Raw genomic sequence first — 576,716 nt, 5'->3', positions numbered from 1 at the left:
ACTGTGTAACATAACCTTTCAGATTGGATGCAGATTGCGCACCACAAACAAACACATATACAGGTCTCAAGTCTGTGTTTTTGTTGTTGTAGATGTGTGAAAAGGTTCCGTTTCAATCTCAGAGCATTGCACTTTTGATTAGGTCCTGCATGGGTAAGGCTTTCATAATCAAACCAGAGACATGACATAGGCCTAGTGGCAGACCAGTAGGACATTCGGCCTTCATGATTGTGGCAGTTTATTTGAAATATTTATGTGGTCCTCTCATATCTATATTTGTATCAAGGCCTTGTGCAGACGCACATCGGTTGTCTATGCAATACTATAGCATTTGGATATTCCGCAATTGCGCCGTTAAGATTTAGATTACATCTTGTTTTAAATCTTTAATTTCAGTCATCTGATCTGGCATATGACTAAAACAGTGGCCTTATGTATGCATGGTTGGCGCATTCAGACATTTTCTTGCATACTGTTATTCACCCTTTCGCAGTATAGTGTTTATCGGCCCATGAAGACATTGACATTTCTTTGAGAATGTTCTGAACACTATCACTACTTAAAAAATGGGTGGGACTCGGCCAATTAGTGCAACGATATAGCAAGCTGCACCGACTGCGCCTCCGGTAATGCATTTGCTTTGGAAAGGCTGCATTAGTGGCAAAAAAGCATTGTAATTTCTGTGGATCAGATTTCCCTCTGTCGAATCCTTGTCTGTGATTTCTTTATACGATTCTGGGTGGCTATCTTGCATGCATTGTCCATAAAAATATCGGTCAGAAATGCAGTCTGGATAGCATGTGTCTCTCACCCATGGGGTTACTTGATTTCCACCGGCTGGTAGCCTATATTGGGTGTCTGTTGCACGTATTTTGCAAATGCTGTGTTACTATTTTAATAAGAACGTCTATTACTTCAGTCCGGCCACCTTAAAATGCCACTGAACCTGAAGGAGTGTGATGATGGAGGCGCGCGCGCCAGACTCCCTGAACCGTATACCGCGACATGGGCACGAGCTTAGATTAAATATTCACCCTGCCCTGCGTGCAGTCTCAACATATCTCTAAACGCTCCCTTCCCTTCCTCTAATATAGCCTATACGTTATCACACTTCAAATGGAGGCTAGAGTGAGAGATATAACCTTCTACTCTGTCTATAGCCCTCCGGCCACTGCCAGTTAAAGATGTGGTTGAACAGGGAATTGTGCCAAAGACTCCACTGTTTGACACACCGTGCGCTTTCATCTCCATTTACCGTCCTTCTTTATTGGTCTGAAAGTAGAGGATGTATGTTGGTTTATTATGTTATCACTGCTTTAAAAAAAAATGCTCCAAACCATTTACAAAAACAACAACATATTAATAGCCAAATAAGCTCACTGTTTTATGCTTTGTGCTAGGCTATATTTCATAGAAAGGTGAAATGTTTAAAATATGACATATTTGCTATAGATATAGACCAGGCAAGGCAAATGAAGGCTCATAGACAAACATCCCCGTGGGTATATGCCCCATCCCTCCATTCATTTAACACGACCTGACATCCAGCCTACATTATGGGTGAGCATTTGAACTTATGACCTTTGGTCAATGAGAAGAGGACGCATAAACAAAGTTCAACAGCCAAAACATGTATAAAGTATGGAGTACTTAAAGTATGTGCTGTTTAGTGGCGCACTGCGTACCCCTAACGACGAGGTGCACCTGCAACCACATCATGAGTTAGAGAGATTGTTACAGCCTACAAACGTAGTATCTGAATAATATGAAGAGCTAATGGTTAGCATCTAGAATATGTTTGCCGTCTTCTATATTGTATGGTTGTTGTGCGTAAAGGTCAATCCAGTGGGCTGTCGTGGGGAAGGCGCTGACGCACTGTGGGTGCACAGGTGCACTGAAAGTTGTAAACTATGGGATGGATTCCTAGCTGGAATAGAGCTCAATCTCACAATTGTTTAAACAAAGTGTAATTTCAATGGAGATTAGACGTCTGTCTGTTGTGGTTCCCTATGTAAATCATACTCCATTTAAAGTGATGACGACTATAAAAGCGTGATGTCCCCTGGCTGCGCCAACTCATTTTGAGTGAGCGGGTTAACCAAGCAGCCCCCTAACAACTACAAAGACAGTTCGTTTCGGGGAAAGTTAACGAGGTCGTCGCTTTACAGACATTTTTAGCGCGCAGTCCCGGACGTTTCTGTCGCGAATAAAAACGTCACATGGTCGTCTGTAGCGAGCACAGCTTAATGGGAACTGAATATAGCCCCACAAACGAAGCGAAATTGAGACGGACCAGCGGGTTGTTTGCACTGACAGGTACATGATAAGTGTTTCCTCTAACCAATTCATTTGTGAGAAGATTAAGAGGCAGACTGCGGGCGAGGCTTGTTGAAAAACTTTTAGTCTGAGGACAAAGCGCCAGCGGAGGGATCCTGCTGGGCTTCACGGTGGTTGAACAGAATTTGGCTGGATTTGCGGCACACGACCCAATGAATTAATAAATAGTTTAGGCTTCACGGCTCTTGGCTCCGGCAGTCCTACTCAGAATGCGCAGGAAAGGGTTTTTGGCATGGTCCCTTTGCATTTTTTACCCACTGCCTGTTACAACTGCGAGTATATTGTCGGTTTGTTTTGACGTCTCGCAGGAAAGACAGGTTAGGCTAATTGCGACATTGGGGATCCTTACCAACAAACGAAAGAGGATGGAGAGTGGTGGCCCATGCAAGGGATGTGTGTGTGTGGGGGAGGGGGGAGGGGGGGCTTACTTGCTCTATACAGTTAGTTAGCCCTTTAGGGAAGAAAACCAAAACACCTCCAGTTGAGTATTCCTGTCACGTCCCAAGAACCTGCGGGACAAGAATAATGAAACGTTCCCTCTGGTTGCGGTGAAAAGACTCTTTGTAATGTTTTATTTGACATATTGGTTAAGTGTCGAGAAGAGTTGTCCTGGAGAAGGCCAAGCATCTCCAATAAGGGTCCCTAGATAGGCTAGGAAGTGCAACATTCCAATTATAAGACAACTGTTTTATAACTCGGTTATTCCTGAAGATTATCCTCAATATCAGTTATTTATTCAAATAAAACACACGTCTTACTAAAGACTCTTGCTTTCAATATAGTTATATATATTTTTTCCAATTCCGATGCATTTCAAATGTGTAATTAATTCCAGCATTTTGTTTTATTGGACAGAGTCTATCACGTTGTAGCATATTGGGAGAGAGTACAAATAGGCCATTGATTGGTCGCATCTTTCCAACGACCAAATCTATATGTTTTAGGCCAGTGAAGCGAATGCAATGCCTTATTAATTTTTTAGCACAAGCTTCTCTATCTGACATTGTGCCCTCTGACCCTTCACACAGAATATTCGCGCTTATTCAAACAAACCCTTCGCATTGTTGTGTGCAGGCATATATCCAATCGCATCCCTATTTAGACCAATAGATGGAGGCTCTTCCAGTGTAGAAAAGTCAGCTTCACCAGATGTAATGGGATGCGAAATGTTAACTATTTGAGTGATTTGTGTTATGTAATCCATAAACCAGTAGGGTGGTGGTGGTGTGTGTACCTTGTTTCAGATCATAAATCCTGGTCTCTGGTCCACAAAGTGCAGATATGAAGACGAGCTATATAATGTCAACTCTATAGGATAATTGGTTTGGCCACCAATCATGCATCTACAGTATCACATACCTTTCAGGCTTGTGAATGAAGTTTAAGATCAAGAGCCAATGAATGAATGAATATACGCTGTCTGGAACATACCATTTAAATATCATATATCAAATATGAGCCTAATGTAGGCTTACTACCCAGGCCTGATATAGCCTACAGGAGGGTATTGGCATCTGGTGAGCATGATTAGTGAACGTGATATATCTTCCATAGACGACCAACTGTTCCATGTTCCTTCCCCCAGAGATGTAAAGACAAGCTGAACTCTCTGGCGATCTCTGTCATGAACCAGTGGCCAGGGGTGAAGCTCCGCGTCACCGAGGGCTGGGACGAGGATGGGCACCATTTCGAAGAGTCGCTACACTACGAGGGAAGGGCAGTGGATATCACGACCTCCGATCGAGACAAGAGCAAATACGGCACGCTGTCCAGACTAGCAGTGGAGGCTGGGTTCGACTGGGTCTACTACGAGTCCAAGGCCCACATCCACTGTTCTGTCAAAGCAGGTAGGGTGTCAAGTCAAGAAGATGTTGGTAGCCATCACTGACATCAAAAACGAATGTGAATGGGAAAGATACAATATCTTGGAAAACGTGCTAACGTTTCCCGCCTCATATTGATTATACATTTTTTTTTTTTTACAATATAGGCTACTCCAGCTAGATAATGAATGAACATATATTATTGGGATGAAATAAACAACTATGATCTTATTTGATGCTAACTCGTTCGGCAACCCCCTTCTAGTTCAGAATTCTACACAATGTGTCCTCTCGCTATTCTCGTTATTAATACTCGTTATGTCGTGATCTTTTATCCTTTCATATCCATATTTAATATATATATATATATGTATTTCATAGTAGTTGTCTTATTTATATGGGTATTTGCTGCTTGTTCATTGTTAATGCATATCAGCTATTTTATGATCTTATATCGCCCCACACTGTCTCTTCGATGGAACCACGACCATTTATTACACAACACATATTCCCACACTCATAAAATGCCATTGCATATATGGAAAAAAAGTATTTTCATTGTTCAACTGATAGGCAATGGAATTCAAAATCACTGCACGTCAAGAGAAGGCCATTTGAGTTTAACTAAATACATTGCATGTTTAGATCTGTAGATTTGTATTATTTTGTCGATCGAAATAATCTATTCTAGGCCTATGTTTGCGTCAGTGTTGGCCGTCAAAATGTGTAGCCTAATGAATTTGACCAAAATAGGCCTACTTTAGACACTTCTTTTGGGTTAAAATCATCTCTTGATTTTCCTAAAAAACCTTATGGAAATCAACGTAGGCCTATTCTTCCCGTGGAGCACATATTCGTTTCGAATTGAATGGAAAATCGTATATTTAAAATCCAACACACGTGTTGAGATCATATAGTCCGTGTCATTAGGGGTCATGTGACTTTACCAAAGGGATTTGGACTTAGCAAAGTTGAATTCGTTAGGGGCAAATCTGGTTTTCAATTGTCACCTTATTTCATGCCTCGGAATCTTAAAAGAAGATTAGATGCATAAATTCAGAGCGGGACGGTTCTATTCTGTGAATGTGTGTGTTTACTGACTGTGATCCTGGAGATCGGAATGTGAAGAGTTCTCCCAGTCCCAAGACCCGAATTATTGTCATCAAGATTGACAACAAAGCAGGGGAGAAGTGGTAAAAAGAAGGGACATTGATGTTGGTCGACTGCAAGCATTTAGAGTCTGGGTCCTCATTTAAATTCAAATCTACATCTTGAGAGGCTTGGAAAAGTGGCTCCACTGGGTAAATAGTGTTTGCGGCCCTCTTGTTTTTTTTTCTGAGTAGGCTATGTGTGTGAATTGTCACGTCGAGGTTTCTGCACCTGAGCAAATATGGGAAGAGTAGCTGGGAAAGGCGTAAATGTTCTTTTCCAAGAGTGGCTCTGTCCACAAGCTGATTTAGAATGACAATGTCTGTTCTTTATTGGTTTTTAATTAACGTTAGAGGAGCCAGGGCTTTCGGTTTTCTCATCTCACACAATGAGAAGCAACCAATACGTTTTTTTGTGTGAAGGAGTTCCACATTCACATTATACCAAGCATATGGCACCATGTTTTATATGCCGGAACATACAATGCAATCTATATGATGTTGAGTTAAAATTCGTTTTAATGAGAGATATGGACCAAAATCACAATTTTAATTTCTCTTTTCTTTAAAATGTGTGGATATAGCCAATAATAGGCTTATATGTGACAGTGGATCATTCGTAGACCTATAGGCACATGCGCTATAGGCTGCATATGTTCCACAGTGGTGAACCCAAAACGTGTCCTACTTTCACGGGGAGATAAAATAGCCTAGTATATGGATATACTGTATATTTACAATCATATTCACCATCACTAATACAATATTTTATTTCAACAGAAAACTCAGTTGCTGCCAAATCTGGCGGCTGCTTCCCAAGCACCGCTTCGGTGACTCTCAAAGATGGAAGCAGGAAGGCAGTGAAAAACCTCAGAGTTGGCGACAAAGTGCTAGGTGCCAACAGTGATGGGGACCTCGCATACAGCGACTTCATCATGTTCATGGACCAGGACTCGTCAACTAGACGAGTATTTTATGTGATAGAGACTAAAGAACCGGCTCAGAAAATTACCCTGACTGCTGCACATCTCCTCTTCGCGGTCAACAACTCAACGGATGATCTCCACAGCATGACAGCAGTATTTGCGAGCGAAGTCAAACCTGGACAAAAGGTGGTTGTCTTTGATGATTTGCATAACCAACTGAAGTCGGTCACCGTGGGACGGATTTACATGGAGGAGCACGAGGGGTCCTTTGCGCCCGTGACTGTTCAAGGAACCATCGTTGTTGATCAGGTGCTTGCGTCATGTTACGCGGTAATTGAAGACCACAATCTAGCGCACTGGGCGTTTGCACCTGTCAGACTGAGCTACTGGCTGTCCTCGTTGCTATCCCCGAAAGACTACTCCATGCCCAACGCCACCTTACACGAGGACGGAGTGCACTGGTACTCCAAAATTCTATATCAATTAGGAACGTGGCTCTTGGATAGCCACGCGCTTCACCCACTGGGGATGTCAATAAACTCAAGTTGAAGCAAAGCAAAATAAGACAATAAACAATAGTAGAATGAAAAATACAAAGCCCCCAGCGAAGTTGGGATATTTATTTCAGTGACTTGTACATGTGTGTCCCTTTTAAAGAATGAATGGAGCCTTAAAAGTTTTCTTTGAATAATTTATTCTCATGTGAACTGGCTGGTATCACACGGATGGATCCCAAAACGGTGTGACCAGCAAATTGTGCAGAATCTATTTTTGTATATCTCCAAGTAATCCACAAAGAAAAAGAAGACCATGTAAAAGGAGAAAACGTATTGACAGGTTGCAATGTTCTGTGCATATTATGTGCAACTGACTGATATATTTTGGGAATAAACAAACTTCGTGGGGGTCCATAAATTATATTTTTATACACAGAATTGTAAATTTGATTTTGACAGATCGTTACAGAATCACATTTCGTTATTTGAAATAGTGTAAGATACGAGAATATATTTTAATTTAAATAGTTGGGAAAAGTCTTGGAAATCTTGTACTGTTTTGTTTATTAAGAATTGTATTATTTTGGAAACGTTTCATTTAAATTGTCATATTGGGACAGATATTCTGCCTCGTATAATTATTTCCTCAGCTTTTGTTGTATTTCTTTTTTTCAATTTTTCTTTTAGAAAATTTTAAATGCACATTCTGACAATTCAGTAACAGTTTTAGTAGTACAGAACAAAACGTTTCGTTGAATAAATGAAAAAGTAACTCCTGTAAATGTACTAAAATGTATTTTTCTTTTCATATTTTGTAATAGGGAAATAGTTTTATAGAAATAACATGCGGCAGATGCACAGTTTGGATAGTATATAATAGCGTTCCAGTTAACTTTCATAACAGGGCGATGTGTCAAAAATGTCTAGAGTTTATTATTTATATGTTTATTACAAAATGAGATAAAGAAAATATTCAAACCTGCAGTTGTTACATGTCTTTTTCCAGTAGCTCTTGTAAATTGACATTCTGGGTCCATAAGAGAACCTAAAGACTATCAAAATGAAATGAATATTAGTTCTACTCAAATCTAGAATTCGAAATGCTGCTTCAATTGTATAACTTTGGCGCAAATCTCATTTTGACACCAATGCATTTATAAAATTCGAGTTAAGCGCATTTTTGACTCAACCCACGGAATAGTTCTATATAGCTATGAATTACGTTGATTTTTTTCTCAAATGAAATGTGAAGTTTAACATATTGAGGTAAAAGTGCAGGGATTCCTCTGCTTTGAACTGCCCAATGTCTGCTTGCGAAATGTAGAGACTCCATGTCACATTTAACGAGGTTAGCCTTTCGCAAATAACTTCTGAAAAACTTGCAGACAGATTAAACAGAACCGTGTTTGTTACCCCTTAAACTGCTTGCAGACTGTGAGTATAGCGGCAAATCCATTTACAGGAAACGTCGTTAAATCAGATATTTGCTCAATGACCAGACTGCTTATGAAGATTTCACTGCCACACAATACACAAATGCTCGTCAATTCAAGAAACAGCGACTGTTGTTCTCAGACAATGGCGAGTTATTGAAAGTCTTTGTGGCTGCAGTCCACATCGCGCTGAAGAACCTAGTCTACACACTGTTTAGAAGTCAAGATTTCCTTTAAAAAAGGTCATACAACTGAAAGACAAGCTGGCAAATTGTTTAGCTTATATTTAAGGTGAAAGCTATTGAACATGTCAGCCTTCAAAGTCTTTGTCTTCTGGTCATCATTACCCATTCGATTATCGATATTCATCACATCGATATGATTGGGCACGACTGATAGGTATGAAATCCGCAGATGTTGACACAACACAATAAAAACGGTTTTTAGTCGATCTGTTAACGTGTACAAGCGCGACACCATGTGGTTCAGGCATTTGAAATGTTTCCGTACACAAGCGACAGAGAGCAATGGGAAACAAGCGTCATCTCTCCATGAATTCAATCTGGGGTGCAACACCCTCACGATTAAAAACTTCTCAAATGTCTAAATATTCTTTATTTAATATTCCTATAAAGGAGTGAGTAGAAAAGATGGACCAGTAGCATATAGGAAGTAATATAACTTTAGGTAAATTTGTAGGATGTCCCAGGAGACTAAACTGTAGGTGAGATTGCTGATGCTAAATTGCTGGTCATGTTCTATACAAGGCTCTAGCTGAGAAAGTGGTGCAATGGTAACTTGGCATGCATCACGTATGACATATATTTGACATAAACAGTGCCTTCAGAAAGTATTTACACCCCTGACTTTTTTAAAACATTTTAATTCCAATGTGTAAGAACAAAATGTAATTTTCTTTTCCCCCCAATGATCTACACAAAACACTCAAAAATTCTAACATTTTTTAAAGATGAATGAAAAATAAAACACTATGTTGATTAGATAAGTATTCAATACATGTTAGAATCACCTTTGGCAGTGATTATAGCTGTGGGTGTTTTTGGGTAAGTCTCTAAGAGCTTTGTACACCTGGATTGTACAATATTTTCCCATTATTCTTTTAAAAACTTGCCAAGTTCTGTCAAGTTGGTTGTTGATCTTTGCTAGACAGCCATTTTCAAGTCTTGCCATAGATTTTCAAGCCAATTCAAGTCAAAACTGTAACTTGGCCACTCAGGAACATTCAATGTCATCTTGGTAAGCAACTCCAGTGTATATTTGGCCTTGAGTTTTCAGTTATTGTCCTGCTGATAGGTGAATTTGTCTCCCAGTGTCTGGTGGAAAGCAGACTGAACCAGGTTTTCCTCTAGGATTCTGCCTGCATGTGCTCAGCTCTATTCAGTTTATTTTTATCCTAAAAAAACTCAGTCATTGCTGACGACGAGCATATCCATAACATGATGCTTGAAAATATTAAAAGTAGTACTCAGTGTTGTTTGGTGTTGGTTTTGCCCCAAACATAATGCTTTGTATTCAGGATAAAAAGTGAATTTCTTTGCAGTATTCCTTTAGTGCCCTGAGCGGTTTCCTTTCACCCCAGCAACTGAGTTAGGAAGAACGCCTGTATCTTTGTAGCGACTGGGTGTATTGATACACCATCAAAAGTGTATTGATTAACTTCACCATTCTCAAAGGGATATTATTCAGTGTCTGCTTTTATTTATTTTTTATCCATCTACCAATAAGTGCCCTTTTTTGTGAGGCTATGGAAAATCTCCCTGGTCTTTGTGGTTGAATCTGTGCTTGAAATTCACTAATTGACCGAGGGAGCTTGCAGATAATTAATTGTATGTGTGGGGTACAGAGATGGGGTAATCATTCAAAAATCATGTCAACCACTATTATTGCACACAGAGTAAGTCAATGAAACTTATTATGTGACTTGTTAAGCACATTTTTACACCTGAACATATTTAGGCTTGCCACAACAAAGGGGTTGAATACTTATTGACTCAAGACATTTCAGCTTTAAATTTGTAAATAATTAATTCCACCTTGACATTGTGGAGTATGAATGTGTAGATCAGTGTCACAAAATCTAAATTGAATCAACTTATAATTCAGGCTGTAACACAACAAAATGTGGAAAAAGTCAAGGGGTGTGAATACTTACTGAAGGCAACTGAGTTTGCAAAGCATTAAGAACACCTGCGCAACTCAATATTAGGAATGCGTTCCACAAACACACCAGGTGAGGAAGGTAGGTAACACTTGTTTACATGAAGGAGGTATGCATAAGGCATTCATATCACCTTTTACATGGCAGTTTTATTCATACAACATTCATAAAACATTTATTCAACATCATTCATAAAGGGTCTTCAAAATAAAAGTCCCTTTTCATTCGAGTACAAAAAAATTCCGTAAATCAAATAATCTGGTGGGATTAAGCCAGATGGTTGCTGCTGTTACTAATTATGTTGGTTCAAACCCGGGTCTCTTGCGTACCACAAGACTGTGTTAGCCTGCTGAGTTCAAGGATAGGGTTAGGCATTAGTTTGTGGATAAAATATAAGGCTTCAGGTCTCAGGTAAATTTGCTTAGCACAGCATTACAACGGCAAACAATTGCTCAGGTGGCATCCAGACCTGGGATCAAATATTATATGAAATCTTTCAACTACTGGGAGCTTTTCAGTGAGCCTGCCTGAAGTGCCAGAGGGTCAGGTGGGGTTTGCACTTTAGTGACTATTCCATTGCGCCAGGCAAGCTCAATCAAGCACAGCTAGCTTACGTATTTGAAAGATAGCACACCCAGGGCTGGTGCCATCCCCTACTGCCATGGTGGCCTTCAGCACGGCATTTAACCCTCTTAACTGTTATAAAAGGGTAATGTCTTTCAGGGATACTTCAGGATTTTGGCAATGAAGCCCCTTTATCTACTTCCCCAGAGTCAGATGAACTCGTGGATACCATTTTCATGTCTGCGTGCAGTTTGAAGGAAGTTCCTAACTAATGTTAGCGCATTGACTGGAAGTCTATGGTAACTGCTGGCATTCTGGTATATACCATTGCCTTTCAGTCTTGCGCTAACGCTAGTTAGCGACTTCCTTAAAACTGCACTCAAGAGACATAAAAATGGTATCAATGAGTTCATCGGACTCGGGGGAAGTAGATAAAGGGCATTATTGACAAAATCCCGACATACCCCTTTAAGGGTGACCCTGTGCTGCTCCTAACTGGTTATGTGAAGTGTGTCAGGAGGTTGGGTACTGTGACACTAAGAATACACATTTCAGTTGTAAAATGGATGAATAACGTTTTATTTGAGGGGACTTATGAGTTATGTTGAATTAATGTGTTATGAATGACACTTGATACTGTAACACTCAAAGGTGGGTGATATAGGTGCTGTGTATACCCCCCTTCATATAAAGTGTTTAACCGAAAGGTAACATAAAATAAATGATGACTTTCAGAGGCTGATCACTAGTACTAAACTGAGGCATCAAATCCTCTTGAATAAAGTGCGGTAGGCATATTAACCTGAATCAACAGTAATAAAAAGGTCTATATTGCCACATGATTCCCCTTTTCCACATAAAAAAAAAAAAGTTACAGCTTTATTCTGAAATGGATTAAATTCAATGTTTTCCTCATCAATCCAATACCCCCATGATGACAAAGTGAGAACAGGTTATACATTTTTGCAAATTTATAAAACAGAAAAGACAAATACCTTATTTACATTAAGTATTCAGAACTTTTGCTATGAGACTCGAAATTGAGCTCAGGTGCATTCTGTTTCCATTGATCCTCCTTGAGATGTATCTACAACTTGATTGGAGTCCACCTGTGGTAAATTGAATTGATTGGACATGATATGGAAAGGCACAAACCTGTCTAGATAAGGTCCCACAGTTTACAGTGCATGTCAGAGCAAAAACCAAGCCATGAGGTCGGAGAAATTGTCTGTAAAGCTCAGAGACAAGGTTGTGTCGAGGGACAGATCCGGGGAAGGGTACCAAAACATTTCTGCAGCATTGAAGGTATCCAAGAACACAGTGGCCTCCATCATTCTTAAATGGAAGAAGTTTGGAACCACCTAGAGTCTTCCTTGAACTTGCCGCCTGGCCAAACTGAGCATTTGGGGGAGAAGGGCCTTGGTCAGGGAGGTGACCAAGAAACCGATGGTCACTCTGACAGAGCTCTAGAGGTCCTCTGTGGAGATGGGAGAACCTTCCAGAAGGACAACCATCTCTGCAGCACTCCAGCAATCAGGCCTTTATGTTAGAATGGCCAGAAAGAAGGCACTACTCAGCAAAAGACACATGACAGCCCACTTGGAGTTTGCCAAAAGTCACCTAAAGGACTCTCAGACCATGAGAAACAAGATTCTCTGGTCTGATGAAAACAAGATTAAACTCTTTGGCCTGAGTGCCAAGCATCATGTCTGGAGGAAACCTGGTACCATCCATATGGTGAAGCATGGTGGTAGCATCATGCTGTGGGGGTGTTTTTCAGTGGTGGGGACTGGGAGACTAGTCAGGATCGAGGGAAAGATGAACGGCGCAACATAGAGAGATCCTTGATGAAAATCTGCTCCAGAGAGCTCAGGACCTCAGACTGGGGCGAAGGTTCACCTTCCAACAGGACCAAGACCCTAAGCACACAGCCAAGACAATGCAAGAGTCGCTTCGGGACAAGTTTCTGAATGTCTTTGAGTGGCCCAGCCAGAGCCCGGACTTCATCCTGATCGAACATCTCTGGAGAGACCTGAAAATAGCTGTGCAGCGACTCTCCCCATCCAAACCAACAGAGGTTGAGAGGATCTGCAGAAAAAAATTAAGAAACTCCCCAAATACAGGGGTGCCACGCTTGTAGCGTAATACCCAAGACAACAAAGTACTGAGTAAAGGGTCTGAATACATCTGTAAATGTGATATCAGCTTTTTATTTGTGATACATTTGCTAACATTTCTAAAAACATGTTTTGATTTGTCATTCTTGGGTATTGGGTGTAGATTGTTGTGGATGAAACATTTTTTTTAAATATATTTTACAATAAGGCTGTAGCGTAACAAAATGTGGAAAATTTCAAGGGGTCTGAATAACCTCCGAACACACTGTATATACTGTATTTTGGTCAATGACACGCCGACATTGCTTCACCTGATATTTATATACTGTATTTCTTAATTCCATTCTTTTACTTTTAGATGTGTGTATTGTTTGATATTACTGCACTGTTGGGAGCTAGGAACACAAACACTTTTCTACACCCGGAATAACATCTTCTAAATGTCTATATACGTGACTGATAAAATTTGATTTGATGTGTAATGCTGTACTACATCTTATACTGAGCATAGAGCAAATGAAGACTAAAATAAAAATGGGGGATGGAGGGGGTAAAGAGTAAATGCCCCTTAAGTCTCCAAAAAGAGGTAGGGCCACTGCAATGTTTCTGAAGTCTGAACACTGTTGCAACACGACTAGGAATTTCACCTCTCTCTCTCTCTCTCTCTCTCTCTCTCTCTCTCTATTGTGTGTTGTTGTTGATATTGTGAGGTGGAAACTTGGGAGGGACAAAGTGGCACGTCTCCTCCAGAGCGTTGACCTCGGGTCTCTGGCAGATACAAAAGCGGCCGAGCGAAAGCATTCCACAGAGCAGGTAAATAAAGCTCTCTAATCCCTGTGTGGGCCTCATGTCTGACTGCTGCCTGCTGCAGTTTGAACCACCGTTTCAACAATTGGTGACATTTGCAAACATGAGCAATCGCCTGGCATTTCTGAAGACACAACTTGGTTTCATAGGGGTTATGTTGCCGCAATGGCAGATTGAATTATGGCTGCTTGAAAATGGATGCTTCCATAAAAATGTTTTGTTGGGGTGCATCTAATGTTTCCACCAACCACTAGGTGTCTCTGCAACACTGTAGATGCTTGGTAGTAACTTGGAAAAAGCCACAGAGCCCCAAAAGAGCACATGAACACAATCTTCAAAGGAAGTGGTAATAACATAGAAATATGCTTAAAATCATAACTTTAGCATATTTCTTATCTGCTTCTAGTAAGCTCTTTATACTATTACAATTATGATCATCTTCATCACTCTAGACTGTTTCAATCTGAAAGTTATTTCAAGAGAAACAAAAGACGAAAGACATTGAAAAGTGTTTATTTAGGTAAGAATCACTTAACTCTTCAGCAATGTACATTGTAGCTCGTTTATTTCGTAAAAATCATTTAGCTGTTCAACGTGTTGCGTCAATATTCAGTGTACAAACGCATCACAGGCAAACATTTCACGGACAAACACTGAAGTTCTTAAACAACAACATTGCATCACAAACTTTGGGGTTGTACAATCTTGACGGATCACCATGTCTCCCAACATAAATGTGAAACATACATTTTGGTATTTCTGTCAACGATTCAAGTCCGTTTTTTTCAGTGCTTGACAATATCACACCGCACAAGAAAATCAGTGTAGTACCTTTTCCACGATCCAACCAAACATTTGAATGCCGAGCATAGCTGGCATGAGTTGGGTGGAGTGGAAGCGAGTGGCTTTAAGTGTGTCTGATCTGTGACCCCCGGGTGTCGTCACAGAGATGTTAACCTCCATCCATTGGGCTAACAAACAAAGGTAATCCAGGCAAGGCCCCTGCTTGATACAGAGGGTTAAGAGCAGCAACAACCACCACCACAATAACAACACACATCAACTGAGTCAACGCCAACCTTGGAGGTTTGGGGGGGGGGGTTGGGGGGTTGGGAGGATAGGGTTACAGGAAAAGAGGTTGGAAGAAGGAGAAGTCTGGCCAAGGGTGTTTGAGGTCCAAAACCACGCTGCAAAATGGACTGAAGATGAGGAAAAATTTGTCAATTGTGTTCTCACAGGACCTGCGAATCAAACAAATAGTGTTAGCATTGACGCAAGGTGTCAGTGGGCGGGATCCGACCTATAACGGAGAGAAGGAGTCAACTATGGTTATTCAGCCGTAGTTCTGCAAAACACAACGCGCTTCTGGATCCCATCCAGAACACCTGAGAAGAATAACAAATGTTAGTCGTTCCAAGATCTTTTAAACTTCAGGTTAAACTTCAAACCAAACTGTCTTGTTTTGACCGTGGTAACATGTTAAGCAGCATAGCAGTTCACTGGACGTTCCCAGGGGGCGAAAACCATAGACATTTCAAATAAAATAAACCAATAGCAGAAACAATAAGACAATATGAGCAGATCAGTCGATCACGAAGACACTATGTAACATCTTGTTTAAAATCTAAATTGGTGCAGCTTTTTTGTTGTTGTTGAAATCATTAAAACCACTAAAGAGGAGCGCTCCAAACCTGATGACATAAAAATCATTACGTTCATCATAAAGCTCATGCAAGTACATTGGCAATAAAACCTGAGAAAGAAGGTACAAATAGGTCCAATATGAACCTGTTCTCCGTCACCAGACATAACTTATGTCGTATACTGATGTGACTTAAATGGCATAGCCGATACTTTAAATAAATCCATAGGATTCGGAATTCAAATTCAATACAGTTAGAAAAAGCAAACAAAAGGAGCAAAAACAAAACTAGGTCAGTTGAGTCAAAGTGAAACCACGAAAGGGGAACAGCGACAAACAAAACCACTTCAAAATTGTACTCAGCATCATGTACCCTTCTATGTCTTGCAGGAAACCGCAAGATTTTGGACTTACAGCTAATACTATCGGCATTTAAAATACTTCATAAATTATCAGTGCTGAGTGTTGGAGGGATGAGGGTAATTCAATATATACTATGAATAAGTACACTCAAATAATTGACTACAATAGATTCCTTGCCACAAATAATGGCATATTATTGTACCAAATTGGTATGTAATGGAAATATGTAGCCTACGTTAAAAAGTACCTCATCTTACTGATACACCTAGATCCCAAGGTTCATTGCGCAACAGGCAATTGGTCAAGGATTTGGTCAAACACAGAGGGAGGAGGGGAGTCAATGCATGAAACAATACCAGGGGGGCTAAAAACGAAACAATACCTTAAGAAAAATATTAGATCACAATGAATGACAGCTTGCATCAGAATTGAGCTTCATCGTAAAGCACAAGACACAGAGACATTAGACACACAAAGTTGTGGGCTGGAGACGTTAAATCGGCTTCACATACCCATATCTTCATGGTATATATAGGCCATATTTTATTTATTTCCCCTTAAAAAAAGTCTTCAAATATCTACGAACAGAAACGGGGTCCAGGGTCTCTTTAGTTTTGGTTCAACACACAAACTAAACACTAGTAGAATAATTCAAGTCTGGACACATCAGTTTTTTTTTTATATAGACATATATAAAAAGTGAACTTGATACAACAAAGCACATAACGAGAACTCAAAAAGTTTGGAACAACGATAAACATTCGGTGAAAGTTCGACTTGTTTGGTGTTATGTACATTACTAATACACTGATAATGGTTGCCCCCACACCGGTATTGCTCTGAACGACTTGAACGAAAACATACAAAAAGAATGTAATTATACTGCGACTGTTCTATTCTCATTTCTTATTACTCGAGGTTTGCCACTTTCGGAAGCAAGGAAATGTCAACAATATTTTCAAAAAAAAAACTTCACCACACCTCCAGCAACACTGAAATGTACTACGTTGTCTTCAGAAGTAAATTGGACTTTGTTGCACCAGATACCAGGTTTCCGTAAACCTGGAATGGATCAATACTAAATCAAATGAACCACTGAAGGGAACATTCTCATGACATCAAAAGACCTGTGTGTGTGTGTGTGTTATGTACACATGCATGTATGTGTTCATTAATCTAGATAATCACTCAGCATAGAAAGAGTTGGTAAATTAATTTGTTCTGGAAAGTAAAACACAAACGACCTCTTTCCTTTAGCGGCTTGGTGTTCTTATCAGAAGGCTAAACTACAGATATTTTCAAGACTGCTACGACGTTTTTAATTCTGGCCAAACACAAAAACAACAAACCAGTATCCTTGTTTTACCATTAAATCAAAAGTAACGTTTACTATTAAATTAAAGCTCTATATGAATATCAGTCAGAAAGTCATGCAAACCAGACCAAACCAGGCTTCCAACTGTTCCTAAATGAGCCATATCAATAGTTTTCATAAGATAAATCGGCCAACAACATTCATTGTATCAGTAATCCAATACAGATAAATATGAATTTATAGCAACTTAAACAAATCTGCTACAACGTAAAAATGTACCCTGCAAAAAAAAAAAACGGGAAGCTTCATAAGGTCTTTCTTTTTCCAATCAATCTGTGAAAGATATTGTTGACATAGTTTTATAGCCTACCAGCCATACTCAGCATTTCAATCATTATCCCAAAGGACCATGACAATCAAAAATCCTTAAAATAGAACTTGTAATGATCATTTATTCTGGAGCACACCCACTAAACCTGACATGTACCAATGAAATCAGAATATGCTAAAAAAAATATATACAAAACTAAAGTTGAGTGAATCAGAAAAGTAAAATAATTTCTAAAACCCATTTCGAGATCGCACCAATGTAGGCGGCCTATTCGTGTATAACCAATTAAAAGACTAAATAAAAGGCTCAGTGATCAAGTAACACTACCGGACAAAATGGACTCTTTAGTGCGAGAAGGAAAATGAAACCCGTCTTTACCAGTTAATGTCAATTAACTTAAAAGTGCAGAAGAAAACCTAACATATCCATGTTATCCAGTTTTAATGTTAGGAATAAGATATTACTATATTTTGTATGGCCAGTCAATCTAGATTCTATTCGAACAAAAATCCTTGGAACCATTACCTGATGCATGTGTAAGTTTGAATCATCCTCATCATCACACCCTCAAACTGCATTTGAACAGAATTTTTGTTAATGGCTTTAATACGTTCCTACATGTTCTCCACTAGGCAGTGCCATTTACCCAGAAACTAAACGCTGCTTGAGGAAGGGCCCTACCCAAAAAGCCACCCCATAGTGTACATAATCATTATCAAATGCTGCCATCTATAGGAGGAAAATGGCACTGCCAGAAGGAAAACTATGTAGTGGCAAGCCTCGCTCCTGTTCTACACCTGTTAAATTCAGTAGCTTTCCTCGAATCCAAAACACCTGTTTAGAAAATGAGCAAAATCTTGAGGTACCGCTTAAAACAATAGCCTACAACACAGGCAGATCTCCAAAACTCTTCTCTTTTAACTGTTGATATCGATGGGGTTCACAACTGAGCCGAGGATGGGAGCAACCATTATCCAGTGTCAACCACTACTTCTTGTTGTCGTTAGTGCCCGATGCACAAACCTTTTACTCAAACCTTTTCTCATATCTCACATTTCTTCTGTCACAGTTTGAACGTCACTAGACCGGCGACCATGAACATATTGTCACATGAAACTGGCATTGAACCTCCCCCTTGACCGCAATTCAACCATGAGAAAAAAAACATGCTGCTTTGTGCTGAGGATCTCCACAGTAGATAGTCTGCAGGCGAGGCGGTTGGGGGTGCTTGTTGTGAGGAGGATGAGGGTACGGTGTAGGTTAGTGTTCCATAGGGACGTGGTTACATCTAGCTGAAGGAGCTGTACACGGGAGCCTCAAGGTTGAATAAGCATCTGACGCGACGTCCCCGCACCGGGCGCTCGCCGCCTCCCTCTACCGCTTGCTTCAGCCGTCAATCAGCGACACGTCAATGTGCGACAAATCTATCATATGCCTGTATGGTTACAAAAGGAGGATGTCTGGTTGAGTAAGCCTTCTAATTTGGCGTTAGGTGTAGGCCCTATTTTAGAGAGATGACCTCATTAGGATTTGTGGGTTTTAAAAAGGGAGAGTGAAACAAAGTGGTTCATTTACCTGTTGAAGCTGACTTGGAAACTCAGGGCATGCTGGGGATTGTGAAATTTGGCAATAGCTTTCCTCTGATGGGGCAGCATTTTGAACATCTGCAGCCGAATAAGCAGAAGAAGGGAAGAGCATGCGTTTAGAACAGGGCAGTTGCTGCTACTCTCATCTCAAGCTTCTCTCATCCATATTGGGCCCTGGTTGAAAGTAGCACACTATATGTGGAGAATAGGGTGTCGTTTGGGACACAGACATGGGGGTGGGCATACCTGGATGGGGCCGATGGAGTTGAGCAGGTTTTGGAGCTGCGTGTCCGTGGTGGATGTAGACAGGCCGTCTATGGACACAGTGCAGGCCTGGCTGTCCCCCGTCACCGCCCCTCGCTGATTCTGTCTGGCGGGCATCAGGCGCCCACACCCCAGCTGACCCGCTCCTCCTGCCCCCGCTGCCCCTCTGGCTCTGCCACGCCCTGGGACAACCACCTGTACCAGGCAGGGAGGAAAGCAAAGGGGGGGGGGGGGGGGGGGAGAAAGAGGAAGAGAGGAAACTGCTTGAACCTCTTATGCAAGCATGTTGATGTTTTAATTCCGTATCCAGCCGAGTGGAGACGAGATGTCTGACACATCTACCGGGTCTACTGTTTTTCAGCATGAGTGAAAATTCAACAACCGGATGGTTTTCCTCCCTTCTATTTTCCCAAACACCTCCAGGCTGCTGAGCTGCTTTTTCTTGATAGACTCATCATATTTCTACATACGGCGTCAACGTCAAGCCATGACGACTGCTGCCTGCGCGCTGTGTGCATCTGGGAGAGACCCCAGAGTACAGAGAAGAGAACCAGCCAGGCGCCATGGTGGCTGACTCCCCCGGTCAGCGTCGCCGAGCTGAGGGTGTCCGCCGAGACGGCAGGCTGCTGACAGGCGTGCAGAGATGCCAGGAGACCCTGTGTCACGCCGACTCTCAGCTTGTCAACATTACAATACCTGGCATACTAGCCTGTCATATTACTAGAGCTACTCCAAATGGTAAACCTACTAAATGGCAGGGGAACGCCAGAGGTGTAAAAAACATATAGAGACTAGCAATGTGCTCAGAGGATTTCTTACATTTATATTTAAGATGAAAGACCTAGTTACCGTTCCTATCCAAAACACAACACCCGTCCTTAACAAATATGACATTATTAGACAATTTTGTATCATTTCATCAGAGGAAACGCATGTTCTGTCCAAAATGGCACCCCATATGGCTCTGGTCAAAAGTCATGCACTATGTAGGGAATAGGGTGCACTATGTAGGGAATAGGGTGCCATTTGGGAAATGTTAAATGTTTCTTAAATGCTAAGTGTGAGGAGGGAGAACAACCTACCCTGTTGCCCAGGCCCCCTCTGTCCCCCTGTGTGACCAGGCCCTGTATGGGCTGTCCTCCGGGGGGGTTTGCCAGGGTTATCTTCCTCACTGGGCCCTGGCGGAGATGGGGGGCGGGCCTGGTGGCCTGCTGCTGCTGGATGGGGGCGCTGATACCACTCACATCTGCTCCCTGGAGATCACACAGCACAGGGAAAATAAATAGACTGCAGGGGCTGCGTCCCAAATTGCACCATATTGCCTAAATAGAGTGCGTTCAGAAAGTATTCACACCCCTTGCCCTTTTCCGCATTTTGTTGTTACAGCCTGAATTTAGAATGGATTAAATTGACATTTGTCACTGGCCTACACCCAATACCTCATAATGTCAAAGTGGAATTATGTTTTTGACATTTTTACAAATTAATAAAGAATTAAAAGCCAAAATGTCTTGAGTCAGTAAGTATTCAACCTTTGTTATTGTTATGGCAAGCCTAAATATGTTCAGGTGTAAAAATGTGCTTAACAAGTCACATAAGTTGCATGGACACACTCTGTGTGCAATAATAGTGTTTAAGGTATCAACAAAAAATATAAAAAAAAATTATTGGATGAAACGTTGAATTTGGCACTACTGCTATTAGCCAACAGAAACGCATTGAATAACAGATTCAATACATGGAATAACAGATGGTCCCAAAAAATACCAAAAGGAAGTTTGTTCTGGAGTGTCTGTCCTACAGTTGAAGCCGGAAGTTTACATACACTTAGCTTGGAGTAATTAAAACTTGTTTTTAAACCACTCCACAAATATCTTGTTAACAAACTATAGTTTTGGCAAGTCGGTTAGGACATCTACTTTGTACTGTCGTGGCCAAAAGTTTTGAGAATGACACAAATGTACATTTTCACAAATTTTCTGTTGCCTCAGTTTGTATGATGGCAATTTGTATATACTCCAGAATGTTATGAAGAGTGATCAGACGAATTGCAATTAATTGCAAAGTCCCTCTTTGCCATGCAAAGGAACTGAATCCCCCAAAAACATTTCCACTGCATTTCAGCCCTGCCACAAAAGGACCAGTGATTCTCTCGTTAACACAGTTGTGAGTGTTGACGAAGACAAGCCTGGAGATCACTCTGTCATGCTAATTGAGTTCGAATAACAGACTGGAAGCTTCAAAAGGAGGGTGGTGCTTGGAATCATTGTTCTTCCTCTGTCAACCATGGTTACCTGCAAGGAAACACGTGCCGTCATCATTGCTTTGCACAAAAAGGACTTCACAGGCAAGGATATTGTTGCCAGTAAGATTGCACCTAAATCAACCATTTATCGGATCATCAAGAACTTCAAGGAGAGCGGTTCAATTGTTGTGAAGAAGGCTTCAGGGCGCCTAAGAAAGTCCAGCAAGCGCCAGGACCGTATCTCAAAGTTGATTCAGCTGCGGGATCGAGGCACCACCAGTACAGAGCTTGCTCAGAAATGGCAGCAGGCAGGTGTGAATGCATCTGCACGCACAGTGAGGTGAAGACTTTTGGAGGATGGCCTGGTGTCAAGAAGGGCAGCAAAGAAGCCACTTCTCTCCAGGAAAAACATCAGGGACAGACTGATATTCTGCAAAAGGTACAGGGACTGGACTGCTGAGGACTGGGGTAAAGTCATTTTCTCTGATGAATCCTCTTTCCGATCGTTTGGGGCATCCGAAAAAAAGCTTGTCTGGAGAAGACAAGGTTAGCCCTACCATCAGTCCTGTGTCATGCCAACAGTAAAGCATCCTGAGACCATTCATGTGTGGGGTTACTGCTCACTCACAAATTTGCCTAAGAACACAGCCACGAATAAAGAATGGTACCAACACATCCTCCGAGAGCAACTTCTCCAAACCATCCAGGAACACCTTGCCATTAAGGTAACTAAGTGGCTCGGGGAACAAAACATCGATATTTTGGGTCCATGGCCAGGAAACTCCCCAGACCTTAATCCCATTGAGAACTTGTGGTCATTCCTCGGGAGGCGAGTGGACAAACAAAAACCCACAAATTCTGACAAACTCCAAGCATTGATTATGCAAGAATGGGCTGCCATCAGTCAGTCAGAAGTTAATTGACAGCATGCCAGGGCGGATTGCAGAGATCTTGAAAAAGAAGGGTCAACACTGCAAATATTGACTTTTTGCATCAACTTCATGTAATTGTCAATATCATCCTTTGACACTTATGAAATGCTTGTAATTATACTTCAGTATTCCATAGTAACATCTGACAAAAATATCTAAAGACACTGAAGCAGCAAACTTTGTGAAAATTTATATTTGTGTCATTCTCAAAACTTTTGGCCTCGACTGTATATGACACAAGTCATTTTTCCAACAATTTTTTACAGACAGATTATTTCACTTATAATTCACTGCATCACAATTCCAGTGGGTCAGAAATGTACATACACTAAGTTGACTGTGCCTTTAAACAGCTTGGAAAATTCCAGAAAATAATGTCATGGCTTTAGAAGCTTCTGATAGGCTAATTGACATAATTTGAGTCAATTGGAGGTGTACCTGTGGATATATTTCAAGGCCTACCTTCAAACTCAGTGCCTCTTTGCTTGACATCATGAGAAAATCTAAAGAAATCAGCCAAGACCTCAGAAAATAAATTGGAGACCTCCACAAGTCTGGTTCATCCTTGGGAGCAATTTCCAAATTCCTGAAAGTACCACGTTCATCTGTACAAACAATAGTACGCGAGTATAAACACCATGGGACCACGCAGCTGTCATACCGCTCAGGAAGGAGACGCGTTCTGTCTCCTAGAGATTAACATACTTTGGTGCGAAAAGTTCAAATCAATCCCAGAACAACAGCAAAGGACCTTGTGAAGATACTGGAGGAAACAGGTACAAAAGTATCTATATCCACAGTAAAACGAGTCCTATATCAACATAACCTGAAAGGCAGCTCAGCAAGGAAGAAGCCACTGCTCCAAAACCACCATAAAAAAGCCAGAGTACGGTTTGCAACTGCACATGGGGACAAAGATCATACTTTTTGGAGAAATGTCCTCTGGTCTGATGAAACAAAAATATAACTGTTTGGCCATAATGACCATCGTTACGTTTGGAGGAAAAAGGGGGAGGCTTGCATGCCGAAGAACACCCCAAACATCCCAACCGTCAAGCACATTGGTAGCAGCATCATGTTGCGGAGGTGCTTTGCTGCAGGAGGGACTGGTGCACTTCACAAATTAGATGGCATCATGAGGTAGGAAAATTATGTGGATATATTGAAGCAACATCTCAAGACATCAGTCAGGAAGTTAAAGCTTGGTCGCAAATGGGTCTTCCAAATGGACAATGACCCCAAGCATACTTCCAAAGACAAAATGTGACAAAATGGCTTCAGGACAACAAAGTCAAGGTATTGGAATGGACATCACAAAGCCCTGACCTCATCCTATAGAAAATATGTGGGCAGAACTGAAAAAGCGTGTGCAAGCAAGAGGGCCTACAAACCTGACTCAGTTACACCAGCTCTGTCAGGAGGAATGGGCCAAAATTCACCCAATTTATTGTGGGAAGCTTGTGGAAGGCTACCCGAAACGCTTGACCCAAGTTAAACAATTTAAAGGCAATGCTACAAAATACTAATTTAGTGTATGTAAACTTCTGACCGACTGGGAATGTGATGAAAGAAATAAAAGCTGAAATAAATCATTCTCTCTACTATTATTCTGACATTTCACATTCTTAAAACAAAAAGTGGTGATCTTAACTGACCTAAATTGGGGAATTTTTACTAAGATTAAAATGTCAGGATTTGTGAAAAACTGAGTTTAAATGTATTTGGCTAAGTTGTATGTCAACTTCCGACTTCAACTGTATATCTGTGAGATCTAAGAAATTATTTATTTATCCCCTTATTTTAGGCACTAAACTCCATATATACTTCCATTCATTTTTTAAACTGGTACCAGGGACTTTATGATCATTCTTAGGAGTTGTCATAATAGTTTGCAGGCCAAACCGTTACAGATGTTTTCGTAAGAAGAACGATTTTCGGGATGTCTCATGGTCTGTCAAACACCGCTCTAGCTCTGCCACCTTTCACCGCAGATGAGGAAATGCAATATCGGCGGATGTGGTGGATTGAGACGCAGCCGAGGCAAAAAAACAGATATCTTTAGCTTAAAACAGACGGATTTTGATAATCATTTTTTATTATTATGTTCATTAGATTTCTGTAGGGGCGAGGAAATTGTAGGCCAACGGTTAACATGATTTGTTTGTGACTACCTCATCTCTGTAGACCAGGGAGGTTTTCCTATGGTTGGCTAAGAAGGGCACCTATCGGTAGATGGGCAAAATAAAAAGCAGACATTGAATATCTCTTTGAGCATGATGAAGTTATTTATTACACTTTGGATAGTGTATCAATACACCATGTCAATACAAAGATACAGGCGTCCTTCCTAACAGAGTTGCCGGAGAGGAAGGAAACCGCTCGCTTAGGGATTTAACCATGAGGCCAATGGTGACTTTAAAATAGTTATAGAATTTTATGGATGTGATAGAAGAAAACTGAGGATGGATCAACAACATTGTAGTTACTCCACAATACTAACCTAATTGACAGAATGAAAAGAAAGAAGCCTGTACAGAATAAAACATGTTCCAAAACATACATCCTGTTTGCAACAAAAGTAATACTGCAGAAAATGTGGTAAAGCTTTGTCCTGAAAACAAAGTGTTTGTTTTATTGGATTTGTCCCAAACATGAGTACTGAGTATCACTCTCCATATTTTCAAGTATATGGGTGGCTGCATCATGTTATGTGTATGCTTGTAATCTTTAAGGACTGGAGTTTTTCAGGATAAAAAAAAGACACGGAATGAAGTTAAGCATAGGCAAAATCCTAGAGGAAAACCTGGTTCAGTCTGCTTTCCACCAGACACTGGGAGACAAATGTACCTTTCAGCAGGAAAATAACCTAAAACACAAGGCCACATTTACACTGGAGTTGCATACCAAGAAGACAGTGAATGTTCCTGAGTGGCTTGACTTAAATCTACTTGAAAATCTATGGCAAGACCTGAAAATGGTTGTCTAGCAATGATCAACAACCAATGACAGAGCTTGAAGAATTTTGAAAAGAATAAATGGGCAAATGTTGCACAATCCAAGTGTGGAAAGCTGTTAGAGACTTACCTATAAAGACTCACAGCTGTTATCGCTGCCAAAGGTGCTTCTATAAAGCATTGACTTGAGGGTGTGAATACTTAAGTAAATTATATAAATCTGTATTTCATTTACAATAAATTGGCTAAAATGTCATGTTTTTACTTTGTCATTATGGGGTATTGTGTGTAGATGGGTGAACAGCAATTATATTTCATCCATTTTGAATTCAGGCTATAACACAACAAAAAGTGGAATAAGTCAAGTGGTATGAATACTTTCTGAAGGCACTGCACTCCTTTTGACTTATTGTAGTGCACTACCCATAGGGGGCTCTGGTCAGAAGTTGTGCACTTTGTACGGCATAGGTTGCCATTTCGGACGTATACCCTCTGATCGATTGCCTTCCCACACATTTCTTGGTTTTAACACACAGTTATACCGTGTATTGGCCGACTGGAGTCCTAAGACCTTGAAATCAATACAAGTGCCCGGCGATTCAGAGAACACAGACCGATCACGGATTCCAGAATGGTTGAAAAAGATCCTGCCCGAAATGGACCGCCAGAGCAATGTCTGAAGCGAGGCTGGCTTCCCCGTTCAGACCTCACAATACCCATGAAGACATTCGCTTTGAGGTGGAGCAGTGTGGGCCTCAAGCTGTGAATGGATACAACATGGGATGGTGGATGGACACACTCGTTATTAAATAAGAGTTACAGATAGCTAGGGCTGTGCAGCCTACGATTACCATGCTTATACACACACGACACACAAACCGGCACAGGCTGACACAGCTGAAAGGTCGTCTCTCGTCTCCTCTCTTATTCTAAATGTGACAGATCAATACCGGGGAGAGAAAGACAGCAGTGGTATATGACTTACCCGTCTCTTGCCGCCGCCCCCCTCCCCCCCCAGCAAATGGATTAATCCTCCTATAGAAATCTACAGCTGCTGATTGCACCCATCAGATGCTAAGCTGCATTACTACCGAGTAACATGTTCCCTGTCCCTTTACCCCTCCCCCTCTACTCCCCACCCCACTTGCTTTTGTGCCGCGTGTTGCATTGTAGGCCCCCGTTCTGTCTGATGAAAATTTAATTTCCCCCCTTATCTGCGCTGCCTAAGCTATACAAATCCAAATCCCTCAAAAGTGGTGACTCTTTTTTTACACAGGTATTATGGCGAGGCGTCGCCCTGTTAAAGGAAGATTAATTGCCACGTGTCGGGGGTTGACGGTTGACGTTTCTATAGCTTACACACCTGAGAGACGGCTGACGGAGAGCGCGAGAGGGAGGGAGAGAGACAGGGAGAGAACATTGTCAGGCTGCCGTCGATGACAGCGGAACAATGTGGAAGAGAGAGCATCGGGAGAATCTGCTTTTCAGCACAGCTATGGGCTCCCTTCCTCTCTCTCGTTCTCCCTCTGAGATGCAGCACTTCAGATAGCTCGGCACAGGTTTCTATTAACGCGGCTGACACCCGGTTATCTTAATCTAAGGCAGCAGAGAGAGAGAGAGCCTGCGATTCAGCCTTTACAGCCTTATCCTCTGGGATGGCGGCAACGCAGCTTACTCCAAAACACTATCACGTCTCACAAAGGCCTCATCAACAACAAATATGAATGTTTGAACACAAAGCCATTTCCAATTTACAAAGGAGATGAACTCATAATTAAGGCGGCGGCAGTGACTTGATCAAATGAGAATGAAATGATCGCCGCTGACAAAGGAGGGATTGAATCGGGACACAGTTGGCTTATAACGCTCCTTGCTGTTTTACACCTCAAGTTCCCTTGTCTTTATCTTTTTGCCTTTAAAAGGACAGGCACCAACCTTTGAGTGCAGTGGACTGGTGTCGCTACCAAATAAATGCTATAAATGTCAGATGAATGCCAGACAGTTTATTGACTGGCGCCTTTCACTATTTAAAAAGGTAAGATTGGTGTGGAAGGCACCTAATCTTCAATACCACCACTCAAACAAAGGGAATCAGACACTTTATGGATCCATTTTGCCAAAATGAAACAGACAAAGAGCCATATGTCATTCCGAATAGGTTACAAAAAATGAGTTCCTCCTAGGGAGTGAGTGACATTTAAAAGTATCTGGAAATTCTTGAGTTGAATTCAAGGGAACAATGACGGAGGGTGGTGGGACAAAGGCACTAACCAAACAATAAAGATACCGTTTGTCTAAGGTGGTAAAATTCCAGTATATTTTCCCAAATGTCCATGTTTTCCAGAAATCCTTGTTAAAGGATTTCAGATTTCCCTCCTGATTCCGTGAATCTCAGGGAATTTTGCAATCCTATATTTGTCAAGTCTAAAAACAAATGACCAAAACAGGCACTCACCCCTCCTAGAAGCTTGACAACTCTGACTTTCTGTGGGATGTGTGGCCCCGCTCTGTCTCCACTATTGGCTCGCTGCATCACAGTTCTCTTCACCCCTGACTTAGGCCCCAGAGCCTGGGCCTGGCCTGGACTCAGACCTGCCATCAGGGCTCCCTGCATGGGCATGTTCCCCAGGGCAGTGGGCCCCCCTGGTCTGATAGGGTTCAGCTGGGTAACGTTCCTCCTCTGCTGCTGATATTGTTGCTGGGCCTGCTGGGTAGGGTTGGGACCGGGGCCCGTGTTCTGCCCTGGTTGGCCCCCCTGCCAGCCTGGCGCTGGGGCTTGCTGACCCTGGCCCTTGGTCATCTGCAGGCGGTTCTTCACGTTCTGGCGGAGCGCGGGGGGCGTCGGTGGAGTGCCGTTGGGAGGGAAGGCAGTAGAACCTTGCTGGGGCTGTTGGGGTTTAGGTGGAAACTGCCTCTGCTGCTGTTGTTGTGGTGGGTCACCCTGGCCGTTGATGCGATCCAGAAGCTCCTTCTTGCGGACGCCAGCTTGCATCTGCCTCCTCATCTCCTTCCTCTTCAGGATCTCCTCCCGGAGTCGCTTCTGCTCCTCGATCTTCAGACGGTACTGCCGCGTCTCTTCGTCCTCATCGGGATCCTGCAACCAACCAAACACTATGAGAAACATCACACTCACACTCTCCATGAGCTAGTAGCATGGATAGCATCCCCAATGGCACCCTATTCACTATATAGTGCACTACTTTTGACCAAAGTCCTATGGGCACACAGTGCCCCTCACCCTATTCCCTTTATAGTGCACTACTTTTGACAAGCGCGGGTGCACTATAGGGAATAGGGTGCAGTCACAGAGCTGCAGTGACTACCACTGGAACCGTCTAAATTGGTGTGACATTCACAGCAGTAATGAGAAGCGATACCCCAGAGAAATATGCTATGATATTGATCCCGTTTTCAATGGACTCCCCGGTGAACGAGTCTCAACTCATTTATAACCTTATGATCGGGCCATTAATAAATAGAATAGCATTTACTGGCCCATCTAACTGAACACGGCAGGCTTAGCACGGCTTAATATATGTCAGGTTACTGAATTTTACAGGCACAATGTCTGTCAAAATACTAGAATTCTCAAATTATCGCCACGCCTTTAAATGTGATGATGGTAAAAAAAATACGAAATGATTGGTGAAACTGAAGAAGACACTTTCTCAACTATACTGAGTCACACATGAGAATCCAAGCCGTTTGCCTTTGTTTCCCCGTTTTGGCCAGTAGACACTACTTTTGTGTGCGTCCAAAATGGCCCCCTAATTCCCTACATAGTGCACCACTTTTGACCAGAGCCCTATTTACACTATGTAGGGAATAGGGCGCCTTTTGGGACGCACACAAAAGTAGTGTCTAAACCAAACGGTGTTGAGGTCATGGCCAAAACGGGGAAACAAACATGTGGTGCAGGACTGACCTGTACTGCTATGTTTGGCTGGGTGCCTGTGGAATCCCTGCGAACCACCGTTCTTTCAGGTGGTCCAGGTAGCTGTGCTGCAGCCTTGTTGGTAGCAGTAGGCTGGGCTCTCCCTCTGCCACCGCCGGGGACCTGCCAAGCGTTCAGGCTCGGTCGCAACCCCGCCTGCATTGCCCTGGCAACGGGCCTGACGTTGGGCGCCGAGGCGGGGCGGACATTGTTCATGTTTTGGTTGCCAGGTGCCACGGGGAGCTCGCGGAGGTTGCTGTTGCGCTGGGGAAGGACTTTCAGTGCAGGAGGGTTCTGTGGAAGGGGGGGAGGATTTGTATTTTGTTAGTCTTTTGATCACAATCCTATTCTAAATCACTAGCCAGTTCCGAACTGACATTAGCTTGACATATCCATATAACCAATGTGATTATTTTTTTCTGTGCACGTTGGGTTTTTGATTGAAAGCAAAGCACATTGATTCCTTCGAAATCAGTTGGAACGTGTCATGAATCCAAATAGTCCTACGACCGATAGTGGCTGCTCACCATCCTGGGCCTGATGGGGGTGTTCCGTTGCTGTGGATGGGGTCCGCCAGGGTGTGTCTGTCTGGGGCTGCCGTGCTGCTGCATCTGGTGAAAGAGGGGCTGGCCCTGCCCACCGCCGTGGTGCATCATGGGGCCTTGCCGCTGCTCATTGGGGTGGAGCTGGTGCTGTGGGTGGTGGTGGGGGGGCGGCTGAGAGAGGTCCTGTCTGTGGTGCTGCTGCTGTTGTTGTTGATGGGAGAGAGGCAAGTCGTGATGCTGGAGGTGCGAGTGGGGTGGGCCGTGCTGCATCAAGCCCTAGTTGTAATTTCAACGCAAAAAGACAAAGCGGGCAGAATGAGTGATTCTGACAAAAGACTATTTTGACTTACAACTTGAAAAAAATTTAAATAAAAATCAGCCACACTTCTAAAGTTCTCATATGCAGGCGATTGGAGCTTCTTTAAGGAGAAACGGTTACATGCATATGATTAACCTCCAATCGGTGTCCTCATATAGCCGCGGCAACAGAGGCGGAACAATGAGCCGTACACTAGAGGGCACTCTTGTCTGCGCCTCACCATTCATGCCGCATGGGAAGGTCTCTCTGAGAAATATTAGCTGCTTTAATGACTTTTTCCCTAAACAGGGAATATTCAACAAGCGGTTCCAATATTTTTTTATAACCGAGTAAGAACGGTACGAAATTCATGAATTTAGAATAAGGACCATATTTCACATTTGATATGTATCCCAACAGGTACTGTATAATTGTTATATATCTTTTATTTAACCTTTATTTAACTAGGCTAGTCAGTTAAGAACAAATTCTTATTTACAATGATGGCCTAGGAACAGTGGGTTAACTGCCTTGTTCAGGGGCAAAAGGACAGATTTTTACCTTGTCACCTCAGGGATTCGATCTAGCAACCTTTCGGTTACTGGCCCAACGCTCTAACCACCTGCCACCCCATAATCACTAATTGTGAAGAAGCTTGTAAAAACCCATAGTATACCATATAAACTGAAGTGATTTCCATCTATGCCCAGTAAATACTTAAGCAATGGACAACACATACACAGTTGTGGACCAACCCCTGAATCATTCCACTCCACATTACACAAGCAAAGCGCAGGCCACCGTCACACACGTTCATTGGTAGAAGATTCACTTACTCTCATCCGTACCTGCATCCCAAATTGGAGCTGCTGCAGGGGGAAGGGCCCAGGGGGCACCTGCTGCTGCTGAAACCCGGGCTGAAGGTGGCCCATGAAGGGCCTGGTGTTGGGGGGTCCGCCGAGCCCCGTCAGGCTGGCCATGCCCTGGTGGCCCTGGGGGTGGCCCTGGGGAGGCAGGTTGGGTCTGGGGGGCTCTCTCTGGAACAGCCCTAGCTGGCCCCCTGGACCCTGGCCTGGCTGGTTGAACCCTCCTAGGCCTGGCTGGTTGAAGGCCATGTGGCCCTGGCTGGGGATCTGATGGTTGTTACTGTTTATGAGTAAGCCAGGGTTCTGGTGCTCGAACATGTGCTGCTGTTGCCCAGGGAACCGCCCAGGGTCTATAGAACAGGAGGGGAAGTAGGAGGGAGGAAAAATCCACAACAGAGACGTCAAGTTGTTTGCTGCGTCGCCACATTTCCCACTCACTTTTAATACATGAGACAGCGACTGCCTCGAGTCTTGGCTGCATGGACTAAGGCTGGGGGAAGCAGCACACATAGACCTACATCTCTATCAACAGAAAATAACACAACACCAATATATGACGGTATTTCATTCCACATAAGCAGTGATTTAGAAAACGCGTGATACGCTTGTATATTAGGAGCCCCGACTCATTCGAAAGCATGTAGGTGCACACACATACAGTGCCTTCAGAAAGTATTCACACCCCTTGAATTTTTCCACATTTTGTTGTGTTTTAGCCTGAATAGAACATGTATTAAATTGAGAACCTGGCCTACACAGAAAAGCCCATAAATGTCAAAGTGGAATTATGATTTTCGGGATTTCTACAAATGAATTAAAACTGAAGTGTCTTGAGTAAATACGTATTCAACGCCTTTGTTGTGGCAAGCCTAAATAAGATCAGGAGGACAAATGTGCTTAACAAGTCACACAATTAAGTTGCAAAGACTGACTCTGTGTGCAATAATAGTGCTTAACATGTTTTTTTGAATGACTACCTCATCTCTGTACCCCACACATACAATTAGGTCCCTCAGTCGAGCAGTGAATTTCAAACATAGATTCAAACACAAAGACCAGGGAGGTTTTCCAATGCCTCACAAAGAAGGGCACCTATTGGTAGATGGGGAACAAAATCTGACATTGAATATCCATTTGAGCATGGTGAGATACCAGTGTCCTTCCTAACTCAGTTGCTGGAGAGGAAGGAAACTGCTCAGGGTTTTCACCAATGGGCCAATGGTGACTATAAAACAGTTAGATAGTATAATGGCTGTGATAGGAGAACACTTAGGATGGATCAACAACATTGTAGTTACTCCACAATATTAACCTAATTGACAGTGAAAAGAAGGAAGCCTGTACAGAATAAAAATATTCCAAAACGTGCATCCCGTTTGTAACAAGGCACTCAAGTAATACTGCAAAACATTTGCAAGTAATTCACTTTTTGTCCTGAATACAAAGTGTTATGTTTGGGGCAAATCCAATACAACACAATACTGACTACCACACTCCATATTTTCAAGCATAGAGATGGCTGCATCATGTTATAGGTATGCTTGTAATTGTTAAGGACTGGGCAGTTTTTCAGGATAAAAAAGAAACGGAATGGAGTTAAGCATAGGCAAAATCCTAGAGGAAAACCTGGTTCAGTCTGCTTTCCACCAGACACTGGGAGACAAATTTACCTTTCAGCAGGACAACAACCTAAAACACAAGGCCACATCTACACTGGAGTTGCTTACCAAGAGCACAGTGATTGTTCCTGACTTAAATCTGGTTGAAAATCTATGGCAAGACCTGAAAATGGTTGTCTAGCAATGATCAACAACCAATTTGACAGCGCTTGAAGAATACATTTTTTTTTAAATGGCAAATGTTGCACAATCCAGGTGTGGACAGCTCTTAGAGATTTACTCAGAAAGACTCACATCTGTAATCGCTGCCAAAGGTGATTCTAACATGTATTGACTCAAGGGGTTGAATAATTATTCATCTAATCAAGATATACAGTATTAGTACTTTTTAGAAAAGTACCAATTTTTCTTCCACTTTTACATTAGAGTATTTTGTGTAGGTCGTTGACAAAAAAAATCTAATTAAATTCATTTTAATCCCACTTTGTAACACAACAAAATGTGGAAAAAGTCAAAGGTTGTGAATACATTCTAAAAGCACTGTATAACATTAATTTAGTTAATGGAACTCTGCAATTACGCTCGCAGCGTACCCTGAAGGTATACTGCTAGGGGTTAATGCCCAGAAGGCTTAGATATGCTAAGAGAGACGATTTAACCCCTTAAAGGCAGGGAAGGATGCGTGGGTGGGCGAGCTAGGTGTGTCTAGGTGAGGAGGGTTGCGTCCCAAATGGCACCCAGTTACCTATATAGCGCACTACTTATGAAGAGCGGGCCCTGGTCAAAAGTAATTCGCTATATAGGGAATAGGGTGACATTTGGGACAAAAGTAGTGCACTAAATAGGGAAAAATGGTGCCATTTGGGATGCAGGCTGTGGTCTTACCCCCGATAAAGAAGGGCTCTCTGTCCTGGGAGGTGGGGGGAGGCTGGTTCCTCCAGGGCTCCATGTGATGCGGGGGCCTCTGGGGCGGCTGGCCAAAATTACCAGGCATGTGCTGCTGCTGGAAGTCCCCTGATCCCTGTGAGGGGGGAGAGGTGCACACACACTCATACATTGAATTCCACATTGGGAACCACAGTAATCACAAACTAATTAAAACTAATGAAAAGGGTGCATTTCGGTTAACAATATTATACTATAAAGGGAGTGAGTGCTCGGAATTGATTCTTATTAGGCACGATGTTGACTTGGGTAAAATGTATCAATGTTTACACCATTTTGTGAGAAATACCATTGGAAATAAGTGAGAGTAAACCTCTAAATTCACTAGTGTTCATTGGCATCCTAAGCATCATGACAAAAAAATCTGCCATCTTGGCCAGGAAAACATTAATTCGAGAAACGGTTCAAAAATCGTAAACAATCTTATAACACAATGGATCTCTATGGTAAACCTGGACTAAAGCCTACATAGAACTTTGTTGACGGGACCTGCTCGCGTTTCGGGAACACGGACGGCAAACCATATTGGGCTTGTGTTAGATCAGTGCTAATTTCTTTGTTTCATCTACCCATTGTGTATGTACAACAGCTTTCCACACAGCACAAAATCCCCCCACAGTGCTCCGTCTAGTCTACCTTCAAGGAAAAGCAGCAGATAACGATCCCATAATCCCTCCTCGGAATAAGATCCCCCCCCCCCCCCCCCCATAGCCTGTCTCTCCTTTATTCGCTTAAACATCCATCTCTGTTGAAAAATTAACCTTCAACTCAACACGTGGCACTTCCACATCTGGGTTGCTTAGACCTCCATCCTCCTCGCCCCTTTGTAAATTACTTAAAATGCTATCTAGGCTTAATCCACCTTGATTCGCCGGTAGACTGCCGGCATTTAGAGAGGGATAGAGGCGCGTTTTGAATGCTGGAAGGGAGAGAGAGTCGCCAAAGTTGCTTAACAGAAAGTTAATCAACGGGGCTTAACGAAGCAGAGGACGAGAGGGAGCGGATCATATTGTTAGTTTGGACATTATCGCTCTGTTCCAAAGGTCAGTCCGGTTTGCACAATGGAGACTCGGTTGCCTACATAATACCTCTGGAAATTTGTATGAATTTGATAACGCGGCTCAATCCACTCTGAGTGCTAATCCTTGATAAACAGGCTGAGAGGTGCTCAATGTGTAACTGATGCTGCAGATATCCCTCTCGGAAAGAGAGGGCTAGCTAAAACAAATGTCATACAATGGACCGGGCCATATGTCAAACCATTCACTGAGAAATGGAAATGAAGAGGATTAGAAGTGGCATTTGTTTTGGTCGGTCCCTCTTTGGACATAGTGTCTTGTACAAATTTCACATTGTTGCCACTGTTTATGGAAGAATTTCATATTTAAAAAGGACAATGGTACTGTTGACCAATGAGACTAAAAGATATGTTAGACAAGTGCCTCCACCATCAGACAGAAATTTGCCCTGATGTGACTTCAATGTCACCTTTTAATGTCATCTTTGTAGCTTGGACAATGTGGAACCTAGGCTACTTTTATCTTTTCAATATCTAACCTGATGATATTACAACATATTCATATTTGGAACAAATGGCAAAATATATTATATTTTAACCACCAGTCCCTTGATATACTGGATAATTTTTTATGCTAGACTCAAGAAATGTACATTTGGGCCAAATTACAAACCTAAAAATGTATTCTTGACGAGCAGTTTCTATCGCCATAGCCCCTAATTATCTCTTAATTGGAACCTCAGATTAATATTTCATATTTCATTTTCCAAAAGTTTTATAGAATGATAATACATATTTGGTGGGGGGGGGGGGGGGGGGGGGAATCACCCCTCCCCTTCTTGAACAATTAAATCTGATGGTATGATAATGTATGATAATCATCCATAATCTGCTGCCCAGTGGTAAATGAATGTTGCTGGGTGTTTTGTCACCTGCATTTCAAATCGTGTCCCTGGCAACAGCAGCCTAAATGTGAATGACAGCTGGGGAATCCAACACTATGTTAGGCATCAGCCCAGCCTCTCCCTCCCTCCAACTCTGATAATAGTGAAAAACAGCTCTGCTACACACTGGCGCCCTCTCTGCTATCAACGTCCACCACAATGACAGACTGGAAAGGAGACGAGGACGATTGTTATTTGAAAAACGACAAAATTGTATTCAGACTCTAAACGCGAGATCCTGGCTCATTTGTTGACAAGGTTTGTAAGTACATCTTTGCCAAATGCAATTGGATGCAGCCATTTGTCAATGTCTGATTTGCATTAATCCATATAAAACGCTCTTCCCGAGAAGGTGTCAGTCAGCACCAGTGCCACCTGATGCCTGGGCATCAATTCGCTTGGCACCGTTCTCTACATCAGTAGACGTACCTCTCCTCGGAGACCCCCAGTCCTTACCACTCCTACCTTGTCACAACACAACTGTTTGGCTCAAACACATTAAAAAGGGGGAAAAAATCCACCTTTTTTTTTTTATAAGGCACACCTGTTCATTGAAATGCCTTCCAGGTGACTACCTCATGAAGCTGGTTGAGAGAAAGCCAAGAGTGTGCAAAGCTGTCATCAAGACAAAGGGTGCCTACTTTGAAGAATCTAAAATATATTTAGATTTGTTTAACCATTTTTGGGCTACTACATGATTCCATGTGTGTTATTTCATAGTTTTGATGTCTTCACTATTATTCTACAATGTAGAAAATAGTAAAAATAAAGAAAAACCCTTGAATGAGCAGGCGTGTCCAAACTTTTGACTGGTACTGTATTTCGATTTTTTACAAATGATTTCTCTAAATATGCGTTATATACAATGAAAGGTCAAATACACTGCATTTCAAACAGTCAGTAATAATCTAATGAATTCAGGACTTGTGAAGTTATACCAAGGCTAAATATAAGCCTTCCACAACCATAAGACCCACTAATAATTACAACATTTCATGAAAATAGTTACTTGCTTTTTTTTGGCAATAATAATGGATCTGGCTTTCAAGTCCATCTATGAAAATGCCCTTTTTTGTTACAAATTTAACCACGCATAATGCACATTCACCAATAATGACTTCTTGTAGCAGGTATTAGGCTATAGAAAATGAACACAGGTCTCATCAAGCCCTCGTGCTAGCGATTAGCCAGCTAATCTTTATATTTCAAGTTTAGCCAACTTGGATCTATTTGCTAACAAGGTTGAACAGTTGAATTGTTATGAACACAGCCTTCTGTCCGTCTCCAACTGTTTGAAAAGCATGCTAGCCTGTGCACTTTGTTCGGATGCTGAAATCAAGTGGCCTAACTTACTTCTCAGAATGACAAAGAGTTGGCAATTCCTTATATGATTGTGTTCATGCTAATTGCACATTTACAAAACACAGACTAGACAGCTAGTATAAGAGTCTTTGGCTCAAATGCTGCTAACGTACCAATTCCACACGTGACAAACTGAGCATTCATTTTCCAGAATCAATGTTCAATGATACTCTCGTTTTAGTAGTGCTTGCTATGCGTGCAATTTGAGTAGATGAGACATGAAAAGGGTAGCGTTTGAAAAGTGAACTTCTTGTCAGAATGTGTTTTGGTGTTCATATTACCGATTATTTTGGACCAAACCTCAAATGCAAATAGTGAGTTGAAACCGCTTACCAGAGGAAGATGTGATCTCAACTTTGTTGGCATGAGAGGCAGAGGGAGGGGCTTGGTGTGTGTGTAAACCATAGAGGAAGAGGCGATAAAATCTAAAATCTGTCCAAAATAAGACCAATGCATTTCTATGGGATTATTTTGGACCAAAGTTTTTGCCCGCCTTCCAGCCTTTGGGACAACAACTCCCATTGTTAGGGCGGAGACTTACATTTCTTCATTATATACATATCTATGGTGTCAATGGGGAAGGTACACACAGCACAGAGGCACGAAGGAGGGGAGACCAAAAATACAACATGAGAACAAGCCGACAAACACTCATAAAAACGGAAAATAACAAAACCTCAAAACCTTCTTACAATACAGGCATTTGGAATATCGCGCAATAGACATACATTTGAATGAATGTGATATAATCGCCCAGTACTAATGCAACCTAAGTAACTTGAGGCACAGTTGGCTGACTGGCCAATCCACTTCCCCGCCAGTACTGTAATCACTTCAAAGGCATTCCTTTCCTGTCATTTCTGTAATGGATTCTATGTTACTCTGGGTGCGTTTAGACAGGCAGCCCAATTCTGATATTATTTTTCACGAATTGGTCTTTTGACCCATCACATCAGATCTTTTTCAGATCTGATTGGTTAAAAGATCAGAATTCAGGTGCCTGTCTAAACGCAGCCTCAGAGGTTCTTCAATGATTCCAGTTTCCTTTTCTTAACTACCTGAATATCTATTTATCCCTTAGTATTAAACCAAAATTATGTTATTGGTTGTTTTTCTAATTCAAAACAGCCTTCTAAAGGTCTGTTCTGCTTTGTGCCACAAAATTTCCCTAAAAAGTAGTATTTTCACTGGTGGTAGTGGGCTGTATCCTAGACTATGTCCCTAATGATACCCTATTCCCATAGGACTCTGGTCAAAATGAGTGCACTATGTAGGGAAAAGGGTGCCATTTGGGACAGACCCCTGATTTCAGGATTCCATTGTGAAGCCAACCACATGGTTTGAGCCCGAGCACATCCATAAAGAGTGCTAACTAATTTAAGCCTCAGCCACCACAGCCCTCCAAGAAGGCCAGCCACGGCCAAAAGCCCCTATCAACCATTTCCAGTTGTGCAGACAGACTCGGTATGAGTGTTTACAGATTTGCTCCAGCAGTATTTGGACCAGAGCGAGTATCTAATTGCGATAATGATATTTCCTCACAAAGAGGCCCAGCGCTAACCGTGTGATGGGGGAGTGTGTGTAGGAGCAGCTGCTACTCACAGGGAACCTCTGAGGACTCGCAGCAGGTCTGGGCTGGCTCTGGGCAGGAGACATCAAGGGCACTGCAATGAGAGAGAGAAGGAGAAGGGGGGGGGGGTGAGAGAGAGCCGAGCAAATGATGTAGATGGGGCAGGGGGCAGAGAGACCGAAAGGGGAGGGGTCAAGAGAGAAATGAGAAAAGGAAGAGAGAACGCAGGGGTGGGGAGAAGGAGGGGTAGTCCATTAGACACCTCTGTGTGTACTAAAGGCTGATTCACCGGCACGCATCTTACATTTCACCTCCGAGATGGGCTCACATTTGTACACAGCTGGACAGAGGCAAAAAGGAATGAGGGAACATAGCGAAGCATTGCGGTTGAAGTTGTCTAATGGACAAGGAGGACGGGTAGTTTCGGCTCTGAAAGAGGCCATTTCATCACACAGTATGAGGCTTTTTGACTTCAGTAAATACTCCATGCATCTTCAATTCATAAATCAGTTTGAGTTGCATCTGGTAATGGTCATTCATTTTCCACAGGAATTGAAAAGGACAATTCGTTGCAAATATGGGTTAAGGGACATATGCCAACCTCTGGTAAACACTCCCGTTATCCTGTCCACCCCCCTCCCCTCAAAACACACACCGTCTGTCTATCTCTGTTACACACGCCCCTAGTCATGACTGAAGGCAATCCCTGATCTTTTCACACACAGAGAACCACACACACAAACACCTCACCAACACATTTCAGTCTGGACAGACAGGGAAGATAAACCAATCTCAAGGAATGGAATGGAGATACCGCCAAAAAACGACAAGTAAATAAACCTATTACTGGCTGAAAGCCCTATTCACTTGTCATTCAACCCAAACAACAACATGACATTCTAATCCAGACACTTTTCTAAGCAGTGCTCGGATAACTGCCAACCACACGGCAACGTACGCCTTTGCTTAGAGGTAAATATTCAAAACATTCAACAGCGGTGCTATCCTTACAATAAGTCCAAAACTGAATGAAAAAGGACCCAGTGGGCCACTCAAATGACACCCTGTTCCCTAAATAAAGACCTACTTTTGACCTGGGCCCAAAGGGAATAAGGTGCCATGTATGACAAAATCAAAAGTAATGCACTATATAGGGAATAGGGTGCTACTTGGAACGCAAGCCAAACCCTGCAAACATGCGGAGCAGCCCGGAAGTGCAGACCTACCTTGTGCAGGGGAGGACGCTGGGCCCCTGAAATGGGGATTGATGTGGATGTTCTTGGGCTGCTGCTGCTGCTGTTGTTGCTGGTGGGGGTGGTTGTGTGAAGGAGGAGGACTCATCATGCGGGGAGGCGGGTCCATCTGGGGCCTGACTGGTGCCCCGTGTGAGGAGGGAGAGCTACGGTGGGCCATGTGCTGGGGGATGAGGGGTTGCAGGGGCTGCTGGGCCAGCGAGCCCCCACTGTGCTCCTGGAAAAGAGGCCCTCGGGGGCCACCGGGGCCGCCCTGGCGATGCTGCTGATGAGTTTGGTGGTGAGGGGGAGGCATTCTGGAGGGAGACTGCTAATTGAAGGGAAGGAGAGAGAGAGAGAGAGTGGGGGAGAAAGAGGGAAGACAAATACAACAAGTCAGATATGTTGAGTATACAAAACATTACGAACACCTGCTCTTTCCATGACAGACTGACCAGGTGAAAGCTATGATCCCTTATTAGTGTCCCTTGTTAAATTCACCTCAATCAGTGTAGATGAAGGAGAGGAGACAGCTTAAATAAGGATTTTTAAGCCTTGAGACAATTGAGACATGGATTGTATATGTGTGCCATTCAGAGGGTGAATGGGTAAGACAAAATATTTTAAGTGGGGGGGGGGGGGGGGGGGGGGGTGTATTGCTCAGTAAATTAGTTAAATAAAGACACCACTAATCCCTCACCTAGGCCTATACGTTAAGTTTAGCTCCTATTCAATTACCCGTTGGCCAGTCATATATCAATTCTAAACCAAGTTAAAATATTTTCACCCCTCCAGTCATTCCCCACACAGTACATCGCCACTAACACGAATGCATGAATGTCAGTTGAGCGTTCCCATACCTCTTAAAGAAGCATGTTTAAAAGGATTTTCATTTTTCATATAGAGAACGGAGTGGCTGCGGACGTGAGTTTTGTCTGATCGTTTCTTTTGTCCGGACTAAAGATGCCAAAGCCGATCACCTTCTCCGCACGTGCTTATGCTCTACTTCACTCGTAGAGAGCAGGCTACTCTGGCGAATGGTGCTTGTTTAATGAAGTCGGATCAAAGCTGAATCAATGTCTGCAAGATCACATATTGATAATATTCTGCATAACAAATGCAATAGCATAGTATTACATTACTGTATACATAGGTTCGGTTTGCTCCTAGCCACCTCGGCTAGGCAACGCAAACGTCTGTGCTAAAAAACCTTCAAAAAAAGTGGCAATATTAATGTTGTTCGTCCCTCTTGAGCCACCGTAACAACATACGGAGTAACACTTCCTCAAAATATGAACCCGAATGAATCTAAGATATATCAAGAAATCTGTCATTCATTTCGACGTTTCGGCTGAGGAGGTCTTAGTCGTGCAATTTTTCATCTAGCTAAGCTGTTTGGTGCATTCTTCTCAAGTGAAACAACTTGCATGAAAACTAGTAGGACACTGCAGACAGTAGGGCCTAACTGCTGCTGTGCTCTCTCTCTCGTTGAAAGACAGCAAACACTTCATTGAAAACCCCTGTCCATAGTTCCCACCCCAACTTTTGACCAATCACTGACGAATGGGCGTAGACCTCGTCTACCGAACTTAGACTTGCCTCAAAGAAAAAAATGTGCGAGAACAGCTCCCTAAAAAACTGCCGAACACCAAAACGAACAAAAACCTCACAAAATATGCGCTAACTGTTTCAACTGGGAAGCATGCGACAGGCTTAAGACAAAAACACCACAGAATTTTTTCACTCATGTGACCAAAACTCAACAGCGCACGCCACTAGACAAAATACACAAGTAGGCTATGCTGCAATTTGTGAACACCATCTGCTCTAATATTCGCTCACTATACATAATTCAAAACAACACTGTGGGCAACTTCAAAACACTGTATAAACTCAAGAAAATCTAAATGCCTATCCTCATGAAACTGATTGAGATCAAATGGTTTGTATGCAGATGCTGCATGGGCGTTTCACTGGTAAAAATGTAAGAATTTTCATTCACGATTGACAGTGAGAAAAATGTGAAGGGAAGGAGGCCACAAAATGTGTGCGTGAAGTAAAGAAACGTGTGCAGAAGCTTCGGGATTTTTTATTCCGGAGAGAAAAAAATGTCTGGGAAAAGTCTTATCTGCAGACATGGCCTATCCAGAAATGACTTCAAATGGATGAACAACTTAAATTAAGGGATTATATGCTTCAAAAGATATCTAATAAAAGGCCACGATAAACTAAATCCTACGCAAAGAACAAAATTAATTTCATATAATTCTGTCTAAATGGACTACCGCCAACGTTTTTGGTATAATCCATATATCAACATTGATAAGGGGAGCAGAGAAGCGGAATAATTGACTTTGTTCACGCACAAGTGATCACGGTTCCAATAGGCCATGGAGAGAACGGCATATTTGCGAACAATCACCAGAAGCCTTCATGGCTGTGCCTTATTAGTTTTGCAGGTAAACATTAGGGCCAGGATGATACCAGTACCACTATATCTTTTCCTTGGCAAAAATGAAAACATGAAGCAAACCTTTTGCATTGTGTTGGTTCATTTAGTTAAGATTTACCTGCATGCCCATATGCAGTGGAATAATTGGGAGCCTCTGGTCATTCATTCGTCCTCTTCCTCCACCAAAGTCTCCCATCCCGAATCCGGGGAACCCCCCTCTTCCTCCTCGTCCTCTGAATCCTCCTCTCTCTCCTCCTCTTCCTCCTCGGCCCCCAAAGCGGCCCTGCTTCCTCTGGCGCTCCTTCTCCTCAAACTCCATCAGGTCTGCTTTGGCCTCTTCAGAGAGCTCTGGTGAGCAAAACACATCAGGAAGTGAGCATTGCAACATTCAGGGGTAGTTTCCCAGACACAGATTTAAGCCTTGTCCTCGACTAAAAAGCACTTCTTAAGAAGAATCTCCATTGAGCATGCTTTTTATTCTAGGACTAGGCTTAAAGCTATGTCCGGGAAACCAGCCCTCAAATACAGCCCATTTAGGAGGACTTGCTCAAGATGGATTTGTTGAGCAGTTTCTTTTGATCCATGTTGTGTAAATGCATTTTAGAGTTAAACGTGAAATGCTCTTCAACCTTAACCAAGTCGACCAAACAAAGCCCAAACATCTTACATTTAACAAATACGAAGCAAAGTGTTTTTAGACATTTGAATCAGAGTTTCCTAACTGAGTGCAAGGTTGTAAATAATTGTACCTAATGTTTCAGGAATGTTTCTTCTTTTGTTTGCTGCATCTGCCAGCCGCACAATGCCGGACGTGACGTCTTTGCGCTCCGTTTTGAAACGCAACCGGCCAGACTGTCCATCGTCGTCTTCCTCTTCATCCTCGTCTTCCTCCTCCTTCACTTCTTCCTCTGGCTCTGGTTCATTTTCAGCCTTTGGAAATATAGGGATCATCTTAGTCGTAAACTATGAACAACCCATCAGATTATATGGATAGTGTTCATCTTGTAGGCCTATAAACTGCAACCATGAACATACGAGGTGTTATCTGATTTCACAACACTTCACAAAAGATGCAGGCCTTCAGTATGGTTTAAACCATGAGAATTAGCGACGCACACTTTTTTTAGCTAGGTAACTCCAAAATCGCCACACAGCGAGCGTCAGTCAGCACAACAGCCATTGACTCAACGCAATACATCAGACAAAAAGGGTCTCTGAATATTAATATCTGCGTCCCAAATGTACCTTATTTCCTATATAGTGCATTACTTTTGACCTGAAACTCTAAGTAGTTGCTTATATAGGAATATATAGGGAATAGGGTGCCGCTTGGGACATAGCCAGTGAGTGAGGGAGACCCATTCTGTTCACACCTCCTCTGTGAGCTGAGAGTCTTCCTCTTCTTCCCCCTCTGGTGCTTCCTGTTGCTCTGCCTCCTCCTCTAGATGCTCTGGTTGTTCTCCATCTCTGTAGCTTGCCGAGTAATCATCCACCTACAACAACATGGAGAGATTCAGAATCCATATTCTAAATACTAGTCAAATCAAATTTGATTTGTCACATACACATGGTTAGCAGAAGTTAATGCGAGTGTAGCGAAATGCTTGTGCTTCTAGTTCCGACCATGCAGTAATATCTAACAAGTAATCTAACCTAACAATTTCACAACTACCTTATACACACAAGTGTAAAGGAATGAATAAGAAGATGTACATAAAAATATATGAATGAGTGATGGCCGAACGGCATAGGCAAGATGCAGTAGATGGTATAGAATACAGTATATACATATGAGATGAGTAATGTAGGGTATGTAAACATTATATGAAGTGGCATTGTTTAAAATGGCTAGTGATACATTTATTACATCAATTTTTTCCTTATTAAAGTGGCTAGAGATGAGTCAGTATGTTGGCAGCAGCCACTCAATGTTAGTGATGGCTGTTTAACAGTCTGACAGACATGTGACTAACAGAAATGTAATAATGTGTCCCTGAACAAAGGGGGGGGGGTCAAAATCAAAAGTAACAGTCAGTATCTGGTGTGGCCACCAGCTGCATTAAGTACTGCAGTGCATCTCCTGCTCATGAACGGATTTGCCAGTTCTTGCTGTGAGATGTTACCCCACTCTTCCACCAAGGCACCTGCAGGTTCTGATGATGTCTTCCCTGTAACGCACAGAGTTGAGATTGCCTGCAATGACAACAAGCTCAGTCCGATGACGCTGTGACACACTGCCCCAGACCATGACAGACCCTCCACCTCCAAATCAATCCTGCTTCAGAGTACAGGCCTCTGTGTAACGCTCATTCCTTCGAGGATAAATGCGAATCCGACCATCAGCCCTGGTGATACAAAACCGCGCCTCGTCCATGAAGATCACTTTTTGCCAGTCCTGTCTGGTCCAGCGACAGTGGGTTTGTTCCCACAGGCGACGTTGTTGCCGGTGATGTCTGGTGAGGACCTGCCTTGCAACAGGGCTACAAGCCCTCAGTCCATCCTCCGCCTATTGCGGGCAGTCTGAGCACTGATGGAGGGATTGTGCGTTCCTGGTGTAACTCGGGCAGTTGTTGTTGCCATATTGTACTCCCACAGGTGTGATGTTCGGATCTACCCATCCTGTGCAGGTGTTGTTACACGTGGTCTGCCACTGCAAGGACGATCAGCTGTACGTCCTGTCTCCCTGTAGGGCATGTCTTAGGCGTTCGTCTCACAGCACGAACATGGCAATTTATTACCCTGGCCACATCTGCAGTCCTCATGCCTCCTTGCAGCATGCCTAAGGCACGTTCACGCAGATGAGCAGGGACCCTGGGCATCTTTCTTTTGGTGTTTTTCAGAGTCAGTAGAAAGGCCTCTTTAGTGTCCTAAGTTTTCATAACTATGAGTTTAATTGCCTACCGTCTGTAAGCTGTTAGTGTCTTAACGACCGTTCCACAGGTGCATGTTCATTAATTGTTTATGTTTCATTGAACAAGCATGGGAAACAGTGTTCAAACCCTTTACAATGAAGATCTGTGAAGTTATTTGGATTTTTACGAATTATCTTTGAAAGACAGGGTCCTGAAAAGGGGATTTTTTTCCTTTCTGAGTTGATATGCCTCATCACAAGAGATCTACGGACAGTTCCTTGGACTTCGCTGTCAACTGTGGGATCTTATATAGACACGTGTGTTCATTTCTAAATCATGCCCAAACAATGGTATTGACCATGCATGGACTCCAATCAAGTTGTAGTGACATTTTAAGGATGATCAAAGCAAATTGGATGCACTTGAGCTCAATTTGGAGCATCATATCAAAGAGGTTATTTATGTCATCGGATATTTCTATATATAATTTTCAATAAATTTGCAAAACATTTCTAAAAACATGTTTTCACTTCGTCATTATGGGGAATTTTGTGTAGATGGGTGAACAACAATTATATTTCATCCATTTTGAATTCAGGCTGAAACACAACAAAACGTGGAATATGTCAAGTGGTATGAATACTTTCTGAAGGCACTGTCGATGAAGTACATTCCCTCTTTCTACCACCCTTGTATTGGCTTATGTTTACTGTTACTATTAATATTAGGAGGATGGTATGACACTGGCCTAAGATTACAGCCTCTGTGGGTTTAGGCTAACTATATCCCCATGGAACTGATGTCTAAAGGAATAACGGTAGAGCCAAAAATACTGCAGTGTTTCCCTTTAATGAAAATATTAACCGCGAGTATAAAAGGGGAAACATTGAAATGTTATGAAGGGGGGGGGGGGGTTAGCAGGGAGGGGGGTGGGGTTTAGAAAGGGGGAGCCTCTTTTGAATTACCATAACAGTGGGAGCAGGCTTCATTACTATTCCTGACGGCATTTGAAATTCAATGAGATGTAAATGTTTGACATGATATACAGAAATGCAAGGGGGGGGGACACACTCTCCGGATCAGTGATGGTGAAAATATCATCGAGCTAGCTTCTGACTACTGCACAAATCGCTGCTTTATTGGCTCACTTTAGAAGATCATGACTCAATGCCATGCAGGAACATCACACACATGATACAACAGTTTTATGGTTCCGAAAACTGCGATTCCGGTGATAAAAAAAACAAAACACTAAAAGCCTTCCAACTCATCTTTGATATACCATGTGGTCGCAACTCGCGTAGTTACACTTTTTCCAAAGCATATTTCCATTGAGAAGCCACTAGGTGCTTCATAACCGTCAAATGAGGTCAGTGTGTAGGTCGCAGGCCAGTGTTTGGTGTTCTGCACCATTAACCTGCCAAACCAACACGTAATATTGCAGACAAATACCCTTGGCAGCAGAAGGATAGACAGACTGACTGCCCCGAAGGGACAGAAAGGGCTTAATCCTTTAAACTGTTCCACATATTACCTCTGAATAGCACTGCAAACAGAAGTGTTTAAGCCCAGGCAGTCAAGTCACCTTGTAAACATAGTTACTACACACAAAAACACAAAATGTGCAATACGCACTCACTGGGTTTTTTTCAAAGTAAGCATGAAGTGAAACCGTGCAACCCTACTAAGGTCAAGGGCTTCATTTTCAGTGTGGAGAAAGTAATACGTCTTTGTCAGACAGGTGTCAAGCGTCATCACACCTTGGTAAATCGGGCCATCACAGACATCACACATTAATCTAGTCTTATCTTTTTCCCCTCTTCACTTCGAGGTTTTGGAAATAAATAACGGGGAAAATCGCATCAATCATTTCAGGACTGTATGGGGTGTCGGGTTGTCCTTGGGAAGGTCAATAATCTTTTCACCTATGTGAGAGTTTATCAGATGGAGTCGAGAGCCCGAGATAAAAGCCCCGCGCGTAAACCTCCACCGATTGGCAGCGCGTCTTCCTCGCACAAAGCGGCTCTTTAGCCGGACAAAGATACAGGGCCCAAGGTCACAATGGCACCGGGCGTCACAGCCGACAGACACCAGAGCATTACCTACCTACCGCCAAACAAGCTGTCAACACCAACTTTGTCAGCGAAGGGAGAAATCAACTGGCGGAGAGTGATAATGAATCTAATCCCCCCCCACCCCTACCCAACACGCATCCCCTTTAGCGCCCCCTGAATAGATTTGATATGTGCCCCCTGAAACCCAAGACGGGGAAATCAACGTTATCTTTTCAAGATACAATGGAGTAAGACAGAAGGAGGGGAGATGGGGGTGGGGTGACTCACTTGAAATTCATCGTCTAGAGGCTCATTGATTTGAATGTCTAACACTTCGTCCTGGTAAATCCCGTCGCCTTCGGCCTGTTCTCCTGAGTATTCCATTTGGCCGTCTGGCATCTCCATGTCATTGGGCTGGCTGTACTCATCCACGTACTCTCCCCCCTCCTGCTGGTAGCCCCTCTCTATGTCTGTGTAGTCTACGGGGTTCACCTGCTGGTCAAATTCGCCTAGAGTAGCATTGAGGCTAATGCCCTGGCCGCTGAAAGGCAAAAACACACAATTATATAGGGTGTTCACTCAATGCTGTACAATGTAGAGAACAACAGGGCAATTCAAGAAAGTGCTTCGAAATTAATGTCAAAACGTAGTTTTCTTTATAAATGACATAGAATGACTCACTAGATTGATTGGTTCTCTACAGTGTTGATGAACGTTCATTTGCTGTGAACGTTGCTAGTTTAGAACGCGCCGCTCTTGGTTGTATCTCTTCCATATTTGGTGTTGTGAGGTGGTATTATTTGGAGGTGTTTCCACTGGTTGGACCAATAAAAAATACCTTTGTCATTTTCACCTCCAGATCCTTGGCTTTCATTGCCTATACTGGCGATCAATCTACGCTGAGAGGGGACATTTCTATGGCGTTTTAAAGGGAAACGCACAATGAAAACAGGAACAGATTGTCTTCGCGGAGGGTGGATATTGAAATGCAGTCTGTTTAGCTTTGTAAAGAAATACATATTTAGTCCCCTATTTGTTTTGTGTTCAGCAGATTTCAGGGGTCGTTGTTTCCACTCCCGAACCTGCAGCCACTAGTTAGCTTGTCAGTTGACGTTCAAAGTTAGCACCGTTCTGCCGCGGAGCAGCGCCAAAGAGTTCTATTGAGTAGTTACCACTTTTTGATCATGCCTGTGATGACATTCCACTCACTCTAAACATGCTACATTCTCAGAATAAATCGTGTGTAACCATATATGGTAGAGACATGGGGGTTTGGACCATTGTTTTTCTGACTGAATTTTCAAGTTGTGTGGACATATTTGTAGAAACCTTGAACGCATTAATCATTTTATGGGTGAACGTCCTAAATTATAAACTAAGGAGACTGCAGCTCAAAAATTGTAATGTCAAGTGTCTACATATTAAGTACGGAAATGCAATCAGCACAATCAGACCACGTAGATACAATGAACTTACATGTTTTGATCTTCGTCGTCGCTTTGCAGAAGGTCATCGTTCAATTCCTCATCTGACACTTCTGAGGGATTCTAAAATCAAGAAAAACAACCCAGAACAGATCAGTATGTTCTAGCTCATGTTATTCATTCCTTGCAAGCCAAGGCTTTGGATGGCAAGGTCGACTATAGTACAACTACTGAATATCAACCAAAAGTGAAGTGTTCTTTCATTTCTACAAACCACATCATATTGAATGTATAGGGCTATGTATGATCGAATTAGATTGCTGATCTCACATATTTTAGGTAAATACTTGAGAATGAATAAAATAGTTCAAATAAACATGGGGATCTCCTTCGGTCCAAAAGGATGCTTTATTCTCATGTGGTGAAGGCAATCTGGGCAGGTTAAGTGTGTTCTCACATATAGTCCTCTTTAAATACAAAATGGAAAAAAACTCAGTTCTCTTTGTATTCACATTGCCCTTGCCTTTGAATGAGGACGCAACTCTTTTGCCAGTTCACTTCATCAATTTTGTGGTCCGAGTTGCTATGTTTAGAAAGGAACCAAGATATTTGTCCAACATTCACTCAGTGCACTCTGGGATAAGTCATTTCATAAGAATATGTTATTGGACAGCTAGATATACCTACTTACATTTGGGAAGCGAATAGATTGAATTTAGTTAAAAGCGCCAACAATTTTAAATCAGAAGATACTATGGGTAAATAGCAGAAGAATAACGGCAGATTAAATAATGCTGTAATTGAAAATTGTACACCCTATGTAGGCTACTGCCCTTTAAAAAGCTAGAATAGACTTTGTACCCTGTTGTGATTCTCACCAAATATGTTGTCTTCTCACACTATTCAAACCCAACAACCGAGTAAACAGTTTATGAAGCTCATTTAGTCTAAAAATCACATATTGCTAACAAATAATCTGAAGTAAAACCTCCACACATAGGTTATTTTGGAAATACACCATATATACACACACACAAAAGTATGTGGACACCCCTTCAAATTAGTGGATTCAGCTATTTCAGCCACACCCGTTGCTGACAGGTGTATAAAATAGAGCACACCGCCATGCAATCTCCATAGACAAACATTGGCAGTAGAATGGCCTTACTGAAGAGCTCATTGACATTCACCGTCCTAGGACGCCACCTTTCCAACAAGTTAGTTCTTCAAATTTCTGCCCTGCTAGAGCTGCCCCGGTCAACTGTAAGTGATGTTATTGTGAAGTGGAAACATCTAGGAGTAACAATGGCTCATCCTTGAAGTGGTAGGCCACACAAGAGCACAGAACGGAACCGCTGAGTGCTGAAGCACGTAAAAATTGTCTGTCCTCGGTTGCAACACTCACTGCCGAGTTCCAAACTGCATCTGGAAGCAACATCAGCACAAGAACAGTTTGTCGGGATCTTCATGAAATGGATTACCATGGCCGAGCAGCCACACACAATGCCAAGGATTGGCTAAATTGGTGTAAAGCTCCCTGCCATTGGACTCTGGAGCAGTGGAAACGCGTTCTCTGGAGTATTGAATCACACTTCACCATCTGGCAGTCTGACGGGTTGGCAGATGCCAGGAGAACAACACCTGCCCCCAATACATAGTGCCAACAGTAAAGTTTGGTGGAGGAGGAATAAAAGTCTGGGGCTGTTTTTCCATGGTTCGGGCTAGGCCCCCTAGTTCCAGTGAAGGGAAATAACGCCACAGCATACAATGACATTATAGACGATTCTGTGCTTCCAACTTTGTGGCAGCATTTTGGGGAAGTCCCTTTCCTGTTTCAGCATGACAATGCCCCCATGCACAAAGCAAGGTCCATTCAGAAATCGTTTGTCGAGATCGGTGAGGAAGAATTTGACTGGCCTGCACAGAGTCCTGACCTCAACCTCAGGGAACACCTTTGATATGAATTGGAACGCAGACTGCAAGCCAGGCCTAATCACCTCACATCATTCCTGACCTCACTAAGACTTGTGGATGATTGGAAGCAAGTCCCTGCAGCAATGTTCCAACATCTAGTAGAAAACCTTCCCAAAAGAGTGGAGGCTGTTACTGCAGCAAAGAGGGGGACCAAGTCCATTTTAATGCCCATTATTTTGGAATGAGATGTTTGACGAGCAGTTGGTTTTGGTCATGTAGTGTATTTGGTGAGAATCACAACATAGGGTACAAAATAAATTATAGCTCTTAAAAGAGCAGTAGCCTACACTGGGTGTACAATTTTCAATTACAGCACGATTTAATCTGCAGCTATTCTTCTGCTATTTATTATGTTACCAATAATATTTATGTTAATAATTGTAATCAGAAGATACTATTATGTCTCATTTAACAAATGCAATCTATTAGCTTCCAAAATTTAAGTAGGTATATCTAGCTGTCCAATAACACATTCTGATGAAATGGTTTGTCCCAGGGTGCATTGAGTGAATGTTAGGAAAATATATTTGTTTCTTTCTAAACATAGCAATGCTAATATAAAGAGGGCTCGGACCACAAAATGGGTGACGTGAAATGGCAAAAGAGTTTTTATTTTTTCTTCAAATTTCACCTTTATTTAACCAGGTAGGCCTGTTGAGAACAAGTTCTCATTTACAACTGCGACCTGGCCTAGATAAAGCGAAGCAGTGCGACACAAACAACACAGAGTTACACATGGGATATATTCAATACAGTACAGTCAATAACACAATAGAAAAATCTATATACAGTGTGTGCAAATGTAGTAAGATTAGGGAGGTAAGGCAATAAATAGGCCATAGTGGCGAAATAATTACAACTTAGCATTAACACTGGAGTGATAGATGTGCAGAAGATGAATGTGCAAGTAGAGATGCTGGGGTGTAAAGGAGCAAAAAAATATATAATACAATATGGGGATGAGGTAGTTGGGTAGGCTATTTACAGATGGGCTGTGTACAGGTGCAATGATCGGTAAGCTGCTCTGACAGCTGATGCTTAAAGTTAGTGAGGGAGATATTAGATATAAGAATTGGGTCCTCATTCAAAGGCAATGTGAATACAAAGAGAACCGAGTTCTTTTATGTTTTTTTTCCCACTTTAAAGAGGACTGTTTTTCTCTCTCCAAAAAGGACTATATGTACCAAAAAAAACACCCTAAGATATTTTTTGTTGCCCACTGTACTTCCTCCTAGCTCACATCAATAAATGCCCCTGTGGTGGAACCACCTGGCACAAGCCTACTGCAAAATGTAACATCACTGTGAGGTCTAACTTTATGGGATCAAGGCTAATTCACCTTTCCTACAGCTGGCAGGCTGCATTCTTAATATGTGTCATAGGTTAGCATGGCAGAGGCACCTATGAATGCTATGAAAGTAATCACAAACACAGGAGATGGGGAGTCCTTTGTCTTACCTTTTTGGCTGTCAGCCAATCCTCGTCGAGCAAATCACCATCAAATTCACTGTAAGACAAGAGATAAACCGTGACGTAAAGCAAGGCAGTGTATCTCATTTTACAATGCCATGTATTGGTCTAGTCTCTATGCAGCTAGTCTAGACAGGATTCTTCATTGGAGCCTAAATTCTCATGAGCAAGGCCTGCTAATAGGCTAAATTGTGCGCTAATAACACAACATGTTTATGATAAGCAGATGCCAATGTTCCACAATATTTACACTAGACCCGTCTCTGCAAGGCCAGATTCTAGTGATACAAATGTTGTCCTCATAGGCTGCAGTCCCTATATTGTTCCTGGGTCATGTTCAGCTGGCCCCAAACAGGAGCAAGTACTTTAAATGGAAGCTGTACCACCTCAAATTCTCTCCTACCAGGTATGCTCATACATCTACATACCATTCAGATCATAAACTCCTTATGTTGTCATACTGTTCGTCATATTGTTGTTGGGAAAATTGTTTTACAAATTACAATAGTATACTTTTGTATATACAGTATCACCCAGCTCCATTCATGAACACACTTGGTAAAAATATGTGGTGACATGGTGGCAAAGTCTCTGCAAAAGATAGTCTCTGCCTAAAATCTCTTCTTGGCCTATATTTTCTGCATGAGTTATGTGCTTCATAGTTAAGAGTAAGGAACTGCTGTACTAATATATTAGGCTTGGGCGGTACACTGTATATACCGTGTACTGGAGTTATTGGAAATAGCCACAGGATGGTTTTTCAGCCGTCAATACCATTGAAACTATTTATTTGGAGAAAAAAAATTGTATCAATGTGAATATTTATAACTACTTTTTAAGTAAATACCTGCAGTCAACTTGTGCAATATGTTAGGAAATAAAGATCTCACTCTTCATTTCACCTGTCACATTATTTTTTATCATAAAACTTACCGGTAGTCCCAAGTCAAGTGATGTTTGTTTACAAGCACACAACGATGAGAGACCAGAGCCTTGTGAGTCACTCACTGTTGTGCAGCCAGCTGATCTAGTTACAGTATCGAATTCACAACTACAGTTGAATGAGGAAGTTTACATACACGTAGGTTGGAGTCATTAAAACTCGTTTTTCAACCACCCCACAAATTTCTTGTTAACAAACTATGGTTTTGGCAAGTCGGTTAGGACATCTACTTTGTGCATGACACAAGTAATTTTTCCACCAAATGTTTACAGACAGATTATTTCACTGTATCACGAATCCAGTGGGTCAGAATTTTACATAGACTAAGTTGACTGTGCCTTTAAACAGCTTGGAAAATTCCAGAAAATTATGTCATGGCTTTAGAAGCTTCTGTTAGACTAATTGACATAATTTGAATCAATTGGGGGTGTACCTGTGGATGTATTTCAAGGCCTACCTTCAAACCCAGTGCCTCTTTGCTTGACAGCATGGGAAAATCAAAAGAAATCAGCCAAGACCTCAGGGGGAAAAAATATAGACCTCCACGAGTCTGGTTCATCCTTGGGAGCAATTTCCAAACGCCTGAAGGTACCACGTTCATCTGTACAAACAATAGTACGCAAGTATAAACACCATGGGACCACGCAGCCGTCATACCGCTCAGGAAGAAGACGAGGTTCTGTCTCCTAGAGATGAACGTACTTTGGTGCAAAAAGTGCAAATCAATCCCAGAACAACAGCAAAAGACCTTGAAGATGCTGGAGGAAACAGGTACAAAAGTATCTATATCCACAGTAAAACAAGTCCTATATCAACATAACCTGAAAGGCCGCTTAGCAAGGAAGAAGCCACTGCTCCGAAACCGCCATAAAAAAGCCAGACTACAGTTTGCAACTGCACATGGGGACAAAGATCGTACTTTTTGGAGAAATGTCATCTGGTCTCATGAAACAAAAATATAACTGTTTGGCCATAATGACCATCGTTATGTTTGGAGGAAAAAGTGAGAGGCTTGCAAGCCGAAGAACACCATCCCAACCGTCAACCACGGGGGTGGAAGCATCATGTTGTGGGGGTGCTTTGCTGCAGGAGAGACTGGTGCACAAAATAGATGGCTTCATGAGGTAGGAAAATTATGTGGATATATTGAAGCAACATCCCAAGACATCAGTCAGGAATTTAAAGTTTGGTCGCAAATGGGTCTTCCAAATGGACAATGACCCCAAGCATACTCCCAAAGTTGTGGCAAAATGGCTTAAGGACAACAAAGTCAAGGTATTGGAGTGGCCATCACAAAGCCTTGACCTCAATCCTATAGAAAATGTGTTGGCAGAACTGAAAAAGCATGTGCAAGCAAGGAGGCCTACAAACCCGACTCAGTTACACCAGCTCTGTCAGGAGGAATGGGCCAAAATTCACCCAATTTATTGTTAGAAGCTTGTGGAAGGATACCGAAATGTTTGACCCAAGTTAAGCAATTTAAAAGGCAATGCTACCAAAAACGAATTGAGTGTATGTAAACTTCTGACCTACTGGGAACGTGATTAAAGAAATAAAAGCTTAAATAAATCATTCTCTCTAGTATTATTCTGACATTTCACATTCTTAAAATAAAGTGGTGATCATAACTGACCTAAGACAGGGAATTTTTACTAGGATTAAATGTCAGGGATTGTGAAAAACTGAGTTTAAATGTATTTGGCTAAGGTGTATGTAAACTTCCGACTTCAACTGTAAATGTTAGCCAGCTAGACACATTCTAACTATTAAGTTAACTGTCTAAAATGTGCTAAATGCTTTACAGTTGTGCATTTGGTTTGCTAATTTAGTAGCTAGTTAACTAAGTGGTTAAATCCAGCCCAAAATAAATACATAAATATCTTTCACAAATCTAGTTTTGCATGGATCAAGAGCCTTGCTGTCAAAAAAATATTTTGTGCGTGCAGCAAACTGAGTAAACATTTTTTTGTTACTTGTATAACTTTGAGCTGGGATGTCTGTCATGCAAATACTTTAGGTTAGCGATGCAATGCGCTCGTTAGCATTCTCTATGGGATTGCACATGCACATGGGATTGCACATTGCTAACCTTCAAATTACAATAGCACCTCCTGTGTTCAGTACCGGTATTATCGAATATCCCGGAATGGCACAAAGGTTGGTATTAAAGTATGACAATCTGGATACCGCCCAAGCCTAACTAAAATAGCCTAATGTTAGAGGCCAATCCTAAAACTGCCTGCAGTAAAGGGAAAAGGCGGTATGCAAAACATGGGGAATGCTTGAATCTTTAGCCTATGACAGTCATGTTACACCAAGCAGCAGATATACCTGTCTAAATCATCATCTTCGCCTCTCCTCCTGCGTGATCTCTCTGCACCTGGTTTATCATAATCTTCAAAGTCATCATCTGTAAACAAAGAGACAGGGTTCTTAACTCTGTTTGCTGTCAGGGTCTTCAACACCAGTCCTTGAGGGCCACAAAGTTAGCACATCATTGCTTTCTATTTGGCAAATTAAAACATGAGAAACCAGCTGTGAAGACTCTCTGGTCAATAAAGTTTTTTTTCTTCACCTTTATTTAACCAGGTAGGCAAGTTGAGAACAAGTTCTCATTTACAATTACGATCTGGCCAAGATAAAGCAAAGCAGTTCGACACATATAACAACACAGAGTTACACATGGAGTAAAACAAACATACAGTCAATAATACAGTAGAGAAATAAGTCTATATACAATGTGAGCAAATGAGGTGAGGGGAGGTAAAGGCAAAACAAGGCCATGGTGGCGAAGTAAATACAATATTGCAAGTAAAACACTGGAATGGTAGATTTGCAGTAGAAGAATGTGCAAAGTGGAAATAGACATGAATAACATGAATTGATCAACCCGGTCCAGCAATTGAGGGGATTCGATTAACCTGGCCGGGCACCCGGTGCAAGTTGGATGCATTTGTTTTAGAAACCGGGCAAAGTCCCGGGCGAGGGCCAGGTGCCCCGTTCAAAACCCATGGCTATGTTGGCAAAAAAAATGTTTTTACGTAATTAAGCACATGGAGTAATGAGTAGGATTCTGTCTTCACATGCGAAAGTGATTGCTTTTGATGAAAACGCTTTATCTGCCTTCCCAATGAAAACTAGTTTAAAAATGTAAACATATTTTTCTGGAAAAGAGACATATGTTTCTGGACATGCACCATGCTGCCTTGTTGACAACATGACCGACCAGTGCAGATTACTGTTCGATTTGAGAAGGGCGCTCCTTCCTCACCGCTTTGACTGTTCACATCACGGGCCATAGACCGGCGCCCTGCGCCTCAGAATAATCGAATCCGCCCATTGATAACCGTAGTTGTTTCATTGGTCAGTGCGTTCCCCTGCTCAGACGTTGCATGCATCATCCCATGGTTGCGTGCCATGTCATTGACTATGAAGTCGGGCACCAGATTGTTATTGGTCCTTTAATTTTTTTATTTTACCTTTATTTAACCAGGTAGGCTAGTTGAGAACAAGTTCTCATTTGCAACTGCGACCTGGCCAAGATAAAGCATAGCAGTGTGAACAGACAACACAGAGTTACACATGGAGTAAACAATAAACAAGTCAATAACATGGTAGAAAAAAAGAGAATCTATATACAATGTGTGCAAAAGGCATGAGGAGGTAGGCAATAAATCGAATAATTACAATTTAGCAGATTAACACTGGAGTGATAAATCATCAGATGATCATGTGCAAGTAGAGATACTGGTGTGCAAAAAAGCAGAAAAGTAAATAAATAAAAGCAGTATGGGGGGTGAGGTAGGTAAATGGGGTGGGCTATATACCGATGGACTATGTACAGCTGCAGCGATCGGTTAGCTGCTCGGATAGCAGATGTTTAAAGTTGTTGAGGGAGATAAAAGTCTCCAACTTCAGAGATTTTTGCAATTCGTTCCAGTGGCAGGCAGCAGAGAACTGGAAGGAAAGGCGTCCAAATGAGGTTTTGGCTTTAGGGATGATCAGTGAGATACACCTGCTGGAGCGCGTGCTACGGGTGGGTGTAGCCATCGTGACCAGTGAACTGAGATAAGGCGGCACTTTACCTAGCATAGCCTTGTAGATGACCTGGAGCCAGTGGGTCTGACGACGAACATGTAGCGAGGGCCAGACGACTAGGGCAATTCAATGTCCTAATGCCGTGTTCAAAACAACTGGGAACTCGGAAATCTCAGATATCAGTGTTCCGACATCCGTGCGTTCAAGACAACTGGGAACTCTGTAAAAAAACGAGCTCCGACTGGGAAAAATCATTTTGAATTGTCATTCAATTTGGGAACTTTGGCCTCTTTCTAGAGCTTCAACTTTTCGACCAGAAGATCACTCAAGTCATGATTTGACCATGATCTGATCTTGTATTTTTCGGACTTCCCAATTGTCTGGAACACACCCTAAGACAACTGGGAACCCCCCACCCCCCCCAAAAAAATCGGGTAAAATCATCATCATCAGTGATCTTCAGGTCGGAAAGTTGGAGATCCAGAAAGATGCCAGAGTTTCCGAGTTGGATGACCGTTCAAAACTATTCTTCCCAGAGTTCCCAGTTGTCTTGAACGCACTGAAGTCAGTCAGAGATGTCTGGATCCCTGTGTTTTTGAACAATGCATACATAGCCTATAACATATGGCTCACATCCCCTGCACAGACGTTGCATGCATCAACCAATGGTTGAGTGCCACGTCACACTCACCGACTGACAGATTTCTATAACATATGTGGTTAGCTGATACATATGCCGCGTTCAAAACAACTGGGAGCTCGGAAATCTCCGCCAACCGTGTATTCAAACCAACTGGAAACAACACAACAAAAAACTTGCTCCTACTGGGAAAAATCGATTTGAACGGTCATCTAACTCAGGAACTCGTATTTTTCCGAGTTCCCAGTTGTTTTGAACGCGGCAGTAAAATACCTATCCTGATGTAAAATCTGGCAGAGGAACGCGCCCAATGAATTAATGACTTTGTGTGGTTAGCAAGCTACAACATTTTACTAACCAACAAGGATTTGTTTTAATAGTTCAAATTAAGTTACTGTAAGACACCATTTTAGCGCGACACATAGCTACCATGCCTGCTAGCTAACCAGCCAGGCAGCGGAGCCTGCGTCATACAGTTAGCTAGCTACCGTTAGCATTTATTTGAATCGGGAACAGAACATAGCTATGTTTAACTTCTAAAGTTATGCATCTAATTATCGCATGCAGGTTAACTTGCAATTACGTTATCAAAACAACCACAAAACACAATCATTTCGCTACACCGGCAATAACATCTGCTAAATATGTGACCATTAAAATGTGACATGGCGCAGCGAACTAGCTATCTAGGCATGTTTTAACGTTAGCTGGCTAGCTTACTGTGGGCTTTACACTTGGTTATAATGTCTTCAAATATCCACATGCTTTTGACCAACACACTCACTACACAGCATGAACTTGTATCTTGATATACAGTTAACGTTACCTATAGATCTGTTTATGTGCATTATTGTGTGTTAGGCCAATGATGCGGCCTAACTCTTGCAAGCCCAAAGTCTACCGAAATAATGATGGTTAACATACCTCCGGGGCTGGCCGCCATGACGCAATACTGTTCCGTCCGTGTAAATGCAATTCTATATAATTGCAGAATACATTGAAATGTTGACACTTTTGTGTTTAAATCAAGCTAATGCTACAGCTAACATTGTTTACCACCATCGGCAGAGAATCAGAACATAAACATGGCGGAGGGATAAGCGCTGATGCATTCTGGGAAAGCATAAATGTTTCCTTAAAACCTGATTCGAAATCAGATTATATTACCTAATATTTATCAAATCAATGTTGGATATATGATAATAAACTGATCCTAGATCTGCTCTTTTGGTCAACTTCTCTCTGTAGTTCATGAGACTCAACAACAAGTATGCATGATATCTAATTATATTTTTTACATATTGCATGGAACCAGTGGAGTAAAGAAATTGAGTAAAAATAGTTTGGGGTACTCCTTAAGTCATTTTTTGGAGGTATCTGTACTTTACTTTGCTATTTATATTTTTTGACAACTTCTACTTTTACTTCACTTATCAAGAGAACAAGTGGTCATGCATACTGCCTCTGATTTGGTGGACTCACTAAACACATGCTTTTTTGTAAATTATGTCTGAGTGTTGGAGTGTGCCTATGGTTATCTGTAAATAAATAAATAAACATTGTGCTTTCTGGTTTGCTTAATATAAGGAATTAGAAATGATTTATAGCATTTTCTTTTACTTTTGATACTTAAGTATATTTAAAACCAGCTTGAAGACTTTTACTAAAGTAGTATTCTACTGGGTGACTTTTACTTGAGTCATTTTCTAGGTATCTTTACTTTTGCTCAAGTAGGGCGAATTGTGTACTTTTTCCACCACTGCATAAAACTATGAAAGTATACATATTTTCTCCATAAGAGTAGGTGATAACATGAAATATACAATACATAGCTATACAATGTCAGTTATTTGTCACACATACTGGGCCAATTTATCCCGTTCTTCATAGAGACCATCCTCTGGGATTGTGACTTGGATAGGAAACGGACGATGCTTATCAGTCTCACTGGCAGCTATAGGAATTAACAGAGGGGAAATGTCACAAAAATCATTTGTGGATAATGGGCGTGTCACAATGATGTCACAGTGGATTGTGAATAAAAAAGTGAACTATCCTTAACAAAGGACTCGGTCCCTAGGGAATAACTTGAGGTTATCAATCACTCTCAGATCTATTCTTTAGGCCAGAAACTGACTGGTGTAAACATGACCGATGTAAATCTTTTGTATTCTACTTGATGTTTTAAGATCAACAAATGCATATTTACGTTTAGATCTAGTCATTATGCAATTCCAGAACTGGAGTTAATCTTATTAAAGTTATTCAAGTCCCTCCTTAAATTTTTGGGTGGTGGGGGGGCAAAGCCTTTCCAGTTAACGTAACAAAGGTTTTGGCATAGCATTTTTTTTTCTGGTGTCCATTCTAAAGTCTGGAGTCCATTAAGCTCTGAAGTAGGAATCCAAGCAGTTGTCTCTCAGACTCTACAGCCAGACTTTGGAGCTACTGGTAAAGTCTAACCCCCAAATTCTTCTTTGGCTGACAAACGTCAACAAAGACCCCTAGAGACACCAAAGAGAGGTGAGCAGTGAAGTGAAGCCTCATTGTATTGGCTCATTATGGGATCCTGCAGTGAGGAAGAAGCCATTTTGTAGCACCACAAGGTCAATATCTGAAAGCCAGAGCAATGGAGGGGATCAGCCATGAGATTTTTAATTTCAGAAGGTGTAAAGGGACTTTCCTGGTAACTGACAGTCTGTGAATCCTAATGGTCTGTGAGGATCGGGAGGATAAGATGTTAAGCCGGTGAATATTTTCCTGGTTTCTTATGGAGTTGTGAATTACTATGTAATTTTCCTTAGCATTGCATGCCATTTATTTTGATGTTTGGAAGGTAGGCTTACCTTCTGACACACATTTCTGGAAACATATCTGTAAATAAAGTCTTTTTGCATGCAAGTACAAAAGGAAATCCTCAAGCAGTGAACAATTGAACTCTTGATGGTTGTTATCAAGGATAAGGTTGTTATACAGTAAATAAGAAAATTACTTTCAGGGTGTCCAATGAACACAGAACAACATTAGCCGTCAGTAGTAACATTTACCAAATATGGTAAAGATCCTGCTGTAAAAACATGACTTTAAAAGATGATAGATAGCCTATATATACACATTTCAGTTAATAATACAATTATTTAACTAATAAGTACTTTCATCATGCTCCAATCATTACATGTTTTACCATGTTTTTCTTATGATGATCAACATTATTGCTATGCATATTGATATTTATAATTGGGATACCATCTTATGAAATATTAACAACTGAACAGCTGCTTTTAAGATGCTGAGAGGTTGTATATCATTATCTCTCGATCCTGATTCTTTTTTCCAAGAATTTGGGGGTTATTTCCAATAACAAGTTCTGAGGATAGCTGTCACATTCTATTACGGTGCCCTGAATGATTCTGTGCTCTTTTCCCAATCCAGTGGTTTTCCATAACAATGCAATTTAAAGGGTGGAAAGCCTGAGGCGACAAGAATTTATCCTCTTCAGTTAACGGACAAAAGTTCTTCCCACAACAAACCTGCCCATATGCCTTGTGTAGACCTACTTGACAAAGCCACAGCCTCATCTTCTTTGTTTTTGTATCTAAGCCATTTGTATCTACAAAGAACTAATCATTGTCAAAATAATATAAACCATCCTGAGAAAGCCCAATAGCATTGCAAAGAGACATGTAAATGAAAGGATTCGTTGTAACAGAACATTCCTCTATTGAGTTGTGTGAGATAACACACACACATAAGCCCTTTAAAATAAAAAGCATACAGTGGGACATATCTATACCATAGAAATTTAATCTCATTATAGTTCTGTGTTCTACACACCGTCTACTCTGATCCCCTGAAAAATACGATCAAATTATAATGTGGGCCTACGTGACAGGATAGGTCCTTCATTTTGGTCCTTGTTTCCCAGGGGACCCCAAGTTGTGATGAATATGTAAACGTGTATAAAACCACCCCTTAGACTTGTGGAAGGTGAGAGCTTTTGTCCCTTAAGGTCATGTGTAGTCTGTGCTGTGCAAGTCTATTTCTCTGAGATACAGTGTTTATTTATTTGTATCAGTGCTTATTTGTTTAAAGTATTCAAATGATTGTGTGAAATTATGGCACTGCAATAATGTATTTTGTTTTCAGTTGGTTTCATGTGTTTAGAGTGTCAGATGGGGGTCCAAGCACAGTGAATCTGACCTCCCTTATGTGCATTTTTGGTCAAACATGATCTTGGTCAGCAACTACTGAGGTCTGAAAGCACTGCAGCCTAGTACTGTAGGAAGTGAGAGACTTCCAGTGAAAGTAACAGATCTAAGCAAATTATGATGTATACACTGAGTGTACAAAACATTAGGAACACCTTCTTAATATTGAGTTGCACACCCCTTTTCCCTCAAAACCACCTCAATTCGTCGAGGCATGGACTCTACAAGGTGTCAAAAGCTTTCCACTCGGATGCTGGCCCATGTTTACTCCAATGCTTCTCACAGTTGTGTCAAGCTGGCTGTATGTCCTTTGGGTGGTGGAACATTCTTGACACACAGGAAACTGTTGAGCGTGAAAAACCCAGCAGTGTTGCAGTTCTTGACACACTGAAACCGGTGTGCCTGGCACCTACTACCATACTCAGTTCAAAGGCACTTCAAAATGTTGTCCCCAATTGCTTCAAGATGTTCACCATTATTCCTGTAACCAAGAAAGCAAAGGAACTGAACTAAATGACTGTCACCCCGTAGCACTCACTTCTGTCATCATGAAGTGCTTTGAGAGGCTAGTTAAGGATCACCTCCACCTTACCAGGCACCCTAGACCCACTACAATTTGCATACTTCCCCAATAGATCCACAGACGATGCAATCGCCATTTTACTGCACACTGCCCTATCCCTTCTGGGCAGGAGGAATACCTATGTAAGAATGCTGTTCATTGACTACAGCTCAGCATTCAACACCATAGTACCATCCAAGCTCATCATTAAGCTCGGGGCCCTGGGTCTGAACCCCGCCCTGTGCAACTGGGTCCTGGACTTCCTGACGAGCCACCCCCAGGTGGTGAAGGTAGGAAACAACACCTCCACAACGCCGATCCTCAACACAGGTGCCCCACGAGGGTGCGTGCTCAGCCCCCTCCTGTAATCCCTGTTCACCCATGACTGTGTGGCTATGCACTCCTCCAACTCAATCATCAAGTTGGCAGACGACACAACGTTAGTAGGCCTGATTAGCAAAAATGACGAGACAGCCTACAGGGAGGAGGTGAGTGCTCTGGCGGAGTGGTGCCAGGAATTAACCTCTCCCTCAACGTCAACAAAACGAAGTAGCCGATCGTGGACTTCAGGAGTCAGCAGAGGGAGCACGCCCCCATCCACATTGACGGGACCGCAGTGGAGAAGGTGAAAAGATTCACGTTCCTCTGTGTACACATCACTGACAATCTGAAATGGTCCACCTACACAGACAGTGTGGTGAAGAAGTGGCAACAGTGCCTCTTCAACTTCAAGAGGCTTAAGAAACCCTCAGGATGCTAACACCCTCACAAGCGTTTACAGATGCACTATTGAGAGCATCCTGTCTGGCTGTATAACCGTCTGGTATGGCAAATGCACCGCCCGCAACCGCAGGGCTCTCCAGAGGATGGTGTGTTCTGCCCAACGCATCACCGCGGGCACACAGCCTGGCCTCCAGGACACCTACAGCACCCCATGTCACAGGAAGGACAAAAAGATCATCAAGGACATCAACCACCTGAGCCACGGTCTGTTCACCCCGCTATCATCCAGAAGGCGATGTCAGTACAGGTGTATCAAAGCTGGGACCGAGAGACTGAAAAACAGCTTCTATCTCAAGGCCATCAGACTGTTAAATAGCCATTACTAGCCAGCCTCCACCTAGTACCTCACCCTGAACATAGTCACGGTCACTAGCCGGCTACCACCCGGTTACTCAACTCTCCACCTTAGAGGCTGCTGCCCTATATGCATAGACATGGAATCACTGGCCACTTTAATAATGTTACATACTGTTTAACTCATTTCATATGTACAGTGCCTTGCAAAAGTACTCATCCCCCTTGGTGTTTTTCCTATTTTGTTGCATTACAACCTGTAATTTGAATTGATTTTTATTTGGATTTCATGTAATGAACATACACAAAATAGTCCAAATTGGTGAAGTGAAATGAAAAAAAAAACTTGTTTCATAAAATTCTAAAAAATAAAAAAACAGAAAAGTGATGTGTGCATATGTATTCACCCACTTTCCTATGAAGCCCCTAAATAAGATCTGGTGCAAACAATTACCTTCAGAAGTCACATAATTAGTTAAATAAAGTCCACCTGTCACGTTCCTGACCTGTTTTCTGTTGTTTTGTATGTGTTTAGTTGGTAAGGACGTGAGCTGGGTGGGAATTCTATGTTGTGTGTCTAGTTTGTCTGTTTCTATGTCAGCCTAGTGTGGGTTCTCAATCAGAGGCAGATGGTAGTCGTTATCTCTGATTGAGACTCATATATAGGAGGCTTGTTTTGTGTTGGGATTTTGTGGGTGTTTGTTTCCTGTCTATGTGATTGTCTGTCTCGGTTTCTGCACATTTTGTTATTTTGTATGTTGTTTGTAGTGTTTCACTTGTTATTTGATTAAACATGTTGAACACTAGCCGCGCTGCACTTTGGTCCAATCCTTGCTGCTCCTCTTTGAATGAAGAGATGGAAGAAGCCCGTTACACCACCTGTGTGCAATCTAAGTGTCACATGATCTCAGTATATATACACCTGCTCTGAAAGGCCCCAGAGTCTGCAACACCACTAAGCAAGGGGCACCATGAAGACCAAAGAGCTCTCCAAACAGGTCAGGGACAAAGTTTTGGAGAAGTACAGATCAAGGTTGGGGTATAAAAAAATATCAGAAACTTTGAACATCCCACAGAGCACCATTAAATCCATTATTAAAAAAGGGAAAGAATATGGGACCACAACAAACTTGCCAAGAGAGGGCCGCCCACCAAAACTCACGGACCAGGCAAGGAGGGTATTAATCAGAGAGGCAACAAAGAGACCAAAGATAACCCTGAAGGAGCTGCAAAGCTCTACAGCGGAGATTGGAGTATCTGTCCATAGGACCACTTTAAACCATACACTCCACAGAGCTGGACTTTATGGAAGAGTGGCCAGAAAAAGCCATTGCTTAAAGAAAACAATAAGCAAACACATTTGGTATTCGCCTAAAGTCATGTGGGACACTCCCCAAACATATGGAGGAAGGTACTCTGGTCAGATGAGACTAAAATTTAGCTTTTTGGCCATCAAGGAAAATGCTATGTCTGGCGCAAACCCAACACCTTTCATCACTCCGAGAACATCATCCCCACAGTGAAGCATGGTGGTGGCAGCATCATGCCGTGGGAATGTTTTTCATCGGCAGGGACTGGGAAACTGGTCAGAATTTAAGTAATGATGGATGACTCTAAATACAGGGAAATTCTTGAGGGAAACCTGTTTCAGTCTTTCAGAGATTTGAAACTGGGACAGAGGTTCACTTTCCAGCAGGACAATGACCCTAAACATACTGCTAAAGCAACACTTGAGTGATTTAAGGGGTAACATTTAAATGTCTTGGAGTGGCCTAGTCAAAGCCCAGACCTCAAACAAATTGAGAATATGTGGTATGCCTTAAAGATTGCTGTACAGAACCCATCCAACTTGAAGGAGCTTGAAGGAGCTGGAGCAGTATTGCCTTGAAGAATGGGCAAAAATCCCAGTTGCTAGATTTGCCAAGCTTATAGAGACATGCCCCAAGAGACTTGCAGCTGTAATTGCTGCAAAAGGTGGCTCTACAAAGTATTGGTTTGGGGGGGGGGTGAATAGTTATGCACGCTCAAGTTTTCTGTTTTTTTGTCTTATTTCTTGTTTGTTTCACAGTAAAAATATGCTGTATCTTCAAAGTGGTAAGCATGTTGTGTAAATCAAATGATACAAACCCCCCAAAAATCTATTTTAATTCCAGGTTGTAAGGCAACAAAACAGGAAAAATGCCAAGGGGGGTGAATACTTTCGCAAGTCACTGTATATACTGTATTCTACTGTATTCTAGTCAATGCCACTCCGACATTGCTCATCTTAAAAATCCTTTTTTAACCGGTCTCCTCCCCTTCATCTACAATGATTGAAGTGGATTTAACAAGTGACATAAATAAGGGATCATAGCTTCACCTGGATTCACCTGGTCAGTCTATGTAATGGACAGTACAGGTGTTCCTAATATTTTGTGCACTCAGTGTATAAACCCTGGATTGCTGATGCTATGTATTGGCCAATGAGGGGCTTTGAAGACACAAGTCAGCCATATTGGTAATCCTCAGAAGGAGCAGTCCTCCATAGGAATGAATGCAATTCTACAGTTTTTAAATTAAAATCAAGGACAAAATTGCATGTATATAAGTATGTTTGTTGTTGTAGGGGGGACAGTAAGATTAGTACTATATAAAAATATCTACTTAAAGGGAGAAAAAAAATTATATACATTTTTATTTGTGTGTTTAGCTCACATATAATTTATACGTTTTCTTTAAGGTGTCTGTAATAGAATATACCTGGCAAAAACGAATGTAGACATTAAAGCTGGGATATGCGAAATGTGAAATAGCGCCAATGGTCGATCCAGGCACATTTGTTACAGTTTTTGTTTTGTTTTTGAAAAGGATGAGCTGATTATCCAGCAACGTAATAAAACAAAGTCGTAGTACATACTCTGCTATTCTATCGTGCGTGCAATGATGTCAGAGGGAATAAAACAGTGTTCGTTGTGTCAAGGAACGACTTTATTGTTGTAATATCGCAAACGGACTTGGCAGTTTCAACGCAATGGATTCCAACTTTAATAAATACATTTCTATAGCTTTCAAACTTTTTTTTAATAATGGTGGGAGAGTACCAAAATGTAGGTGCGGTCCCTTCAAAATAGCGCCCCCTGTGCCGTCAGTCATCTACTGTATGTATAATCACTGGATATAAGTAATTTGTGTCAATATGTTTTTTTATGTCTGCCTTTGACTGTTTCCCTATAAATGGGCCTAGAACCTGTGACTTTGAATAGATGTTACTTACACATTGGGCCACACATATCACAAAACCATCACAGCATCAGGCAATTGTTAGGAGCCAAACAGCTTCTACAAACACAAAAACAAATCAAATCAATATGTCAGGGTCGGGATGTTCCAGGACACCCTCTATTGGGTGTGTCAATACTAAAAAGTTTACCTTCATGATAAGCTTTGTGTGAAACTATGTTACAGAAGTCATAACTGTTTTGAGAAAAATGGGTCCGTCTGCTGACTGAATTATTGCATATAACATTTGCATTACGCCTACATAAACCTAACAGTTGTGGATTCCTTCTGTATAGATGCACTACATTGACAAATCTACAAGACACTTTATTAAATAAAAGATGGGCAAAGTGCTTTGGCAGTTTTTACATTCATGCTATTTTCAAATTCCCAGACTATTGATTAATTTTCACCCCCAGCACGCGGGCACCAGGATTTTCACTATGGCCTTTTGTCATTGGATGCCAGGTTCAGATTCACAATCCCATTGGCTCTCTGGCTGTCAGTCTGAAATGTTGCTGATTTTTGCGCGGGTCGTGAACGCGCAACACAGACAGGAACGTAACTGCTCTCAGACTGTCTGGAGTCTGTCTGAAACTGATAAAATTGGAGATGGAGTTAATGCTCTAGCTATGTAAATTGATAAGAAATCATGAATTCGAAATGGGAATTTACAGTCACTCAACAATGCTAGCGATTGAATTACGACGCAATACAAATCAATATTTAGGCTCATGCTTTGAAAGTTTTTCAATGTTTATCATCAGACAATTCATTATGCACAGGTAAGACTACCGTCTGTATATCGCGATACTATTTTATATAAGCTTACTAAATGCTGTTATTCATTGCTGTTAAACATGTCTATGTTATTATGATAAAGATTGGGAATGTGTTATTGTAACATAAAAGTAACCAACATTACATGCTGTTAAATTGACGTCATTGCTGTTAATTCGTTGATATAACGCTGCATGCGTTGTGTGATGTGAATGATGCTCTGTACAGACATACGCAATTGTTGCTTTTGGGAATATGTAGCCTATCTATCCCTCATTCTTCGTCCTGTAGCCTACTTTGTGAATGTGCGCAGGCAACGCATCTTTGCTCTCGTGAATACCGTTATTCTTAATAACCCTTTGAGCACCTCACGAGCGTGGCGCGTACCTGTTGAGCATCTTCAGAGGATGATGATCGCTTTTTTGAAAATGTTATCGGTGTGATATACCCTAATGTTACGCCAAACTAGCATATTAGTCATTTGTTGTTTTTGGATGACGAACCATTTACAACTTTGAATTAATTTGAATTCATGTGGTGTAGCTGCACTGAGCGTGTGCATATGACCACAAGAGCCGTTGTTGGCACGTAGAAAAATAGTTTACACGTAGGCACATTTGTTTTCTAGTGTGCTCTTCCCCCGCAGGTATGATCTTCTTCGGGTTCTGAAAAGAAGCCTATCAGCTGAAGTTTAAGCGTAACGTGGCATTTCAATGGAGCAATTATTTGAAAGGTTGGTTCTGGTTGAAAAGTAAATAAGAGGTATGGTAAAAATGGCGTCTACCTGTTTAGGTAAGGCAGGATAGCGCCTAACCCAAAAAGTTAATTATATCTATTGGTCAAAGAGACCTTAATCATGGATTGGAAGTTGGAACTGTGTCAAAACATTAGTGACAGTTAGGACTTTTCTTTATTCACACAGTCAAGGTATATAGGTAACAAGTTGTTACTTCAGGTTAGGGAGGGCCATGTAGCCCTGAAGATGAACCAAAACGTCATAAGTCTCAGGCAGTAGGATTATTAGTCTTTTAGTCTACTGCACCTCACAAAGGTGGTTGATTACTGGTCATTCACTGGATTTGGCATAGGACACTAGAAGTACTTGCATTTTTGTTGAAGAGAAGCCATTCAAAATGGTTGTAATAAGACACAAAGTAAATTGTGTAGCCTGAAACATTTACATGGTAGATTTTTCCATTACACAAACAATTAACTTCTAAAAAATTGTCTTTAGATACAAAAGTTCTCTATCCTTTTTTTTTTGTTTGTTGCCTCAGTCAGAGATGAATCTTTGCATGTGAAAGGCACTAGTCTGTATGAAGGCACTAGTCTGGTCTGACAGGGCAAGATGGCGGCTGTTGAAGTCTCAAAGCATTGTTATGTCCCAATCGCCTATTGATTCTTTGGCTAGTTGATGAATGTGATGAGACAAATCTTGGACAGAATAGTATAACACACAGTGCGGTTATCCGCGTTAGATTAGAGAAATCATTGATTTATTTGGTACTGCTAAATCTAAAGTGAGCTTTCATTGCACCAAAACTTCTTTTTGGTTATGTAAACAATTTTTCTGGGCATTGTTATCCAATATTATTCCCACATCGCCCCTGTTTTTGATATGCATATGATATGAGTTATCTCAGTGTCTGGTTTTGTTTCAGCCAAAATATCCATAGTATTCAGTCTCACGCGTCTCGTCGTCACAGTAGAAGGGAGTGAAAGAGTTCAGAAAATGAGCAGGGCAGCCTGGAACATTGAGATCTCACCGGCACACCCATCACAATTTTCCTCATGGCTCAAAATGACTCATGTCATTATGGTTTGACATAACCAATGCAAGTAATAGACAAGTCTTCGATGCTGACTCTTTGACGTGCCAAATGTGCTTAATGGACACAAGATTTCATTGGCTACATTTAATACAGTAAAAACTGTACTAAAACCACAAATGATCCGAATTAGTTCGAATGTCTGTTAATGATGTACAGTAGTAGACCACTAGAGCTCTTCTTTAGACAGGCCTAATCAGAGAGATGCTGATAGATGCAAGGGCACTTTGGGTGCTGTTCAACGGCCCTCTGGGTGCAGTCTGACAGTACATGTTATTTCCGCTCGGTGGCTCTGTGATGTTTATCTGTGACTCTTATCACTGACCGGCCTAGACAGATCACTTAATTATCACCTGTTAAAGCTTGCTTTGTGTATCTGCTGTCAGACCTTGTCCTCACTGAGCCCTCATCATACTCCTTAATGGTTTTTGAAAGGTTTTAGATTGTTTTCAATGTAGCCTAACTTGGGAAGTGTGCAGCCACGCTTAAACATGCCAGCTCCTTTGATCTTTTCAGGTGTGTCCCTAACCTGACCTGTAATTATGGCTCTCAAATTGTTTTCATTTTTTTCCGGTTGCACTTTACTGAAAGCAGACCGGTACATTATGCAGTTATAATGCTTAAGAGCATGTCAGTGGCACTTAAAACAGGCTCTGTCCTTAATCCTATATCAAGCATGGATTATTATTTTGTTTTTCATGTTAGCAGCATATTTAGATGTTTGTTGTCTTTGTTTACAGGGGCCCTTATGACACCTTGAACCCTGTCGATAACCCTCCCCCCATGTCTGTAGTGATGACACTTTTCCAGGGATGATGGTAAGATTCTTGTTGACCTGTTTTTCGCTAAAGCACATTTGAGCATGTTGCAAGGAGAGAAGAGAAATGCTAGGAATGCTGTAAGGTTTTGGGTAAAGAGAGAAAGTGTTATCGCCTTGGGGGAACATGAGTTTGCTGCACGGACTAATATTAACAGAAAATGAGTAGTAGCGTGCATCGTCAAATCTGATATGACGGTGAGAAATGGCAAGTTGCACTCAGCACTGCAGTCCACTCATTTTCAGCAATCTTTTCTAATAAACTCAGATTCTTGATCTCTTCATAAGATAATACAGAAATGTGGATCTGAAGTCGGATAACTTTTCGCCAGAGGCTTTTAGCTGGGAAAAAATACTGGCGTATAGCTCAGAATAATTTTACTACTCTGTTATTGGTTCCCTTTTGCTTGCCTCACTCTAGTGGCCGAAGTCACAATTTATGGTCTAGCATCATGGAACTTCCCAGAGAGAATGGGGGTTCATCTTTCACGTAAAGCCGTTTGATATTTTATCTAAACTTGTCTTGGGGTATCTCTGTGCTCGTACAATATATTACTTTAGGTTAAGTTCGGTAATTTCGTCTTTGAGCAGTGCACCACACAACAGCGACACCAGCCAATGCTGCTTTCTAAATGGCTGGTTGTTTTTCCTATTCCTGACTACGTAATGACGCTGCACTCTGGAAACAGGGCGTTTCCTTTGACATTGGTCTGGCATATTTTTGAATCAAGGCTCAAGGCCGTTGCTGTATTTTAAGGGGTCTCCTGGCAGCCTGCCAGAATATGGGCCCACTTTCCTCGTCCCCCATGGCTGCACAAGATCATGAGTCTTTGCACAGCTGTACTCTTTGCTGGTCTTAGCTGTTGAAATCTCAAGGCCAGCAGCCTCCATTTTATGCTAGCGAAGGGGAAAGAGTTAGCGCTCCAGTGTAGCTACTAGAACAGGCTAATTGAAAATGCAGCGCGTATAGGAATCAGGGCGATTTGTACTAAAAGACGGTTTCCCGTCAATCTGCATAAAATTGTATCATACGACATTATCCAGTTGTCAAATAAAATAAAATAAAATAGTTGACTGTTCTCAGCAGAGACTGTATATTATCTTACATTTGACCGCGATCCAACATGTCCTATGATATATATATTTTTAAATATGTAAAATAAATGTTTATGTGAAATAAAAACATTTCACAATATAAAAAAAATATATATAGTTTACAGTTTTCAGGTTCATTTTAACTGGTTATCTGTTGTTTTGTCCTAAAATAAAAATGTAACCTTGATAAATACAGATAGCCTATATATGACCTCATTTCAAAACGTACCAAGTCGTGTTATTTTTAGTATCAAATATTATCAGATGGTGCTTATATAATACATATAAAAAAGACAAAATAAAATCGTAGATTTGCAAACAAATATATTATTCACTTTTTCGTGAACTTGAAGAATTGCAATCAAATTAGATTTACACAAATAAGGATACATACCACCTTGTATAATATTGACTGATTATTTTAAAATATGATAGAATGACGTTACGTGACAATTTAATGTCTTTGTATTTTTGTTGTTGTTTGTTTTTGCAATTTCACGTCGTTATTTGGCTGGTTTTTAAACAAATGCTACAAAACCATTTTGTACTGTACATGGTTTGAGGTCTAATATTGTATATTTTAGCGTTCATTATGTGTAACCCATTGAAATATTTATTGCGATTGTACACCCATCATTACTGCAAACCCAAACGGTATATATGGGTATGAATATTCTTTTGCAATAAAGGTAACTTTCAACTAACGTTTCAATCAATTATTATACTATAATAGAATGGATGTTACATGAGGAATGAATTAACAAATAAACTCACCCCCTGAAGTGGGCATACGCAACTAAACCTTTAAACTGATAAGACTTTATGGTGTTGGCCTTCGAGTTCATTATGTTTTGGAATAATATTTTATGTTTATACTTGCCCACATTATTTTTAAATTGTTTGAATTCACATTCACTTGTAATACGTTTTCTATATACTATTTGTCAACATATTTTTGAACAATCAAAGAATTATCAGGTTTTAAAGAAACGTATAAGTGAGGAAGAAAATACTCATCAGCTGTAAATGTCCTTACATTGAAATGTCTCTCTCTGTCCTGTGTATAGTCTAGTTGAAAGTATTTAACATGTTCCCATATAGTAAAAACTGTAGCTACAAACTCCACATATGACTAGTGACTTAATCTTTTGAATTGTGGGGCATAGATGACTGGTGCCTCTTACTTTCACTCTCTGAATGCTGGTCTTGGTCTACTGTAAAAAAATAAAAAATAAACTTTTGTGAAGGCCGAACTGTGTTTCTATACCACATAACACAAGAATGTCTGTCAGTGACGCGTTGAGCTGCCATGCTACTCCCTCGTCACAAAGGTAGAAAGAGTGAAAGAGGACTGTGGGTTTGTGTGTGTGTTGTGGTGTGGAGAGGCGTGTTGGGGGAGCTTTGAGGGCTGGTGGTGGAGTAGGAGAATCAAGCTTTAGCTTAATGTCAGGTTGTCTGCACTATAGTCCTGGATTTTCACTGTTCTCTCAGACTTCTTGACCTTCAGGGTGAGACAAAGCGAAGCCCAGCACAGTTGAGCTGAGTTTTCTGCAGTGAGATTCCTCGGGTACATTGTGGTTTGGAACACATGGGATTAGATTCATCTACATTTTCTATTTGGTAATGATCCCAGCAGGCATTATAGATCCTTTTACATTGATGGTTGTGGCTGAAGTATTACATAACAACCAAAAACATGAAGATCTCCCAAAGTTTTAAACAAGGCACTGCATGACTGAACTTTAGTAAAAATTGTGAAAAGATATATTTTTGTACCGTACACGCATAGTACATAGAATAAAGGCTGCTTAGTTCAAAGTTAATTCTGCTGAGGAATATTAATACTTTATTTTGTGATACTCTTATTATTATGAGTACTCTGAGGTTCTAAGTAATTTATGACAAGGTTGGCTGTGTAAAAAAAGCCCACATGAGTATTACCTTCTAGGCAGCTGCACGAGTCTAAAGTGTGTTTGTTTCGATATAAGAAAATGTGTTTTGTAGTTTAAGATAACAACCTAGCTACCATTTAGCAGATGCTCTAATCCAGAGTGAACAGTAACTTTGTCTTTACTGTTGTCTAAAGGGCTATCCTAATAGGGCTATGGGTATGAAGAAGAGACATATCCCCTGACCTTATATTAGCATTTGTTTGTGTTTCATGTCCAAATCAGGGATAATTACTTTATTTGGCGGGGGGATGCTAAAACGTAAGCATTTGGAGACACTGGTCAGGTAAACAAAACCAAAGTAAGTAATTGTGGTCTTGTCCATAGACTGCTCACATGGTAAGGAAACCAATATGTATTTTTGTCATTTGAGTGAACTATCCATTTTTAAAGTCTTGATATCTAGCACACTTTGTTACTCAATGTTCCTTCTGACATTGTAATGAAGACATTGTAATAATGCTGTATAATGTTTGTACAGTACACATTTCATGCTACTCATCCTTTCAAGTCTGGTATGTGTGTAACAGGATCCTGTGCGAACTTCTCAGCCATAAAGCCTACTTTGACGAGGATTGGCTTTCCCCTCACAAGCGAAGGGATCTTCAGACAGGAAAGATTAGCTGGACAAAAAATATCAATGCCAATGAAAACATGTAGTAAACATCAGATTACACTCTTGGAAAAAAAGGTGCTATCTAGAACCTAAAAGGTTTCTTCGGGTGTCCCCATAGGAGAACCCTTTGAAGAACCCTTGTTGGTTCCAGAGTAGAACCCATTTGTTTCCAGGTAGAACCATTTTGGGTTCCATGTACTGTAGGACCCTTTCCACAGAGGGAACCCAAAAGGGTTCTACCTGGAACCAAAAACTGTTTATAGCTTGGAAACAAAAAGGGTTCTCCTATAGGAAGAGCCAAAGAACCATTTTGGATGCCGTTTTTTCAAAGGGTGTAGTAATGGAAGTAAAGTTTTGAACATATAGTAGGCGAATGGCTCTGTGAGCATGTCAAGTGGACTGCTTGTTTTTTTTGGGGGGGGGGGGGCTGTTTATTTTGAATGGTAACCAAGTGAATGGTTTGTTTCAGATATTGACTGCGGTGCTCAGTCTGAATGCTAAGTGATTTCCCATGTTCCACCGTTCTAGATGCAGCTGCTGGTTTTAGGATGTGCATACACAGCATGTTCTTTTCCACCCAGCTGCGTAACAATGACAGCTCCAGCAATTTCCCCTGTTTTCATTTGACTGCAACTCCTTCAGCCACTGCCTTTTACATGGGGTTTACTCGTCTATAAAACTCTCCATAACACTTATGAAAAAGCGGTAGGGGTGGGTGAGCAACGTCTGACTTCTGACTGCAACCCCTAGCCTTGAAGACTGCCCTTACAGAAAAAAACACATTCATTTCAAATGATCCCATGTGATCTTATGTGAATTTAATGTGACAACATGGAAAAGCAACATGTGATGCAATGAAACTACACATGATAACATTTGAATGTTTTTGAAAGTGCAGATTCAATTTTCACATGTCTATTTCACATATGAAAATGCAACATGGCGCCGGAAGGGCACTGGAGGGCTCTATCGGCTCTTAACCAACCAAGCTATTTTGTTTGTTTTTTCGCATTGTTCGCAACTTGTTTTGTACATAATGTTACTACTACCGTCTCTTATGACTGAAAAGAGCTTCTGGACATCAGAACTGAGATTGCTCAACTCAGACTGGACGAAGATTTCTTCTTCAATGAGTCAGACGGGTGGGATGTAATACAGACACCCGACCAGGCCCAGATCCCTGTTATTCGCTGGAGAAGGAAACGGAGGTTTCGCGGACGGAGATCAGGGTGCCTTGTGTGGGGCGAACTGAATCATGGTTGAACGACGACATTAAGAACATACAGCGGGTTATACACTCCATCAGCAGGACAGAACAGCAGCCTCTGGTAAGACATGGGGCGGGGGCCTATGCATTTATGTAAACAACAGCTGGTGCACAATATCTAAGGAAGTCTCGAGGTTTTGCTCGCCTGAGGTAGTGTATCTCATGATAAGCTGTAGACCACACTCTACCTAGAGAGTTTTCATCTGTATTTTTCGTAGCTGTCTACATACCACCACAGACCAATGCTGGCACTAAAGCCACACCCAATGAGCTGTATACCGCCATAAGCAAACAGGAAAAAGCTCTCCCAGAGGCGGCGCTCCTAGTGGCCGGGGACTTTAATGCAGGGAAACTTAAATCAGTTTTACCTAATATCTATCAGCGTGTTAAATGTGCAACCAGAGGGAAAGAAATTCTAGACCACCTTTACACCACACATAAAAACGCATACAAAGCTCTTCCTCACCCTCCATTTGGCAAATCTGACCATAACTCTATCCTCCTAATTCCTGCTTACAAGCAAAAATTAAAGCAGGAAATACCAGCGACTCGGTCTATAAAAGAGTGGTCAGGTGAAGCAGATGCTAAACTCCAGGACTCAGTCACTGGCTTTATCAATAAGTGCATTGAGGACGTCATTCCCACAGTGACCGTATATACATACCCCAACCAGAAGCCATGGATTACAGTCAACATTCGCAATGAGCTAAAGGGTAGAGCTGCCTCTTTCAAGAAGCGGGACTCTAACCCGGAAGCTGATAAGAAATCCCGCTATGCCCTCCGACGAACCATCAAACAAGCAAAGCGTCAATACAGGACTAAGATCGAATTGTCCTACACCGGCTCCGACGCTCATTGGATGTCGCAGGGCCTGCAAACTATTACAGACTACAAAGGGAGAGCTGTCCAGTGACACAAGCCTACCAGACGAGCTAAATAACTTCTATGCTCGCATCGAGGCAAGTAACACTGAAACATGCATGAGAGCATCAGCTGTTCCAGATGACTGTGTGATCACGCTCTCTTCAGCCGATGTGAATAAGACCTTTAAACAGGTCAACATTCACAAGGCCGCAGGGCCAGACAGATTACCAGGACGTGTACTCCGAGCATGAGCTGACCAACTGGCAAGTGTCTTCACTGACATTTTCAACCTCTCCCTGTCTGAGTCTATAATACCAACATGTTTCAAGCAGACCACAATAGTCCCTGTGGCCAAGAACACTAAAGTAACCTGCCTAAATGACTACCTACCCGTAGCACTCACATCTGTAGCCATGAAATGCTTTGAAAGGCCGGTCATGGCTCACATCAACACCATTTTCCCAGAAACCCTAGACCCACTCCAATTTGCATACCGCAACAGATCCACAGATGATGCAATCTCTATTGCACTCCACACTGCCCTTTCACACCTGGACAAAAGGAACACCTATGTGAGAATGCTATTCATTGACTACATCTCAGCGTTCAACCCCATAGTGCACGCAAAGCTCAACATTAAGGTAAGGACCCTGGGACTAAACACCTCCTTCCGCAACTGGATCCTGGACTTCCTGACGGGCCTCCCCCAGGTGGTAAGGGTAGGTAACAACACATCCACCATGCTGATCCTCAACACGGGGGCCCCTCAGGGGTGTGTGCTCATTCCCCTCCTGTACTCCCTGTTCACTCATGACTGCATGGCCAGGCACGACTCCAACTCCCTCATTAAGTTTGCTGATGACAAAACAGTGGTAGGCCTGATCACCGACAACGATGAGACAGCCTATTGGGAGCGGGTCAGAGACCTGACCATGTGGTGCAAGGACAACAATCTCTCCCTCAACGTGATCAAGACAAAGGAGATGATTGTGGACTACAGGAAAAGGAGGACTGAGCACGCCCCCATTCTCATCGACGGGGCTTTAGTGGAGCAGGTTGAGAGCTTCGAGTTCCTTGGCATCCACATCACTAACAAACTAAAATTGTCCAAGCATACCAAGACAGTCGTGAACAGGGCACAACAAAACCTATTTTGCCAAAGCTGCACCATCGAGACCATCCTGACGGGTTACATCACTGCCTGGTATGGCAACTGCTCGGCCTCCGACCGCAGGGCACTACAGAGGGTAGTGTGTACAGCCCAGTACATCACCCGGGCCATCCAGGACCAGGCGGTGTCAGAGGAAGGCCCTAAAATGTGTCATAGACTCCAGCCACCCTAGTCATAGACTGTTCTCTCTGCTACCGCATAGGCAAGTGGTACCGGAGCACCAAGTCTAGGGTCCAAGAGGCTCCTAAACAGCTTCTATCTCCAAGCCACTCCTGAACAGCTAATCAAATGGCTACCCAGACTATGTACAATACCCCCCCCCCAATGCTACTCTCTGTTATTATGTATGCATAGTCACTTAAATAACCACCTACATGTACATATTACCTCAATTACCTCAACACTGGTGCCCCTGCACATTGACTCTGTACCAGTACCCCCTGTATATAGACCCACTACTGTTATTTACTGTTGCTCTTTAATCGTTAGTTATTCTCATCTTTTTGGGGGGGTATTTTCTCAAAACTGCATTGTTGGTTAAGGGCTTGTAAGTAACCATTTCACTGTAAGGTCTACACCTGTTGTATTTGGCGCATGTGACAAATAAAATTTGATTTGATATTTCACGTGTTTGTTTTTGTAAGGGAAGTAATGAAATGCTATGGGGGTTTTAATGAAAGTGGTACGCTGTTCAGATAAAATACTGTAAACATCTTGAATCAATCTGATTCCATTTGACGTGATCACTTAGTGCAGGCTTTTCAATATGACCCAACCTGGGATTTGAAATCACAACTTCTTGATTTGGGTTGCCCTGATCTTTCTGCTGGGCCAAAGAGCATGTAGCGTTCTCAGAAGGCCCCTACAATGTCATTAGCTATAATAAATCTCTGCATTTAGCAAAAGAGTTCCCTCTGGGGGCCTCCCGAGTGGCACAGCGGTCTAAGGCACTGCACCGCTTTGCTAGAGGCGGTTCACTACAGACCCTTGTGGCAGGTTGGGTGCCTGCAGGCTGACCGCCTGCAGGCTGACCTCGGTCATCAGTTGAACAGTGTTTCCTCTGACACATTGGTGTGGCTGGCTTCCGGGTTAAGCGGGTGGGTGTTAAGAAGTGCGGTTTGGTGGGTCATGTTTCGTAGGACGCTTGACTCGACCTTCGCCTCCCGAGCTCGTTGGGGAGTTGCAGTGATGAGACAAGATCGAAATTGGGGAGATAAAGGGGGTAAAATAACCCGAAAAATATATATAAAAATGTAGGTTCCCTCTGCACTGCTTTTTTAGTTATCACGTAATCTGACTATTCTGTCATCATTGATTTAATTGACTTATTTCAGCAATTTCAGGGTTTTCTGTATAGTTTAATGTTGGTGGGGCATGTTATTATGTTTTAATGTTACTCCTGAATAGTTTTTTAACAAAGCTGAGATTTACTTTAAAGTCCAAAGTGTAGGGATACAGGTGAAATCAGTTATTCACACAGACATGGTGGCGTAGCAGGAAGATCAGAATGCCGTGAACCAAAAGGTTGTGAGTTCAAATCCCAGATGAGGAACATGTTGAACAATAATTAATAATAATAAATGTACACAACATAATCATGTGTGTAAAAGATGTAAGCTGAGAGCACTGCGACTGCGTGATGTTCCAGAGACATCCTAACGACTCATTTTTGTTTGCAGGGCATCACCTGTGAAATCTCATGTGAAAAATATCCACATGAAATAGCATTTCACATGAAGTGTTCCAAAACCATGATTTCACATGTGGAAGATTGTGATCACGTGAAACTTAATGTGAAATATCATTACATGTGCAAAACATCTTAACATTTCACGTGAAATCATATGTTTTCTCCATAAGGTTGTCCAGATTGAATAGAGACCGTGGCTGGAAACTTTAGTCCAGGGATGGCATCTCATGTTAAACACATTTTCCTTTCGTATTATGTATCACTTTCATCGTAAGATACAGTATTACACATTCATGCCATGCTGCTGCCCTGGTTACTTATTTTCTCGAGTATTCTTGGGATGAATTGACCAATGGTATAGATGGGCAGGGGTTGCTTCCATGCTAACCCGTTGTTGTTGCTTTGTTCAGAGGAAAAATGGAAGGTGTTTAATGAAAGAGGGACATTAGAGAAGTGTATTCATATCTGGAGTTGTCAGTTGGCAGAATAATGAAATGGACTGTTTATTCCTCTCTTCCTCTCTCGCTTCTCTCTTTGTCATTTATCTTACTACACATTTGGTTGAGCGCTTCTTGTACTACCTGTAGTTCTTGGCTGACCATTAGTCAGCTGAGTTAATTGAGAGTTCATGACAATCTCCCTAAAGGAAATGAAATACATAGCCTAGCGTATCACCTGCATAGTTAAGATATCGACCATCCTGGAGTATTCATTCCTGCACGCTTCCTCGTACGCATGGCAGATTCCGTCCCGAGGGTGTGTTAGCGTTTTTTCTTGATTAGAGGCTCATTCTGTTCACCTGGAATACCTGCACTCTCTCTCCTTCAGCGCTGTGACCTTTCATGAATTAAGACGCCCAGGCAGTGGAGTTAGAACCAGTCTCTACCCCGCGGTTCCTCATAGCTACCTTGACTAATTAGTAAAGCTCACCTCTCTCAAAGGTGGAATAAATTATTTATTGTACAGGGAGGGTGGGGGTTGGAGGGTAAAGACTCACCTACTGCAAACCGTGAAAATCCACGTCAGTCAGGAGACCTTTAGGGTAGATTTCATATCTCACTGAGTGCGAGCTAGCATGCCTTCGGCCTGGTTCATATATTTGTCTCCACAGAAGTAAAAATGAGAAAAGGGGAAATGCAGACTGCACCATGTCTTTCCTCCTGTCACACAATGGTGTGGAAAGGTCAGGCCTAATGAAGTCAGAGGTGTGACCTCTGGTATTCAGGGATGGTTCAGCTCTTGCCCCCACTCCACCTCACCCCACCAGCCATGTGGGTTAATCCCCATTTGATCCTAATTGATAGGCAATAACACAATCCTTATCCAGGAGCTGTTTTGTCTTCCGCAGCCCAACGTGAGTGTCGGTGACACAGTGTGAAAGCGCTAAACCAAATGTGAAATTGATATTTTTCATGTTTGTGTGCTTAAACCCTGCTGTTGTAAAAAAAAATAGACATTTACAAAGTGCTGTGTTCAGTTTGTGTCATCTGAGGCTCTTAGTAGGGCTTACAACCATGACCTCCAGGATCCCTCATTGACCTCAATGGTAACGTTTGTTTTGACTTGACCTCTTTCATCTACAACACCATTTTAAGGACGGTTGTACAGCTGTAAACTGCGGGCTAATTACTTACCATTTCAAAAATACACTGCTCGGTTGCCCCTATCACTTCCATTGATTGTTTGCTAGCGGTGGCTAAAGTTAGCTGAAGTTTCTAGAGGCTATTTAGCGAACCGAACCGTGGATTACAGTTTCTCCTGGCCAGTAGACTACTTTCATGGTGATGAATCATTTAACATCCAGTTGTAAAATACTGAACTTCCCCTTTAAACAAAGTTTTTAATGAGTTGATGTCTTTGGCTGGATTTTGAGGAGTCACTTAAAAATGGGGGAAGCATGAATACCGTATTATATTCACTGTTTACATAGGCCCTCATTTGTCAAACAATCATAACCTCCAACATGAATACACAGCGAATATCATTTTCATGGAATTATCAATATTAACGGGATCTTACTGTACAATAACATTTTACGTCACATACAGTATGCAAATGTCTGGTGGTGAACATGCAGTGTTCCGTGACATTTGTGACTGAGCAGTATATTTGGGTGACTGTCATCTCAAATCAAGGGGCACAATTAAAGATGGGTTTATGTTCACGTCAAGTCTTGTGCATATTACAAAGAAGTCTGGTTTATCAACCAGGAAACAAATATAGTGTAAGCTCATATCAGTAGAATGCTGCAGTTTGATGAGTCTAATGTGGAGTTTATGTTTGCTTCCCCATTTCAACCATTTCCAGAAACATCTATCTAGTAGCTTTACTCCCCCTTTAAGCATTTGGCATGTTTTTGTTCTTCAGTGCGCTCATTGTTGAAGACTTTGGGCACTTTCATTAACTTCAGGACTGTGTACAAACAGTGATGCCAAGGAAACCGCAAGCTATGTTTTGGGGTAGCTGTTATGCATGGGCAACTCGCGTCACACCAGGCTACGATGAAGTTTAGCATATTTCAACTAGAAAGCTTTTATCACTGTTTTTATGAGTTACTTTTATCTGAAATTGTGTGTAACAAAAAGAAAAGCAGTTTTCAGATGTGTTTCGTCAATAAAGCCCCAGGTTTTTAAAATGTTGTTGGGGAAAACAAAAGGGGAGATTAGACTGCCATTTCTGCAAGTCTCCTTCAACTAGCACAATTAAGCAGGCTGTTTCAGCAGTGTGCTCAGCAGTGTGCAACAGCACACTTTGGCTGAGAAATGCCAGGTGTCGTGTCTGTTCTTGTTCGTTTCACACGGTGACTCGAGTCCCTCCCTGGAACGCCATTCGCAGGTCTCTGTAGAATTGGAAGTTGTTTTCAGTTTGTTTGTTACCAGAAGTAATGGGGAACCATAAGACCCGATAACATAATTTGTTGCTCGGAAAACATTCATATGGAACAAACGCTAATTACGAAGCCAAAATACTGTGGAGTGGGACTGTGCTTATATATTCTATTTGACTGCAGACACCTGCCCTCTTCATGCCACGCTCCCTCAAGTTGTCGCAAAACATTCGAAGTGAACTGAGTCAGTCTCAGACATCCATCTGTAGACCCCACCCTTACCCTGCAGACAGACAGACACACCCTGCAGACAGACACAGACACACACACACACAATCGAGATGAAATCATAACAGCGATATCACAATGCCGTTTGGCCTTAAAGTATCATTTTCAGAGAAACAAGTAATTAAAAGTGATTACAGTTCAGGATGAACCGATTATCATGGATTCAAGGTCTTATTGTTTGGCACACGCTCAGTTCTACCTGGAGGATTATTTGACCATGTAAAAAATCATTATCTAAATATTGCTTGTGTATAATCTTATCATGATGCCTGTAGATGCCTGATGATTATAGTTATGTAATTGGCATGTTTTCTAAAATGTCCCTCAATGGCTGGATTTGTTTTCTTTCTAGTCATGGACAACAACATTTGATGAGTTCTCTTGAGATAATTGCAACCTGCAAGAATTTTCTGCCTCTGTAACGATAGATATAGAGACCAGTTTCTGTCCAGTGTCTTTTCAAAGATGGCTGTCCGTTCCTCCAATGGGAATACAATGGATAAGGTATTGAGCGGCCTCCTCTCTTTAAGGATGACTGGCCGGTTGGATCCTCTTGTTCTCGCATTGTACCATGTCCGAAGAGATGCCCTTCAAATCCCTCACACTGGCCAAGAAAAGACATGGGCCTGTCATTGCTGAGGTAGGAGCTTTGATGAACATGTTACTATCACCTTCTGATCAACTAGAGATCATTTTGACATTAACACTCCTTTCTACACCATTTGTCAATTCAAAGTAATACACCCCCCCCCCCCCCCCCCCCCCCGATGAATTATGAATTAAAATGTGTGGTTATTAACAGATGGCTTAAGAATGGTGCTCAATAGCCACATTTTGATTGTTGTTGTTTTCTGCGGTTATGCAGCAAAAATCCATATTTGCATAAATCCTTCAACATGGTTATAGCCCACACTGGCTTTATTTGTAGATGCAGATTGGGTCCCAATCTCTGGGCTGAATGTGTGAGGCTTTACTGTATGTTTGCTTATCTGTCCAGCCATCCAATCTATTCAAATAGGATCCCTTTAATTAAAGGGAGGCGCGGCACGCCAGGCTTATTCTCTTCCAGGGACCTTTTCTCTTATTTTGGGGACCAGATGGTGGAGGGGCACGGAAGCTCCCCTTTTGTGTGGACTGCCCCTATGAAAAGAGCCTCTCCTCCCTAATGTAATCAGTGGCACCGGAAGGGTCCATTCTGGGCTGTGAAAGGAGACAATTGGGTCTGGACACGTCCAGATTACAGAAACGCAGAGTTCATCGGCCGACCCTGCCCCCTTTGACCAGGGCTATGGCACGGAGGAGCGTCAGCTTTGATCAGTGGAGGGTGGAGGGCACTGATCCGACCTGCCCTCTTTACCCTGTACTTGGCTGCTGCTGACACCTTCTTCCGGAAAGAGCCAGGGGGATTGGCCTGTGGTGGTGGGACATCATGACCTGTCTAGACACTGTCACATGTTGCTGTGGTGTTGCCAAGGGGAAATTATGAACTCTGACCTTAAATGTAGTTGGTTAAGAGTTACTGGTCATCTAAAGGGATGGTTTTTTTGGGGTGGGGGGGGGGGGGGTGTGACCCACATAATACACAGTCTTCTGGAAGGGATCACTAGCTTGAATGCATTGACAAAAGTTTTCCTGAAGTTTCATTTGATTTGTTTTTATATATTTAATTTTGTATAAGTCTGAGCAAGAACTGCAACATTACATTGAAGGGCACAATGGCATGGTACATATGTGGCGCTAACTGCTCTGACAAGCAAACGCATTTCTTTATTTCATTTGTTTGTTAGCAGATTATACCTGCTCACTTGGGGATGTTTGTGGAAGCATGATTGACTTTATGTGGTACGGGAACCCAGCATTGGAGATTATCTACATGGGAGCATTTCTTCTGGATTTTCAGTGTTTTACATTTGGGACATCAAATTTCGTAAAGTTTTCAGTAAGTAATCTTTGAAATATTTTTGAGATAAATGCATTCTTTTGGTTATGTGTAAAATAACCCAACATACTTTTATTCTAGTATTTGAGTAATTTGTGAAGTTTTTCAAAAATTGTATGTACTAAGTAATACAGGGTAATATAATGTAAAAAAAAAAAAAAAAAAAAAGTTTGAACATAGCTTCTTAAAGACTCAAAGGCATTGCATTGTTTTTGTGCAAATTGACTCTTGAAAAGCAATGTAACTATAGCTTGTATGGAATATTGCAAGGCCACTTCTATTCTTATATTGAGGGACATAAAATTGCTGTATCATGTCAAGAGATATCCATTTGGTTTGTTGACAGTTCTAACAGTTCAGCCACCCACTCGAATATATGACAACAGAATTGATCAAATCTTGTACAATAATTAAGTTATTACAATATATTTATTGATTCAATGTATAATAGAACTGTTAATAAATGGCCAATAAAACGTGTCTACGTAGTTTGTCTACTTCTGTTGTTCCTTGATAAAAATAAACAAATCTGCGGCACTTGCGTATTTAGGCCTACTATTCACATTTTTTCCCAATATCCAAGAAGGAAAACTCATTGTATCGTTAGTACATTAACGTTAACGTTTTTGTAATTTCATATACTCTCTTATCCAGAGTGAATTACAGTACTGGTTCCCCGTGGGAATCGAACCCAAAACCCTGGCGTTGCAAGTGCCATGTTCTACCAACCGAATCACACGGGACACACATTGTACCGTTATTTTTTGGAGTTTGTGATGACCAGTGCCTATTCACTAGCACATTCCAGCTGCAGGAAACGGGGGTTGTTGTTCCTGTGGACCACTGGGTGTAGTGATTCTTCCATCATGGCCGCCACTGCCACCCCGCCCTCACGTCTGCCACTCGGCAGTAAAATGGCAGCATGCAGTGGGTGAGACAAGAGAGTGATGCGCTCACCACTCCAATGTGGCTGCTGTGGTACACTCCACTGAACCATAACCCTTTCCGTTCACCACACCGAGCTTAGGGGCTCTCTATACGTCTTTAGGTGGTTTTATTAAACTGTTCAAACACGGTGATGTATGAGGGCGAGTTATTATATGAGTGTGTGCTTAGGGAAATAATTATTGCATAGGACAGCACAGGTAGAAGGTGCTACTAATACAGACGATGGGTAGCCTAGACTAACATCATTTTCTCTGTGATTGTAGCCACAGGAATGGTCGACAGTGCAAGCCGTTCAGAGACTGACAATGATAGAATTGATGTCGATTCGCCATGGTAATGTGTGGCACACCACACACTAGAAGTGTAAGGATCTGGATTGGCGAGTAGGTCTTTACAGTGGCAGTTTTTGCATTTGTCTAGCAAGTAAGTAAGTAACTAGGAACAGTGGGCAAAACTGGTTGAAATTAGGTATTTAAAACTAGTTTTGCTCACTGGGATACAGTAAATGGTACATCAGGCAGTGAGGCTTATCTTTGTGCATTGATATGTTTTTGTAATCAGCAGTTATCAAATGAGAGATGGAGCCAAGTTCTAATGCCCAATTTCACCAGCTCTACTGAGCACAGATAAGTATTTATGGTGATCTATGCTCCATCTACCAGTCAATGTACACAGTAAAAGGGCAAACAGGGATTTAGTTACATAATCATACCTCTTGCGTAACACGGCTGCGCTGTTTTTCTGCAGTATCATGTCTACAATGATGCTTCGCGTCACCATAGAACACTGCGTCATTTGTTCTTCCAGAATTGTACTTTACTCAGAAGTAGAATCTGTTTTTGTGGCATAGGAAGGGCATTGAGGGGTCTGAAACATGGTAACCCTTACATTTGGGTCAAATGGGTGAATATATTAGAATTTTGGTTTATTGTGGTGATTATATGCCATTGATGCCGAATGTTGTTTTACAGAATACGATAACAAACCCCATTTGCAGTACTCTTATCTGTTTGCTTCTTCCCCAGCAACTTTGAATGTGGCCTAATTCAGAGATCATTCTTTACAATCTGTTGATGAACCCCAATTTTGTACTTTTCCTGATAAATGAATCGTTGTGATGCAGTGCACAGCGCTTTGCCATCCTATCTACACACAATACATAAGAAAACAATGGATTGGATCATACAAAACAGTGGTCAAATTAGGCACCCCTGGTAAATAAGGTAATCTCATTGGTTCACAATGTATATTTGTGTCTTTTTTTTGTTCAGTGTGAGAGGAGGATGGCTGTGGTGTGCACCACGAAGAAGATGTCATGCTGAGGATGGGTTTCTGCACTGATGTTTTTGGTGTGATGTAGCGGCGGCTCTCTCACTGTGTCTCTGTTGCCCATGATGCGTAACCATAGAGAGTGATTGACAGCGTGGTCCCTACACAGCAAAGGGGGCCTGAGGTGAGTAGGATGTGCCCTTGGCCCTGCCTGTCTGGCTGCCTTTGTTTCTCCCAGCAACACGGATACATATTACAAAGGACAGATATTATGGATGTGGATGTCTGCATCCAGCCAAAATGTTAGACAAATTCTGTTTTGGGGGTATAGAAAAATAAGAAAAATGACAACGGTCAGGGTTAAAATGAAGGATGTTAATATGGAATGGACTATGAGAATCCTAAACCTCTCTCGTTGTTTATTCCACGGCTTGACCATATGAGAGATTGCTCATGACCGCACAGTATAGAAGAAAAATCATGTGCTGACTCCATTTCCAAGGTTTATGATTTGCATGATGTTTCAGTCAGTGTTCCCAAAATGGTGGGTCAGAACCACTCACGTGCCGTGGCCAATTCTTACTAGGGAATGTTGCTTGTGGGGTCCTGAAAAAAATATTGAATGTCTGGAATTCACAGGAAAAAAAGTTTGGGAACTGTTTTAGTGTTGCCGAGTTCAACGTTTAGATTTCCACTGTGTTGAAAACTGCACCATGACCCAGTCAGTCTGTACTAATCACAATTGAGGTTTATTGGTCAACTCCAAATGATAGACTATTAGGTTTAGACATGTCTGAGGTGTAATGAAACATCTTACAGAACATCCTTTCATACTCTTCAGTTCCTAATCTGTAATGTAAATGACATGTGAATATGCTATATTCTATTCTAGAAACCTGGACATGAAATTTAAAAAGAAATCCCCTACACTGCTATTGTATTTCACTGCAGCCTTTATAAACATTTAACAGAAAGTTTTGATGTGGGCCGTTATGTCATATGTGGACTTAGAATTCACTTTCGGCATTTTAAGAAAAGTCTTTGTGCATGAAAAAGATGGAATTGAGGGGAATTGGAGCTAATGCTTTATTGACGCTATGCCGTATAGTTGATCGAGTTGGAATTTGAGTGAATCTGAATATAAGTCATATTTCATGAAGTTGAGTTACTGCAATATACCACAACCCTGTCAGTTTGAAAACGTAACCATCAGAACTACTTGATGATTGATTATTTTCATGCAATGGTACACCGTCAGCCAAACTTCAAATTCGCAAAATCCGCTAAAGTGATGCTCTACCATGAATTCATGTTATCAATGGTCTTTTTCACTTTCACATTATCGTATGGACTTTTGCCAGCGCTAAGTCAATGTCACTTCAGTTCTTGTCAGTTCAGGGAATTCAGTTTTAGAATAAAAATCTGCATAGATAATTTGAGACCATTTTTTCTGATCCCTACTTTTTTTATTAATCGCCAACAATATCGTAGCATGGTGTTTCTTTAGGGCTTTTTGTATGCGAATCAAATCATCCATAAATTGAAATGAATTATATTTGGTATGCATCAATCAATCAGCAACGTTATTCAATTGGTTAGTTAGCCCAGGAAGTGTTTTCAACAAGTTTGTAGATTCTTAAAATTCATGAGATATCTTTAAAAAAAAAGAAAATATGCCTCCTAGGTGAGAGAATGGGTAGGGTGACCTACACATTGTATATCCTACATGATTATAACAGCCTAATGGAAGTGGGAAAGTCCCTAAAAATGTCTAGCATTACGATGAAAATGATCCCGTGCCTCTTTTTTCAAGGGGTCACTCAAACGCAGTGTGTGAAATGAGAGTTGTCTTCTGTGTGTCTTCTTAGAATGCATCCGCTTCTCATTGTCTGCCCAGTCAACTTCTGCAGGCCCCAGTGCCCTGAGTCTCATACATGAGAGATCAAGGGTTACCAAGGTGCTATTGAGAGAGAGAAGGGCTCAATACCAGAGGGAACAGACTGCACCACAAAATACTCATTTCCTTTGCATGTTAGGTGCCCTGGTGGGGATTCAGACAGGGTCACTGACACAACTGCTGGAGTTGCTGTTTGTCTCATCATTGTTCTTAATGAAAACGGACCCAGCTCTGTGTGTGTGTGTGTGTGTGTGTGTGTGTGTGTGTGTGTGTGTGTGTGTGTGTGTGTGTGTGTGTGTGTGTGTGTGTGTGTGTGTGTGTGTGTGTGTGTGTGTGTGTGTGTGTAGCTTGATAATGCATTGTGGTGGTTATCCAAGTTGGACCTGACTATGGTCAAGCAGTGCCAGACAGAAGTACCTCATTTAGAAAGATAAGAGGTTCATCTGTCCACTCGGGTTCTCTCCACAAAGTCCAGTCACTGAGCTCTGGCATTAACTTGTATTCTAACAAGATTAAAATATATTTGTCCTGGGGATTAGCACAGTTAGGTGCCCTTTTGCCTTCTTTTTGCAGTGGTGCGGTGACAGTGGGCTTTGATCTGCGTTGCATGGCAAGGGTCCTGGCTTGGGCCTGGCCATTCGAGTGCCTAGTGTGAAATTGGCCTGATGTCATCCCCGTTCTCCACCTTTTACATCTTTCACCAGTTTTAATTATGTTTCCGCCACAAAGCCCGGGCACCTCGGAGCAGATTCCACTCGGGCTATAGGAAGCATTTAGAAACTATGGTTAAATGTCACAGTAGGGGAGGGGGAGGGCATAGCAGGATGGGTTCCTTTGTAGAAGAGGTAGACAAGGGGCATTAATGCTTTTCTGTTCTTTTTTCTTATTCTCGCTCTCTTTCTCTATCTCTCTCTGCCACCTAACTGCCCGTTGGCAGTGAACTTTTGAAAAGTCCTGTGAACTTTCAAAGCGATGACTTCTATTCTCCTTTAAAAAATAGATTTTTTTTAAAGAAAGCATTTTAAGGCCCATGTGTATGTTCGTACAGAAGTTGCTCACTCTTTCAGTTAACTAACCATTCATCGCAATGGTAACCAATAATGTTTTCTTTGGATAGCTAGCTCTTAAAATGTTACCTACCAAACCTCAATGTATTGTATCATGCATTATAACTCTGGGACAGTTCTCAAGTAAAACCACTATGGTTTCTAAATCATCTTTGATGGTTTCCTTGAAACTTTATACAACAAGCAATGGTTTTAAGGCATTGCAGTTTGTTATTTCTTTGAAGAGTGATGGGGTTTTGATGTTGGGTTTGAAACTTGGGAGATTTTTATGGGAGGTTCCCATCGAAATGTTGCATAAAAAGGTGCAGGAGAGAGTGTGTGTGTGTGAGAGAGAGGGGAGGAGAACAGAGAGAGGAGGAAAGATGGGGGAGTGAGTTTGGGTGAGAAAGTACTGTGTGTTGAGAATGGGTTACTGTGGGCTGGGGGGAATTAGCCACCTGCAGCCATGACAGGAGGCTTTGACCTTCATTGGTTTCTCGCTCTCGCTCTCTCTCTCCATCTCTCTGTCTTTTATTCTTTCTTCTTCCCCTTCCCGCCTGGTCACAGAACCACAGACTCCTTTCAGAAGCAGTAAGGACTGACCGTGTGCGAGTGAGACACTGGCCTTTCTCCCATCATGCCAGTCAATGACTGTTATAGGCGTTGTGTTCAAAGACTAGCGGCACAAGTATGGAAATACAGAGAAAGGGTTGTAAAAAAAAATTTAAGAGGGAAAAAAAGTGAAATGCCTGGAAATGGTCACCATCCACCACTTTGCCTGCTGCATGTTCTTTTGTTTTGAAACTTTTGCAAACTTTTTTTCGGTTGTGTACAGATCGGTAGAGCGAAGGTATCCATCCACATACTCAGATTATGGTGGCCCGCGATTTGAATAACAAATTTTGTTTTTATTTACAGTGACTTGTCACAGTTTGCTGAATGTTCTCTTTCAGATAAACATTCTCTACACAGTTTGTAAGATATGGAATTATACAACTGCCATAAAATGTTTACAAGAAAACAATCCAAAAAGTACAAAGGAATCTTTCCCACTGGGAACACACTGGTTGAATCAACGTTGTTTCCTCATCCTTTCAATGAAATGATGTTGAACCAACGTGGAATAGACGTTGAATTGACGTCTGTGCCCAGTGGGTTAGAATTTCTCTATTTGTTTTGCAAGCTATATGCTATCTGGGTAATTCATAGAAGATCTGGAAGTATGTAAAAACAAAAAACAACAACAAAAAAAAAGTTTTTTATATCTGATCAAAATCAATATTTTTGGGTCAAGGATGACATGAAAAAAAATGATCCCCCAATAGTCCAAATGGAGGAATAGTCCACTAGCTGTTTTGGTTATATTCTGACGATTTGATTGAATTAAGTCATAGGCTAGCTCATTTTCATTACAAATCTGTGTGATTTAAGGCCCATCTGAGTAGTGTATGGGTTCATATGGAAATTTGGCAAGATTTGTCTCAGTTTGTCTTAGACCTTGAGAAAAGATATCCAATACATTTGATGCGTCTTTATTTTGTTCTATTTATGCGTAATGGTGTGATTATTCTAATCACAATAAAAGTGAAGAAGTACTCAAATGTGATGTGTTTTAAATGAGTATGTTTGTGTCACCTGTATTGACGAACCTATGTGATGACGACACAAACCTCTGTGAACGTAAAGATATTGGATGAAATTCACTTTTTTCACAATTTTTCATGAGAAAACATAAGACCTACTTGGAACTTACACTGCGTGTACAAAACATTACAAACACCTTCCTAATATTGAGTTGCACCCCCTTTTTGCCCTCAGAACGGCCTCAATTCGTCGGGGCATGGACTCTACAAGGTGTCGAAAGCATTCCACAGGGATGCTGGCCCATGTTGACTCTAATGCTTTCCACAGTTGTGTCAAGTTGGCTGGATGACCTTTGGGTAGTGGACTAATCTTGATACACACGACAATCTGTTGAATGTATAAAACCCAGCAGCGTTGCAGTTCTTGACACACTAAACCGGTGCACCTGGCACCTATATCATACCCTGTTCAAAAGCGCTTGAATCGTTTGTCATGGCCATTCACCCTCTGAATGGCACACCTACACAATCCATGTCTCAATTGTGTCAAGGCTTAAAAATCCTTCTTTAACCTGTCTCCTCCCCTTCATCTACACTGATTTGAAGTGTATTTAACAGGTGGCCAATAAGGGATCATAGCTTTCACCTGGATTCACCTGGTCAGTCTATATCATGGAAGGGGCAGGTATTCCTAATGTTTTTGAACCAGCAAAGGTTGACGTTTACGCATTCAGCTTTGTGGTGATATTTCTATTTTATTGTAGGCCTTGTGTCACATGAAACCAATATTTTTGTCATTATTTATTTGTATTTATGTAGTAGTCTTATTGGTAAGGTAACTGTAACGTCAATGGTCTTCAGAAGGGAGTGTCATCTTGGGTGTTACACCAAGTAATAGGGCACGACTCATGTACCTTTCTGGGCTGGACCTAAACACTCAGGGGTAGTAATAGTACCAACACATGGTGGACACATTCAAATCATGTAAATATACTTGATTTTAGATTTTTTTGGGGCATTTTGTCATTGACATTTTTGGTCTAAAGGTTACTACAAATTACTCTTTGGTCAGCGGTGTTGCCAAACCAGTGACATCATCCACAGGGATCCACTCCTATTTTGGCAATGGAGGATCACGTTTTCTTTCCGATCTTTCTGTGTTTACATAGAAATGCCCATGTCTCATAGACGTTCAATTATCCTTGACTGTGGATTATAGAAAAAGGATGATGCTAGATAAGTTTTTAAGTGTATCTTCGAGGTTTATTGACTCTTCTTTTCCAGTTTTTCATGAGGCAGTTAATTACACAAATAATACATACATGATAATTATGTACATTATACCAAAGAATATGTTGAACATAAAATAAAAATAGCATTGTATAATAATACAACTCCGTGTTGTAATTTCATTTAAACATATTAGTCTATAGATAGATATTCGCTGATGAGGAAATTCAATATGTCACACCAGCAGTTTTCATGAAGGCAATAATCTTGAATCAAATAGTCTGCATTTTGAAGTAATACTGGTTCTCTGATTCGGCACAGTTCTGTCTCATAAAAAAGTTCTCGCTTGAACTTTAAGGCAAAGTGTGTTCAGTTTGGGGGATTGTAATTCACACACACTTTTTGCAGATACACAACAAAACAATTCAAAAGGCGAAAGTCCACAATTTGGTATGGATAGTCTAAAACTTAGCTTGATCATACTCTTGTCGACAAAGACAGAAGTTTATAAACACAGTTATTTGCCCAAGTACAACAAATTGCAGCTTTCATGCAAAGGCCCCATAAACCATTTTCAAAGAGAAGTTATTGCAGGATAAACAAGCAGTGTAAAAACCTCAGAAACCTACTCTAAAGCAACACCGTTCATTGGATAGATTTTTTCCCCCTTCAATATAATATATATAAATACACATATGAAATCCTTTCAACAACAATAAAAGAGATTTTCAACAATTGTTATACAGTCACTAATGGTTTTGTCTGTTTTTTGAATGATATATATGTATATTAAATAAAAATGTATATAGAGAAATAACTCCATGGGACGTATAGTTGACAGCCTACATCAGATACCTTGTGTCTACTTTTGATCAAGTAGGCCTATAATACTTTCAGCCAAGAGTGTGTTAGACGTTTTGTCATTATTGTCACTATGCTACAGAGTTGTCTCCCACGTTATAGGCAGCATTGTAATCATTCAAAGCAATTTGCTACATGAGAGGATTTATATTGCTCTTCAAAAACGATTTATAGAGGCCTTGGTACATTGATATAACACAGAACACGCACATGTTTCATGGAAATGAACTTGGCTTCGATGTAGTTATGAGACACAACTACATTTGTATCCTACGTATTAGCAATGTGTGTATTACGTTTGCTAACCAAAACATTGCTACCCAATCACTTCTGTGGTTATATGAATTTTCCAAAAATAGTATTAAAATCGATCTACTTTTCAATTAAGTCTGCACATCACTGACACTCAAAATCCTTGCTATGTCCTTTTTACACTAAACCTCAATAAAACCATAATAACCATGGGAATAAAATATCTTGTCAGCAAATGTATTAAGATTCACAGTTGCCTGGATGCAGCAGAAAATATTCTTTGGACTTAAGCAGGTTGTTTTTCACATCACTGACAGATCTCAACGTCAAGTGCCAGATAAAAGCGCTATAATGTAAAAAAAATTACAATGAATAGCAATATAAAATGAAGTGTATAACAAGCATGTATACTTTTCCTGGAAGAAAAACGACACACGTTACAGGAGATTGAAAACGTACCTTTTTACAACATATTTTTTATAGACATGATATTGCAGAAATATCTATATATTTATCAATTTATGCTGGTATATTCTATACACTGGCCCTTTATTCGATGAAATTATTGCATTGTAAATATACTGATCTGTATCTCTCGCGAAATCAATCGCTGTCTGATTTGTCATCTTTTGACGTCGTAGCATGATTGTACAGTCCCTGTGCCATCAGGTGCAAGGCTAGGGTGTTTTTTGCGCCGGTGGCCTTCTTGATTTTTGCCCTTTTGTTCTGGAACCAGATTTTGATTTGAGATTCGTTAAGGCCGAGTTCTTGCGCCAGGGACTGTCGCCTTTGTTCGGTCAGATACCGGTTCGTTTGAAACTCGGTTTTTAGTCTTTGAAGCTGTTCAGCTGTAAAGGCCGTCCTTGGTCGCTTGTCCTCTTTGCTGGCGGTGGTTTTCTTCTTTGGTTTTCGAGATCTCGGTCCTGTGTTTTAGAAAAAATATTATTATTAGCCAAAACCAATCAAAATATGAAATGTGAAGGCTTAGTGTAGCCTATAGGATATACGTGTTCCAGTTACTACGACTGTGTAGTAATACATACATGAATTAATGAATTTAGGCCCTACTTATTTATTTATTATTACACTGTATGCCAAGTGTCGTGCAATCGTAGAAAAAAAGGGTTCCAAAAGGGTTCTTCCTTAGGAGAACCCTTTTTAGTTCCAGGTACAACCCTTTCAACCCTTTTCCAGGTTCTACCTGGAACCAAAGTGGGTTATACCTGGAACCAAAAGGGGTTCTTCAAAGGGTTTTCCTATGGGGACAGCCGAAGAACCCTTTTAAGTTCTAGATAGCCCCTTTTTTTCTAAGAGTGTTTTGTTCATGCAAAAAAAATCTGAATTTGAGTGTTCGTTTCAATGCATACCATTCCATATCACACAAGAGTTGTCAAAATAGTGAGGAATAAAGATTAATATTGATAATGTAACCGTAGTTCCGCACTTCTTTACGTAGAACAATGCATTGGAGGATATGTAGATGGTAGGTAGGCCTATACCGATGGGGCATGTCGGTTCCGTAGTTTGTTATAGTCATTGGAGGATATGCTGAGTAGGCCTGAAATATATCAACACAACTGGACCTCCCATCTCAACTGCAACTTACTGAATAATATCAAATATATATTTTTCGTAAATAATTGTTTATATTAAACTCTTCATTTTATATAGAGTTAGGCTAATAGTCTAGGCTTGACGATGTCTAGTGGAATACATTGGTTTATATCGTAACCTATAGGTTGCTGAATTCGGTCTTTGGCTGTTGTTAATTACTTTTCCAAGTTTGCCCTTTGGTGGGTAAACATGATGGGTTGTAATTGAGTAGTAAAAAATCGTCAGGCCAAACTATTTGATAAAAAAAAAGAACTGGTGACGTCTGTTTGGGCAAGTAGGCCTGGATGACTATCAAAGAGATTATTCAATACATTTGGAGCTCGCTGGAGATGATAAACCAACGTACAACGTTTTAAGATATGCAGCCCATGGGGATACCATCGAATAGTAGTCTAGTTCATGCGATCAACGTTACATAATGCATGAGAACATTGTGTACAATACGATTTTTAGAAATTAACGAAAATGCATTCGAATATTTGAGTTTTGACACAAGTAGAATATAGAATAATGATGGAAACGTTCATGTTTTATGTGCTAAATATTTAGAGACCCAGGCAACTCCGTTGTGAAATCTCATACATAAAGAAAAAGAGTGGATTTGCACGACAGAATTGTCGAGGAAAAATACCCTATAAAGTCCTTTAACCTATTGTATTTTATTTCATAATTCTTTGAAAGACTTATTGTTTTGGTGATGTGTGCGCCGATGTTTATAGTAACCTATAGTAGTAGGCTAACCTAGTATTACATTGGCTATGATCTAGCTAGCCCAAAGCAATAGCCATCGCAATGACGGTATCATATTCGTATTATGGGGTTATAATTGAAATACTCATTAAAAAATACAAAATTGTATGAGGCTATTCCAAAATTCAAAAAATTACTATTTATCCCGGCTTTTAACATTAATGTGTAGAGTTCCAATACCCCTGCGTTTGCACATTTCAGTTTTAAAGCAATGCAAGATGCTATTTTGAGCGGCTTGTTTTGTCGTGAAATTATGCCATTATTCAAACTCGTGGCAATTCTTTAGCGTTCTATAATATTGATCGGCTATCGGCTCTTATGCTTTTATTATGAGTCTTATGTTTCCACCGATACACTTTGAAGATTTTGCAAGATTAGAATCATCTATTTTCCATTTTTCTGATCTTAAAACAGGCGAACACTATTTGCCCTCCTTTCCTGGAAGAACTCGGTCAAGGCGTTTGAGGTCAGTGTTACAACGGGCCGGTGTATTTCAGGTTACAAAGACGAGGGGAAATAATCCTAGCCTACCTGATGAGGGCCTGTCCGAGTATCTGGTGCAGTACACCCAAGCTGGCCAGAGCATAGGCGGTTTGGATGGTGTAATTGAGCTGGTTTGAGAACTATCCGAGTCCGAGCTTAGGCACTGATCTCCATTCTCCCCGCGGGGTTTCAGGGGCTCTTCTGTGGCTATTTCAGCCTTCTTGGCCACGCCGCCTGGATGAGGAGTGGATGTTCCCTCCGTTGGCACAGTACTCCCCACTTGCTCCGCTCTTGGAACAGCCGGGCTATGGTTCTCTCTGGTAGCGTGACTACTTTCTTCATGATTTATGTTATCTTCTTTTTTCCGCCCAAAGTCCGGCCGTAAGATATTATCGATGAAGAAATTGGTGACTCGATGCGGGATCTGCTGCAGGTTGCCCGGCGCTTGTAATAGAGGAAGTATCACTCTGTTTGACTCATCCGCCGACCCTTGGCGCACCGCATCTCTGTTGCTATGATCATTTTCTTCCATACTGATACACTTTCCAGTTTTCTTTCCTTAACCCCTTTATTGCTCTCCCGCACCGAAATGAGCGCAATCCACTACTGTGGGAGGCGGAGCTTTTCAAATGTTTGAATAAAGGTTTTAAAAAAGAAAAAAGAAAGTCAAATCTTGTTGAGTGTGCTGGACACCATGCAACCCTTTGCGATAGTGCCCACAGACAAAAACATAGTTTTGGTCATATATTCCCAAACTTGGCTATCCTATATTGTTGCACTGGATAGACACCATTTGTCATTTGCCCATCCAATTTGGTACTATCCGTTTTCAGCCTATCCAATACAAGTGCTTCAATTACTAAACTAAGGGTAAATAAAGAGGCTTCTGATCCTGAAATACACTCACTGGAGTTTTGTTCTTATTTTCAATACGAGCCCCCAAGTGACGTTGCAGCGGTTATCCTGGACACGTGCCTTGAACCAATAGACTGGGAGAATGTTTACCACGTGACAGGGACTCGTGAATAATCGACAAACGCCCAATCTCGCCTTCTTAAAGGAAAGGCGTTCTGGCATAAAACGAGATACCTACACTATTGACTATTATATTGGTGAATTTTTGTTGTAGTTGGAGGTTAGTGTTTTCCATTCATGCGTAATGCATGCTTAATCTGGAAATGGTCAAACGCCTTTCCATAAAAATAATTATATTGATATAGAGTAAAAATGTAATTGTAAGCTTGGGCAAAATATGGAGAGTCGGTTAATAGCCTGCTGTGTGACGTTCGCATGTTATACTATTTTGTTTCGGACATGTAACTAGTAGCCAAGTATCGACGCGGTAACCAACTACTATGGTACATTAGGGATAGCCTCTGCAACCAAAATTGGGTGGGGGATACCGGAGTCTGTATGACTCGCATTGAAGCAGACTGCAGTACACTGTGTTTGGGAGTTTTACATTTAGGGTTTTTAACTCGGTGCGTTTTTTATTTGGGACATTGTGTACCTCTTTTACTTTATGGAGCTTTTCATTCCGAGGAGTTATTTATGATATTTAATATTGCGGATTTGTGTCGCATGAATCATGACATTGACAGGGCATTGACCATCCCGAGTTTCTAAAGCCCCATCATTAATGGCCAATTCATGCAATCTCTTAGCCAGTCATACAATCTCGAAATCCTTTTCATCTCTTCATATGCTCTTTCATGATTATATAAAGGTTCAAAGTAAAAATGGGTCGCTAGCCCTTTAAAAAAATATGTTATGCAAACAAACTGTTGTGTTCACGGTGCACATGATATAGAGTCGCGCCAAAGACAAAACTTGGGGAAAACTTTACTGACCAACTCCTTGGCTGTTGCTATTTGATAAGTTGCTATTTGATCTGAAACGTCATGTTGGGTTAAACGGTGCATGAGTAAATGATGACCCTTGGATGATTAATTCTTGTATTTAGCATTGGACCCATAGCGTTTGTCAAAATTTAGGTAAAAAATAACTGAATTGTGGAACTGTTTTTTCAACCTCTTCTGGGCCAGTGGGGCCTATCTGATGTAAATTATTGTCACAGTATTGGTAATGTGTCTAATTTCTAATTATTTGTAGCTAGGTAGCATATACACATTAAACTTGTGGCATTTCACAATTAAGCGGAAAAAGGTCTATAATTTTAACTCAGTCTCCACAAAACGAAAGGTCATTATTATTGGTCAACTCGTGCGTCGAACGTTCATGGACGGTGGAAAAACGAAGAGTTTTTAGAGGACGGTGGAATATTCTCCAAGAGGGCGTTTTAGAATGACAGTACCTCTTTAGTGTACTAAGACCCTATAATTAGGCCACAACTTTTTAGGCATTGTCCGGCGGTAAATGGCCTAGCCTTTCACTGTTTCAAAAAACAGTTGGCTGACTGAGCCCTATTTTGTGTGCAAACTATTGTATTTCTATTGTTTGCACTTTATGTACACGTTTAAAATGAAAGCGTGCCAGCTCTACAGAGAATACATCTCGAATAGGCCAACACATTTTCTTCTACATTGTGTAGTTGGCTATTGGCTCATGCAAAATGGCCAAATCATGTGAGCCTCGCATAGACCTACTTGAACGATAGTCATTTTGACCAATAGCCTGGTGGTTTTTTGTTAATAAATTCCCACATTTCCACCATAGAGCGATCTCCATACGTCATCCATTTTATAGCAGTGCCTGTCTGACAATAGCCTGTATGGTTGGGAGCGGCGTCGGGTCCATGAACCATGCACAACCACCATGCAGTGTCCATCTTATCTCTCCAGTTGATGGCGTGAAAGTTCTGAGTAAAGGTTGTAATTAGATAGGCCACTCTCATGCTGGGATTGTTTCTCACTTGTGAGGGATACCCAGATTATCCCGAGCACTAATAAATGAACAGGAGACAATGGCGGCCAGACAGGCCCGCTACCCCCTCCGCCTCTCGCTGCTCTCGCTGTCAGCCACAGCAAAACAGGACTGGCGTGGAGGAAACCTCACGATTTCAAGTCAAGAGTCATACAGACCAGACCACAGCCAATTATACATAGGGTGCTTCAATAGGCCTATATGGTGGTATTAAAAATGGAATAAATGTAGTTTTATGCGTTTTGTTTTGCAGGCTCTTATAGACCGCAGAGTCCTATAGGCCTATACATGTTAATATTGAAGGGCTACATTGGTTGTTTTTGATTGATTATTTTGGACAGTATGGCATCGTATATCCCTTAATTGGTAGACTTCGTCTGTTTGTGGTGTGTCACCCTTGCACCCGGTTAACAGACTTTTCTTAAAATGTTGACATAGGTTACCTCACATTTTCTTTCTACCTTTCTACCTTGCACGTTATACGGGTGCACATATTCCGTTATTTGGGTTATGTTGCCTAAAAGTTAGGTGAAATGAAGTCCCAAAAAAATGTTAGGCTACATTTGATGTCTTGTTATTTTATAATTCCCAACATTGTTTCGTGACTATAGTTTCTTATTGTAAAGAATGGTTACTAATTCAGTGTGGATGCGGGGATGCGTGTAGCCTATAGACCTTTTGTATTAAATGCATGACTGAATTATACATTCATATTTTTTCATTTAACCTTTATTTAACTAGGCAAGTCAGAGAACAAATTCTTATTTACAATGACGGCCTACCCCGGCCAAACCCTAAACCGGACGACGCTGGGCCAATTGTGTGCCGCCCTATGGGACTCCCAATCACGGCCGGTTGTGATACAGCCTGAAATCGAACCAGGGTATGTCGTGACGCCTCTAGCACTGAGATGCATGGCCTTAGACCGCTGCGCCACTCGGGAGCCCAGATAGGCCTATAACATGATAATAAACGTGCATTTGGCCACAACCTTCTTAGCAGAGTCTTTACCTATCTCTGCAACATGCCCTCGTATGCATTTACACATTGTGCATATCATTTCGTTTTACGATTGAGATCGTAACCCATCTCTCGTAGCCTATGGTAGACATAGGTAGACATACATGAGCTGTATCGGTTAGCATTGTGTCAGTTTGGCAATAACGCCCCCTTTAAAAAGTAGTGAGATTCGTAAAGGGGTATGCCACATTGACATTTTTATTATGCCTGAAATGTGACATCATTCGGGTTATCATGTTTTGTTGTTGTTTGTGTTGTGCACATTGCATATAGCGTATTAGTCTGCTGGTGGTCAATGCCGCAACACGAGAGCTCACACCTGGTTTGCAAACGGTATTTGATTTACTAAAGATTTCTTGGGTATTCGCACGTCCGCACTAGTCTAATCCCCCCAGACAAAACATCGCGCCCTGACAGCAACCCTATACCTTTCCCTGAATGGACACTGGCCCGACGAAGGAAATCAGATATTTACTCAAAGCAGTCAATTTTCAACGAATTCCAAGGGATTTATTCTTTAAAACACCTACTGCAATAGTTGGCAAAAAAGAAGGATGGTAATCGGCAAAGCGAAAGCCAGTGCATGTCAATTATGCCTCTTATGGGTATAGTAGGCTTTATGCCTTCATGCGCTCCGTAACCTGATAAATCTAGGCCACTTTTTCCTATTATTGTAAGTGTAGCCTCGTTAAACACTTCCAATTAAAAGTTTGTCCCTCATAACATCAGTCGAGTCTGTTTATTGTATATTAACACAAAATAACAGGTTATTATGAACATTAAAATTTAGCTGTATCCTAACCAATTTTGTTAAAATCGGAAAGAAATGTTGCTTATGTAAATGATATTAGCTAATAACTCATTTATGGGTATGTAAAATGGATGTTTTGCATTTAAATATTCATGTGCTCCTTCGGGGAAGGTGGAAATATTGATAACACTCAAGGCCATGCATGCATACAACCCAAACCTGTCACTTTTCTACAGAGCTGCAGTGTGCCTGCTAAATGACTAATAAAATGTTATGCAAATGTTTATTGTAGACTAGCCTATAGCCAACATGAACCGAGAATGAACAATTCACTGAATTCAGTCCAAAACTGTCTACTTTGGAAGATGCTGTGGCCCCCAAAAAATCAGTGTTGATACATTTCATATGAACTACCAATTTTGCATATATAATGTGTCTGCGTATACAAATGAGTGCGTTTTTCAGATACTTTTTAAATGTACATTGGTTAGGTTTGGCCTACGTGTGCGTATGCATGTACTGCAAACCGTCCTGAGTACCTAACCCTATTTTTCCTGTGTTTCTTTTGGCTAGGATTTTCTGAGACGTCACAAGAAGTTACTGCCATGGATTGAGAACCTCAACTACAAAAGGTGACGATGCACAGAGAAGGATTTGTGAATGGAAGCTGTTCACGGTCTATGCTAGATCATAGATCACATGTGCTGTGAGACCGTTGCAGTGGTGTAAAGTACTTAAGTAAAACTACTTTAAAGTACTTAAAGTAAAGTACTACTTAAAGTACTACTTTACTATTTATATTTTTGCCAACTTTTACTTTTACTTCACTACATTCCTAAAGAAAATAATGTACTTTTTATTCCAAACATTTTCCCTAACACCCAAAAGTACTCGTTACATTTTGACAGGAAAATTGTCAAATTTACACACTTATCAAGAGAACATCCCTGGTCATCCCTACTGCCTCATATCTGGCGGACTCACTAAACACAAATGCTCCATTTGTAAATTGTGTCTGAGTGTTGGAGTGTGCCCCTGGCTATCCATCCCCCCAAAATAACTGTGCTGTCTGGTTTGCTTAATATAAGGAATTTGAAATGGTTTATACTTTTACTTTTGATACTTAAGTATATTTAAAACCAAATACTTTTAGACTTTTACTCAAGTGGGATTTTACTGGGTGACTCACTTTTACTTGATTCATTTTCTATTAAGGTATCTTTACTTTTACTGAAGTATGACAATTGAATACATTTTCCACAACTGGACCGTTGCAGATGTGCATTATTCGCCACCCTCCCTCTGCCACCCTCCCTCTCCCTCTCCCACCCCGGTTACCGTTCCTCCCTATGAATGGGGTCGCTAAGATATCAGCTCTGTCACCGGGGTCGGCCCAAAGCCGCCAGCTTCCTGTGCCCTTTAAAACCGGAAAGCACGTCTCTCCCATTTGAATAATCTGTATAATTTCTGTGGTTTGTCTCGGTGAGAGCTGTTTTTTTTCTTCATCCTAGGTCACTCAAGAGCAGAACAGTAATATCACAGTCAAATCCACACGCCATCAATCCCGGCCTAAAACATCCCCGTCTTTGTTTTTGCCTATTCTTAGTAGCCTAACTGAGTGTTTTCAGATTTCTCTGAAATTACATTTACATTTACATTTAAGTCATTTAGCAGACGCTCTTATCCAGAGCGACTTACAACTTGGAAAGTTCATACATATTCATCCTGGTCCCCCCGTGGGAATTGAACCCACAACCCTGGCGTTGCAAGCGCCATGCTCTACCAACTGAGCCACACGGGACCGAAATATGAAATATGAAATATGACCTATAACTAATTACAACATGAGTAAAATAGTTTTCCTTCCAATTTTTTTAAATGAAATATGTTAAAACGCAGGTTTCATGTGTTTGAATGGTGTGGGCATACCCTACCACAACAACAGAATGATTTGGGCATATAAGGCTACCTGTCATGAAAAATATTTAATGCGAGTAGACCGCTGATTGAGCAGCTCAGCCAATGAGCAACATGAGCCGCCATGTTCTATGAGGAAGCATTTTTTAAACGTCTGTTTGAGATTTTGCAGGTTAGCGTTTTTCGAGTCTTGTTCTGGAGGCAGCTCTGCAGTGTGGTTACTAGTAGGCCCAACCACAAAGTAATAAAATCACATTTTAAACCTAAAGTACACTGCTAACCCTAATGCCTAACCATAACCTGAAATTATGACCAACAAGTTTAATTCTGTTTCTTGCATTTTTACAATATTGTCAATTTTTACTTTGCAGCTTGCCCATCTAGCGGGAATCGATCAGTTCTGCCTCAAGGACAAGACTCATCCCAATAAACGTCAACCTGCGTTTGAGATACATGTTTATTTGTGGTGAGGTTTTTTAAGTGTGTTTTTTTTCTTCTTCAATTTATGTTTTGGTCACAAAAACTAGTATAGGACGAGTCAACAACATTATTTGGGTATGAGTTCACAAAATGTTAACTTTTAAAAGTGATGTTTTCATTGGACAGTTTACTTTAACTCAAAGTTAATCAAAGGTGGAGTGTAGTCTGTGTGACGGGACCAGAGGTTATAGCATATATTGAAGCTCCAAAATCCAGCTTCGATTCTTTACCCTATATGTAGCCTAAATTGTTGAAGGGTGTCCCGTCCCCGTCCTTTGTTTTAGGATAAATGTTTCCTCAAGCACACGGACCGCGTCACCGTCGGGGTCGTGCCAACCGAATGGAGATCATTTATAGGTTCAATAACTCTTAATCCGTCTGATCGCCCTGGTGTAGATAAGCCTCCTTTGAATTGGGATTGTTCTGGAATCTGTTCGGATTTCGGCATAGAGGTCCTAATTGAGTTTACCGCATCCCTGACTGCTGCATCCCCCGAACACAATTAAGGTCTTGCTCAGATAAAGCTAACTGAACGCAGGTCCCGTCTAGAAAGAATGCACTTTTTCAACAGTATATTCGTTAGACGTTTATCTCTTTGGGGAAGATGATGTGTAATGAAACGTTATAATGGCGTATAGCCTATACATCAAACTATAAACTGCAATGCTATATTGACTGATGCGACCAACAAAGTTTTATTTTATTTTTTATTCTTATTTACATATTTTAAATACGTTTTTTGAGATTAAGATGCAGACAATTTTTGGGGGTAAACAATTTCTAGCTTTGGTAAAGTCAGTGTTCTCTATTTAAAGTTTAGAGCCACAAGAAACACAATAAGTATGGTGGTAATATGGCCCATATTTGAAACTTACACACTTTCGTTCCTTCCTTAACTGAAGTAGGCCAAGCCTATCCTAAAAAGTGCCATGGATGTAGGTCTAAAATCAATGCCAAACAAGAAATGCTGTGCTAGGCCTATATGTTAAAGGGGCCAGTATGCTGCTAACAGCTTTGCTTCCTTCACTGTCCGACTGCCACATACTGGTTTCGAACCAGTGATCCTCTGCTTCGCATCGCCTTGACAACGTTCCAACGGGTTGAGCCACCCAAAAGGTACCAATTGGACGGCTCCATCCGCAATATTTGTGGAGTGAGCTCAATGTAGAGTCTTAACTCTGTTACACATGCCACCCAAAAGGTACCAATTGGACGGCTCCATCCGCAATATTTGTGGAGTGAGCTTAATGTAGAGTCTTAACTCTGTTACACATGATGAATTTAAACCTGAGATCACACGCATTTTTCTTTAATTGACGGTGAATGTTTTTCGCTGTCAATCAATACTCAACGCAAAGACAACAGGCTTGTAATTTTTTTTTTTTTTGCAAAAGCATCAGGCTATGATTTTAGGTCTAATTTGATATTCTTCTAATGTGGTCAGAAATCCTGTTAAAGTTGTGAAAATATATTATCACAAATGTGTTCCAAAAGAATACAGAAGGCTGAGCTGTCATTGTCATATGCGTTTCTATTTATGACAATTGAACCAAGAACTTATAATAATTATTTCTAAAATAAATGGAGCTTATTTCAGTATGAACAGTGTTGTATTCAATCGAGGTATATCATACCACAAATATGTCTATGTGTAAAAATATAGGATTACATTTACTAATTTAAGTTTTAATGTCAGGGTCAAATGCAGGTAACACTTTACATATTTAGTCTATTGTGTTTTTCGTCCTGATTCAGAATATTGTTTTTGTTGCAGTGCATTTTGATAATCAAGTATATATAACACTTATCAGTTAATAGTTTGAGTTCCACTCATAGCCTTTAATAAGGAAACTTTGTATGGGCCATAAATGTTTGGTGATAAAAAGTAGCCTACTAGTCTACAGTGTGGCCTAATGGAAAGGTTTTGGATTAGCTTGAGTGCTATGTAGTTTACTTTTAGTAACATTTGACTAAATTGCTATAATTTTTTTAATTAAAGATTTATTGGACTTGTAGGCCGATTTCACCACCACTCTTGGAGCCTTGCCATGTTGACGTTTGTATTCTCCAATGGTAACACATAGGCATATATAACATGAACACCAAAGCTCGCCTATACACATCTACGTTTATACAGCCGGACAGCCAGACGTTCCACGTGTCACGACGTCTTACTTGTGACAGTAAAGAATAAACACCACGTGGTGGCTATTTCCACGAGGTTAATGGCTTTAGACTCTGTCATATAGAACAGATAGCATGCAAGGGGACGGGGCACTTTATGAACTTGATTAATGGAAATTGGCACTGAATATTTGCTCACTAATAAAACCACGTCGAGATGAACAATATACCCATGTAATGTAAACATGCTGAAAGATCGACTGCACACAAGTCCAACATCAATAAAGTAGAGGTATTTTGGGTTACCTGTTCCAACTTCTATAACTTCTATGGCGGGCTACCGCCCACGCATATGGCCCTTGAATGTTATACTGCAGTATCCCGATGCCTCGCGCGTTTTAGATGGTCGAAATGCCTCGTGCACCTGTCCAAGGGGGTCTGCAATTGATTACAAGGGACCACGACAAGTGGACAGCTGGGGAAGCTTGTTACTCAAAAGCCACTTCCACAAGACGATTAACTCAATGCATTGGTAACGGCAACTTTAAAGTTGCTAAAATGGTGTAAAAAGTTGTAATTTTGTAAAGTAATTAGGCCTACAGTATGCATAAAGGATTTGCGTAAACCATTATCATAGGTTATCGATAATGGTTATGCGTAAAAGTTATTGGCAACTATCGAATATGTATGTGCACTGAGAGTTCGGCTATAGGCGTAATTACTCAGCTGTTTTGCACCCGACCTGGCCATTCGACATTATAGGTATTAAAACGTTTGCGATAGTAACTCCAACACATCAACAATAAAACACGAATGTTTTTTTATATTTCCACTAGAGATATATTTTAGCTTCAAGCTCAGGTATAGCCTTATACATTTATATAGGCCTAAACGCAAATTAATTAATTAGCCTAAAGCATGTGTAAAGGTTAATGTAACAGCACTGTGGAATCAAAAAAGGAAAATAGCATAAAGGGACAATTTTATCCGAACCTTATTAGTGCGTCCGTGTCTGTTTTGGACAAGCACTCTCTCATCGAATGTCTCATCCAGTCACAAATGTGAGTGGCCAGTTGCGATATGCTTTTAAGTCCAGTTTACTTGAACTTAGGAAAGAGGTCAATCGTTATGAGAGGCTATTCGAACCCTCTTCTTGTGTGGCATCATGCCCCTGCACTGTCCCCAGTTGTAACTGACCGAAATAGTGCTGCAGGATCTCATGAAAGCACATTGCTCGATGACGCACCTTTCACCCCTCTCTCCACCGGAATTGTTTTTACCCCCAACGGTGAAATGTGGTGATGGTGACTTTTACATCGACAGGTGGTATTCGTAAATGACCTCATTTCACAACGATGTTTCATTACAACTGGTGTCAGAAGTGAGATTATTATTATTGTCTGATTTATAACTCTTGAGTGACTTTAAAGATGATTTTCGTGATCATAAGTCATTTTACAGGTGATAAACTGGGTAGCATATACTATTCTTGAATTTGACATGTGTTGCATATGTTAATACCATATGTCACACTTTAAACGAACTATAACTCAAAAAGCTTTACAGGGCTTAACTTCTCAAGAGCACAACCATAAATGTTTTACAAAAAATCCACGTTGACCTAAATTGTTTCTAAGAAATTCATGAAAAGGCAGAGATGGGATTGGAATTTTGTTGCCAAAAATAAACCATTGTGAAGGTTTTGTTACTAACACAATCGGCGCTGAAGTAATTCTGAAACTTTTATAAACTTTTTAGGGGTGTTTTTATGCTGAGAACTCAAGTGAGATTTCTAATCCAGTACACATGGGCAATAAAGTATTAACTAACTTTCTGCACCGGTGCATGCTTGCCGGGCGTGTGTTCGTTATATCAATGACCAATAAAATATCACTCAATTATGAATCCAGACAGTTTATCTTGGCCTTTTTTGTTGTGGTAAATGTATTTTCTACATTTCTTGTTTGTTTGGAGCGTGGAAGCCCTATTACATGATAATTGTGTTTGCACAATTTTGGGGTGGGGGTGAATGATATTTGCATGCTTTTTGTGGATGATATTTATATGAATATCATTGTCTGAGCATCGATTATTCAAAACCCTGCAACGAAAAGGGTCACATTGATGAATTCTATTTACCGATGCAGCGCCACGTTTCAACTTCATTAGGCTGTAATCTTCTGGGCGGGTTTACCGCTAATCCCGCACAGTAATATGCAACACTGTACAGATATGCACAAATTGAATGTGAGCTTGGGTTGTAATATGACATGTGTGTGTGTGTGTGCTTTGTGTTTCATTTGCACTCAAAAGGATTTGTTTGGATGAGATGCATCATGTGGCATCACCTGAGGTTTGACAATGTCAACGCGTGATTGTCCAGTAACGGGAAGAGAAAGCGTCAGAAGCAGCATGCAGCATATAGGATAATCGGCAGAGCAGGCAAAGAAAGCCCCTCATCTCCATTTATGCATGTTTTCTTTCCTATCCCAATTGTAAGGGATATGTTGAGTTAAAATACATGGTAGATATTTACATTTCTATTCTATTCACTTCTATCACTGCCATTCTTGTGGTATATTCTCACATATTTGTATGCTCACAGCACTTGCTTGAGGGTTCCACTTAATTATAAAGTCGTTATATACACTGAGTGTACAAAACATTAGGAACACTTGCTCTTTCCATGACATAGACTGACCAGGTGAATCCAGGTGAAAGCTATGATCCCTTATTGATGTAATCTATTAAATACACTTGAATCAGTGTAGCCGAAGGAGAGGAGACAGGTTAAAGAAGGATTTTTAAGCCTTGACACAATTGAGACATGGATTGTGTATGTGTGCCATTCAGAGGGTGACTGGGAAAGACAAACGATTTAAGTGCCATTGAACGGGGTATGGTAGTAGGTGCCAGGCGCACCGGTTTGAGTGTGTCAAGAACTTCAACGCTGCTGGGTTTTTCACACAAGAGTTTCCCATGTGTATCAAGACTGGTCGACCACCCAAAGGACATCCAGCCAACTTGACACAACTGTGGGAAGCATTGGTGTCATCATCAGCCCGCATCCCTGTGGAACACTTCGACACCTCGTAGAGTCCAGGCCCTGACGAATTGTGGCTGTTCTGAGGGAATATTAGGAATGTGGTCCTGATGTTTTGGACACTCAGTGTATTCATCATACTTTAAATGCTTAGATGTTAATTTTCTGCTTATACCACGGTGTATTTTCAGATGTTTTACATTTTTAGTTCTATTAGCTCTGCTGTTGTGATATTGCAGTCAGACATTTATACAGTGGGTGCAGTATTATACTGAATTAGCCTCCGCACTGGTCTATTCAAGTTCTAGGGGGAGTTGACCACCATAAGTCAACTACAACACTGTTTACAGTCACCTAACTAAAGGAAGGAATAGTGAAAACTGTCAGAGTGGATCAGATATCAATCACACGTATTTTTTGAAGCCCTTTTTACATCATCAGTTGTCCCAAAGTGTGTATCACATGAAGAAGAATGTGTGGAAGATTGGAGAGGGCACATTGTTAACGACTACCATTTGAATGGGATCTGTGAGGTCATTTGACCTAAGATGGAGGTTGCAGCCAGTTCAGTCAGCTTCTTTGTGGCATCCACTGTAGTATATTACTCCATGCTGACCCAAACAGGTAAGGAGAGATGGGACTGAGCGAGCGAGGCAGGACAGGAGTGACTCTGCTCTTGGTAGCCTCTCAAATAGCACCCAATTCCCTACAAAGTGTACTATTTTTGACTAAGACCTGCTCACAAAGAAATAATTGTTGTATATAGTGCCAAATAAGGGTTATTTGGCTTCTAACCATAGCGGATGCCTTTTTGGTGCTGTTTATAACCTTTTTTTTAAGGTTCTATAAAGAACCATGCCCATAAGGTTCTACATCGAACCTGTATGGTGCTATAAAGAAACCTTTCCTCAGATTATATAAAGATCCACTAATAAAGGGTTCTACATAGCACCAAAAAAGGGTTCTGCTATGGTTACAACCCTTTTTGGGGCTATATACAGTATAACCCTTTTTTTATGGTTCTTCATAGAACGTTTATGGAGAATGGTTCTATTAAGAACCTTCCTTAATCTTCCTTGTAGATGTTTTGAAGAACATCGTTCTGGTTATCCATATTATATTGTTAAAATTCCTTAGGCGTTATTATGTTAATTGACTAGTTGAATTAGGTGTACTAGCTCTGGAACAGCTGGGGGTCCCTGAGGAGAGAATTTGGAACCACTGAGTTAGACGACAGCTCTCAATTGACAAAAGGCCTTACATGTGTCTTTCACAAGACATTGTCACTGGCCATAGTCGTATTTAACATTTAATCGCAGAACTCAACAGATTAGATAAACGGGAATGACATTCTCACTTAAGGTTGCACAAACAGAGCTGTTAGCAAACCATGTCCCAAAATATTTGAATGAGCCGACTCCCCTACATTTCAATTATCACCAAAAGAGGAAATAACTCGTTTTTGAACTGCAAACAACCATTGAAGGACTCAAAGGGTTCATTATGATTCCACATAGAACCATCGCCGTTCCCAAAGGACCCTTAAGGAACCCTCTTTTCTTAGTGTGTGGTCTGACCAAAGCCATATAGGCCAGAGTTACCTAACCCCCCCCCCCCCTCCCCCGTACATGTTTGGTTGTCACAGTAACACACTATTTATTGACTGTTGCAGCGTGAGCAACAAGTGCTAGTAATTCAGTGAACAACTATCCCAAAATGGAAATACTTGACACAAATAACAAGACAACAAGCAACAGAATCGATCTCTTCAGTACCTGTTAATGAATTAAGTTGACACCGAACCAGAATAATTATCCTACGGTATAGGGTCTTCCTCTCGTATATTGCTTGGTCTGCAGCGCCATCATTGTGGACATGACAGGTAAGCTTGCATGCATACAGGCTACTATTTTTTGAGATAGCTAAATAAGATATTTATATTTTACAAATAGTGGTATTTCACGGTGAAGCTAATATTGCGTTAAAGCTGATGTTTTTTTTTCTGAGTAGGCTTGCATTGTGAATAATTCATACAACTACCACACCTGTGCATATTACTAAATGACACTGATATTCAAGATAACATGGTTTTATATTTGCTGATAAATAATATTGAAAGGTGATATAAAGCAATCCAACTATGTAGATTAGAAGGCCTAGGCTCCTTCATCCTAATGTAAGCTAAATGCATTTAATTTAAAAAACTGTACTGGCTTGTGATAAAGGATAACATGTCCAATATAAATGTTCTCATAATATAATACCCATCCCAGATCCGGGATCCTTCTCATCAAAAAAGCTGACTAGCATAGCCTAGCCTAACGGTACAGGGTTAATTGGAACAGTTGTCCAATTTCTATGATTTGTTGGATTTTATAGTGAACTAACTGTCTGTCTGTCTGTCTGTCTGTCTGTCTGTCTGTCTGTCTGTCTGTCTTTTATCACAAAACAAAGAAACAATTCAGTCTTTCTTGTCCAAGTCGTAATCAACCCCACCAACTATTTGTTGAGTCAGTATAGAGAAACACTCCTTGTACTTTCTCCAGCCAAGACATTTGTTGATATTATCAGTCTTGCCACTAGGATGTCCACGGCTGCCAAGTCTATGATGTCCAGGCAAACAGGATAAATACTGTCATCTGGTGGTAACCAAAGCAATCACCACTGAATTGTTATTGTCTTTTGCAAATTAAGGGAACATAGGCCACTGCGCTCTCTCACACACACTTTTAATGGTCTGCTTTTCCCAGAGCAGAGGGAGAAATGTCTTCATCTCAATTTTTTAAATATAGGCCACGAATACATCCCTTTAATCTGAAAACATAAAAAACAATATTTGGAGAAAAACTCCCATCTAGCGGGACTAGTGTCAGTTAGAAGCACTTACAGCTTACAGAGAGAGAGGGAGCACTGAGAAGCATATCAAAGAGGGCTGTCAGTGTATATGACAGGGCCTGGGAGAGTTATATGTGTATCACAAGCTGAGCGGGCTGACAGCAGTCCCCGGGCCAGGCTCTGTTGTACAGAGGCCCCTGCAGAGAGACGGTAGGGGGGAGACAGGACAGGCCCTACTGCCGGGCCCCACACCCGCTGAGCCAACTCCAGGTGAGGGGGCACAGCCACTCTAGTGTGCCACAGGCAACACACGCACACATAAGCTTACACACACACACAAACACACACACTCAAAGAGCACCAGCTTCCCCACTGCACCACAAATATACTTTAGCCTAAATATGAAGCAATGCTTCTTTTCAGAATCAGAATATCCATAATAGAACCTATATGTTTTGTTCTGCTTGGCTGTTATACCATCTTCAAATCATAAAATCTTTCTGCTTTGCATAGTATATAACATCTACTGGCATGAAAGTTGTAACCCAATGTGTTTGTCCAATGTCAACATAACATCCCAAAGGTCTTCATGGCAGTTTGACCTGCTAACAACCATAAACAATATATCCTTTACAGGGGGGGAAGTGTGTTGATCTAGCCAGGAACCCAGTTGAATTAGATATGGCTGTGGGGTGGGTACGTCCCAGTTTCAGGTTGATACATCGAATGAATTCACTAACCCCTCCTGGACTGTCTAGGGATCCTGTCTGGGTTTCAGATCAAATAGGCACTATTCGCCAAATCTCTCAGCAGATGACTACCTACCCCTGTGGAGAATTTGTCCTGTAGAGAAAACTGGCCTTGCATCCCAAATGGCACCCTGTTCACTACATAGAGCACTATTTTTGAGTTTTAGTGAGTTCTGAGAAATTTCTATAAAGTTAAAGATCCTTTACTGCATTTCTATACAATTTAAAAACTCCAAAATGCTATTTGGAGAATAGCAAAAACAAGCAAAAATGACACTGGCCATTGTCACATCGGTTGCTGTATGCTTGATTCAACTCAGTCAATCTACAAACACATAGCCAATAAGCTATACAATTAACAGCTACACATTCATTCACATCAATGCAGCACTGGCATTAAAAACTATAATTTAATACTTACAGAGGGATCTGTTAGCAGAAAAAGTATTTTATTAACAAAAGGTAACCAAATAAATTTGCTTTACAGAATTTTTGTTGTCGCAGTTTGACAGCAATTGTCTTGCCATTCTACACGTTTTGCCATGGGGTAGGGAGAAATTGCCATGGCGCCTAGTGGCAGCCTAGGCAGAGAGTCAATTCTGTACATATTTAATCATATTTAATAGTTTTTATATAAATAGTTTGATAAATGGTTTATTTTTCAATAGCTAAATGAGTGCAGATCAAGTATTGATATCATGAATTGGATTCCTGCCTGTAAATTGATGAAAATCAGTGTCGTCAACAAGCTAGCTGATGCTAGCTAGAAGGTGTATGTTTTCATTTGAATTACACCTACTGACTTTTATTTTTTTTTCTCACCAATGGTGACCCAAGAGGAGGCTATGCATCTTCTGAAGTACGAAGTGGGGTGTAGTATGTGGCGAGCTAAAAATTCATCAGAGTCCCAATACAGAGAATCTGCAGACGGCGGAGATGACCAGATGACATCAGGCTGCCTGCCTACCTGCTCTTGGACATGCTGACCTGACCAACACCTCCGCTGACCATCTAGTTATGAGCTTCCAGATCCTCTCATGATGGAGGCTTCAAGAAGCACTCAAACAGACTTGATCTAGATGATCGAGCTACTGTTGTAGCCTATATTTCATGACTTCTTGTTGTTTATTTTGCTGAGCATGTGCTTTGAGATTCTGTATGCCATGAAAAGTGCTATAAACGTTTAATAATAAATTATTAATTATTTTGAAAACAAATTTCCTGCTATTCTAGAATTTTTTCCCATGATTTATGCCATGTTAATATATCTCAGTGAGAGTGAATAAGAAATTCAAAGGGGGCTCCCTGGAGGTCAGTGCCCCTGGGCATGTGCCCTGCGTGCCCGGTCGATAATTTGGTCATGATTGCTACAAGTTTAGATAGACTCATTTTCGGAATGACACTACTTGTGTTTTCTACTATTGTAACTCTCAACAGTAAGTTGAGACCCCGAGTGAGTTCCTAAACATTTTTTTTACTAGATCCGTATCTTTCTCTCCTTATATGTAACTGAAATGTCCTGTGAAACGTCCAGTGTACTGTACATAAACAGGTACAAAATCATATCACACTCACAATTATTAGAACTAGCACAGTAAGGCTCTGGAGCACACTGACATGTTAACATGCGGTTGGCTTTGACTCCACTTGAGGTGGATGGAGAATAATATTGTACCATACTACGTACAGCCCAACTGTCAAGTGTTGGGTTAAGTTGGCCCTCAGGGCACTGTATCAGGACCTGTGTTGTTTTCTAACTGCTAATGTATGAGAGAAGGGTGTGATGCAGAGGGGGGAGAGAGAGGCAGAGGAGAGAGAAAGGTAGAGGAAAGAGAGACAGGGGCAGAGGAGAGAGAGAGAGGTAGAGGAAAGAGAGACAGGGGCAGAGGAGAGAGAGAGGTAGAGGAAAGAGAGACAGGGGCAGAGGAGAGAGAGAGAGATTTGTGTTGGCAGAGAGCGGTTGTCTATTGGAGTCCTTCAGTCAGCTCTGGGTGGAAATGAAAAGGGTTGACGCCTCGCCAATTATTCTGACTGAGTGGAGGAGGAGACATTAAGAGGGGAAACGTAGCCGTGGCGTGTGGCGCTGGATCGCTGCCCTGTCGGGAGAGACGCAACGCTCTCAGAACGAGGGCTGAATCCGGCCTGAAAATTGGCCTCACTCCCAGAAATGTCCCCAGTGCAAAAGGTTAACTGTCAGTCCCCTGCTAGGTATAAATAGAAGATTGCTCTCCAGAAAGGCGTGTCAGGAGGGGGGAGCAGATTGGGGAGGGGGTGCTCCCCCTCTTATGATAGTGATCCTAGTGATCCTAGTGACAGGCAGGGATATATAAGTTCAGCGAGGGGGAGGGTTGACAGGGAGTGAGAGAAAAGGGGAAAAAAGCTGAGTACATTATAATGGTAGTCGAGACTGTGACAGGGGCCTCAGACAAAAGACTGTCCTGCTCTATTCAGCTTCCCCTGCCACAGACACAACAATAACAATCCGGGCTAATCGAGCTTCCAATAGAGCTGCGCTGATGGCCCAGCACTTTTGGAAACCATTGTTTTGTGGAAGCCATCTTGACACATAGTAATTAAGTGGCAGGAATAATTATTGTCATCCAGTCTTGTAAACAAACGTGGAGTTCAATGCCAGATTGAGTTAGAATGGAAGAGAAGAAATACATTCTCTGAATGAAAACGGACAAAGTATTATTCTTCCTCTATAATACTACAGTTTGTCCTTATAATACTCTAACTATGCTATAGTCTGTCCCTTTAATACTTCTTGCCCTTGCACCAACAGAGTTAGAGATGACTCACTGGGTTACTCAGGAACTGTTATTACACTTAAGCATCAGCTTAGCAAGTAAAGGTTGAAAGGCAGCACCATAGGAGCTATTCGTAATATGTGTCCCAAATGACACCCTATTCCCTATATAGTGCACTAGATAACACAGGGATGGGCAACTTTGATGGGGTGGGGGCCACAAAAATGATTTTAAGCCCTACTCTTCCCAGGCCCGATTGCTTCTGCCATGTTAAGATAAAGAGATGGCTGCCTTTTTACGGGCTCCTAACCAATTGTGCTGTTGTGTGTATTTTTTCGCGTTATTTGTAACTTACTTTGTACATAATGTTTCTGCCACCGTATTGTGGTGGAATATTCTATTCAAGTGTCAGAGACTTTGTCATTTCTTCAAACAATCATCTTTATTCAATATCGATTAATTATTGCAATAATGAGACTAGTCAACCCAACACTCTTGACTGTTGGGCCGAGTAACCTAACCTTTACAGACAATGCGGTTTCTTATAGAGCTGACACAAAGAATGCTTAGTCATGGCTGGTTCCACCCCTCCCATGGCAGATTGGGGGCACCATAAGCCACTTTGGGTTTATCCTGTGGTCATCTGCACGGGGATGGGGGGGGGGGGGGGGGGGGGGGTGTTGTCTTAACCCCACCCTGGCTTAGTCTCCCAGATGCAAGGATAATTTTGAGACAATGAGGGATTGTTAAAACTCATCCAGGCTATCTCTATCCCGGTTACACCCACCACATCTTGTCTATGTAATGTAGTCTTTGACTAATTTGTCAGCTCAAGCCATCTCTAGTGACCATACACCCAGATTAGCTGCAGGGAACTAGAGTGGAGACCATAAAAAACACAGCATTAGTAGGACAGAAATGTCTTACTTATAGTTAAATATTAATTGTTAACGATTAATATCAAATAAATCAGGTAAAAATGTAAAAATCACAGTCTCTTATGACCGAAAACAGCCTCTGGATATCAGGACAGCGACTACTCATCTCGAACGAGACGAAGATTTTCTCTTTAAAACCTGTTGAGGATAGAGGGCGCTATTTTCACTTTGGGGGAAAATCGTGCCCAATTTAAACGGCCTCGTACTCTATTCTTGCTCGTACAATATGCATATTATTATTACTATTGGATAGAAAACACGCTCAAGTTTCTAAAACCGTTTGAATTATATCTGTGAGTGAAACATAACTCATTTTGCAGCAAACTTCCTGTCAGAAAGTGAAAAATCTCAAATCGAGGCTCTGTTCCAGGCCCTCCCTATCATTTTGCTTGAGATTTATGACTATACATGCACTTCATACGCCTTCCACTATATGTCAATAGGCTGTGAGAGGTGAAATGGGATCTCTAGCTCTTTCTATGGTGAAAAGAGGCCTCTTGGAATGACAGGACCCCAATTTCCTCTGTTCAGGATGACGCGGGATGGACATCAGCTTTGGCTTCTGAAAAGCTTTCCCTATAGACGTGTAATATCTCCGGCTTTGATTTTATTTGATAAATGTGACAATATCATCGTAAAGTATATTTTTTCAATATAGTTTAATCAGATTATTGAATTTTCTTCGGGAGTTTTTGCGTGTTCCGTTCACTGCGTTTGTTCACGAAGGAGAGCTTAGCGGCACTTGGCTAGTTTAGCTTGCTAATTCGCGAAGGAAAAAGGCCATTCTAAAACCAAACAACGATTGTTCTTGACAAAGGACCCCTTGTACAACATTCTGATGGAAGATCATCAAAAGTAGGACCCATTTATGATGTTATTTCATATATCTGTCGAAAATTGTTTACTATTAGTTTGCGCCCAGATTTTGGGCGCTCTCTCGCCATAACGTAAGCTGGATCTCGTTCTGAAGTTATTTTTAGAATTCTAACACGGCGATTGCATTAAGAACTAGTGTATCTATCATTTCCTATACAACATGTATTTTTTAGTCAAGTTTATGAATAGTTATTTGGTCAGAATAGTTGAGTGTCAGAAATAGATCCGGACATTCTGGGAAAAAGATGCTACATGTTTACAATGTATAACCATGGAATTCAGCTCTAAATATGCACATTTTCGAACAAACAATATATGTATTGTGTAATATGATGTTATAGGACTGTCATCTGATGGAGTTTGAGAAGGTTAGTGAAAAAAGTAATATCTTTTGATGGTTTATTCGCTATGCTAACGTGCCTAACGAATCAATGCTGTTGTGTGGTTGGCTATTGTAGTAAGCTAATATAATGCTATATTGTGTTTTCGCTGTAAAACACTTAAAGAATCGGAAATATTGGCTGGATTCACAAGATGTTTGTCTTTAATTTGCTGACACCATGTATTTTTCATAAATGTTTTATGATGAGTATTTAGGTATTTCAATTTGGTCTCTGTAAATGGCTGGATTCACAAGATGTTTATCTTTCATTAGCTGTATTGGACTTGTTAATGTGTGAAAGTTAAATATTAAAAAAAAAATATTTTTTGAATTTCGCGCTCTGCCTTTTCAGTGGAATGTGGAAGGAGTGGCGCTAGAGGAACCCCTGTCCTAGACAGGTTTTAACGAGTCGGACGCGAAGGATTTACTTCAGACACCCGACAAGACCCAAATCCCTGTCATTCGCATGAAGAAGAGACAGAGACATTGGGGACGTAGGTCGGGGTGCCTTGTAAGGATGCGACGGCAAATTAGTAAATTGCCTCTACCATCAGTCCTATTAGCCAACGTGCAATCATTGGATAACAAAACGGATGAGCTCTGATCAAGACTATCCTACCAACCGGACATTAAAAACTGTAATATCTTATGTTTCACCGAGTCGTGGCTGAACGACGACGTGGATAACATACATCTGGCTGGGTTTTCGGTCCATCGGCAAGATAGAACAGCTGCCTCCGGTAAGACAAGGGGTAGTGGTCTGTGTCTATTTGTAAATAACAGCTGGCTCACGAAATCTAATATTAAGGAAGTCTTGAGGTTTTGCTCGCCTGAGGTAGAGTATCTCATGATAAACTGTAGACCACACTATTTACCAAGAGAGTTTTCATCTATATTCCAGGTTCCACCTGTCACTAGAGGGTGGCAGAGACTGCCCTAGAGACATTAATGACACTCAGGTGTATCCTATTACTCATTATGATTTCCCTGTTAAAATAGGTGCATTTTCTGGTTTCCTTTGCAGAAGCTTGAATTGTTTACCGTGTGCGTTTGTTTCCTGAGTGAGTTTTCCAGACTTAATGTTTGTTGTTTTTCGAGTGTACTGTGATCCTTTGGCTACCGTTTCTCAGTAAAGTATTTATGTTTATCCTTAACCGCTGATTCATTGTCTGGTCTCTTCTCTGCACCTGGGTCCAACCTCACCACATCCCAGCAAGCTTCTGCCTAAACATGGACCCAACAGAGATCACCCAGATCAAGAACGTTGTAACCCACCAAGGAGCACTGCTGCGATGGCAGCAAGAACAACTCTCCCAAATATTAGAGACCCTTCGGGCACTTACCGACTCCCTCCAACCACAGTCCAACCTCAACCCAGGAGGAGCCCATGTCCAAATCTCATATAGACGACGCCATAGTTCCTCCAGGAACCCTGCACCGGGAGCCCAAGATCCCAGCCCCTGAGCATTATGACGGCCACCCGGGAGGATGTAAGGGGTTCCTCACTCAGTGCTCTCTGGTGTTCGAGCTACAAAAAAAAAAAATCAGAGGGGGGAAATTGATCCACAGGCCTACAAAAGAGGGACAGGCCACCAGTTGCCCATCCCTAATATAGGGTACCCTTTTGGACACAGCCTATCTCCACTATACCTTCTGTATTTTCCAAGACAGAGTAAAACAACTTAGTGATCAAAATTCAGAATAAAATAGCATCTATATTTTTGTTATGTCTCATTTGCATACCTTTTATGTTTGTATCAATTACATTTTCAGATGGTGCAACTCTCATACAAAAACACTTCATGCATTGGGCTCAAAATGTGCACACAAATCTTGTATCTGTGTGGTTTCATTCTGCTAAGATGTGTGGCAGAACTATGTAGACTCAATGTAGATACACACACGTCATTAGGAGTTCTTTTTTATTTCCCACTTGGATTCAAGGTAATAAAAATGCTACACAGCTGAAAACACACTCACACTCTCTACACATTGAAATAATAGGCGTTTCAAACACCCCAATAATAAAGATTCCTTTTCTCCCAGCAGCACACCTGGACTGCATCCAAAATGGAACCCTATATAGTGCACTACTTTTGACCAGGGCCCCTGGTCAAAAGTAGTCCACTATATAGAGAATAGGGGTGCCATTTGGGACAAACACCTGAAATTGAGCAAAGATTCACACCGAACCAGGCGTACCAACCAATCCCGCTGTGATCTATACATAACAAAATATAAAAAAAATATAATCTGAATTCCACTTACTAATGTTTTAACTACTAGGAGAATTTACAAACAGTTTGACACAATGTTTTTTTCCCTTCTCCTCATGGTGAGAATTGTCATTGGTATACAGTTGAAGAATGCAAGTAATCTTAGACAATTTTTGTTTTTACAAAAGCTGCTGTTATTGCTTATTTGATGCTCCTTTTCTACACTGCATTTCATTCCACGGAGTCTCACCTCTTAACCATTGTCAGAAATAATAAATAAGAAGAAGTCAGCTCAGGTATATGTGATTGCACTTTTATTCCTTTAGCCCCCCAACTATTGAACTGAATTGGTATAGTGTGGTAATACCTGTCTGATTATATAGGGAAGTGACTATACATGAAAGCAATATATAATTATGTACAAGTAATAAAATTGAACTGGTATAGTAGTGACAAAAGCACTCAATTCTATAATACAAAGGCAATCACAGATTGCAAATCCCCAGGCCATAGTAAAAAGGTCCTGTCTCCTTCTCTTAATGTATGACCATAAACTTTAATGCCAAGTCTGGAAAATTCTAAATAGGAAATCAGCCATTCATTTGAGGGGTCATAGATCACCTCCAGGTTGCACACCATATCCACAAAGTCAGCCAAGAGGTGAGCTTTCACACCCGATTACATTCAGGTGCCTTTTTGTCATTACTGATTTCACTGAAACCATGAATATGCTTACTTATTGTAGCATCATGGTACATTCTTTCAAAACATGGTCACGTCATCTGTGATCTCATGTATATTTGGTTTGGGGTTATAGGTGTTGGCATTCTAATTTCTCAGATAACTATTTTTCTTGGTTAATTACAATATTGGGAACACAATACATGTCATCGGTGACATACTGTTGGTCGCCGTCTCTGTGAGTGTCAGACATTTTTTGCACAGCTCTGAAACGTTTCCCTTTTACGGTCATTTTGTACTCAGCCATAACAAAAAAGCAAACATTGTAGTACCACCTTTTCCCCTCGTCTTTTCTGTTAAGACCTGCACAAATCCACGTGCACACACCTGCAAAAAGCTAATAGTTCACTCTTACAATGTAAAACTGAAACCAGGTAACTTTTCATTTCGAAGAACTGGAAGGGTAAATACTGTCTTGCTATAGTGAAGGAGGAGCTAGTGGCTAGAAGCTAGCCTAATGCTATATGGACCCAAACAGGGCTAGCCTAGCGGCTAACTGCTAGCACAATGCTATTTGGACCCAAACAGGTATAGCCTAGCGGCTAACTGCTAACCCAATGCTATATGAACCAAAACAGGGACCGCCTAGCAGCTAACTGCTAGCACAATGTTATTTGGAACCAAACAGGTATAGCCTAGTGTCTAACTGCTAGCCTAATGGTATATGAACCCTAACAGGGATAACTTTGTGACTAGCTTCTGGAATAATGCTATATGGATCCTAATAGGGATAGCATAGCTGCAACTGCTAGCCTAATACTGTAAGTTATTTTGGCCACCAAGAGGTGCAGAAGTCATGGCACGTTAGGTCAAGGGTGTTCTGGCTAGCTCTTTGTTATAACACACAGAAAAGTAGTAAAAAAATAATAACAGTCTCTTTTCTTTCAAACTCTCTCCCCATGACGGCAGACTTGGTTCCGTTACGCCTGTTCTCCATATTGTCAGTCTTCCTTCTTTCCCCTCTTCAGCTGATCTCTGTTCAGTCGTTGTGGAGTTTCTCAACACCACCCTGAAGGGAGAGAGAGAGAGAGGAAAGCCCATGTTCATATATCATGCTCAACATCTGAATCAATATCAGCAAACAACAGACATCTTCCTACAGTGGTAACATCCACAACGGGGATTGGAGAAGACCATTATTGACGACTTTAACCTAAGGCTGAGTTCTACAGTTCTTGAAAGTAGACTACAGGGCTATTATACAGTGGATCATGGTTTCCTATGTATAGGTACAACTGTGAGAAGATTATCTGAAGTTGGGGTTGCAGTAAAATGAGATACCCCTTCCTCAAGGCCTCTCTCTTAAACCCCCCTAAACAGTATACGTGTCTAGAGAGTTATCCCTCTCACTTTCCCCCCATTTCTCCTGATTTAGAACCTCCCTTCAGAGCCCCAAGTCACATGTTAAGCATACCAGAAAATTATGTACGTCCCAGAACATAGAGCAGGAGCTCAGTTCATTTATTTGGTCTTATACAGGAATTGTTATTGCATTCAAGAGCGCTAAAGACAACATTAAACCAACATTTACAGACAAAATGACGTACATGACAACAACCACATAAAACAGAGAGATAAATCTACCTAACCAGTTATATAACTGTCTCCATAAGTTATAGGCTAGTGACGAAGGATTAAAGGAAAAGCACTTTCAATACTGTTAGGAAATTATTTCAAACTTCTGGAAGCACAAAAAAACACAAATCAGCCAGAAAACAAAAAAACTTGAGTTAGTTTCTCAACAGTTCAATTGCTGGCCTGATTTGATACTGTACTACAACTAGTGAACGGTGATACAAAAGTATAATGAACAAAAGCTCACTAAAAATGCCGTCTAGCTGTGTAAGTCCTAACCGCGACTCTTTCTTAAATGGCCCCGCTGCGGGATCGGTGTCCCCCCCCGCGGGACGATTGAGCTAACATGCGCTAATGTGATTAGCATGAGGTTGTAAGTAACAAGAACATTTCCCATAGACATATCTGATATGGGCAGAAAGCTTACATTCTTGTTAATCTATTGCAGTCTATTATACCATGCTATTGTTTGAGGAGAATGCACAGTTATGAATTTGAAAATGTATCAATAAACCAATTAGACACATTTGGGCAGACTTATTACAACATATTGAACAGAAATGCAATGGTTCATTGGATCAGTCTAAAACTTTTCACATACACTGCTGCCATCTAGTGGCCAACATCTACATTGTGCCTAAACTGGAATAATACATTGTGGCCTTTCTCTTGCATTTCAAAGATGATCAGCTATCAGCTACAATAATAATGGTCATATTCATTTGTGCACACTGTAGCAAAATGTTTAATATTGGACAATTTTTTGCAGTCCCTCACTGTTTCAGTCCATTTTCTTTCTAGTGAATGAAACCCAGTTGACTGAACTCTAGTGCTAACGTGTTCCTGCTACACACAAGCTGGCTGCTTCGTTGAGAAACACAAGATGCAAGTTTGAAAACAATTAAAAGGCAACTCATTTGGCTCTGGGACTCGCTACTGCGAAAAACAAAAACAACATGCTGTTTTCACACTTTAATTGAGTCAAACTGTATAATGGACGTGACTGTGAAGAACTGTACACAGAATAAGGATGGACTTCGGGCATACACCTGATGAAGGCATTATAGCCGACATTGTGTTGTGTCAAGCTTTTTCTCTCACAAAAGTTCGTACCGCACGAACATGTCAATGCGCTGTGTCAATGTGTTCCTGTGCTTACAAACCAGCAGAATTTGACTAAGAAAATAGGGGACAGTCCGTGGGGCAACGCACAATTGGCCTAGCGTCGTCCGGGTTAGGGAGGGTTTGGCCGGTCTCATCGCGGGGATATCCTTGTCTCATCGCGCACTAGCGACTCCTGTGGCGGGCCGGGCGCAGTGCGCGCTAACCAGGTCGCCAGGTGCACTGTGTTTCCTCCGACACATTGGTGCGGCTGGCTTCCGGGTTGGATGCGCGCTGTGTTAAGAAGCAGTGCGGCTTGGTTGGGTTTCGGAGGACGCATGGCTTTCGACCTTCGTCTCTCCCGAGCCCGTACGGGAGTTGTAGCGATGAGACAAGATAGTAACTACTAACAATTGGATACCACGAAATTGGGGAGAAAAGGGTGAAAATTCAACAAAAAAAAGGAGAAAAAAAAGAGAAAATAGAGGACAGGACTTACCATGGCTAGCTGGCGTCCTATGTTCCCCACAGTCACTCCTCCTGAGAAGAATATGCATGGAAGCCAAGAGCGCACATACAGAAAGTCTGGATACGTGTATCTACAAGAGAGGGAGAAAAATACAACCGATTAAATTAAATATCTGCCCCAATAGTCAAATCTAGCCCCAAATAAGACACATAGAGACTAGTCTTAAAACAGGAATGGCAACTTAAACACAGTTTCAAAGACAGATCTCAAAAGGGGGGAAGGCAGCATTATTAAAGTTTAATGCGGAAATATAAAATCCTCTCCATCTCAATTTCATCTCGCCCTTCCTTTCAGTCAACAGGAGCTGCAAGGCCTTTTGAACACAGCTCTTTGTAAGCCCCTCACTGAAGCAACAGTGCTCCCTCTCCCCATGATGTTTTTGAGGAGGTGCCACAGAGGCAGGGTAGGAGGGCCAATAATTGGGTGTAGAGGCATGGGGGAATCCGTATCACCAAAAAATAATTGCTTTCATTTTCATGCCTCATCTGTCAGAGCCTCTTTGATGGAATCAGGTGACTGAGACCAGTGCCAGAACACACACTTTAATAATACATCAATCACAAAGGAGATATTTTCTCATAAAGACACCTATGTCTTATTTGATTCACCGGCTGTACTAAAACTTTAAGGTAAGTAATGATACCATAATATCCACCAAAATATAATATCCTAATACAATCCTGTGCAGCTCAGTTGGGAGAGCATGGCACTTGCAACGTCAGGAATATGGGTTCTATTCCCGCTGAGGCCATACAATTTTTTTTGACTTGCAGTACTGTAAGTCACTTTGGATAAAAACTTCTCCTAAATGGCATATCTTATTAAAATAATATATCTTCTGTATGCATTTTTGACAGCTTGTCAGCATGGTTAACCCCAATTAGTTGTCATTACGCCTCCAATATAATCTCAGTGTGCTTTGCATTTGAGTGAATGGTAGAGTTACCACCCATGACTGTATTTGTTAGTGACAGAGACATTTGTTCATTTTCAGTCCTTTGGCCTTCCCCAAGAGAGTTCCTAGGTGAATATTATAATTAAAAAACTCTTTATGACATTACATTTCTCTTAAGGCCTCGCGTTACCCTAAAACAGTGGCCTGAAACTCATGGTTTACAGGCCACATCAGGCCTTCATGTAGGGTAGCAACATTTTATTAACTTTCCCCAAATTCCCAGATTTAAAAACATTCTTGGTTGGGGGATTTCCAGGAATCTTCCAACCAGAATTTTTTTTGCAACCCTACCTGCAAGTCACATTTTGTTGGCTTGCGAAGTGATGTGTAATTGAAAAATAAACAGTTGAAAAATATATGGCCCATGGAAATCATAAGAGGGCAGTTTACAGAGATAGGTGGGATGGACTGAGAGTAGCTGAGGGATGGGTTTAAAAGCTCATGTTCTTTAATAGTTATGAATGAAAACACTATGTATAATGTGTAAGTACTATCTATCCAGAGGTAATGTATATCAAATTACTTTATTCTTGCTATGTAACTACTGTAGTAGAAAAATAAAAGTGCAATGTATGTCAAATGTGTGTATAAATACAACAAAAGAAAAAGCTGTAAAATGTTTGTTTTTTTGTCCTCCGAAGAGGGGTGGATGGGCCAATTTAAAAAAAAATATATATATATATATTACAAAAAAGAAAAAAAAAGTGAGGTGTAATTCCTATTGGAATCCAGCAAGACTTAGAATATCCAACAGTCAAATGTTATTCACCCATAACCTGCATACATAATAACTGCCAGGGTTAGGAGTGAGGACACTACCTAACAGGCTGACTACACCGCTCGCGTGCACGAACGTTGCAAAATAAATTTTGAAATCTATATTATTCAATTATTGCGTGCGCCAACGAGCGTCTGTGTTGCCAAGGGCTAAAATAGAAGTCAGTTCTATTTCTGACACAGATCGCGCTGCAAGTCCTGTCTCTACCATCTCCTCATTGGTTTATAGAAGCAGGTACCCACGTGCCATCTCCTCATTTGTTATACCCACGTGGGTGACTGAAAGATGAACGAGGTCGGTGGCGGTAATGCACCTAATTTATGAAAGTTGCCAATCGCAATATAAAGTCAAGAGAAGAAAAAGTCTAGAAGGAGGAGAGATTAATAGAAACGATTCGGTTGACCGTTTTATGTGGGGATTAATTGTCGGAGTAGAGGACCTTGTGCATTTCATGTAAAATAACAACTCAATGTTTATATCCCAGGACAAATTAGCTAGCAACAGCAAGCTAGCTAAATAGGACAAATTACCTAGCAAGTGCAAGCTAACTAGCTAAATTTCCATGAAGGTTTAATGCTTTTTGACCTGTCCCCATATTAATGTAATTGGTTCAGAGTTTGTTCTGATATTTTAACCTGCGTGTCGTGATCGCGCAGACAGTTTGGGTTCCGTGTAAGCCATTTAAACCAGAACAACCATTTCAGCAACGGGTGCAAAAAATCGAACTCAATGATTGGATTAATTTAGAAAAATGTATGATATTTATCTTTATGTAGCAGAAGATTAATCAAATCAAAATCAACCTGTAGTAGACCATGCTGGGTAAAAAGTTAATTTATCATTTTTTTTTTTAAGTGACTTGTCATTTAGTTTTGAGTCAGTACCACAAACATTTGAAGTAATAATTACTTTTATTTGACTTTTAGTTCAACTTACTAGAAGTAGTTGAGTTCAAAATGCCTTGGGGTTTACAGCGTGGGGTTAAACTTCTCAGTGTGACGTGGTCAAATAAAAGCAGGACTTGACTTACTGATAGACGCCGTTGTAGACCAGCAGCTGTGTGATAACGGTGGCAAGGAATGCCGTCCCGATGCCCAGGCCGAAGCCACTCCTCGAGCGATCAAACATCCACCACAGTCCCAGGGACAGGGCAGCCAGGGTCAGGGACAGCTGGGCATTATTGGCAAAGTGTAGTTTCTGTGAAATGGAGCAGTTAAGGACAAGGGCAGTATTTGCGTACGTAGGCTCGAATCCGGGCCTACTACCCTTTGACACAACCTTTCACTATCTTTCCCACGGTCATCCTATCTAAGTATCTCTTCAGTAAAAAAAATAAAAAATAAAAATCCCTTCAAATATGTTAAAAAAAATATAGTATTTGTTTGAATGTTACATCAAAGCATTACAGTGTGGGTGGCACAAGCAGTGTATATGTTTAAAGCAACTATAGGTTCCATACATACTTGGAAAGTATGTCAAGGAATCAAAACAAGCAGGAATGCAGTGGGGAATTCAACACACTGTCTCACTTACACTAACTGAATTGCCTTCGGGGCTGTAAAAGTAGCAAAATGACAATATAATCAAACTTATCACAGAATGTTACTCAATTTTGAATATGTTACACATTTAGTAGACCCTCGTCGTTGTTTATGCTCTGGATGTGATAAAATTACTTTGGTGTAAATATGCATCCGTCCTTTTCTAGATTGGAGGTAGCCAACATGAGCGTGTGCACATTGTGAAGTTGTTGATGTTTAGAAAGGATACAGCACTGGCATGGTTGATGCCAACGAACACTGCGATGCATCTCATGACACTAGCCCATTCCCTCTTGAACTTGTGGGGCTCTCCTAGATGGCTGTCGATGCAGGGGTATAGCAGGCCAACAACAGCTGTAGAAAAGACAGTTGAGTTAGTACCTTACTGAATTGCATACATACAAATTAAACCGACTCATGTTGTTCTATGGTCTTGAAAATGGTGCATTTTCTTTGAGTTTCAATTTGGGATCAAAATAGACAGAAATTAAAACGACAAGATTGCTTTCTACTTCCAGGCACATGATCATTTCTCGCCTATCAGTCCTTGAACAAACATGTTTGTAACCTACTGTGAAAAGGCAAGTGTCGAACATTGTATCACTGAAATAAAAACGTTAGATCATGTCTCCCAATTGTATTGTAACATTCGTATTTATTTTTTTGGTGTGATTCACTGTAGCCTACTTCTCAACAACATGGGGGAAGGTTTGGTGGTGAAAATTATTTATTTAATTCTGACTGCACACGACTTCCTTGTTTCTCTTTTTCTGTAGTGGCATGTTCGAGGCAGCAGCCAATTATGGACCACCTCCACAGCTCGCCCGTTATGAAAGCAGCCAATGAAAAAGAAGCACAACCCTGATGACCATCCATGTCCGGCTGTTTCTAGTGAAGCCTATTGGAATATTGGAGGGCAATATAAATACTAAATGTATGTTTTCACCAGACAAAACGCTCGCCATTATGAGCTCATGGCTGAGAGAACACTTACACAATTAATATATAGAACAATAACAATGAAGGAATATACGGTAAATGATTTTGTAGCCCAGGCTGTAGTTAGCTGCCTGCATATAATGGCATCATGAAACACACAAGCAGACTATCCCCACCCTATAAAAGCCCAATTCACATAAGTGTATCAAAATTAAAAGTACATATAGCAACCTCATTCATTCATACAGAATGATTAAGTCAGGGTATAGGTTTAAAAGTGACAACTCACCAGCTGCCGTGCCGCAGCAAGGGGGAATCCACCACGCTGATGAAAACAAAGTTGCCATCACCTCTTCGGGAAACAAAGTCACATTTCTTTGTAACTGCAGCAAGTTGAGCACCAACGCAAGAACTACTCCCACCGTGAAAAGGACGAGACCCCGTCTGATCAAGTTTGCCGCTCGCACACTGTGCAGCGAGCCATATGCATTGCTGAGCACTGTTGTGACAATGGACATCATTTCTTCAGCTCTCGATGCGACCCAGTTTCCCGCAGATAAATTCTTAGATTCCACCCTCGATGCGCAGGAGCGACTCCAACAGTGTTCTTCTAGTCTTGGCATTTGGCACTTCGAGTGCTGGAAAACAACAACGATGCGTTAATACATCATAGCTAACACAGATATGCATCAATACATTGTATCTCATCTAAATGAACAATGACAACAATGTTTCAAGATCACCACTACGCTAGATATCAAATAAAAGTGGTGTCTAGTCTGGCCTTTGTAGATCATGTCTTTCTCAAGCTGTTTAACCACTACAATGAATATCAATGGACAATAGCAAAGACGAATGAATTGATGTCTTCTTACCTTGGATGTCCAGACGTTCTAAGTGTATGATCTAGCGAGAACCGACTATGTTCATTCGCACCTCGACAATGATGAAGCTGTGAGTTGTGCTGCTCTCTTACTGCTCAAACTGTTATCACGTCGTTAGGTCACATCATAGTTTGGGGGAGAGAGAGGCAGAAAAAAAAGCTGCTATTTCATTCCTGAGCGCAGACCTCATACCAGAGACAGGCTTCCTCTGCAGAAAACAGTCACAGCTGTGTCGGGTGAGTCGCGTCGGCCAATGGGAGCTAGGCGAACGATATGACGCGACGCCACCCCACCGCCCTATCGTTCAGGGCAGACGACGTCACACGAGTCTGGCGCACGTTCATGCAGTCTGTCTGCATTCGTGGAAGGTTTGAGTAGGATACGCAAACCAGTGACCACTTAAAATAAACTGAGCGAACTTCCAATTGAAAACTAAAACTTATTCAAAGGGTCATTCAGATGCAGCAAGGCATACATTTACATTTGTATACTGTAGGCCTATTATCTTACCAATAAAAATGCCAGATCAGCAGTGCTATCCTGGGCCCATAACATTAACTTTGTCCAACCCAAATATTTTAAATAGCTTATTGACTACTCGTTTTTGAGCAATGTTATATGTTTCAACAGGCAGGCCTAGTTTGATAGTTCTTAAAGAACATACCCAACATAAACTATTTAATTCTGGCAGGTGCCACTCAAGCAGACACCTTCCAGGCAGGTTGGTGAAAACCGAGTCAACAGGACAGCTTCAGCCAATGACTGTCGACCCAGCCCAGCTAACGGCCATCGATAAGATCACCAGAGGGAGTCAATGACTGGATAACTCCCAGGTCTCTAGATACTGAAACTGACAACAACAAGGAAACATGTTTTGCAGGTGTGATGTGGCCCAGTATTCTGAGTGGTTACACAATCCACATGCATCAGGTGATGTGTAGATAAACAAATACTGTATGGCACACCGGCATCATTCGATACATTTAGGCTACATGCATGCACGCACGTGCACAGACTTCATTATGCTTCAAAGGGGTTGGGTTAAATGCGGAAGACACATTTCAGTTGAAGGCATTCTTGAGATGTACTGCCAAATGCAGTATGAAAGCAGTTTCAAAAGGGGAAAGGGGCCCAGCAGAAAGATCAGCCTACACCAAAATCCGGAGGCAGTGAGTTCAAATTTCAGGTGGGGTCATATTGAAAAGTCAGCATTAAGTGTTCATGTCAAATGTAATGAAATATGTTTCGACTATTTTAGTTTCACAGCGTACCACTTACCTTAAAACACCCATACCACTCCATTACCCCCAAAAAACTCTCAAATGTGGAATTACATTTCCACATGGGAAAATCGAATTAGCGCTTTCACATGTGAAAAACGTTCACATCTGGAAATCTAACTCTCACATGTGGAAATGCATTTTCACATGGTCTAACTAACATGTGGAATTGCATTTTCACATGTGAAAAACATTCACGTGAAAATCAAATGTGCAGTTTTTCAAATGTTGTCACGTGTATTTTCATGGTATCACTTGTTGAAATGTTGCATCCCCAAGTCACATTTATTTCACTTGTTTAACGTTTTCAAATGTGTAGTTTCATGTTAACATATTTTATTAATTTTATTTCACCTTTATTTAACTAGGTAGGCCAGTTGAGAACAAGTTCTCATTTACAACTACGACCTGGCCAAGATAAAGAAAAGCAGTGCGACAAAAACAGAGTTACACAAACAAACGTACAGTCAATAAAATAAAATCTATGTACAGTGTGTGCAAATATAGAAGAGTAGGGAGGTAAGGCAATAAATAGGCCATAGAGGTGAAATAATTACAATTTAGCATTAACACTGGAGTGATAGAAGTGCAGGTGATGATGTGCATGTAGAGATACTGGAGTGCAAAAGAGCAAGAGGATAAATAACAATATGGGGATGAGGTAGTAGGGTGTGCTATTTACAGATTGGCTGTGTACAGGTACAGTGATCGGTAAGCTGCTCTGACAGCTGATGCTTAAAGTTAGAGAGGGAGATATAAGACTCCAGCTTCAGAGATTTTGGCAATTCGTTCCAGTCGTTGGTAGCAGAGAACTAGAAGGAAAGGCGGCCGAAGGAAGTGTTGGCTTTGAGGATAACCAGTGAAATATACCTGCTGGAGCGCGTGCTACGGGTAGGTGTTGCTAGGGTGACCAGTGAGCTGAGATAAGGCGGAGCTTTACCTAGCAAATACTTATAGATGACCTGGAGCCAGCGGATTTGGCGACGAACATGTAGTGAGGGCCAGCCAACGAGAGCATAGAGGTTCCAGTGGTGGGTAGTATATGAGGCTTTGGTGACAAAACGGATGGCACTGTGATAGACTACATCCAGCTGGCTGAGTAGAGTGTTGGAGGCTATTTTGTAAATTACATCGCTGAAGTCAAGGATCGGTAGGATAGTCAGTTTTACGAGGCTATGTTTGGCAGCATGAGTGAAGGAGGCTTTGTTGCGAAATAGGAAGCCAATTCTAGATTTAATTTTGGATTGGAGATGGTTAATGTGAGTCTGGAAGGAGAGTTTACAGTCTAACCAGACACCTAGGTATTTGTAGTTGTCCACATATTCTAAGTCAGAACCGTCCAGAGTAGTGATGCTAGTCAGGCGGGCGGGTGTGGCCAGCAATCAGTTTAAGAGCATGCATTTAGTTTTACTGGCATTTAAAAGCAGTTGGAGGCCACGGAAGGAGTGTTGTGTGGCATTGAAGCTCGTTTCGAGGTTTGTTAACACAGTGTCCAAAGAAAGGCCAGATGTATACAGAATGGTGTCGTCTGCGTAGAGGTGGATCAGAGAATCACCAGCAGCAAGAGCAACATCATTGATATATACAGAGAAAAGAGTCGGCCCGAGAATTAAACCCTGTGGCACCCCCATAGAGACTGCCAGAGGTCTGGACAACAGGCCCTCCGATTTGACACTGTGAAGGTTTTCTTCCAGGGGTAAAGGAGAGGACCAAAATGCAGCGTAGCCAGTGCTCAACATGTTTAATTAAACAATAACCATGAACACTTAACAAATAACAAAATAACAAACCGTGAAAACCGAGACAGTCCTATCTGGTGCAGAACAAACACTGAGACAGGAAACAAACACCCACAAAACACCAGTGAAACCCTGGCTGCCTTAGTATGACTCTCAATCAGAGACAAACGATACACACCTGTCTCTAATTGAGAATCATACCAGGCCGAACACAAAACCCCACATAGAAATAGAAAACATAGACTAACCCACCCAACTCACGCCCTGACCAACTAAAACAAATACATAACAAAGGAAAACAGGTCAGGAACGTGACAGACACACTGAACTCTAACTGAGAAGTATCTGGTGAACCAGGCAAGGCAGTCATTTGAAAAGCCAAGGCTATTGAGTCTGCCGATAAGAATTAGGTGATTGACAGAGTTGAAAGCCTTGGCCAGGTCGATGAAGACGGCTGCACAGTACTGTCTTTTATCGATGGCGGTTATGATATCGTTTAGGACCTTGAGCGTGGCTAAGTTTGTTAACTTGGCGTTCGAAGATTTTAGAAAGGCAGGGTAAGATGGATATATGTCTATAACAGTTTGGCTCTAGAGTGTCTCCCCCTTTGAAGAGGTGGATGACCGCAGCAGCTTTCCAATCTTTGGGGATCTCAGACAATACGAAAGAGAGGTTGAACAGGCTAGTAATAGGGGTTGCAAAAATTTCAGCAGATCATTTTAGATAGAGAGGGTCTAGATTGTCTAGCCCAGCTGATTTGTAGGGATCCAGATTTTGCAGCTCTTTCAGAACACCAGCTGTCTGGATTTGGGTGAGCTGTTGGCCGGGGTAGGGGTAGTCAGGTGGAAAGCATGGCCAGCCGTAGAATAATGCTTATTGAAATGATGGAATATCGTAGATTTATCGGTGTTGACAGTCTTACCTAGCCTCAGTGCAGTGGGCAGCTGGGAGGAGGTGCTCCTATTCTCCATGGACTTTACAGTGTCCCAGAACGTTTTGTTATTAGTGCTACAGGATGCAAATTTCTGTTTGGAAAAGCTAGCCTTAGCTTTCCTAACTGACTGAGTATATTGGTTCCTGACTTCCCTGAAAAGTTGCATATCGCGGGGGCTATTCTATACTAATGCAGAACACCACAGAACGTTTTTGTGCTGGTCAAGGGCAGTCAAGTCTGGGGTGAACCAAGGGCTATATCTGTTCTTAGTCCTACCTTTTTTGAATGGGGCATGCTTATTTAAGATCGTGAGGAAAGCACTTTCAAAGCGCAACCAGGCATCCTCTAACACATGTTGCTTTTATATGTTATCACATTAACTTCACATGTGAAATTCATGTGGTTTCTCAGTTAGAGCTCTGTCATTGCCTACTAACTGGTTCATCCCTGAAATGTAGATAAACACATACTGTATGGAAAACAAGCTACATACACATCCAATAGCCTGTTTGTCTGTAGCGGGGCCTTTTGAACTCCTTTTTTGGGGACTCTTAAAAAATATTGATATTGTTCATATCACACACAGGCACACGTACACACACACTAGATTTTCCTGCGTTTTGTATATATTTCCACACTATGAGGTTGGAATAATACTGTGAAAAGAATGAAAATGCCCGTTTAGTGTAAGAGCTGTTTGAAAATACCGCCTGTAATTTCAGCCTGTTTTGGTGGGATGGAGTTTTGGCCTTCCATGGTGACATCACCATGCAGTAAATTAGACCAATAAGAAAGAGAGTTCAAAACCTCTCTGTTAAAAACGGTTCATTTCCACTTTCCCCCTCCCCACTCAGACCACTCCCAGACAGCCTTAGCAAAACTCTTTCTTGAGAAATTGCTCTTTGCTACGAAGCTATTTTTGTTTGTTTTTGACAATTTTAATTGAAAACAATCACAGTGTTAAGAGGTCTGTGTGTAGCTTGTGTAGAGGAGTCAGGCACAGGACAGCAGATATGAGTAAATAAACGTAATTTACTCAAAATAGGCAAATACAATACAATAAAGCAAGCCCACATAACGGACCGTATAACATACAAACAATCACCCACAAAACACCATGGGGGAAGAGGGTTAAATAGTAAACAAGTAACTGGGGAAGTGAAACCAGGTGTGTAAAAAAAAGACAAAACAAATGGAAAATGAAAAGTGGATCGGCGATGGCTAGAAGGCCCGTGACGTCGACCGCCGCCCTAACAAGGAGAGGGACCGACTTCAGCGGAAGTCGTGACACACAGTAAGGTATTTAATTGTTACAAAGAAAGTATTTGTTATTGAGATAAAAATGGCTGCACTAGACTTTTAAAATCTAAATTAGAGACAATTTTATGCAAGTCAATTTGCAATGTTGGTGAAAGTGTATTGGATGAAATGAAGTTGTTTAGCCAGGGGATTAATATAAATCGTACAGTGGATTTATCCAAATGATCAGGCAGGAAGTTTCATAATATGGCTATAGTGTTTATTCACTAGCTGCTGGAATTTTGTTGAAAGCAATGCCATGGGTGAATCATCCATTTCATGCAAATTAGCTACTGAAATTAAGAGTGTGTCTTCTTGACCTAGAGCTAGTATGGCAGGCAAAAAAAAAGCACAGACTGTATTAATCAGAATTTAAAATAAATCGTACATTTTATAAATAGACACGCCAAACTAAGGAAACATTAAAAAAAATATTACCATCGACCATGAGAATTTCACTCATAGAATGTTATTAGCATTGAACATGTATATTTTGATATATTTGAGTAGTTTCAAAGTCTTACCCTTCTTCTTTTATAAGTTGGGTGAAACCTGGTTGGTCATCTGAAAGTTCTATGTTGAAGTCTTAAGTGGAATTTAAGATTTCAAATTGGATTCAGGAAATTGGATTCAGGACTGCTGTATCAGTCTATTACGCCTTTATAACTCAAGCAAAAAATATTTTTGGGGGATTGAAAGTTAGTATTTGTCCCGTCTCGCTTTCTTAAATACTTTAGTTATCATGGTTGTTCTGCAGCCCATGGACACAAATATGTATACAGCATGTCTTATTGGATAAGAATTCTGGGTCAAAGAGAGGATTCCAATCTTTCATGAACTGAAATGTTTATTTTCCCTCTCTCACATCCCATTTGCTATGTCTCGGAGGGCACTAAAGCTGTTTTGGAGTGCAGAGCCTTATTGCGTCTTTGGTGTACAGAGTACACATGCTGTTTGTGGCGCAGAACAAAGACACACATTCCCTCGCAATGTGTTGACATGCAGAAAATTAGGTCTTTGAGATTTACTTTATGGCACAACATAGAAAATGCAATGTGGTTGAAAGAGATAAACAGGCAGGGCTGCACAGTTTCGACAAAGGGGAAGGAGGTCAAAGAGAGAAGGCTAGGACGTGAACAGGAACCTCCCCAAGGTGAACCTACAGTAGTGTCACACTACCCCTATAATGCCATTGTCTTCCTATGGAGGACATGAGTACATTGTTCCTCCATTGTTGCTCCCAGCTGAGAAGGAATATGTGCTTGTTCTCCTAAATGAATACCTCCCTTTCCCTCTGTAATTCAGGGGTTCCTTGTGTTGGTGGATAAGGGCCTCAAGCTGAGTGTAGGGGTTTGAGGGACCTGGTCCCGAGATCACATTGTGCACAGAAAAACCTCCTAACCAAGGATGAAAGATACCACCATTCATTTTTTTCACTAGCAGTTTTAACACAATAATATTTCGTTTCAGTATGTAAATGAGGGTGAGGAATTATAGGCCTGCTTTAACCTTTTACTGCAGTGGGCTGAATCAGTGTCACCGAGGTTTTCATTGGTTGTCTTAAACATATCGACTTTGAAACAAAAAGTATACACCTCACCAGTGGCGTGTATTCATGGACGCCTGTGGAAGCCAGGCTTCACCAAATATTTAATCTCTCTGTGTTTTCATAATTTTCCTTCACAAGCGGCTGAATCTCACCGGAGAAATCATCTCAGCAACGGAAACAGCTCCCCTCTGTCTCAGTATGTGTAGCCCATGAATCTGATGCTGTCTGGACCAAACGGGTATAACATTGTGCCGCTGTAGCATTTGATTGATTGAGGTCAGCAAGCATTTGGCCTCCCTTGTTAAAACAATTATAAAATAAGTAGCCAATCAGCGTTGAGCTGAGCTCAACTGTGGGTTGTCCTGGTGCAGCAAACACCCCTCAAGGGAGGCCAGTTTGGATTTGGCTTCAGACCAACCAAAATCACTTAATTTTCAGAAAAAACGTGTCAGTTTCTGGTCTGCTTGTGTTGATGTCCTGTAAGGCTAAATCAGCCCTTTCCTAAGCCATGCATGGAGATGGGGATTTGGACGTGTGGTTTTGACTTAATTCTCTGTACAGGCCAATGATTACGATGGCAATTACATAAATGAATATGTTGTGTCACTGGCCTGAGACAATTGAAGTTAGCCTAGATGTAGCCTAGTTGGCTCACATTAACTAGCTAGCTAACTTAGCTGGTTCATTGTTTCCCATGCAAAGAAGTCAGGCTAACACGAATTTTAGCTAGGTAGCCTATAACAACATAAACTAAAAGTATTCAAAAACGAAAACATTTCCGCTTATTCTCCAGTTCTAAATCAGTAGTTGTTTATTAAACTGTCAAAAACATGAATTTGCTTGACGTATGAACAAATGGCTTATAGAGCGAACAACGCAATTATCACATCATAGTAAAAAAAAGCCATATTACAACCTGACTTGGCATGGCTTCCTCAGTGATTTTACCCACGCACCGCTACTGCACCTCACACACACGGTAAAAAAAAGAAAGACATCTGTATCATGTCAGATATATTTGGGTTGGCAGGTAGCTTAGTGGTTAGAGCGTTGGACTAGTAACCAAAAGGTTGAAGATCGAATCCCCGAGAGTCACATTTTGAGTCTGCATCCCAAAATTACACTTTATGTACATCACAGAAGACTGAAATATAACAAAACTGTTTGACATAGAAACACCAGATTTTCGACGTAAAATAAATAAATGTTTATCAATTATGAAAAATAATAATAACATTCCACCCATGAGGCCACTAGGTCATTTGACTGCAGGAAAGTATTTTTAAAGCACATTGACGTTAACAAGTACGTTTACTACGTGGATACTGAAATCAAAAAGGGTATGTTAAAGCCCTGATAATAACCATGAAAATGATTCAGCGTAACAGTAAATAGCTTCTAGCAACCGGCTCTGCTCTCCCAATCTCTCTCTCTCTCCCTCTCGCTGCTGGTGTCTAGGAGATATCTTCTGATGAGGGGGATAAAGCAGGATGTTACAACACATCAAATGAATAGCAGATCAAGCCTGCCACAGATCATGCTGTTAGACTGAAGAGGAGGAATGGAATAGCAACATATTAAAAGGGGCAAGAGAGACTATTAGAACATAGAGTAAATTGATCTATCAAACTAGCACTTGGCAATTTATTCTTCAATACTGCATGGAATCATTAAGGGAGACATCTTCATCATTCATCTTCGTACCCGTCCTAACCGATAAGAGATTAAGACGCGAAAACTTTTCATTTCTCATATTTTCATTTTCAGAGGAACTGAAAGCCATGTCCCTGATGTACATTACTGTGTTACTGCCTCAGCCCATTTACAAGTCACTTCACTGCGTTGAAGTCTAGATGACAGTGTGACATGCATGCTATCCTGTGTAGCTCAATTCGTATGGCTCTTGCAAAACTACTGTTGAGGGTTAGATTCTGGCTAGGTCCACCTATACAAACATGTATGCACACAGTACTGTAAGTCACTTTGTATAAAAGTGTCTGCTAAATGACATATTATATTATAAAATTCACATATGAAACTGCAAATTAGATTTTTTCACATGTGAACCTACAATTCCACATGTGAAAGTGAAATTTCCAAATGTAGAGTTGTTTTACATGTGAAATGACAAAATTAGATTTTCACATGTTAATGTTTTTCACGTGGAATTTCTTACATGTGAACGAGCCTGCAAATTGGATTTTAAAATGTGAACTTGCAATTCACATGTGAGGTGACAACATGATATTCTCTTCACATGTGGAAAAAGTACTGTTAAGATGTAAACTCTACATTTAATACATGTGAAAATCTGGTTTCACGTGAAATTTAAAGTCAGCAAGTGAAAACAGCTATTTCACATGTGATTTTCATCAGGAAACTGCTATTTTTTGTTGTTGTAAAGAATGCTTTAAATATGCAACAAACTATTTAGCACATTTTTGGTCATTTAGCAGAAGCTCTAATCCAGAATGCTTTATACTCAGTGCATTTAATGAAGGTATGTAAAACAACCACATACCACAGTCATTGTAAGTTACGCCATACTGACTAAAACAGCTATCAGCAAAAACAGTGCTAGTAAGAAAAGACAAGCGTCAGAGCAAGGAAGACAAGCACGACAATAAGCACAATATTTTTTATATACTGTAAAAAAAAAAAAAATATGGGGGAGGGGGGGGGGGGATCAAGAGCGTTACGTTGAATAAGCTTGTTATAACACAGTGGGCATTGAAGATTTTTTACATCATTTTGTATTTTCCCAGCAGTTTGACCTGCGATAATTGGAATTAGATATCCAAAATGCAATTCCAAAATGCATGTCACAGACCTGCCAAAGTAGCATGATCATTCTGTAATGTTGTTATTTTAGTGCTTTCATGAGGTGTGGGCTATTACTTAACCACTAAGGTGGGTAGGTGTAGCTACAATAAATGGCTTACTTATCAAGCAAGATAAGTAGCATACTGATAGTAGGGAGCGTTCATTGTCCTGATACTGAGATAGGAAGGACATACTGGGTCATATTTTTTAGGCATCAAACAGGCAAAAGAAAACAGACTAAAACAGGAGGGCATTACCTGAACTGCCAAATAAGAAATGCTCATTTTTATTTTTCATTGCAAAACGTTTCCCTACGGTGTGCACTAATGAATACAACCCAGGTAAGACAATACAAAAGTTAATCTAGAATACAGACATACTATGATGATTTTAGGCTTAGCTCTTCATAAAGCATGCTGTGTAATCCCATAACTTTCTACTAAAGTATGCGAGTTGTTTTGTAGGCCTGTCACTTCCAAAAAAAGAAGAAGTGGCAACCTCAAGAGGCAAAATAACTAACAGCACAGAAGCCCTGTTTATGCTTGGTGCTAACATGGGTCCTTTGTCCTGAATTGTGTCTACATTCTGATTGTACCCACATTTTTAGGCAGGTGTAGAATGCCAACGACCCTTTCAAAAATCTGGTATGTGGTTCCTCGGTAACGGCTGAACGGATCGTGACGAGAGGTGGGGAGTGTGTTGTGTACCTCTAATGAAGTTGATTTGCGAAGTTTCATCGACATTGGTGTCATATTGGCTCAGATGTTTCTGTTCCAATAACAAAGTAAGAGATGTACAACATTGGCAAAGAAAAGTATGATGCATATAAGTCAACATTAAGAATGTTAACAATTTACCATAGCATACCTTGGGTTCAATGATGGACCCAGCCCACTGTAGAGAAGAGTTAAGATTCATAATTCTCTCACCATAGACAGACGTTGAATAAACCTAATATGGGACATCATCTCTAGCCCTGTTTACACCTTGCACTAACATGTGGGCTTCCTGATCTGATCAATATGATTCAATCACTATCTGATGAAAGTTTGTCACATCTACACATGGTATTATCTGTCCACATTGTGTATACAGTGTCCACATTGTGATCAGATTTCCTTGTATGCAAATTATTTCACTGTTATTTTTTCAAACTCATTTGTATTTATTTATTTTAGGACACATATTGATGCCATAAGTCAATGGTGCTATCTATCATTGATTTTAGAGGGCGTGATAATTATGACTTAAATGGTTTCACTGTCTAAATCCTTCTATTCAGACACAATCAAAATCAGATCCTAATGCATATTTCAATCATTAGGGAAAAAATATATAATGCGACCACCTAGTTCAAAGTCTAGACGGTTGGATTAAAACAAAACTATAGCGTCCATACGGTGACCATTGAATTTACCATTTGTCGGACTGAATAAGTGTGTAGTTGCAACAGTTTTTTATTAAATGTAAATATAATGTAAACTAGTTTATCGCTCTCACGTGCCCAATAAGAACCAATGATGTGTTACCTTTATGTAGCATTTCTAACAATGCTAACAAAGAGGTTTATAACTAAACCAAGATAGACCACAGCCTGTCGTTTCCAACGGGAACAACTGCGTCATAGTGGGCAGAACAAGCAAGGAGGTGGCCAGAGCCAAGCACGAGTTTAGCGAGATTCTATTGGTGTGTTCTAGCATCATCTGCATATTTCCGTTAGGGAACGCCTATTATGTGAAGTGCGTGTGCGCAATAACTCCATTCGCCTTTGCGCACCTTCTAAACAACGCATTTTTTTCAAATTTATGCAAAGGGAAAGGTCAACAAAACTTAGTCCACTCTGTTCGTAATTGATTGTAGTTTTGGGAAGAGAAAACTGTATTGAAATCAAATGTTTAATCGATGAGAACAGTTGCAGAATATCTGCCAAAATCCATCTTATTCTATCTTCTCCCACGGCTCGGCAGTGAGCTTCCTCTCACTACCATATTTGGTGATGATTGGAAACACCAAGCGGATGCTTTATATTTATACATCCAGTGAAATATCTGTGTCATTGTTCTATCTGTGATGCAAACATATTTTTCAGCCAAATCTCCCGAGTTCTAAAACCGGGTCCAGCAACTCGATCGCTCAGCAATTTAACAACACAGCTGGCCGCCTGCACCAGGCAGCATATCATAAGAAGAGGTTGGAGAACAAACCTAGGCTGCTATTCAAGCTGAGGTTAATCAATAAATGCATGCAGATAATTATCCGACATAGAAAAATGGGTCGGCTGGTTGTAGTGAGCAGTTTCCGATTTGATAAACCAATGATTGGGGTTATGTTATGATTAACTAGGTAACGTTAGCTATCTAGCTAGCTAACAAGCTACATTCCAAATCCCAGGTGTGGACATGTTGAGTAATAATTACTCTAGCTGGGTAAATTAGCTAACATTATACCATCAGATGAGAGCTAACGTTGGCTAGCTAGGGTTGTGTATATAAAGCTAAAGTAATCTGTAAACTGCTGACCTCGACACTTGCGAACAAACCGCGCTTCAGGACTCGGTGGTCCCGTTCCCGGCTGAGACGTTGTTTCTCCGTTTCCACTTCACAATAACAGCACTTACAGTTGACCGGGGCATCAATAGCAGGGTCGAAATTTGACGGACTGACTAACGTTAGGGAGCTCGTTAAATTTAAAGCCGCCCAGGTGGGAAACTGCCAAGCTGCTCACATTAAGCTACTTCGCTAGCTACAACGAGGGGTCTTCCTACATTCTATTTTTCCTCCGTTAGGCTATATGTTGCTCACTCAATTTCGATCCGACAGCTCCCATATACACACATGTACTGTGCACCCAAACTCCCATTATGCCAACAGAGATTACTGGCAATGAAAACATATCTAATTGATGGGATACACAAACAAGACAAGCTACATTCCTTGCCAAATCATGACAGCTTTTTCACAAATTCTAAATGTACTGGTTAATTAAAGTAGAGGAATATGTGTTCCAAGCACGAGCTGCTGTTTTGGAATAATATATGCTGAAATTTACTTTACTTAAGTTCAAGGTAAAATCAGTTATTGACATGGTCATGGTGGCGTAGCAAGTAGATCAGAATGCCATGACCCAAGAGCTTGGGAGTTGAAATCCCAGGTGTGGACGTGTTGAATCATAATTACTGTATAAATAAACATACTCTATGTAAATTGAAAACACTATGTTAAAAGCACTGTTTGTGTGTGCATCCTAAGGACACATTTTTGTTTGTAGGGCATCACCTGTGAAATCTCGTGTGAAAAAATATTCACATGAAAATTTGAATCCACATGTAAATGGTTATGTGATCACACGTGAAACTTAATGTGAAGTGTTCCAAAAACATGGTTTCACATGTGAAATAAATATAAAATCATGTGTTTTTTTCCGTAAGTGTTATGTCAATATTACCAAAAAGGAATGCAGACAGTCTCTATAAACCTCTATATCTATACGAGTGACTGTGTCCAACACACCACCCCCTTTTGTTATGTTGGGCACCTACTGACCAAATAAAGATGTTATGAAATGTATATTCCCAATGACTTGTATTGCTAAAATAAAGGTTTAAGGAAATACATGCAGGCACCACATTATTATAAGACAAAAGACAAAACAGCTCACTCAAATCAAGCCTGATGATCGTGTCAGTATACAACCAAAGCTTGCTTCACAGATATTTTCACATCAGATCTTTTCCAGAGCTAATCTATTTGGTCAAAATAGCAATTAGTGAAAAACATACCTGAATTGTAAACACAGCCCTAGAGGAGGAGCTCTCACAATAATGTGATTTGTACTGCATACAAAGTAATGGATTCTTCACACACCGCACTATGGCTGCATTTATACAGGCAGCCCAATTCTGATCTTTTAAAAAATCTAATATAGTAGGTCAAAGTTGTGTCTTGAAAACCTTGGTAGAGCATGGGTGAAGTAGACATTGTGGCACACGTTAATTTTCTTTCTTTTTTCGTTTCAGACCAATGCCTACTTTTCACATCAAATGTATTTTTTTGTATTTAATAACCATATGGATATGCATAATAAAGTTGACAGGATGAACAGCAGAGGGCACTAAAACGTCAAAATATATCGCACAAGCCCTGCTGAATGATCAAGACGTGAATAAGCATAAATCTACAGTAATCTCATTACCTGTACTTGTTGATTTAAGTCTGTCAACAAAATGATACCTCTAGTGTTGACAGGTTCACTTCTTGAGTTGCTCAGTTTTAACCAACATTCTGAAAGCATGAAGGGAAATTGTATAATAAAGCCAATGCCACATTTCAACACAGTATTCTGAAAGTGTCCTTGGAAAATCTTTAATTCTCCATTGTCTTCTGTGTTTTCTTCTTTCCGTCTTTTGCCCCTCTATTCTTACCTCACATGAGAGTAGCATTTTTGTATTTTTCGAAATACCTTTTTCTGAAGACTTCCCTAGATTACCACAAAACATTTCCGCTTGCCATAGTAGCAGGACAAAGTAACGAAACTTTCGGGTAATATCAGAGTTCATCATTTATAATAATTACAACTCTATATCTGGATATATGCAGAACAAAAATATAAACACAACATGTAAAGTGTTGGTCCCATGTTTCATGAGCTGAAATAAAAGATCCCAGAAACATTCCATACGCATAAAAAGCTCATCTCTCAAATTTTGAGCACAAATTTGTTTACCTCCCTGTTAGTGAGTATTTATCTTTTGCCTAGATAATCCATCCACCCGACAGATGTTGCATATCAAGAAGCTGATTAAATAGCATGATCATTACACAGGTACACCTTGTGCTGGGGACAATAAAAGGCCACTCTAAAATGTGCAGTTTTGTCACACAACACAATGCTACAGATGTCTCAAGTTTTGAGGGAATGTGGAATTGGCATGTTGACTGCAGGAATGTCCACCAGAACATTTGCCAAAGAATTTAATGTTAATTTCTTTACCATAAGCCGCCTCCAATGTCGTTTTAGAGAATTTGGCAGTACGTTCAACCAGCCTCATAACCGCAGACCACGTGTAACCAAGCCAGCCCAGTACCTCCACATGCGGCTGCTTTAACTTCCGGGATCGTCTGAGACCAGCCACCTGGACAGCTGATAAAGCTAAGGAGTATTTCTGTCTTTATTAAAGCCATTTTGTGGGGGGAAAGAATAATTCTGATTGGCTGGGCCTGGCTCCCCAGTGGGTGGGCCTGGCTCCCAAGCGGGTGGGCCTATTCCCCCCCAGGCCCACCCATGGCCGCACCCCTGCCCAGTCATGTGAAATCCATAGATTAGGGCAAAATGTATTAATTTAAATAGACTGATTTCCTTATATGACTCAGTAAAATCTTTGAAATTGTTGCATGTTGCGTTTATATTTTTGTTCAGTATAAAATCAACTGGACAAAATCCGCTCTATTACCCTTGAATGAGGAAATGTGTAATTCACAGCTGCCTGCATATATTCCCAGAGTCCAGCATTTCTGCTACCTGGGGAAATAAAGCTATCCTTCTTTGCAATCAATTGTAAACTTCAACACCATCTATAAAAACAGAGTCTGATTTGAAAAGATGGGAGCAAATCCCAAACTCTTTCCAGGCTTGAGTCTCGATAATTGAAATTAATATATTGCCAAGAATCCATGTTTATAGTTCCATGATCCCTCTTTCACCACCAGCAGGATATTGGGATAGGCTACGTTCATCACTTGCCAAATTCATTTGGAAGATGAAACATTGTTCTACCTTTCAGTGGGAAAAATGTGCTGTTGGCCAAAACCTCCAACATTTCAAATTCTATTTATGGGCTTTTATTTTACACCCTGGTTAAATCCTGATACAGCTTTATCCTAGTTGCCCCTCACAGACTACAAGACATAACCCATTCTAATATTCCACTCAAATACTGCAAAGTCAAATTTGGTTATGTCACCAGGCAGGCCAAAACTCCATTGCACCAAAACAGGTTGACATTTCAGGCGTTCTTTTCAAACAGTTATTACACTAAAAGGGCATTATCATAATGTTCACAATTTGACAGTGTTATTTCAACCTCGTAGTGTGGAAATAGATATAAAACATAGGCAAATCACATTTTTGACTGCACTGGGCTTTTACGAATGAGATAGATGAAGTGATCTTATACCTGCTTATACCTGCTCTGCTGTTGGCCCAGGAGGCCAGTCTGCTTGTGTGCCTTTATCTGTGGGGACAAGGGATTCTCATAGATCCAGTACTGCACTGAAAGTGTACATAACTGGGAAATGACAAACACTCAACTGTGATTGAGATCAAATGTTGCTGTCATTGAAGAGGATGCATCCTTTTGTAGCCTCACTTATGATGTCATCACTCTTCAATCCGAAAGTGAACCATAACCACTGACCCTCAAGGCACTGTCTTTCGGTGCGCTCCACTGTGGCCCCTTAGGTCTGTTTTTCCTCCACTTGTGGCCTCAGTGTTCTAGCTATTTTTAAGGAACACTAACACTTAAGTTCTCCTCTGTGTCTAAGAGTGTGTGAATTGTTTCTAGTTATTATGTCCATTTTCAAAGCAATTGTTCAAAACAGATCTATTGCATTTGGCAGTTAATGGAGCACTTGTAAATCCCGAACAACAGAAATGCTAATTGTCACAGCCTTGTCTCAATTGCAAGGCAATTATTTCAGAAGTTCACTTGTCTCGTAATTGCAGCCCTCTAATGAAATCACGACATTGAAAAAACAAATAGGGCAATTTGGGGAAATGCATATCAATAAGGACACTTCACTAGACTGTCAGGAGAAATATACTCTCTGGGTTATGGGCTTAAAACAAAAAGAAGACATCTGTACCATGTCAGATATAGAGTTGCATCACCATATATTACACTTGATATACATCACTGAAGACTGAAACATAACAAAACTGTTTGTTTCATCAGTTCAAAAAATACAATCTTTATTAATTACGAAATGATGACAAATATGAATAACATTCCACACACAAGGCCAAAGAGGGCACTTTGTCATTGACTGCAGGAAAGGGCTACAGTATGTATGTTCTCTCAGAGAGAAGAATGTAACATGTAGACTACATTTGCTCACTGAAAGCCCTCATGGGAAGAACATATCCCTTAAACGTTGGTCTTTTTAATCTGAAAATCAGCAAGAGACTCTTTGTTATTCATGAAGCGTCTCAGAGTAGGAGTGCTGATCAGGTCCCCCCCCCATCCACGCAATTTTATTCATTGTGATGTAAAAGGCTAAACTGATCCTAGATCGGCACACCTGAGAAGCTTTATGAACATTGGTATTTTGAGCTTTCCTCTTAGAAAGCTCAATATTGAGCCATTTAGGAGCCACATACTTCAGGTCTATCTTTCGTTTGTCTTCGTAGACATTTGCTCCTCTACCTGCGCTACCTGCTACCTGCGCTACCTGCTCCATGTGGTGGGAGCACCTTGTGAATCCATATACATGTTCTAACCACATGGTGGAGGAAAAATATGACATCAAGGTTTGCAGACGGAGAACTGACCGTCCTCTTGAAGTAGTGGTCTCTATTCAATCCGTATCATGGACGTTCAGCGTTATTGAAGTTTAAAGGCAACGTTCCGGTGTCAGTGGAGACTCCTTTCAATGTAAACGCTGCGCGTGTCGGCTCAATCAGGAAATGACCCGTTACATTTTGATCGCGCAACCTGTAACTCTTCGGCGAAGCAGATTGAGTAGAGCCCGACGATGTGTTTGAGTTAGTGCCATGCCATGACAGATTCTCAGAGGTGTTGAGCCATTTCATCAAGGCTCTGAGAGTGCCTGTGTGCGGAGCTGGAGGAGTACTCTCAGGAATGTGAAAAAGCGTGAGGTGAAATATGAATTCACCTGTCAGAAATATTAAAGACTCGTGTGTAACAGAACACCAAAAAGGTATTAATACCTTCTGAACATACAGCGAGAGCCATGCATATTTTATCCAACTTGCCACAACTGAAGTTCCCTCTGGGAAAAGCAAAGTAATTCTATTCCATTCTATTCTAATGGATCATCTCCTTGTCATGACAGAGAAGGAAGAGAGAGCATAATGAAACCAATGACATTACTATAATAGAAAAAAGTACAGTGGCGATCCGTCACTCATGTTTAGCTTTTTTTTTTATTGCCTGTTTTGCATGTTATTTTGGCATTAATACATGTCACATATCAGTTTGCAAACAATATTACAAAATAATAATGGAGTAAATAAAGCCGCATACAAACTTGGTCTCTTTTTTGCTTTCTTGAGTGAGGTAGCTGCAAAATACAGGTGTTTCAGCCTAGCTCAGTGCTTTCTGTGGTGATGGGGCAGCCATCTCTAGTTGTTCTCTAATGTTCTGTAGTTGCGCCGGGATTGGTTCAGTGTTCTGTTATTCATGGAGACACCATGTCACCGCAAAATCTAAGGGTAGAGCTCGAATATTCAAGCCCCTTGGGTGCTGCCATAGAGTTACATTAGAAGTGCCCATCCAAGAAGGCTCAAGGTCACAGGTCACAGATAATATGACGTCAAATCACATTATATCTACAGTAGCTTTGATTGGACTCATCATGTCAACATTACTTTCAAAATCAATCTACTGGCAAATCCTTTTCAATCCTTGTTATATGAAGAGAATTAATGAAGAGAAATGATAGATACAACGTATCTGTGCTCATTGGACATAAACATTACACAACAAGTTGGAAATCGCAATTCAACATTGAGTGGTTCGGAAGGAAACAGTGGCTAACTGCAAGCATTGCAAAGCACTCACTAGCCTGCTATTCAGTGGAGTGGGTGTGTGTTCCCAAGTTTGGGTTTAAAGGTCTCTTTACCAAGCTTAAAAGGATAAACATTCAACATTGACTATGCTGTCAATCCAGCATGACTTCTGCCCTGCTCAAAACAACTGGAAACTCAGAACTGGGAAATCTCAGACTTCAGTGAGTTCCAAAAAATTGTGAACTCGGGAAAAAGCGAGCTCCGACTGGGAAAATACGTTTTGAAAGGTAATCCAACTTCCCTCATAATTGTGCCTACTGTTCTGACTTGGTGGTGCACATGCAGCCTATAACCTGTTTTAGAGAAACGTAATAATCAAATATTGTAAGAGCTTTCATTGTCTGCTTATATGCTCCCTTTATTTATCCTACTGTTCTGACTTGGTGTACAGGGAGAATACTGTAAGAACTGCCCATGTTCTGAATTCTGTCGCAGTACATTTCTGAAGTGCTGAACAAATAGTTTATATTGACTACGTCCGTCCTGTCTTAATTGAAATTATGGATTGCCTCTTATCCGCTCATCATCCCCTTATGCCATAGTTTGTACATCTCAATTGTCAGTAGAAACCACATTTGTTTAAGCTAGTTAGCCATATCAGCTATGTTTTTTTAAAAGGCAGTAAATGAGGCTGAAGGAACTGTTTTGTTTCCAGACAAGGCTCCGTTAATAGCCAGGTTTTGCAGTGGTAAGATTTTGGGACTGTTGTTGGGACTCTGCTGTTGGGACAGCTTTATGTAGGCCCTAACAGTTTATTGGCATCGTTTGTCACGTTATAGTGCAATTCATGTATTGTTAAGTGTTGTGTTGTGGCTTTTTTTTTTGCCCCACCAAGATTTACATGCTAAAATCATCATTGATAAAGTATAATGAAGATGATTATTCTACTTAATCAACGTAGGTCTGATTAACAAACCTGCAAGTTAGAACTTGTTCAAAAAACCGTAATTGCAAAATTTATAACAAAAGTCTGCTGTAATATCAGTGTTTTTTGGGGGATCTGCATGCTCTGACTGTACCAAACAAACTATTACTTGAGGATTCATGAAGTCTCATCACATTTGATGTAGCCTATGCTCGGTAAATCCAATGTGCGTGCGCACGATATATCAGTTTGACCCTGACCTCTGTGGGATAGCACGGGGCCTTATATCATGGTGGAGGTGTGAGGCTTTCCTGCCTGTGTGTGTGTGTGTTGCATGTGGTTGATACTGAACAGGAAGCACATGCCCCACCATGCGTCTAGGGAGGCGGTGGCGGTGGCGGCAGGTGCAGTGTTTTGCTACTTTTGATCTGTCCTCAGCCCACCTTCCTACTAAGACACTGTGATTCTCCTGTGTACTGAACAGCCTTTGATTCATTTGTCTCCAGGCTATTTATACTCACTTGACCAGACGTGCTCAGAGTATGTTCATCGGAATGATCAGAAGGCGCATATTACTGGACACACGTTGTCGAAGGATCTGGGTTAAGCAGACAGCGTGAAGCACAGGCAAACAGAAAAGGACCAGCACAATATTGTACAAAGGTTGCAATTATATACCTACCCGTGAAGCCAAGTCCATACAATGCCAAGTCCATACATACAGTACAGATTATATGCTGGTTAACTGAGGTGATAATTCTGCATGACTAGGAAGCAGAGACCCGAACAGAGCTGAGGAGAAGAAGGGTCACTATGCCTAAAGCAGCCCATACACAAAGCACTGGTCCACTTTCTTTCAGCACCTGTCTGTTTAGGAAAGAAAACAAATACTTGGTTGGATGGCCATCAAAACCCTGCAACTTATCCAGAACGCTGCAGCCGGGCTGGTGTTCAACCTTCCTAAGTTCTCTAATGCCACCCTGCTCCTCCACACACTCCACTGGCTTCCAGTCGAAGCTCTCATCCACTACAAGACCATGGTACTTGCTTACGGAGCAGCAAGATGAACTGCCCTTTCCTCCCTTCAGGCTATGCTCAAACCCTACACCCTAACCCGAGCACTCCGTTCTGCCACCTCTGGTCTCTTGGCCCTCCCACACCTACGGGAGTGCAGCTCTTGCTCAGCTCAGCCCAGTCCCCAAAATTGGGTATTAGAATATATCTTTTTTAATATGTTTACAGGACCTATTTGATTGATTTCCCGCTGTTTTATAAGTCAGAAGACAGACACCCAGACCTTCCCAGGACGATGTCAACGTCCTCTGTCAAATAAACGTATATTTGCTTCCCTCTAGTGGTTGCCTGCATCATTACATCCATTTATATAACTTCACTGCAACATTACGTCAAAGGGGTGGTCCTTTGATAAACATTTAATCAGCTCAACTGCATGCTGGCACAGATGGTAAAGCATCCTGAATTTGTCTCGAGCAGGCAGATATAAATACATTACTTTCATAGCTCTACAATAAAGAATGCGACCTACACACACCCTAAAATAAGTAAAGAATTTATTTTGTTTGTAAGTCAAACATTTGTTTTATGTCGGAGGCAGACACAATTGCATATGCTCAGAATGACAAAATGTAGCCTTTTACATAGCCTTTCTCCCCTTGTCTATAGGAGGGTCGCACCAGGTTTAAATGGCCCAAATGTTGATTTAGACATTCACAAATTTGACAGATGTTTACTATCACTAATGTCATGATATGTTTGGTAAAGTAATTGGTAAAGATGGTGACATATCTTGGGTGGATGTTCCTAAAACAGATTATAATTATATATGAACATATTATAAAGTATGAAAAGGCTTACTCATTCACAATTTAGATTTTTTTTATCGTACCATCATATTTGTATATGTTTTATTACACTTTTATTGTGTACTAGATCATAAATAAAGAATTCCAGGTCAAAGCCAAAGGTCAAAGCTTTCTGGGGGGGGGGGGACACTACTACATGAATAAAAATATTGCCCTCTTTCTAGATTGATGACTAAAACCATAGTGAAACAGTGCAAAACGTCTGTCAGGTCAACTTTAATCCCAAAGCACTCTCCTTCGCACCCCCTCCGCACTCTTCCCCCCCAAATAAACAAACAATACAATACAAAAAAAAGAAAAGCCTTTCGTGATCTAAAACTCACACTTGACTTTTATTCCCCCTTACTAGCTCTGACTTTCCTGATAGCTACTTTATTGAAGAAAAAATGTACTTACTATGACTGTGATACAGTATTTGGTTGTCCCACCTAGCTATCTTAAGCTGAATGCACTAACTGTAGGTCGCTCTGGATAAGAGCGTCTGCTAAATTGCTATAATGTAAAAAATGGCTTCAGCTGAACAAATACTGTCTGAGCCAAAAATCACCTCTTACGTACAAGATGGCTCTCTGATGGTGTGGATGGTAGTGGTGTGTGTGTGTGTGTGTGTGTGTGTGTGTGTGTGCTTCTCCCCAGAGCCACAAACAACCGGCTGGTTTCAGACTGTCAGAATCTATGTGATTATAGCTTTTCTCAATATCCTTGAAATATCTACTATATTGTTACTACTGTATATTGCCATGTTTTATATAAAGATGCAATATGCAGAAATCGCTCTGTCATTTCCTGTTGTGTTGTCTGCAAACTTGATGATTGAGTTGGAGGCATGCTTGGCCACGCAGTCATGGGGTGAACTGGGAGTACAGTGTGATTATAGCTTTGCTCAATATCCTTGAAATATTCACAACACTGTTTGTGAGGGTGGTCCATTTCAGTTTGTCAGTGATGTGTACGCCAAGGAACTTGAAGTTTCCACCTTCTCCACTGCGGTCCCGTCAATGTAGATAGGTGGGTGCACCCTCTGCTGTTTCCTGAAATCCACGATCATCTCCTTAGTTTTGTTGACGTTGAGTGAGAGGTTATTTTCCAGGCACCACACTCCCAGAGCCCTCACCTCCTCCCTGTAGGCCGTCTAGTCATTGTTGGTAATCAAGCCTACCACTGTTGTGTCTGTAAACTTGATGATTAAGTTGGAGGCGTGCTTGGCCAAGCAGTCATGGGTGAACAGGGAGTACAGGAGGGGGCTGAGAGGCACCCTTGTGGGGTCCCAGTGTTGAGGATCAGCGGAGTGGAGGTGTTGTTTCCTACCTTCACCACCTGGGGGCAGCCCGTCAGGAAGTCCAGGACCCAGTTGCACAGGGCGGGGTTCAGACCCAGGGCGTCGAGCTTAATGATGAGCTTGGAGGGTACTATGGCGTTGAATGTTGAACTATAGTCAATAAACAGCATTCTTACATAGGTATTTCTCCTGTCCAGATGGGATAGGGCTGTGTGCAGAGTGGTGGCGATTGCATCGTCTGTGGATCTATTGAGGTGGTAAGCAAATTGAAGTGGGTCTAGGGTGTCAGGTAAGGTAGAGGTGATATAATCCTAAACTAGTCTCTCAAAGCACTTCATGATGACAGAGGTGAGTGCTACGGGGCGATAGTCATTAAGTTCAGTTACCTTTGCCTTCTTGGGTACAGGAACAATGGTGGCCATCTTGAAGCATGTGGGGACAGCAGACTGGGATAGGGAGAGATTGAATATGCCCGTAAACACACCAGCCAGCTGGTCTGCGCAAGCTCTGAGGACGCAGCTAGGGATGCTGTCTGGGCCGGCAGCTCTGCGAGGGTTAACACGTTTAAAGGTTTTACTCATGTCGGCCACGGAGAAGTGGGGGGCCCACAGTCCTTGGTAGCTGGCCGCCTCAGTGGCACTGTGTTATCCTCAAAGAGGGCAAAGAAGGTGTTTAGCTTGTCCGGAAGCAAGACGTCGGTCTCAGCGACGTGGCTGATTTTCCTTTTATAGTCCGTGATTCTCTGTAGTCCCTGCCACATATGTCTCGTGTCTGAGCCGTTGAATTGCGACTCCACTTTATCTCTATACTGATGTTTAGCTTGTTTGATTGCCTTGCGGAGTGAATAACTACACTGTTTATATTCTGTCATATTACCAGTCGCCTTGCCATGGTTTAATGCGGTGGTTCGCACTTCCAGTTTTGCGCGAATGCTACCATCTATCCACGGTTTCTGGTTAGGGTAGGTTTCAATAGTCACAGTGGGTACCACATCTCATGTACACTTCCTTATAAACTCAGTCACCATATCCGTGTATGGGTCTAGATTATTTTTGCAAGCTACCCGGAACATATCCCAGTTCACGTGATCAAAACAATCCTGAATTGGTCAAACCAGCGTTGAATAATATGAAGCACGGGCACTTCCTGTTTGAGTTTCTGCCTATAGGACAGGAGGAGCAAGATGGAGTCGTGGTCAGATTTGCCGTAAAGAGGGCGGGGGACGGCTTTGTACGCATTCCAGAAGTTTGAATAGCAATGGTCGAGAGTCTTAGTAGCCAAGTAGGACAGTCGATATGTTGATAGAACTTCGGCAGCCTAATCCTCGGATTTGTTTTGTTAAAATACCCAGCTACAATAAATGCAGCCTCAGGATATGTGGTTTCCAGTTTGCATAAAGTCCAGAAAAGTTATTTGAGGGCCGCCGAGGTTTCGGCTTGAGGTGGGATGTAAACGGCCGTGGCAATGATGGAGGAGAATTCTCTTGGGAGATAATATGATTGGCATTTAATTGTGAGATATTCTATGTTCGGGTGAACAAAAGGACTTGAGTTCCTGTACGTTCCTAGAATTACACCATGAGTCGTTAATCAGGAAACACACCCCTCCGCCCTTATGCTTCCCGGAGAGATATTTATTCCTGTCTGCGCAATGTACTGAGAATCCTTCTGGCTTTATCGTCTCCGACAGAGTATCCCGGGAGAGCCATGTTTCCGTGAAACAAAGTATGTTACAGGCCCTGATGTCTCTCTGGAAAGAAATCCTTGCTCTAAGCTCATCAACTTTGTTATCCAAAGATGGAAGCGGTGGATGGTGTGCGCACCTAAGTCGAACCAGCAGGGCACCTTGAGTGCCTCTCCACCGCCGGCGATGTTTTGGGTCGGCCTCTGCAATAAGTTCAATTGCTCTGGGGAGAGTGAACAAAGGATTTGCTCCACGGAAGTCGTATTCCTGATCATAATGCTGGTAGTTCTGGTGAGTTACCGCCGCTCTAATGTCCAATAGTTCTTCCCGGCTAATAATGTAAAAAAATAGTACATAAAAAATGAAATACTGCAAAGTTTTCTAAGAGCTAGTTGTGATGCTGCCATGTCCGTTGGCACCATCTTCTAAGGATAAACAAAAGCTGAATTCAATAGACCCAGGTGGGACTTGAACCCACAATCCCCAGCTCCGGAGGCTGATGCCTTATCCATTAGGCCACTGGGCCAATGTCTGTTGCTGCTTGGTCTCATGTTGCCCACAATTAAACTTCCTTGTTTATTTCTATTTCCATGTTATTGCAAAGCAGAGACGTCACTAGAGATTCATGGATAGGGGGGATAAGCCTCTTTTAAGGGGGACTGGGCATTCACCCCCAGGATTTTTTTTAAAGCCTCCAAAACGTATTTTCATCGTATATGAAGTATATGTAACAATGGGTGTAAAATCTATCAAAATAATATTATTTTTGGTCAAGGTTGGCCAAAAAGTTGGGTTTGCATGCCTGTATGCCTTTGAACAGACCTGCATCTACAGTCGAGAATCCATCTTGTCCAATTGTTTGGGAACATGACAATTCTGTACCTAAACCCACGGAGGTCTCTACTACATAATCTCACATTTTCATTTGATTGCTATTTCTTGCTGCATCTGCCTCTGGAATATTGTGAATTTCACAGAGTGCTTTGGTTCTGTCACAAAGTTCTTTGGCAAATGCATCTGTGCGTTTGCCTATCAGTGTGTCACATACGGCTTGTTTGCCGAAACAAGCTTCTGCCAGGTCTACAGTCTCTTTCTGGAGGAACTTGTGTCGTCCCTCAGTTAAAGAAAGAAGGGACTGAAACATCAGTAGCAAATACACGGTGGAGAACTTATGAAGCTTTGCTCTCAGACCAACAGCCATGGGGGATCCAATGGCAGATAGACAATCAAAAATAGCAGTTAAAGTGTCCAGGACTGCATTTATGGACCGCAGCTGGCATGCCTAGCGAGTGTTCGAGAGCTGTACAAGTTCAGCTGATGCTATTCCAAGTTCAAGTTGGTGGTTAACTAGGGATGTACTGAAAAACGAATACACATTCTCTAAGAAATTGAAAAACTCAGCAGCCTCCGGAATAGCCCTGCAAGTATGACACAACACCAAATTAAACTCATGAGCAGAGCAATGTACATAACTTGCCTCCGGATGCAGCACTCTGAAATGTGCTGTACACCTCCTTTGGACCCACTCATGACAGATGCACCGTCATAGGTCTGTGCAACGCACTTTAGGCTGGCTACCCCTCTCATTTGGAACTGCTGTTGCAACTCATTTGCTATCGATTGGGCATCAAATGACTTGATTTCTGCTTGTGCTAGTAAAAGCTTCTAACTGTCCCCTCTGTCACATACAGTTGTTGTTGGAAGTTTACATACACTTAGGTTGGAGTCATTAAAATTAGTTTTTCAACCATTCCACAAATTTCTTGTTAATAATTTTAACAAACTATAGTTTTGGGAAGTTGGTTACGACATCTACTTTGTGCATGACACAAGTAATTTTTCCAACAATTGTTTACAGACAGATTATTTCACTTATAATTCACTGCATCACAATTCCAGTGGGTCAGAAGTTTACATACACTATTGTCACGTTCTGACCATAGTTCTTGTGTGTTTTGCTTGTTTTAGTGTTGGTCAGGACGTGAGCTGGGTGGGCATTCTATGTTGTGTGTCTAGTTTGTCTGTTTCTATGTTTGGCCTAATATGGTTCCCAATCAGAGGCAGGTGTTTTGTGTTGTCTCTGATTGGGAATCATATTTAGGTGGCTTGTTTTGTTTTGGGGATTGTGGGTGGTTGTTTCCTGTCTTTGTGTTTTCTCTGCACCAGATAGGGCTGTATCGGTTTGCCACATTTTGTTATTTTGTATTGTTGAAAGTGTTCACGTTATTCTTAATGAAACATGTTGAGCACTGGCTACGCTGCGTGTTGGTCCGATCCCTGCTACACCTTCTTTTCTCTTGAAGAGGAGGAAGGCTGCCGTTACAACTATGTTGACTGTGCCTTTAAACAGCTTTAGAAATTCCAGAAAATGATGACATGGCTTTAGAAGTTCTAATAGGCTAATTGACATCATTTGAGTCAATTGGAGGTGTACCTGTGGATGTATTTCAAGGCCTACCTTCAAACTCACTGCCTCTTTGCTTGACATCATGGGAAAATCAAAAGAAATCAGCCAAGACCTCAGAAAATATATTGTAAACCTCCACAAGTCTGGTTCATCCTTGGAAGCAATTTCCAAATGCCTGAAGGTACCACGTTCATCTGTACAAACAATAGTACGCAAGTATAAACACCATGGGACCACGCAGCAGTCATACCACTCAGGAAGGAGACGCGTTCTGTCTCCTAGAGATGAACGTACTTTGGTGCGAAAAGTGCAAAGCAATCCCAGAACAGCAAAGGACATTGTGAAGATGCTGGACGAAAAAGGTACAAAAGTATCTATATCCACAGTAAAACGAGTCCTATATCGGCATAACCTGCAAGGCCGCTCAGCAAAGAAGCCACTGCTCCAAAACCACCATAAAAAAGCCAGACTACGGGGTCGGCGACGAGGGTGTGCCAAAGTGGGGTGAGCGAGTGGTGGAGCGGGGTCTGCGTCCCGCACCTGAGCCGCCACCGCAGATAGATTCCCACCCAGACCCTCCCCTATAGGTTCAGGTTTTACGGCCAGAGTCCGCACCTTTGGGGGGGGGGGGTACTGTCACGCCCTGACCTTATAGAGCCTTTTTATGTCTATTTGGTTTGGTCAGGGTGTGATTTGGGGTGAGCATTCTATGTTTTTGTTTTCTATGATTTTGTATTTCTATGTTTTGGCCGGGTATGGTTCTCAATCAGCGACAGCTGTCTATCGTTGTCTCTGATTGGGAACCATACTTAGGTAGCCCTTTTCCCTCCTTTCTGTGTGGGAAGTTTACTTTGTTTGTGGCACATAGCCCTTCAGCTTCACAGTTGTTTTTTATTGTTTATTGTTTTTGTCGGCGTCATTTCTAATAAAGAGGAATATGTTCGCTCACCACACTGCGCTTTGGTCTACTTCTTACTGTCACGTTCCTGACCTTATTTCCTTTGTTTAGTCTTGTTTAGTTGGTCAGGACGTGAGCTGGGTGGGCCTTCTATGTTATGTGTTTCTATGTTGGGTTGTCAACTAGCCTGATATGGTTCTCAATCAAGGGCAGGTGTTTTACATTTCCTCTGATTGAGAACCATATTAAGGTAGGCTGTTCTCACTGTTTGTGGGTGATTGTTGCCGTGTCTGTGTTTGTGCGCCACACGGTACTGTTTTCGTTCGGTTGTTCACGTTGTTTATTTGTATTGTCAAGTGTGTTTTTCGACTTCGTTGCTTTATTAAAAGATATGTATTCAACACACGCTGCGTTTTGGTCCGATCCATGCTCCTCTTCAGACGAGGAGGAAGACGAGCGTGACACTTAGAAATTTGTGGAGTGGTTGAAAAACGAGTTTTAATGACTCCAACCTAAGTGTATGTATATTTCCGACTTCAACTGTATGTTCTGTGAGCCATGAGAACAATGGCAGTGTATGCGTTTGATAGTGTCCTCACATTGGGCCGGCAGAATCATTAACCTTTTCCTCATACAAATTCACCATATTGGCAATAGCCGGCCAAGATGACAGTCTTCTTTTTTATCCTAGAACATTTTGCTTTGTCCAATAGTCAGTTGTTCTTCAAGCAATGTTCAGTGGGGCAGACACTCAGTCCTCAGTATTATTTACTTTTAGTCATTCCAAATATTGAGCCCAGTAGATAGGTTACATAATACAGGGTATAACTCACATAATGGTTGTAGTTAAATCACATTTCAGTGGATGGGACAGGTTAATCATTAAGGAACAGAGGCTTTGGCCAACCCCATCATTACATCACCCAGCCATCAGGACTTGAGGGAATTGAGCTTGACTGACTGGTCCTACACTAGAAGACCAGTGACACCATTTTACCTTGTGTTGGGCTGTCACGTCTACACGGCTGGAGGTGTGAAAAAGAGCTGTATGAATCCAGGCAATTACAGCCAGGTATAGCATCAGGTACACAACAACAGCAAAAAAACACACGCACACACTCTCGGTCTGGTATCTCCACATTCAGAGAGCCGTCGCGTATGTGATTTATTGGCTTGGCTGGTTTTTGCTGGATGGTCACGATTGAGCAGAATAGGTTTTTCCGCATATGTTAACCTAATCCCAATATGCACCCCTCCGTTAAGTTTTTATTTAGCTGGTGACTAGGGAGAATCATTTGAAAAGCAAGCAGTGTGGGGAATATATCCTAAGGAATAAAGTTATTTCCACTATATTTCCTCATCACACAGATTAAATTAGCACTAAAACAGATCCATGCCCAAACATCTTACTTTTTAATGGTCATTTAATTATTCATTAGTTCTAATGAGCATTTTCTTCTAATTCAATCAATGATTCATGAATAATGTTATTACGTTGTCATAGATCTAGGTTGCTTTTTTGGCGCTTAGGAGGGCACACATTTCCTCTTGAAATGGAAGCTACCGACCAACCCACAGCACAGCACCAACTCGCAGCACTTGTCTCAGCAAAGTCAAGGACTTTCAGACTGCCAGGTTGGGCCAGCACCTTTAGAAGTGGAAGGCACCCACCAGACACAAACTGTTAACTGCTTAGACACCCACAGATGACCGTGCCCAAATAATGGAGCCTTAGGGATACACCATAGGGATATGGGGTAATCAGTAGTCATTACTCATGCAATTACCCTGGTGCTTGCCTACAGAGCAGCAAATGAAACTGCCCATCCCTACCTTCAGGCTATGCTCAAACCCTGTTCTGCCACCCCCATTTAATTAACAACACAAGTCAGTTAAGAATAAATTCTTATTTACAATGACAGCCTACCGGGGAACAGTGAGTTACCTGACTTGTTCAGGGGCAGAACAACAGATTTTGACCTTGTGAGCTCAGGGATTCAATCCAGCAACCTTTCAGTTACTGGCCCAACACTAACCACTAGGCTACCTGCCACCCCATAAACCTGCGCTTATCTTTTCCTACTAGCCCTGACTTTGCTGATAACTTCATTATTGAGGAAAAGTTTACTTAATTCGGCTACGATATGTGGTTGACTCACCTAGCTATATTAAGATGAATGCACTAATAGTAAGGCGCTCTGGCTAGGCATATCTGCTAAGTGACTAAAATGTAAAACGTAGATGATGGGGTGAATCATATGAATCGCACATCTCAAAAGGGCAAAGCATGTGGGGAGGAGTGGTTGAGTGGTAGCTCTCCTGGCACATATAACATCTATGATTCCACGCTGGCGACTGTGGCCTGCCCTTCTCTGTTTTTCTCACCTGCATGTATCCCATCTGATTTCTTCCCTGTCAAAATAACATAAATATGTTTTTCAGTCGGCATATCATAAAAGGTGTTTGTTGTGTTGGTCCTGTTTTCATGATACAGTACTGGACATTTGAACTGGAACAGCCAGATGCATGAATATATATTGTGCTATAAAAACTCTGGGATCTTTTTACTGGGTATAGTGAGCCATCAACAGCAGACAGCAGCTGTGAGATGGCAAGTCAGGGGGGGCACGGTGGGGGTGCGATGTGTGTGTGTGACCGACTGTGTGTGTTTTGGACCATAAATATACCTGCAGTCACTGAGGAAGAAGGGTTTCTCTGGCTGCAGAACAAAGGAGCCTGCTCTAGATGGATCCAATCCACCGCTGAGTCTATCTGTATCCCAAATGATACCATTTCCCCTACGTACAGTACACTCTTAGAAAAAAGGTGCTATCTAGAACCTAAAAGGGTTCTTCGGCTGTCCCCATATGAGAACCCTTTGAAGAACCATTTTGGGTTCCAGGTAGAACCCTTTTGGATTCCAAGGAGAACCCTTTCCATAGAGGGTTCTACACGGAACCCAAAAGGGTTCTATCTGAAACCAAAAACGGTTCTACCAGGAACCAAAAAGAGTTCTCCTATGGGGACAACTGAAGAACTGTTTTGGAACCCTTTTTTCTAAGAGTGTAGTGTATTACATTGGATCTCTAGCCAAAAGTAGTGCGCTATATACGGAATCGGGTGCTAGTTGGGACACAGAGCATGTCTCTAAAACTGCTGAGGATTATGGAAATCCTTTACCCCCACTCATCTCGTTACACTGATGGAACAGACAGAAGAAGATACAACTTTTTCAGAAGCCCAGGACTGATTATTTTCAGCAACTGCCAACAGGCGTCCATACCAGATAAGTTCATGAGAATCCACTATATGCCTGAGCATTAGGATACAGAAGCAATGTTAAGACTGCAATCTTGGGTGCTATTTCAAACTAACAAAATAATCCCATTTGATACTGTATATGCATAATTGTACTGCATATCTGTTGCACAAATCAAAGGACAATCATGCTCATTAATCATGCAAACTATTGAGAGCTCGGCAAGAGGACATGATCAACACGAAAAAATTACAGAAATTGCAATTTTTCTAGCCCACTGATTCTTTGTCCAACAACCAGGTTCAACCTCACAAGCTCACAACATGACTGTACTGCTCAGCTATTGTAAGAGACAGGCTTATGTGAAGTAGCCACAGGCTAGGAGCACTAGCCTTGCACCTGGGTTCAAAGACTATTTGAAATATTTCATACTTTTAGCATTTGCTCTAGTCTGTCACTGGTTGCACATTTAACATGCTGATAGAAATTTGGTAAAACGGATGTAAGTTTCCCTGCATTAAAGTCCCCGGCTACTAGGAGCGCCGCCTCTGGGTGAGCGTTTTTTTGTTTGCTTATGGTGGAATACAGTTCATTCAATGCTGTCTTAGTGCTAGCCTCTGACTGTGGTGGTATGTAAACAGCTACAATGAATACAGATGAAATTTCTCTCAGTAGGTAGTGTGGTCTACAGCTTATCATGAGATACTCTACCTCAGGTGAGCAATAGCTCGAGACTTCCTTAGATATCGTGCACCAGCTGTTGTTTACAAAAATACATATTCCGACACCGCTGTTCCAGACGCCGCTGTTCGTATAACCAGCCAGCTGTATGTTGATATTGTCATCGTTCGGCCACGACTCCGTGAAGCATAAGATGTTACAGTTTTTAATGTCCCGTTGGTATTTTAATCTTCCGTGTAACTCATCGATTTGCAGGATTTCACGTTTGCTAGCAGAATGGAGGGAAGTGGGGGCTTATTCGATCGCTTACGAATTCTCAGAAGGCAGTCTGCCCTTCGGTAGCGGCAACATTATGTACAAAATAAGTTACAAACAACGCAAATGAACGAACAAAAAAACAATCGACTGGGGGCACGTAAAACGTCTGCCGTCTTCTTATAGATCTTGAACCCAGGTCGGAACCCAGGTCTGTTAGCACTCGGTCTTCATGCGTACCAGAAGTTTGTGAGAAGTTTGACCAGTATCTGCATGGCAGAGTTCATCACAATACCCAGCGACCACAAACCACTTGAGACGATCTTCAAAAAATCCCTTCTCACAGCACCCAAGCAACTGCAGAGAATGTTGCTAAGGCTACAAAGATACCAACTCCACGTGCAATGCAAACAAGGCAAAGAACTACATGTAGCTGACTTCATGTTCAGAACAGCTCAATCAACCACAGAGCACAGACAAATGCAAACACCAGCCACGGTCTACGGTATGGGTCTAGCCACAACTGACCTGGAAAAGGTGGATCACACCAGTGATGTCAACATCTCAACTAAGACAATGGAGACAATCAAAGCACACTGTTCACAGGACCCACTGTTTCAGGCTCTGTACACACAAATAAAAAACATTTGGCCTGGAAACAAACAGGCTGTGAGTCACACACTGAAAAATTTCCGGACGTACAAAGAGGAGCTCACCACAGAAAATGGAGTGATATATAAAGGAAACAGAGTCTTCATCCCTGACATGTTATGCACATACTTTCTGAACAAAATAACCTCTGGCCACTCAGGCATAGAGGCCAGCCTCAGAAAGGCACGTGATGCTGTTTTCTGGCCAAGGATTACGGAGAACAGGTTGCACATTGCAAATGTGCAACCTGCAACTCCATCCAGAAGAGACAAGAAAGGAGACTCTCCTCCCCCACCAAATCCCTCCCCTCCTATGGTCCAAGATCGGGATAGACTTAGTTACTCACAGTCAACAAAAGCAACTACCTCATCATGGTCGATTATTACTCGGACTACTGGGAGCTCGACGTGCTAACTGACACCACATCAGACACCATCCGTGAATGCTGCAAAAAGCAATTCAGCAGACATGTTGTTGCTCACACTGTTGCTTCTGATAATGGCACCCTCTTCTCCGGGAATGGACTTTCTAAAATGTGCTAATGAGTGGAACTTTAAACATGTGACGTCATCACCATATCACAGCCAAAGCAATGGTCAAGCGGGAATCAGCTGTGAAAATTGCCAAAACGCTCCTAAAAAAGGCTGTGATGGATGGTGAAGACCCATGGAAATGAGTGTTGGAATGGCGGAATAATCCAACAGAGGGACTTAACAGTTTTCCGGTACTGTGACTCATGTCTAGACGATCCTACCCACCATGAATAAACTGCTCAAACCCCAAGTGGTACAAAATGTCATTCCAAGAAAACAAGCCAAAGGGCTGACAGCAAAACACCACTATACCACACATGCCTGTGACGTGCGCAACATCATTCAAGGACCACCTCTTGTTTTGGTATAAAACAGAAGGAAGAAGCTGGAGATATCTAAACAGTAATACTTTTGTCGCTATATATTTTAAGCCGTGATGGAGGAAGACAATGGAACTAAGCTCATGGGGCATTTATAAGTTATCAACGGCTATATATCATTAATTAAGTTAAAAAATGGATGTACCAATGTCAGACTGCCCCTTTAGTGCATGAGATAAAAGTTTATAAAAGGAAAATCTCTTGAAGCGATGACCTACAACCTGATAATTGCTTTTGACTTTAAATAGTTCACATGAGATCAGATCGGTCGGCTGCTTCTCAATTCTGATCTTTTTCACAATTATTGGCAAAAGAGCTGATCTGATTGGTCAAAAGCCAATTAGTGGAAAAATATCTGAATTCGGCTGCCTGTGTAAACACAGCCATAAATAACACATCTATGAGAACGGAGATAAATGATCAGACTTCAGATTTTCCAACACACGTGCTGGGTTCTTTTACCATGCTAAGTGTTGACAGTATAATGTCAGTTGGCCCTGACATTTAATGTCCACAGTCTCCAGATCTCACAGTCCGAGTTTGAAGGACAGTCGTGTCGATTTAGAAACATCGACACGTCCAAGGAGAAGAAGAAACAATCACCTATAGTACCCTTCATGAGTCAAAGAGGATATAAGCCAATCACTTTGTTGACCCAGGCTTGGGAGGTGTTTTCAGGCCATACCTGCACCTCTACTCCTGCAATAATGCCACTAGAACTGTCTGTGCAGTAATATAGACGCCAAGACTCCTGATTGATTGAATTTCCCCTAGTCTCTAAGATAACGTGGCCCCTCTCCTTTCCTCCGCAAGCTCTTTCTAACAGGGTTGGGGTCAATTCCACAAATGTAATTCCAATTAAATTACCTCTCCCTATTAATTCCATCAATTCAAAATTCCTGCAGGGAAAACCACATGATATAATGATTTTATGTGAAGCTAACGCGACAACATGTCAGATAACATATGACGACATGAAACCGCACATGTGAAAACATTGAGCACATTTGAAAATACATTTCACATGGGGATGAAACATTTCAATAAGTGACATCATGAAACTGCACGTGACAACATTTGAACGTTTTTCACATGTAAAACTGCAAATGAAATAATGCAATTCCACATGTGAGAGTTAGATTTTCACAAATTTGAAACTGCAAGTGTCACATTTGCATCTGCAATTCACATGTTAGGAGAAAACATGTTATTCTCCTCACATGTGAAAAGGCGGTGTTAACATGTGAACTCTAAATGTAATACATGTGAACACATGGTTTCACATGTGAACAACTGACCTGACACGGGTCTCTTTTGTCTTCATATGTGAAAGAATCAGCTGAGTTTCACATGTGAAACTACACATTTCATGTGTTTTTTTGGAAGGGATGTAACAGAATTAAAGTGGTACGCTGTTCAGCTAAAATAGTGTACGCATCTTTAATCAATATGATTACAATTATTATTTACATTTGATAAAATAAGTTTGATCAGGAGTGTTAGCCTATAATTACTCTTTATCCTTTTCAAGTTTCTTAAGATAATACTTAGAACGAATCATTAGGATCTCTGACTAAACACTCAACCATTAAAGACTTCCTGCAAGTCTGTTCCCTATGTACATTTGACTGTTAGGGAACTACTATCACATACAGTGCCTTCAGAAAGTATTCGTACCCCTTGACTTAGTCCACATTTTGTTGTGTTACAGCTTGAATAGAAATGTGATATTTAGTATTTGTTTTTTCACCCGTCTACACACAATACTCCATAATGACAAAGTGAAAACATGTTTTAGGATTTTTTTTACAAATGTATTGAAAATGAAATACAGAAATATTTCATTTACAGAAGTATTCACATCCTTGACTCAATAATTTGGCAATGATTACAACGGAGTCTTTCTGGAAAAGTCTCTAAGAGCTTTCCACACCTGGATTGTGCAACATTTGCCAATTATTCTTAAAAGAATTATTCAAGCTCTGTCAAATTGGTTGTTGATCATTGCTAGACAACTGTCTTCAGGTCTTGCCATAGATTTTCAAGTAGATTTAAGTCAAAACTGTAACTCGTCCACTCAGGAGCATTCACTGTCTTCTTGGTAAGCAACTCCAGTGAAGATTTGGCCTTGTGTTTTAGGTTATTGTCCTGCTGAAAGGAAAAATGTTGCTAATTAAAAAAAAAGTGACAGACTTGTGTCACTGGGCAGCTCGCGCCTGGGCTTCCCTTTATAGTCTGTAATAGTTTGCAAGCCCTGCCACATCTGACGAGCGTCGGACCCAGTGTAGCATGGTTTATGAACGACACCGCATTCAAAACTTAGAATTGTTCTATTTAAATTATTATACAAAAATCTTGCAGTCAATAGAATGTTATATACAGTGCATTCGGAAAGTATTCAGACCCCTTGACCTTTTCCACATTTTGTTATGTTAGAGCCTTATTCTAAAATGGATTAAATAGTTTTTTCCCCCTCATCCATCTACACACAATATCCCATAATGTCAAAGCAAAAAAACAAAATTTTGTTTTTGTTGAGCAAATGTATATAACAAAAAACCTTTATTACATTTACATAAGTATACAGACACTTTATTCAGTACTTACTTGAAGCACCTTTGGCAGCGTTACAGCCTCAAGTCTTCTTGGGTATGAAGCTAAAAGCTTGGCACAGCTGTATTTGGGGAGTTTATTCCATTATTCTTTGCAGATCCTCTCAAGCTCTGTCAGGTTGGATGGGGAGCGTCGCTGCACAGCTATTTTCAGGTCTCTCCAGAGATGTTAGATCGGGTTCAATTCCGGGCTCTGGCTGGCCCACTCAAGGACATTCAGAGACTTTTCTCTAAGCCACTCTTGTGTTGTCTTGGCAGTGTGCTTAGGTTCGTTGCCCTGTTGGAAGGTGAACCTTTGTCCCATTCTGAGGTCCTGAGCGCTCTATAGAAGGTTTTCATCAAGGATCTCTCTGCACTTTGCTCCGTTCATCTTTCACTCAATTCTGACTAGTGTCGCAGTCCCTGCCGCTGAAAAACATCTCCATAGCATGATGCTGCCAACACCATGCTTCACCATAGGGATGGTGCCAGGTTTCCTCCAGACATGACGCTCGGCATTCAGGCCAGAGAGTTCAATCTTGGTTGCGTCAGACCAGAGAATCTTGTTTCTCATGGTCTGAGAGTCCTTTAGATGCCTGTAGGGATGGTGCCAGGTTTTTTTCCCCTAGATCTGCGCCTCGACACAATCCTGTGCTCTGACATGCACTGTCAATTGTGAGACCTTATATAGAAAGGTGTGTGCCTTTCCGAATCATGTCCAATCAAGTTGTAGAAACATCTCAAGGATGATCAATGGAAACAGGATGTACCTGAGCTCAATTTCGAGTCTCATAGCAAAGGGTCTGAATACTTACGTAAATAAGGTATTTCTGGTTCGCTTTTTTCACTCGTTTTTTTCACCTTTTTTCACTTTGTCATTATGGGGTATTGTGTGTAGATTGATGAGGATTTTTATTTATTTATTTAATTTTAGAAGTAGGCTGTAACGTAACAAAATGTGGAAAAAGGGAAGGGGTCTGAATACTTTCCGAATGTACTGTATATGGGGGATACAACTATCCCATCTATGCAGATTTTGGTGCAAAAAGAGATTCATTACATAATTTGTTTTGATACTGTAACTTGTAATTTGGATCGCAGGTCAAGGAATGGCTGAAGAATTGCAACATTTAACTGGAGCTAACTCTGCAAATAGCACTGCTGTCAATACTTTCAGCAAAAAATGTTTATCTTTAATTCACAATCTGTAAAAACTATGAGAATGGAAAAGTTCAGAACTTTTTTTGAAATATAAATAAAAAATGTATAGTGTTAAGAGGTGTTGAATGGAGCTGAAGGGTGGGACTAAAATCAACAAGATAACTAATGTAAAATATACTGTGTCCGTAAAATGTATGTAGGCTCAGAACTTTAGTGAAACAGCACAGTTACAAATCTATGGCAAATAGAAATCAAACTGAATGGTCTTTAGAGATTGATGGGAGGGATTGAGGGTAGCTGAAGGATGGGATTAAAAACAAACAAAAGATAACTATTGTAAAATACATTTTGTCCGTAAAATGTATATAGTATGTACAAGCTGGAAGTAGAAGCCTAAGTGTTGCTGTCCATTAGTTTACTTCAATTAGGGGAGGGGTGGTCAGGTTTGGGGAAAATAATAAAGGAAACTATATTTAAAATATATATATATATATAAACAGTACCAGTCAAAAATTTGGACACACCTACTCATTCAAGTTTTTTTATTTTTACATTGTAGAATAATAGTGAAGACATCAAAACTATGAAATAACACATATGGAATCATGTAGTAACCAAAAAAGTGTTAAACAAATCAAAATATATTTTATATTCTTCAAAGTAGCCACCTTTTGCCTTGATGACAGCTTTGCACACTCTTGGCATTCTCTCAACCAGCTTCACATGGAATGCTTTTCCAACAGTCTTGAAGGAGTTCCCACATATACTGAGCACTTGTTGGCTGCTTTTCCTTCACTCCGAGCTCCAACTAATCCCAAACCATCTCAATTGGGTTGAGGTTGGGTGATTGTGGAGGCCATGTCATCTTATGCAGCACTCCATCACTCTCCTTCTTGGTCAAATAGCCCTTACACAGCCTGGAGGTGTGTTGGGTCATTGTCCTGTTGAAAAACAAATTATAGTCCCAGAGATTATTTCGCCGCACACAACATTTTCCCACAATGTACCATAATTCACAGTCTGCTGCTATAAATATTCAGCTAAACAGTTAATACAGTACTATACTGTAAAATTGTATTGTACAATTATTTTACAGCAGTGTAGTGGAACGCCATTGAGCCCCCATATGTATTGCTCTTTACAGTACTGTATTGTAATATAGAATTACGGTAGCTAACTGTGAATATTTTGCTGTAAATTTAGAGCAATTTGTTACAGTGATTCAAATGTATTTTTAGCTACATGTCACTGCTGGTCATTCATGTATTTAATTGCTCAATCACTTGTTCATTAACCCCTTCAGTATTGTGTAAGTGTATTATTTCTGTGTGTGTCTATTGTGATATGCGTGTGTCTGAGTTTGTGTGTCTGGACGCGGGTGTACTTAGGCTTCCGGAAGTCCCTTATATGGTTTTCCCTGAGATGCCGCTTCACTTGTCCACATATAACCATTGTTTGTATTTGTACGTGTGTGTAAATGTGCATGTGGAATTCTATGTGTGTGTATATGTACTGCGTGGGTGTGTGGGTATTAGCGTGTGTGAGTGTTGTCAGCTGTGACCTTGAGTTTGTGTGCGTATGAATGTGCATGTGTAATTCTGTGTGTGTCTATGTACTGCGTGGGTGTTAGCTTGTATGCGTGAGTGTCTTTGAGGATCCCTATTCACAGGCAACAGTCCGTTTTGCCTGAAGTTCCTTGACAGGTAAGAGTTCATGACTCCAGGGGAATATTTATTGTTTTCTCTTGGCAGAAGTCCAAATCCTCTAGATACTCCTCTTATCGCTTCCCCACAGAAAGTCTCCAAGATTACAGAATAACAGAGCACATTTATTAGATGACTAACATGATTAATTATTATTAGAATTATAGTCTTACTATTATGAATTATTATTAGGATTGCAGAGTCTTCTCAACACTATTCACTCATCATGGATTTAATTGACTTATTTCAGCTATTTAAAGGGTTTCTGTATAGTTGTCTAATGTTGGTGAGGCATATTACCTACTTTATTTATTTATTTATTTAGTTCCTTTGCACCCCATTATTTTTATCTTTACTTTGCACTTTCTTCCACTGCAAACCAACCATTCCAGTGTTTTTTACTTGCTATATCGTATTTACTTCGCCACCATGGCCTTTTTAAATATTTTTATTTATATATATATTTTGTTTGCCTTCACCTCCCTTATCTCACCTCACTTGCTCACATTGTATATAGACTTATTTTTTCACTGTATTATTGACTGTATGTTTGTTTTACTCCATGTGTAACTATGTGTTGTTGTATGTGTCGAACTGCTTTGCTTTATCTTGGCCAGGTCGCAATTGTAAATGAGAACGTGTTCTCAATTTGCCTACCTGGTTAAATAAAGGTGAAATAAATAAATAAATATTATTATGTTTTAATGTTACTCCTGTATAGTTTTTTAACAAAGCTGAGATTTACTTTGAAGTCCAAAGTGTAGGGATACAGGAAAAGTCTGTAATTGACACTGACATGGTGGCGTAGAAGGAAGAGCAGAATTCTGTGAACCAAGAGGTTGTCAGTTCAAATCCCAGATGAGGGTGTGTTGAATAACAGTTACTGTATAAATAAACATACATAACGTAATCATGTGTGTCAAATATGCCGAAAACACTGCGATTGCGTGATGTTTCCGCTGACTTAATTTTGTTTGTTAAATCTCATGTGAAAAATATCCACGTGAAACTTCATGTAAAATATCATCACACAGTGAAGTGTTCCAAAACCACAAGGTTTCACAGGATTTCACACGAGTTGTTGTGTGTTGTGAGTGTTTTAAGTGTGTGTTATAAGTGTTGTGGACGCTGTAAGTGTTATGAGTGTTTTCAGTGTTGTAAGTGTATGTTATAAGTGTTGAGAGTGTTGTGTGAGTGTTAAAGCACAGTGGCTTAGCATTGTTCAGCATAGCTAGTGACAGTAGCTATGTTTCCATCCAATTGGCGACAGATTTTCATGAGCATATTCTAAAATCCGCATGAATAAAATATGATGCATTTTCCCACCAGAGATGTGTTTACATCAAATTGACTTTTGCGGTTAAACTCCTATGTACAGAATAAAAAATACTTGGGTATGGGTTTAATATGTTAATATGGGTTTCCATCGCATTTTCAACTCTACTGATGGCTTTGTCACAAAAAAATGTTGCGTTATAGAGCACTCTGCCCACTCTGGCCTTGGCACGTGCCTCTAGCCAACAGTTCGCAGATACAGTGCGGGTATAGCCTACATGATGCGATTATTATGGACGAAAGAGCGAGATCATTTTTACATTTTTCAAACGGAAGCAAAGCATTTATTCATCACATCGCCATACTCAGACCCTCGATATCAGTAGAGGCTGCTGACGGTAGGACGGCTCATAATAATGGCTGGAATGGAGCTGATCGAAGGGCATCAAACCCGTGTAAACCATGTGTTTGATGTATCCGATACCATTCCACTGATTCCGCTCCAACCATTACTCCACAGTTAAGGTGCCACCAACCTCCTGCGCTCGATATTTATTGGAAAGGATCATCAAGCTCGTCACCTTGCGCTTTCACCACCCTGTGAAGTTCATCATAACCTATATCATCTGTAGCTTAATAAATTGCCCGCTTTGAGGATAACACAGTGCCCCCGACGTTTACCAAAGACTGTGGGCTCTCCTTCTCCGTGCTTACGGACATATTCAATCTCTCCCTATCCCAGTCTGCTGTCCCCACCTGCTTCAAGTCACATATTGCTTCACTGTCAGAACTAGAACCAAAAGCATTTTGCTACACCCGCAATAACATCTGCTAAACACGTGTATGTGACCAATAACATTTTGATTGGATTTGATTTGGAATGGGCAAGACAAGATTTAGGTGTCTTGGTAGTATGGTAGTAGATGCCAGCCACACCAGTGTGAGTGTGTCAAGAACTGCAACACTGTTGGGTTTGTCACACTCAGCAGTTTCCCGTGTGTACCAAGAATGGTCCACCACCCAAAGGACATCTAGCCAGCTTGACACAACTGTGGGAAGCATTGGAGTCAACATGGGCCAGCATCCCTGTGGAACGCTTTTTACACCTTGTAGAGTCAATTCCCTGATGATTTGAGGCTGTTCTGAGGGAAGAAGGGGGTGCAACTCAATATTAGGAAGATGTTCCTAATGTTTTGTACACTCAGTGTACATTTCTGAGTACACTTACACTTATTTAACCCATTTAATCCCGAATTTTTCCCAGACATGAAAATATACAAATCAAGTGCCATTAGTAACCCTTTGAAGTAATCAATCATTCTTTTTTGAAATTTTAATGGAAAAGTAGGTGAAAAAGTGTGTTTTATGGTCGGTCACAATTGTGACCGGTGGGATAATGTTACGTATACTAAATTAACATTTTTCTCCTATGCAGTTATCAAAGTTCTTATAAATCCCAACCCAGTTATTAACACATTTAAAACTCTGTCACTGGCTGTCCCCAGCCTTGCCTCTAGAATGCCCCGCCACGTTCTAGTGTGACTATTTTACACATCAAAAACCCTTATACAACACGATATGAACACTGAGAGCAAAGACAAAAAAACAACCATCAATGTATTTCAACATTGTTACTTTATGTAACATTGTTACTTTAGTGCAACATGTATTGAAACATTAATATTGTAACTTTATTGTAACATTTGAACTTGTACTTTAGTGCAATATTCATTGTAACATTGTCATTGTGACATTTTAGTGCAACATTCACTAAAAACTGTATAGCAGTCGTGTGATTCATTCCCACTGAACATAAAGGTAACATTTAGGATAGAGGCAGCCTGTAGAATATGCATTCAAGTAGAGGCCTACACTGAACATAAAGGTAACATTTAGGATAGAGGTAGCCTGTAGAATATGCATTCAAGTAGAGGCCTACACTGAACATAAAGGTAACATTTAGGATAGAGGTAACCTGTAGAATATGCATTCAAGTAGAGGCCCACACTGAACATAGAGGTAACATTTAGGATAGAGGCAGCCTGTAGAATATGCATTCAAGTAGAGGCCTACACTGAACATAAAGGTAACATTTAGGATAGAGGTAGCCTGTAGAACACATATGTCAGAGTCAAGGCCCGCGGGCCACATCCGGCCCGCGAGAAGGTTTTTTACGGCCCCTGGGATGATCTTGATTTATTATTAGAACCGGCCCGCAGACCGCAGCAAGCCGGCAGCCCGCAGATCTTTTACACGCACCAATACTACATTTCCCACAATGCAACGGTGACGCACCGAGCAGTAGGCTGCTTCATTTCAATATTTATTGGCACAGCAGTCGTCAGCATCACAGTAAAATTAACTTTCAGATACCCATCAAAAATGGCAAAACGGAAGGTGGACACTGAGAACCGGGGGTTTCAAACAAGGTGGGAGTCGGAGTATATGTTCACGGAGGTAGCTGGAAAACCTGTGTGTCTTCTGTGTGGAGAAAGTGTGGCGGTACTGAAAGAGTATAATCTGAGACGACATTATGAAACGAAACACGCGGACAAAAACAAGAATATGGACATGGAACAAAGGCTACAAAAGGCAGAGGAATTAAAACGAGGCCTCAAATCTCGACAGGCTCTGTTCAAAAAAGCCAAATCACAAGGCCAGGCTGCTGTCAAGGCCAGTTTTATTTTGGCAGAAGAGATCGCTAAATCAGCCCGGCCATTTACGGAGGGGGATTTCATCAAAAACTGCATGATTAAAGTTTGTGACGAAGTTTGCCCAGAAAAAAGGCAACTCTTTTTAAATGTGAGTCTGAGCAGAAACACCATTGCCGAGAGAGTAGACCAGTTGTCCATCAATCTAAAAGAGCAGCTTGTGAAAAAGGGAAAAGATTTCATTGCATATTCCTTGGCTGTGGATGAGAGCACCGACATTTCTGACATTGAAATTTGTCTTTTGTGTCTGTTGAAAATTAAAGATTACTGACAGAGCCATAAGAAAATATTGCTTTATTTATCTGATCATATTGGAATATATTTGTTAGGTTTTCAGTAGGTTCAATTAGGTTCACTAGACTATATGCGTCATTTAAAAATTTTTCAATGAACATTCGAACAGTCCGGCCCTCGGCTTGTAGCTAAATTTTTTATTTGGCCCTCCGTCCATTTGACTTTGACACCCCTGCTGTAGAATATGCATTCAAGTAGAGGCCCACACTGAACATAAAGGTAACATTTAGGATAGAGGTAGCCTGTAGAATATGCATTCAAGTAGAGGCCTACACTGAACAAAATACAATTATATATATATATATATATATATATATATATATATATATATATATATATATATATATATATATTTTTTTTAAAGCACCACTGCACAATGAGTGCTTATATATACAGTATATCATAGAGGTAGGCTTCAGAACAAAGTGCAAAATTAGTTTGTGCATCACTATTTTGAACTGTGATCAGTTCAGCCAGAAGAGGACTGGCCACCCCTCATAGCCTGGTTCCTCTCTAGGTTTCTTCCTAGGTTTTGGCCTTTCTAGGGAGTTTTTCCTAGCCACCGTGCTTCTACACCTGCATTCTAGCTGTTTGGGGTTTTAGGCTGGGTTTCTGTACAGCACTTCGAGATATTATCTGATGTACGAAGGGCTATATAAAATAAAATTGATTGATTGATCAGTCAGTCCTACTGTCATACCGTATGTCTTGAATCAATTGACCTTCTTTTCCAAAAACATTTCAGTCATTTTGATTGTCTTTTTCGTCGACTTTTCTTTTCTTCCTAGAGTCCGTTGTATTGCTTCTCCTCACCCTTTATCGAATTTTCTATTTTGTCTTTTATTGTCTTTTTCAGCCCTTTTTCATTCGATCTTATCTCGTTTTCTACTGTCCATGGTATATCTTGAAGCACTCAATGTGCAGTGGCGCTTTGCATTTCTCACATGCACAGGTAGTACGTTTGTCACAATGATGACTTCTCTGGAACCGGTGCATTGTGTTGATTGGCCAGTGAGAAGTTTTGTCATATCTTGCCTGGTCTTCAACAGTAGCAGGCAGTAAAAATCTCCTTCCGTGGCTCAGTGGTTTCGCGCCAAACTTTTGCATATTTCGGCTGTATACTATGTGTTTTGGAATCACATCAGTGGCAGGCCTCTTCGATCGTTTGAACACTCAATCTTTATTTTTGACCACTATGGCTTGTAGAGGCCCTTGGCTCTTCTGACTGGATCCTCTGGCGGGCAGAGGCCCTTGGCTCTTCATTATCAACAATGGAGGGGGGTGGGGGAGGTTGTGGATGGGGGGGGGGGGGGGGGGGGGGGTGAGGGGTAGGTCATCATCACTGATAACTTTGTTCCTGTCATGATCTGTTTGCATATGTTCAGCATATGCATTCAACAGCCTGGCTGGCAAATGGCCTGTCCATAGTCCATATCTGACCCATCGCTATCACAATCACTGAGGACAGCATCTTTCTCATTTTGAGGGATAACTGCAATGTTGCATGCCTTGTCTGGGCAGTCACCTAGATCCAACATATCCAGAACTTGACTCAAAGTGAAACTAAAAGAAAGAACAGAGTATAAAGTTAGAACAAGAACCATGTCTGTGTATAACTATGTGTATACCTAGATGCACTGTGTTATCCCGTTTTTTACGGTCACTATTGTGACCGATGGGATTAAATAGGTTAATGATACTGGACATGTTGACCATGTTTGACCATGTTTGTGTCCAGACCTGCTGGAAATACAAGCGTGACTCCCTATTTAATTTCTGTTCCACAGATGTTCATCAATCCACAACAGCGGCAAAGAATTGGCTGAATATGAATATTAATACGATATAGCACAATGTTGCTTTCTTTATGGATTAGTTGAGCGATTACATTTTCGAACAGTTTCTTTTTTCTGCTTCATGTCTGCCAAGTTTCAGAGGTACTCTGAGGTATTTTATATGTCAAGCCCCAAAAACTAGAATCATATTATATTTCTATGGTCTAGCCAGTGGATAGAGTTCCCAGGCTGTATAGCAGCTTGCCCAATCACATCTGTGACGTCATTATCTATCTACCTCAGCTTCAGGACCACTTGTGTCTCTCTACCCACATTCATTTGAGTATTTCACCATCCACGGGCAATGCAATCAAAGCATGGTTTTATAATATTCAATGGATCCTATTCATATTCTAGTGCTGAGCGATTAGGGGTTTTTGAAGTTGGTTTGGTTTCGGTTCATTATAAAAAAATTATTACGGTTTATGATTTCGGTTTCGAAAATATAAAAAGGCCTTAAATGAACTATGGGTTAGCCTATGTGGGTTGAATGCTGTAACAACTCAGAATACAACTACAGTTTTTCACAATTGTTAGCACACGTTTGCTGAAACTACGTCTCAGGTACTCAAAACTCTAAACACAAAACACAAAACAATTTCCCCGAACCCACAGACATCTTGCAAAATGAAACACAGCAATCAAAATCATGTACTCCCTGCTCAAAATGAAACTCTGCATACAAATGAGACACACACACACACACACATATCAAATGAATCTAACTTAGTGGCAACTGAGATCGCGCTAATGTGACATATTCAAAACACTACATCAGAACCAATTTCAGTGTAAAGACTAAGCTTTCGTTGTTATACTGTATATTGTTTGTGTGCGTGCACTCAAACAAGAAAGGAACACAAATGAACCGGTCAATTTGTAAAAAAATAAATAAAAAATTGGTTAATTACTCAGCACTGTCATATTCAAATGCTTTCATATCTTCAGGAGAATTTAGACTAAAATCTTTCACTTCAACAGTCCATAATGTATTCGATGGTGAAACATCAAGAGGTGCACATCATCAGACATCAAAGTGGCCTACTTGATAAATAGGCCTTCGGGCTCACTGATTTATTCAAATGTTGGATGTTTAGCGAAGGGAATAGAAAAAAAGAGGAAAAGAAAGAGGGGAGAGAGAGAACGAGGAAGAGACAGAGCATGCTAGTCCCTACTGAGATATTACCCTGCTGCAACCACTTCACAATCACCTTTTTTTGAATCACCATGCCCTTCTAAAAATATATATATATTTTGTCACATGTACACATTCCCAAGTCAAATTACATACTGGCAGCAGCACTCAATTGATATGAATACATTTGAAGAGTTTATTTCCAAAATGCTATATCCACAAATGTTTCACATGTTTTTTTTCATCAGAAATGATTGCTTATGAGCACCTTCATGTGTACATTTAACCAAGATTGAACTCTTTGGCCTGAATGCCAAGCATCACGTTTGAAGAAAACCTGGCACCATCCCTATGGTGAAGCATGGTGGTGGCAGCATCATATTGTGGGGATGTTTTCAGCGGCAGGGACTGGTAGACTGGTCAAGATGGAGAAAAAGATGAACAGAGAAAAGTACAGAGAGATACTTGATGAAAACCTGCTCCAGAGTGCTCAAGACCTCAGACTGGGGCGAAGGTTCACCTTTCAACAGAACAATGACCTTAAGCACACAGCCAAGACCATGCAGGAGTGGCTTCGGGACAAGTCTCTGAATGTCCTTGAGTGTTCCTGCCAGAGGCCGGACTTGAACCCGATCTAACATCTCTGGAGTGACCTGAAAATAGCTGTGCAGCAACGCTCCCCATCCAACCTGACAGAGCTTGAGAGAATCTGCAAAGAAGAATGGGAGAAACTCCCCAAATACAGGTGTGCCAAGCTTGTTGCGTCATACCCAAGAAGACTCGAGGCTGTAATCGGTGCCAAAGATGCTTCAACAAAGTCCTGAGAAAGGGTCTGAATTTTATGTAAATGTGATATTTCAGTTTTTCATTTTAATACATTAGCAAAAATGTCTAAAAAACTGGTTTTGCTTTGTCATTTTTGGGTATTGTGTGTAGATCAATGAGGAAAAAAACTATTTAATAAATTTTAGAATAAGGCTGTAACGTAACAAAATGTGGAAAAGTCAAGGGGTCTGAATACTTTCTGAATGCACTGTAGGTAGCCTAGTGGTTAGAGCGTTTGGCCAGAATATCCGAGCGGACAAAATAAAAATCAGTCGTTCTGCCTCTGAACAAGGCAGTTAACCCACTGTTCCTAGGCCGTCATTGTAAATAACAATTAGTTCTTAACTGACATGCCTAGTTAAATAAATAAAAAAGGTTACTGTGTAAATCCTAGCAGTACTTCTTATTTTGTCTGAGAGTGAGGCGGATATACAGAATAGCATTTTGAAGAAAAAAAAACATTAATATTTGTCTGAAATGAAAACATCAGGTGATAGATTTTAAACAAATACATGTATGTCATTAAACAACCCCATGCCAAGATTAGAGAGTGAAACACAAAATTGTTTTCAAGAATAAAAGCTAATTTACCAACATTTCTGAAAATGGATATAGCATTTTGGAATTAACTATTGGGTTCGATAGTATAATTATGGTTCTAGCTGGCGAGGGCATGTAACATATTGCCTTTGATCATAAATTGCTTTTGAACTATCATTGCCTTTGAAGAATTCTGCGTCATATCAATGACATTTAGTCCCCTTTTTTCATTTCAATTATGCAATATATTAAAATGCAAATGCAGTATACTGTATGTCACTGAACATTAATTGAGATACAGCCTTTGTCAGTGTACTCTCTTGTATTCCATGTTTTACTCCACGGATGAGAAAGAAAAAGGATGGTCAGTTCTTTCAGGCACAAGTACTCCAGTCATCCTCATATATCTCTCCAATGACACCAAACACTAAATCTCAGGATAACCAGAATTTCTTTACATTATCTTGGTGACCTTGGCTGTAGAAATACATTTGGAAGACACTTCAGATATATCATGACTCCTGCCATGCATGCCCATGCCTCCAATGATTAGTAAAAAGATTTAACACTGACAAGCCCGGTTCCACTAAAGTACACTCAAGTTATTAAAAAGAAGGATGGTTCATGCTTCCAGGGTCATAACAAGGGTAGCATGATAGACAGCACAGAGCGATCGAGAGAGAAAGAAAGAGAGAGAGAAAGTGAGTGAGAGAGAGAGCAGGGGATTTTTCAAATAAAAAAATCTGAACAAGGTGTGTACATGTTCTGGCATCAGAGTGATTACAGAGATATCCTTGACTACAGACAGTCTTGTCTGTCTCCATGACCATGACATGCATGCAGATCTAGTGGTCAGGGGATCTAGTGATATATAGGAATTAGGGAGAAGTTTGAGATGCAGAGAGAGTCCTCTTGGGGTCGGGCAGATGTCAGACCTCTCATCCTACTGCTCCTAATTGCCCAGTTCAAACAACGTGTACACTGATTGGTTCGAGCCGGATGTTCTCTGCTCTTGAAATAACCCAGACAGTGGGAACATCTTTCCGATTGTCTTTCCATTCAGAATCAGCAATTGCGTATCATGTTTATTTTCCAATGTGGTTCTCTACCATTTCCAGGGGAAATACTTGTCACACAGCCAGGTTTACCTGATTCGCAAACACAGTGGTGGTATCGGCTGAAGATCTTTGAGGTACACTACACATGTATTAATATTCATGGTTTGATCGGTAGCATTATGGAGAATGGCAGTCATACAGAATGCCGAACAAAACTGGAGGTAAAATGTTTAAAAAAACACTAGAGAGGTCATGGGGGGATGGTAGCTAGTCATTATCCAGTAGTCACTCCTGAATGACAGCGGTGGGTTGTAAGTTTCAAAATGGTGAGGTGTCTAAGACTCCCTGCAGAAAGTGGATGCATTCCAAATGGCACCATATTTCCTATTTTGTGCATTACTTTTGACCAGAGCTCTAAAGGCCCTGGTCAAAAGTAGTGCAGTAAATAGGTAATAGGGTGCCATTTGGGATGCATCCTGTGTGTAGGAGGAGTACTGTACTGAGGATCACGTCTCACAATATATTTTCACTTCTTACAGAATATTCTAGTGTCTCCACCGTTTCAGTGATTCCAAAACATGACCTGGAACAGGACAGGATATCTACAAAAGAGCTGATCAGAAACCAAAACTGGAAACTAAAGGTTATTTCAGGTCTCTCACGCCGCAAAAATACCTGCATTCAATATCTTGTAGTTTCCTCTCTGCTGTGAACTGTCACAGGTTGGTATTCATTGGGATTTTATTTATTTATTATTTATTTAACCTGAATTACCTAAAATACAGAAAATACAAATATACAGTTGAAGTCGAAAGTTTACAAACACCTTAACCAAATACACTTAAACTCAGTTTTTCACAATTCCTGACATTTAATCCTAGTAAATATTTGGTAGCATTGCCTTTACATTTTTTAACTTGGATCAAACGTTTCGGGTAGCCTTCCACAAGCTTCCCACATAAAGTTGGGTGAATTTTGGCCCACTCCTCCTGACAGAGCTGGTGTAACTGAGTCTGGTTTGTAGGCCTCCACACTCTTTTTCAGTTCTGCCCACAAGTTTTCAATGGGATTGAGGTCAGGGCTTTGTGATGGCCACTCCAGTACCTTGACTTTGTTGTCCTTAAGCCATTTTGCCACAACTTTGCAAGTATGCTTGGGGTCATTGTCCATTTGGAAGACCCATTTGCGACCAAGCTTTAACTTCCTGACTGATGTCTTGAAATGTTGCTTCAATATATCCACATAATTTCCCCACCTCATGATGCCATCTATTTTGTGCACCCTCCTGCAGCAAAGCACCCCCACAACATGATGCTGCCACCCCTGTGCTTCACGGTTGGGATGGTGTTCTTCGGCTTGCAAGCATTCCCCTTTTTCCTCCACACATAACGATGGTCATTATGGCTAAACAGTTCTATTTTTGTTTCATCAGTATTCTGTAGTCTGGCTTTTAGAACGTAGTCTGGCTTTTTTTAGAGCGGTTTTGGAGCAGTGGCTTCATCCTTGCTGAGCGGCCTTTCAGGTTATGTCGATATAGGACTCGTTTTACTGTGGCTATAGATACTTTTGTACCTGTTTCGTCCAGCATCTTCACAAGGTCCTTTGCTGTTGTTCTGGGATTGATTTTCACTTTTCGCACCAAAGTACGTTCATCTCTAGGAGACAGAACGTGTCTCTTTCCTGAGCAGTATGATGGCTGCGTGGCCCCATGGTGTTTATACTTGTGTTTGTACAGATGAACATGGTACCTTCAGGCGTTTGGAAGGATGAACCAGAATTGTGGAGGCCTACAATTTATTTTCAGAGGTCTTGGCTGATTTCTTTTGATTTTCCCATGATGTCAAGCAAAGAGGCAGTGAGTTTGAAGGTAGGCCTTGAAATGCATCTACAGGTACACCTCCAATTGACTCAAATGATGTCCATTAGCCTATCAGAAGCTTCTAAGCTATGACATCATTTTCTGGAATTTCCAAGCTGTTTAAAGGCACAGTCAACTTAAAAAATCTGTCTTTAAACAATTGTTGGGAAAATTACTTGTGTCATGCACAAAGTAGATAGCCTAACCGACTTGCCAAAACTATAGTTTGTTAACAAGAAATGTGTGGAGTGGTTGAAAAACGAGTTTTAATGACTCCAACCTAAGTGTATGTAAACTTCCGACTTCAACTGTAAATACACAATGCATAGAAAAACATGGTTCCACATATAAAGTGCAAGAAAACTAAAAGCTGATTTACCTAACTCAGTAGATGCCCAAGTAATTTCCAAAGTTAACCATCCCTGAGCCCGGGTGTGGCAACTCGTATGTCCAAAGTTTAGTAATGATGTTCGTGAGACTTTTTGTAAAAGGGCTTTATAAATGAAAACATAGCAATGTATAAACCTACATGACATCAAAGAGGGCCAACCATCTTTCTGGTAGAGAATACAGTAATGAGTACTAAAATTGTTGCCCTTAAGAAAGCGCAGTGAGTGATCAACAGTATCAAAAGCCTTTGACAGGTCAATGAAGAGGGCAGCACCACGTTGCCTTTCATCCATACAGTTAACCACATCATTTATAACTAGGGCTGTAGCAAAGATAGTGCTGTGACCTGGTATAAAATCCGACTGATGTACAGTACCAATCAAAAGTTTGGACACACCTACTCGTTCCAGGGTTTTTCTTTATTTTGACTATTTTCTACATTATAGAATAATAGTGAAGCTATCAAAACTATGAAATAACACATATGGGAGCATGTAGTGACAGAAAAAGTGTTAAACAAATCAAAATATATTTTAGAATTTAGATTCCTCAAAGTAGCTACCCTTTGCCTTGGTGACAGCTTTGCACACTCTTGGCATTCTCTCAACCAGCTACTCTTCCTGGGGTACAGCAAAATTAAGGTAGTTGTACATTTTTAAAAAATGTCACATTAACAGATTTCACAATATATTAAGTGTGTGCCCTCAAGCCCCTACTCTACTACCAGATATCCACATCACAAAACCCATGTGTACTTGTGTGTATAGTGTGTATGTTATTGTGTTTGTATGCATATGTCTTTGCCTATGTTTGTGTTGCTTCACAGTCCCCGCTGTTCCATAAGGTGTATTTTTATCTGTTTTTTAAATACATTTTTTACTGCTTGCATGAGTTACTTTATGTGGAATAAAGTTCCATGTAGTCATGGCTCTATGTAGTACTATGCGACTTCCCATAGTCTGTTCTGGACTTGGGGATTGTGATCTCTGGTGGAATGTCTTGTGGGGTATGTATGGGTGTCCGAGCTGTGTGCCAGTAGTTCAAACAGACAGTTTGGTGCATTCAACATGTCAATACCTCTCACAAATACAATGCATATTATTAATCTTAGCTCTCTGTGTACATCCAAGGGCCAGCCGTGCTGTCCTATTCTGAGCCAGTCGCAATTTTCCTAAGTCCCTCTTTATAGCACCTGACCACACGACTGAACAGTAGTCCAGGTGCGACAAAAGAAGGGCCTGTAGGACCTGCCTTGTTGATAGTGTTGTTAAGAAAAATTGCTTTTAGTTTTTGAAATATGTAAGACTAACTTATTCCTTGTCACCCATTGTGAAACTAAATGCAGCTCTTTGTTAAGTGTTGCAGTCATTTCAGTCGCTGTGCAAGCTGACGTGTATAGTGTTGAGTCATCCGCATATATAGACACACTGGCTTTACTCAAAGGCAGTGGCATGTCGTTAGTAAAGATTGAAATAAGCAAGGGGCCTAAACAGCTGCCCTGGGAAATTCCTGATTCTACCTGGATTTTGTTTGGAGAGGCTTCCATTAAAGAACACTTTATCCACAATATAGCAAGGGGTGTAAAGCCATAACATATACGTTTTTCCAGCAGCAGACTATGATTGGTAATGTCAAAAGCCACACTGAAGTCTAACAAAACAGCCCCCACAATATTTGTATCATACATTTCTCTCAGCCAATCATCAGTCATTTGTCTAAGTGCTGTGTTTGTTGAATGTGCTTCCCTATAAGCGAACTAAAAGTCTGTTGTCAATTTGTTTAATGTAAAATAGCATTGTATCTGATCAAACACCATTTAAAAAAAAAAGGTTACAAAGGGTTGTTAACAAGCTTGTTAGTCAGCTGTTTGAACCAGTAAAGGGAGCTTTATTATCTTTAGGTTGGGGAATAACTTTTGCTTCTCTCCAGGCCTGAGGGCACACACTTTCTAGTAGGCTTAAATCAAAGATATGGCAAATCGGAGTGGCATATCATCCGCTATTATCCTCAGTAGTATTCCATCCAAGTTGTCAGACCCCAGTGGCTTGTCATTCATTCAATCAATCAATCATATTTATTTATAAAACCCAGCCTAAAACCCCAAACAGCAAGCAACGCAGATGTGCATTGCTTGCCGTTTGGTGGCTAGGAAAAACTCCCTAGAAAAGCAGGAACCTAGGAAGAAACCTAGAGAGGAGTCCTCTTCTGGCTGTGCCGGGTTGAGATTATAACAGAACATGGCCAAGATGTTAAAACATTCATAGATGACCAGCAGGGGCAAATAATAAGAATAATCACACTGGTTGTAGAGGAGGCAACAGGTCAGCACCTCAGGAGTAAATGTCAGTTGGCTTTTCATAGCTGACCATTCAGAGTTAGAGACAGCAGGTGCAGCGAGAGAGAGTTAGAGACAGCAGGTGCGGCGAGAGAGAGAGAGAGAGCGAGAGTCGAAAACAGCAGGTTCGGGACAAGGTAGCACATCCGGTGAATAGGTCAGGGTTCCATAGCCGCAGGGAGAACAGTTCATATATTTATCCCCATCCCCCAGTCTAACTACCTATCCATTACACAAGACTCTTCCCTCTCCCTCTGGCCACTCCAGTTCCACAGACACCTTCAGACATCTCTAGGGTGGACCATCATTTCACCTTCTACTATGAACCTTGGGTGGAACAAAAGCCCTGGTTGACTTGGTTTTGTTGATAGACAACAATTTTTGCTAGTTTGCTAATCTTGCCAATGAAAATTAAAGAAAAAAATTAAAGTAGTTGGCAATATCAGTGGGTTTTGTGATGAATGAGCAATCTGATTCAATGAATGATGGAGCGGAGTTTGCCTTTTTGCCCAAAATTTCATTGAAAGTGCTCCAAAGCTTTTAACTATAATTCTTTATGTCATTTATCTTTGTTTCATAGAGTAGTTTCTTCTTCTTTTTATTCAGTTTAGTCACTCGATTTCTCAATTTGCAGTACATTTGCCAATCGGTTGTACAGCCAGACCTATTTGCAATTTCTGTCTCATCCCTCTCAACCATACCGTTTTTCTGTTCCTCCTCAATCAACTGGGATTTAACAGTTTTTACAGAAATGTTCTTAATGGGTGCATGCTTATTAGTAACTGGGATGAGAAATTTCATAAATGTGTCAAGTGCAGCGTCTGGTTGCTCCTCATTACACACCACGGACCAACAAATATTCTTTACATCAACAACATAGGAATCGTTATAAAACTTATTGTATGAGATCTTATACACTACATTAGGCTCAGTCTTTGGAACTTTGGTTTCCCAGATATAGTTACTATATTGTAATCACTACATTTGATGGATTTGGATACTGCTTTCAAACAAATTTATGCAGAGTTAGTGAAGATATGATCAATACATGTTGATGATTTCATTCCTGTGCTGTCTGTAACTACCCTGGTAGGTTGATTGATAACCTGAACCAGGTTGCAGGCACTGGTTACAGTTCAAAGCTTTCTCTTGAGTGGGCAGACTGATGAAAGCCAGTCAATATTTAAAATCACATGCATTATCAAGCATAATGACTGTTAGCACTTGGTTTCTATAGCAGCTTCCCACCAGAATGGGCTTTAGGTGAGGCAGATTTCTTTGTAGCCATATTACTTCAACAGTATTTAACATGAGATCCTCTCTAAGCTTTACAGGCATGTGGTTCTGAATATAAACAGCCACACCTCCACCTTTGGCATTTCTGTCTTTTCTGTAGATGTTATAACCATGTCTTGCTACCCCTGTATCATCAAAGGTATTATCTAAGTGAGTTTAAGAGATAGTCAGAATATGAATATCATCTGTTACTAGCAAATTATTGACTTCATCAACCTTGTTTCTCAAGCTACTTATGTTATCGTGGGCTATTTAACACTTTTCTGGGATTCTTGATTGTTTTTCTTTACTTTACTGGGAAGCTTAGCAGAGGTAGACATGCTTATTTATGTTAGAGCAGGGTGAGCTGCACACAGTGCACTTCCTGCTAGGGAACACCACCTCAGTGCTAACAGTAGAACTCTGGTTCATAGGCAAATGTGACCGACCGCATTGATTCGGTCTTGTGTAACAAAATTTAAAATTGTGATTTTAACATTGGATAAAAGTCAAGACTCAGAGCTACAAAATGGTATATCATACACTGCATTTGAGGAACAATGGGAACGTACTTCTGCTTTGAAAGTTAATAAACTTGTATATACCACTTTTTGAGAACATTGCCCTTGAATGTTTTGTTACACCTACTGGAGAGCGCTTTTGTCTACACCCATTGAGCATCGTTCACACCCTCTGAAGCCTTAGCACCACCTATCTCTTTAATGATTCACATGTGAGGCCATGTGCTAAAGGTCATGTAGTGTGGTGAAGACTAAGACTAAAAGTGGTCAAAGTAGTAGCCTACAATAAAGGAAAAATAAAAATAAGATAGAAATATTTTATAAATATTAGATGACGCTTACCCAGACACACTTGTCTAAATTGATTGGTCATGTGAAAAAATGCTATAACCCCCAGCCACAACTTGCTAAGTGGATGGGTCTCTACAGAAGGTTTTAACAGTACAGCGAAATGGTTACTTGCATAGTAGCAATATCAAAAATAGATAGTGCCAATTTAAAGAAAAAATTACAATTGTCAATGCCAGTAGAGAAAGAACAAAATAATATTCAGTATGTACAAGAACAATATCAATAACCATATCAGTGATACTGGTGATAGATGAGGTAGTTATATGCATACAATCAGGGGTAAAGTGGCTGAGCAGCAAGATTCATTTTTTATAGTAGTAGCAACGTATGGCGTGTGTGTTAGTAGAGAGTCATGTGAATGTCCGTAGAGACACTGCTGATGACTGGGAACTTACCCCCAGCGATGAACTGGTCAGTCCAAACCACGCATGAACAAGGGAAGACCCCCATGAAATTAACAAAAAGGAAAGGCAATTTATTGCCATTGGGCATACCATATACACAATCGCAAATACCACTCAAATGGACGGCAGTTCATCTAAACCATATGGCAAGTGGAACATGGCAAATGCCAAGTGTCATATCCCAAAGATGGGGAGCGTACTCCACCGTAGATTTTCATATGGCAAATGGTCACAAAGTCAAGACCCAAGGGGGACATTTTGAAAATCTCAAAAAAAGTTATTTTTGGACTGTTTTTCTAACATTTTCTTATATATTTTTTGTCAATTATACATAGGTAATACCCGTATGAACATACATTTGTCTTATTTTATTGAGTTTGTCCATAAGGCCTATGTTTTATCCATTTGCAATATATGATCATAGGAAGTCGGCTTACGAACCCAAACGTCAGTGAACCATGGCCAAACAGCATAAGAATTGTCCAAATGCCATACATAAGTATTGAAAGTACCAAATCAGGATGTTATGTCCATTTGCCATATGTGATCATAGGAAGTCGGCTTCCGAACCCAAAACCCAGTGAACCATGTGCAAATGGCAAAAGAAATGTCCACAGGGCATTTATACTGACCAAATGATATATATCACTATGTTAAGCCCTGAATCAACCTAGAAGGTCTATTTGTCATGTTTGATCATAGGAAGTCATAGGAAGTAAGAATTTGGTGCAATGTCGTTTTTTAAAAGAAAATTTGAAAAATGTCCAAAACGACCAGGCCATGGACCCCTTGCACCCCCCTAAAGGCATTGAAAACCATTTTAAAAATGTGCTCCTGGTAACCCATTCAGATTACCAGGTGCACGGCTGTCTATTTGCATTGTCTTACAATGGGCATTTACCATTACAAATTGGACATGCTCTAATATACTGCAGAAATGCCCAATTGACCGGCCCGTTGAACTCGGGATGGCCGGGCAGTGACAGTGGTTCCTCTCCATCGCTCACTGGTGTTGATTTCAGGCTGTCCATTTGGTGATGGTAAATCCCTCATTAAAAACATTGGAAATGTACTGTCCATTTGCAATGTCTTACAATGGGCATTTACCATCACAATTTTGACATGCTCTAATAAACTGCAGAAATGCCCAATTGACTGTCCCGTTGAACTTGGGATGGCCGGGCAGTGATTCCTCTCCATCACTTGTTGGTGTTGATTTCAGTCTGTCCATTTGGTGATGGTTCATCACTGTTTAAATGTATTGCAAACGGACAAAAGTCAGCCATCAAGTCAGCATCCATCAGTCAATAAGATATCATTCTGACACCAAACTGATACATACTGACACCAAACCCACTTTGTCCAACTCGTTTAGAAGCCAACTATCACATATTTCAGAACAGGCCCAAAATTCACAGCGCCTTCTGTTAAAACCATTAAAAAAAACATTAACACGTAGTTAGGTTCTAGCTGCGGGTCCAGTTCTGACATTATGTGGGGCAGCATTTTTCTCCGCAGATTCCTGAAAGAAGACAGCACGACTACATATACCTGTGAAAAATACAGAAATAATGTGAGATCAATAAAAGTACTGTCAATCATGTTAGAGGTAAATTAAATCATCAAAACCTGTTGTTAATGCTTTAGATACCAAGTGCTGTCATCGATTCCTTGTAGAGACGCCACACCGCTGCTTTTGTCACGAGATGGCAGCAGCTTTCCACGAAAGTGGTTGTGTCCTGGGTGGCATCCTGGTAATACTATTGGAATTTCCTCTACATAGTTGTTGATGAAGTTCACAACTTGCTGTAAGTCCTCATGCTTCAGGTGTAACCTGTGCTCGCTTGGGCCAACTCTCTTTTTGATGGGAGGCATTAGACCATTCTCCTTGTATGACTGGTGGAGGAGAGTCAGGCGTGTTCTACTGATGCTGAAAGACAAATTCCAGACTAATATTTTAGCATTATTATACAATAGATAGCCGCAATCACAGTCAGACACACCTGGCTAACTTGATGGGTCATGTAATCATCTGGCGAAGTGGAGTCTTTTGTTTAGTAATGTAGCTAGCTAGCTAAACAATGAACCATAATCCCAATCCATAGAGTACTAGCAATACAAACCGTTTGTCATAGCTAGCTGAAGTTTACCAAACAGGTTCAATGTTAGCTAGTTAGCTAGCTAACATTAGGCTATAACTAGCAATGCAAATGGCTTTCTGAGATAATGTTACTACACAGATCATACACTTAACCTGTTGAGGCTGGGGGCGCTGTTGTCACTATTTATGCTAATCGTGTAATTTTTGAAACGGCTTCCCACAAAATTCTTGATCGTACAATATGCATATTATTATTATTATTGGATAGAAAACAGTCTATAGTTTCTATAGGAGTTGAAATTTTGTCTCTAAGTGGAACAGAACCCATTCTACAGCAATTTCCCTGACATGGAGTCAGATTTCAGAAATGTTGGCCCCTGATCTGGAGTCAGTTAAAAGGCCACAGTTATTGCTATGAGTATACGGACACTGCTTACGTCTTCCCCTGGATGCCTTTACGTGATGACGATTTGAATGGGGTCGATTGCGCGTTCACAGGCACTATAAATTAAAAAACCCTGTAGCTAGTAAGTCTTTTGGAGCTGCGTTATGCGCGTGGAGGACACCGACCCGCACCTGTTCCAAGCATTAGTGTTGGGAGTAATCTTTCTCCGGTCATGTTAAGACTCGTTATAGGAGTTAAAAACATCATAAGGTAGTTAATTTAAAGCGTTCTATAGCAATTTATATCCGTTTAGTGCGATTTTGGGACATTTATTTCTGAAACGCTGTGAATCGCTGGGCACGCTTCCAGTTCATGCTGAACGCAGTTGGCATTTCCACATGGCAAGAGGACAGCTTTCCACCAAAAGATGATTAGACCCAAGAAAGGATCCTTTGCCCAAGATACTGATGGAAGAACAGCTCAAAGTAGGACATTTTTATTATGATAAATCGTGTTTCTGTCGAAAAATGTTAGTGGCTTAGGACGCCATGTTTTTTGACGTAGCTTCGCTTGGCGCAAACTGTATTGAAAAGTAAGGATAGTTTAAAAAATGTAATTCCGCGATTGTATTAAGAATTAAATTGTCTATCAATCGATGTCCACCCTATATTTTTTAGTCACGTTTATGAGTATTTATGTATAAGAGTAGATCACTGTCCAATATGGCGCACGGACATTTTCTCACCAGCTGGGCTACATTTCACATTGTCTAACCATGATTTTGGTGGCTAAATATGCACATTTTCGAACAAACTGTATATGTATGTTGTAATGTGATGTTACAGGGGTGTCATCTGAAGAATTCTGAGAAGGTTAGTGAAAAAAATAATGTATTTTGGCGATGTTGACGTTATCGCTCTCTTTGGCTAGAATCAATGCTGGGCTGCTATGTGCTATGTGCTATGCTAATATAACGATTTATTGTGTTTTCGCTGTAAGACACTTAGAAAATCTGAAATATTGTCTGTATTCACAGGATCTGTGTCTTTCGATTAGTGTATGCTGTGTATTTTTACGAAATGTTTGATGATTAGTAAGTAGGTAAACACGTTGCTCTATGTAGTTATTCTAGTCCATTTGTGACGGTGGGTGCAATTGTAACCTATGCCATCTACCTGAAATATGCACATTTTTCTAACAAAACCTATCCCATACCATAAATATGTTATCAGACTGTCATCTGATGAGTTTTTTTCTTGGTTAGGGGCTATAAATATCTTAGTTTAGCCGAATTGGTGATAGCTACTGGTGTTGGTGGACAAATAAAAGATGGTGGATTATGCTAATGTAATTTTAGGTAATAGATTTACATCTTTACATATTGTGTCTTCCCTGTAAAACATTTTAAAAATCGGACATGTTGGCTGGATTCACAAGATCTGTGTCTTTCATTAGCTGTATTGGACTTTAATGTGTGAAAGTTAAATATTTAAAAAAAATATTTTTTTGAATTTCGCGGCTCTGCCTTTTCAGTGGGGGTGGGGGGAGAGTGCCGCAGTCTAGACAGGTTAATGCTAATGTTAGCTAGCGAGCCAGGCACCTAACGTCAGCTAGCTAGCTAACAGTAAGCTTTAACTTGCAATGAAAACAACTTTCTGTCTAAATTAGAAACGTATAATATCTGAAACTGTAGCTAGACTCTTACCAGTATACATGGATGAATGTTTCACGGTAGACTGCAACCCCTTTCATTAAATAAGACGCCCTGTGTTGTTTCCGTTTTGTTTGTACAGCTTGTTTGGCCCACTGTGTCAAGTCACTCTGGTGCCATAAGAGTCAGAGAGAGTCAGCATGGTACGGTCGTCCTCCAGAAAGTAGTCCATCACAACTTTTCCCCAATGATCTTTGTCGATAGTGCTTGATAAATTCAGGGCAGCAATGTTATTGAGAGCAGTAGCAACACATTTGCAGTTCTCCATGGCTAACTGTAGTAGAAAGGATTATCAACACATAACGAACAGCTCATTTTGTAGACGAAAGATGCTACACGGCAGACCAATCTGAAACTCATCTCTCGGCATGTCAAGCCCATTCATTATCTCAGCCAATCATGGCTAGCGGGAAGGTTCCTCCTTTTTCTTTGGCTAAACCAACTAGGCTCGTAATTTAACAACTTTATTTGTATTTACAGATGGCATACAAGTTTGTTATTAAAGCACATGAAAGTTAAAATGTTCCAGAAGGCATTTCTGCCAAAAACATGCTTTGATAAAAAAATACAAATAAACGTTCAAACGGCTCTCCTGTGAAGTCGTGACTTGTGACATACGCCTAGTTTCCTGTAACGAGTCACATATGATTACTGCATACAATAGCTGTAGGATCAGCAGAGGCATTCAGGGCAGTAAGAAGGACATAAATTAGGTTACTTACATTGTGTCTTCCAACGGCCATGGGATAATGTACATTTGCTGAAGCATTATCACAACTCAGCGACACAATGGTAGGGATTAAATGAGCTGGGCTTGGGTCATTGATAAGTCATTGTCGCAACGCAGCCTTATAATACTGTGAAAGGATCCACGAACCCAAATGATTTGGGTGGATCCCATCCTCCTTATAATATAAGCTTTGTTTCCAGAATGTATCAAAATTGTCAATAAATGTTACACCCACAGAGCTGCAATAGTCTCGTAGCCAGTTATGGAGGACTACAAGTTTGATGAACCATTCAATGCCACGATTTAGGGAGGGCAGAGGGCCAGATATTAAGGGGTGTTTGTTGGTGTCAAGTAGTGACCCAATCAGTTCTATAAAATCCATCTTCAGCTGTTCTGAGCTGCCCTTCATAATGTCATTTGACCCCACATGAACCATGACAGTATCAGCCCCCGGTGACTGAAGCACAGCCTCTGGAAACAACCTGGTGATATCCTGAACTTTTGCCCCAGGAAAACACAAAGTCTTTGCCCCAGGTACAGCTATATGCCTCCCCATCGAACATGCTATCACAATAGCAGGAATGATCCGGCCTCTGCCGTGTCTAGAAGCTGATTGCGAGGCCAGTGCCACAGAACTCACCTAAAAAGAGGGCTGCTGAGACACTGGCTGCGTGCAGGCCACAACAACCCTCTCTGATCCAGAGAGCACGGCACAGCGGAGGGGGGGCTGCAGTGGTCCAGGCTGTGCACAGGCATTTGATTGACTAGGACAGGGAGAGGTAACTGGAGGGACATCCACAGCCATGGAAGGAACACCCAAGTCCCTGGCAGAAGACAGCTGGTACAGGGGCCAAAAGTGATTTTAAAGTCCGGACGCGGGGGAAGAAGGCAGGCGGGGGCGCCGAGAACAATTCTTCTCCTTCTTTCTGGTTCCGGCATACATCCGTTTATGCTCACCTGGAGTCCAACATGTATTTAACCCCTTATTTTTGGCACTAAACAGTCTCCATATACTGTATACTTCCATAAATGTTTTCAACTTGTACCGGGGGAACTGTAGAGGGGAGGAGTGGCGGAAATTGATCATAGTCCTGGAAGGTCCCATTATGATCCCCTTGGATGATTTGATAGGAAGCATTTAAAGATGCCGATAGTCTCATGGAATCCTTATTCAGTTCAAGGCGCTTGGTATTTTTAATTTTTTCTTCTACATGAAGAGTAATTATCCTTCCTTTAGCTGTATCAAGTTCAATACATTTTTCACAAATTAAGGTATCCATCTGAGCTTTCCCCCGTGACAACTACGAACATGTCACAGATTATACACTTATTAACATGCGAGTCCCCAGCAGTGTTTTCACTGCTGAATGCCAACAGTCCAAGGGAATAAACGTTTCCCGGCTCTGCTGGGGAATTTAGAAGCTCCCTCCATGGCCACGGATGCCCCCACCAGCGCCTCGCACAACTGTGTTGTTGTCTGTCTCTGGTTAAATGTGAAGAGCGAGATTGAAGCGCAGTGGGGCGGGTGATGGCTGGGTTGGTTGTCAGTCGCAGGTCACCGGCTGTTTCTTTCTACGCACCGGCCGGGCTGCGTGTTAGCGTTTGGTGTAGCCTCTCAGAGCTGTGTCTGGCGTGTCCCCAGTGTCTGTAGTCAGAAGCAGGATACGTGAGAAGTGTGAAAGAGGGCATGAGACAAATGAATGTGTAGTATCGGTGGAAACAGTTGTGTGTTTTAACTGTAGGCGTACCCATGATGCTGGAGATCAGAGTTGTCCATTGAGAGAAAGGCAGGTTGAGGTTGGCAGGATCAGAGTAGTAAGGAAGGTGTCATGCTGAAGCAGTGAAGAGTAAGAGAGGAATATGGGTACAGAGTGAAGGATCCTGAGAGGATCCCTGTGAGGAGTCATAAGCCAATAGAGAGTGATAGGAATAACATGTGCTTCAGTAAGGTTGGTTCATGGCAATGTTTATCAACTGTACTGCAGAAATGGAATGTAAATCACAGAAAATAAATATTGTGGTGGCAGCTGCAGAGAAGTACTTGGGTGTACAAGATAGTGGAAAGTTTTTTTTAATGGGTGTAGGGTTAGTTGGTACGGCAACACAGGGATAGATAAGAGAAAAGGATGAATGGGAAGGCCATGACCGTCCTCACACTCCAGTACAATAGGTGGCGGTATATGCACCTTTCAGTTGGTTGCGATCTGCCTAAACAAATTTGAAGAAGAAGATGAAGGTTGAGCTCCTCATTTGTCCACTCCCAGTGCTACAATCTTTGTAACGACTCTGGTTTTGCTTCATTACGCACAAACCTGTGTGGTGGAGATTTTCTGGATTTGTGTCCCTCTCTCTACCCTCTTCAGTCTGTTTATTGTCTTTCGACGGCTAGGGGACAGTGCTAATAACACTGTCTTGACCGCGGCTGGTGCTGTTCGCCTAGTCCATGGACCACTCCGACTCCTGAAGGATTGTGGAAGAAGGAAAGGTAACAGTGGCTTGACCGCGGACAACCCCAGACCCACGCCCCTGCATCCAGAACCAGCACCGGACCAGCTGCCCGAGGAGGAGATGCCAGACTGCAGGCCTTGTGGCGAGTAGAAGCACTGCTGTAGTTAGCCTTTACTCCCTCTACACCCTGGCCTGCTGTCCTCCTCCCCTGCTTCTTTTTTCTCTCCATTTGCCCTCCTCAGGCCACCAGCACCCAGACCAGGACCATCCGACCTCCAACCATCTGGAGCAGTTCAACAGAAGGAAAGACCAGACCAGACACAGAGAACACCACCACAACCAGGGCGCAGAGGAAGGAACTCTTTTAAAGATACCAATCTACGCCTGGAGCGAGCAGACCACAGAGGAGTGCCTACATTGACCTCCGGTTCATGTAACCTGGTCTCACAGAATTTTTGTATTATTCTGTATGTAAATCTGAACACTCCATTTAGTATGATATGATACGTTTCATATGGTACGTATTAATTTGTGGATTTACATCACCCATTTCGTATGACATGTTACGAATTAAGAGCAAAGGGGAAAGGGGGCTACCTAGTCAGTTGTCCAACTGAATGTATGCAACTGAAATGTGTCTTTTAACTCAACCCCTTTGAATCAGAGAGGTGCGGGGGGCTGCCTTAATCAACATCCACGTCTTCGGGGAACAGTGGGTTCAAATTTTTTAACTGCCTTGCTCAGGGGCAGAACAACAGATTTTGACCTACAATTCGTATGTGTTGCGAATTTGCCGAACGTACAATATGTTACGAATTTGCTAAATGTATGATATGTATTGAATTCTAGCTTGGTGGCTAACATTAGCTGGGCTAGGGGCTAGGGTTAAGGTTAGAGATAGGGTTAGGGGAAAGGTTAGGTAACATAAGTAGTTGCAAAGTAGCTCAAGATTAGTAAGTAGTTGAAAAGTTGCTAATGAGATAAAATGCAAAAGTTGTCCATGATGAGATTCAAACTTGCAACATTCGGGTTGCCCACCCATCCACTTTTCGTTTTTGCCTTAAGTAGCCATCTGTCTTATGTAACATACCAAACATAACATCATACTAAATGGAGTGTCTCGGATTTACGTACAGAACAATGCGAAGTACTCTGAGACCAGGTGCTCGCTCTGAGGTTGTCCTTCCTCCCCCTGCAGGATCAGAGCAGACCAATGAACAGACTAGACATCACCAAGAACCAAAACCACCAACCTCCCACCCCCACCTGAACAAGATGACTGGGATGAACCCAGGAGCGATGACCTGCTACGATACGGTGAGGCTGACGCTAATGCCCAATGAGGAGGCTGCCAAGGACGGGGCCCCCAATTGCCGGGGATCAGCAGGAGTAGCAGCAACAGCAACAACAACATCCGCCAGACCAGAAACCATGACCCTCCTGGAATTCAGCACGGCAGTTCTCCAGAGAAGTATGGGCTTTGTGCCGTCTGACCTGAACAGGAATAATTTGAAGCCAGTTTCAAAACCTCTAAGTTACTAGAACAGTTTTGGTTAAAATTCAGAAATTGCAAAGATTCAGCCCTTTAACAGATTCAGGGCATACCCCCATTCTGAAACAGAATCCAAGGTAGTTCCAGTACAGCTTCACAATGAATGCATCCAGGACTATGACATACAAGTTTGGTTAAGCAGGTTTGCCACGCTCAAGTCAGCTGCTAGGAGGGTCCTGGACAAAGTAAATATCTGGACTGGGATACGAAAATGGCTGGTCCAGTTAATTAAGACTGGACCCGACCTGAGTGGGCAGAGTCCAACAACTCCCCAGCACCATCACGCTGGGGAACAACAGGTGCTCCGTCCACTACTACTGCATTCCCAAACTGTGCAGGAACTGCAGCCAACTGGGCCTTTTGGCCGCAGGCTGCACAGCCATCATCTGTAAGATCTGTAAAGACAGGCATCCCACCTTGGACTGTACCTCCACATGACCCTGTAACCTGTGCGGGAAAGGGGGACACTCTTCAAAACATGCCCCAGTTCCTACACTGGCAGGGCAAGGGCCAACGCCAACGCCACCGAACCCCCAACACCAACACCCCACCCCTCCACCAAACAACAACGAAAACCCAGAACCAGACCTTTCACAGTCACCGCCCAACCGAACACCCAAGACTTTCCAGAAACGTCCCCCACTCCTGGCCCCACCCAAGACGCCCCAGAAATGGCAACCACCCATGCTGGCGCCTCCACCAGCACCCAGCCACGTCCACGCTCACCTCCATACTCAGATCTCGACCTCTGACCCCCCACGGCCCCTGATCCCACACAGCCAGTCTCAGTCCAGACCCGCTGGACCCTCAAAATCGCATTCACCCCACCCAGAAAGTTCAGGGGGCCACCATGCAGTCAGCCAAGACCTGTGAACAGCCAGGAACTGCCCAACAACACAAACGACCCGCTAGAGGCCCTCATCCACCTCTGCAATGAAATGAGCAAACCCATACCCCCCAATAACCCATCACCATAACCCTAACAATACACTCAGAACAGAAAGACACTGCAGATGGCTGTTCATGGTTGCCTCCCCACTGTGGAATCTAGCCATCGACGGCACAAGGTACTTACAGAGAACTGCCCCCAGCGATGTGGTAGCAAGGCTGGACGCTGGAGGACAGAGGGAACAAACAGGGCCCAGACCCACCTGACCACGTAGCACTCACAAACAGTTGGTAGGTCTGTTCCGTGTGAGTGCTACGTGGCCAGGTGGATCTGGGCCCTCTTTGTTCTCTCCAGCGTCTGGCCTTGTCACCGCATCACTCCTCCACCAGTACCAGCCCAGGCTGATGGACATACCCTCCACCACCCCCTTCTCCATCACTCTACCCTTTCCTCGCTCTACACATATCCCTCTCACAGAACCAGAACCAGACCAGAACCAGGAACCATTCATCACCACACCAGAAGAGGTGTGGAGGAAGGGTCAAAGATCTGCACCCGGAGTGAGCAGGCCACAGGGGAGTACCATCACTGACCTCAGGGTCATGAGCTTTCCAAGTGTGTCTGCTGGCTCCTTAGGTTGTCCTTTCTCTCCTCTGCAGATCAAACACAAGTCCCAGTTCCAGCACCAGCCCCAGAACACCAGACAAGGTGTGGAGGAAGGACACACCACAGGGGTGGTCCACCATTGATCTCTGGGTCAAGGGCTTCCTTGTGTGTCTGCTTGCTCCTCGGGTTTTCCTTCCTCCCCTCTACAGACCCAGATCCCGACCCAGTACCTGCAGCAGCCCCAGTTTCCCGGTTCCTGGTTCCCAGTCCCCAGTCCCAATACCAGATGCAGCACCAACCCATGGTTTCCAATCCCAGTCCGAGCACCAACACATTTCCCAGTTTCCAGTGCCAGCACCAACCCCTCTGTCAACCCTGGGAAAAGCAGTAACCACCACAACTGCCACCCCATCAAACTGCTGCCAGCCCAGACAGAACCCCTCCAACAAAAGTACACAGACAGATCATCAACCACTCAAACAAAAACTCCAAAACTCAAACAGACAAGGGGTTGCTCACTTGGGAGACTGCTGCTTGTGTTGTCCCTATCTCAATTGAAGCTGAAATGTAATATAGTTCAGGTAAGGTTTAGCTAGTTTTGAGAGAGTGTGCTTGTTTGAAATGGAAAAGTGTTGTGGTAGCTTTTGATAAAAAAGAAGATCAAGACGAAGCAGATGCTTTATAAGTGGGAGGAATTGTTGAGCGCTACATCCCAAGGGGTTTGTGCTGATTGTATGGAGATTGTGACAGCTGGTTAAATGGATCCCTTGAGAAGGCAAGAACAAGATGTATGCCAGAAGTGCAGTATTATCATAAGGAGACGTATACTTAGGAGGAGGAATGGAGGGAAAAAGAGCGGTAAAGGAGGTCTAAGAGAGCGATGGAGGAAGAGGGTGAGCTTGAGTCGGTTAAAAATGGTGGGAAAAAGGGAGATGGTTTGTTGAAGAAGAATGGTAGAAAGTGTAAGCAGAGTGAGCTAAAGACAGGAGCAGAAATGGAAATGAACGAGGTCGAAGTATTGCAGGTGGTAGGTGTGGTGAAGTTCTCGGAGTTGGGTGCTGTGGAATCGGTGAGGGTAACCAGATGTGGTCTTGGGATAATTGTTTTGTGTTTCTGCTGGTCAGACGGAGCAGGCGCTCCACGTTAAATGAATGGGGACAAGAGATTGTTTTGCTCTCAAGAAAAGAGTGCCATTGAAAGGGGTGACTACCGGGGTAGCGGTAAATGTGAAAGTTGACCATCTAAAGGGATCCTGATGTTTGTGATGCTTGTCATTTGGTCGATGCAGACCGGGTGGTGTGAGTAACAGAAGAGTTGTTGTCGGATCTTTGAAGTTTTGAAGACGTTAGGATATATACGTTATTCCATACAAGCTTTTGTGACGGATGCATTACGTTGTTACAGGTGTCAAGCTTATGGCCATTGGTTACCTATTATTGAATTGATTGAATACCCTGCTTTCAACTTTTTAACTTGAATGCAATTTGAATGATGATTTATGCATAACCAAATAAAATGACATGCGTAAGAGATTGTGACAATCGAGAGCTGCACTGTTAAAGGTCATGAACAGTCAAAGTCAGGAAATTGGATGATATTTGGATAAAACCAGATCAAAATATGATGAACAAAGTATGAAAAATGGCTGTTGCTTCTACATTGATGAAGTTTAATCATAAAGCTACTAGTCCCCTACCCCATATCAAACACTTGGATTCAGGAGGTGGGATTATTAGGGGGATAGGGTGACATCACCCTAGCTCTAATTTGAAAACACCAATGGTAACATGATATTCTCTTAACTAATTTAAATAAGTACCACCTTGTAACCAAAATCAGTGGAGGCTTGTTTGCTGAGGGGTGTGGTTTATATTCCTAGATAGTTACTCTACTCTAAAATTTAACTGTAGGATGTCAGCAAATACAATTAAGAGTTTACACTATTCATCTATGGCAAAGATACTATACAGTTGAAGTCGGAACTTTACATACACCTTAGCCAAATAAATTTAAACTGTTTTTCACCATTCTTCCCTGTTTTAGGTACTGACCTAGGATCACCACTTTATTTTAATAATGTGGAATGTCAGAATAATAGAGAAAATTATTTATTTCAGCTTTTAATTCACCTCCAATTGACTCAAATTATTAATTAGCCTATCAGAAGCTTCTAAAGCCATGACATCATTTTCTGGAATTTTCCAAGCTGTTTAAAGGTACAGTCAACTTAGTGTATATAAACTTCTGACCCACTGGAATTGTTATACAGTGAATTATAAGTGGAATAATCTGTCTGTAAACAATTGTTGGAAAAATGACTTGTGTCATGCACAAAGTAGATGTCCTAACCGACTTACCAAATCTATAGTTTGTTAACAAGAAATTTGTGGAGTGATTGAAAAACAAGTTTTAATGACTCCAACCTAAGTCTATGTAAACTTCCGACTTCACCTGTATGTCTCCCCTTTCATCTGTGTCTGATATAACTAGCTAGCCAGTAACTTCAGCCACCAAAAGGGGGGAGGGTCGTTCAAAACTCTGACGCAGTTGACATAGTGCTGCTATGAACAGCATCACAACAGACGTTCCAAACAGGAGCTGCATTAAAAAACTTACATCATTGATGCAACTGCGATGTTGTTTGAGTTGCTGTGTGTATCATCAAATTAGATTGAGAGGATTTTACTGCTGCACAGTGCATTTCAGTAATTTACAGTCAGTTTGCTGCAAGTAGTTATTGTAAAATTCACAGTAACTTACTGTGGCTGATCTCTGTCATACTCACTGATCTGATGGTGTGGCAGGAAGGTCAGTTTGCTGAAAACCTAGAGGATTGAGGCCAAGTGAGGCTGAGCCACGTGTGCTCACCACAAAGTATGCTTAATAGTTGAAGGTAGTGAGCTACTGGCAGCTAGTTGCCAGTATGTTACTGTGCATTTTGCAATAACTTATTGGCAGTTAGTTGCCAGTGAGTTACTAGCAGTTACTGGCTAAGCAGCTAACTTCAAAGCAGTTTGCCAAAGAGTGTATCACTGTATCAGAAGTACGTCATCAATGATGTGACAAAATGCAAGATCCCACTGATTTCTCTGTGGTTCCGGTACTTTCCAAGCTGATTTCAAACACTGACCTCTACTAGACACCGTACTTACATATATATAGTTAGAATTTTGTAAGAAACGTTTGTCCTAACCAGTAGTTTAGCAGGTAGAGTAGGGAACTGTGGAATATTCAGGGATGTGAGGGTATAAGAATCCTGTTGAAGGCACAGTATTTTGAAAATTGTTTAATGTGAAACTTCACTTTATGCACTGTTGTTTAAATAATTGGTTTTATTTAGTATAGTATAGCATCCTAAATAATGCCATAGATTCCATTTTTAAAAATAGTCAACTTGAAGCCTAAAAAGGGAAGCATGATGTAAGATGCAAACCTTGTATTCCTATTGATTATAGGCCACTACAGCCAACGACTTACCACTGCGCCACAGTTTTGAAAAAAAAAAACTGTGGAGAAAAGAACATCTATCTGATAATCAAATGCTGCTATTTATTGCTGACCAGCAGATGTCACTAATTTGCATTGTGAACAGATAATGAAACTGAGTTTTGAGCCATTTTTCAGTGCAATTTGGTTAAAGCCTCAAGTTCCCATCACTACTGGCTATTAAGTTACTGTGGCTTTTACTTACTGACAGCTGGTTCTCCATTCAGTAATGCAACATTCAGGTAACTAACTTCCATTAAGTTAGTGAGACATGTACAGTAATATCTTAACTGTGCTGCTCTTTATTGACACTGGTGGTGTCAATGTGGTCCCGTGTGGCTCAGTTGGTAGAGCATGGCGCTTGCAACGCCAGGGTTGTGGGTTCAATTCTCACGGGGGGACCAGGGTTCAATTCCCACGGGTGGACCAGGATGAATATGTATGAACTTTCCAATTTGTAAGTCACTCTGGATAAGAGCGTCTGCTAAATGACTTAAATGTAAATGACACACCAGTTGAACAACAACAATGTTAAAAGAGATACTCAACTATTAATAACATAACCATCAAGCACTTCAATTGGTACTACACTTATACTGATGGTTGGCACAAATTCACATATTGGACAATGCCCCCAAATATGCAAATGAGCACCACCGGTACGTTGCCCCCACCTACATTTCAAAGCACAGTGATGATTGCACCTTATATAAAAAATATTGGGTAGAAAATGTACCGTTATACTAGATTGTTTGCACATGTACCCTAAAAGAAGCCGACCAGTACCATCTCAGTTCCTATGTGTACATCTGAAGGTACCTTATTTGTACCTTTGACCTTTTTGTATCCCAGGGAACAACAGTGACCCTACCCTACTTTTGAGACTGTTCTTGGTAAAAAAAATATGTACCTGGTGACACTGCAGAAACATTAACTCACTTCTACCTGCGCAAACGCTGGCAGGTTCTAATCCCCAAGGAATTTATGCACATTTTACATCAAGTGTTCCTGAGCACTGTTATTTTTACTTTGGTGTTGTCAGATAATCAGACAATTATTGACTTGATTATGGCAACTTTTATAAAAGTTCAGAACTGCATTCTTGCCATTAAATCTGTGGCCAATCTCTGTCATGCCCACAGACCTGATGGTGTAGCAGAAAATTCAGGTCGTTCGGAACCAAGCGGTTGTGAGTTCAATCCCAAGTGAGGTATAGTTTCAAGTAAACGGCATACTATCCTTTAAATCAAATCAAATTTTATTTGTCACATACACATGGTTAGCAGATGTTAATGCGAGTGTAGCGAAATGCTTGTGCTTCTAGTTCCGACAATGCAGTAATAACCAACAAGTAATCTAACCTAACAATTCCACAACTACTACCTTATACACACAAGTGTAAAGGGATAAAGAATATGTACATAAAGATATATGAATGAGTGATGGTACAGAACGGCATAGACAAGATGCAGTAGATGGTATAGAGTACAGTATATACATATGAGATGAGTAATGTAGGGTATGTAAACATAAAGTGGCATGGTTTAAAGTGGCTAGTGATACATGTATTACATAAAGATGGCAAGATGCAGTAGATGATATAGAGTACAGTGTATACATATACATATGAGATGAGTAATGTAGGGTATGTAAACATTATATTAAGTGGCATTGTTTAAAGTGGCTAGTGGTACATTTTTACATAATTTGCATCAATTCCCATTATTAAAGTGGCTGGAGTTGAGTCAGTATGTTGGCAGCGGCCACTAAATATTAGTGGTGGCTGTTTGACAGTCTAATGGCCTTGAGATAGAAGCTGTTTTTCAGTCTCTCGGTCCCTGCTTTGATGCACCTGTACTGACCACGCCTTCTGGATGATAGCGGGGTGAACAGGCAGTGTCTTGGGTGGTTGTTGTCCTTGATGATCTTTATGGCCTTCCTGTGACATCGGGTGGTGTAGGTGTCCTGGAGGGCAGGTAGTTTGCCCCCGGTGATGCGTTGTGCAGACCTCACTACCCTCTGGAGAGCCTTACGGTTCTGGGCGGAGCAGTTGCCGTACCAGGCGGTGATACAGCCCGACAGGATGCTCTCGATTGTGCATCTGTAGAAGTTTGTGAGTGCTTTTGGTGACAAGCCGAATTTCTTTAGCCTCCTGAGGTTGAAGAGGCGCTGCTGCGCCTTCTTCACAATGCTGTCTGTGTGGGTGGACCAATTCAGTTTGTCCGTGATGTGTACACCGAGGAACTTAAAACTTTCCACCTTCTCCACTACTGTCCCATCGATGTAGATAGGGGGGTGCTCCCTCTGGTGTTTCCTGAAGTCCACAATCATCTCCTTTGTTTTGTTGACGTTGAGTGTGAGGTTATTTTCCTGACACCACACTCCGAGAGCCCTCACCTCCTCCCTGTAGGCCGTCTCGTCGTTGTTGGTAATCAAGCCTACCACTGTAGTGTCGTCCGCTAACTTGATGATTGAGTTGGAGGCGTGCATGGCCACGCAGTCGTGGGTGAACAGGGAGTACAGGAGAGGGCTCAGAACGCACCCTTGTGGGGCCCCAGTGTTGAGGATCAGCGGGGTGGAGATGTTGTTACCTACCCTCACCACCTGGGGGCGGCCCGTCAGGAAGTCCAGGACCCAGTTGCACAGGGCGGGGTCGAGACCCAGGGTCTCGAGCTTGATGACGAGTTTGGAGGGTACTTTGCTGTTAAATGCTGAGATGTAGTCAATACTGGGACTTAGCTTGTTTGATTGCCTTGCGGAGAGAATAGCTACACTGTTTGTATTCGGTAATGTTTCCAGTCACCTTGCCCTGGTTAAAAGCAGTGGTTCGCGCTTTCAGTTTCACGCGAATGCTGCCATCAATCCACGGTTTCTGGTTTGGGAATGTTTTAATCGTTACTGTGGGTACGACATCGTCAATGCACTTTCTAATGAACTCGCTCACCGAATCAGCGCATTCGTCAATATTGTTGTTGGACGCAATGCGGAACATATCCCAATCCACGTGATCGAAGCAGTCTTGAAGCGTGGAATCAGATTGGTCGGAACAGCGTTCAACAGACCTGAGCGAGGGAGCTTGTTGTTTTAGTTTCTGTTTGTAGGCTGGAAGCAACAAAATGGAGTCGTGGTCAGCTTTTCCGAAAGGAGGGCGGGGGAGGGCCTTATATGCGTCGCGGAAATTAGTATAACAATGATCCAAGGTTTTACCAGCCCTGGTAGCACAATCGAAATGCTGATAGAATTTAGGGAGTTTTGTTTTCAGATTAGCCTTGTTAAAATCCCCAGCTACGATGAATGCAGCCTCAGGGTGTGTGGTTTCCAGTTTACAAAGTGTCAGATAAAGTTCGTTCAGGGCCATCGATGTGTCTGCTTGGGGGGGAATATATACGGCTGTGATTATAATCGAAGAGAATTCCCTTTGTAGATAATGCGGTCGACATTTGATTGTGAGGAATTCTAGATCAGGTGAACAGAATGACTTGAGTTCCTGTATGTTGTTATGATCACACCACGTCTCGTTAATCATAAGGCATACACCCCCACCCCTCTTCTTACCAGAAAGATGTTTGTTTCTGTCAGCGCGATGCGTGAAGAAACCAGCTGGCTGCACCGACTCCGTTAGCGTCTCTTGAGTGAGCCATGTTTCCGTGAAGCAGAGAACGTTACAATCTCTGATGTCTCTCTGGAATGTTACCCGTGCTCGGATTTCATCAACCTTATTGTCAAGAGACTGGAAATTGGCGAGTAGTATGCTAGGGAGTGGAGCGCGATATGCCCGTCTCCGAAGCCTGACCAGGAGACCGCTTCGTTTGCCCCTTTTACGGCGTCGCTTATGGTCGCCGGCTGGGATCAGATCCATTGTATTGGGTGGAAGGCAAAACACCGGATACGCTTTGGGAGTCATATTCCTGGTTGTAACGATGGTGAGTTGACGTTGCTCTTATATTCAGTAGTTCCTCCCGACTGTATGTAATGAAACCTAAGATTACCTGGGGTACCAATGTAAGGAATAACACATAAAAAAACAAAATACTGTATATTTTCCTAGGAACGCGAAGCGAGGCGGCCATCTCGGTCGGCGCCGGAAGACTTTAACAACAATAACACCTTCATTCAGCTGTAAAAATTCCGTAACTTATTGTTGAGTTAGGTTCTAAATATCAGAGTAAGAAATTGACTGACGCTATGAAAGCTCCAACCAAGTTTATTCACCCATTGGGTCAATACAGCTGCATAAGACAAAGACGTGGTTCTACCAGTGGTAGTGTATATACCCCTCCTTCTCTCTAAACATGAAATCTTTATTTACTAGACAGGAAGTTAAGTGATGTGGGCCACAAACTGTTCCACAAACTGTTCCTTCTCCCTTAAGGTGACCTGACCTCAACCTCCTTCCTCACTAATCCACATCTCTCCATCTTTATAAGTGTCTGCCAACATGTGAATATCTTTCCTTCACTCAGTACATTTCAAGCTTAATTGCCTCTACCATATACATTCCTACTACAGATAACCATTAACTTCTGGTGTAGACAATAGAGACTACGGCACCCCTCGTGTCTCCAGTACAACTGATGATTCATAATATTTCCCGTTTAGAAATCCACATCCATTAGTTCCTTACCTTACTTTCACTGCAACCGTTACAGTACAATTACAGGAACTTTTTAACTGTGTGGCATTTCATGGCACAAAGAGAAAACATCACAGCATTAACGAACTCTTCCTGATATGCAAAAGAGAAATATGCTTACACATATCAACCTCACCCCTCAAGAACCTTTTAAATTTAAAAAATATATATTTTATTTTTTTACTATAGGGCCTTCAAACTCAACTCTGGACCTCGAATCCAGTTCCAATGCAATTTTCCATTGTCCCCCTCTAATCAGGGACAGATTTAGACCTGGGACACCAGGTGTGTGCAATTAATGATCAAGTAGAACAGGAAACCAGCAGGCTCTGGACCGCTTAGTGTAAGAGTTGAATACTCTTGCTGTAGAGTGTATGCTGGCCCAGCATGGTCTAGCTCAGACGTGTCAAACTCATTCCACGGAGGGCCTAGTGTCTGATGGTTTTTTCTTTTCTCCTTTCAATGAAGACCTAAACAACCAAGTGAGTGGGGTTCCTTACTAATCAATGACCTTATTCGTCAATTAAGTCCAAGGGAGGAGCAAAACCCGCAGACACCTTCCCCTCTGTGGAATTAGTTTGACACGTGGTCAAGCTGGTCTGCAAAACCATGCCCATCATTATCATTGACTTTTTTCAGAGTTTTTTTGTATTTTGTATTGACCTAGATCAGAGAGTAACTCTCTGGATCCCCTCTCTTTAATAGTCTACTGTTCTGTTAGGAAATGCCTGAGTAGTAGAGGACACAAATATCCAGGTACAGGATTTAGACATCCCAGACATCTCTCCCGTCCGTCGTTCCACTTTCCCCATGGAGGAAGTGCCGTATCCCCTTTGAAGTGATGTGAGGGAGTGTTGTCGGAGGGAAGGGCCAATGGTGTGTAACCCCTTAATCCTCTCTTTGTCACTCTCACTCTCGTATACATGTGTGCATGCGCATGCTCGGATGCACGCACACATACACACCCACACCTACACACCCACCATGCAGCTAATATTAACCCGTCCCCATACTATGAGAATCTGTTGTAGCTGGGATGGCTCACTCGGCTGACTGAGGTGTTTTGCATTTTCAACTTGGGATCAGAGCGGAGCCGGAGATGAGATGTGGTAAGTGAATTATCAGCCATCCCGGGGCAATGTGTGGAGCCCTGAGACGTTTGCTTCCCTCTCTCCAACAACAATGGCTCCCTCACGCCTATTAAAAGGAAACTAGCTCAACCAATTCATCGGTGAAGTATAGGATCAAAGACGACAGAGTACAATGACGGTCATAATCAATATCCTATGTTTCCAAATAATCCATTAAGATCCAGAATAGATATCTCTATAATATGAAGAAACCTTTTTTATTCACTTCTTTTCATAGGTTGCACCTCTGTGGTGTCATACCATTGTTATGAATGTTCTCAAGCCACCTTCTACCGGAGGCTAAATACTGTTCAGTCTAAATTACACTATGGTGCCTAGAAATACATTGCTAAAGTAGTCAAATATTTTGTAGGAAACAACTTTGCCAGCATTATCATGTTGTCAAATTTACTTTAGACAGACGACAATGTTGTCGTTAGCTAGCAAAGTTTCTCAAGCATAGCTAGCAATGCTAACGTTAGCTAGCTAAAATCTGGCGTCCTCCCTTCAATCTTCGTTAACTAATTAACGTTGCACTGCATCTAAAGTCAATCTGGCGACGTCAACATGACGACAAAGGGTTTTCCTACTAATTATTTGCCTCCTTCTGAATGTCATTGTATTTCCAAGCCACTGTAATGCACTTTTTATGAAATCTTCATCAGCGCTCATTGATGGTGCATTGAGTAGAATGCTCAGTCGGGCAACAGTCCAAAGCGAGAGTTCAAAACAATATTGTGTTGAAACACAATATATAGTCTCAAACAAGTAAAGATTATGAACAACCCCTTTTTAATGTTCATTTATTTAATTTTGATACAGTATTATCTTATTTGGATACAGCAATCTAAATCTGTACTTTCTCAAAATGGTGTAGTCAATTGCAAGATGATCACAGTTATGTTTCATAACTTCAGTTTGAGGACAGCAATCTTTTTTATTCATGTGGTGAATCAATGGTTGTTAAAAAGCTTCAGAGTGAATTGATGGTTGTTAAATCCACGGATTGTCATGTAGTCCCTAGACTGTTACTTTTACAATGTAGACCACGGTTTTGTTGGTTATATACCTGCGAAAACACAATGAAGGCTGGAGAATGGCGTCGGAGGGGATGGCTGCTTCGGATGGGGCCACAGTGTCTAGTGACCCCCCCTGTCTCAGCCTCCAGTATTTATGCTGCAGTAGTTTATGTGTCGGGGGGCTAGGGTCAGTTGGTTATACCTGGAGTACTTCTCCTGTCTTATCCAGTGTCCTGTGTGAATTTAAGTATGCTCTCTCTAATTCTCTCGTTCTCTCTTTCTTTCTCTCTCTCTGAGAACCTGAGCCCTAGGACCATACGTCACGACAAACCGGGCATGATGACTCCTTGCTGTCCCCAGTCCACCTGGCCTTGCTGCTGTTCCAGTTTCAACTGCTCTGCCTGCAGTTATGGAACCCCTACCTGTCCCAGACCTGCTGCTTTCAACTCTTAATGATCGGCTATGAAAAGCCAACTGACTTTTATTCCTGATTATTATTTGACCATGCTTGTCATTTATGAACATTTTGAACATCTTGGCATAGTTCTGTTATAATCTCCACTGGACTGACTGGCCACCCCTCATAGCCTGGTTCCTCTCTAGGTTTCTTCCTAGGTTTTGGCCTTTCTAGGGAGTTTTTCCTAGCCACCGTGCTTCTACACCTGCATTGCTTGCTGTTTGGGGTTTTAGGCTGGGTTTCTGTACAGCACTTCGAGATATTAGCTGATGTACGAAGGGCTATATAAATAAAATAAACTTGAAACTTGAAAACTTGCTGTTAATCGGGCTCCTAACCAATTGTGGTTTTTGTAGATGTCTATTTACCACTACAAACCGATGTAGGCACTAAGACCGCACTCAATGAGCTATGTAATGCCATTGGCAAACAAGAGAATGCTCACACAGAAGTGGCTCTCCTAGTGGCCGGGGACTTTAATGCAGGAACATTTAAATCTGTTTTACCTCATTTCTACCAGCATGAATGAGGTAAAAAGGCTGGTCATGGTTCACATCAACACCATCATCCCAGAAACCCTAGTCCCACTACAATTCGCATACCGGCCCAACAAATCCACAGTGGACGCAACCTCTATAGCACTCCGCCCTGCCCTTTCCCACCTGAACAAAAGGAACACCTACGTGAGAATGCTGTTCGTTGACTACAGCTCAGCGTTCAACACCATAGTGCCCTCAAAACTCATCACAAAGCTAAGAACCCTGGGACTAAACACCTCCGTCTGGAATTCGTTCCTGGAGTTCCTGATGGGCCACCGCCAGGTGGTAAGGATAGGTGACAACACATCTGCCACACTGATCCTCAACAGGGGGGGCCCTCTGGGGTGCATGCATAGTCCCCTGCTGTACTCTCTGTTCACCCAAAACTGCGGCAGGGTAGCTTAGTGGTTAGAGCGTAGGGCTGGTAACCGAAAGGTTGCAAGTTTGAATCCCCGAGCTGACAAGGTACAAATCTGTCGTTCTGTCCCTGAACAAGACAATTAACCCACTGTTTCTAGGCCGTCATTGAAAATAAGATTTTGTTCTTAACTGACTTGCCTAGTTAAAAAAAGGTGAAAAATAAAATAAAAAACTGCGTGGCCAAGCACGATTCCAACACCATCATTAAGTTTGCTGACGACACAACAGTGGTAGTCCTGATCACTGACAATGATGAGACGGCCTATAGGGAGGAGGTCAGAGACCTGGCGGTGTGGTTCCAGAACAACACCCTCTCTCTCAATGTGAGCAAGACAAAGGAGCTGATCGTGGACTATAGGAAAAGGAGGGCCGAACAGGCAACATTAACATCAACGGGACTGAAGTGGAGCGGGTTGAGAGTTTTAAGTTCCTTGGTGTCCACATCACCAACAAACTATCATGGTCCAAACACACCAAGACAGTTGTGAAGAGGGCACGACAACTTTTCCCCTCAGGAGAATGAGAAGATTTGGAATGGGTCCCATATCCTCAAAACGTTCTACAGCTGCACCATCGAGAGCATCCTGACCGGTTGACTGGTATGGCAACTGCTCGGCATCCAACCATAAGGCGCTACAGAGGGTAGTGCGTACTGCCCAGCTTCCTGACATCCAGGACCTATATACTAGGCAGTATCAGAGAAAGATTGTCAAAGACAGTTACCCAAGTCATAGACTGTTCTGCGGTGCGAAGTCTAGGACCAAAAGGCTCCTTAACAGCTTCTACAACCAAAGACATAAGAACAACTAAACAAATGGCCACCCAGACTATTTACATCGACCCCCCCCCCCCCTCCCCTTTGTTTTTACACTGCTGCTACTCGCTGTTTTTTTATCTATGCATAGTCACCTTCCAAATTACCTCGACTAACCTGTACCCCCTCACATTGGCTCGGTACCGGTACCCCCTGTATATAGCCTCATTATTGTTATGTAAATTTACTTTTTGATAGCTTTGATTTTTTTAAACTTTTGTATATTTAGTAAATATTTATTTTGTCTATTTCTTGAACTGCATTGTTGGTTAAGGGATTGCAAGTAAGCATTTAATGGTAAAGTTTACACCTGTTGTATTCGGCTCATGTGACAAATAAAACTTGATTTGATGCAAAAACATCCTAAAAGTTTTGAAAGTCTTTCAACAAGCTGATTAGCAAGAACTTGGTTGACGCAGAGTTGGGAAAGGAGACGCTAAAAGAGCCTGTGCTGGTTTGTCAGATTTGCTCTCTAGCTCTGATAGAGCTAGCCTCCTGGGGGAGTGGCTGTTCGTGTGGTTCAGCTTGAGCCTGAGCCTCAGCCCCATTCTCTGCATCTGCCTTATCCCCAGCCTTAGTCTCAGCCACAGGAGGCTGCTGAGGGGAGGATGGCTCATAATAATGGCTGGAATGGCACGAATGGAAGGGCGTCCTCCCTCGTCCTCCCCAGCCTCAGAGTCAAATGAAATTAAAATATTTGATACCATTCCACTTATTCTGCTCCAGCCATTAACCACAAGCTCGTCCTCCCCAATTAAGGTGCCGCCAACCTCCTGTGGTCTCAGCCTTAGTCTCTGCCCCAGCCTCAGTGTCAAATGAAATTAAAATTATGGCCAATGTTCTGTGGTCAGAGACGATAGGACCCGCTGATTTTAACCGTTATTTTACACTGTCAGTTTTGTCCTCCAGCCCTCGTCCTCCAGCCCTCGTCCTCCAGCCCTCATCCCCAGCCTCAGTGTTGGCGGGAGAACAAGTTCTTCAGGGCGTTGTTGTAGTTCTTGTTGAAGGCTGTGTATATTAGCGGGTTGAAGAAGGAGTTGGAGTAGCCCAGCCACAGGAAGATGCTCTTCCAGATGGGCGGGATGTCGCAGTGGCACAGCGGGATGATGAGCTCCGTGAGGAAGAAAGGGATCCAGCAGAGGACAAAGACGCCGATCAGTATGCCCACCATCAGCGCCGCCTTCTTCTCCTTCTGCTCGCGCCACGTGTCGCCGTCCATCTGAAAGGTCACCGTAGCGTGGCGCACAGTAAACACCATCTGGGGCTGCCGCGATGCCTCCACCTGTCAATCAAACAGTCAGCCAATCAGTTAGTCAATCCAATCAGTCAACCAATTAAGAAATTAAAGAACCGACCAATCAATCTGTTTTTAATTGCAGGCGTTCAGTTTTACATTTGTTCATTTTACATAAGCCATAAATTGTTTTGTTCTCAGTCAATTAGTCACTTAGTCAATCAAACAGTCAACCAATTGATACTCATCAGTAAAAGAACCAGCCAATGTATTAGTTAATTGAGCAACTAGTCAGCTAGTTGAACCTTGTGCGCAAGTCAATAAACGTATCACTCAAAAACAAGCAAAATAGTGTCTGATGAATCAATCAGCCACGCTATAGGTCATGAACTACAAGCCCCGACAGAATTCAAGCAGCAAACCTGGTTTCAAAAAACAAATAAAGCAACACCTCATGGCACAACGCCTCTCCCCCATGTGACCTACTTGTTGTCCGTATGTAAAGTCTTCTGGCTGTAATGTGTTTTCGTTCTATGTCGGAGCCCAGTAAGACGAGCTGTCGCCATTGGCGTCCGCTAATGGGGATCCTAATCAAATCAAATCAAAAGCCATCAGCCTCACACAGAATAAATGGAATGAAAACACCATCCTTCAATCTTTCCGTCAATCTCTCCTCTCCAGGCACCCGCCCTGTTATAAGGAGCCTGATGAAATAGTGTTTGTCTCTACACCTGACCGCTGCAGGTCATCATGCACGAGCTGTTTACAAACCTACACTTTCCTCCCAGCAGATCACACCTGGGTTGCACGTCCCAAATGGCCCTCTATGGGCCATGGTCAAAAGTAGTGCACTAAATAGGGACGCAGTCCCTGGTCTATTAAAACTAGAGTGGCAGGTAGGCCGGCAGCCTATTGGCAGCAACAACAACACCAGGTGCTCTAAGACTGAAGTATAGAGATGTATAAAGAGCTTAGTCAGAATTAGTTGACGTTAATTCTTACAGAAATCAATAAGGGCCAGGATGCCAGGGAGATAAATGGAGAGAGTTATTCCATTTGCAGCAGAGGATAGGGGTTAAAAGCATAGTGTCTAGGGGGAAGTTGCTGATGCCAAATTGAAGGGTAGAGCATATTGAACCCTGAGGTACTGTGGAAAAAGGGCTTGCAGTTTGAAGGGGAATCTGGGATTGTTAGATCAATTTGTGTGCTTTGATGAAATATAGCCATTGATTCTTGAAGAATATAATTTATAAATGCCTCACAAACTTAGTTCAACTGTCTTATCACATCACAACGCAAGATACATTATGTACTTTGTATCTCATTCATGGCAGTCCTTGCATCCATAGATCTGTCTATGATTTTGATATTGGTTACATTTCTCTAGTCCCTCTATCCCTCAGCTGTTTATCAAAACAAGTGTTCACGTTGTTGTTGTTGGAATCCAAGATTGCCTCTTTGACAGTGTATATGGACGTAATACTTTAAGTGCAGATATCTGGGACTGTGATATATGAACGCCTGACTCCTGTCAATAGATTACGGTTTTCTTAGTGGTGAAATGTGAAATGTCATTTTCAGACAAAAAGGTAGCTAACAGTCCTAAGTGACTTAACTACATTTTTGTGGAATTTAAAGACATGCTCGGGTACTTTGGCGAGAAAGAAAATACTTTTGAAACCTCCTACATTGGGTTGGAGAATGAGGAGAATTACTGTTTTACCTCAATTACCTACGAAATCCTTCGTTTTTAAAGCGATTGTTTTCTTGAAGATGTGCCACCACGTGGGCCAGTCTCCTAGCAATTTGAGTTATAGCCAATGAGCTTCAGTCCCTTAAATTTGAGTGACAGCTATCAAGAGGCCTGCCCAGCATCCAATGAGGTTGCAGGGCGGGCCCAATAATTCAGTGGACACAGAAGAGAGAGAAAGAGAGAGCAATAACGTGGTGCACATATCTGCACATACAGTGCCTTCGGAAAGTATTCAGACCCCTATACCTTTTCACATTTTGTTACGTTACAGTCTTATTCTGAAATGGATTACCTTTTTTTTTTTTTTAAATCCTCAGCAATCAACACACAATACCCCATAATGGTTTTTAGATACTTAGCAAATGTATAAAAAAACAAACAGAAATACCTTATTTGCATAAGTATTCAGACCCTATACTATGACACTCGAAATTGAGCTCAGAGTGCATCCTGTTTCCGTTGATCGTCCTTGAGATGTATCTACAATTTGTTTGGAGTCCACATGTGGTAAATTCAATTGATTGGACATCATTTGGAAAGACACACACCTGTCTATATAAGGTCCCACAATTGACAGTGCATGTCAGAGGAAAAACCAAGCCATGAGGTTGAAGGAATTGTCTGCAGAGCTCCGAAACAGGATTGTGTCAAGGCACAGATCTTGGGAAGGGTACCAAAACAATTCTGCAGCATTGAAGGTCCCCAAGAACACAGTTACCTCCATCATTCTTAAATGGAAGAAGTTTGGAACCACCAAGACTCTTCCTAGAGCTGGGTGCCCGGCCAAACTGAGCAGCTGGGAGAGAAGGGCCTTGGTCAGGGAGGTGACCAAGAACCCCAAACTGAGCAGCTGGGAGAGAAGGGCCTTGGTCAGGGAGGTGACCAAGAACCCAATGGTCAATCTGAGAGAGCTCAAAGTTTCTCTGTAGCAATGGGATAACCTTCTAGAAGGACAACCATCACTGCAGCATCCACCAATCAGGCCTTTATGGTAGTGGCCAGACGGAACCACTCCTCAATAAATGGCACATGACAGCCTTCATGGAGTTTGCCAAAAGGCACCTAAAGACTCTCAGACCATGAGGAACAAGATTCTCTGAATGCCAAGTGTCACATCTGGAGGAAACCTGGCACCATCCCTGCGGTGAAGCATGGTTGTGGCGGCATCATGCTGTGGGGATGTTTTTCAGTGGCAGGGACTGGGAGACTAGGCAGGATCGAGGAAAGATGAACGGAGAAAAGTACAGAGCGATCCTTTAGGAAAACCTGCTCCAGTCTGTTCAGGACCTCAGACTAGGGCGAAGGTTCACATTCCAACAGGACATCGACCCTAAGTACACAGCCAAGACAACGCAGGAGTGGCTTCGGGACAAGTCTCTGAATGTCTTTGAGTGTCCCAGCCAGAGCCCGGAACACCCAATCTAAATTCCTGGTAAACCTCGAAATGTCTCCTGAATTCTGAAAACTCTAAGGAATTAGCTAAAATTTTTAAATATATAAAAAAATACAATAAGATGCTTTTCATTTTAAGACATACAATCATAAAGATGTAAAACATTATCCCAAGAAACTCATCCAATTATTGAATATCATTGATAAGCTAAAGATGTTTAATTTTTTCTTCTTCTCAAATGGTTTGGCACATTGCTCAATGCTCTAAAAACCATTACACAAATCAACAAACTGAATCGAACATCGAACATCTCTGGGGAGACCTGCAGCAATGCTCCTCGTCCAACCTGACAGAGCTTGAGAGGATCTGTAGAGAAGAATGGGAGAAACACCCAAATACAGGTGTGCCAAGCTTGTAGCGTCATACCTAAGACACAAGGCTGTGATTGCTGCCAAATGTGCTTCAACAAAGTACTGAGTAAAGGGTCTGAATACTTATGTCAATGTGATATTTCAGTTTTGATTTTTTAATACATTTGCTTGTATTTCAAAAAAACTGTTTTTGCGTTGTCATTATGGGGTATTATGTGTAGATTATGATATTTTTTTACCTTTTTTTTTTTTTACATACAAGCTGTAGCGTAACAAAATGTTGAAAAGGTCAAGGCGTCTGAATACTTTCCGAATGCACTGTATGTGACATATTACTGTCACGTTCCTGACCTATTTATGTTAGTTGTTATGTGTGTTAGTTGGTCAGGACGTGAGGTTGGGTGGGCATTCTATGTTTTCTGTTTCTGTGTTGGTTTTGGGTTACCTGGTATGGCTCTTAATTAGAGGCAGGTGTTTGGCGTTCCTCTAATTAAGAGTCATATTTAGGTAGGCGTTGTCACAGTGTTCGTTGTGGGTGATTGTCTCCTGTGTCTGTATGTATGTTCGTACCACACTGGACTGTAGCGTTTGTTTGTTTCGTTTCGTTTCGATGTCGTCTGTTTCCTGTACGTGAGTTTATGTTTAGTTATGTAAGTTTATGTTCAGGTTTCGTCTACGTCGTTTTCTTGTTTTGTAGTTTTGAAAGTGTTTTGTTTTGTTTCGTGCCATCGTCGTAGTTATAATAAAGATGGCTTATTTCCCTGAAGCTGCGTTTTGGTCTGAAGATCCTTCTCTCCTCACCTCATCTGAGGATGAGGAGAGCACCAGACGTTACAGAATCACCCACCACTCCAGAGCCAAGCAGCGGAGGCAAGGGAAAGCTCGACAGGGCAACAAGGATTTCTGGACTTGGGAGGAAATATTGGACGGGAGAGGTCCATGGGCACAGCAGGGAGAATATCGCCGTCCCAAAGCTGAGCTGGAGGCACGGAGGAGAGCAGAGGCTACCGGAGAGAGGAACCGGAGCTATGAGGGAACGCGTCTGGCACGGAAGCCAAAAAAGCCCGTAAGTAACACCCAAAAATTTCTTGGGGGGGGGCTAGGAGGTAGTGGGCCAAGGGCAGGTAGGAGACCTGCGCCCACTTCCCAGGCTTACCGTGGAGAGCGGGAGTACGGGCAGGCGCCGTGTTACGCAGTAGAGCGCACGGTGTCTCCTGTACGAGTGCATAGCCCAGTGCGGGTTATTCCACCTCCCCGCACTGGTAGGGCTAGATTGGGTATTGAGCCAGGTGTCATGAGGCCGGCTCAACGCGTCTGGTCTCCAGTGCGTCTCCTCGGGCCGGCATACATGGCACCTGCCTTACGCATGGTTTCCCCGGTTCGCCTACATAGCCCGGTGCGGGTTATTCCACCTCCCCGCACTTGTCGGGCAACCGGGAGTATTCAACCAGGTAAGGTTGGGCAAGCTCAATGCTCAAGAGTGCCAGTATGTCTCCACGGTCCGGTATTTCCGGCGCCACCTCCCCGCCCCAGCCTAGTACCTACAGTGTCTACACTACGCACTAGGCTACCAGTGCGTATCCTGAGCCCTGTTCCTCCTCCACGCACTCTCCCTGTAGTGCGTGCATCTAGCCCGGTGCCTCCAGTTCCGGCCCCACGCACTAAGCTACCAGTGCGTCTCCAGAGCCCTGAACACACTGTATCTTCTCCCCCTACTAATCCTGATGTGCTTGTCCTCAGCCCGGGGTCACCAGTGCCGGTACCTCGCATCAGGGATAGAGTAGGCTTTGAGAGTACAGTGTGCCCTGTCCCTGCTCCCCGCACTAGTAGGAAGGTGCTTATCATTAGCACGGTGCCTCCAGTTCCGGCACCACGCACCAGGTCTACAGTGCACCGTATCCGGCCAGAGCCATCCGTCTCCCCAGCGCCATCTGAGCCATCCGTCTCCCCAGCGCCATCTGAGCCATCCGTCTCCCCAGCGCCATCTGAGCCATCCGTCTCCCCAGCGCCATCTGAGCCATCCGTCTCCCCAGCGCCGTCTGAGCCATCCGTCTGCCAGGAGCCTGCAAAGCCGCCCGTCTGCCATGAGCCTGCAAAGCCGCCCGTCTGCCATGAGCCTACAGAGCCGTCAGCCAGACAGGAGCCACTAGAGCCGTCAGCCAGACAGGAGCCGCTAGAGCCGTCAGCCAGACAGGATCTGCCAGAGCCGCCAACCAGACAGGATCTGCCAGAGCCGCCAACCAGACAGGATCTGCCAGAGCCGCCAACCAGACAGGATCTGCCAGAGCCGCCAACCAGACAGGATCTGCCAGAGCCGCCAACCAGACAGGATCTGCCAGAGCCGCCAGCGAGCCATGAGCAGCCAGAGCCGTCAGAGCGCCATGAGCAGCCAGAGCCGTCAGAGCGCCATGAGCAGCCAGAGCCGTCAGAGCGCCATGAGCAGCCAGAGCCGTCAGAGCGCCATGAGCGTCGAGAGCCGTCAGCCTGCCATGAGCGTCGAGAGCCGTCAGCCTGCCATGAGTGTCGAGAGCCGTCAGCCTGCCATGAGCGTCGAGAGCCGTCAGCCTGCCATGAGCGTCGAGAGCCGTCAGCCTGCCATGAGCGTCGAGAGCCGTCAGCCAGCCATGAGCGTCGAGATTCGTCAGTCAGCCATGAGCTGACCTTCAGCCTGAAAAGGCTAGATACCCAGAACTGCCCATCAGTCCAGAGCTGTCTCTCTGTCCGGAGCTGCCTTTCAGTCCGGAGTTGCCCCTCTATCCTGATCTCCCTCTCTATCTTTATCTACCTCTATATTCTTATCTATCCCTCTGTCTTGATTCATCTCTCTGTCCCGGTGTTGTCCTTATTGGGTATGTTATTAAGAGGATTTTGTGGGGGAAAAAAGAGGGTGGACATTTTTGGAGGGAGGAAGCTAGGATGGATTATGGTGGGGTGGGAACCGCGCCCGGAGCCTGAGCCACCACCGTGGTTAGATGCCCACCCAGACCCTCCCCTAGTCTTGTGCTGGTGCGTCCGGAGTTCGCACCTTGTGGGGGGGGTACTGTCACGTTCCTGACCTATTTATGTTAGTTGTTATGTGTGTTAGTTGGTCAGGACGTGAGGTTGGGTGGGCATTCTATGTTTTCTGTTTCTGTGTTGGTTTTGGGTTACCTGGTATGGCTCTTAATTAGAGGCAGGTGTTTGGCGTTCCTCTAATTAAGAGTCATATTTAGGTAGGCGTTGTCACAGTGTTCGTTGTGGGTGATTGTCTCCTGTGTCTGTATGTATGTTCGTACCACACTGGACTGTAGCGTTTGTTTGTTTCGTTTCGTTTCGATGTCGTCTGTTTCCTGTACGTGAGTTTATGTTTAGTTATGTAAGTTTATGTTCAGGTTTCGTCTACGTCGTTTTCTTGTTTTGTAGTTTTGAAAGTGTTTTGTTTTGTTTCGTGCCATCGTCGTAGTTATAATAAAGATGGCTTATTTCCCTGAAGCTGCGTTTTGGTCTGAAGATCCTTCTCTCCTCACCTCATCTGAGGATGAGGAGAGCACCAGACGTTACAATTACGCAATTTTCGTGGACCACTTTTAGCCTGTGAGTGCTACTTTCAGAACTACTGGCAATAAAGTAACCAAAAGTACAGGAGAATCTCTTTAAGACATGCAAACGAAGGTAATACACAAGGCATAAGCAATAACGACCCTGTTTGATGTTGTTTGATAGTCTCAACTGGATTAAACATAGCCGATTCCTTTTGTATACCAAGTAGCAGTAGTCGACATATCAATATCACTTCCTATTAGAACACAGTGGTTCTACTCCACTGAGCCATTCCAGGGGGCTGGGGATTGCGTTTAAACATGGGTTGAAAGTAAGCCCGCCTGAAGTGCACTCAGAAATACCCTACCGGAAACAATCATAAAAACATGATGCAAATACAATAATTACACAGTAACAAATTTCATTGTACCACGTAAAAAAGTATTCAACCTGTTTTTGTATTCACAAACCCCTGAAAAGCTAGCGTTTGTTCTTCCTATATACATTTCAAATGTATTGGAAACAGGTTATCAAGTTATGCCATGGAACATGTTAGAATGTGTTCATGCTGTGTGTAATTTCCAGTAGGGCTCCGATCGCGGCCTGCGTGCTTCCTTGTGTTAAGATGTTATCACAGCTAATATTCACGACTCCTTTTGTGCACGCTGTTAACTGGGCTGACCTTGATCCAAACACCCATGTATACAAAGTACCATACCACAGATAAAACAGCGTAACTTTTCTCCATAGAAAATGAACTGACTGAACTAATTCAGTTGAAATACCACAGTTCTAGAGGGTGATAGTTGACTGTCTAATTAATTTATGTGAAAACTAGAGGAAGTTTTTACTTCCTCTAGGTGTATATGGTGATAAATATTCATGCTAGGTGCCAATTAGTTTCTATTGTTTGAGTGTGGTATAATTTAACAAAACATACGGAAGCTGAAGGATTTTTTCCAATGACCTACCAGTCTATAAGAAGTCTACTTTTAACCATCTCCAAATCAGTGAAATAGCCGCAATACATTTGAGCTGTTTTGTAGCAGCCAATTCTCTTAACAAACCTGGGGAACTTAAAAGTGTATGCAGGGGTTTGCTTATTGAATATAGCCAGAGAGAGAGTAGAGGCCAGGGTTTGGGTCATTTCCACAAATTCAATTTAAATTAAATTCCCTCTCCCTATACATTCCATCAATTCTAAGTCAAGAAAAAAATAACAATTCCCAATTCAATATTCTGCCACAACAATTCACATAATTAAATTCCTTCCCTTCTTTCAACTCAATCCAAACTGAACCCTATTACGTCAATTCATGGCAGATTTCAAAGACCAACTTTACCTAATAAGGAACTAAGAGGGATTCCTGGTAAACCTCAAAATGTCTCCTGAATTCTGAAAACTCTCAGGAATTAAGGGAACTATCTTAAAATGTTAAATATATAAAATAAGACAATAAGATGGTTTTCATATTAAAACATACAGTCATAAAGATGTAAACCATTATCCCCAAAAACTCATCCAATTATTGAATATCATTAATAAGCTAAAGCTGTTAAAAATAATGTCTCTGAATGGTTTGGCACATTGTGGGAAACAATGCTCCATGCTCTAAAAACAAATACACAAATCACCAAACCTTTTTTATGAGATAGGGACACACCTAAAACACATTCGCTACACATTTATTTATATTCAATGTAACATTTACACATCATGTTGTCAAGTGCTTAAATGCAAAGTTTGAAACAAGATTCATGATAGAAATTAGAGGAACTTGCAGAGCTGTGGGCATGTTGGCAACACTCCCTGTGTGCTTTTCCCCAGAACAGGGTTCAGTTCCCATCTCCACCATTCATAATATGTGTGTCTAAATAAAGCAAAAATACTAAAGGTAGAGTGAAATTCCTTCTCCATAAATGAGAGCTTTATTAATTCAGGAGTTAAATTAACCCTTTTTAACGCTGTAAAAGAACCGTTGGTGTTAATAACCAGAGTTGAATGCTATTCTTACTCTGTATAAAGTTAAAGGTTGAGTAAGTAAGAAATGTGTCCACAAATGTTCTCGAAATGTCAATTATATGTGAATAGTTTATGATTAGTGAATGCCATAATGCTGTTATTTTGTTAGGTACTTCTCCCTATTAGCTGACATTTTTCAAAGCCATTTTACCTGTCACGCTAGCTGCTCGGTTCAAACAGATTCACAATTCATGGGAATGTAGTGCAACACGGACTGACTCCCTCTGAGGCACATGTTGCTAGGCAACTCATCCAGAGCTAAAACCAGTGAGAGAAACACGCTAACAAACGTTTGTGCTATGAAATGAAATAAATACTGCACTCTGACCCACAAAACGTATTCGCTAGAGTTATGATGGTGTTGTTAGACAAAGCAAGAAAAGTGAACTTCAAAACGTGATGTAGTTGTATTGGAATTTGCAACTGTTGTTGGTAAGTAATGAATCAACTAGCTCCTGACATGACTTACCATTATTATTATATTTCCCAGCGTGCTCTATTGCAGGTAGATTTTTTAATTTGTTTGTTTCAATATCCATGTATTTGCATGTACATTGATTAATTGATCTTATGCTATACAAAGATAAATAACATACATTTTTCTAAACTAATACAATCCGTTAGTAGTTGGATTTATTGAACCCGTTACTAAAATGATTGTTCCAGTTTAAATGTTTAAGTCGGTCTTTGTCCAATTAACTCTACCCTTGCAGTCATTTTTAATGCAGGTTGTGGGTAATTAGTAATTTACATGTGTAGTAGCCTAGCCTATTTACCAACCAAAAGCCCTTGACCTGTCTGATGGCAAATTAACGTTATTTTGCTTCACTGAATGTTAATCTGTATATTTGGTTATTTTAACTCTGGCTTCGTTTGCTAGTCTACCACAGATCAGACACATTTAGCATGCTGTAACCTAGCATAAATCAAGTGTATTGTTTTGCTATTGGCTCATAGGCAACGTGAAAAGCCTGTTGAAGTTGTTAAATATTGCTATTATTTTCTGTGTGTATCATGATGAAGATAGTCCTAATGTAAAACCCTACGCCTGCTCTCTACTAGGCGTAGAAGAGCTTACGCCCGGGTGGTGCAACAGGTATCATTTTTCGGTCCAAAGTAGAGCCCATTTAACATCTGATGTAGAGTTATGACCTACTTATGACCAACTGGTGCAACCGGTCCCAGTTGTTGGATATCCTAACTCGGGCTGGATTCCAATAGGAATTACATATCACTTTGCAAACCAGCATAATGTGCCTTGCCCAATGTGGCCTACAAACCAAGACTTTCAGACCAGTGTGTTATGGTAAAACTAGGTGGTTGAGGTACAGCCTTATATGATATGTGATGTATTGCCATAAAGGGTTTGATTTCATGGATAAAATATTCACTTAGGCGCTCACTTAGTGAAGGGGAATTGAGTGAAACAACCATGTCTATCACAAGCAAACACAGTGGTAATTATGAAGTTCACTATGAAGGCACACTGGGATATATGCAAATATTTGTGTGTATTTGGACAGACGTTAGAATTTTCACCCATGATTGTGTTTATTAGTGACAAAGACTAGGTCGTTGGATTCACCTTTTTCGACTTTTATCTAGGGTTCCATAAAATTATGTGTTCATAAGTGTGTTGAAATACCAGCAGGTCCGTCTTTGATCATCTGTTATATCCATATCACAGATCAGGCCATTTTATGAAATTATGTTGACCTTCAGGCTGATGTTTAATTCCAATTATACAACGGGTGGTTTAGAATTCCCATTGTTAGAGCCTCTCCTGCCCATGATAAATGAGACAACATACACATGGCCACGTTCATTTAAAGTGGAATCGTTACGTCGTTACCTAGCAACGCACTACCACAACTACTTTTACAACTACTAGTCTTAGCACCTGTAACTCGTCATGGATGATTTTAAAGTTACTCTTGATTTGTTTTATCCACTAATGTTTAATGAATGGTGCCAACAAGAAGAGGAGGAGGATATTAAATAAATTAAACAAGAAGAAGAGCAAGTTGACCAGCAACCTGAGCCTAGCTTTAACGTTAGACATGCAGAAATCAGTAATGTTAGCACTGGTATAGACAACATAGAAAAGAAGCAAAGTGAACAAGCTAGCTACATCAAGACAAACCAACTGGGCAGTGAAGTGGTCCCGTGTGGCTCAGTTGGTAGAGCATGGTGCTTGCAACGCCAGGGTTGTGGGTTCAATTCCCATGGGGGGACCAGGGTTCAATCCCCACGGGGGGACCAGGATGAATGTGTATGAACTTTCCAATTTGTAAGTTGCTCTGGATAAGCGTGTCTGCTAAATGACTTAAATGTAAGTGCTTTCTGGAATGGCTGTCAGAAAAGGGTATAAACATTGATATGGTAACTGTTTCAAAACAGGAGAATGATAATATTCTCTGGAGTTTATACACCACCTACTAAATAAGGTGTGGTTTGATTTGCAGTTGCACTTTTGCCAAAGACACAATGAAGGAAATCACAAACTGAAGCCAGACTCATTCGTGATAAAAGACAAAAGTGAAGAAACCAAGAACCATAAAAATCCAATGGAAAGAGACGGAGAGAATCATTGTGGCTGCATTTATGAGAACCTAGGAGAATGAGCCCCGCCTCGTGGAAATGTGCAATTCAGTATCATAAATAAATAGCTGTCGATGCTGTGACTATATGAAAAAAATTGTCATTGTGGTTTCTATTCTGATCTGTTGTATCAATGTCTCTGCTACAATGTTTCAGTGCTGTTTTCAGATCCATGGACAGCGCCCCTATACAATGTTTTGATCCGTTATTAAATTTTCCTACGCAATGCGCTGTTTTCAGAACCATGTAAAGCCTCCCTAGAAACCAAGGTTCTGGAACTATCAACCAGCGCTTGGGCAGTTTTGCTTTCCATGGCAGTCAATACGAATAGAACTAACGACCAGAGAACGCCTAAAATGTAACTTGACATCCAGTCTCAGTGAATGTAGCATCATTTTTTGTTTAAAAAATGAATGGTTTCTGAAATAATCTTGATTTTAATGCTGGTAACCCGTTGTATAAAAGCTGTAATACACTTGAGTCGGTTTCGCCTCATGGCTATGACCACATCACAGCCATGATAAAAATGTCATAACACATGGCCTCTCATGTATTATTGCTTAATTGATATCCAGCCAAATGGCACATTTACGAGATTTGGAATAATTCATCACCCACCTTTTCCATTCAGACTGATTATAGAAGATAGTGAGCATGAAATTGATAGGACAACCTAAAATATATGAACTGGTGTCACGACTTCGACCGAGGCAGGCTCTCCTTCCCGTGCGGGTGGCGTTCGGCGGTCGTCGTCACCGGCCTATTAGCTGCCACTGATCCTTTTCTCCCCCTCCCTATGTGGTTATTGGGTTCACCTGTTGTGTATTAGGGTTAATTAGTTGGGCTTATTAGTCAGCCGGCCCGCACGTTTCTTTGTGCGGGATTGTTTGTCTGTAAGTAGTGGTGTTGGTTTTGGGCTACGTATTTTCTGGACTGTGTTCCTTTACCCCGTGTCTGGGGTTGGTTATATAGTACACCCAGTGTGTTAGTAGGGTGGCCTAGTTTGTCCGTGTTCATTAAAGAACATTTTGTATTGGCACCTGCTGTTTCCTGCGTTTTGACTCCACACTCCGACACCCAGGCCTTACAGAATCCCGCACCACAATGGAGTCAGCAGGAGCAGCGGCCAACCCTCTCCCATCGATGGAGGAACGGGTGCTCCAGCTTACCACTGTTCTCCACCGTATTGGATCAGCGATGGATTCGATGATGGAGCGAATGGACCGATGGGAGAGGAGTGGTTTCCTCTCTCCACCTTTGGCTCCTCCAGCCCAGGACTCTCCATTCCTCGGCTCCAGCGCTCTCCGTCTGACACTCCCGAGGGCTTATGATGGATCGGCGGCAGGGTGCCAGGGGTTCCTACTCCAACTGGAACTGTACCTTGCCACCGTAAGACCCACTCCCTTGGGAGCGGAGAGGGTGAGTGTCCTCGTCTCCTGCCTCACGGATCGTGCTCTGGAGTGGGCCAACGCAGTCTGGAATGGCCCAGACTCGGCGAAGGAGCATTACCCAGAGTTCACCCGCCGTTTTCGGGCCGTATTTGACCATCCTCCAGAGGGCAGAGCGGCGGGAGAACGACTGTTCTACCTTAGGCAGGAGAAGAGGAGCGCCCAGGATTACGCGCTGGAGTTCCGGACCCTGGCTGCAGGATCTGGGTGGAACGACAGGGCCCTTATTGATCACTACTGGTGTAGTCTCCGGGAGGACGTCCGCAGGGAGCTAGCATGTCGGGACACCGCTCTTTCTCTTGATGAGCTGATTGACATGTCCGTCCGTCTGGACAATCTGCTGGCTGCCCGCGGGCGTTCTGAGAGGGTCCTGTACGTTCCACCACCCAGCCCCTCCGCTCCTATTCCGATGGAGTTGGGAGGGGCTGGGCCGAGGGATACCGGAGGAGGAGGCTCTCCCTGCACCAGCTGTGGTTGGAGAGGACACACGGCCGATCGGTGCTGGGCGGGTCCGTCTGGGAGTCGAGATGGCAGGCGGAACGCTTCTCGATCACCCCAGGTGAGTCAGCACCAAACTCACCCAGAGCCCCCTGTTAGTCACATGTTTGTCTTGATTTTTTTCCATAAATGTTTTCCCTCTTCCCAGCATAGGGCGCTAGTCGATTCAGGCGCAGCTGGGAACTTTATGGATCGCGGATTCGCTCTTAGGTTAAGGGTTCCGCTTGTGCCGATAGATTCTCCCTTTCCCGTGCACTCCCTAGATAGCCAGCCATTAGGGTCAGGGGTGGTCAGGGAGACCACGGTCCCCCTGGACATGGTGACGCAGGGGAATCATAAGGAGCGTATCAGCTTTTATATTATTGATTCGCCTGCGTTTCCAGTGGTGCTAGGGATTCCCTGGCTGGCCCGGCACAATCCTAAAATTTTGTGGAGACAGGGGGTTCTCCAGGGCTGGTCAAAGGAGTGTTCTGGAAGGTGTTTGGGAGTTTCCATCGGTGCCACGTCGGTGGAAAGTCCAGACCAGGGTTCCCCGGTGTGCATTCCCCCCGAGTATGCCGATTTGGCAATCGCTTTCAGTAAAAAGAGAGCGACTAAATTACCACCTCATCGACCGGGAAGGGATTGTGCGATAGATCTCCAGGTAGACGTTGCGCTTCCCAAGAGTCACGTGTACCCATTGTCCCAAGAGGAGACGGTGGCTATGGAGACATGTCACTGAGTCTCTGGGACAGGGGTACATTCGGTCCTCCATCTCACCCGCCTCCTCGAGTTTCTTTTTTGTGAAGAAAAAGGAGGGAGGTTTCCGTCCGTGTATTGATTATAGAGGTCTAAATGCCATCACCGTAGGGTCTAGTTACCCACTACCTCTCATTGCTACGGCAATGGAATCATTTCACGGAGCACAGTTCTTCACAAAATTGGATCTCAGGAGCGCGTATAGTCTGGTGCGTATTCGGAAAGGAGACGAGTGGAAAACTGCATTTAGTACCACATCGGGTCATTATGAGTACTGCGTCATGCCATATGGGTTAAAGAATGCTCCAGCCGTTTTCCAATCCTTTGTAGACGATATTCTCAGGGACTTGCACGGGCAAGGAGTGGTTGTTTATATCGATGACATTCTGATCTACTCAGCCACTCACGCCGCGCATGTGTCTCTGGTGCGCAAGGTGCTTGGTAGACTGCTGGAGCATGACCTATATGTCAAGGCTGAGAAGTGTGTGTTCTCCAAACGAGCCGTCTCTTTTCTGGGTTATCGCATTTCCACCTCGGGCGTGGTGGTAGGGAGTGACCGCATTAAGGCCGTGCGTAATCGGCCGACTCCGACCACGGTAAAAGAGGTGCAGCGGTTTTTGGGTTTTGCCAACTACTACCAGAGGTTTATCCGGGGTTTTGGCCAGGTAGCAGCTCCCATTACCTCACTGCTGAAGGGGGTCCGGTGCGGCTGCAGTGGTCAGCAAAAGCGGACGGAGCTTTCAACAGGTTGAAGGCGCTGTTCACGGATGCGCCCGTGTTTGCGCATTCGGATCCCTCTCTAGCATTCATAGTGGAGGTGGACGCGTCCGAGGCTGGGGTAGGTGCCGTGCTATCACAGCGCTCTGGTACGCCACCAAAACTCCACCCCTGTGCTTTCTTCTCGAAGAAGCTCAGTTCAGCGGAGCGTAACTATGATGTGGGGGACCGGGAGTTGTTAGCAGTGGTCAGTGCCCTGAAGGTGTGGAGACACTGGCTTGAGGGGGCTAAACACCCTTTTCTCATCTGGACCGACCACCAGAATCTGTAGTATATTCGGGCAGCTAGGAGACTGAACCCACGTCAAGCAAGGTGCGCCATGTTCTTTACCCGATTTCAGTTTACGTTAACATATAGACCGGGCTCTCAGAACGTAAAGGCGGATGCACTGTCCCGTTTTTACGATTCGGACGATCGGCCCACCGAACCCACTCCCATCCTTCCCGCCTCAAGGCTGATAGCACCAGTGGTGTGGGAAGTGGACTCGGACATCGAGCGGGCGTTACGGGCGGAACCCGCTCCTCCTCAGTGTCCGGTGGGGCGGAAGTACGTGCCGCTTGGTGTTCAGGACAAATTCATTAGGTGGGCTCACGTTCTACCCTCCTCGGGTCACCCTGGAGTGAAGAGGACGATGGGGAGTCTTCGGGGGAGGTATTGGTGGCCTACCTTGGCGAGAGACGTTAGGGTTTATGTTTCCTCCTGTTCGGCATGCGCCCAGAGTAAGGCTCCTAGGCACCTTCCTAGAGGGAAGTTACAACCCCTCCCCGTTCCACAACGGCCTTGGTCGCACCTGTCCGTAGATTTTCTGACCGATCTTCCCCCGTTTTAGGGGAACACTGCGGTACTGGTGATTGTGGATCGGTTCTCGAAGTCCTGTCGTCTCCTCCCGTTGCCCGGTATTCCTACAGCCCTACAGACTGCGGAGGCATTATTCACCCACGTCTTCCGGCACTACGGGGTGCTGGAGGACATCGTTTCTGATCGGGGCCCCCAATTCACGTCCCGAGTATGGAGGGCGTTTATCGAGCGTTTGGGGGTCTCGGTCAGCCTGACCTCCGGGTATCACCCTGAGAGTAATGGGCAGGTGGAGAGAGTGAACCAGGAGGTGGGTAGGTTTCTGCGGTCGTATTGCCAGGACCGGCCAGGGGAGTGGGTGAGATACATTCCCTGGGCCGAAATGGCCCAGAACTCACTACGCCACTCCTCTACTAACGTGTCCCCCTTTCAGTGTGTATTGGGGTACCAGCCGGTCCTGGCACCATGGCATCCGAGCCAGACCGAGGCTCCTACGTTCGAGGAATGGGTGCAGCGTTCCAAGGAGACATGGAGGGCCGTCCAGGAATCTCTCCAACAAGCCAGTGGACGGCAGAAGAGGAGCGCTGACCGCCACCGCAGTGAGGCCCCCGTGTTTGTACCGGGGGACAGGGTCTGGCTCTCGACCCGAAACCTGCCCCTCCGCTTGCCCTGCCGGAAGCTGGGTCCGCAGTGTGTAGGGCCCTTCAAAGTGCTGAGGAGAATAAACGAGGTGTGTTATCGATTACAACTCCCTTCCTATTATCGTATTAACCCCTCGTTTCATGTGTCTCTCCTCAGGCCGGTGGTAGCTGGTCCCCTGCAGCACGGTGATGTGCCGGAGGTCCCTCCTCCTCCCCCCTCTGGACATCGGGGGGTCCCCGGCGTACACGATACGGGCCATTCTGGACTCGAGACGCCGGGTGAGGGGCCTTCAGTACCTCGTGGACTGGGAGGGGTACGGTCCGGAGGAGAGGTGCTGGGTACCGGTTGGGGACATTTTGCATCCGTCGATGCTGAGGGATTTCCATCGCCTCCATCCGGATCGCCCTGCACCTCGTCCTCCGGGTCGACCTCGAGGCCGGTGTCGGCGCTCTGCGGGAGCCGCGCGTCAGAGCGGGGGTACTGTCACGACTTCGACCGAGGCAGGCTCTCCTTCCCGTGTGGGTGGCGTTCGGCGGTCGTCGTCACCGGCCTATTAGCTGCCACTGATCCTTTTCTCCCCCTCCGTATGTGGTTATTGGGTTCACCTGTTGTGTATTAGGGTTAATTAGTTGGGCTTATTAGTCAGCCGGCACGCACGTTTCTTTGTGCGGGATTGTTTGTTTGTAAGTAGTGGTGTTGGTTTTGGGCTACGTGTTTTCTGGACTGTGTTCCTTTCCCCCGTGTCTGGGGTTGGTTATATAGTACACCCAGTGTGTTAGTAGGGTGGCCTAGTTTGTCCGTGTTCATTAAAGAACATTTTGTATTGGCACCTGCTGTTTCCTGCGTTTTGACTCCACACTCCCGACTCCCAGGCCTTACAACTGGCTCCATCCTCTTAATCACGGGTGCAATAAATCCAACTACTAACAGATCAGAGTACATAAAAAAATTAGCAAACGAATAATTAAAAAATTTACTTGCTAAACAGCATGCTGGGAAGTGTTAATCAGCCCCCTGAAACCATTTCAAATGTATTTTTCCAAAGCTAAAATGTAAGCAATAAAGAATAATTTAGTAAACAATACTGGAATTAAGCCCCTATACACTGACTGTACCAAAAATTAGGAACACCTGCTCTTTCCATGACATCGACTGACCACGTGAATCCAGGTGAAAGCTATGATCCCTTTTTGAGACAATTGAGACATTGATTGTGTATGTGTGCCATTCAGAGGGTGAATGAGCAAAACAAAAAATGTGTGCCTTTGAACGGGGGATGGTAGTACTGTAGGTGCCAGGTACACCAGTTGGAGTGTTTCAAGAACTGCAACTCTGCTGGGTTTTTCACACTCAACAGTTTCCTGTGTGTATCAAGAATGGTCAACCACCCAAAGGATATCCAGCCAACTTGACACAACTGTGGGAAACATTGGAGTCTAGATGGGCCAGCATCCCTGTGGAACAATTTTGACACCTTGTAGAGTCCATGCCCCGACAAGTTGAGGCTGTTCTGAGGACAAAAGGGGGTGGAACTCAATATTAGGAAGGTGTTCCTGATGTTTTGTACACTCAGTCCACCCAAATTACAAAATTACAATGTTGTAGTTCATAGACTGCTTAAGGGTAAGGAAACCAATATGTAATTTGGGTGAACTATCCCTTTAATTGGGATACATATTGCACATCCTCATTAGAAAACATTTTAATGTAATGCATATACAGTACTGTATATATTTATACATTTTTGATCAAACATTATGTGTTCACAGTAGTGTGTTGAAATGATTTAAAACAACATGTGTGACTTGGGGTGGGTATTCTATCTTCTATTATTTGTATTTCTATGTTTTGGCCGGGTAGGGTTCTCAATCAGTGTCACGTTTGTAGTAAGGAGGAGACCAAGGCGCAGCGTGATAGGAATACATTCTTCTTTAATTAACGAAGAACACATAAACCAACTAATAAAACAAAAAAACGAACGTGAAGCTATGATAAACCGAGTGATGACACAGGCAACTACACATAGACAACTACCCACAAATACAGGTGGGAAAAGGCAACCTAAGTATGGTTCTCAATCAGAGACAACGATAGACAGCTGCCTCTGATTGAGAACCACACCCGGCCAAACACACAGAAATACAAATCATAGAAAAAGGAACAAAGAATGCCCACCCAAATCACACCCTGACCAAACCAAAATAGAGACATATAAAGCTCTCTACGGTCAGGGTGTGACAGTACCCCCCCCCCCCCAAAGGTGCAGGCTCCGGCCACAAAACCTGAACCTATAGGGGAGGGTCTGGGTGGGAATTTCTCCGCGGGACGTGGACCCTCGCCACCAACCCCGGACTGGGAACCCTTGTAGCGGGCCCCGGACTGGGAACCCTTGTTGGGAGCTCCGGACTGGAGGGCTTCTCTGGAAGCTCCGGACTGGAGAGCGCCTCTGGAGGGTCCGGACTGGAGGGCGCCTCTGAAGGGTCCGGACTGGAGGGCGCCTCTGGATGGTCCGGACTGGAGGGCGCCTCTGGAGGGTCCGGACTGGAGGGCGTCGCTGTAGGGTCCGGACTGGAGGGCGTCGCTGGAAGCTCCTGACTGGAGGGCGTCGCTGGAAGCTCCTGACGGGAGGGCGACGCTGGGGGCTCTGGATTGGTGGGCATCGCTGGAGGGTCCAGACTGGAGGGCGTCGCTGGAGGGTCCGGACTGGAGGCAGGCACAGGACTCACCGGGCTGGAGGCCGTTTCTGAAGGCTCCGGGTTGGATGCAGGCACAGGACTCACCAGGCTGGGGAGACACACAGGAGACCTGGCTCTAGGAGCAGGCACAGGACTCACTAGGCTGGGGAGACATACAGGAGGCCTCTTCCTTGGCCAAGGCACCGGATACACTGGGCCGTGGAGGCGCACTGGCGGTCTCGAGCGCAGAGCTGGCACCACCCAGACATGGGAGGACATCCTGGCGGGAAAAGATCGCCTGCCGTGGGAGCAGCTGGAAGCAGAGAGGAAGGTGGAGGCAGCGAGAAAGAGGGCCCAGGATTACACAGGGTCACGGCTGACATTAAAGACCGGGAGGCCACTCCCAATTATTTGGGGGGGGGGGGGGGGCACACGGGGGGGTTTGGCTGAGTCAGGTTGGAGACCTGAGCCAACTCCCCGTGCTTACCTTGGCGAGCGGCGTACTGGTCAGGCACCGTGTTATGCGGTGGAGCGCACGGTGTCTCCAGTACGCGTTCTTAGCTTTGATCCATGGCAAGAAGCCTCCAGTGATGATCCATGGCACGAAACCTCCAGTGATGATCCATGGCAAGAAGCCTCCAGTGATGATCCATGGCACAAAGCCTCCAGTGATGATCCATGGCAAGAAGCCTCCAGTGATTAACCATGGCACAAAGCCTCCAGTGATGATCCATGGCAAGAAGCATCCAGTGATGATCCATGGCACGAAGCCTCCAGTGATGATCGATGGCACGAAGCCTCCAGTGATGATCCATGGCACGAAGCCTCCAGTGATGATCCATGGCACGAAGCTTCCAGTGATGATCCATGGCACGAAGCCTCCAGCGACGGTCTTCAGTCCGGCGCCTCCAGCGACGGTCTTCAGTCCGGCGCCTCCAGCGACGGTCCCCAGTCCGGCGCCTCCAGCGACGTTCCCCAGTCCGGCGCCTCCAGCGACGGTCTCCAGTCCGGGGCCCGCAACGAGGGTGCCCAGTCCGGGGCCCGCAACGAGGGTGCTCAGTCCAGGGCCCGCAACAAGGGTCCTCAGTCCGGGGCCTGCAACGAGGGTCTTCAGTCCGGAGCCCGCTTATGAGGGTCCTCAGTCCTGGGTCCGCGACGAAGGTCCCCAGTCCGGGGTTGGCGATGAGGTTACCCCGCACCAGAGGTGCCACCAAAGTGGGATGAGCCAGTGGTGGAGCGGGGTCTGCGTCCCACACCTGAGCCGCCACTGCGGATAGATGCCCACCCAGACCCTCCCCTATAGGTTCAGGTTTTGCGGCCGGAGTCCGCACCTTTGGGGAGGGTACTGTCACGCCCTGACCTTAGAGATCCTTTTTATGTCTCTATTTTGTTTGGTCAGGGTGTGATTAGGGGTTGGTATTCTATGTTCTATTATTTGTATTTCTATGTTTTGGCCGGGTAAGGTTCTCAATCAGGGACATCTGTCTATTGTTGTCTCTGATTGAGAACCATACTTAGGTAGCCCTTTTTCCCACCTGTCTTTGTGGGAAGTTGACTTTGTTTATGGCACATAGCCTTTAGCTTCACGGTTTGTTTTGTAGTGTTTATTGTTTTTTTCGCCGTCATATTAAATAAAGAAAATGTACGCTCACCACGCTTGCGTCTTGGTCCAGTTCATTCAACAGCTGTGACAACATGTGCATTCAATTTCAATGCTAAATACATAAACTCCAGTAACTGGAACTTGCACAATTATAATACAATTTAAGTTTTACTTTTATAAAATCCAAGGATGTTTTTATTTTACAATTCAAATTCAATTCCATTACAGACCGCCTAAATGCCAAATCCATTCCAATTCCATTTCAATGATGGTTCTTGTTCAATTCCACATCATTTCCAATTTAGACAGTCTAAATTCCAAATAAATTCCAATGCCATTCAAATTTTTGTTTTACAGTTTAAATGTAATTCCAATTCAGACAGTCTAAATTTCAATTAAATTCCAATTATATGTACTTTTACAGATTGCTGCAATTCCAATTAAATTCCAAGTAAATTCTCCACTTCATGCTTGAATTCCAGAATTTAGAATAAATTAAAAAAATGTTGAATTGACCCCAACCCTTGTGGAGGCAACATGGAGGCAGCTCCATTTGAACAAGCTTGGGCCTGTTGAGTGGGTCTGCATCCCAAATGGCACCCCGTTCCCTATTTAGGTCACTACTTTTGACCAGAGGCTATAGGGCCCTGGTCAAAAGTAATGCACTTCATAAGGATATGGTGCCATTTGTGACGCAACCTGGGTGTCTGGTCTATGCCAGGGGCCTTGCTGATTAGAGAGAGCCGCTGTGGGGAGGACAGTACAGTGACCCCTAGCCTTGTTGAACATGATGGGTATTTATAGGCCACTGTGCCTACAGTATAGCCATTAATACCAGCCGCTTCTTCACTTGCCACTGCTTCTTGATTATTTCCTGGATTAAATGTCCGTCTGTATGGGGAACACATTATCTCCCACCCTCTGTGTGTGTGTGTGTATTTGTGTGTGTGTGTGTGTGGATGCGCATGTGTGTGGGCCTATGTAACAAACATACATGTGTACACGCCTCCATGTGAATTGTTCCGTTGAGTGTGAGATACAGTACACACAAGCGTTAGAGAACGATACACATCCTGCAGCACCATCACAACACCATCAGAACACAGTTCAGAATGCGCTGTGGTGATGACATGATTGGCTACTAATTGCCCAGCAACCGATATGAGAGCGAGAGCATATCCTCATCAGTCGATAATAATGTGATATGCACCTCAGGAGCAGATATGAGAAAGCTATAATGACACTGATATAATTGAGGTATGTTCAGATAATTATTCAGATCGTGTTTGAACCTTTATCTGAACGTTGATTAGGGTTGATTATGTCCGTCAGAAATGCCAGAGGAGCTGTACGAGTGTGTCTAAGTAATAATAAGGTAATGAAATCATCTGATTATTAATGCCATGCTATCCTACTGGTAGTTCATCATGTGGATCCCACATGAAACAACCAACCATGCAGCGGGCAAAACTAGTTGAAAAATAAATAATTTGAAAAAAGTATTTTTGATGTAATTCTAACCAGTTTTACCCGCCTGGCATGGTGTAAGACTATGGTAACAAAAGTACCTCAATCACCTCAGCCATAGGCGTGATGGTGTTGGTCTTGCGCGAGCCGATGCGGAACTTGGCCGCCTTGTAGATCTTCCAGTAGACGAAGAGCACCACGCACAGCGGCAGGTAGAACGCTCCGAAGGTGGAGAAGATGGTGTAGGAGGGTGCCTGGCTCACCTGGCACTCCATTCCCTCCTCTGAGTAGGTCTCCCCCCAGCCGAACAGTGGCGACAGGGAGATGACTGAGGACAGCAGCCAGGTGAGTACGATCATCACATTGGAGATCCTCTTGCGAGTCTTGAGTGTGTACTCCAAGTGTCTGGTGATGGACCAGTAGCGGTCCAGGGCGATGGCGGTCACGTTCCAGATGCTGGCCGTGCAGCAGAGCACGTCGAAGGAGATCCACACTTGGCAGAGCACGCGGCCCAGCTTCCACAGCCGCCCGTTGAGCTCATGTACCAGGCTCAGTGGCATGACCAGGGCAGCCACCATCACGTCCGAAATGGCCATGGAAGCCACCAGGTTGTGTGGCACACGGTGGAAGGTCCGCACCCTCAGGATGGTGAGGAGAACCAGGAGGTTCCAAACAAAGGTGGCCACCACCAGCATGGCTAGCAGGGTGAGGGTTAGCACGCTGAACACCGAAAACGGACGGTAGAAGTTCCCTGCTCCATACCCCAGGTTGTCGCTACCAGCCCCGCTGATGTTGGTGGTCACTAGGCTCATGTTGGGCTCAGTCATGTTCAACAGTGTTCAGCAGCGGTCACACAGCCCAGCTGGCTGAATTTGGCCAGACAGGTCTGTCACAGGGAAGGCTTCTGATATCCTGCAGTGTAGAGAGAGATAGAAGAAGAAGCTTATTAGGGGCTCTATTCAATCAGTATCGCTGAAGTTACAAATTGCGTGATAGAAATGTGAAGGTAATTTCTGATTGAACCGACATATGCAGCGTTCACCGTGAATGCAGTCTACGCCAACTAGGGTTACAAAGGGTCGGAAACTTTCCGGTAAATTTTTCGGAATATTTCTGGAATCTTTCCATGGGAATTTTGGCAATTTTGTTTAAATTCATCAAAAAAGTTAACAGTGAAGCTTTTTTGTGGGATACACATAAGGCAATTCTAGGTCTTGTGGCATATTTTGGTTAAACTATCCCCAATTCAATGGAATTGCAATCCTCTGCACGCACAATGCATTCTTCCATCATGTGTGAAGTGCACTCTTCCATCACATGTACAGCTGATTCTCAAGATCTTGCACACTAATGAGATGCTATTGAACCCACACTACATGCTTTCTGGTAAGTTTTGATTACAATACTGGATGGGGTGAATATATTTTATGTGATATAGATAATTCTTTGTTAATTAGTAAAGAGTAGCCTACAGCAAAGTGGGTTAAATCATTTCTAACTTGTTAACAATTTCTGCTAGTTCGTTTTTGCTACCATGTAGGTTTTAGCTTGCTTGAGCCTGCTAACTGAGGAGTGTTAATTCACCTGTTTCCATACATGTTTAATTTTAAAACATTTATCTTACAAAGGAGTTGTTTAACTGCTTAACTATTTATCTGTACATGGAATTGTATTTGGTTTTTTTAACAACAAAAAAATTGAATCTTTACAGGAAAATACCATGTGTGGAGACATTTCACTGCAGCTAATGTAGAAGGAAAAGCTGTGTACATTTGCAAATACTGTGCCAAATCATATGTGAAGAATGCAACAAAGATGCAGAATCATCTGGCCAAGTGCATATAGTTCCCTCAGCGCTCACAACAAGCAACCTCTGACAAAAGTCCCTCTACTTCTATTTGCGGTGAAAATGATGAATCAGACACCTTATCGATAGTAGCAGCTATGACTCAATGGAGGAACGTAGTAAGAGAAATGCTGATGAATGTCTTGCTCGAGCTGTGTATGCAACTGGTTCACCTCTGATGCTCACAGGCAATGTGTATTGGAAGAGATTTCTGAATGTTCTTCGCCCAACAGAAACCCCTCCAACCAGACATGCTTTATCTACTCATTTGCTGGATGCAAAGTTCAACAGAGTTCAACAGAGTTCAAGTGAAGGTCAAGCAAATCATAGAGAAAGCAGACTGTATTGAGATCATCTCTGATGGGTGGTCGAATGTTCATGGGTAAGGAATAATTAACTACATAATCTCCACCCCTCAACCAGTATTCTACAAGAGCACAGACACCTAGGACAACATACACACCGGTCTCTACATTGCAGATGACCTTGGACCACAGAAGGTATTTGCAGTGGTGACAGACAATGCTGCGAACATGAAGGCTGCTTGGTCTAAAGTGGAAGAGACCTACCCTCACATCACACCTATTGGCTTTGCTGCTCATGCATTGAATCTGCTCCTCAAGGACATCATGGCACTGAAAACAATGGATACACTCTACAAGAGAGCCAAGGAAATGGTTAGGTATGTGAAGGGTCATCAAGTTATAGCAGCCATCTACCTCACCAAGCAAAGTGAGAAGAATAAGAGCACCACATTGAAGCTGCCCACCAACACCCATTGGGGTGGTGTTGTCATCATTTTTGACAGTTTCCTGGAGGGGAGGGAGTCTCTCCAAGAAATGGCCATATCACAGTCTGCCAATATGGACAGCCCCATCAAGAGGATCCTCCTGGATGATGTATTTTGGGAGAGAGTGGTAAGCAGTCTGAAACTCCTGAAACCTATAGCAGTAGCCATTGCACGGATTGAGGGAGACAATGCCATCCTGTCTGATGTTCAGACTCTGCTTGCAGATGTAAGAGAAGAAATCTGTAATGCCCTGCCCACTTCACTGTTGCTCCAAGCAGAGGAAACTGCAGTTCTGAAATACATCAAAAAGCGTGAAGACTTCCACCTGAAGCCCATACACGCCGCAGCGTACATGTTGGACCACAAGTATGCTGGCAAGAGCATCCTGTATGGTGCAGAGATAAACAAGGCCTATGGTGTCATCACTACCGTGTCTCGTCACCTTGGCCTTGATGAGGGCAAGGTTCTTGGCAGTCTGGTGAAGTACACTTCCGAGCAAGGGCTTTGGGATGGAGTTGCAATATGGCAGTCGTACCAACATATCTCATCAGCCACCTGGTGGAAGGGACTTTGTGGATCTGAGACTCTTTCCCCTGTTGCCTCCATCATCCTCCAAATCCCACCAACATCAGCCGCCTCAGAGTGCAACTGGTTCTTGTTTGGGAACACACACACCAAAGCACACAACAGGCTGACCAATACAAGGGTTGAAGAATTGGAGGCCATCCTGGCAAATTTGAGGCTTTTTGAGCCTGACAACAAGCCATCCTCAACAAGGTTGGAAAGTGACAGTGAAGATGAGGCCTCAGAGTCTGATGTTCAAAAGGTGGACATTGAGGAGGTCCAGGGAGAAGACATGGAAGCCTGAGAGGAAGACAACCAAAGCATTAGTTTCTCGACTATCATTTTACAGTTGTATGTTGAAAACGTTTTTGGGTGATACGATGGATCATTGGAGATCATTCAATATTCCCTTTCTGTTCAATTCGGAACAAATGTTTAGGTTTTTTTCTGTTGGAAGGATTTAATCATTTGCAATTATCTTTACTTATGATTGTTAAGAGTCAATGTGCAGCAGATGGGACGGAGTCAGGCACAGGACACAGAGAATGAGTTATAAAAGACTTTACTCAACCAAACAACAAAATATTCCACGCAGGGAAAATAATCCAGCTCACAAAATTAAGCGACAGTTTAACACAGAACAAACACGCACAAAACCATGAGGGAACCAGAGGGTTAAATAAGAAACATAATTATGGGAATGGTAACCAGGTGTGTGCAATGAAGAAAAAACAAATGGAAAAGTGGATCGGTGGCGGCTAGAAAACCGGTGACGTTGACCGCCGAACGCCGCCCGAACAAGGAGAGGGACCAACTTCGGCGGAAGTCGTGACAATGATAAGGTAAAAGGTTAATGTTTCTGTCTCCATATGATATGGTAAATATATCCAATGCAAAAAAAATCTACATTTAAGTGGTATTAATATTAATTTGCATATATTTCCGTTAATTCCCATATATTCCCATTAATTCCCACGGAAAGTTCCCACCTCTGAATATTCCCCAAAATGGGCAACCCTACCGCCAACGCAGAAACATTGCCTTTAAATTTCAATTGGGCTTTAGTGCTGAACTTCCTGCGACATGCATTGAATAGAGCCCTAAGTCATGCCAACAGAAAACATGGTTCTTGATAGACTTGACACGTGACAATGGTCACAACCATATCAATTGAAGCGTTGAAGCTACAAGCAAAGGAAACTGAAGGGCATTGAAGGAGAATACTTTTATTCAGATCATTGTTCCGATTTTGTTCACTGGATTTGCACAGTCCCTGTGACAGCACTACTTTATTCTGGTGTGTCATAAAAGACGCTGTTTGGTCATTTGCTCACAACAGTAGAAAGCTTCCTACAACATTCATACTTGATTGTGATATCCAGTTAATAAGCAGCTGAGGTACTCTACTACATCCTTGATTCTGACTAAGAACACAAGTATTCAGTTACAGGGCACAAACGCCCACATTCTACCTCACAAAAAATGCATGACATACGATAAGATCTACGTGGAATACACAATTTGGTGTTTGTAACATTTGAAGCTTTAACAAGGATTACGCAAGAGTATGAGTTCCTCAACTGCTTATGCATATCCCACTGTTAGGACAGTTAACACTTTGTTATAATAGTTCAATAATAATGTTATAATATTTACATTATCATATATATATATATATATATATATTTTTAAACATTTTCATTTCACATTCAAATACAATTACAAATTCAGTGCATTACATTGTACATAACATGGATTTATAAAAACACTACCAAAAAGTACCGTAACCATATAAAAATAGCAAAACCCCTAAAAAGAAGTGCTGTTCTGCAGAACCTGACCAGTATTATATATATATATAATGATTTTACTAACGTTTTTACTAATGGTTAACATGAATGGCATTTATTCTCATGGGTGGCCAAAAAATAACTACCTGAAAACCATGCCCCCAATAGGCCACACCTCCTGACAATAACCTATGGATTACTTTAAAGGTTAGAACAGTCAAAATCATGTTTTTCTTTCAATTGGATGATATTTGGATGACACCATAGCATGATGACCAAAGCATGACGAATTACTGTTGCTACATTGACAAAGTTTGATCAAAAAGTTACTGGTGCCCTCCCAGTTCTCAAACGGTTGGATTCAGTAGGTGGGATTATTAAGGGGATAGGGTGACATCACCCATCTCTCATTATAATACCCTAATGGTAACATGATATTCTCTTACCTAATTTAAAATAAGTACCACCTTTGAACCAACATGGGAGAAGGCTTGCGTGCAGAGGGGCTTGGTTTATATAGCTGAATAGCTACTTTACTGGTGCCAGAATTTTACTGTAGCTAGATGTCAGAAAATATAATTAAAAGAATACAATATTCATTTATGGGAAAGATACTTATATATTTCCCCTTTCATCTGTGTCTGGAGTTACAAGGGCTGGCTAGCTAGGGCTTCAGCCATGTCAACACATCATGTCAACACATCTGTCAATGCTGCTGTGAATTGTGTCCTTACAAACCTTCCAAATGGGAAATGTATTAAAAAAAAAGTTTTACATCATTGATTCAATTTCAATGTTGCTTGAGTTGCTTTATGTGTCACCAAACTGCTCAACGCATCCCCGTTTCTTGACACAGGCGTTTCAAGGAGCTCTCAGTCAAGATGAGCTCATAAAAAGAAGCTCTCCTCCCACTCAGCCTGTTTTTTCAAACTTCCTGGTAGTAAACCATTAGAGAAAGAGTACTTTGAATCAAATTTTGAACATTTCTATCCCCCCAAAAATAGTATCGGTGATATTTTCCTTACTCAAAAGGCCATTTTTATGTGAATCAGAATGACTGTTTGAAGAAGGAAAAAAAACAGCATGGAAGTGAATAAAAACTCAATCTATGTTGAAATTAACCCATGTTTGGGTAATCAGGTTATTTTCAGGTGTGGCTTTCAGTTATTTTTGGCCACCCTACGGGAGTAAATGCAATTCCAGTTCATCATGTTAAGGTCATTTCACTTTACCCTTTAATATTTCTGGATATCACTTATCCTAATATCAAATGAATAATACTATGTAAGTACTGTAACAAAGTGGTAGCTACCCCAATATTGGGATATGCATAGGTTCTTCACAAACTCATACTCATACGTATTTTTTTGATAATCTTTCCAAATCGCGCCAAAACAAAATAAGCTAGACAAGGTGGGACCTTTTGGTGTCTGTAAAATTAATTATGCGAGGAATGTTGGTGGAAACGATTTATTCGGAAATATTGATCTAATAACTATCATATAGAAGTAAACTTTGAGTCACGCGATGACATGTTTTGTGGTCCTCCCACCTTGACTCATTGGGAAAGCGTGCAGTTTATTAGGCTACAGATGAAATACTTTCCTTTGTGTTAAAGTATTTAAGCAAACATACTTTAAAGTACTACTGAGTCATTTTCTGGGGTATCTGTACTTTACTATTTATAATTTTGACAACATTTACTTTTACTTTACTACATTCCATACAATTTCTCTGACACGCAAAAGTACTTGTTACATTTTGAAGGTTTAGCAGGACAGGACAATTGTCCAATTCCCCCCTGGTCATCCCTATTGCCTATGATCTGTGGACTCACTAAACACAAATGCTTTGTTTGTAAATGGTGTCTGAGTGTTGGAGTGTACCCATCTACCCCCCCCCCCCCCCCCCCAAATAAAGACATTGTGCCATCTGTTATGATTAATATAAGGAATTTGACATTATATCTACATTTACTTTTACTTTTGATACTTTAATACATTTCAGCAATTACATTTATTTTTGATACTTATGTATATGGGTGATTCTGCAAATTCGGGCACATTGTAACTGAAAGGTTGCTGGATCAAATCCCCAAGCTGACAAGATAAAAATCTGTCCTTCTGCCCCTGAACAAGGCAGTAAACCCACTGTTCCTAGGCATTCATTGTAAATAAGAAGTTCTTAACTGACTTGCCTAGTTAAATTTAAAAAATGTAATTTCTTTTAAAGGTTTTCCTAAAATTAATACTTCAACACAACGCCTGAATGTATAAACTTGCCTTTGTGACAGCTGAAAACATGTATTTATCATACCACCCAACCTTTTTGTGAAAATATGATAACCAGATGATTTCCCTATCTAAAAAAAATCAATCAATGTAGTTATACACAATATACTAATTTACCTAAAAAAAATATGGGTGTGGTGGAAATGACAAGGTGTGGTGTAATTGACATCGATGTTAAAAAAACTCCGTATGAAAACAATATTTTATTGCGAACATTTTGAACAACAAACATTTCATTAATTTAAGACAAAGTAAGATTCCAAAAGTAGCCGACGGGCAGAGCTCAAGGAAGTAGGCCAGTGTTTTTGAGAGATGAGCCCAGATTGCAGAGGGGTCATCCGCATAGAAGAGCTCAGTGAGCAAAGTGAAACTGTATCATTTGTGGTGTACCCAACACAGGTGTGGAGGGTCACCTACTTGTGCGAATCACCAACGTGAACTGCCTGGATTTCACTGGTGTATTTACACAGGTAGATCTCTCAGGGGCTCAACTTTGGTTTTAGAAGTGAGAGGGAAATAATTATTATAATTTGTTTTATCCACTTGGATAAACACTCCTAACAGCCTACCCGACCGCTTGGAGGCATCTGCATGGTCCTAAAGTACACCGTAGCCTCGTTTTGTACCACATTTCAATGATTATTGTCTCTCCATTTTATTCATCAGTTGATCATATCTTTTTTTTGTATTTCTCAGTTTTCCTTTAAGCTTTATCAAGTTTGACATTTGTCATGCAAAGATCTCTATGTATTTGAATGCACCTCTTCCAACCTTTTTTCTTCCAGCAAGTATTCAACTTCTCATTCCTCTTGCAGATGTTGGGGAAGGGGTACCAGAGCATGCATCAGGGGCAGGTATGATGGCCTCATGTTCTGGCTAAGTCATCTGGTGTCTGCCTGATAGGTCGGTCGCAATTGCAACTGTTCTCTTTAAAGTCTGTCTTCTATTCCATTGGTTGCATTTCCATTGCCTTCTCTTGCTTCTTTGTTCTCGCTTTGCAAGCTCAGAGATAGATTTCACTTCTCCCTTCTATTTTTTTCTTCCAGTTTCTCTTGCTGTCTTTTTGCAGATATTCCTGGTATCATATAGGATCATTTAAAAAAAATGTTTGTTTCTATGTCTGTGACCTCTGTGCTGTTTTATGTGGCATCTTCTAAAAACAAAGAAAAGTACTATTTATGGTGGGAAAATGCGCTTATTGTTTTTATGTGGATTACTGAATATTCACATTAAAATATGTCTCCAATTGGGTTGAAAGCTAGCTACTGTTCCATAATTTAAGAGTTGCTTTGAGAGTAATACTATATGGGTGATTCTACAGAAGTGGTGCAAATTGTGTGACGAATACTCAGGGAGAAAAAGGTGTAGGTTCATGTGCAGAGCGCGGCAGGTGTTTTTTTTCGCCCTCACAGAAGCAGGAATTGTGGTCACAGGCAAGCAATGGTCATACACAGGTAGTCAAACAGTCAGGTTTTGGTATTTATGTATTGGATAACTGCACAATCATTTCTTATTTTTATGGTCTTGGGCTCAATAAATGTCATTAATTTAGGGCTCATAAAATGTATTGAATATATGGCTCATCGGGTTCAGGTAGCATCAGGTTTGGAATGTTCATGCTTATCAAAGCTCTAATCAAATCCAGACATATTTATATCCTTTATAATGCTTTAGAATGACACTTCAGGTTTTGGTGGGAAATACCAGGTTACCCAGAAGAAAAGTGATTTATTCTCGGGATGGATTTTTTTTTTTTTAAATACCAGGAAATTATTCAACCCTAGTCACTACCGAAACAGTTGAAAAAATGTGAGAACCATGCACAGTATTGATCATTTTCAATAACGTTCTATTACAAATAAATTATAGAACTTTCATTTGCATACAACATTACACATATTATTTGCATAAAACATTCACAAAATAGTAAAAAACAGATTTTTAACCAGAATTTTAACAGCTTTACATTTAATTTAGTGAAATATGATCTCTATTGTTCTCTGTAAAATGTAAAATCTTGATTGTATGAATCTGAAACTTATTGATTGATTTAATTACTTATGCATCTCATTAAATATGTTAGATGTTTAAATTGTAACTTTTCACCTTTTTTATTTTGACAAAATAACAGACGTTCCACTAAAGACATCATTGTTTTTTGTGTGACCTGGCCTCTACAGTGCCTTCTAAAAGTATTCATCCCCCTTGGGGTTTTGCCTATTTTGTTGCATTACAACCTGCAATTTAAATAGGTTTTTATTTGGATTTCATGTAATGGACATACACAAGATAGTCCAAATCGGTGAAATGAAATGAAAAAAATTACTTGTTTAAAAAAATTCAAAAAAAGAAAAAATGGAAAAGTGGTGCATGCACCTCCCTTTGCTATGAAGCTCCTAAATAGGATCTGGTGCAACCAATTACCTTCAGAAGTCACATAATTAGTTAAATAAAGTACACTTGTGTGCAATCTAAGTGTCACATGATCTGTCACATGATCTCAGTATACATACACCTGTTCTGAAAGGACCCAGAGTCTGCAACACCACTAAGCAAGGGGCACCACCATGCAAGCGGCACCATGAAGACCAAGGAGCTCTCCAAACAGGTCAGGGACAAGGTTGTGGAGAAGTACAGATCAGGGTTGGGTTATAAAAAAATATCAGAAACATTGAACATCCCACAGAGCACCATTAAATCCATTATTAAAAAAGGAAAGAATATGGCACCACAACAAACCTGCCAAGAGAGGTCCGCTCACCAAAACTCACGGACCAGGCAAGGAGGGCATTAATCAGGAAGACAACAAAGAGACCAAAGCACCCTGAAGAAGCTGCAAAGCTCCACAGCGGAGATTGGAGTATCTGTCCACTTTAAGCTGTACACTCCACAGAGCTGGGATTTACAAAAGAGTGGCAAGAAAATAAACATTGCTTAAAGAAAAAAACAATCAAACACGTTTGGTGTTCACCAAAAGGCATGTGGGAGACTCCCCAAACATATGGATGATGGTACTCTGGTCAGATGAGACTAAAATGTAGTTTTTTGGCCATCAAGGAAAACGCCATGTCTGGCACAAACCCAACACCTTTCATCACCCTGAGAACACAATCCCCACAGTGAAGCATGGTGGTGGGAGCATCATGCTGTGGGGATGTTTTTCATCGGCAGGGACTGGGAAACTGGTCAGAATTGAAGGAATGATGGATGGAGCTAAATACAGGGAAATTCTTGAGGGAAACCTGTTTCAGTCTTCCAGAGATTTGAGACTGGGACAGCGGTTCACCTTCCAGCAGGACATTGACCCCAAGCATACTGATAAAGCAACACTCGAGTGGTTTAAGGGGAAACATCTAAATATTTTGGAATGGGGTTGTTCCAGGTTGTTAGGCAACAAAACAGGAAAAATGTCAAGAGGTGAATAGTTTCTCAAGCCACTGTACATTCCGAACCTAATTGCTTACTTACATATTCAAATAATGATTGACATATTTTTATTCAAAATGTTATTTTGATGAATTTATTCATTCTATTTCATCCTTCCACAAGGTAAAGTCCCGACATAAATCTAGGGTTGCTAACCAAGCCTGCTGGTCTATTGTTGGTGGAAACGCGACCCAGTCGTTCAGTCTTTTTGGTCTGTATCTATGAACGCGACCCAGTCGTTCGTTCTAAATGTTCCATTGCCATAATGGCTGGCAACGTTCTTATCTCTTCCTTGCCTGGCGCTTGAGGGTGCCAGACTGCCCTGCATCACGCACTCCTGCCATCTATTTCGCACTCCTGCCTTCCCTTGTCTCTAGCGATATTGGACGCACCTGGACTCACTCATCACCTGTTAATTACCTCCCCTATATTTGTCAGTTCCCTTGCTCTGTTCCCCGCTGCTGCACTGATTGTTTTTTGTCTGTGTTACTTGTTTGCTGACGCTGTTACTGTCTTGTTCCATGTCCGTTCTATATTAAATGTTTTACTCCCCGTACCTGCGTCGTCTCTCCAGCGTCATCCATGTGACAGAATGCAGCAGCCTACCAACGAAGTATCGGGGAGTACTGGCGTTCCGGTTGGTGGTGACATCGGCTCTGGGCCGCCGCCGATGGAACCGGGGGTGCCTAGCCAGCTCGTCGGGCTTCCACACCCTAGCTGGCTCGAGAGGTTTCCTTGCCCCAGTTGGCTCGGATGGTGCCCATCTCAAATTCTGTAGGTTATTGATGGTCTTTGCTGTTGTCATCAACTCCAGTTCGGCTGACGGCACGGAATATTCTCATCCTATTTCATTGTGGATTGATACTACAGTTTAATAAATAGCATAGGCTACAATAACGAGAGAAAGCGACAGTAAAAAAACATCCTGTGTTTGCTCAATAAGTGTTGCCAGTCAACATTGTTGTAATTGGCTTCAATGAGTATAGGCCTTCACGCATCACACTTAAATAAAAAATACTAGGCACCCATAAATTGTATTCTCAAATTTGAATAACCTATGTTTGGTCGCCTTCAGGTCGGTGCAGCTGCTTCTCACCAATTGCACCATGCAGCTATCACCTGCATTGTGGGAAGGTATTTTTTTTTAACCAATCATTTGGGTGTTTTTGATTAGGTGAGTGTCCAAAATAGCTCCGGACATTCTGGTGAATCGATGCTACATATTCACAATGTATAACCACGGTTTGCAGCTCTAAATATGCACATTTTCGAACAAAACTTAAGTGTATTGTATAACCTGATGTTATAAGACTGTCATCTGATGAAGTTGGTCAAGGTTAGTGATTAATTTTATATCTTGTGCTGTTTTTTGCGAATGCTATCTATGCGGTGAATAAATGCGGTTGTGTGTTTGGCTATTGTGGTAAGCTAATATAATGCTATATTGTGTTTTCGCTGTAAAACACTTAAAAAATCTCAAATATTGGCTGGATTCACAAGATGTTTATCTTTCATTTGCTGTACACCATGTATTTTTCATAAATGTTTTATGATGAGTATTTAGGTATTTCACGTTGCTCTCTGTAATTATTCTGGCTGCTTTGGTGATATTTTTGATGGTAGCTGCAATGTAAAACTATGATTTATACCTCAAATATGCACATTTTCGAACAAAACATAAATTTATTGTATAACATGTTATAAGACTGTCATCTGATGAAGTTGTTTCTTGGTTAGTGACTAATTATATCTCTATTTGGTCGGTTTTGTGATAGCTACCTATGCGGTAGAAACATTGTGAAAATATGCGGTTGAGTCTTTGGCTATTGTGGTTAGCTAATAGAAATACATATTGTGTTTTCGCTGTAAAACATTTTAAAAATTGGAAATGATGACTGGTTTCACAAGATGTTTATCTTTCATTTGCTGTATTGGACTTGTGATTTCATGATATTTATATGCTATTATTTACTTGTGGCGCTATGCTAGGCTATGCTAGTCAGCTTTTACTGATGAGGATGCTCCCGGATCCGGGATGGGTGTTAAGTAAAGGTTAACCTAATTCTCCTAACCTGCTACATTCATTCTCTTCACCTGCTGTGAAAGTTATCCTAACCTGCTACGAAAAGTCACTTCTGATATTAACGGCATCCCAAATGAAAGTGATATTTGAGACATACTGTCACGTTCTGACCATAGTTCTTGTGTGTTTTGCTTGTTTTAGTGTTGGTCAGGACGTGAGCTGGGTGGGCATTCTATGTTGTGTGTCTAGTTTGTCTGTTTCTATGTTTGGCCTAATATGGTTCCCAATCAGAGGCAGGTGTTTTGTGTTGTCTCTGATTGGGAATCATATTTAGGTGGTTTGTTTTGTGTTGGGGATTGTGGGTGGTTGTTTCCTGCCTTTGTGTTTTCTCTGCACCAGATAGGGCTGTATCGGTTTGCCACATTTTGTTATTTTGTATCGTTGTAAGTGTTCACAGTTTCATTTTATTAAACATGTTGAGCACTGGCTACGCTGCGTGTTGGTCCGATCCCTGTTACATCCTCTCTTCTCGTGAAGAGGAGGAAGGCTGCCGTTACACATACTGTATTTCTAAACAATTACATACATTATGTTTTCAGTTTGTGAGTGTGTGATATGGGGATATAGAAATTATTATTTTGACATTTGTACAGGCATCACTTTTATAAACAATAAGTTACGTTATGGTAGACCATCGTATCTGATGATGACTTCCACTTCTGAGTTAACAGTGACTGCAGGTGGGGCATATGCAGTCTGTGTTGGCGTGGGCAGGCATGGTTGTTTGTCTCCTGAGCTGTTTTTGCTGTTTCTTTGTGCTCCTCTCATCCTCCCCCCTCTGTACACCGCTGTGGCAGAGCTGCCGCCAGGTGGAACAGTTGGCAGCAGCATCCTCCATGTCTGTGGGCTTGATGTTGCACTTCTTCAGCAACATTTTCAGCTGGTCCTTGAAGCGCTTCATTTGCCTCCCTGCAGACCCCCGGCCAAGATGTAGCTGGCCATACAGCATCTTCCGCAGGAAGTGCTCCTGAAACATTCTAATTACATGCCTAAGCCAGCATAGTTGGTGTTGGGTGACCAAGGCCTCTCTACTCTTGCAGTTGGTCTTAGCAAGTAGTTCTGTATGGGGCACACGGTCACACCAGGTGATTCCCAGGATGCGCTGCAGGCATCTTATGTGGATTCGCTCGAGCTGCTTGTTGTGGTGACTGTAAGTGGCCCAGGCTTCAGAGCTGTAAAGAAGTGTGGTGATGTAGACGGCTTTATAGACGGCGACTCTGGTGTGGAGGTGGTTATGTTTTGGAAGACCCTGCGTCTGAGTTTCCCGAAGGCAGCTGACGCTTGCTTGATCCTATTTTGAATTTTGAGGTCAAATCTGCAGGATGCTGCCCAGATATTTGAAGGACGGGACTATTGCCAGTGATTTGTGTTCAATGGTGAAGACAGGCATGGTGTGTGCAGGGCTGGATCTCCATTGGCAGACCACCTCTGTCTTGGTGGGGTTGATAGACAGTCCCATCCTGCTATAGACCCTCACAGCCGCTACAAGGACGGACGGAGTATGGGCCTCGAGCACAGTCATCAGCATACGGCAGCTCAAGAACCCGCTCCGTCAAAACCTTGGTGGTTGTTTGGAGACTCCTGATGTTGAATAGATTTCCATCCAGCCTGAAGTCCACCGCAACCCCGCAGCTGTCCTCAAGCTCCTTGTGGGATGACACATAGGAGAAATATTTTAAAGAGAACAGGTGCCAGCACACACCCCTGCCTCACACCAATGCTTACTCCAAAGAGAACTGACTCCTGACTCCTCCCCCTATGGTCATCCGAGCCATCATCCCATCATGGAACTGGCAAAGGATGTTGACAAATTTGTAGAGAGAGCCAAATGTATTTATTTATTTATTATTTTATTTTTATTTTATAAAATTGGACCCCCTTTTCTCCCTAAGTTCGTCGTATCCAATTGTTAGTAATTACTATCTTGTCTCATCGCTACAACTCCCGTACAGGCTCGGGAGAGACGAAGGTCGAAAGCCATGTGTCCTCCGAAACACAACCAAGCCGCACTGCTTCTTAACACAGCGCGCCTCCAACCAGGAAGCCAGCCGCACCAATGTGTCGGAGGAAACACCGTGCACCTGGCCACCTCGGTTAGCACGCACTGCGCTCAGCCCACCACAGGGGTCGCTGGTGCGCGATGAGACAAGGATATCCCTACCGGCCAAACCCTCCCTAACCCGGACGACGCTAGGCCAATTGTGCGTCGCCCCATGGACCTCCCGGTCGCAGCCGGCTGCGACAGAGCCTGGGCGCGAACCCAGAGTCTCTGATGGCACAGCTAACACTGCGATGCAGTGCCTTAGACCACTGCGCCACCCGGGAGGCCTGGGAGAGCCAAATTTGAGTAGAATGCCCCATAGTAGTTCCCTGCTCACAGTGTCGAACGCCTTGGAGAGGTCGACGAAGGCCATGAAAAGGTCCTGATGTTGTTAACGGCACTTCTCCTGGAGTTGCCATGCTGTGAATATCATGTTGACCATACTCCTGCTATTTCTGAAGCAGCAGTTCGTCTGTGATGTTGTTAACCAACCTATGTAGCATCATTTTAGCCAGGACCTTGCCGGCAACAGCCAGGGATATCCCTCGGCTGTTACTGCAGATAGACTTTGTCACCCTTGTTCTTATAGATGGTGACAATATTTGCATCCCTCCACTGTTGGGGGATGACCTCCCGGTCCCAAACCTCAGTTATGCACTGGTGAATCGTTCTGGTGCAGAAGTAACCTATCTGGTCGAGGTCAAGGTCTTGAATGGGTGGACGGACAGGCAGTTGTTCCAGTGGTCTGTAGGAGAACGTTGATTGAGTAGTGCTTCAAAGTAGTCAGCCCACCTCATCAGGATCTTGTTTTGGTCCTTCAAGGGAGTCAGACCATCAGCTGTTTTCAGGGGGGTGATGGAGCGACTTCTAGGGCCATAGATAGCTTTAGTTGAGGTGCCGAATTTGTGCATTTCATTTTTGTCTGCATAAATGTGGATTTCCTGTGCCTTATTCATCCACCATTCGTTCTGCAGAGCATGCAAGATTGTTTGCACTTCCTTGTGTGATGCACACCATTGCTGGTGGAGGGTAGCAGATGTGGGGCTGTTGAGAGTAGCCCTGTGCACTTTATGCATATTGTTCAGTAAGGCTGTGATGGTGTCAGAGTTCTCATCGAAACAAGTCCTGATGTTTCCTACCTCTGAAGCCAATTGAGTGGGCCTGATAAAGCACTGAGCCAATAGATACCCACTTCTGGTCCATGGGGTCCTCTGCACTCAGAAGAGGCTCAGTCTCCCTCAGTCTTTCAGCGACAGAGTACTTTTAGCCCTTTTTCATGATATCCAATTGGTAGTTACAGTCTTGTCTCATCGCTGCAACTCCCGTGCGGACTTGGGAGTGGCGAAGGTCGAGAGCCATGCGTCCTCCGAAACACAACCCTGCCAAGCCACACTGCTTCTTGACACACTGCTCGCTTAACCCGTGAAGCCAGACGCACCAATGTGTCAGAGGAAACACTGTACAACTGGCGACTGCGTCAGCATGCATGCACCCAGCCCGCCACAGGAGTTGCTAGAGCGCGATGGGACAAGGACATCCCGCCGGACAAATCCTCCCCTAACCCTGATGACCCAGGGCCAATTGTTCGCCGCCTCATGGGTCTCCCGGTCTTAGGCGCCTGCGACACAGCCCGGGATCGAACCCGGATCTGTAGTGATGCCTCAAGCACTCCGATGCCTTGGACTGCTGTGCCAATTGGGAGGCCCAAGTCTTCCACTGTTTATTACCCAAGAGAGGGACAAGTGGCCCAGTTTGCAGATTATCTCTGTTATTCGGCCTCCTCCAAAAACTTTGCCTATGTTATAAAAAAGCTACAGAGGAGCTGAACAGAGATCGAGAACCGGGTCAAGCTCAACCCCCTGAAAACCCAGTGCGTCCTCTTCTCCAGAAACACCAAAAGAACCAAGCAAGTGCACCTTAAACTGTATGGACAGGCACCCCAGACAACCCCACAGGGTGGTCCTGGAGTGCCTGGAGAGGCAGGGAAGGAAGTCACTGAACCACCTGAGGGTACTCTGCAGAAGAAAACCACTTTTAAAACATTTTTAGAGTGCACTTCTGATGCATTTTATTGTGATTTTATCCACTCTTACTCCGGCTGATAGGCACTGCAATAGAAGCTGACATTTTAACAACCTAAACGCAGGTGCTAATGCTAATGCACACTCTGATTTTATAAAAATATAATGTGTCTCAGACAAGTTTTCAAGAAGTTAGGCTAGTTAGGCAAATGTTTACCATATTCATTATCATCATCATATTTCCCAGCATGTTCTACTACAAGTTGAGTTCATAGAATCGTTTTTTTATCTGTGTTTTTGCATGCACATCGATTGATTAATCTCATTCTACACAAAGATAAATAACATACATTTTAGTTGTGTTTCAGCCTGAATTTAAAATGGTTTAAATTGAGTGGTTGTGTCACTGAGCTACACACATTACCCCATAATGTCAAATTGAAAATGTTTTTTTATTAATAAAAAATTAAAAGCTAAAATGTCTTGAGTCATTAAGTACTCAACCCCTTTGTTATGGAAAACCTAAATAAGTTTAGGAGTAAAAATGTGCTTACTGTTTCCCCAATTGTTTACACACTAAAATTGGAACTTGAAATGCAATCACCGAAACCTGAAACTCATATACCAAATCTCTAAACCAACTCTGCAAAATTGCAAGCACAATTCCTGCTTTATACTCAGCTTTCAATTCTATATCACACTTTTTGCAAAACACTACACACAGTTCTCTACATTAGACATAACATTCAAAATTAAAATATCTTTAGACCCTTTGGAAAGCAACGCCAATCACAATTCCCAAGCTCTATATACCAATTGGCAACACCCACTCCTCACAGGTGTAAATACTAGTTGCTGAATTGTTCACTTAGAAATCACTTAGAAATCAGAGCTTTAGGACTAGAAAAGGCCACAGACGAGCTCTCCTGTTTTGGAGGAAAAAGGAAGTCAATGGTGAAGCAAGAGCTAGAGGTGAAGGAGTGAGAGGAAGAGGAGGACGAGGAAGGACAGTTGTCTCAGATGAAATCAGGGCCACATTGTGCTCAACCATGGATTGAGTATGAGGGAGGCTGGGCAGAGTTCAGCCCAACCTGAGCCGCTACACGGTTGCATCTATCATCCGTACATTCAGAAATGACAACAGGTAAGTTACCTACCATCTACACTATGCTCTTTATGTATGTTTACTGAAGTCCGTCATATCAGTAGGCCTATGTTACTCAGTGATTGTTGGCCAATGTTACAGTAATGTCATTTCATATTGAAAGAAAATAGATTATTTTAGCTTACTGTAACCAATCATATCATATTTGTGGATCTTCTGCAGAACTGAGAGACGGCCAGGCCATGGTGGAAGACACCGGCTGTTCACACCAGAACAGGAGACCGCTATTGTGAACATGGTGGTGGCAAACAGTACCATTAGACTACGAGAATTCCAGAACCACATAACTGCAGACAACACAATATTCAATAACATTCACCAGGTGGGCTTGTCTACATTGGACCGTGTATTACAGCACAAGCGAATCCGGATGAAACAGGTCTACAGGGCGGCATTTGAACAAAACCCAGAGAGCGTTAAAGAACAGCGCTATGAATATGTGTAAGTAATATACTGTGAATTTACTATCATATCAGCACTGTGTAGACACAGTACTGTAATCCAGTCTATTGTGCCTCCCCATATTGACTGCTCTTGGTCTACGTCACATATTGTCTTGTTGTCTGTTTTAGAGAGTCTTGGAGCTGGATGCCGCTGCAATTCAGCATGTTTATATTTACATTGATGAGGCTGGCTTCAACCTAGCCAAAAGAACAGGACGGAACATTATTGGCCACCATGCCATTGTGAATGGCCCTGGACAGCGTGGAGGAAATATCACCATGTGTGCAGCCGTTAGCCAGCAAGGAGTCCTCCATCACTATGCTAACCTTGGTCCCTACAACAACCGCCATTCTCATCACATTCCTGGACACACTACATGGCATCCTCATTCCAGACGAGCAGAGGGGTGGGACCAGAGCAGTCCAGGTATGTTGTCATCTGGGACAGCGTGAGTTTCCACCGGGCTGATCTGGTCCACAACTGGTTCATCGACCACCCACAATTTATTGTTCTATAGCTCCCACCATATTTCCCATTCCTAAACCCAACTGAATAGTTTTTTTCCGGCATGGCGATGGAAGGTGTATGACCGCCATCCCCTCGCACGGATGCCTCTTCTCCAGGCAATGGAGGATGGATGTGTTGAAGTTGATGTGGGGGTTTCGGCGGCTGGATCCGTCACTCCAGAAGTTTCTTTCCCTGCTGTTGAGCCAGGGAGAACATCGCTTGTGATGTAGATGAAGTGCTGTGGCCAGATCAAAATACGAGGCCGGATGCAGCCTAATGCCTTTTCTCTTACATTTTGCATGTCTTTTTGTCTTTTTGTGTTTAGAATTTTGAATGAATGAGACACTTTCATTTTGTCTTGTTGTACAGAAAACCCTTTATCTTACTGAATGTTTTTCCTGGTTTTCTCCTGTTGGGTATGGAAAGTGTTACATACAAAACACAATGTTCAAAAAGACTGCATTTTGGAAATAAATGACAATGTTTTTGTTACTGTATTTCATTTGTGTGTGTTTATGTATATTTGAGTAGTACTGTAACAATCTTTTACAACTGGCTACAGTGTAACAATGAAAATGCATAAACCTACTGATGGGATATACATAGTAGTGTTTTGTGTTGAGCACATCAGTATGTTGTTGGTTGGTAGACAGAGCTATTCAAATGACTCATGTGTGTCAGTTTGATGCAAAAAAAAAACATTTTGGAAAGAGCTAAAGCAGTGTTTGCTTTTGCTAGAGAGTTGTAGAGTTTTGTGTTTAGAGTTTTGGGAAAATGGCTAAAAGATTCAGCAAATGAGGGCCTCCCGGGTGGCGCAGTGGTCTAAGGCACTGCATTGCAGTGCTAGCTGTGAGACCCATAGACTCCGGGTTCGAGCCCAGGCTCTGTCGCAGCCGGCTGGACTGGGAGGCCCATGGGGCGGCGTACAATTGGCCTCACGTCGTCTGGGTCAGGGAGGGTTTGGCCGGCAGGGATATCCTTGTCTCATTGTGCACTAGTGACTCCTGTGGTGGGCTGGGTGCAGTGCATGCTGACCAGGTCGCTAGTTGTACGGTGTTTCCTCTGACACACAGTGCGGCTGGCTTCCGGGTTGGATGTGTGCTGTGTTAAGAAGCAGGTTGGGTTGTGTTTCAGAGGACGCATATCTCTCGACCTTCGCCTCTCCCTAGTCTGTATGGGATTTGCAGCGATGAGACAAGACAGTAACTTCTAACAATTGGATACCATGAAAAAGGGGGGTAAAAAAAAAGATTCAGCAAATGTGTTCAATAGTAGTGGTGAGCATGATTTTTTTAATGACTACCTCTTTCTTCTCTGTACCCCACACATACATATGTAAGGTCCCTCAATCAAATAATGAATTTCAAACACAAAGACCAGGGAGGTTTTTCAATGCCTTGTGAAGAATAAAAAAGCAAAATAATAAAAATATCCCTTTGAGCACAGGTGAAGTTATTAATTAGGCTTTGGATGCCCAGTCACTAAGATACAGGCTTCCTTTCTAACTCAGTTGCCAGAGAGGTAGAAAACCACTCAGGGATTTCACCATGAGGCCAATGGGGATTTTAAAACAGTTCCAGAGTTTAATGGTTGTAATATGAGAAAACTGAGGATGGATCAACAACATTGTAGTTACTCCACAATACTAACCTAAATGACAGAGTAAATAGGACGAAGTTGTGAATGAGAATACAAATATTCCAAAACATGCATCCGGTTTGCAACAAGGCACTAATACTGCAAAAAATGTGGCAAAGAAATGAACGTTTTTACCCTGAATTAAAAGCATTATGTTTGGGGCAAATCCAACACATCACTGAGTACCACTATATATTTTCAAGCATAGTGGTGGCTGTATCATGTTATGGGTATGCTTGTTATCGGCAAGGACTAGGATACTTTTTTTAACGATAGAAAATAAATAGAATACAGCTATAAGCACAGGCAAATCCATAGAGGAAAAACTGGTTCAGTCTGATTTCCAACAGACACTGGGAGACAAATTCATCTTTCAGCATGACAATAACCTAAAACACAAGGCCAAATCTACACTTACCAAGTTGCTTACCAGGAATTTTCCTGAGTGGCCTAGTTACTTTTGACTTAATTCAGCTTGAAAATCTATGGCAATATTTGAAAATGTCTGTCTAGCAATGATCAACAATCAACTTGACAGAGTTTGAAGAATAAAAAAATTAAAAAAATATTGCACAATCCAGGTGTGCAAAGTTCTTACAGACTTCAACAAATTTGATATTTCTGTATTTCAATTTCAGTAAATATGCAACATTTTTAATAAAAAAAACATATATTGACTCTGTCATTATGGGGAATTGTGTCCATTTTTATTCAGGCTGTAACACAACAAAATGTGGAGTAGGTCAAGGGATACGAATAGTTTCTGATCCCACTGTAGTCTCTCACGATGTTCCTAACCCTTGCAGTCATTCTGAATGCAGGCTGCAGGTGAATAAAAATCCCAACTGTTGGATATCCTACTGGCTGGATTCCAATTGGCATTGCACTTCACTTTGCAAGTCAATATTAGGTGACTTGCAGGTAGAGTTGCAAAATTCTGGCAACTTTTCCAAATTTCCCAGGATTTCCAGAAATCCCACTTGGAAACTTCCTGAAAAATGGACAAAATAAGCAGGACATTTTGGGAAAGTTACTGGAATTTTGCAACCCTACTTTCAGGCCAGGTGTGGCCTGCAAACAATGCCACTGTATAAGACTAAGACTCAAAATGTAATATGTACTGCATTGTCAGAGTTGAATTATAACATTTGCATAAGAGCTCACATGGGGATTGCGACCGGACTGAAAAAGAACAAATTCAACAACCGTGTCTCTGTTACTAACAAATACAGTCATTGCTGGTAACTCTATAATTCACTCAAAAAGGCAAGGCACACTTGGAAATTATATTCCAGTTTTTGACAATTGCTTACACATTATCTCTGAAACTATGGCTCCTTTTCTCTAGACTCTACACACAAAACCCCAAAACACACACACAACATGCAAAACGTCACACATCTCTTGCAAAACCAAACACTATATTCGAAACCCTTTTAACTCTTCTCAAAATTGTGTTTTTAAATCAAAACTCTACACACAAACCATCAAATGATTAGCTCTTATACACGCCCAACTACATATGTTCAGTGTGCAGTGGAGTCCACGGCAGTTTGTCATAGCACTCACATGTACATGTCTGTGCACAAATATACACGGTATGTATTCATATTCAGTATATATTTACACTATAAACAGCAATGCGATGTATTTCTTTCTCAAAACATTGTATTTTCATTCAGATTTCGGGATGAACAGTAACAGACAAAACAAATACAGTAGAAGATAAACAAATAGGCTTGTTCTGGTCCTCCTCCTTGTCCTCTTCCATGTCCTTGTCCTCTTCCTCCTCCTACTCCCTGTCCCCCTCTTACTCTCATTCCTCTTCCTCTCTCTCGCTCTCCAAAATTGGCCTCCGTCAAGAAAGCCAACCTGAAGCTTATTTATACTGCCCAGGCTCTGATTTCTAGGTGAAGAAATTCGTTTTCACACGTGTTCACTGGGTGTACGTAATCGCTAAATGCGTGTGGCATTTGGAATGGCAGTGTTTTCCAAACGAAACACAAGACCTGTTAGTTTTGAATGATGTGTCTAATTTAGAGAACTGTGTTTAGTGTTTTGAAAAAAGTGTTTTACAATTGCAAACTGAGTGTAAAGCAGATAATGGGTTTGCAGTGTTGCAGACTTGGTCTGAAGATCAGGTACATGAGTTAACGGTTTCACTGAGCATGCCTCAAGTACCACTTTTAGTGTGTAAGCGATTGTAAAAAATTGTATAGGCATGGCTTAGTGGGTGCATGGTTTTCAGTTAGTTATTTTTGGCCAGCTGTAAGTGGGAGTGTTGTACCAGTTTAACTGGTCTATGGTAGAGGTACATTATATTATAGGTGTGGCTTAGTGGGGGCTTGGCTTTCAGTTGGTTCTTTTGGCCTGATGTAAGCGCTGTGCCAGTTTAACTGGCCTATGGTAGAGGTATATTATGTTACGGGTGTGGTGGGGGCTGTTTGTATACTAAAAATGCACCAAAATCCCTTTGAACACTAGTGAGTGCGTGGTATTGTTGCATCTGCTGCATTAGCATATTTAGCGGCGTGCCTTGTAGTGGCGATATTTGTTGTATCCGTTAGTGAGAATGCTGGACCAATTTAACTGAAATGTGGTACTAGTTCACTAATAATTAAACGTTTGTAGGGGACAGATCAGAGTGACAGCAAGTCTCAGACCTTTACTGAATGAGTGTTTTGCAAGTCCTTTTGGTCTGTTTTGCATTATAATCACAGACAGTTTGGAAGCCTTTTCTAGAAGCTAGGCTGCTAGACATGCAAGGGGATATGAAACATGGAAAATTCATAAATGTCATGGGCTATTCAAACACTTGAAACCAACCTACTTGCACTAAACCCATGGAATTACTGTAAAATTCCAACATACGTACAATAGCATTGTCTCTGATATTACAGTGATTTACAGGAAGCTGGTGGCAAGTTACAGTACATGTTATAGTATCGTACTTGACACTAGCCAGATATGGAACAAATTACATGAAAAGGTATTTCGTTGCAAATAAAAACTTGATGAATACCAATGGATCATTAACTACAACAACGTTCTCGGTAACGGTTAGAGAAATGTTTCACTCGCTATGACTGTGATATACACTGACTGTAAGTCGCTCTGGACAAGAGCGTCTGCAAACTGACCAAAATGTCAATATAAAAATGAGGACTTGCAAAGCACTCTGCTAGGTATTATTCCAATGAGCTCCGCCCTCAAACATGGCCTTGTTAGGGGCGGAGCTCATTAGAATAATACCCAGCAGTGTGCTTTGCAAGTGTTCCTTTTAACCTTTCCATTTTGGTCATTTAGCAGACACTCCTATCCAGAGCGACTTACAGTCAGTGCATTAAAGTAAGGAAGATAAACAAGAAAATACCACAGTCATAGCAAATAGAAAGATGGTGACCATTACAAAGAATATTGTTGTAGCTATTTTATTTAACCAGACAAGTCAGTTAAGAACAACTTCTTATTTACAATGACGGCCTAGGAACAGTGGGTTAACCGCCTTGTTCAGGGGCAGAACAACAGATTTGTACCTTTTCAGCTCGGGATTCGATCCAGCCACTTTTTGGTTATTGACCCAACACTCTAACCGCTAGGCTACCTGCCGCCCTAGGCAGGGGGGATACATCCAAGTTTAAAAAAATTGAAAATACTAAATCCATTTATTGTAATTAAAATGTTACAAAATACATGAATTGTACTTCAGGCCAGTCAAATAGAGATTACAAAAGTTACTGAAATACCTATATTAAATACAGAAATACTGCTCATTGGTTGCACTAGCTGCCTGCACTGTGGATATGCAACAGTTTGCTAACCACTGTGCTTCCAGTAATGCACTGCAAATTCTATAAATACACCATGTTGCTGTAGTCAGTCAGGTGTTACAGTAATATTCTGCACGTTTGTGATTCAGTAAAGTTCCTGTAAAGCTATATTAATTTACTGGCTTCTGTGCTGCCAGTATTATTTCCAGTGTAGCCTACAACATAATTGCAAATGTCAACCCGAGACTGTTGAACGGACGTTTGCCTCACTCAATAACGGTCAGTAAAACAGAACGAGACTTATTCGACAGAAAGTCAAACTGCCCAACCAGATTTTCCTTTGAAAATGACTACAAGTTTCCCATCATATAAACTAACAATATCAGATTTTTTGATTGGTGAAAAGCGCGTGATCTTGTTAGAATAGATATCCAAAGACGCATTCAGTAGGCTATAGAAGATATGACTTACCCCACATCTCAGGAGAAACTAGTCCTACATGGAAACAGAACGGACTTCTCACTCAATCTTTTGCTTTTCCATGTGTTCACTTTGTTGCTCCTCGTGTGGACCTTGAGTGAGTGTTTATGATAGCAGCTACGAATAGATACAGCGGCTTCGGGAATGAACCATAGCCAAAGAAAGGGGGAGATAACTCCATCACAGCGGTGGTCCACAATCAGAAAATATATTTAAAAAAACAAACATTTAATCAGTATTACTTATATGTTAAAGCCTACGGTGGTTATCATTTGGAAGGGTGTTTCTGTATTGCATAATGTGTGCACAATGTCATTCCATTGCCAGTTATTCCCTCCCAATATCCAGAGATCAATAAACTGTATATCTTGTAAGATGAATAGCCTATATCGTGCTTGAGAGCAACGGTGGTTAGAAGTTTGAAAATGGCAAGGAAACGTGACCACTTATGGCCCCTTATCCATCCTTCACCAGAACTCACATTACATTATTTATTTATTTTCGCACAAAAAGCTATTTTAATTTCATTTGTTTCAACACGCGTGGGTGAATGTAATTTATAATCAAGTTTCTTACAACTGAACGAAATTAGGCTTCTCCAGCAGGACACCTCTCCCGCCGTCCTGGAAACTCTTTAAATCTCTCTGGGTGCTTAGCTTAATTAAATCCACGTAATTCATTACCAGCATTCACCTTTTAAAATACAATATGGACTGAAAGCTTAACATCACAAGTTATCAGGTTTTGAATAATCAGGTTTTGTTTATTGATCAAGCACTCAAAGTGTATCTTATATTGTTACTTGGTTTGACAATGCCATGTACTTGTCAATCCACATGCTTTCAAGGCGGTAAAACACCGTAGCTTTGAGTTGAACATGGTTGAGCGACCCTGTGAGTAAAAAACGCTGGAAATAGGATGTGCCGCGGGAGGCAAGCCATCAGTCAGAGCGTTGCTGTCTGTTCAGCACCACAAGCAGACGGCTTTGTTAAATCAGCACCATGGACAGCCACCACCACCTGGTCTCTCTCAACAACTGCCCACTTTATGGAAATTCTACAATCCACTTGGCAGCACGCAAGCAATCACGTGTTAACATAGAACGATATATATTTTTGGCCACTCTTAGACTTGGGGAGAAATTGTCTGGTGAACGAGATGACTCTTAGGCCAAACTCTGCTATTTATGTTCCCGGTTACCACTTTCACAATCTCTATGTTCTACCCTACAGCACTGCATTAAACGCCCTACACTAAGTGGCTTCCAGGATCATGCAGCTTCAAGGAACCTAGGGTATTGCTGTAAAAGGCCTCCAGCAAGTAATTGCCCATATATTCTACTCCTTTCCCTGCGGGTGCTGAGGCTCCACTTTGGACTAGTTACACACTCTTTGGTCTTTTTTTAACACATCCATGTGTCTAGTTAGAGACGACAAATGTTGTGTTACATTTAACATGATTTGTGTACATTTATCAACACATTTTGTGCCAATTCCTGCAATAAATGTGTTAAAAGCTGACAAACATACAACCCACCCCGATGTGTTAGATTATTGACCAATCATATTGCGGATCCGAAGTCGCTTAGAAAATATGTTGTGTTATTTAGTTTTTTTTAACACAGCGTCTAGTTAGGAATGACACATTGTGTTACTTTTAACACAATCGCCGTCTTGGCACATTAACACATGATCTGTGTACATTTTTCAACACGGTGATTATGTTCATCTTCTACTGCAGTGGGCTAAATCAGAATCAGACCGAGTGTTTCTTGGTGTCTAAAACAAATTTCAAAAGCATACACCTCACACACATGGTTATGGGCTTAAGAAAAAGAAGACACCTGTACCATGTCAGATATAGAGTTGAAATGTCTTCAATGTCGAGTTTGCATCCCAATCTTACACTTGATGTACATCACATAAGACTGAAATATAACACAACCGTTTGACAGAGAAGCACCCGATTTTGGGCTGGTTATTAAACATAATGTTTTTTAATCAGGAAATCATGAAATCCATGAGGCCACCAGTTATTTGACTGGAGGAAACGACTACAGTAGTGCGACGTGTGTCATCCGTAACTATGTACATGGATGTGTAAAAAATTGTGTCGTTTTACACATACAGTGTTGTAATCCACTTTAAAAGTATGTAAATGACGAGAAGAAGTGTAGAATTTCTTTATTTGAAAGGTCATGAACAGTCAATCGTGTTTTTCATGAAATTTGATGATATTTGGATGAAACCAGATGAATGGATGATGACCAAAGTATGAAAATGACTGTTGCTTCTACATTGGTGAAGTTCGATCATAAAGTTACTGGTTCCCTCCCCCATCTCAAACACTTGGATTCATTATTAATATTAAACCTCTTCAATGTAACTAAATGTAAATGAAAATGTAATCTACATAATTCCCAAAAGCAAATATTTATAATGAGAAGGCCTTGTACAATATCTAGCAATGCTGACTACTCCAAGAAAATGTAAAAGTGAGTCATCAAAGTAAGAGCCAGATGCAGACGGTCGAAGTAACAATATTTAACGTTTCAACAGGGACAAGCAGAAGACAGGTCAAGGCAGGCAGAGGTCGGTAATCCAGAGGAAGGCAGAGTTACAGGTCAGCGGACAGGCTCAGGGGCAGGCAGAGTGGTCCGGCAGGTGGGAACAGAGTCTAGAAAACAGGCAAGGGTAAAACCCGAGAGGACTAGCAAGGAGAAATAGAAAGCAGGAGCAAAGGAAACCGCTGGTAGACTTGAAAACATACAAGACAAACTGGCACAGAGAGACAGGAAACACAGGGATAAATACACTGAGGAAAATAAGCGACACCTGGAAGGGGTGGAGACAATAACGAGGAAAGGTGAAACTGATCAGGGTGTGACAATATCTTACCTTTCTGGTAAACATAGGTATAAATTGCTGAGGTGTAGTCAATTTTGAGGACACAAACTCAAGTACACAGTACAGATGTGACAAAAATATAAAAATATCAAGTATTTTATATAATGTATTTCCTATTCAACAAAACTGTATGAATAAGGCTTGAAACGACTTATATATTTTTTAAATATAGTAAAATCAATTTATAAAATGACTAACTACAAGATTTCCCCTTCTGGGAAATATATATTTGCATATTTAGTGTTAGAGAAAATGTGCATATTTTCTAAAGGTTTCTCTTGATCAAAACGTCTGCCCTCATCGCTGTTAACATCTCACAGAGCTCTTGCTTGGCTTTCTGAACTGTTTAGGAACTAGCCTTGTTAATATTGTCTGTCTATGACAAACAGAATGTGTTCATCTATGAGTTATTTTAGATTACTGGCTATAAATCGACAGCAACAAAACAACTCTCTACTGCTGCGTTATGATGTAAGGACTCCAGCCACTTGCTTTGTCAGTGGCTGTGACTTAGGATTCAGCCAGGAGATGGAAATTCGGAAGAGTAAATTAAATGGTAGGAGGGACATCCCAGCTTCAAGTGGTGTCACATTTCACATCCTGCTTCACATAGGCAGAAGAGACATACTCCTGTGTCCGTGAGCATCAAGGCTATCGCTCAATGCAAACCATCTCTATCGATTTATAAGCGAAAATGTCGGACGGAACCGGTACCAGAACCATGCAGGTAACCCAAAACAGGGGACCTTACATCTAAGAGGTTTTTAAGGAAACAAGGTGACATCATCTTAACGCTCATTTGAATACACCAATGGTACCATGATATTCTCTTACCTAATTTAAATAGGTACCACCTTGTAACCAACGTCGGACAAGGCTTGTTTGTAGAGGGGCGTGGTTTATATAGCTAATCTACTGGGTCCAACATTTGACTGTAGGGTGTCAGCAAATATAATTAAAAGTTGACCCTATTTATCTATGGCAAAGATGCTCATACACTGAGTGTACAAAACATTATGAACACCTGCTCTTTCCATGACATAGACTGACCAGGTGAATCTATGATCCCTTATTGATGTCACTTGTTAAATTGACTTCAATCAGTGTAGTTGAAGGGGAGAAGACAGGTTAAAGAAGGATTTTTAAGCCTTGCGACATGGATTGTGTAAGTGTGCAATTCAGAGGGTGAAATTCTGGACATCTCTATGTGCTGCTATGCGGTTTGTTGCTAATTCTACTTTGCTACCTGCCAACTTTACTCCTTTTTAATGACCTTTATTTTTTTAAATTTCTTTCCGTTCAACTTTTTTCATTCAACTTTTTCACCCCTGACACTATCTGGACATGGTTCTACAGGACCTCCACCAGCCGAAGCTAAGTAGTAACATTAACATTATGCCTTCTAATTGCAGTCGCGGTACTCATAATATACAGGAGAACGATCACCTTATGGTGAGGATAGCTGTGCTGCAAACCCAGCTTCAGACGCAATCGTTAGGCAAGGGTCATTTCAGTGTAGGAAAGGATGAAACAGAGTCTGTGCCACCAATAAGTACAGAACGTAGTACAAATCCCCTCGCACAGTCCCCGCAGCCGGACAATTTTCTAATTTCTTCTGGAAGGAAATGCTGTAGGAATGCTCAACCGGTGTCGCTCATTCAGCCGACAGAAACATTCAACCGGTGTTCCCCATTAAGCAATGAGTCGGAGTCAGAGGCCGAGCCTTCTCTGGTCTCTCCTCCACCCATTACGGGTTCTGAGACGCCGAAGCCTTCCACCATTAGCTCTGACTAATTGAAAACCCTAGTAATTGGCGACTCCATTACCCGCAGTATTAGACTTAAAACAAATCACCCAGCGATCATACACTGTTTACCTGGGGGCAGGGCTACCGACATTAAGGCTAATCTGAAGATGGTGCTGGCTAAGGCTAAAACTGGTGAGTGTAGAGAGTATAGGGATATTGTTATCCACGTCGGCACCAACAATGTTAGGATGAAACAGTCAGAGGTCACCAAGCGCAACATAGCTTCAGCGTGTAAATCAGCTAGAAAGATGTGTCGGCATCGAGTAGCTGTCTTTGGCCCCCTCCCAGTTAGGGGGAGTGATGAGCTCTACAGCAGAGTCTCACAACTCAATCGCTGGTTGAAAACAGTTTTCTTCCCCTCCCAAAAGATAGAATTTGTAGATAATTGGCCCTCTTTCTGGGACCAAGCCTGGCCTGCTGAGGAGTGACGGACACTGTCCTAGCTGGAGGGCTCTAACTCCTCTAGCTCCACAATGAGATAGGAAGCAGGCCAGGCAGTAGGCTGTTAGCCAGCCTGCCAGCTTAGCCAGCGTCTGCCACTAGCACAATCAGCTCAGCTATCCCCATTGAGACCGTGTCTCTGCCTCGATCTAGGTTGGGCAAAACTAAACATGGCGGTGTTCCCTCTAGCAATCTCATTGGAATAAAGACCTCCTCCATTCCTGTCATTATTGAAAGAGATCGAGAAATCTCACATCTCAAAATAGTGCTACTTAATGTTAGATCCCTCACTTCTAAGTCAGTTATAGTCAATAAACTAATCACTGATCATAATGTTGATGTGATTGGCCTGACAGAAACATGGCTTTAAGCCTGATGAATTTACTGTGTTAAATGAGGCCTCTCCTCCTGGTTACACCAGTGACCATATCCCTGCGCATCCTGCAAAGGCGGAGGTGTTGCTAACATTTACGATAGCAAATTTAAACACACCAAAAAGACAGCATTTTTGTCTTTTGAGTCATGAAATCTATACAGTCTACTCAATCACTTTTTATAGCTACTGTTTACAGGCCTCCTGGGCCGTATACAGCGTTCCTTACTGAGTTCCTTGAATTCCTATCAGACCTTGTAGTCATGGCAGATAATATTCAAATGTTTGGTGACTTGACTTTTCCATGTGAATATTACAGACCCACTCTAAAAGACTTTCGGAGACATCATCGACTCAGTAGGAGTCGTCCAACATGTCTCCGGACCTACTTACTGCCACAGTCATACTCAGGACCGAGTTTTGTCCCGTAGAATACATTTTGTGGATCTTATTGTTTTTCCTCATAATCCTTGACTATCGGACCACCATTTTATTACGTTTGCAATCGCAACAAATATTCTGCTCAGACCCAAACCAAGGATAATCAAAATCCGTGCTATAAATTCTCGGACAACCCAAAGATTCCTAGATTCCCTTCCAGACTCCCTCACCTACCGAAGGAGGTCAGAGTACAAAAATCGGTTAACCACCTGATGAACTCAATTTCACTTTGCATAATACCCTAGACGCAGTCGCACACCCCTAAAAAAACATTACTCATAAGAAACTAGCTCCCTGGTATACAGAAAATACCCGAGCCCTGAAGCAAGCTTCAGAGGTGTGTCTGGAACCATTTGGTGATGGTCTTGGTCATGATTTTATAGCCGACGGAGAGGAGGTTAATAGGGCACCAGTTCCGGAGATTCTTGAGGTCTCCTTTCTTGGGGATAAGAGAGACCATACTCTGTCAAACTATTTTCACTTTTTACTGCTCTGAACACCTTCATGTCATCATTGAGGAGGTCCCAGAGGGTCTGGTAGAACTCTCCTGGGATCCCGTCCTGTCCTGGTGCTTTATATTTGTTCAGGGAGCTCCTCTGCGCTTTAGTCGTGGATCTCACTCTCTCCACCCTCTGTGACTCTGTCTAGCCCATCTAGGAAGGTGGCCATGAGAGCTTCGTTGGCAAGCTTGATATCGAACATCCTACCGTAGATGCCATGGATCACTCCCAGGATGTCCTCACTGTTGGTCACAGAGCTCTTTCAAAGTTATCCACTCCAGGTAGCGTCTAGAGAAGGAGATCTTGACTGCTGGGTCCTGAAGAATATATGTACTGTATACATCCTCCAAGACCACCGACCTACTCTCACGAGGCCTTCCCAATCTACGGACATGGTCAGCTTCCTGTGGTCTGAGAAGTGCACCTCCTGGCTTGTCAGGTAGCACATTTTCAGACCTGGTCGAGAGTTTGAGTCGTATAAGAACTGGAGTTGTGAGGTGGGAGGGTTTTCCGGTTGTATGGCCTCTCTTGAAATCGTCTCCCCTAAGGCCAGGGCTTTGGAGGGAGTGGAGGTGGCAAGCAAGGGATTCGTTGGGGGTGCAAAGTTGGAGGGGCCGGCAGGGTTAGGGGCTTGGGAGGTGACAGGGGTGGGGGCTGTTTCTGAGACATCTGGGTGGTGGGTTGTGCGTCTTTGTTTCCCAGCATGATGGTGCTGGGGAGGTTGTTGGACCCAACCGCCCACTCCGGTTGGGTCCGGTCTTAACATTACTAGCCATTTTCGTGCCCCAGCCCAGACGTTGTCTTTGACCTGGCAGTGGTTGTTGCTGCTACCCGGCGATTGGTGGCTTCGTCTTCGGCAGCCTCCTCGTTGGGGATTTAGCGTCGGCCTCACCGTGACATATTGACGCATCGCTCCTGGGTTCATCACGGTTGTCTTGTTCAGGTGGTGGGGAGATTTTTAGGTCTGCTCCGGTCATGCAGGTGGAGGAAGGACAAACCTCGGGTAGACATACCTGGAAGCCTGTGACCCATAGTTCAATGGGGGGACTCCTGTGGTCTGCTTGCTCCAGATGTAGGTTGGTGTCTTTGGTCTGTCCTCCGCGCCTCTGGTTCTGGCGCGGATGCTGTCTCGTTGCTGGCTCCGGGTGGTTGGCGGTCTGCTGGTCTGGTCTGGTCTGTGGTGGTGGCCTGAGGAGGGCAGATTGAAAAAAAGAAGGGTAGCCAAGGGTAGAGGGAGTAAGGCTTGCTTCGGCAGCACTCTACTTGCCTTAAGACCTGCAGTCCGTCTCCTCCTCAGGCATCTGGCCGGGTGCTGGTTCTGGATGTTGAGAGGTTCCGGTGGTCCGTGGACTGGGGAGTCAGGTCAGGCCGAGGTCAAGCCACTGTTATCCTTCCGTCTTCCCCAGTCTTTCAGGTGTTTCTCTGCCATTTCCGCTGGACAAGAAAGGCAGCGCCAGCCATGGTCCAGCCACTGTTACTGTTAATGCCTCCTGGTCCGTCCAAATAAAAGGATAGAGGAGAGAGAGTAGATAAAGTGATAAAATCCCAGAAAATCTCCACCATGCAGGGTTGTGAATAATGAAGAGAAACCAGAGTAAATAAAACAACACAAAAAAACAAATACATATGTTCAAATAACATGTAACAATCATTAGTCTGTCAATTTGTCAGTCAGTCATGGTTGGTCATGTGGAGTGGTTGACAGTGGGTGTGTGTCTTTGTGTTGGGAGAGGGGAAGAGGTGGGGTCTGAGATGGCAGTTGCTGGATGAAGGTGGCAGTTGTGGTTGGTTGGTGCTGTGTCCAGGGTTGGTGATGGGACTGAAAAAATCCTGGGTTGGGATCGGGTTAAAAATCGTGCTGGTAGCAGGGTTGGAAAACCAGGGATTGGTGCTGGGTCTGGGACAGTGGGCCTGGGAGAGAACAGGAACCAGGGCTGGTGCTGTGTTGGGATCTGTAGAGGGGAAGAAAGACAACCTGAGGAGCAAGAAAACACACACACACACACAAGCACTACACCCAGAGGTCATTGGTGGTACTTCCCTGTGGCCTGCAGACAGTATTAGGGAATCCAACAGTTTCAGATTGATTACCAGGGTTAGGAGCATTGTGAGGAGACGACCCATGCCATTTAAACCGGAACGACCATTTCAGTAACGGGTGCAGAAAATCCAACTAACTGATTGGATTGGTTTACAAAAATGTATGTTATTTATCTTTGTGTAGCAAAGTTAGTCAATCACTGTACCTATAAAAATACATATATATAAAAAATAAAAAAAAATCAACCTGCAGTAGAGCATGCTGAGAAATATGATAATAATAATGATTGTGATAAAAATTCTTGTAACTTCTTGAAAACTGAGACGCATAATATTTTATACAATTGGCTCATTCATCCCCCTCCTCTCCCCTGTAACTATTCCCCAGGTCGTTGCTGCAAATGAGAACGTGTTCTCAGTCAACTTACCTGGTAAAATAACGGTAAAATAAATAAAATAAATAAAAGATCAGGGCTAGGATATTGCTGTGTCCATTCCGCATTAGCCTGAAATGGACACTTTATTCAGATCGTGTACATTTACCTTGTTTCTTCTTCCGTACTGTGCCTGCTGGCTGAGGATCACTCCTGGCAGTCAGTGCAACATGCTGACCACACCGCTCACGTTGCAAAATAAATGTACACATAGTGTACATGTTATTAAATCATTGCACACACGCTGCTCACGCGCATCAGCGAGCTTCTGCGTGGCCAGGCGCTAAAATAGAAATTGGTTCTATTTGTGATGCTCAACGCGCTGCAAGTTTGGCCTCTCCCATCTCCTCATTGGTTTTTAGGAGCATATACCCACGTGGGTGATTGAAAGACTAACTGAGGTCCACACTCCAATCGGTTGAGTAATGCACCGTGAAGTTGGTTGCCAACCGCCATATAAAGTCCAAAGAAGAAAAAAAAGCCCAAAAGAAGGACAGACGATGTCGGTGTGGTGGACCTTGTGCATTTTAGGTAAAGTAACACCCCAATGTTTATATCCCAGTACAACTTAGCTAGCAACAGTAATCTAGCTAGCTAAATTGCCATAAATGTTTAATGCTTTAAGACCTGTCCCCAAATTAATATCATTGGTTCAGAGTTTGTTTTAATATTTCAATCTGCGTGTCCTGATTGCTTCTGGTTTGGATGAACAAAATCAACGTGCGGACGCACGTGCACGTCCGGTTTGGTCAGCATGTGACGGCCAGGGTGTGGGGCCACAGCGTAAATGCATGATGATAATCTAACACATCTAAGGTATATGGTTTTCAGATTTTAACACTTTAATTGCAGGAATTGACACTGTCAGGATTTGGCCAGGATTGTTCCGGTTTTGGTCACTAGATGCCCCCATTGGGCTTTTATGACCTTTTTGTTTTCCCTTATTTCCAGTTATTATTTGCACCTGTGCCTCGTTTCCCTTGTATGTATTTAAACCCTTAGTTTTCCTCAGTTCTTTGCTCTGTGTTTGTATGTTAGCACCCAGCCATGCTGTGAACTTTTGTTACTCCAGTTGGATTTGCTTGAGGTACTCTGTTTTTGTTCTCGTTTATTTATTTATTTAGATTTTTTCTTTTGAGTTTTTTCCCTGCTGTACTTACCACTTTTGTGGATTTACCTTGTGACTTGGAGGATATACCTTTTTACTCTTGGAATTACTTTTGACGTTGTGGATTTATATTTTTGCCTGAAGTACTTTCCTTCTTACAAGTACTGCTGTGTCTGCCTCATCTTCTGGGTTCTGCCGACTATTATTGGCTCAGTTTGCTAAGTGACTGTTTCTCTCACCGGAGACCCGAGTTTGTAACCGGGTCCTGACAGACACATAATGTGTTGAAAATGTGATTGTGTTAAAAGCAACAGAACATTTGTTGTCCCTAACTAGACACACGGATGTGTTAAAAAAGAACACATATTTTCTAAGAGTGCAGGTGACGCACAAGATGATCTCAGCACAGCAGAATTTTTAGCAACATCCTGATTTCATTCAGACTTTATGCATAGTAGTAAACATTTTAGATCATTTTGGCTCGCTTATGATGACAGAGTTATAAGAGAATTAAAGTAGACTACTTAAAATGTCTGTGTAAGTGTTACTTCATAATCACGTGTACCATATAGCTGTGAGTCAGCTGGATGAGGTGCAACGTATTTCATTTTTCGATTCCAATGATTATCTTTGCTAAAATTGAAAAAGCAAACTTTAACAATAATAAATTGTCATCTTAAGTAAACATTGAATGTTGATGTAAGCTAAATAGGGAATGCAATGTTAGGCCTATTCTCGCAAGGGGTAATCTTAGCAGTTATCAAAACTGCTGTGTGTAGGACTTGGCAGGTTGTCCATTTTGTTTCATGATTATCCAGCACATAGCTGCAGTGCATTCGGAAAGTATTCAGACCCCTTAACTTTTTCCACATTTTGTAAAGATACAGCCTTACTCTAAAAATGATTTTTAAAAACAAAGTCCTCATCAATCTATACACAATACCCCGTAATTACAAGGCAAAAACAGGTTTTTAGAAATGTTTACAAATTTATAAAAAAGAAAAAAAATACTTATTTACATAAGTATTCAGATCCTTTGCTATGAAACTCAAAATTGAGCTCAGGTAAATCCTGTTTCCATTGATCATCCTTGAGATGTGTCTACAACTTGATTGGAGTCCACCTATGGTAAATTTAATTGATTGGACATGATTTGGAAAGGCACACACCTGTCTATATAAGGTCCCACAGTTGACGGTGCGCGTCAGAGCAAAAACCAATCCACGAGGTCGAAGGAATTGGTTGTAGAGCTCAGAGACAGGATTGTGTCGAGGCACAGATCTGGGGAAGGACACCAACAAATGTCTGCGGCAATGAAGGTCCCCAAGAACACAGTCGCCTCAATCCATCTGAAATGGAAGACGATAGGACCACCAACAGTCTTCCTATAGCTGGCGGCCCGGCCATACTGAGCAATCGGGGGAGAAGGGCCTCCGTGAGGTGACCAAGAACCCGATGGTCACTCTGGCAGAGCTCCAGGGCCTGGGAGACTAGTCATGGTCAAGGGAAAGATGAACAGAGAAAAGTACAGAGAGATCCTTGATAAAAACCTCCTCCAGAGCGCTCAGGACCTCAGACTGGGGCGCAGGTTCACCTTTGAGCAGGACAACAACCCTAAGCACACAGCCAAGACAACAGAGGAGTGGCTTTGGGACAAGTCTCTGAATGTCCTTGAGTGGCCCAGCCAGAGCCCGGACTTGAACCCGATCGAACATCTCTGGAGAGACCTGAAAATAGCTGTGCAGCGACGCTCCCCCTCCAACCTGACAGAGGATTTGTAGAGAAGAATGGGAGAAACTTCCCAAATACAGGTGTGCCAAGCTTGTAGTGTCATACCCAGGAAGACTCAAGGCTTTAATCACTGCTAAAGGTGCGTCAACAAAGTACTGAGTAAAGGGTCTGAATAGTTATGTAATATTTACACATTTTTTTAATACATTCACGAAAAAAAGGGGACTGAATACTTCATGAATGCACTGTATCTCCCTTGTCTGACACTAACAAGCGTCAGACAGAGAAAACATACTACTTAAGAGTCCTATCCCTGCCTTTCGCCGGCCCAAGGTCTTAACATCCCTCTACAACAGATTAAATCTATTCTTTAACCTTACCCTCCATCCCCCTCATTCCATACTTTCACTCTTATCACCATAACTATCAGAACTATCAGTGATGTTTTTGGTCCAGAATATTAGACGTGTATCTCTGACCAACTCATTGGCTTTGTGGTCAGAGTGTCTGTCCTGTGATTGGGGAGGTTGGGGGTTTTGATCCCGTGTTGAGTCATAGCTCTCTTCTTGACACGCAACATTAGGGAGATGTATTGGGGTAAGGTCCTCCGATAGACTAGCGTCTCGTTTAGGGGGTGTACTTGTCCATCGAGCTCCCTCACACTACAGAAACAGTAGCTCACTCAAGTCCACTTCTACTCTCAGATGGGTGCTATACTCACCTGGACCGATCTCTCTTGCGTAAGAGATCTTTCTTATCTGTATAAAGGACACATAAATAAACAAATCAACAGCCAGTTGTCAACGCATCATGGTGTATTATGAAGAACCACGATGAATTACTGAAAGGAATGTGGCTTGAACCCCTTTGGAAGGACGAATAAATGTTTTTGAACGACTAATAAAAATCTCATTCAGCCTTTACCTTGACAGTGTTGCTGACACACGACTCAGCCACTCACTCATCTCCATTCTCATTGAGAAACATTTTAAATGATTAAAGACCTCTGGTGGAGTGGCCATGAGAGGAATTAAACACAGTGTGGAGCCATTATTTATGTGCCATGTCACAGTATTGATTCATGGTAAAGTGAATGTGGTGTTCAGATACTTGCATATTACACAATTACATAGGAAATGAAAACCAAGGCTGTCTTCTAACCCAATGGTTCAAAACATCCTCAGGATGAATCAGGCCAATTGCTGACCTGTCTGCAAAAAAAAAAAGGTGAAACATGAAGAAAAGCAGAGAAGAAAAATCAGCCATTGATGGAGAACGGGCATGAAGAAAAGGGCGTCAGCAGAGGGAATGAATCCCCATAAAGAGGCTATTTTCTGTGGGGATGGTACCCCCCTAGGGAGGATCCTCCTGATCCACACTCCAGGTGGTAAGCTGTGATGTGCTGAGTACGTAGTAGGCACCATGTCTGGTGGAGAGAATGAGATTGCCTTTTGGTAGGAAATGGAGAAAAGCCAACAGTAGCTGTATACTGTATGTGGACAACATTAGTTCAAATCATGCAGTGTATATGAACAATAGGGACTTCACTACTACCTTAATATCTTTATATCCATGTCTACAGACTTAATGCATATATAATAGATATATTATTCAAATGCAGCAGTGGTGAAGCACAACATTTGAATATCCTACTCTTTCGGTGTCATGTGGATAGGTTGTGGTTTTACATAGGCAGACAGCTACCCAGGTTACATATTCATTATCCTGGTGTTGCACTAGATTCAAATATTTCAAGGTGAAACGTATGGCTGACACAAAAAAATTCAGCGCAATGGAGTCCTATAATTTTGTCGTCCACCTTTTTTCTGTAGTCAGCCGTGTTTCCACCCGTTCCTGCTCCTTTGTAGAATGTAGGTCAGCGAGTGTTGAGATGCGACACGTATGTAGGAGGGAGATGGAGGTGTCATTGTGCTTGAGATGAAGGGTCCTGACTCGCAGAGGCGCTGTGAACTCCTCTCACTGACAGGAGGAGCAGGAAATATGACTTTCATATGTCACAATAGCGTGCGTCAACCCGGTATGGAATGAATGAGGGAGGCTCAAGAGGATTTGGGAGGATAGAATGTGGTAGAAGAACATCTATATCAATTAGATCATTAATAGGATGTGTCCCCCAGGCCTTTTTAATGTGGCTGCCCACCCACGGAGGCCGGTGGGAGGAGCTACAAGAGGACAGGCTCATTGTAATGGCTGGAATGGAATAAATGGAATGTTATCGAACAGATGAAACATATGGAAACCACCTTTGACTCCGTTCCAGTAATTCCAGCCATTAGATTGAGCCCTTCCTACTAGAGCTCCTCCCACCAGCCTCCACTGCTGCCCACACAGCTGATCGTTTAGAACCGGGTTTCCCCAAACTCAGACCTGGTCTAGATACGGTGATCTGAACTGGAGTGTTGGATGTTTCATCTGAAACATATGAGGAAGCAATACAAGGTATAGAGAGTGATGGCATGGGCTTTATTTCCATCCATCCTAACACCTCACAGTAATCAAACCACCCACTCCTACGTTCTCGCCAGTATGGAATGTCATGTCTTTCATCACTGATGGAAGCTGTTTTTATTTCCCTTAGCAGTGTGAAAATGTCACTCCAAATACGCAAGTAATGTCTTTTTAATTTAGTCAAGTGTTATTTGCATTAGTAAATGCGCAGTGTTTTGACAAATTATACAGGTAAGTGCTTCAAATGTCTTCGCAGAGTCATTATGCAATTGGCACAGTCTCACTGCATCTGCATTTACTCTGGGCCAAGGCCTGTAGGTTCAATTATGCCACTTAAAATTCTGAAAACAAATACTGAGACACTGGGGGGGGGGGGGGAGGGGTTGCAATCGCAGATAGAACCTTATGTCTCTGAAATGTCAACCTGGGTTCAGCCATGAGGTTCTCTCACACTTCTGAATTAGACATGTTCGGTTTTTTGGAAATCTGTAGCTATTTGAATACATTAATCATAAAATAACACTATTTAAAAAAAAAAGAGACAGTCAGAACAAGTCAATAAATGTATTATGGTCATCAGACATACTACTGTCATCTCTGAGCAAAGATGTGATAACAACATTTCCTTTAAGATGTCGAACAGTGTTGTCTTTTTCCCCGCGTGCAATTATTTCTGACTAGACTAGCTTAGACCATACTTAGACGGAGATGGCAAAGATGTGTTCTGATTGGCCCGTCTGTATTCGCTCAGGCTTCTGATTGTATTGCAGATAGAACAGTGTACTGTAGCGCAAAGCTCAAATGGATTTATGCAGATAGAACTTTCTAGTTAAAATTTTGTTTCAGTTAAAATGGACTTAAATTTTTTTTGAAAAAAATCAGACTTTTTGATGAAAATGTCAGATAGAACCTTATAGTTCCAAGGTCTCGATTTATACCCTGGTAACACCATTTACACAGGATCGATACAGACACCATTTATACAGACACACATAATATACAGACTTGAGAGAGGAGTGATATACTCAATTGAAAAGAAAAAGAATGTGAAAATAAAATTTAATTTAAAATAGATCAAAAACAGTGCTGTGTGAAAACGAACCTTATCAACAAAAAAAACTTGCAGTAGTTTTGTATCATTTTATTAGTGGTCGTGTGATCTTGAAGTTAAAGGGACTGTTTGTCTGCCAGCAAAGGCTTGTCTCTTGAACACAAATGACCGTATTAAGTGCCTTTTCGACTACATTCCAAATCCAATTATAATCGATGTCCTTGAGGGGATTTATGTTAGACTGGAACCTTAAGTGGTTCACAGTGTGTTTTTCATGTTCATGAATTGGACTTGGAGAAATGGCATAAAAGCTTTTAATGCTTTTTAGTCTGCATATGCCATATAAGCTTTTAATGCTTTTAGTTACCTCACATCCATAACAGGGTTGGGTAATCTGAGGATGACTTTACTTTTTGTAATGTAATATTATAACATTTAGATGGAGAGCGGCCATGACAGAAAATGGATATCCCTTTTGAACTAAAATAATCAGATAACGTTACATCTCAGTTCATACATTTTCATCTCATCTCTGTAATGTAATCTTTCTGCGTGAATCATAATGCCTGTTCTTACCAGATATGTACAAATATTTGAAACGGTTACCTTACACATCAATTGGAATAGCTAATATTATAGCGAGAATGTAATTATTCCTCACAGAGAATTTCTAATTGAAATTGTGAATGATTGTTGAAGGACTTTTAGACTTAAGGAAATTGCCTCATTTCAACTGTTCTGCCTGTGGTGATCCCCTGACTCTTTTGGGTGAATAGCCCGAGGTATCGCCCTAAAAAGCTTCCTGAAATTAATACACCAAGGTTATGTGCTAGAAAGCTGTTGAGGGAGCCATCAATCACAGCGAAGTCCAGGTAACACAGGTGACTTTTATATCTGTGTCAAATTACATTAGAATTTTTAGGAACATTTGAAGATCATTCTCAAGATCAGCATTTTGCTGATTCACCCGGGCCACAGCATTACTTTCTAAGTTTGCAAAAATTTGAAATATTGGTGACGTTTCCCAAGTGTTCAAAAGTGCAGCTACACAATTTGGGAAATTAGAGTATATAGGCAGGTGGTCAATTCCATACAAAGCACTCCAAGTCAAGTCTCCCTCTGTAGAGTGCCAAATTCAGCCAATGCTGTACAAATATGTAGCACTGAATACTTTTTTATCAGAGAGACACACATGTCAAAATAGTGACAAAACCTGCTTCGCTGTGTCTGTGTTGGCCGTGTTGACCCCATGTCTAGTGTCTGATGTACTTGAGTAGTGGTGCTCAGTGGGTCACCCCCCACTGTCACTACACAACTCTGTCTACACTCTTAGAAGTAAAGGTGCCTGGATTAAACTTCAAAAAATGTAGGAGGTGGCAACCTATCAGAAGATTGGATGTGTGGCTTATTGGTGGTATGTATTTCAGATAGTTATATTTGGCCACCCATTAGAGTAAATGTCATTAATGCTCATCATGTGAAGTTTAGTCTTGAGTATGACATACTCCAATATAATATTACTGATTACATATAGTAAGAAAGTGGTAACTATTCCAAGTTTGGAATATGCATAGGCTATTGAAGAACTCATACACCTCAGCACGGTACAAAACTGTCAGAGTTCAACATTAACATATGTTCACAATTAGTGACGGGTCGTTCGCGAACGAGTCGGCTCTAAGAGCCAGCTCTTCTAGGTGAACGTTGGGCACCGGCTCACATATCAGAAGAGCCGAATCTATTTATAAAAACATTTAAAAATGTATGATATGAATAAGCTAAAATTATTTCCACCTATTTCCAGCCATTTTCGACCGTGGAGGACAGAGGTTTAAGAAATTATAGCAATGGTCTAAATCCAATGTACACAATACCAAGCAGGAAAACCCTTTCAAAATCACTTATTCCACAAATGTATGAGAGCAAACAGGCTTCAGTGCGGGAAAGAGTCCAAAAAGCTACTGCAGTTTGCCTTACCACTGACTGCCAGACATCAAGAGGAACCACTTCTTACATGTCGGTTACATGTCACTTCATTGAAGATTTTTTCGATATCTAGCTGTCTTCTGGACTGCTTTGAGTACAGCGACAGACACACCTCAGAGAACTTGGCAGAGGAACTGTTGAGTGGCCAGAGAATGGAAAGTAGATGGAAAAGTGGTCTGTTGCGTTAGCGACAATGCAGCTAACATAACCAAAGCCATGAAAATGTTTAAATGGACCCATCATCCATGTCTTGCCCACACAATCAACCTGATTGTAAGAGATGCTCTGAAGGTGATAAAGCCCACTGTGGACAAAGTGAAAGCAGCTGTGGAATCCTTCCACAGGAGCACAGTAGGTGCTGAAAAAGTCTACACAACGCCAGATGGGGATGCCTGAGCAGAGGCCTAAACAAGACTGCAGTACAAGGTGGAATTCAACATTTTATATGTTGAAGCGGTTTCTTGAGTCAAAGGATGCCAACCTCTCTACCCTGGCCATTGTCAATGCACCTGTTGATGCTCTGACCCAAGAGGAATGGGAGATGGTGGAGCAGATTTCTGGAACCCTTTGAGCAGATCACTGTGGAGATCAGTGGCGAGAGGTACAGTAAGCAGTTATTACTACATCATTATTTAATCCAGTATTATGTATATGAGCAGTAGATGAGAATGTAGTATCAGTAGACACACATGAACCTGAACTAATAAGTTACTGTTCTCTCTTTTCAGCTATGTGACAGCCTCAAAAATGATACTCCTTTGTAAGGGTCTGCAGAGAATCACAGCCAGCCACCAGAGAGAAGAAAATGTATCCACAGGACATGTGACAGAGTTGATGGACACCCTATGTTCATCAATTGACAGAAGGTTCCACAGAATGGAATATAATCACATGCTATCAGAAACCCCTGCACTTGACCCCAGGTTTAAGAAGTAAGCCTTCAGTGATGCCAGAGTGATTGATGAGGCTCTTCAAAAAATAACATCAGCAGCAAGGTTGTACAGCCCAAGCAGTCAGCTGGCTCAGGCACCAGGGAAACAAGAAGAAGAGGGATCAGATGGAGCAGAAGCACCAGCAGTGGTGCCACAAACGTCTGCTGTTTGGATGCTGTTTAACGAGAGAGCAACTGGGGATGCAGCACGAAGGAATCCCTCAGCAGATGCCATAATGGAGGTCCGATCCTATTTGGAGGAGCTCCTCTCAAAGCCACGCCCCAACTACGCCATCCCTCTAGTCCTGTGTTCCTCCATGAACCCTTTACTACATTGAAACATTAAAGGTTCTTCCACGAACCCCTCAACTAACCGAAGGTGCTAATATGAACCATTGACTAGCAATAGTTCCTTGGGGAATTTCAGGGGTTCCTTAAGGATGTCCAGGGTTCCTCGAGTCACCACTAATTCTACGAGTGTACCCTAACCAGCTGTCAGACTGGGATTGGGAAAACAACCAGAATGCAACACTTGATCAGAATGTTGACCTTGTAGAGCGCTTTCTATTCATCCTTATAACACCACGGAAGGCTGCTGATCTGAGCTCTCGAAAACCAATGTCAATTTACTGTTCTGTTGTAAACCATATCTGCACGTTCATTAAGTTTGCAGACAACACAACAGTGGCAGGCCTGATCAACGACAACGATGAGAGAGCCTATAGTGAGGAGGTCAGAGACCTGACCGTGTGGTGTAAGGACAACAACCTCTCACTCAACATGATCAAGACAAACGAGATGATTGTGTACTATAGGAAAAGGAGGACCGAGCACGCCCCCATTCTCATCGACGGGACTGCAGTGGAGCAGGTTGAGACTTTCAAGTTCCTTGGTGTCCACATCGCCAACAAACTAACATGGTCCAATTACACCAAGGCAGTTGTGAAGAGGGCACGACAAAATCTATTCCCCCTCAGGAGACTGAAAAGATTTGGCATGGGTCCTCAGATCCTCAAAAGGTTCTACAGCTGAAACATTGAGAGCATCCTGACGGGTTGCATCACTGCCTGGTATGGCAACTGCTCGGCCTCTGACCGCAAGGCACTACAGAGGGTAGTGCGTACGGCCCAGTACATCACTGGGGCAAAGCTGCCTGCCATCCAGGACCTTTATCAGAGGAAGGCCGTAAAAATGGTCAAAGACCCCAGCCATAGACTGTTCTCTCTGCTACCGCATGGCAAGCAGTACCAGAGCACCAAGTCTAGGACCAAAAGGCTTCTCAACAGCTTTTACCCCCAAGCTATAAGTCTCCTGAACATGTAATCAACCTGCAACCCGGACCATTTGCATTGTGTCCTGCCACTGCTCCCCCCACCAACCCCTCTTTTACACCGCTGCTACTCTCTGTTTATCATCTATGCATGGTCACTTTAACTATACCTACATGTACATATTACCTCAATTTGTCCGATTAACCGGGGCCCTCGCACATTGACTCTGTACCGGTACCACCTGAACATAGCCTTGCTACTGTTATTTTACAGTTTTTATTTTTATATCTTTACTTATCTTTTGTTTACCTAATACCTATTTTTTACTTTTAAAAAATGGCACTGTTAGTTAGGGATTGGAAGTAAGCATTTCACTGTAAGGTCTATTCGGCGCCAGTGACAAATAAACATATTTATTTGACATTCTTGTTTTTTGTTTTAAGAAAAGCAGGTACCATCACGTTCAACCTTAAACTTCACTTGGTTCGTTAAACCAATAGTCCAGAAAATGAAGGCTGGTTCGCACACAAAAATAGACAAAACGTCTTTCGTGCTTTCAGCAGGCAGTGGAAAAAGATTCATATTGTTAAAAATGCTTTCCTTTTCGTCTTTCAAATCATATCAAGTTTTATTGGTCACATACACATATTCAGCTGATGTTATTGCGGGTGTAGCGAATTGCTTGCGTTCCTAGCTCCACCAGTGCAGTAGTATCTAACAATTCACAACAATGCACAAATCTAAAAGAAAAATTATGCAATAAAGAAATATTTAAATATTAGGACGAGCAAATACAGAGTGGCATTGACTAAAATACAGTAGAATAGAATACTGTATAGACATATGAGATGAGTAAAGCAGTATGTAAACATTATTAAAGTGACTAGTGTTCCATTATTAAAGTGGCCAGTGATTCCATGTCTACTTATATAGGGCAGCAGCCTCTAAGGTGCAGGGTTGAGTAGCCAGGTGGTAGCTGGCTAGTGATGGCTATTTAACAGTCTGATGGCCTTGAGATATACTTTTTATTCAGTCAAACTTTATTTGTCACATGCGTCGAATACAACAAGTGTAGACCTTACCGTGAAATGCTTAATTACAAGCCCTTAACCAACAGTTCAGTTTAAAAAGATTTAAGAAAATATTAACCAAATAAACTAAAGTAAAAAATACAAAAAAGTAACACAATAAAATGACAATAACGTGGCTACATACAGGGGGTACCGGTACCAAGTCAATGTGTGGGGGTACAGGTTAGACGAGGTCATTTGTACATGTAGGTAGGGTTGAAGTGACTATGCATAGATAATAAACAGTGAGTAGCAGCAGTGTAAAAACAAAGGAGGGGGAGGTCAATGTAAATAGTCCGGTGGCCATTTGATTAATTGTTCAGCAGACTTAGGGCTTGGGGGTAGAAACTGTAAAGGAGCCTTTTGGATCTAGACTTGGCGCTCCGGTAGCGCTTGCCGTGCGGTAGCAGATAGAACAGTCTATGACTTGGGTGACTGGAGTCTTTGACAATTTTATGGGCTTTCCTCTGACACCGCCTATTATACTAGGTCCTGTATCACAGGAAGCTTGGCCCCAGTGACGGACTGGGCCGTACGCATTACCGTCTCTATCGCCTTACGGTCAGATGCCCAGCAGTTGCCATACCAGGCGGTGATGCAACCGGTCAGGAAGCTCTCGATGGTGCAGCTGTAGAACTTTTTGAGGATCTGGGGCATGCCATATCTTTTCAGTCTACAGAGGGGGAACAGGTGTTGTCGTGCCCTCTTCACGACTGTCTTGGTGTGTTTGGACCATGATAGTTTGTTGGTGATGTGGACACCAAGGAACTTGAAACTCTCGACCTGCTTCCCTACAGCCCTGTCGATGTGAATGGGGGCCTGTTCGGCCCACCTTTTACTGTAATCTACAATCAGCTCCTTTGTCTTGCTCACAATGAGGGAGAGGTTTTTGTCCTGGCAGAGTGGCTCTGCCAGGTCTCTGACCTCCTCCCTGTCTCTGACCTCCTCCCTGTAGGCTCTCTCATCGTTGTCAGTGATCAGAACTACCACCGTTGTGTCGTCAGCAAACTTAATGATGATGTTGGAGCTTGGCCATCCAGTCGTGGGTGAACAGGGAGTACAGGAGGGGACTAAGTGCACACCTCTGAGGGGCTCCAGTGTTGAGGATCAGCGTGGCAGACGTGTTGTTGCCTACCCTTACCACCTGGGGGCGGCCCATCAGGAAGTCCAGGATCAGATTGCAGAGGGAGGTGTTTAGTCTCAGGGTCCATAGCTTAGTGACGAGCTTCGTGGGCACTATGGTGTTGAACGCTGAGCAGTAGTCAATGAACAGTATTCTCAAATAGGTGTTCATTTTGTCCAGGTGGGAAAGGGCAGTGTGGAGTGCGATTGAGATTGCGTTACTTCTGTTGGGGCGTTATGCGAATTGGAGTGGGTCTAGGGTATCCGGGAGGATGCCGTTGATGTGAGCCATGACCAGCCTTTCAAAGCACTTCATGGCTACTGACGGGAGCGCTACGGGGCAGTAATCATTTAGGCACCTTCGCTTCCTTGGGCACAGGGAAGGGCACCATAGTGGTAGTCTGCCTGAAACATGTAGGTATTACAGACTCGGTCAGGGAGAGGTTGAAAATGTCAGTGAAGACACTTGACTGTTGGTCAGCGCATGCTTTGAGTACATGTCCTGGTAATCCGTCTGGCCCTGCGGCTTTGTGAATGTTGACCTGTTTAAAGGTCTTGCCCACATTGGCTACCAAGAGCGTTATCACATAGTCGTCCAGAACAGCTGGTGCTCTTGTGCATGCTTCAGTGCTGCTTGCCTCGAAGCGAGAATAAAAGGCATTTAGCTCATCTGGTAGGCTCTGGGCAGCTCGTGTCTGGGTTTCCCTTTGTAGTCCGTAATAGTTTTCAAGCCCTGCCACATCCGACGAGCGTTGAAGCCGGTGTGGTATGATTCAGTCTTGTATACCCTGTATTGATGCCTTGCTTGTCTGATGGTTCATCTGAGGGCATAGCGGGATCTTTTTATAAGCGTCCAGATTAATGTCCCCCTCCTTGAAAGCGGCAGCTCTAGCCTTTAGCTCGATGCGGATGTTGCCTGTAATTCATGGCTTCTGGTTAGGATTTGTACGTACGGTCACTCTGGGATGATGTCGTCGATACGTTTATTGATGAAGCCGATGAATGAGGTGGTATTGAGCGAGTCACTGGTACTTAATGCTTTAGTTTTTGCTTGTAAGCAGGAATATAATTATGGTCAGATTTGCCAAATGAAGGATGGGGGAGAGCTTTGTATGCCTCGAGACTTCTTTACTATTAAACATTGCGCACCAGCTGTTATTGACAAATAGACACACACCCCCACCCCTCGTCTTACCAGATGTAGGGTCTCTGTCCTGCTGGTGCATGGAAAATCCCGCCAGCTCTATATTATCGTTCAGCCACGACTCGGTGAAACATATGACATTACAGTTTTTAATGCCCCATTGGTAGGATAATCTTGATAGTAAGTCATCAATTTGTTTTCCAATGATTGCACATTGGCCAATAGAATGGATCGCAGTGGGAGTTTACTCGCTTACCTACGAATTCTCAGAAGGCAGCCTGACCTGTGCCCCCCTTTCCTCCGTCTTTTCTTCACGCAAATGACAGGGATTATGGCTTGTTCCCGGGAAAGCATTATATCCTTCTCGTCAGACTCGTTAAAGGAAAAAGCTTCTTCCAGTTCTAGTTGAGTAATCTCTGCTTTGATTTCCAGAAGTTATTTTCGGTCATAAGAGATGGTAGCAGCAACATTATGTACAAAAAAAGCTTTAAAAACTAAGTTATACTATGCAAAACGTCTTTACAAAATAGCACAGTTGGTTAGGAACATGTAAAACATAAGCCATTCGCTTCGGCGCCATCTCTCGGTCCCAGCTTTGATGCACCTGTACTGTCCTTTGTTTTTGGATGATAGCGGGGTGAACAGACCGTGGTTCGGGTGTCTTTGATGATCTTTTTGGCCTTCCTTTCCCATCGGCTGCTGTAGGTGTCCTGAGGGCAGGCAGTGTGCCCCCGCTGATGCGTTGGGCAGATCGTACCACCCTCTGGAGTGCCCTGCAGTTGCGCGCGGTGCAGTTGCCGTACCAGGCGGTGATACAGCCCAACAGGATGGTCTCAATTGTGCGTCTGTAAAGGTTCCCGAGGGTCTTAGGGGCTAAGCCGAATTTCTTCAGCCTCCCGAGGTTGAGGAGGCGCTGTTGCTCTTTCTTCACCACACTGTCTGTGTGGGTGAACCATTTCAGATCATCAGTGATGTGTAAGGCGAGGAACTTGTAGCTTTTCCATCTTCTCCACTGCGGTCCCATCGACAGGGGAATGCTCCCTCACCTGTTTCCTGAAGTCTAAGATCAGCCCCTTTGTTTTGTTGACGTTGAGGGAGAGGTTATTTTCCTGGCCCTCACCTCTTCCCTGTAGCCTGTCTTGTTATAGTTGGTAATCAGACTGTTGTGTCGTCTGCAAACTTGATGATTGAGTTGGAGGCGTGCTTGGCCACCCTTGCGGGGGCCTTGTGTTGATGATTAGCGAAGTGGAAGTGTTGTTTCCTACCTTCACCACCTGGGGTCGGCCCGTCAGGAGACCAAACACTATATTATAGCCTCAAAACACGGGGGCTCTACTCAATCTGCATAACTGAAACATTCATGATTGTGAGATAGAAATTTATTAATGACATAAATATCAAAGGTAAATTGAATTTAATTAATTGTGGGGGGGAAGGGATCTAGCTATTGACTCTTCTGTCAGAAAGTCATTTCAAAACACCTGTGAAAATCCTTTGAATTTCAATGTCATAGAAGATGTGGAAGATCGTGTGATAATAGCATGCTGTGTTTGCCGTATACAGGTGCCCCGCCCCGGAAGAAAGTCAAAATGCCAACCCCAGGAAGGCCAAGACTTCAAGATTACAGCTTGATCAAGCTCTGAAGCTGGCCTTGGCATTTGAATGTTCTGTCTATGACGATTCCCACAAAGCTGCTTCAGGCAATATCTACCCTCCATCTGTTGTTTAGGTAGCACCCAGTAGCCAATTCATATTCATAACTGTTTGTTTTGTCCATGACATGCCTGATTAGTTTTTCCCTATTCTCTCAGTAGCCTAGACTCACAGTACACCAGTAGAGGTTGCATTCATAATAATACGTCATAATTAGCAATTAGCACCTTCTGTTAATTAGAGGTGATAATTAGAATATGAAATCCACCCTTTTGATTAAACTCAACAAGTTCCTTCTTGGTTTGATGAGGTCCTGGTAGATTAGCTGTGTCAACACTCCAAGTGTGCCTTAGTATCAAGGCAAGTTCTTCTAATTAACCATAACAAAAAAAATGTCTAATTGATATTTTTTAATTACCCTGCCGTTTTCTCTCTCTCTTTCAGTTGGCGTATGTCTCCACATCATGTCTGGACTGTATGTTTGTATTAAATACAGTGGAATCACAGGATTCTGTGGATTATAGGCTAATTAATGAGTGCCGTGGGATTAATGGATTCAGACATTCGCTGATGTGCTAATTGTTTTACTAAGATAATTGTCAGGGAGTGAGCAAACTAGAACTGTGATGTTCGAATGTCAACAGTAGTTCCTTTGCAAAGTCAACAACACTAGAGGAACCACTCAATTCATCTTGACACATATTCCATGACACAGCTATGTGACACCCTTACTGATTTGAGCTATCTGCTTGTTTCCAAAAACGAACCGTCACAGGTGTCTCTGTGCTGCGTAACAGTTTCCTTCCTCACGACCCCACACTGGTATGCGAAATTGGATCACACATGATTGCCCTCTTGAAAACACCTAAGCCAGCTGCACCAACCGAGAATCTAGCAATTTGATGGTGAAGGTGCTGGTATTTCAAGCTGAGAAGTTAGTTTAACCAATTCAACTAGGAACGGTGAGGACATGGAGAAAGGACAAAAGCAGCCTTGTTAAACAGCCACTATCCTAGAACATAAAAGGAAAGAGGAGGAGCAGAAGAGGAAGATGAAGAGAAGACGACCAATGAACACCTGGAGAGAATGCACAAAGGAGAAGATAAGGTCAGAAGGGGTGATGTGGAAACTTCCACCGCTACACTTCTACCAACAGTAGGCTGGAAAAATACAGAATAGGAAAGAAACAATTGGTCAATGGTCCATGTTCCTCGTGGAATAAAAAGGCTTTTGAAAAGAAAACGCATAGGATGAGAATGTTCAAGTTAAGATCTAGTTTTGATTTAGTAGTTTATTGATAGTGTTTTCATGATGCTGTAGTCTATACATAATGGTGGTGGGTTCTTCTGTCCTGTGAGAATTGCCTACTGAGATAAAGGGTTTTAAGTCATTTATAGACATAGAGTACCAGTGAAATGTTGACACACTGTCACATTGTATAAATAATTGGAAAGAGGCGCAGGAATACGTAATAGGTAGTGTTAATACTCCACCCAAAACACACAACATGACATGAAAGGCACATGGAAGAAGCCCAAAACAAACACGTATACAAAAACACAGGGATGTGACCCAAACAAAAGAGCGAGGTAAAACCTCTAATAAATACACGGGACGAGAGCCACAATACACTACACGGGGCGAGACCCGTGATAACAAATGCAGAACAATACACGGGGCGAGACCCGTGATAAGAAATGCACAATACATGCAGCACGAAAGCCGAAATAACAAAGCACAGGTACTCACAGACCAACGGACATGGGAACAATAACCATCCAGACAATGGTGAACAGAGGGCACATATCTAAAATTAATAAATCAGGGGAAATGGAAACCAGGTGTGCGTAATGAAACAGTTCAGTGACGTCTAGAAGGTCGGAGACGTAGACCTCCGGCGCTGGTGCATGGAATGAGCAGCAGTACCGGGGGAATCCGTGACACACACCTACTCATTCCAGGGTTTTTCTTTATGTTTTACTATTTTCTACATTGTACAAGACATCAAATCTATGAAATAACACATATAGAATCATGTAGTAACCAATTGGGCTATCTTATGTATAACACCCCTACCTTGTCACAACACAACTGATTGGCTCAAACACATTAAGAAGGAAAGAAATTCCACAAATGAACTTTTAACAATGCACATCTATGACTTGAAACGCATTCCGGGTGAATACCTCATGAAGCTGGTTGAGAGAATGCCAACAGTGTGAAAAGCTGTCATCAAGGCGAAGGGTGGCTACTTTGAAGAATCTCAAATCTCAAATATATTTTGATTAGTTGAACACTGTCACGTGTGCTCCCTGTCTGGCCTTTAGGTCCCCAGGCTGCTCGTTATGGCGTACCCCTGTCACCATCTTTACAACGCATCAGCGCATAATGACTCTCACCTGGACTCCATCACCTCCTTGATTCCGTTTATTGATTAAAACACTCACTCCCTGAACTTGCTTCCCGACTCTCAGCACACGTCATTACAGAATGACGCCTCACCTAAGGGAAGCATCAGGGAGTGGTTTGTTTTGTTTTTGTTTTGGAGGTGATGTTGGGTCCGGGTATCAGAACCGGAGCTACCTGGGAGGCCTCTGCCTTGGTTTGTCGGATTCCCATACCTCAGTGGGTTTGACGGGTTCCCCTGCCTCAGCTGGCTCGACGGGTTTCCATACCTCAGCGGGATTGACAGGCTGGCTTGCCTCAGCTGGGTCGACAGGATGCCATGCCTCAGCTGGGTCGACAGGCTGCCATGCCTCAGCTGGGTCGACAGGCTGCCATGCCTCAGCGGGTTCGACAGGCTGCCATTCCTCAGCGGGTTCGACAGGCTCCCATGCCTCAGCGGGTTCGACAGGCTGCCATTCCTCAGCGGGTTCGACAGGCTCCCATGCCTCAGCGGGTTCGACAGGCTGCCATACCTCAGCTGGGTCGACAGGCTGCCATACCTCAGCTGGGTCGACAGGCTGCCATACCTCAGCTGGGTCGACAGGCTGCCATACCTCAGCGGGATTGACAGGCTGCCATACCTCAGCGGGATTGACAGGCTGCCATACCTCAGCTGGGTCGACAGGCTCCCATGCCTCAGCTGGGTCGACAGGCTGCCATGCCTCAGCTGGGTCGACAGGCTGCCATGCCTCAGCGGGTTCGACAGGCTGCCATGCCTCAGCGGGTTCGACAGGCTGCCATTCCTCAGCGGAATTGATAGGCTCCCATGCCTCAGCTGGCTCGATAGGCTCCCATGCCTCAGCGGGTTCGACAGGCTGCCATGCCTCAGCGGAATTGATAGGCTCCCAATGCCTCAGCGGGCTCGATAGGCTCCCATGCCTCAGCGGAATTGATAGGCTCCCATGCCTCAGCGGGCTCGATAGGCTCCCATGCCTCAGCGGAATTGACAGGCTGCCATTCCTCAGCGGGTTCGATAGGCTCCCATGCCTCAGCGGGTTCGACAGGCTGCCATGCCTCAGCGGGTTCGACAGGCTGCCATGCCTCAGCGGGCTCGACAGGCTCCCATGCCTCAGCGGGTTCGACAGGCTCCCATGCCTCAGCTGGGTCGACAGGCTGCCATGCCTCAGCTGGGTCGACAGGCTGCCATGGCTCAGCGGGTTCGACAGGCTGCCATGCCTCAGCGGGTTCGACAGGCTGCCATGCCTCAGCGGGCTCGATGGGCTCCCATGCCTCAGCGGAATTGATAGGCTCCCATGCCTCAGCTGGCTCGATAGGCTCCCATGCCTCAGCGGGTTCGACAGGCTCCCATGCCTCAGCGGAATTGATAGGCTCCCATGCCTCAGCGGGCTCGATAGGCTCCCATGCCTCAGCGGAATTGATAGGCTCCCATGCCTCAGCTGGCTCGATAGGCTCCCATGCCTCAGCGGGTTCGACAGGCTGCCATGCCTCAGCGGGTTCGACAGGCTGCCATGCCTCAGCGGGTTCGACAGGCTGCCATGCCTCAGCGGGCTCGATAGGCTCCCATGCTTCAGCGGGTTCGACAGGCTGCCATTCCTCAGCGGGTTCGACAGGCTCCCATGCCTCAGCGGGTTCGACAGGCTGCCATTCCTCAGCGGGTTCGATAGGCTCCCATGCCTCAGCGGGTTCGACAGGCTGCCATGCCTCAGCGGGTTCGACAGGCTGCCATTCCTCAGCGGGTTCGACAGGCTCCCATGCCTCAGCGGGTTCGACAGGCTCCCATGCCTCAGCGGGTTCGACAGGCTTCCATGCCTCAGCGGGTTCGACAGGCTGCCATTCCTCAGTGGGTTCGATAGGCTCCCATGCCTCAGCGGGTTCGACAGGCTGCCATGCCTCAGCGGGTTCGACGGGCTGCCATGCCTCAGCGGGTTCGACAGGCTCCCATGCCTCAGCGGGTTCGACAGGCTCCCATGCCTCAGCGGGTTCGACAGGCTGCCATGCCTCAGCGGGTTCGACAGGCTCCCATGCCTCAGCGGGTTCGACAGGCTGCCATGCCTCAGCGGGTTCGACAGGCTGCCATGCCTCAGCGGGCTCGATAGGCTCCCATGCTTCAGCGGGTTCGACAGGCTGCCATTCCTCAGCGGGTTCGACAGGCTCCCATGCCTCTGCGGGTTCGACAGGCTGCCATTCCTCAGCGGGTTCGATAGGCTCCCATGCCTCAGCGGGTTCGACAGGCTGCCATGCCTCAGCGGGTTCGACAGGCTGCCATTCCTCAGCGGGTTCGACAGGCTCCCATGCCTCAGCGGGTTCGACAGGCTCCCATGCCTCAGCGGGTTCGACAGGCTTCCATGCCTCAGCGGGTTCGACAGGCTGCCATTCCTCAGCGGGTTCGATAGGCTCCCATGCCTCAGCGGGTTCGACAGGCTGCCATGCCTCAGCGGGTTCGACGGGCTGCCATGCCTCAGCGGGTTCGACAGGCTCCCAATGCCTCAGCGGGTTCGACAGGCTGCCATGCCTCAGCGGGTTCGACAGGCTCCCATGCCTCAGCGGGTTCGACAGGCTCCCATGCCTCAGCGGGCTCGACAGGCTCCCATGCCTCAGCGGGTTCGACAGGCTCCCATGCCTCAGCGGGTTCGACAGGCTCCCAGGCTCCCATGCCTCAGCGGGCTCGACAGGCTCCCATGCCTCAGTGGGTTCGACAGGCTCCCATGCCTCAGTGGTCTCAACAGGCTCCCATGCCTCAGCGGGTTCGACAGGCTCCCATGCCTCGACAGAGGCAACCGAGGAGGTCTCAGCCGGCTCATCAGGCTCTCACGCCTCAGCTGGATCGACAGGTTCCCGCGCCTTAGCAGAGGTGACCGGTCCGCTCCTGATCCCCGGGATCGTCATCATAGTAGATGTCCTGCATCGGGAGTTGCGCGTCGGGGAGGGGAGAGGGTACTGTCACGTGTGCTCCCTCTCCGGCCTCTAGGTCACCAGGCTGCTCGTTACCATCGTTAAGCAAATCAGAGCATTATGACACTCACCTGGACTCCATCACCTCCTTGATTACCTTCCCTATATATGTCACTCCCTTTGGTTCCTTCCCCAGGCGTCATCGTTTCTGTTTCATGTCTGTGCGTTGTTCGTGTTTCTTGTTTTGTATTTTGTTTCGTTTGTTGAGTAATACTCTCACTCCCTGAACTTTCTTCCCGACTCTCAGCGCACATCGTTACAAATGTTACTACATGATTCCATATGTGTTATGTCATAGTTTTGATGTCTTCACTATTATTCTACAATGTAGAAAATAGTCAAAGTAAAGAGACCGCTGAATGAGTAGGTGTGTCCAAACCTTTGACCGGTACTGCATGTATCTGAGAGATTATTATTTCCTATCCTAATTCAAAATCAAATTTGAGGCTCAAGATTCCAGATAGACTGCAAGGGGAGCTTTGCCTCGTATGCATGGGATATAACAGATGTTTTTGACCCCCGTGGGCCACTGCTAAAGTGAGTGTTTTTTTCACTCCTATGTCTCATGTGCCCAAGGCCTGATCTCTTTTGGCACTCTAGAGAATGATCAGCCAAGGTCAAGAGAGTATAGATTAACCTACGGTATCCATATTATGACAGCTTGTTAAGGCTGATTACACCATACATCCCATATACACTCCCCTACGTGTTTATTTGGACGGTGAAGCAAAAACTTTAAATGTGGCTCTATACCCCAGTAATTGCATTTTGGATTAAATGTTTCGTATGAGACAACAGTACAGAATGTCACCTTTAATTTGAAGGTATTTCATACATACTATATTTTTTACCGTTTAGAAATGAAAACACTATATACAGTATCTAGTGTCCCCCCCCCCCCCCCCCCCCCCCCCCCCCCCCCCCCCCCCCTCCCCCCATTTGAATGTGTCATAAGTATTTGGACAAATTCACTTATAGTCTATTAAAGTAGTCAAAAGTTTAGTATGCACAAAGATCATACCCCCAGGTTAACATTTTTTGGGGCGGTATGACATTTATGCCTCTGTAACTTTCTCACTTAATGTTATAGACGATTCATTCATGATTATCCGTAATCATGGTAGCTTCCACATTAATGTAGAAGTATTCAGAAAAATATTGTATTCTTGTTTTCAATAAGTGACTCCAAAATGACACAATACATGATTTACCATTAATTTCTACTGTGCACAATATAATCAGAAACGCAACCAAAAAAAACTGTAAATGCATCCAACAGTAGTCATTGCCTGCTAGAAGTATGGGACCAAATAGTAAACTTTTGACTACTTTAAAACACTATAAGTTAATTTGTCAAAATACTAATGACACCCTCAAATGGGGGGACTAGATACAAGTGTTTTCATTTCTAAATGATAAAACAGATATTGTATGTATGAAATCTCCTCAAACAAAAGATGACATTCTGTACTGTTGCCTCATATAAAACGTTTGTCACTGGTAAAATCCCATAGAAATACCGGCAGAAGAAAATGATGATTCAATTTACACACAAACTATTGGCCATCATACACACAACTTGTGTAAAAAAATGTTAAACAAATATAGTAGATATTTTCCTTCAACATCCTGAGAGCTCACACACTTAGAAGCCAGTAGGCATCTCAGTTCACTTAAAATGCTCTCAAACTGAGGCCAAATGGATTACCCACAAGGAAAACACATTTATTCCTATTGTCATTTTTCAATCACGAATCTTCGGTTGCTGTGCCAAGCGCACAATGGTTCAATGCACCATTGCGTACCTGGGTAACCATCTTCTTGACTTTTGTATTAGTCTCAGGGTTTTGTGCCATGATATTAAATCCTATTTTCCTTGGTGAATGAATGTACTATATTTGTGGTAAACAGTTGAATGAAAATACAAGATTAAGGGAATAAATGACAATATTTTGCAGATAATTCAGTTAACCTTGTCTCTCTGATATCTATAGACTTCTAAAGACACAAACAAGTTTTCCTAGAAATCAAAAACCACTTTAGTTTGCTGTGGTGATAACATCTTACTCAGGGTTGGGGTGTAGGAGGAAAATAAATGTTTGTTGCAATGAGAAACTGTCCTTTTTATATATGAAAACACTCTTAAAACGACCCAAATTAAAAATGAAATAACTGACAGCCATCAATGTTTCTTCAAGCCTGCTGCAGCCATGTCAATCAGACAAGCTAATTTAGCTTTACCCTCAAGAGTACGAGTACAGGAGTGGGAGGACAACTTTTTTTCTTCCAAATCTCTTTTCTCTGTATAATTAATTTGAACTATTTTAATTGAGAATGCAAATTCACATCTGGCTTTATTTCTCTCAGGCCAAAGTCTTGGGAGAATAAAAACAATTACAAGGCCTTTGTCAGTAAATAGCCTTTGTTTCTTCTGTCAATTTGAACATATTCCCCAGTGTTTCCCATCGGCTGGGATTTGGCTGGGCCAGTGTGGTAACTAGACAGATGAGGGAACAGCCGAGTGCTTGAGGCGTACACTTCCAATAAGATTTAGAGCCCACCCATTTAGGACACTCTATCTCCCAGCAATAAAACACTTCATATCAACTGACATTTATAAATTGGCCAAGCACTGTTGTGTGGTTGTTTTACAATAAAGTTGTTGATAAATTCATTTTATAATCTTCTCAAGGCGAAACGTGAATCACACATTTTTATATAAAGATAATGTCAAATCAATTCAAATTAAGAGTCGATACGTAAAGGTCCATAAAGGTTTAAATAAATCTTCTCGTTTTCTTCATGGTGGGCTCAATTATTCCTCTCGGTCTCTGTCCCTGGGCTCAGCTGTGGCAGCATATGGACAGATAGAGGAGTGTTTGAAGGAAAATAGGGGAGAAAACATGCACTAATGGCCTTGCATGTAGCAATGTTGACGCACACTAGTGCACAAACTTGCAATATCATTGTACTTATGCTACTATTATTATTATTATTATTATTATGCCACTAATGATGTGATAACATTGATAGTGTTATCTCTGTTGTCAGACAGAACATAGTATTGAAATAAATGAAGATCACACTATTTCAGTCGATTATTTTCAACACAATAATGTTAGACTAGTCTATGAATCCAGGTAGAAAGGCAGAAAGCTCATTGTATCAATTCAGTGCACATTCGGCATAGGGTCATATTCACACAAATAACCGCACCGCTTTACATAATATTACAATTGAAGTATCTATTTTTCAGTATCAAAGACAAAAGACAAAACTCATGTATGTTCATTTCATTGACCGAAGCAATAGACAATGTATCAAACATACATTGAATGGAGATGAATCGCTACAGGTGTCACCCGTCTTGCTTTGGTGAGTAAGGTTTAAGGACCGTTTTATATCCAATTTTTCATCTGTGTATATGTCCCCAGAAAAAGGTCACATGTCCTCTCTCTGTTTCCCTGGGCTCCTGAAGATGCATTAGAATTTAATCAGACTTGTCTTTGAGGACATAAACGATGTACTGGAACAGTTAAGCGTGATTGATTAATGCTTTGGCTACGCCCATCCCTGCTTAACCACAATGCAGAAGGGAGAATGCATAGAATGACAAAGAGCAGGGGTAGAGCAGGTCCGGAGCCTGCTGGTTTTCTGTTCTACCTGACAATTAATTGCACCCACCTGACGTCCCAGGTCTAAATCTGTCCCTGATTAGGGGGGAACAATGAAAAAACCCAGTCGAACTGGCTTCGAGGTCCAGAGTTGTGTTTGAGGGACACAGAGGACCTCTATGGGAGAGTGGAACAACTGAACGCTCAGCATCGTAATGAGTTCACTACTCCCCCTTCTGGAAAAGCACACTTCTACTTCACTCTTTATTTTCCAGCGGAACAAGGTCATGGAGATGCTGCTCTCTGCTGGTGCGGTCTATGAGGTGCATCAGACATGTATGATCCTCAGCCTTGTATGTCAGACTTTGATAGAACTTGATAGAACTTTGACAGAACTTGGTCAGCGACATTCCACTTCATTTACCAGGGTTAGGGTCAACATTCCACTTCATTTACCAGGGTTAGGGACCACTTCATTTACCAGGGTTGGAGTCAATTTAAATTGGATTTGAAATTCAAAATCAGTTCTGTAATTCTCTCATGAAGTGGAGAAAATCTGTTGAATTCCATTTGAATTTCAACAATCTCCAATTTATGGAATTGGAATAGAATTGGAATTAGACAGTTTGGACTGTTTGAATTGCAATTACAGTATATATACATTATTCTTTTGTTTCAACATTTGTACATTTCCCAGTGAATAGAATTAATGCAAAAATTCCCTGCAGGATATGTTTTAAATAATTTAAACGTGTATTTCTATATTTCCAGTATAGCTAGGCTGTCTGAACAGTGACTGCTAACCTACAAAGCATTACTTGGACATTGCTCCTACCTGTCTCTCCGATTTGCTCCTGCCATACATACCTACACATATGCTATGGTCACAAAACGCAGGCCTCCTTACTGTCCCTATAACTTCTAAGCAAACAGCTGGAGGCAGGGCTTTCTCCTATAGAGCTACACATTTTATGGAATGGTCTGCCTACCCACGTGAGAGACGCAGACTCTGTCTCGACCTTTAAGTCTTTACTGAAGACTCATCTCTTCAGTAAGTCTTATGATTGAGTGTAGGCTGGCCAGGGGTGCGAGTGTGAACGGAAAGGCACTGGAGCGACGAACCACCCTTGCTGTCTCTGCCTGGCCGGCTCCCCTCTCTCCACTGGGATTCTCTGCCTCTGACCCTATTACAGAGGCTGAGTCACTGGCTTACTAGTGCTTTTCCATGCCGTTCCTAGGAGGGGTGCGTCACTTGAGAGGGTTGAGTCACTAATGTGATCTTCCTGTAAGGTTTTTCGCCTGGGCTCGTGTGGTGGAAGAGATCTTCATGGGCTATATTCAGACTTGTCTCAGGGTAGTAAGATGGTGGTCTGTTGGTATCCCTCTAGTGGTGTGGGGGCTGTGCTTTGAAAAAGTCAGTGGGGTTATATCCTGCCTGGTCGGCCCTGTCCGGGGTCATCGCCGGACGGGGCCACAGTGTCCCCCGACCTCCCCGTGTCTCATCCTCAAGTATCTATGTTGCAATAGTCTGTGTGCCGGGGGGCTAGGGTCAGTCTGTTATATCTGGTATTATTCTCCTGTCTTATCTGGTGTCCTGTGTGAATTGAACTATGCTCCCTCTAGACCGGCCACACCTCAGAGCCTGTTTCCTCTCGAGGTTTCATCCTAGGTTCCTGCCTTTCTAGGGAGTTTTTCCTGGTTTTCTGTATAATGATTCTCTTGATGTAAAAAGGGCTTACCCACTGTTGGCTTGCTTCTGAAGCTAAGCAGGGTTGGTCCTGGTAGGTCCCTGGGTGGGAGACCAGATGCTGCTGGAAGTGGTGTTGGAGGGCCAGTAGGAGGCAGCCTTTCCTCTGGTCTAAAAAAATATCCCAATTCCCCAGGGCAGTGATTGGGGCCATTGCCCTGTGTAGGGGGCCGTCTTTCGGATAGGATGTTAAACAGGTGTCCTGACTCTGTGGTCACTAAAGATCCCATGGCAAATTCCCAATCTGGCCATCATACCATCATGGCAACCTAATCACCCCCCCTCCTCTCTACTGACTGTAACTATTCCCCAGGTTGTTGATGTAAATGAGAATGTGTTCTCAGTCAACTTACCTGGTAAAATAAGGGTTAAAAAAAAATATACATTTGATTTGATGATCAGCCTGAAAGCCCGAAGGAATTGAATTTGTGGAATTGTTGCAGACTATATTGAATTGGGAACTGATTTCTTGGAATTTACTCAAGATTGGTTTGAGAGGAATTGAAAGACTGACCTGGAATTTGAATTGAATTAAATGGAATTTACAGGGAGATGGAATTAAATTAGGGATGAATTAATGGAATTAACACCAACCCTGCATGCTTCATTACATTACATGACAATTCCATAAGGAGTTGGCAAGAGAGCAGAAACAGACTGCCACCCAGGCCAATTCTGGTGTGTCTGGCACACAAATTTGTGTAGGCCTCTTTCTGCAAAAAAAAACTCTATCCGAGAGTTAGATTTTTAGACGACAGGCGGGTTTTCTTCAAACTTTTAGAGGATGTTAGAGTGAATACCTGACCCTTGGATATAGTTGTATTTTTGGAACAATTACACTAATTTTAATGCCAAAGAAACACGAGAATGGATTTCCAAGAGGTGTTGAGTGTTCCTGAATGGTCCAGTCTCATTCCTGACTTAAATCTGCTTGAAAAACAAAGACAAGGTTTGAATATTGCTCTCCATCAATGATTCCCAACAAAATTTTATTGGGGATGCAAATTTCGGTCAATTTTATTGCCGACTAACTATCCTCCAATAACTGTCTACCAAACAATTAAATTAGTTCCAAACAGTAAATGACATGACCAACAGAAAATACTATGCATGCGTAGGCCTACCAGGAGCGGAGCTTTGAAAACATGCAATAATAATTGATGTAAAACATCATTTTCAAACATTTGCCAAAATGCTATTTGCGAGCAAACACTATTTTAAAATGGTACACCTTGATGTGGGAGGTTTAATGTGACAGAGATGAACATCTCCTTAGAAACGTAGAAAGAGGGGATGTCATAATATGCAACAAATATGATGGGTTATGACTCTTGTGCTTTTGACTTCTGGACAAAGAAAGCTGATATGAAAAATAATGGAACACGAGAAAAGTGCTGGCTTCAATGGATTATGAGAAAATCTTCATAAAATATCAGTTTCTGTCAGATTAGTGGCTAGGCTACATTGAAGAAAGGTAAGACATGCCTCATAATATTAAGTAAAACGTCCAGGTTTCAAACAATTAAGTATATGTTTTCATATAGTAGCCTAGTAGATGTGGAACTCAAAAACCTTTCACCTGTACCGTGACGTTCATGGCCGTGACGTTGGGCTGCTTTAGAACACGTGTGCCAGAGAGATCCTTTTCACACCGTGAATTGTATAGTCGAGTTTGAATCAATAGAATGCACTGTTGGCGATATTTACATTTGAGTAAATTAGCAGGTATTAAAGATAACTTGAAAGATGGTTGACAAGTTTGTGGGGACCTGGAAATTGATTTCCAGCGAGAACTTTAACTTTCAGTATGTGAAAGTTCTGGTACGATATATTTTTCTCCAATTTAATAAATGATGGCTGAAATGTAATGATAGGATTTTCTTTTGAGGAATATATTTCTGATACAATCTTAAGATCTCAGTAGGATAATCATTTATATGTATAGTTATTACACATGGACAATACCTTTGCTTGCACCACACGATACTGTCAATGGATCCCTCTTGACAGTTTGTTCTCCACTGTGCAGGTGTTGGCTTCACGACCCGACTGGTGGGAAACCACATCAAGCCCAGTCTGATCATCAACATGGACGACCAAGGAAGGATCTTTGTAAAATCCCAGAGCACTTTCAAAACGATTGAGATGAAATTCAAACTTAATGACACTTTCCTAGGAAACAACCGCTGACGACACTGTGTAGGGGATCAAAGCTGGTAATTGTCTGTGTAGGCGGAGATTTTTGGCCCCCTGGTTCTCAGGGGTGCTAGAGACGCTTCCACAAACTTGCTGAACAAACCGGTAACAAATGCTAGCCCGAAGGCAACAGCAAGGTATTTGTAGGCTGTGCTTTGAAAGGAAACCTGAAAATATCCTGTGTGCTGGCAGAATGCTTATATGAAAATAAGCTCCCTGTAGGTCCACTGAACTGAACCAGTCGCCTTAACGAATAAAACGAAACAGCACATTGTATGTCAGCATACGGAACATGATGAAAGCTGTTGCGGATCCTTAGGTCCAGAATGGAGTGTATGAAATGCCCCCCTGGGAACCAGGACGTACCAGCAGTAGAAGCAAATGGAAGCACAGCCGAGAGCTGCCCAGTGACACAAGCCTACCAGACGAGCTAAGTAACTTCTATGCTCACTTCGAGGCAAATAACACTGAAACATGCATGAGAGCATCAGCTGTTCCAGAGGACTGTGTGATCACGCTCTCCGCAGCCGATGTGAGTAAGACCTTTAAACAGTTCAACATTCACAAGGCCGCTGGGCCAGACGGATTACCAGGACATGTACTCCGAGCATGCGCTGACCAACTGGCAAGTGTCTTCACTGACATTTTCAACCTCTCTCTGTCTGAGTCTGTAATACCAACATGTTTCAAGCAGACCACCATAGTCCCTGTGTCCAAGAACACTAAGTTAACCTGCCTAAATGACTTCTACCCGTAGCACTCATGTCTGTAGCCATGAAATGCTTTGAAAGGCTGGTCCAAACTGGACAAAAAGAGCACTTATGTGAGAATACTGTTCATTGACTACAGCTCAGCATTCCACATCATGGTGCCCTCAAAGCTCATCACTAAGCTCTTAAGGATCCGCCCCTTTTTTAAATTTTTTGCCTAAAATGACATACCCAAATCTAACTGCCTGTAGCTCAGGACCTGAAGCAAGGATATGCATATTTTTGGGGGGTATTTTCTTAATACTGCGTTGTTGGTTAAGGGCTTGTAAGTAAACATTTCACTGTAAGGTCGACACCTGTTGTATTCGGCGCATGTGACAAATTTGATTTGATTTGACTGTGCATGCCACCAGTTCTCTGCTCTTGCAGCGATCGCCCACAAGTCGGATGACTCTCACTCACTAGTGGTGCCGTAGTCCCCTCTGGGGGCATTGGAGTGAGTTGCCCCTTTGTCGTATTTCTCCTCTGTGCCTTTGGCAAGACGCCTGGATGCAACAGATACGTTTTTATTACATAGGGCAGTGTTGAAACACTGGGATTCAGGGACTGCTTGGTGGCGACTGACAAATTGCCTTTCTGCTTCGGTTGCTTGTAAAAGCGTTGAGGGGAGAGCTGTGGCACGGGGGATACTCAGGGGTTGAGCGAGATATGAAGGTTATTATAGTAAACAAAAACTGAAACTAAAATAAAAACTAAAAATAATTTGAAAAACTTAAGCTATACTGAAACTTTTATCTTTGCGGTCCACTATTATTGCAAAACAATTGGCACAGGTCCCCCTGAAGTCACTGCTTCGCGTGCATACTGAACAGAGATGGAGCCACTAAAGAGGGAGGCAGAGTATTTTGTACTTCAGCAAATATGAGAGTACAGCCGTGAAGCAGCAGGACCCCAGGAAGATGCAAGCACAATGAATACAGCAATAATTTCGACCAACGTGCTTCAAAAATATTTGGATGAAGAGAAACACAAACACATACACGCACATGTGCACCTCTGGAGGATCGGAGGTTGATATCCGCAATGACGCAGATCTCGTCCCATTGGTCCGGGCTGATTTTGCCATTGACTAAGAGAGTGCTCATTGGCTTGGCTTGGTACGCCAGCAGTAGGGACGTTACGTTCAACACCCGTACTGAACATGCCACAGCCACATAGACCTTTTGGAATATGGAGGAGAGGAGAGCAGTGCCGGTCATAGACGATGCACTGGGGTAGAGGTGGCTAGCCAGGGACAGCTCAACCACTGGAGGTTTGCCCAGGTTTGGATCTAGCTGAACAGGGGTTTGTCCCAGTGACGTTTGGCTTCCACCATGCATGCTGGGACCGCTGGGAGATGTTTCCCTGCGATGGTGTGAGAGGGCAGTTTCTTCCCTTTGAACCAGTCCTTGTCAGTGCTGCCACCCCCCACGGCTGCTGGCCAGTCAATACCGAGCCTGCTTCCTACCCGTTTACAGACAACGATAAGCCTACATTTTTCATCGTGTGCTGATGCTGCACTGAGGCGTGGGCTTGAGTTTTCTCTTCCTCCTCTTTGTCATCGATTTAGAGTATTTCTTTCTAATCAATATCGAGGTTTTAGTCCTCCTAGACGATGTCCCACATTCCATAGCGTGTGCACATCATAGCCTTTTTGTCTTCTACCAAACCAACCTATCTTTTGCCTCAAGGCTAATAGCTTATCTAGTTAGCACACTGCTAGCCGGAGAAAGTGCGTGCCTTCTTTGTTTCTCCACGAACGAAGCGGGTCTCTCGATCGTCACGCTGTGAAGCTAGTGCTGTTAGTCTAGTCAACACGGCCCATGAGTGGTTTGTGCTAAATGCGAGAGGAAAGCTAGCAATTCTACCTGTGTAGGTAGAAAAGCTAGTTTGGTGTAGCTAGCCTTGTGAGTTACACAGGTTAGGTTAAGCCTTGCAGCGAGAGCTAGTCCTTTGTGTGGTAAGCTAGCCTTGCAGCTAGCTAGCCAAGTTAGCTAAAGCCTTGCGGCTAGGCCCAACCAAGTCTCGATAGCTAGCCGTGTGGCGCTAGCTAAATGGAGACTGACGAGCAGAGAAATTATTCTACTCAAAGCAAAACTTTCCCATTGGTCAGCACTCAATACTATCGACAGGAGCTGAAGTCCAATGTTCGGCAGCATTAACCTCTAAACATCAGTAGCGAGCCAGGAATCTAGTCATGCTGAGGAAGGCTTTTATGAACGCAGTCACGTCCGCAAGGAAGAGAGGTGAGAATAACCAGCTGGTGAGCGAGTGGCTCTCTTTATGGAGGAGGAGTGAAAACTCAGTGAAAACCGGTGAAGTAAGTTCAAATAAAGTTTATTCAACATTCTGAATTGTTAAGGGACTGTTTGGTATTCTGGAATCTATTTGTTTGTGATGAATGTGGAGGCATGTCAACACTCTAAGCTTAGAGTTAACTCAAGCTGTAGCTATTCCTCGCCAAGAGCACAGTGTCCATTCTTACAGAAAATACCATTAATTAGTATCAAAATTATTTACATGCAAAACAATTCACTTTGGGTAAATCCTCAACAGGAGTCGTTTCTGTCCTAATATGGACACCGTATCCTCTGCTAATTGTCTAAGTTATTACAGAAGACAGGATTCACAAAACCAGTTTGTGAAGCCATTGTGATGTCCTTTCCCATTGGTTGGCAGACAGTCTCGCAGAAGTCAGGTTTACGGTTGGGCTCCTTGGTCAAATTGTTGGAGGTGTCATCCGGGTAGAAGCATGCAGCGATCAAACGGATACAGTTCAGGACAGTTGCAGCAAGCATAATGAACCCTGTGTGGTTGGGACAAGAAATACAAAGTCAAGTGTAATGTAAGTGTTACGTAACTGTTATTCATCAGACTATACAAAATTGTCTACAAGCTTTTTCTGGTAAGCGTTAGCGTTAGCTTAGCACTGTTCCAATTACAGTATCTATAATGTGCCTATACAATCATGTTATAATTGGCCAGCATCTGCCTACGTTAAAATTGATCTGAATGTGGGTGTGAGTGGTTGGTATTACTCCAGTGTGTTCATTTCATAGAGCTGTACTAGAGAGCTCATATCTATCTTTGCAATGTGCATAGTCTGAACAGGTTCAAAGACAAGGTTAGTGATTTACTGCCACCTGATTATACATTTACATTTTAGTAATATAGCAGATGCTCTTATCCAGAGCGACTTAGGGAATGTTTGCTCAGGAGTATAATTCCTGCTGACCTGGATGGAATTCTGTGATCGTCCTTAACCCATAGCAAGTCCCACCCAGTTGACTACTTCAAAATGGTGAAAGCCCTCAAAACAGGCTTTGGGCTAAGTGTGCCCTCTATCCAACTCTATGTTCTTACCACAGTAGACTGTGTTAGGAGCAAGGTCATGGACACGATAGCCTCTGGTGAACATGGCTCCCAGGCCCACAATCAACACAGGGTAGACAGTAAACGTGTAGCGGATGTACTTGGAGAATGTGAAGCTCTCAAAGACAAACCTGTTAAGAAATAACATTGTTTTCACAACGTAATTAAATCCCAGCTTCCTAGTAGAGTGTACCGATTTAGTCAGTGCGGTGTCCATATTAGGACAGCCTCGGTCTCAGCACGAGAGACTGTTCTAATATGGACACCACAATTGTAATTTTTCCATTCAATCAATGATTACGATGTATATGTATGGGCCCATCATTATTTCATTGTCAGTTATTACCAGATGAGCATCCCCAGGAGAAGTAGAGTGAGCACCATTGAGCTGACCAGAGGCTCAGGTAGCCCAGCCTGGTACCCCAGCACAACTCCCAGACTGACCAGGGCCTCCAGGAGAGTCCACCAGCCAAACGCAGCCAGTCCGTTCTGGGTCTGTCCCGCACAACACCAACACGTCAACGCACAGTTAGACCAGAGGGACCATGATAAAAGACATATGAAAGAGACATATTAAAACAAGACTTAGTATTTCTTGGTAAAGGATCTGTTTTTAGAATATGTATTGGTGCGATTCGATTTGTGATGTGGCCCTGGTGGGCCTTGTTTTTAGTGGAGGCTCTAATGCCTTGTTTTTAGTGGAGGCTCTAATGCCTTGTTTTTAGTGGAGGCTCTAATGCCTTGTTTTTAGTGGAGGGTCTAATGCCTTGTTTTTAGTGGAGGCTCTAATGCCTTGTTTTTAGTGGATGGTCTAATGCCTTGTTTTTAGTGGAGGTTCTAATGCCTTGTTTTTAGTGGAGGCTCTAATGCCTTGTTTTTAGTGGAGGCTCTAATGCCTTGTTTTTAGTGGAGGCTCTAATGCCTTGTTTTTAGTGGAGGCTCTAATGCCTTGTTTCTAGTGGAGGCTCTAATGCCTTGTTTTTAGTGGAGGCTCTAATGCCTTGTTTTTAGTGGAGGCTCTAATGCCTTGTTTTTAGTGGAGGCTCTAATGCCTTGTTTTTAGTGGAGGCTCTAATGCCTTGTTTTTAGTGGAGGCTCCAATGCCTTGTTTTTAGTGGAGGGTCTAATGCCTTGTTTTTAGTGGAGGCTCTAACGGCTTGTTTTTAGTGGAGGCTCTAATGCCTTGTTTTTAGTGGAGGCTCTAATGCCTTGTTTTTAGTGGAGGCTCTAATGCCTTGTTTCTAGTGGAGGCTCTAATGCCTTGTTTTTAGTGGATGGTCTAATGCCTTGTTTTTAGTGGAGGGTCTAATGCCTTGTTTTTAGTGGAGGCTCTAATGCCTTGTTTTTAGTGGAGGCTCTAATGCCTTGTTTTTATTGGAGGCTCTAATGCCTTGTTTTTAGTGGAGGCTCTAATGCCTTGTTTCTAGTGGAGGCTCTAATGCCTTGTTTTTAGTGGAGGCTCTAATGCCTTGTTTTTAGTGGAGGCTCTAATGCCTTGTGAATATGGGTTAGGGGGACGGAGGTGCGCTGAGGAAGGGCATTGGGTGACCATAATGGCTGGGCTCTCCGCTGCCTTCCCGGTGCACGGCTTAGCGGATGGATGCGAGTGTGTGAGGTTTTGTGAATGGTGAACTTCCCTTAAGGGAAGTCAGAGGTGATACCTATGGTGTGTTCAAGACAACTGGGAACTCTGAAAAATACGAGGTCAAATCATGACGTCAGTCATATTCAGGTCGGTAAGAGGGCATCCTGGCACCGAGCGTCATGGCTGCCTACGTTGTTGTGCGTAGAGGGGCCAAGTTCAGTCTTTCTGCCATGCGGTTATGCTGTATTGTGTAAGCAGTCCCGGGAAACCAACCACCTCTGTATCTGTGTTAATGCCCAGTTGCCACACCCATAGCAGTATAGGGTGAAAAGAACCCTGGCCTGTGCTGCACCAGTGAATGTGTGTGCATATGTGACTGATGAGGAGCTCCAGGTAAGTGGTTGATGTTTGCAGCTCATCTATATTGCACCAATCATATTAAGGTATTCTGAAATGTTAAGAGAAATATAAATTAGGCCTATGTATTTATTTTTAATGTGACAGATATAATTTAATGTGATGGTGAGGTATGTTTGTCCAAGTTCATGTGTTGCAGAATGGTGTTTCGGCGCATAATGACGGTCCCCTTGGCGAACATACTGGCAATGGTGTGATGATGAGGCGCTCTGAAACGTCGAAGAAAAGATGACTCCGTCCCATTATACGACTGCATGGTCTTCCGGTATTTATTTTATTTAAGTATTGGTTTGCAGTATTTTGTTTTTCAAAGTGTGCTTTTTCGTTAGGCCTATTTGGTCAATACATGTATTCTTCATTTAGATGTGTTTTTGCAGTTTTTCCTTGACCTTTATTTTTGATGTGCCTTGTCTTATTTTTTGCTTTTTTGTCTTGAAATGAGAGGACACATTTAAGAACTTTGGGGGGGGGGGGGGGTAAATATGTAACAGGCATGAGCTCTTGAATGCAGCCTCATAGACTGTTAGAACAGGTGTTCCTTATTGTTTATTAACTACGTGGACTCTAGGATAAATGATTGGCTGTCAGTTCAGTCATGGGATTTTTTATTTTACCGTTATTTTACCAGGTAAGTTGACTGAGAACACGTTCTCATTTGCAGCAACGACCTGGGGAATAGTTACAGGGGAGAGGAGGGGGATGAATGAGCCAATTGTAAAGTGGGGATTATTAGGTGACAATGATGGTTTGAGGGCCAGATTGGGAATTTAGCCAGGACACCGGGGTTAACACCCCTACTCTTACGTCTAAGTGCCATGGGATCTTTAATGACCTCAGAGAGTCAGGACATCCGTTTAACGTCCCATCCGAAAGACGGCACCCTACACAGGGCAGTGCCGTCTGTTCCCTGGGGGATTGGGATATTTTTTAGACCAGAGGAAAGAGTGCCTCCTACTGGCCCTCCAACACCACTTCCAGCAGCATCTGGTCTCCCATCCAGGGCCTGACCAGGACCAACCCTGCTTAGCTTCAGAAGCAAGCCAGTAGTGGTATGCAGGGTGGTATGCTGCGGTATACCCTTGCCTTGTGTTGATTGGCGTGCACTGGAAGGATGAAAGTGGTGGTGTTTTTGAAATTGAAATTAAGTAAAATGATTGTTATGGCAATATCCTTTTCCATACGCACAAAAAGCACATTTCACTCAAATTTGGTGCGCATATTTGATTAAATCCCTGTTGGTGAGCATTTCTCCTTTGCCAAGATAATCCAATTGATAAAATAATGTTTCAATTGGAGAGAAAAATATTTTTTAAATGTATAATCTTTGTAAATTATATCATAAATAGGACTGGTGGAGTTGTCACACACGCAGCTAACATACACATTCTGAAATGTCTGCTCTACTCAAACTGAAGAGGCAAGTGGAAGAGGGAGAAAGTGAGGGACTTTTCTGTCGGCCCTGCATTAAAGATCAATATTGGTTAAACCGAATTTGGATAAATAAAAAAGTATATCAGATTAATTTAAGTACCAACAAACTGACAGCTGTGCCATATAGATTGCAAAATAGTTGGGAAGAGATTTTTGGTTCATGGACTGATACACTTAACAACGCTGGATTCAAAACTTTGCGTTTTTCAATTTCAATTAATATACAAAATTCTTGGCACCAACACAATGTTAAATATATGGGGGATACAACTATCCCAGCACTACAGATTCTTCTGTGAAGAGACAGAATCATTAGATAGTTTGTTTTGGTATTGTCCACATGTAGCTTTGTCCACATTGTTACTTTACACCCTTATTCTAAAATGAATAAAATAAAAACATTTGCTCATCAATCTACACATAATACCCCATAATAAAAAATCCCTTATTTACATAAGTTTTCAAGCCCTTTGTCATGAGACTCGAAATTGAGTTCAGGTGCATCCTGTTTCCATTGATCATCCTTGAGATATTTCTACAACTTGATTGGAGGCCACCTGTTTTAAATTCAGTTGATTGGACATGATTTGGAAAGGCACACACCTGTCTATATAAGGTCCCACAGTTGACAGTGCATGTCAGAGCAAAAACGAAGCCATGAGGTCAAAGGAATTGTCCGTAGAGTTCCAAAACCGGATTGTGTCGAGGCACAGATCTGGGGAAGGGTGTCAAAAAATGTCTGCAGCATTGAAGGTCCCCAAGAACACAGTGGCCTCCATCATTCTTAAATGGAAGAAGTTTGGAACCACAAAAACTCTACCTATAGCTGGCGCCCCAGCCAAACTTAGCAATCGGGGAGAAGGGCCTTGGTAAGGAAGGTGACCAGACGGAAGCCACTCCTCAGTTAAAGGCAGATGACAGCCCACATGGAGTTTGTCAAAGGCCACATAAAGGACCCCCTGACCATCAGAAACAAGATTGAACCCTTTGGCCTTAATTCCAAGCGTCACGTCTGGAGGAAACCTGGCACCATCCCTACGGTGAAGAATGGTGGTGGCAGCGTCATGCTGTTGGAATGTTTTTCAGGGACTGGGAGACTAGTCAGGATGGAGGGAAAGATGTACAGAGATCCTTGATGAAAACCTGCTCCAGAGCGCACAGGACCTCAGACTGGGGCGAATGTTCACCTTCCAACAGGACAATGATCCAAAGCACACAGCTAAGACAACTTATGAGTGGCTTTGGGACAAGTCTCTGAATGTCCTTGAGTGGCCCGGTCAGAGCCCTGACTTGAACTTGATCGAAACATCTCTGGAGAGACATGAAAATACCTAAGGTGCTTCAACAAAGTACTGAGAAAAGGGTCTGAATACTTATGTAAATGTGATATACATTTTTTTTGCAAACCTTTGCTTTGTCATTATGGGATATTGTTTGTAGATTGATGAGGATATATATATTTTTAATCCATTTTAGAGTAAGGCTGTAACATAACAAAATGTGGAAAAAGTCAAGGGCTCTGAAAACTTTCTGAATGCACTGTATATCCCACTGGGCACACACTGGTTGAATCAACGTTGTTTTCACGTCATGTCAATGTAATTTCAATGATATCGCGTTAAGCCAACATGGAATAGAGATTGAATTGACGTCTGTGCCCAGTAGGATAGTGCTACGTGATTTTATCTTAGGTCATTGCTGCAAATGATGCCAAGAAAACCTTAATGATCTCTAACGACTACTAAGACATATGCATTTGACATATTAGAACAAGACGTACAGTACCAGGGTTAATAAAGTACTATCTTATCTTAAGGTTAGTGAGGTCATTGATGCAAATGATCTCAAGAAAACATCTCTTACGACCTGTAAGCGTCACTGTGCCGCATGCGGCTTTCTTAAGAGCACTAACTTGTCTTTTTTCGCAAACAAGAAAAGCTAGCACTTTGGCTGCACGGGTGGTGGTATTTCAAGCTCAAGAGTAAGTTTAACCAATTCAACTTGGTTACATAAGGTCATTTTGCCCTGAAGCTCATTGGCTAACAGCAGCACGATTAAACAAGCAACTGTGCTACATCTTGACATCATTGTGTCGATAAGATCTTGAATTCACCAGATAGCGGGTCCACCAGGGTTCTTTGGGGTTGTTGATGGCCAGCCAGGTTCTGTGATTGTGCAGGTTTCGGTAGGACACATACAGCATTTGGAAGCTGTGAATTGGGATAACCCATTTAAAAAACAGGGACGGTAGAAGGTCACTGTAAAAACACAAAAGATGTTCCATATTTAGTATTGCCTTTCTTGGTTCTGCACATAGGCCCACTGTATTTATTTTGTCATATTTTAAAATCCAAAAATTTGTATCTTAAAGGGGAAGTTTATATTTTAAGGTCCAATGCAGCTGTTTTAAAAAAAAAATCTCCATATCAAATCATTTCTGGGTAACAATACAGTACCTTACTGTGATTGTTTTAAATTTAAATTGTCATCAAAAAGATCAATTTCTCAAGCTAGAATGTTGCTAAGACTGTCTGGGAGTGGTCTGAGTGGGAGGGGCAACTGAAAAATGGCTGTTAATGGCAGAGAAGTTTGGAACTCGCTTTCTTATTGGTCTGTTATCTAATTTACCCCCTGTGTGATGTCACCAGGCAGGCAAAATCTCCATCCCAGATAAACAGACTAAAATTTCAGGTGGTCTTTCAAACAGCTCTTAAACTAAAAGGGTATTATCATAATGTAAACAATTTCACAGTGTTATTCAAACCTCATAGTGCAGAAAAACAGTTGAAGTCGGAAGTTTACGTACACCTTAGCCAAATACATTTAAACTCAGTTTTTAACAATTCCTGACATTTTATCAGAGTAAAAATTCCCTGTTTTAGGTCAGTTAGGATCACCACTTTATTTTAAGAATGTGAAATGTCAGAATAATAGTAAAAACAATTATTTATTTCAGCTTTTATTTATTTCATCACATTCCCCGTGGGTCAGAAGTTTACATACACTCAGAAGGTTTTTGGTATATTTGCCTTTAAATTGTTTAACTTGGGTCAAACGTTTCGGGTAGCCTTCCACAAGCTTCCCACAATACGTTGGGTAAATTTTGGACCATTCCTCCTGACAGAGCTGGTGTAACTGAGTCAGGTTTGTAGGCCTCCTTGCTCGCACATGCCTTTTCAGTTCTGCCCACAAATTGTCTATAGGACTTTAGGGCTATGTGATGGCCACTATAGGGCTTTGTGATGGCCACTCCAATATCTTAACTTTGTTGTCCTTAAGCCATTTTGTCACAACTTTGGAAGTATGCTTGGGGTTATTGCCCATTTGGAAGACCCATTTGCTACCAAGCTTTAACTTCCTGACTGATGTCTTGAGATGTTGCTTCAATATATCCACATAATTTTCCCTCTTCATAATGCCATCTATTTTGTGAAGTGCACCAGTCCCTCCTGCAGCAAAGCACCCCACAACATGATGCTGCCACCCCTGTTCTTCACGGTTGGGATGGTGTTCTTCGGCTTGCAAGCATCCATATTTTTCCTCCAAACATAACGATGGTCATTTTGGCCAAACAGTTATATTTTTGTTTCATCAGACCAGAGGACATTTCTCCAAAAAGTACGATCTTTGTCCCCATGTGCAGTTGCAAACCGTAGTCTGGCTTTTTTGGGGCGGTTTTGGAGCAGTGGCTTCTTCCTTGCTGAGCAGCCTTTCAGGTCATGACAATATAGCCCTTTTTTTTTACGATGGATATAGATACTTTTGTACCTGTTTCCTCCAGCATCTTCACAAGGTCCTTTGCTGTTGTTCTGGGATTGATTTGCACTTTTCGCAACAAAGTACATTCATCTCTAGGAGACAGAACTTGCCTCGTTCCTGAGCGGTATGAAGGCTGCGTGGTCCCATGGTGTTTATACTTGTGTACTATTCATTGTACAGATGAACGTGGTACCTTCAGGCATTTGGAAATTGCTCCCAGGGATGAACCAGACTTGCCTGATTTGTTTTATTTTTACCATGATGTCAAGCAGAGGCACTGCGTTTGAAGGTAGGCCTTGAAATACATCCACAGGCACACCTCCAATTGACTCAAATTATGTAAATTAGCCTATCAGAAGCTTCTAAAGCCATGACATCATTTTCGGGAATTTTCCAAGCTGTTTAATGGCACAGTCAACTTAGTGTATGTAAACTTCTGACCCACTGGAATTGTGATACAGTGAATTATAAGTGAAATAATCTGTCTGTAAACAATTGTTGGAAAAATTACTTGTGTCATGCACAAAGTAGATGTCCTAACCGACTTGCCAAAACTATATATTGTTTACAAGAAATTTGTGGAGTGGTTATTAAATGAGTTTTAATGACTCCAACCTAAGTGTATGTAAACATCCAACTTCAACTGTGTATATATAAAACACAGGTAAATCACGTTTTTGACTGCATTGGGCCTTTAAAACTGTTAGATGGCTCCTCACCCTGAAAGTAGTCTCGCTGAAGGTTGCAGTGGCTGTTTAAATAACAGTAAACCATGGGTTAGAGTTTATCCTGGCCCGTAGACTACTTTCAGGATGAGAAATCATCTAACATTACATTTTTAAAACTTCCCCTTTAAATGCAAAAAGTGCTAAACTACTTACTGCCTGTCCCAGAGAAACAGCCAGGTGATCTTTGCTACGTTGATCATAGTCCAGATCAGATAGAATGACGGAGGGTGAATCTCAGGGTTGCAGGAGACTGGCCCAAACCCATTCCTTTCATGCAGAGAACATCAATAACAACTGAGTGATATAAATCACGCATGCTGTACAGCCTCATCATTTAATTGTCATCACTTAGGCATTCAGTTAACCTTTGGAAGAGTAGGGGGTGAGTGAGTGAGTGAGTGAGTGAGTGAGTGAGTGAGTGAGTGAGTGAGTGAGTGACTGAGTGACTGAGTGAGTGAGAGTGTGATACCTCTGGAACACAGTAAAAAGAGAGTGTATGAGCCAAGCACTGTTCCATAGCCGGAGCATGATCCAGGTGTTGTCTGCCCAGCGGTCCATGGTCACCTCCAGAGGAAAGGACTCAGAGACATTATCCAATGTGGTCCTAAACAGACCTAGGGAGTAAAGCCAGTGCATGTTCGGTAAAAGGACTCGGTAGAGAGCAGTAGTAAAGGTGTCTTTTTGTAGGCATTGACTCCTCCATGGCTCATTGGCCAAAGCCTATAGGGAAAACATGTTTTTGTCGTTGAGTTTTTAGATAAACGCAGAAAATAAGGTCTATGGTAAACACCGGATTAGGAGACCCTATATGTTCTGCTCTTTGAGATAATCTTCATCGGCTAACGTCTTTTTGTGTGATTATTTTGTACATTTTCGCAAACAAAACAAGCACAAAGGCTTCAGAACTCATAAAGGTCATGTTAACTGACTGATATGATCTCATAGAACAAAACATATACGATCTCCTCAGCCTGTGTTAACCTCAGGCCTTATTTTTGGCGTTTGTCCCAAAACCCCATAGTTGCCCCATTCATTTCCTCCATAGGAATGGCTAAACGAACCAGAGGTAACTCATTTCTGTTTTTTTTTTTTACTGTAAACTAGCAAGCTCTACAATCCATGTGCTCCAGTGTCCATATTAGGACAGCCTCCTGCTAAGACTGAGGGTGTCCTAATATGGACACCATACAGTTACTGTGTCTAACAGTAAGTATAGAGTTGCAATGTAATACCAGTATAAGCCATGTGAAGATGAAGCTGTATTGTGAATAACAAGCCAGCTTATCCTATTGGCAATGGAGATACTTTAGTGTTTGCCTCCCAACATAGGAAACAGATTCACAGCATGCACGAGTATGGTGTCCATATTAGGACAGCCTCAGACTGAAACAAGTCCTGCTGACACGGTCCTAATATGGACACTGTATAACAGTGAGATGGAGAATACATCAGTATGAGCAGTAACATCAAAGACAGTACAGCATGAAGATGTGCAGAAACTGCTTCTCCAATAGAAATCCCTGATCACACTTCTAGGTGATGTCATGGCGGTGTTAGCAAGAATAGCCCATGCATAGAAACACTTCCCCCGGGTCTAACGATTGTGTTGCGTAGAACTGCGCATGTGCAGGTCGTCAAATGAGAGGCACTCCTTCGATATAAAATTGTTTTTGCCAAAAATGAAAAAGTGTCAGTTTTTCACTTTCACAAGGTTGTTGTAATGACATGCTCAGCTAGTTGAGACATTGGCTCGAATATAGGTTGTGCCTTTAGAATTTGAGAAACGCAACAACTAAGGACACATTTTCCCCCTTCTCCCATTGACTTTCCAAACCCCAAACCCCGGGCTGGTCTGTTGAGACTCCTTCGCAATGCACTCCCGGAAGTATCATGATGTTGTGTCTCTGGGTTTGAAAACTCTGTGGTAACATTACCTCCCGTTTACAACGTTTCCGTGCGTTTATCAACTCATCTGCTTACGCAATGTGGTTGGTGACATGCAGATTAGGATTTAAAAATACAATCATTGGCCTCTCTTCAGTGCCGGGTTGTAAAAAGATGACATTTAGAATGCGTGGCAGACCAAAGGTCTATCAGTAGATAAAGTCATTCCACTGTGGATACATTGGTGTATGACAAGTTGTGCTAACGTATTTTCTCAAATGGATCCTTTGGGTGACATAGTGTATATGCATTTGAAACATCCCTGTAGGAGATATCATGTACAGGTCATATTGGGTAAAATAGTCATTGATTATGACAGTGACAAAGTTATCATATATCCAGGGGGGGTCCGAAATGATTGGCAGCCTTGATAAAGATGAGCAATATGACTGTGTAAAATACTCAAACACTGAGCTATATTGTATGCTCAAAATTCTTTGAAATTATATTATTTTATACTAATACAATAGCTAGGATAATGAAACGTTGTTTAATAAGTAGTATTTTTCCCCCTCAGAAAAGGTAGAGGTCAAAATGATTGTCACGCCTAAAGCTTCATGTTAAAAAAGTAGTCATAAGTTTAGTATTTGTTCCCGTGTTCCTAGGACGCAATGACCACATCAAGCGTTTGACTCTACAATCTTGACTCTACAAACGGTGGCATTATAATCATATCATTGCATTCAGGATACATCCACGAGCCACTCTACTCATTTATCCAGATTGCCTGCTGAACCAAAGTCCCTGATGCCCTCACAGCAGTGCGCTGTAGTACAGAGATGGACCAGGTGTCTGGTAGATTTCACTCACCGCCAGAGTTGGTCCCTGATGCTAGAACATGGAAGGTCTCGGAGACCACCTGGCTAAACATGGCCAGAGCGATACACACACCGTGTAGGAACACATGGTGATGATGTCCCTCCATACTGCCCTGGCCATACGGAGACACACGGGAGCGGTACATGCTCCCTGTCGAACTATCAACTGTTGAACGCTCGCCTCACACACCGCACTCTTTTATACACACACACACACTATCTTGGATCGGGTGCATTGGACTTTGGATGATGGCACTGTTTCAGTCAGTGTATCTTGGTTTACTGTGTGTGTGTGTGTGTGGTTATTTTTCCCCATGGTTTCTAACCAATGGGTGCTCCTGCGATTGCACTGTGGCACACGGTTGTATTGACTATTGTTAAATCCCATGAACATTTACAGATAAGTACGTTAGTAAGTATAATAATACACTTTATTTCTATAGTTTAATTCGTACATAAACGCAGTCCAAACCTTTGTACAGTGTAGCACCTAAAACAAGACGTCAAAACACAAAGGTAGATCAGAGCATGGTATAAAAACAATATGGTGGTAGTTAACGGTTAACAAAATAAACACAAAAATAACACAATCACATGAATGTCATTGAATTAGTATTGCGGTCATGAGAGAATTCCGGTGCATAGTTTTATCACACACAGTCATTGATATGATTTCGAAAAAGACATTAGCATGGCCAATGGTTATGAGCTCCATCTGTACAGTACAAAGGCACTATTAGCCTAAATCATCACCGAAATGTCTTGCTGAAGCAAAGCCTTGATGAATCCAACACAGGGAGAGTTTGATCACGTCTCAGCCATGACATGTTCAGGAAAACAACATTCAAACAAGGGGGCATGTGAATATCCGCGGCAGCTCTCTTCTTCCTACATAAAGATGAGCTTCTGTGTTCTGGCGATGTCCACTGGAGACATGAGCTCCTCTTCTCCATAAAACGGTTTGTTCTTGTGCTTCCATAACACCATGACAATGCGTACAAGGAATATGACACTAGTTATGGCCAATATGACAGCTGGAAAAGAGATGAGGCGTCAAGTATATTAGCCATAAGCGTCACGGGAAAGTTACTGCAGTGGCTACAGACAGTGATACAGGAATAACATTGACACTAGTCTAGTAGTGAAGATAGTGTAAACATTGCCAATTGCACATACGTACACTCAGTTCTCACTATACTTATGTACAGTAAATAGAACACTATCTAATCTTATCACTTGGTCATCTGCTAATAATGCATTTGTACGGTGTCTATATTAGGACAGGCTGTGTTATGTTATCTTCCTCGAGGTGTCAGTTTAGGAGTCAGTAAGGACATAGGGCCTACCAGACATGATGTCTATGTGGGTACCGGGCGTGGCTGGATTGGCCACACTCGCTGCCAACACCAGGATCACCACAGGGTACACTGTGAGGATGTAGCGCACGTGCTTATCCAGGTACCAGTTCTCTATGACAAACCTGAGAGAGTTATAAGGAGGAAGAATATATTAATCAATTGCGCATCAAATCCCATGCTTAAAAAAAGGTGAGAGAAGGAAAGGTTTCTGGTGATTGTATGGTGGCCCAAAGGGGCAAATGAGCTTTGAAAATGTCGTGACAGCATGCACACAAAGCAGGCACTTGCTTTGTGTGCATTACGCTGTCACAACATCTTAAACAGAATGATTTGCAGGCACTTGCCTTGTGTGCACGAGCTGTCACACAATTTTTAGGAGCTACTTTGTCGCTTAGGGCCACTGTATCATTATCTTGTCATGCCGCTGGCATAGTTTATGTTTATTAAGTAAATCCACTGTCCATGAATTTGCAATGGACAATCTACTGGAAAAGCTCAAATGGTGTGGTTTATTGAATCAACATCACTGAATTAAGAGGTTAGATAAAATGTCGGATCAAACTCTCACCATCCTATGAGTCCCAATTGGAGCAGAACTAGCACCATTATTGCAGCATCTGTCTTGGGTATTGGGGTTTGATGGTCTAAAACAACGGTCAAGTGTAAAAAAGTAGCCACAGCCCACCATGTTGCATACAAAGCCACTCCGTTTTGCACCTGTAAAAGAGTTGAAAAATACGGTGCCCATATTAGGACAGATTCAGTCCTACTGAAACTGAGTCTTCATAATATGGACACCATAAACAGATAACACATGTCTGTACCAAAAAGTATGTGTGTCCGGCACACTTGTGGAAGGTTTGTGTACACAATACAATGTTCTTGGAGAATCGTAGAAAAAAACGTTTTTGTACCAGTATTCGAATGAGCCAGAGATCATTGTTGTGATATTTATGGAGCCACGCTCCATAGACGGCCAGTCCGTAGCAGGAGAACATGATAATCACGCAGTTGGAGATGGCCTGTAATGCTGTGATCAGGAGAGTTGGCACCATCTTTCTAGGACAAACACAGAATCTAGAAAACGTAATCTGTCTTGAGAAATAAGTAATTTCCTTGCCACGAATTCAATGTAGAAACTCAAAAACAAGTCAGAACATTTTAAAAGTTGTATATAATTGCACAGTCAATACACATGATTTGATCACTTACTCTTTGTCGTACAGAAATAACCATGCCATATTCAAAATACTATTCACGATCCAGGACAAGTAGAATCCGTAGGGCAGGACAGCAGGAGTGGTGTACATCCACGTATAGGCTTCCCTAAGGGACAGGAACATCATCAGGATAATTAACAACAACAACAAAATCACCATCACCATCAGCCTCATCATAATCAAAAACATCATCATCATCGTCATGGCCAGAACTAGGCCTGGGAATTTTGGAAAAGTTACCGGAATTCTGCAACCCTAGCCAGGACAGTGAAAAATCACTCTTTCTGCACTTTAATAATTAGTATATATTTTTTTGTCTCACCTAAGTTAGATTGCCAATTAACAGGCCAGTTAGCCTGGATGCCTCCTTATGGAATTGTCATGTTTGGCAAGACAATGACAGACAATGATTCGGCAATATAGTAGGAACAGATCTGGGACCAGGCTAATGTCCAGTGCAAAGTTGATTTCATTCCAGCCAGGGTTCGGCTTGGAAAATAACCCAAAATGTCTGAAGGAACAATGTTTACATGATTGTTGTAGTGTCAGCGAGAGTCTAGCTTTAACGGACAGTATCGTACCTTCTACGGAGATTGTGTATCAGATAGATGAACATGCCGATCAACCAGACGTTAAGGACGTCCCATAGAAAGAGTACCCATCTATCCGGGGTTAAGTGCGTTGTGGACTTGCTCAGCACATACTGTGTGGTTTGCATGAACGCACCTACATGTTGAAACACACAGGTTACAGAACATTCCGTCGGATGCAAAAAAAAGTAAGTATATTTCAAACAGATGTCATTGACTTGAAGTGGACATTAAGAATTCACCTGTCCAGGGCCCAAATAGAGCCAATATGTTGAATGTCAGTGCAATTAGATAGCTGATTAGGGCCAGAAACATCAGCAAAACACGGACTGAAATGCACTCTCCCATGTTCAGGATCTGAGGACAGAAGTACAAAACTAATTTCAGTACTGACATTTCAATACATTTCAATACGGTCATTTTAGAAGTAATTTCAGTCAGAAGTCACATGTCATTTTAGTCTGTCACACCCTCATTTCACTTTGTCAAAAACATTTGATTTCTGTGTTCTACCCCGCTGCACCACATTAGGCCGTTTGTTTCGTTCCACAATGTTTCTCAGATGGCCCTATTCAACATTATTAGGCTACAACAATGCACGTATTGTTCCTAATAAAATTCTGTTAATTGTTTCTAAATGATACTGTAATAAGACTGATGAACAGTATGTGAAATAGAATATCTTACCTTACGACGGTGGCCCTGAAATACTGCCAATCCCTTCTAGGATAGACCTTCTAGGATATTCTGTGGGAAAAAGTCATCAACAGATTGTTCCCAGTTGCTCCCACGCAGGAGAGTGGGTGGACGCAGCATGCGTTAGGTTCACAATCTCGAGGATGGCCTGTCTGCTACTGGTGCTATCTCCACAGATAATAAATAGATCTGCCCATGGACGGAGAAAGACATGGGCGGAAGTAGCGGAGACTCCTCCTCTATCTCCATTCACAAGCCCACGTGAAGTCATACCCGAAGGACAATCCGCACCATTGTGTCGGGAACAAGTCGTGTCATTGTTGTAACAATGTCAACCCTTATCCAACGTTGAATAGGCCACGGCATAGGAGCATTGTGGAACAAAACAAACTCCCTTATGTTGTAATAGCGACGTAGGTCACCTCAATGTTATGTCCCTGAATAAAAGAGGAGCCTGAACCTCACTCAGATATCTTAACAATCTAAATGGGCGATGTAGTCCGTGGTGCCACAAGGTGTCAGATCTGCTCAATTTAATTTTTTTATAGCCATGCTGTAACAGCATGTGACATATAGCCTTATACCACACAGTGTCACCATTGCGTTATTTTACGCCAGTAGGCATACCGTGCATTTAGTATCACCATGGGAATTTCTGCAATCCGTTAATTCATCCGCCAGACAGCATCGCCTGCAGCTCAATTCCTGTTTACATGTGTACGGCTTTTAAAACACCACTGAGCTCTTAAGAAAAAATCCTCCCAAACCCAATGGCAATAACTGGGCAAGGTTTCTTCTCACATCTCAGGCATGTTTTCTAATGAAAGTGACTCTCCACCACAGAGGCTGTCCTAAGATGGACACCGTAGGGTTAAGACATTGTGTCCACTCTTAAAAATAAAGGTGCAACTTGGAGACAAATAAGGTTCTTGAGAGCGATAAAATAAGGGAACCATTTTTGGGTCTCTGAAGAACCATAAATAGGATAGTTCTTTAACTATGAAGAATTATGAAGAACCATAGATGCCACGTCAAGAACCCCACATTTAACTCAAAGGTTCTTTATCAGGCAAGTTCTTTAAGGAACTTTAAGAGCTGAGGAAGAACCATTTGGGAACCTTTATTTTTTTCCAGTGTACTGAAGGGTAATTGGGACTAGTGATTTGATCCTTTTCTTTCTGTTCTGGGGACGAGGGAGCGGGAACCGGGGCACTGCTTGGTTGGTGTTTCACCTCCCGACAGAGCCCTCGACCCAGAGAGCCTACTGCGCCAGATGTTGCCCCGTGGTGTAGGGCGTTTCAAACGCTCTGCATAATTAATGACGCACTCCCCAGGGTATTAAGCACTTATGAGCTCACACACACACACACACGCGCACGCGCACGCACACGCACACACACACACACACACACACACACACACACACACACACACACACACACACACACACACACACACACACACACACACACACACACACACACACACACACACACACGCAGAAACCAGCCAGTCAGTCACACACACACACAGAGAGTAACACTACTGGCCTATGATACTAGGAGGTAGAGGTTGGGAAGCCATGCCAATCAGAGCGATAAGGATTCTTTAAAGTTCCTTTGGTCATAGTACACTGAAGTGTCTACTGGGACCTCGTTTGCTCTTAACAATCTTGAGGACTTTTTCAGGCAGAAGGGAGGCTATTTGTCTTTTAAATCTACCTCATGGAAAAACATGTGGTTTTGGAACACTTCACATGAAGTTTCACATCTGGATATTTTTCACACAAGATTTCACAGGTGAGGCCCTGCAAACGAGTATGGGTCTTTCGGATGACCCCGGAACTTCACACAGTGTTATCAACTTACATATTTGCCACACATTATTACATAGTATATGTTTATTTACACATGAACGATTGATTATTCAACGTGTTCCTCGGCAGGGATTTGAACTCACAACCCCTTGTTTCATAGCATTCTGATCTTCCTGCTACGAGTCCACCTGTATCCCTACACTTTGGAATTCAAAGTACTTATCAGCTTCCTTAAAAATACACTCAAGATAAACTATTATATTTATCATAATGATTCAGGAGTAACATTAAAATTAGAATAATATGCCCCACCAACACTAAACTATACAGAAACCCCCCCAGCTTGCTGAAATGAAATCAAGGATGAGAGAATAGACAGATTAACTGATAACTAAAAAAGCAGTGTACTTGGCACTATTTTTCTAAGTGCAGAGATTTATTACAGGTAATGAATCTTAACAGGAGTTCTGAGAATGCTACAGGCTTTGTGGCACCGCAGAAAAAGCAGCAAACCCCATATAAGTCCAAAGATTGTTAGTTCTAATTCCAGGTGGGGTCAAACAGAAATGTCAGGTGATCATGTCAAATGTAACCCTATTGATTAAAGATGTGTACACTGTTTTAGCTGAACAGCGTATTACTTACCTTAAAACCCCCGTTACCATTTCATGACTTCTATTCATACAAAATAACTGTTTTCGCATGTTGAGCTGGAATTTTCCCGCGAAAACAAAAAAGACACGTAAAGTCGTTGGTTCACGTATGAAGCCATATGTTGACCGCAGATTCTAACTCTCGCACGCGGAGTAGCCTTTTCAAATGTGGGAAAACATTCACGTGTGAAAATTGAATTAGCAGCTTTACACGTGAAAAACGTTCGAATGTTGTCACGTGTAGTTCCATGGTGTCACATGTTGACATTTTGCATCCCCATGTTGTCACATTTATTTCATGTTTTCAAATGTGCTCAAATGTTTTTACGTGTAATTTCATGTTATCACGTGTTGCTTTTAGATGTCACGTTATCACGTTAACTTCACATGAGATCACATGTCTTAGTTAAACGGTATATTTAACATTTTGCATGTAAAAACCAAAACAAATGTAAACAGAAATAAATAAACACCCCAAAAAGATAACAGCAAAAATATGAAATAACAGAAGTCTGATGTATCCACATTGCTTCCTACAAAATGTGCATTAAATTTGTAATAGTTTTTCTGGAAGGGAAGGTAATTCACGGTAAAAACTGCATATTTCGTCTCAATCAGAAATGACCTTTAACGCGGCGGACGTTTACATCCACTCAATTAGTATTTGGTGGCAATGCCTTTAAATTGTTTAACATGGGTCAAACGTTTCAGGAAGCCTTCCACTAGCTTCCCACAATAAGTTGGGTGAATTTTGGCCTATTCCCCCTGACAGAGCTGGTGTAACTGAGTCAGGTTTGTAGGCCTTGCTCACACACGGTTTTTCAGTTCTGCACACACATTTTCTATAGGATTGAGGTCAGGGCTTTGTGATGGCCACTCCAATACCTTGACTTTGTTGTCCTTAAGCCATTTTGCCACAACTTTGGAAGTATGCTTGGGGTCATTGTCCATTTGGAAGACCGATTTGCGAACAAGCTTTAACTTCCTGACTGATGTCTTGAGATGTTGCTTCAATATATCCACATCATTTTCCTACCTTGTGATGCCATCTATTTTGTGAAATGCACCAGTCCCTCCTGCTGCAAAGCACCCCCACCACATGATGCTGCCAACCCCCGTGCTTCACGGTTGGGATGGTGTTCTTTGGCTTGCAAGCCTCCCCCTCTTTCCTCCAAACAGAACGATGGTCAATATGGCCAAACAGTTATATTTTTGTTTCAACAGCCCAGAGGACATTTCTCCAAAAAGTACGATCTTTGTTTCCATGTTCAGTTGCAAACCGTAGTCTGGCTTTTTTATGGCGGTTTTGGAGCAGTGGTTTCTTCCTTGCTGAGCAGCCTTTCAGGTTATTTCGATATAGGACTTGTTTTTACTGTGGATATAGATACTTTTGTACCCGTTGTTCTGGGATTGATTTGCACTTTTCGCACTAAAGTACGTTCATCTCTAGGAGACAGAAAGCGTCTCCTTCCTGAGCGGTATGATGGCTGCGTGGTCCCATGGTGTTTATACTTGAGTACTATTGTTTGAACAGATGAACGTGGTACCTTTAGGCATTTGGAAATTGCTCCCAAGGATGATCCAGACATGGAGGTCTACAATTATTTTCCTGAGGTCTTGGCTGAGTTCTTTTGATTTTCCCATGATGTCAAGCAAAGAGGCACTGAGTTTGAAGGTATGCCTTGAAATACATCCACAAGTGACTCAAATTATGTCAATTAGCGTATCAGAAGCCATGACATATTCTGGAATTTTCCAAGCTGTTTAAAGGCACAGTCAACTTAGTTTATATAAACTTCTGACCCACTGGAATTGTGATACACTGAAATAATCTGTCTGTAAACAATTGTTGGAAAAATTACTTGTGTTATGCTGTTAGGGGTGTTGTCATCTGAAGAATCGGACCAAAGTGCAGCGTGGTAAGTGTTCATGACTTTTATTTAAACTGAACACTAGAACAAAATAACAAAGTGCAAAAACGAAACCGAAACAGTCCTGTCAGGTGCAGAAAACACTAAAAATAACTACCCACAAAAACCATGTGGGAAAAAGCTACCTAAGTATGGTTCTCAATCAGAGACAACGATAGACAGCTGCCTTTGATTGAGAACCACACCCGGCCAAACACAAAGAAATAGAAAACATAGAAAATGAACATAGAATGCTCACCCAAATCACAACCTGACCAAACCAAAATAGAGACATAAACAGCTCTCTACGGTAAGGCGTGACATATGCGCAAAGAGGATATCCCAACTGACTTGCCAAAACTATAGTTTGTTCACAAGACATTTGTGGGGTGGTTGAAAAATGAGTTTTAATGACTCCAACCTAAGTGTCTGTAAACTTCCGATTTCAACTGTATCTGCACAATCTAAGGCTGTAGGTTTCATTGACAGAGACCATCAAATCTTATTTGTAGGGTGTCCATATTAAGAAAGCCTCAGTTTCAGCCGGACTGTTGAGACTGAGGCTGTCCTAAAATGGACACAGTGTGTAGTTCCTTAAATAATATCACAATCCTTAAAAACGGCACCATGAAATGCCAGAATCAACACTACTCTGTTTTGAAACAGACATTGCAGAAAGAATCTACAAAGAATAGGTTCCGCAATGGCTACAACAATGATCCCTCTCAGTCTTAAATCAATACAACTACACTCTTAAAAATAAAGGTGCAAGTTGGAACCAAATAAGGCTCTTGAGTGTGATGCCTTAGGTGACAATTTTAAGGTCTCTGAAGAACCATAAATGGGAGGTTTCTTTTAAGAACCACACACAAATCAAAAGCTAGAAATGTTTCAGCCCTCCAGGACAGGAATTGAACAGCCCTGCTGTAGGGTTTTAAGCCGCATTTGTACATTTCCCAGGGTGTTCGTTAGTGACAGAAACATGGTTATTGTGTTAATACATTTTCAGTCCTATGGCCTTCACCAAGTTAGATCCTGAGTGTTCATTTATCTATTTACAGTGTTAATTTAACTCTTGACTCAACATTGGAAATGTTGCACTGAAAGATCAACACTAGGCAACACTGGACAATTTGCTGTGTGCTATGAAATGGGACAGATATGCAGGTTTCCATATCAAGAGGCTTTTCGAATACTGAACCCCACAATAAAATCACACTTAACTTAAAGGTTCTTTATCGGGCAACAGTACTCCAAGGGACCTTAATGGTCCCGAACACTCATTCTGATACCCATATAAAATAACCCTTTGAGTGACTAAAATAGCACCCATAACAATTGTTTTGTATATAAACACAATCAAATTGACTTAAAAGACAGCTCTTTAAAACACCTATGTCAAGAAACTTGGATGGAGTAAAATCAGCTAAAGCTAATTTGGTCGTAGACAAAGCAACTCGCAAAAACATTTAAATTCCATCAATTATGTAAAAAAAATGTATTCATGTCCCGTTTGGCATGTCTCTTGTGATGTGATACACAGCCTCGCTGACAGATGTGTTGACATGACAACTGCGTCAGAGTTTTGAGCAACCCCCCCACCTGTTTTGTTCCATGCTGGCTGAAGCCGTAGCTAGCCAGAAGCTAGCTCACACCAGACACAGATAAAAGGGGAAACATATAAGTATCTTTGCCGTAGATTACTAGTGTAAACTATATTTGCTGACACCCTAGAGTCAAATTTTGGCATCAGTAGAGTAGCTATATAAACCAGGCCCCTCTGCAAAGACGCCTTCTCCTATGTTGGTTTCAAGGCGTTACTTATTTAAATGAGTTAACAGAATATCATGTTACCATTGGTGCATTAAAATGAGAGTTAAGGGGAGGTCACCTTGTCCCCTTAATAATGAATCCAAGTGTTTGACCTGGAGGAGGGAATCAGTAACTTTATGATCAATGTAGAAGCAACAGGAATTTTTCATACTTTGGTCATCATACTTTAATCTCGTTTCATCCAAATGTCATCCAGTTTGTGGAAAACATGATTTTGACTGTTCATGACCTTTAAGAGCCGAGGAAGAACCATTTAAGAACCTTTATTCTTTTGAGTGTATGACGACTATATGACTATTAATAATAATGGCTAGCAGCATTTTATAAGAAATGGTATTTCTGAATAATTTTTAGGGTTCCAGACAAATTCATCTGGCCCTAATAGCATTGCGTTGTTTCCATGGTTACAGCCAGGGATGGACAAAAATTACAAATGACAAAATACTCAAAAGACCAATGTATCAAAATAATTTTGCAAAGTATTGCCATTCATGACAATTTGTGTATTTTGAAATTGAAAATACTGTACATTTGCAAGTAGCCGGCTGAACTGCAAAAAAACATTCTCAGAACGGTCACTTTCACTTCTTACTTGCTATGACTGTGATATATTGTTATCTACTTTAGTTGAATGCACTGTCACTTTGAATAAGAGCGTCTGCTGAATTACCAATATTTAAATGTACACTGCTCAAAAAAATAAAGGGAACACTAAAATAACACATCCTAGATCTGAATGAATGAAATATTATTATTAAATACTTTTTTCTTTACATAGTTGAATGTGCTGACAACAAAATCACACAAAAATGATCAATGGAAATCAAATTTATCAATCCATGGAGGTCTGGATTTGGAGTCACACTCAAAATTAAAGTGGAAAACCACACTACAGGCTGATCCAACTTTGATGTAATGTCCTTATAACAAGTCGAAATGAGGCTCAGTAGTGTGTGTGGCCTCCACGTGCCTGTATGACCTCCATACAACGCCTGGGCATGCTCCTGATGAGATGGCGGATGGTCTCCTGAGGGATCTCCTCCCAGACCTGGACTAAAGCATCCGCCAACTCCTGGACAGTCTGTGGTGCAACGTGACGTTGGTGGATGGAGCGAGACATGATGTCCCAGATGTGCTCAATTGGATTCAGGTCTGGGGAACTGCCGGGCCAGTCCATAGCATCAATGCCTTCCTCTTGCAGGAACGGCTGACACACTCCAGCCACATGAGGTCTAGCATTGTCTTGCATTAGGAGGAACCCAGGGCCAACCGCACCAGCATATGGTCTCACAAGGGGTCTGAGGATCTCATCTCGGTACCTAATGGCAGTCAGGCTACCTCTGGCGAGCACATGGAGGGCTGTGTGGCACCCCAAAAAAATGCCACCCCACACCATGACTGACCCACCACCAAACCGGTCATGCTGGAGGATGTTGCAGGCAGCAGAACGTTCTCCACGGCGTCTCCAGACTCTGTCACGTCTGTCACATGTGCTCATGTGCTCAGTATGAACCTGCTTTCATCTGTGAAGAGCACAGGGCGCCAGTGGCGAATTTGCCAATCTTGGTGTTCTCTGGCAAATGCCAAACGTCCTGCACGGTGTTGGGCTGTAAGCACAACCCCCACCTGTAGACGTCGGGCCCTCATACCACCCTCACGGAGTCTGTTTCTGACCGTTTGAGCAGACACATGCACATTTGTGGCCTGCTGGAGGTCATTTTGCAGGGCTCTGGCAGTGCTCCACCTGCTCCTTCTTGCACAAAGGCGGAGGTAGCGGTCCTGCTGCTGGGTTGTTGCCCTCCTACGGCCTCCTCCACGTCTCCTGATGTACTGGCCTGTCTCCTGGTAGCGCCTCCATGCTCTGGACACTACGCTGACAGACACAGCAAACCTTCTTGCCACAGCTCGCATTGATGTGCCATCCTAGATGAGCTGCACTACCTGAGCCACTTGTGTTGGTTGTAGACTCCGTCTCATGCTACCACTAGAGTGAAAGCACTGCCAGCATTCAAAAGTGACCAAAACATCAGCCAGGAAGCATAGTAACTGAGAAGTGGTCTGTGGTCACCACCTGCAGAACCACTCCTTTATTGGGGGTGTCTTGCTAGTTGCCTATAATTTCCACCTTTTGTATATTCCATTTGCACAACAGCATGTGAAATGTATTGTCAATTTATTTTTTTGAGCAGTGTATATGTGAAAATGAACACCTGTCATTGTTTCAGCATGCAGAGCTAATTAGAGTAATACTCGGTATTCTCGGCTATGGTTATTTCTCTCTCTCTCTCTCTCTCTCTCTCTCTCTCTCTCTCTCTCTCTCTCTCTCTCTCTCTCTCTCTCTCTCTCTCCTCTCTCTCTCTCTCTCTCTCTCTCTCTCTCTCTCTCTCTCTCTCTCTCTCTCTCTCTCTCTCTCTCTCTCTCTCTCTCTCTCTCTCCTCTCTCTCTCTCTCTCTCTCTCTCTCTCTCTCTCTCTCTCTCTCTCTCTCTCTCTCTCTCTCTCTCTCTCTCTCTCTCTCTCTCTCTCTCTCTCTCTCTCTCTCTCTCTCTCTCTCTCTCTCTCTCTCTCTCTCTCTCTCTCTCTCTTGTTTGACTCCTACATGCACAGTTTAATAATGAAGGACCGTGACTAACGAGCTGTGTGTTTTCAAATTCTTGTTTACTCTTCATCTCTCACTTTAGATGGCGTGTGACTTTCACGCTAAATCTGTGTCAGACATTTGCTTTCCTTCTGGAATGAATGCAACACCCAGTGCCAATTAAGTACCCGGGACCGATAGTGTGGGCTTGACAGAGATTACAAATGACGATGAAAAAGACAACTGTGGTGAGATTCTATGCTTGATGTAAATGAGCTACAGAGCCGTATGGCTCGTGTTTTGGACAATGTGTTCTATTTTGCACATCACCTCAATCATAGTATACTTCCTGCTACTGTAGACTCAATTAGGGTTAAGTGCCTTGCTCAAGGGCACAGCGACAGCTTTTCTACCTAGTTGGCTCAGGGATTTGAACCAGTGACCTTTAGGTTATTGGCCCAATGCTCTTAAATTGCTAGGCTACCTGCTGACACACACACACACACACACACACACACACACACACACACACACACACACACACACACACACACACACACACACACACACACACACACACACACACACACACACACACAGTGTCATGTATGATGAATGCATGTTTTTTTTTTACAATTGTTTGTTATCAATATCTATGTTTTTGCATGTTCATTGATTAATTCATCTTACGCTACTCAAATATAAATAACATTTTTCTAAACCATTCCAATCTGTTACTTGGATTTAATGCACCCATTACAGAAATGGTTGTTCCAGTTGAGATGTTTAAGCCAGTTTCATGTCTTCGTCTTCCCAACCCTGGCACTGGCAGTAATTTTGAATGCAGGTTGCACAAGTTTCAGGCAAATGTATTAGGGTAAATGCAGGCCTTATGAAATATAGTGCATTCAGAAAGTATCCCTTTGCTATGAGACTGGAAATTGATCTCAGGTGCATCCTATTTCCATTGATCATCCTTGAGATGTTTCTACACCTTGATCGGAGTCCACCTGTGGTAAATTCAATTGATTTGACATGATTTGGAAAGGCACACACCTGTCTATATAAGGTACCACAGTTGACAGTGCATGTCAGAGCAAAAACCAAGCCATGAGGTCGAAGGAATTGTCCGTAGAGCACTGAGATAGGATTGTGTCGAGGCGCAGATCTGGGGAAGGGTACCAAAACATTTCTGCAGCATTGAAGGTCCCCAATAACACTGTGTACTCCATCACTCTAAAATGGAAGAAGTTTGGAACCACCAAGACTCTTCCTAGAGTTGAAAAAGTATGAATGCAACAACCATTTTGCACCCTGGGAAATATGCAATTAAGGCTTAAAACCCTACAGTGGGGCTATTCCATTCCGATCCTGGAGGGCCAAAACATTTCCGATTTGTGTATGGTTCTTCAAAGAACCATCCCATTTACGGTTCTTCAGAGACCCTAAAATGGTTAATCTATGGCATTGCTCCCAAGAACCTTATTTGGTTCCAACTTGCATATTTATTGTTAAGAGTGTATATGGTGCACTATAAAAGGGAACATCTCTTAACACAGACTTGAAGTGGTGTCACCTTTTTGTCATTGAACCGGATTTGTTTAGGTTGCGCATTGCACACTTTTCCAACATGGAAGGCTCCTACTGAACAACTACCTTTATCAGCTTCCTTTGTGTCTGAAAGATGAGCGAGTATTGGGGATGTGGCAGGAGCAGAACTCTGTGTCAAGGTCTTTAGTCATTATGATTAGTCCCACATTTGGCACTTGTCACTTCAGGTAGGACAGGGTAACCGCAGAGAGAGAAAGAGTGAGATCATTGAGAGAGAGTGTGTGTGTGTGTGTGTGTGTGTGTGTGTGTGTGTGTGTGTGTGTGTGTGTGTGTGTGTGTGTGTGTGTGTGTGTGTGTGTGTGTGTGTGTGTGTGTGTGTGTGTGTGTGTGTGTGTGTGTGTGTGTGTGTGTGTGTGTGTGTGTGTGTGTGTGTGTGTGTGTGTGTGTGTGTGTGTGTGTGTGTGTGTGTGTGTGTGTGTGTAAAAGCGCTGAAGCGAGGATAATACAGCCACTCGGCCAGAGCGTTCAGGAACACCTTCTACCTGTCAGTGAATCACGCACCAAGGATCTTGCTACTTTCTGTCTTTATCTAAAGGGCATTACACTAACAGAATTCCAAAACAATGGCAAACGTCTCGCAGTAATGCTCCCTGCCACGATAGAGCCCTCTTACTTACGTACTACTAAAATGTATCAACCCCATCAAAAATGGCCATGAATTATAATCCACATTTTCTGTTGCTGCAGGATTATTTTCATGCTGTAGCAAACTGTCTCAAATGAAGATCCTAAATCCATATGTACGTACACTTCTTGAAATGTTTTATCATGCCATCCACCTCCTAAAGTGGAATACTGTGGGAAATGAAAAAGACGTAAGGCACTGCACCTTTCATTTCACTCCATCTCTCATTTGAATCATTTCAATCTGAACTGATATGCTAGACAGTAGACACGCTGCTAATATTGTCAAGAGCCACTTTATCGGCTATGTCACAGTTTTGCTTCAAGCAAATCTTCCAGTCTTCACGAGAACACGAAAAGGTTGTCGGATGTCCCTTTGGGCTATTCTATCGATCCATAAGTCACGGAGAAAATGTACTCATGTTCTCCCATCCAGTCCAACTGACTTCATGTCCTCTGAACCCCTTGCTACATGAGTCCAGATCTAAATTTATCTCAAAGGTTTGATACGGTTTACCAAGACATTCTATTAACCAGTGTCATGAATTCATAATGAGATATGAAGTAGATGGCACACACACACACACACACGTGACAACCACCGCGGTCATGTCTAACACATACATGACAGGCCCACACTTTTATTTTTGCCTCGGGGTGGAAAATAAAGGAAAATAAATAAATGATTGAACATCTCATTGTACCTGTGGGTGGTGGCATTACAGCCACAACAAAAAGGATGGAAAGAATTTCTCCCTGGCTGATAAATTAGATTTCTTCAGTGGTTGGATAGCTCTAATAAGCCATGTATTCATGTATTCATTCATTCATTCATTCATATAATAATAATACACTGCTCAAAAAAATAAAGGGAACACTTAAACAACACAATGTAAATCCAAGTCAATCACACTTCTGTGAAATCAAACTTTCCACTTAGGAAGCAATACTGATTGACAATAAATTTCACATGCTGTTGTGCAAATGGAATAGACAAAAGGTGGAAATTATAGGCAATTAGCAAGACACCCCCCAAAACAGGAGTGATTCTGCAGGTGGTGACCACAGACCACTTCTCAGTTCCTATGCTTCCTGGCTGATGTTTTGGTCACTTTTGAATGCTGGCGGTGCTCTCACTCTAGTGGTAGCATGAGACGGAGTCTACAACCCACACAAGTGGCTCAGGTGTGCAGTTCATCCAGGATGGCACATCAATGCGAACTGTGGCAAAAAGATTTGCTGTGTCTGTCAGCGTAGTGTCCAGAGCATGCAGGCGCTACCAGGAGACAGGCCAGTACATCAGGAGACGTGGAGGAGGCCGTAGGAGGGCAACAACCCAGCAGCAGGACCGCTACCTCCGCCTTTGTGCAAGGAGGTGCACTGCCAGCGCCCTGCAAAATGACCTCCAGCAGGCCACAAATGTGCATTTGTCAGCATATGGTCTCACAAGGGGTCTGAGGATCTCATCTCGGTACCTAATGGCAGTCAGGCTACCTCTGGCGAGCACATGGAGGGCTGTGCGGCCCCACAAAGAAATGCCACCCCACACCATGACTGACCCATCGCCAAACCGGTCATGCTGGAGGATGTTGCAGGCAGCAGAACGTTCTCCACGGCGTCTCCAGACTCTATCACGTCTGTCACATGTGCTCATGTGCTCAGTGTGAACCTGCTTTCATCTGTGAAGAGCACAGGGCGCCAGTGGCGAATTTGCCAATCTTGGTGTTCTCTGGCAAATGCCAAACGTCCTGCACGGTGTTGGGCTGTAAGCACAACCCCCACCTGTGGACGTCGGGCCCTCATACCACCCTCATGGAGTCTGTTTCTGACCGTTTGAGCAGACACATGCACATTTGTGGCCTGCTGGAGGTCATTTTGCAGGGCGCTGGCAGTGCACCTCCTTGCACAAAGGCGGAGGTAGCGGTCCTGCTGCTGGGTTGTTGCCCTCCTACGGCCTCCTCCACGTCTCCTGATGTACTGGCCTGTCTCCTGGTAGCGCCTGCATGCTCTGGACACTACGCTGACAGACACAGCAAACCTTTTTGCCACAGTTCGCATTGATGTGCCATCCTGGATGAACTGCACTACCTGAGCCACTTGTGTGGGTTGTAGACTCCGTCTCATGCTACCACTAGAGTGAGAGCACCGCCAGCATTCAAAAGTGACCAAAACATCAGCCAGGAAGCATAGGAACTGAGAAGTGGTCTGTGGTCACCACCTGCAGAATCACTCCTGTTTTGGGGGTGTCTTGCTAATTGCCTATAATTTCCACCTTTTGTCTATTCCATTTGCACAACAGCATGTGAAATTTATTGTCAATCAGTATTGCTTCCTAAGTGGAAAGTTTGATTTCACAGAAGTGTGATTGACTTGGAGTTACATTGTGTTGTTTAAGTGTTCCCTTTATTTTTTTGAGCAGTGTATATGCCACTTAGCAGATGTTTTTACCCAAAGAGACTTAGTGCTTTAATCTAAAGTGGCCGTAGTGAGTGCATACCTTTTCGCAGTCATTCATTCATTCATTCATTCATTGAAATAGTGTGCACTAATGAATACAATCCAGATAGACAAGGTTCCACTCCTTCCTGTCCTCTCCTGTCATAAAGTCATTTACCACTCCTAACGAGCTGAATTGAACCAGTGGCTGTGGAGAATGGAGAGAGGATATGGTCATCAAATTGGACTGCTAATACTCATTAGCAGTTCACATGTCGACTCTCATTCTTTAATTGACAAGATGAAACATGGCTGATTGGCTTAATTTTGTTCTTTACAAGGGCCCTGTCGTTATATTAAGTTCATGTGAAAACGGTCGACGATATATCAGCTGCAAATACACTCAGATATTTTTGAAATCAAATAACTTGAATGAAAGGTAACACTTTACATCAATTATATTTCCTTTGTGTATTAATGCTATAATTTCACTTGCAACAACATCAACTCAATATATTTTACACCCATAGTTTATGTCGAGATTACACCAGGTCAGGACCCCTATTCATGATCTAGGAAGCGCTGAAAGTTTTTCCCATGTAAGATGAAAACATGTTATTCTCCTCACATGTGAAAAGGCGGTGTTAACATGTGAACTCTAAATGTAATGCACGTGAACACATGGTTTCAACTGATCTCACGTGTCTTTTCAGCTCGACATGTGAAAACAGCTATTTTACAGGTGAAAATGCAATTTTACATGATTACATAGTGCTGACTTTTCAATATGACCCAACCTGGGATTTGAAATCACAACCTCTGGATTTGGGTTGCCCTGATCTTTCTGCTGCGCCACAAAGTCTGTAGCATATTAGTTGTCAGTAAATTTGACTATTCTCTCATCATTGATTTAATTTACTTTATTCAGCATTTTGCGGGTTTAATGTATAGTTGTCGAATGTTGGTGGGACATATTATTCACTTTTAATGTTACTCCTGTGCAGAAGGAAGCCCTGAAACCCAAGGCCCACAAAAAAAAACAATAGACTCTTGGAATTATCTTGTTGAAAAGACTTAGAATCTTGTTTAAACAACTTAGTATCTCTTAGTATCTTCAAACGAGATATTAAGTCATTCGAATGAGATACAAAGCCGTTTGTACAACCTATCTCATTTGAACGACTTAATTGTTATTTTGTCTAATTAGGCCTCATTTTTTATGCAGATTTCAAGTCCGTGTAGTGGTTGCTGCAGCCATTCCTACGCCGATTCCATCCATTGATATGATTATTCATTGACAGTTAATTTATAGCCTCAATCAGGGCTGTTTTTGTCAGAGCATTCAAGTGGGAAAGTGTGGCGCTTGGAGCCGAGAGTAAAAACCCTGTCGGCCTTCTCCTCTGCTACATTTTCACTTCCTTTATCACTATTCTTTGAATTAGAGCTATTGAGATGTATTTATTTAGCTGACCCACCCACAGAAGCTTACATCTGTTTTTTATTCTACTTTCTAACATTAGGATTCGTTTCTACTTCAAATGTATTAGCAGGTGTTTTCGGTAGGCAATAAATAGGCTACTGTAAAATGTATTTGAATTTTCCTTGGAATAGAAACACTATAATATACATCAATTTAATGAAGCTAAAATATCAGAAATAAATCAGAAATAATAAAGGCCAGTATCAGATTCTAAATGAATAATCTAAAACTGCAGTGGTTAAATGATTTGTGCACAGAAGCAAGAACCAGAAAGCTTCATCGTGTGCATTTAGTGTGGGAAATGCGCTTTACAAATTAAAATAGTATTATTAGTGTAATAAAGACAGAAAAAGACACATCTAAAAGCTTAATTACATCAATTAATATTAGCGGGAATATAGCCAGAAAATAAACAAGAGAAAGGAGAATGGAATATATTTGAAAAGCCTAAAATAAAGCTGTCCTTGAGCGTATGCTAGAAGGAAATGTGTGCGACATGAGGTAAACAACAGTTTTCCATCAATAGAATCAACTAGGGAGGTAACGTGATATCATAAGGGAATTGCTTAGACCACACTTACCTTTAGAACAGGTTATCTCAAAGCTATGGCAGAGAAGTGGCCTATGTGAGCACTTTAACACTAGCCTTAACGTACAGTTAAAGTAGCCATCACCAATAAGTGAATGAACTTCAGAGATAATAGGCTGGTTTGTGCTGAGAATAACATGCTTTTATTAGCCGAACAGAATTGCCTACAAAAAAGAGGTTTGTGATAGGCCTTTAATTGAAATGAAGAGACATTTGTTTAATCGTTGAAGTGTTGGCTAATGGTTTACTGTAACATGAGGAAGCGATCGGATTTTCAGTAGAACCGATGACAACAACCTATTCATTTGATGGTAAGTAAAATATTGATTTGAGTGCATCCTCAAGAAGGAGCGCCTGAGAGGGAGAACTGTGTTTGATGGATGGATTTGGCAGGTGCAAGTGCTTTTTAAAGAAATAAAATGATTGATTTCAGACACTGTTTGAAGAGGTAGGGTTTCAGATGTTTTCCGGAAGATGGCTCCACCATTGGGGTGCCAGGACAGAGAAGAGCTTTTTACTGGGCTGAGTGGGAGCTGGGCCAAGATACCTGAGGTGGTGGAATGGAGTGCTCAGGTTGTGGCCTCATGCAGTAGTATTAATAATAATAATTTTAAAAATAAAAGATCGCTACCTTACTATTCTGCACAGGCTGACACAGACTTATAAGGCTAATTGAAACACTTCAACTGCACCAATAATAAGAAGAGTACCAGTCAAAAGTTTGGACACACATACTCATTCAAGGATTTTTCCTTATCTTTACTATTTTCTACATTGTAGAATAATAGTGAAGACATTTAAACTATGAAATAAGGCATATGAAATCATGTAGTAACCAAAAAAGTGTTAAACAAATCAAAATATATTTGAGATTCTTCAAAGTAGCCACCCTTTGACTTGATGACAGCTTTGCACACTCTTGGCATTCTCTCAACCAGCTTCAAGTGGAATGCTTTTCCAACAGTCTTGAAGGAGTTCCCACATATTGCTGAGCTTTTGTTGGATCCTTTACCTTCACTCTGCAGTCCAACTCATCCCAAACCATCTCAATTGGGTTGAGGTTGGGTGATTGTGGAGGCCAGGTCATCTGACGCAGCACTTCCTCACTCTCCTTATGGGCCAAATAGCCCTTACACAGCCTGGAGGTGTGTTGGGTCATTGTCCTGTTGAAAAACAAATATTAGTCCCACTTAGCGCAAACCAGATTGGATGGCGTATCGCTGCAGAATGCTGTGGTAGCCATGCTGGTTAAGTGTGCCTTGAATTCTAAATAAATCACTGACAGTGTCACCAGCAAAGCACCATCACACCTCTTCCTCCATGCTTCCCGGTAGGAATCACACATGCGGAGATCATCCATTCACCTACTGTGCGTTTCACAAAGACGAGGAGTCTTATGGCTTGGGGGGTAGAAGCTATTTAGGAGCCTCTTGGACCTAGACTTGGCACTGCGGTACCGCTTGCCGCGAAGTAGCAGAGAGAACAGTCTATGACTAGGGTGGCTGGAGTCTTTTACAATTTTCAGGGCCTTCCTCTGACACCGCCTGGTATAGAGGTCCTGGATGGCAGGAAGCTTGGCCCCGGTGATGTACTGGGCCGTACGCACTACCCTCTGTAGTGCCTTGCGGTCTGAGGCCGAGCGGTTGCCATACCAGGCAGTGATGCAACCCGTCAGGATGCTCTTGAAGGTGCAGCTGTAAAACCTTTTGAGGATCATTGCGCTTGGTGAGTTTTGCAACTGCACTTGAAGAAACTTTTTAAGTTCTTGAAATTTTGACCGATTGACCGACCTTCATGTCTTAATTAAAGTAATGACGGACAGTCGTTTCTCTTTGCTTATTTGAGCTGTTGTTGCCATAATATGGACTTTGTTCTTTACCAAATAAGGCTATCTTCTGTATACCACCCCTACCTTGTCACAACACAACTGATTGGCTCAAATTCATTAAGAAGGAATAAATTCCAAAAGTTAAGTTTAACAAGGCACACCTTTCCAAATCCGGAAACTATAATTTCGAAAACAAAACGTTTATTCTTTCAGTGAAATGCGGAACCGTTCCTTAACGGGTGGCATCCCTAAGTCTAAATATTGCTGTTACATTGCACAACCTTCAATGTTATGTCATAATTATGTAGAATTCTGGCAAATGAATTACAGTCTTTGTTAGGAAGAAATGGTCTTCACATAGTTCGCAACTAGCCAGGCGGCTCAAACTGCTGCATATACCCTGACTCTGCTTGCACGGAACACAAGAGAAGTGACCCAATTTCCCTAGTTAAAAGAAATTCATGTTAGCAGGCAATATTAACTAAATATGCAGGTTTAAAAATATATACTTGGGTATTGATTTTAAAGAAATGCATTGATGTTTATGGTTAGGTACACATTGGTGCAAAGAGAGTGCTTTTTTCGCGAATGCACTTGTTAAATCATCACCCGTTTGGCGAAGTAGGCTTATATGCAAGGCAGGACAAGCTAGATAAACTAGTAATATCATCCACCATGTGTAGTTAACTAGTGATTATGTTAAGATTGATTGTTTTTTATAAGATAAGTTTAATGCTAGCTAGCAACTTACCTTGGCTTCTTGCTGCACTCGCGTAACAGGTTGTCAGCCTGCCACGCAGTCTCCTCGTGGAGTGCAATGTAATCGGCCACAATCGGTGTCCAAAAATGCTGATTACCGATTGTTATGAAAACTTGAATTCGGCACTAATTAATCGCTCATTCCGATTAATTGGTCGACCTCTAGTTTGGACCATTCTAGTTTGTTGCTGATGTGGACACCAAGGAACTTGAAGCTCTCAACCTGCTCCACTACAGCCCCGGCGATGAGAATGGGGGCGTGCTCGGTCCTCCTTTTCCTGTAGTCCACAATCATCTCCTTAGTCTTGGTTACGTTGAGGGATAGGTTGTTATTCTGGCACCACCCGGCCAGGTCTCTGACCTCCTCCCTATAGGCAGTCTCGTTGTTGACGGTGATCAAGCCTACCACTTTTGTGTTGTCTGCAAACTTAATGATGGTGTTGGAGTCGTGCCTGGCCATGCAGTCATGGGTGAACAGGGAGTACAGTAGGGGACTGAGCACACACCCCTGGGGGGCTCCAATGTTGAGGATCAGCGTGGCAGATGTGTTGCTACCTACCCTCACCACCTGGGGGCGGGCCGTCAGGAAGTCCAGGATCCAGTTGCAGAGGGAGGTGTTTAGTCCCAGCATCCTTAGCTTATTGATGAGCTTTGATGGTACTATGGTGTTGAATGCTGAGCTGTAGTCAATGAATAGCATTCTCACGTAGGTGTTCCTGTTGTCTAGGTGGGAAAGGGCAGTGTGGAGTAAAATAGAGATTGCATCTGTGGATCTGTTTGGGCGGTATGCAAATTGGAGTGGGTCTAGGGTTTCTGGGATAATGGTGTTAATGTGAGCCATTACCAGCCTTTCAAAGCACTTCATTGCTACGAACGTGAGTGCTACGGGTCTGTAGTCATTTAGGCAGGTTGCTTTCGTGTTCTTGGGCACAAGGACTATGGTGGTCTGCTTGAAACATGTTGGTATTACAGACTCAATCAGGGACATGTTTAAAATGTCAGTGAAGACACCTGCCAGTTGGTCAGCACATGCCCGGAGCACACGTCCTGGTAATTCGTCTGGCCTCGCAGTTCTGAATGTTGACCTGTTTAAAGGTCTTAATCACATCGGCTACGGAGAGCGTGATCACACAGTCATCTGGAACAGCTGATGCTCTCATGCATGCCTCAGTGTTGCTTGCCTCGAAGCGAGCATAGAAGTGATTTAGCTCGTCTGGAAGGCTTGTGTCACTGGGCAGCTCGCGGCTGTGCTTTCCTTTGTAGTCTGTAATAGTTTGCAAGCCCTGCCACATGAGACAAGCGTCGGAGCCGGTGTAGTACGATTCAATCTTAGCCCTGTTACGGATACAAGTATCCTGTATGTGTATTTGTTTTCTTTCCTTCTGCCCTAGTCACAGGAGTCACTCATCAGTCGCCAATCAGTCGCCAATCAGTCGCCAATCAGTCGCCAATCAGTCGCCAATCAGTCGCCAATCAGTCGCCAACAGTCGCCAATCAGTCGCCACTGAAGACACACCTGCTCCTTTTCCCTTACCCAATCACATCCCCTTTCCCTTGGTTTAAAAACCCAGTCAGTTGGTTTCCCTGTCTCTCTGTCTTTCTGTCTCTCTGTATCTCTCTCACCCTCTCTCTTAGTATGCAGCTATCTCTCTTTTGTTTTTGCGCCTACATCTCACATTGTCCGTTATCATACGAGTATGTATTGCTGTGGTGTATGGGTTGTTTGTTTGTTGGTGGGAAAAGGGGATACCAAGCCAAGTTGCCCTTGGGCATACATTACCCGTAGGAAGTACCCTAAGTACCCTAGTTAGAACTGGGCGGACCAACCACTGTATTTTATAGGTTAGTTAGCTAGCTGTTCTTGAAGCAGGTAAGACTAGCTTATTTTTGTTGTTGATATTTATTAGTTCTTTCCTTCCAGCTCCCCCCCCCCCCCATTACAGTGTGTTTGAACAATAAACCTAAAGTGTTTGACGGTAGGTTTAGGTTGTCTGTTTTTTTGTTGTTGTTCTCACTGTTCCTTTTCACTGTTATGATTTGCATGAGATATATTACGGGTCTCGTTTCCATCCCCCCTAGACTGCAGGGCAAAAGGGGTTCGTAATTCCTGTATTGGTGCTTTGCCTGTTTGATGGTTCGTCGCAGGGCATAGCAGGATTTCTTATAAGCTTCCGGGTTAGAGTCCCGCACCTTGAAAGCGGCAGCTCTACCTTTCAGCTCAGTGCATATATTGCCTGTAATTCATGGCTTCTGGTTGGGGTATGTACGTACAGTCACTGTGGGGATGACGTCCTCGATGCACTTATTGATAAAGCCAGTGACTGATGTGGTGTACTCCTCAATGCCATCGGAGGAATCCCGGAACATGTTACAGTCTGTGATAGCAAAACAGTCCTGTAGTTTAGCATCTGCTACTTCATGATTATGATTGTGTTATTTCATAGTTTTGATGTCTTCACTATTATTCTACAATGTAGAAAATAGTAAAAAACCCTTGAATGTGTAGGTGCGTCCAAACTTTTGACTGCTACTGTATATGTAGTAATATCTATATCTAGTAGTATCTATATGTTTTTACGCTATATTCACACATTTTTCACATTTGTATTTTTTCAACAGAAATGATTGCTTATGAGGACCTTCATCTGTGTGTAAAATATTACTGCTCTCAGATTTGTAATTCATAGATTGTAGTGTGTTAAAATCTGTCATTTTTTTCAAAATGCTATATATCAATTCTTTAGCTGGAATGGAATGTTCGTATACTGTATATTTGACTGTGATATATGGTTGTCTCACCTAGCTATCTTAAGATGAATGCTACTAAAATGTATAATGTAAATGTTTTGCATACTGTACAGATCTCCTATTACTGTATTGATTTTTATATATTTTTTAAATATTTATGTCACAAATGTATCATTTGTAGTTCTTTACAAAACAAAACTAGTTGGATTGTTACGTTTGCCTGTGTTAAACACAGCAGTACCAGCTATTTATTTGAGAATGAGTCAGAAATATACTGTAGTGTTTTGCAAAAAAAACATGATTATTTCTCTCTGAAATTAAGTGATAGATTTCAATCAAATACATGTCTGTCATTGATCATCCCCATGCCATGATTAGAAAGGGAAACAATGGCATCCCGAGTGGCGCAGTGGTCTAAGGCCTCTAGAGATCCTGGTTCAAGTCCAGGCTCAGTCGCAGCCAGCCGCGACTGGGAGACCCATGGGACAGTGCACAATTGACCCAGCATTGTCTGGGTTAGGGGATGGTTTGACCTGCAGGGATGTTCTTGTCCCATTGTGCTCTAGCGACTCCTGTGGCGGGCTGGGTGCAATGCATGCTGACACGGTCGCCAGGTGTATATTGGGGCGGCTGGCTTCCTGGTTAAGCGGGCATTGTGTCAAGAAGCAGTGAGCCCTGGCTGGGTTGTGTTTCGGAGGACGCACGGCTCTTGACCTTCGCCTCTCCCGAGGCTGTACGGGAGTTGCAGCAAGGGTACAAGACTATAATATATATTTTTAAACAAACCAATATCTTTCATACAAATTGGGATGAAATGCAGATGTCACAGATTTCATGTTTGTAAAACAATGTACTGTATATGACATGCATCCACCCTGACTATAGAGGGAGCCACATACACAACAGACACCTCATTAGGGCCCATATTCATAAAGCATTTCAGCACAGGAGTGCTGATCTAGGATCAGGTCCATCCCTGTCCGTTCGTTATAATCTAAAAGGCAAAACAGAGCGAGAGGAAAGAGGGAAAGAGGAGAGAGAGAGAAGGTAAGAGGGAATGTGTCGATAGCCTTTCTAAAGAGATGTTCCTTCTCCTTCACTATTCATGCATTATGCAGTGCTAGAGACAACACTGGTGACCAATCATGAATATGATAGTACAAAACCATCTCAGTCCAAATCTGGTCGCTGTTTAGCTCTCAGTGATGTAGATTTTCTGTGTGTGCGTGTTCTCTCTTATGCAGGGATATTGATCACGGTGACACACACTGCTCCTGGGGTTTCATTCGATTCGACTGACCGCCCAAAATACATTATTGATCATATGTTGATTATCTGCTGCTACGCTTTGTTGCATTGCCCTTTGCAGGGCATCATAATCGTGCTGGTATAGTTGATAAGCTGTTGGTTGTTCCCGAGTTGAAATTTCCCGGACAATCTGATTCCGGGACAATTACAAGAGCCATTATCGATCTGAACACCTGCCAAACTACGCGATGGTCCTGCGTGGCTCCGTTCGTATAGATAAAGCATGGCTCTTTAAACTGTAGGGTTGCGGATTCTATTCCAACTGGCGTCACCCATTCGAGAATGTATACACGCTCTGCTGTAAGTCGCTTTGGATAAAAAAAAGTGTGCTCAATGCGATGTACATGTATATCATTTATTTCACTGAGGGAATTTTTGACAAAGAGAAAGTGAAATGACAGTAAACCAGGATATGTTTATGTAACCCTAATGTAACATTTATGTAAGCCTCATAGCCTACGTGTGTGAATACATAGTTGTACGGTAACTACAGCATTCCTCCTCCGTTGCCCTTGTTGTTGCTGTTGCCTAGGGCTCTGCCATTAATAAAGTGTGCAGTAGAGTCTTGTTATGAAATCCATCTTCAAGGCACAGAGAGTTTTGCTCCACTGGCTCATAAGAGAAGCCCATACTCTGGTCATTCATCAGCTCCCTGTAGTGTGTGTGTGTGTGTTTGCAAAACACTGCCTCACTCCTAGACCAGAGCAGGATAGCACAGTGGACCTCTAACGATGTGACACTCTCATAATGTGATGATGATGTGTGCTCTTTATCAGCGTGTGTGTGTGTGCCCCCGCGCAGTCTGTGTGTACAACCAAACATTTGAAAAAGTCAAAACTCAGCATAAAGAGCAAACTTAAAATGTATTAAATTGTGTCTTAGCTTTGAAAGATGTGAATTATTAACCCGGACGGTTGATGATGAGGTTGTGTGTTGTCTCTTTCAGTGTGCTTTTCACTGCCGATTATATTCCAGCAGAGACACCTGCAGTTCCCTCTGTGCATGAAGTCCACACGTTACATCAAACTGTGGAGACACTGGAAGCTTGCATACTATAAAAAATGTAACTACTGTAGAAGCAGTGGTAGGCCACATACCGTAGCCTCTCTATCACGGAGCATAGACAATACAAAAGCATGCAAAATGAACCAACCGTATCGCTGGGAATATGCAGAATCAGGTCAGATAAAAATGACATGAAATTATGCATGTGCATGGTGCAGCATTTCCCCCTACAGTACCAGTCAAAAGTGTGGACACACCTACTCATTCAAGGGTTTTTCTTTATTTGTACTATTTTCTACATTGTAGAATAATAGTGAAGACATCAAAACAATGAAAGGCCAGAAGAAAATAGGAGCATTGCACCGTGATTGGCTCACCATTGCACCATGATTGGCTCAGTGTTCTGTCACTCATGGGGACACTATGTCACCAGCCTTTAGTAAGGGTAGACGTCAAGAATGTGAGCCTTTTGGGTCCTGCTGTCACGGTCGTTATGATGAGTGGACCAAGATGAAGCGTGGTATGTTTCCATCCTATTTATGTCACCAAAAAAAGAGTTTCTCTTCACTCCACTACACCTGATTCACTGGCTCAGTTATTCCCCATGAATTTAACTACATCTGTATTCAAAGAAAAAACAATACAGCGTAAAACTAAACGTGAAGCTCGTAGTGCTCGCAGGCAACTATACCTAGACAAGATCCCACAAAGCACAAAGGGGAAATGGCTGCCTAAATATGATCCTCAATCAGAGACAACGATAAACAGCTGCCTCTGATTGGGAACCATACCAGGCCAACATAGAAATATAATCACCTAGATGACCCACCCTAGTCACACCCCGACCTAACCAACATAGAGAATAAAAAGCTCTCTATGGTCAGGGCGTGACACCTGCCATAGACTTAGATCAGAAGTGCCCTTTCAAGAAGGCTCAAGGTTATTGGACACAGATAAAATGACGTCAAATTACGTTATATCTACAGTAGCTTTTATTGAACTGATTGGACTTTCAAAGTCTTAGCTAGCAGTCATCATCAGTTGTCATCAATTCGACAATCTACTGGCAAATCCTTTTTAATCCTTGTCATATGAAGAGAAATTCTGAAGAGAAATTCTAGATAAAACGTATCGGTGCTCATCGGCAATTGGACATAAAGATTACACAACAAGTTGGACATCACAAATTCAACAATGAGTCGTTTGGAAGGAATCAGTTGCTAACTGCAAGTGTTGCAAAGAAACCACTAACGTTAGCCTGCCATTCAATGGAGTGGCTGTGTGTCAGACTGCCAGAATATGAAAGGGGGAAATGTATACTGAAGCTAAGAAAGTAATACTAAGTGTATGTTGTGTAGTAAACTATTAGTAGCCCATGTGCCTCACCCTAATAATTTGGTCTATTTTCACCGATGTATAGTAAACACATCGTTCGTGGCCAGTGTGTGCTTGTTTGGCTCCTGTTTTATACAGCTTTGACAGTGCTACTGATAGTAGTGGTGGCGCCTGGCTTGCACGTGCAAATTCAGCATACACAACATTCTATAATAGAATTGTGTTATTTGACGTGTCAAATTTAAAGCTTATTTAACGTGTCAAATAGTGTTATATGAAGTGTATCTTTTTTGACACACAGACCCAAACGGCGTTCAATGAGCCTCACCCTAATAATATGGTCTATTTTCACCTCTTAATTTTGCCTACTGTTCTAACTTGGTGGTGCACATATAACCTATAACCTGTTTTAGAGAAATGTAATCATCGAATATTATAAGACCTTTCATTGTCTGTTTATATGCCCCCTTTATTTGTCCTATGGTTCTGACTTGTACGGGGAGTACACTGTAAGAACAGCCCATGTTCTGAATTGTCTCGCTGTATATTTCAAAAGTGCTGAACAAATAGTTAGATTGACTATGTCCATCTTCGCTTGCTCATTAATGTCATAATCAAAATTACAGATTGCCTCTTATCCGCTTGTCATCCCCTTATGCCATAGTTTGTACATCTCAATTGTCAGTAGAAACCAAATTTGATTAAGCAAGTCTGCCATATCAGCTATGTTTTTTCAAAAGGCAGTAAATGAGGCTGAATGAACTGTTTCGCTGATAGCCAGGTGTAGCAGTGGTAAGGTGTTGGGACTCTGCTGTTGGGACAGCTTTATGTAGGCCCTAACAGTTTGTGGGCACAGCTTGTCACCGTTATAGTGCAATTATTGTATTGTTTAGTGTTGTGTTGTGTGTTGTGTAGTGGCTTTGCTGGCATGCATCCCACATATATATATTTTTTACCCCACCAAGATTTACACGTTAAAATTGCCACGGTCTCTCCCACTACTCTCTCCTCTTCTATCCTATCTTCTCCCTTCTGCTAAATCCTTCTCCCTCCTGTATCCTGATTCTGCCTCTTCGAAACTACTCTCCTCCCTTTCTGCATCCAATGACTTGCACTATCCCCTTTCCTCCTGGCCGGCTCGGCACTCCGCTACTGTTCCGTGGCTGTGACACATTGCAAGCTTACAGAACAGGACAGCTGATCAAAAATTGAGGGAAATGTAACTTCCAGAGGACCTATCATCCTTTCACCCCTCCCCTCCCTCCTTCCGCTCTGCAGACGACTTTGTCAACCACTTTGAAAAGAAGGTTGACGACATCCGCTCCTTATTCACGCAGCCTATTGATTCCACTGTTCCCACTCCCACAGTTCTACCCTACGCCTTGACCTATTTCTCCCCTTTCTCTCCAGATGAAAACCTGCATCTAGTGAGGTCCAACCGCCCGACAACCAGCAGCTCGACCCCGTCTCTTCCTCCCTTCTCCAGGCCATCTCTGGAGAACTTCTCCCATTCCTCATTTCCCTCATCAACTCATCCCTGATCACTGATCACTGGCTGCATCCCATCAGACTTCAAAATGGTCGAGTTGCTCCACTCAAGAAACCAACACTCGACTCCTCTGACATCAAAAACTACAGACCGGTATCCCTTCTTTCTTTTTTTCCCAAAACACTCTGACCAACTCTCACGCTCTCACACTATCACTCTCAGAACGATCTTCTTGACCCTAACCAGTCAGGCTTCGAGAAGGGTCACTCAACCGAGACTGCTCTTCTCTGTGTCACATAGGCTCTCTGCACTGCCAAAGTGGACTTTCTCTCCTCTGTTTTCATCCTCCTACATCTATCTGCTGCCTTTGACACAGTGAACCATCAGATCCTCCTCGCTACTCTCTGGGCTTTGCTTCTCAGGCTCTCCACACTCTTGGAATGCATCCTACCTATCTGGGTCAGATGGTTTAGATCCTTCTTTAAGGTTACAGCCTTAAATCCTAACTGTTATAGGCCAATTTCCATTTTGCCCTGTTTATCGAAAGTGTTTATCAAAACTTGTCAATAATTAACTGACTGGCTTTCTTGATGTCTATAGTATTCTCTCTGGTATGCAATCTGGTTTACACTCAGGTTATGAATGTGTCACTGCAACCTTAGAGGTCCTAAATGATGTCACCATTGCCCTTGATTCTAAGCAATGTTGTGCTGCTATGTTTTATTAACCTGGCCAAAGCTTTTGATACGGTAGACCATTCCATTATTGTGGGCCGGCTAAGGAGTATTGGTGTCTCCGAGGGGTCTTTGGCCTGGTTTGCTAACTACCTCTCTCAAAGAGTACATTGTATAAAGTCCTAACATCTGCTGTCTTAGCCACTGCCTGTCACCAAGGGAGTACCCCAAGGCTCGATCCTAGGCCCCATGCTCTTCTCAATTTCCATCAACAACATAGCTCAGGCAGTAGGAAGCTCTCTCATCCATGTATATGCATATGATACAGCATTATACTCACATGGCCCCTCCCCGGATTTTGTGTTAAAATCTCTACAACAAAGCTTTCTTAATGTCCAACAAGCTTTCTCCGCCCTTAACCTTGTTCTGAACACCTCCAAAACAAAGGTCTTTCGGTTTGGTAAGAAAAATCCCCCTCTCTCCACCTGTGTGATTACTACCTCTCAGGGTTTAGAGATTAAGGTAGTCACCTCATACAAGCAGTTGGGGGTATGGCTAGATGGTACACTGTCCTTCTCTCAGCACATATCAAAGCTTCAGGCTAAGGTTAAATCTAGACTTGGTTTCCTCTATCGTAATCGCTCCTCTTTTTTAGGGACTGTAACAATCTGCAAAAAACACAAACTGGACAGTTTTATCTCCATCTCTTCATTCAAAGACTCAATCATGGACACTCTTACTGACAGTTGTGGCTGCTTCGTGTGATGTATTGTTGTCTCTACCTTCTTCCCTATGTGCTGTTGTCTGTGCCCAATAATATGTGTACCATGTTTTATGCTGCTACTATGTTGTGCTGCTGCCATGTTGTGTTGCTACCATGTTGTTGTCATGTTGTGTTGCTACCATGCTGTGTGGTCATGTGTTGCTGCCATGCTATGTTGTTGTCTTAAGGTCTCTCTTTATGTAGTGTTGGGGTGTCTCTCTTGCTACTGCAACTCGCTGATGGCTTGGCTCCCTGCTTCTGCCATCCAGCTCCTGCAATTTATCCAGAACTCTGCATTCTTGGGAAGGTGTTCAACCTTCCCAAGTTTTCCAATGTCCCCCAACTCCTCCGCACACTCCACTGGCTTCCAGTCGATTCTCCCATCCATTACAAGATCATGGTAGTTGCATACGGAGCAGCAAGAGGAACTGCCCATCCCTAGGCAAAAATCTGTCGTTCTGCCCCTGAGCAAAGTATGTTAACCCATTGTTCCCCGAGCGCCGAAGACGTGGATGTCGATTAAGGCAGCCCCCCCCCGCACCTTTCTTATTTAGAGGGGTTGGGTTACATGCGGAAGACACTTTTCAGTTGAAGTCATTCAGTTGTACAACGGAATGCCTTTCTCTTTCTCTACTTTCAGGCCATGCTCAAATTCTACACCCCAATCAGAGTACTTTGTTCTGCCACCTCTGGTCTATTGTCCCTCACTACCCTACAGGTAGTGAAGCTAGGACAGCAGAGTCCATACCCATCTTCCAAACACATCTGAAACCCTACCTCTTCATAGAGTATCTTATAGATACACTAAGCAGAAATTGCCCCTACATTTCCTGGTTGCTTAAATTATAATAGTTTGCCTAATTTCAGTTTGTGACAAAACAAGCAAGTATAGTGTAGAGAATCATTGTACCATCTAAACCGCTGTGAAATATATTTTCCATTACCTACAATATTATATTTTTAGCTGTTTGCAGCTGGTGTACAAAACCGAAAGTAAATGATGCAAAAACTAAACTTAAGAATGGGGAGCATAGAAATAGTGCACATAGAACAGAACTAATGCTTCTTAGACTTGCTTTCAACGAAAATTAAGCTTACTAGTTCTGACTTTGCTGATAGCTACTTTATTGAGGAAAAATGTACTTACTATGGCTGATATATGGTTGTCCCATCTAGCTTGTCCCATCTAGCTCCCATCAACGTCATGAATAGTCAAAATCATGTTTTTTAATGAAATTGGATGATATTTGAAGGAAACCAGATCAAAATATCATGACCAAAGCATGAAAAAGGACTGTTGCTTCTAAATTGATCAAATTTGATCTTAAAGTTACTGGTCCCCTCCCCCATGTCAAACACTTTGATTCATTATTAAGGGGACAAGGTGACCACCCCTTAACTCTCATTTTAATACACCAACTGTAACATGATACTCTTACCTAGTTTCAATAAGTATTGCCTTCTAACCAACATCAAAGGTGTGTTTGCAGAGGGGCGTGGTTCACATAGCTAGATAGCTACTTTACTGGTGCCAAAATGTAACTTCAGAGTGTCAGAAAATATAATTAAAAGTTTCCCTATTCATCTATGGCAAAGATACGTATGTTTCCCCTTTCATCTAGTCTGGTATTAGCTAGTTACTGGATAGCTAGGTCTTCAGCCAGCATGGAACAAAAGGGTGGGGGGTTCAAAACTCAGACGCAGTTGTCATGTCAACACATCTGTCACTGCTGCTGTGAACCGCATCACAAGAGACATGCCAAACGTGAAATGTATACAAGAAATTGATGTCATTGACACAAAATCAATGTTGTTTGAGTTGCTTTGTGTATCACCAAATTTGCTTGAGATTATTTTATTGTAGCACTGCTCACTGCATTCAAGTTGCTAGACATATGCGTATCAAAGAGCTGTCAGTCAAGGCAAGCTCATGAATATAAGCTCTCCGCAAACTCAGCCTGTCTTTTCAAACTTCCTGGTAGTTAGCCATGAGAGAAAAAGTACTTTTCAGAATGACTGTTCAGAACCTTTAAGATGAGTACAAGTCATTCTGAATAAGATCGTCTGCTAAATGATTCAAATGTAAATGTCATTTTTTGTTGAACCCTGTTATTAATCCCTTTGGAATGACGTTGAAAGCAACAGTGAATTTATTTAGTTAATAAAGGGATACCATGTAAGCAGTCTATGGACAATCCACGTTTTGGTTTAGTCTCTCTGTCACTGTTTCCACATGCTAATGTTTTAGCGTTTGTGGCACAAATCCCATTGAAGTCATGGGATAGATAGAAGCATTTGTTTCACATTTCATTTTTAAATCATCTATAAGTAGCATTGCGGAGCTTCACAATCAATTGTAGATACTTTTTGATGATTTGGACCATTCTAATATCGGTCCCATGACTTCAATGGGATTTGTGCTAAATGCTAAAACAGACTGCTTACAGGATAGGGAAACCAATATGTATTTTTGTAATTTGGGTGAACTATCCCTTTAAGAGATCTCTCACCCATTCTCACCGCAGCACATTGGTAGTAGTCAGTGACCAGGTTTCCAGCCAACATTTTTAGGCGGCTAATGTACATGTTGGCAACAAAAAAAACATTAATTACAGGCCTGATGGAAACAGAAAATGTGTGGGTAAACTTTCCAAATGTCGACAAAACAAAATAAACTGGAAGAGGTGGGATTATTTTGTGGTATTAAAAATAATGATGTGTTGGTGGAAACGCTTTTATGCACAAATATTGCTATAATCATCAACTCGAAGTAAACTTGGAGTCACGCGATGACATGCTGTGTGGTCCTCCCACTACGACTCGTTGGGAAAGCATGCAGTTTACTATTATTATTAGGTAAGATGAACTTTACAGGGTGGTGAAAGTGCAAGGTACTGGGCGTGATGCTCCATTCCAATAAATATCGAGGGTCTTATTCTGGTGACATGATCATCGATGCTTGGCTGCCGTTTGACATATAAAAATAATCTCACTATTTTGTCCATAATAATGTCATCATGTAGGCTATATGTATCTGCGAGCTGTTGGCTAGAGCGTACATGCAAATACCGGAGTGGGCACATTCGCTACGTATATAACTGATCATGTTTTGTGAGAAAAACATCAATGAAGTTGAAAATACGATGGAAACCCATTTAACGTTTTATTCGGTACATAGGAATTTAACCGCAAAATGTATTTTTATGCGCATTACTTCATCAAGCACAGGCTTTTATATGAAGCAAGTCAATTTGATGGAATCCCATTTTTGGTGGGGAAATGTGCATATTGTTTTGAAAATCTGTCGCTAATTAGATGGAAACCTAGCTAGGGACAAATATCAAAGTTACGCAAGGCTGGACGTGAGACCAAATTATTAGCTGTAGATAGATCAACTCTCCAGTAGGAGGTGTTGCCCAGCCTATTGACAGTGGATATTGTTTCAAAGGTACAAATTCAACATATTTTATACAAGCTGTGTCTATGTTGAAAATGGGTTACCATGATGACTTAATCATGTGGCTGAAATGTTACCCTCAAAACGAACAGATGATTACTCTCTTCAAATCCAATGTATTTTCCACTTTTCCACAAATGATGTTGAAAAAACGTTGTTTCAACCAGGTTGTGCCCAGTTGGTGGCCTAACATGAAATCAACCAAACACAGTAGCAAGTGATTGATGCTGGCATATGGCTTTGATAATAATGTTATAAATACTGGGGGTAATCCTAATAAAGCATAGTTTAGGCACACATTTATGCATTAAGTGGGAACATTATTTAGGCTAATGAAAACTGCTAAGCCTCATCGTCACGATTTGTAACCATAGTCCTACATTTCTACATTTGGGAAACCGGTTTTATTTTCTCAGTACTTAGAGTAGGGGTGAAAATCAACTGGCCGGTACATACAGTAGTAGGCAGATGGTCTGGTCCCAAGGTGCCTAAGCCATTCCGGGTTTTCCACAATGCCGTGCTCAGCCCAAGCGCAGTTCCATGCGATCTGTGATGCCGCAGCAGCTCACAGACGGTCAGGTACAGGCAGCCAGTATAGACTGGGACTTGACAACCAGTGGACCTCCTGTCGAGTTTTCATTGGCAGAAGAGAAGCTACTATTCAAAGACGGTGAATTGTATAGGATTATACCAGGGAGTGCTTGCTGTTTTCTACCAACACACCATAAGGTACGTTAAATGCGCAAATTAATCAATCTGAGTTTGGTTTGTTTAACTCTAAGATATTTATATAGTTGTGGGCTATATTCCTAATTGTCTACAATATACACTGAGTGTACAAAACATTAGGAACACCTTCCTAATATTGAGTTGCACCTCTTTTGCCCTCAAAACAGCCATAATTTAGTCGGGGCATGGACTCTGAGGTGTCGAAAGCGTTCGACAGGGATGCTGGCCCATGCTGACTTGTGTCAATTTGGCTGGATGTCCTTTGGGTGGTGGACCATTCTTGATACACACGGGAAACTATTGCGCGTGAAAAACCCAGTAGCGTTTCTTATCATGACACACTCAAACCGGTGCGCCTGGCAGCTACTACCATACCCCGTAAAAGGCACTTAAATATTTTGTTTTGCCCATTCACCCTCTGAATGGCACACATACACAATCCATGTCTCAAGGCTTAAAAACTCATTATTTAACCGGTCTCCTCCCCTTCATCGACTCCAACTGAAGTGTATTTAACAGGTGGGATCATAGCTTTCACCTGGATTTACTTGGTCAGTCTCATGGAAAGAGCAGGTGTTCCTAATGTTTTGTACACTCGGTGTGTGTGTGTGAATGGACTGTTACTATTGACTGTTGACTTCTCTGATTCATAAGGCTCGGCGACATTACGTTATGTTGCATGTTAATTAAACACATTTGTGGGCCATTTTCTATGGCTGATACACATGCAAGATACATTTTAGTTGTTGCAAATATTGAAACTAAGGGGTTAAGCAAATAACGCAGTACATGAGGGTTTGCTTTTTACTGTTATAACCCATGATATAACCGATTTCTTGACGTCGAGTCATCTGTTCACACATATACGTGCATCAACCCTTTTCAAGTAACTGTCAAGTTTACCATTTCGTTGAATTGCTTGTTTAGTCTGCTTGTTTGGTCTATTGAGTGAAATTATCAAGTAATATTAGAGTCCGTCTGCAGCGTCACCGACGCCCCACGATGTAATGTATGAGTGAGCCGAGCGCAGCGTTATGGGACGGTAAGACGCACCTTTACGAGGCAGCTTATGCATTCAACATGCTTGGTTGGGACAACCTATTGGGATACATATGGCTTCAGAGTATTCCAATGTAGACACTGTATTGTCGATTAGCTTTTTTGTTGTTTCCATCATTGAGCCAGTACAGTGGTGTAAAAAAACTTTCCTGAACCAACACTTGCACTTGACCCCCCTCGTTGCTGACAGCTACCTTATTGTGGAAGTGTACTCAACATGTGAAATGTGGTTGTCACACGCTATCACAAGATGAATGCACTAACTGTACAGTAAGTCGCTCTGGATAAGTGTCTGCTAAATGACCAAAATGTAAATGTGTAAAGTAACTTAAGTACAAATATTTTAAAGTACTACTTAAGTCGTTGCAGTATCTGTACTTTAAGGTACTATTTATATTTTTGAATACTTTCTCTTCTCAACCCCAAGGCATTTTTAACCCAAATACTTCTAGTCAACTGAACTCGAAGTCAATGAAAAGTCATTATTACTTCAATGTTTCTGGCACTGACTCAAAACTATATTAGTCACATCAACTACATTTTTTAAGTTTTGATAGCAAATTACTTTCACTTGAGTCCTTTTCTATTAATGGCCGAGTGCAGTCAAATCATTTTTTCATTTTATGTATACACTGAACAAAACTAAAAACGCAACAATTTCAAAGATTTTGCTGAGTTACAGTTCATATAAGGAAACCAGTAAATTGAAAAAAAATCACTAGACCCTAATCTATGGATTTCAAATGACTTGGCAGGGGCGCAGGCATGGGTGGGCCTGGGAGGGCATAGAATAGGCCCACCCATTTGGGAGCCGGGCCCAGCCAATCAGAATTAGTTTTTCCCCACAAAGGGCTTTATACTACTCAGCTCATACTACTATTTTATTTCAGTTCATGAAATATGGGACCAACACTTTGCCTGTTTCGTTTATATATATTGGAATAATAATGTCAAATTGTGAAAATTATAATAATTCCCTTTTAGTGTAACAGCTGTATGAAAAGACCGGCTGAAATTTCAGCCTGTTGTGGTGGAATGGAGTTTTGGTAAATGAGTTAATAGATCGATAAGAAAGAGAGTTCCAAACCTCTCTGCCAATAACCGCTAGTTTTCAGGTTCCCGTCCCCACTCAGACCACTCCCAGACAGTCCTAGCAAAATTCTTGCTTGAGAAATTGCGCTTTGCTAAGAAGCTTTTTTGGGTTTATTTTTGACCATTTTAATTTAAAACAATCACAGTAATGTATTTAATTGTTACACAGAAATGATTTGATATTGAGATAAAAAACTGTTGCATTGGACCTTCAATGTATCTTTACTTTTACTCAAGTATGACAATTGAGTACTTTTTCCACCACTGAGCAAGTGGTGATCAAATAGACATTGTACTAATGGATTGTGGGGGCCATGCAAGGACGGACTGATATTAGATAGACTGCATTGATCAAGTAATTGATAAACACTCTACAAGGGTTCACAAGATTGTGAAGATTGCGCCAAAGAACATGGCTGACATTTTACATTCTAACAACCAATTGTGCTATTTTGGTAATACATATATTTTTCTTTAAACTTATTTTTTAAAACTTATTGTGTACATAATGTTGCAGCTATCATCTCTTATGACCCGAAAAAATAACTCCTGGACATCAGAAAAGCGATTACTCACTGCGGACTGGAAGAAACTTTTTCCTTTAACGAGTCCGACGAGAAGGATATCCTGCTTTCACTGGAACAGGCCCAGATCCACGCCTTTTGCGTGAAGAAAAGACGCTGGAAAAGGAGACGCAGATCGGAGATCCTTCTGAGAATCCGGGGGCGAGCGAGTAAACTCCCAATGCATTCCATTCTTCTTGCAAACATGCAATCATTGGAAAATAAAATCGATGTCCTACTATTAAGATTATCCTACCAATGGGACATTAAAAACAGTAACATCTTATGTCTCACCGAGACGTGGCTGAACGAAGATACGGACAACATAGAGCTAGCGGGATTTTCCATGCAACGGCAGAACAGAGACGCTACTTCTGGTAAGACGAGGGGTGGGGGTGTGTGTCTTTTTGTCAATTACAGCTGATGCGCGATGTCTAGTATTAAAGAAGTCTCGAGGTATTGCTCGCCTGAGGTAGAGTATCTTACGATAAGCTGCAGACCACATTATCTACCAAGAGAATTCTCATTGGTATTATTCGTAGCCTTCTATTTACCACCACAAAACAAAGCTGGCACTAAGACTGCTCTCAACCAACTATAAGGCCATAAGCAAATAAGAAAATTCTCACCCAGAAGCGGCACTCCTAGTGGCCGGGAACTTTAATGCAGTCAAACTTAAATCAGTTTTACCAAATTTTTACCAGCATGTCACATGTGCAACCAGGAAGAAAAACAATCCTAGACCACGTTTACTCCACACACAGGTATACATAACAAGCTCTCCCCCGCCCTCCATTTGGCAAATCTGGCCATAATTCTATCTTCCTGATTCCTGCTTACAAGCAAAAACTAAAGCAAGAAGTACCAGTGACTCGCTCAATACGGAAGTGGTCAGATGACACGGATGCTAGACTACAGGACTGTTTTGCTTGCACAGACTGGAATATGTTCCGGGATTCATCCAATGGCATTGAGGAATACACCACCTCAGTCATCGGCTTCATTAATAAGTGCATCGATGACGTCATCCGAACAGTGACTGTACGTACATATCCCAACCAGAAGCCATGGATTACAGGCAACATCCGCATCGAGCTAAAGGCTAGAGCTGCCACTTTCAAGGAGCGGGAAACTAATCCGGACGCTTATAAGAAATCCTGCTACGCCCTCAGATGAACCATCAGACAAGCAAATCGTCAATACAGGATTAAGATTGAATCCTACTACACCGGCTATGACGCTCATCAGATGTAGCAGGGCTTGAAAACTATTCTGGACTACAAAGGGAAACCCAGACACAAGCTGCCCAGTGATGCGAGCCTACCAGACGAGCTAAATGCCTTTTATGCTCGCTTCGAGGCAAGCAACACTGAAGCATGCACGAGAGCACCAGCTGTTCTGGATGACTGTGTGATAACGCTCTCAGTAGCCGATGTGAACAAAACCTTTAAACAGGTCAACATTCACAAAGCCGCTGGGCAAGACGGATTACCAGGATGTGTACTCAGAGCATGCACGGACCAACTGTCAAGTGTCTTCACTGACATTTTCAACCTCTCCCTGACCGAGTCTGTAATACCTACATGTTTCAAGCAGACCACCATAGTCCCTGTGCCCAAGGAAGCGAAGGTAACCTGCCTAAATGATTACCGCCCCATGGCACTCACGTCGGTAGCCATGAAGTTCTTTGAAAGGCTGGTCATGGCTCACATCAACACCATCATCCCAGACACCCTAGACCCACTCCAATTTGCATACCGCCCCAACAGATCCACAGATGACACAATCTCAATCGCATTCCACACTGCCCTTTCTCACGTGGACAAAAGGAACACCTATGTGAGAATGCTATTCATTGACTACAGCTCAGCATTCAACACCATAGTGCCCACAAAGCTCATCACTAAGTTAAGGACTCTGGGACTTAACACCTCCCTCTGCAACTGGATCCTGGACTTCCCACCCTCAGGTGGTAAGAGTAGGCAGCAACACGTCTGCCACGCTGATCCTCAACACTGGGGACCCTCAGGGGTGTGTACTTAGTCCCCTCCTGTATTCCCTGTTCACCCACGACTGCGTGGCCAAACACGACTCCAACACCATCATTAAGTTTGCTGATGACACAATAGTGGTAGGCCTGATCACCGACAACGATGAGACGGCCTATAGGGAGGTGGTCTGGCAGTGTGGTGTCAGGACAACAACCTCTCCCTCAATGTGAGCAAGACAAAGGAGCTGATCGTGGACTACAGGAAAAGGCGGGCCGAACAGGCCCCAATTAACATCAACGGGGCTGTAGTGGAGCGGGTCGAGAGTTTCAAGTTCCTTGGTGTCCACATTACCAACAAACTATTATGGTCCAAACATACCAAGACAGTTGTGAAGAGGGAACGACAAAACATTTTCCCCCTCAGGAGACTGAAAAGATTTGGCATGGGTCCCCAGATCCTCAAAAGGTTCTACAGCTGCACCATCGAGAGCATCCTGACCGGTTGCATCGGCGGGATAACTTCTTCGACGTTATCCAGCAACAAAAGATGGACAGCAGGATCACTACTTCAATCGTAGATGGTATGAGGATTACAAATAGCTGGAATATTCTCTTTCAAAGGGCCGCGCTTTCTGCTTTGCACACCGGCACTTTCAAAGTCCAGGAAACCATGTTGGAGAGAATGTTGGCATTTACCCACGATGGCTACCAGAACTGGAAGAAGGCGACAAGTTCATTCAAGACACACAATGCTAGTGTGGCGCATAAATATGCAATGACAGCGTGGAATGAGTGGACCATTCGAAAATAGCCAGAGAGAACAGAGAGCACATGAGAGCAGTTGTGGAGTCATTGCGTTACACTGCATACCAGGGATTTTCACAGAGAGGAGACATAGAAAACAACATGGCTGTCAACCATGGAAACCTCATTGAACTTTTACAGGTCATAGGCAAATTTGACCAAACAGTTGCACTGAAGATCTCAGATAGTCCTAGAAATGCTAAGAACAGGCATCATGATATACAGAATGAAATACTAGACATTATGGCAAATATGATTAGGGATCAGACAAGTGGGGAAATACAAGATGTTGAACTATTTGCATTGATGGTAGCTGAGAGTAAGGACCTCAGTAAAACGGAACAAGTGTCTGCGGTGGTGCGCTATGTAAAAAAATGATGTAGTTGTGGAGGAATTTCTTCATTTCACTCCAGCCGACGGATTAGATGCCGAGTCGCTTTTCGCTACGATCAAAGAGGCTCTTCGTAAATGTAACATTGATCACACTGCCTGTATTGCTCAGTGTTATGACGGCGTTCACAACGGGGTCCAGGAGAAATTCAGAGAAGAGGTCCCTCAGGCAATCTACATTCATTGCCACGCACACAGTCCGTCAATCCAACGGGCCTAGTGCACCAGAATGGCTGTGGGGTTTAGATAACAGGAAGACTACGGGAGCCTTGAAGTGCCACCTCCAGCAAAATGTCAAGACTTAGCAGCTAGAGAGAGAGAGAGAGAGAGAGAGAGAAAGAGAGAGAGAGAGAGAGAGAAAGAGAAAGAGAGAGAGAGAGAGAGAGTGAATACACTAAAACCAAGGGTTTTCTGTTCTTTTACAACGCAACACTCAGCAGCAACAAGACGCACAGGGACTCCGCGGTCCCCACCAAAACATACATGATTAATCAAATGCTGTGTCACAAAGAAAGAGCAAATCTCGGGTTCTACTTAGAAGTAAAGTGTTGCAGTGTCACCAAAACAATCCAGACTCTGCGGAGGTCCAGTGTGGCTACGTTGGCACAGCATGGCGCTTTTCAATGCCAGGGTTGTGGGTTTGATTCCCACGAGGAACACCCATATTTAAATGTACCGTACGTTTTCTTAGATAAAAGCGCCTGCAATACGGCATATCTCATTATATCACTATTGACTAGAATGTGAAGAGGGCGTGTACAGTAGAGAAGCCTTCTTTCCAAGATGACTTGACCTTTGACCTCATCACAAAGGCCAGGAGTGACATGTCATGAGTAAAGGTTACAGCCATTCCCTCCGGACACATCTTTCTTCTTTAATAGTATGTCTTTTTATATGGGCGATATAGACCCCTTAGGGTCTGACCAAGTAGTATAAACTTTACAGTACAAACTTTACAGTACAAACTTTACAGTAAAGGTTATTATGATATCACTTAGTGCTGAGCACGAATATTACCCACATACAGTTACACAAATCAGCAACCATTTCTATTTTACGTCATCGCTGGCCTCGGAGACGAGCACAAAACCCTTTAAAAAAAACATATCTTGGACGCTCGGGAATCACCCAATTAAACCCAAACAACACAGTACATTACGCAATACATTATTATGGAGTGAAAACAGGGAGACCAAAGAGAAACGAAAGAATGTGAAAGGGCAGCAGCTGCAGAAGATGAAATAAAGCGTTCCGAAGCGTTCTCTGTAATCTGTGTGCATCGGGCATTTTGGCAGCACGGAAGACACTCAAGTTACCAGTTGACCATAGAACGGCTGCGATCCGCGAGTCAACTTAACTACACACTTTCAACCTCGACACACCCAGGGTGTCTTCAGACATGAAATTAGAATCAACTCTGATGAATGCAGGCAGCTTCGCTATCGAAATATTGATATTTATTCAATGTATTGCATTGGAGCCATACGAGTGTGCAGTGTCCACGGACATCAACCACAAACCAATGTCTAATCAGGATAGGGGCCTGGATGCACACAACCATCCTCATATTCCTGATCAGTGTTTAGCACAGAAGTGTAGCTGGCCAGAGACAGACGGATTCTGATTCCACTCTAGCTTTCTTTCCTGATCTCGATCCCAAAGGGAGATTCTCTGCTCTGTGTAATGCTGCCCCTTTGATTGCTTCCACAGGCCTGATCCTAGACCAGTTATGGAGTGCTCTGTCATGATGACACTGCAAAACATGGAGGATGAAGAAACAGAACAGCATTGACCCCCAGATGACCTTCTGTGACAGTTCTGTTTTGTCCTTTAACACCACCAGTAGTTGTGATGGTAATAGGACCCATTGCAACAAAACAGCCCATAGGCCTACATACACAATGCAATTTACAGCAGGATGAATGAAAGCCATTGGGAAGCATGTAGAAGACCATGGAGAGGAGGTTTTCGACCCAGTGCATTACCTATTAAGCCAGGCAAGACGAGAGGTGAGGAGAGTGGGTATTTGCTACATGCTACATCCCATGATGCCACAGCAGACAACAACATGCAGTGATAAGATGAACAGAAGAATGTTCCTTAACGGGGGAAGCAGCTTGCGCCTAGTGCTTAAGAGTGTTGGGCCAGTAACCAAAAAGTCGCTGGATCGAATCCCCGAGCCGACTAGGTGAAAAATGTGTCGATGTGCTCTCGGGCAAGTCACTTAACCCTAATTGAGTGACTTATAGGCAGGAAGAGCAGGAGAATTCCACAGATTGTTGGGGGAAATGGTTTGCCGCTCTCAGAGATAAGAGACTGTTAGGAAGGCCTGTGTTCTGCTTCCCTGCTTAGAGAGGCGAGCCGGGGTGAACGGAAGTAATTGAAAAATATTATTAAATATGCTACTTGTTCTGGGCCAAATGAACTCAAACCGTGTGAAACCATGTGAATTACAATATGGCTGCTGTGTCACTCACTTCTCCCTCTACGTGAGTGCTCAGCGTCTCTCTATTACAGACACGGCGACAGCCCTGAATGACTACTGTATGTGCATGTGACTGTTTGTTTATTTTCGCTTCATTTTGTTTCCTCCTTTATATGTACTTATCTTTTGAGATTTTATCTGACATCCTGCTCTAGATTTTATCTGACATCCTGCTCTAGATTTGATCTGACATCCTGCTCTACATTTTATCTGACATCCTGCTCTAGATTTTATCTGACATCCTGCTCTAGATTTGATCCATCCTTTAGTTATGTTTCATGTTTTCTCTCCTCATTGTCAAAATAATATTTCCTTCTTCTGGGTTCAGTTCTTCCACTTAACGCGTGCTGCCCTTGCCACTCAGGCTATAGCAGGCACAGCGCCAGGATTTTCTCTCTCCTGGTGCTAAGGGGGGCGATTGACCAATATGTGGGGGTGATAAGAAAACAGTCGATTTTCATGACTTCAGAGTTATAAGGAAGTTATCGTTTTTCAATGAAAGCAGATATGGCACAGAGCACATTCAATATAAATGTAGATTTTAATTGAATTTGGCCAAAGAATATTCAACAAAATGTGACTCACCACCTGGATTCGGTCTTATGTAGCAACATTTGAATTTCTGTTTTTTACATTGGACAAAAGTAGAGACTCAGAGCTACAAAATGGTATATCACACACTGCATTTGACAATGGCAAAGTAATCCTGCTTTGAAAGTTGATCGACTTGTAAACTCACTTTTGAGAAAACTGTCTTTCAATGTAATGGTACTACCTTTGGAGAGCCCTTCTTTGTCAACACCCATTCAGCATTGTTCACACCCACTTAAGCCTTAGCCCCACCCATCTCTTTAAGGGTTAATCCGAGCATTCTGTACTAACTTGCCAGCTCCTTCCAAACATCTAAGAGAGAGAGGACAGCTCACTGAACATTACTCGCTCTAGCAGAGCCAGCTGTTACAGTATGTTATCCAGAGCGTTGGTGACTGCAACTGTGTTGTCAGATTGTACGTTTGTAAATTCAAAGCGTTTTGCATTCAGAGCGCACACTGGAAGCTCTAACCTCACAACAACAGTCAAGCACCCAAGCTAACTGGCTAACATTGGCTAGCTACTGCCAGACAGATAAGGAGAGAACACCCCACTCTGACCATTTTACTCGCCCCAGCAGAGCTGGTTAGGCAGTTTTCATGTTATCCAGAACATTGGTGACTCTAACTGTGCAGCTGGCAACAATTGAATTATGCTTTGTTGCCGACGTTTACTGACACAGGACATATTCAATGGGTGTTGAGCGTTCAAACATTCATCAGATATTCTGCGATCTGGCACACTGAGTCTTTTGTTAAGAAATGTAGCTAGATAGCTAGCTATGTAAACAATGAATCGCAACACATGACGTAATGCTAGTTAGCAAGCCAGCCAGCTAACGTTAGCTAGCTAGAAAAACAGTACACTAACTTGAAATGAAAATACTTGCTAAAATTAGAGTGGAGTCTTTTATTAAGACATGCAGCTAGCTAGCTAACTAAACAATGGACTATAATCCCAACTCATGACGTTACTACCCTGCAATGAATCTGCAGGTAGCTAACCAACCAGGTTCTATGACTATAACTAGTCAAGAAAATGTGTCTGAGATACGAAGAATAAGATCATACACATAACGTTAGCTAGCAACCCAGCCAGCTAACGTTAGCTAGCTAACAGTACACTTGAAATGAAACCACTTTCTGTCAAAATTAGAAAGGTGTAATATCTGAAAATGTAGCTAGCTAGACTATCTTACCAGTATACATCATGATTGGACGAAAGTGGAGAGCATACACATAACATTAGCTAGCGAGCCAGCCAGCTAACGTTAGCTAGGTAACAGTACACTTTAACTTGACTTTAAGTTTGTGCAGTTTTACTACGCAATACATTTTTTTTAAAGCCGCGTTTGACACTAATACTTAGACATACTGACCAGCTCCAATAGATAGACGCATGCTATATGGCAGACCAATCCAAACTCATCTCTCGGCATGTCCAGCCCACTCATTATCTCAGCCAATTATGGCTAGGGGGAAGGTTTGCGCCATTTTTCTGTGGCTAAACCAACTAGGCTCGTAATTTAACTATTTTATTCATATTTATAGATGGCATACAAGTTTGATATTAAGGCACATGAAAGTTCACATGTTCGAGAAGGCATTTCTGCCCAAAAACACATTTTGATTAAAAAAAATTGACGTTCAAACAGCTCTCCTGTGAAGTCGTGACTTGCGACATACGACCAGTTTCCTGAATTGGGTCACAAATAGCTATAAGCCTAATACAAGTGACCACAAGGTAATGACAAAAATGTCTTTCACGTGCAAAGGTGAAAGACTTCAGCACCGGACAGCGCTCATACACTGCATGAACACTGTCCGGTGCTGAAGTCTTTCAGCAATAAAAACACAATACATTCAAAATGCGACAACAACAAGAAGTGCATTTATTCCAGATGCATAAGAAGACAACTGTGCATTGGTAATGTTTGGATGAAATGGTTGTTACAACGTCAGAAATGCAATTAATAATATACAAAGTGCAGCCACAACTAGAAGTGCAATGCATTTAGCCTATGCATGTTAACTGTAAACACACTTGTAAAACAAACTGGCTATCATCACAATCTTAGTGATTATATTTATATAGCAAACAAAAATAACTTGTAGGCCGACGATATACAGTTGAAGTCGGGAGTTTACATACACTTAGGTTGGAGTCATTAAAGCTTGTTTTCAACCACTCCACAAATGTCTTGTTAACAAACTATACATCTACTTTGTGCATGACACAAGTAATTTTTCCAACAATTGTTTACAGACAGATTATTTCACATATAATTTACTGTATCACAATTCCAGTGGGTCAGAAGTTTACATACACTAAGTTGACTGTGCCTTTGAACAGCTTGGAAAATTCCAGAAAATGATGTCATGGCTTTATAAGTTTCTGATAGGCTAATTGACATAATTTGAGTCAATTGGAGGTGTACCTGTGGATGTATCTCAAGGACTACCTTCAAACTCAGTGCCTCTTTGGGAAAATCAAAGGAAATCAGCCAAGACCTCAGGGAAAAAATTGTAGACCTCCACAAGTCTGGTTCATCATTGGGAGTAATTTCCAAATGCCTGAAGGTACCACATTCATCTGTACAAACGATAGTACGCAAGTATAAACACCTTGGGACCACGCAGCCGGCATACCGCTCAGGAAGGAGACGCTGTTTGTCTCCTAAAGATGAACGTACTTTGTTGCGAAAAGTGCAAATCAATCCCAGAACAACAGCAAAGGACCTTGTGAAGATGCTGGAGGAAACAGGTACAAAAGTATCTATATCCATAGTAAAACGTGTCCTATATCGACATAACCTGAAAGGCCGCTCAGCAAGGAAGAAACCACTGCTCCAAAACCACCATAAAAAAGCCAGACTACGGTTTGCAGCTGCACATGGGGACAAAGATCATACTTTGGTCTGATAAAACAAAAATAGAACTGTTTGGCCATAATGACCATCGTTATGTTTGGAGGAAAGAGGGGGAGGCTTGCAAGCCGTAGAACACCTTCCCAACCGTGAAGCACGGGGGTGGCAGCATCATGTTGCGGGGATGCTTTGCTGCAGGAGGGACTGGTGCACTTCACAAAATAGACGGCATCATAAGGTAGGAAAATTATGTGGATATATTGAAGCAACATCTCAAGACATCAGTCAGGAAGTTAAAGCTTGGTCGCAAATGGGTCTTCCAAATGGACAATGCAAGCATTCTTCCAAAGTTGTGGCAAAATGGCTTATAAGGACAACAAAGTCAAGGTATTGGAGTGGCCATCACAAAGCCCTGCCCTCAATCCTATAGACAATTTGTGGACAGAACTGAAAAAGTGTGTGTGAGCAAGGAGGCCTACAAACCTGACTCAGTTACACCAGCTCTGTCAGGAGGAATGGGCCAAAATTCACCCAACTTATTGTGCGACGGACGCATGTGGAAGGCTTCCTGAAACATTTGACCCAAGTTAAACAATTTAAAGACAATGCTACCAAATACTAATTGAGTGTATGTAAACTTCTGACCCACTGGGAATGTGATGAAAGAAATAAAAGCTGAAATAAATCATTCTCTCTACGAGTATTCTGACATTTCACATTCTTAAAATGAATTGGTGATCCTAACTGACCTAAGACAGGGAATTTTTAAATGTCAGGAATTGTGAAAAACTGAGTTTAAATGTATTTGGCTAAGGTGTATGTAAACTTCCGACGTCAACTGTATGATAAACAGGAGCAGCAGCATACTGTACATGCTGATTGTATGTGAGTGCGTGTGTGTGTAGAGTCCGTATAAATGTGTATGCATGTTATGTGTGTGTGTGAGCAAATGATGTGTGTGTGTTGGAGTGTCAGTGTGCCTGAGTGTGTAAAGTCATGTGAGTGTGCATAATAAAATAAAATACAAGGGTTAACTCAGAAAGTCTGTGTAGACATTTTTCTTTAGCTATTTATCAGTCTCATGTCTCTGGGATAGAAGCTGTTCAGGAGCCTGTTGGTGTCAGTCTTGATGCATCGGTTTGCCGCGTGGAACCAGAGAACAGTCTATGGCTTGGGATGGTTGGAGTCTTTAAGAATTTTCCGGGCCTTCCTTTCACACCACTTGATATAGAGATCCTGGATGGCAGGGAGCTGGGTTGTCCACGCCACCCTCTGTAACGCCATTTGATCGAGGGAGGTGCTGTTGCCATACCAAGCAGTGATGCAGCCAGCCAAGATGCTCTCAATGGTGCAGCTGTAGAGCTTTACAACCTCTGGCGCGCCTTGTTCATGACTGTGTGCGTGTGGACCATTTTAAGACCTTAGGGATTTGGACACAGAGGAATTTGAATCTCTTGACCGTGCTTACTGTAGTCCACAATCAGCTTCTTGGTCTTACTGACGTTGAGGGAGAGGTTGTAGTCCTGGACACCACACTGTCAGGTCACTGCCCTCCTCCCTGTTTGTTTACCACCATCGTTTCGTCAGCAAACTTGATGGTGTTGGAGTTGTTCGTAACCACCCAGTCATGGATGAACAGGGAGTACAGGAGGGGAGTAAGCACACACCCCTGTGGGGCCCACGTGTTGAGGGTCAGCGTGGCGGAGGGGATGTTGCCTACCCTCGCCACCTGAGGTCAGCCCGTCAGGAAGTCCAGGATCCAGTTGCAGATGGAGGTGGTCAGTCCCTGGGTCCTAAGCTTGGTGACAAACTTGGGGGGGACAATGGTGTTGAATGCTGAGCTTTAGTCAATGAACAGCATTCTGACATATGTATTCCTCTGATCTAGGTGGGCGAAGGCAGTGTGGAGTGCAATTGAGATTGCGTTGTCTACGGATCTGTTGGGCCGGTATGCCAATTGGAGTGGGTCTACGGTGTATCTGGGATGATGGAGTTGATGTGTGCCATAACCAGCCTTTCAAAGCACTTCATGATTACAGATGCATTAGTCATTGTGAAATGAAGTCTTAGAGTTCTTGGGAAAAGTAATGATGGTGGTCATCTTAAGACATGCAAGGATTGCAGACTGGAACAGGGGGAGGTTGAAAATGACTGTGAATGTGCCTGCCAGCCGTTCTGTGCACTCGAGTGCAGTGGAAGTCTCAACCCACTGTTCACCCGTCTTGGAATACCTGATGGTCAAATGCAGACCCTTCTACCTCCCGAGGGAGTTTTCAGCTGACTGACACTCAACGAACTGTACAACGCTATAAACACGGAGGAAAACGTTTCGAACTGTACTGCTTTTCTTGTTTGCCGGCAATTTTAATGCCCAACTTCCATCAACACGTCACGTTTGAATTGTCGAACTGAGTTGAACTATAGCGACTGTAACAAAAGCCCTGTTCACAAAAAGACATACATACTGCTTTGATAGGGGAGTAAACCACCACCTGTGAGAGTGAAACTCCCCCTAGCCCAGCAGATCCCATCAAATCCATCCTATATAATCATATTTACACACTGTTTGGTTAATACTCAATGCCCTCTAAGGCTGTCAGTCTGTCTGTGAAGACTGAGCGTGTGGAGATCAATGCACTTCGGCTCTCTACGCAGTAGTCTGTAGACTTGCTAGGAAGTAGTCTATAGGCTCTCTAGGCAGTAGTCTGTAGACTCGCTAGGCAGTAGTCTATTGGCTCTCTAGGCAGTAGTCTATAGTCTCTCTAGGCAGTAGTCTACAGACTTTCTAGGAAGTAGTTGTCATGTGTGCTCCCTCTCCGACCTCTAGGTCACCAGGCTGATCATTATGGCACTCACCTGTCACCATCGTTATGCGCACCAGCATGTCGTCAGACTCACCTGGACTCACCTCCCTGATTACCTTCCCTATATATATATGTCACTCCCTTTGGTTCCTTCCCCAGGCATCATTGTTTCTGTTTCTGGTCTGTGTGTTGTTCGTGTTTCTTGTTTTGTATTATGTTCCGTTTATTTTATTAAAACACTCACTCCATGAACTTGCTTCTGACTCTCAGCGCACATCGTTACAGTAGTCTATAGGCTCTCTAGGCAGTAGCCTGTATACTTGCTATGCATTAGTATATAGGCTCTAGGCAGTAGTCTATAGACTTGCTAGGCAGTATTCTGTAGGCTCTCGCTACTGTAGGTAGTAGTCTAGTCTTTCTGTGTGCTGCTGTAGTGAATCCGCAGGCTTTAAATCACTGTTATTAAATGTCACTGTAAAGAGCTTGTTTACAGTCTCTGCTTCCCCTTAGTGTTCCCAGACAGACAGTGAGCTTCTGTGGGGGTTGCAGCTGTTTTTCGCCTACAGGTCTGACGCGCCGGAGGCTGACAAGGCCCACAGAGATTCTATGACATCGTAGCGTAATCACATTCAAAAGCTACTATGACAAGTGAACTGGAACAGAGGCGTTGTGTTTGGTTCTAATGCTCGTCTTGAATTACGTGGCTATGCTAATACCTGTACATTGTCTGAGTTCTCATTCAACGCTGGCCTCCTCACAACGGTTCTATGACGAATCTTGCCACTGGTTCTACACTGAACACAAATATATATGCAACATGGAACAATTTCTAAGATTTGACAGGCAGCTTATGGTAGAGAAATGAACATTAAATTCTTTGGCAACAGCTCTGGTAGACATTCCTGCAGTCAGCATACCACTTGGACGCTCCCTCAAAACTTGAGACATCTGTGGTGTTTTGTGACAAAACTGCACATTTTAGTGGCCTTTTATTGTCCCCAGCACAAGGTGCACCTGTGTAATGATCATGCTGGTTTTTAATCAGCTCCTTGATAAGCCACACCTGTCAGGTAGATGGATTATCTTGGCAAATGAGAAATGCAAACTAACAGGGATGCAAACAAATTTGTCTAAAACATTTTTGAGAAATAAGCTTTGTGTGTATGGAACATTTCTGGGATACTTTATTTCAGCTCATGAAACATGGGACCAACACATGTTACGTTTCTATTTTTGTTCAGTGTACTTCCACGTACAGTACCATTAATGTTAAAGCACGTTCGGCTGAAATGCGATCGTTTCTGAGAGGTGGCTTTGTTGGGGGTTTTTTTACCCACAAATTAGGCCACTTATTTGTTGATATGAAGACATACGTTTGCAGTGCCAAGAGACAATGTCAATTCTGTAGGGAGAGAAAGAGAGAGGATAAATGGATGTTTGTTTGCCTTCCAGCCATTGGAACATGCTCTGACTGTGAAAGGGCATGGCCATTGTTTCGTAACCTAATCGGTCAGCGAGGCCTTTGGCTGTGCCTAGACGCCGGGGAAGAAGGCTGTCTTAATAACCTCCTGGACTCCCATTCTTTATCTTAAGATACATCCCAAATGGCACCCTGTTCCCTATATAGTGCAATACTTTAGTCAAAAGTACTGCACTATAAAGAGAATAGGGTATCATTTGGGACACAGCCTTAGGCATGTCCTCTACACACTATAGCCTGAGTCGGTGTGCAGCGTTATCGAGGATGTTGGATCTGCGGTAGAGCAACTTTCCATCTGGATATCAAGGTTGATGGGAGAACTGGGATCCCACTGCAGATGACACAAGTTCCCATACACATTTGTGGTTAGTTTTTACTGTATTTTTAAAAAGAACTTTCAGCTGCATTTTCTCCTTAATGCAAGGATGTAGGTTGGCTAGGGTGGTCTAGCAGTCTACACTGCTGCATCTAGAACACATATATACTGGTGCATTATTAGTTCAAATCCAGGCCACAGCTATTTCAGCACACCCTTTACTCTATCTCTATCTTATCCAATAAACATACAAAAAGAGGAACTGCCCTACTCCTTAAAAAGACTAACAAGGATAGTGAAGGCAGAAATGTAAGTACACAGAACCCCCAGCACATCAGAGAGAAGGTCCTGTACAGTACTTCCTGCATCAGCCAATCTCGGAAATGTAGGACTTAGTTTCACCCTGAGACAGAATGGTAAGCTGTAGAGCAGTGGTCACCAAACGTTTCTTTGCCGAGATCCCTTTCCGAGTCAAAATGCAGGCCGATATATACCGCGCAGAATGAAGAAAATACATTCCTTAAAAAAACACAAGCCTATACAACATTAACCTATTTAAAACAGTTCTGTAGCAATGCGATTTGTGCAGTAATAATACATTATCACTGCAAATTTACTATGCTTGAAATGTCCTGCCAATGCTGTTCTTATCAGACCAAATGATGATTCAAAACTTTAGGTTTATGATCACACTGGTAATAGATCATCATTTGTTGTATTACTTGTGAGGCACAGCTGAGGGAGCATACATTTAAATAACTATCTTTCTTTTACTGGACTGATCTGCAACTGATGGTCAGTCTCAGCGGCGGGAGAGCATCAGAGGCTCCGCCTCTCACCGTTGGACTGTCCCTCAGCTCTCCCCCTCCACTAAGACCAAAAAGCGAACCCCCGTCTTCGAGCTAATGGCAAAACCTGGGTCACATCGCATTACTCCTGCCTCTTGCACAAATTCATGTTATTACTCCTATGACTAGAGGAAGTCAAATACTCCTCGATATTAAAAAACACACATCTGCTAATGATAATAAAGCCTATCGGTCCACTTCGCTACTTATTCATTGAAGCTGCAGTGCTGGTTGCAGCAGGAGTGGAGAAACCCATTTCACAGCCTGGAAAAGTGTTCAATAAAAAGTGTTGACGGTGCTGAATTACAAACTTAAATATGAACTCACTCATAAAAGCAGCAGCTATTTGCTGTGTTCATTGACAGTGTCTCTAGTCATGTTTTTAGACGTTTTAAAATCACTGTAGTATCAACTTATTTTGCTGTGCTCTCAAGGAAGCTGCAGACTAACACAGTGATCTGAGCAATCCGATTGGACAACGGTAGGTCTATGTGTGCACTTCTTTTGCGCTCTCCGGGCATGCCAAGTAGGCTGGAGTTTGTACATTCAGACCCATAAAATGGCAAAAAATGGGATGACTTCGCCTACCCAGTGCGCAGGGCAATTGAAAGCACTGCCAACAGAAAGAGACAGAAAAAATTAGGAATGCAAGGCTTTATTATATATATTTTTTCTATAAATGTTTCCCGATCGACTAGGAATGCCTTGGAATAGAGAATGATGTGTCTGAGACCCGTTGGTATGTGAATCAGTCTAAGTAATGCCCCTCCTGACTGTTTGCACACACACAGACATATTCTCAAACGTTCGATTGCTAGCAATTTCCTAACCTCAGGCACTACACACGCTGGACCACATAGAGAGTCAGTTGCAGCCTGATCAGTCAATGATCTGACAAGAAGTATCATTTATTTTATTTTATTGCCAATGGCACTCTTTCATCATCTATAAAAGCCTGATCAGATTTCATTGGCACTCCAAATATAGCTTTCCAGGTCATGCCATTAAAGTTGTTGTTCATAAATGATTCACAGCATGCTCTTCTTCTCTCTTATGATTTAATTGTCTTTATGTTAGAAAACTACCAGAGAGCTGAGAACCATCATTGCAGTATGGCTTGAGGTTCGACGTATTTTTGTGCGTCATTTTTTTAAGCTATTATTATTATTGCTGTTGTTTTTTCATATACAACGAAAACCTTTCATTCAGCGGGCCGCACATCCGTCTGCAATTTTGCAATATGGTACAGGATAGACACGCACTGGTCGAAATGGTGAAGATTTGTAACCGCAGGGCTTTATGTTGTCTAGGCTCAAGACAAAACATGGTGTAATATTATGTCTGTATGGCCCATGGCAGGCTTTTTGTTGATGCAGGCCTATAGTACAGCTTCCGAGTCAGTCAGCAGAAACACACACATCAGCATTCAGTGCAGGGCTGTTACATCTGTGTTAGCCTGCCCACTACACTGCCCACGGTAAGGTCAGACTCATGCTGAGGAGAAGGGTCAGGGAGGAAGCCTATGCCCGCATTACTGGCAATGTGGGAGGGAAGATTATTTCATGCAAACAAAGATTTAGAAGAGACCGACTTGTCGCATGGATGATCTAGTGTTCAAGGCCGCTGCCTCCAGTACACATGAGCCGGTGCCAGTCTGGGTTCAAATTCGGCCCACTGCCTTTGTGACACACTATCTTTCCCACGGTCTCTCCTCTATCCGATAAACATGTAAAAAAATATACAGAACCAGTCAAAATGTTGGACACACCTACTCATTCAAGGGTTTTTCTTTATTAGTGAAGACATCAAAACTATGAAACAACTCATATGGAATCATTTAGTAACCATTTCAAAAAAAATCTAATCTAAATTTATTTTAGATTTTAGATTCTTCAAAGTAGCCACCCTTTGCCTTGATGACAGCTTTAAACACGCTTGGGATTCTCTCAACCAGCTTCATGAGGAATGCTTTTCCAACAGTCTTGAAGGAGTCCCCACATATGCTGATCACTTATTGGCTGATTATCCTTCATTCTGCGGTCCAACTCATCCCAAACCTGATTCATGCAGTCTCCTCTGACAGTTAATGTTGAGATGTATCTGTTACTTGAATTCTGTGAAGAATTGTTTTGGGCTGCAATCTGAGGTAACTCTGGGCCTTCCATTCCTGTGGCGGTGCTCATGAGAGACAGTTTCGTCGTAGCACTTGATGGTTTTTGTGACTGCACTTGAAGAAACGTTCAAAGTTCTTGATATTTTCCACATTACTTTAAGACATCAAGGTCAGTCAATGATGGACTGATGTTTTTCTTTGCTTAATTGAGTTGTTCTTGCCATAATATGGGCTATTATTTTTATTTAAACTTTATTTAACGAGGCAAGTCACTGTATACGACCCCTACCTCATCACCACACAACTGATTGGCTCAAACGCATAAAGAAGGAAAGAAATTGAACAAATTAACTTTTAACAAGGCACACCTGTTCATTGAAATGCATTCCAGGTGACTACCTCATGAAGCTGGTTGAGAGAATGCCAAGAGTGTGCAAAGCTGTCATCAAGGCAAAGGGTGGCTACATTGAGGAATCCCAAATTGAAAATATAGTTTGACTTTTTTGGTTACTACATGATTCCATATGTGTTATTTCATTTTGTTCATTTTGTTCTATGTCTTCACTATTATTCTACAATGTAAAAATACAGAAAAACCCTGGAATGAGTAGATGTGTCCAAACTTTGTACTGGTACTGTATATATATATGTTAAAAAACTAGAATAAGTGGTAGAGGTGGACCAGACTCGTAAAGGATTTCAATAGGCCCAACTTGTCACGTTCCTGACCTGTTTTCCATTGTTTTTGTATGTGTTTAGTTGGTCAGGGCGTGATTTGGGGTGGGCATTCTATGTGTTGTGTTTCTATGTTGGGTTTAATGTGTTGCCCGATATGGTTCTCAATTAGAGGCAGGTGTTTGACGTTTCCTCTGATTGAGAACCATATTAAGGTAGGCTGTTCTCACTGTTTGTTTGTGGGTGATTGTTGCTGTGTCTGTGTATGTCGCACCACACGGTACTGTTTCGTTTCGTTTCGTTTCGTTTCGTTCGTTCGTTCTTTCATTTGTTTTCTTTTCGTGTGTTCCTTCCTGTTCGTGCGTTCATGTTATATGTTCTCTAGTTCAGGTTTGGTCACGTTGTTTATTGTTTTGTAGTTCAAGTGTTCTTCGTGTTTCGTCTTTGTTTAAATAAATCATCATGTATTCATCACCCGCTGCGCCTTGGTCCGCTCATTCACCACAAGACGACCGTTACACAACTGATGAACAAATAACCACCCATTTCCTGGGCCCCTGCACACCTTACTGATATGTCCTTAATCTTCCTTTAGATGTAGAAGTCTAATATGTTCATATCTTCCTCTTTGGATGTCCAGATGAATTCCCCCAGTTTGACGTGATTGATGCGTCGCACACGCAGACGTTTATTGCTACAGTGAGTCAACGAGCGAGAGAGGAAAGGGGCCGCTATCGCCTGTCACAACAACCCCGTTATCTTCACAGTCCACAGGATTTGATGAGGACAGGTGCCATCCAAACGGAATGCATGACAGACATAACAGACATCTTTCCATTGTATCCCAATGTATATAATATAGGCCTAATCATTTATTTAGAATGGATAAAATAGATCTGTGTTCATTTTTTATGGCTGGAGTCATACTAGTTGTATTTTAAAGGGTAAGGATCATCATGACTCCCTAGCATGTCTGTCCATCCTTTTGACTGAAGTAAAACCCTGCAGTCCGTTCTAGGGCCCATATTCATCAAACATCTCAGAGTTTGAGTGCTGATTTAGAGTCAGTTGAACAATGAATAAGAATAACATTGACAGGGGGAACCTGTTCCTAGATCCTACTCTGAGATGCTTGATACACTCCATGACCAAAAGTATGTGGATCCCTGCTCATTGAACAGCTCATTCCAAAATCTTGGGCATTAATATCGAGTTGGTCCCCCCTTTGCTACTATAAAAGCTGTCACTCTTCTGGGAAGGCTTTCCACTAGATGTTAGAACATTGCTGCGGGGACTTGCTTCCATTCAGCCACGAGCGTTAGTGAGGTTGTGCACTGATGTTGGGTGATTCGGCCTGGCTCGCAGTCGGCGTTACAATTCATCCCAAAGGTATTCAATAGGGTTGAGGTCAGGGCTCTATGCAGGCCAGTCAAGGTCTTCCACTCCGATCTCGACAAACTATTTCTGTATGGACCTCACTTTGCGCAAGGGGGCATTGTCATGCTGAAACAGGAAAGGGCCTTCCCCAAACTGTTGCCACAAATTTGGTTGTCACAGCGCATTGGGGCAGGTAGTGTTCTCCTGGCGTCCGCCAATCCTAGATTTGTTCTTTGGACTGCCAGTGTGATTCACCACTCCAGAGAATGGTGGCTGCTCCAGAGTCCAATGAGGGTGAGCTTTACACCACTCCAGCCGACACTTGGCATTGCGAGTGGTGATCTTAGGCTTGTGTGCAGCTGCTCGGCCATGGAAACCCATTTCATGAAGCTCCCGACGAACAGTTCTTGTGCTGACGTTGCTTCCAGAGGCAGTTTGGAACTCGATAGTGAGTGTTGCAAATGAGGACAGACAATTTTTATGCATTACACACTTCAGCACTCGGCGGTCCCGTTCTGTGAACTTGTGTGGACAACCACCTAGCGGCTGAATTGTTGTTGCTCCAAGACTTTTCCACTTCACAATATCATCACTTACAGTTGACCGGGGCAGCTCTGGCAGGGTAGAAATTTGACTGACTTGTTGGCAAGGTGGAATCCTATCACGGTGCCACGTTGAATGTCTCTGAGCTCTTCAGTAAGGCCATTCTACTGCCAATGTTTGTGTATGGAGACTGCATGGCCGTGTGTTCAATTGTATACACCTGTCAGCCAAGGGTGTTTCTGAAATAGCCAAATCCACAAATTTAAAGGGGTGTCCACATAATTTTGTATATATTGTGTTAATTTGGCCGCCAGACTGAAATCCCATGCTTAAGACAGGGACAGCGACAGAGTTGGGTTAGAACGGGTCTCGCTTCCTCCTGCTAGTACCTCTAGTCAACAACATGTGCAGTCAGTGCACTATCAGCAGCTGGCCTGTCTCCTTCCCTCCCTTCCCCTTCTCTCCTCTCCTCTCCTCTCTGTGCCTGTGACACGGGCGAGTGAGAGAGGATCAGTCAGGAGAATAACGTAGATGCCTGCAGAACAACTCTCCTATCTGAGGCCCGGTCACGAAGTAGTAACTCATGAGCACAATTACATAGTAGGCTTTAATAATGGAGCATTTGGCTTGAGTTGAGAGATCATTGTTTGTTTTGAAGCTTGTACTGGAGGATGAAGTTTCTATTCAGCGATAGTGTTTAGTGTAGATCCTACAGTGGGTCAGGGTTCCCCAACTGGCAGCCCGACAATTTTTTAAATTGTTGAACGTAAACCACTATAAAACACCGCCAAATCTGCTCCAAGACACATTTTGGAAATCTGTTCCAAAGTCTTCCAACGCATAACAGAGAGATATACTGTATATGATTGAGTCTGGCTGTTTAGCCTAGTGGTTAAGAGCCTTGGGCGCGTAAATGATAGGTTGCTGGTTTGAATCCCTGAGCTGCCTTAGGTGAAAAATCTGTCTGTACGCTTGAACAAGGCACTTAACCCTAATTGCTACTGTAAGACCCTCTTGGATAAGAGTGTTTGTTAAGTTACATAAATGTATACAAGGTTAGAAATTATAATGTTTCAATCAAATATTGTATCTGTTTGGGCTTCTCGCAATCAATTTGCAGTCGACTAATTATTTGCAATTATGTTCCGGCCCCCTGACCATCCGCTCACGGAAAATCTAGTTGCAGAATCTAGTTGATGATCTCTGCCCTAGGTAATATGCTGCCTGTGGTAGGTAATGCCACCCGTGGATATTTTAATGTGTAAATACACAGACAGAAATGTGGCCATATTAAATTAACGCACTCATAGCGTTGCACGGGTCCGTTTTTTGGAGCCGCAGCCATCGCGCACCTGCCACATCATTTCCGACACCCACCCGACGACATCAGGACTGATTGTTCTCTGTGAACCGACCCACCCGCATATCATTTTTTTCCAGAGAGCCGATCCATTACTCGCCAAATTGCATCAATTTATTTAACTGATTACAGTATTCCTTTTCCCTGCGAGAAATGTATTTGTCAGCATGTCTGTTCAACAGTTGGATAAAGGAAAACATGCCATGAAAGATATATTTTTATTTTAACAATGCGGCACATTTATAACTCAAATCGCTTAGAAAAAGAGCCTTCTTAGCCTTCCTCCCTAATGAAAGGCTTAGCCTAGACCTACATAAAACAACAAGATTTTCACTTTATTTTGATTATTACTTGAAATTTAAATAAAGAATTGCCAGCATCGAATATAGCCTGCAAAAATACTCAAACCTTTACCAGCCACACTGGTCAAACGCTAAGTACAGGTGAAAGAAAGTCTGAATTGTGAAAGCTTCTGCTCGTGGACAAATTAGAATGCTTCAGCACCAATAGCAGACAGTTCCATGCTCCACACTCTCTCATTGCGTGGCTAGGTCTATCTGCTTCAATGCTCACAAAATGGAATTTGCAACACAATACAACAAGCTGCTGGGTTTGTAAAAATTGTATTAGCGTGATTTAAAACATTTATGAACTGCAGTATAATTGTGCTGAACAGTGGGCCGACCCTCAAGTTCGAGGAATGTTTTAATTCCAACCTGCCAGCTGATTTATTTTGCAGGTCAACTGCGTAAACCATGGTTACCTGACCGATTCAGGACTCTACACCCACAGTGGCCAGTTGATTAGGTAAACCACCCCATTCACGAAAATGGTTCGTGACTTTGAGTGTGGTATGATCGTTGTTGCCAGGCGCACCGGTCCCTTGATACCAATTGAGCAACATTTCCATGCCCTGAAGAATTCAAGCTGTTCTGGAGTCAAAGGGAAGGGGGGGGATCGACCTTGTACTAGATGGGTGTACCTAATAAACTGAGTATATATCATACTACAACATTTAAAAAACTACATGTGCAGCTAGACTGGAATTAGTTTATTTTCCTCAAGTATTGTCTCAAATACTGTATTACTGTAAAATACTGTAATACTGTAATGTACTATAGGGTGACCTCTGACCCTTATAAAGTGGACTGTAATTGGTACATCATATGCTGTGGGTGACTGGTCAGGTGTCGTCCATCTGTGTTCCAGGGGATCCCACTCACTTCCAGACAGTGTAGTCTGCCTGGCTGTCACTCACTCAGGGAGATGTGTCGTGATAGCCGCTCCCGCTGTCTTTTTTTAAAGTCAGCAGATTTATTTAAGAGCCAATTACACAAGATTAGCCGTGGAGGTACGGCTATAAATGGAACGAAGGCTGCCTTGCTTTAAGTGCTCTGTCTGGCTAAGTGATGAATAGAACTTAAAGGGAGAAGTGTGGCTTCTTTTACAATGGATCCTGTAGAGGCTGATCATTGGCAGAAGGATTCTTAAATGATCTCCTTATTTAAAGTAGACAGTGGATATGATGGCTAGTACCTTACATCATTCATCAAGCTCATCCAAAACGAGCCCACGGTTGGTGATGCCCAAACCATCCTGGGAAAGTATTAGATGGATGAAAGCTGTCTGGAGGACATTCACCCTAAACAGCCAGTTCATTCCCAAAGTCTCCATCTTTTCCTTTTGCTGAGGAGAGGTTCTCCATACCACCGTCAAACATGTGAGAAATTCTGATTGGAAGATCAGAAGAGAATAAGCAGGAAATCTGGAATCCTTCATCTGGGATTTGTTTAATAAAACCTGGACATTTTGGGAAAGTAACCAGAATTTCGCAGCCCTAGTCACATACAGTAGGCATTGGCCTTCGATTCAACATGGACTGTGACGGTCAGACTTCAATGAAATTGTTTGACTGGAACTGGTTAGCACTATGAATGGACCAAGGGAGAACAACTGCCCCCTCTCATTGAAGCCACAGCGTTCAAGGCCAACTGTGGTACTGCAGGCATTGTTCGCAGAAAACAGGATCCCCCATTTATAGTCAATGGAAAAATGTAAATCTTCGTGGTCAATCTTCATGTAAATAAAAATAATTCTAAGACAATCATGATACCAATCATTTATTCTAATACACCAGATGTATGTCCTTGAACCGATTATTTAAAAATCGCACATAGAAGAAGCTATAAGGATTATGTGCTATAGTTGCTCATGGCAGCCTGCAGTACCCTGATTGGCCTTCAACTTGAGTTACTTAATTGAGGACAGAGGGCGCTGTTTTCACTTTGGGGGAAAATCGTGCCCAATTTAAACGGCCTCGTACTCAATTCTTGCTCGTACAATATGCATATTATTATTACTATTGGATAGAAAACACTCTCTAGTTTCTAAAACCGTTTGAATTATATCTGTGAGTAAAACAGAACTCCTTTTGCAGCAAACTTCCTGACAGGAAGTGCAAAATCTGAAATCGATGCACTGTTCTAGGGCCTGCCTATTAAAGTCCTTGATATTTAAAAGTTTAGATGCACTTCATACGTCTTCCACTAGATGTCGACAGGCAGTGAGAGAAGAAATGGAGTGTATAACATGATCTGGGCTCGAATAAATGCTCTTTGTATGACGTGTCACCAGTTTCCTGTTTTCTGGAGAGCGCGAGAAGGGACCTGGATTTGCCTTCTGATAAGCTGCCGTTATGGACGACTAATATCTCCGGCTTTGATTTTATTTGATACATGTGACAATATCATCGTAAAGTATGTTTTTTCAATATAGTTTAATCAGATTATTGACATTTTTTCGGGAGTTTTGTCGTGTTCCGTTCTCTGAGTTTGTTGACGATGGAGAGATTCGCGCCACTTGGCAAGTGTGCTTGCTAAATCGAGAGGGAAAAAGGCCGTTCTAAATCCAAACAACGATTGTTCCCGACAAAGGACCCATTGTACAACATTCTGATGAAAGATCATCAAAAGTAGGACCCATTTTATGATGCTATTTCATATATCTGTCGAACATGTTGTACTAGTCGTTTGCGCCCAGCTTTTGGGTACTCTCTCGCTATACCTAAGCTGGATGTCGTAATGAAGTTATTTTTAGAATTCTAACACGGCGATTGCATTAAGAACTAGTGTATCTATCATTTCCTATACAACATGTATTTTTTAGTTATGTTTATGAATAGTTATTTGGTCAGAATATGTGTGTCAGAAAAAGTGTCAGAAAAATATCCGGACGTTGTGGGGAAAAGATGCTACGTTAGCACAATGTATAACCACTGATTTCAGCTCTAAATATGCACATTTTCGAACAAAACATAAGTGTATGTATAACCTGATGTTAGGACTGTCATCTGATGAAGCTTATCAAGGTCAGTCAAAAATTATATATCTTGCTGGTTTATTCGCTATCGCTAACGTGCCTATTGCTATCGCTAACGTGCCTTGATGAATGAATGCGGTAGTGTGGTAGGCTATTGTAGTAAGCTACTATAATGCTATATTGTGTTTTCGCTGTAAAACACTTAAAAAATCGGATATATTGGCTGGATTCACAAGATGTTTGTCTTTAATTTGCTGTACACCATCGATTTTTCAGAAATGTTTTATGATGAGTATTTAGGTATTTGACGTTGGTGTCTGTAATTACTCTGGCTGCTTCGGTTCTATTTCTGACGGTAGCTGTGATTGTAGCTGCAATGTAAAACTGATTTATACCTCAAATATGCACATTTTTCGAACAAAACATAGATTTATTGTATAACATGTTATAAGACTGTCATCTGATGAAGTTGTTTCTGGGTTAGTTTGGTTGGTTCTTGGTTAGTTAGGTTGGCTTTGTGCATGCTACCTGTGCTGTGAAAAATGTCTGTCCTTCTTTGTATTTGGTGGTGAGCTAACATAAATGTATGTGGTGTTTTCGCTGTAAAACATTTTTAAAAATCGGACATGTTGACTGGATTCACAAGATGTGTATCTTTCATTTGTTGTATTGGACTTGTTAATGTGTGAAAGTTAAATATTTCAAAAAAATATCTTTTGAATTTTGCGCTCTGCCTTTTCAGTGGAATGTGGGAGGAGTTCTGCTAGCGGAACGCCTGGGCTAGACAGGTTAATGAGAGGGGACAATCCTGAGCTAGCCTGCGTCTTCATTTCCTGGAGTAACTTAAAAGGCAAATGTTATGTCTCCTTTGAGACGCCATCTTAACCAAAATTTGTTTGGCTTCAATGCGCTATTGAGTCTCCAATGGCTTTGTCCATTCATATATACAGTCATTGGGATGGACAGTGACGGAGAAACCAAAATGACCACCGCCAATCAGAGAGCTTCTTCATGTTCTCCACGGTTTTGACTAGAATGGATACAGCTTTTGTTAGATTTGACTTTTCATAGCAGGTTAGGAGAACTTACACAGCAGGTAAGGTGAATTAACACGGCAGGTTAGGTGAATTAGTTTGTTGGGATAAGCGTTAGAGTTAGGTTTAGCTAAAAATGTTCATGTACATTTTACGAAAGCTGGATCCTTCATGGCCATTACCGTTCTCCACCCTCTCATCTTGAGTTTATTTGAGAAATCCCCCCCAAACGTAAAGACAACCTTCACAGAAAAGGAATCCTACTGGGAATGCCTGCAGTGTAAATACTCATCCGTCTGTGACTGTGAGCATCCCACACGCCGCTCTCTCTCGTTGCTGTGAAAGTCAGTATTTTACTCATTAGAGGAAACATGTAATCTTGACTATATGACAGATGGGGTGTTTGTGTGTGTGATGGTGGCCATGGACAGCCAAGCCAGTAAGCTATTTTGTTGTTTGGTTATGTGTGTGTTTTTCACAGTATGTAACCTCAGCATGTTGTATTTTAATGTTTTTGAAGAAAAAATAACATTGCATTTTGAAGTTGTTTCATTTGGTAGTTAACATTTTTGGTCTGTTTACAAAAAGTACCTATTTGCATGTATTGCTTTTAGAGGTTAAGTTGCGTATCTATCTATACATTATACATCTTTCATTTTAATCTTATCTTTATGTGCAGATTAACCCTCAAGCTACCATCATATTTTATATACATTGATTACCAACTGGAGTCATTTTGACACCAAGAAGAAACTATTGGGAAGAGTAACAATCATAGCAAATTATCAACTTTATTTCGTATAAAAACAGAATTAGACAAGTAAATCATATTTTCTGAAATACCATATGGCCAAAACAGACTGTTATTGGAAAAAAGCACCAAAATCAGGTAATTTTAGTTTCGCACACAGTCACATGATACTTGGTACAGAAAAGTACAATCTTAGGTGAGTACATGGGGAGCTATCAAAATCACTCATACTGGTCCCCCTCTGGTGGTATGGGTAACTTGTAATGATGTCTCCAGAGAAACCTTTAAATAAATTACTATTAGGTGGAATTAGGTGTTTTGGGCTGGGGTCAAAATGACCCCAAAGAACTTGAATTTTTAAAATCCCATATTGATACAGAAACACTAAACAATGATTTAGATTTATTAAGAACAAGTTGATTGCCAGAATCGTAAAACATTGAGGATTTAAATGAACCACCTTTTGGGCTAGGGTAAAAAAATGGGGTCAAATGGTGTCAAAATTACCCCCGGTTGGTAGCTTGATGGTTAAGAGAAGGACAATTGAAGTGATATACAGTACAGTCTTATTCTAAAATGGATTTTAAAAAAATCCTTATCAATCTATACACAGTACACCAAAATAACAAATCAAAAAACAGTTTATCATAAATGTTTGTAATAAAAAAAAAATTAAAACTGAAATAAGTATTCAGACCCTTTGCTATGAGACTTGAAATGGAGCTTGGGTGCATCCTGTATCCATTGATCATCCTTGATGTTTCTACAACTTGACTGGAGTCCATCTGTGGTAAATTCAATTGATTGGACATGATTTGGAAAGGCACACACCTGTCTATATAAGGTCCCACAGTTGAGAGTGCATATCAGAGCAAAAACCAAGCCATGAGGTTGAAGGAAATGTCCGTAGAGATCCGAGACCCGGGTCTCCCGGGTGGCGCAGTGGTCTAGGGCACTGCATCGCAGTGCTAGCTGTGCCACCAGAGTCTCTGGGTTCGCGCCCAGGCTCTGTCGCAGCCGGCCGCGACCGGGAGGTCCGTGGGGCGAAGCACAATTGGCATAGCGTCTTCCGGGTTAGGGAGGGTTTGGCCGGTAGGGATATCCTTGTCTCAGTATGTAAATGTAATAAAATGTATGCACTCTACTGTAAGTCGCTCTGGATAAGAGCGTCTGCTAAATGACTAAAATGTAAAATGTAAAATGAGACAGGATTGTGTCGAGGCACAGACCTGGGGGAAGGTTACCAAAAAATGTCTGCAGCATTGAAGGTCGCCAAGAACACAGTGGCCTCCATCATTCTTAAATGTAAGTTTGGAACCACCAAGACTCTTCCTAGAGCTGCCTGCCCGGCCAAACTGAGCAATCGGGGGAGAAGGGCCTTGGTCAAGGAGGTGACCAAGAACCCAATGGTCACTCTGACAGAGCTCCAGAGTTTGTGGAGATGGAGAACCATCTCTGCAGCACTCCACCAATCAGGTCTTTATGGTAGAGTGGCCAGACGGAAGCCACTCCTCAGTAAAAGGCACATGACAGCCTGCTTGGAATTTGCCAAAAGGTACCTAAAGGACTCTCAGACCATGAGAAACAAGATTATCTGGTCTGATGAAACCAAGATTGCACTCTTTGGTCTGAACGCCAAGTGTCATGTCTAGAGGAAACCTGGCACCATCCCTACGGTTAAGTATGGTGTTGTCAGCATCATGCTGTGGGGATGTTTTTCAGCGGCAGGGACTGGGAGACTAGTCAGGATCGAGCGAAAGATGAACGGAGCAAAGTACAGGGAGATCCTTAATGAAAACCTGCTCCAGAGCACTCAGGACCTCCGATTGGGGTGAAGGTTCACCTTCAACAGGACAACGACCCTAAGTAAACAGCCAAAACAACCCAGGAGTGGTTGTCACGTTCCTGACCTATTTCTGTTAGTTTGTTGTATGTGTTAGTTGGTCAGGACGTGAGTTTGGGTGGGCATTCTATGTTTTCTGTTTCTATGTTGGTTTAAGGGTTGCCTGGTATGGCTCTTAATTAGAGGCAGGTGTTTGGCGTTCCTCTAATTGAGAGTCATATTTAGGTAGGTTGTTTCACAGTGTTCGTTGTGGGTGGTTGTCTCCTGTGTCAGTGTTTGTCGCACCATATGGGACTGTTCGGTTTGTTTTGTACATCGTCATTTTGTGTAGTCTATTTTTCCCTGTTCGTGCGTTCTTCGTGTTGAATGTAAGTTCGTCGTCCAGGTCTGTCTACTCCGTTTGTTGTTTTGTTAGCTGTAGTGAAGTTCGTGTTTTTTCGTCTTGTCTTTGAATAAATTATGTGTTCACAACCCGCTGCGCCTTGGTTCCATCACTACTCCTCCTTTTCGGTTGAAGAGGAGGAGGACCACCGTTACAGTGGTTTCAGACACGTATCTGAATGTTCTTGAGAGGCCCTGCCAGAGCCTGGACTTGAAACTAATTGAACATCTCTGAAGAGTCCTCCAACTCTCCCCATCCAACCTGACAGAGCTTGAGCGGATCTGCAGAGAAGAATGGGAGAAACTCCCCAAATACAGGTGTGCCAAGCTTATAGCCTCATACCCAAGAAGACTCGAGACATTAATCGCTGCCAAAGGTGCTTCAACAAAGTACTGAGTAAAGTGTCTGAATGCTTATGTAAATGTGATTATTCCGTTTTTTTTGTTTTTAATACATTTGCAAACATTTCCTTTTTTTTTGTTGCTTTGTCATTATGGGGAATTGTGTGTAGATTTTAATCCTTTTTAGAATAAGGCTGTGGAAATGTCAAGAGGTCTGAATAGCTTCCTAATGCACTGTACATTATGTGGTTGTCAGTTGTAAAATCTTTGTTTGTCAGTACAGTAAAGGCGTCCGCATGCTTCCCATTCGTAACAGTTTCGGAGAGTTTGTGCATATATTATGATGACATTTTTTGACGTTTTTGATCATTTTGGACTTCGCTAAGGGTTTTGTCGGCTGTTCAGGCACACACAATTTTCTCTCTGTCACGCCCTGGCCTTAGTATTCTTTGTTTTCTTTATTATTTTAGTTAGGTTGGGGTGTGACATGGGGAATGTTTGTTTTATTGGTTTTGGGTGATTCTATGGTAAAGGGGGTGTTGGGTGTAGTATATGGGTTTGTGTTGAGTACATGTGTCTAGCGTTGTCTATGTATGTTTAGTTGTCTAGGAGAGTCTATGGTTGCCTGAATGAGTTCCCAATTAGAGACAGCTGATTTCTGTTGTCTCTGATTGGGAGCCATATTTAGGGTAGCCATAGGCTTTCATTTGATGTGAGTAGTTGTCTATGTTAAACGTTTGTAGCCTGTGTGTGCACATCGTTTATTTAGCTTCACAATCGTTTATTGTTTTGGTTAGTTCGTAAGTGTGTTTGTTTCGCTTTGCCTTCTTCATCAATAAAAGGAGATGGCTTATTTTCCTAATGCTGCATTTTGGTCCGTCAATCCTCCAAACAGTCGTGACAGAACTACTCACCAATACAGGACCAAGCGGCATGTAAAGCGGCAACAGGACCCACCTACACAGGATTCGTGGACATGGGAGGAGATACTGGATGGTAAGGGGCCGTGGGCACAACCGGGAGAATATCGCCTTCCTCGTGAAGAGCTGGAGGCAGCTAAAGCTGAGAGGAGGCGATATGAGGAGGCAGCACGGAGACAAGGCTGGAAGCCCGTGAGTTCAACCCAAACATTTCTTGGGGGGGGCCTTAAAGGGAGTGTGGCGAAGTCAGGTAGGAAACCTGCGCCCCTACTCCCTGTACTTACCGTGGAGAGCGAGAGTACGGGCAGACACCGTGTTACGCAGTAGAGCGCACGGTGTCTCCTGTACGCATGCATAGCCCGGTTCGGTACATTCCAGCTCCACGTATCGGCCGGGCTAGACTGAGCGTTGAGCCGTATGTCATGAAGCCGGCCCAACGCATCTGGTCACCAGTGCGTCTCCTCGGGCCGGCGTACATGGCAACCAGCCTTACGCATGGTGTCCCCGGTTCGCCTACATAGGCCGGTGCGGGTTTTTCCACCTCCCCGCACTGGTCAGGCGACGGGGAGCATACAACCAGGTAAGGTTGTGCAGGCTCGGCGCTCAAGGGAGCCAGTACGCCTGCACGGTCCGGTATTTCCGGCGCCACCTCTCCGCCCCAACCCAGTACCACCAGTGCCTCCTCCACGCACTAGCCATATGGTGCGTGTCTCCAGCCCTTTACCACCAGTGCCTAAACCACGCACCAAGCCTCCTGTGTGTCCCCAGAGTCCTGTGCGTCCTGTTGCTGCTCCCCGCACTAGCCCTGAGATGCGTGTCCCCAGCCCGGTACCACCAGTCCCGGCACCACGCACCAGGCCTACAGTGCGCCTCAGCCGGCAGGAGTCTGCCGTCTGCACAGCGATGCCTGAACTGCCAGTCTGCCAAGCGCCATCTGAGCCATCCGTCTCCCCAGCGCCATCTGAGCCATCCGTCTCCCCAGCGCCATCTGAGCCATCCGTCTGCAATGAGCCTGCAAAGCCGCCCGTCTGCCATGAGCCTGCAAAGCCGCCCGTCTGCCATGAGCCTACTGAGCCGCCCGCCAGACAGGAGCCGCTAGAGCCGCCCGCCAGACAGGAGCCGCTAGAGCCGTCCGTCAGACAGGATCTGCCAGAGCCGCCAACCAGACAGGATCTGCCAGAGCCGCCAACCAGACAGGATCTGCCAGAGCCGCCAACCAGACAGGATCTGCCAGAGCCGCCAACCAGACAGGATCTGCCAGATCCGTCAGCTAGCCATGAGCAGCCAGATCCGTCAGCTAGCCATGAGCAGCCAGATCCGTCAGCCAGCCATGAGCAGCCAGATCCGTCAGCCAGCCATGAGCAGCCAGATCCGTCAGCCAGCCATGAGCAGCCAGATCTGTCAGCCAGCCATGTGCCGTTCCTCAGTCCGGAGCTGCCCCTTATCCTGGTGCTGCCCCTTATCCTGGTGCTGCCTCTTATCCTGGTGCTGTCCCTTATCCTGGTGCTGTCCCTTACCCTGGTGCTGCCCCTTAGTCCGGAGCTGCCCCTTAGTCCGGAGCTGCCCCTTAGTCCGGAGCTGCCCCTTAGCCCGGAGCTGCCCCTTAGCCCGGAGCTGCCCCTTAGCCCGGAGCTGCCCCTTAGCCCGGAGCTGCCCCTTAGCCCGGAGCTGCCCCTTAGCCCGGAGCTGCCCCTTAGCCCGGAGCTGCCCCTTAGTCCGGAGCTGCCCCTTAGTCCGGAACTGCCCCTTAATGCAGTGGGGGGGGGTCATTTGGAGGAAGCTAAGGAGGCGGTTAGGGACTGTGGTGACGTGGGGACCACGACCAGTGCCGGAGCCGCCACCGTGGATGGAAGCCCACCCAGACCCTCCCCTAGAGGTAATGGTGCGCCCGGAGTTCGCACCTTAAGGGGGGGGTTATGTCACGTTTATTGTTTTGGTTAGTTCGTAAGTGTGTTTGTTTCGTTTTGCCTTCTTCATCAATAAAAGGAGATGGCTTATTTTCCTAATGCTGCATTTTGGTCCGTCAATCCTCCAAACAGTCGTGACACTCTCAATGCCAGCCGAAGTTCGGGGGCTGAAGTCTACGCCCCCTTCATCGGTGATTGGTCAACAGTAGGGATTCTTCAATAAAGTCTTTGTTGTCATTCAACGAGAGACGACTCATTTTCATGCACATTTTTATCATTGATAAATACCGATACTGCATCTTAGATAGATGTAAAATTGCGCGACTAAGTGTCAAATTTCTTGAGTTATCTTAGATTCATTTATACTGCTTTGAGGAAGTTTGAGACTGGCTATGGCATCTCAATTTTGACAAATAATACTATTCTTCTCGTTTTTCAGGCGAAGGTCTATTAATTAAGGGAGCATGCGAGCATACTCGTTTGGTTCGCCAAACTGACGTCGGCTAGCGGTCAGCCGAACTGAAGCATGCTGACACCTTATGAGTTACTGAAGGTATCCCCAAGGCACAGTCCTATTTACGTAAATCTCTTTAACTGGCACACAATACTAGGACAATTATTGTTCTGCAGAATATGTGTATTCAGCCTCAATATAGGCCATAAAATTCATATTTTTTGTTTGCATGACCTTCATTTTGATAGATAATGCATCGCACACATCTCAACCTGCCGGTTGAGTTGCCTAATTAGAGTAGATACATTTTGTATTGGAATATGCGTAGACTTCTTAAATCATCTCGAAAATGATACATTCATTTGCATTATGTCTGCTTCATTTATTTATAATGGAAGGTAGGCCGAGTTAAACGGGGACTGATATCATTATTTATCAAATATGATACATTTGTGTGTCAAAATATGAATACTCAAATACAATGCGTTTACAGTTATCCCAGGTGAGGACATGTTGAACAATAATTACTGTATATAAATTACTGTATATATTAACATACACAGTAAACACTTTTCCGTCCAACCTTTTTGTGAGAAAAGCAAATGTCAGATAAATAAATGTCACGGCATGCCTAATGGAAACAGCAAATTTGTCTGTTCACTTTCCAAATGTGACAGACACAACAAAATAAAATACGCTAGGCACAGTGGGATCTTTTTGTGTCTGTAAAATGTATTATGCGAGAAACGCTTTAATGTGCAAACATTGATTTAAAAACCATCATATCGAAGTAAACGTGGAGTCGCGTGATGATATGGTGCGTGGTCCTCCCACGACCACTCGGGAAAGAATGCAGTTTATTAGTCTACAGAAAAAATCAATTATGATGAACTTCACAAGGTGGTTCCAGGAGGCTAAAACTTGGCCGCAAGTGGATCTTCTGGACCCCATTGTATTAAAAGCTCCACACTGTGACCGTTAAACAACAGTTTTACACGCTCAGCAGAAAAAGGCATACAGCCCTGCAGGCTGACAGAGTTCCGCCCGGGGTCTCCCTCTGTTTCCCGCCTGGATTGATCACGTCCTCTCGTAAATAAAGGCGTAAAAAGGGAACGGGCCCTCTGATGTAGTCATAACATATGCCCCGTAGATGTATGTAGGGCCTGTGTACTGAGCAACGAACGGCCATGCTACGCGACCCTAAACAGGGCCCTAAAACTTTGCCAGATTTAATTTCACGCTTGGCCAAGCACGGCCTCCGAGATGGTGACATTTACATGGCCGTCTGTTGCACAGCCAGTCGCTACAAGCCCACGGCACTGGCTAAATCGGGCAGCACCACGGCCAGTGAATGGAGAGGGGGAAAAGGCGGGAGAGATAGAAAGGTACAGCGAAAGTATAGGGAGAAAGAGGGAGAGCGGCTAAGAAACACATGGAGAGGGGGAAAGAAAAAAGGAGTGTGGAAGAAACACAAGGAGAGAGAGAGAGAGAAGGAGAGAGTTGGTTTAGTAGAAGATTGTCCATATGATATTAGCATAATCTTTCCTGTGAAGGAATTTCTTTGGAAGGGTCCACAGGTCCCCTCCCTCTCAGTCCGCTACCTCAGTCTAGTTTTACATATACATAATGCCAGGATTCATTAGCTTCTGGCAAATCATTGAAGCTGCTGCTTACACATTCTGCCACCATCTTGTGTTTCCCATAACGGAGGCTAATGCGCCAAACCACTAAATTATGCAGTGATAATTCATCATCACTCTCCCAGTGCCATCGCTCTGGGACGATGCCGAGTATGGGCTGCAATATTGGAGCCACAGCCAAGACCTTTAGCAAATAATTTGCTGTAAACTCGTTGGCTGTTTCTCGCTTGTAATTACACATGTGTTCGGGACAGGATGTTGTCGCTCATCATGGGGGACATGGGAGGGGGGATTGTTTGTCATTCCAAAGCCAGATTTTCCAGAGATTCCTGCAAGGATCCTTCCAGGGACACCTGGTCTCAAATGGCGTCTCAAATGGTGCCATATTTCCTATGGGCCTTGGTCAAAAGTAATTCGCTAAATGGAATAGGGTGCCATTTGGGACCTAGACAGATAGTGGCCTCACTACTCTGATGATGTCACTGTGGCAGTTGGACAACCCACTGACCCCTTCACCATATCTGATTAAGAGCCCGCTCTGGAAATGAATGTGGAACAAAATTGTATTTCAGAATCTAGACATTTTTTAGAGCACACTATAAAGAGTATTATGACACCAAGGTGTCTGTATCTGTACTGTTCATAGGAGGCATGTATAGGTCTAAAAGAAGCTTAAAATGGCCACTTTCATCATGATTATCTCAAAGATGGTTTGTGATACAAATGTACAAAGCATATCAAGCATCCAATGAAGTTTCAATGTGAGAATTACCAAAACAATCCGAGGTACCAAAAATATTTTCACCCCAAGCTGGCGTGGAATTGCCCAATTGGTATCCTATTCCCTTTATAGTTCACTACTTTTGACCAGGACCCATTGAGCTCTTGTCAAAAGCAGTGCACTATTTGGGCGACAGGGTGCCATTCGGGCAATTCCATGCCAGCGCGGGCCAAAAAGATTTTTGGTATCTCAGATTGTTTTACAGTCTTATAGAATTCACGAGCCCTCCAATGAACTTTGCAAATTGGGCGAAAACAATGCATTTATGCCATACATAATCATAGTAATTAAAATAATCCCTCCCCCTCACCCTCTCTTCTCTGTATCCAGCTCGCTGAGAATAATCCGCTGCGTTGCCAGATTGGCCAGTGTTCTCTGTAGTTAAATCCAGCAGATTTATTTTGTTTAGCTTATTTGGCATCCATTATTCCTGTGGTATGTGTTCCCAGGTGGTATGAAACCTTATGACTGGCTGACTAATTGTGTAGACATAGCAAGTGCCAATGAATACAGATAGGACCGTGAAGCAGAGCCTTGTACAGTATGTGCTCCCGTGTGGCTCAGTTGGTAGAGCATGGCGCTTGCAACGCCAGGGTTGTGGGTTCAATTCCCACGGGGGGACCAGGGTTCAATTCCCACGGGGGGACCGGGATGAATATGTATGAACTTTCCAATTTGTAAGTCTCTCTGGATAAGAGCGTCTGCTAAATGTAACTGTACCATAGCCTTTACTGTACTTTTCAACATTACAGAAAAAGGGAGGGGCAATTCCAGTGTTACGCATGTGACATTGGCATGCAAAATCACAAACTAAATGTCTCATAGAATGGACAAACAAAACATAAATTCCAAGCTCAGGTTGACATTCCCATAGAATTGGGAAGTTGATGGATTCTTGTGGCTTTGCAAACATCATAACCACTGCATGGGGGATTGAGCGGGAAGGGTAGATGAATGATAGGTAGTGGTATAAAAATGAGGATTGAGAGAAAGAGAGAGAGAGAAGTATCATTGCTACAGCCCAGGGACCGTATTCATAAAAGCGTCTCAGAGTAGGACTGCTGATATAGGATCAGTTTCCCCCTGTCCATGTAATCTTATTCAAAAGTGATCTACATCAGCACTCCCATCTGAGACGGTTTATGAGTACGATCCAGGCCTGGCTAGTCTGGGTGAGGCTGTGTTATGATGACTCAGTGGACCTGTCAAGCTGATGACTCTACTCTGCGCGGTAACGTCCTAGTGTGCTAACAGAGTGTCTTATACAGCTGCCGTGACCGAGCTCGTCAAGCACCGTAATGAGGTGGTAACCAAGTTATGGAATCACCAGTATGTGTGCGTCTCGGCATGACAGCGAGAGAGGGAGTTGGAGGACAGATGGTCCTGGCACGTGTGTGAGTGTGACGCCAGTAGGCATGACGATTGTGTGTTGTGTATGAAGTGGTTGGTGTGTCAAAAAAGACAAAAATGAGATATAATGATCAGTGAACTAAATGAACGAATGAACTAAACAGCAAAACGTCCATCCTTCTTTCAAGCTCAAGTCATGATGATGTTGAAAAACTAGAACATTATCAGTAATTTGGCTCTGAGTCTGGATTGGACCATCGCTGGGTGAGAGCTGTGTCTGACGTGAAGAGAAAGCAGGTTGTACTGGGTTTATATATTATTTATAGCGTGGATGTTTTCGTCTAGTAACTTAACTCAGTTTCCTCTCGTGAAAGAGGTTGAGATATAAGGATGAGCCCGCCAAATCTTTCACGTGTTTTTTGTTGTTGCATGTTTGCTTCTGAAGCGTAGTATTTCGATCCATTTCTCTTCGTCCTAGTAACGTTTGTATCATCCTTTTTACCATCCTCTCATCTTTGCGTGTGCGATTATTTAAATGCCATTGTTCCATCACATTTGTATCTGAATTAATTCGGTTCAAACTATAATTCAAATGGAACTCAACGGAATGTCATGTTTGCATTAATTTCATGGATTAACTTGGCTCTCAAATGATCATTTATTAAACCTAAAGTCAGTCAAATGCAAGTAAACTAGAACAAAATGATTACTCCTACATGTGCCAGGTTTAAGTTCTCTCCATTGATCAGTATGCTTGTGAACTAGCTACAGGCTAGGGGAGGTGAGTGGGAGAGCAAAACAGAGGAGGTGCGGCGGCGGGGATCTCACTGTGCTCTGAAGCCAAAGCATGTCCAGTGCCAAGGTGACCGGGGCAGGCGAGGAGGAGAGAGGCAAACAGCGAGGGAGCTGGGACAAAAATGCTATTTTCTAATGCTCAGGATGAATGGATAAATGGAGGATGGAGGGTTGGAGTCCGAGCGATGGATGGATGGAGGGATGTAGTGGACGAAGGCTCACTTGATCCACGAGCCTTGATGTGTTTCCAGTCTCTCCCAGTGTCATTTTAAGTCCCAAATGGCACCCTATTCCCTACACATAGGGAATAAGCTGTCATTTGGAATGCAGGCCCTGCTGATGGATCTCTCTCAAACTGCTGGCCTGGTTTCCATCTCCAGCTCGGTAGTAGTAGTACTATACATTAACTGACCGTATATCAGTGACGTGGAGTAGCCATCCCTGGATCGTATTCAATAGGAGCCAAATGCAAGCAAACGGGCCAAAACGGGGATGGACCTACATAGGGTACTGTCACGATCTTTCAAGATCGAACCCAGAAGCAGACCAGGACAAGGAGCGTAGGAAGAAGGTGAGTATTTATTTACAGTTAAATGTGAAAAGGTAGATACATCCAGATGGCGTAGCGGGCAGCGGTGGTGAATAGATGAGAGGGAATAGGTGAATCCAATGTAGTAGTAGAATCCTCTGTCAACCAGGCGGAAATGGAGAGAATGATCCAGGTGAGTAACTGAAGGCAAAACAAACGGAGGTAAGTTCAAGGCAAGCAATACGTAAATGAAAACAACAAAACAAATACTATCCAACTGGAGTTTGGTACTCAGGCACAACATACTGTTCATGGCTAACGATCCGGCAGGGAATGGAAGTCAGGTCAGAGTTTTTGAAGGGTAGAGATGATGATCAGGACAGGTGTGCAGATTACTGACGGGAAACAGGTGCGGGTGAAATCAATCTCCCAATGAGCTAATTCGCCCGGCAACCAGACAGGGTGCGTTCCAGAACACCTGAAACACACTCCAGGACAGACACACAGGCAAACCCAGACTCAGGAAACGGGATTCGTGACAGGTACATTTTTTCAATAAGAAATGCTTGTTTCCAGTAACACCTTACATTAAGTTGCCCCATTACTATGTAACTAACATAGTAATAACCTTTTCATTTAAATCTTATTTTGTTTATGTTGTGTTAACAACATGGTAGTTACATAGGTTTTATGTAATTACATGGTAATACGACTGCAACAACCGTCAGCAAGTGAATATGTCATTACTTATTCCCTGTTCCAATTGTGTAACTGATCCCACAACTATATTACCATGTAATTACATAGGTTTTATGCTAACTATGTTGTTAACATTTATTACTGTGTTAGTTACATAGTGATAGGGTCAACGTGATGTAAAGTGTTACCTCGTTTTCTGTTGCGAAGCCTTTTCTACACTTTTCACTACTATATACAACTCTGGTTCAGGTCTCTGCCTGAGTGTCACAGCTGGGGCAGGCGTCTAATCTGGTGGTCTCAAAGGCACATTTTTTGCACGTCGTTGTTGTTGTGCTGTGCGTGTGTGTGTGCGTGTGTGTGTGTGTGTGTGTGTGTGAGGTAGGGTAGGGGTCGTGTGCAACAACCCATCAACACGTCACACACGACATGCACCTGAGATGCATACTCTATTACTGAGTGGCGATTGGTTTTTCACAAGTGTTTCCCAACTGTTTTCAGTGCTAACACAAAAACATACCTGCCCAACTGTGCTGAATCGAGCACCCCCCTGAAGCCTGCTTCCATTCCCAACAACAACACGGGGTCAGAGGGGAAGAATTGGTTTCCCTTCGAATGCTGTTTCCCAACTGGCACCCTATTCCATATTTAGTGCACTACTTTGACCAGGACCTATTGTAAGTGCACTATGTAGGGCATAGGGTTTCATTGATGAAGACTCTTGTGTTCTCTGTTGACCCTCGCCCCTTGTCAGAGGTTGATATCTGGATTCATTAGTCATTTCATTAGTGGGAAGGGAAAGGTCGTGGGAGGTGAGGTTTGACTGTGTTTGTTGCTAATCGAGCACAAAATGAGGAGAGAGCTGGAGGACAGGCGTGTGTGTGTGTGTGTCTCTCTGTGTGTGTGTGTGTGTGTGTGTGTGTGTGTGTGTGTGTGTGTGTGTGTGTGTGTGTGTGTGTGTGTGTGTGTGTGTGTGTGTGTGTGTGTGTGTGTGTGTGTGTGTGTGTGTGTGTGTGTCCTAAATCTCAGCGATGGACTGTTGTAGAATTAGCCAGCTTTAAAATGAATGATAGGGCAAAACAATTATTTCCGCCCATATAGACATACCCAAACATGTTGGTCATGTTGCATAGTTTAGGAATGGTCTCACCTCTCTGCTAAATTATTTTAGAAAAGTATTATAGAAATATGAAAAATAATCTAATTTCTACTCCTTCCTTTTTTCTTCTCCTTTTTCTTTCTTCTTCGTTCTTCTTCCTTCTCCTGTGGACTTTATACGGCGGTTGGCCAACTTTAAGGTGCATTACCGCTACCAACTGAACTTAAATGTGGACCTCAGTTCATCTTTCAATCACCCACGTGGGTATACAGTATTCTCCTAAAAACCAATGAGGAGATGGGAGAACTGGCAGCGCGTCAAAAATAGACCCAAGTTATATTTAAGCTCCTGGCTACGCAGACGCTACCGAGCACTTTGGATGAAATGATTGAAAAACATGTTTTTTTAACATTTCTTTTGCAACGCTCACGGGTGGCGTGGTCAGCACGTTAGAATGCAAATTGAATTTGGCGGCATTTGTTTCAATTTGACACCTGTTCCTTTAGCTTTTCAATTCTTCCTAGCTCTGACACATCAGCAATGTACAGAAGGTGTTCATGCAGAGAACACTGCTACGGGCATTGCTCCGAGACATGTTATTTAATCAGCTGGAAATAGAATACCTGCAAAGCTTCCAGGATTGATTTCCTCTCATCTCTCATCCTTTTTTTTACCACATAAAACAAAAAAAGACAGCGAAATACAAACAGACACATTTCGGGCAAATGCAACGGCAGATCAGAAAGCAACTCTAACGCCATTGCCTCATTTAGAAGATGTATCAGTGTATTATGGACGGGAAGCATGCCTTTGTATTGTAATGAGTCTAAGCGAGAAGAAAAGGGTCTCTGCTCTGTTTCCCAATGCTTTCCACGCTATAGCAGAGAAAGCAGACTGTGAAAGCCTGTGTGTCGAAAGCATGAAATTGTGACAGTGGTAAGGACACCCACATCTCTTCAGTGGTGCTGGCAGAGACTGGGAGAGTGCGTGCACAGGCAACAGAAACAGGCTTAGTCAGGGTCGTCAGTATACTGCCATGGGGCAGCACTGACATGCCAGGGCTTTTTGTTTAAGGATGCGCCCCAAATGGCGCCCTATTACCTATTTAATGCATTTCCTTTGACCAGAGCCACGGAATAGGTTGTCATTTGGAACACAGGTAGAACCATTTTTGGTTCCAGGTAGACCCCTTTTGGGTTCCATGTAGAATCCTCTGTGGAAAGGGTTCTACATGGAACCCAAAAGGGTTCTACTTGGAACCAAACATGATTCTTCAAAGGTTTCTCCTATGGGGACAGCCGAAGAACCCTTTTAGGTTCTAGATAGCACCTTTTTTCTACGAGTGTACTTGATGAACATAATGGAATTCACATATCCGACCGAGTATGTTAATATTCAATAGGCCACAGTTATACATATTTACTTAACCACAATGAATCCATTATAATGACTTTAGAAATGTTCCTAAAGAAGCAAATGTACGGAGATGTATGACATATATATCTAAGATAGTTGTATCTGTCTTCCAGAAATGCTGCCCAGGTAAGCTGTATGAGGAAAAATACAGCTATGGGAATAATAACTCTGTTGACTGCTGGCATACGATTAGGGTTTCATGTGACGGTAAAGCGCGTATGATGTATTTTGACTGTTGTGGAACCCAGTCACCCGAAGTACAACAGATGCATTTCCTTGTTGACACGCATTGTTCAGTAAAGCATTGTGCAATTTTTTTGTGCAGTGAAAGCATTAATGGACTGGGCTGGGCCGGGCTGGGCTGCTAGGCTATTTTTTGCACATTACATATTTTAATAGTGGTGGAAAAAGTACTACATTGTCATACTTAAGTAAAAGTAAAGATACCTTAATAGAAAATGACTCAAGTAAAAGTGAGTCACCCAGTAAAATACTACTTGAGTAAAAGTCTAAAAGTATTTGGTTTTAAATGTACTTAAGTAGCAAAAGTAAAAGTATAAACCTTCTCAAATTCCGTATATTAAGCAAACCAGAGGGCACAATTTTTTATATATTTTTTGACGGATAGCACTCAGATGTGATTTACAAACTAAGCATTTGCGTTTAGTGAGTCTGCCAGATCAGAGGCAGTAGGGATGACCAGAGATGTTCTCTTGATAAGTGTGTGAATTGGACCATTTTCCTGTCAAAGTGTACCAAGTACATTTGGGTGTCAGGGAAAATGTATGGAGTTAAAAGTTCATTATTTCCTTTAGTGAAGTAAAAGTTGGCAAAAATATAAATAGTAAAGTGAAGTACAGGTACCCCAAAAAGTATTTTTAATATACAATTAACAACATAATTTAAAAAAATAAATAGCATATCATAAAAACGTGGTAACTATCGCCAACATTGGGATACACATAGGAACTTGAGGAATTCATATTGTGTAAGCCTCATTCAGCTAAAAACGTGTCAGTGATCAACCTTAAAGGACTGGAACAGTCATTCTGTAAAGTACTTTTTCTCTCATGGCTAACTGGGCGGAGAGCTTATATTCATGAGCTCGCCTTGACTGACATTCTTTGAAATGACAAGCAACGTTGATGCAGTGAGCAGTTTCTCAGTAAAATCATCTCAAAGCAAATGTGGTTAAACACAAAGCAACTCAAACAACATTGAAATTGGCATGTCTCTTGTGATATAGTTCACAGCAGCACTGACTGATTTGTTGACTTGACAACTGTATCAGAGTTTTGACTAACCCTCTCCCCCTTTTGTTCCATGCTGGCTGAAGACCTAGCTAGCCAGTAACTAGCTAACACCAGACACAGGTGAAAGGGGAAACATATGAGTATCTTTGCTATAGATTAATAGGGTAAACTTTTAATTATATTTGCTGACACTCTACAGTCAAATTTTGGCACAAGTAGACTAGCTATCTAGCTATATAAACCACGCTCCTCTGCAAACACACCTTCTCCAATGTTGGTTACAAGGCGGTACCTTTTTAAATGAGGTAATAGAATATTATGTTACCATTGGTGTAGTAAAATGAGAGGTTTGTGCCCTTAATAATGAATCCAAGCATTTGACAGGGAGGGTACCAGTAACCAGTATGATCAACCTTTATCAATGTAGAAGCAACAGTCATTTTCATACTTTGGTCATCATACTTTGATCTGGTTTCATTTAAATATCATCACATTTGATGAAAAACATGATTTGGACTGTTCATGACCTTTAAGTCATACAAAGGTGTTGCTGTATGTGAAGTTTAAAATGCATTCTGTCATTACTATTTTTTAACTCACTTTTTAAAATGTATTAATACAATATTCATCGTCTTTCACAAATGAAGGGTATCCTACGAAGCAGGTTTGAGGAGTTATAAAGGTAACTTGGGTCAACTCGCAGTTCAATTCGGGATAACCGGTCATGATACAATCTTTGCAAGAGGGAGAAAATCTTATTTAATTTGTCCTCAGCTTGTGGCTCAGTCATTTCATTCAGGCTAAGTGGAGTTAGCCGCGACTTAGCCTGCCCCGGAGCAGGTAAGTTCTGAAGGATTTGTTGCCATAGAAATGTACCTGGCTTAAGGGTGATACACTTTCTTATGACCAGTTAACCCAAATTGAACTGCGAGTTGACCCAAGTTACCTTTATAACTCCTCAAACCTGCTTCGTAGGATATCCTTCTGGAATAGAAGGCCAGCTCTTAGTCACTACAAGCCCCATGCACACAACTGATGTACAAGACATTTGGCACAATGATTGTGATAACATATCTAAGTGATTGACATGAGGGAGGGAACCAGTAACTTTATGATCAAACTTAATCAGTGTAGTAGCAACAGTCATTTTCATACTTTTGTCATCATACTTTGATCTGGTTTCCTTCAAATATCATCACATTTTATGAAAAACAACATGATTTTGACTGTTCGTGACCTTTAAGTCATGCAAAAGTGGTACTGTATGTGAAGTTTAAATGTATTCTGTCGTTACTAAATGTGTAATGTGATATATTTTAACATGAATATTTTTTTACCCACCATTTTTTTTAAATGAATGAAATATTTTATCAGTTGTCTCCCTCAAATGAAGGGGATGATAACACAGTCAACTCGTGGCTCAGTCATTTAATTCAGGCTAAGTGGAGTTAGCCGTGACTTAGCTTGCCCCGGAGCAGGTTAGTTCTGAAGGATTTGTTGCCATAGAAATGTACCTGGCTTAAAGGTGATACACTTTCTTATGACCGGTTATCCCGAATTGCACTGCGAGGTAACCGAAGTTACCTTGCTAACTCCTCAAACCTGCTTTGTAGGATATCCTTCTGGAATAGAAGGCCAGCTCTTAGTCACTACAAGCCCCATGCACACAACTGATGTACAAGGGATTTGGCACAATGATTGTGATAGAACTGAGAATTTTTCTGCACAGAAATAATAACACAAGTGATGTGGAGGCACTGCACAATGTTTGTGTAGAAACATGTGTGTAGATTAACTCTCTTGTATCACATCAATCAGATTATCACAAGCATTGTGATCACACTGTTTCTGCACTCTTAGAAAAAAAGGTGCTAAATAGAACCATATATATGGTTGTTCAGTTTGTTCAGTTTGTATAGGGCAGGGGTGGGCAATAATTTTGGCTCAAGGGCCACATCTGGATTTGTTTGTCAAAAGCAATTTGCAAGGCTATAAAAAATCCATTATAATTTCTGCACATTTTCTGTCTAGTCTAGATGTTCAAGAGCGGCCTGGAGTGTTTTTTAACCTCCAGGATGTTTTATACTGAAACATCCCGCGGGCCAGATTGTTTTGGGCTCGCGGGGCCGGATCCGGCCTGCAGGCTAGATTTTGCACACCCCTTTTTGGTGGTTAGTAGAACCCCTCTGTGTAGGGTTCTTCATAGAACCCTCTGTAAATGGTTCTACCCAGAACCCTCTACCAAGGGTTCTTCCCCAAGCCCTCTATAAACGGTTCCACCAGCCTTATTAGCCTTTAAAATGTTACTTTTTATAACAATACATTAAATATATCATATGGCCTTTTTTTGAGGGCTTAGCTATACCTTAACACAGTGGCGTTTGAAAACCCCTGATTTACAGGCCACATCAGGCCAAATGTCAAATGATGCTGGCTTGTGTAAAGTGATGTGTAACTCCTACTGGAATCCAGCCAAAGTGAGGATATCACCCGCAACCTGCATTCAGAATGACTGCCAGTGTAAAGATGTATCAATGGAACTACCTTAAAAACATTTAAACTGGAACCACCATCTCAGTAATGGGTGCATTAAGTCCAACTATTAACAGATTCGATACGTTTAGAAGAATGTGTGTTATGTATCTTTGTGTAGCGTAAGATAAATCAATCAATAAATCTCATGCAAAAACATATATCGAAACAAACAACTCTAAAAATCAACCTGCTATAGAGTATGTGAGGAAATATTATAATGATGGGCATGGTTTTGAGTGTTTTACTCTACACAGAGGAGGAACACTGGGGTTCTTTTACACCACTGGGTTTTATTTGACCTCTTTCCAGAGTTAATTTAACTCCTGAATCAACTCTAGTAATATTACACTAAAAAATGAACACTAGGTAACACTGGCCAATTTGCTATGTACAAATATTCCCATATACTGCACGTACAGTTTAAAACATTCTCACACCTGTTGTTTTAAACTCTACAGGGTTCAAGTTTAAACACTGAGGTAAACACTAATACTTAAGGCACTATTTAAATGAAAGGGAAAAAATACAATAGAAAGCTTATTCAGATTCAGAAGTGTTCTATGTAGAAACCCTTCTTGTCTTTCCTTAAGTGTCCTTCTGTAACGGCTTGTGCTCTCCTCATCCTCGGATGAGGTGAGGAGAGAAGGATCTTCAGACCAAAACGCAGCTTGTGGGAAATAAGCCATCTTTATTATAAACACGATGGCAACACGAAACGTAAAAAAACACTTTCAAAACTACAAAATAACAAAACGACGTTGACGAGACCTGAACATAAACTTACATAACTAAACATAAACTTACGTACAGGAAACAGACGACATCGAAACGAAACGAAACAAACAAACGCTACAGTCCCATGTGGTACGAACATAAATACTGACACAGGAGACAATCACCCACCAACAAACAGTGAGAATGCCCTACCTAAATATGACTCTTGATTAGAGGAAAACGCAAACCACCTGCCTCTAATCAAGAGCCATACCAGGCAAACCAAAACCAACATAGAAACAAATAACATAGACTGCCCACCCAAAACTAACGCCCTGACCATAAACACATAAAAACAACATAAAACAGGTCAGGACTGTTACAGTACCCCCCCCTCAAGGTGCGAACGCCGGGCGCACCAGCACAAAGTCCAGGGGAGGGTCCGGGTGGGCAGTTGACCACGGTGGTGGTTCCGGCTCAGGACGCTGTCTCCACACCACCATAGTCACTCCCCTCTTCTGTCTACCCCTTCCACTGACCACCCTAAAACTACTTTCCCCTAAATAAACAGCCAGCACCGGGACAAGGGGCAGCACCGGGACAAGGGGTAGCACCGGGACAAGGGGCAGCACCGGAACAAGGGGCAGCACCAGGATAAGGACCAGCACCGGAATAAGGGGCAGCACCGGGACAAGGGGCAGCACCGGGACAAGGGGCAGCACCGGGACAAGGGGCAGCACCGGGACAAGGGGCAGCACCGGGACAAGGGGCAGCACCGGGACAAGGGGCAACACCGGGACAAGGGGCAGATCCCGGCTGAAGGACTCTGGCAGGTCCTGTTTGGACGGCTCTGGCAGGTCCTGGCTGGACGGCTCTGGCAGGTCCATGCAGGCTGACGGCTCTCGACACTCATGGCAGACTGACGGCTCTCTACGCTCATGGCAGGCTGACGGCTCTCGACACTCATGGCAGGCTGACGGCTCTGGCTGCTCATGGCTCTCTGACGGCTCTGGCTGCTCATGGCTCTCTGACGGCTCTGGCTGCTCATGGCTCTCTGACGGCTCTGGCTGCTCATGGCTCTCTGACGGCTCTGGCAGATCCTGTCTGGTTGGCGGCTCTGGCAGATCCTGTCTGGTTGGCGGCTCTGGCAGATCCTGTCTGGTTGGCGGCTCTGGCAGATCCTGTCTGGTTGGCGGCTCTGGCAGATCCTGTCTGGTTGACGGCTCTAGCGGCTCCTGTCTGGCTGACGGCTCTAGCGGCTCCTGTCTGGCTGACGGCTCTGTAGGCTCCTGGCAGACGGGCGGCTTTGCAGGCTCATGGCAGACGGGCGGCTTTGCAGGCTCATGGCAGACGGATGGCTCAGACGGCGCTGGGGAGACGGATGGCTCAGATGGCGCTGGGGAGACGGATGGCTCAGATGGCGCTGGGGAGACGGATGGCTCAGATGGCGCTGGGGAGACGGATGGCTCAGATGGCGCTGGGGAGACGGATGGCTCAGATGGCGCTGGGGAGACGGATGGCTCTGGCCGGATACGGTGCACTGTAGACCTGGTGCGTGGTGCCGGAACTGGAGGCACCGTGCTAATGACAAGCACCTTCCTACTAGTGCGGGGAGCAGGAACAGGGCACACTGTACTCTCAAAGCCTACTCTATCCCTGATGCGTGGTACCGGCACTGGTGACGCCGGGCTGAGGACAAGCACATCAGGATTAGTAGGGGGAGAAGATACAGTTTGTACAGGGCTCTGGAGACGCACTGGTAGCTTAGTGCGTGGGGCCGGAACTGGAGGCACCGGGCTAGATACACGCACTACAGGGAGAGTGCGTGGAGGAGGAACAGGGCTCAGGATACGCACTGGTAGCCTAGTGCGTAGTGTAGACACTGTAGGTACTAGGCTGGGGCGGGGAGGTGGTGCCGGAAATACCGGACCGTGGAGGCGTACTGGCACTCTTGAGCATTGAACCCGCCCAACCTTACCTGGTTGAATGCTCCCGGTCGCCCGACCAGTGCGGGGAGGTGGAATAACCCGCACCGGCCTATGTAGGCGAACCGGGGAAACCATGCGTAAGGCCGGTGCCATGTATGCCGGCCCGAGGAGACGCACTGGAGACCAGACGCGTTGAGCCGGCCTCATGACACCTGGCTCAATACTCAATCTAGCCCTACCAGTGCGGGGAGGTGGAATAACCCGCACTGGGCTATGCACTCGTACAGGAGACACCGTGCGCTCTACTGCGTAACACGGCGCCTGCCCGTACTCCCGCTCTCCACGGTAAGCCTGGGAAGTGGGCGCAGGTCTCCTACCTGCCCTTGGCCCACTACCTCCTAGCCCCCCCCCCAAGAAATTTTTGGGAATTACTTACGGGCTTTTCGGGCTTCCGTGCCAGACGCGTTCCCTCATAGCTCCGGTTCCTCTCTCCGGTAGCCTCTGCACTCCCCAGTGCCTCCAGCTGCTCCCATGGCTTTTCGGGCTTCCAGCCACGTCTCCTTGCTGCCTCCTTAAACCACCGCTCCTGGGCTTTAGCTGCCTCCCTCTCTTCCTGAGAACGGCGATTTTCTCCTGCCTTAGCCCAGGGACCTTCTCCATTCATTATCTGCTCCCATGTCCAGAAATCCTTGTTTTTCTCCTGTCCCTTACTCCGTTTATTTTTCCCTTGCCGCTTGGTCTTAGCGTGGTGGGTGATTCTGTAACGGCTTGTGCTCTCCTCATCCTCGGATGAGGTGAGGAGAGAAGGATCTTCAGACCAAAACGCAGCTTGTGGGAAATAAGCCATCTTTATTATAAACACGATGGCAACACGAAACGAAACAAAACACTTTCAAAACTACAAAATAACAAAACGACGTTGACGAGACCTGAACATAAACTTACATAACTAAACATAAACTTACGTACAGGAAACAGACGACATCGAAACGAAACGAAACAAACAAACGCTACAGTCCCATGTGGTACGAACATAAATACTGACACAGGAGACAATCACCCACCAACAAACAGTGAGAATGCCCTACCTAAATATGACTCTTGATTAGAGGAAAACGCAAACCACCTGCCTCTGATCAAGAGCCATACCAGGCAAACCAAAACCAACATAGAAACAAATAACATAGACTGCCCACCCAAAACTAACACCCTGACCATAAACACATAAAAACAACATAAAACAGGTCAGGACTGTTACACCTTCCTTCCATCTAAAGAATCATCAAGGAACCCTTTCTTCCAAACACATTTCTTAGGATTATAGAGGTTATAAGAACACTTTACCTAACAAAGAACCCTTCCAAAAAGGGTTCTTCAGATAAAAATGAATCTTGGTAGAACCCCACCCCTCCGCAAAGAACACTTTTGGAACCGTTTTTTTTCGAAGAGTGTGGGGACAACAATGTATCATGTTACCTGCCACTTACTGTATCCCTTCACTTTCAACTGGTGAGGACTTCATAATCAATCAGGTAAAGATTGATTCCCAACTCTGTTCATAGATTCATTCATCCCAAATCTAAAGCGTTAGTGCTATAGGGTTTACTGTAGCTCTCAGCTTTTTTTGGACAGGATAATGTCATTGATACATTCACTGAAGTCTCTGATCTAGTCTAGGCTGTCAATGGCAAATAGAGACATAGACCTTTTTTTCCTGTCTTCATGAAAGACATTTCACTCATTCACGGTTACCATGCTATACTATGCCCGGAGAAGAAAAGGCTCTGGCGTGACTTAAAGATTAGCGAGAGAAAAGCAGAAAGCCCAGATTTAGGGCTCTGTTCAATCTGCAGCGCGGATGTTCAGCTTTACAGCGTGATTGGAATTTAAAGGCAACGTTCTCGCGTTAGCGGAGACTGCGTTCACGGTAAACGCTGCGGACGTTCGGCTCAATCGGAAATTACCTTGACATTTCTATCGTGGGATTTGTAACACTTATTGAACGGAGCCCTTAAACTGTGACAGTGCTGCTGACATAATCCAGAGGTCTCCTCTTCATCACCAGGGGCTAATGTGGACAGGGATCATCGATCACCCACTGGACCCACACAACCCATGCACTTAGACAAAGACAGGTACTATGTCCCAAATGGCACCCTGTGCCCTATATACTGCAGTACTTTTAAAACAAAGCCCTATGTGCTCTGGTCAAAAGTTGTGCACTATATAGGGAATAGAGTGCCATTTGGGATGCTCACAGAGACTACAGGGGATGACCCTGTCACTTCAGTCATTTTAAACCTCACAGGTTGCATTGCATTCCACCACTGACATTGTCTTTATCTGAAATGCTGATTGCCTTTGTACAGAATCACTGTTGGTTTTGTGTTTCTTGTAGTCAAGTCATGTCACATTTATTTAACGTCCATTTAACAAGCGTTCAAAACTAACTTTACATGATTCAAAAGAGGTACTAAAAACACACCAAACAAAATGCTGCTATATAGTGCCGAATAAGGGTTCTTTGGCTTAACCATGGTGGATCCCTTTTTGGTGCTATATACAACCTTTTCTTGAAGGTTCTATAAAGAACCATGCTCATAAGGTTCTAAATGAAACTGTTGTGGTGCTATAACGAACCCTTTCCTAAGGTTCTGTAAAGAACCATTAATAAAAGGTTATATATAGCACCAAAAAAGGGTTCTGCTGTGGTTGCAACCCTTTTGTGGGGCTATATAGAACCCTTTTTATGGTTCTTTATAGAACCTTTGTGGAGAATGGTTCTATAAATAAGCTTCCTCGATCTCAACGGTTCTTTGTAAATCCTTTTGAAATCATACAGCATGGGCGTACACAGTGAAACATGTCTGCTAGACCATGATGGGGAACGAGATGAGTTTGTATAAGCTGTGTGTGTGTGCTGTCGCTGCACTAGAGCCTAGTGTCTTCGGGGTTTTGTTTTTTCCCCTTTCAATTACGACCTAGACAACCAGGTGCACTAATTGGGGACCTTAATTCATCAATCAACTACAAGGGAGGAGCGGAAAAACCCACAGCCACTCGGCCCACCGTGGAATGAGTTTGACACGTGACGTAGTGCAACACCGAGGGGAGACTTATTAGTGTTTAGCTGGAATAGAAACAACCTTCGAGAATCCACTCTTAAAAAATAAAGGTGCAACTTGGAACCAAAAATGTTTATAGGGTCTGTGAAGAACCATAAATGGGATGGTTATTTGAAGAACCATACAAAAATCTAAAACCAGAAATGTTTTGGCCCTCCAGGACCGGAATTGAATAGCCCTGTTGTAGGGTTTTAAGCTTATTTAACCAGGGTGAATTTTAGAGTTACCAGCAGGATAGGGAAAGGAGATACCTAGTCAGTTGCGGAACTGTTGCGGAACTGAATGACTACGACGAGTTGCAGTCAGTTTTGGAATGGGTGGCCAGTAATAAACAAGTCCTGAACATTTCTACAAATAATAGCATTGCATTTGGTACAAATCAATCCCTAAGCTCTAGACCTCCACTGAATCTGGTAATAAATGATGTGGCTATTGAACAAGTTGAGGAAACTAAATTACTTGGTATTACCTTAGAATGTAAACTGTCATGGTCAAAACATATAGATGAAATGGTTGTAAAGATGGAGAGAGATCTGCCCTTACTAAAGAGATGCTCTGCTTTGACACCACACTCCACAAAGCAAGTCCTGCAGCCTCTAGTTTTATTTTATCTTGATTATTGTCCAGTCATATGGTCAAGTGCTGCAAAGAAAGACCTGCTAAGAAAGACCAGCTGCAGCTGGCACAGAACGTTTTGCGCTTCATCGTAATAAGAGGGCTAATATTAATACCATGCATGCATGTCTCTCTAAGCTAAGAGTTGAGGAAAGACTGACTGCTTCACTTCTTGATTTGATAAGAAACATTAATGTGTTGGAAATGACAAAATGTTTGCATAAGCAGCTTACACACAGCACTGACACACACACGTACCCCACCAGAAATGCCACGAGGGGTCTTATCCCAGTCCCCAGGTCCAGAACAAATTCCACGAAATGTATTGTACAGAGTCTTGAGTGCATGGAACTCCCTTCAATATTATACAGCGCAAGTGAACTGCAAACCTGGTTTGTAAATAATAATAAATCAACACCTCACGGCACAATGCCTCTCCCCCATGTGACCTACTTGTTGTGTGCATCTACTGACATGCACAGTGCATATGGAAAATATTCAGACCCCTTGACTTTTTCCACATTTTGTTATATTACAGCCTTATTCTAAAATGCATTAAATAGTTTGGCTCATGGCTTGCTTTTTGCTCTGACATGCACTGTCAACTGTGGGACCTTATACAGACAGGTGTGTGCCACAGGTGGACTCTAATCAAGTTGTAGAAACATCAAGGATGATCAATGGAAACAGGATCCACCTGAGCTCAGTTTCGAGTCTCACAGCAAAGGCTCTTTAATACTTATGTAAATTAATGTGTAAACATTTCTAAAAAAAAGTTTTTGCTTTGTCATTATGTGGTTTTGTGTGTAGATGGATGAGGGAAAAAATTATTCAATACATTTTAGAATAAGTCTGTAACGTATTTTTTTTTTTTAAATGTCAAGGGGTCTGAAAACTTTCCAAATGCACTGTATGTGTAACTGATAGACCAAAATACTGTTAAACAAATCAAAATATATTTTATATTTGAGATTCTTCAAAGTAGCCACCATTTGGTTGTAAAAGATGGGGAGAGGTCTGTACATAATAAAGAGATGGTCTGCTTTTTTGACACCACACTCCAAAGAGAAAGTCCTGCAGGCTCTAGTTTTGTCTTATCTTGATTATTGTCATGTGGTCGAGTGCTGCAAAGAAAGACCTAGTTAAGCTGCAGCTGGCCCAGAACAGAATGGCACGTCTTGCTCTTAATTGTAGTCAGAGGGCTAATGTAAATACTATGCAGTCTCTCTTGCCTAAGAGTTGAGAAGAGACTGACTACATCACTTTTAATTATAAGAAACATGGATGTGTTGAAAATGTCAAATTGTTTGCATAGTCAACTTACACACAACTCTGACTCAGACACTTACCCTACCAGACATGCCACCCGTGTTCTTTTCACTGTCCCCAAATCCAGAACAAATTCAAGAAAGCATATAGTATTATATAGAGCCGTTATTGCGTGGAACTCCCTTCCATCTCATATTGCTCAAATGAACAGCAAACCTGCTTTCAAGACACAGATAAAGCAACACCTCAGGACACAACACCTCTCCCCTATTTGACCGAGATAGTTTGTGTCATTGATATGTAGGCTACGTGTTCCGTTTTTAAATGTATGTAGTTCTGTCATCGAGCTGTTCTTGTCTAGTAATGCTCTGTATCATGTCATGTTTCATGTTTTGTGTGTACAACAGCTAACGGAGATCCTAATCAAATATCAAAATACCAATACACCAGCACACACGAAGACACACTGGTTGCTTTACATGTAAGACGCAGCCCCTATATCCCGAGATGTGATTAGTGCCTACTCCATGTTTATGTCATACGTATGGAAGAGCATTAGCGTCGCACAATACTGAAACTCCATCCTAATCAGATCCCCCGTGTACCGCTGTGAATGATTAAGTACAGGCTAATGAGCTGATTATAGATTTGTGAACGGTAGAAATGACTTTATTGACTTCATATTCTGCTCTCCATAGTCCCTCTGTGATTTAGCTATCGTCTCAACCAGATGGAACTGAAAGTGTTCCTGTGTCTCTGATCCAAGTCTGGGTAAGGACACAATCTTGGGATTTTGTGTGGAACCGCACCTGCTTGCCGTCTGACATGGTTTATTTTGGTTGAGTCATCGATTGATTTTGTTCTAAATTGCCATTGATTAGGGACCGTTCGATAATTACTGCGAGTCATGTGAAAATACAAATATTATGTGACCCACCCCTTTTGCTTGAAAGAAATTGCACTACACTCCCGCTTCATTGAATTATCTTAGAATAATTACGACCACAGTAAATGCCTTTTCACACAAACTCTGATGCATTTTTTCACCCACGTCGCATGACGTTACAAACATTGTCTACGTTCGTGTTATGCTCTTTTCAGTTCTATCAACCGTTCCTCCTCTCTCATTTTAGAGATGGCGCCCAGATAGGCTACTTTACAAAAGAGCGAATCGTATTCCTCCTTTCCTAGGTCAACACAGCAAAATCAATGGTGTACATTTAACTCTGAAAGTGTCAAATGTACACTATTGTCAGTGAACATATGAGTCCTATTAGTGATGGGAAACCGAGGATTTCTGAACGCTTCGGACCTTCCCCCATATTGTGCCGAAAAACGGTTCATTACTCAAAGCTTCATTGTCGGTTCACAATGCCCTTTAGTTACATCAGCCGCTCAGCAATAAATAGCAGCGTGTGATTGCAGGTCGTTGGCTTTAGTAGCCTATAATCAGTTGTAACACCAGGTTTGCTTTTACGTAATGCTTCCCTTTTTTGCCTTTAAGTTCAAAAATGGTTTCTATGGCATTATTTAGGATGCTTAAGACTAACCTTATACTATACTAAATAAAACAAATGATTTGAACAATATAGTGTGCCTTCAATGGGATTCAACCTCATACCCTGAATGTTCCGTAACTCCCTACTCTACCTGCTAAGCCAGTTAGGTGAAACTACATGTACAGAATCCTAACTATATTTGTAAGTAAGGTGTCCAGTAGAGGTTTGTGTTTGAAAGCAGTTTGGGATCAAGTAAAACACAAACACCACCACAGAATCAGTGGGCTCTTAAATTTTGCAACACACGGTTTGAAAAAGCACATGATCAAACAAAGCTTCAGACATCGCTGATGACGTACTTCTGACAGAGAGATAGCCGCATCGGCACACTGCTTCGTGGTTAGCTGCTTAGCGATTTCGGTGCACGCTTTGGAGCGCCCGTATCAAGCGTAACATCACTAGTGTACTGGCGTTAAAATGACACTTTTGAAAGTGTTAAATATTTAACTCTGTTGCCGTGTTTCCCATTTTTATCTTTAAGTGTTCAAAGGAACTCGATTGTGGTGTTTGCATAGCTCTACTGTAGAGTGATATGCAACAATTACGGTGTAAAACACAACACTTGATTTAGAGTAAACTGGACTCACTTTGCTTAGTTTTCAACTTTGATACACTTTCTCAGTGTAAGACATTTTATTCTTTAGTTTTACAGTAAAACATTTTGGGTGGTGTTTTAACCACCCCTAGCTTGTCACAACACAACCGATTGGCTCAAATGCATAAAGAAGGAAAGAAATAACACAAATGAACTTTTAACAAGGCACACCTGTTAATTGAAATGCATTCCAGGTGACTACCTCATGAAGCTGGTTGAGAGTATGCCAAGAGTGTGCAAAGCTGTCAACAAGACAAAGGATGGCTACTTTGAAGAATAAAAACACTTTTTTGGTCAGTTACACATACTGTCACGCCCTGACCTTAGAGAGCTTTTTATGTCTCTATTTTGGGTTTGGTCAGGGTGTGATTTGGGTGGGCATTCTATGTTCTATTTTCTATGTTTTTGCATTTCTTTGTTTTGGCAGGGTATGGTTCTCAATCAGGGACAGCTGTCTATCGTTGTCTCTGCTTGGGAACCATATTTAGGTAGCCATTTTCCCTCCTTTCTGTGTGGGAAGTTGTCTTTGTTTGTGGCACTATTGCCCTTAAGCTTCACGATCGTTTTTGTATTGTTTATTGTTTTGTCGGCGTTGTTTCAAATAAAGAGGAATATGTACGCTCACAACGCTGTGCTTTGGTCCAGTTCTTTCGACGGTCGTGACACATACAGTGCATTTGGAAAGTTTTCAGACCCTTTGACATTTTCCAAAAAAAGAATACGTTACAGACTTATTCTAAAATTGATTAAAACTTTTTTTTCCCTCATCCATCTACACACAATACTACATAATGACAAAGCAAAAACTTTTTTTGTTGAAATGTTTACACGTTATTTACATAGGTATTAAAGAGCCTTTGCTGTGAGACTCGAAACTGAGCTCAGGTGCATCCTGTTTCCATTGATCATCCTTGATGTTTCTACAACTTGATTAGAGTCCACCTGTGGCACACACCTGTCTGTATAAGGTCCCACAGTTGACAGTGCATGTCAGAGCAAAAACCAAGCCATGGGCCAAACTATTTAATGCATTTTAGAATAAGGCTGTAATATAACAAAATGTGGAAAAAGTCAAGGGGTCTGAATATTTTCCATATGCACTGTGCATGTCAGTAGATGCACACAACAAGTAGATCACATGGGGGAGAGGCATTGTGCCGTGAGGTGTTGATTTATTATTATTTACAAACCAGGTCTGCTGTTCACTTGCGCTGTATAATATTGAAGGGAGTTCCATGCACTCAAGACTCTGTACAATACATTTCGTGGAATTTGTTCTGGACCTGGGGACTGGGATAAGACCCCTCGTGGCATGTCTGGTGGGGTACATGTGTGTGTCAGTGCTGTGTGTAAGCTGCTTATGCAAACATTTTGTCATTTCCAACACATTAATGTTTCTTATCAAATCAAGAAGTGAAGCAGTCAGTCTTTCCTCAACTCTTAGCCTAGAGAGACATGCATGCATGGTATTAATATTAGCCCTCTATTACGATGAAGCGCAAAACGTTCTGTGCCAGCTGCAGCTTGTCTTTCTTAGCAGGTCTTTCTTTGCAGCACTTGACCATATGACTGGACAATAATCAAGATAAAATAAAACTAGAGCCTGCAGGACTTGCTTTGTGGAGTGTAGTACCAAAGCAGAGCATCTCTTTAGTAAGGGCAGACCTCTCCCCATCTTTACAACCTTTTCATCTGTATATTTTGACCATGACAGTTTACAATCTAAGGTAACACCAAATAAATGAGTCTCCTCAACTTGTTCAATCAGATTCAGCTGAGGTATAGAACTTACGGAATGGTTTGTACAAAATACAACGCTCTTAGTCAAGAGATGTTCAGGACTTGTTTATTACTGGCCACCCATTCCAAAACAACTGCCACTATTTCTTAAGGGCTTCAGTGACTTCATTAGCAGCGGTTGCTGATATCTTTGAAACATTAGCATACAGTGAGGGAAAAAAGTATTTGATCCCCTGCTGATTTTGTACGTTTGCTCACTGACAAAGAAATGATCAGTCTATAATTTTAATGGTAGGTTTATTTGAACAGTGAGAGACAGAATAACAACCAAAAAATCCAGAAAAACGCATGTAAACATTTTTAGAAATTGATTTGCATTTTAATGAGGGAAATACGTATAATAAGAGAAGTGTGGCCCTAGGAAAGTTAATATATGACAAAACAAGTCATTCATCTGTAGGCTACGTGCATAGAGAGCACTTTGCTTTATGCATCCATTTGTTCCCAATCTCTTACCCATATTGGGTGCAGCACTGGTTAAACCCTGTAATATCCCTCAAAACACAAGGGTGATGATTTGCACAGGATAAGTATTATCAGAGGACCTTGAGGTTTCCCGAAAAAAAACAGTAGGTTTTTAGAGATGGGATAATAACCTTCCTTTCAAGTAAAAATGACTGATATGGCAGATTCGGACGGGTCTAAAATTACGGCTGTGGTGATTTGTGCTTCTTCACATGATTACATTACCAGAGCGCCCCCAGTAAAACGTATCCCGTCCGAATAGGGCTTTAGTTAAAGTTGGAAAAACCTTCACACCTAGAAGAGCCTCCAGGCTTCCACCGTAATGGTCCATTTTGAATGAGAAAACAAATATTCCAGTTTGGGCAGTTTGGTAAAGCTAATCCCGTCCGAATCGTCCAGAGGAAAAATTACATGCTGGAGTAGTACCCTTAGTTTCTATAGTAATACTAGTCCCGTGCGAATAGGGCTTAAGGCTGTCTCTGTGCTTTTGTGGACACAAAAAACAGATTGGTATTTTTCAAAAATACAGTTGGCACTTAAAAAACCAATTTCTCCAGAATTTAACTTAAGAATGGAAGGTTGGAGATGGGCCGAAAATTGATAAGAGCTGAAGAATCTAGATGACTTTTCTTCAGAAGGGGTTTCTCCATAGCAGTTTTTAGTGCAGTGGGGAAAGTGCCCGTGAACAGGGAGTGATTAACAATAGCTTGCACTTCTTCAGATATGCAATTTAAAACTGTTTTGAAGATGGTGGTGGGGATAGAAGCGAGAAGGCAGGGAGAAGGCTTCAATTGTGATATCACTTTCCTGAGCATGTCTGTATCAACCATGGAAAATAACTGCGTCGTGCCTTTGCATGGTAGGCCAGGGCTCATATCATCACACTTTTCATCAGGTCTTTCTCGACCGATACCCAACCTCGTTTGTTTTCTGATGTAAAACATGTAAAACAACCTCGTTTGTTTTACATGCCGCAAACTCATCACATTTAGATGTGGAGGAAAGTTCACATAGGTTTGCGGGGTTAGGATTTATCAGGCCATCAATGGTCGAGAAGAGCACTTGAATTACTCAGATTATTAGTGATCAAGTTAGAAAAATGATTCTGTCTGCCATTTCTAATTGCCTTGTAATACACTGCTCAAAAAAATAAAGGGAACACTTAAACAACACAATGTAACTCCAAGTCAATCACACTTCTGTGAAATCAAACTGTCCACTTAGGAAGCAACACTGATTGACAATAAATTTCACATGCTGTTGTGCAAATGGAAGAGACAAAAGGTGGAAATTATAGGCAATTAGCCAGACACCCCCCAAAACAGGAGTGATTCTGCAGGTGGTGACCACAGACCACTTCTCAGTTCCTATGCTTCCTGGCTGATGTTTTGGTCACTTTTGAATGCTGGCGGTGCTCTCACTCTAGTGGTAGCATGAGACGGAGTCTACAACCCACACAAGTGGCTCAGGTAGTGCAGTTCATCCAGGATGGCACATCAATGCGAAATGTGGCAAAAAGGTTTGCTGTGTCTGTCAGCGTGGTGTCCAGAGCATGCAGGCGCTACCAGGAGACAGGCCAGTACATCAGGAGACGTGGAGGAGGCCGTAGGAGGGCAACAACCCAGCAGCAGGACCGGTACCTCCGCCTTAGTGCAAGGAGGTGCACTGCCAGAGCCCTGCAAAATGACCTCCAGCAGGCCACAAATGTGCATCCTCTGTTTGGATATGGCCTTTTTCAACTTTGCTGGTGCTATGGCATCAATGGTTACCCTTAATTTGCTATTAAAGTTATCATCTAAATCAGGGGTGTCAAACATACGGCCCGCGGGCCGGAACCGGCCCCCAAGGAGGTTCGATCAGGCCCGCAGGATAATTTGAAAGTGGAAAAAATGCATAAAAGACATGGAATTAATATTTTTAATTCGCTGCAATTCATGGATTATCCGCTAAGGGGCGCACTCTTTCCATCAGAGTAGAAGACAAGCCGCATCACTGAGACAGACTGAAAACAGCAGACGGTATCAATGCGCCATCTGCTGCTTGTTACGACGTTGTTAATACCTTGGTCTCTACCTCTCCGCTACACCCTCATTAGCCAAAATGTCGTTATCCAAACGGAGAAAAGTAGATAAGGAGTGTAGAATTTTCAAAGAAAAATGGACCACGTCCTATTTATTTACAGAGATGCACGGAAAACCTTCGTGCTTGGTGTGTTTGCAACAAGTTTCGGTATTGAAGGAATATAATATTCGACGCCACTACGAGACTCATCACAGCGAAAAATATGACGGCTTGCAAGGACAACTGAGAAGAGATAAGATTAACGAATTGCTGGCGGGTCTGAGGAAACAGCAGTCAACTTTCATCCAGAGCCGAGAAGTCAGTGAAGCAGCGGTAAAAGCCAGCTACCTAATTGCTAGCGAAATAGCATTAGCATCGAAGCCGTATTCCGACGGTGACTTTGTTAAACGATGCATGATGAAGGCGGCTGAACTTGTATGTCCCGAGAAGCGACAAGCTTTTGCCAATATTAGCCTGACGAGGAATACTATAGCAGAGAGGATTTCGGAACTATCGGCAGATTTAGACAGTCAATTGAAACAGAGAGTCAAGTCATTTATTGCATTTTCCGTGGCAATTGACGAGAGCACTGACATCACAGACGTGGCCCAACTGGCCATATTTATATTTTTCAGTACCAATTAAAGTTTTGTGCCTTTGTACAATCAGTGGGATCAGTTGCAATGCATATTTGTGAATGATAAAAGTAAATTGCACATTTGTCTAAGGAAATATGAGGTGTTTCATGAAATGTTTTGTAAAAGGATAGTTCATTAAATTTCAATATTTTCCTAATGTTCTTGTGCTTCTTTACACCAAAACAAAGGAAAGACATGATATTTTGGCTATTTATAGCAGAGTATGGTATAATTTTAATGGTCCGGCCCACTTGACATCTCCCTAGGCCGTATGTGGCCCACGATGCGAAATGAGTTTGACACCCCTGATCTAAATCATCACAAGAGGAAGGCAGAATATGAAAAGCTGTAGTTTGGGGTGAGGCTTCAACAAGAGTGGCAGTCTCCAGTCTGAAGACAGCCATGTTTCAGTGAGAAACATGCAGTCAACTTTGCGCTCAGTACAGAGGTCATTCACAAGAAAGGTTTTACTCGCTAAAAAAGGCGGAGTTAAAGGAACATAAATTAGGCTACTCACAATAACCATAGTGCCAGTTGATATGAGTTGATAGGTTTCCCAAGTCCTCTGTTGCTTATTCCGACAGGGAAAACTGGAGCACTAACAGACCCTGTCCGTCAGTCTCTAAACGGCGACGTTGCTGGAAGTAATCCTGGAACCCCTGCGGTCAGGGTGAATCCTGTCTCTTTTCAGAAGTGCTGGTTGCTCCGACAACAAATCAAAGTTGTCACAAAAAGAGACATTCCTGTCGTAGGCAAAGTTTCTTCAGGTACTCGTTTAGGGCAAAGGATCGGCTGAAATGTTCCCGAAGCCCTTCGGTAGCACGGGAGGGGGCCAGAGATGATTATTCTCTTACCTCTGCTAGCGAGGGTGTAAAAAAATGTGTCAAGGGCAGTTTGCTGTGGGAGTGGGGGTTCAGGGCCAGGGAGGAGCGATCAGAGGAAGTAATGGACGGGGGTGGGGGGGTAATAGTGAGGGGTCTAGGAGGGGGTGACGGTTTCTCTGAGGGGATAGAGGGTTTTGCGGGTTTTGTTTGTTGGCGTTAGGGTTTTGGTGCTGGGGTGGTCTTCTGGTCTGGTCTCTTGTTGGTCTTTTCTTTTTCTGGTCTTTCCCCGGAAATGTTTGTCCAGTTTGGGTCATCATTTAAGAGCTGGAGTTGTGAGGCGAGGGGTTCTTCCGGTTGTATGGTCTCTCTCAAAACCGGCTTCCCTTTGACCAGGGGTTTGGAGGGGTGGAGGAGGCTAGGAAAGCGTTTGTGGAGGAGGCAGAGGTGTGGAGGGGCCGACAGGGGTGGGGGATGTTTCTGGGACATCTTGGGTGGTTACAAAGGTGGGGGCCATTTCTGGGCCATTTTGGGTAGTGGGTTGGTAAGGTCGGGGCCTGGTTCTAGGTCTTCGTTGTTGTTGTCTGGTGAGGGGTTGGGATTTGGGTTAGTGGGGTTAGTGTCGTTGGCACGTTCCCTTCCGGCACAGGAATTGTCACAAGTTTTAAAGCGGTGCCCCCCTTTCCCGCACAGGTTGCAGGATAGTGTGGAAGCACAGTCCGCAGTGGGATGGTCCCCTTTACAGATTCTGCAAATGATGGCTGTGCAGGTTGCGGCCAGATGGTCAGTTGGCCGCAGTTCCTGCACAGTTTGGGTATGCTGTAGTAGTGGACTGAGCCCATGTTGTTCCCTAGCGAGATGGTACTGAGGAGATGAGTCCGCCCACTCCTGTTGGGTCTGGTCTTAACTGAACCCGCAGTTTTTGTGCCCCAGTCCAGACGTTGCTTTGTCCAGGACCTTCCTAGGGGGTGGTGAAACGGTGTAACCAAACTTCTATGCCATACTCTTGGATGCTCTTGTTGTGGAATTGGACTGTAACAACTTTTGATTCTCTGTCTGAGAGTGAAATTACTGTGAACTTGCAAAATGGGACCTTATCTTTACAATTTCTGTATTTTAATCAAAACCGTTCTAGAAACTGTGTGGTCTTGAAACTCGCTTCAAATCATTCCTGTGGCCCTGGGGCTTGCACCAGGCAGTCTAGGTCAGATGGCACAAAGCCCATACCTCTCTGGAGAACTGCCCTGCTGAATTCCAGGAGGGTCATGGTTTCTGCTCTGGCGGTTGTTGCTGCTGCTCGCCAACAATTGACGGCTCCATCTTCGGCAGCCTCCTCTAGTGAGAGATAGGGTAGAGGGAGTAAATAGAGGGACACAGCCCTAGAAATCTACACCACGCAAAGTTGTGGGTAATGAAGAGAAACCAGAGTTGTGTGTTCATTTTAGGGATCCCCATGTTGGCTGACGACTCAAACAGAATTCTTCCGGGGCTCTATGTTCGCTACATACTTTAGTCGGAGACTTCCGTCATTGAAGTGGTTTGTGGTGACGTAAAAACGAGGGGTGTTGTACAAAACAAAGTCATCAGTGATTGGATGGTCTCTAACCAATCAGAGTATCAAAGCCAATGACGAATGTTCAAAACACCTCTTTACCCATGTGCGTTCTAGCTCTGGTCCAACCCATCGGTTTCTGGGACCAATCAGAATGGTTAGAATATGTTTGGGTTCTAGAAGTCATCAGGGAGGTACTCAGATCCAGACTCATTGCGGAGAAGACACTGACTTCTGTGGGCGTGGCGTAGCGTTTGGCCGGAGCAAGGAGTTTGGGTAGGCAGGGAAGCAACCATGGTGCTGGAGATCAGAAGTGTCCAGTGAGATAAAGGCAGGTTGAGGTTCCCATGATCAGAGCAGTACAGAAGGTGTTGAAGAGAGTAGTAGAGGAAGATGGGTCCAGGGCAAGGGATCCTAGGAGGCTTCCATGTGAGTAGGCTGCCAATAGAGAGTGATAGGCATAGCATACAGTACCAGTCAAAAGTTTGGACACACCTACTCATTCAAGGGTATTTCTTAATTTATACTATTTTTACATTGTAGAATAATAGTGAAGACATCAACACTATGAAATAACACCTTTGGAATCATGTAGTAACCCCCAAAAAGTGTTAAACAAATCAGATTTTAGATTTTAGATTCTTCAAAGAAGCCACCCTTTGCCTTGGACAGTTTAAACACTCTTGGCATTCTCTCAACCAGCTTCACCTGGAATGCTTTTCCATCAGTCATGACATATTACATATGACATATTCCCACATATGCTGTGCACTTGTTGGCTGTTTTTCCTTCATTCTGTGGTCCAACTCATCCCAAACCATCTCAATTGGTTTGAGGTTGGGTGATTGTGGAGGCCAGGTCATCTGATGCAGCACTCTCCTTCTTGGTCAAATAGCCCCTACACAGCCTGGAGTTGTGTTGGGTCATTGTCCTGTTGAAAAACAAATGATAGTCCCACTAAGCGCAATTCAGATGGGATGGCGTATCACTGTAGAATGCTGTGGTTGCCATGCTGCTTTAGTGTGCCTTGAATTCTAAATAAATCACAAAAATTGTCACCAGCAAAGCACCCCCACACCATCACAACTCCTCCTCCATGCTTCATGGTGGGAACCACACATGCGGAGATTCTCTATTCACTTACTCAACGGCTCACAAAGACATGGCAGTTGCAAACAAAAATCTCAGCTTTTCATGGCCCAAGCAAGTCTCTTCTTATTATTTGTGTCCTTTTAGTAGTGGTTTCTTTATAGCAATTCAACTATGAAGGCCTGATTCACGCAGTCTCCTCTGAACAGTTGATGTTGAGATGTGTCTGTTGAACTCTGAAGCATTCATTTGGGCTGCAATTTCTGAGGCTTTTAACTCTAGTAAACTATGGGTCTTCCTTTCCCGTGGCGGTCCTCATGAGAGCCAGTTTCATTATAACACTTGATGATTTTTGCGAATGCACTTTTTTCCGCATTGACTGACCTTCATGTCTTAAAGTAAGGATGGACTGTCGTTTCTTTTTGCTTATTAGAACTGTTCTTGCCATAATATGGACTTGGTCTTTTACCAAATAGGGCTGTCTTCTGTATACCATCCCTACCTTGTCACAACACAACTGATTGGATTAAATGCATTAAGAAGGAAAGAAATTCCACAAATGAACTTTGGCTCATTCATCCCCTTCCTCTCCCCTGTAACTATTCCCCAGGTTGTTGCTGCAAATGAGAACGTGTTCTCAGTCAACTTACCTGGTAAAATAACGGTAAAATAAAGTAAAAAAAAATAAAAACAAGGCACACCTGTTAATTGAAATGCATTCCAGGTGACTACCCAATGAAGCTGGTTGAGAGAATGCCAAGACTGTGCAAAGCTGTCATCTAGGCAAAGGGTGGCTACTTAGAAGAATCTCAATTATAAAGTATATTTTGATTTGTTCAACGCTTTTCACTACTATTCTACAATGTAGAACATTTAAAAAAATAAAGAAAAACCCTTGAATGAGTAGATGTGTCCAAACTTGTCACTGGTACTACATATTAATACTGTTACAATAACCAAACAGTTGGACAAACAAATGATTTGTCAAGCCATGATGTGATATATGACAGAATTGGATGTTGTATGCAAATTCGCTATTGTTTGAGTTGCTTTGTTTATCAGCAAAGTTTCTTGAGGTAAGGGGCAGATTAGATTATGTTGAGCCGCGGGACGCTGGTCTATTGCCTCTGGCGTGAACTGGCGAAAGCGGTGAGGAAAGAGCGCCCTTCTCAAATCGAATAGTATCTGCGCCGCTCTGTTATGTTGTCAAAAAGGCAGTATGGTGCGTCGTCCAGAAATATAGAACATTTTTTTTCAATAAAATATACACTACCGTTCAAAAGTTTGGGGTCACTTAGAAATGACCTTGTTTTTGAAAGAAAAGCAAATGTTTTGTCCATTAAAATTACATTAAATTGATCAGAAATACAGTGTAGACATTGTTAATGTTGTAAATGACTATTGTAGCTGGAAACGGCAGATTTTTTAAATGGATTATCTACATAGGCGTACAGAGGCCCATTATCAGCAACCATCACGCATGTATTCCAATGGCACGTTGTGTTAGCTAATCCAAGTTTATCGTTTTAAAAGGCTAATTGATCATTAGAAATCCCTTTTGCAATTATGTTAGCGCAGCTGAAAAGTGTTGTTCTGATTAAAGATGCAATAAAACTGGCCATCTTTAGACTAGTTGAGTATCTGGAGCATCAGCATTTGTGGGTTCGATTACAGGCTCAAAATGGCCAGAAACAAAGACCTTTCTTCTGAAACTCGTCAGTCTATTCTCGTTCTGAGAAATGAAGGCTATTCCATGCGAGAAATTTCCAAGAAACTGAAGATCTGGTACAATGCTGTGTACTACTCCCTTCAAAGAACAGCGCAAACTGGCCCTAACCAGAATAGAAAGAGGAGTGGGAGGCCCCGGTGTACAACTGAGCAAGAGGACAAGTACATTAGAGTGTCTAGTTTGAGAAACAGACGCCTCACAAGTCCTCAACTGGCAGCTCTATTAAATAGTACCCGCAAAACACCAGTCTCAACGTCAACAATGAAGAGGCGACTCCGGGATGCTGGCCATCTTTCTTATTTTAATGGACAAAACATTTGCTTTTCTTTCAAAAACAAGGATATTTCTAAGTGACCCCAAACTTTTGAACGATAGTCTATGTTTAACTTCTCAAAGTAGATTTAATTGGGAAGGCAGATTAATTAAGTGTTTTTATCAAATACAATCACTAGCTCAATCACACTGTACAGTAGTAGCTCACTTGCTGGGCTGATATAATAGTAAAGCCATTCTCTGGGTTTTCGTCCCAAATGGCACCCTATTTCCTATATCGTGCACTACTTTGACCAGAGTAGTGCACTACATTGGAAATAGGGTGCCATTTGGGATGCAGTGTGGGTTAAATGTAATGGATCAGATGGATGCTCAATATATTCCAGACAATGTAGGTAGGGGTCTCTCTTTTCTTTTCCTCCATACATTTTCCCTCTTCCCATCTGTGTCCCTTTGATATCTCACTCCATTCCTCCCTCCCCGTCTATCATTGTTTTTCTCTCCACGTTTCTTTCTCATTAGTCTCTGTCCCTGTCTGTCTCTTCTCCATACGTTAGTTATATCAATCCAAACACGGACATAGGCAGTAAACGCTCACACACACACACCGTTCAAAATCGAAGTGGACTCAATTGAATTCGAAGAATTACTACCAAACGGACAGGAAGGCGTACTTTGGTCTTGTATCTCTCCCTCTCCCTCTCCCTCTCCCTCTCCCTCTCCCTCTCCCTCTCCCTCTCCCACACACACACACACACACACACACACACACACACACACACACACACACACACACACACACACACACACACACACACACACACACACACACATCTTATCGCTTACCTTGTCAAACATGCAGTGCAGAGGAATGAATCACAGCATCAAGTGACGAGATGGATGCAGAGTTACAGATTTTATGCATGTGTGTGCTTGTGTTCCTGTGTGGATGTCTAGTAAACAAACAGTAGTGCATCTGTGTAAAGGGAAATACTTCATTACATTATACAGTAAACCTCTAAATAATTACATATTGCTGCACACACATTTCCAGTGAGGAATATAACAATTAATTATGCCTGTCAAGGGGGAATATGAGTTATGCAAGAGATTTCATAATAACTGTAACTCAGGAGAATATATCAATTTTTTTCATGATTGTACTGCGTCAAATTGACAATGAGAGATCAAGCTTAGAATTGCTCACTGTCTGCCCCTCTCTCCAGCTGTCACGAATGTCGTAATCCTCCTCATCTGAGGAGGAGCAAGGATCGGACCAAAGCGCAGCGTGGTTTGAATACATACTTGAATTTATTTAACGAAGACGAAACGAAGGACACTTGACAAACTAACAAAACAACAAACGAACGAACGTGAAGCTATACTACGCCAAGTGCAGACACAGGCAACTTACATAATGACATAGACAATAACCCACAAAATACCCAATGAATGTGGCTGCATACATATGGTTCCCAATCAGAGACAATGATCAACAGCTGCCTCTAATTGAGAACCAATCTAGGCAGCCATAGACATACAAACACCTAGACTAGACACTGCCCCATAAACATACAAAACCCCCTAGACAATACAAACACATACATCCCCCATGTCACACCCTGACCTAACTAAAATAATGAAGAAAACAAAGATAACTAAGGCCAGGGCGTGACACCAGCTCTCTCTTCATCTGTCATTTTCCATCCTCCCCACCACCCAGCCCCCTCTCTCTCTCTCCATCGATATCTCTCTCTCTCTCAATAATTTTCCCTCCGTCACTCCATCCCTTCCGCCACCCTCTCTCTCCCTCCGGTCAGATTGCTAATGAGCACTGGTGAGCCTCTACACACACAGAGGCCTGTGATGTAATGCATGGCCATGACGCTGTCTCTCTATCTATGATACATCATTACACGCTACAGCAGAACAGAGGGGGAGGAGCGCTAGCGCGAGAAAGAATGCTAGCGCATTACAGTACAGGAGAGGCCCCATCATATACACCTTTGTGTTCCAATGGGGATTGCTGCCGTTTTACGGGCTCCTAACCAATTCTGCTATTCTATGTGGGGTTTTTTCCGCATTGTTTGTAACCTTCTCTGTACATAATGTTTCTGCCACAGTCTCATTATGACCGAAAAGAGCTTCTGGACATCAGAGCAGCGATTACTCCCTTCAGACTGGACAAAGATTTTTTTTATCTTAAATGAATTATTTCCATGAGGAGGAGACACCGATACAGGGGCTGCATATCCGGGTGTTTGGTGAGAATTCGTCGGCAAGTGAGTAATCCGCCTTTGGCATCCATCCTACTGGCAAATGTGCAATCACTGGAGAATATCTGGATGAGCTCTGTTCGAGACTATCCTACCAACGGGACATTAAAAACTGTAATATGTTATGTTTCACAGAGTCGTGGCTGAACCAGGACATGTATACAGTTGATAATATACAGTCGGCTGGGGTTTACATGTATCGGCAAGACAGAACATCAACCTCTTCCGTACGACAAGGGGTGGTGGTCTGTGTCTAATTAAATCTGTTTTACCTCAATTCTACCAGCATGTCACGTGCAACCAAAAGAAAAAAAACTTGAGACCAACTCTCCCCCACCCTCCATTTGGCTAATCTGACCATAATTCTATCCTCCTGATTCCTGCTTGCAAGCAAAAACTCAAGCAGGATGTACCAGTGACTTGGTCAATACGGAAGTGGTCAGATGACGTGGTTGCTAAGCTACAGGACTGTTTTGCAAGAACATACTGAAATATGTTCCGGGATTCATTTGATGACATTGAGGAGTATGCCACATCAGTCACCGACTTCATCAATAAGTGCATAGACGACATCGCCCCCACAGTGACCGTACGTACATATTCCAACCAGAAGCCATGGTTGCATGGCAACATCCACACTGACCTAAAGGCTAGATTGAATCCTACTACGTGGGCTCTGAAGCTTGTCAGATGTGGCAGGGCTTGCAAACTATTAAGGATTATAAAGGGGAACTCAGCCGCGAGTTGCCCAGCAACGTGAGCCTACCAGACGAGCTAAATGCCTTTTATGCACGGATGAGCGCCCCAGCTGTTCCTGACGACTGTGTGATCACACTCTCCTTGGGCGATGTGAGTAAGACCTTTAAAGATTGGCATTCACAAGGCCGCAAGGCCAGATGTATTACCAAGACGCGTACTCAGAGCATGCAATGACCAACAGTGTATTTACCAACATTTTCAACCTCTCCATTACTGAGTAATACCTGCATGTTTCAAGCAGACCACCATAGTCAGTGTGCCCAAGAACGCCAAGGTTATCTGCTTAAATTACTACCTCCCCGTAGCGCTCATGTATGTAGCCATGAGGTGCTTTGAAAGGCTGGTCATGGCTCACATCAAAATCATCATCCCAGAAACCATAGACCTACTACAATTTCGCATACCACCCCAATAGATCCACAGATCATGCAATCTCTATTGCACTCCACACTGCTCTTTCCCACTTGGACAAAAGGAACACCTACATAAGAATGCTGTTCGTTGACTACAACTCAATGTTCAAAACCATAGTGCCCTCAACGCTCATCACTAAGCTGGGACTAAACACTTCCCTCTGAAACTCGAGCCTGGACTTCCTGACGGACCGCCCCCCAGGTGGTAAGGGTAGGCAACAATACATCTGCCATGCTTATCCTAAACACGCGGCCCCTCCGGGGTGCATGCTTAGTCCACTCCTGTACTCCCGGTTCACCCATGACTGCATGGCCACGCACGACTCCAACACCATCATTAACAATGAGAGCCTATAGGAAGGAAACCTGGCAGTGTGGTGCCAGGGCAACAACCTCTCACTCAACGTGTGCAAGACAAAGGAGCTGATCATGGACAACAGGCCCAGCACGCCCCCATTCCGTTCGACGGGCTGTAGTGCAGAGGATCGATAATGTCCACATAACTAACAAACTATCATGGTCCAAACACACCAAGACTGTCGTGAAAAGTGCACAACAATGCCTATTCCCCTTCAGGAGAATGAAAAGTTTTAGCATAGTTACTCAGATCCTTAAAATGTTTTACAGCTGCACCATCGAGAGCATCCTGACTTTTGCATCACCGCTTGGCATGACAACTGCTCGGCATCTGACCGTAAGGCGCTACAGAGGGTAGTGCGTATGGCCCAGTACATCCCTGAGGCCAAGCTTCCTGCCATCCAAGATCTCTGTACCAGGCGGTGTCAGAGGAAGGCTCTAAAAAATGTCATACTCCAGTCACCAAAGTCATAAACTGTTCTCTCTACTACAGCATGGCAAGCGGTACCGGAGGGCCAAGTCTAGGTCCAGAAGGCTCCTTAACAGCTTCTACCCTCAAGCCATACTGTAAAACTGCTAAACAGTTAATCAAATGGCTACCCAAACTATTTGCATTGACCCCATTTATTACGCTGTTGCTACTTGCTATTTACTATCTATGCATAGTCACTTTATCCCTACTGTACATATTACCTCAATTACCTTGCCTAATCTGTACTGGTATAGCCTTGTTACTTTTTTAAACATTTTATAAAAAATAAAAAATAAATATTTTCTTTTTTTTAAACTCTGCATTGTTGGTTAAGAGCTTGTAAAATAAGCATTTCACGGTAAGGTTAACATTCGTTGTATTCGGCACATTCGACAAATATAATTCAATTTTCTCATCAGATTCCTGTTTCCAGCTCTCCTGCTTGTTCGCTGTGATTGGTCCGATCTATCGCAACTCTTAAAGACTGACCAATCGAATCAGGATAAAAGAGATCACGTTTATGTGTGCATTCCCTATCAATCAATCAAGTTTATTTTACATAGCCCTTCGTACATCAGCTAATATCTCGAAGTGCTGTACAGAAACCCAGCCTAAAACCCCAAACAGCAAGCAATGCAGGTGTAGAAGCACGGTGGCTAAGAAACTCCCTGGAAAGGCCAAAACCTAGGAAGAAACCTAGAGAGGAACCAGGCTATGAGGGGTGGCCAGTCCTCTTCTGGCTGTGCCGGGTGGAGATTATAACAGAACTATGCCAAGATGTTCAAAATGTTCATAAGTGACAAGCATGGTCAAATAATAATCATGAATACTTTTCAGTTGGCTTTTCATAGCCATCAACTCATCATTAAGAGTTGAAAACAGCAGGTCTGGGACAGGTGGCGGTTCCATAACCGCAGGCAGAACAGTTGAAACTGGAATAGCAGCAAGGCCAGGCGGACTGGGGACAGCAAGGAGTCATCATGCCCGGTAGTCCTGACGTATGGTCCTAGGGCTCAGGTCCTCCGAGAGAGAGAAAGAAAGAGATAAGGAGAGACTTAGAGTGAGCCAAGATTTTCAAAATGTTCATAAATGACAAGCATGGTCAAATAATAATCAGGAATAAAAGTCAGTTGGCTTTTCATAGCCGATCATTAAGTGTCGAAAGCAGCAGGTCTGGGACAGGTAGGGGTTCCATAATCGCAGGCAGAGCAGTTGAAACTGGAACAGCAGCAAGGCCAGGTGGACTGGGGACAGCAAGGAGTCATCATGCCCGGTTTGCCGTGACGTATGGTCCTAGGGCTCAGGTTCTCAGAGAGAGAGAAAGAAAGAGAGAACGAGAGAATTAGAGAGAGCATACTTAAATTCACACAGGACACTGGATAAGACAGGAGAAGTACTCCAGGTATAACCAACTGACCCTAGCCCCCCGACACATAAACTACTGCAGCATAAATACTGGAGGCTGAGACAGGAGCGGTCAGGAGACACTGTGGCCCCATCCGAAGATGGCATCCTATTGCCTGTATTGTATAGTGTACCATAGGGCTTTGGTCAAAAGTAGTTCATTATATAGGGATTAGGATGCCGTTTGGTATGCAGCCTCTGTGAGTGAAAAAAAATCCTCAAATTTACATTTTTTCTTTGAGTTAGTTGCTTCTCTCTATTCTCAATGAGAAGGAAATGGATTGGAGACTGAAAGAAAAAGTGAATTAAGCCTCATAATTGGCAGGCATGGTGTTTGTTAGCATTGATTCGTCCTGATTTGCAAATGGCACCCTCATCCCGACAAAGTGCACTACTTTTGACCAGAGCTCTCTGTGCACTCGTCCAAAGTAGTGCACAATGTAGGGAACAGGGTGCCATTTGGAACTCACCCTGTTTCCACTCAATCAGTGAGCCTTGCCTTCTCCTTCTTCTAACAACAGTATTTGCGTGCCTTTTATAATACCAGCTGCTAGTCATTTAGCTACATGCTGCATGGCAGACTGAATTTGCATGGAGAATATTTGCATCGTCTGCTGACTGTTGGTGTTGGTGACTGATCCCACTGCAGCCTCACACAGCCTGACACCTAAACGTAGGAGTCATTCTTTACCATTCAATATGGGATCTGTAAATCAGTTCTAGTGCAGCTGTATGGGAGAGAGACACTTCTTTGTAACTGTTTTCTTTGCGACCCTTCCCTGGTCTCCATACTAAGACTAAGCATACCGCATCCTTGGGGCTGCGGGGTAGCCTAGCAGATGCTGGTCCATCCATCTGACACCTGTTCACCAGGTAGGGTGGCCAGCCGCGGGACGCTGACAGAGGTCAAGGCCAGGTCACAGGGACTCAGTGGGGGAATGCTCTTTAATCGCCAACTATTGTAGAATATGATTTGAGAAACATGATGGCGCTGTAGCTTACTCTACGTACAATGTACAAGATCATGTTTTATCATGAACTTACTAGCAGCCACAAATATTGTAAAGTGGTAACTATCAACATTAGGCTATACATTTACATTTACATTTAAGTCATTTAGCAGACGCTCTTATCCAGAGCGACTTACAAATTGGTGCATTCACCTTATGACATCCAGTGGAACAGCCACTTTACAATAGTGCATCAGATCTTTTAAGGGGGGGGGGGGGCAGAAGGATTGCTTTATCCTAGGTATTCCTTGAAGAGGTGGGGTTTCAGGTGTCTCCGGAAGGTGGTGATTGACTCCGCTGTCCTGGCGTCGTGAGGGAGTTTGTTCCACCATTGGGGAGCCAGAGCAGCGAACAGTTTTGACTGGCTATGCATAGGAACTCATACTCTTGTGTAAGCCTTATTAAAGATAGAACGTGTCAGTGTTCAACTTTAAAGTGTGTTGACAATACAACATAACAGATTAACTGGAATGACATTTACTTTTGCGGGTGGCCAACAATAACTATCTGTCAGCCACGCCCCTCCTAAAATGTGCCTCTTGTTTTCTAATCTGACCTGGTGGATCATAGCTCAGTAACCCAGGATCAACAACGCAATTTAAAGGAAACAAGGGGTTGTTTGTGACCCTGCTGGCTGGGTATGAATAACGCAATGTGTATTCTGTCCAATATTTATGCAAATAGGCTTGTTTTTAACCCAGCATTTTTAAGAGTGTGTTAGTTGACGACTGCAGCGCTCCATTTCAAGGGCAGGACTTTGAATAATTCATCACTATGCAAATGTTTTTATTTTTTATCTGTCTAAGGGGGAAATTACTGTGACCTTCTATGCAAAACGAGAGAGTGAGGGAAGTGAACAAGTAGAGAAGGATAGGGGAGAGAAGGGGAGAAAGGGAATTGAGAGAGAGAAAAGGCTTTACATAAAAGTCGGAAAATCTCAGCCTTTGAAAAAAATGACCATATGTTTCGATGTGATATGGAATCAAGGCCCTTTGCTGTATTCATGAAACTGTTCACAATCAATGCACGCACGATCCATAAAAGATTAAACTAAGTTTGACCTGTGAGCTGGAACTTCTGGGCTGCCCAGTGTGTCTGAGCCGAGAGGAGATGGCCATTTAGACTCTTTGAAGTCGCGTCGGCTACCGATGGGATCTGGATCAGACCTTGCCCCCAGCTGCATTAACCCCCTGAGCCCCAGCTAGGCTACGCCAACACTGAGTCAGGACAACTAGTCCTGAGCCTGCATCCCTGCCTGCCTTGATAGCTGGCTAGCTCCATGCTTAATCTCCCCACTGTACAGCCATGGGCTCAGCTCCATTATTCACACACACATTATTCAAACGTCAGGATTTGTTAGCACTGCGTTGTATTATGTTCCTATACTGTGGGATAAATTGACGTCGGAGGGTGTTCATGTTAAGGTCTATGCTGGAGTACTCAACGTCCATTTACTAAGAATTTAGGGGGCTCTGAGCACGTTATCTCCTTGGTTCCTCTGCATTTCACTGTCTCTGTCTCTGGTTGTCTGCTGCATATATGCCCACATGTAGATCGAAATCACAATATGAAAGTTATCGGACACACACACACACACACACACACACACACACACACACACACACACACACACACACACACACACACACACACACACACACACACACACACACACACACACACACACACACACACACACACACACACACACACACACACACACACACATGGCATGCACACATTTGCCTGATTGTTGGAGGCAGCTGTTTTGGTGATGAAAAGAGGCGAGTCAGAAAGAGGATTGGCAAGGCTGTGAAAAGCAGAGAATTGTTGACAGGAAAGGGGGGGGAGGAATTTAGATTTAGCCTCTGGCCGTCCTAACAGGCTTCTCCACGGACAGCCCTTTTCTATGATGACCAATTAAGGTCATTTTAGGGCCCGGGTGAAAAGTAGTGTACTACATCGGGAATAGGGTGTCATTTGGGATATAGCTTATAATGACATTACACTGCCTATCGGAAACTACCTATCTGTGAGTCACCAAGGGGAGTATTTTCGATAAAGCCTTATCCTATCAGTACATGGGATAAAATGAGACTAATACTGCATAACTTTACATGGAGGAAATGTCAAAACAAATCGGATTCTAAATACACTATATCCAAATCTCTGGTGATTAAAATAATTCCAGATTTGTATAAATCTTTGGTGATTAAAATAGAATGACATTCAGAATCCAAGGCAGCAGTCCTATAACTCTATTTCAACTGCAGATGAGAAGTCAGCAAGGTCAAATCCATGGTTTAATCATATAACGATTTGCACTGTACTATTCAATGTGCGCATTATAATTTATTAATAGAACTTGAAGATATTGAGGTTCATACAAATTCTTCAGTGTTAAAAACCTTTTAGGGATCCCTTCACCCCCACTCCCGCTCGAATCCCGTTAACGGGATTGATTTGACAACATCCAGTTAAATTGCAGAGCGCCAAATTCAAAAACAGAAATACTCATAATAAGAATTAATTAAACATACAAGTGTTATACATCAAAACTCAGCTTAACTTCTTGTTAATCCAGCCACAGTGTCAGATTTCAAAAAGGCTTTACGGCGAAAGCAGACCATGCGATTATCTGAGGACAGCACCCCGCATACACACACATGAAAATCAGATTTCAACCAGGCAGGTGCGCGACAAAAATCAGAAATAACGATATAATTAATGCCTTAACTTTGAAGATCTTCTTCTGTTGGCACTCCAAAATGTCCCATAAACATCACAAATGGTCCTTTTGTTCTATAAATTCCTTCGTTATATCCCCAAAATGTCCATTTATTTGGCGCATTTGATTCACAAATACACCGGTTCCAACTCGCCCAACATGCCTACAAAGTATCTAATAAATTACCTGTAAACTTGGTCCAAAAATTTTAAACAACTTTCCAATCCAACTCTAGGTATCCTAAAACGTAAATAATCGATAAAATTTAAGACGGAATATACTGTGTTCAATAGCGGATAAAAAAAGTTCCAGGTCGTGCGCACCAAGCAAAAGTGTCCACTTGGCTAGACACTCAGACTGAACAGCCCTACTTCTTCATTTCTCAAAGGAAAAACATCAACCAATTTCTAAAGACTGTTGACATCTAGTGGAAGCCATAGGAACTGCAACCAGGTGCCGCATAAATCTAGTTTCCCATAGAAATCCAATAGAAAACACATTGAGCTCAAAAAATGTTTCCCTGGATGGATTGTGCTCGGGGTTTTGCCTGCCAAATCAGTTCTGTTATACTCACAGACATTATTCAAACAGTTTTAGAAACGTCAGAGTGTTTTCCATCCAAATCTACTAATAATATGCATATCCTAGCTTTTGGGCCTGAGTAGCAGGCAGTTTACTTTGGGCACACTTTTCATCCGGACGTGAAAATACTGCCCCCTAGCCCAAAGAGTGTAGTTCAGACATGCATAATCTACGCGCAGAAATACTGTTTTACCTAAATTAGCCACAAAATTCCTAAATTGAAAGTTACTGTTTTTTGGAACCTGTGCAGAGCCATTTCCCCCATATTTGTTCATTTTGAGGTCGGTTTGGCTTCGTTTAGATTATGAAAAAAAATCTGTAATTTTTTTAACATTCATGTATAATAAAATAAAACTATTATTAGAGATGTTGCATTGCAATTCCAAAGCTCCAAGACACACAAAATATTCCATTGTTTCTGTCAGGTCCATATAGTAAAATAGGAAATTACTATGAAATAATAAAATATTTCAGTTGTGTATATTACTTTGTTTTATTTGATGACTTTATAATTTTTTATTCCTAAAAGTCATCATCTCATCTCTGCTCGGGCAGTAGCAGTCAGCCATCCAGATAACATTATCTCTGTTCTCCCCATACTGTACTGTCTTCAGTCATCCTATTTAGCTAGCCTAGACTGCCTAAGTAGGCCTATTCTGCAGAGCCGTCTGACAATAATTTGACTTTATAGTAGATAAGGCATACTTTCATGAACTGTCTCTATCTCTCATCATTGGGTTGTGTACATTCCTCTCTCATGCAGTGCTGTATGAGGTCTGTGTGTATCTAACCTAACATAGCAGGCGTTAAAGTGTATCCATCTCTGTCCGAGACGGAAAAGAACAGGCGCAATGGATTATGGTCATTGTTGTTAATTGCCACGTTTCTGTACTGAGATAGGTTTTATATTTCCATAATGAAAAGTACAACTCCCTTCATCCCAGTGTCCCATACAGGTCTTCACTTCATTTCCCTTGTGAATTATTTTATTTCTCTCTAGAGAAACGGCGCGTTGGGCTCACAAAAACAACAGAACTAAATGGAATTCAAGTAAATGAACCGACATCGGTCAATTACTTGTTTAATATCTGAACAGCTGACATTTTGGTTTAATTGCTCAGCACTATAGAGCAAGGACATGGTGCACATATCAGCACGTGACAGTACGCAATTTCTGGGGACCACTTTCATTCGTGAGCGCTACATTCAAAACTACTGGCTGAAATTATACAAAAGTTTGACAGTGCATCTGTCACAGTGTGAATTCAACCAAAATTTACTCAAGCCTTTGAATTATGGAAACTATGGCAGCTCAACAGCAGTTGAGTCTTACTATTGAGTGCAGGACTGAGCCGTCATGTACATTAACAGAAGAGTATATTTGCAATGTAGATACAGGGCTTTACGTTTAGTTCTGGCACTGTTGGACCACCACCTGGCGTAGCAGACCCCTGAAGGGCACACTTAATGAAATCACACGCTGTAATGTGAAACTCACATACTCACTGACAGGTATTCATTTGGCCCCAGGAGGTGTGTGAATGTGTGTGTATGGGGGGTGGAGGGATGCAGATTCTAAGCCTTTGTCTCATAAAGTTAGCCCCTGACCATCCCCTTCTCATTCTAACACTAGTTTGCATAGACGTAACTGCATCCCAAATAGCACCTTATAAAGTGCACCTCTGGTCAAAAGTAGTGCACTGTACACTGAGTGTACAAAACATTAGGAACTCTTTCCATGACATAGACTGAACAGGTGAATCCAGGTGAAAGCTATGATCTTTTATTGATGTCACCTGTTAAATCCACTTCAATCAGTGTAGATGGGGAGAAGACAGGTTAAAGAAAGATTTTTAAGCCTTGAGACAAGTGAGACATGGATTGTGTATGTGTGCCATTCAGAGGGTGAATTGTGACGTGACTACCATTAATGGGATGACGGTTATTTTATCAAATCAGTTAACTATGTTTAGTTATTACGTGATTCAATTAATCACGTAACACTTAACTCATGAGTGATCTAAGGCACTGCATCTCAGTGCTTGACGCGTCACTAAAGACACCCGGGTCCGAATCCAAGCTGTATCACAACCGGCCATGATTGGGAGTCCCATAGGGCGGTGCACAATTGGCCCAGTGTCTTTCAGGTTTGACCGGTGTAGGCCGTCATTGTAAATAATAATTTGTTCTTTAACTGACTTGCCTAGTTAAATAAAGGTTACATTTAAAAAAATGCAATCTTGGGGCACCACGGGAAAAGTCAATTAACGAGTTACTATTTCCCAACTTAAACTCTAAAGATATAAATATCTCTTACATTAATAACAGTCAATTTTAATATTATTATTTCCTCATATCAGTCTCAATCTGAACGTTGTTGACTTCAAATCTGCACGAACCCTAGTCTAAATGATGATTCAGCGATGCACAAACTGGCTTAATTACTTATTTACTAACTAAATAATCACACAGAATTACGCAAACACACACAATATAGGTTGAATTGATTACTAACAATAATGCAATGAAAAGTCCCTAATGGACTAACCCGATATGACGGCTGGATACACAATGAAAGGGGTGGGGAAAGAAAGAGCGGGAGAAGGAGAGACAAAGGAATTCAACTATAGTACATACAGTTGAATAATAGCACCCTAACAACCGCTCATTTGGATATAAAAATGCAACAAATATTTACGCTTATATGTCTTTGTCTGTCGTCTCTCTGTTGAAACCCCTCGATCCGTCTGTGATGAATAGTTTGAAAGAAAGTCTAAGGTTTTCCACCTGAAGTTATATTAGGAAAAGGGGGATACCTAGTCAGTTGTACAACTGAATGCCTTCAACTGAAATGTGTCTTCCACATTTAACCCAACCCCTCTGAATCAATGTCCTCAGTAGTTGTAATAGTAGGCTTTCTTTGTTCTGGAAGTGTTCGATAGACTGGATACATCAGGCATTCCAATGGTCGTTTGATAGGGAAATGTTCTTCTTTTCTCGTCACATTACATGCAGAGCTGCAGCCAGTGCATGTCTATGTCTAGTCTTCTTCTCTGTTGAGTTACCATTTCGTAATATTCAGCTCGGTCACGCTGCACGTATACTGGTCTAGTAGTTTTAAACCATTTTACACGCCAGTATCAACCCGGCAATGTGCTGGTCTTGTAGTTTTTAAACCATTTCGTAAAGTGTGGACCAAATCCTCACATTCTCATGTTTTGGTCAAATGTAAATTAGCAGTCCTTTTATGCCCTCGCCTTGGCGGGCGGTTCCATCACGTTGCCACAATGTCTGTGCTCACGTGGGCGTGGTTACTGAATTGGCAAAAGTCTATATGAAAAACAATTATCACATTTAGAAGGCTAAAATAACGTTTCATATTCTCACAAATAGTTATATTCTCACAAATAGTCATATTTAACCAAATAAGTTCCACAACATTTAGATGAAAATCTGAAAAACTGGGACGTATACATTTGGAGAGTTAACGTTATTTAGTTATAGCCTCCTTAATGATATCACAAAACAACAACTGATTTGACATGATTATTGTTTGGATCCCCACCAACAGTTTCCCACATTATTTATGTTAGAAATATTGTTTCAATGCCCAATCCTTTGATGTTAAAATACTGCAAAGTCTCTCTCTGTTGTAACACTCAGACATTACATTCTCCATACCGCAAAGGGCCAGAGAAAGAAAGTTTATGACCGGTCGTTAAACTCATCAAACCGGACCCTCTTTTTGATCCTCATCCACGAGGGAAAGTCATGACAATTGGCAAGACAAAAGATTGAAGTGCCTTTGAACAGAGTATGGTAGTAGGTGCCAGGCGTACCGGTTTGTGTCAAGAACTACAACTCTGCTGGGTTTTTCACACTCAACAGTTTCATGTGTGTATCAAGAATGGCCCTCCACCCAAAGGACATCCTGCCAACTTGACACAACTTTAGGGAGCATTGGAGTCAACATGGGTCAGCATCCCTTTGGAACACTTTCAACACATTGTAGACTCCATGCGCTGACAAATTGAGGCTGTTCTGAGGGCAAAAGGGGGTGCAACTCAATATTAGGAATGTGTTCCCAATGTTTTGCACACTCAGTGTAAGCTCCCCGCCCACTCAGCCTGTCTTTTCAAACCTCCTGGTAGTTAGCTATGTGAGAGAAGTACATTACAAAGTGACTATTCAGGACCTTTAAACATCTTAAGTGGAACCACAATTTCACTAACAGGTGCAATAAGAGATTGGAATAGTTTATAAAAATGTATGTTATTTATATTTGAGTAGCATAAGATTGATTAATCAATGCAAAAAAACATATATATTGAAATCAACCTCAACTAGAGCATGCTGGGAAATATGATACTGACGGTCGTGGTGTTGGTTCAACTCTGATTATTAAAACTAACCCTAGAATTATTTTACGCCACTGAGGGTTAATTTAACTTTTGAATCAACACTAGAAATGTTACTCTGAAAAATCAACACCAGTTAACACTGGTCAATTTTCCGTATGCTATGAAAGGGACATATCTACAGGTCTCCATACAATTCAAAAACCTTTTAGAATTCTCAAGAACTGTAGATGCCATGTCAAGAACCCGACACTTAACTCAACGGTTCTTTATTGGGCAAGAGTTCTCCAATGAACCTTAACAGCTGAGGAAGAACCATTTAGGAACCATTTTTTTTTGTGTAGGGAATACAGACTGAGACTAAGAACAGTTCCTCAAGAGACCCCAGGACCCCACATGTGACTACATTTCAAGGAGCAGAAATAGGCTTAAAATGAAATGCTTGCTCTTATCTTCTCCGTTTTTGAGGGGAGGACGGATTCGGTGCACGTTTCCTCTTTCATGCTATTTCTCACATCTTCCCAAAAAGGACTACATTTGGGATGAGAACTGAGACAGTGCAGCTTTGAATTTTCGCCGAAACAAACTCTTCTTAGCCGAAACACGTAACAGTATTGAATGTCTCTTCAACCAATCATTTCTGGTTTGAGAGTCTCTTATTAATTGAGAACTTTGCCTTACAACAAGCTTATTTCATTGTTTTTGTTTTTGGTTCAATTTCAACAATCGTTTTTCTCTGTCCTGTTCTGTTTTTAGTGAGGACCTGCAGTTGCATGGAGGACAACAGGTGTGTATTTAAGGACCGGTGAGTCAGGATGTTGAAGAGGAGACAATAAAGTGGGTGAGTTCATTTATACTTGCTTTATAACTGTATTACAATCCCCAGAGCTACAGTTTTGCAGGCGAGAGAAAAGATGCACATTCTCATCTGAAGGCTGGGCTGCAGTACTGATACCTTATAGCATACTGTCTTCCTATGAACAACTTACATATTCTGGACACACACGTTTTGACTGGGTCACACCGATTCTATTAACACCGTTGGTATGTTAGCCATGATCTGGTCTGTCCAGGCTGCGTCTGACTGTCATCATTATTCACACCGACACACATGTTTTCTTTTTCATTCAACTTTGACCTTTCTGACTGAACATTGCATGTGATGGCCACAACCTTGCCATAACCCCCAGTGAGAGTCAATTAGTCATGACACGCATGGACAGAAACTCACTGGAGTGTGGGTGTCTGTCAGGCAGAGATGGAGGGAGAGATGGAGGGAGAGAGAATGAGAGGGGGAGAAGAATAAACGATAGGAGTCAGACAGGGAGTGGGAGGCAGAGATGGAGAGAGGGATAAAAGAGAGGGAGAGAGACTGGGGGAAAGAGTGAGATTGGGGGCTGAATCAGCCATGTGCTCTTTGTGTCTGTCGTCTCAGCAGCTCTCCAGTAGCCATGACCTTTTTCTACACGGTTCAGAACATTTAATGATATCTGGTGGCACAACAGATGTTGGACCCGAGATTATAAGAGTTTAAACTCCAAAGAAAGATGGAAAAGTGTTTGTTAGGAGATAAAAAGTGCTGAACTTGTTTACTCTCTGCCAGCCATATTCAAACCAACTCTCGCTATGCTCCGAGAGATTGAGAAGAGGTACAAACAAAGTCACATTTAAGTGCTCAATTCTATGTGTTGTAGACTGTCACACATGCCAAACTTGCCAACTGCTCTCATGAAAGAGGACCACAATGGAAATAAGTTGTATGCTTTTTTGGGCTTATCCTCGATTGATTCTTAATCAAGTGCATAATTTTGTATGTGTACTCTATTGCAGGGAGATGTTCAGAATTGTTTGTTTTAGTGTAATATTTTTTTTTGCATGTACATTGATTGGTTGATTAATTTCACGCTACACAAAGTTAAATAACATGAATTCTTCTAAAGTAATCCAATCTATTAGTAATTGGATGTATTGTACCAACTGGTTGTTCCAGTCTAGAGGATTGAGGTAGTCTCGGTATTCCATCTTCCCTACCCTGGCTAAATGCAGGTTGTGGCTGATTAAGAATTCCACTTGTTGGCTATCCTTACTCCGTCTGGATTCCGAAAGAAATCACTGACTTGGCCTGTAAACCTGTCATGTGTCAGTGTGCAGCGGTTAGGACAGAGTCAGGCGCAGGACACAGAACTGAGTAAAAACGTACTTTACTCAAATAAATCACAAACTAATTCCATACAGGGAAAAATATTCCAGCTCGACACCAAAGAGCAACCAAAGAACCAACACGCACATAACCATGTGGGAACCAGAGGGTTAAATAGGGAATAAATTATAACGTCATGGAAACCAGGTGTGTACAATCAAGACAAAACAAATGGAAAAAGAAACGTAGATCGGTGCAGGCTAGAAAGCCGGTGACGTCGACCGCCGAACGCCGCCCGAATAAGGAGAGGCACCAACTTCGGCGGAAGTCGTGACAAAACCAGGAGATTATTAACACCACTATGTTAGGGTATAACTATGCCCTCAAAGAAAGGCCTTATGATATATGTAATGCATTGTCATAAAAATATAATTATAAAGACTAATGAGGCTGGTGGAACTGCTCATAGAGGGTTCTAGGAAGAACCCTCCAAAGATAAAAGGGTTCTCGCTAGAACCCATCGTAGACAGTTCTATAAAAAGGTTATTTGAGGAACCCTACATATAGGGTTCTAGATAGATCCTCTGCAAAGTGTTCTACCCAGCACCAAAAAGGATTCCACTATAGGGACAAACCAAAGAATCCTCTATGGTTCTACTCAGCACCTTTTTTTAACAGGCATAGTACTGTCACCTCAAATGTTCTAACTCTTGAGTCCTGGCACCTTCTTTAGAATCAGCCTTAAAAATATGATGAGTACTGGCACCCAAAATGAGCATTTATTTCAGTCCACTTCAAGCACTCTGTGTGCGTGTGAGTTGGTGTGCATGATAATGCTGTAAACCAATGGGGTTGGCTGTGAGGCTTAAAACTGCTTTTAGATAGCTAGCTGGAGAGTTCAGTGGGTTCAGAGAGTTAGAGTAGAGAACATAGCTGCCACCAGAACAGGCCTAAAACAGCCTCTGGTAACATTCCAAATGGCATCCTATTCCATTTATAGTGCATTATGTTTGAACAGGGTAGTGCAGACAAAGTAGTGCACTATAAAGGGAATAGGATGCCATTTGGGACACCCAGATACCATTTTAGGCTAGCAACAGGACTCTGGAGGAGGGGAGAGTTACTGTTGTGTACTTTGTAGTTGGTTGTTAGTGTTCCTATGTCAGATATAGGTACAATTCTGTTTGGATGCACTTTGACTAACAAAGTATTGGCCAATTTTTCAACTGTCAGAAAAATATATATTTTCAATCCGAGCCTGTTATTTTGAGTGATGTTAAAACCTCTTAAGACTACAGCGCACTAGATTTACTGGTAATTACTGATAATATGTTTAAATCAGGCTTCATCCAGTGGCCGGCTGTGTCGTTGCAATCCATTTTATAAACTCTTTGCCACGTCACGTCAAAGGGGCGGGCCTTAGAAAAACTGATCTCCTGGTCGACTCGCTCACGACAAAGACCGCATTATCTACCAAGGGAATTCTCTTCGATTATAATCACAGCTGTATATATTCCCCCCCATGCAGACACATCGATGGCCCTGAACGAACTTTATTTGACTCTATGTAAACTGGAAACCACATATCCTGAGGCTGCATTCATTGTAGCTGGGGATTTTAACAAGGCTAATCTGAAAACAAGACCCCCTAAATTCTATCAGCATATCGATTGCGCAACCAGGGCTGGTAAAACCCTGGATCATTGTTATTCTAACTTCCGCGACGCATATGAGGCCCTCCCCCGCCCTCCTTTCGGAAAAGCTGACCACAACTCCATGTTGTTGCTTCCAGCGTACAGACAGAAACTAAAACAAGAAGCTCCCGCGCTCAGGTCTGTTCAATGCTGCTCCGACCAATCTGATTCCACGCTTCAAGACTGCTTCGATCACGTGGATTGGGATATGTTCCACATTGTGTCCAACAACAACATTGAGGAATACGCTGATTTGGTGAGCGAGTTCATTAGAAAGTGCATCGGCGATGTCGTACCCACAACAACTATTAAAACATTCCCAAACCAGAAACCGTGGATTGATGGCAGCATTCGCGCGAAACTGAAAGCGCGAACCACTGCTTTTAACCAGGGCAAGCTGACCGGAAACATGACCGAATACAAACAGTGTAGCTATTCCCTCCGCAAGGCATTCAAACAAGCTAAGCATCAGTATAGAGACAAAGTAGAGTTGCAATTCAACGGCTCAGACACAAGAGGTATGTGGCAGGGTCTACAGTCAATCACGGATTACAAAAAGAAAACCAGCCCCATCGCGGACCAGGATGTCTTGCTCCCAGACAGACTAAATAACTTCTTTGCTCGCTTTGAGGACAATACAGTGCCACTGACACGGCCCGCTACCAAACCCTGCGGACTCTCCTTCACTGCAGCAGACGTGAGTAAAACATTTAAACGTGTTAACCCTCGCAAGGCTGCAGGCCCAGACGGCATCCCCAGCCGCGTCCTCAGAGCATGCGCAGACCAGCTGGCTGGTGTGTTTACGGACATATTCAATCAATCCTTATCCCAGTCTGCTGTTCCCACATGCTTCAAAAGGTTCCCACATGCTTCCCACATTGTTCCTGTTCCCAAGAAAGCTAAGGTAACTAAGCTAAATGACTACCGCCCCGTAGCACTCACTTCCGTCATCATGAAGTGCTTTGAGAGACTAGTCAAGGACCATATCACCTCCACCCTACCTGACACCCTAGACGCACTCCAATTTGCTTACCGCCCCAATAGGTCCACAGACGACGCAATCGCAACCATACAGCACACAGCCCTAACCCATCTGGACAAGAGGAATAACTATGTGAGAATGCTGTTCATTGACTACATCTCAGCATTTAACACCATAGTACCCTCCAAACTCGTCATCAAGCTCGAGACCCTGGGTCTCAACCCCGCCCTGTGCAACTGGGTACTGGACTTCCTGATGGGCCGCCCCCAAGTGGTGAGGGTAGGTAACAACATCTCCACCCCGCTGATCCTCAACACTGGGGCCCCACAAGGGTGCGTTCTGAGCCCTCTCCTGTACTCCCTGTTCACCCACGACTGCGTGGCCATGCACGCCTCCAACTCAATCATCAAGTTTGCGGACGCCACTACAGTGGTAGGCTTGATTACCAACAACGACGAGACAGCCTACAGGGAGGAGGTGAGGGCCCTCGGAGTGTGGTGTCAGGAAAATAACCTCACACTCAACATCAACAAAACAAAGGAGATGATTGTGGACTTCAGGAAACAGCAGAGGGAGCACCGCCCTATCCACATCAATGGGACAGTAGTGGAGAGGGTAGTAAGTTTTAAGTTCCTCGGTGTACACATCACGGACAGCGTTGTGAAGATCTCAAAATGTCAAAATGTATATTTGGTGGATAATTTTACTGCAAGAACTACTGAATTCGGCAGGAGTTAATATTATATGAGGCTATGTGAGAGGTTAGTACAGTTCTCTTCACGCGCCAAATTAGAGGTCCACATATTGTGATTGTCGAATTTGTATAGCGCCTCACAATCATCACACATAACATCTTTCCCTAACATTAGGCTACTGTTCTGGCCCTCCCTTGTCTTTATTTTCAGATCTCCATTATGCAGCTTTTCTCCAATTGCATTAAACTCCGACATTGTCCTTTTTGCATCAGTGGATCAACATAAAAATGTTCTGCCCAAGTTCCCAAAAGCATTTGGCAATTGTCATGTATTTGGTGCATGCACAGTTAGGCCCTAAAGCTTAGGCTTACGTACTAACAGCAGATAAAAAATAATGAAAGAAAAATATCAATGTAGCCTATAGATATGAATTGCTAACAAATTATACATGTATGGATTTTTAATACGTTGTTTTCTCTTTGTTCAACCCGCCCCCCACCCACCTGCCCTTCTTCCACACAATATTTCATGACCCTAAACCTGACCGCCCCTCAGCTATAACCACGGGGACTGTGGGTTATGAATCAACCCGCGCATCATTAGTCCTCACATCATTGTCACTGCACACAGTCTGATTTAAAATTCATGAACAGTCAAAATCATGTTTTTCATGAAATTGGATAATATTTGAAGGAAACTCGATCAACGTATGATGACCAAAGTATGAAAAATGACTGTTGCTTCCACACTGATGTTTTGATCAGGAATTTATTGGTCCCCTCCCCCATGTCAAACACTTGGATTCATTATTAAGGGGACATGGGGATTTCACCTGAACCCTCATTTTAATACGTCAATGGTAATATGATATTCACTTACCTAATTTAAATAAGCACCGCCTTGTAGAGGGGCATGGTTTATATATGGGTCCGTTAATGTTGATGATGTGGTTGTTAATGACAAGAAGCACATGGCTGAGCTCTTTAATCACCACTTCATGAAGTCAGAATTCCTATTTGACTCAGTAATGCCTCCTTGCCCGTCCAACATTTCCTCATCTCCCACCCCTTCTAATGTGACTATCCCCGATGCTTCTCCCTCTTTTTCCCCTGCCCCACTACAAAGTTTCTCCCTGCAGGCAGTCACTGAGTCCGAGGTGCTAAAGGAGCTCCTGAAACTTGACCTCAAAAAACCATCTGGGTCAGATGGTTTAGACCATTTCTTCTTCAAGTTTGCTGCCCCTGTAATTGCCAAGCCTATCTCTGACCTTTTTCACCTGTCTCTCCATTCTGGGGAGGTTCCCATTGCTTCTAAGGCAGCAGATATCTACTGCAGCCCTCATCCTCCACATACAACATCCATTATGCCAGTCACATTCTGCAAAAGGTCCCCAAAGCACACACATCCCTGGGTCGCTCGTCTTTTCAGTTCGCTACAGCTAGCGACTGGAACGAGCTGCAACAAACACTCAAACTGGACAGTTTTATCTCAATCTCTTCATTCAAAGACTCAATCATGTAACTCTTACTGACAGCTGTGGCTGCTTTGCGTGATGTATTGTTGTCTCTACCTCCTTGCCCTTTGTGCTGTTGTCTGTGCCCAATAATGTTTGTACCATGTTTTGTGCTGCTACCATGTTGTGTTGCTACCATGTTGTTGTCATGCTGTGTTCCTACCATGCTGTGGTGTTATGTGTTGCGGCCTTGGTGGCAAATCTGATGGCCAAATGGTAAAAAACATCTAGCCGCTCGAGAGCATCCTACTTGCCAATCTATAAATTATGTCTCCGTAATCTAGCAAGGGTAGGATGTTGTTGTCTTAGGTCTCTCTTTATGTAGTGTTGTGTTGTCTCTCTTGTCGTGATTTGTGTTTTGTCCTATATTTATATTTTTATTATGAATCCCAGACCCCCGTCCCCACAGGAGGCCTTATGCCTTTTGGTAGGCCGCCATTGTAATTAAGAGTTTGTTCTTAACTGACTTGCCTAGTTAAATAAAGGTTAAATAAAATTAAATATAGCTACTCTACTGGTGCCAAAATCTGCCTGTAGGGCATCAGCAAATATAATTAAAAGTTTACCCTATTAATCTATTGCAAAAATAATTATATGTTTCCCCTTTTATCTGTGTCTGGTGTTAGCTAGTTACAGGCTAGCTAGGTCTTCCGCCAGCATGGAATAAAAGGGGGAGAGGGTTATTCAAAACAGACACAGTTGTCAAGTTAACACAACCGTCAGTTCTGCTGTGAACTGCATCACAAGAGACATGCCAAATGGGAGACGCCTTCCTTATCTGTTAGGTGCGCATGTGCAGTAACTCGATTTGCCCTTGCACTCCTAAACAATGCAATTTGAAAACTTTGGCAAAGGGTCAAGTCTACAAAACTTAGTGCACTCTGTTCGTAACAGATTCTAGTTTTGGGAACATAAAACTGTATTGAGATTCAATGTATCATTGAGGATAAAATTTGCAGAATGTCATGCCAAGTTTCATCAAGCTCCATCTTCCACTTCCCGCCACTGGACTTCCTATCATCACCATATTTGGTGGGGAGTGGAAGTTCTAATGGATGCTTCAGATTTTAACATCCTGAGAGACATCTGGCTCCTTCTTCGATCTGTGACACTGCGGCTACGACATCAAACGGCAGCTGCCATGTGTGTTGGTGCATATTAGAGCGTGAATGGGTGCGTAATTATGCCTGATCAGCTGGACCACGCTCAGAACTGGTACTGGCAATCGGAACACAGCTGTGTGCATCACAAAGGGCTCTAGTCAAAAGTAGTGCACTATACAGGGAATAGGTTGCCATTTGGGACGTAGACAAGAACAGAACAGAGCAGATGACCGGGGTTCAGGAAGGGAAGGGAAGAGAGGAGAGACAGGCTGATCTGAGGTCAGTGACTGGACAGCCAGCTGGACATTACACACACCAGTAGCCACGTGCAGGACATATGATGGATCATCCCTCATGCTTATCTCAGAACAGCTTTTCTGGCATGCTGTTTGTCATTGATCAGTGGCTCCAGGATTCCGTGATTTTGCGATCACATTTTTTACAATTTTATAAATCAACAGTTCCCTGCATATTATATTTCCGCATAAAAATTGCAACATTATCCCATAAAATGGACCCATCACCGCAGTACAAAAGAGATTTCGCAATTTCAACCAATCACCGCACATTTACTGCATAATATGGTTCAATCAAGTAACAGGTCAACAAACGTATTGCCATGCAAAATGTTTGAATTGCCGCAGCAAATCCAAGCATTTTAACCAGCAAATATCACACAAAAATCCCAACAAAGTCCTGGAGGGACTGATTGATACTGAAACAGCGACTAGTTGTGAAGAGTGTAGTGAGGGTGTCCATCTGGCCTATTATGCCTAGACTTTAGCTGTGTCCCAAAGGCACCCTACTGCATATGCAGTGCATTCAAAGGTATTCAGACCCCTTGATATTACATTACAGCCTAAAACTGATTAAATAGTTGTTCCCCCTCATCAATCTACACACAATACCCCATAATGAAAAGCAAAAACCTTTTTTTTTCTTCCATTTTAGCAAATGTATAAAAAAAAACAGAAATATCACATTTACATAGATATTCAGACCCTTTGCCAGTACTTTATTGAGATACCTTTGGTAGCGATTACAGCCTCGAGTCTTCTTGTGTATTACGCTACAAGCGTGGCACACCTGAATTTTAGGTGTTTCTCCCATTCTTCTCTGCAGATTCTCTCAAGCTCTGTCAGGTTGGATTGGGAGTGTCGCTGCACAGCTATTTTCAGGTCTCTCCAGAAATGTTTGATCAAGGTCAAGTCCAGGCTCTGGCTGGGCCACTCAATGACATTCAGAGACTTGTCCCGAAGCCACTCCTGCGTTGTTTTAGTTGTCTGCTTAGGGACGTTGTCCTGTTGGACGGTGAACCTTTGCCCCAATCTGAGGTCCTGAGCTCTCTTGAGCAGGTTTTCATCAAAGATCTCGCTGTACTTTGCTCCGTTCATCTTTCCCTCTATCCTGACTAGTCTCCCAGTCCCTGCCACTGAAAAACATCCCCACAGCATGATGCTGCCACCACCCATGCTTCACCGTAGGGATGATATTGGCCAGGTGATGAGCGGTGCCTGGTTTCCTCCAGAGGTAACGCTTGGCATTCAGGCAGAAGAGTTCAGTCTTGGTTTTATCAGACCAGAGACTCTTGCTTCTCATGGTCTGAGACTCCTTTAGGTGCCTTTTGGCAAACTCCAAGTGGAGTGACATCTGTCTGGCCACTCTACCATAAAGGCCTGATTGATGGAGTGCTGCAGAGATGGATGTCCTTCTGGAATGTTCTCCCATCTCCACAGAGCAACTCAGGAGCTCTGTCAGAGTGACCATCGGCTTCTTGGTCACCTCCCCGACCAAGGGCCTTCACCCCCATTGCTTAATTTGGCCGGGTGGCCAGCTCTAGGAAGAGTCTTGGTGGTTCCAAACTTCTTCCATTTAAGAATGATGGAGCCCACTGTGTTCTTGGTACCCTTCCCCAGATCTGTGCCTCGACACATCCCTGTCTCGGAGCTCTAAGGACAATTCCTTCGACCTCATGGCTTGGTTTTTGCTCTGACATGCACTGTCAACTGTGGGACCGTATATTTACAGGTGTGTGCCTTTCCAAATCATGTCCAATCAATTGAATTTACCACAGGTGGCCTCCAATCAAGTTGTAGAAACATCTCAAGGAATGAATAATGGAAACAGGATGCACCTGAGCTCAATTTCTACTCTCATAGCAAGGTATTTCTGTTTATAATTTTAAATAAATGAGCAAAAATGTCTAAACCTGTTTTCGCTCTGTCATTATGGAGTATTGTGTGTAGTGAAGGGGTGAAGGGGTCTGAATACTTTCCGAATGCTCTACTTTTGACCAGAGCCCTTAGGGTGCACTACATATGTAGGGAATAGTGTGCCATTTGGTACACAGCCTAGGAATTGTCTTGGGGTGTACATGCAGATATCTTGCTTCCATATGTATATCACATAATGTATACTTCATTGCTGATTCCTGTGTGGCGCAGTGGTAAAAGACACTGCATCTCAGTGTAAGAGGTGTCACTGAAGTACCTGGTTCAAATCCAGATGTATCACATCCAGCAGTGATTGGGGGTACCATAGGGCGGTGCACAGTTGGCCCAGCGTCGTCTGGGTTTGCCCTGGGTAGGCCGTCATTGGAATTAAGAATTTGTTCTTAACTGACTTGCCTAGTTAAATAAAAAAAATATAAACTGAATTTGTCTGTTTTTGATTAAATCTCATAGGACATTTCGTATTATAGCCTATGGTATTCATTTGTATGTTGAATGAATAGTGAGAAATTGTATGCTAATGAGATATATTTGAAAACAGTGGATAGTTTAATGCAACATATAAGTACGCTTCAAATGGTTATACCAAATGCACATAATTTAACGTGCAGGTCATTATAAAACAATAGAACATTGTGAAATTTGGATGTAATGTAAACATTTGGCACCAAAACGTTCAGTATAGTATAAAAGCCACTGTTTGAGCACTCACTGTTAAACTGAAATATGCGAGTACACCATCTGTATTTGGCAATTTAAGGGACTGTATGATAATGAACATTTATTATAATACTCAAACCATTAGAAACTCTATGCATAATGCAACGGGTTTGAATTAATCGTGTTTTTATGATTAAAGTATTAATGAGGTCGTAGTAAGGTTTTTTGTTAAAACACCAGGAGACACCTAGTAAAAAGGCCTTTTGGCTTAAAGATTCTCTGTTCATTAAACTGAAATAATTACCTAATTTGCTAACTTTGATTAACTGCATTTTTCCCCCTTCCTCCAGTATTTTTTCGGTCTTCAAACTATCATGTTATGTGCAAAGGTGCTTGTTGTAATAAAGTTTAGGTTTGAGGTTAATGTCTCGGTCTCACATCCTAAACATGGTACTTAGTTTATAGTTCTAATTTACCTGGAATATACTCAAAGATAATATTATGTTAATTCTGCATCAGTCAGCCGCGCTGTATGATAATTCACCTCTGCAGTAGCCGCGTTATTTGTACCTACGCTTTCTCCCATTCTCATTTTCGCTAGTCTGTGGCATGGTATTGGCTAGTTGGTTTTTGAATGGATACAGTCCAAAATGGCACCCTATTCCCAAAATAATACACTACTTTTTGAGGAGAGCCCTACTTTTGGGCCCTCTGTCTCTCTGTTTTACCCTGTCTGTCTCTCTGTTTTACCCTTTCTGTCTCTGTGTTTTACCATGTCTGTCTCTGTGTTCTCTGTGTTTTATCCCGGCACCTCAAAGGTCACCCACACTAAACGTTTTCTACTTCAATTTCTCCCACTTTTCATTTTATTTTCTTATGCACTTTACAAGGAGAGGTTAGGAGGGCTTGGATGAGAAACAATCCTCCAGTTGGAATGAAGATGAAAACCAGAGCCCTCTTCAGCTTTGAGAATAGGGGACTTTTAATTTGGCTCTATACTCCAGCATTTTGGATTTGAGATCAAATGTTTCATATGAGGCAACAGTATGAGATCTGAAAATGAACGTAGTCCTGCTTTGTGGCACTTCGGGAAGCCGTCATGTTATACTGATCGTACTATACGTATGTGTGCATGTACATTTGGTTTTCCTTCTTCGATTGAGCCATTTAGACTTCTTTCAGTGATGTTCCTATCGGCGGATTCCATGTCCCTCCCCAAATGTGGGCTATTTTGAAAGGGAGGCGGACAAAACGCAAAATTTAAAGAACTGACCAGACCGCAATGGGTTAAAATGATTCCTCTTATCAACACAAGTTCGAGAGGGCAGGGTGAGAAGATAGGGAGAAAAGGGTGGAAGCGGATGTTCTGTTTGAATCAGAAGGCATGTTGAGAGATGAGAGTGAGAAGAATTTGATGACAGTGGAGAGTATGAAAGGATATCAGAGAAGTAAAGTGGTAGTGGAATCTAGTACATCCAAGCCTAGTTCTGATTATTTTGGGGATGGAGTAAGGCTTTTAGATTGACGGTGTTACCTGGGAGATCCGATTGAATTCACAAAAGTGTGGATGTGTTGGATGAGATGGTGTCGGTGAGAGTAACGAGAAGTGGGCTTTTTTTGTTGTTGTGTGTATCAAATGATATTTGTCACATGTACCACAACAGGTGGTGCCTAGTTTCACAGTAGTCCTTACCATGAAATTGTTTCTTAAAAGCCCTTAACCAACAATGCTGTTTTAAGTAAAATACTTAATAAATAAAATAAAGTAAAAAAAAAAAAAAAAAGATGAATTAACAATAAAATAACAATATCGAGGCTATATACAGGGGGTACTGAGTCAATGTGCGGGGGTACAGGTTAGTAGAGGTAATTGAGGTAATATGTACATGAATGTAGGGGTAAAGTGACTTTGGAACAGAAGGAGCGTGCTCTGCACCTGGAGAAGATGTTGGATTGGAATACAGTTGAAGTCGGAAGTTTACATACACTTAGGTTCTTTCTACAGAGGTTTCTACATGGAACCAGAAAATGTTCGTCAAAGGGTTCTCCTATCGGGACAGCCAAAGAACCTTTAAGGTTCTAGATAGTCCAGCAGTGTCTTCTTGATCATATTGCAGCTCAAAGTGTATCTGCTGAGATGAGTACTCTCTGGGGACAGCATTGTTTTAGAACAGCTACAGTACCATAGTGTGGCCATGTACAGTATGTTGTGTGTGGATCTTTTTAGCAGGGCAGCTACTGTATCAAGGGTGTTATCTCTGGGGTGGCGCTAAAAGTAAAATCAAAGCATATAGTATGTGAAGAATTGGATCAGGTGGTTGGTGCACACCAACTGACCCGCATGGTGCATGGAGTGAGGAAGCCCACTCCATCCATTCTATTGTTTTTTGATGAAGAGTCTCTCCCTTCTCACATGCATTTGAGTTTTATGAGATACCCAGTGAGAGCCTTCATGCCCACACCCCTGCAGTGTGATAAATGCAATTTCTTTTGTCATGTGTCAAGTGTATGTAGACGGGAGGGCTATCATATGCCAGCTGAGCCTAAATGCTGCAATTGTGGTGGTGAACATGCCCCCGAATTTCTGAAGTGTCCTGTTAGGGTGAAGTAGATGGGGGAGGTAAGAATAAGGGCTGGCCAGCATGTCTCCTTTCCGGAGGCGGTGAGAAGAGTGGAAGGAATGAAATTGAAGAAGTAAAGGTAGTAGGAATAGAGACACCAGATAATACTCCTTGTCAACATTGCATTGGTTATTAACTCCATAATGCAAAAAGGGAGGACATTTGAGAAAATAGGCATAGTGAGTGTGGCTGAGCGTTTTTTGGAACTTACGGACTTTACAGCAAGGAATTTACAAGGAATCCTGAATGCACATATTCACAGGCACTTGAGCCTGTTTAGGGATGTGATCTGAACTGTGACTGAACTTTTTTATTTTGGTGTGCTGTTGTGTTCCCCCCTCCTCTTCCTTTGTTTCAATACCCCGTACAGGATGTGGCAGCAATACACCAGTAGGTGTAGTCTGCCATAAAACCTTAAAGATGAAGAAAGAAGAACACAAATTCAACGATGGAGCATTTTTCTATGTTCTCTTAGCTAGCTACATGGAGATATTCAACCATATGCTTCAACCGGAATATAGCGAAGAGGATTTGAAACAAAGATTTGGATTTAGCCACCAGCTCAGCTACAGTCGATGCCAGCACCAAGAGGGCAGATGATAAATATCTATCTAAGTAAGTTATTTTTCATACAAGCCATCTAGCTAGCTAACTTTAGTGTATCTACTGAAACCCATATTGTGTATTGCTGGCTAACATACTACTGTATTACATTGGGGAGAAATCGAATTGTTAGCTAAAGTAGGTAACTCAGCTAGCTAGGTAGCTAGCTAAGTTAGCTAAACAGTTAGCCATATGTATGACTCAAAGTAGAAGAGGTTTTTACAATAGGAGATCTAGCTATTGTATCTTGATTGTAAAATGTCTTCTACTTTCAGTCATAGATATGGCTACAAAACAGCAAGCTACTAACGTTACAACCAGCCACCTAAAGCTAGGTTTACCAGCAAATATTACCACATGACTGGAAATGGCTAGTTAGCCTGGCACCTGCTAACTTGCTTGGTGCCAAGCCTTACGTTTGCAACTTGTTCGCAAACATGTCTCACATCAACCACTGTTAACCTAAATAATTTTACTAGTTAGTTATCAACATAATTGATGAGGGTTGACATATTGATTATGATTAAGACAGTGGATGCTTTTCAATTTCGCAAAATTAGAGGCAAGTTTTGGCTATCCGGCAAGCTAGCTAACTAAGTTTACTAACAGTGAGGAGAACAATAATACAACAATTTACTGTTGTAAATCTCTGAAACTGATGATCTGGTTATAATAGAAAAAAATGTTGGCCTAAGTGTGCCTGATAGACGTGGCTGTGGCTAGGTACTGTCTGTCTACCTAGGTACATTTATGCTGTCTGGTCACTGTGCAAAAGTTGAGGGTTTTGCCACATTTATTTCTATCAGGATTAAATGTAATCTCTTCCTGTGCACATGTGTGCCATGTTCAACTATCCTACCCTCATTATGATGTTATGCTGGCACAGTATCAATGTAGTTCAAACTGTACAATAGATTTGTAAGTCGCTCTGGATAAGAGCGTTTGCTAAATGACTTAAATGTTAAATATAATTTTTTATTAAATCTTTTCTCTTACAGACAATGTCGTGTGGTACCTGGGCTTCTTCCTGGGGAAATATTGGATTATAGATGAGGAGAACAGAATTCCTTTGCCTGCGTGTGTCATTGGAGCAGAACTGTATCCCTTGAACTGTATCCATCTCACGATGGATTGGACATCATGCTTGATTTCAAGCAGTAGATGACTCAAGAGGAGCTGAATGGCAGTTTGATCATGACAACACCCCTCTTATCATTTGCTCTACAATAGATGTCTGTACCTTATACCAAAGACACACTCACACACAACACATCAGCTGCTGCTAAGTTGAACAGCTGTACAAGTATTCCATGAACTGTACTCCACTGATCATACTGTATTTTCTTACCATATGTGTCTTTGTAAATGGCAAGGTCATCACTTCTCCCATCATCTGCTGATCACCAGTTCCCTGCGCTCTACTCCACATAAGTCACACTCAGACACACTAAACTGTACTACACTGTTCATACTGTACCATATACATTCTAGTTGAATACCCAGTTCCCCTTTTAAGTTAGCATTAGTGTACCCTCCCATTGACCAATTAATTGTTTGGATATATCTGAAGTCCGTGTTGCCCAGCAACAGCCCCAAAACATCACTGCTCTAGAGGAGATCTGCATGGAGGAATGGGCCAAAATACCAGCAACAGTGTGTGAAAACCTTGTGAAGACTTACAGAAAACGTTTGATCTCTGTCATTGCCAACAAAGGGTGTATAACAAAGTATTGAGATAAACTTTTGTTATTGACCAAATACTTATTTTCCACCATAATTTGCAAATAAATTCATTAAAAATCCTACAATGTGATTTTCTGGATTTTTCTTATTATTATTTTGTCTGTCATAGTTGAAGTGTACCTATGATGCAAATTACAGGCCTCTCTCATCTTTTTAAGTGGGAGAACTTGCACAATTGGTGGCTGACTAAATACTTTTTTGCCCCACTGTATCTAATAGAACGTCAGATATTCAAAAATATATACAGTAGCAAGAAAAAGTATGTGAACCCTTTGGACATACCTGGATATCTGCATAAATTGTCATAAAATTTAATCTGATCTTCCTCTAGGTCACAATAATAGATAAATACAGTCTGCTTAAACTAATAACACACAAACAATTATATGTTTTGATGTCTTAATTGAATACACCGTGTAAACATTCACAGTGCAGGGTGGAAAAAGTATGTGAACCCTTGGATTTAATAAATGGTTGACCCTTCTTTGGCAGCAATAACCTAAACCAAACGTTTTCTGTAGTTGCGGATCAGACCTGCACAACGGTCAGAAGGAATTTTGGACCATTCCTCTTTACAAAACTGTTTCAGTTCAGAAATATTATTGGGATGTCTGGTGTGAACTGCTCTCTTGAGGTCATAGCACAGGAACATCCAGATGCACTTTTGCAAATTTCAGACGTGCAGCAATGTTTTTTTTTGGACAGCAGTGGCTTCTTCCGTGGTGTCCTCCCATGAATACCATTATTGTTTAGTGTTTTACGTATCGAAGACTCGTCAACAGAGATGTTAGCATGTTCCAGAGATTTCTGTAAGTCTTCAGCTGACACTCTAGGATTCTTCTTAACCTCATTGAGCATTCTGCGCTGTGCTCTTGCAGTCATCTTTGCAGGACAGTTACTCCTAGGGAGAGTAATAACTGCGCTGAACTTTCTCCATTTATAGACAATTTGTCTTTCCATGGACTGATGCACATCAAGGCTTTTAGAGATACTTTTGTAACCCTTTCCAGCTTCAAACAAGTCAACAATTCAGAATCTTAGGTCTACTGAGATCTCTTTTGTTTGAGGCATGGTTCACATCAGGCAATGCTTCTTGTGAAAGCAAACTCAAAATTTGTGAGTGTTTTTTGTAGGGCAGGGCAACTCTAACCAACATCTCTAATCTCGTCTCATTGATTGGACTCCAGGTTAGCTGACTCCTGACTCCAATGAGCTTTTGGAGAAGTCATTAGCCTAGGGGTTCACATACTTTTCCCAACCTACACTGTGAATGTTTAAATGATGTATTCAATATAGACAAGATAAATGCAATAATTTGTGTGTTATTAGTTGAAGCAGACTGTGTTTGTCTATTATTGTGAATTAGATGAAGATCAGATCAAATTTGGTGACCAATTTATGCAGAAATCTAGATAATTCCAAAGGGTTCACAACAGTTTTCTCACCACTGTATATAAATATATCCCCTGATATATACCCTTTTCACCCAGTTCTCCATTTCGGAACAAGAATGCTAGCTCCCATTACCCATTCAGATTAGTCAAATTCAATAATGAAGTATTTAGAGAGTAATTAGAGGGACAATAGAGGCCTGAGTACCGTAAGTGAGGGCCTTTAGCAAGTTTGGTAGTATACGCATCCGCGCCATTCATTTGTACCGTTTTGGATAGAGATTACCGTGACCAACTGTCAGAGGAAACTTGACCGCTTGTCACGTTCTGACCTTAGTTGTCTAAGGACGAAGAACGTTACACCGCTCCACTTGACACAGTTTTGAAATTGCTTATCCCACTTAACCCTAACCCTAACCGATTGGCAAACGTACTGCAAATTGAGAAATCATGTGACTAAACTGAATAAAAAGAAGAAACTACGATATGAAACACCTTTAATGACATTTTGGGAAAAAAGGCAAACTCAACTCCATCATTCATTCATTGAATCAGATGGCTCATTCATCACAATGAAAAGCATTCCAGTTGAAGCTGTTTGAGAGAATGCCAAGAGTGTGCAAAGCTGTCATCAAGGCAAAGGGTGACACATTTGAAGAATCTAAAATATGAAATATATTTTGATTTGTTTAACACTTTTTTGGTTACTACATGATTCCATATGTGTTATTTCCTAGTTTTGATGTCTTCACTATTTTTCTACAATGTAGAAATAGTCAAAATAAAGCAAAACCTTTGCTCGAGGAGGTGTCCAAACATTTGACTGGTACTGTAGTTTATACCGTATACCGGGATATTTCGAAATATCGATGGTCTGATTTTCAATACCTAAAAAAACCTAACAGCGACAACATCGGAGAAGGTGTGTTTGCAGAGGGACGTGGTTTATATAGTTAGATAGCTAATCTGGTACAAAATATTTACTGTAAGGCGTCAGCAAATGTAATGAAAAGTTTACACTGTTCATCTATGGCAATATACTGTACTTATATGTTTCCCGTTTCATCTGTGTCTGGTGTTAGCAAGTTACTGGCTAGCTAGGGCTTCAGCCAGCATGGATTAATGGGTTTTTCAAAACTCTGACGGCATTTGTCATGTCAACACATCTGTCAGTGCTGCTTTAAATTGCATCCCAAGACGCCTACCAAATTGGAGATGGATAGAAGAAGCACATTTTCAATGTTGTTTGAGTTTCTTTGTGTGTCGCAAAATTAGCTTGAGATGATTTTACCGCAACACTTCTCACTGCGTCTGATTTCTTGACATAGGCATTTCAAAGAGCTGATAGTCAAGGTGCGCTCATGAATGTAAGCTCCCTTCCCACTCAGCCTGTCTTTTCAAACTTCCCTGTAGTTAGCCATGACAGAAAAAATACTTTCCCCCCAAATGAATTGCATTCCTAACAAATACTATGGGCGATATTTTAGTCACTCAAAAGGCTATTTTACATAGGAATCTGCATGATTGTTCAGGACCTTCTAACATGTTTTGACAATACAACAGAGCAAATCAATCTGAATGACATTTACTCTCATGGGTTAGCAAGTGGCCATAAATAACTATCTGAAAAATAACTATGTCTCCAGTGTTCTGTTCTGACCAGGTGGAACATAGCTCAATAACCCAACTAAATGACCCAACGTGTGTTCTGTCCACTATTTACCCAGCACTGGGTTGTTTTTAACCCAGCATTTTTGGGGGAAATGTGGCGTTCTACATTATGGATGAAGCCTCCCTGACTCCCCATCTTGACATACCAATTGTACCACGGCTCACATCTGAATAGACAGAATGCACCCTGACACCACAGTTTTCACTGAGGAAAAGCGGCTTGTAATTTCTGTCAAGTTAGCATGCCTTTATGCCCCAGACATAGACGTGGCAGACGGTAGAGGAATCCTAACTTGACAGGAGGCATAATTGAGTCTATTTTTGATGACATAACGTAAGCCCTGCTGATGCCAGTTGTTTGGTACTTTTGGACTTTCTGTAACTATTCCATAGGGCCGGGTTTCCCAATCTCGTTCCCTGGGTGTAAGTTTTGGTTTTTACCTAACACTACACAGCTGATTCAAAAAAATCTAAGCTTAATGATGAGTTGTATATTTGAATCAGCTATGTGGTGCTAGGGCAAAATCCAAAACGTGCACCCAGTGGGGGCCCAAGACAGAGTTTGGGAAACTCTGCCATAGGGCACTACTTTAGGCCCTGGTCAAAAGTAGTGCACTATATAGGGTGCCATTTGGGACGCAAATATTGCTTCGTCCTCTTCTCTATCTTGTCCAATCTCCTGTCGTATTAGAGACAGACATTTGATGGCTGGGGGAGAATGGATTGAGCAACAGGAGAGAAGAGTCCGCTCAGACGGGTCTGGCGGACGCAGTTAAGACGCGACGCACACTGGACACACGCACACACTGAGAGGCATGACTCCCACTCTCCATCACACACTGGAGATTTTGATACCAACCCAACGTGCTGCTAGTGAGCAGGTGTCAGGTCACACCAGGTTAGCAGCTCACTCCCAGCTGACCTCAGATTAGAACAGAGTCTGCATCCCAAATATAAACCCTTTCCCTATATAGTGCACTACTTTTGACCAGGACATTATGGAATGTAGGGAATAGGGTGTCCTTTGGGGACGCAGCCATAGTCCGACTAGTTCAACCTCTGGTTCCACACACACACACACACACACACACACACACACACACACACACACACACACACACACACACACACACACACACACACACACACACACACACACACACACACACACACACACACACACACACACACACACACACACTTACTGGCCGGCGTGTGAACCTACCCTGCCCTAAAAGACTCCGAGGTTAAGCAGATAGCCCAGCGTTAGTCTCAGCCGTGGAGTATAGAGGCAATCCCATCAAAGCCTCAGTCAATTGAACCCTTGCAACGAAGTAGCATTATGTGCTGTTTGAAGAATTATGATACTGTCAAATGTTTATATTTTTGGGGAATGTGTATACCTCATCAAGAGTGTCATTATTGAAAGATCATGTCATCACACTTCTCTCTTTCAATTGTACTTTATCGTTTTTTATTTTATACTTATTTTTATTCATCAAGTCTATCTTATTGTTTTTCAAAACGCACGTATATGGTTCTTCGTCTGTATGATTCAATTGGAGGCCTGGTGAATGCCTACCATTAGGGTGAGTGCTGTTTCCCAGAATGTTTAATGCCTATTTCTTGCAATGGGGATTGCTTTTGTTATTGCTTTGTTTGTCATTTGTTTTTATTCTATTCCCTCCCCTTTATGATTGTTTCCCAGCAGTAGCGTGACTAAACCACAGTTTTTGGATTTAAATCATATAAATCTAAGAAGGCCACGATATAAGAGATTGACCCAAACAGAAATCCAACATAAGGCCGTGGTGACAGCATATAGGTCAAAGCTTAATTCCTTGTATGGAGCAATTCTTTAAAAAAAATTATGGGGGGCATTAGTACCATATTTCAGGTCACATTTAGCTGCTACACATTGTATGTGTCACACATTGTATGTGTCACACATTGTATGTGTCACACATTGTATGTGTCACACATTGTATGTGTCACACATTGTATGTGTCACACATTGTATGTGTCACACATTGTATGTGTCACACATTGTATGTGTCTCAAATGGCACCCTATTCCCTATATAGTGCACTACTTTTGACCTAGTCCTATTGGCTTCTAAACTGGCAGCGAATACAGGGCAAAACAGACCAAAAGGACATGGCAAAAATGTAAAATAAGTTAAAATTCAATCCAACATTAATAAAAAATCCAAATAATAAACCATTTAAACAACAACCAATCAATTCAAATTTGGCAAACCAAATGGTCATCCAATCAAACAAAAGTAAAAACAAAAGTTATCAATTAATCAAAAAAAGGATTCAGAAGAATGTGTCCATCAGCCAATCCGTTTGTCAGTCAGTTCACAATGTGTCTGTGTCTTTGTGTTGGGGGAGGGGAAGTTGTGGGGTCTGGGATGGGTTGCCAGTTGCGGTTGGTCTGTGCTGTGTCCAGGATTGTTGCTGGTGTTGGGTTTGGGTTTGGGACCTGGAGAAACTGCTTTAGTGTTGGGATCAGGATTGGAGACCAGGGGTTGGTGTTGGGACTGGGGAAAAACTGGAACCGGAAACCAGGGCTGCTGCAGGTGCTGGGTTGGGATCTGGGTTTGTAGAGGGGAGGAAGAGCAACCCGTGGAGCATACAAACAGACGCACAAGGGAGCCCTAGACCCAGGAGTCCGGGGTGATACTCCCCTGTGGTCTGCTCACTCCGTGTAATGGTCTGATGTTTTTAAAGTGAATTTATTTGGTTATTCCCAAATTCATTACATGTTAAAATTAGCAGTAAAACATTTCAGACTATTTTACTGTTGATAATACCCCAAATTACCGTATACGTTTCAGTTTCCCTTTACATTGTAGTTGCAGAGTCTGCATTTGCCACACTTGTCAGTTTGACGCTAACACCGGCAGACAGGGGCAAGTTACTGTACTGTGCATATATGCTTAGTCTAACTACACATATTAAAATACAAGCACTCCTTAGTAAAAATAGTAACAATAGCCTTTATGTGCCTGTAAAAACAAACCTGCTTTCTGGATTTTGTGTGTTTTTCGGAATATATGGAAAACCTCTTGTGATCCTATAAAACATTTAATGTATTCATCCACACAATGTTTATAATGTTAATAAATTGACTGAGCCCCATATTAATTGTCATTAATTCATTATCATTAATATCAGCTAGTACTGCCTGCTCTATTAACACTATCGTACTATACTGATAGTGGTATTGTGATGTATCTGGATTGTTAGCAGATTTTTCACACATCTAGGTCATGGCCTAGGATGATGAATGATACCACCATGTGCTATATAAAAGACGCTAATGTAATGGTTAAGCACCCATCGGTAGCTAACGACGCTGGCTGACTCCCAAGGGCAGACTGTTTCCTTATCTCAGCACTTCTCTCCGTGCAGAAAAAGGTGTCCCAGATATAGCCTGATTCACACACCTGAGTCCCACCTCAAAATGAATTGTTAGATGTGTGTGTGTGTGTGTTAAGTTGAAAACGATTAAATACTTAAATAATCCGGTGCCTTACTTTTTGTAGGTCAGCATCCTAATCTTAAAAGGCTCAAATAGATTTTTTGAATTTCAGTGTATCTCACTTTTGGAAGAATTCTTAGAATACATATTTTGTGAAGGAAATGACTGGACTCATACACACAAACACCCACCACATAGTTTTTCATCTCAAATCCATTTGAGTTAATATTTTGAGCTTGTTGATTTGTTTTTGTTGTGATGTAATAGTAATAACTTTGATGGCTACAAATATAATAACTTATACCACTGCGTTGTTAAATGCTCGTTTCTGTTTGGTTTGAAGGGCACTCTAGAGGGTGCATTATTTCCTTATAATGCACAGCAATATTCAACGGCTCTGTTATGCATCGTAGCACACACCTTCCATGTCGTGCACAATTTTCCATAGACTGCATAGCCCCTCGTTGATTAACCCTTACGTATTTCCTGATCTTTGGCACTTCTTGTGTAGGCATCTGCCACAAAATTGTATGCGTCACCCTATTCTCTATATAGTGCACTACTTTGGACCAGGGCCCATATGGCACTGATCCAAAGTAGTGCACTATGTTGGGAATAGGGTGTCAATGCGGCTGTGATCAAATGTAGTGCACTATGTAGGGAATAGGTGCCATTTGGGATGGAAACTGACTGTGATGCCTTTCAGTTACTGAACAAGGATACACATTTGAATGCTAGGGGAAAAGCCTGTCTTTTAACATGGTTCTCATGTGTGCCCCACTTGAAGAGAATGTCAGGAGTGGCAACTTGAATGTTAAACCACACGTATTATCCTGTTGGGGGTGGTCCAAACTGCAAATCACTTTTCACAGCTGCACATTAGTATGAGTTGAAAACGCATGGTTCCTGTTCAGCAAATCCATGTTTCCATGGTGATGCTATCCCAACTATATACACGGATTGTACAAAACATTAGGAAATCCTTCCTAATTTTGTGTTGCACCCCTTTTTTGCCCTCAGAACAGCCTCAGTTCGTCGGGGCATGAACTCTACAAGGTGTAGAAAGCGTTCCACAGGCTGGCCGATGATTACTCAAATGCCTCTCTTGTGGCGCAGCGGTCTAAGGCACTGATCTCAGTGCAGGAGGTGTCACTACAAACTCCCTGGTTTGATTCCAGGCGTATCACAACTGGCTGTGATTGGGAGTCCCATAGGGCGGCATACAATTGACCCATTATTGTCTGGGTTTGGCTGGTGTAAGCAGTCATTGTAAATAAGAATTTGTTCTTAGCTGACTTGCCTGGTTAAATTTAAATTAAAAAAATCCCACAGTTGGCTGGATGTTCTTTGGGTGGTGGACCATTCTTGATACACACAGGAAACTGTTGAGCGTGAAAAACCCAGCAGTGTTGCATTTCTTGACACACTCAAACCGGTGCGCCTAACACCTACTACCATACCTTGTTCAAAAACACTTGAATATTTTTTCTTGCCCATTTACCCTGTGAATGGCACACACACGCAGTCCATGTCGTAATTGTCTCAAGGCTTAGCAATCATTCTTTAACCTGTCTCCTGAAGTGGATTTAACAAGTGACATTAATACAGGCTCATAGCTTTCACCTAGATTGAGCTGGTCAGCCTATGTCATGGAGATGGCAGGTGTTCCTAATGTTTTGTACACTCAGTATATAATATACTGTATAGCTCCCAGTAATTAATCAAAAACAAATCTTAGATCAGCTTTAATATTGCAGATAGATTGTGGCTTCTATCAATGTAATTATATGCATCCTTTCCAATCCCCCATTTTTTGGTAAATATATTTTTGTTCATGTATTTTCCTTGTTTATAGTTTTTTCCTAACCCTACCATCCCTCCCCTAATTGGAGTAAACTCATGAACAACCATACATAGGCTTGTACTTCCAGTTTACAAATACTGTATACATTTTACGGGCACAGTATATTTTACATGAGTTACCTTTTATTTTTTTGTCCCACCCTTCTGCTTCCCTCAACCCCTCCCATTTATCTCTGAAAACCATCCATGTTTTATTTATATTTGCCATATATCTTTTAACTGTGGTGTGATGTTTCACAAAAGTTCTGCACCTTTCTATTCTCATAGTTTCTACAGATTGTAAATTAAAGATACAAAAAATTGCGAACAGTATTATTATATTATTGATCGATTGACGATGACTTTTCAAATCACCCAGTAGTGCTAGTAATCCAGTAATCCAGTGTTTGCTTATCCACCCAGGAGCTCACAGCTGCATGGTTCGAGAGTCTTAACATTTCACAGCATGAGCAGTGACAGCTCTACAGCTCTCCTGCTCAAGACAGACGACTGCCTCTTTCTCCAGACTTAATGCACTCGCTAATTTGTTTACCTTGATCAAATAGTTCCGTCACAGAAGGAATTTGTCTCAACCCACCATAACTCACTCCCAGTCACTCCATTTGTCTGGGGAAGCGATGACAGTCGCACTAATTAGGTTGGTGGGTGACAACAGAGCTGTTACCTGGGAAATGGAGAGATCAATGTTTTTATATAACACAATCAACTAGAGGCAGATTGGAAACATGCCAGCTAAAGGTCAAGCACAGTCACTCCTGTTTCCCAAGTAAAAATAGCATTTGAATGACCAAAATGTCACCCATGATATTTTTGCACTATTGAAATGCTCAGAATTTAATAAATTGTACCTTTTCTCTCATTTCTAACTATCAGGAAGCTTGAAATAACAAAATGAGTGAGCTGATATTCATGAGCTCGCGTTGACTGACAGCTTTTTGAAAGGCCCTTGTGGTCGTTTGACAAGGTAAACAATGGGCCACATGATGGGCCACACATACGAGCCTAAATCGTATGCCTCAACCCATTTTCTCAGCAAAATGTTCTCATAGTCAACAGAGCTGATCGTGGACTGTTGGATATTAGACAGCAACAATATACATTTGCATTTCTATTGTTTGTAGCTAATTACAGAATACAGTTCACTGATACACTTCTTCACAAGAATTAGTAAAGACTGAGTCAGTCACCTTAAAAGCTTACATGCTGACCACAAGGCATAAGCGCGTTTGATTTGTCCGTTTTATGGCAGTACATATTTAAATTAGCTAAGATGATAAGATGCTACCGTTGATGTATACATTTTCCTGCGTTATGTGACGTTGCGTAAAGCCTGAAGTAAGTCCTTGATAATGCCTGCCTCCTGAATCCAAGTGTTTGACACGGGGGGAGGGGACAAGTAAATTTATGATCCAACTTTATCAATGTACCAGCTAAAGTCATTTTTCACACTTAAAAAAAATATATATTTATAAAAAAAAATAATAATAATAATTTTGGTGAATATCCTAAACATACAATATACTTGCAGTGAAGCCGCTCAACAACTACACCATGCCAGTCATCCAACAGATTCCCATTCAGAGCGACACACAGAAGCATCCAGGGTCAATGCCCTGCTCAAGGACACGTTGACAGATCTCCCACCAGGCCAAAAAACGTGAACCCGAACCCTCCAAGATCCCCCCACAGTTCCCCAATAGCTGTCTCTCAACCATTCGAGACCCTTCCCACAGTCCCCCCCCAAGAAGAAAAATAAATAAATAAATGCAATATTTCCTTCCCCACCCCCAAGAACCCCCTCCAATGCACCAACAACCAAGAGAATGAACTAAAGAGAAAAAAGTAAAAGACAGAAGAAAAGAGTAAACAACAATGCAAAAATTAAATACAAAATTAATAAATAAACTAAAGACATCAAGGACAACTAAAATAATAACAGCAATGCCAACTGTATATGTTTGTGTGCATGTCTGGCACTGTTACATGTATGTGTGTGTTCTTGTATGTGTTTATTTGAATGAGAGTGTGTGTATATGCATGTGTACAAACATCTGCACGGCATCAGCCCCAGGCAAACCGGCATTAGCTGTAAAGTCACTGCTCCTCAGTGTCATTCAAACATACTTTTTATTATGTTTTATTTTGACTTCAAGAAAAACGTTTATCTTTTATCTTTTTCATACTTGGGTCACCCTACTTTGAACTGAGTGCATCTAAATATCATCCAATTTTATGAAAAACATTATTTTCAGTGTTCGGGACCTTTAAAGGCATTGTGCAAAATTGAGTTAAGGTAGAAACTGACTGTCTATTTAAAAAGGGAGGATGAATGCATTAAAGGGGCGATCTGGGATAGGTACATGCAGTTTTGGTGGGGTGACTGCTTGATTGACAGCTTCAAATTCCAGATTGTCCCTTTAAGCTTTGTTGGAAATGTGTGCCTGTTCATGTAGGATTTTTGACTTGGCTTTGATCAAACAAAAACCAGCTTACATATCATACATCAGCTTTGTCAGGAATAACTTCATACAGATTTGTACACAATGCATTGCCCCGGACACCCTGTCATTTTGGAATATGGAGAAAATAATATATTGCTTAGTCTCTTATCTGTTTGTGTTCAGATTCATACATGAGCCCGTTGTAAACCCACAGATCTCTTAGACATTAAGTGGGACCTCTCTAAAAATAGATGAAATTGGTGGAAGATTTCTTCAATTATTCCCTTTTATGTGCCATTTTTATGCCATATATGACTTTGACACTGTTATTCATAACAGCAGTAATCTGCATGGTCTTGAAATAAAACGTGTTTCCAGAGTACTCAGTGAAGGGATTAGAGACAAGTTTCATGGCAAATGGCATCCTATTCTCTATCATTTTAGTAAACTTTTTTTTAAACATTTATTTAAAAAAAAAAAATCTGATTGCTTAGGCACTATCTTTGAAACTATAGGCTATTTTTGCAAAACACTACACACTAACCACAAAACCTCACACCAAAACCAGCAAAGCATTATACATCTCTTGCAAAAGCAAACAATTCTTGCAAACCCCTTCAAACTCTTTTTTTTAAATTGTGTTTTTGCGTCAATACAGTACACACAAACCATGATTTGAATAAGCACACGAAGCACCAACTACGCACTGATAGTTTAAATTAAAAACAATTTTTCTGTGAGCAGGGCATAGCAGTTTGCAATAAAGTTTTTTCATACATGTAGTAAACACACATACAAACAGGAATCCAAATATGTAAAGTAAGGAGGTGTATTCTGAACATAACACACTATCAATACAAAAAAGGGGGAAAAGTTTTTTTTCCTCAATGTTCTAACACTCCTCAAACAACAAAAGTGCAGTAGAAGAAAACAAACATTTGTGCTAGAAAAAAAAGAACTGAAGAAAATTAGGCTACGTCTCGCCTTCTTTGTGGGTCTGGCCATAAGACTTCATCCACATCACATGCGATGTTGTTTTGAGCTAGGCTGCGTGGAAAGTATGGCCTGGAGTGCCGTATCCAGGCCTGGCATGACCCCTGATCCATGTCTCCACAAGCCTGTAGTTGGGGTATGTGTTGATGGGGATAGCGATCATACACCTTCCAACACCATGCAGAGAATAATTCTTCAATAGGATTCAGGAACGGAGAGTATGGGGGATGAAAAGTGGATGACCTGTGAACCAATTGCGGAACACAGCAGCCAGGTGGAAACTAACATGGTCCCAGATGATAACGTACCTGGGCTGCTCTGGCCCCTGGTCATTAGGGATTCGTCTGTTGTGGAGGGTGTCCAGAAATGTGATAATGTGTGCAGTGTTGTATGGGCCTGGGATTGCATGATGGTGAAGGACGCCGTTTTGACTAATAGCCGCACACATTGTTATGTTGCCACCACATTGTCCTGGGACGTTGATGATGGCACGGTGTCCGATGATATTTCTGCTGCGGCCCCTTGTTTTTGCAAGGTTGACACCTGCCTCGCCCACATATATTAGCTCATGATGCACTGCATCTGCTTCTAGCTCCATGACTCTCTGAAAGAGACAAGACAAAACAATGTAGCACAGTATGAAAAGACAGGGATCAGTCAATATGATGTAGCACCCTACACTTCCAGATCCAGTACCAATGATAGGATAGTATAGCTTACCTGCACATACTCATATCTCAGTTGCTCTGGGCTGAACAGTAGACATCTTCCACCAGATGCTGGTTTTCTTGCAGTTCTGTAAAAACATTTGAATGGTTTTAGTGATCCTTCTCATTATGAAAGTACAGTACATATTACTGTACCAGTAAGACTACAGCACTTACAGTTACTTACCGGTTCTCATTTCTAAATATCCGGATGATACCGGCAACAGTATAGCAGCTCAGATTTGGTTGAACCCGTTGCCCAGCCTCCTTCATGCTCATCCCATGGTTGACGACATGGTAAACCACAGTCGCTCTGATTTCATCAGTTACTGTGTCCCTGACTCCCCTTTCTCTTCCTCTTCCCCGTCCTCTCCTTCTCCCCGTCCAACTTCACCTCTTCCTTTTCCTCCTCCTCCTCCTCTTACTCCGTCACCTCCTTGTCCTTCTCTTCCTCCTCCTCGTCCTCCTCTAGTTCTCACCCCTCTCTGTCCAATTTTGGCCTCAATTGTTGTCCAAACCAAATGTTTACCTGTGGCCTATTTATAGTGATCAAGCTCTGAACTCATTATCTAAAAGTGTTTTCACATGTGGAAAGGCAATTGGCGAAATAGTGTACGTTTTGCTAGGAGTGTGTTTTTAAATGACAAACTAAGTGTAAAGCAGAAAACACACATTCAGTAAATGCGTTGGCTACAAGTGCTAATGGTTTCAGAGATTGAATCATGTTTAAGCATTCAGAAACAACTGGAACAAGGCAAGTCAATTAAGAACAAATTCTTATTTACAATGACAGCCTACCCCAGCCAAACCCAGATGACGTAGGGCCAGCTGTGTGCTGCCCTATGGGACTCCCAATCACAGCCAGATGTGATTCAGCCTGGATTTGAACCAGAGCCTATAGTGACACCTCTTGCACTGAGATGCAGTGCCTTAGACCACTGCCCCACTCAGGAGCTGTCAATAGAAGTGCACTTTGTTCAAAGGTGGTCCACAATGTAGGGAATAGGGTTCTATTTGGGAGTCAGACATATATTGTAGTAATCTGTCTTTTACGAGTGTTTTAACAGGCAGACATCAACGTTTGATGGCGTTCAGCCCGTAAAGATAAAGCCTGTCTTTGGAGGGCCCCAACAGCCACAACCACCTCAGCTCACTCAAACTAAACCCACCAGCCCTACAGACTCTCTGACCATGTCAGGCTGAAAATGTCATGTCATCTAATTCTCAGTGAGCCTCTTTTAAAGCCACCTCTACTCTGGTTACATTCCAAATGGTACCATATTCCCTACATAATGAACTACTTTTGATTAGGGCCAATAGATCTCTGGTCAAAAGTTTTTTTTGATTTGTACTGTTTTAAGTAAACAAAACGAGTAGATAATTTGTGCCTGTTCACTGCTCAGCAAAGTTCAAAAACCCTCAGATAGTAGTACACTCACATATAGTACCCTCACATACCTCAGATAGTACTTTTCTCTACATACACAAAAGCATCCTTTGTACCTTTGCTTATATTAACATCACAGTGTCAAATCCATTTGTTCCTTGTACAGTAAGTAGCACACATGTACCTTCGCCATACACCAGTTAAACTGGTACAACCGTTTAGCTAAGTAACTAGCTGAAATCCATGCCCCAACTAAGCCACGCCACCAGTATAATTTCCCAGTGTGCCTTGCCTTTTCTAGGGAATTGTAGAGTGTACACCCATGACTGTATTTATTAGTGTTAGAGACATGGTTGTTGAATTCATTCCTTTCCAGTTTTGTGGCTGTCATTAATTGAGTTTCTAGGCATGGATTATCAATTCAAATATAGTCTTTATGTTAATAAATTACACACAGAATGTAGGAAACATTACGACCACCTGCTTTTTCCATTACCTGCTGATCAGGTGAATGCTATGATCTGTTATTGATGTCACTTGTTAAATCCACTTCAATCAGTGCAGCGCTCTAAAGTACCGTATCTCAGACTGTATCATAACCGGTCATGATTGGTAGTCCCATAGGGCGTCCGGGTTTGGCCGGTGTGGGCCGCCATTGTAAATAAGAATTTGTTCTAAACTGACTTGCCTAGTTAAATAAAGGTAAACAAATTAATATTTTTCTGCCTTTTGAGACATGGATTGAGACATGGATTGTGTATGTTTGACATTCAGAGAGTCAATGGGCCAGACAAAATATTTAAGTGTCCTTGAATGGGGTATGGCAGTAGCAGGCGCACCGATTTGATTGCTGCAATGCTGCTTGGTTTTTCACGCTCAACAGTTTCCCGTGTCTATCAAGAATGGTCCACCACCCAAATTGACACAACTGTGGGAAGCATTGGATTCAACATGGGCCAGAATCCCTGTGGAATGCTTTTGACACCTTGTAGAGTCCTTGCCCTGTCAATTGAGGCTGTTCTGAGGGCAAAACTGGTTGCAACTCGATAGTAGGAAGGTGTTCCTAATGTTTTGTCCACTCAGTGTCTATCATGAAGCCTTATTTTGAGGACAAGATTTAGCCTAATACAGTGGCCTGTAACGCATGGTTTACAGGTCACACCAGGCCTTCAAGTAGGCTTGCAAAAGTCCAGTAACTTTCCCCAAATTTCCAGATTTAAAAAAACACGTCTTAATAAGGAATCCTTGTTTCTTTCCTCCCGCTTCCAGGAATCTTCGAACCAAGATTTCTGAAAAACCCGGGAAAGTTATCAGAATTTTGCAACCCTAGCTGGAAGTCATATTAGGCTGTTTTGCCAAGTGATTTGTAATTCCTATTGCAATCCAGCCAGCATTAAGATATCCAACAGATATTCACCCAACCTGCATTCATAGTGACTGGCAGGGTTAGGAACATTGTAAGTAGACTACCTAAGCCATTTCAGTAACGTGTGCAAAAAAAATAAAAAATCTAACTAACTGATTAGATTTGTTAAATATTATTTATTTTTGCGTAGCATAAGATTAATCAATCTATCAATGTACATACAAAAACACATATATGAAAAACAATTCTAAAATGTTTTACCTGCTGTAGAGCAAGCTGGGAAATATGATGATAATAATTATGTTGCAGATTTGCCTTTTTAGGCTACCACCCCAGTGGTGGGTATTGAGGGTACACAAAATAGATGTGTAAAGTGGGAAAGAGAAATGTGCCTTTACATTGTACCCCTTTTTTGAGAGTGAGAGTGCAGTGATTGTACCTGTTTATATTCCAAATATCGGGTACAAACATTTAGCATTATACTCATTAACCACACAAATACCCTAAAAGTTATTAAACAGTACCATGTGAGATCATTATCTGTATATTATGTGTATTTTAATATTTTTGTACAATTTTCTTTATATATTTCCAAGAGTGTAGGAACTTGTCTCGTCATATCCTCGGTTGGAAAAAGCAAATGTCGTATTGGGCGTAACGTAACTGTCCATCAGTACTACTCAGTGCACCATACCAACATGTTTCAAGGTAACCTGCCTAAATGACTACCGCGCCGTAGCACTCACATCAGTAGCCATGAAATGCTTTGATGGCTCACATCAACACCATTATCCCAGAGACCCTAGACCCACTCCAATTTGCATACCGCACCAACAGATCCACAGATGATGCTATCTCTATTGCACTCCACACTGCCCTTTCCCACCTGCACAAAAGGAACACCTATGTGAGAATTCTATTCATTCCCTACAGCGCAGCGTTCAATAGCATAGTGCCCTCAAAACTCACACTAAGCTAAGGACTTTGGGACTAAACACCTCCCTCTGCAACTGGATCCTGGACTTCCTGACAGGCTGCCCCCAGGTGGTGAGTGTAAATAACAAGACATCCGCCACGCTGATGCTCAACACGGGGGCCCCTCTGGGGTGCGTGCTCTGTCCCGTCCTGTACTCCCTGTTCACTCATGACTGCACGGCCAGGTATGACTCCAACACCATCATTAAGTTTTCTGATGACACAACAGTGGTAGGCCTGATCACCGACAATGATGAGACAGCCTATAGTGAGGAGGTCAGAGACCTGACCGTGTGGTGCAAGGACAACAACCTCTCCCTCAACATGATCAAGACAAAGGAGATGATTATGAACTACAGGAAAAGGAGGACCGAGCACGCCCCCATTCTCATCGCCGGGGCTGTAGTGGAGCAGGTTGAGAGCTTTGGCGTCCATATCACCAACAAACTAATATGGTCCAAGCACACCAAGACAGTTGTGAAGAGGGCACGACAAAACCTATTCCCCCTCAGGAGACTGAAAAGATTTGGTATGGGTCCTCAGATCCTCAAAAGGTTTTACAGCTGCACCATCGAGAGCATTCTGACGGGTTGCATCACTGCCTGGTATGGCAACTGCTCGGCCTCCGACCGCAAGGCACTACAGAAGGTAGTGCGCTCGGCCCAGTACATCACCGGGGCCAAGCTTCCTCCCATCCAGAACCTCTAAACCAGGCGGTTTCTGGTATAGACTCCAGCCACCCTAGTCATAGACTGGTCTCTCTGTTACCGCACGGCAAGCGGTACCGGAGTGCCAAGTCTAGGTCCAAGATGATTCTAAACAGCTTCTACCCCCAAGCCATAAGGTTCCTGAACAGCTAATCAAATGGCTACCCAGACTATCTGCATTAACCCCCCCACACACACGCTGCTGCTACTCTCTGTTATTATCTGTGCATAGTCACTTTAATTACTCTACCTACCTGTTCATAAATACCTCAATTACCTTAACACCGGTGCCCCCCGCACATTGACACATCGACTCTGTACCGGTACCCCCTGTATACAGCCCCACTATTGATATTTACTGCTCCTCTTTAATCATTTGTTATTCTTACCTCTTACTTTTTTAAGGATTTTCTTAAAACTGCATTGTTGGTTAATTTCTTGTAAGTAAGCATTTCACTGTAAGGTCTACACCTGTTGTATTCGGCGCATGTGACAAATAGAATTTGATTTGAGTATAATACTCAGTATTAACTACAGTACATTCAACAGGTAACTACACAACTTTCCAACACTGAAAGGTTCACACACACACATCCATCACTGGGGCCAAGCTCCCTGCCATCCAGGACCTCTATACCAGGCGGTGTCAGAGGAAGGCCCTAAAAGTTGTCAAAGACAACCACCCAAATTATAGACTGTTCTCTCTGCTTGTCAAGATGTGTATGAAGGCGAAGTCAGGTGCAGGAGAGCAGAGTATGATTAAATAAAGCGCACTTTATTATAGTTCCAAACCGGGAGCACAACAAAACAAACACCCTCAAAAAACGGAACAATAAAGTAAAGCGCTAAGTGAACATCACTTGACATGAAGACAATTACACACAAAACATGATGGGAAACAGAGGGTTAAATACAAGTAGATTGATTGGGGAAATGAAAACCAGACAAGACAAATGGATATATGAAAAATGGAGCGGTGATGGCTAGAAAGCCGGTGACGTCGATCGCCGAACAAACAAGGAGAGGAGCCGACCTCGGCGGAAGTCTTGACAGTACCCCCCCCCTTGACGCGCGGCTCCAGCGGCGCGCCGACACCGGACTCGAGGAAAACCCGGAGGACGAGGCGCAGGGCGATCCGGCCGGCGACGGTGAAACTTCCGCAGTAGTTCAGGATCCAAAATATCTGCAACCGGAACCCAGCACCTCTCCTCCGGTCCGTATCCCTCCCACTCCACGAGGTGCTGAAGGCCCCCCATCCGACGCCTCGAATCCAGGATGGAACGAACGATGTACGCCGGGGCCCCCTCGATGTTCAAAGGGGGCAGAGGGACCTCCCGCATCTCAGATTCCTGGAGCGGACCAGCCACCACCGGCATGAGGAGAGACACATGGAACGAGGGGTTAATACGATAATAAGAGGGAAGTTGTAATCTGTAACATACCTCGTTCACCCTCCTCAGGACTTTAAATGGCCCCACAAACCGCAGACCCAGCTTCCGGCAGGGCAGGCGGAGGGGCAGGTTACTGGTCGAGAGCCAGATCCGGTCCCCCGAAACGAACACAGGGGTCTCACTGCGGTGACGGTCCTCACTGGTTTTCTGACAACGCGCGGCTCGCTGGAGATGGACACGAGCGGCCTGCCATGTCGCCTCCGCATGTCCGCATCCAGATCCCACACGACCGGCGCTACCAGGCAGGAGGCCGGGAGTATGGGAGTCTGATCCATGGCCCGCTCCTCTGTGTCATACAGTCTAGACAGTGCATCTGCTTTCTTATTCTGGGAACCTGATCTGTAGGATAAGGTAAACACAAAATGAGTTAAAAACAGCCTCGGACGCGTCCACCTCAACTATGAATGCCAAAGAGAGATCCAGATGGGCCAGCACTGGAGCCGAAGTAAACAGAGCAATGAGGTAATGGGCGCAGCAACCTGGCCAAAACCCCGGACACATCTCCGGTAGTAATTGGCAAACCCTAAAAATCGCTGCACCTCCGTTACCGTGGTGGGAGTCGGCTAATTACGCATGGCTGAAATGCGGTCACTCTCCATCTCTACCCCTGATGTGGAAATGCGATACCCTAGGAAGGAGACGGCCTGCTGAAAGAACAGGCATTTCTCAGCCTTGACATACAGGTCATGCTCCAACAGTCGTCCAAGTACCTTGCGCACCAAGGACACATGCTCGGCGCGCATGTAGTGGAGTAAATCAGAATGTCATCGATATACACCTGCCACAGCCGATGCTGGAAGAAGACCAAGGCGCAGCGTGCTAAGCGTACATATTCCTTTTATTTTACAAAATTGACGCCAACAAAACAACAAACGAAGAAAACAACCGTGAAGCTTACAGGGCTAAGTGCCACTAACAAAAGTCAACTACCCACAACGAAAGGAGAGAAAAAGGGCTACCTAAGTATGGTTCCCAATCAGAGACAACGACAGACAGCTGTCCCCGATCGAGAACCACACCCGGCCAAAACACAGAAACACAAAATCATAGAAAACAAAACATAGAATGCCCACCCCAAATCACACCCTGACCAAACCAAATAGAGACATAAAAAGGCTCTCTAAGGTCAGGGCGTGACAACATCACTACACCTTGCCAGTGCAGGTCCCTGAAAATCTCGTCTACAAAGGATTGGAAAACTGATGGAGCATTCTTCAACCCGTACGGCATGACAAGGTACTCATAATGCCCTGTGGTGGTACTGAATGCTGTCTTCCACTCGGCTCCCGGATACGCACCAGGTTATACGCACTCCTGAGATCCAGTTTCGTGAAGAAGCGCGCCCCATGCATTGACTCAATCACCGTAGCGATAAAAGGTAGCGAGTACGTGTACCCCACCGTGATTTGATTGAGACCTCGATAGTCAATGCACGGGCGTAAACCTCCATCCTTCTTCTTCACAAAAAAGAAACTCGAGGAGGCAGGGTAAGCAGAGGGCCGAATGTACCTCTGACGCAGGGATTCAGAGACATATGTATCCATAGCCACCGTCTCTGCTTGCGACAGGGGATACACGTGACTCCTGGGAAGCGCAGCGTCTGCCAGGAGATTTATCGCACCTCGATGAGGTGGTAATTGAGTCGCCTTCTTTTTACAGAAGGCGAGAGCCAAATCGGCATATTCTGGGGGGGCGGGGGGGTGTACGGTGGAGACCTGATCTGGACTTTCCACCGTAGTAGCACCAACGGAAACCCCTATACACCTCCCTGAGCACTCTCGCGACCACCCCGTGAGAGCCCTCTGTTGCCAGGAAATTGTGGAGTTATGCAGAGCCAACCAGGGAAGGCCTAGTACCACAAGAAATGCAGGTGAGTCAATGAGAAAGAGACTGATTCTCTCCTCATGATTCCCCTGCATAACCATGGCCAAGGAGATGGTGGCGTCCCTGATTAGCCCGGATCCTAATGGTCGAATATCTAGAGCGTGTACCGGACAGGGTCTAACTATAGGAAAAATGGGGATCCCTAACCTAATGGCTAATGCTCTGTCGATAAAATTCCCAGCTGCACCTGAATCGACGAGCGCCTTATGCTGGGAATGTGGGGAAAACTCAGGGAAACAAACAGGCACAAACAGTTGATCAACAGAGGACTCTGGATGAGTGTGGTGCAAACTCACCTGGGGTGATTCCAGAGTGCCCTGCCTGTTGCCTCGACTCCCAGAGGAACCACCACGGCACCGACCGGCAGTGTGTCCTCTGCGGCCACAGATGGCCCACGTGATTTCTCCTCCTCCCGTCTCCCTATGCGCTGCACCTCCTAATTCCATGGGCACCGGAGCGGGGTTGCTGGATGATGGAACCAACAGAGCCCCCTCTGGAGGTCCGCGGGTGACCAGCAGGTTATCCAACCGGATAGACAAATCCACCATTTGGTCAAAGGTAATGGTGGCATCCCTGCAGGCCAGCTCACGTCGGACATCCTCTCGTAGGCTGCATCTATAGTGGTCGATGAGGGCTCTGTCGTTCCAGCCTGCTCCGGCGGCCAAGGTTCGGAATTCAAGGGCGAAGTCCTGGGCGCTCCTCGTCCCCTGCCTCAAAAGGAAGAGCCTCTCCCCCGCCGCTCTGCCCTCAGGTGGATGGTTGAAGACGGCCCTGAAGCGACGGATGAAATCCTCGAAGTGGTCTGGAGCCGTGTCTCCTTCTCTCCAAACGGCGTTTGTCCACTCCAGCGCTCTTCTTGTGAGACAGGAGACGAGGGCAGCCACTCTCTCTCCTCCCGAGGGAGCTGGGTGCACAGTGGCCAGGTAGAGGTCCAGTTGTAACAAGAATCCCTGGCACTGTGCTGCCGTACCATCATACTCCCTGGGAAGGGAGAGACGCATCCCCCCCGGGATCCCCTCCAGATGGAACATGTGGAGACAACCCCGGTTGTGCTGGTCGAGGCACTGGAGGGAACTCCTGTCTCTCCCAGCGGTCAATGGTCTGGACAACGCAATCCATCATGGTACCAAAATGATGTAGCATGCCGAATGAACCTGGACGCGCTCCTCGACTCCTCAAACCGGGGTACCTGATCCTGCTGACTCCATTCAATCCATTCAATCGGTGTGTCTCCTCGCCCGAACGAGGAGAGGAGCCGACTTCGGCGGACGTCGTGACACTGCTATCGCACTGCAAGCGATGCATCAAGTCTGGAACCAACAGGACCCCCAAACCATAAGACTGCTAACTGCACTGCTCAAAAAAATAAAGGTAACACTTAAACAACACAATGTAACTCCAAGTCAATCACACTTCTGTGAAATAAAACTGACCACTTATGAAGCAACACTGATTGACAATCCATTTCACATGCTGTTGTGCAAATGGAATAGACAAAAGGTGGAAATTATAGGCAATTAGCAAGACACCCCCAATAAAGGAGTGGTTCTGCAGGTGGTGACCACAGATCACTCCTCAGTTCCTATGCTCCCTGGCTGATGTTTTGGTCACTTTTGAATGCTGGCGGTGCTTTCACTCTAGTGGTAGCATGAGACGGAGTCTACAACCCACACAAGTGGCTCAGGTAGTGCAGCTCATCCAGGATGGCACATCAATGCGAGCTGTGGCAAGAAGGTTTGCTGTGTCTGTCAGCGTAGTGTCCAGAGCATGGAGGCGCTACCAGGAGACAGGCCAGTACATCAGGAGACGTGGAGGAGGCCGTAGGAGGGCAACAACCCAGCAGCAGGACCGCCACCTCCGCCTTTGTGCAAGGAGGAGCACTGCCAGAGCCATGCAAAATGACCTGCAGCAGGCCACAAATGTGCATGTGTCTGCTCAAACGGTCAGAAACAGACTCCATGAGGGTGGTATGAGGGCCCGACGTCCACAGGTGGGGGTTGTGCTTACAGCCCAACACCGTGCAGGATGTTTGGCATTTGCCAGAGAACACCAAGATTGTCAAATTCACCACGGGCGCCCTGTGCTCTTCACAGATGAAAGCAGGTTCACACTGAGCACATGTGACAGATGTGACAGTCTGGAGACGCCGTGGAGAACGTTCTGCTGCCTGCAACATCCTCCAGCATGACCGGTTTGGCGGTGGGTCAGTCATGGTGTGGGGTGGCATTTCTTTGGGGGGCCGCACAGCCCTCCATGGGCTCGTCAGAGGTAGCCTGACTGCCATTAAGTACCGAGATGAGATCCTCAGACCCCTTGTGAGACCATATGCTGGTGCGGTTGGCCCTGGGTTCCTCCTAATGCAAGACAATGCTAGACCTCATGTGCCTGGAGTGTGTCAGCAGTTCCTGCAAGAGGAAGGCATTGATGCTATGGACTGGCCCGCCCGTTACCCAGACCTGAATCCAATTGAGCACATCTGGGACATCATGTCTCGCTCCATCCACCAACGCCACGTTGCACCACAGACTGTCCAGGAGTTAGCGGATGCTTTAGTCCAGGTCTGGGAGGAGATCCCTCAGGAGACCATCCGCCACCTCATCAGGAGCATGCCCAGGCGTTGTAGGGAGGTTATACAGGCACGTGGAGGCCACACACACTACTGAGCCTCATTTTGACTTGTTTTAAGGACATTACATCAAAGTTGGATCAGCCTGTAGTGTGGTTTTCAACTTTAATTTTGAGTGTGACTCCAAATCCAAAACTCCATGGGTTGATAAATTTGATTTACATTGATAATTTTTGTTTGATTTTGTTGTCAGCACATTCAACTATGTAAAGAAAAAAGTATTTAATAAGAATAGTTCATTCATTCAGATCTAGGATGTGTTATTTTAGTGTTCCCTTTATTTTTTTGAGCAGTGTAGTTAACCAAATGGCTAACCAGACTATCCTTAATGGAGTGATTTCAGTGCCAACAGACATTGTATTTACATTTTTTGCTTGTATTAGGATATTGAATTTGTTTTGAATATTATTGATTTTGTAAGAAACAAATTCAGTCATTGAATCCATAAATGTAACTTCTCCTTCTGAATTTATTATTTTTCCCAAGAATGTATCCTGTTGCCTAGTCACTTTACCTCTACCTGTATGTACAAATCTACCTCAATCACTTCGTACACTTGCACATCGACTCGGTACTGGTACACCGTCTATATAGCTAAGTTATCGTTACTCATGGTGTACTTATTCCTTGTTATTATTGTTCTACTATTTTTCTATTATTCTCTCTGCGTTGTTGGGAAGGTAAACATTTCATGGTTAGTCTACACCTGTTGTTTACAAAGCATGTGCCAAATAGAATATGATTTGATTTGACACATACACACACACACACACACACCAGAAACTTGTCCTGCTATAGTGGTCTTGCCGTTGGAGACAAGTTAATGGCAGCAAAATGTGGCTCAGGATGAAGCTCCACCACTCCAGTCAGATGACAGGCGAGAAGGCAACATGATTCAACTTCAGATCCACAGTAGCCTGAGCAAGCTTGTAACTGTTAGACACTGTATCAGAAACTGACTGGCTACAGCCGCGAGACCCTCTCTCGCTCTTATTTAGGCCACATTCTGTGCTCCAAAGGCGAATAAAAGGAGTCTCTGTCAATCGACTGCGATGAATACCTTCAGTTGGCCACGGTCCAGTGTATAAAGTGCTCTCTGAGCTGTGTGCGTGCGCACGTGTGTGTTCTCATTTACGTTTGTGTGTTCAATCCCTTGCAAATACAGGGGTGGTGTTTGGGATTGGGTTGAGATAATCATGTTGTGTTTTCAATGCAATGCAGAATATGGTGATGTAGGCCTTTGTGACTCCCAGCGATATTTGATCCCCTCTGCCTTATGCAGAAATGGAAATGTCATCCGAATTTTCACAAACAGTTCAGTCCATCTTCAACTACTGTAGCCTCCACACATTCCTCATGCGAAACAATATACACCCTGGCTTCGTCCCAAATGGCATTCTATACCCTACATCGTGCAACGGGCCCCATGTGGGCCCTCGTCAAAAGTAGTGCACTATGTAGGGTATAGGGTGCCATTTGGGACGCATACGGTGCATAATGTATGTACTGTACACAGACACTAAAACATTTATTTGATATAATTCCATTCCTCAGTTCTCTGTGTTTCAGGTTTATCTGGGGCCGTTTCATTTGTTTCGTCCAGTACCCTTTTCCTTCCTCCTTTTCCTTCCTCCTTTTACTTGCTTTTCTCTACCACAGTGGCCTTTGGTTATAAATTGCCGTAATGAATTCCCTCTGCTGGCTAAGCCTCAGTGTTCTGTGTAGCTCTGTTAGAGCTCTGCTTTGGGTGCTTGGACCCTTGTTACCGTTCGTTATCCTCACCTCCCAGTCTATTGGACTAGGTGACAGGTGCAGGTTCAGCATTCTGCTGAATATTTGGAGCTGTGTGTGTGTGTGTGTGTGTGTGTGTGTGTGTGTGTGTGTGTGTGTGTGTGTGTGTGTGTGTGTGTGTGTGTGTGTGTGTGTGTGTGTGTGTGTGTGTGTGTGTGTGTGTGTGTGTGTGTGTGTGTGTGTCTTAGTCTAAAGTACACAACGGTTCACCAGACACAAGACTTAATCCAAACATTAAACTGTTGATTTTATGTGCATTTTACAATTACTGTACTTTTCACTGCATTTGTTAATAATTGTTAGGTTTTGACAAACAAAGTCAAAACTAACGGACAACTAAGAAGAGCGCAAACCAAGTTGTTTCACCCAAAGGGTCAAACAGCTGAAAGAACAAAGACATATTTACACAAACACTGGTATTTCAACCTTCCTCCTATGCCGAGTCTCCTCCTTTCACATCTGGACAACCAATACATCTCTGTTGCTAGACAGGATTTGAGTGATTCCTGTTCTCTCTCTCACTTCATCTGACCTGACCTTGGCCCAAATTCCTCACTCCTCCCCAACTCACGGCTGTCCTGTTGACTTGAACCGGACCGTGGCCCTTCTCCTTTCCATAGGATACCTGATACCTAACCATAACATGTTCTGAACAAGAAAAACGTTCTCCATTCCCCTCTCTCCCTCAGTGACATGAATACGTTTAGAAGCTCTGACCTCAAGTTTAGAAGTCAGAACCCATCGTTCCTGGAAAATGTGGGGTAGGGGCAACACATAGACAGAAACATGACAAGGGTTTGAGTGAGAGGACTAACTGGTGTCTCCAGGTGGCCACACGCCTCTCCAATGTCTGCACAGTTCCTTAGTCTTCAACTATAAGGGGCTTTTTATTTGAGCTCACCTAGCTGTGCCATTGAGTAACTAGAGCAGGCACACTTGTAGTTGTTTCGTTTGGAACACAGCCCTGCATCCTCGCCATCCCACGCTTACTGACGGTTGTTTACGCAGTAGACGGTCCATTATACGTCACAATCTGGGTCAGGTGGGCATCATTTGAAAGCGTGTTCTATTGCCAACATGACTAACTACGTTATAAAATAGAATATTACAGTGTTAGGCTTTCACAATGCAATTCAGGGAAACAGATCATCGTTTTGCCAGTCATGAAAGAAAGCAGTCATGAGTATTTTCTTCACAACAGACAAACATATGCTCATTCTGTTCAGAACAACCCAGGCATGTCGTCTTGTAGCTGTACATCGAACATAGTGATCATAAACGTTGACACTGTGTGTGACATTACGTTTCATGATATGGAAATGTGAAGTGCAAGTGTTCGGTTTGCTCGTATGACGTCAAAGCGGTCCTTTTAATTTACATGTCCCTCACTCAGACAAAAAATTATCAAATGTTGCCCGATTAGCACAACGCCTGTCAGTCAAAACCCGGGAAGAGCAGAGGCAGAGCTCCGACGTCATACACAGCATGTTACTGTACAACCACTGCATTCCAATTTAGGAGTTTATCAGTGTTCAAATCTGCCATTTTCCAACCCGTATACGGGTTTGAGTGTAAAGGGCCATTGGCCCAGTTGGATGCCATTGTTTTCATGTCCCCATGTGAGGCAAGGCTTCTATTGGCTGTTGGCTGCAGTGGCCCAGGAGCTGTCAGCTTGTTTTAGAGGGAGTGAAGAGGTAGAGCCACCAGACTCTTGTCTACAGCCACCTCACACCTTAGATCAGCTCAAATGACTGGCAGAACTAGGATCAGGGCTCTCATTCATAAAGTGTCACAGAATAGGAGTTCTGCTCTAATGCAAGTTTTCCCTTTTAGGTGATAATGAATTAGATTATATGGATACGGAGGACCTGATCCTAGATCAGCACTTCTACTCTGAGAAATGTTGTGAGGGATATATCTATCTGTGATTCGGTGACTATTCCTGACTGTTTATTGGAGCTTGCTCCCTCTCTTTCTTCTTAGCGGAAATAAACCCTTAAACAGTATTCAATTCTTTCAAACTCAACCGCCGGTTTCCCCCCCATCTCTTTTTCTCTCATGTAATCAAATTCACTAGAGCAAGCATGAATGTCGGAAGACAAGCTTGTGGAGCGATTTGAAAGTCTTGAAATGCATGGCAAACAAACTGACTGCTATATTTAGATAACCTTGAAGGACAGAAGAAAGAGATGAATAGGCCTACCTGTGTCAACATCACTGTCTGTTCTCGTCTGCTTAGGGGTGCCAAAAGTCATTCTAATCAGCTTTAGACAATGCCTATGCGTGCATAAGTAATTATCTCCCTCTCTCTTCTCTCCCTCTCTCTCTATGTCTCTCTGTTTGTCTATCTTTGTTTTGTCTCTCTGTTTGTCTGTTCTGGGTTTGTGTGTCCACAGAGCTTGTTTAGCGTCAGTAGCAGTTAGATGCGTCTGTCCCCTTGTCCGTGACGATGACAATGAAGGGCTTGTCGAGTAGCCGGAGACACCATCACATGGTGACCTGTGACCCCACCTATGACTCCATGACCCTGGGGTGCCAAGCCCGGCCCTACCCGCTGAACCCGGGCAATGCCCACCCGGCGGACCACCCTTACTATGCCCAGCGAAGCTCCTTCCAGTCTGAGTGCGGGCCCTACCCTGACCCGGCTAGCAGCACCTTCCCCCGAAGACACTACAGCTCCCACCATGAACTGAAGGATGAATGTGCTGTGGTGCCTTACACCGGAGGCCAGTGGGGAAGCGTTAAAAACAACCGCATCCCCCCCAACCTTCTGGAGCAGTTTGAACGGCAGGCGCCGGCGCACCATGACGGCTACCACACACTGCAGTACAAGTGCACAGCGGTGGCGCACCAGCGCAGCGACAGCCCTGGGAGGATCCGGCATCTTGTCCACTCGGTCCAAAAGCTCTTCACCAAGTCCCACTCCCTGGAAGGCCCATCCGGGGATAGGATGAACGGGGGCAAGGCCAGCTCTGACGACCCGCCCTCCCACTCGGGCACCCTGAAGCACAGCAGCAAGCGCAGCAAGAGCAAAGACTGCAGCAGGTCGGAGCCCAAGATCCGCTCAGCCATCTCAGGCTACTGGAGCTCGGACGACACCCTGGACCGCGAGGTGTGCCTGTACCGCCACCACAGCCCCATCCCGGGAGGCATGCCCTCGGGGGTGATGACCATGGGCCGCCACCCAGGCAAGTCCCAGTCACAGTACTTCATGGAGCAGTACAACACCATCAGCGCCCACTCGCTGAAGACGTCACGAAGCAACAACGACGTCAAGTGTTCTACATGCGCCGGGTTGCCGGGACTGGGCGCGGGGATGGACGGGACTGGCCAACTGCTGAAGAAGAGCTTGTGGTCGTCAACGCTGACGGTCAGTAGGGCCAGGGAAGTCTACCAGAACGCATCGGTCAACCTGGACAAAGCCACGGTCAAGGCTGATAACTGCCAGCAGGGGGGGCGCCAGATCTGTCAATTCCTCCAGGTATGACAACAACCCTTCTTCACCTCCAAACCTCCATCTTCACACCTCCATCCATGTCCTACCAGAGATTCATATGCCTGTGTGGAGACACCTGGCCCACTGCATGTACACTGTCCCTTATGGCAGAGAGAGAGGAGGAGACAAGGAGCAGACTTACTTTCTCTCTCTATCGGCCACTCTTCAGTGACATGTGAGACGTCCGAATAAGTGTTGAATGTGAGACAAATCAAATCAAAGTTGATTTATTGCATACACTGATTAGCAGATCTTAATAAAGCAGGTGCAGCAAAATGCTTTTGTTCCTGGTTCCAGTAGAACAGTAAATGTCTAACAGTACAATACTAATACACAAATAATACCGAGGAAAAATATATATAAAAAGAGATTACAGTTTTTTACAATCGCTTCCACACTAAAAGTGGTACTTGAGGCATGCTCAGTGAAACCGTTAACTCATGTAATTTGTAAGTCGCTCTGGATAAGAGCGTCTGCTAAATGACTTAAATGTAAATGTAAATGTACCTGATCTTCAGACCAAGTCTGCAACACTGCAAGCCCATTATCTGCTTTACACCCAGTTTGTAATTGTAAAACACTTTTTTCAAAACACTAAATACAGTTCTCTAAATTAGACACATCATTCAAAACGAACAGGTCTTGTGTTTCGTTTGGAAAACACTGCCATTCCAAATGCCACACGCATTTACCGATTACGTACACCCAGTGAACACGTGTGAAAACGAATTTCTTCACCTGGAAATCAGAGCCTGGGCAGTATAAATAGGCTTCATGTTGGCTTTCTTGGTTTGGACAACAATGGAGGCCAATTTTGGAGAGAGAGAGGGGGGGGGGGGGACAAGGAGCAGGAGGAGGAAGAGGACAAAGACGAGGAGGACGAGGAGGAGGACAAGGACAAGACTATTTGTTTATCTTCTACTGTATTTGTTTTGTCTGTTACTGCTTATCCCGAAATCTGGACGAAAATACAATTGTTTGAGAAAGAAACACATTTTGTTTTTCCCCCCTTGCGTTTTTGCTTATAGTGTAAATGTATACTGAATATGCATACATACTGTATATATTTGTGCACATACATGTACGTGTGAGTGCTATGACAAACTGCTGTGGACTCCACTGCACACGTAACCTGCAAAAGACAAGATAGTAGTGTTTTACATTTGTCACCTCCGTGTGTAGTTGGGTGTGTATAAGAGCTAATCATTTGATGGCTTGTGTGTAGAGTTATGATGCAAAAACACAATTTTGAGAAGAGTTAAAATAGTTTTGAATGAAGTGTTTGGTTTTTCCAGAGATGTGTGATGTTTTACATGTTGTGTGTGTGTTTTGGCGTTTTGTGTGTCGAGTCTAGAGAAAAGGAGCCATAGTTTCAGAGATAATGTGTAAGCAATTGTCAAAAACTGTAAGGCATATCAAAACGAGCAATGTCAGAGTCCAGGATATACAGTGCATTCGGAAAGTATTCAGACCCCATTACTTTTCCCACATTTTGTTGCAGCCTTATTCTAAATTCGATTAAAGAAAAAAATCCTTGTCAATCTACACACAATACCTCATAATGACAAAGCGAAAATTATTCAAAATCAAAACAGTAATACTTTATTTACATAAGTATTCATACTATTTGCTATGAGACTCGAAATTGAGCTCAGGTGCATCCTGTTTCCAATGATCATCCTTGAGATATTTCTACAACTTGATTGAACTCCACCTGTGGTAAATTCAATTGATTGGACATGATTTGGAAAGACAGTTGACAGTGCATGTCAGAGAAAAAAAACAAGCCATGAGATCGAAGGAATTGTCCATAGAGCTCTGAGACAGGATTGTGTCGAGGCACATATCTGAGGAAGGGTATCAAAACATTTCTGCAGCATTGAAGGTCCCAAAAACACAGTGGCCTCCATCAATCTTAAATGGAAGAAGTTTGGAACCACCAAGACTCTTCCAAGAGCTGGCCGCCTGGCAAAACTGAGAAATCGTGGGAGAAGGGCCTTGGTCAGGAATGTGACCAAGAACTCAATGGTCACTCTGACAGAGCTCCAGAATTCCTCTGTGGAGTTTGGTGAACCTTCCAGAAGGACAACCATCTCTGCAGCACTCCACCAATCAGGCCATTATGGTAGATTGACCAAATGGAAGCCACTGCTCAGTAAAAGGCACATGACAGCATGCTTGGAGTTTGCCAAAAGGCACCTAAAGATTCTCAGACCATGAGAAACAAGATTCCCTGGTATGATGGAACCAAGATTGAACTATTGGCCTGAATGCCAAGCGTCACATCTGGAGGAAACCTGGCACCATCCCTACGGTGAAGCATGGTGGTGACAGCATCCTGCAGTAGGGATGTTTTTCAGCGGCAGGGTCTGGGAGACTAGTCAGGATTGAGGGAAAGATGAACAGAGCAAAGAGATCCTTGATGAAAACCTGCTCCAGAGAGCTCAGGACCTCAGACTAGGGTGACGATTCACCTTCCAACAGGACAGCGACCCTAAGCGCACAGCCAAGACAATGCAGGAGTGGCTTCGGTACAAGTCTCTGAATGTCCTTGATTGGCCCAGCCAGAGCCCGGACATGAACCCGACCTGAAAATAGCTGTGCAGCGACGCTCCCCATCCAACCTGACAGAGTTTGAGAGGATCTGCAGAGAAGAATGGGAGAAACTCCCCAAATACAGGTGTGCCAAGCTTGTAGCGTCCTACCCATGAAGACTCAAGGCTGTAGTCGCTGACAAAGGTGCTTCAACAAAATACTGATTAAAGGGTCTGAATACTTATGTAAATGTTATATTTCAGTTTTTTTTATATGCATTTGAAAACATTTATAAAATCCTGTGTTTGCTTTGTCATTATGGGGTATTGTGTGTAGACTGATGAGGGAAACAAAATATTTCATACATTTTAGAATAAGGTGGTAACGTAAATGTGAAAAAAGTCAAGGGCTCTGAATACTTTCCGAATGCACTAAATAGGTGGTGTGTATAGACAGTATGGACATTATATAAATCGGATAAAGGTATGTACAGCAGTAGTTGTATAGGATGATCTGTGACGAGAATACAGTATGCACATATAAAGTGAGTAAATCAGTGAGATGCATTTTTCAGAGATCAAATTGCATTTCATCAGAATAATGTTGCAGGAATGCTAATCCTATCTGTTCCTAACTACAGAAACTATTTCAGAACAATAAACATTGTTCATTTTATTACATTTGTGTTGAAATGAGACCTCCTCATTTGTGTCAAACGTGAGACGTCCTCATTTGTGTCAAACGTGAGACGTCCTCAATTGTGTCAAACGTGAGACCTCCTCATTTGTGTCAAACGTGAGACGTCCTCATTTGTGTCAAACGTGAGACGTCCTCATTTGTGTCAAACGTGAGACGTCCTCATTTGTGTCAAACGTGAGACGTCCTCATTTGTGTCAAACGTGAGACGTCCTCATTTGTGTCAAACGTGAGACGTCCTCATTTGTGTCAAACGTGAGACGTCCTCAATTGTGTCATACGTGAGACGTCCTCAATTGTTTCAAACGTGAGACGTCCTCATTTGTGTCAAACGTGAGACGTCCTCAATTGTGTCAAACGTGAGACGTCCTCAATTGTGTCAAACGTGAGACGTCCTCAATTGGGTCAAACGTGAGACGTCCTCAATTGTGTCAAACGTGAGACGTCCTCAATTGTGTCAAACGTGAGACGTCCTCAATTGTGTCAAACGTGAGACCTCCTCATTTGTGTCAAACGTGAGACGTCCTCATTTGTGTCAAACGTGAGACGTCCTCATTTGTGTCAAACGTGAGACGTCCTCATTTGTGTCAAACGTGAGACGTCCTCATTTGTGTCAAACGTGAGACGTCCTCATTTGTGTCAAACGTGAGACGTCCTCAATTGTGTCATACGTGAGACGTCCTCAATTGTTTCAAACGTGAGACGTCCTCATTTGTGTCAAACGTGAGACGTCCTCAATTGTGTCAAACGTGAGACGTCCTCAATTGGGTCAAACGTGAGACGTCCTCAATTGGGTCAAACGTGAGACGTCCTCAATTGTGTCAAACGTGAGACGTCCTCAATTGTGTCAAACGTGAGACGTCCTCAATTGTGTCAAACGTGAGACGTCCTCATTTGTGTCAGACGTGAGACGTCCTCATTTGTGTCAGACGTGAGACGTCCTCAATTGTGTCAAACGTGAGACGTTCTCAATTGTGTCAAACGTGAGACGTCCTCAATTGTGTCAAACGTGAGACGTCCTCATTTGGGTCAAACGTGAGACGTCATCTTCCTCACCTGTTAACATCATTCATCCTATTCCATATCGCCCCTGGTTGTGGACCCCATTCCATTTGTCTCAGGTCCTTTACATGTCTTTGTGTTTGTAATGTCTTGTGACAGCTGATTTGGTTCGGGCTCCCGAGTGGCGCAGCTGTCTCAGGCACTCCATCGCAGTGCTAGAGGCGTCACTACAGACCCTGATTCGAATCCCATAAGGCGGCGCACAATTGGCCCAGCGTCGTCCCGGTTAGGGGAGGGTTTGGCCGGGATTGTAAAATAATGATTCGTTCTTAAACTGACTTGCCTAGTTAAATAAAGGTTAAACAAAAAAATGTAATTAGTGTGTTTGTGCTTGTAGATTTCCATGTATAATGATTACTTGTGGAATCATTACTTATGTATACCTACTAGATTAGCATTTAAGCTGATCTTTTACAGTTACTGCATGCAGTTTATTTACTTGGAAATCAGCATTATCCCATGCATACACAGTACCTGCAGCCTCTTGAACACAGTAGCTGACATATTCACATAATGGTGTGTCTTAAATGTCACCTCATTCTCTATATAGTGCACTATTCTTGACTCGATACCTATGGGAATCCGGTGCCATTTGGAACACGGGCATAGTCTGAAAGAGCTGGAGCGTTGGAAGGGCTGCTGACATTGAAGTGAGAGAGAGGGAAAAAGCAGAACTATTGAAAAGAGGAGAAAAGCCACATATCCCTGAACCTGGTGGCTCCACTGTGCTCTCTCTCTGTTTGTTCGGGAGAAGATGAAAGAGGGAGTGATTCAACTCGGTTACATCCCCTCATCTGACTTGGTGAGCTGCAAACAGAAGCCCAAGGGGAGAGAAAGAGAGGGACTGAGAGATAGCGGGGGAATGGGGACTGAGAGGGAGAGAGAGAGCAAGTTAGAAAGAATGTATGTGTAAACATATGGTAATGTAAACATACTGCATGTCTACCATGCCAAAAAAAAAAACGTTAAATTGAAGTTGTATTGAAAGGGAGAGAGAGAGAGACGGACTGAGAGGGAAAGAGAGTGAAAGTTAGAGAGAGACTGGTGGAGAGAGAAAGTACGAGGGACTAAGAGAGAGACCTTTGTAGCCATGTAGAAAAATTCCTCCTGTCCCAACCTGAAAAGAGCTGTGTTCCTCTTTCTTCTACAGAGAACAAAAAAATGGGGCACTATCAAAGACGAGGACATGACACTTTTAGCCGGCGAAAAAGAAGCCAAACTTCTTTCAATTTGGAGGAGTGATATGTTGTTTTATTCCCGTGCTGGGATGTAATCTTTTTTTCTGCCCCTCGCCATTCACTCACACTTCCTGTTGTTCCCGTTCACACAAACACACACACGCACACGCATGCACGCACCATCCTGGACTCATAGTAACATACTAAACGTAAATCCGGGGCACTCAATTATTAGGATTTGTTACGTTTCGTATGGTATGTATTATTTTGTGGATGTCCATCATCCATCTTGTATGATACGTTACGAATTACAATTCATATGATATGTTACAAATTGGCAAAATGTATTTTTTTATTTAACTAGGCAAGTCAGTTAAGAACAAATTCTTATTTACAATCACAGCCAAACCTGGCCATTGCTGGGCCAATTGTGCACTGCCCTATGGGACTTCTAAACATGGCCGGATGTGATGCAGCCTGGATTCAAACCAAGGACTGCAGTGATGCCTCCTGCCCTGAGATGCAGTGCCTTAGACCCCTGCGCCACTTGGGAGCCCAAGTGTGATATGTTAAGAATTCCAATTTGTTGTGACTAACTTTAGGTAAGTGGCTAATGCTAACCTTAGCTAGGCTAGTTATAGGGGTTTAGGTTATGGTTACGGTTATGAGTTAGGTTAATGTTAGGGTTTAGGGGAAGGGTTAGCTAACATGCTAAGTAATTGCAAAGTAGCTAACTAGCGAAAGTTATCGTGAAGAGATTTGAATATGCAACCTTTGGGTTGCAAGATATTTGCATTATATGGTGGCCCATCCACCCCTACCAACCACTCTACTTTAATTTTTGTTGCCTTCATTAATCTTCTGTCGTATGTAACCATAGGAAATGTTTACATATCATACTAATTTGTGTGGCGGATTTACGTTTACTATGTTACATCTAGTCTATGAGACCAGGCTGCGCGCGCACACACACACACACACACACACACACACACACACACACACACACACACACACACACACACACACACACACACACACACACACACACACACACACACACACACACACACACACACACACACACACACGGACTCTCAGCCAGCCAGAAATCTCCCGATGTGTCTCGGCTTTATTTGGCAGGGTGTTCTTTCAGTTTTTGTTTTAGTTTCTGTTACAGACGATGAGAGGCGTTGGTGTAACAATGGCGTCATTCAAGTCCTCAACAGACCCTAGATGTTCTCTGTCTTCGTAGTTTTTTGCTCGTGTGCCCCTGACGTCAAGGACGAGTTGTCTCCCTAGCTACCGGCCTGTTGAATGATTCTCCTACCTTTGATTATTCAGACTCTTTGTCGCCATCCCAAATGGCACCCTATTCCATAGTGCACTACGTTTGACGAGCGCATTATGGGCCTTGGTCAAAAGTAGTGCACTATAGAGCGAATATGGTACAATTTGGGATGCATATTTCTCTCTGTATGTCTCCTCTCTCCCTTTCACCTCCGTGTTAGAGCCCCTAAAAGCCACTCATATTGGAGACCAGCGCAGTGCTGGGGCGGAACAGAACCTCCTTTGTTTTTCTCTCTCTCTTTCTTGTGGCAGCGGAGAGAGGGAGATGGCTTCTTTGCGTGCCTCTTTTTTTTTTTACACGTTCGTTAGTGTGTGAAAAGCGCAACACAGCCACTGCACAGACAGACAGGGTTGGAGAATTCAGAAGTTTTAGACCAAACAATTCACTCAGTTTGATATGCGTCACTGGGAGGGAGCAGCACAACGGAGGGCCTCTAGTCTCTACACCCTGATGGTATGGTTCTAATACACCATATTCAGGTGAACATTAGCAGTTAGTGGTGTGACTTTAGCGGCTTGGTGTGTATAGAGCCTTGTTTGGATGGTGACCTGAGGCTGGGCAAGCGGTCAGCCAGGGGTCAGAGAGCAGTCATAGTGTCTAGTCGGGTGGGTCATTGCTCTGACATTAGTTACTGCCCTGTTCTCACGGTCTCCGCCCCACAGGTACCCCAGGACGAATGGAGTAGGGGGTTCTTGCCCGTGGGGATAGACGAGGAGATCCCATGCCGGCGTATGCGCAGTGGCAGCTACATCAAGGCCATGGCGGAGGAAGACAGCGGCGACTCAGACTGCAGCCCCAAGCCCTCGCCCAAGGTGCAGGCGCGCCGGGCAAGCTATCTGAAGGCCACACAGCCATCGCTCACCGAGATGACCACCCTCAAGTGAGTAGATATGTACACTGAAAGACGTTTCTGTACATTTTACAATAAAACACTGTAGAATGTACAGTAAAATACCTTAAATGTGTTTTACAGAATTAATTATGGTGCATTGTGGGGAAATGTTGTGGAGGTGGAAAGAGCCTCTGGCTCATTAACATCTTTTTAAGGTGTGCCTTGTAAAAGGCTTTGTTTGTCGCACCCCTGAGTGAGAATGCTGCACCCCCACAGAATACACTAAACTCAATGTTGTGAATTCTACAAATCTTGTCCTGAAAATCTATAGTAATTTACTGGCCATTTGATTTCAGTAAATTACTTTCATTCAGAATACAATGTCATAATACATTTTTGGCAGACTAAACTAACATTATTGGGTGTATATTTGGGCACTGGAATCATTAACGTATTTTTAGGTGTGTCTTATAAGGGGCTAAATTTGTTGCACCTGTTAGTGAGAATGCTGTACAACTTTCACTGATATGTGATAGTGGCTCCCTGATAATTACATTTACGGTGCCTTCGGAGGCTATTCAGACCCCTTGACCTTTTCCACATTTTGTTACGTTACAGCCTTATTTGAAAATGAACAACTAAAAAAATCCTTAGCAATCGACAAACAATACCCTAAATTTTTGCAAATCCATACAAAATTTAAAATATAAATACCTTTTTTACATAAGTATTCAGACCCTTTGCTATGAGACTCGAAATGTAGCATGAGGTTCATCCTGTTTCCATTGATCATCCTTGAGATGTTTCTACAACTTGATTGGAGTCCACATGTGGTAAATTCAATTGATTGGACATGATTTGGAAAGACACACTTGTCTACATAAGATCCCACAGTTGACAGTGCATGTCAGAGCAAAAACCAAGCCATGAGGTCAAAGGCACAGAGATGGGGAAGGGTACCAAAAAATGTCTGCATCATTGAAGGTCCTCAAGAACACAGTGGCCCCCTTCATTCTTAAATGGAAGAAGTTTGGAACCACCAAGACTTTTTCTAGAGCTGGCCGCCTGGCCAAACTGAGCAATCGGGGGACAAGGGCCTTGGTCAGGGAGGTGACCAAGAACCCAATGGTCAGTCTGATAGAGCTCTAGAATTCCTCTGTGGCTAGACGGAAGCCACTCCCCAGTAAAAGGCACATGAGAGCTCGCTTGCAATTTGCCAACAAGTTTCTGAATGTCCTTGAGTGGCCGAGTCAGAGCCCGGACTTGAACCCGATTGAACATCTCTGGAGAGACCTGAAAATAGCTAAACAGCAATGCAACCTGACAGACCTTGAGAGGATCTGCAGAGAACAATGGGAGAAACTCCCCAAATACAGGTGTGCCAAGTTTGTAGCGTCATACCTAAGAACACCCGAGGCTGTAATCACTGCCAAAAGTGCTTCAACAAAATACTGAGTAAAGGGTCTGAATACTTCTGTAAATGTGATATTTCAGTGTTACATTTTTTATACATTTGCAAAAAAATCTAGATTGATGTGCGGACAAACAAAAATGTCATCAATTTTAGAATAAGGCTGTAACCTAACAACATTTTGAAAAAGTCAAAGGGTCTGAATACTTTCTGAAGGCACTCTCACACAGGTGACAGATCATTGTGGCAGCAAGTCTCAAACCGTTAATGGTTGAGTGGCTAGCCATATCCCTTTTATTTGATTTATTTCACCTTTATTTTATTAGGTAGGCCAGTTGAGAACCAGTTTTCATTTACAACTGCGACCTGGCCAAGATAAAACATAGCAGTGCTACTAAAACAACAACACATGGGATAAACAAACGTACAGTCAATAACACAATAGAAAAATCTGTATACTGTACAGTGTGTGCAAATGAAGTAAGGAGGTAAGGAAATAAATAGGCCAATAGTGGCGGAGTAATTACAATTTAGAAATTTACACTGGAGTGATATCTGTGCAGATGAGGATGTGCAAGTGGAAATACTGGTGTGCAAAAGAGCAGAAAAACAAAAACAAATATGGGGATGAGGTAGGTAGTTGGTTGGATGGGCTTCTTACAGATGGGCTGTGTACAGCTGCAGCGATCGGTAAGGTGCTCTGACAGCTGACGCTTAAAGTTAGTGAGAGAGATATGTCTTCAACTTCAGTGATTTTTGTAATTTGTTCCAGTCATTGGCAGCAGAGAACTGGAAGGAAAGGCGGCCAAAAGAGGTGTTGGCTTGGGGATGACCAGTGAATTATACCTGCTGGAGCGCGTGCTACGGGTGGGTGTTGCTATGGTGACCAGTGAGCAGAGATAAGGCGGAGCTTTACCTAGCAAATACTTATAGATGACCTGGAGCCAGTGGATTTGGCAACGAAAATGTGGTGATGACCAGCCAACGAGAGCATACAGGTTGCAGTGGTGGGTAGTCTATGGGGCTTTGGTGACAAAACGGATGGCACTGTGATAGACTGCATCCAATTTTCTGAGTAGAGTGTTGGAGGCTATTTCGTAAATGACATCGCCGAAGTCAAGGATCGGTAGGATAGTCAGTTTTATGAGGGTATGTTTGGCAGTATGAGTGAAGGAGGCTTTGTTGCGAAATAAGAAAATCTGTAGTCACTGTTAGTTTAGAAGCCTTTGTTAAGACCTAAAGTGCAACTGATATAAAACACCACATTTCAGTTGGAATGCTGTAATACATAATTACATATTCATTATTAGCAATTCATGAGTATTTCAATACAATTTAACAATTGCATTGCTGTTTTGGTGTATTTAATGCAGCATACTGTAAATGATGGTGTATTGTAGTGATGGGGAAACTAATTTTCCTGAAGCATTGAGGCTTTTCAGACAATTTGATCAAATAAATGGTTTACTCAAGGCATTGATCAACACATTGCACACTAGTGGCACCTGCTGGTCAAAGGAATTTAGAGCAGATACATTATTATAGATGACGTCCCACACGCGTGTAGCGTGTGTACAGAGTAGCCTTTTTGTGTTCTATCAAAACCAATATTAAATCAATCAGGTGGTTGTTCGACGAAACAAATCTTCAGACATCTATGTCCATTCGATCTTTTTTGTTGTGTAATTATGGCCAGTTTGGAAGCTTTTATTTAAGCCTGTAGAAGTGCAAGTCATATAAATCACAAAGTATTCATTGATATTGTCACGATCGTCTTCTTGAGAAAGAGTGGACCAAGGCGCAGCGTGTGCAAAATACATCTCTTTTATTTTAGAGAAGGAAAAAACAAGTAACAAACACAATTACAAAACAACAAACGATCGTGAAGCTAAAGACGTAAGTGCAAACCCAAGCTACAAACGTACAACATAGACAACTACCCACAAAAGCCTACTGCCTATGGCTGACTTAAATATGGCTCCCAATCAGAGACAATGAATGACAGCTGTCTCTGATTGAGAACCAATCTAGGCAGCCATAGACATAACTAGACAACTCCACTCTACTCTGCCCCATAAACATACAACACCCCTAGACACTACAAAACACATACATTCCCCTTGTCACACCCTGACCTAACTAAAAAACATAAAGAAAACAAAGAATACTAAGGCCAGGGCATGACAGATATGCTGTAATATACAGTACAAATGCCTAGCAGCCAACCTGCTTGCTCCAATCCCGTGTAATTACAGTAAAATATTGTTAAAATAACTTTCGTACAGCTTATTAGTCACTTTTACAATAATGTACTGTGTTTTATTGTTTTGACTTTATAGCAATTTACAGGAGGCTTTCAACAAGTTAATATGAATTTCTCAGTAATGCATTGGCACTATCCAGAGATGGTCAGACATATAAGATATCTTACATTTACATTACATTTAAGTCATTTAGCAGACGCTCTTATCCAGAGCGACTTACAAATTGGAAAGTTCATACATATTCATCCTGGTCCGCCCGTGGGAATTGAACCCACAACCCTGGCGTTGCAAGCGCCATGCTCTACCAACTGAGCCACACGGGATCTTGCTGTCATTACAATAATTTTTGAAGACCAGTTTGTCCTTAACTACAACAACATTTTCAGTAATGGTTAGCGAAACTTTTTACTTGCTATGACAGTGATTTGTGTTTTTTTATAAACCTTGGTTTATAAACTGTAAGTTGACAACTACAAGGGGGCCCACTAGATGACCAATGTAAATGTGAAAATGAAAACTTGCAAAGAACACTGGGTAATATGTTACTGGGTAATTACAATAATATGTTGTAATTGTAATTTATACTGTAAATTCGATTACAGTAAAATATTTGCTACTATGGAATTAATTAAAGTAATTTACTGGCCAAATGCTGCCAGTAAGTTACTGTAAATTTGACAGCAAACGTTTTATAGTGGACTAGGGAAATAACATTGTGTGTGTGTACACGTGTGTACACGTGAACATTTGTTTGCATGTGAACATGCGTATGCGTGTTTACAGTCCATGCAAATGCATTCATGGCTGTGTATCTGTAAGTTTACATTATTTCCAATGACACAGCATGTTTTTGTTTTGTGTGTGTGTGTGTGTGTGTGTGTGTGTGTGTGTGTGTGTGTGTGTGTGTGTGTGTGTGTGTGTGTGTGTGTGTGTGTGTGTGTGTGTGTGTGTGTGTGTGTGTGTGTGTGTGTGCATGCGTGCATGCTTGCGTGTGCGTGGTAGGGCACTAAATATGGAATAGGGTGTCATTTGGGACACAACCAGTATATGGAATATGTTTGTCAGTATCCATGACCCTCACTGACCTGAGCTCTGATTCCATGGTTCATGGTTACGCTCAGTTTGCATATTCATTTGTATGGTTGGATTCTCCTTCTTCATGGAAAGCAACATGATTGATATTACAGATTTACAGATTCAGACCCTCCTATGTCTGATAGTCTGTCAGGCAGGGACCAACTGGGACCAGAAATCAGCAATTACTTTCCATCAAGACCCCCACACTGACACATTTTTTTCTGTGAAGCCCCCCATTATTTGCCAAATAATGATAATTATGTGCAAACCCCCCCCCCCCTATTTAGACAGGCCCACTGGGCTAAAGATGGACCAACCCATGTGCAGTTTGTTTCTGCTGTCAGCTGATGTGTTTACAAGTAAATTAATTAACAAGAGATGTGTTAACTTCCAAGGTTTAAAAGTTGACTTTCATAATTTTCAAAAAGTTGTCCTGTGTGGAGTCTGTTGAGACGTCCATTCCTGGCGCAACAGCAAATTCCTTTCAGTGGTGGAAAAAGTACCCAACTATCATAATTGCGTAAAATGAAAGAAACCTTAATAGAAAATGACAAAATAAAAGTAAAAGTCACGCAGTAAAATTCTACTTGAGTATTAGTATTTGGTTTAAAATATACTTAGTATAAAAAGTAAATGTAAGTGCTATACTTAAGTATCAAAGTAAAAGTATAAATCATTTAAAATTCCTTATATTAAACCTCTACGGGATCGGTGTCCTTAAACCGGGACAGTTGTTGCTCAATATGCGATAATGTGACTAGAAGGACGTTGTAAACAACAGCCAATTTCGGGACATGGACATGTCTTATATGGGCAGAAAGCTTAAATTCTTGTTAATCTAACTGCAAATTCAATTTACAGTAGCTATTTTTTTTTATTTTTTTTTATTTTACCGTTATTTTACCAGGTAAGTTGACTGAGAACACGTTCTCATTTGCAGCAACGACCTGGGGAATAGTTACAGGGGAGAGGAGGGGGATGAATGAGCCAATTGTAAACTGGGGATTATTAGCAAAAGTAAAGTAAAGTAATTCTTCACTGGATCAGTCTGCAACTTTGCACACACATCTAAATTACACCTAGAATCATATCTCAATGTATGGCCTTTCTCTTGCATTTCAAAGATGATGATAAAAATAGAATACGCATGTTTTTTATTTTATTATTATCTTTTACCAGATCTAATGTGTTATAATCTCCTATGTTCATTTCACATTTCCACAAACTTCAAAGTGTTTCCTTTCAAATGGTATCAAGAATACGCACATCCTTGCTTCAGGTACTGAGCTACAGGCAGTTAGATTTGGGTGTGTCATTTTATGCGAAAATTGATGGCAGATGGCAAACCAGATGGCACCATTTTCTTGTTTTTTAAATTTACGGAAAGCCAGGTGCACACTCCAACAATCAGACATAATTTACAAACGAAGCATGTGAGTTTAGTGATTCTGGCAGATTAGAGGATGACCAGGGATGTTCGGTTGTTAAGTGCGTGAATTTGACTATTTTTCTGTCCTGTTAAGCATTGAAAATGTAACAAGTACTTTTAGGTGTCACAGAAAAATGTATGGAGTAAAAAGTACATTATTTTCGTAACGAATGTAGTGAAGTAAAATAAGTCAAAAATATAAATAGTAAAGTAAATTACAGATACCCCAAAAAACTACTTTAGTAGTACTTTCAAGTATTTTTACTTAAGTACTTTACACCACTGTTTCACTGTATGTGTTCATGAAAAATTCAACAGTATAGAGAAACATCTGAAAGGATTCTGTAGCTGCGGCCTTTACAAGATAAATACACAAAAGTTGCTCCCACAGATACAGGACCACCCATCCTATTAAGTAGACAAGAGATTGTCAATGAAAGCATATCACTGCATAACACAACGATGTCATCTTGATTATGTACCTCGTTTTCATGCATTTCATGTCATGTCATTTCATGTCGTATCTTTCCCAACACCGCCTACATCTTTTGAGGGCACATATTCTGACATCGCAAGATCCCCTAGTTTGTAGTCTCGGCACAGAAGCAACACGTCTGTCAGTGGTGGCTGGTGGCACTAAATCGGAGGACGGGCTCATATTGAATGGAACAGTATCAAACACATCAAACACATGCGTTTGGTACCAGTCCATTTCAATCATTACTATGGGAGGTAATGGTGTCTGTCCATTATCTCCCATTTAACAGTCTGATGAGCTCATTATTACTACTACGGATGTATACGTGCTCGCGTGTGTGTTTCCTCGCTACGAAACACCACACTGACACACACTTATAGGCTATAGAAGAAAAACAGTGTTTGTTATCTCTCCCACTGAAGTCAGTGAATAAGGAAATCTGTAATAAACAAGTTTCTATGAGGTGAATATCAATTAATCTCTCTCTGGATGCTCAGTTATCATTACGGAGAGAGCTGAGCACTGTGCGATGCCAATTATGTAACGGTGGTGCAGCACAGGGGCAGGTTAGTGACTTTAATAGGCCCATATGCACGTAACACACACACGTGCACACACACACACACACACACACACACACACACACACACACACACACACACACACACACACACACACACACACACACACACACACACACACACACACACACACACCAAATTACTTTAAAGCTAGAATCCTTAATTGAAACAATAACAAAACGACACCCCGCCTCTGTTTCGGTGAAAAGCTGGGGGATGGGCCTGTAGAAATGCTGGAGAAATGTAACCACTTAAATTCGTAGACAGAGCTATGGATGCAAAGACTGACCATCCATTATATACAAAATATAGATTTAATCATGTTTTGAGGATATACAGTATATGTTTACATTTACTTTGTTTACAAACATTGGAGTAAAACAATCTTATATGTTGGGTTCTGATGAGGTATCACAGTTAAACTAAACTCACAAGGCATTTATATATAAGTCCAAAAAATGGATGTAGGAACTATGGATTTTAGCGTTAGTATTCTTGGGGACTTCCATCAACTCCTGATAGGACATCACAATACAAACAGAAAGGTAGCTAGCTATTGCTGTTCGGTGGAGAAAAGAGGGACACAGGGATTAGCTGTAAAGAGGGACACCGGGATTGGCTGTTGTCGCAGTAACACTCCATCCAATTGGGTGATCATAAAAGCTCCTTTGAGCATATCTCAAATAATGTTTGCGTTGCAAGCAGACAACATTGCAGACATTGCATTGCGTCACTCAATGGTTGTGTGCCACGTCATCAGATTGATATATCACAGAATGTAGTTAGCTGATATTTGAAACATCTTTCCAGGCGCTCTGATATCCACACAGCTCAAACAAATCATTTGTGATACCTTTGCTATGGTAAAAGTTGTTAATGAATGCCTGGCCATAGTGTCCTGAGCAAGTCGGTAACTTCTTAACCAGAAATGAGGTTATAGCGGTAAAACAAATTGTTAAAATAATTTGCAACCTTTGCCTGGTCATAACATAAAACATCAATATGCAGGCCAATACTACATGATTTTACCTTATGGGGAGTTTTTGAGCCAATGTCCTTTAATATTTTCCACAGTTTACAAGGCTGATGTAAATTGTCATGAACAGCGTCTATGTAATGTTGGGATTTGGCCTTATCCATTCCGTGTCTTGCCTGGTTTCTACAGTTAATATAACCATCATAATCTTGTTGGAGATTTGTCCTTTTGAATTTGGCCAGGCAGCGATCCCTTTTCCTTATGAGGTCTAAGATCTCGGAAGTGCTCCATTTCCCTAACCGCTGTTTGATTCGAAATTGTTTCTTCGGAGCCAGAGAATTGAGTGCAGACAGAAACGTATCTTTAAAAAGATAAAAAGCTTGATCAACATCACAGTTTAGAGACCAATCCAAACTTAAAGTACTTCTACAAAACGTTCCTTTGAGTATTTTTTCATAGACCAGACCTTCATGTATTTATTACCTGCCTCTAGTAGTATTTTGGATTTCTTACAGGTACAATAGGTTACCATATCATCTCTAAAACCAATATTTAAGACTCCTGACTGAAAGATGTTCTCTTGGTCTGATACAATAATCAAATCCAAAGTTGATTTACTGTCAATGCAGACCCGGGTTGGGTTAACAATCAGTTGTTTCAGTCCAAATAACACATTAAAGTTATGCAGGGCATTTACTAGTGTACTTTTCTTGGGCGATAACTGCACACTTTGTATTCAAATCGCCAAGCAGAAAATATTCCTTATCAGCAAATACATTGTGATCACAGCAATCGATTCAAGTAAATAGTATAAATGATTCTGCTTCGGAGGCCAATAGCACACACCAACAAGTATAGAACAACATTTAGGAATCAGTATGTCTACCCATGCAACCTCAAGACCATCCATTTTCAGATATGAACGAGGGTTAAAACGCACATCATTCCTAGTAAAAACACACACACCCCCAGTGTTTCGGTTTCGGTCAGCTCCGGTAGCTCAACCTCATTGTCCTCAGTTGACCCATCGAGCATCTTGTCTCACTCCCAGCAACTACTGCAGCCCAGGTGTTAGAAGCGTGGAATTTTAATTCCTCTAATTTCGGCAGCGGTGCGTTCATATGGTTAAAGTGAAGTCCTCTCTGATTGAATCAGTCAAAATGTCATTTTCTGTGCCCCACTGCTGATACATCGACTATCTCATCTAGATTGCACTCATCGTCCCTGCTTGTGTCCAGCATCCCAATGTTTGGCTCTGCTTTTAAACAGCATACATTGCAAACAAGCAAAAATGTTGCTTTGAGACTTTACAGCATCATATGGTTTGGATATCTCCACACTTTATGTGAAAAAATAAATCCTTCTCTCTGTGATTAGTTTATGTTGTTATTATAACGCATTAATTCAGTCTGTTTCTGTCAAAATAGAAAGATGAAGAAATGTGAAATCTAGGCCAGGAACAAATTAGTTTGACTCAAATAATACAGACAGTGGGAGTTTTTTTGGTCAAAATGGATGTCATTGTTTTTCACCAAACACCTGTTTTCTCTCTTTGGCTATACAATAACAATTCACAATTTAGACTGTGGTTTTATTTATGGGTTTGAATAAATGGTGACACTGACATTGTGTTCTGGTTGGAAGTAAACATATCAACTGAATAAAGAGCATGTGTCCCAAATGGCACCATATTCCCTTTTTAGTGCACTCCTTTTTTACCAGGATCCGTAGGGCTCTGATCAAAAGTAGTGAACTAGATTATGGTTGCGTTCCAGGCTGACTACAATTGCAGACATATACCAGATATCGACAGAGTTTCCAATCTACTATGCTTAATGAGCACAAACAAAGCAACTGGGCTGGATAACCTTCCTGCAAGATTCATAAAGGATAGTGCTTGTGTCAATGCTAAAATGATAACGCATATTGTAAACCTATTTTATTAGTAGTGGTACATTTCCCAATGATCTCAAAACAGCCAAGAAGTAAAACAAAGGTAGGAAACTAGGCCTGTGTCAATCCGCAGCACCTTATCCAAAGTTGTTGAGAAATGTGTATTTTAATCAACTTGAGGGATACCTTCTCGAGCACAAACTTCTTCATGAACTCCAATCTGGCTTTAGAACAGCTCATTCCACGGATACTTGCCTCATCCACCTTTTTGACCACATCAAGCAAAAAAAAAAGTGAGAAGGGGAACTATACAGATATGGTCATGTTAGACTTGCAGAAAGCTTTTGACACTGTGGACCATGTTATTCTCCTGATGAAACTGAAATGCGTGGGTCTAAATGATGTAGCAGTGAATTGGCTTAGGTCTTATCTGACCACCAGAACAAGTATGTCAAGTATGTCATGTTGGTGATGTTCTGTCAGAGGCCAAAGAAATATCCTGTGGAGTACCACAGGGATCAATTTTAGGGCCTCTCTTATTTCTTATATATGTTAATAATATGCCAGATACAGTAAAGTGCAAACTCCTGCTTTATGCTGATGACTCAGCCATACTGATATCAGAAAAGGATACAGTTTACATAGAGGAGACACAACAAATTGTCGCTGCATTTGGGAAAAATGTAATCGATTTTGAAACAAAACGTAGATTGCTTAGGGCTGACAAGAGAAAGAATCCAAAACAAGTGTAACTTACAGTGCATTCGAAAAGTATTCAGACCCTTTGACTTGTTCCACATTTTGTTATGTTACAGCCTTATTCTAAAATGAATTAAATCATTTTTCCCCCTCGTCAATCTACACATACTACCCCATAATGACAAAGCAAAAACTGGTTTGTAGACATTTTTGCAAGTGTATACAATTTTTTTTTAAATATATCACATTTACATAAGTATTCAGGCCCTTTACTCAGTACTTTTCTGAAGCACCTTTGGCAGCTATTACAGCCTAGAGTATTTTGGGTATGATGATACAAGCTTGGCACACCTGTATTTCGGGAGTTTCTCTCATTCTTCTCTGCAGATCCTATCAAGCTCTGTCAGGTTGGATGGGGAGCGTCGCTACACAGCTTTTTCAGGTTTCTCCAGAGATGTTCGATCTGGTTCAAGTCCGGGCTCTGGCTGGGCCACTCAAGGACGTTCAGAGACTTGTCCCAAAGCCAATCCTGCGTTGTTTTGGCTGTGTGCTTGGCTGAGTGCTTGGCTGAGTGTTTGGCTGTGTGATTGGCTGTGTGTCAAGGTGAACCTTGACCGCCGTTTGAGGTCCTGAGCGCTCTGGAGCAGAATTTCATCAATGATCTCTCTGTACTTTGCTCTGTTCATCTTTCCCTCGATCCTGACTAGGCTCCCAGTCCCTGACACTGAAAAACATCCCCACAACAAGATACTACCACCACCATGCTTCACCGTAGGGATGGTGCCAGGTTTCCTCCAAATGTGTCACTTGGAATTCAGGCCGAAGAGTTCAATCTTGGTTTCATTAGACCAGAAATCTTTTTTCTCATGGTCTGAGAGACTTTGGGTGCCTTTTGGCAAACTCCAAGCGGGATGTCGTGCCATTTACTGAGGAGTGACTTCCGTCTGACCATTCAACCATAAAGGCCTGATTGGTGGAGTGCTGCAGAGATGGTTGTCCTTCTGGAAGGTTCTCCCATCTCCACAGAGGCACTTGGAGCTCTGTCAGAGGGACCATTGGGTTCTTGGTCACCTCCCTGACCAAGGCCCTTCTCCCCCGATTGCTCAGTTTGGCCGGGCGGTCAGCTCTAGGAAGTCTTAGTGGTTTCAAACTTCTTCCATTTAAGAATAATGGAGGCCACTGTGTACTTGGGGCTCTTCAATGCTGCAGAATTTCTTTGGTGCTCTTCCCCGGATCTGTGCCCCGACACAATCCTGTCTTGGAGCTCTATGGACAATTCCTTTGACCTTATGGCTTGGTTTTTGCTCTGACATGTGCTGTCAACTGAAGGACCTTATATAGACAGGCATGTGCCTTTCCAAATCATGTCCAATCAATTGAATTTACCACAGGTGGAAACATCTCAAGGATGATTATTGGAGCTCAATTTCGAGTCTAAATACTTATCTAAAGAAGCTATTTCAGTTTTTTTTATATACATTTGCAATCATTTCTAAATGCCTGTTTTCATTTTGTCATTACAGGTTTTTGTTTGTAGATTAATGAGGAAATAATTTAATTTAATCAATTTTAGAATTTTTATTTATTTTATTTTTTATTTTACCGTTATTTTACCAGGTAAGTTGACTGAGAACACGTTCTCATTTGCAGCAACGACCTGGGGAATAGTTACAAGGGAGAGGAGGGGGATGAATGAGCCAATTGTAAACTGGGGATTATTAGGTGACCATGATGGTTTGAGGGCCAGATTGGGAATTTAGCCAGGACACCGGGGTTAACACCCCTACTCTTACGATAAGTGCCATGGGATCTTTAATGACCTCAGAGAGTCAGGACACCCGTTTAACGTCCCATCCGAAAGACGGCACCCTACACAGGGCAGTGGGATATTTTTTTTTAGACCAGAGGAAAGAGTGCCTCCTACTGGCCCTCTAACACCACTTCCAGCAGCATCTGGTCTCCCATCCAGGGACTGACCAGGACCAACCCTGCTTAGCTTCAGAAGCAAGCCAGCAGTGGTATGCAGGGTGGTATGCTGCTAAATAAGGCTGTAACGTAACAAAATGTGGAAAAAGTCAAGGGGTCTGAATACTTTCTTGCACTGTATCTTGGTGTGTCCCTAGATCATTCCCTTTCTGGAGACCTGATTACTGCTACTTTCTAAAATGTCAAACAAATAGACATTTGTATATCGTAACACTAGGTATTTTAACATCAAAAGTTAAGAAACTGCTTGTCTCAACCTTGATTCAGCATCATTTTGACTATGCCTGCTCTGCTTGGTATAGTGGGCTATCAAAAAAGCTGAAAAAGAAAATGCAGGTCATGCAAAATAATGTCATCAGGTATATGCTGAATGTCCCCCCTTAGTTCCCATGTGGGGGTACAGGAGTTCCAGGAGGTGGGCTTATTTCCTTCGCAGTCCAGAGTGGACCAACTTAAACTTAATCATATGTTAGACATCTTAAATAATTGTGCCTCGGGTTATATGAAAAGCCACATTTATATGGTCTATAACCAACACAGTTACAATGTCAGAGCTAGTGTTATGTACCGCGAGGAACACGTTTTTCTACACGTGCATTTGTCTATGGAATAGCCCCCACTTGGAGATCAACCAAAGTAAATGGAAAATAGCTTTAAAAAGCAGGCAAAGGTTTTCATTTGGACATGGTTGTCAAAATAAGAGAAACCACTCCACTGCCCCTTGTGTCCCCTACTGCTGGTCAGGTGTATTTATTAGAGTGATAGGTATGATGTGCAATGAATATATTGTTTTTTTTTACCTCTACAGGACCAGTGTCCTGAAATTGGGACAGTAGCTGCTCAATATGTGATATGTCACTAGAATGGAGTTGTAAACAACAGCCAACTTTCCAGGACATAGACATGTCTTATATCGTCAGAAAGCTTAAATGATTGTTAATCTAGCTGCAGTGTCCAATTTACAGTAGCTATTACAGTGAAAAAATAACATGCTATTGTTTGAGGATAGTGCACAACAACAAAACACTTTAATCAAGGCAACTGGTTTGATACATTCACCTCTGACGGTAAATAATTGTAACGGGTGACGCTCTCCTCATCCTCGGATGAGGTGAGGAGAGAAGGATCGGTAGTCCAATGCGCAGCGAGGTGTGATGACATAATGAATTTATTGAACAAAACGAACACTGACACGAACTATACTTTAGAAATGATACAAAATAACAAACGGACAACGTAGACGAAACCTGAACATGGAACTTACATAACGACAGGAAGAACACACGAGCAGGAAACAGACTACATCAAAACGAAATACAACCGAAACAATCCCGTGTGGTGCGCAGACACAAACACAGGAGACAATCACCCACAAACAAACAGTGAGAATGCCCTACCTAAATATGACTCTTAATTAGAGGCAAACGCAAACCACCTGCCTCTAATCAAGAGCCATACCAGGCAAACCGAAACCAACATAGAAACAGATAACATAGAATGCCCACCCAACCTCACGTCCTGACCAACTAACACACAAAAACTAACATAAATAGGTCAGGAACGTGACAGTACCCCCCCCACAAGGTGCGAACTCCGGACGCACCAGCACAAAGTCTAGGGGAGGGTCTGGGTGGGCATCTAACCACGGTGGTGGCTCAGGCTCCGGGCGCGGTTCCCACCTCACCATAATCCATCCTAACTTACTCCCTCCAAGAATGTCCACCCTCTTTTGACCCCCACAAAATTCCCTTAACAACATATCTAATAGGGACAACACCGGGACAGAGAGATAAATCAAGAAAGAGGGATAGATAAGAATATAGAGGTAGAAAAAGATAGAGAGGGAGATCAGGATAGAGGGGCAACTCCGGACTGAAAGGCAGCTCCGGACAGAGAGACAGCTCTGGACTGATGGACAGTTCTGGGTATCCAGCCTTTTCAGGCTGAAGGACAGCTCATGGCTGACTGACGAATCTCGATGCTCATGGCTGGCTGACGGCTTTCGACGCTCATGGCAGGCTGACGGCTCTCGACGCTCATGGCAGGCTGACGGCTCTCGACGCTCATGGCAGGCTGACGGCTCTCGACGCTCATGGCAGGCTGACGGCTCTCGGCGCTCATGGCAGGCTGACGGCTCTCGACGCTCATGGCAGGCTGACGGCTCTGGCTGCTCATGGCTCTCTGACGGCTCTGGCTGCTCATGGCGCTCTGACGGCTCTGGCTGCTCATGGCTCGCTGGCGGCTCTGGCAGATCCTGTCTGGTTGGCGGCTCTGGCAGATCCTGTCTGGTTGGCGGCTCTGGCAGATCCTGTCTGGTTGGCGGCTCTGGCAGATCCTGTCTGGTTGGCGGCTCTGGCAGATCCTGTCTGGTTGGCGGCTCTGGCAGATCCTGTCTGGCTGACGGCTCTAGCGGCTCCTGTCTGGCTGACGGCTCTAGCGGCTCCTGTCTGGCTGACGGCTCTGTAGGCTCATGGCAGACGGGCGGCTTTGCAGGCTCATGGCAGACGGGCGGCTTTGCAGGCTCCTGGCAGACGGATGGCTCAGACGGCGCTGGGGAGACGGATGGCTCAGATGGCGCTGGGGAGACGGATGGCTCAGATGGCGCTGGGGAGACGGATGGCTCAGATGGCGCTGGGGAGACGGATGGCTCAGATGGCGCTGGGGAGACGGATGGCTCTGGCCGGATATGGCGCACTGTAGACCTGGTGCGTGGTGCCAGAACTGGAGGCACCGTGCTAATGACAAGCACCTTCCTACTAGTGCGGGGAGCAGGGACAGGGCACACTGTATTCTCAAAGCCTACTCTATCCCTGATGCGTGGTACCGGCACTGGTGACGCCGGCCTGAGGACAAGCACATCAGGATTAGTAGGGGGAGAATATACAGTGTGAACAGGGCTCTGGACACGCACTGGTAGCTTAGTGCGTGGGGCCGGAACTGGAGGCACCGGGCTAGATACACGCACTACAGGGAGAGTGCGTGGAGAAGGAACAGGGCTCAGGATACGCACTGGTAGCCTAGTGCGTAGTGTATACACTGTAGGTACTAGGCTGGGGCGGGGAGGTGGTGCCGGAAATACCGGACCGTGGAGGCGTACTGGCTCTCTTGAGCATTGAGCCTGCCCAACCTTACCTGGTTGAATGCTCCCGGTTGCCCGACCAGTGCGGGGAGGTGGAATAACCCGCACCGGCCTATGTAGGCGAACCGGAGAAACCATGCGTAAGGCCGGTGCCATGTATGCCGGCCCGAGGAGACGCACTGGAGACCAGACGCGTTGAGCCGGCCTCATGACACCTGGCTCAATACCCAATCTAGCCCTCCCAGTGCGGGGAGGTGGAATAACCCGCACCGGGCTATGCACTCGTACAGGAGACACCGTGCGCTCTACTGCGTAACACGGCGCCTGCCCGTACTCCCGCTCTCCACGGTAAGCCTGGGAAGTGGGCGCAGGTCTCCTACCTGCCCTTGGCCCACTATCTCCTAGCCCCCCCCCAAGAAATTTTTGGGAATTACTTACGGGCTTTTTCGGCTTCCGTGCCAGACGCGTTCCCTCATAGCTCCGGTTCCTCTCTCCGGTAGCCTCCGCTCTCCTCAGTGCCTCCAGCTGTTCCCATGGGAGGCGATCTCTACCAGCTAGGATCTCCTCCCATGTGTAGACACCCTTTCCATCCAAAACATCGTCCCATGTCCATTGCTCCTTTCTCTCCTGTCCCTTACTCCGTTTCGTTTTCCCTTGCCGCTTGGTCTTAGCGTGTTGGTGGGTGATTCTGTAACGGGTGACGCTCTCCTCATCCTCGGATGAGGTGAGGAGAGAAGGATCGGTAGACCAATGCGCAGCGAGGTGTGATGACATAATGAATTTATTGAACAAAACGAACACTGACACGAACTATACTTTAGAAATGATACAAAATAACAAACGGACAACGTAGACGAAACCTGAACATGGAACTTACATAACGACAGGAAGAACACACGAGCAGGAAACAGACTACATCAAAACGAAATACAACCGAAACAATCCCGTGTGGTGCGCAGACACAAACACAGGAGACAATCACCCACAAACAAACAGTGAGAATGCCCTACCTAAATATGACTCTTAATTAGAGGCAAACGCAAACCACCTGCCTCTAATCAAGAGCCATACCAGGCAAACCGAAACCAACATAGAAACAGATAACATAGAATGCCCACCCAACCTCACGTCCTGACCAACTAACACACAAAAACTAACATAAATAGGTCAGGAACGTGACAATAATGCAATCTTGCTCTGATTTGTCATCCTGTGGGTCCCAGAGATAAAATGTAGCATAGTTTTGTTTGATAAAATAAAGTGATAAAAAGAGTGATTCATTCTCTTCTACAAACTTTTTTCAAAACTGAAAAAGTTCAACATTGCTACTAAGAGTAGAAAAGCTAAATCTAAGTCCAAGTATACAAATTTGAAAGTATTATTGCAGAAAACTCTGAGTGAGCCCAGTTTTGATTTTAACTCAGAATAAATGTTTTTGGAAGGAAAAAATCCACTTTTAGATCAGTAAGTAAAATATGTTATTGCTTCTCATCTTAATGCAGTTGCTTAAATGGTTGCATATTCATTTGAGATATTTTTCTTTGATTTCTTTATATACGTGTATATGTGATCAACCGGCTCAAATCGGTCTCATGTAGAAACATTATATAAGACTCAGAGCTACAAAATGGTATATCATACACTACAGTTGAGGAACATAATTCTGCTTTGAAAGTGAATGAACTTGTAAACTCATTTTTGAGAAAAATGGCCTGTTTTGGTACTACTACTGGAGAGCCCTTCTTTGTCTACACCCATTCAGCATCGTTCACACCCTCTAAAGCTTTAGCTCCACCCATCTCTTTAAGGGTTGAACCCAGCGTTCTGTACTAACAGCAGCCAAGCACCCAAGCTAACTTGCTAGCTACTTCCAGACACAAATGAGAGAACAACTCACTCTGACCATTTACTCGCCCTAGCAGAGCTGGTTAGGCTGTTTTCATGTTATCCAGAGCATTGGTGACTGTAACTGTGCTTCTGGCAACAATTTAATTATGCTTTTTTACCGACGTTTACTGACACCGGCCATATTCAACGGGTGTTGAGCGTTCGTAAATTCCTCAGTTATTCTGTGCTCTGGCACTCTCAGACGAAAGTGCTCTGAAATCGGAGCAGATGGCCAGACTGAATTTACGAACACACCCGAAATGGTTACTTGCATTGTGGAGTCTTTTGTTAAGACATGTAGGTAGCTAGCTAGCTAGGTAAACAATGAACCATAATCCCAACTCATGACATTACAGTAATCCCAATTCATGACCAATCAGGTTCAATGTTAGCTAGCTAACATTCGGCAATAGCTAGCCAAGCAAAAGACTCAGAGAGACAAATTATAAGATCATACACGTAACGTTGGCTAGAGAGCCAGCCAGCTAACGTTAATGTCCATTGCTCGTGTCCATTGCTCGTGTTTCTTAGCCCAAGCAAGTCTCTTCTTATTATTGGTGTCCTTTAGTAGTGGTCTCTTTGCAGCAATTCGACCATGAAGGCCGGATTCATGCAGTCTCCTCTGAACAGTTGATGTTGAGATGTGTCTGTTACTTGAACTCTGTGAAGCATTTATTTGGGCTGCAATTTATGAGGTGCAGTTAACTCTAATAAACTTATCCTCTGCAGCAGAGGTAACTCTGGGTCTTCCTTTCCTGTGGCGGTCCTCATGAGAGCCAGTTTCATCATAGCGCTTGATGGTTTTTACGACTGCACTTGAAGAAACTTTCAAAGTTTCAAATGTTCTGTATTGACTGACCTTCATGTCTTAAGGTAGTGATGGACTGTCGTTTGCTTATTTGAGCTGTTCTTGCCATAATATGGACTTGGTCTTTTGCCAAATAGGGCTATATTCTTTATATCACCCCTACCTTGTCACAACACAATTGATTGGCTCAAATACATTAAGAAGGAAAGAAATTCCACAAAGGAACTTTTAAGAAGGCACACCTGTTAATTGAAATGCATTCCAGGTGACTACCTCATGAAGCTGGTTGAGAGAATACCAAGAGTGTGCAAAGCTGTCATCAAGGCAAAGGGTGACACATTTGATGAATCTCAAATATTAAATATATTTTGATTTGTTCAACACTTTTTTGGTTACTACATGATTCCATTTGTGTTATTTCATAGTCTTGATGTCCCCCATTATTCTACAATGTTTTTGAGTGTCTTATTGCCTATTGGTCCACATATTTCATTATAGTGATTGTGTTCCCCATACTCTATATAATCTATATGTTTCTAGATATGTGTTGTGTATTTGATTTATTGATGCAGGGCTCACCTGTAAAAGTATTGATGCAGGGCTCACCCCCTGTTAAAATAAAGGTTAAATAAAATAAGTAACAGTATACTTGAGTTCTAATTGAATTTGAAAAATTCTCAATAGTGGTAGAGACTGACTCAGATGACCTCTGGGAGCCAACTCCAAAGAGACCACATTCAAGTCCTCCAAGTCCTCTAACTTGGCCCTTATCTTAAATAGTTAATTTCTGTGTTGGGGGGCATTGGATCAGCGTTCTCGCCACGTCTCCTGTTAGTACCTTTTATGTAGGGAAGCTTATGATCCATAATTTATGACATTCCTAGAGTTTGTAAAAAAAATAATGTTTATTACCATAGCATTTTGGTATGTTCTCTCTGTAGTTATGTTCTTGAATATGTATCAATTGACCAATTCGGACACTTGGAGGCTACTTTTGGGGGTACATTTGGGCAAACTCGTGAGGGACACCTGGGAGACTTCATATTAAATATTATGTAGCTCTCTCATTCTTGAACGTATCAGTCTGAAACTTTGCATACACAATGTTGACCTGTTATGGACAACATCTACATTTCAAAGATGTTGCAAGATAAAAATAGAAAAGGTGTGTTTTTGTTTGTTTTACCTTCTACCAGATCTATTGTGTTACATTCTCCTACATTCATTTCACATCTCCACAAACTTAAAAGTGTTTCCTTTCAAATAATATCAAGAATATCCATATCCTTGCTTCAGGGCCTGAGCTACAGGCAGTTAGATTTGGGTATGTCATTTTATGCGGAAATTGAGATGAAGGGATTGTTTTTTAATGTCGAAATGTGAAATGAATATGGTTGATTTTTAAGGTTAGGGAAAAGTGCAGCGAATAGTGACACTTTTTAGGATGTCAATATAAATGAATGTATTTATGGTTGTTTGTAAGTTTGTCTTGCCTTATAATCATTATATGTGTTATTGTTTTTACCATCGAGGACCACTTTGCCAACAAGCGTTCCAATTACTACTTTTAAGTAATATCCTCTGCTCCACGTTGTACATTTTGTTGTGGTATATGTATGTTACCCAAAATTAATTCAATGCAAAAAAGGACAGAAAGAGAAAAAGAGAGCGAGCGAGTAAGTGAGGCAGACAGAGGAGAGAGTGACGTACATAACACAGCTTGTAACTCTGTTATGGAGGATGAGACGGACACACACACACACACACACACACACACACACACACACACACACACACACACACACACACACACACACACACACACACACACACACACACACACACACACACACACACACACACACACACACACACACACACAGGCCTACTGGGTAGCATGTGTTCATTAAAAAATACCTGTTCCAATGGGCCTCTCCAGGATAACGCAACCCCCTTTGAAGTCATGTTGATTGCAGGCAGGCAGGCTCTGGCATTTGATTGGACACAATAAACATGTTCCTGATCGTAATCAGTCTCACAGGGGGTGATCAGTCGGTGAATGGATAGAGACTGTGGAGGGATAGAGGTCCTTCATACATTCAGATCAAGTTTTTTGTACCCTCTCTATTTCCTTCTTTCCCTCTACCTTTAGGATCAATGCTTATTCCTCTTGCCCCACTCTCTCATCCCTTGTCTCACCCCCTTAATCTTCTCTCCTCTCCTATTCCTCCCATCCTCTGTCTCCACCCCTCAGTGCACCAGTCCCTGTGTGTCGCTCTTTTGCCCCACGTGTTCCTTCCATCCAAGAATCAGTAATCACGTTGGGATTCACTGTGGTAACCACACTCTGTTTTAAGGAGGGCATACATCATTAAGGAAGACCGGACCTGGAGGGAGAGAGTCACAGGAGAGAAGGAGGATGTGTGTGTACATGCGCATGTGTGTGCGTGTGTGTCCTGTTTGAAAACGATTGAACTCGCTCCACATGAACTTCTGTGTCATGTCATGTTGCTTGTCCAACGATTGTATGCTGTTGAACTTATATAATGTATCCTAGAAAGGCGGTAAGCTATTTACTTTTCATATGTTGCATAACACCAATACGTATGAATGGTGGAGTTGTATCTCTGGACCTACACACACCACAGCAAATTCTACAGTGTTAAATCAACACTGAAAGAGTGGGACCATATACACACTGGAACCAGTGTAAAGTGGTCCCATGTTCCATGAGCTGAAATAAAAGCTGACATTTTCCAATGCGCAAAAAACAAATATTTCTCTCAAATCTTGTGCACAAATTTGTTTACATCCCTGTTAGTGATCAATTTTCCTTTGGCAAGATAATCCGTCCACACGAAATGTGTGGCATATCATGAAGCTGATTAAACAGCATGATCACTACACAGGTGCACCTTGTACTGGGGACAATAAAAGGCCACTCTAAAATGTGCAGTTTTGTCATGGAACCCAAAGCCACAGATGTCTCAACTTTTGAGGGAGCATGCAATTGGCATGCTGACTGCAGGAATGTCCACCAGGACTGTTGCCAGAGAATTGAATGTTAATATCTCTACCATAAGCTGCCTCCAACGTCGTTTTAGAGAAGTTGGCAGTACGTCCAACAACTTCCAGATCACATGTATGCCGTTGTGTGGGCGAGCAGTTTGCTGATGTCAACGTTGTGAACAGAGTGCCCCATGGTGGCAGTAAGGTTATGGTATGGGCAGGCATAAGCTCTGACAATGAACACAATTGCATTTTATCGATGGCAATTTGAAAGCCCAAACATACCCTGACGAGATCTTAAGGCCCATTTCTTTTACGCTTCAGTATCTGTGGCCAACACATACATTTCTTTATTCCCAGTCATGTGAAATTGATGAACTGTAATGAACTGTAAATCAGTAAAAATCAATGAAATTGTTGCATGTTGCCTTGATATTTTTGTTCAGTATATACTTAACACAACATATTTAACCCTACAGGGGCCTGAAACTCATTGTGAACCATTCACCATTGTGAACCAAAAACACACCCATCATTATCATATTTCCCAGCATGCTCTATTGCAGGTCGATTTTTTAAAAATTGTTTCAATATCAACGCTACGCAAATATAAATTACATACATTTTCTAAACTAATCCAATATGTTACTTGGATTTATTGCAACCATTACTGAAATGGTTGTTCCAGTTTACATACTGTAGGTAGTCTCATAACAGTCTTTCTGATCCTGGCTATCGTTCTGAATCCAGATTGCAGGTGATTTTTAAATTCCATATGTCAAATATCTCAACTGTGGCTGGATTCCAATAAGAGTTACACATCACTTTACAAGCCAGCACAATGTGACTTGTGGACTGTTAATTATGTCATTCAGGTTACCATTTTAGTGTAAAACTAGGTTTCAGGCCATTATTGTAAGAGTATTACACAATTACAAAAAAAGGCTTATACTTGTTCATAAATGGGTACAAACAGTTGCTTTGTTCCTTTAGTTATTGTTCCATAATGCATAAGGTACCATCACAGTGACACCCAGTTATGTGGCAATATCATACCTCTACCATAGACCACTTAAACTGGTTCAACGCTTCCACTCACAGGTGGCCAAAAATAACTAACTGAAAGCCATGCCCCCACTAAGCCATGCCTCTAGTATAATTATCCAGTGGCCTTGCCTTTTAAAGTGAAATGTAGAGTTACCAGCCATGACTGTATTTGTTAGTGACAGAAACATAGTTGTAGAATTCATTCAAGTTCAAACCTGGTGCCTTTACCAAGTTAGTTCCTAGATGAATGTTATCATTCAAATTAGATTTCTGACAATAAATGACATACCTCACACGCTCTATTTCTGAGGCTTAGTGTAACCCTAATACAGTACCCTGCCAGTCATGGTACAGGTCAGGCCTGCAAGGAGATTGGCATCATTCCAGTAACTTTAGTAGTGATGAATAAATTGGCTGTGAACTGTCTTGTGGAAGTTTTAAATTGACACAATACCTGTTAGCATAGGTGTCAGCTAGAGATGATGTGCAGGAGCTTGCAGGGATTTGTAGTTTTGCACTATGTCTACTTTGACTGCAATTAGCATTTTTTTATCTGAGAGTTAATAGATCAGAATATAGTGATAAAAGCCTTGTCCGAGACAGATTTACATGGTTACCAAAACGTCACACCAGGAAAAGCCTACACAAAACACTGCCCTTATTTGAAGTCCTTCTAACATTTCCGATTTATCAGTACTATGACACTGCCACTGTGGGGCTCTATACCATATGTACATACGAATATAATTGTTCAATTACGAGCCCAGTTGGTATAGCCATGGAACAATACAGGAACCTTCCTGCTAGCCATGATTGGCTGAAATATTGGATGGGCTGGATATGCCGAGAGATGAGTATTGGATTGGTCTGCCATGTAGCAGGCTTCTGTCCATAACATAAGCTGCTCAGTATGTGTGGATAATCATTTTCACCACATCGTTTTTTAAAAAGATATTATGAAGAACTTGAAAAGTGTTGCTACTGCTCTCAACTATGCTGCCCTGAAGTTAATGGCGCTATCGACAAAGATCAGTGGGGAAAAGTTGTGATGGACTACTTTTCGGAGGACGACCGTGGCATGCTGACACTCTCTGACTGAAAGTAAATCAGACGATGATGGTGGAACCGTTGGTGGAACCGTTTTCGTTGAACCAAACATTGTAGAGTCGTCTGATGACAGTGATGGGGAAGAAACGTCGATCAACAGTGTGATCACGGAAGAAGTTGAAAGAGTTTTTAAATCAGTGGAAGGCCCGGTGTAAGCAGAGCGACGATTGCCAAATGCAGAGAGAGTCTAAAAGAGAACACAGAAGGCTGTTGTATAAAACAACGGTCTCCGGATTACTTCTTCAAACTAAGGGCAGCCATGGCATCCATGACAGAGAGGTTAGAAGCGTTCAGTCATGTATACGGGTCTAAGTTGATTTCATTGCAAGGTAAAGCATACTATTAGCTAGCTAGCTAACATTAGCTGGCTGGCTCACTAGCTAACTTTCTGTGTGATCTGTGTAGTAATATTTTTCGTATCTTAGAAAGACATTTGCATTGCTAGTTATACCCAAATTGTTAGCTAGCTAGCTGACATTGAAACTAGTTGGTTAACTTTAGCTCCTGCAGATTCATGCATGGTGCATGGTAGTATGAGTTGGGATTATGGTTAATTGTTTAGCTAGCTAAAAATCTAAACAAAAGACTCCATTATGCAAGAACCCATTTCACTGTACCGTTTACACCTTTTGTATTCTGTGCATCTGACAAATACACTTTTTTGTTATATAGTGTGTGTTTACCAGAGACGGTAATGTGAAGAAAACCATGACCTGCACCAAAATCAGATTAGGATATAGGCCAAGGACTTTGCTACTACTTTCACCATTTTTAGTCTTGAATCTTTGGTTGTTTATGACATTACCTTATTCACTCTGTTTAGCACATGGCCTCACATGTGAATCCTTAAAAGCTCTCCAGTAGGTGTACCAAAAAATTCATGAACCATTTTCAAAAAAGTGGGGTTACAAGTTAATCGACTATCAAAGCCGAATTACCTTCCCATTGTTCCTCAACTGCAGTGAGATGTTTTGTCTAGCTCTGTGTCTTTACTTTTATCCAATGTAAAAAAAGGCCATTTAGGGGCCTTCCAAGTAGTGCAGTGGTCTTAAGGCACTGCATCGCAGTTGCTAACTGTGCCACTAGAGATCCTGGTTTGAGTCTAGGCTCTGTCGCAGCTGGCCACAACCAGGAGACCCATGGGGCAGCACACCATTGGCCCAGCGTCCTTCCGGGTTTGGCTGGCAGGGATGTCGGCAGGGATGTCCCTATGGCTAGGTGTATGGTATTTTCTCCGGACACATTGGTGTGCCTGGCTTCCAGGTTGAGCCTGCATTGTGTCAAGAAGCAGTGCAGCTTGGTTGGGATCGTGTTTTGGAGGATGTGTGGTTCTCGACCTTCGCCTCTTCCGAGTCCATACAAGAGTTGCATTGATGAGACAAGACTGTAACTACCAATTGGGGAGAAAATACTGTTTCAAGATGTTCTACATAGGACTGAATCCAGATGGTGGGTCACATACAGTGTATTCAAACCCCTTTGTTACAGCCTTATTCTAAAATTGATTACATTTTTTATTCCCAAATCAATTTACACACAATACCCCATAATGATGAAGTAAAAACTGGTTTTAGAAACTTACGCTGATTTATAAAAATAAAAAAAATAATGAAATATCACATTTACGTAAGTATTCAGACCCTTTACTCAGTACTTTGTTTAAGCACCTTTGGCAGCAATTACAGCCTCAATTCTTCTTGGGTATGACGCTACAAGGTTGGCACACCTGTATTTGGGGAGTTTCTCCCATTCTTCTCTGCAGATCCTCTCAAGCTCTGTCAGGTTGGATGGGGAGCGTCGCTGCACAGCTATTTTCAGGTCTCTCCAGAGATGTTCGATAGGGTTCAATTCCTGGCTCTCGCTGGGCCACTCAAGGATATTCAGAGACTTGTCCCAAAGCCACTCCTGCGTTTCATGAGCAAAGTACTTTGCTTAATTTATCTTTCCCTTGATCCTGACTAGTCTCCCAGTCCCTGCTGCCGAAAAACATCCCCACAGCATGATGCTGCCACCATCATGCTTCACCGTAGGGATAGTGCCAGGTTTCCTCCAGACGTGAAGCTTGGCATTCAGGCCAAAGAGTTCAATCTTGGTTTCATCAGACCAGAGAATCTTGTTTCTCATGGTCTGAGAGTCTTTAGGTGCCTTTTGGTAAACTCCAAGCGGGATGTCATGTGCCTTCTACTGAGGAGTAGCTTCCTTCTGGCCACTCTACCATAAAGGCCAGATTGGTGCAGAGATGGATGTCCTTTTGTAAGGTTCTCCCATCTCCACAGAGGAACTCTGGAGCTCTGTCAGAGTGACCATCGGGTTCTTGGTCACCTTCCTGACCAAGCCTGTTCTCCCACGACGGCTCAGTTTGGCCGGGCGACCAGCTCTAGGAAGAGTCTTGGTAATTCCAAACTTCTTCCATTTAAGAATCATGGAGGCCACTGTGTTTTTGGGGACCTTCAATGCTGCAGAAATGTTTTGGTACCCTTCCCCTGATCTGTTTCTCGACACAGTCTCGGCGCTCTACGGACAATTCCTTCGACCTCATGGCTTGGTTTTTGCTCTGACATGCACTGTCAACTGTGGGACCTTATATTGACAGGTGTGCCTTTCCAAATCATGTCCAATCAATTGAATTTACCACGGGTGGACTCCAATCAAGTTGTAGAAACATCTCAAGGATGATCAATGGAAACAGGATGCACCCGAGCTCAATTTCGAGTGTCATATCAAAGGGTCCGAAAACGTATGTAAATAAGGTATTTCTTCTTTTTTTATATACATTTGCAAAGATTTCCAAAAAAACTGTATTCACTTCGTCATTATGGGGTATTGTGTGTAGATGGATGAGGAAAAACATTAATTGAATACATTTTAGAATAAGCCTGTAATGTAACAAAATGTTGAAAAACTCAAAGATTCTGAATATTTTCCAATTGCACTGTATATACTGTACTTCTCCCATATGGCATGTCTCTTGTGACGCAGTTAACAGTGTCCCCAGTGAAAGTCGCGCCCCTGATCTTTGCCATTGACGAATAGGGTTAACTTTTAATTTTATTTGCTGACACCTTACGGTCAAATCTTAGCACCAGCAGAGTAGCTATCTAGCTATATACCACACCTTCTCCGATGTTGTTTACAAGGCGGTACTTCTTTAAATGAGGTAAAGATGTTACCGTTGGTGTAATAAAATTGGAGTTAAGGTGATGTCACCTTGTCCCCTTGATAATGAATTCAAGTGTTTGACATGGGGAGAGGAAAAGGACATTTTTGATCACATTTTGTCAATGTACAAGCAACAGTCATTTTTCATACTTTGATCTGTTCCTTCAAATATTATCCAATTTCATGAAAAACATGGTTTCGACTGTTAATGACATTTAAAGAACTTGTTTTTATTTGCAACATATACACTTAGGATCTCACTTGGTTGAGGCAATAAAAAGGATGTGGATGAATGCAACAGCCATGTCTCTGTCACTAACAAATACAGTCATGGGTGCTAACTGCACAATTTACTTGAAAGGTAAGGTACTCTGGGAAATATTCAAATAAGGTTTTACACTAAGAGATGTGTTGATCGCTTATTGTATATGGAACTTGCTGCACACACACACACACACACACACACACACACACACACACACACACACACACACACACACACACACACACACACACACACACACACACACACACACACACACACACACACAGGTGTGAAAGTGCTGAGTGATTTCCCACCTGCTTGGTGACTGCAGGTTAGGGCTAATGAGCTCACCCTTCAGATTCCTCTGAGGGAGAGGTGTGTGTGTGTGTGTGTGTGTGTGTGTGTGTGTGTGTGTGTGTGTGTGTGTGTGTGTGTGTGTGTGTGTGTGTGTGTGTGTGTGTGTGTGTGTGTGTGTGTGTGTGTGTGTGTGTGTGTGTGTGTGTGTGTGTGTGTGTGTGTGTGTGTGTGTGTGTGTGTGTTTGAACACTATTCCACCTACTTCGCACACACTGCTTTTCATCTCCCCACTACTTACATGCATCAGAGCTTGCCCAAGTCCTTTTTTCTCCACCCTGTCAAGCGAATCAAAAGATATTCCAAGGACACTCAAAGCTTATGTGAGTATTAAACAATGCGCTCGTTGATTAGATATGGGATGGTCCTGAAGCGATTGAATATTCAGAAAGAGTGCTCTACTTCTCTATACTCTTTCTATACACACACACGCGCGCACACACACACCAGAAGAGGCTGGTGGAAGGGGTATAGGAGGATGTGCTCATCATAACGACTGGAATGGAATCAAACACATGGAAACAATATGTCTGACTCCCTTCCATTTATTCCATTCCAGCCATTACACTAAGCCCATCCTCCTACATCTCATCCCACCGGCCCCCTCTGACACACACACAAACACACACAGCCTCTCCTGTTGTCTCTCTCCTCGTTCTTTCTCTCATGCATACATAAACATACACTCTTTCCTTGTGTCTGGGGGATGAGTTGTGAAGGCCCTATTTTTCTCTCTCTCTCTCTCTCTCTGCCGTCTGCCTTCATTTGTTCTTCCTTTGGCTCTCTCGCATGAGCGTATTTTCACCCCCCAACTTCTCACCCTCTTTCTCTGCAGGATCTCCACTGAGTCGCACTCTCCCAAGTTGCAGATCCGGAGCCACAGCTACCTGCGTGCGGTGAGTGAGGTTTCCATCAATAGAAGCCTGGACAGCTTGGACCCGGCAGGGCTGCTGGCCTCGCCCAAATTCCGCTCGCGAAACGAGAGCTACATGAGAGCCATGAGCACCATTAGCCAGGTTGGTGGCCCTGGGGGGCGCATACCTCCCCCTGCTCCGTCCCCTAACCGGCTCCTGTCCTTTCTTACACCCAACGGCCATGCAACGGGGAGGAAAAACCAACACCAAATCAAACCCTATCCAACCCCTAATCAACTATCAGAGAACTGTCCAGCAACCATCCCATCCGAGCGGCTATTTAAACCAAACCATCTCCAAACATTCAGGTGTTGTTTCCTACAGGTCTAATGATCAGAGTCAAATTCACAGTGCTAATTAGACTGCGGGAAATACAGCCCTCCTTTTCCTTGATCCCTCCATCATCCTATCTGTCTGTTAATTCCCCCTCTGTAGACTCCAGTGACGTATAGAGAAATACTCCAATTAGGTCTTTCTCATTAGAGCTGAAACAATGTTTTCATTTTCAACAGCCAGGAAAAACACATGGACTACACTGCAGGAATGTACATGTATTTAGTACTGAAGTCGGGTAAAGGGAGGACGACTCATTGTAATGTCTGGAATGGAATCAATGGAATGGTACCAAAACATATTGAAACCATGTGTTTGATGTGTTTAATACAGTTCCATTCACTTAGGCTCCACTCCCACACCAGCTACCACTGGTCCGTAACAGATCAGCTAATTCCCAATGCTCTGCATCACGCAACACAGCACACATAGCCTTCTGCTAGCATACTTTACAACACAACAGCACAACTGGTGCTTAACTCTCACAGCACACCTTAGAAAACGAGCGGGACTTACGTCTTACGCCACCGGTAATGCTTCACAGCCATTGTTCAAAAGCATTTACTGCCATGTACACTAGCACACTTCAGAGGTCGATACAAGCGGGTGAGAGAGAGATGGGAGAATTAGGAGCACACCTAATATCACACAGGACATCACATAAAACAGGTCAATTACGCCAGATATGACAGACTGACACTAGCCCCCGGATCTGCTGTCATCAAGGCAAAGGGTGGCTACTTTGAAGAATCTCATATATAAAATATATGTTGATTTGTTTAACACTTTTTTGGTTACTACATGTTTCCATATGTGTTATTTCATATTCGTGATGTCTTCACTATTATTCTACAATGTAGAAAATAGTCCAAATAAAGAAAAAACCCTGGAATAAGTAGGTGTGTCCAAACTTTTGACTGGTAATGTATAAATATATACCCTATATATATCAAAGTATTTCGACACCACTTCATATGAGTGGATTTGGCTATTTCAGCCACGCCCGTTGCCTACGGGTGTAGAAAATCGAGCACACAGCCATGCAATCGCCATAGAAAAACATTGGCAGTAGAATGGCCTTACTGAAGAGCTCTGTGACTTTCGACGTGGCACCGTCAAATTCCTGCCCTGCTAGAGCTGCCCCGATCAACTGTAAATGCTGTTATTGTGAAGTGGAAACTCTAGGAGCGACCACAGCTCAGCCACAAGTGATAGGCTACACAAGCTCACAGAACTGGATCAATGAGTGCTGAAGCGCGTTACGCGTAAACATCGCCTCTCCTTGGCTGCAACACTCAATACCGAGTTCCAAACTGTCTCTGAAGCAACGTCAGCGCCATAATCTTCGTTAGCACCATAACCTTCGTTAGCACCATAACCTTCGTTAGCCGCGCACAAGCCTAAAATCACCAGGCGCAATGCCAAGCGTCGGCTGGAGTGTTGTTGGAGCAGTTGGACTCTGGAGCAGTGGAAACACGTTCTCTGGAGTGATGAATCACGCCACACCATCTGGCAGTCTGATGGACAAATCTGGATTTGGCAGATGTCAGGAGAATGCTACCTGCCCAAATGCATAGTGCCAACTGTAGTGTTTGGTGAAGAAGGAATAATGGTCTGGGGCTATTTTTCATTCCAGTGAAGGGAAATATTAATGCTACTGCATACAATGACATTCTAGACGATTCTGTGCTTCCTACTTCGTGGCAACAGTTTGGGGAAGGCCCTTTCCTGTTTCAGCATGACAATGCCCCCTTGCACAAAGCGAGGTCCATTTAGCGGGCGCTCTTGTTCTTTGCAACTTACAGTCAGTGCATTAAACCAAGGTAATAATGTATAAATAACATGTCACAGCCAGTTAAGTTAAACGTTTCTGTAACCATTACTGAACACGTTGTTGTAGTTAAGGATACATTGATCTTCAAAATAACGGCAATTACAACAAGATATCTTATGTTATATCTCTGACTATATCTGGATAGTGCCAATACAATACTGAGATATGCACGGTAACTTGATGCCAGAGCAATGAAACACACTACGCTACAGTAAAGGGGTTATTAAACTGTAAGACAATTATATCTACAGTATTTTACTGTAAATAAAATGGATCAGATCAAGCAGGTTTGCTATATACAATTACATATTACAGCATATTAATGAATACTTAGTGTTTTATAACACTTGCACTTCTAGAGCCTAAACAAAGGCTTCCAAACTGACCGTGAATGCACGACAAAACAGATAAAAATGGACATGGGTAAATATTCAACTATTAAAGGTCCTGAAAAGTCATTCTGATTGACATGTAAAATAGCCTTTTGTGTGACTAAAATAACACCCATAACATTTGTTTTGGATAGAAAAGCGCAAAATTTGAGAAAAAGTACTTTTTGGCCAACTACCAGGAAGTTGAAAAAGACAGGCGGAGTGGGCAGGGAACTTATATTCATGAGCTCACCTTGACTGACAGCTCTTTGAAAGGCCTATGTCAAGCAACTTGGAGGCAGTGAACAGTGTTGCAATGATATCATCGCAAGTCAATTTGGTGATACACAAAGCAACATTGAAATTGCGTCAATCATATCATTTTTGTGAGACAGTACTTCTTATTTTCCTGTGATATTATGGCGGTCCGCAAACAAATGTTATAGATGCATGCCGCCACCTACTGTATTGGCTGTGTACCAGCCTAATATTCTGTAGTATGAATTCTTTACACTGTGAAAAATGTTTGCCCTACCAACTAACCCTACCCCCATTAAAAACCTCACCACCTTTCCACTACTTTGGCCCTATCTGATTCTACACCAGGCCAGCAGCCTGGGAAGACGGGACACTATCGTTCAAAACACCTTGTAACTCTTCTGCAGTAAAATCTCATACACCCAAGTACTTCTCTGCAGCTACCGCCACAACATCTATCCTTTGTGATTTCTGTTCCATTCCTGTGGTTCAGTTAACAACCATGGCCATGAACGCCCAAAAAAGGAACTTTAATGAAGCACATGTTATTCTTATCACTCTCTCTTGGCCTCGACCTACTCACCCTGTACCAGTAAGTGAGCGGAGCTGGGACGGAGCGTGCCCAATTTGACTGGAGCGAGGAGCGAGATGGCCAAAAGATGGAGCGTCACGGCTCGTCTACACTAGCACGCGGTAAATTGCCGTGTGCCGCTTCGGCCGCCCAGAGCGGCTCGCTTGTGGGCGTGCTGGCAGCATATCGCAGCACATTCGATTGTGCGTCAAGAATTCAGCATAGCAAGTTTGTATGAAAGTCTGGTTATTAAATGGGTAAATAGCTTATTCCAATCTCCATTTCATGAATTTATTCACAGGTAAATAGTAACATGCTCTAAACCACTCAGGTAACAAACAAACTTTGCTGTCCTTTTTCCAAAATGTCCACATGGCTGGGAGAACCTACTCAAGTAAGTAAATACATTTCAAAAATGTAAAAAAAAAAAAACGATGTATTATTAGCTAGCTAGCAACAGTGCAGGCTAACTCAAATGAGTTGCTAACATAGCTAGCTAGCTATCGAGCCAACTTTACATACTGTATAGATAACTGGCTAAGTTAATTACATTTTACCTCTCAGTCCTGGTCCTGGGGACTCAAAGGGGTGCACATTTTCGTTTTTGCCTTAGCACTACACAGCTGATTCAAATGATCAAGTCATCATCAAGCTTCAAGTGGTATTTATGTATTCATTTGTGACGCTATCCTTAATATGATCCTGCTATTGTCACATGCTACACATGCACATGTGTGCGCACATGCATCTATCTATCCGAAGTTATCATGATTTGTTATAAGGGATATTATACTTTAGTAATCCATAATGACCTGGTGATGTTAAAGTCGAATAATGACATTATCTTCCATATTCCTACAGATTCCTTCAAAACGATTGCCTACAGTTACCGTGTAGGGCACTGCAAGGTTGTGTGACCAGGGCCATCCGTTGAAATACAGATAGAGATGTAGTAGTCCCAGAGTTAATGATCCAAGGTCAGTTTTGCATTTCACCTCCTGATGATTAATGACTGACAGTGTAAGAATACAATTTAAAAAAGGCTTAATCATGCTCTCTCTCAATCCATCTGTCTCTCGTCTGCAGATATTTTTGGATGTGAGAGAGGAAGCCAGTCCCGTCATCGCCACTTCACCCGCTCTTAAGATAACCTTCGGGCCAACTGGGGGCCCAAGGCTGTTAGGAGACACCGCTAGAGACACTATTATGAAATGGTGATGAACTGAGAGAATATTAGGGTAGCACTGTAATTCATTATTTATATGCTGTCTTCCCTGCTCCTCTGTTCTTACCTCTTTCCCTTTCTGTCTTTTAAACTCTCTCACGCCTCTCTACCCACCTCCTCTTTCTTCCTCTGTTTTTATAATGCACACCATATTTGCATTGAAGTACAGATTGAACTCGAATTTATAATATTACAATTATAATATTTATAATGCATGTATTATGTATTTATAACACTTGGATGATGAACTTCTTTTAATAAAGCATTTCACGTTATCCACTTGTTGAAATTAAGTCTCTCATTTGATGAAATACTACACCTATCCTATGTCCTCAGATTAATGCAGATGAAGGGAGTTACATATTGACATGAACTGGCTTTAGAGTATTTACATGATGCGTACTGTAGGAAGTGTAGTGAACTGTTTTTTAAAATTCTGTTTCTGTATATATGAATTACAAATCAGCCTTTAACTACTTAAATCATGTTTCTAGTCTATTGCATGGTTATAATGAGTGACCATTGATGTCCCAGGACCAGGATTGGTAACACTGTTAAAGTGTATAATGGCAATACATTCATGCAGACACAGCATCATTCAAAGAATGGAGTTTGATACTCCTGGTATTGAATATGACTGAAAAGTAATGTTTCACCGACATTCATACCTGAACCGCACCTTTATTTGCCATGGTAGAGTACACGATCAGTGAATATATTTAATGTACAGGCAGGGTTGGGGAGTAATATATTACATGTCATCCGTTACATGTAAGGGATTACAAAAACGGTAACTGTAATCCGTTACGTTACCAGCAAAAATATTGTAATCAGATGACAGATACTTTTGAAAAACAATATGATTACTTTGAGGATGTTTTTTTAAAAACAGAAAGGATGTTTGCAAAAAAAAATATCCGACACTTCTCTGTTTTCTCAATGACATTCAAATCAGCATTGAAAAAAGGCACAAGTTTGTTCCACCTGAGCGAGTCTGACCACAAGTCAGAGACCACTATGATGACCCACCAAATGGGTTTGATGGATCCTGGGTAAAGAGCAGGAATAGGCTTTTGTAGGCTACAGTCCAAGCGGTGTCTTCCAATGGTGCGACTGCTGTCGGCATCCAAAGATTATTCAACTTGAATAAACGCTTGGATGTAAGGATGACAACAGCGGTGTAGTCTACGGCGATACGGATATCACTTATTATTGATATCTACATAGCGCATTGATGTGAATCACACTGCTGCTCTCTCATTTAGCTATTTGCGCTTTACGGATTGTGGTTGTTGAGGTTTGGCTGTTCATAAATCTAAATGTGTATTTGAACCCAATAACGGTTGAATTCAAGAAGTTTAAGCTGCCTATCAATCATTGTTTTTGAAACCAGTGGACAGCCAGTGAAAAATGTGCTCTTGCAGCAGCTGCATAGTGCGGATCCCAGCCTATGGAATAAAAGTGGGCCTTTTATTGCTCAATCTAATTCATGCTGATACAAAAGGGACAATCTGTAGTTGCTACATCCATCTTTGGACTAATGATTTATATATACAGTACCAGTCAAAGGTTTGGACACACCTTCTCATTCACGGGTTTTTCTTTATTTTGATTATTTTCTACATTGTAGAATAATAGTGAAAACATTAAAACTATGAAATAACACCTTTGGAATCATATAGTAACCAAAAAAGTGTTAAACAAATCTAAATATATTTTAGATTCTTCAAAGTAGTCACCCTTTTGCCTTCATAACAGCATTGCACACAACCATGAAGCTGGTTGAGAGAAATGCATTTCAATTTACAGGTGTGCCTTGTTAAAAGTTCATTTGTGGAATTTGGCATTCTCTCAACCAGCTTCATGAGGAATGCTTTTCCAAATGCCTTGAAGGAATTCCCACATATGCTGAGCACTTGTTGGCTGCTTTCCCTTCACTCTGAGGTCCAACTCTTCCCAAACAATCTTATTGGGTTGTGGAGGCCAGGTCAGCTGATGAGGCACTCCATCACTCTCCTTCTTGGTCAAATAGCCCTTCCACAGCCTAGAGATGTGTTTTGGTTCATTGTCCTGTTGAAAAACAAATGACAGTCCCACTAAGCGCAAACCAGATGGGATGGAGTATCACTGCAGAATGCTGTGGTGCAAAAGGTGCAAAATCAAGGTGACTTACAAAGATGAGGACCAAGAGCAAGAGAGGGAATGCGGTGATGTAGTGTCCACAAAAATAAAGAATCATTGTGGAATCTGAAAAGACACATATCACGAAAGCATGATAGGGTACTCATTACGTGCAGATGGTAAAAGAAAGGAACAAGGTGGGTAGATAAGTGTGTCATTGTAGAAAAGTATTTAGAAAACTAAAAATCTAAGTTTCGTTAATCTATACAATAGTCCAATACTTTTGGACCAATAGGCCTGGCATGTTCCCACTTTCAAGGAGCTTTCTGTTTTGATTGGTTATTGGTTACTGGTTATTTTGCCTTAAAACTCTTAGGCCTACCTGTAGAATTATTTTTTATTTTTTTAACTCTGCATCTCTGCCCAACCTGGCAATAGTGGCCTAAAGGGTGTTTAGCATCCCCAGTGGCTCTGCAAGTGTGGAGAGGATATTCTCTGCTGCTGGCCTGCTCTCCAGGCACCATCGCATGAGCCTGAATCCACAGACTGGCCAAACTCATGTTTCTAAAAATGAATTCACCACTGAGCTTAATAAGGCATTTTTTGTTTAATATGTGTTGAATTCTAAGTAAGTCACAGCCTATATGCACAATTTATAGACTATAATGATTTAATACAACTAAATGTTGTTTAAATGCTGAGGGCTTTATGTCTCTATCAGCCTATTGTGTCACACTCACAAATGCTTCACAGTGTATTCCTTTGTAGGCTATAGCCTTGAAATAATAAAAAAAATATACCCTTTATAATTCATTTTCGTTCCTTCTTAGGCTCTGTCTGGCTCCTGACCTATTTAGAGTCTTTATATGCTGTTTAATATGACATGTAGCCTATTTGAAATTATGAGCGCTTCTCACATCCACCTTTTCATGTTTATTAAAATACTTTTCATTCAAATCGTATGGTGTGGTTTCAATACTTCGAAACCAAATGGTAGGTCCAGGAAGTCACAAAAATAGATGGGTGTTTGTTAAATTGTGATTTTAATGAATGGAGCGAATTTGGAGCAGCAGTTTCTTTTCCTCCTATGAGCACAGATCAGTTTTTAGCAGAGCAGTTGGAAAGGAGGTGGAGTTGCGCAACGCTCCATGAGCGATGAGCGGGATTAACGACCGCTCAACTCCGCTCACATACTCTGCCCTGGATTCATCTTCCTCTACTACTCTCTTCACTGTCTCAACATACGGCAAATTCTGCACTACTCTGATCCTGGCAACCTCAACCTGCCTTTCTCTCACCGGACACCTCTGATCTCCAGCACCATGGTACCCCTACAGTTTACACAGACACCTTTTTCCACCTATACTACACATTCTCACATCTAGGAATCTCCCTCCTACACACTGCTGCCACATGACCATAAACTTGACACCTAAAACACAGACAAAATCTCTCACGGGATAACTGACACATTCTAACTTGACTTTATCTGGTAAAAACTCTGCATCAAAACTCAGTAGTACAGTCTTCTCTGTTACACCGGATCTGCGTGGCACCAAACGGCAGGAGTCACAGACACCGGGAATCCTCAACTTCAGTTGACCCTCCTCAACACATAGCGCCATTCCGGTTATCACTCCTTTCAACAGCGCCCTGCTCCAGAGAGGAAAACAATTTACAGTTCTTGGCCCTAGTCACGTGGTGCGGAGCGCACGATGGCTCTGGATGGCAGAAACGCAAACAAACACTTTCACCTACCCAACACTCCCTAACCTCTTCTCCACCCAACCTGACACCACATCTACAGTTGAAGTCGGAAGTTTACATACACTTCAGCCAAATATATTTAAACTCAGTTTTTCACAATTCCTGACATTAAAGTAAAAATTCCCTGTCTTAGGTCAGTTTGGATCACCACTGTATTTTAAGAGAAATGTCAGAATAATAGTAGAGAGAGTGATTTATTTCAGCTTTTATTTATTTCATCACATTCCCAATGGGTCAGAAGTTTACATACACTCAATTAGTATTTGGTAATCATTATATTGTCAGATTTTAGGAGTAACTCTGGTCAGTTGGAGCACCGAGACACTTCATATCGTAGGCCTGGAGTAGCAAATGATTAATAATAGCCACACCATACCAAACCTTCACAAACGTTTAGAAACTTTATTAGGGTCATATCAAAAGTAAGTCAAGCCATTGTTTATAGGGAAAACATGAGCAGAAGAGCTAATGTAAACCAGGGAAAGAAACGCACTGCCCTCCGCTGTGCCTCCGCAAAAAGCAGACAATCCACCCTATTTTGGGGGTTTTAGTCTTGGTTTCTGTGTAGCACTTTGTGACATCGGCTGATGTAAAAATGGCTTTATAAATACATTTGATTGATTGATTGATTGACCACCCCTCCCCCAAGTGAATTTTGATCCGTCCCTTACAGACTTTAATGACTGTGATAGGAGAAACTGAGGTTGGATCAACAACATTGTAGTTACTGCACAATACTAACTTGATTGACAGAGTGAAAAGAATGAAGCTTGTACAGAATAAAAATATTCCAAAACATCAACCTGTTTGCATCAAGGCACCAAAGTCATACTGCAAAGAATGTGGCAAAGCAATTCATTTTTTTGTGCTGAATAAAAAGTGTTACGTTTGGAGCAAATCCAGTACATCACATTACTGAGTACCACTCTCCATATTTTCAAGCATAGTGGTGGCTGCATCATGTTATGGGTATGTTTGTCACAGACAAGGACTAGGGAGTTATTTTAAATAAAAATAAATGAAATATAGCTAAGCACAGGCAGAGTCCTAGAGAAAAACCTGGTTCTGTCTGCTTTCCAACAGACACCGGAAGACAAAATGACCTTTCAGCAGGACAATAACCTAAAACACAAGGCCAAATCTACCTTGGAGTTGCTTACCAAGAAGACAGTGAATTTCCTCAGTGGTCAAGTTACAGTTTTGACTTAAATCTACTTGAAAATCTATGACAAGACCTGAAAATGGTTGTCTGACAATGATCAACCAATTTGACAGAGCTTGAAGAATTTTGAAAAAAATAATAGACAAATGTTGCACAATCCAGGTGTGGAAAGAGACTTACACATGAATACAGCTGTAATCGCCGCCAAAGGTGCTTCTACCAAGTATTGACGAAGAGTTGTGAATACTTAAGTAAATGAGATATTTCTGTGCTTCATTTTCAATACATTTGCCAAAGGATCTAAAAACATGTTTTCACTTTGTCATTATGGGGTATTGTGTGTAGATTGGTGAGAAATATATATATTGAATTCATTTAAAATTCAGACTGTAACAGAACAAAATGTGGAATCAGTCAACGGGTATGAATACTTTCTGAAGGCACTGTATGTGTAGGTAGCAAATTTTATATTTTTAATACTGTATATCACATATTGACTATTGAATTGGACACTCCAAACCGTATCTTGACATTGGGCTACTAAAGTTATTGTCAACAGGAAGCAGGGACAGCATCATTTTCAACTTATATTTTAGAAATATAAATGGAACTTTCAACAGTAATTTCCAATAGTATTCTACTTTAACAGGTAAAAACTGCCGAATCAGTCCAAAAACATGCTGTGACTGATAACATATGATATTTTTTATTTAACTAGGAAAGTCAGTTAAAAGAACAAATTCTTATTTTCAATGACGGCCTAGAAACAGTGGGTTAACTGCCTTGTTCAGGGGTAGAACAACCAAAATTGTACCTTGTCAGATCAGGGATTTGATCTAGTAACCTTTCAGTTACTGGCCCAACGCTCTAACCACTAGTCAACCTGCCGCCCACATCAGAAACCATGAAAACGGATTTGGCTTGACTACACATAACCCGTTTTCCTCCTCTCTCCTCCTCTTTCCATGCAAGTATATTAGGCTAGAATAGCAGTCCACCTTAGACACTTTGGGTTTCTGTTGGGGACTATGAAGACACATGCTCGATTCCAATACAACCACCACACACCCTTTCCATGAGCTTAGTTCTACAATGTCGTGGCACTCATTTCAACTAGTCACGAGTCTTCCCTCCTGTAGACATGTGTATTGCCAACACACCCCTGTAGCACTGCACTCGGACGGCCCGGGAACTTTTACCCCACAACTTTCCTCCCCTCTGCACTGCATGCTATCCTTTTGGATTGATTTCAAGTGTCTTTGTGCCTTTTTGATTCCTCAAAATCACTGAATATACTTGAAACCCTTGAGTACATGGCTCCAGTCCGGTGATGTTGACCTAGGTTTTTCTAACCTTTTTGACCTTTGCCCCCCCCCCCCCCCCCCGTGCGTGCGGTGTCACCCCCTGCAGGTGAGCGAGGTGGAGGTGAACGGACAGATGGAGGCAGTGTGCGAGTCCGTTTTCAGTGAGATGGAGTCTCAAGCGGTGGATGCTCTGGACCTCCCCATGTCAGGCTGCTTCCGTATGCGCAGCCACAGCTACGTCCGTGCCATCGAGAAGGGCTGCTCCCAAGACGAGGAGGACAGGGTCACCATGGTGGGGGGAAACATGAGGGCTATCTCAGCCCCCCGGGCCACCACCACCGTCAGGACCATCCAGAGCAGCACAGGTCAGTCACACACACACACACACACACACACACACACACACACACACACACACACACACACACACACACACACACACACACACACACACACACACACACACACACACACACACACACACACACACTGCAGGCCATTGCAATAAAACTTTAACTTTGGCTACCCTGACTCTAAACTCTTAAAATAAAGATGCCAGTTGGAACCAAATAAGGTTCTTGAGTGCAATGCCATAGGGGAACCATTTTAGGGTCTCTGAAGAACCCCGAACGGGATGTGTGTTTGCTGTGTTTGCCAGCAACAGTTGTTGCATTTATTCATTTTCAGCCCAATGCCCTTCACCAAGTGACTTCCTAAGTGACTATGTTGTCATTAAAATGTAATTATTTAATACAATACATATTTCATCACTCCTTCTTTTTAGGGCCAAGTTTAGATGCCATGCATACCTACATTGTCCATATGTGCATATGTAATGTCTACAATGTATTATACATGTATGTAATGCATTATGTACAGTATGCACTGCTTCTGACTACTAATGTAAAGGGACAGTAATTGGATGAGCATTGCATGTGTTAATACACTGACAGCTTAGTCCACACACTCCTAGAGTGCTATCCAGTACCTAAAATGGTTATTTGGCTTTCCCCATAGGAGAACCCTTTGAAGAACCATTTTTTTGGTTCCAGGAAGAACCCTTTGGGATCCAGGTAGAACTCTTTTGGGTTATACTATGGGGACAGCCAAAGAACCCTTTTGGAACCCTTTTTTCTAAGAGTGTACATATGTAATACTGTAGACACGTCAGCGGGAGGCAGAGGAGTAGTGATTTCAAAGGACACACACACATACCCAGAGCCTCAGAACATCTCTTTATAAGTATTGTAACTCGTATTACCTATTTTTCTTCAGCGTTACAATATGATAAATATTAGATCCCCTCTGTGCAGAACGGTGTCTGTCTGTATCTCTGCTGGGCCTACCTTTAAGAGATTGTTGCTGCTGATCAGGGTCTGTATGTGGACTCCTGGCCGACCCTTATTTGAGCTCTCTCGTCCAGTAAAGCATTGAACTAGAACATTAGTGCATGGGCTGCATGCAGTATTGATGCTGAGCGGTGTTGGCATTCCGAGTTGACTGTTTCTATTTTGGCCTCTCTGTAAATTCCCCATCTTCTCTGACTTACATTGTAGCCATGCAGTGAGTCAGAGCCCGAGGGAATTCATTTTTTCATGTTCCTCAGTGCTCTCCCCCCCCCCCCCCCTCTCACTCCCTCTCCCTCTGTTTAATTATCCCGATTAAAAGGCAGTTCTTCCTTTCTCCCACACAGCCAACGAGGTTACAGTCAGCTAATTAAAATATTTAGTGCAAATTGTATGGCAAAGCGTGTTCAGTCAAGTTTAAGGTGCTCCTCGTGATTCAGAACAAACATTCATTTAGTGCCATTAACAATTCTGCTCCGTTGATTCCCTGAGTTACCCTACCAAGGCTGCGGAGGATAAGGATTCATTTGACCCTGCGTTCTATTGAAGCCAGTGGGAAGAGTATGATGTAAGGGCATCCAGAGATTCGCCAACATCAAGTTTGTATAAAACAAACAGACAATAATAAAGCGGCGAGGAGGAGGAGGGCATTTCATGTGTGTGTTTCTTGTTTGGCTAATATTGATCTCTGTCAGTACATCCTTGCCTCTAGGTTATATCCCAAATTGCACCCTATTCCCCACATAGTGCACTACTTCTGACCAGAGCCCTATGGGCCCTGGTCAAAAGTAGTGCACTATATATTAGATGTGCCATTTGGGACATACAACTCTAGTCACAGAGGAAGAGGAAGAGGAAGAGGAAGCGAGGGGGAAAAGAGAATTCATCACATCAAGTGCTATTGGCAAGAACCGTACTGCTGGTGGGCCAGATGTCTGGGCTGGTCTGGGAGCAGGAGACAGATAAAACATGATCAAGCGGAGATGCCCTCTTAAGACGCACGCTTACGTGCACACACGCACACACACACATGCACGCACACACACTCAAACACACGTGTGTGCACACACAGACAGAGTGAGCGTACACACACACACCCTACTCCACATCGCACCCACACCCACACCCACACGCCTCTGACCCATATCTTAGGAGCTGCCTGGGAGTCGATCAATATTAATTTGCAGGGGATCTAAAGGTAATAGGTCCTGCCCTAGACAGACGGACCACATATGGTAGGTAGCTGGGGGCGGAGGGATGGCTATTGGCAGCAGCAACAGCTGTTAGCCATTTAATTCACATCAATATATGGGGAGTCAGATTGAGACATGTGATCATGTGAAAACTGGAAATCTGAAGCACGGTGAGCCTGGAGAGCTTAATGAAACAGAGGCGTAGTTTGTTATCGACAAGAGCCGTTGGTTTTAGCTGTGCTCGGTGCCTTGAAGGGTGTTTGATTGGTTCTGTGATCGTCAACTTTGATTGGCTGCGTGTCTCAGTCTGGGCGACCCCTGACCTTAATTCACTGCAGGGAATTCTAGGTCGATCTCAGGTGATAGAGAGAGAGAGAGCGAGAGAGAGCGAGAGCGAGAGCGAGAGAGAGAGAGAGAGAGGTGTCAGTCATAACATTATTAAGCACTAAAAAGCCAGGCAGAGTAGGGGATTACTGTCATGGTGCTGGCACTTTGTAATTCATCACATCCTCACATCTCTCCTCCTGAGTCATCGCTAACGTTAATGAATTTGATGGCAGACACACACACACACGTGCACATACACACACAGGTTGCAGAGGGTGCCATGGTGTGAAGCAGCCCCTTGCAGGTTCAGATATGATACATATAGTACCAGTCAAAAGTTTGGACAGATTTATTTTGACTATTTTCTACATTGTAGAACAATAGTGAAGACATCAAAACTATAAAATAACACATGGAATCACGTAGTAACCAAAAAAGTGTTAAACAAATCAAAATATATTTTAGATTCTTCAAAGAAGCCACCCTTTGCCTTGATGACAGCTTTGCACACTCTTGGCATTCTCTCAACCAGCTTCACCTGGAATGCTTCTCCAACAGTCTTGAAGGAGTTCCCACATATGCTGAGCACTTGTTGGCTGCTTTTCCTTCACTCTGTGGTCCAACTCATCCCAAACCAAGGTCATCTGATGCAGCACGCCATCACTCTCCTTGGTCAAATAGCCCTCACACAGTCTGGAGGTGTGTTGGGTCATTGTCCGAATGAAAAATAAATGATAGTCCCACTAAGCGCAAAGCAGATGGGAAGGTGTATCGCTGGAGAGTGCTGTGGTAGCCATGCTGGTTAAATCACCTCCTCCTCCATGCTGCACGGTGGGAACCACACATGCAGAGATCATCTGCTCACCTAAACTGCGTCTCACAAAGACACTGCTGTTGGAACCACAAATCTTTCCACTGGTCTAATGTCTATTGCTCTTGTTTCTTGGCCCAAGCAAGTCTCTTCTTCTTATTGATGTCCTTTAGTAGTGGTTTCTTTGCGGCAATTCGACCACAAAGGCCTGATTCACGCAGTCTCCTCTGAACAGTTGATGTTGAGATGTATCTGTTACTTGAACTTTGTGAAGCATTTATTTGGCCTGCAATTTCTGAGGCTGGTAACTCTAATGAACTTATCGTCTGCAGCAGAAGTTACTCTGGGTCTTCCTTTCCTGTGACAGTCCTCGTGCGAGCCAGTTTCATCATAGCGCTTGATGGTTTTTGCGACGGCACTTGAAGAAACTTTCAAAGTTCTTCAAATGTTCCTCATTGACTGACCTTCATGTCTAAAAGTAATGATGGACTGTCGTTTCTCTTTGCTTATTTGTGCTGCTCTTGCCATATCATGGACTTGGTATTTTACCAAATAGGGCTATCTTCTGTATACCAACCTTATCACAACACAACTGATTTGCTCAAATTTAGAAGGAAATCAATTCCACAAATAAAACTTTTAACAAGGCACACCTGTTAGATGAAATGCATTCCAGGTGACTACCTCATGAAGCTGGTTGAGAGAATACCAAGAGTGTACAAAGCTGTCATCATCAAGGCAAAGGGTGGCTACTTTGAAGAATCTCAAATATGAAATATATTTAGATTTGTTTAACACTTTCTTGGTTACTACATGATTCCATTTGTGTTATTTCATCGTTGTGATGCCTTCACTATCATTCTACGATGTAGAAAATAGTCAAATGAAAGAAAAACCCTTGAATGAGTAGGTGTGTCCAAACTTCTGACCGGTACTGCATGTGTAGACTTCACTCTCCACTGAATTAGAAGAATGGTAAAAGGTGTTCCAGAAGAAGCTGACCCATGTCACATCATGCTGTTGTCAGAACTCCTTCAGGCTGTAGCGTACAAAATACAGGTCACCAATTATAGTGCATTCGTGAACTTTTTCAGACCCCTTGAAAGTTTCCACATTACAGCTTTATTCTAAAAGTGTTTACATTGCTGTTGCTTTTCGTTCAATCTACACACAATACCACATAATGGCAAAGCAAAAACTGTTTTTATTTTAATTTTAACAAATGTATAAAAAATTATATACGGAAATATCACATTTACTTAAGTATTCAGACCCTTTACTCAGTACTATGTTGAAGCACCTTTGGCAGAGATTACAGCCTCAAGTCTTTTTGGGTATGATGCTACAAGCTTGACACACTTGTATTTGGGGAGATTCTCCCATTCTTCTCTGCAGATCCTCTCAAGCTCTGTCAGGTTGGAAGGGGAGAGTCGCTGGACAGCTATTTTCACGTCTTTCCAAAAATGTTCGATCGGGTTCAAGTCCGGGCTCTGACTGGGCCACTCAAGTACATTCAGAGACTTGTCCCGAAACCTCTCCTGTGTTGTTTTGGCTGTGTGCTTAGGGTTGTTGTCCTGTTGGACGGTGAACCTTCGCCCCCAATCTGAGGTCCTGAGCTCTCTTGAGCAAGTTTTCATCACGGATCTCTCTGTACTTTGCTCTGTTCATCTTTCTCTCGATCCTGACTAGTCTCCCAGTCCCTGATGCTGAAAAACATCCCCACAGCATGGTGCTGCCACCACCATGCTTCACCGTAGGGACAGTGCCAGGTTTCTTCCTGTGGCTTCTGAGTGCCGCAGAGATATTTGTCCTGGAAGGTTCTCCCATCTCCACCGAGGAACTCTGGAGCTCTGTCAGAGTGACCATCGGGCTCTTGGTCACCTCCCTGACCAAGGCAATTCTCTCCTGAATGCTCAGTTTAGCTGGGCGGCCAGCTCTAGGAAGAGTCTTGGTGGTTCCAAACTTCTTCCATTTAAGAATTATGAAGGCCACTATGTACTTGGGGACCATCAATGCAGCAGACATTTTTTGTAGCCTTCCCCAGATCTGTTTCTTGACACAATCCTGTCTCACATCTCTAAGGACAATTCCTTCGACCTCATGGCTTGGTTTTTTCTCTGACATGCACTGTCAACTGTGGGACCTTATATAGACAGGTGTGTGCCTTTCCAAAACATGTCCAATCAACTGAATTTATCACAGGTGGACTCCAATCAAGTTGTGTAAACATCTTAATAAGGATGATCAATGGAAACAGGATGCACCTCAATGTATTTCTATTTGACATTTTTAATACATTTGCCAAAATAAAATAAAAAACTGTTTTCGCTTTGTCATCATTGGGTATTGTGTTAAGATTGATGAGGATTTTTTTTTTTAATCCATTTTAGAAGAAGTCCATACAGTATGTTGTGTAAAACTGATGAATGAGGACAAATTTGACATACAATTAGAACTGTATTCCAATGCAAGGAGTCTGTTCTGTTTCCACCAAAATATGTCAGTTAGAACGGCAGCAGCCTAGGTTATATCACTTGTGTCCCAAATGGCACTCTATTCCCTATATAGAGTGCACTGGTCAAAAGTAGTGCACTATGAAGGGAGTGCCATTTGGGATGCAGAAGTGTCTAGCTTTGTATCACTCACTGGGCTCAGGTTGGCTTTGCTCTCAATGTCATTCTGTTGAATTACAGGATTAGGTAGCAGGACAGTCTTTCTCCCTCATTCAGTCTTTTAGACAGAAGCACACAGACACTCACGTAGAAGCATAATACAATTTATTTATCTCATGCTCCCTCTCTCTCTCACGCTCTCTCGCTCTCTTCCTCTCACCCTGAGGGCTGTGAGCAGACAGTAAGCAAACATCACGTTGACATCACGTGCCTTTCAGGTGCTGAATGAGAGGTCGGAAGAATTATTTTCCGGACGTCGAAAATCCATCAACGGACGTTGAAAATACATATTTGCTGGATTTTTAACAAACTTTTCTTCTGGAATTTAAAATCAGATGCATTTTAGGTGCTGAATGAAAGGTAAAAATACGTATTTTCCGGATGTTGAAAATGTAATTTACAGACGTTGAAAATACATATTTTTTGGTCATTGATTTTATGGCCCAATTTCAACTGCTATACATTTTCAATGAAGTCGTTTTTGACACCTCTTAATAGGAAAGAGGGGCCAACAAAATATGTATACATTCTCCTATCTATCACATGCACTTATTTAACTACGTCAGAACCTTTAAAACTGGCAGCAATTATGCACAAACTTGGTCGAACACGCTGAATAAACCAACAATCCACTTCAACTACAATAACATTCCGAGTAACAGTTACAGACTTTTGTTGCCTTGCTATTACTGTGGTATTTTCTTGTTTATCTACCTTAGTTGAATTAATTGACTGTAAGTCACTCTGGATAAGAGTGTCTGCTAAATGACCAAAATGTAAATGTTAAAAAACAAACATTTGGGTATTATTCGAATGAGCTCCGCCCCCAAACAAGTACAAATGTGGTCGGCGAAAGGTTCAGATCCACATCTGAACGAATCATAGACATCCAGGCTATGTTTCACAAGTTTGAACATCCCAGTGCATTACGGCACAGTTTAGTACTGCAGAACACAGAAGACTACAGTACAATGCGGTGTGGTACGGGACATAGTTTTATTCGGTAGAGTACGGTACAGTACAGTACAGTGTAGTTTAATTCAGCACACTACAATGAAGTAGAGTTTCTTTCAGTAGAGTAGAGTACAGTAGAGCAGCGATTCTCAACTGGTGGGTTGCGACCCAAATTTGGGTGGCGGGAGGTTTTGAATGGGTCTCGGGTGTCTAAATAAAACCAGATATAATTATGAAGAAATACTCCAGTCTGAACTTAAACAACTTAAACCAGGTAGAAAGTGTGTAGAAATTATAATGAACTTACATTTATAAATAATAGGGGGAAAAATGTATTATTGACAATTAAGAGGTGGGAATGTTGTTCCCTTGTCATATAATTGCTACATTTACTGTCAGTATAGCATTAAAAATGGTTTTCCAGATTTTATTTTGCCAATTATTTTTTGTAATGCAGAGACAACATGCTTCAAATTGGGTCAAAACCAATTGAGAACCACTGCAGTAAATTCAGTAAAATAAAGTACAGTACTGTTCAGTAGAGTAGAGAACATTACATGAAAGTTAGGTACAATACAGTACACTATACTTTACTTTCCTTTACTGTACTGTGTACTGTAATGTACTGTGCTCTGCTGTGATCCAGTGTACTGCACTGTGCTGTCCAAAGTTGTGTAACATCGATGCATATGATTGGTTAAGATTTGGATTGGACCAAAAACCAACGTCTGTGGACGTTGAAATCTAGATGGGTCCGGACGTGGGAATAATGTTATTTCTGGAAGGTTATAGAAGGGAAAGAGCACCCACACCTGTTATTTGCAGTAAATATCAGTTAGTACAACATCCCTGAGCAGTCAGTCAAGTTTTGACCGTGACATGATGACAAGAACACACAGTATACAGTATGCATACGTTTGCACACACTAAGGCTCAGCCACACAGAGACTCAAATTGTATACGCAGTCATACATTTTTGCTTTTTGTCCGTCGAAAGTCAAGTAAACTAAACTCAAGTCAACTATTTTTGAACTAACTGCATACAAAGACGGACAATTCGTACACGCAAAATCCATGCATCTGTCGACGGAGGACCCCCCCATTTGAAAAAACATTGGCTCACACAAAATCTCTGTCGTCATACAGAAATGATGGAACGTTCACTCTTTTCAATATCCTCTTCCTCCTCTGAGAGTGTTCCGGAGGAACACCATCCAGCAGAAGCAAGAGAAGCAGACGTGAGGGAAACCTCTCACACACAGACACAACGACATACACAAAACACACAGACTCACCGAAATACGGAACACAAAGCTTTGACATTTCATAAGCTGCTGGGAGGCATACCGAGGATGCATACCAAATTGCGTCCTATTCCTTTTATAGGGCACTACTTTTGACCAGGGCCGGTCAGTAATAGCAGGTATAGTTCCCTGCCTCACAAATACCAGCATATTTCCTATGTCGTGCACTGCTTTTGACCAGGGCCCATAGAGCTCTGGTCAAAAATGTGAATAGGGTGCCATTTGGGATGCAAACCCTGGCCCGGGATAAGAATGTTGGTCCTGACATCAGCTCCTTGGGATTGGTTTAATAAAGCTGTGGCGACTCTTCTCTTAAAGCTGAGGAAAATCCATACCAATCTGGTAATGTGAGGATGATTTAAACCGCATTATACCCCCGTCTCCTTCTACACGAGGTCGCCTCCAGTCAAATCTGACACCATGTACATCCTACATCCATCTTCACTGATCCTGCCTGAGTCCCAAATGACACCCTATTCCCTATCATAGTGCACTATTTTTGACCAGAGCCCTATTAACCTTCTTCAAAAGTAGTGCACTACATAGAGTAGTGGGTGTCGTTTGGGACAGAGTCCTGTTCTTCTGTGTAATCTGGTGGTTTTCCTACTTTGTTTTTCTACTTTGCCTCGGAGCCACAACAGTCATTTGAAGCGTAAAATTGCCCATTCTTTTACTGAGAGGTGACCTTCAATCGAATCTACTTCATCGTACAGGTCTAAAGTTAAGGAAATGTGCCACGGTGTATCCATCCGCCTCTCTCTCTTTCTCTCTCTCACTGTCCCCCTCCCTACTCTCTCTCTCTGTTTACCTCTACCCCCTCTCTCTCTCTCTCCTCCCTCTCTCTCACTGCTGTTTAATCCTCTCCTCTAATCCTCTGCTTTCCACCGTTAATTATCGCCTCTCATTTTCTCAGCAACCTCTGTTTTCCAGGCTGATACTGTGAGATTGTGTGGAACGAGCTGTAGGCCTCGGTTTTATCACAAATGGCACCCTATTCCCTATTAAGTGCACTACTTTTCAACAGGGCCCTGCGCAAATGCAGTGCACTATATATGAAATAGGGTGCTATTTGAGACACAGTCTATGACTCATTCACACTATTTTCCTCCACTGGTTCAATAAGAGAATCGTCTTGCTGATCTTTTTTATTGAACTACCATGGGATTCCTGTGGCCTTGAATTAGTCAGGGGCTCTATGCTGTACTTAAATGGTGAACAACTGATTTTACATCAGAAAGAGAGCTACTTTGTGACATTTCATAGCCGGACAATGCTCATAACTTTTAAATAGATGATATGTAGATTTTGTATAATTTCAGCCAGTAGTTCTGAAAGCAAGTAGGCGGTGCATGTACCAGTGTGCATGTGTCCTGTGTGTGCCGTGCATGTGGGCACTGCGTATGTTCTAACATGTCGACATTGGCACGATGTGGGCCCAATGCACGTTACAACATGTAGGCTGCCCACATTGGCCCCAAGGCAGGCCTCACATCAACTGAAAAAAGCCCACCATTCTGGATCAGCTGACTGCGACGTTGTATCAGAAAGACAATGAAGTTGTTACTATATATATATAATACCAGTCAAAGTTTGGACATATTTTTGACTATTTTCTACATTGTAGAATAACAGCCCTTACACAGCCTGGAGGTGTGTTGTGTCATTGTCATGTTGAAAAACAAATGATAGTCCCACCAAGTCCAAACCAGATGGGATGGCGTATCACTGCAGAATGCTGTGGTAGCCTTGCTGGTTAAGTGTGTCTTGAATTCTAAATAAATCACTGACAGTGTCACCAGCAAAGCACCCCCAAATCATCACACCTCCTCCTCCATGCTTTACAGTGGGAACTACACATGCGGAGATCATCCGTTCACCCACACAGCGTCTCACAAAGACACGGCGGTTGGAACTAAAAATCTCCAATTTGGACTCCAGACCAAAGGACAGATTTCCACTTGTGTTTCTTGGCCCAATCAAGTATCTTCTTCTTATTGGTGTCCTTTAGTAGTGGTTTGTTTGCAGCAATTCGACCATGAAAGGCCTGATTCACACAGTCTCCTCTGAACAGTTGATGTTGAGATGTGTCTGTTACTCAAACTCTGTGAAGCATTTATTTGGGCTGCAATTTCTGAGGCTTTTAACTCTAATGAACGTAACCTCTGCAGCAGAGGTAACGCTGGGTCTTGCATTCCTGTGGCGGTCCTCATGAGAGTCAGTTTCATCATAGTTGACACGCCCTGACCGTAGAGATCCTTTTATTCTCTATGTTTGTTTGGTCAGGGTGTGACTCGGGTGGGAAAGTCTATGCTTTCTGGTTCTTTGTTTTTGGCCGGGTATGATTCTCAATTAGGGACAGCTGTTTATCGTTGTCTCTGATTGGGAATCAGACTTAGGCAGCCTTTTCCTTTTCTCAATTGTGGGTTGTTGTCTTTGTTAGTGGCATGCATAGCCTTACAGAGCTTCACGTTCATTTGTTGTTTATTGTTTTTGTTGGCGACATTTTAAATAAAAGAATGTACGCTTACCACGCTGCACCTTGGTCCGGTCATTTCCTTGACGACGATCGTGACAATAGTGCTTGATGGTTTTTGCGACTGCACTTGAAGAAACTTTAAAAGTTCTTGAAATGTTCCGTATTGACTGACCTTCATGTCTTAAAGTAATGATGGACCGTCGTTTCTCTTTGCTTATTTGAGCTGCTCTTGCCAAAATATGGACTAGCGCTATCTTCTGTATAGCCTCCCTACCTTATCACAACACAACTGATTGGCTCAAATGCATTTAGGAAGGCTTTTAAGAAGGCACACCTGTTAATTGAAATGCATTCCAGGTGACTACCTCATGAAGCTGGTTGAGAGAATGCCAAGAATGTGCAAAGCTGTCATCAAGGCAAAGGGTAGCTATTTGAAAAAAATCTAATTTAAAATATATTTTGATTTATTTAACACTTTTTTGATTACTACATGATTCCATATGTGTTATTTCATAGTTTTGATGTCTTCACTATTATTCTACAATGTAGAAAATAGTAAAAAATTAAGAAAAACCCTTGAATATGTGGGTGTTCTAAAACTTTTGACCGGTAGTGTATGTATTTTTTTTTTTACCAGATAAACTTTTTAGAGTGAACATTATGATGAGTCATGTGTAAGATCAGTTGATATAACTATGAGACTCTTTTTGCCAATAGAGTTTAGAAAAAATGCTTTTAATCTTCAAAAAGCTTCAAAAGCTTCAAAATATCCTTTTAGAGTGAATGTTCTATATGAAAAAATATTATTCCGAAATAATTGGCTAAATAGTTCCGAACCTTCATTGGTCTGAATGGTTTCACCAATTGTTGTCTTGTATTCTTTTTTAACTTAACAACATTAATTGCAAAATTGCAAACCACGCCCCCAAAATGTTGAATAAGCCCTTGCTTCTACATTATGATGTAGCTGTGACTGGTGTGGGCTAGCACTTTCTGGGCTTTGTGTAGGTTAGCCTGTCTTGGGCTTGGTGTGGGCTAGCCCGTGCAGGGCTTGGTGTGGGCTAGCTCATGTTGGGCTTGGTGTGGGCTAGCCATGTTGGGTTTGGTGTGGGCTGGCCTGTGTTGGGCTGGTGTGGGCTAGGTGTGGGCTGGCCCGTGTTGGTCTGGTGTGGGCTGGCCCGTGTTGGTCTGGTGTGGGCCAGGCTGTGTTGGTCTGGTGTAGGCTAGCCTATGTTAAGCTGATGTGGGATTGGTGTGGGCTAGCCTGTATTGAGCTGATGTGGGATTGGTGCGGGCTAGCGCGTGTTGGGCTGCTGCGGGCTAGCCCCACATTGTGCCAATGTGGTCATGTTGCTGGGGACATTCTCCCCTCTGTTTGTTTGGATTGATAGACCTGTCGTGCTCTAGATGGCACGGTAGAATTAACTTGACGATGGAGACTGAAGTACTATAACTTTGAGCTATATATCTGAAGCATGGTAAGAATTAACACTGTGCATGCAGGTACACTTCTAACTGCAAGACCGCTCATTTACATATCCCCTTGACCTTCAACCTCAAGAGTGATAGTGATTAGCTGTTAAAGACAGGGGAGTTATGGATATTACGTCCCCCCCCTCTTAGAGCTTACAAGTAGACATAACTTTTTAACAAGACATAGTATTTTTAATACTGCTGTAGAGTCAACGGTGGTGGTCTAGTTTCACTTACAATACCAGGCTTCACCTCTGACACACTCAAGCACATAGTCCTGTAGCCTCGCTGGTAGTTTAGTACACCTGCCTACTCTGGTGCACTGACTGGTGTGAGTCTCTATGACAAGAGGGTTCTGGTCCTCTGTCATTTTTCATGTTCTGTCTGTGTTCATTTGTGTCTCTTTGTGTTGCCTCTTCGACCTCCTGGTCTGTATCAGAGTCGGTGATTATGACTTCTTCATTGTCCCTGTACCTGGCTGTTCCGTCAGGTCTGAGATGCTTTCTGTTCCTGCGGCAGCGAGCTCCTGCGGGTGTGATGATATCGTACGACCTCGGTTCATCTCTGATTCTCGCCACTGTTGCTGGCTGCCATCCTCTCCATTTCTCTTTCCCTCCCGAAACGAAAGGTGACAACGTTTTGTCATTGCTTGTTTTCTGCTGCAGCTGTCTGCGTTTCAAGCCATGCTGGACATTTTTTGGGAGTCACCTGCTTTACTTGTAGGTAGGTCGGAGTGGCGGACACGTCCTGTGTCAGGTGTGCTTCTCAGGTTCAGGAGAGCGGCGTGAGGGTCAACACCTGTCTGTTCTGTCGACTTGAGCGTGTTCGCCACTGACTAAATGGTCCTCTCTGCCATTCCGTTTGACTGGGGAAACCCTGGACTGGAATGAATGATTTAGAAACCCCACTCGTTTGCCAACTGAGCCGTCTCAGCACTTGTAAAGGGTAAACCATCTGCCATCAGTTCAGCTGTAATACCACGTCTAGCAAACACAGCTTTAAACTTTGTTCCTGGTGTCTTGTCCGACAGCACCTCTAGATATTTGGAGTAGTAGTCCACTATCAGAAGTAATGAGCGTCCTTGGAACTCATAGATATCAGCGCCAATTTTTTTGCCATGGAGTGTGTGTGGTAGGAGTGGTTCCTTTTGGTTGCTGGGCAGTTTTTATTGACAGGAAGTGCACGATTCAACCATAATTTGTGCATCGTCAGTGAGGTCCTGGCTAATACATGAGAGCTCTGGGATGCGCTAAGGAGCATTGAATGCCCTGATGTGCAATGTGGAGCCTCTTAAGTACCTCAGCTCTAAAGTCTTTGGGAATGATAATACCTTTGTTTACCATGAGTAGTCCATCTTCAATGTAAAGAGAGTCTCTGATGTGCCAGTAGGGTTGCTCTTTCTGTGGTGCACTTTTCTTCTTGTCTGGCCATCCATCTGTCGTTCTGCCCCTGAGCAAGGCAGTTAACCCACTGTTCCCCTGGCGCCGAAGACGTGGATGTTGATTTAGGCAAACCCCCACACCTTTTTTTATTTAAATGTTTTATTTAACCGTTATTTAACTAGGCAAGTCAGTTAAGAACAAATTCTTATTTACAATGACAGCCTATCAGGGAACAGTGGGTTAACTGCCTTGTTCAGGGGCAGAACGACAGTTTTCTTTTTACCTTGTCAGCTCGAGGATTCGATCCAGCAGTCCACCTCTCTGATTCAGAGGGGGTTGGGTTAAATGCGGAAGACACATTTCAGTTGAATACATTCAGTTGGACAACTGACTAGGTATCCCCCTTTCCCTTTCCATCTCTGTGCAGGTTCCTCAGCAGGGCCTGTCTCACTGTCTGCGTCTGTGACTGCTCTCAGCTGTTGCATAACAGCACCCTCCAGTGGCGGATGTGTGGAGACTGCATAAATTACTTTCTCATCACGGAGGTCACACTTCATGTGTGGCAGTCTGCGGTACAGCCCTTGATAGCTTGTCTGCTATTAACATGTCTTTACCTGGGGTATAGACGATGTGAATGTCATATTTCTGTATTTGAAGCAGCATCTGTTGAAGACAGGCAGGTGCCTTTCCAATAGGCTTGGTGATTATAGCCTCAAGTGGTTTGTGGTCAGATTGAACTCTGACCTGGACACCATAGACATACTGGTGAAACCTCTTCAGTGCGAACACGATTGCCAGGAGTTATTTTTCTATCTGGGCATAATTTTGTTCTGCCCCAGACAGAGCTCTGGATGTAAAGGCTATAGGCTGTTTACCTTGCATCAGAACATCTCCAAGTCCATCTTTGGCTGCATCAGCTTGTAATTCAGTCTCTTCCTGTGGATTGAAGAGTTTCAGCAGCGTTGTCGTGGAGACGGCTTTCCTCAGTCTCTCCAGTGCTGCTTGTTGTTCTGGGTGCCACTGCCATGCCATGTCCTTCCTGACGAGCATTCTGAGTGGTGCAGTGGCTTCATCTTGGATATACTGGCTTAGAAAACGTGTCATACCCAGTAAACCTCTGTCTTCTGGTGGGGGAATCTGTGTGATTGCTGTCACCTTGGAGTTGTCTGCGTTGACCCCGTCTGCGCTGATGATGTGCCCCGTGTACTTCCCTTCCCTCGCCATGTACTGCATCCTGTCAGCATTGAACTTCACATTCAGACGGAGAGCTCTGTCCATCACCTGCTGTAGAATGTGGTCATGCTCTTCTTTGGTGTTTGCTGCAATTATCATGTGATCCGCTATTACATAAACACCCTCAATGTCACTGAAACGCTCTGAGTTAATCTGCTGAAATACCTCGCTGGCACTTTGTATGCCAAAAGGTAAGCGATTGAACCGGTACCTCCCTCATGGGGTATTGCATGTGCAGAGATCAACTGATTCCTCATCCAGCTTGATTTGCCAATACCCTTCTTTCTCATCTAGGACAGTGAAGATCTTCTTGCCTGCTAGTTTGCATTGTACATCCTCTGAGGTGGGAATGGAGAAGTGTTGGCACCGTATGGCCTTGTTCAGGTCCTTCAGATCTTAACCCTAACACTGTTGGTTTTGTTACTTTGCTGACCACACCCCTCTGCTCTTAATTGTCCAATGTCTCTTTCATCCAGTGGTGAAAAAAGTACTCAATTGTCATACTTGAGTAAAAGTAAACCTTAATAGAAAATGACTCAAGTAAAAGTGAAAGTCACCCAGTAAAATACTACTTGAGTAAAAATGGAAAAGTATTTGGTTTTATGTATATTTAAGTATCAAAAGTAAATGGAATTGCTAAAATGTACTTAAGTATCAAAAGTAAAAGTAAACTGCCCCTGAGCAAGGCAGTTAACCCACTGTTCCCCTGGCGCCGAAGACGTGGATGTTGATTTAGGCAAACCCCCACACCTTTTTTTATTTAAATGTTTTATTTAACCGTTATTTAACTAGGCAAGTCAGTTAAAAACAAATTCTTATTTACAATGACAGCCTATCAGGGAACAGTGGGTTAACTGCCTTGTTCAGGGGCAGAACGACAGTTTTCTTTTTACCTTGTCAGCTCGAGGATTCGATCCAGCAGTCCACCTCTCTGATTCAGAGGGGGTTGGGTTAAATGCGGAAGACACATTTCAGTTGAATACATTCAGTTGGACAACTGACTAGGTATCCCCCTTTCCCTTTCCATCTCTGTGCAGGTTCCTCAGCAGGGCCTGTCTCACTGTCTGCGTCTGTGACTGAAAAAATACCAATAGCCAGGGGCACACTCCAACACTCAGACATAATTCACAAATTAAGCATTTGTGTTTAGTGAATCCGCCAGATCAGAGGCAGAAGGGATGACCAGGGATGTCCTCTTGATAATTGTGTGAATTGGACCATTTTCCTGTCAAAATGTAATGAGTACTTTTGGGTATCAGGGAAAGGGTATGGAGTAAAAAGTACATTATTTTATTTAGGAATGTAGTGAATTAAAAGTAAAAGTTGCCATAAATATAAATAGTAAAGCACAGATACCCAGAAAAAAACTACTTAAGTAGTACTTGAAAGTATTTTTACTTAAAGACTTTACACCACTGCTTTCAGCCTGTCAAGAACAGTATATGGGATTGTCCTACATCCATGAACAACAGGAGGGACTGTTTGGATCAATGTTGATTGTGGTGCTGGCCTGCAAAAGTCCTTTAAACACAGATGCATAGCGCTTGAGTAGCTCTTCCTTGGAGCATGGCAGAGCATGGCATGCAACTGTTGCTACTTTTCTGATGAGGTCAAGCTGCACACCGGCCTCTCTGCCTAGCAGTGGTGTGTCAGATGCATCTGTAACATAGAACTGTAGATGGGCTTGTTTGTGCCACATGTCCACTTGCAATGTCATGATGACCTTTGGTTTAATGCGGGTGCCTCCAGTCTCAGTCTCTTTCACTTTGAATTGCTTGGCAAATTGTCTGCTATTGCTTGCGGGAGCAAGGCTTCAGCTCCTGTGTGTAACTTAAAGTTGACCGTCTGTCCCCCTATACGCAAGTTTGTGTACCAGCCAGCATATGTTTTGCATGCTTGTGTCACTGCACCTATGAGCAACATGTCTAGTTCCTTGACCTCTGTTTCAACATCTGTCCCTGACCTACACACAGCTGCAAAGTGATTTCTCTTGCCACAACTTTACACTCAACATTGAATGTGTTTTTCCACATTAGGCTGCTGCTCGCTGAGCGTGCAGCCTGCCTTTGTTCTGACTGTGCTTGTGATTTCTTAACATGGATGCCCTTTTTTTCTATAGCATGCACAAACTGTTCTGTGCTATTGCTAGTTGACATTGCTTTATTTATTTATTTAACTAGGCAAGTCAGAATTCTTATTTACAATAACAGCCTACCCCGGGCCAAACCGGTCGACGCTGGGCGCCGCCCTATGGGACTCCCAATCACAGCCAGTTGTGATGCAGCCTGGAATCGAACCAGGGTCTGTAGTGACGCCTTTAGCACTGAGATGCAGTGCCTTAGACCGCTGCGCCACTCAGGAGCCCAAGCTCTAGCTTGAGATGATGTAACTTATTTTGCACGGCAAACATCTACGGACTTAGCTAGGGTTAAATCTGAAATGGAGAGTAGTTTCTCTCTTAGTCCACTACCTGTGATGCTAAACACCACTTTGTCCTTCAGCATTAGATCATCAGTGTCTTTGAACTCACAGCTGCGTGCTCTCAGTCTCAGTTTGGTTATGAACTTGTCAATACCTACCTGTTCATTGAACTTGTGTGACCAACACTGATGTCTCTCGAACACAGTATTCCTGCGTGGTGCACAGTTGTTTTCAAACGCTTTCATCACCTTGGCCAGTTTTTGGTTTTCTGTGTTAGCATATGTGATCTCCATCGTGTCGCATATCTCCAGCACGTCTTCGCCGATGCAGTGCAGCAAAACGGCTATTTTCCTAGCCTCTGGCCTGTCATTTAGCCCACTGGCTAAGTAGTTCAAGTTCAGTTTTTGTTCCCATTTCTGCCAATTTTCTGTGAGGTTTCCAGTCAGTAACAACGGAGATGGTGGTGTAAACGACTGCATTGCTGCTAATCCAAAGCTTGATAGCTAACAATATCAAAGTGTGTTGTTTCACTCACCTTAGCATTAGCCTGCTAACCAGCCACTCGTTTTAGTAGCCTGCTGGTGAAGTCCACGTTCTCACTCATGCAACTAGCACTGGAAACTTTTCCGCTGTTTTTTTGTTTAATCTTCTGCCACTTTTGACAACATGTCGTGCTCTAGATGGCACGTTAGAATTAACTTGACGATGGAGACTGAAGTACTATAACTTTGAGCTTTATATCTGAAGCATGGTAAGAATTAACACTGTGCATGCAGGCACACCTCAAACTGAAAAAAAAGCTAATTTACATAGTATCCACTTGACCTTCAAACTCAAGAGCAATACTGATTGGCTGTTAAACACAAGGGCGTTATGGACTATCATGAGATTTTGTTGCCAATAGGGTTAAGAAAAAAATATTTTAATCTGTTCTACTGTATGAACATGGAGCTATGCCTTTAAAGCTTCAAAATATAATTTTAGAGTCAATGTTATGATGAGTCATGAGTAAGATCAATTCATAAAAGAGCGGGTATTTGTAGTAATGGGAAACCAAGGCTTTCTGAAGGCTTCCAAGCTTTCACCAAATTGTACCCAAAAAATGCTTAATTATCGGTTCACAATGCACATTACTGACATCTGCTGTTCAGCAATAAATAGCAGCGTGTGATTATCATATATACAGTTGAAGTCGGAAGTTTACATACACCTTTGCCAAATATATTTCAACTCAGTTATTCACAATTCCTGACATTTAATCCTAGTAAAAATCCCTGTTTTAGGTCAATTAGGATCACCACTTTATTTTAAGAATGTGAAATTTCAGAATATTAGTAGAGAAAATGATTTATTTCAGCTTTTATTTCTTTCATCACATTCCCAATGGGCCAGATGTTTACATACACTCAATTTTTATTGGGAGCATTTCCTTTCAATTGTTTAACTTGGGTCAAACATTTCTGGTAGCCTTCCACAAGCTTCCCACAATAAGTTGGGTGAATTTTGGCCCATTCCTCCTGACAAAGCTGGTGTAACTGAGTCAGGACTGTAGGCCTCCTTGCTCGTACACGCTTTTTCAGTTCTGCCCACAAATTGTCCATAGGTTTGAGGTCAGGGCTTTGTGATGGCCACTCCAATACTTTGACTTTGTTGTCCTTAAGCCATTTTGCCACAACTTTGGAAGTATGCTTGTGGTCATTGTCCATTTGGAAGACCCATTTGCAAGCAAGCTTTAACTTCCTGACTGACGACTTGAGATGTTGCTTCAATTTATCCACCTCATTTTCCTCCCTCATGATGCCATCTATACTGTGCACCAGTCCCTCCTGCAGCAAAGCACCCCCACAATATGATGCTGCCACCCCTGTGCTTCACGGTTGGGATGGTGTTCTTCGGCTTGCAAGCCTCCCCCTTCTTCCTCCAAACATAACAATAGTCATTATGGCCAAACAATTATATTTTTGTTTCATCAGACTAGAGGACATTTCTCCAAAAAGTACAATCTTTGTCCCTATGTGCAGTTGCAAACCGCAGACTGGCATTTTTATGGCGTTTTTTTGGAGCAGTGGCTTCTTCCTTGCTGAGCGGCCTTTCAGATTATGTCGATATGGGACTTGTTTTACTATGGATATATAGATACTTGTGTACCCGTTTCCTACAGCATCTTCACAAGGTCATTTTCTGTTGTCCTGGCAGTTATTTCCACTTCTCGCACCAGAGTATGTTCATCTCTAGGAGACAGAACACATCTCCTTCCTGAGCGGTATGATGGCTGCGTGGTCCCATGGTGTTTATACTTGCGTACTATTGTTTGTACAGATGAACGTGGTACCTTCAGGCATTTCGAAATGCTCCCAAGGATGAACCAGACTTGTGGAGGTCTACAATTTTCTTTCTGAGGTCTTGGCTGATTTCTTTTGATTTTCCCATGATGTCAAGCAAAGAGGCACTGAGTTTGAAGGTAGGCCTTGAAATACATCCACAGGTACACCTCCAATTGACTCAAATTATGTCAATTAGCCTGTCAGAAGCTTCTAAGGCCATGACATCATTTTCTGCAATTTTCCAAGCTGTTTAAAGGCACAGTCAACTTAGTGTATGTAAACTTCTGACCCACTTTGTGATGCAGTGAATTATAAGTGAAATAATCTGTCTGTAAACAATTGTTGGAAAAATGACTTGTGTCATGCACAAAGTAGATGTCCTAACCGACTTGCCAGAACTATAGTTTGTTAACAAGAAATTTGCGGAGTGGTTGAAAAACGAGTTTTAATGACTCCAACCTTAGTGTATGTAAACTTCCGACTTCAGCTGTACATGTATTTTTTCCACTGTTTTCATCAAAACTCTGGAACATCTGCAAGTCGTTGGCTTTGGTAGCCCATAATCAGTTAGAATACCAGGTTGACACAATACTGCCCTTCTTTTACTTCATGTTTGCTATTTGTCAAAATGGAATCTATGGCAATATTTAGGATGCTTAAGGCAGAAGCTTAAACTGTACTACATTTAAAAAATAGTGGAACAACAGTGCAAAAAATAGAACTCCGGTATCGAACAAAACATCACTAGGTATTTGAGGTCAAGGCTGGTCAGTCAGTGCGAGGAGGGCAGAGGGGTGCAGCGTTGGCACTGCTCACTGCTGCACGCCCATCCCGAAATCGAATCATAGGCTACACGAGGAAGGGAGAGAGCAAGCACCGACCACCATATCAAAGAAGCTGTAGTGCGCGAGAGACGCCCTAAACCTGATGCCTTTCCCCTTCCCTTTACCGTATTTCTGTAACTTGTTCCGTATGTGTGACCACTGGATACGAGTTTGTGAGTAGACCAATGTCTCTTCTTCCTTTCTGCCTATGAATGAGTTGTGTTTCTTCTGCTGCGCTTTTGTGATTTCGCCAGCTGGGGATGGCCTCGCGCCCGTCCTACAGTGGCTTGCACAGAGCATTATTAACAAACCTGTGATATGACATTGACATGAGTAATGTTGATATTTGTATACCATGTGGACCTTTTCCATGACAACAACAGGACTATACAATTATAATATAATTATAATTATAATAATTATAATAATCATGTTCAAATATTATCCTTGATAATATATATTTTTTTACATTTTATTTCACCTTTATTTAACCAGGTAGGCTAGTTGATGACAAGTTCTCATTTGCAACTGCGACCTGGCCAAGATAAAGCATAGCAATTCGACACATACAGTACAACAACACAGAGTTACACATGGAATAAACAAAACATACAGTCAATAATACAGTAGAAAAATAAGTCTGTATACCATGTGAGCAAATGAGGTGAGATAAGGGAGGAAAAGGCAAAAAAAGGCCATGGTGGCGAAGTAAATACAATATAGCAAGTAAAACACTGGAATGGTAGATTTGCAGTGGAAGAATGTGCAAAGTAGAAATAGAAATAATGGGGTGCAAAGTACCTAAATAAATAAATAAATAAATAAATACAGTAGGGGAAGAGGTAGTTGTTTGGGATAAATTATAGATGGGCTATATACAGGTGCAGTAATCTGTGAGCTGCTCTGACAGCTGGTGCTTAAAGCTAGTGAGGGAGATAAGTGTTTCCAGTTTCAGAGATTTTTGCAGTTCATTCCAGTCATTGGCAGCAGAGAACTGGAAGGAAAGACGACCAAAGGAGGAATTGGCTTTGAAAGTGATCCTTGATTCGCTGTGTCAATGGACCGTTATTATACAGTTATTGTCACAGTTCTAAGTTTGCCCGTAGGTGTGCTGTGTGTTGGTCAACAAATTATTTGCCCCCAAATATGAAAATATGTTATGGGCTCAGTGTAAGAACCTTCCATAGTGATTCTGGTCAGCCCAGATATTTTGAACTGTTTCCAGTTCTCAGTCTATTAGTGTGACTTTTTATTTGAATAACTTCTATCGTTGACGTGGGATAGCAGGTGTACAACACACGGCCTGGCACCATTTCACACATTTTCCCCCTCCATTTTACTATAGAACCATGTACACAGAGACAAGCCCTGAAATACCATATGAACACCTAGGACAAGTAGCCTATAGGATCCCTTTTGGCTTCGACATGCATGGAAAGTGACATGGGCGGCAAGGGGAGGGGACTTTCCGGCGTTGCGCTTACAAAGCAAGACCTTATGGGAAACCAGGTCAGTCAGCCCGGCGTCAGATAGAGGATGGGTCAAGGGTCGCATCCATGTGACAGACATGTCGTCTGCACCCCACACCCGGCAGCCCCTCCCCTGTCCCCTCCCTGGGCCATCTGTGAATGAGTCATAGGTTTTGTCCTAAATGGCATTCTATTTCCTATTTAACGCCCTAAGCTTGACCAGGGCCAATAGGGATCTGGTCAAAAGTAATGCACTATTTAGAGGAAAGGGTGGCATTAGGGTCGCAAGCATGCACGTCATTCAGCCTAGTCACGGCAGCGATGTCGGCTATGCTGCCAGGGCCAGCCCACTAACCCGCGCTCCCTCTATCTCTATTTCGGGACAGACCCACTACCCTCCCTCCACACCCAGCTCCACATGCCTGGGTCATCCTGTCATAGACACACATACCTCACGTAGGCTGATCGAACCTGCTTCTATAGGAGGCAATGGAGCATGTTCCAGTCACATAAGTCCACTGTAAATAAGACTGTGTAACATTTCCTATGAAGAGCATACAGTACGTCTGCATCATAACAACCTAATGCAGCAGACGTAGAAAAGACGCCTGAGCGGAGTCCCCACTTCCATTTTCCAGGGGAAACGGAAGGTAGGTTGAAAGTACCGGTACTGTGCGCTTGTAACGGCTTTCCTCCTCCTCTTCATCAGAAGAGGAGGAGCAGGGATCAAACCAATATGCAGCAGATTTAGCTGACATGATTTATTAACGAAAAAACACGAACTTGACTAATAAACTAACAAAACAAATAAACGGTGTAGACAGACCTATACGACGAACTTACATAAAACATGAAGAACGCACGAATAGAGAAAACAGGCTACACAAAATGAACGAGGAACAAACAAACCGAAACCAGTCCCGTGTGGCGTAACGACATACACAAACACAGGAGACAATCACCCACAACGAACACTGTGAAAACACCTACCTAAATATGACTCCCAATTAGAGGAACGCCAAACACCTGCCTCTAATTAAGAGCCATACCAGGCAACCCATAAACCAACATAGAAACAGAAAACATAGAATGCCCACCCAAACTCACGTCCTGACCAACTAACACATATAACAAACTAACAGAAATAGGTCAGGAACGTGACATAACCCCCCCCATAAGGTGCGAACTCCGGGCGCACCAGCACAAAGTCTAGGGGAGGGTCTGGGTGGGCATCTGACCACGGTGGTGGCTCAGGCTCCGGGCGAGGTCCCCACCCCACCATAGTCAATCCCAGCTTCCATCTCCCCCTATGAATGTCCACCCTCATCTTACCCCCACAAAATCCTCTTGGTAACATCAACGACAGGGGCAGCACCGGGACAGAGGGATAGATCAAGACAGAGGGATAGCTCAAGACAGAGGGATAGATCAGGATATAGAGGTAGCTCAGGATAGAGAGGGAGATCAGGATAGAGGGGCAACTCCGGACTGAAAGGCAGCTCCGGACAGAGAGACAGCTCTGGACTGAGGGGCAGTTCTGGGTAAATAGCCGCTCCGGGCTAAGGGACAGCTCATGACTGGCTAACGGCTCTGGACGCTCATGGCTGGCTGACGGCTCTCGACGCTCATGGCTGGCTGACGGCTCTCGACGCTCATGGCTGGCTGACGGCTCTCGACGCTCATGGCTGGCTGACGGCTCTCGACGCTCATGGCTCGCTGATGGCTCTGGACGCTGTTTTTAATAACGGGTTGACCCTCCTTTGGCATCGATAACCTCAACCAAACATTTTCTGTAGTTGTGGATCAGACCTGCACAACGGTCAGGAGGAATTTTGGACCATTCCTCTTTACAAAACTGTTTCAGTTCAGTAATGTTCTTGGGATGTCTGGTGTGAACCGCTCTCTTGAGGTCATGCCACTGCATCTCAATCGAGTTGAGGTCAGGACTGGGCCACTCCAGAAGGCGTATTTTCTTCTGTTGAAGCAATTCTGTTGTTGATTTACTTCTGTGTTTTGGGTCGTTGTCCTGTTGCATCACCCAACTTCTATTGAGCTTCAATTGACGGACAAATAGCCTGACATTCTCCTGCAAAATGTCTTGAGAAACTTGGGAATTCATTTTTCTGGCGATGATAGCAAGCTGTCCAGGCCCTGAGGCAGCAAAGAAGCCCCAAACCATGATGCTCCCTCCACCATACTTTACAGTTGGGATGAGGTTTTGATGTTGGTGTGCTGTGCCTTTTTTTCTCCTGACATAGTGTTGTGTGTTCCATCTAAACAACTCAACTGTAGTTTCACCTGTCCACGGAATATTTTGCCAGTAGCACTGTGGAACATCCAGTTGCACTTTTGCAGCAATGTTTTTTTTGACAGCAGTGGCTTCTTCCGCAGTGTCCTCCCATCAACAACATTCTTGTTTAGTCTTTTACATATCGTAGACTCATCAACAGAGATGTTAGCATGTTCTAGGATTTCTATAAGTCTTTAGCTGACACTCTAGGATTCTTCTTAACCTCATTGAGCATTCTGCGCTGTGCTCTTGCAGTCATCTTTTCAGGACGGCCACTCCTAGGGAGAGTAGCAAAAGTTCTGAACTTTCTCCATTTGTAGACAATTTGTCTTACCATGGACTGATGAACATTAAGGCTTTTAGAGATACTTTTGTAACCCTTTCCAGCTTTATGCAAGTTAGCAATTCTTAATCTTAGGTCTTCTGAGATCTCTTTTGTTCGAGGCATGGTTCACATCAGGCAACACTTCTTGTGAATAGCAAACTCAAATTTTGTGAGTGTTTTTTATAGGGCAAGGCAGCTCTAACCAATATCTCTTATCTGGTCTCATTGATTGGATTCCAGGTTAGCTGACTCCTGACTCCAATGAGCTTTTGGAGAAGTCATTAGCCTAGGGGTTCACATACTTCTTCCAACCTACACTGTGAATGTTTAAACTATGTATTCAATTTATGCACAATTGCAGTTAATTCCAAAGGGTTCACATACTTTTTCTTGCCACTGTAAGTTTGGATGCATCTTATATGACAGGTAGATTGAGTATTGTCTACAGTCAGTTTAGTGCAGCGTGGGTAGACAAATCTTTTTAGGATTGTGTAGTCTGGTATTAAAAAGCCATTGGATTGGCCTATGGGCGATTGCAGTCTGTTGATATTCTGAGGAAGTTATGCTGCTCTCATTGTGTTGTTTAGGTACTGAGGCCTTGCAGTATGTAAGCAGGAAGCCATCATATGTCTGTCCGTGTGAATAAAGGGTCTTGTAGTGGAGCATATCCAGAAAATTCAGCCCAAGCCACTGCCTGGTCTGGTCCATCAGTCTCCATGGAGATTAATGTGTTTAGCCTGGAATGACTTCCTCTGGGTGGAGTGGGTTTGACCTCCCTATAATACACATCTCTCTCTGTCTCTCTCATTTTCTTTCTCTCTCTCGCTCTCTCCTTGTACGCGTCTTTCTGTCTCTTTCTCGCGCTGTCTCTCCCTCTCTATCTCTCTCTTTCTCTCTCTTATGGTACATGTCTTTCTTTCTCTCTCTCTCACTCACTCTCTCTCTCTCTCTTTCTCTCTCCCTCTCTCTGTCTCTCTCTCATTCTTTCTCTTGTGCACTCTCTGTCAGTCTCTCCTTGGACTGTACATGTCTTTCTCTGTCTCTCTCTATCTCTCTCTCACTCGCTCTCTCCCTCTCTCTGTCTCTCTCTATCAGCCTCTCCTTGTTCTGTACATGTCTTTCTCTGTCTCTGTCTCTCTCTCTCTCACTCTCTCTCTCTCCCCCTCCCTCCCTCCAAACAGTCCTCACACATGATAACAACTCTACACCGTAGCGTCGACCATGCCTACAAACATAAAAAAAATATATACATTATAATTAGCATACATGTTACGCATTGTCATATTTAATGGTAGTGATCATCTGTGTTTGCTGTGGTATTATACGGCGCATCAATCAGCTTCATGTCTTATTGATTTCCTCTTTCCGACGTTTCCTTGTGTACAGAACGTATCTCTGTATACACAGTTCCAGTGGTCCCTGGGGTCTAATGGACTGAAGTCTGAGTGTGTGTACTGAGATCTGTCGAGCCACCACCAATAACATTGCAAGCGTGAAAGACTGGTGGTACATAGCAGGGTTGGGGTCAGTTCCTTTTCCTTTCAGTCGATATAGGATGTAAACAGACATTCCAATTATTCTCAACACTTCTTTGTGACCATGTGACCTGCAAGGGGGAAAAAAGACTCTGGGCACATTCCAAGGTCGAGTCATGTTGATAGACTGATTTCCACCATCGATTTTGAAGCCTTTCCAAAACTATTGCCATACAGCCTTGGTCACTGAGCAGAAAGGAGATGAGAGAGATTGTCAGAGTAGGACTGCTCATCTCGGATCAGTTGAGCCTTTCAGATCCTAATGGGCCTGACTTTATGCATAGGAGCCATGAACTATAACCTGACACATCCGATCCTCTCTAAGAATATCACATGTATAATGTAATCGCGGAAATTCAAAGACTTTTGCCCGTAGCTTATCCATGATGTTGCTTCATTATTTAAGTCAATAAGTCATCATTTTAGTCAAACTATGATATATTTGGGGTTGAAGTGGGAAATCCGTAGTGGTAACTTCGGATATTTTACATACCAATGTAATCTGTTTCCACTATGTTATGACGTCCTTATACTTTTCAAACGGGGCGGCATGTAGCCTCGTGGTTAGAGCGTTGGACTAGTAACCGGAAGGTTGCGAGATTGAATCCCTGAGCTGACAAGGTAAAAATCTGTAGTTCTGCCCCTGATCAAGGCAATTAACTCCCTGTTTCTAGGCCGTCATTGAAAATAAGAATTTGTTCTTAACTGACTTTCCTAGTGAAATATAAGAATATTTTTCCGACTACGTTTTTTTCCCCAGGGCTGGGTTTTATTTAAATGTTAACGCCAACAGCATGCCATTGTTTATTAATCAGAAACACCTGCAAAGTTCTTCCTCTGCGAGAGTCGCCGAGTTGAGCACCACAATAGATAATCTCTGGATTAGCCAATCAGCTTTTCACCATTGCCTACAATTGGCCGTCTGAGCCATAGAGCAAATTAAAACTAGGGTGTGAAAAAATGGTTTTGCACCCCAAACAATGTTACAGGCAAATTATCATAATCCATTGTATAATTTGACAAGTTTCACTTATTTTTTAGCAGGTCTGTCTAAAAACAAAATATATGACCATTTTATAAATTGTAAAATTGTGTGTGATATGATTGCATTCTGGAACCCCACTCCCCCATCTCTAAAAGATGAATGGTTTTGACCACTCTCCACTGCTTTGATTGGTGCAGCTAGAAATCACCAAGTGTCTATTCTATAATGAAAAGGCACTCACGAAAGAAGATTTCAAAACTATTTTCCCCTGTTGCTGTTTGTGCTCTTGCTATATTTGTATTGTTTTGTGTTTGATGCGCTCAGGGTCTCTTTACGTATCACATAGGAACATTCAAAATAGGCGCAGCATTGCCCTCTGGTGGCAGCTTTTAAAAACTGTAATGGATTTGAAGTTACATGAAGTGCTTAATGAACTCCTAAGCCCGTAACGGGTGAGCTATCACCAAACATCGACGGCAGGTTGCTGAATAGGGATAGGCCTCTATCTAAACCATGGGGAGTCCTCCTGTATTTAACCTAGCATTGGTATTCTCACCTGTTATTTGCAGCCTACAAATTACTCATTGGTGACTTCATCCTGAGACTGAGTAATAGGGATGCATGCCAAATGGCACCCTATTCCTTACATAGTGCACTACTTTTGACCAGGGCCCATCCGGCCACAGGGCTCTGGTGAAAAGTAGTGCACTATATAGGGAATAGGGTGCCATATGGGACCGAACCATAGTCAACCATGTGTACAATTATGCAATGGCACGGTATTCATGATTAGGAGATATAAATGTCTTGAATACTGAGGATTTTATGTAATATTTCCCCCCCTTTGGAAATATTTATATGACTGCAGCCCTTTTTGTACAACTGAATGCATTCCACGGAAATGTGTCTTCTGCATTTAACACAACCCCTCTGAATCAGAGAGGTACAGGTGCTGGGGGCTGCCTTAACCGGAATCCACGTCTTTGGCGCCCGGGAAACAGTGCCTTGCTCAGGGGCAAAATTACAGATTTTTACCTTGTCAGCTCGGGGATTCGATCCAGGGATGTGTGTGTGTGTGAGAGAGAGAGAGAGAGAGAGAGAGAGAGAGAGCAAGCAGAAAGTCAATAACAAGCTGTTTCTGGAATGCCTCTCGCACCCCCGTTAATGCCTCACACCTTATCAGCATCCCAAATGGCACCTTATTCCCCATATAGTGCACTACTTTTGAAACCACATCCCTTGTGACTCGGCTTGGCGCTAACCGCTACCGCTAGCAACCCACACACAGCCTCCATCCAACTACCTACCTACCGCCTCAGTGTTTCCTGAGATTCTAGGCTAATTACAGGGGCCGATAAAGTAGCGTTTTACCGGTGGCGGTAGGTGGGTATGCCCTCCCTGCATGTGAAATATACCTGTGCCATTGGATCAAAGCTAAGTGGAATCCGTCTACACGGCATCATTCAAAGACAGACATAAATTAAACTTACAGCACTGCTGCTCAAGACTGTGCTGTCTCTCTTTCGCTTGTTCTCTCTCTCTCTCTCTCTCTCTCTCTCTCTCTCTCTCTCTCTCTCTCTCTCTCTCTCTCTCTCTCTCAAACACACACACACACACACACACACACACACACACACACACACACACACACACACACACACACACACACACACACACACACACACACACACAGAGCCTTGTACAGCTAACCTTGTGGGGACACACAAATCAGTCCCATTAAAAATCCTATTTTCCCTAACCACTAACCCCAAACCTAGCCCTAACCCATACTATTACCATAACCCTAAACCTAACCCTAGCTCCTAACCCTAACGCTTAACGTAATTATAACCCTAACACTAATTCTAACCTTAAACCCAAACCCCCTAGAAATGGTCCCCATAAGAATAGTTAAACACACACACACACCTACGTACATAGACAAGAACACTTGCTCAAAAAAGTTCTGTCTCTTTTTGTGCACACACACCTGTGAACCTTAGCTTTGATGGTAGCTTTGATGGTGGGGGGAGGGCGTGTCTGACAGGAAATTAGGACTGGGCAGGTCCCAGGCATGTGAAAACACACTGCTTAACTTCACGCACACACACACACACACACACACACACACACACACACACACACACACACACACACACACACACACACACACACACACACACACACACACACACACACACACACACACACACACGTACATGCACACACTCCTCTGATGTGGTTACTGTCGGGGAGTAGAGAGACCTAGCAGTGGGGTCCGGAATTATTGGATCCCTTGATAAAGACGTGCCAAAAAATACTATAAAATAAAGAATTCAAGTACTGAGCTATATTGTATGCTCACATTTTTGGGGTAATATATTATTTTACACTAATACAATTGCTCAGAGTAAGAGATTTTGTTTAACCCCAATGCATTTTTTAACTCAAAGTGAATGAAAAGTCAATATTACTTCAAATGTTTATGTGGAACTGACTCCAAATTTAAATATCTCATCAGGCCTTATTTTGAGGCCTAGCTTTACCCTAATACGGTGACCTGAAACTCATGTTTTACAGGCCACTTCAGGTCTGCAAGTAGGGTTGCAAAAGTCCAGTAACTTTCCCCAAATTCCCAGATTTTCTAAACATCCTGGTTGAAGGATTTCCAGGAATCTTCCAACTGTGATTTTTGGAAAACTTCAGAAATTTACCAGAATGTGGAACCCTGCCTGAAAGTAACATTATGCTGGCTTGCAAATGAACGTGTAATTACGATTAGAATCCAGCCAGAGTTAGGATATCCAACATTTGACCTTTTCATTGACCCGCAACCTGCATTCATAATGGAATAGTGTGAGGAGACTACCTAACCCATTCGAACAGGAACAGCCATTTTAGTAACAGGTGAAAAAATATTGAACTCAATTATTGGTGTGTAGCATAAGATGAATCAATTAATCACTCAATGTACTGTACATGCAAAAACACACATAATAAAAACTATTCAAAAAATATCTACCTGCAATAATATATGCTGGGAAAACAGTTCATTTGTTGTCCTAACCTCAAAAAATGTAGTTGAGGTGACTTCCCATTTAGTTTTGAGTCAGTACCACATAAACATTTTAAATAATAATGACTTTTCATTGACTTTTAGTTCAACTTACTAGAAGTATTTTAATAAAAAATGCATTGGGGTTTATAGTGAAGTACCAGGACATTTTAGGCCAAAACCTGGTTACTCGTCATTTGTTATTGAAAAAGAATGTTTGTTTATGAGCACGTGTGTGTGTCTCTGTCTCATCCGTGTGTTCACACATGCGTACACACAAAACCACTCTGGGTCTGTGTGTGTGGTGTATGGCTTTTCTTATTGCAGCTGTTGGATCATGCTGTAACTCCACACTCTTTTGGGGTAAACTGTGATTTATCTATCTCTATTCCTGTACTGGGAGAGATAAATCTTGCTCATGCTTGTGTGTCAAACACTCAGTAATTACTTCTACCCTGTCACGACTGTCTGAGAATGTGAGCCAGTGGGAACTTGCACTGTCCCTCTCAGATGGCATGATGGGAAACTTTCGCTCTGTGTCTCTTGGATATTCACCCTCAGTGAACTGTATGAAAACATTACTGTCAACTTGTGAGTTGGTTTTTCGAACCACTATTTCAGATTTTAGAATTCATAGTCCAGTTTGATATTCACTCTCTGTGAACTGTAGACATTTTAGCGGACTTATTTAGATGTTAGAATTCATAGTCCTGTTTTTCCGTGTTCTTCTCATTTGTCACCTACGTGACAGCTCTGCCATGACACCGTGTCTTGTGTTCATTTTACTTGGATTAACCATTGCTACTTGGTTTAGCGGTACACGTAAGACATTCAATGATGTATGACTAGGCAATCTGCACATACGTCTGTTTTGGCTGAGACATTATTTCAGCCTCCTGTACATCAGTCACCTCATATGATGGAGGGAAATACTTTTTCCCAATGTATATTTATTGCATTTTCTACGTTTTATTGGATAGTGGAGAGACAGTGGGACAAATAGACAGAGAGTGTCACAAAGGCAGTGGGCCGGATACGATCCATCCAGCATATATTTGTACTGTAGGCGGCGGCACTAGACGCTAGACCACCACCGCATAGAAGGAGGGCATCACCAAGCCAGCAGCTAGTACTGTACATACAAGAAACCACAGCATCATGTGTTACTCACTTCTGTCAGTAGGGGGCGTCAGAAACAAAAAACATCTGACCAACGGTAGTTCCTGATTCCGTTCTGAAACGTCAGATAAAGTGGTCAGGCATGGCTCACTTGGCAGAGAATGGAGCTTGCAACACAAGGATTGTATTCTCCGATTCCTGGGGCTACTCATATATAACATGTGTGCACGCATATCTATAAGTTGCTTTGGATAAAAGCATCTGCTAACTGGCATGTGTTCTATTATATATTTGAAAGGAAATTACAGTGTTCCAAGTGCTTCCCAAAATAGTGGCTGTTAGGTGTTTCTGTTCACTTACGACTTAACGATCCGTCTTTGTGTGTGTGTGTGTGTGTGTGTGTGTGTGTGTGTGTGTGTGTGTGTGTGTGTGTGTGTGTGTGTGTGTGTGTGTGTGTGTGTGTGTGTGTGTGTGTGTGTGTGTGTGTGTGTTTGGAATGCTTTGATTTGGCCCACTCAAGGCTTTTGGACATCTCCTGGCACAGGAAGTGAGGATTAGAGAACGTCATTCACCCCTCTCCTCTCTTTCTCAGTCAACAGCAGACAGAGATGGAGAGAGGTAGAGAAGGACAGAGTGGGGTGGGCATTGGGACACAGGGAGGAGATGACAGGAACATGTTAAAAGTCAGTGCTAACACAGAGCATGCATACTGCAGTGCAGACCACCCCCGCTCTCTTCCACACATACACACACACACACACACACACTCTGAGCCAAACCACATGTTCCCTTCCAGCATCCTCTTCACATTTTAGATGAAACTACTGATCCTAAGTACTGCTTTTCCACAGACACGTCAAGAAGTTACCATATTAGCCCCGGTCATGTAGACTGTTTGAATTGGATTTGAATTACATTTTACAGTCGAAAACAATACATACATTAAACAAGATGTGCTTTGATACCAGAGGGTGACACTTGAAAGCATTACTTGATACACTTATTTCCAAAATGGTCCTCAGTCAATCTCCAGATACGCTGTGTCATAACTCATCGTTCTACCCAGCGCTTGTGGAGCAGTCCTCTCCGACCGTGCAGTGCGTCAGAAGTTCCGTCAGGTAGTCCTGGATGTCGGCTAGCTCGCGCTATTGCTCTGCTCGTTGTCTTCCCACTCGTCTACCTCTCAGTGTTTTGTCATCAGAGAGCCAAGCCCCTGCAGGATTTCCTGTGTGTTGAGTGGGGACTAGGGTTCATCCCTCTGGCTTCCTTCTGGCTCCTCCAACAGAGAGACTGCAGGCCTGGGCCCTTCTTCCTCCATCTCCTCCTCCTGTCACCAGCAGATGGGAATGAAAAGTAGAGACATGGGGTTAGGCCTAGAAATGAATGTGTGTGTTGTGTGTGTTGTGTGTTGTGTCTTCCCAGTGGTAGATGGAAGTGGGTGGTTTGGCTGTTCCATGGGAGGGCAGGCCCTAGTCTTAATTATAGTCCTCTGTGAAAGTCTCAGCCTGCGTTAAAGGGCAGGGATAACTGTGTGTGTGTGTGTGTGTGTGTGTGTGTGTGTATGTGTGTGTATGTGTGTGTATGTGTGTATGTGTGTATGTGTGTATGTGTGTATGTGTGTGTGTGTGTGTGTGTGTGTGTGTGTGTGTGTGTGTGTGTGTGTGTGTGTGTGTGTGTGTGTGTGTGTGTGTGTGTGTGTGTGTGTGTGTGTGTGTGTGTGTGTGTGTGTGTGCGTGCGTGTGTGTAGCTGCTGAGGGGAGAAGCCATCAAAACCCAGTCATCAAAGGCCCAGTGCAATCAAAAAATGTGTTTTATAAATATTTCCACACTATGAGGTTGAAATAATGCTATGGAATTTAGAAAATTATGATAATGCCCTTTTAGTGTAACAGCTGTTTGAAAAGACCGCCTGAAATGTCAGCCTGTTGTGGTGGGGTGGAGTTTTAGCCTGCCTGTTGACAACACCAGACAGGAATTAATAGCCCAAAAAGAAAGAACAGCTAGTTTTCAGTTTTCCCCACTCAGACCATTCCCAGACAGTCCTAGCACAATTCTTGCTTGAGAAGCTGCTCTTTGTTAGGAAGCAATTTTGGTTTGTTCTAGAAATGTTTAATTGAAAAAAAAAATCACGGGAAGGTACTTCATTGTCACCCAGAAAATATTTGATATTGAGATCAAAATGGCTGCGTTGGACCTTTATTAATAAGCCACCAGTCCTTTCCCTTTGTGTAGATAATGTTCCACTGTCTTCACCCTCCTTCTCTTCTCTGGTTTGCGTCACTAGCCAAGCCTCACACAGCACAGGAGGATGGTGGATTTGTTGCTTGAGGGAACTAAATCTCCCTCCTGGGTTTTTAAGACCCCACTGCTACCCCCTCAGCCCACTCCTTCCCCCACCTCCTGTAAAGACTGGCGGGCTGTTTACTCTGGCCAGGAGGGGTGAGAAGGAGACCTGAATGGGGAAGGAATGCAGGAGACAAATGAGCACTCAGCAGGAGAGCGGGAATATGAGTGAGCCATTGTGTCTTCCAGAGTCTGCTGCCTCGGATGTAAACACACATTAATAGTGAACAGGGGAACACACACACACACACACACACACACACACACACACACACACACACACACACACACACACACACACACACACACACACACACACACACACGCACACACACACACACACACACACACACACACACACACACACACACACACACACACACACACACACACACACACACACACACACACACACTGCAAGGGAACGCATGTGTGCTAGTGGACTGACAAACAGCTCTGTCACAATCGGTGAGGCACTCTTGCCCTCCCACACACGTGCTCTTCGATGAAATTCTATTCTCACACGCACACACACATACAAGGGGCTGCATGCCCTCTCGTCTTTCCTTCCAACAGGATGTGCAGAGTCAGGGGTCAGAACTGGAGACCACAAAGAGGGTTCTGCGTCAGTGTGGCTGCCTGGATTCTTGTTCTAGCCCTCCTTCCTCCCTCTGTTCCTCCCTCCCCCTCTCCGTGCCCGCCAAGCCTGGCCTGACGTTTGGTTTGAGGCCCAGATGGCTGTAGCATTCCCCTCTTTGCTTCTCAAATGGCACCCTATTTCCTATTGCATGTAATAGTTTAGCTATATAGGGAATAGGGTGCCCTTTCAGCTGTAGCCTCTGACTGAGGATTAGATCAGCAGTCTCCTTTTCCTCCATGTGTGAGTCGTCAGGACAAAGAACGTCAAGTAGGGAGAAAATAAACCTACTTGACGAGGGTTCTCTAAAACCATGAAATAATACTCTCTACACACACTGACATTTCATGACGTTCCTCGTTTCCCGACAAGAACAAACAACAGTTGAAGAATTTGGAAATAGACGCCATTTTTATTTTTTTATTTTTTATTAAATAGGTTCAATTTTTTTGTTGCACTGTAAGGTCATTAGACATTTTTGTTCATCTTTTATTGTCTTCAGAGCCCAACTTCCATAAAAAAGTCAACGTTATGTTCAGTTAGTTCATTTTGTGGAGAGAAAAAGGTTGCAAGGTTTGACCACATACCAGTGCATTTCTTTGCTAATAGGTTTAGCTGCGTTGAGCAGTGATCCTTCATGTAATGACATGTAATGACATGTAATGACATAACATTGGTATTGTATGTCTCTAGTACAGGCTGAATCTGTGTGTGTGTGCGTGTGTGTGCGTGTGTGTGTGTGTGTGTGTGTGTGTGTGTGTGTGTGTGTGTGTGTGTGTGTGTGTGTGTGTGTGTGTGTGTGTGTGTGTGTGTGTGGTGTGTGTGTGCGTGCGCGTGTGCACGTGTTTGTGGTGGACATTTCACAAGGACAAAAGCCATTCCAAACTTAGGGTTTAGGTTTTGGTTTAGGGTCAGAATTAGGGTTTAGGGTTAGGTTTAGGATTTTGAATGGGAATCAATTGTTTGGTCCCCACAAGGATAGAAAAACAAACATGTGTGTGTTTGTATGTGTGTGGCGGTGGTGTGTCTGAAGCCATGCTGGTGTGTGTATTTATAGTCAGCACATACACAGAGGTCTAAGTGGCCTGAATTATCCACTTAGTACACTGTCTCCTAGCGGCAGTGTCCGCCACAGCATCATGTCAAAGAGAAACACACTGAAAGACACATACAGTAGCTGTCCCAGATCTCATAATCATTAACTAGCTTACCCGCCAAAGTGTATGTGTGTGTGTGTGTGTGTGACCGTGTTCTGATAAATGACTCATCTCTTAGCGCTAGTAGGAGATACGAGAGTGTGTATCTAATCTGAGGAAATGAGCATGGTTATAGTATCGATAGCTCACATCATTTATTTTTAGGCCAGTATCAATGCTTCCCTAGATTACAACAATCTACTATAGTTGATGTTGAATACTCCGTATTCACCCACTGACTACATGAATACGGTACATAGGCCTATGACTTTCGCCAGAGTGCTATAACTCGCTCCCACTGACATCCCAGACACATGCAGTGTGACATTCAAGCACATAGCCTACTCACTCAGCAGGACATGGTTCACATCCCAAATGGCATCCCATTCCCTATATGGTGCACTACTTCTGACCAGAGCCATAAAATAGGGAATAGGGTGCTATTTAGGACACAGCCTGTGAGATATGGGCCCGGGAGTGTGAAACGAGGGGAGTGAAATCATGCGCGAGATGTGTGGGCGTGTTAGCTTTAGCATTAGGAGGCTAGTGCTGGAGTTACTGCCCAGCGTGGCAGCAGGAATGTTAATACAGGAACCGAACAAAACGGACTGGCAAATGTATCTCATCTGAACCTCTCTCTCTCTCTCATCCTCTCTCTCTCTCTTCCTCCCTTCCTACTGTTGAATCATCCCTAAAGATATCCTCTTCTCTCTTTCCCCTACCTCAGGGCATGTCTTTCTTTTAGGGCCGGGACAATGGAGTGATGTGTTGCGTCATGTGGTGAAGTACTTGTGAGGCCCAGGCCCTCATTGCGGAGCACTGGGGAACGATAAGGGCCGTCTAGCCCTCTAGGCAGGCCTAATGAGAAACAGTTCACTTTTCAAACCCACACCTCAACACCTCAACTCTTTCATCCTAGGATTATCTCACTCTGCTCAGTTCTCTTCAGTTGTCGACCATGTTATTGTATTTGTACTTTTTATTATCTGTACATGTTATATTTAAGCAATAAGGCACGGGGGGGGGGTGTGGTATATGGCCAATATACCACGGCTAAGAGCTGTTCTAAAGCACGACGCAACGTGGAGTGCCTGGATACAGCCCCTTAGCCGTGGTATATTGGCCATATACCACACACTCCCGGGGTGCCTTACTGCTATTATAAACTGGTTACCACTGTAATTACAGCAGTAAAAATACATTTTTGTCATACCCGTGTCATACCCTGATATACCACGGCTGTCAGCCAAACAGCATTCAGGGCTCGAACCACCCAGTTTATAATAGTGTACATGTAACACTAATATAGCATAATATAGTACATACAGTGTTGCTTGTGTTGTATAGTTTGGTGTGTACGACATCTGACCTGACCGATGATCATATTCTGTTGATGATTACGGGACCGCTTAACTGAAACAGTAGCTTTCAGACATTGGTAAATGAAAAGTATGTCACTATGTACTGTCCCTGTATCTTTTGTAATGTACACAATTCCCGCTCTAGTCCAATTTGTATTACAGCATGGAGTATGTCTCCGTCTCAGTCTGTCACTGATTGATAGAGCAGATGACAGCTCCGGCTCATAATGCCGGAAATGCAGGTAACTAGGGTTTCTATTTGAACTTGGTGCACGCTGCATGGGGGGAAAGTGGGTGAAGTAGGTTGAAATCCCTCGCCAAGCAGCTGTCAGATAAATCTACAGTTATCAGTTGTAAACACAGTCTATATCAGGTAGCAAACGGGACACGAGACAAGCCTGAAGCATAGTTATGTTTTGTTGTTGTCATTTTTTCACAGTAGGGAATATGCTGTTATGTGGATTTTGCTGTTTTGGCTACATGGTGCTACTAGACTAAATACAATATCCCTGACTTAGACTCATTGTGTAGATATTTGTAGACTGCTTCACACATAGCGTACTCACATACACATAATGGTTGACACACAAAGAACTGCTCTCAAAGTGCTGTTGTGAGTCACCTGAAGGAATCCCAGAAGCCTTCATGTCAGTCTGCACCACTCACCCTCAAAGGTCAAGGGTCGCGAGGAGATTTCTGCTCCCCAGATGCCTGACCTCTCAGCCCCCTCACAGACACAATGGCTCTGTGTAGAGGAGTGTGTGGATTGGAGTGAGGTTTGAAGAGAAAGGTAACATGCTCCACTATGAAAGCCTTCACTGTTCACACACAGTAACCTGAAACACTGTTGCGTTTACGGTTTACGGTTCCGGGGCCTCATTTCGAAACTATGCGTACGAACAAAATATAGCGCAAAAGTTGGCATTTATAAAGAATCTAACTTGACGTGAGAATGGTCTCACTCTGGAGACTATGCATACGCACATCTGCTAGTGGTTGAAATATTGTTCTGCAAGCTGGCTAGGAAGTACTTTGTACAAATGGGGGATATGATGAAAAGCCTGTTCTTAAAAAACTCAAAACAGGAAAACATATTAACAAGACTGAAACCAGTTGCCATTAGTGAGAAGAGCAAAAATATATGGGTTTTATTTTTAGAATCTAAAATGATTAGACAGCATTCTTTTTCCTGTTTTATTTTTATAGCCATTGCGGAATACATTCCTCACCCTTTTCTGGCCGTGATGGGTTCCTAGTCCCGTAGGAGCCATACAACAAATGACCATGCGTATCTCTCATTTCATTGGACCTAGTAGCCTGTAAATAGATAGGCTAAATGTATTTCATGTTTTGCGATATCATAGGCAGTGCCGTTTATAATACCGGTATACAGTCAAATTGAACAGCGGATCTTTTACATGGAAGCAGGCCTATGTATCAGGTTTAAAGTGTCACGTTATTATTGTCATTGTCACGTCCTGACCATAGTTCTTATGTGTTTTGCTTGTTTAGTGTTGGTCAGGACGTGAGCTGGGTGGGAATTCTATGTTGTGTGTCTAGTTTGTCTGTTTCTGTGTCCAGCCTAATATGGTTCTCAATCAGAGACAGCTGTCAATCGTTGTCCCTGATTGAGAGTCATATATAGGTGGCTTGTTTTGTGTTGGGGATTGTGGGTGGTTGTTTCCTGTCTCTGTGTTTGTGTTCTGCACCAGATAGGACTGTTTCGGTTTGCCACTCTTTGTTATTTTTTGTTCATTGTAAATGTTCACTGTTTTTTTGTTTAATTAAACATGTTGAGCACTGGCTACGCTGCGTGTTGGTCCGATCCCTGTTTCACCCCCTCTTTTAGTGAAGAGAGGGAAGGCTGCCGTTACAGTCATGCGCACAAGTACAGTGAAATACCTTTCTAGCTTGCTCTTTCTCAACAATGCAGTATTGAATATCAGTACTACCACCAACAATAAATACAAAAAAGCCAAGTAGAACAAAATCACACGTGAAATAAAACTGTAACTACTGTAAGTACTGTAATTTCGTTTTTTTTTAGTAGCCCGCTTTACAATGTTTCAGAATTTGCGTGGAGTCCATTATATTTAGGTCAGGGGGGAAAAGTCCAATTAAAACATTGTTTAATTTTAAAATGTTCTGCTGACAGGTCCACGACAACTTGCTAATTGTTTTCTCGTTCAAAAACGGACAGTCCTTTCCCAGATGCAGAATCAATTACTGCTGAGGATCAAAACATTCTGCCAACACAGTAGCTGATGTCAAATATTTGACAGTATGGGTAGGCTACAGTATTGCTGTGCGATAAGAACACGACATTGTTGCCTATTTAATCTCAGAGCCTATACCAAGGCTGGACGTATAAACACAACAATCTAGTGATAAACACAATATTGAACAGCAACTCGTCTTTTGCACGCCGTGGCCTAATGCTAATAGTTCCAAATAATACATAAAAAAGGTGAATGGAGGTGTTTCCAGGTGGAGTTGACATTTTTACAGGACTGATTAATACCAGGAAACATGCATATGTATGGCATGCTCAAAGTTGATGAATCTCAATATTTTTGTGTGTGCAGACTTTTCAGAAATGGCACATGCAGACATTTTGTGTGAAATGTAAGCATTGGTTATAAATGAGGACCCTGATGTCTAGGTTCACACCAGATAGGCCCTACTTAATCACATACTCCAGTTAGGCTTTGGTAGAGCCTGTAATTGACATATTACAGTGCTCTAAAGTGCTGTTTATGAAACTAGTGTAATTTCATATGTCTGACCTTTTCATTCTGTGCCTCTTTGTCATCACATTACAGTGTCCCAGATAGCATAAAGCAGAAACGGAAGAAAAGCTGTATTAGTTGGTATTGAGGCAGAAACAGTAGCTACGCCATGACTTAGCCTGCAGGCTCAATGCTAAATGCTAGCTAACATGCTTCCTGTTATAGTAACACAGTAGCAGTTCACTGTTTTTCTCTTAGTGAGTTTGCCTAGCATGTCTAACGTGAGACTGTTTGTGCTCATTTTTGTTGGTACCTGTGCATGTTTTTTTCAGCTTTGAATTTGTTCACCTGCTAGCTAACTAGCATTTAGCTGTCTGCCTGTGCTGCAGCCAGAGTGTACATAGTAGAAGGTAAACAGCCAGCAGCAGTCTGCTTGTCTCCATGGAGACACTATCACAAAGGACTCCAGCTGGTGGCATGGTGTGTAAGCTCGAGCAAACGGCGCTCTGACTTCGACGCGAGGAGGGAGGGTGGGAGGAAGCTATGGAGGCCCACCCCTCACTCCTCTAGTCTTTTCCCCTCTGTCCTCACCCCCCCACCCCTATCTTTTTCGGCTGTCTGGACCTCTTCTGTCGTTCCTCCCCCAAGCGCCATGCGGCTGTACTCAGCTGTCAGTGTTCCCCCTGCCCGCCCTCCCTCCTGTCTTTGTGTTTGCATGGCGGTGGTGCCGGTGCTATGCCCTTGGCCCCCACGCGGGGGAGCTCAACGCTGTTAGCTTAATAGCCCAGCGTTAGCATAGTCCCTCTTCAATGCAGCCTCGGACACTTGTAGGAGAGGTAGTTAAGTTCTCTGCTTCTTTTACCCCTCGTAGCAATCCACTGCAGGCGTTTGAAAAATCACAAGTTCCTAAGGACACATTGCACACAATACACACACTCAGAAAACAGTTATAGTCCTCTAATGGGAAAGTGTGATCAATGGAGCCAGAGATACTCTGGTGTTGTTGTTTTTTTCTCAGGGCATGAAGAAATGAATGGAGGCTTTTTTTGTGAAGGGGTGTGTGATGGTTGTGTGTGTGTGGGGGTGGGGTGTCTGGTAGTATCTAGCTCGGCGGGGAGGGGATTCACCCCTGGAGAACAGCTATTCGCACAAGCCTGTCGGCATGGGGTTTTGAAGCATTTGTCAAAGAGGGATTTGGGAAAGTGCCAAGAAGAGTTTTGTCATTCACAAACTCCTCTACCCTCTAATTTGGAATGACAATACACACAGCAGGGTTCACCTCAAGAAAGAAGTGGGAATAAAACGGCAGCCAAAGCACCACTTTAGTTAAGAAAGCGTGTTATTGCCGGTCTATCTTACACAGCAGAAGAGCTGCATTTGATTCTGAATTACATGCAAATCTAAGATCAAATTGAAATGAAACTCCAGTTTAAAAGAGGAAGACATTTAATTAGAGAGATGAAAAAAGAAAGAAGGAAAGAAAAAAGGAAAGAGACAGAAAGAAAGAAAGAAGAGAAGGAAAAGGTTTTCCACATCCATTCCCTTCTAATGGAGCTTTGGCAACCAATCTCATTCCTCCCTCGCTGTTCCTTCAGACAAACACTGCATCCTTGAGACGATCTATCTGGTGTGTGTGTGTGTGTGTGTGCGCGTGTGCGAGCGTGCGGGAGGTCCAGGAGCTATCTTACTGCCACGGCTGGCTTAAACATCAAACTACTCAAACTCCTCCATCTCTCTGGAAACTTGGCAATAGTCTTATCATTTGTTTGTTCTGTAACCCCCCCCCCCCCCCCCCCCCCCCCCCAAATCACTGTAATGGCATTGTGTCATATGGACAACCAAATTGGACTGGGACTCTTTGATGTGGAATATTTCTGAGGTTTTGTTGTGTTATGCAAGGGATTAAGTGGCGGGATGCTCAAATCTGGAAGACGCTAACTGGGTTCATGAAGTTGCCAGGCACATATCAATTCACACACACACACACACACACACACACACACACACACACACACACACACACACACACACACACACACACACACACACACACACACACACACACACACACACACACACACACACACACACTGCTGCGCAGGATACCGCTGACAACAGATTCAGATGGATGACAAGCATATCAGTCCCAGGCCAGGAAGTCTGCAGTGTGCTTTGATGTGGTCATGAGAAGTTTAACTTTTTGGCTGCCCTGTGTCAACAGTCCTGGGTGTGCGTGTGTGCGCGTGTGTGTGCGTGCGTGCATATGGGTGTGTGTGGGCATGTTCCAGCTTCTTTAGTGTGTTTACCTAACCTGTCTCAACATACACAGCCCAGTCCTCTCCTCCTTTCTGTCTGACCACAGCAGAGAAGAGCAGAGCAGAGCAGTGACAGACATGTGGGGGATGGAGTCATTTCCAGTTTCATATCCCTATTTGTGTGTGTGTGTGTGTGTGTGTGTGTGTGTGTGTGTGTGTGTGTGTGTGTGTGTGTGTGTGTGTGTGTGTGTGTGTGTGTGTGTGTGTGTGTGTGTGTGTGTGTGTGTGTGTGTGTGTGTGTGTGTGTGTGTGTGTGTGTGTGTGTGTGTGTCTGTGTCTGTGTCTTCGTGAATCCCCTGAACTTCTGCTCCCTGTTCGCCTGGCAGGACCAAGACCTTAGCCTCCCTCTATATCTGTGTCAGTCAGTGTCTGTGCCCCAAATAGCACCCTATTCCCTATGTAGTGCACTACATTTGACCAGAACCCCAATAGCTGGTCCCACGGGCCCTAGTCAAAAGTGGTGCACCGTAAAGGGAATAGGATGCCATTTTTGATGCTGCCGGTGTGTGGGTGGGTGTTTGAGAGGGTATGTTGGTGGTTTCATACTCTGTAGATTGCCTAATGGTCTGTACTCAGTGACCTTTGGAGAGATCAGCAGTGTGTGTCAATCATAGTTCCCCATGCAGACATCTGCAAAGCATCAGACCATGGGGCCCATGTTTAGGTCATGTTTAGGATGCCTTCTCACAGGGTGGCCTGAAGTCACTTCACAATCTATTTTCTTCTATCGTGATGATATTTAAAGAAATGATATATGGGTGCTTATAGTCAGCGGCATAGCACATTATATGTGTGCTATAAGGCATTATAAAGGACATTATAAAGCATTATACATGATTCATAGAAATTGTTACCAAAAAAAACGTATGTACTTGTCTTTTTCTTGAAATGTTATTCTTCTTGAACAAGTAGCACACCGTTAGCTAACACCTGGTAATATAGTCCTTGGCAACTCTTCCTGTTTGCTACAATGATCTAATCTCAATTCAATCTTTTCTATGTAAGCCTCCCTCTCCGAACTTGTCAAAACTTGACCATACAGACTCTTGGTTGCCTTGGAGGATTCAGTCATTCAATCGTGGTCTTGACAAGAGGCTTTAAGGCAGCCAGCTAGACAGGCAGCTCTTTCACCTCCACTGTGGTAAGGCTTTGTAGCTATCAAGAGAGATGGGAGGGCCCATATAAGCTTCTGATCTAATGCTTTTCGACACGGCACACACACACACACACACACACACACACACACACACACACACACACACACACACACACACACACACACACACGCACACACACACTCTGTGCTCCGCACTGAGGGTGTGGAAGAAAACGGGTATGCCGCTGCCACCGTTCCCCTTAGGATGTTTGTCTTTTTCAGGGATTAAAGGGATTCATGAAATTAACTCACTGTCCTAGTTTCTGGGACGGGAGTCAACAGGAGTCAGCCCGTGACCTAATTCTGATGGGGATGACACGGAGGGAAGAGGGAAATCAAAGGCATAACGCCGTTACGTTCTGTTTTGTTGTGTTGTGTTCTGTGTTTGGTGCTTCGGGAAGGTTGCTTTGGGTCTGATGGCGTGGAACCCTATCCCCTATGTGATACTTTTGACCAGGTGCACGATTTGGACCTGGGCCTGGTTGAAAGTATTGCACTTTATAGGGAACGGGGGTGCAATTTGATGTGCTCTGTGTGGACTCCTTGCGCACCAGGGCTTTCTTACCTGCCAACCTGTCACTGTAATCGGAAATGGCATTCACTGACAGAGAGAGAGAGAGAGAGAGAGAGAGAGAGAGGTGGAGAGAGAATTGATATGTGTGTTAGCGTGAGTGAATTGGTGGATCTTGTTTGTTTGAGCATTGATCTTTGCGTTAGGGCTTGTTTGCTGTGACATCCTACCTGATTACACAGTGCACTACCCTTGTTCATATACTCTCTCTCTCTATCTTAACCACACACACACACACACACACACACACACACACACACACACACACACACACACACACACACACACACACACACACACACACACACACACACACACACACACACACACACACACACACACACACACACACACACACTGCTAATCCACACTCCCATATGGTTGATCTGTTATGATTACGTAAAGGAGGCCAAGCTACAGGGGTTGTGGATAGCAGCTTTCAGCCACGCTAGACTAGATTAGTAGGTCAAGTGAAGTGACCAACGGACAAATCCTTTTAGTAGGTCAGCTGAGCTTTGTTAAAGATGCTCCTAACCTAGATTAATTGAAACTCTCGCAGCAAACCTAGCTAATCCTCCTGTGAACTACATTTGTGTAGTTTTCTCCTTCGTTTCTTGTCGTTTTTCCAACCAGTTTTCCCACTTCCTGTCCCACTCTGCAGTGTCGTCATGCATTACCACGTACAAGAAGACGCCTCCGCCGGTGCCGCCGCGCACCACCCCACCCAAACCTGTCATCTCCATCACGGCCCAAAGCAGCACCGAGTCGGCCCAGGACGCATACATGGACGAGGGGTCAGGCCTCCGGACCCAGAGCAGCTCTTCCCGGCCCCACCTGTCCAACTCCACTGAGAGCATCGACAGTATGAAGGTACATCATATAGTAACGTTTATCGTATATTATGAAAATATTATATACTGTAGGTACAATCTGTTTTGAATTTGTCAGTGTCATTTTGTGCTTATGATGTTATCAGTGTTTTTGTAATAAAAAAATATATATTAACCCCTAAAATATATATAATAATAATATTATATTTTAATGTTATTATTATGAAGGCCCTGACGGCAGCTATCGAGGCAGCTAACGCCCAGGTCCACGGCCCGGCCAGCCAGCACGTCACTAACAGCACCATCACCATCACCGCCACCGCCACCACCACTGCCTCCAGCAACAGCAAGAGAGACGCGCTCCGGAAGTGCCTCTCCATAGGGATACAGGTGCTGATACGCCGACGGTGTTGACCACATGCTGACCACACATGGCCATATTGGAATGTGATCACGCATAGATCAATCGTAGAGTGATGCAGAAAAAATATCAACCATAGACTCTAAGTCTTATCAGAGAAGAATCATGACTCTTTGGCATTCCCCGTCGACCTATCCTGTGGTCTGTTCTTAATTGACTCATCTCGGTTAACCCAGAATCTTGTGTCATTTGGTCAGATGCAACCATTTATGTTTACGCACTCAGTCCACGAGAGATTATTAGTTGACGTACCTGTGTAAATAAGGTTTAAATAAAAATGAAATCTGTTCTCTGTTGCAGGTGGATGGACCAGAGGACGTTAGGGGGAGAGAGGAGCACTCCAAGTTCCAGTCAGTGGGTATCCAGGTGGAAGAGGAGAGCTGGTGAGCAGAGAGAGAGAGAGGAAGGATTTTCTGTCATTCGTGTTAGTGTTTTTCTTGTTTCATATTGTAGTCCCCTGGTGTCTCTGCTTGCTGACTGTCCACTCATTGTGCATTCAGTTGGCACCTCTTTTTCTAACACTCCCCTCTCTGGCCTGAGATCAGTATGTATACAAATGTGTGCCTTGGAGTTGGGCCCATTGACCGTAGGCTACCGGATCCCTCATCCCACCCCCTACATCACCCCACAACAGCTGTCCCCAGCTCTGAGGAGTCTTGACATCAGAGCCCCTCAACCAGGGGGCCCATGGATGCAGTGACGGCTGGGGGAGTCGAGGATGTGTTGCAGGGGATGAAGAAGGGGAAGGGGGAGAGGGAGAGGAAGAGTGGGCAGTTAGTTGACAGCCATCTGTTGCACCAGTCATTGTGATGTAGCCAGGCCACTTTGGGTGGAGACGGAAGGGGTGCGGGGAGATTTCTGTCAATGTTCTGTTCTTTTCAGTACGTGGTCAACCCCCCTTCCCCCAACTCTCTCCTTTGCCTGCCCGACACGTAACAGTTCCTATAGGGTCCCTACCTTCCCTATAGCTCCCCCTAAAGCCTTCCGCATGGTTCGGTTCGGCTGGTGACTAGCCAAACATGGCTAAGCGAACCGAACGAGTGTGCTCGGGTGCTCACTTAAAAGAACATCGCTTGGAAAACAAGAAAAAAAGCGGCAATAGTACTGCTTGTGCATCTTGAGATGCCGTAGACAGTATAGACTTCATCCAAATATTCAGAATTCATCTAAGATATCTCAATAAATCTATCATTCATTTTGTCGTTTTTGTCGAGGATGTCTTAGTAGCACAATTTTACATCTAACTAAGATGAAAACGATTAGTTTCTCGTTGAAGGAAAAACAAAAACACTCAATTGAAGGATCCCTACTGTTGACCAATCACAGACGAAGAGGTGTAGACTTCAGCCTGCCTAGAGAAAAAATGTTGTGCGCAGGAACAGCCGGAAAAACCCTTTCCGAAGTAAAACGATTGTCATAATATATGCACAAACTGTTTCCGAACTGTTTGGGCCGGCCTATAGCATGCCAATTGGCCACTTCATTGGACAACTGCCCTGACTGATTTACACGGAGCATTTACATGGGCTGGAAGTTATGGGAACATTCCTGGTTCCTGGAGTTGTGTAAAAATATGTCACGCAGCAGGCAGTTATGTGTCAGTATGTCTGCCTGCGCAACGTAACTCCCATTCACTCGACACAGTAACCCCTCTGTTAGTCAGAGCTGAGGGGAGATGACCAATTTAGAGACTGCACTGGATGCAGTAATCTGATTTCATAATGTAAACAGAACATGGTCAGGAATCAAAGAGCCCAGTCTCAACCTACCAAGGTCATTTCCAGGACTGCAGTTTCAGAGTCAGAGGCAGCAATCTGTGCTGCATCCCAAATAGCACCCTATTCCCTATATTGCTACTTTTGACCAGAGCCCTATGGCCAGGCCTATGGGCCCTGTGTCAAATGTAGTCCACTACATAGGGAATAGGGTGCCATTTGGGATGCAGGATATCTGGACTGGTTTTGTCCTCAAAGAGCTTTCCTCAGCTGCCTGGCCAAGTATAGAAAAGGAGGCATACCTCCAAGCAGCCACGGCAAACATCAACTCCTGTAGACATTTTCGCTAGTGCAGTGGCACTGGGGTTTAATTCACACACGTGCCTTCCCTTGGTGTATGTTTGAGTGTGTGTTTTTGTTTGTGCATGTTTGATTTTGTGCATGTTTATGTGTGTGTGTGTGTTCTGTGTGTGTGTGTATGTGTGCGCGTGGTATAGTGCATCTTTCTATCTGTCTGTCTGTCTGCCTGTGTGTGTGTGTGTGTGTGTGTGTGTGTGTGTGTGTGTGTGTGTGTGTGTGTGTGTGTGTGTGTGTGTGTGTGTGTGTGTGTGTGTGTGTGTGTGTGTGTGTGTGTGTGTGTGTGTGTGTGTGTGTGTGTGTGTGTGTGTGTGTGTGTGTGTGCGTGTCCCAGCAAGGCAGGGTTGGTCCTGGGAGGTCTGGGTCTGGGCTGATTGCCCCTATACACTAGATTCCCAGACGGTGAGAGTGCATTTCTCCTGTGGCCCTGCCTCACTCACAATAAATGTGTGTGTGTGTGTGGGGTCATAACCTTACCTCAGTGTTTGAACTGGGCTTAAGCCTGCCAAGCTGAGAGGGAGTGGAGGAGAGCAGTAAAAGATAAGAACACTACAAACAACCTGGCCGCCTTTTCAAGACATCTGTCCACCGCCTGCTAAGACAAGTTTACGTTGTCTAATGTAAGTTATTATCAATAATCTCACTCTATGATTATATCATTAACATATACTGTACGGACTGAAAATTGTCCTTGAAAATAATTCTGTAATAACATAATAGTATACGTTTAGACAATGTGCAGGTTCCTCAACTGTACAAGTGTACCAAGTTTCATGCTTTTATGATAAAGTGAATGATTTGTTTTACATACCGCCTGGATTACAAGTCTACCGATTTCAATCTCATTTATAATCCTCATTTTAACGACAGATACTCTACAAAGGTGTTCAAACTTATGTCATGGGTCCATACATTCCATATGGTGAACTCATTCCAAGATGGCGGCATATGGGTTAGGTGAAGGTTGGAGTTTGTTTCCACAGCTGGCTTTGCAGTAACTGGTAACATGGAATGTGGGTGTGTGTATGGTCTATGGTGGTCTTATACCATACAGTCCTCAAGCCACATTGGCCGTCTTGAAAAGTCAGTCAGAGACGATCAGACCTACTGCTTTATGGTCATGTTAAGGAGGACAAAGGGACGGAGACACAGGCTGCATCCCTAATGGCTCCCTATTCCCTACCAGGGCCCAAAAGTAGTGCCCTGTAAAGAGAACAGGGTGCCATTTGGAATACACCCATGATCCATTAAGATGCCTTGTACCCCTAGTCCTGCACTCTTAGGGAAAAAAGGTACTAAGTAGAACCATACTGGGTTCTTCGGTTTGTCCCCATAGTGGAACTCTTTGGTGCTGGGTAGAACTCTTCGTATAGGGTTGGACCTCTTCAAAGAACGCCCTGTATATGGTTCTACCTAGAACCCTCTATGAAGGATCCTACCAATAACCTGTTTATCTTTGGATGGTTCTTCCTAGAACCCTCCATCAAGGATCCTACCAATAACCCTTTTATCTTTGGATGGTTCTTCCTAGAACCCTCTATTATGAGTAGTTCCACCAGCCTTATTAACCTTTCAAATGTATATCTTTATGACAGTACATGACATATATCATAAGGACTTTGTTTGAGGGCCTAGGTATACCCTAACACAGTGGCGTTAGAAAAATCTTGGTTTACAGGCCACATCAGTCCTGCAAGTCACATTATGATGGTTTGCCAAGCGATGTGTAATTCCAAATTGAATCCAGCCAGAGTTCGGACATTCAACAAGTGGAATGTTTTATCACCAGCAACCTGCATTCAGAATAACTTCCATGGTTAGTAACATTGTGCGGAGACTACCTAAACCATCTAAACTAGAACAACCATTTCAGTAACAGCTGCAATATGTCCAACTACTAACAAATGTCAGCAACAATTCATGTACATGCAAAAACAAAGATATTAAAACTAGCAATTCTCATCTTGCAATAGGTAATATGATGGTATCCTGATTTTTTATTTTTTTGCACGTTTGTCACACTTAAATGTTTCAGATCATCAAACAAATTTAAATATTGCACAAAGATTACCAATAATAAAGACAAAATGCTGTTTTTAAGTGATGATTTTATTTATTAACCTCTCTAGGGGGTGTGGGATGCTACCGTCCCGCCTGGCCAACATCCAGTGAAATTGCAGAGCGCCAAATTCAAAAACAGAAATAGTCATTATAAAAATTAATGAAACATACAAGTGTTATACATCGGTTTAAAGATTAACTTCTTGTTAATCCAATCGCGGTGTCAGATTTCAAAAACACTTTACGGCGAAAGCAAACCATGTGATTATCTGAGAACAGCGCCCAGCAGACAAATCATTACAAACAGTAACCAGCCAAGTAGACGAGTAACAAAAGTCAGAAATAGCGATAAAATTAATCACTTACCTTTGATGATCTTCATATGGTTACACTCACAAGACTCCCAGTTACTCAATAAATGTTTGTTTTGTTCGATAAAGTCCCTTTTTATATCCAAAAACCTCAGTTTTGTTAGCTTGTTTTGTTCAGTAATCCACTGTCTCAAACAACATCCGTCGAAATTGCAGAGCGTGAAACTCAACAAAACAGAAATTCTCATAATAAACATACATAAAAGATACAAATGTTATACATCAGCTTAAAGTTAAACTTCTTGTTAATCCAACCGCGGTGTCAGAGTTCAAAAAGGCTTTACGGCGAAAGCAAACCATGCGTTTATCTGAGAACAGCGCCCAGCAGACAAATCATTACAAACAGCTAGCAGCCAATTAGAGGAGTAACAAAAGTCAGAAATAGCGATACACTTTATCGCTTACCTTTGATGATCTTCATATGGTTGCACTCCCAAGACTCCATGTTACACAATAAGTGTTCGTTTTGTTCTATAAAGTCCCTCTTCATATTCCAAAAACTCCATTTTGTTGGAGCGTTTTGTTCAGTAATCCATTGGAACAAAGCGCGGTCACAACAGACAGACGAAAAATCAAAAAAGTACCATAAAAGTTCATAGAAACATGTCAAACGATGTTTATAATCAATCCTCAGGTTGTTTTTGTTATAAATAATCGATCATATTTCAACCGGACAATACCTTCGTCAATAGAAAAGGAAAAACAAGAAAGGCATGCTCCCGGTAATGCGCAGGACTCATGTCTGGAAATTTCCACTGTCCTCTCATTGAAAGTGGTGTTTCTCCCTCATTTCTTTTAGTAAAAGCCTGAAACAATGCATAAAGACTGGCCACATGTAGTGGAAGCCATAGCGATAGTGAACTGGGTCATAAGTCTTTGTATGGTGGATAGGCTTTCAATGGAAAAACAGGCATTTCAAAATAATAGCACTTCCTGGATGGATTTTCCTCAGGTTTTCGCCTGCTATCAGTTTTGTTATACTCACAGACATTATTTTAACAGTTTTGGAAACTTTAGAGTGTTTTCTATCCAACTCTGCCAATTATATGCATATCCTAGCTTCTGGACCTGAGTAGCAGGCAGTTTACTTTGGGAACGCTTTTCATCCAAAATTCCGAATGCTGCCCCCTACCCTAGTGAGGTTTTAAGGGAAAAAAGCTATCCGAACCTTCATGGTCCTATGTGAAAAAGTAATTGCCCCCTAAACCTAATAATTGGTTGTGACACACAGCATTTGCGATAACTGGCAATGAGTCTTTCACATCGCTGTGGAGGAATTTTGGCCCACTCTTCTTTGCAGAATTTTTTAAATTCAGCCACATTTGAGGGTTTGCGAGCATGAACTGCCTTTTTAAGGTCACGCCACAGCATCTCAATCGGATTCAAGTCCGGACTTTGACTAGGCCACTCCAAAACCTTAATTTTGTTTTTTTAAGCCATTCAGAGGTGGACTTGCTGGTGTGTTTTGGATCATTGTCCTGCAGCAGAACCCAAGTGCGCTTCAGCTTGAGGTCACGAACTGATGGCCGGACATTCTCCTTCAGAATTTTTTGGTAGAGAGCAGAATTCATGGTTCCAACAGTAAGTCGTCCAGGTCCTGAAGCAGCAAAGCAGCCCCAGACCATCACACTACCACCACCATATTTGACTGTTGGTATGATGTTATTTTTCTGAAAAGCTGTGTTACTTTTACGCCAGATGTAACGGGACGCACACCTTCCAAAAAGTTCAACTTTTGTCTCGTCAGTCCACAGAATATTTTCCCAAAAGTCTTGGGGCTCATCAAGATGTTTTTTGCCAAAAGTGAGATGAGCCTTTATGTTATTTTTGGTCAGCAGTGGTTTTCACCTTGGAACTCTGTCATGGATGCCATTTTTGCCCAGTCTCTTTCTTATGGTTGAGTCATGAACACTGACCTTAACTGAGGCAAGTGAGGCCTGCAGTTCTTTAGATGTTGTTGTGGGTTCTTTTGTGACCTCTTGGATGAGTCGTCACTGCGCTCTTGGGGTAATTTTGGTAGGCCGGCCACTCCTGGGAAGGTTCCCCACTGTTAAAAATGTTTCTCCATTTGTGGATAATGGCTCTCACCGTGGTTCACTGGAGTCCCAAAGCTTTAGAAATGGCTTTGTAACCCTTTCCAGACTGATAGATGTCAATTACTTTGTTTCTCATCTGTTCCTGAATTTCTTTGGATCGCGGCATGATGTCTTGCTTTGTTTGTTTGTTTGTCAATTAGGGTGTGCAGGGTGAATATGTGGTCTGTCGTACGATAATTTGGTTAAAAGACAATTTGATGTTTGCTCAGTACATTGTATTCATTGAGGAAATGCACAAGTCTGCTGTTAATGATAATGCAGAGGTTTTCCCCAAGGTTGCTGTTGACGCATATCCCAGGGTAGTTATTTGGGGTCAAATTTGTCTCCACTTTTGTGGATTGGGGTAATCAGTCCTTGGTTCCAAATATTGGGGAAGATGCAAGAGCTAAGGATGATGTTAACGAGTTTAAGTATAGCCAATTTAAATGTGTTGTCTGTATATTTGATAATTTCATTGAGGATGCCATCAACACCACAGGCCTTTTTGGGTTGAAGGGTTTGTATTTTGTCCTGTAGTTCATTCAAAGTAATTGTAGAATCCAGTGGTTTCTGGTAGTCCTTAATAGTTGATTCTAAGATGTGTATTTGATCATGTATATGTTTTTGCAGTTTAATCTTTGTGGTCTAAGACACTACATCTCAGTGCAAGAGGCGTCACTGCAGTACCTGGTTCAAATCCAGGCTGCATCACATCCGGCCGTGATTGGGAGTCCCATAGGGTGGCGCACAATTGGCCCAGCGTCGGGGTAGGCCGTCCTTGTAAATAAGAATTTGTTCTTAACTGTCTTACCTAGTTAAATATAGGTTAAATAAATAAAAATATAGAGCCAAAAAGATTGGAGAAGTGGTTTACCCATACATCTCCTTTTCGAATAGATTTACATTTAAGTCATTTAGCAGACGCTCTTATCCAGAGCGACTTACAAGTACATTCATTCATACTTTTTTGTACTGGCCCCCCGTGGGAAACGAACCCACAACCCTGGCGTTGCAAGCACCATGCTCTACCAACTGAGCTACACGGGACTATGAGCTACACGGGACTATGAAGATAACTCTTCATTTGTTGTTTGTTTAGTGTTTTCCAATTTTCCCAGAAGTGGTTAGAGTCTATTGATTCTTCAATTACATTGAGCTGATTTCTTACGTGCTGTTCCGTCTTTTTCCATAGTGTATTTCTATATTGTTTTAGTGATTCGCCATAGTGAAGGCGTAGGCTGAGGTTTTCTGGGTCTCTATGTTTTTGGTTGGACAGGTTTCTCAATTTCTTTCGTAGGTTTTTGCATTCTTCATCAAACCATTGTCATTGTTGTTAATTTTCTTTGGTTTTCTGTTTGGCATTTTTATATTTGACAGGGAAGCTGAGAGGTCAAATATACCTTTTCGATTTTCTACTGCCAAGTTTACACCTTCATTATTATAGTGGAACGTTTTGTCAAGGAAGTTGTCTAAAGGGGATTGAATTTGTTGTTGCCTAATAGTTTTTCGGTAGGTTCCCACACTACATTCCTTCCATCTATAGCGTTTCTAAATATTACTCAGTTCCTTTGGCTTTGATGCCTCATGATTGAGTATTGCTCTGTTCAAGTAGACTGTGATTTTGCTGTGATCTGATAGGGGTGTCAGTGGACTGGAGTGTGAACACTCAGAGAGACTGACTGTGAACACTACATCTCTCTCTCCCTCCCTCTCCTCAGTCAGTCAATATGGGTTGTGTTTGGCCTTACCCCTCACTGCCCTGACACAGACAGGAAGTTGTTAGGAGGGAGCTGCTATAAAGCAGGCTGAGATCATTATGACTGCACACCTGCTCAGAGGACAGCTACTCTTTAACTGCTGCAAACACATACACACACACCCACGCGCACACAAACACACACACACACACACACACACACACACATCCAGGCGCTGGTACAACTCCACTGTGAGTGTCTTTGATCTCTCCGGCTCCCCTCCCCCTCTTGTTCTCTGTTCACGGAAGAGCGGTGATGAATGGTGCAGAGGAGGAATAGATGAATGGGTGAAGGAGGAGAGACTGACCGGAGATGTGAGGCAGATGGATGGAGCGACTTCTGGGTCTGTATGAGTGTCACCCTGTGGGCAGGTCATTTCGGTGTGTGTGTTAGTGTGTGTGTGTGTGTGTGTGTGTGTGTGTGTGTGTGTGTGTGTGTGTGTGTGTGTGTGTGTGTGTGTGTGTGTGTGTGTGTGTGTGTGTGTGTGTGTGTGTGTGTGTGTGTGTGTGTGTGTGTGTGTGTGTGTGTGTGTGTGTCCTGCTGTAGTCCGCTGGTGTCTCTGCTTGCTGACTGTCTACTCATTGTGCATTCAGTTGGCACCTCTCTCTCTATCACTCACCATGCCTCTGGCCTCTCATTCATCACTCTGTTGGTGGTGGGCTGCTGTATAGAACCAGCCAAGTGTGTGTGTGTGTGTGTGTGTGTGTGTGTGTGTGTGTGTGTGTGTGTGTGTGTGTGTGTGTGTGTGTGTGTGTGTGTGTGTGTGTGTGTGTGTGTGTGTGTGTGTGTGTGTGTGTGTGTGTGTGTGTGTGTGTGTGTGTGTGTGTGTGTGTGTGTGTGTGTGTGTGTGTGTTTTGAAAATATGTTATTTGGGTGCAAGTGTGGGACTTTGTGCTAGTGTGTTGGCACGTTGCCCTGAGAGACTTGGCAATGGGAGTGTTACAGGGGCACAAAGCCTCCCGAACCAATTCAAAAGCTTCACCCCCAAGCTGTACAGTGTGGCCCTGAGGGTGAGTATGTGTGTTATCTCTGAGACTCAGCCCTGCAGCAGGATAGGGGGACTGATGAGATGACGCTCCATTGCCTCTGAATCAGCCAGGTGACCAAATGCCCCCATGACGTTCCTCCCAAACACCCCACACCTGGCTGATCTGATCTGGGATCTGTGTTAATATACGACACCTGCGTGTCTTCTACTAGCCCCACATTTTCTAACATCTGACCTCAGATCTGTGGTTCTCTCTCCAGTTACCGCAGGATGACCAGGTCCAACAGTGTGACCACAGCAGTCCAGGCTGACCTAGACGACCCTGACTACTATCCCGTCGACGCTCCAGAGATGGTGATGCGCCACTCGGCCACCATGCCCCGCCAGTACTCCCGGGACTCCGCCACCTCCACCGTCTCCATCCAGGGCTCGGGCAACCACTACCACGCCCTGACTGTGGAGGAGTACGGCGAGGTGGGTGTCGACCCATCCATCCTGCCCCCACCCGACCCCTGGATGGACCAGGTGGAGGGCCCAATGGAGGTGGTGGGGGAGAGGGGGTCGTTGTGTCCCAGGGACGGGCGCTGGTACCTCAAGCTGCTGCAGGCCGAGATGGAGCGCATGGAGGGCTGGTGCAGACAGATGAATCAGGAAGAGATGGAGAACGAGCTGCCGGACGAGAGTGAGTGGCGGCGACACACCTGCACGTACAGATGTACATACAAACAACTTCAACTAGAGAATATTCCGCTGAATATGTGGAAACTGGTGCAGAAGTGGGGTTGGGGTTCAGTAGAATCACTAACACTTCTCTGCATTTGTGCTTTTTGGTGGTGTTGGTGCATGGTGTCTGTGAAGGTTATATCCAGTGGTGTAAAGTACTTAAGTAAAAATACTTTAAAGTACTACTTAAGTTGTTTTTTGGGGATATCTGTAGTTTACTTTACTATTTATATTTTTGCCAACTTTTACTTTTACTTCACTACATTCCTAAAGAAAATAATGTACTTTTTACTCCATACATTTTCCCTGACACCCAAAATTACTTGTTACATTTTGACAGGAACATGGTCCAATTCACACACTTATCAAGAGGACATCTCTGGTCATCCCTACTGCCTCTGATCTGATGGACTCACTAAACACAAATGCTTAGTTTGTAAATATGTCTGAGTGTTGGAGCGTGCCCCTGGCTATTCGTCAAAAAAGGAACAAAAAGAAAAAATACAAAAATTGTGTCTACTGCTTTGCTTAATATAAGGAATTTAAAATGGTTGTACTTTTACTTTTACTTTTGATACTTATGTAAATTTGAGCAATTCCATTTACTTTTGATACTTAAGTATATTTAAAACCAAATACTTTTAGACTTTTACTCAAGTGCTATTTTACTGGGTGACTTTCACTTTTACTTGAGTCATTTTCTATTAAGGTATCTTTACTTTTACTCAAGTATGACAATTGAGTCTTTTGTCCACCACTGATTATATCCATTGTTTCCCCTCTCTCTGTATCCCTACATTTGTTCCATCCTTTCCTCTCTCTGTCTGTGTCCTCCAAATGACCCAACAGACTTAGTAGACAGAGTGAAATTGTCCGAGTTCCAAATGGCACCCTATTCCCAAGATAATGCACTACTTTTGACCGAGGCCCGACGGGGCTCAGTTCAAAAATAGTGCACCACATAGGGAATAGGGTGCCATTTGGGATACACAGGTATTCATGGCAGCTGGCCACAGGACCTGCTTGTTGCCTGCTATCTCCTCTGCCCGACTTACCAGGCATAGTTATCAATAGGGAGCCAGCTGGGTCTTGCCACACATCTGTCCTGTACAGTAAAATGGCCTTTCACAGCCACGCTCAATAGGGGTTTTCATTCTCAGACTCACTGAATGACATCGTTCAAGCCTACTGCCAGCACTATAGCTCCAGATTGACAGCCCTACACTGACACTGTCTGCATCCCAAATAACACCCCGTTGCCCTACTTTTGACCAGGGGGAATAGGGTACCGTAGGGTTCTGGTCAAAAGTTATACACTATGGGGAATAGGGTGGCATTTGGGGTGCATACTCAGAATAGCCCAATGTGGTAGCCTTTGTACAACTACAATACTACCCCTTAGCTTTGTCCCGAGGGACATAAATGTTTTCTTCCTTTAGTCTTTTACTGCATTGTGCTAAATCAGGGTGACACACAGTGTTTCTTAGTCGTCTTAAACAAATCTACTTTGAAACAAAAGCAAGTATACACCTCACACGCGTGGTTATGGGCTTAAAAGAAATGAGACACCTTGAACCATTTCAGATATAGAGTTGAAATGCATTACATTTTGAGTTTGCATTCCAATGGTATACTTTGTAGATACTGAAACGAAAATATAAACGCAACATGTAAAGTGTTGATAGCATGTTTCATGAGTTGAAATAAAAGATCCAAGAAAATAGTATTTTTCAAAAAATTTGTGCACAAATTTGTTTACATCTGTATCGAGTGAGCATTTTTCCTTTGACAATATAATCCATCCACCTGACAGGTGTGGCATAACAAGAAGCTGATTAAACAGCGTGATCATTACACAATCGCACCATGTGCTGAGGCAATAAACCACACAGAACACACTGCAACTGCCTCTGCAACGCAATTCTACAAGCCACATCCGGCTTCTTCACCTGCGAGATCGTCTGAGACTAGCCACCCGGACAGCTGATGAAACTGTGGGTTTGCACAATCAAAGAATTTCTGCACACACTGCCAGAAACTAAGGAAATCTCATCTGTGTTTGTCGTCCTCACCAGGGTCTTGACCTTGACGTAACCGACTTCAGTGGGCAAATGCTCACCTTCGATGGCCATTGGCAAGCTGGAGAATTGTGCTCTTCACGGATGAATCCCGGGTTTACCGGGCAGATAGCAGATAGCGTGTATTTCGTCAACGTTGTGAACAGAGTGCCCCATGGTGGTGGTGGGGTTAGGGTATGGGCAGGTATAAGCTAAGCATAACGAACACAATTGCATTTTATCAATGGCAATTTGAATGCACAGAGATACCGTGACGAGATCCTGAGGCCCATTGTTGTGCCATTCATCTTCCGCCATCACCTCATGTTTCAGCATGATAATGCACAGTCCCATTTTGCAAGAATCTGAACACAATTCCTGGAAACTGAAAATGTCCCAGTTCTGGCCTGCATACTCACCAGACATGTCACCCATTGAGCATGTTTGGGATGCTCTGGATCAACGTGTAAGACAATGTCTTCCACTTCCCGCCAATATCCGGCAACTTTGCACAGCCATTGAAGAGGAGTGGGACAACATTCCACCGGCCACAATCAACAGCCTGATCAGCCTGATCAACTCTATGTGAAGGAGATTGTGTCGTGCTGCCTAGAAGCAAATAGTGGTCATATCAGATACTGACGGGTTTTCTGATCCATGCCCCTACATTTTTTTGTAAGATATCCGTGACCAACAGATGGATTTCTGTATTGGAGGTCCCGGGTGGCGCAGTGGTCTAGGGTACTGCATCGCAGAGTCTCTGGGTTCGCGCCCAGGCTCTGTCGCAGCCGGCCGCAACCGGGAGGTCCGTGGGGCGGCGCACAATTGGCATAGCGTCGTCCGGGTTAGGGAGGGTTTGGCCGGTAGGGATATCCTTTTCTCAGTAGGTAAAATGTAATAAAATGTATGCACTCTACTGTAAGTCGCTCTGGATAAGAGCGTCTGCTAAATGACTAAAATGTAAATGTAATGATGTATTCCCAGTCATGTGAAATCCATAGATTAGGGCTTAACAAATTTATTTAAATTGACTGATTTCCTTATAACTGTAACGCAGCAAAATCTTTGAAATTGTTGCATGTTGCATTTATATTTTTGTTCAGTGTACACCACAGAAGACTGAAATATAACAAAAAAATACAGAAAATAACAAAAAAAATGAAAAATGTTGATTAATTACAAAATTATGAAAAATAATAATAACATTCCACCCATGAGGCCATTAGAGGGCACTTTGGTAATTTGACTGCAGGAAAGGGCTACGGCTAATGTATTATTTCTGATGGAGAGAACACAGCGTTATGTGAGGGTGGTGAACTTTGGCACGTCTGCTGATCAGGCCTTCTGTAGGGATTCTGCAGTGAATTTTCTTCCTCTGACATGTAAGTCGAGGTTGTGTATTGAGACGGTAGGCTGGTTCAGAAATCCCCCACTCTCAAAGCATGGTGGGGGCGTTGTTTATTTGATGTGCAGCATAAACACTCCCCCTTTCATCTAAACTCACAGTTTAGGTTCCCAGTTCCCACTCTCCACATATTTATAGCCTTGCACTCATCAAAGGCAAAGTCTGTGTGACTCCAAGGTGATTTAACTTAAGATTGACGTCTGTCTGTCTGTCTGTCTGTCTGTCTGTCTGTCTGTGTGTGTGTGTGTGGCGCGTGTGTGTGTGTGTGTGTGACTTCCTCAGTCCTGGGGAAGATCCGCAGTGCAGTAGGCAGCGCCCAGCTGCTCATGTCTCAGAAGTTCCAGCAGTTTCGGGAGCTGTGTGAGGAAAACCTGGTATGTAATACACACACACCAATCTTAAGTCACTCTACTGTGTCAGCAGACCCCTCATAGCCAACTGTCACATAATGAGATGATCTATACAAGCTTATAATTGACCCTCAGTGTCAAACAAAACACCGCTATGGTTGCAAATAGGATTCTAGTCTAGCACCACTCAAAGCATACTGACTTTGAAGTGCGGAGAGACAAGGTGAAATAGTCCCAGACTAGTATGCTGATGACATACTGATGGGGAAATGAGAGTGGTTACAACCCTGTCCTGACTGAGTGTGTGTGTTTGTGTGCGTGTCTGTGTGCGTGTGTGTGTGTGTGCGTGCGTGTGTGTGTGTCTGTCAGAACCCCAATGCCAACCCCAGGCCCATCTCCCAGGATCTGGCTGGTTTCTGGGACATGCTGCAGCTGTCCATCGAGAACATCAGCCTAAAGTTTGATGAGCTGCACCAACTCAAGGCCAACAACTGGAGACCCCTGGACCTCCCCGTGATAAAGGTACCACTCAATGTAGTAGACCCTATAGTTCACCAAAATTACAAAATGCCATATTGTTTACAATGTAAGCAATTTTGTAATTGGGTGAACTATGCCTTTAAGTCTGGAAGTAATCCAATACAATGGAATGGTGTTTTTGTCCTGGATGCTTCTACTTTCATTGTTGCTGAATATGGTTAACGTGCACAGTTACTGTAGATTTTGGTTCAATGTAGCATGAGTGGTTGTGACGCATGTAAAAGGATTGTTCTAATGTTGTGTGACAACGTGCCTGAAGTGACTGCATGTCTGCTGTGTTTTTTTATTTTTGTGTTTTTTTGTTTTGTTGTTGACAGTGAGCTGGATTGTTGAGAAGTCACTCTTCCTGCCATGCACCGTCGGGCCTCGCTGACCTTGCTGGCCACTCTTACCCCACGCACACCCCTCGCCTACCTTCTGCCGCGTACTCTCACAAAATGGCCACAGCCATCACCACCCACATGAAAAAATACAACAGTTTACTATAGAATACTACAGTACTTACTGTAGAAATCAGTAGTAAACTGTAGCATACTGTAGAATACTATACTACACACTGTAGTATTTTTATTTATTTTTTATTTTTATTTTACCATTATTTTACCAGGTAAGTTGACTGAGAACACGTTCTCATTTGCAGCAACGACCTGGGGAATAGTTACAGGGGAGAGGAGGGGGATGAATGAGCCAATTGTAAACTGGGGATTATTAGGTGACCATGATGGTTTGAGGGCCAGATTGGGAATTTAGCCAGTATCCCTCGATCATGTGTAGTACTTACTATAGAATGTTGTAGTATACTGTGGAATACTATAGTAAATACTACAGTATACTACAGTAAAGTCAGCAAAAACACTACAGCGAATACTATAGTATTTATACAGTAGTATGCTATAGTATTTTTTCATGTGGGCACCAACCGTAACCTCACTCTCGTGAACCCTGTTGCATGCTCTCACACCATGCAAGCTACAAAAAACTGCTGATGTCATGTCAGTCATGCATTCTTTAACCTCCACACAAAATGGCTGCCGTTGTGCCCCTACTGCCAGAGGCACAGAAGATGTCCTCTTACTGTTTGTCCTCCCCCGTCCATCCAGGAGAGACGGTTCGCCCCTCCAGTGCCAAAGAAGCCCCACAGGGGCCACCCTCCCCTGGCCAGGGACCGTTCTCTGGAGAGCTCCGAGAGACAGCGGCTGGAGGCTCGCAAACGCCTGCTGGCCGCCAAGCGGGCCCTCTCGGTCCGACAGAGCTCTGTCACCGAGAGCGCAGCAGACAGTATTGAGATCTACATCCCCGAGGCCCAGACCAGACTATGAGACACACACAGATAGAGACAGAGACCCCCCCCCCCCCCCCCCCCCCCCCCCCCCACACACACACCTACAAAGGTGCACGCAAACACCCACACAGGCCCACACACAGCACTGAATGGCGAGGGTAGGGTGCTTGTAATATAATCACATCTTTATTTACTTCAACAAAAGAGGGGGAACGGTCACAGCTGAGCTAGTTGATTGAGAATACTGTATATTTATGCATTTTTAGCCTTCTCTCCATTTGATCCTCTCCATTGAACTTTCAGCTTTGATGTGGCTCCCCCCACTCCTCACACCCAGCGATGTTTCTTCTTGTGATGTCAACTCTTCTTACCGATATTCCACCAACCAAGTGACCTGTTGTCACCCAAACAACAGGTATACCAGTACCACAGCATTGATGCATAATGTATCATGTTTCTGATTCATTGGAACAGAGTTGGGGAGGGAGGGGTAGTGTACTAGTGGGTCTAGACGGAGTGCTGTCAGGGCACACTAGCTAATCCTGTTGGGTGTCAGAAAGCCTGAGACAGCAACTGTGTCCCATATGACACCCTACTTCTTAAATAGTGCACTGTTTTTGTGCACTACCTAGTGCACTGCATAGAAAATAGGGAGTTATTTGAGACACAGCCAGCCTCTCTACTCTGGTGACCCTGGGTGAGGCTGCTACTGTGACTCACAGCACAATAACAGCAGACAATAGGGAAACTCAGTCTCTCTCCCCCTGTGGGATACTACTGTCACGGGGTTCACAACACACACACACACACACACACACACACACACACACACACACACACACACACACACACACACACACACACACACACACACACACACACACACACACACACACACACACACACACACACACACACACACACACACACACACACACACACATGGATGTACACTCATTTGAGGTAACTTACCTCAACCTGTTTGAGTTGTTAGGGAGAACACCTGAGACATGTGTAAAACCTTCTGGAGACATACGGGACATCAACAGAATGTAGCAGCGACCATTGAAACGGTTTGAAATGTTTCAATTAGGATTAAATCCTAACTTCAATTTAAGTCATATTTTCACTTAGTCATGCATTGATGTCAATGGAAGACTAAGTAAACTTAAGTATAACTTAGGATTCACCCCTTATTATTGAAATCCAGGGAACAGCAGCTCTATATGACTTGGCAATGAAATCACACACAAAAGCATTTTAGTCAGTCACCATATTTTAAAAACAATGAAATACAAAGAAAAAGGGTATACACCAATGGTTTGATACAATGATTTTAGTCCAACACCTATGAACGCCTAGATGTTCTATTAGAGCAACATACATTTATCACAGGCAATTTTGTGTTTGTACTTCAAACCGCAAAGCTGAGAGACTTTGCG

General features: G+C 42.7%; 7 protein-coding genes, 2 long non-coding RNA genes and 1 other non-coding gene across 16 annotated transcripts in view; 4 read left to right on the top strand and 6 right to left on the bottom strand.

The window, feature by feature from the left end:
* The window catches only part of LOC129822793 (sonic hedgehog protein-like), an 8,392-nt gene extending 677 nt beyond the window's left edge, over positions 1–7,715 (top strand). Inside the window, exons 2-3 of the mRNA XM_055881215.1 lie at positions 3,923–4,184; positions 6,089–7,715. Of these exons, the coding sequence (XP_055737190.1) occupies positions 3,923–4,184; positions 6,089–6,783 (957 nt within the window). The 3' untranslated portion in view covers positions 6,784–7,715. The remainder of the gene's footprint in view (positions 1–3,922; positions 4,185–6,088) is intronic.
* Positions 7,716–14,328: 6,613 nt separating this feature from the next.
* rbm33a (RNA binding motif protein 33a) lies at positions 14,329–58,741 on the bottom strand. 3 transcript variants are annotated; one of them, XM_055881212.1, is made up of 19 exons: positions 58,568–58,741; positions 55,297–55,375; positions 52,011–52,059; positions 48,631–48,701; positions 47,443–47,695; positions 43,622–43,741; positions 42,998–43,178; positions 42,367–42,596; positions 39,791–40,127; positions 38,597–38,658; positions 33,611–33,746; positions 31,077–31,456; positions 29,925–30,218; positions 29,389–29,691; positions 27,919–28,557; positions 20,415–20,585; positions 19,315–19,527; positions 19,058–19,146; positions 14,329–18,917 (listed from the first exon to the last, which is right to left on the bottom strand). In XM_055881212.1, exons 1-19 carry the CDS (start codon positions 58,584–58,586, stop codon positions 18,869–18,871), a joined length of 3,675 nt encoding a protein of 1,224 aa, XP_055737187.1. In that variant the 5' UTR covers positions 58,587–58,741; the 3' UTR covers positions 14,329–18,868. The 3 variants fall into 3 exon arrangements, with proteins under 3 accessions (XP_055737187.1, XP_055737189.1, XP_055737188.1); XM_055881214.1 differs by having other exon boundaries at positions 31,089–31,456; XM_055881213.1 differs by having other exon boundaries at positions 39,791–40,124.
* An 8,543-nt stretch (positions 58,742–67,284) lies between these two features.
* Positions 67,285–106,894, top strand: LOC129822791 (uncharacterized). Its single transcript, XR_008754527.1, has 5 exons — positions 67,285–67,530; positions 68,172–68,258; positions 70,095–70,172; positions 86,097–86,278; positions 101,038–106,894. It is a non-coding gene; the product is annotated as an uncharacterized LOC129822791 (long non-coding RNA).
* LOC129822789 (homeobox protein engrailed-2a-like) lies at positions 91,862–96,730 on the bottom strand. Its single transcript, XM_055881209.1, has 2 exons — positions 95,859–96,730; positions 91,862–93,886 (listed from the first exon to the last, which is right to left on the bottom strand). The coding sequence occupies exons 1-2, from the start codon at positions 96,340–96,342 to the stop codon at positions 93,567–93,569; spliced, it is 804 nt and encodes a 267-aa protein (XP_055737184.1). The 5' UTR covers positions 96,343–96,730; the 3' UTR covers positions 91,862–93,566.
* Positions 106,895–118,463: 11,569 nt separating the features above from the next.
* Positions 118,464–128,048, bottom strand: LOC129822790 (insulin-induced gene 1 protein-like). Its single transcript, XM_055881210.1, has 6 exons — positions 127,809–128,048; positions 127,223–127,571; positions 126,224–126,348; positions 125,484–125,650; positions 122,691–122,790; positions 118,464–120,524 (listed from the first exon to the last, which is right to left on the bottom strand). The coding sequence occupies exons 2-6, from the start codon at positions 127,554–127,556 to the stop codon at positions 120,495–120,497; spliced, it is 756 nt and encodes a 251-aa protein (XP_055737185.1). The 5' UTR covers positions 127,557–127,571; positions 127,809–128,048; the 3' UTR covers positions 118,464–120,494.
* Positions 128,049–152,409: 24,361 nt separating this feature from the next.
* On the bottom strand, positions 152,410–152,482 carry trnar-ccg (transfer RNA arginine (anticodon CCG)). The gene has a single exon. It is a non-coding gene; the product is annotated as a tRNA-Arg (tRNA).
* Positions 152,483–206,251: 53,769 nt separating this feature from the next.
* On the bottom strand, positions 206,252–254,723 carry LOC129822788 (5-hydroxytryptamine receptor 5A-like). Of its 2 annotated transcripts, none has more exons than XM_055881207.1 (3): positions 254,587–254,723; positions 229,841–230,651; positions 206,252–207,484 (listed from the first exon to the last, which is right to left on the bottom strand). In XM_055881207.1, the coding sequence occupies exons 2-3, from the start codon at positions 230,564–230,566 to the stop codon at positions 207,155–207,157; spliced, it is 1,056 nt and encodes a 351-aa protein (XP_055737182.1). In that variant the 5' UTR covers positions 230,567–230,651; positions 254,587–254,723; the 3' UTR covers positions 206,252–207,154. The 2 variants fall into 2 exon arrangements, with proteins under 2 accessions (XP_055737182.1, XP_055737183.1); XM_055881208.1 differs by having other exon boundaries at positions 229,850–230,651.
* Positions 254,724–295,058: 40,335 nt separating this feature from the next.
* On the bottom strand, positions 295,059–310,851 carry LOC129822787 (uncharacterized). Of its 2 annotated transcripts, XM_055881205.1 has the most exons (14): positions 310,647–310,851; positions 310,202–310,316; positions 309,951–310,095; positions 309,362–309,475; positions 309,064–309,226; positions 308,718–308,866; positions 308,138–308,271; positions 306,784–307,825; positions 304,499–304,643; positions 304,183–304,296; positions 301,656–301,800; positions 296,456–296,604; positions 296,101–296,240; positions 295,059–295,543 (listed from the first exon to the last, which is right to left on the bottom strand). In XM_055881205.1, exons 8-14 carry the CDS (start codon positions 306,935–306,937, stop codon positions 295,332–295,334), a joined length of 1,059 nt encoding a protein of 352 aa, XP_055737180.1. In that variant the 5' UTR covers positions 306,938–307,825; positions 308,138–308,271; positions 308,718–308,866; positions 309,064–309,226; positions 309,362–309,475; positions 309,951–310,095; positions 310,202–310,316; positions 310,647–310,851; the 3' UTR covers positions 295,059–295,331. The 2 variants fall into 2 exon arrangements, with proteins under 2 accessions (XP_055737180.1, XP_055737181.1); XM_055881206.1 differs by lacking the exons at positions 295,059–295,543; positions 296,101–296,240; positions 296,456–296,604; ... (1 more) ...; positions 304,183–304,296; positions 304,499–304,643 and having other exon boundaries at positions 307,205–307,825; positions 309,064–309,208; positions 310,647–310,846.
* A 31,221-nt stretch (positions 310,852–342,072) lies between these two features.
* Positions 342,073–575,344, top strand: LOC129822785 (disks large-associated protein 1-like). Of its 3 annotated transcripts, none has more exons than XM_055881201.1 (13): positions 342,073–342,278; positions 424,027–424,111; positions 466,394–467,478; positions 474,978–475,195; positions 503,492–503,552; positions 514,623–514,881; positions 559,004–559,212; positions 559,401–559,562; positions 559,894–559,976; positions 569,178–569,599; positions 573,385–573,476; positions 573,822–573,974; positions 575,093–575,344. In XM_055881201.1, the coding sequence occupies exons 3-13, from the start codon at positions 466,447–466,449 to the stop codon at positions 575,309–575,311; spliced, it is 2,910 nt and encodes a 969-aa protein (XP_055737176.1). In that variant the 5' UTR covers positions 342,073–342,278; positions 424,027–424,111; positions 466,394–466,446; the 3' UTR covers positions 575,312–575,344. The 3 variants fall into 3 exon arrangements, with proteins under 3 accessions (XP_055737176.1, XP_055737175.1, XP_055737177.1); XM_055881200.1 differs by having other exon boundaries at positions 503,492–503,672; XM_055881202.1 differs by having other exon boundaries at positions 503,492–503,672; positions 574,310–575,180.
* Positions 503,681–509,798, top strand: LOC129822786 (uncharacterized). Its single transcript, XR_008754526.1, has 3 exons — positions 503,681–507,331; positions 507,799–507,914; positions 508,024–509,798. It is a non-coding gene; the product is annotated as an uncharacterized LOC129822786 (long non-coding RNA).
* Positions 575,345–576,716: the final 1,372 nt, after the last annotated feature.

The sequence above is a fragment of the Salvelinus fontinalis genome, chromosome 25 (genome assembly GCF_029448725.1).
Source record: "Salvelinus fontinalis isolate EN_2023a chromosome 25, ASM2944872v1, whole genome shotgun sequence".
NCBI lineage: Eukaryota > Metazoa > Chordata > Actinopteri > Salmoniformes > Salmonidae > Salvelinus > Salvelinus fontinalis.
This window is presented reverse-complemented; position numbering and strand designations above follow the sequence as displayed.

Bases quoted from the DNA above. Each gene is read 5' to 3' on its own strand.
- rbm33a (XM_055881212.1), bottom strand. The intron at 33,747-38,596 runs GTGAGTAGCAGC...CCCCCCTCACAG, and splicing joins CGAGTCCTCAGAGGTTCCCT to GGATCAGGGGACTTCCAGCA. The intron at 20,586-27,918 runs GTGAGTGCCTGT...TGTGATCTCCAG, and splicing joins TTGTCAAGCTTCTAGGAGGG to GGAGCAGATGTGAGTGGTAT.
- LOC129822787 (XM_055881205.1), bottom strand. From the start codon at position 306,937: ATGTACCGCTCCCGTGTGTCTCCGTATGGCCAGGGCAGTATGGAGGGA. The intron at 296,241-296,455 runs GTAATAACTGAC...ATTTCTTAACAG, and splicing joins CTCCTGGGGATGCTCATCTG to GTTTGTCTTTGAGAGCTTCA. The intron at 295,544-296,100 runs GTAAGAACATAG...CCAACCACACAG, and splicing joins TCCTAACACAGTCTACTGTG to GGTTCATTATGCTTGCTGCA.
- LOC129822785 (XM_055881200.1), top strand. From the start codon at position 466,447: ATGACAATGAAGGGCTTGTCGAGTAGCCGGAGACACCATCACATGGTG. The intron at 559,563-559,893 runs GTGCTGATACGC...TCTCTGTTGCAG, and splicing joins GCCTCTCCATAGGGATACAG to GTGGATGGACCAGAGGACGT. The intron at 573,477-573,821 runs GTATGTAATACA...TGTGTCTGTCAG, and splicing joins AGCTGTGTGAGGAAAACCTG to AACCCCAATGCCAACCCCAG.
- LOC129822788 (XM_055881207.1), bottom strand. From the start codon at position 230,566: ATGACTGAGCCCAACATGAGCCTAGTGACCACCAACATCAGCGGGGCT. The intron at 207,485-229,840 runs GTACTTTTGTTA...TTTGATTGACAG, and splicing joins CTATGGCTGAGGTGATTGAG to GTGGAGGCATCGCGGCAGCC.
- LOC129822790 (XM_055881210.1), bottom strand. From the start codon at position 127,556: ATGCCAAGACTAGAAGAACACTGTTGGAGTCGCTCCTGCGCATCGAGG. The intron at 125,651-126,223 runs GTATCCTTTCTA...TCCATTTCACAG, and splicing joins GCATCAACCATGCCAGTGCT to AAACTACACTTTGCCAATAA. The intron at 122,791-125,483 runs GTAAGTCAAGTC...CCTCTCTTGTAG, and splicing joins GTCTACAACGGCGTCTATCA to ATACACGTATCCAGACTTTC.
- LOC129822789 (XM_055881209.1), bottom strand. From the start codon at position 96,342: ATGGAAGAAAATGATCATAGCAACAGAGATGCGGTGCGCCAAGGGTCG. The intron at 93,887-95,858 runs GTAGGCTAGGAT...TCTAAAACACAG, and splicing joins CTCGGACAGGCCCTCATCAG to GACCGAGATCTCGAAAACCA.